General features: G+C 33.9%; 2 protein-coding genes across 2 annotated transcripts; one reads left to right on the top strand and one right to left on the bottom strand.

Moving 5' to 3' along the window:
* The first annotated feature begins 201,786 nt into the window (after positions 1 to 201,786).
* On the top strand, positions 201,787 to 230,903 carry LOC118205448 (vacuolar protein sorting-associated protein 26C). Its single transcript, XM_085819445.1, has 10 exons — positions 201,787 to 201,943; positions 204,985 to 205,128; positions 209,809 to 209,958; positions 211,970 to 212,050; positions 212,697 to 212,771; positions 216,117 to 216,197; positions 225,089 to 225,185; positions 225,270 to 225,395; positions 227,810 to 227,926; positions 230,456 to 230,903. Exons 1-9 carry the CDS (start codon positions 201,887 to 201,889, stop codon positions 227,890 to 227,892), a joined length of 894 nt encoding a protein of 297 aa, XP_085675571.1. The 5' UTR covers positions 201,787 to 201,886; the 3' UTR covers positions 227,893 to 227,926; positions 230,456 to 230,903.
* LOC118185139 (pyrokinin-1 receptor-like) lies at positions 230,058 to 446,265 on the bottom strand. Its single transcript, XM_035354937.2, has 2 exons — positions 445,044 to 446,265; positions 230,058 to 230,809 (listed from the first exon to the last, which is right to left on the bottom strand). Exons 1-2 carry the CDS (start codon positions 445,972 to 445,974, stop codon positions 230,433 to 230,435), a joined length of 1,308 nt encoding a protein of 435 aa, XP_035210828.1. The 5' UTR covers positions 445,975 to 446,265; the 3' UTR covers positions 230,058 to 230,432.
* Between the last annotated feature and the right edge of the window lie 130,451 nt (positions 446,266 to 576,716).

A 576,716-nucleotide genomic window follows, 5' to 3' on the forward strand; every position in this document is an offset into this window, starting at 1 on the left:
GAAGGTAATAAAGATGATTTAAATAGAGTTCTTTCAACAATGAATTCTATTGATCCTGCTATTCAGTTCACTTTTGAACTTGAGACTTGCAATTCTCTTCCGTTTCTCGACATTCTGGTCACACGTAACACATCCAACTTCAGTACTACAGTTTACCGTAAACCTTCATCGGTTTGCCTTCCACCACACTTTAAATCATGTCATCCGACTAAACAAAAGTTAGCTTCATTTTATTCCTATGTTTTCCGTGCTCTTCAAGTTTGCTCCTCCAAACTAGCCCTTGATGAAGAACTAAATTATTTAAAAGCAATAGCTATTGACAGGGGCTTTTCACCCAACATTATTAATCAAGCAGTTAAAAAATTCTCATCTCAACACACTAAAAGCCACACTCTTATTTTAGGAGATTATAAAAATTCTGTTGTCATTCCCTTCTTTCCATCAATTAGCTATAAAGTTGCACATATTTTGCAGAAATTTAACTTTCCGGTTGTTTACTCTCCCATCAATAAAATTCCAACTTCTACACTCAAGGACCCCATTCCGGATATGAATTCCTGGAGTATTTATAGGATTCCTTGCCAGTGCGGTTTAATTTACATTGGCCAAACTAAGAGAGCCTTAAAATTTCGCGTCAAAGAACATGAGGCATATGTTAGAAAAAAGGAAACACAGAAGTCTTCTGTTGCTCAACATTGTTGGTCCGAAAATCACACTTTCAATTTTTCTGCTGCCAAAATTATTCAAAAAACATCTTCCATTGGAGAACTGGATTTTCTAGAGGCATTTCACATTCATAAAAATCTTTCTGTTCTATTTAACGATCCTAATTCCAATCCAAATTTGCCTTCGGCTTTTAGAGAAATTATGTTTTAGTTCTGGTTTCGCCAACAGATGGCGCCACTTGCTTATTCTTGTCCAGGCTTTCTTATCTTATCTAAACATTATTTCCTATCTTGTTCATTTGCGGTTTTGCAGCTGAAGATGATGGTTCGGTAAAACCATCGAAACTAGTCCTGTGAAAATTTTGTGAATTAACGCTGATTTTTGTTGTTTGACTTCTGAATCAGTATTTATTCGGCGTGTTATTGTCTCTTAATTATAGAAGCCCCAAACAGGCTTACATTTTGCTTTCTTTTTTGCACGTGGTGTGGCCGCCATTTTGTGATTGTAGGAGTTTCGGTGAGTACATTTTTGCAATTTTCAAGTTATGTTTATGTTTTGTACATTTGGATATTGTGCTTTGCTTGTCTGATTTCATGCATTTTGCTTACAAACATTTTGTTTTCTATTCATTTCAGTGAGGGATTTTTCTGCTATTTTGTGTGTACTTTATTATTGCTCAGTTAATTTAGTTTGATTTTCTGCATTGTTTATCATGCCTTCATCCGTTAATCGTTTCACTAAATTACGCCTGAAACGGAAAAAATTCCTGAATCATCTTGACTTTTTACTTAAATGTAAATGTAAAAAATTGATCCCCAATTTTATTCAAATCAAATCTAATCAAAAACCTTCGAGTCGCGTTTCAAGAATTCTGTTAAATTGCAAACTTGCCTTACTTCGGTCCGTGATAAGGGATACACGTCAACAATTGTCCAAAATTGAACATGAACTCTATAAGCTTCATCTGGAACTCGCTAAAACATATCCAAAATTCACTGCCCTTGAACAAAAGTCTTGGTCTAGAACGGAGAATGCAGTTAACCGTCATAAAAACACCCTTACAGTTAAATTCGAAAAACTTCTTTTACAGTCTTCCAGTTTAAGTAGTTCAAAAAATCTTCCCATTGTAAACATCAAGCCAATAGTTAATATTTCTAATGTTAGTCTTTCAGAAGAACAAGAGAGAATTCTAAAATATAATTTTAACTTCTCACAAACCTGTAAACCCTCGATTCCAAAGATTTTGGCTCCTATCGAAAAAGCTTTCAAGTTCAGTAAAGTTTCAGATTCACAGAAAGAAATGATTAGGCATCTTATCGCTCATAATGTGAAATTGAATAATAAACCTTTGAAACCAAATCTAACTGCGAGAGAAAGAGCTACAATGCGCGAGATTCATTCTAACCCGGATATTGTAATTTCAAAGGCCGACAAAGGTGGCCAGATAGTCGTCATGGATAAGAACACTTACATCGATGGTGTCACTAAACTCTTAAACGAAGGACCATATAATCCGATCCCTAAAGATCCTTCACCTTCGGACTTATCCAAAATAAAAACTGCGATCAAATCTTCGCAAATCATTTCAAGCAACTTAAAACATTCGCTTATCCCATCTGTTGCGAATTGTGCCAGATTATATGCTCTTCCCAAAATTCATAAAAGTGGTATTCCTTTCCGCCCTATTGTATCAAATTTAGGTACTGCCTCGTATCCATTAGCTAAATATTTAGTTTCTAGATTTTCCACTCTATTAGACAATAACATTTACACCATAAAAAATTCAATAGAGTTTGTAAAAAAGGTTAAAAACATTTCTCCTCGTAATTTACTCATGGTTTCTTTTGATGTAAAATCATTATTCACCAATGTCCCAGTGGAGGGTGCATTAAGATGTCTAGAAACCAGACTTCGCGAATTTCATTTCTCTTGCATCGAAATTGATGAGCTAATTTCTCTCACTCAACTCTGTTTGAAACAAACACATTTTGTTTTCCAAAATAAATATTACAAGCAAACTGAGGGATTAGCTATGGGAAGCCCCCTCAGTCCCATCCTGGCTGATATCTACATGCATTATTATGAATCAAAATTGTTTGAAACTTTAAACTTCCTGGCATGGTTCCGCTACGTAGACGATACTTTTACCCTGTTTGAAGGTAATAAAGATGATTTAAATAGAGTTCTTTCAACAATGAATTCTATTGATCCTGCTATTCAGTTCACTTTTGAACTTGAGACTTGCAATTCTCTTCCGTTTCTCGACATTCTGGTCACACGTAACACATCCAACTTCAGTACTACAGTTTACCGTAAACCTTCATCGGTTTGCCTTCCACCACACTTTAAATCATGTCATCCGACTAAACAAAAGTTAGCTTCATTTTATTCCTATGTTTTCCGTGCTCTTCAAGTTTGCTCCTCCAAACTAGCCCTTGATGAAGAACTAAATTATTTAAAAGCAATAGCTATTGACAGGGGCTTTTCACCCAACATTATTAATCAAGCAGTTAAAAAATTCTCATCTCAACACACTAAAAGCCACACTCTTATTTTAGGAGATTATAAAAATTCTGTTGTCATTCCCTTCTTTCCATCAATTAGCTATAAAGTTGCACATATTTTGCAGAAATTTAACTTTCGGGTTGTTTACTCTCCCATCAATAAAATTCCAACTTCTACACTCAAGGACCCCATTCCGGATATGAATTCCTGGAGTATTTATAGGATTCCTTGCCAGTGCGGTTTAATTTACATTGGCCAAACTAAGAGAGCCTTAAAATTTCGCGTCAAAGAACATGAGGCATATGTTAGAAAAAAGGAAACACAGAAGTCTTCTGTTGCTCAACATTGTTGGTCCGAAAATCACACTTTCAATTTTTCTGCTGCCAAAATTATTCAAAAAACATCTTCCATTGGAGAACTGGATTTTCTAGAGGCATTTCACATTCATAAAAATCTTTCTGTTCTATTTAACGATCCTAATTCCAATCCAAATTTGCCTTCGGCTTTTAGAGAAATTATGTTTTAGTTCTGGTTTCGCCAACAGATGGCGCCACTTGCTTATTCTTGTCCAGGCTTTCTTATCTTATCTAAACATTATTTCCTATCTTGTTCATTTGCGGTTTTGCAGCTGAAGATGATGGTTCGGTAAAACCATCGAAACTAGTCCTGTGAAAATTTTGTGAATTAACGCTGATTTTTGTTGTTTGACTTCTGAATCAGTATTTATTCGGCGTGTTATTGTCTCTTAATTATAGAAGCCCCAAACAGGCTTACATTTTGCTTTCTTTTTTGCACGTGGTGTGGCCGCCATTTTGTGATTGTAGGAGTTTCGGTGAGTACATTTTTGCAATTTTCAAGTTATGTTTATGTTTTGTACATTTGGATATTGTGCTTTGCTTGTCTGATTTCATGCATTTTGCTTACAAACATTTTGTTTTCTATTCATTTCAGTGAGGGATTTTTCTGCTATTTTGTGTGTACTTTATTATTGCTCAGTTAATTTAGTTTGATTTTCTGCATTGTTTATCATGCCTTCATCCGTTAATCGTTTCACTAAATTACGCCTGAAACGGAAAAAATTCCTGAATCATCTTGACTTTTTACTTAAATGTAAATGTAAAAAATTGATCCCCAATTTTATTCAAATCAAATCTAATCAAAAACCTTCGAGTCGCGTTTCAAGAATTCTGTTAAATTGCAAACTTGCCTTACTTCGGTCCGTGATAAGGGATACACGTCAACAATTGTCCAAAATTGAACATGAACTCTATAAGCTTCATCTGGAACTCGCTAAAACATATCCAAAATTCACTGCCCTTGAACAAAAGTCTTGGTCTAGAACGGAGAATGCAGTTAACCGTCATAAAAACACCCTTACAGTTAAATTCGAAAAACTTCTTTTACAGTCTTCCAGTTTAAGTAGTTCAAAAAATCTTCCCATTGTAAACATCAAGCCAATAGTTAATATTTCTAATGTTAGTCTTTCAGAAGAACAAGAGAGAATTCTAAAATATAATTTTAACTTCTCACAAACCTGTAAACCCTCGATTCCAAAGATTTTGGCTCCTATCGAAAAAGCTTTCAAGTTCAGTAAAGTTTCAGATTCACAGAAAGAAATGATTAGGCATCTTATCGCTCATAATGTGAAATTGAATAATAAACCTTTGAAACCAAATCTAACTGCGAGAGAAAGAGCTACAATGCGCGAGATTCATTCTAACCCGGATATTGTCATTTCAAAGGCCGACAAAGGTGGCCAGATAGTCGTCATGGATAAGAACACTTACATCGATGGTGTCACTAAACTCTTAAACGAAGGACCATATAATCCGATCCCTAAAGATCCTTCACCTTCGGACTTATCCAAAATAAAAACTGCGATCAAATCTTCGCAAATCATTTCAAGCAACTTAAAACATTCGCTTATCCCATCTGTTGCGAATTGTGCCAGATTATATGCTCTTCCCAAAATTCATAAAAGTGGTATTCCTTTCCGCCCTATTGTATCAAATTTAGGTACTGCCTCGTATCCATTAGCTAAATATTTAGTTTCTAGATTTTCCACTCTATTAGACAATAACATTTACACCATAAAAAATTCAATAGAGTTTGTAAAAAAGGTTAAAAACATTTCTCCTCGTAATTTACTCATGGTTTCTTTTGATGTAAAATCATTATTCACCAATGTCCCAGTGGAGGGTGCATTAAGATGTCTAGAAACCAGACTTCGCGAATTTCATTTCTCTTGCATCGAAATTGATGAGCTAATTTCTCTCACTCAACTCTGTTTGAAACAAACACATTTTGTTTTCCAAAATAAATATTACAAGCAAACTGAGGGATTAGCTATGGGAAGCCCCCTCAGTCCCATCCTGGCTGATATCTACATGCATTATTATGAATCAAAATTGTTTGAAACTTTAAACTTCCTGGCATGGTTCCGCTACGTAGACGATACTTTTACCCTGTTTGAAGGTAATAAAGATGATTTAAATAGAGTTCTTTCAACAATGAATTCTATTGATCCTGCTATTCAGTTCACTTTTGAACTTGAGACTTGCAATTCTCTTCCGTTTCTCGACATTCTGGTCACACGTAACACATCCAACTTCAGTACTACAGTTTACCGTAAACCTTCATCGGTTTGCCTTCCACCACACTTTAAATCATGTCATCCGACTAAACAAAAGTTAGCTTCATTTTATTCCTATGTTTTCCGTGCTCTTCAAGTTTGCTCCTCCAAACTAGCCCTTGATGAAGAACTAAATTATTTAAAAGCAATAGCTATTGACAGGGGCTTTTCACCCAACATTATTAATCAAGCAGTTAAAAAATTCTCATCTCAACACACTAAAAGCCACACTCTTATTTTAGGAGATTATAAAAATTCTGTTGTCATTCCCTTCTTTCCATCAATTAGCTATAAAGTTGCACATATTTTGCAGAAATTTAACTTTCGGGTTGTTTACTCTCCCATCAATAAAATTCCAACTTCTACACTCAAGGACCCCATTCCGGATATGAATTCCTGGAGTATTTATAGGATTCCTTGCCAGTGCGGTTTAATTTACATTGGCCAAACTAAGAGAGCCTTAAAATTTCGCGTCAAAGAACATGAGGCATATGTTAGAAAAAAGGAAACACAGAAGTCTTCTGTTGCTCAACATTGTTGGTCCGAAAATCACACTTTCAATTTTTCTGCTGCCAAAATTATTCAAAAAACATCTTCCATTGGAGAACTGGATTTTCTAGAGGCATTTCACATTCATAAAAATCTTTCTGTTCTATTTAACGATCCTAATTCCAATCCAAATTTGCCTTCGGCTTTTAGAGAAATTATGTTTTAGTTCTGGTTTCGCCAACAGATGGCGCCACTTGCTTATTCTTGTCCAGGCTTTCTTATCTTATCTAAACATTATTTCCTATCTTGTTCATTTGCGGTTTTGCAGCTGAAGATGATGGTTCGGTAAAACCATCGAAACTAGTCCTGTGAAAATTTTGTGAATTAACGCTGATTTTTGTTGTTTGACTTCTGAATCAGTATTTATTCGGCGTGTTATTGTCTCTTAATTATAGAAGCCCCAAACAGGCTTACATTTTGCTTTCTTTTTTGCACGTGGTGTGGCCGCCATTTTGTGATTGTAGGAGTTTCGGTGAGTACATTTTTGCAATTTTCAAGTTATGTTTATGTTTTGTACATTTGGATATTGTGCTTTGCTTGTCTGATTTCATGCATTTTGCTTACAAACATTTTGTTTTCTATTCATTTCAGTGAGGGATTTTTCTGCTATTTTGTGTGTACTTTATTATTGCTCAGTTAATTTAGTTTGATTTTCTGCATTGTTTATCATGCCTTCATCCGTTAATCGTTTCACTAAATTACGCCTGAAACGGAAAAAATTCCTGAATCATCTTGACTTTTTACTTAAATGTAAATGTAAAAAATTGATCCCCAATTTTATTCAAATCAAATCTAATCAAAAACCTTCGAGTCGCGTTTCAAGAATTCTGTTAAATTGCAAACTTGCCTTACTTCGGTCCGTGATAAGGGATACACGTCAACAATTGTCCAAAATTGAACATGAACTCTATAAGCTTCATCTGGAACTCGCTAAAACATATCCAAAATTCACTGCCCTTGAACAAAAGTCTTGGTCTAGAACGGAGAATGCAGTTAACCGTCATAAAAACACCCTTACAGTTAAATTCGAAAAACTTCTTTTACAGTCTTCCAGTTTAAGTAGTTCAAAAAATCTTCCCATTGTAAACATCAAGCCAATAGTTAATATTTCTAATGTTAGTCTTTCAGAAGAACAAGAGAGAATTCTAAAATATAATTTTAACTTCTCACAAACCTGTAAACCCTCGATTCCAAAGATTTTGGCTCCTATCGAAAAAGCTTTCAAGTTCAGTAAAGTTTCAGATTCACAGAAAGAAATGATTAGGCATCTTATCGCTCATAATGTGAAATTGAATAATAAACCTTTGAAACCAAATCTAACTGCGAGAGAAAGAGCTACAATGCGCGAGATTCATTCTAACCCGGATATTGTCATTTCAAAGGCCGACAAAGGTGGCCAGATAGTCGTCATGGATAAGAACACTTACATCGATGGTGTCACTAAACTCTTAAACGAAGGACCATATAATCCGATCCCTAAAGATCCTTCACCTTCGGACTTATCCAAAATAAAAACTGCGATCAAATCTTCGCAAATCATTTCAAGCAACTTAAAACATTCGCTTATCCCATCTGTTGCGAATTGTGCCAGATTATATGCTCTTCCCAAAATTCATAAAAGTGGTATTCCTTTCCGCCCTATTGTATCAAATTTAGGTACTGCCTCGTATCCATTAGCTAAATATTTAGTTTCTAGATTTTCCACTCTATTAGACAATAACATTTACACCATAAAAAATTCAATAGAGTTTGTAAAAAAGGTTAAAAACATTTCTCCTCGTAATTTACTCATGGTTTCTTTTGATGTAAAATCATTATTCACCAATGTCCCAGTGGAGGGTGCATTAAGATGTCTAGAAACCAGACTTCGCGAATTTCATTTCTCTTGCATCGAAATTGATGAGCTAATTTCTCTCACTCAACTCTGTTTGAAACAAACACATTTTGTTTTCCAAAATAAATATTACAAGCAAACTGAGGGATTAGCTATGGGAAGCCCCCTCAGTCCCATCCTGGCTGATATCTACATGCATTATTATGAATCAAAATTGTTTGAAACTTTAAACTTCCCGGCATGGTTCCGCTACGTAGACGATACTTTTACCCTGTTTGAAGGTAATAAAGATGATTTAAATAGAGTTCTTTCAGCAATGAATTCTATTGATCCTGCTATTCAGTTCACTTTTGAACTTGAGACTTGCAATTCTCTTCCGTTTCTCGACATTCTGGTCACACGTAACACATCCAAATTCAGTACTACAGTTTACCGTAAACCTTCATCGGTTTGCCTTCCACCACACTTTAAATCATGTCATCCGACTAAACAAAAGTTAGCTTCATTTTATTCCTATGTTTTCCGTGCTCTTCAAGTTTGCTCCTCCAAACTAGCCCTTGATGAAGAACTAAATTATTTAAAAGCAATAGCTATTGACAGGGGCTTTTCACCCAACATTATTAATCAAGCAGTTAAAAAATTCTCATCTCAACACACTAAAAGCCACACTCTTATTTTAGGAGATTATAAAAATTCTGTTGTCATTCTCTTCTTTCCATCAATTAGCTATAAAGTTGCACATATTTTGCAGAAATTTAACTTTCGGGTTGTTTACTCTCCCATCAATAAAATTCCAACTTCTACACTCAAGGACCCCATTCCGGATATGAATTCCTGGAGTATTTATAGGATTCCTTGCCAGTGCGGTTTAATTTACATTGGCCAAACTAAGAGAGCCTTAAAATTTCGCGTCAAAGAACATGAGGCATATGTTAGAAAAAAGGAAACACAGAAGTCTTCTGTTGCTCAACATTGTTGGTTCGAAAATCACACTTTCAATTTTTCTGCTGCCAAAATTATTCAAAAAACATCTTCCATTGGAGAACTGGATTTTCTAGAGGCATTTCACATTCATAAAAATCTTTCTGTTCTAGTTAACGATCCTAATTCTAATCCAAATTTGCCTTCGGCTTTTAGAGAAATTATGTTTTAGTTCTGGTTTCGCCAACAGATGGCGCCACTTGCTTATTCTTGTCCAGGCTTTCTTATCTTATCTAAACATTATTTCCTATCTTGTTCATTTGCGGTTTTGCAGCTGAAGATGATGGTTCGGTAAAACCATCGAAACTAGTCCTGTGAAAATTTTGTGAATTAACGCTGATTTTTGTTGTTTGACTTCTGAATCAGTATTTATTCGGCGTGTTATTGTCTCTTAATTATAGAAGCCCCAAACAGGCTTACATTTTGCTTTCTTTTTTGCACGTGGTGTGGCCGCCATTTTGTGATTGTAGGAGTTTCGGTGAGTACATTTTTGCAATTTTCAAGTTATGTTTATGTTTTGTACATTTGGATATTGTGCTTTGCTTGTCTGATTTCATGCATTTTGCTTACAAACATTTTGTTTTCTATTCATTTCAGTGAGGGATTTTTCTGCTATTTTGTGTGTACTTTATTATTGCTCAGTTAATTTAGTTTGATTTTCTGCATTGTTTATCATGCCTTCATCCGTTAATCGTTTCACTAAATTACGCCTGAAACGGAAAAAATTCCTGAATCATCTTGACTTTTTACTTAAATGTAAATGTAAAAAATTGATCCCCAATTTTATTCAAATCAAATCTAATCAAAAACCTTCGAGTCGCGTTTCAAGAATTCTGTTAAATTGCAAACTTGCCTTACTTCGGTCCGTGATAAGGGATACACGTCAACAATTGTCCAAAATTGAACATGAACTCTATAAGCTTCATCTGGAACTCGCTAAAACATATCCAAAATTCACTGCCCTTGAACAAAAGTCTTGGTCTAGAACGGAGAATGCAGTTAACCGTCATAAAAACACCCTTACAGTTAAATTCGAAAAACTTCTTTTACAGTCTTCCAGTTTAAGTAGTTCAAAAAATCTTCCCATTGTAAACATCAAGCCAATAGTTAATATTTCTAATGTTAGTCTTTCAGAAGAACAAGAGAGAATTCTAAAATATAATTTTAACTTCTCACAAACCTGTAAACCCTCGATTCCAAAGATTTTGGCTCCTATCGAAAAAGCTTTCAAGTTCAGTAAAGTTTCAGATTCACAGAAAGAAATGATTAGGCATCTTATCGCTCATAATGTGAAATTGAATAATAAACCTTTGAAACCAAATCTAACTGCGAGAGAAAGAGCTACAATGCGCGAGATTCATTCTAACCCGGATATTGTCATTTCAAAGGCCGACAAAGGTGGCCAGATAGTCGTCATGGATAAGAACACTTACATCGATGGTGTCACTAAACTCTTAAACGAAGGACCATATAATCCGATCCCTAAAGATCCTTCACCTTCGGACTTATCCAAAATAAAAACTGCGATCAAATCTTCGCAAATCATTTCAAGCAACTTAAAACATTCGCTTATCCCATCTGTTGCGAATTGTGCCAGATTATATGCTCTTCCCAAAATTCATAAAAGTGGTATTCCTTTCCGCCCTATTGTATCAAATTTAGGTACTGCCTCGTATCCATTAGCTAAATATTTAGTTTCTAGATTTTCCACTCTATTAGACAATAACATTTACACCATAAAAAATTCAATAGAGTTTGTAAAAAAGGTTAAAAACATTTCTCCTCGTAATTTACTCATGGTTTCTTTTGATGTAAAATCATTATTCACCAATGTCCCAGTGGAGGGTGCATTAAGATGTCTAGAAACCAGACTTCGCGAATTTCATTTCTCTTGCATCGAAATTGATGAGCTAATTTCTCTCACTCAACTCTGTTTGAAACAAACACATTTTGTTTTCCAAAATAAATATTACAAGCAAACTGAGGGATTAGCTATGGGAAGCCCCCTCAGTCCCATCCTGGCTGATATCTACATGCATTATTATGAATCAAAATTGTTTGAAACTTTAAACTTCCCGGCATGGTTCCGCTACGTAGACGATACTTTTACCCTGTTTGAAGGTAATAAAGATGATTTAAATAGAGTTCTTTCAACAATGAATTCTATTGATCCTGCTATTCAGTTCACTTTTGAACTTGAGACTTGCAATTCTCTTCCGTTTCTCGACATTCTGGTCACACGTAACACATCCAAATTCAGTACTACAGTTTACCGTAAACCTTCATCGGTTTGCCTTCCACCACACTTTAAATCATGTCATCCGACTAAACAAAAGTTAGCTTCATTTTATTCCTATGTTTTCCGTGCTCTTCAAGTTTGCTCCTCCAAACTAGCCCTTGATGAAGAACTAAATTATTTAAAAGCAATAGCTATTGACAGGGGCTTTTCACCCAACATTATTAATCAAGCAGTTAAAAAATTCTCATCTCAACACACTAAAAGCCACACTCTTATTTTAGGAGATTATAAAAATTCTGTTGTCATTCTCTTCTTTCCATCAATTAGCTATAAAGTTGCACATATTTTGCAGAAATTTAACTTTCGGGTTGTTTACTCTCCCATCAATAAAATTCCAACTTCTACACTCAAGGACCCCATTCCGGATATGAATTCCTGGAGTATTTATAGGATTCCTTGCCAGTGCGGTTTAATTTACATTGGCCAAACTAAGAGAGCCTTAAAATTTCGCGTCAAAGAACATGAGGCATATGTTAGAAAAAAGGAAACACAGAAGTCTTCTGTTGCTCAACATTGTTGGTCCGAAAATCACACTTTCAATTTTTCTGCTGCCAAAATTATTCAAAAAACATCTTCCATTGGAGAACTGGATTTTCTAGAGGCATTTCACATTCATAAAAATCTTTCTGTTCTAGTTAACGATCCTAATTCTAATCCAAATTTGCCTTCGGCTTTTAGAGAAATTATGTTTTAGTTCTGGTTTCGCCAACAGATGGCGCCACTTGCTTATTCTTGTCCAGGCTTTCTTATCTTATCTAAACATTATTTCCTATCTTGTTCATTTGCGGGTTTGCAGCTGAAGATGATGGTTCGGTAAAACCATCGAAACTAGTCCTGTGAAAATTTTGTGAATTAACGCTGATTTTTGTTGTTTGACTTCTGAATCAGTATTTATTCGGCGTGTTATTGTCTCTTAATTATAGAAGCCCCAAACAGGCTTACATTTTGCTTTCTTTTTTGCACGTGGTGTGGCCGCCATTTTGTGATTGTAGGAGTTTCGGTGAGTACATTTTTGCAATTTTCAAGTTATGTTTATGTTTTGTACATTTGGATATTGTGCTTTGCTTGTCTGATTTCATGCATTTTGCTTACAAACATTTTGTTTTCTATTCATTTCAGTGAGGGATTTTTCTGCTATTTTGTGTGTACTTTATTATTGCTCAGTTAATTTAGTTTGATTTTCTGCATTGTTTATCATGCCTTCATCCGTTAATCGTTTCACTAAATTACGCCTGAAACGGAAAAAATTCCTGAATCATCTTGACTTTTTACTTAAATGTAAATGTAAAAAATTGATCCCCAATTTTATTCAAATCAAATCTAATCAAAAACCTTCGAGTCGCGTTTCAAGAATTCTGTTAAATTGCAAACTTGCCTTACTTCGGTCCGTGATAAGGGATACACGTCAACAATTGTCCAAAATTGAACATGAACTCTATAAGCTTCATCTGGAACTCGCTAAAACATATCCAAAATTCACTGCCCTTGAACAAAAGTCTTGGTCTAGAACGGAGAATGCAGTTAACCGTCATAAAAACACCCTTACAGTTAAATTCGAAAAACTTCTTTTACAGTCTTCCAGTTTAAGTAGTTCAAAAAATCTTCCCATTGTAAACATCAAGCCAATAGTTAATATTTCTAATGTTAGTCTTTCAGAAGAACAAGAGAGAATTCTAAAATATAATTTTAACTTCTCACAAACCTGTAAACCCTCGATTCCAAAGATTTTGGCTCCTATCGAAAAAGCTTTCAAGTTCAGTAAAGTTTCAGATTCACAGAAAGAAATGATTAGGCATCTTATCGCTCATAATGTGAAATTGAATAATAAACCTTTGAAACCAAATCTAACTGCGAGAGAAAGAGCTACAATGCGCGAGATTCATTCTAACCCGGATATTGTCATTTCAAAGGCCGACAAAGGTGGCCAGATAGTCGTCATGGATAAGAACACTTACATCGATGGTGTCACTAAACTCTTAAACGAAGGACCATATAATCCGATCCCTAAAGATCCTTCACCTTCGGACTTATCCAAAATAAAAACTGCGATCAAATCTTCGCAAATCATTTCAAGCAACTTAAAACATTCGCTTATCCCATCTGTTGCGAATTGTGCCAGATTATATGCTCTTCCCAAAATTCATAAAAGTGGTATTCCTTTCCGCCCTATTGTATCAAATTTAGGTACTGCCTCGTATCCATTAGCTAAATATTTAGTTTCTAGATTTTCCACTCTATTAGACAATAACATTTACACCATAAAAAATTCAATAGAGTTTGTAAAAAAGGTTAAAAACATTTCTCCTCGTAATTTACTCATGGTTTCTTTTGATGTAAAATCATTATTCACCAATGTCCCAGTGGAGGGTGCATTAAGATGTCTAGAAACCAGACTTCGCGAATTTCATTTCTCTTGCATCGAAATTGATGAGCTAATTTCTCTCACTCAACTCTGTTTGAAACAAACACATTTTGTTTTCCAAAATAAATATTACAAGCAAACTGAGGGATTAGCTATGGGAAGCCCCCTCAGTCCCATCCTGGCTGATATCTACATGCATTATTATGAATCAAAATTGTTTGAAACTTTAAACTTCCCGGCATGGTTCCGCTACGTAGACGATACTTTTACCCTGTTTGAAGGTAATAAAGATGATTTAAATAGAGTTCTTTCAACAATGAATTCTATTGATCCTGCTATTCAGTTCACTTTTGAACTTGAGACTTGCAATTCTCTTCCGTTTCTCGACATTCTGGTCACACGTAACACATCCAAATTCAGTACTACAGTTTACCGTAAACCTTCATCGGTTTGCCTTCCACCACACTTTAAATCATGTCATCCGACTAAACAAAAGTTAGCTTCATTTTATTCCTATGTTTTCCGTGCTCTTCAAGTTTGCTCCTCCAAACTAGCCCTTGATGAAGAACTAAATTATTTAAAAGCAATAGCTATTGACAGGGGCTTTTCACCCAACATTATTAATCAAGCAGTTAAAAAATTCTCATCTCAACACACTAAAAGCCACACTCTTATTTTAGGAGATTATAAAAATTCTGTTGTCATTCTCTTCTTTCCATCAATTAGCTATAAAGTTGCACATATTTTGCAGAAATTTAACTTTCGGGTTGTTTACTCTCCCATCAATAAAATTCCAACTTCTACACTCAAGGACCCCATTCCGGATATGAATTCCTGGAGTATTTATAGGATTCCTTGCCAGTGCGGTTTAATTTACATTGGCCAAACTAAGAGAGCCTTAAAATTTCGCGTCAAAGAACATGAGGCATATGTTAGAAAAAAGGAAACACAGAAGTCTTCTGTTGCTCAACATTGTTGGTCCGAAAATCACACTTTCAATTTTTCTGCTGCCAAAATTATTCAAAAAACATCTTCCATTGGAGAACTGGATTTTCTAGAGGCATTTCACATTCATAAAAATCTTTCTGTTCTAGTTAACGATCCTAATTCTAATCCAAATTTGCCTTCGGCTTTTAGAGAAATTATGTTTTAGTTCTGGTTTCGCCAACAGATGGCGCCACTTGCTTATTCTTGTCCAGGCTTTCTTATCTTATCTAAACATTATTTCCTATCTTGTTCATTTGCGGGTTTGCAGCTGAAGATGATGGTTCGGTAAAACCATCGAAACTAGTCCTGTGAAAATTTTGTGAATTAACGCTGATTTTTGTTGTTTGACTTCTGAATCAGTATTTATTCGGCGTGTTATTGTCTCTTAATTATAGAAGCCCCAAACAGGCTTACATTTTGCTTTCTTTTTTGCACGTGGTGTGGCCGCCATTTTGTGATTGTAGGAGTTTCGGTGAGTACATTTTTGCAATTTTCAAGTTATGTTTATGTTTTGTACATTTGGATATTGTGCTTTGCTTGTCTGATTTCATGCATTTTGCTTACAAACATTTTGTTTTCTATTCATTTCAGTGAGGGATTTTTCTGCTATTTTGTGTGTACTTTATTATTGCTCAGTTAATTTAGTTTGATTTTCTGCATTGTTTATCATGCCTTCATCCGTTAATCGTTTCACTAAATTACGCCTGAAACGGAAAAAATTCCTGAATCATCTTGACTTTTTACTTAAATGTAAATGTAAAAAATTGATCCCCAATTTTATTCAAATCAAATCTAATCAAAAACCTTCGAGTCGCGTTTCAAGAATTCTGTTAAATTGCAAACTTGCCTTACTTCGGTCCGTGATAAGGGATACACGTCAACAATTGTCCAAAATTGAACATGAACTCTATAAGCTTCATCTGGAACTCGCTAAAACATATCCAAAATTCACTGCCCTTGAACAAAAGTCTTGGTCTAGAACGGAGAATGCAGTTAACCGTCATAAAAACACCCTTACAGTTAAATTCGAAAAACTTCTTTTACAGTCTTCCAGTTTAAGTAGTTCAAAAAATCTTCCCATTGTAAACATCAAGCCAATAGTTAATATTTCTAATGTTAGTCTTTCAGAAGAACAAGAGAGAATTCTAAAATATAATTTTAACTTCTCACAAACCTGTAAACCCTCGATTCCAAAGATTTTGGCTCCTATCGAAAAAGCTTTCAAGTTCAGTAAAGTTTCAGATTCACAGAAAGAAATGATTAGGCATCTTATCGCTCATAATGTGAAATTGAATAATAAACCTTTGAAACCAAATCTAACTGCGAGAGAAAGAGCTACAATGCGCGAGATTCATTCTAACCCGGATATTGTAATTTCAAAGGCCGACAAAGGTGGCCAGATAGTCGTCATGGATAAGAACACTTACATCGATGGTGTCACTAAACTCTTAAACGAAGGACCATATAATCCGATCCCTAAAGATCCTTCACCTTCGGACTTATCCAAAATAAAAACTGCGATCAAATCTTCGCAAATCATTTCAAGCAACTTAAAACATTCGCTTATCCCATCTGTTGCGAATTGTGCCAGATTATATGCTCTTCCCAAAATTCATAAAAGTGGTATTCCTTTCCGCCCTATTGTATCAAATTTAGGTACTGCCTCGTATCCATTAGCTAAATATTTAGTTTCTAGATTTTCCACTCTATTAGACAATAACATTTACACCATAAAAAATTCAATAGAGTTTGTAAAAAAGTTTAAAAACATTTCTCCTCGTAATTTACTCATGGTTTCTTTTGATGTAAAATCATTATTCACCAATGTCCCAGTGGAGGGTGCATTAAGATGTCTAGAAACCAGACTTCGCGAATTTCATTTCTCTTGCATCGAAATTGATGAGCTAATTTCTCTCACTCAACTCTGTTTGAAACAAACACATTTTGTTTTCCAAAATAAATATTACAAGCAAACTGAGGGATTAGCTATGGGAAGCCCCCTCAGTCCCATCATGGCTGATATCTACATGCATTATTATGAATCAAAATTGTTTGAAACTTTAAACTTCCCGGCATGGTTCCGCTACGTAGACGATACTTTTACCCTGTTTGAAGGTAATAAAGATGATTTAAATAGAGTTCTTTCAACAATGAATTCTATTGATCCTGCTATTCAGTTCACTTTTGAACTTGAGACTTGCAATTCTCTTCCGTTTCTCGACATTCTGGTCACACGTAACACATCCAACTTCAGTACTACAGTTTACCGTAAACCTTCATCGGTTTGCCTTCCACCACACTTTAAATCATGTCATCCGACTAAACAAAAGTTAGCTTCATTTTATTCCTATGTTTTCCGTGCTCTTCAAGTTTGCTCCTCCAAACTAGCCCTTGATGAAGAACTAAATTATTTAAAAGCAATAGCTATTGACAGGGGCTTTTCACCCAACATTATTAATCAAGCAGTTAAAAAATTCTCATCTCAACACACTAAAAGCCACACTCTTATTTTAGGAGATTATAAAAATTCTGTTGTCATTCCCTTCTTTCCATCAATTAGCTATAAAGTTGCACATATTTTGCAGAAATTTAACTTTCGGGTTGTTTACTCTCCCATCAATAAAATTCCAACTTCTACACTCAAGGACCCCATTCCGGATATGAATTCCTGGAGTATTTATAGGATTCCTTGCCAGTGCGGTTTAATTTACATTGGCCAAACTAAGAGAGCCTTAAAATTTCGCGTCAAAGAACATGAGGCATATGTTAGAAAAAAGGAAACACAGAAGTCTTCTGTTGCTCAACATTGTTGGTCCGAAAATCACACTTTCAATTTTTCTGCTGCCAAAATTATTCAAAAAACATCTTCCATTGGAGAACTGGATTTTCTAGAGGCATTTCACATTCATAAAAATCTTTCTGTCCTAGTTAACGATCCTAATTCCAATCCAAATTTGCCTTCGGCTTTTAGAGAAATTATGTTTTAGTTCTGGTTTCGCCAACAGATGGCGCCACTTGCTTATTCTTGTCCAGGCTTTCTTATCTTATCTAAACATTATTTCCTATCTTGTTCATTTGCGGTTTTGCAGCTGAAGATGATGGTTCGGTAAAACCATCGAAACTAGTCCTGTGAAAATTTTGTGAATTAACGCTGATTTTTGTTGTTTGACTTCTGAATCAGTATTTATTCGGCGTGTTAATGTGTCTTAATTATAGAAGCCCCAAACAGGCTTACATTTTGCTTTCTTTTTTGCACGTGGTGTGGCCGCCATTTTGTGATTGTAGGAGTTTCGGTGAGTACATTTTTGCAATTTTCAAGTTATGTTTATGTTTTGTACATTTGGATATTGTGCTTTGCTTGTCTGATTTCATGCATTTTGCTTACAAACATTTTGTTTTCTATTCATTTCAGTGAGGGATTTTTCTGCTATTTTGTGTGTACTTTATTATTGCTCAGTTAATTTAGTTTGATTTTCTGCATTGTTTATCATGCCTTCATCCGTTAATCGTTTCACTAAATTACGCCTGAAACGGAAAAAATTCCTGAATCATCTTGACTTTTTACTTAAATGTAAATGTAAAAAATTGATCCCCAATTTTATTCAAATCAAATCTAATCAAAAACCTTCGAGTCGCGTTTCAAGAATTCTGTTAAATTGCAAACTTGCCTTACTTCGGTCCGTGATAAGGGATACACGTCAACAATTGTCCAAAATTGAACATGAACTCTATAAGCTTCATCTGGAACTCGCTAAAACATATCCAAAATTCACTGCCCTTGAACAAAAGTCTTGGTCTAGAACGGAGAATGCAGTTAACCGTCATAAAAACACCCTTACAGTTAAATTCGAAAAACTTCTTTTACAGTCTTCCAGTTTAAGTAGTTCAAAAAATCTTCCCATTGTAAACATCAAGCCAATAGTTAATATTTCTAATGTTAGTCTTTCAGAAGAACAAGAGAGAATTCTAAAATATAATTTTAACTTCTCACAAACCTGTAAACCCTCGATTCCAAAGATTTTGGCTCCTATCGAAAAAGCTTTCAAGTTCAGTAAAGTTTCAGATTCACAGAAAGAAATGATTAGGCATCTTATCGCTCATAATGTGAAATTGAATAATAAACCTTTGAAACCAAATCTAACTGCGAGAGAAAGAGCTACAATGCGCGAGATTCATTCTAACCCGGATATTGTCATTTCAAAGGCCGACAAAGGTGGCCAGATAGTCGTCATGGATAAGAACACTTACATCGATGGTGTCACTAAACTCTTAAACGAAGGACCATATAATCCGATCCCTAAAGATCCTTCACCTTCGGACTTATCCAAAATAAAAACTGCGATCAAATCTTCGCAAATCATTTCAAGCAACTTAAAACATTCGCTTATCCCATCTGTTGCGAATTGTGCCAGATTATATGCTCTTCCCAAAATTCATAAAAGTGGTATTCCTTTCCGCCCTATTGTATCAAATTTAGGTACTGCCTCGTATCCATTAGCTAAATATTTAGTTTCTAGATTTTCCACTCTATTAGACAATAACATTTACACCATAAAAAATTCAATAGAGTTTGTAAAAAAGGTTAAAAACATTTCTCCTCGTAATTTACTCATGGTTTCTTTTGATGTAAAATCATTATTCACCAATGTCCCAGTGGAGGGTGCATTAAGATGTCTAGAAACCAGACTTCGCGAATTTCATTTCTCTTGCATCGAAATTGATGAGCTAATTTCTCTCACTCAACTCTGTTTGAAACAAACACATTTTGTTTTCCAAAATAAATATTACAAGCAAACTGAGGGATTAGCTATGGGAAGCCCCCTCAGTCCCATCCTGGCTGATATCTACATGCATTATTATGAATCAAAATTGTTTGAAACTTTAAACTTCCCGGCATGGTTCCGCTACGTAGACGATACTTTTACCCTGTTTGAAGGTAATAAAGATGATTTAAATAGAGTTCTTTCAACAATGAATTCTATTGATCCTGCTATTCAGTTCACTTTTGAACTTGAGACTTGCAATTCTCTTCCGTTTCTCGACATTCTGGTCACACGTAACACATCCAAATTCAGTACTACAGTTTACCGTAAACCTTCATCGGTTTGCCTTCCACCACACTTTAAATCATGTCATCCGACTAAACAAAAGTTAGCTTCATTTTATTCCTATGTTTTCCGTGCTCTTCAAGTTTGCTCCTCCAAACTAGCCCTTGATGAAGAACTAAATTATTTAAAAGCAATAGCTATTGACAGGGGCTTTTCACCCAACATTATTAATCAAGCAGTTAAAAAATTCTCATCTCAACACACTAAAAGCCACACTCTTATTTTAGGAGATTATAAAAATTCTGTTGTCATTCTCTTCTTTCCATCAATTAGCTATAAAGTTGCACATATTTTGCAGAAATTTAACTTTCGGGTTGTTTACTCTCCCATCAATAAAATTCCAACTTCTACACTCAAGGACCCCATTCCGGATATGAATTCCTGGAGTATTTATAGGATTCCTTGCCAGTGCGGTTTAATTTACATTGGCCAAACTAAGAGAGCCTTAAAATTTCGCGTCAAAGAACATGAGGCATATGTTAGAAAAAAGGAAACACAGAAGTCTTCTGTTGCTCAACATTGTTGGTCCGAAAATCACACTTTCAATTTTTCTGCTGCCAAAATTATTCAAAAAACATCTTCCATTGGAGAACTGGATTTTCTAGAGGCATTTCACATTCATAAAAATCTTTCTGTTCTAGTTAACGATCCTAATTCTAATCCAAATTTGCCTTCGGCTTTTAGAGAAATTATGTTTTAGTTCTGGTTTCGCCAACAGATGGCGCCACTTGCTTATTCTTGTCCAGGCTTTCTTATCTTATCTAAACATTATTTCCTATCTTGTTCATTTGCGGGTTTGCAGCTGAAGATGATGGTTCGGTAAAACCATCGAAACTAGTCCTGTGAAAATTTTGTGAATTAACGCTGATTTTTGTTGTTTGACTTCTGAATCAGTATTTATTCGGCGTGTTATTGTCTCTTAATTATAGAAGCCCCAAACAGGCTTACATTTTGCTTTCTTTTTTGCACGTGGTGTGGCCGCCATTTTGTGATTGTAGGAGTTTCGGTGAGTACATTTTTGCAATTTTCAAGTTATGTTTATGTTTTGTACATTTGGATATTGTGCTTTGCTTGTCTGATTTCATGCATTTTGCTTACAAACATTTTGTTTTCTATTCATTTCAGTGAGGGATTTTTCTGCTATTTTGTGTGTACTTTATTATTGCTCAGTTAATTTAGTTTGATTTTCTGCATTGTTTATCATGCCTTCATCCGTTAATCGTTTCACTAAATTACGCCTGAAACGGAAAAAATTCCTGAATCATCTTGACTTTTTACTTAAATGTAAATGTAAAAAATTGATCCCCAATTTTATTCAAATCAAATCTAATCAAAAACCTTCGAGTCGCGTTTCAAGAATTCTGTTAAATTGCAAACTTGCCTTACTTCGGTCCGTGATAAGGGATACACGTCAACAATTGTCCAAAATTGAACATGAACTCTATAAGCTTCATCTGGAACTCGCTAAAACATATCCAAAATTCACTGCCCTTGAACAAAAGTCTTGGTCTAGAACGGAGAATGCAGTTAACCGTCATAAAAACACCCTTACAGTTAAATTCGAAAAACTTCTTTTACAGTCTTCCAGTTTAAGTAGTTCAAAAAATCTTCCCATTGTAAACATCAAGCCAATAGTTAATATTTCTAATGTTAGTCTTTCAGAAGAACAAGAGAGAATTCTAAAATATAATTTTAACTTCTCACAAACCTGTAAACCCTCGATTCCAAAGATTTTGGCTCCTATCGAAAAAGCTTTCAAGTTCAGTAAAGTTTCAGATTCACAGAAAGAAATGATTAGGCATCTTATCGCTCATAATGTGAAATTGAATAATAAACCTTTGAAACCAAATCTAACTGCGAGAGAAAGAGCTACAATGCGCGAGATTCATTCTAACCCGGATATTGTAATTTCAAAGGCCGACAAAGGTGGCCAGATAGTCGTCATGGATAAGAACACTTACATCGATGGTGTCACTAAACTCTTAAACGAAGGACCATATAATCCGATCCCTAAAGATCCTTCACCTTCGGACTTATCCAAAATAAAAACTGCGATCAAATCTTCGCAAATCATTTCAAGCAACTTAAAACATTCGCTTATCCCATCTGTTGCGAATTGTGCCAGATTATATGCTCTTCCCAAAATTCATAAAAGTGGTATTCCTTTCCGCCCTATTGTATCAAATTTAGGTACTGCCTCGTATCCATTAGCTAAATATTTAGTTTCTAGATTTTCCACTCTATTAGACAATAACATTTACACCATAAAAAATTCAATAGAGTTTGTAAAAAAGTTTAAAAACATTTCTCCTCGTAATTTACTCATGGTTTCTTTTGATGTAAAATCATTATTCACCAATGTCCCAGTGGAGGGTGCATTAAGATGTCTAGAAACCAGACTTCGCGAATTTCATTTCTCTTGCATCGAAATTGATGAGCTAATTTCTCTCACTCAACTCTGTTTGAAACAAACACATTTTGTTTTCCAAAATAAATATTACAAGCAAACTGAGGGATTAGCTATGGGAAGCCCCCTCAGTCCCATCATGGCTGATATCTACATGCATTATTATGAATCAAAATTGTTTGAAACTTTAAACTTCCCGGCATGGTTCCGCTACGTAGACGATACTTTTACCCTGTTTGAAGGTAATAAAGATGATTTAAATAGAGTTCTTTCAACAATGAATTCTATTGATCCTGCTATTCAGTTCACTTTTGAACTTGAGACTTGCAATTCTCTTCCGTTTCTCGACATTCTGGTCACACGTAACACATCCAACTTCAGTACTACAGTTTACCGTAAACCTTCATCGGTTTGCCTTCCACCACACTTTAAATCATGTCATCCGACTAAACAAAAGTTAGCTTCATTTTATTCCTATGTTTTCCGTGCTCTTCAAGTTTGCTCCTCCAAACTAGCCCTTGATGAAGAACTAAATTATTTAAAAGCAATAGCTATTGACAGGGGCTTTTCACCCAACATTATTAATCAAGCAGTTAAAAAATTCTCATCTCAACACACTAAAAGCCACACTCTTATTTTAGGAGATTATAAAAATTCTGTTGTCATTCCCTTCTTTCCATCAATTAGCTATAAAGTTGCACATATTTTGCAGAAATTTAACTTTCGGGTTGTTTACTCTCCCATCAATAAAATTCCAACTTCTACACTCAAGGACCCCATTCCGGATATGAATTCCTGGAGTATTTATAGGATTCCTTGCCAGTGCGGTTTAATTTACATTGGCCAAACTAAGAGAGCCTTAAAATTTCGCGTCAAAGAACATGAGGCATATGTTAGAAAAAAGGAAACACAGAAGTCTTCTGTTGCTCAACATTGTTGGTCCGAAAATCACACTTTCAATTTTTCTGCTGCCAAAATTATTCAAAAAACATCTTCCATTGGAGAACTGGATTTTCTAGAGGCATTTCACATTCATAAAAATCTTTCTGTCCTAGTTAACGATCCTAATTCCAATCCAAATTTGCCTTCGGCTTTTAGAGAAATTATGTTTTAGTTCTGGTTTCGCCAACAGATGGCGCCACTTGCTTATTCTTGTCCAGGCTTTCTTATCTTATCTAAACATTATTTCCTATCTTGTTCATTTGCGGTTTTGCAGCTGAAGATGATGGTTCGGTAAAACCATCGAAACTAGTCCTGTGAAAATTTTGTGAATTAACGCTGATTTTTGTTGTTTGACTTCTGAATCAGTATTTATTCGGCGTGTTAATGTGTCTTAATTATAGAAGCCCCAAACAGGCTTACATTTTGCTTTCTTTTTTGCACGTGGTGTGGCCGCCATTTTGTGATTGTAGGAGTTTCGGTGAGTACATTTTTGCAATTTTCAAGTTATGTTTATGTTTTGTACATTTGGATATTGTGCTTTGCTTGTCTGATTTCATGCATTTTGCTTACAAACATTTTGTTTTCTATTCATTTCAGTGAGGGATTTTTCTGCTATTTTGTGTGTACTTTATTATTGCTCAGTTAATTTAGTTTGATTTTCTGCATTGTTTATCATGCCTTCATCCGTTAATCGTTTCACTAAATTACGCCTGAAACGGAAAAAATTCCTGAATCATCTTGACTTTTTACTTAAATGTAAATGTAAAAAATTGATCCCCAATTTTATTCAAATCAAATCTAATCAAAAACCTTCGAGTCGCGTTTCAAGAATTCTGTTAAATTGCAAACTTGCCTTACTTCGGTCCGTGATAAGGGATACACGTCAACAATTGTCCAAAATTGAACATGAACTCTATAAGCTTCATCTGGAACTCGCTAAAACATATCCAAAATTCACTGCCCTTGAACAAAAGTCTTGGTCTAGAACGGAGAATGCAGTTAACCGTCATAAAAACACCCTTACAGTTAAATTCGAAAAACTTCTTTTACAGTCTTCCAGTTTAAGTAGTTCAAAAAATCTTCCCATTGTAAACATCAAGCCAATAGTTAATATTTCTAATGTTAGTCTTTCAGAAGAACAAGAGAGAATTCTAAAATATAATTTTAACTTCTCACAAACCTGTAAACCCTCGATTCCAAAGATTTTGGCTCCTATCGAAAAAGCTTTCAAGTTCAGTAAAGTTTCAGATTCACAGAAAGAAATGATTAGGCATCTTATCGCTCATAATGTGAAATTGAATAATAAACCTTTGAAACCAAATCTAACTGCGAGAGAAAGAGCTACAATGCGCGAGATTCATTCTAACCCGGATATTGTCATTTCAAAGGCCGACAAAGGTGGCCAGATAGTCGTCATGGATAAGAACACTTACATCGATGGTGTCACTAAACTCTTAAACGAAGGACCATATAATCCGATCCCTAAAGATCCTTCACCTTCGGACTTATCCAAAATAAAAACTGCGATCAAATCTTCGCAAATCATTTCAAGCAACTTAAAACATTCGCTTATCCCATCTGTTGCGAATTGTGCCAGATTATATGCTCTTCCCAAAATTCATAAAAGTGGTATTCCTTTCCGCCCTATTGTATCAAATTTAGGTACTGCCTCGTATCCATTAGCTAAATATTTAGTTTCTAGATTTTCCACTCTATTAGACAATAACATTTACACCATAAAAAATTCAATAGAGTTTGTAAAAAAGGTTAAAAACATTTCTCCTCGTAATTTACTCATGGTTTCTTTTGATGTAAAATCATTATTCACCAATGTCCCAGTGGAGGGTGCATTAAGATGTCTAGAAACCAGACTTCGCGAATTTCATTTCTCTTGCATCGAAATTGATGAGCTAATTTCTCTCACTCAACTCTGTTTGAAACAAACACATTTTGTTTTCCAAAATAAATATTACAAGCAAACTGAGGGATTAGCTATGGGAAGCCCCCTCAGTCCCATCCTGGCTGATATCTACATGCATTATTATGAATCAAAATTGTTTGAAACTTTAAACTTCCCGGCATGGTTCCGCTACGTAGACGATACTTTTACCCTGTTTGAAGGTAATAAAGATGATTTAAATAGAGTTCTTTCAACAATGAATTCTATTGATCCTGCTATTCAGTTCACTTTTGAACTTGAGACTTGCAATTCTCTTCCGTTTCTCGACATTCTGGTCACACGTAACACATCCAACTTCAGTACTACAGTTTACCGTAAACCTTCATCGGTTTGCCTTCCACCACACTTTAAATCATGTCATCCGACTAAACAAAAGTTAGCTTCATTTTATTCCTATGTTTTCCGTGCTCTTCAAGTTTGCTCCTCCAAATAACCCTTGATGAAGAACTAAATTATTTAAAAGCAATAGCTATTGACAGGGGCTTTTCACCCAACATTATTAATCAAGCAGTTAAAAAATTCTCATCTCAACACACTAAAAGCCACACTCTTATTTTAGGAGATTATAAAAATTCTGTTGTCATTCCCTTCTTTCCATCAATTTGCTATAAAGTTGCACATATTTTGCAGAAATTTAACTTTCGGGTTGTTTACTCTCCCATCAATAAAATTCCAACTTCTACACTCAAGGACCCCATTCCGGATATGAATTCCTGGAGTATTTATAGGATTCCTTGCCAGTGCGGTTTAATTTACATTGGCCAAACTAAGAGAGCCTTAAAATTTCGCGTCAAAGAACATGAGGCATATGTTAGAAAAAAGGAAACACAGAAGTCTTATGTTGCTCAACATTGTTGGTCCGAAAATCACACTTTCAATTTTTCTGCTGCCAAAATTATTCAAAAAACATCTTCCATTGGAGAACTGGATTTTCTAGAGGCATTTCACATTCATAAAAATCTTTCTGTCCTAGTTAACGATCCTAATTCCAATCCAAATTTGCCTTCGGCTTTTAGAGAAATTATGTTTTAGTTCTGGTTTCGCCAACAGATGGCGCCACTTGCTTATTCTTGTCCAGGCTTTCTTATCTTATCTAAACATTATTTCCTATCTTGTTCATTTGCGGTTTTGCAGCTGAAGATGATGGTTCGGTAAAACCATCGAAACTAGTCCTGTGAAAATTTTGTGAATTAACGCTGATTTTTGTTGTTTGACTTCTGAATCAGTATTTATTCGGCGTGTTAATGTGTCTTAATTATAGAAGCCCCAAACAGGCTTACATTTTGCTTTCTTTTTTGCACGTGGTGTGGCCGCCATTTTGTGATTGTAGGAGTTTCGGTGAGTACATTTTTGCAATTTTCAAGTTATGTTTATGTTTTGTACATTTGGATATTGTGCTTTGCTTGTCTGATTTCATGCATTTTGCTTACAAACATTTTGTTTTCTATTCATTTCAGTGAGGGATTTTTCTGCTATTTTGTGTGTACTTTATTATTGCTCAGTTAATTTAGTTTGATTTTCTGCATTGTTTATCATGCCTTCATCCGTTAATCGTTTCACTAAATTACGCCTGAAACGGAAAAAATTCCTGAATCATCTTGACTTTTTACTTAAATGTAAATGTAAAAAATTGATCCCCAATTTTATTCAAATCAAATCTAATCAAAAACCTTCGAGTCGCGTTTCAAGAATTCTGTTAAATTGCAAACTTGCCTTACTTCGGTCCGTGATAAGGGATACACGTCAACAATTGTCCAAAATTGAACATGAACTCTATAAGCTTCATCTGGAACTCGCTAAAACATATCCAAAATTCACTGCCCTTGAACAAAAGTCTTGGTCTAGAACGGAGAATGCAGTTAACCGTCATAAAAACACCCTTACAGTTAAATTCGAAAAACTTCTTTTACAGTCTTCCAGTTTAAGTAGTTCAAAAAATCTTCCCATTGTAAACATCAAGCCAATAGTTAATATTTCTAATGTTAGTCTTTCAGAAGAACAAGAGAGAATTCTAAAATATAATTTTAACTTCTCACAAACCTGTAAACCCTCGATTCCAAAGATTTTGGCTCCTATCGAAAAAGCTTTCAAGTTCAGTAAAGTTTCAGATTCACAGAAAGAAATGATTAGGCATCTTATCGCTCATAATGTGAAATTGAATAATAAACCTTTGAAACCAAATCTAACTGCGAGAGAAAGAGCTACAATGCGCGAGATTCATTCTAACCCGGATATTGTAATTTCAAAGGCCGACAAAGGTGGCCAGATAGTCGTCATGGATAAGAACACTTACATCGATGGTGTCACTAAACTCTTAAACGAAGGACCATATAATCCGATCCCTAAAGATCCTTCACCTTCGGACTTATCCAAAATAAAAACTGCGATCAAATCTTCGCAAATCATTTCAAGCAACTTAAAACATTCGCTTATCCCATCTGTTGCGAATTGTGCCAGATTATATGCTCTTCCCAAAATTCATAAAAGTGGTATTCCTTTCCGCCCTATTGTATCAAATTTAGGTACTGCCTCGTATCCATTAGCTAAATATTTAGTTTCTAGATTTTCCACTCTATTAGACAATAACATTTACACCATAAAAAATTCAATAGAGTTTGTAAAAAAGGTTAAAAACATTTCTCCTCGTAATTTACTCATGGTTTCTTTTGATGTAAAATCATTATTCACCAATGTCCCAGTGGAGGGTGCATTAAGATGTCTAGAAACCAGACTTCGCGAATTTCATTTCTCTTGCATCGAAATTGATGAGCTAATTTCTCTCACTCAACTCTGTTTGAAACAAACACATTTTGTTTTCCAAAATAAATATTACAAGCAAACTGAGGGATTAGCTATGGGAAGCCCCCTCAGTCCCATCCTGGCTGATATCTACATGCATTATTATGAATCAAAATTGTTTGAAACTTTAAACTTCCCGGCATGGTTCCGCTACGTAGACGATACTTTTACCCTGTTTGAAGGTAATAAAGATGATTTAAATAGAGTTCTTTCAACAATGAATTCTATTGATCCTGCTATTCAGTTCACTTTTGAACTTGAGACTTGCAATTCTCTTCCGTTTCTCGACATTCTGGTCACACGTAACACATCCAACTTCAGTACTACAGTTTACCGTAAACCTTCATCGGTTTGCCTTCCACCACACTTTAAATCATGTCATCCGACTAAACAAAAGTTAGCTTCATTTTATTCCTATGTTTTCCGTGCTCTTCAAGTTTGCTCCTCCAAACTAGCCCTTGATGAAGAACTAAATTATTTAAAAGCAATAGCTATTGACAGGGGCTTTTCACCCAACATTATTAATCAAGCAGTTAAAAAATTCTCATCTCAACACACTAAAAGCCACACTCTTATTTTAGGAGATTATAAAAATTCTGTTGTCATTCCCTTCTTTCCATCAATTAGCTATAAAGTTGCACATATTTTGCAGAAATTTAACTTTCGGGTTGTTTACTCTCCCATCAATAAAATTCCAACTTCTACACTCAAGGACCCCATTCCGGATATGAATTCCTGGAGTATTTATAGGATTCCTTGCCAGTGCGGTTTAATTTACATTGGCCAAACTAAGAGAGCCTTAAAATTTCGCGTCAAAGAACATGAGGCATATGTTAGAAAAAAGGAAACACAGAAGTCTTCTGTTGCTCAACATTGTTGGTCCGAAAATCACACTTTCAATTTTTCTGCTGCCAAAATTATTCAAAAAACATCTTCCATTGGAGAACTGGATTTTCTAGAGGCATTTCACATTCATAAAAATCTTTCTGTTCTAGTTAACGATCCTAATTCTAATCCAAATTTGCCTTCGGCTTTTAGAGAAATTATGTTTTAGTTCTGGTTTCGCCAACAGATGGCGCCACTTGCTTATTCTTGTCCAGGCTTTCTTATCTTATCTAAACATTATTTCCTATCTTGTTCATTTGCGGGTTTGCAGCTGAAGATGATGGTTCGGTAAAACCATCGAAACTAGTCCTGTGAAAATTTTGTGAATTAACGCTGATTTTTGTTGTTTGACTTCTGAATCAGTATTTATTCGGCGTGTTATTGTCTCTTAATTATAGAAGCCCCAAACAGGCTTACATTTTGCTTTCTTTTTTGCACGTGGTGTGGCCGCCATTTTGTGATTGTAGGAGTTTCGGTGAGTACATTTTTGCAATTTTCAAGTTATGTTTATGTTTTGTACATTTGGATATTGTGCTTTGCTTGTCTGATTTCATGCATTTTGCTTACAAACATTTTGTTTTCTATTCATTTCAGTGAGGGATTTTTCTGCTATTTTGTGTGTACTTTATTATTGCTCAGTTAATTTAGTTTGATTTTCTGCATTGTTTATCATGCCTTCATCCGTTAATCGTTTCACTAAATTACGCCTGAAACGGAAAAAATTCCTGAATCATCTTGACTTTTTACTTAAATGTAAATGTAAAAAATTGATCCCCAATTTTATTCAAATCAAATCTAATCAAAAACCTTCGAGTCGCGTTTCAAGAATTCTGTTAAATTGCAAACTTGCCTTACTTCGGTCCGTGATAAGGGATACACGTCAACAATTGTCCAAAATTGAACATGAACTCTATAAGCTTCATCTGGAACTCGCTAAAACATATCCAAAATTCACTGCCCTTGAACAAAAGTCTTGGTCTAGAACGGAGAATGCAGTTAACCGTCATAAAAACACCCTTACAGTTAAATTCGAAAAACTTCTTTTACAGTCTTCCAGTTTAAGTAGTTCAAAAAATCTTCCCATTGTAAACATCAAGCCAATAGTTAATATTTCTAATGTTAGTCTTTCAGAAGAACAAGAGAGAATTCTAAAATATAATTTTAACTTCTCACAAACCTGTAAACCCTCGATTCCAAAGATTTTGGCTCCTATCGAAAAAGCTTTCAAGTTCAGTAAAGTTTCAGATTCACAGAAAGAAATGATTAGGCATCTTATCGCTCATAATGTGAAATTGAATAATAAACCTTTGAAACCAAATCTAACTGCGAGAGAAAGAGCTACAATGCGCGAGATTCATTCTAACCCGGATATTGTCATTTCAAAGGCCGACAAAGGTGGCCAGATAGTCGTCATGGATAAGAACACTTACATCGATGGTGTCACTAAACTCTTAAACGAAGGACCATATAATCCGATCCCTAAAGATCCTTCACCTTCGGACTTATCCAAAATAAAAACTGCGATCAAATCTTCGCAAATCATTTCAAGCAACTTAAAACATTCGCTTATCCCATCTGTTGCGAATTGTGCCAGATTATATGCTCTTCCCAAAATTCATAAAAGTGGTATTCCTTTCCGCCCTATTGTATCAAATTTAGGTACTGCCTCGTATCCATTAGCTAAATATTTAGTTTCTAGATTTTCCACTCTATTAGACAATAACATTTACACCATAAAAAATTCAATAGAGTTTGTAAAAAAGGTTAAAAACATTTCTCCTCGTAATTTACTCATGGTTTCTTTTGATGTAAAATCATTATTCACCAATGTCCCAGTGGAGGGTGCATTAAGATGTCTAGAAACCAGACTTCGCGAATTTCATTTCTCTTGCATCGAAATTGATGAGCTAATTTCTCTCACTCAACTCTGTTTGAAACAAACACATTTTGTTTTCCAAAATAAATATTACAAGCAAACTGAGGGATTAGCTATGGGAAGCCCCCTCAGTCCCATCCTGGCTGATATCTACATGCATTATTATGAATCAAAATTGTTTGAAACTTTAAACTTCCCGGCATGGTTCCGCTACGTAGACGATACTTTTACCCTGTTTGAAGGTAATAAAGATGATTTAAATAGAGTTCTTTCAACAATGAATTCTATTGATCCTGCTATTCAGTTCACTTTTGAACTTGAGACTTGCAATTCTCTTCCGTTTCTCGACATTCTGGTCACACGTAACACATCCAACTTCAGTACTACAGTTTACCGTAAACCTTCATCGGTTTGCCTTCCACCACACTTTAAATCATGTCATCCGACTAAACAAAAGTTAGCTTCATTTTATTCCTATGTTTTCCGTGCTCTTCAAGTTTGCTCCTCCAAACTAGCCCTTGATGAAGAACTAAATTATTTAAAAGCAATAGCTATTGACAGGGGCTTTTCACCCAACATTATTAATCAAGCAGTTAAAAAATTCTCATCTCAACACACTAAAAGCCACACTCTTATTTTAGGAGATTATAAAAATTCTGTTGTCATTCCCTTCTTTCCATCAATTAGCTATAAAGTTGCACATATTTTGCAGAAATTTAACTTTCGGGTTGTTTACTCTCCCATCAATAAAATTCCAACTTCTACACTCAAGGACCCCATTCCGGATATGAATTCCTGGAGTATTTATAGGATTCCTTGCCAGTGCGGTTTAATTTACATTGGCCAAACTAAGAGAGCCTTAAAATTTCGCGTCAAAGAACATGAGGCATATGTTAGAAAAAAGGAAACACAGAAGTCTTCTGTTGCTCAACATTGTTGGTCCGAAAATCACACTTTCAATTTTTCTGCTGCCAAAATTATTCAAAAAACATCTTCCATTGGAGAACTGGATTTTCTAGAGGCATTTCACATTCATAAAAATCTTTCTGTTCTAGTTAACGATCCTAATTCTAATCCAAATTTGCCTTCGGCTTTTAGAGAAATTATGTTTTAGTTCTGGTTTCGCCAACAGATGGCGCCACTTGCTTATTCTTGTCCAGGCTTTCTTATCTTATCTAAACATTATTTCCTATCTTGTTCATTTGCGGGTTTGCAGCTGAAGATGATGGTTCGGTAAAACCATCGAAACTAGTCCTGTGAAAATTTTGTGAATTAACGCTGATTTTTGTTGTTTGACTTCTGAATCAGTATTTATTCGGCGTGTTATTGTCTCTTAATTATAGAAGCCCCAAACAGGCTTACATTTTGCTTTCTTTTTTGCACGTGGTGTGGCCGCCATTTTGTGATTGTAGGAGTTTCGGTGAGTACATTTTTGCAATTTTCAAGTTATGTTTATGTTTTGTACATTTGGATATTGTGCTTTGCTTGTCTGATTTCATGCATTTTGCTTACAAACATTTTGTTTTCTATTCATTTCAGTGAGGGATTTTTCTGCTATTTTGTGTGTACTTTATTATTGCTCAGTTAATTTAGTTTGATTTTCTGCATTGTTTATCATGCCTTCATCCGTTAATCGTTTCACTAAATTACGCCTGAAACGGAAAAAATTCCTGAATCATCTTGACTTTTTACTTAAATGTAAATGTAAAAAATTGATCCCCAATTTTATTCAAATCAAATCTAATCAAAAACCTTCGAGTCGCGTTTCAAGAATTCTGTTAAATTGCAAACTTGCCTTACTTCGGTCCGTGATAAGGGATACACGTCAACAATTGTCCAAAATTGAACATGAACTCTATAAGCTTCATCTGGAACTCGCTAAAACATATCCAAAATTCACTGCCCTTGAACAAAAGTCTTGGTCTAGAACGGAGAATGCAGTTAACCGTCATAAAAACACCCTTACAGTTAAATTCGAAAAACTTCTTTTACAGTCTTCCAGTTTAAGTAGTTCAAAAAATCTTCCCATTGTAAACATCAAGCCAATAGTTAATATTTCTAATGTTAGTCTTTCAGAAGAACAAGAGAGAATTCTAAAATATAATTTTAACTTCTCACAAACCTGTAAACCCTCGATTCCAAAGATTTTGGCTCCTATCGAAAAAGCTTTCAAGTTCAGTAAAGTTTCAGATTCACAGAAAGAAATGATTAGGCATCTTATCGCTCATAATGTGAAATTGAATAATAAACCTTTGAAACCAAATCTAACTGCGAGAGAAAGAGCTACAATGCGCGAGATTCATTCTAACCCGGATATTGTCATTTCAAAGGCCGACAAAGGTGGCCAGATAGTCGTCATGGATAAGAACACTTACATCGATGGTGTCACTAAACTCTTAAACGAAGGACCATATAATCCGATCCCTAAAGATCCTTCACCTTCGGACTTATCCAAAATAAAAATTGCGATCAAATCTTCGCAAATCATTTCAAGCAACTTAAAACATTCGCTTATCCCATGTGTTGCGAATTGTGCCAGATTATATGCTCTTCCCAAAATTCATAAAAGTGGTATTCCTTTCCGCCCTATTGTATCAAATTTAGGTACTGCCTCGTATCCATTAGCTAAATATTTAGTTTCTAGATTTTCCACTCTATTAGACAATAACATTTACACCATAAAAAATTCAATAGAGTTTGTAAAAAAGGTTAAAAACATTTCTCCTCGTAATTTACTCATGGTTTCTTTTGATGTAAAATCATTATTCACCAATGTCCCAGTGGAGGGTGCATTAAGATGTCTAGAAACCAGACTTCGCGAATTTCATTTCTCTTGCATCGAAATTGATGAGCTAATTTCTCTCACTGAACTCTGTTTGAAACAAACACATTTTGTTTTCCAAAATAAATATTACAAGCAAACTGAGGGATTAGCCATGGGAAGCCCCCTCAGTCCCATCCTGGCTGATATCTACATGCTTATTATGAATCAAAATTGTTTGAAACTTTAAACTTCCCGGCATGGTTCCGCTACGTAGACGATACTTTTACCCTGTTTGAAGGTAATAAAGATGATTTAAATAGAGTTCTTTCAACAATGAATTCTATTGATCCTGCTATTCAGTTCACTTTTGAACTTGAGACTTGCAATTCTCTTCCGTTTCTCGACATTCTGGTCACACGTAACACATCCAACTTCAGTACTACAGTTTACCGTAAACCTTCATCGGTTTGCCTTCCACCACATTTTAAATCATGTCATCCGACTAAACAAAAGTTAGCTTCATTTTATTCCTATGTTTTCCGTGCTCTTCAAGTTTGCTCCTCCAAACTAGCCCTTGATGAAGAACTAAATTATTTAAAAGCAATAGCTATTGACAGGGGCTTTTCACCCAACATTATTAATCAAGCAGTTAAAAAATTCTCATCTCAACACACTAAAAGCCACACTCTTATTTTAGGAGATTATAAAAATTCTGTTGTCATTCCCTTCTTTCCATCAATTAGCTATAAAGTTGCACATATTTTGCAGAAATTTAACTTTCGGGTTGTTTACTCTCCCATCAATAAAATTCCAACTTCTACACTCAAGGACCCCATTCCGGATATGAATTCCTGGAGTATTTATAGGATTCCTTGCCAGTGCGGTTTAATTTACATTGGCCAAACTAAGAGAGCCTTAAAATTTCGCGTCAAAGAACATGAGGCATATGTTAGAAAAAAGGAAACACAGAAGTCTTCTGTTGCTCAACATTGTTGGTCCGAAAATCACACTTTCAATTTTTCTGCTGCCAAAATTATTCAAAAAACATCTTCCATTGGAGAACTGGATTTTCTAGAGGCATTTCACATTCATAAAAATCTTTCTGTTCTATTTAACGATCCTAATTCCAATCCAAATTTGCCTTCGGCTTTTAGAGAAATTATGTTTTAGTTCTGGTTTCGCCAACAGATGGCGCCACTTGCTTATTCTTGTCCAGGCTTTCTTATCTTATCTAAACATTATTTCCTATCTTGTTCATTTGCGGTTTTGCAGCTGAAGATGATGGTTCGGTAAAACCATCGAAACTAGTCCTGTGAAAATTTTGTGAATTAACGCTGATTTTTGTTGTTTGACTTCTGAATCAGTATTTATTCGGCGTGTTATTGTGTCTTAATTATAGAAGCCCCAAACAGGCTTACATTTTGCTTTCTTTTTTGCACGTGGTGTGGCCGCCATTTTGTGATTGTAGGAGTTTCGGTGAGTACATTTTTGCAATTTTCAAGTTATGTTTATGTTTTGTACATTTGGATATTGTGCTTTGCTTGTCTGATTTCATGCATTTTGCTTACAAACATTTTGTTTTCTATTCATTTCAGTGAGGGATTTTTCTGCTATTTTGTGTGTACTTTATTATTGCTCAGTTAATTTAGTTTGATTTTCTGCATTGTTTATCATGCCTTCATCCGTTAATCGTTTCACTAAATTACGCCTGAAACGGAAAAAATTCCTGAATCATCTTGACTTTTTACTTAAATGTAAATGTAAAAAATTGATCCCCAATTTTATTCAAATCAAATCTAATCAAAAACCTTCGAGTCGCGTTTCAAGAATTCTGTTAAATTGCAAACTTGCCTTACTTCGGTCCGTGATAAGGGATACACGTCAACAATTGTCCAAAATTGAACATGAACTCTATAAGCTTCATCTGGAACTCGCTAAAACATATCCAAAATTCACTGCCCTTGAACAAAAGTCTTGGTCTAGAACGGAGAATGCAGTTAACCGTCATAAAAACACCCTTACAGTTAAATTCGAAAAACTTCTTTTACAGTCTTCCAGTTTAAGTAGTTCAAAAAATCTTCCCATTGTAAACATCAAGCCAATAGTTAATATTTCTAATGTTAGTCTTTCAGAAGAACAAGAGAGAATTCTAAAATATAATTTTAACTTCTCACAAACCTGTAAACCCTCGATTCCAAAGATTTTGGCTCCTATCGAAAAAGCTTTCAAGTTCAGTAAAGTTTCAGATTCACAGAAAGAAATGATTAGGCATCTTATCGCTCATAATGTGAAATTGAATAATAAACCTTTGAAACCAAATCTAACTGCGAGAGAAAGAGCTACAATGCGCGAGATTCATTCTAACCCGGATATTGTCATTTCAAAGGCCGACAAAGGTGGCCAGATAGTCGTCATGGATAAGAACACTTACATCGATGGTGTCACTAAACTCTTAAACGAAGGACCATATAATCCGATCCCTAAAGATCCTTCACCTTCGGACTTATCCAAAATAAAAACTGCGATCAAATCTTCGCAAATCATTTCAAGCAACTTAAAACATTCGCTTATCCCATCTGTTGCGAATTGTGCCAGATTATATGCTCTTCCCAAAATTCATAAAAGTGGTATTCCTTTCCGCCCTATTGTATCAAATTTAGGTACTGCCTCGTATCCATTAGCTAAATATTTAGTTTCTAGATTTTCCACTCTATTAGACAATAACATTTACACCATAAAAAATTCAATAGAGTTTGTAAAAAAGGTTAAAAACATTTCTCCTCGTAATTTACTCATGGTTTCTTTTGATGTAAAATCATTATTCACCAATGTCCCAGTGGAGGGTGCATTAAGATGTCTAGAAACCAGACTTCGCGAATTTCATTTCTCTTGCATCGAAATTGATGAGCTAATTTCTCTCACTCAACTCTGTTTGAAACAAACACATTTTGTTTTCCAAAATAAATATTACAAGCAAACTGAGGGATTAGCTATGGGAAGCCCCCTCAGTCCCATCCTGGCTGATATCTACATGCATTATTATGAATCAAAATTGTTTGAAACTTTAAACTTCCTGGCATGGTTCCGCTACGTAGACGATACTTTTACCCTGTTTGAAGGTAATAAAGATGATTTAAATAGAGTTCTTTCAACAATGAATTCTATTGATCCTGCTATTCAGTTCACTTTTGAACTTGAGACTTGCAATTCTCTTCCGTTTCTCGACATTCTGGTCACACGTAACACATCCAACTTCAGTACTACAGTTTACCGTAAACCTTCATCGGTTTGCCTTCCACCACACTTTAAATCATGTCATCCGACTAAACAAAAGTTAGCTTCATTTTATTCCTATGTTTTCCGTGCTCTTCAAGTTTGCTCCTCCAAACTAGCCCTTGATGAAGAACTAAATTATTTAAAAGCAATAGCTATTGACAGGGGCTTTTCACCCAACATTATTAATCAAGCAGTTAAAAAATTCTCATCTCAACACACTAAAAGCCACACTCTTATTTTAGGAGATTATAAAAATTCTGTTGTCATTCCCTTCTTTCCATCAATTAGCTATAAAGTTGCACATATTTTGCAGAAATTTAACTTTCGGGTTGTTTACTCTCCCATCAATAAAATTCCAACTTCTACACTCAAGGACCCCATTCCGGATATGAATTCCTGGAGTATTTATAGGATTCCTTGCCAGTGCGGTTTAATTTACATTGGCCAAACTAAGAGAGCCTTAAAATTTCGCGTCAAAGAACATGAGGCATATGTTAGTAAAAAGGAAACACAGAAGTCTTCTGTTGCTCAACATTGTTGGTCCGAAAATCACACTTTCAATTTTTCTGCTGCCAAAATTATTCAAAAAACATCTTCCATTGGAGAACTGGATTTTCTAGAGGCATTTCACATTCATAAAAATCTTTCTGTTCTATTTAACGATCCTAATTCCAATCCAAATTTGCCTTCGGCTTTTAGAGAAATTATGTTTTAGTTCTGGTTTCGCCAACAGATGGCGCCACTTGCTTATTCTTGTCCAGGCTTTCTTATCTTATCTAAACATTATTTCCTATCTTGTTCATTTGCGGTTTTGCAGCTGAAGATGATGGTTCGGTAAAACCATCGAAACTAGTCCTGTGAAAATTTTGTGAATTAACGCTGATTTTTGTTGTTTGACTTCTGAATCAGTATTTATTCGGCGTGTTATTGTCTCTTAATTATAGAAGCCCCAAACAGGCTTACATTTTGCTTTCTTTTTTGCACGTGGTGTGGCCGCCATTTTGTGATTGTAGGAGTTTCGGTGAGTACATTTTTGCAATTTTCAAGTTATGTTTATGTTTTGTACATTTGGATATTGTGCTTTGCTTGTCTGATTTCATGCATTTTGCTTACAAACATTTTGTTTTCTATTCATTTCAGTGAGGGATTTTTCTGCTATTTTGTGTGTACTTTATTATTGCTCAGTTAATTTAGTTTGATTTTCTGCATTGTTTATCATGCCTTCATCCGTTAATCGTTTCACTAAATTACGCCTGAAACGGAAAAAATTCCTGAATCATCTTGACTTTTTACTTAAATGTAAATGTAAAAAATTGATCCCCAATTTTATTCAAATCAAATCTAATCAAAAACCTTCGAGTCGCGTTTCAAGAATTCTGTTAAATTGCAAACTTGCCTTACTTCGGTCCGTGATAAGGGATACACGTCAACAATTGTCCAAAATTGAACATGAACTCTATAAGCTTCATCTGGAACTCGCTAAAACATATCCAAAATTCACTGCCCTTGAACAAAAGTCTTGGTCTAGAACGGAGAATGCAGTTAACCGTCATAAAAACACCCTTACAGTTAAATTCGAAAAACTTCTTTTACAGTCTTCCAGTTTAAGTAGTTCAAAAAATCTTCCCATTGTAAACATCAAGCCAATAGTTAATATTTCTAATGTTAGTCTTTCAGAAGAACAAGAGAGAATTCTAAAATATAATTTTAACTTCTCACAAACCTGTAAACCCTCGATTCCAAAGATTTTGGCTCCTATCGAAAAAGCTTTCAAGTTCAGTAAAGTTTCAGATTCACAGAAAGAAATGATTAGGCATCTTATCGCTCATAATGTGAAATTGAATAATAAACCTTTGAAACCAAATCTAACTGCGAGAGAAAGAGCTACAATGCGCGAGATTCATTCTAACCCGGATATTGTCATTTCAAAGGCCGACAAAGGTGGCCAGATAGTCGTCATGGATAAGAACACTTACATCGATGGTGTCACTAAACTCTTAAACGAAGGACCATATAATCCGATCCCTAAAGATCCTTCACCTTCGGACTTATCCAAAATAAAAACTGCGATCAAATCTTCGCAAATCATTTCAAGCAACTTAAAACATTCGCTTATCCCATCTGTTGCGAATTGTGCCAGATTATATGCTCTTCCCAAAATTCATAAAAGTGGTATTCCTTTCCGCCCTATTGTATCAAATTTAGGTACTGCCTCGTATCCATTAGCTAAATATTTAGTTTCTAGATTTTCCACTCTATTAGACAATAACATTTACACCATAAAAAATTCAATAGAGTTTGTAAAAAAGGTTAAAAACATTTCTCCTCGTAATTTACTCATGGTTTCTTTTGATGTAAAATCATTATTCACCAATGTCCCAGTGGAGGGTGCATTAAGATGTCTAGAAACCAGACTTCGCGAATTTCATTTCTCTTGCATCGAAATTGATGAGCTAATTTCTCTCACTCAACTCTGTTTGAAACAAACACATTTTGTTTTCCAAAATAAATATTACAAGCAAACTGAGGGATTAGCTATGGGAAGCCCCCTCAGTCCCATCCTGGCTGATATCTACATGCATTATTATGAATCAAAATTGTTTGAAACTTTAAACTTCCCGGCATGGTTCCGCTACGTAGACGATACTTTTACCCTGTTTGAAGGTAATAAAGATGATTTAAATAGAGTTCTTTCAGCAATGAATTCTATTGATCCTGCTATTCAGTTCACTTTTGAACTTGAGACTTGCAATTCTCTTCCGTTTCTCGACATTCTGGTCACACGTAACACATCCAAATTCAGTACTACAGTTTACCGTAAACCTTCATCGGTTTGCCTTCCACCACACTTTAAATCATGTCATCCGACTAAACAAAAGTTAGCTTCATTTTATTCCTATGTTTTCCGTGCTCTTCAAGTTTGCTCCTCCAAACTAGCCCTTGATGAAGAACTAAATTATTTAAAAGCAATAGCTATTGACAGGGGCTTTTCACCCAACATTATTAATCAAGCAGTTAAAAAATTCTCATCTCAACACACTAAAAGCCACACTCTTATTTTAGGAGATTATAAAAATTCTGTTGTCATTCTCTTCTTTCCATCAATTAGCTATAAAGTTGCACATATTTTGCAGAAATTTAACTTTCGGGTTGTTTACTCTCCCATCAATAAAATTCCAACTTCTACACTCAAGGACCCCATTCCGGATATGAATTCCTGGAGTATTTATAGGATTCCTTGCCAGTGCGGTTTAATTTACATTGGCCAAACTAAGAGAGCCTTAAAATTTCGCGTCAAAGAACATGAGGCATATGTTAGAAAAAAGGAAACACAGAAGTCTTCTGTTGCTCAACATTGTTGGTCCGAAAATCACACTTTCAATTTTTCTGCTGCCAAAATTATTCAAAAAACATCTTCCATTGGAGAACTGGATTTTCTAGAGGCATTTCACATTCATAAAAATCTTTCTGTTCTAGTTAACGATCCTAATTCTAATCCAAATTTGCCTTCGGCTTTTAGAGAAATTATGTTTTAGTTCTGGTTTCGCCAACAGATGGCGCCACTTGCTTATTCTTGTCCAGGTTTTCTTATCTTATCTAAACATTATTTCCTATCTTGTTCATTTGCGGTTTTGCAGCTGAAGATGATGGTTCGGTAAAACCATCGAAACTAGTCCTGTGAAAATTTTGTGAATTAACGCTGATTTTTGTTGTTTGACTTCTGAATCAGTATTTATTCGGCGTGTTATTGTCTCTTAATTATAGAAGCCCCAAACAGGCTTACATTTTGCTTTCTTTTTTGCACGTGGTGTGGCCGCCATTTTGTGATTGTAGGAGTTTCGGTGAGTACATTTTTGCAATTTTCAAGTTATGTTTATGTTTTGTACATTTGGATATTGTGCTTTGCTTGTCTGATTTCATGCATTTTGCTTACAAACATTTTGTTTTCTATTCATTTCAGTGAGGGATTTTTCTGCTATTTTGTGTGTACTTTATTATTGCTCAGTTAATTTAGTTTGATTTTCTGCATTGTTTATCATGCCTTCATCCGTTAATCGTTTCACTAAATTACGCCTGAAACGGAAAAAATTCCTGAATCATCTTGACTTTTTACTTAAATGTAAATGTAAAAAATTGATCCCCAATTTTATTCAAATCAAATCTAATCAAAAACCTTCGAGTCGCGTTTCAAGAATTCTGTTAAATTGCAAACTTGCCTTACTTCGGTCCGTGATAAGGGATACACGTCAACAATTGTCCAAAATTGAACATGAACTCTATAAGCTTCATCTGGAACTCGCTAAAACATATCCAAAATTCACTGCCCTTGAACAAAAGTCTTGGTCTAGAACGGAGAATGCAGTTAACCGTCATAAAAACACCCTTACAGTTAAATTCGAAAAACTTCTTTTACAGTCTTCCAGTTTAAGTAGTTCAAAAAATCTTCCCATTGTAAACATCAAGCCAATAGTTAATATTTCTAATGTTAGTCTTTCAGAAGAACAAGAGAGAATTCTAAAATATAATTTTAACTTCTCACAAACCTGTAAACCCTCGATTCCAAAGATTTTGGCTCCTATCGAAAAAGCTTTCAAGTTCAGTAAAGTTTCAGATTCACAGAAAGAAATGATTAGGCATCTTATCGCTCATAATGTGAAATTGAATAATAAACCTTTGAAACCAAATCTAACTGCGAGAGAAAGAGCTACAATGCGCGAGATTCATTCTAACCCGGATATTGTCATTTCAAAAGCCGACAAAGGTGGCCAGATAGTCGTCATGGATAAGAACACTTACATCGATGGTGTCACTAAACTCTTAAACGAAGGACCATATAATCCGATCCCTAAAGATCCTTCACCTTCGGACTTATCCAAAATAAAAACTGCGATCAAATCTTCGCAAATCATTTCAAGCAACTTAAAACATTCGCTTATCCCATCTGTTGCGAATTGTGCCAGATTATATGCTCTTCCCAAAATTCATAAAAGTGGTATTCCTTTCCGCCCTATTGTATCAAATTTAGGTACTGCCTCGTATCCATTAGCTAAATATTTAGTTTCTAGATTTTCCACTCTATTAGACAATAACATTTACACCATAAAAAATTCAATAGAGTTTGTAAAAAAGGTTAAAAACATTTCTCCTCGTAATTTACTCATGGTTTCTTTTGATGTAAAATCATTATTCACCAATGTCCCAGTGGAGGGTGCATTAAGATGTCTAGAAACCAGACTTCGCGAATTTCATTTCTCTTGCATCGAAATTGATGAGCTAATTTCTCTCACTCAACTCTGTTTGAAACAAACACATTTTGTTTTCCAAAATAAATATTACAAGCAAACTGAGGGATTAGCTATGGGAAGCCCCCTCAGTCCCATCCTGGCTGATATCTACATGCATTATTATGAATCAAAATTGTTTGAAACTTTAAACTTCCCGGCATGGTTCCGCTACGTAGACGATACTTTTACCCTGTTTGAAGGTAATAAAGATGATTTAAATAGAGTTCTTTCAACAATGAATTCTATTGATCCTGCTATTCAGTTCACTTTTGAACTTGAGACTTGCAATTCTCTTCCGTTTCTCGACATTCTGGTCACACGTAACACATCCAAATTCAGTACTACAGTTTACCGTAAACCTTCATCGGTTTGCCTTCCACCACACTTTAAATCATGTCATCCGACTAAACAAAAGTTAGCTTCATTTTATTCCTATGTTTTCCGTGCTCTTCAAGTTTGCTCCTCCAAACTAGCCCTTGATGAAGAACTAAATTATTTAAAAGCAATAGCTATTGACAGGGGCTTTTCACCCAACATTATTAATCAAGCAGTTAAAAAATTCTCATCTCAACACACTAAAAGCCACACTCTTATTTTAGGAGATTATAAAAATTCTGTTGTCATTCTCTTCTTTCCATCAATTAGCTATAAAGTTGCACATATTTTGCAGAAATTTAACTTTCGGGTTGTTTACTCTCCCATCAATAAAATTCCAACTTCTACACTCAAGGACCCCATTCCGGATATGAATTCCTGGAGTATTTATAGGATTCCTTGCCAGTGCGGTTTAATTTACATTGGCCAAACTAAGAGAGCCTTAAAATTTCGCGTCAAAGAACATGAGGCATATGTTAGAAAAAAGGAAACACAGAAGTCTTCTGTTGCTCAACATTGTTGGTCCGAAAATCACACTTTCAATTTTTCTGCTGCCAAAATTATTCAAAAAACATCTTCCATTGGAGAACTGGATTTTCTAGAGGCATTTCACATTCATAAAAATCTTTCTGTTCTAGTTAACGATCCTAATTCTAATCCAAATTTGCCTTCGGCTTTTAGAGAAATTATGTTTTAGTTCTGGTTTCGCCAACAGATGGCGCCACTTGCTTATTCTTGTCCAGGCTTTCTTATCTTATCTAAACATTATTTCCTATCTTGTTCATTTGCGGGTTTGCAGCTGAAGATGATGGTTCGGTAAAACCATCGAAACTAGTCCTGTGAAAATTTTGTGAATTAACGCTGATTTTTGTTGTTTGACTTCTGAATCAGTATTTATTCGGCGTGTTATTGTCTCTTAATTATAGAAGCCCCAAACAGGCTTACATTTTGCTTTCTTTTTTGCACGTGGTGTGGCCGCCATTTTGTGATTGTAGGAGTTTCGGTGAGTACATTTTTGCAATTTTCAAGTTATGTTTATGTTTTGTACATTTGGATATTGTGCTTTGCTTGTCTGATTTCATGCATTTTGCTTACAAACATTTTGTTTTCTATTCATTTCAGTGAGGGATTTTTCTGCTATTTTGTGTGTACTTTATTATTGCTCAGTTAATTTAGTTTGATTTTCTGCATTGTTTATCATGCCTTCATCCGTTAATCGTTTCACTAAATTACGCCTGAAACGGAAAAAATTCCTGAATCATCTTGACTTTTTACTTAAATGTAAATGTAAAAAATTGATCCCCAATTTTATTCAAATCAAATCTAATCAAAAACCTTCGAGTCGCGTTTCAAGAATTCTGTTAAATTGCAAACTTGCCTTACTTCGGTCCGTGATAAGGGATACACGTCAACAATTGTCCAAAATTGAACATGAACTCTATAAGCTTCATCTGGAACTCGCTAAAACATATCCAAAATTCACTGCCCTTGAACAAAAGTCTTGGTCTAGAACGGAGAATGCAGTTAACCGTCATAAAAACACCCTTACAGTTAAATTCGAAAAACTTCTTTTACAGTCTTCCAGTTTAAGTAGTTCAAAAAATCTTCCCATTGTAAACATCAAGCCAATAGTTAATATTTCTAATGTTAGTCTTTCAGAAGAACAAGAGAGAATTCTAAAATATAATTTTAACTTCTCACAAACCTGTAAACCCTCGATTCCAAAGATTTTGGCTCCTATCGAAAAAGCTTTCAAGTTCAGTAAAGTTTCAGATTCACAGAAAGAAATGATTAGGCATCTTATCGCTCATAATGTGAAATTGAATAATAAACCTTTGAAACCAAATCTAACTGCGAGAGAAAGAGCTACAATGCGCGAGATTCATTCTAACCCGGATATTGTCATTTCAAAGGCCGACAAAGGTGGCCAGATAGTCGTCATGGATAAGAACACTTACATCGATGGTGTCACTAAACTCTTAAACGAAGGACCATATAATCCGATCCCTAAAGATCCTTCACCTTCGGACTTATCCAAAATAAAAACTGCGATCAAATCTTCGCAAATCATTTCAAGCAACTTAAAACATTCGCTTATCCCATCTGTTGCGAATTGTGCCAGATTATATGCTCTTCCCAAAATTCATAAAAGTGGTATTCCTTTCCGCCCTATTGTATCAAATTTAGGTACTGCCTCGTATCCATTAGCTAAATATTTAGTTTCTAGATTTTCCACTCTATTAGACAATAACATTTACACCATAAAAAATTCAATAGAGTTTGTAAAAAAGGTTAAAAACATTTCTCCTCGTAATTTACTCATGGTTTCTTTTGATGTAAAATCATTATTCACCAATGTCCCAGTGGAGGGTGCATTAAGATGTCTAGAAACCAGACTTCGCGAATTTCATTTCTCTTGCATCGAAATTGATGAGCTAATTTCTCTCACTCAACTCTGTTTGAAACAAACACATTTTGTTTTCCAAAATAAATATTACAAGCAAACTGAGGGATTAGCTATGGGAAGCCCCCTCAGTCCCATCCTGGCTGATATCTACATGCATTATTATGAATCAAAATTGTTTGAAACTTTAAACTTCCCGGCATGGTTCCGCTACGTAGACGATACTTTTACCCTGTTTGAAGGTAATAAAGATGATTTAAATAGAGTTCTTTCAACAATGAATTCTATTGATCCTGCTATTCAGTTCACTTTTGAACTTGAGACTTGCAATTCTCTTCCGTTTCTCGACATTCTGGTCACACGTAACACATCCAAATTCAGTACTACAGTTTACCGTAAACCTTCATCGGTTTGCCTTCCACCACACTTTAAATCATGTCATCCGACTAAACAAAAGTTAGCTTCATTTTATTCCTATGTTTTCCGTGCTCTTCAAGTTTGCTCCTCCAAACTAGCCCTTGATGAAGAACTAAATTATTTAAAAGCAATAGCTATTGACAGGGGCTTTTCACCCAACATTATTAATCAAGCAGTTAAAAAATTCTCATCTCAACACACTAAAAGCCACACTCTTATTTTAGGAGATTATAAAAATTCTGTTGTCATTCTCTTCTTTCCATCAATTAGCTATAAAGTTGCACATATTTTGCAGAAATTTAACTTTCGGGTTGTTTACTCTCCCATCAATAAAATTCCAACTTCTACACTCAAGGACCCCATTCCGGATATGAATTCCTGGAGTATTTATAGGATTCCTTGCCAGTGCGGTTTAATTTACATTGGCCAAACTAAGAGAGCCTTAAAATTTCGCGTCAAAGAACATGAGGCATATGTTAGAAAAAAGGAAACACAGAAGTCTTCTGTTGCTCAACATTGTTGGTCCGAAAATCACACTTTCAATTTTTCTGCTGCCAAAATTATTCAAAAAACATCTTCCATTGGAGAACTGGATTTTCTAGAGGCATTTCACATTCATAAAAATCTTTCTGTTCTAGTTAACGATCCTAATTCTAATCCAAATTTGCCTTCGGCTTTTAGAGAAATTATGTTTTAGTTCTGGTTTCGCCAACAGATGGCGCCACTTGCTTATTCTTGTCCAGGCTTTCTTATCTTATCTAAACATTATTTCCTATCTTGTTCATTTGCGGGTTTGCAGCTGAAGATGATGGTTCGGTAAAACCATCGAAACTAGTCCTGTGAAAATTTTGTGAATTAACGCTGATTTTTGTTGTTTGACTTCTGAATCAGTATTTATTCGGCGTGTTATTGTCTCTTAATTATAGAAGCCCCAAACAGGCTTACATTTTGCTTTCTTTTTTGCACGTGGTGTGGCCGCCATTTTGTGATTGTAGGAGTTTCGGTGAGTACATTTTTGCAATTTTCAAGTTATGTTTATGTTTTGTACATTTGGATATTGTGCTTTGCTTGTCTGATTTCATGCATTTTGCTTACAAACATTTTGTTTTCTATTCATTTCAGTGAGGGATTTTTCTGCTATTTTGTGTGTACTTTATTATTGCTCAGTTAATTTAGTTTGATTTTCTGCATTGTTTATCATGCCTTCATCCGTTAATCGTTTCACTAAATTACGCCTGAAACGGAAAAAATTCCTGAATCATCTTGACTTTTTACTTAAATGTAAATGTAAAAAATTGATCCCCAATTTTATTCAAATCAAATCTAATCAAAAACCTTCGAGTCGCGTTTCAAGAATTCTGTTAAATTGCAAACTTGCCTTACTTCGGTCCGTGATAAGGGATACACGTCAACAATTGTCCAAAATTGAACATGAACTCTATAAGCTTCATCTGGAACTCGCTAAAACATATCCAAAATTCACTGCCCTTGAACAAAAGTCTTGGTCTAGAACGGAGAATGCAGTTAACCGTCATAAAAACACCCTTACAGTTAAATTCGAAAAACTTCTTTTACAGTCTTCCAGTTTAAGTAGTTCAAAAAATCTTCCCATTGTAAACATCAAGCCAATAGTTAATATTTCTAATGTTAGTCTTTCAGAAGAACAAGAGAGAATTCTAAAATATAATTTTAACTTCTCACAAACCTGTAAACCCTCGATTCCAAAGATTTTGGCTCCTATCGAAAAAGCTTTCAAGTTCAGTAAAGTTTCAGATTCACAGAAAGAAATGATTAGGCATCTTATCGCTCATAATGTGAAATTGAATAATAAACCTTTGAAACCAAATCTAACTGCGAGAGAAAGAGCTACAATGCGCGAGATTCATTCTAACCCGGATATTGTCATTTCAAAGGCCGACAAAGGTGGCCAGATAGTCGTCATGGATAAGAACACTTACATCGATGGTGTCACTAAACTCTTAAACGAAGGACCATATAATCCGATCCCTAAAGATCCTTCACCTTCGGACTTATCCAAAATAAAAACTGCGATCAAATCTTCGCAAATCATTTCAAGCAACTTAAAACATTCGCTTATCCCATCTGTTGCGAATTGTGCCAGATTATATGCTCTTCCCAAAATTCATAAAAGTGGTATTCCTTTCCGCCCTATTGTATCAAATTTAGGTACTGCCTCGTATCCATTAGCTAAATATTTAGTTTCTAGATTTTCCACTCTATTAGACAATAACATTTACACCATAAAAAATTCAATAGAGTTTGTAAAAAAGGTTAAAAACATTTCTCCTCGTAATTTACTCATGGTTTCTTTTGATGTAAAATCATTATTCACCAATGTCCCAGTGGAGGGTGCATTAAGATGTCTAGAAACCAGACTTCGCGAATTTCATTTCTCTTGCATCGAAATTGATGAGCTAATTTCTCTCACTCAACTCTGTTTGAAACAAACACATTTTGTTTTCCAAAATAAATATTACAAGCAAACTGAGGGATTAGCTATGGGAAGCCCCCTCAGTCCCATCCTGGCTGATATCTACATGCATTATTATGAATCAAAATTGTTTGAAACTTTAAACTTCCCGGCATGGTTCCGCTACGTAGACGATACTTTTACCCTGTTTGAAGGTAATAAAGATGATTTAAATAGAGTTCTTTCAACAATGAATTCTATTGATCCTGCTATTCAGTTCACTTTTGAACTTGAGACTTGCAATTCTCTTCCGTTTCTCGACATTCTGGTCACACGTAACACATCCAAATTCAGTACTACAGTTTACCGTAAACCTTCATCGGTTTGCCTTCCACCACACTTTAAATCATGTCATCCGACTAAACAAAAGTTAGCTTCATTTTATTCCTATGTTTTCCGTGCTCTTCAAGTTTGCTCCTCCAAACTAGCCCTTGATGAAGAACTAAATTATTTAAAAGCAATAGCTATTGACAGGGGCTTTTCACCCAACATTATTAATCAAGCAGTTAAAAAATTCTCATCTCAACACACTAAAAGCCACACTCTTATTTTAGGAGATTATAAAAATTCTGTTGTCATTCTCTTCTTTCCATCAATTAGCTATAAAGTTGCACATATTTTGCAGAAATTTAACTTTCGGGTTGTTTACTCTCCCATCAATAAAATTCCAACTTCTACACTCAAGGACCCCATTCCGGATATGAATTCCTGGAGTATTTATAGGATTCCTTGCCAGTGCGGTTTAATTTACATTGGCCAAACTAAGAGAGCCTTAAAATTTCGCGTCAAAGAACATGAGGCATATGTTAGAAAAAAGGAAACACAGAAGTCTTCTGTTGCTCAACATTGTTGGTCCGAAAATCACACTTTCAATTTTTCTGCTGCCAAAATTATTCAAAAAACATCTTCCATTGGAGAACTGGATTTTCTAGAGGCATTTCACATTCATAAAAATCTTTCTGTTCTAGTTAACGATCCTAATTCTAATCCAAATTTGCCTTCGGCTTTTAGAGAAATTATGTTTTAGTTCTGGTTTCGCCAACAGATGGCGCCACTTGCTTATTCTTGTCCAGGCTTTCTTATCTTATCTAAACATTATTTCCTATCTTGTTCATTTGCGGGTTTGCAGCTGAAGATGATGGTTCGGTAAAACCATCGAAACTAGTCCTGTGAAAATTTTGTGAATTAACGCTGATTTTTGTTGTTTGACTTCTGAATCAGTATTTATTCGGCGTGTTATTGTCTCTTAATTATAGAAGCCCCAAACAGGCTTACATTTTGCTTTCTTTTTTGCACGTGGTGTGGCCGCCATTTTGTGATTGTAGGAGTTTCGGTGAGTACATTTTTGCAATTTTCAAGTTATGTTTATGTTTTGTACATTTGGATATTGTGCTTTGCTTGTCTGATTTCATGCATTTTGCTTACAAACATTTTGTTTTCTATTCATTTCAGTGAGGGATTTTTCTGCTATTTTGTGTGTACTTTATTATTGCTCAGTTAATTTAGTTTGATTTTCTGCATTGTTTATCATGCCTTCATCCGTTAATCGTTTCACTAAATTACGCCTGAAACGGAAAAAATTCCTGAATCATCTTGACTTTTTACTTAAATGTAAATGTAAAAAATTGATCCCCAATTTTATTCAAATCAAATCTAATCAAAAACCTTCGAGTCGCGTTTCAAGAATTCTGTTAAATTGCAAACTTGCCTTACTTCGGTCCGTGATAAGGGATACACGTCAACAATTGTCCAAAATTGAACATGAACTCTATAAGCTTCATCTGGAACTCGCTAAAACATATCCAAAATTCACTGCCCTTGAACAAAAGTCTTGGTCTAGAACGGAGAATGCAGTTAACCGTCATAAAAACACCCTTACAGTTAAATTCGAAAAACTTCTTTTACAGTCTTCCAGTTTAAGTAGTTCAAAAAATCTTCCCATTGTAAACATCAAGCCAATAGTTAATATTTCTAATGTTAGTCTTTCAGAAGAACAAGAGAGAATTCTAAAATATAATTTTAACTTCTCACAAACCTGTAAACCCTCGATTCCAAAGATTTTGGCTCCTATCGAAAAAGCTTTCAAGTTCAGTAAAGTTTCAGATTCACAGAAAGAAATGATTAGGCATCTTATCGCTCATAATGTGAAATTGAATAATAAACCTTTGAAACCAAATCTAACTGCGAGAGAAAGAGCTACAATGCGCGAGATTCATTCTAACCCGGATATTGTAATTTCAAAGGCCGACAAAGGTGGCCAGATAGTCGTCATGGATAAGAACACTTACATCGATGGTGTCACTAAACTCTTAAACGAAGGACCATATAATCCGATCCCTAAAGATCCTTCACCTTCGGACTTATCCAAAATAAAAACTGCGATCAAATCTTCGCAAATCATTTCAAGCAACTTAAAACATTCGCTTATCCCATCTGTTGCGAATTGTGCCAGATTATATGCTCTTCCCAAAATTCATAAAAGTGGTATTCCTTTCCGCCCTATTGTATCAAATTTAGGTACTGCCTCGTATCCATTAGCTAAATATTTAGTTTCTAGATTTTCCACTCTATTAGACAATAACATTTACACCATAAAAAATTCAATAGAGTTTGTAAAAAAGTTTAAAAACATTTCTCCTCGTAATTTACTCATGGTTTCTTTTGATGTAAAATCATTATTCACCAATGTCCCAGTGGAGGGTGCATTAAGATGTCTAGAAACCAGACTTCGCGAATTTCATTTCTCTTGCATCGAAATTGATGAGCTAATTTCTCTCACTCAACTCTGTTTGAAACAAACACATTTTGTTTTCCAAAATAAATATTACAAGCAAACTGAGGGATTAGCTATGGGAAGCCCCCTCAGTCCCATCATGGCTGATATCTACATGCATTATTATGAATCAAAATTGTTTGAAACTTTAAACTTCCCGGCATGGTTCCGCTACGTAGACGATACTTTTACCCTGTTTGAAGGTAATAAAGATGATTTAAATAGAGTTCTTTCAACAATGAATTCTATTGATCCTGCTATTCAGTTCACTTTTGAACTTGAGACTTGCAATTCTCTTCCGTTTCTCGACATTCTGGTCACACGTAACACATCCAACTTCAGTACTACAGTTTACCGTAAACCTTCATCGGTTTGCCTTCCACCACACTTTAAATCATGTCATCCGACTAAACAAAAGTTAGCTTCATTTTATTCCTATGTTTTCCGTGCTCTTCAAGTTTGCTCCTCCAAACTAGCCCTTGATGAAGAACTAAATTATTTAAAAGCAATAGCTATTGACAGGGGCTTTTCACCCAACATTATTAATCAAGCAGTTAAAAAATTCTCATCTCAACACACTAAAAGCCACACTCTTATTTTAGGAGATTATAAAAATTCTGTTGTCATTCCCTTCTTTCCATCAATTAGCTATAAAGTTGCACATATTTTGCAGAAATTTAACTTTCGGGTTGTTTACTCTCCCATCAATAAAATTCCAACTTCTACACTCAAGGACCCCATTCCGGATATGAATTCCTGGAGTATTTATAGGATTCCTTGCCAGTGCGGTTTAATTTACATTGGCCAAACTAAGAGAGCCTTAAAATTTCGCGTCAAAGAACATGAGGCATATGTTAGAAAAAAGGAAACACAGAAGTCTTCTGTTGCTCAACATTGTTGGTCCGAAAATCACACTTTCAATTTTTCTGCTGCCAAAATTATTCAAAAAACATCTTCCATTGGAGAACTGGATTTTCTAGAGGCATTTCACATTCATAAAAATCTTTCTGTTCTATTTAACGATCCTAATTCCAATCCAAATTTGCCTTCGGCTTTTAGAGAAATTATGTTTTAGTTCTGGTTTCGCCAACAGATGGCGCCACTTGCTTATTCTTGTCCAGGCTTTCTTATCTTATCTAAACATTATTTCCTATCTTGTTCATTTGCGGTTTTGCAGCTGAAGATGATGGTTCGGTAAAACCATCGAAACTAGTCCTGTGAAAATTTTGTGAATTAACGCTGATTTTTGTTGTTTGACTTCTGAATCAGTATTTATTCGGCGTGTTATTGTCTCTTAATTATAGAAGCCCCAAACAGGCTTACATTTTGCTTTCTTTTTTGCACGTGGTGTGGCCGCCATTTTGTGATTGTAGGAGTTTCGGTGAGTACATTTTTGCAATTTTCAAGTTATGTTTATGTTTTGTACATTTGGATATTGTGCTTTGCTTGTCTGATTTCATGCATTTTGCTTACAAACATTTTGTTTTCTATTCATTTCAGTGAGGGATTTTTCTGCTATTTTGTGTGTACTTTATTATTGCTCAGTTAATTTAGTTTGATTTTCTGCATTGTTTATCATGCCTTCATCCGTTAATCGTTTCACTAAATTACGCCTGAAACGGAAAAAATTCCTGAATCATCTTGACTTTTTACTTAAATGTAAATGTAAAAAATTGATCCCCAATTTTATTCAAATCAAATCTAATCAAAAACCTTCGAGTCGCGTTTCAAGAATTCTGTTAAATTGCAAACTTGCCTTACTTCGGTCCGTGATAAGGGATACACGTCAACAATTGTCCAAAATTGAACATGAACTCTATAAGCTTCATCTGGAACTCGCTAAAACATATCCAAAATTCACTGCCCTTGAACAAAAGTCTTGGTCTAGAACGGAGAATGCAGTTAACCGTCATAAAAACACCCTTACAGTTAAATTCGAAAAACTTCTTTTACAGTCTTCCAGTTTAAGTAGTTCAAAAAATCTTCCCATTGTAAACATCAAGCCAATAGTTAATATTTCTAATGTTAGTCTTTCAGAAGAACAAGAGAGAATTCTAAAATATAATTTTAACTTCTCACAAACCTGTAAACCCTCGATTCCAAAGATTTTGGCTCCTATCGAAAAAGCTTTCAAGTTCAGTAAAGTTTCAGATTCACAGAAAGAAATGATTAGGCATCTTATCGCTCATAATGTGAAATTGAATAATAAACCTTTGAAACCAAATCTAACTGCGAGAGAAAGAGCTACAATGCGCGAGATTCATTCTAACCCGGATATTGTCATTTCAAAGGCCGACAAAGGTGGCCAGATAGTCGTCATGGATAAGAACACTTACATCGATGGTGTCACTAAACTCTTAAACGAAGGACCATATAATCCGATCCCTAAAGATCCTTCACCTTCGGACTTATCCAAAATAAAAACTGCGATCAAATCTTCGCAAATCATTTCAAGCAACTTAAAACATTCGCTTATCCCATCTGTTGCGAATTGTGCCAGATTATATGCTCTTCCCAAAATTCATAAAAGTGGTATTCCTTTCCGCCCTATTGTATCAAATTTAGGTACTGCCTCGTATCCATTAGCTAAATATTTAGTTTCTAGATTTTCCACTCTATTAGACAATAACATTTACACCATAAAAAATTCAATAGAGTTTGTAAAAAAGGTTAAAAACATTTCTCCTCGTAATTTACTCATGGTTTCTTTTGATGTAAAATCATTATTCACCAATGTCCCAGTGGAGGGTGCATTAAGATGTCTAGAAACCAGACTTCGCGAATTTCATTTCTCTTGCATCGAAATTGATGAGCTAATTTCTCTCACTCAACTCTGTTTGAAACAAACACATTTTGTTTTCCAAAATAAATATTACAAGCAAACTGAGGGATTAGCTATGGGAAGCCCCCTCAGTCCCATCCTGGCTGATATCTACATGCATTATTATGAATCAAAATTGTTTGAAACTTTAAACTTCCCGGCATGGTTCCGCTACGTAGACGATACTTTTACCCTGTTTGAAGGTAATAAAGATGATTTAAATAGAGTTCTTTCAACAATGAATTCTATTGATCCTGCTATTCAGTTCACTTTTGAACTTGAGACTTGCAATTCTCTTCCGTTTCTCGACATTCTGATCACACGTAACACATCCAACTTCAGTACTACAGTTTACCGTAAACCTTCATCGGTTTGCCTTCCACCACACTTTAAATCATGTCATCCGACTAAACAAAAGTTAGCTTCATTTTATTCCTATGTTTTCCGTGCTCTTCAAGTTTGCTCCTCCAAACTAGCCCTTGATGAAGAACTAAATTATTTAAAAGCAATAGCTATTGACAGGGGCTTTTCACCCAACATTATTAATCAAGCAGTTAAAAAATTCTCATCTCAACACACTAAAAGCCACACTCTTATTTTAGGAGATTATAAAAATTCTGTTGTCATTCCCTTCTTTCCATCAATTAGCTATAAAGTTGCACATATTTTGCAGAAATTTAACTTTCGGGTTGTTTACTCTCCCATCAATAAAATTCCAACTTCTACACTCAAGGACCCCATTCCGGATATGAATTCCTGGAGTATTTATAGGATTCCTTGCCAGTGCGGTTTAATTTACATTGGCCAAACTAAGAGAGCCTTAAAATTTCGCGTCAAAGAACATGAGGCATATGTTAGAAAAAAGGAAACACAGAAGTCTTCTGTTGCTCAACATTGTTGGTCCGAAAATCACACTTTCAATTTTTCTGCTGCCAAAATTATTCAAAAAACATCTTCCATTGGAGAACTGGATTTTCTAGAGGCATTTCACATTCATAAAAATCTTTCTGTCCTAGTTAACGATCCTAATTCCAATCCAAATTTGCCTTCGGCTTTTAGAGAAATTATGTTTTAGTTCTGGTTTCGCCAACAGATGGCGCCACTTGCTTATTCTTGTCCAGGCTTTCTTATCTTATCTAAACATTATTTCCTATCTTGTTCATTTGCGGTTTTGCAGCTGAAGATGATGGTTCGGTAAAACCATCGAAACTAGTCCTGTGAAAATTTTGTGAATTAACGCTGATTTTTGTTGTTTGACTTCTGAATCAGTATTTATTCGGCGTGTTAATGTGTCTTAATTATAGAAGCCCCAAACAGGCTTACATTTTGCTTTCTTTTTTGCACGTGGTGTGGCCGCCATTTTGTGATTGTAGGAGTTTCGGTGAGTACATTTTTGCAATTTTCAAGTTATGTTTATGTTTTGTACATTTGGATATTGTGCTTTGCTTGTCTGATTTCATGCATTTTGCTTACAAACATTTTGTTTTCTATTCATTTCAGTGAGGGATTTTTCTGCTATTTTGTGTGTACTTTATTATTGCTCAGTTAATTTAGTTTGATTTTCTGCATTGTTTATCATGCCTTCATCCGTTAATCGTTTCACTAAATTACGCCTGAAACGGAAAAAATTCCTGAATCATCTTGACTTTTTACTTAAATGTAAATGTAAAAAATTGATCCCCAATTTTATTCAAATCAAATCTAATCAAAAACCTTCGAGTCGCGTTTCAAGAATTCTGTTAAATTGCAAACTTGCCTTACTTCGGTCCGTGATAAGGGATACACGTCAACAATTGTCCAAAATTGAACATGAACTCTATAAGCTTCATCTGGAACTCGCTAAAACATATCCAAAATTCACTGCCCTTGAACAAAAGTCTTGGTCTAGAACGGAGAATGCAGTTAACCGTCATAAAAACACCCTTACAGTTAAATTCGAAAAACTTCTTTTACAGTCTTCCAGTTTAAGTAGTTCAAAAAATCTTCCCATTGTAAACATCAAGCCAATAGTTAATATTTCTAATGTTAGTCTTTCAGAAGAACAAGAGAGAATTCTAAAATATAATTTTAACTTCTCACAAACCTGTAAACCCTCGATTCCAAAGATTTTGGCTCCTATCGAAAAAGCTTTCAAGTTCAGTAAAGTTTCAGATTCACAGAAAGAAATGATTAGGCATCTTATCGCTCATAATGTGAAATTGAATAATAAACCTTTGAAACCAAATCTAACTGCGAGAGAAAGAGCTACAATGCGCGAGATTCATTCTAACCCGGATATTGTCATTTCAAAGGCCGACAAAGGTGGCCAGATAGTCGTCATGGATAAGAACACTTACATCGATGGTGTCACTAAACTCTTAAACGAAGGACCATATAATCCGATCCCTAAAGATCCTTCACCTTCGGACTTATCCAAAATAAAAACTGCGATCAAATCTTCGCAAATCATTTCAAGCAACTTAAAACATTCGCTTATCCCATCTGTTGCGAATTGTGCCAGATTATATGCTCTTCCCAAAATTCATAAAAGTGGTATTCCTTTCCGCCCTATTGTATCAAATTTAGGTACTGCCTCGTATCCATTAGCTAAATATTTAGTTTCTAGATTTTCCACTCTATTAGACAATAACATTTACACCATAAAAAATTCAATAGAGTTTGTAAAAAAGGTTAAAAACATTTCTCCTCGTAATTTACTCATGGTTTCTTTTGATGTAAAATCATTATTCACCAATGTCCCAGTGGAGGGTGCATTAAGATGTCTAGAAACCAGACTTCGCGAATTTCATTTCTCTTGCATCGAAATTGATGAGCTAATTTCTCTCACTCAACTCTGTTTGAAACAAACACATTTTGTTTTCCAAAATAAATATTACAAGCAAACTGAGGGATTAGCTATGGGAAGCCCCCTCAGTCCCATCCTGGCTGATATCTACATGCATTATTATGAATCAAAATTGTTTGAAACTTTAAACTTCCCGGCATGGTTCCGCTACGTAGACGATACTTTTACCCTGTTTGAAGGTAATAAAGATGATTTAAATAGAGTTCTTTCAACAATGAATTCTATTGATCCTGCTATTCAGTTCACTTTTGAACTTGAGACTTGCAATTCTCTTCCGTTTCTCGACATTCTGGTCACACGTAACACATCCAAATTCAGTACTACAGTTTACCGTAAACCTTCATCGGTTTGCCTTCCACCACACTTTAAATCATGTCATCCGACTAAACAAAAGTTAGCTTCATTTTATTCCTATGTTTTCCGTGCTCTTCAAGTTTGCTCCTCCAAACTAGCCCTTGATGAAGAACTAAATTATTTAAAAGCAATAGCTATTGACAGGGGCTTTTCACCCAACATTATTAATCAAGCAGTTAAAAAATTCTCATCTCAACACACTAAAAGCCACACTCTTATTTTAGGAGATTATAAAAATTCTGTTGTCATTCTCTTCTTTCCATCAATTAGCTATAAAGTTGCACATATTTTGCAGAAATTTAACTTTCGGGTTGTTTACTCTCCCATCAATAAAATTCCAACTTCTACACTCAAGGACCCCATTCCGGATATGAATTCCTGGAGTATTTATAGGATTCCTTGCCAGTGCGGTTTAATTTACATTGGCCAAACTAAGAGAGCCTTAAAATTTCGCGTCAAAGAACATGAGGCATATGTTAGAAAAAAGGAAACACAGAAGTCTTCTGTTGCTCAACATTGTTGGTCCGAAAATCACACTTTCAATTTTTCTGCTGCCAAAATTATTCAAAAAACATCTTCCATTGGAGAACTGGATTTTCTAGAGGCATTTCACATTCATAAAAATCTTTCTGTTCTAGTTAACGATCCTAATTCTAATCCAAATTTGCCTTCGGCTTTTAGAGAAATTATGTTTTAGTTCTGGTTTCGCCAACAGATGGCGCCACTTGCTTATTCTTGTCCAGGCTTTCTTATCTTATCTAAACATTATTTCCTATCTTGTTCATTTGCGGGTTTGCAGCTGAAGATGATGGTTCGGTAAAACCATCGAAACTAGTCCTGTGAAAATTTTGTGAATTAACGCTGATTTTTGTTGTTTGACTTCTGAATCAGTATTTATTCGGCGTGTTATTGTCTCTTAATTATAGAAGCCCCAAACAGGCTTACATTTTGCTTTCTTTTTTGCACGTGGTGTGGCCGCCATTTTGTGATTGTAGGAGTTTCGGTGAGTACATTTTTGCAATTTTCAAGTTATGTTTATGTTTTGTACATTTGGATATTGTGCTTTGCTTGTCTGATTTCATGCATTTTGCTTACAAACATTTTGTTTTCTATTCATTTCAGTGAGGGATTTTTCTGCTATTTTGTGTGTACTTTATTATTGCTCAGTTAATTTAGTTTGATTTTCTGCATTGTTTATCATGCCTTCATCCGTTAATCGTTTCACTAAATTACGCCTGAAACGGAAAAAATTCCTGAATCATCTTGACTTTTTACTTAAATGTAAATGTAAAAAATTGATCCCCAATTTTATTCAAATCAAATCTAATCAAAAACCTTCGAGTCGCGTTTCAAGAATTCTGTTAAATTGCAAACTTGCCTTACTTCGGTCCGTGATAAGGGATACACGTCAACAATTGTCCAAAATTGAACATGAACTCTATAAGCTTCATCTGGAACTCGCTAAAACATATCCAAAATTCACTGCCCTTGAACAAAAGTCTTGGTCTAGAACGGAGAATGCAGTTAACCGTCATAAAAACACCCTTACAGTTAAATTCGAAAAACTTCTTTTACAGTCTTCCAGTTTAAGTAGTTCAAAAAATCTTCCCATTGTAAACATCAAGCCAATAGTTAATATTTCTAATGTTAGTCTTTCAGAAGAACAAGAGAGAATTCTAAAATATAATTTTAACTTCTCACAAACCTGTAAACCCTCGATTCCAAAGATTTTGGCTCCTATCGAAAAAGCTTTCAAGTTCAGTAAAGTTTCAGATTCACAGAAAGAAATGATTAGGCATCTTATCGCTCATAATGTGAAATTGAATAATAAACCTTTGAAACCAAATCTAACTGCGAGAGAAAGAGCTACAATGCGCGAGATTCATTCTAACCCGGATATTGTCATTTCAAAGGCCGACAAAGGTGGCCAGATAGTCGTCATGGATAAGAACACTTACATCGATGGTGTCACTAAACTCTTAAACGAAGGACCATATAATCCGATCCCTAAAGATCCTTCACCTTCGGACTTATCCAAAATAAAAATTGCGATCAAATCTTCGCAAATCATTTCAAGCAACTTAAAACATTCGCTTATCCCATGTGTTGCGAATTGTGCCAGATTATATGCTCTTCCCAAAATTCATAAAAGTGGTATTCCTTTCCGCCCTATTGTATCAAATTTAGGTACTGCCTCGTATCCATTAGCTAAATATTTAGTTTCTAGATTTTCCACTCTATTAGACAATAACATTTACACCATAAAAAATTCAATAGAGTTTGTAAAAAAGGTTAAAAACATTTCTCCTCGTAATTTACTCATGGTTTCTTTTGATGTAAAATCATTATTCACCAATGTCCCAGTGGAGGGTGCATTAAGATGTCTAGAAACCAGACTTCGCGAATTTCATTTCTCTTGCATCGAAATTGATGAGCTAATTTCTCTCACTGAACTCTGTTTGAAACAAACACATTTTGTTTTCCAAAATAAATATTACAAGCAAACTGAGGGATTAGCCATGGGAAGCCCCCTCAGTCCCATCCTGGCTGATATCTACATGCTTATTATGAATCAAAATTGTTTGAAACTTTAAACTTCCCGGCATGGTTCCGCTACGTAGACGATACTTTTACCCTGTTTGAAGGTAATAAAGATGATTTAAATAGAGTTCTTTCAACAATGAATTCTATTGATCCTGCTATTCAGTTCACTTTTGAACTTGAGACTTGCAATTCTCTTCCGTTTCTCGACATTCTGGTCACACGTAACACATCCAACTTCAGTACTACAGTTTACCGTAAACCTTCATCGGTTTGCCTTCCACCACATTTTAAATCATGTCATCCGACTAAACAAAAGTTAGCTTCATTTTATTCCTATGTTTTCCGTGCTCTTCAAGTTTGCTCCTCCAAACTAGCCCTTGATGAAGAACTAAATTATTTAAAAGCAATAGCTATTGACAGGGGCTTTTCACCCAACATTATTAATCAAGCAGTTAAAAAATTCTCATCTCAACACACTAAAAGCCACACTCTTATTTTAGGAGATTATAAAAATTCTGTTGTCATTCCCTTCTTTCCATCAATTAGCTATAAAGTTGCACATATTTTGCAGAAATTTAACTTTCGGGTTGTTTACTCTCCCATCAATAAAATTCCAACTTCTACACTCAAGGACCCCATTCCGGATATGAATTCCTGGAGTATTTATAGGATTCCTTGCCAGTGCGGTTTAATTTACATTGGCCAAACTAAGAGAGCCTTAAAATTTCGCGTCAAAGAACATGAGGCATATGTTAGAAAAAAGGAAACACAGAAGTCTTCTGTTGCTCAACATTGTTGGTCCGAAAATCACACTTTCAATTTTTCTGCTGCCAAAATTATTCAAAAAACATCTTCCATTGGAGAACTGGATTTTCTAGAGGCATTTCACATTCATAAAAATCTTTCTGTTCTATTTAACGATCCTAATTCCAATCCAAATTTGCCTTCGGCTTTTAGAGAAATTATGTTTTAGTTCTGGTTTCGCCAACAGATGGCGCCACTTGCTTATTCTTGTCCAGGCTTTCTTATCTTATCTAAACATTATTTCCTATCTTGTTCATTTGCGGTTTTGCAGCTGAAGATGATGGTTCGGTAAAACCATCGAAACTAGTCCTGTGAAAATTTTGTGAATTAACGCTGATTTTTGTTGTTTGACTTCTGAATCAGTATTTATTCGGCGTGTTATTGTCTCTTAATTATAGAAGCCCCAAACAGGCTTACATTTTGCTTTCTTTTTTGCACGTGGTGTGGCCGCCATTTTGTGATTGTAGGAGTTTCGGTGAGTACATTTTTGCAATTTTCAAGTTATGTTTATGTTTTGTACATTTGGATATTGTGCTTTGCTTGTCTGATTTCATGCATTTTGCTTACAAACATTTTGTTTTCTATTCATTTCAGTGAGGGATTTTTCTGCTATTTTGTGTGTACTTTATTATTGCTCAGTTAATTTAGTTTGATTTTCTGCATTGTTTATCATGCCTTCATCCGTTAATCGTTTCACTAAATTACGCCTGAAACGGAAAAAATTCCTGAATCATCTTGACTTTTTACTTAAATGTAAATGTAAAAAATTGATCCCCAATTTTATTCAAATCAAATCTAATCAAAAACCTTCGAGTCGCGTTTCAAGAATTCTGTTAAATTGCAAACTTGCCTTACTTCGGTCCGTGATAAGGGATACACGTCAACAATTGTCCAAAATTGAACATGAACTCTATAAGCTTCATCTGGAACTCGCTAAAACATATCCAAAATTCACTGCCCTTGAACAAAAGTCTTGGTCTAGAACGGAGAATGCAGTTAACCGTCATAAAAACACCCTTACAGTTAAATTCGAAAAACTTCTTTTACAGTCTTCCAGTTTAAGTAGTTCAAAAAATCTTCCCATTGTAAACATCAAGCCAATAGTTAATATTTCTAATGTTAGTCTTTCAGAAGAACAAGAGAGAATTCTAAAATATAATTTTAACTTCTCACAAACCTGTAAACCCTCGATTCCAAAGATTTTGGCTCCTATCGAAAAAGCTTTCAAGTTCAGTAAAGTTTCAGATTCACAGAAAGAAATGATTAGGCATCTTATCGCTCATAATGTGAAATTGAATAATAAACCTTTGAAACCAAATCTAACTGCGAGAGAAAGAGCTACAATGCGCGAGATTCATTCTAACCCGGATATTGTAATTTCAAAGGCCGACAAAGGTGGCCAGATAGTCGTCATGGATAAGAACACTTACATCGATGGTGTCACTAAACTCTTAAACGAAGGACCATATAATCCGATCCCTAAAGATCCTTCACCTTCGGACTTATCCAAAATAAAAACTGCGATCAAATCTTCGCAAATCATTTCAAGCAACTTAAAACATTCGCTTATCCCATCTGTTGCGAATTGTGCCAGATTATATGCTCTTCCCAAAATTCATAAAAGTGGTATTCCTTTCCGCCCTATTGTATCAAATTTAGGTACTGCCTCGTATCCATTAGCTAAATATTTAGTTTCTAGATTTTCCACTCTATTAGACAATAACATTTACACCATAAAAAATTCAATAGAGTTTGTAAAAAAGGTTAAAAACATTTCTCCTCGTAATTTACTCATGGTTTCTTTTGATGTAAAATCATTATTCACCAATGTCCCAGTGGAGGGTGCATTAAGATGTCTAGAAACCAGACTTCGCGAATTTCATTTCTCTTGCATCGAAATTGATGAGCTAATTTCTCTCACTCAACTCTGTTTGAAACAAACACATTTTGTTTTCCAAAATAAATATTACAAGCAAACTGAGGGATTAGCTATGGGAAGCCCCCTCAGTCCCATCCTGGCTGATATCTACATGCATTATTATGAATCAAAATTGTTTGAAACTTTAAACTTCCCGGCATGGTTCCGCTACGTAGACGATACTTTTACCCTGTTTGAAGGTAATAAAGATGATTTAAATAGAGTTCTTTCAACTATGAATTCTATTGATCCTGCTATTCAGTTCACTTTTGAACTTGAGACTTGCAATTCTCTTCCGTTTCTCGACATTCTGGTCACACGTAACACATCCAACTTCAGTACTACAGTTTACCGTAAACCTTCATCGGTTTGCCTTCCACCACACTTTAAATCATGTCATCCGACTAAACAAAAGTTAGCTTCATTTTATTCCTATGTTTTCCGTGCTCTTCAAGTTTGCTCCTCCAAACTAGCCCTTGATGAAGAACTAAATTATTTAAAAGCAATAGCTATTGACAGGGGCTTTTCACCCAACATTATTAATCAAGCAGTTAAAAAATTCTCATCTCAACACACTAAAAGCCACACTCTTATTTTAGGAGATTATAAAAATTCTGTTGTCATTCCCTTCTTTCCATCAATTAGCTATAAAGTTGCACATATTTTGCAGAAATTTAACTTTCGGGTTGTTTACTCTCCCATCAATAAAATTCCAACTTCTACACTCAAGGACCCCATTCCGGATATGAATTCCTGGAGTATTTATAGGATTCCTTGCCAGTGCGGTTTAATTTACATTGGCCAAACTAAGAGAGCCTTAAAATTTCGCGTCAAAGAACATGAGGCATATGTTAGAAAAAAGGAAACACAGAAGTCTTCTGTTGCTCAACATTGTTGGTCCGAAAATCACACTTTCAATTTTTCTGCTGCCAAAATTATTCAAAAAACATCTTCCATTGGAGAACTGGATTTTCTAGAGGCATTTCACATTCATAAAAATCTTTCTGTTCTATTTAACGATCCTAATTCCAATCCAAATTTGCCTTCGGCTTTTAGAGAAATTATGTTTTAGTTCTGGTTTCGCCAACAGATGGCGCCACTTGCTTATTCTTGTCCAGGCTTTCTTATCTTATCTAAACATTATTTCCTATCTTGTTCATTTGCGGTTTTGCAGCTGAAGATGATGGTTCGGTAAAACCATCGAAACTAGTCCTGTGAAAATTTTGTGAATTAACGCTGATTTTTGTTGTTTGACTTCTGAATCAGTATTTATTCGGCGTGTTATTGTCTCTTAATTATAGAAGCCCCAAACAGGCTTACATTTTGCTTTCTTTTTTGCACGTGGTGTGGCCGCCATTTTGTGATTGTAGGAGTTTCGGTGAGTACATTTTTGCAATTTTCAAGTTATGTTTATGTTTTGTACATTTGGATATTGTGCTTTGCTTGTCTGATTTCATGCATTTTGCTTACAAACATTTTGTTTTCTATTCATTTCAGTGAGGGATTTTTCTGCTATTTTGTGTGTACTTTATTATTGCTCAGTTAATTTAGTTTGATTTTCTGCATTGTTTATCATGCCTTCATCCGTTAATCGTTTCACTAAATTACGCCTGAAACGGAAAAAATTCCTGAATCATCTTGACTTTTTACTTAAATGTAAATGTAAAAAATTGATCCCCAATTTTATTCAAATCAAATCTAATCAAAAACCTTCGAGTCGCGTTTCAAGAATTCTGTTAAATTGCAAACTTGCCTTACTTCGGTCCGTGATAAGGGATACACGTCAACAATTGTCCAAAATTGAACATGAACTCTATAAGCTTCATCTGGAACTCGCTAAAACATATCCAAAATTCACTGCCCTTGAACAAAAGTCTTGGTCTAGAACGGAGAATGCAGTTAACCGTCATAAAAACACCCTTACAGTTAAATTCGAAAAACTTCTTTTACAGTCTTCCAGTTTAAGTAGTTCAAAAAATCTTCCCATTGTAAACATCAAGCCAATAGTTAATATTTCTAATGTTAGTCTTTCAGAAGAACAAGAGAGAATTCTAAAATATAATTTTAACTTCTCACAAACCTGTAAACCCTCGATTCCAAAGATTTTGGCTCCTATCGAAAAAGCTTTCAAGTTCAGTAAAGTTTCAGATTCACAGAAAGAAATGATTAGGCATCTTATCGCTCATAATGTGAAATTGAATAATAAACCTTTGAAACCAAATCTAACTGCGAGAGAAAGAGCTACAATGCGCGAGATTCATTCTAACCCGGATATTGTAATTTCAAAGGCCGACAAAGGTGGCCAGATAGTCGTCATGGATAAGAACACTTACATCGATGGTGTCACTAAACTCTTAAACGAAGGACCATATAATCCGATCCCTAAAGATCCTTCACCTTCGGACTTATCCAAAATAAAAACTGCGATCAAATCTTCGCAAATCATTTCAAGCAACTTAAAACATTCGCTTATCCCATCTGTTGCGAATTGTGCCAGATTATATGCTCTTCCCAAAATTCATAAAAGTGGTATTCCTTTCCGCCCTATTGTATCAAATTTAGGTACTGCCTCGTATCCATTAGCTAAATATTTAGTTTCTAGATTTTCCACTCTATTAGACAATAACATTTACACCATAAAAAATTCAATAGAGTTTGTAAAAAAGGTTAAAAACATTTCTCCTCGTAATTTACTCATGGTTTCTTTTGATGTAAAATCATTATTCACCAATGTCCCAGTGGAGGGTGCATTAAGATGTCTAGAAACCAGACTTCGCGAATTTCATTTCTCTTGCATCGAAATTGATGAGCTAATTTCTCTCACTCAACTCTGTTTGAAACAAACACATTTTGTTTTCCAAAATAAATATTACAAGCAAACTGAGGGATTAGCTATGGGAAGCCCCCTCAGTCCCATCCTGGCTGATATCTACATGCATTATTATGAATCAAAATTGTTTGAAACTTTAAACTTCCCGGCATGGTTCCGCTACGTAGACGATACTTTTACCCTGTTTGAAGGTAATAAAGATGATTTAAATAGAGTTCTTTCAACAATGAATTCTATTGATCCTGCTATTCAGTTCACTTTTGAACTTGAGACTTGCAATTCTCTTCCGTTTCTCGACATTCTGGTCACACGTAACACATCCAACTTCAGTACTACAGTTTACCGTAAACCTTCATCGGTTTGCCTTCCACCACACTTTAAATCATGTCATCCGACTAAACAAAAGTTAGCTTCATTTTATTCCTATGTTTTCCGTGCTCTTCAAGTTTGCTCCTCCAAACTAGCCCTTGATGAAGAACTAAATTATTTAAAAGCAATAGCTATTGACAGGGGCTTTTCACCCAACATTATTAATCAAGCAGTTAAAAAATTCTCATCTCAACACACTAAAAGCCACACTCTTATTTTAGGAGATTATAAAAATTCTGTTGTCATTCCCTTCTTTCCATCAATTAGCTATAAAGTTGCACATATTTTGCAGAAATTTAACTTTCGGGTTGTTTACTCTCCCATCAATAAAATTCCAACTTCTACACTCAAGGACCCCATTCCGGATATGAATTCCTGGAGTATTTATAGGATTCCTTGCCAGTGCGGTTTAATTTACATTGGCCAAACTAAGAGAGCCTTAAAATTTCGCGTCAAAGAACATGAGGCATATGTTAGAAAAAAGGAAACACAGAAGTCTTCTGTTGCTCAACATTGTTGGTCCGAAAATCACACTTTCAATTTTTCTGCTGCCAAAATTATTCAAAAAACATCTTCCATTGGAGAACTGGATTTTCTAGAGGCATTTCACATTCATAAAAATCTTTCTGTTCTATTTAACGATCCTAATTCCAATCCAAATTTGCCTTCGGCTTTTAGAGAAATTATGTTTTAGTTCTGGTTTCGCCAACAGATGGCGCCACTTGCTTATTCTTGTCCAGGCTTTCTTATCTTATCTAAACATTATTTCCTATCTTGTTCATTTGCGGTTTTGCAGCTGAAGATGATGGTTCGGTAAAACCATCGAAACTAGTCCTGTGAAAATTTTGTGAATTAACGCTGATTTTTGTTGTTTGACTTCTGAATCAGTATTTATTCGGCGTGTTATTGTCTCTTAATTATAGAAGCCCCAAACAGGCTTACATTTTGCTTTCTTTTTTGCACGTGGTGTGGCCGCCATTTTGTGATTGTAGGAGTTTCGGTGAGTACATTTTTGCAATTTTCAAGTTATGTTTATGTTTTGTACATTTGGATATTGTGCTTTGCTTGTCTGATTTCATGCATTTTGCTTACAAACATTTTGTTTTCTATTCATTTCAGTGAGGGATTTTTCTGCTATTTTGTGTGTACTTTATTATTGCTCAGTTAATTTAGTTTGATTTTCTGCATTGTTTATCATGCCTTCATCCGTTAATCGTTTCACTAAATTACGCCTGAAACGGAAAAAATTCCTGAATCATCTTGACTTTTTACTTAAATGTAAATGTAAAAAATTGATCCCCAATTTTATTCAAATCAAATCTAATCAAAAACCTTCGAGTCGCGTTTCAAGAATTCTGTTAAATTGCAAACTTGCCTTACTTCGGTCCGTGATAAGGGATACACGTCAACAATTGTCCAAAATTGAACATGAACTCTATAAGCTTCATCTGGAACTCGCTAAAACATATCCAAAATTCACTGCCCTTGAACAAAAGTCTTGGTCTAGAACGGAGAATGCAGTTAACCGTCATAAAAACACCCTTACAGTTAAATTCGAAAAACTTCTTTTACAGTCTTCCAGTTTAAGTAGTTCAAAAAATCTTCCCATTGTAAACATCAAGCCAATAGTTAATATTTCTAATGTTAGTCTTTCAGAAGAACAAGAGAGAATTCTAAAATATAATTTTAACTTCTCACAAACCTGTAAACCCTCGATTCCAAAGATTTTGGCTCCTATCGAAAAAGCTTTCAAGTTCAGTAAAGTTTCAGATTCACAGAAAGAAATGATTAGGCATCTTATCGCTCATAATGTGAAATTGAATAATAAACCTTTGAAACCAAATCTAACTGCGAGAGAAAGAGCTACAATGCGCGAGATTCATTCTAACCCGGATATTGTAATTTCAAAGGCCGACAAAGGTGGCCAGATAGTCGTCATGGATAAGAACACTTACATCGATGGTGTCACTAAACTCTTAAACGAAGGACCATATAATCCGATCCCTAAAGATCCTTCACCTTCGGACTTATCCAAAATAAAAACTGCGATCAAATCTTCGCAAATCATTTCAAGCAACTTAAAACATTCGCTTATCTCATCTGTTGCGAATTGTGCCAGATTATATGCTCTTCCCAAAATTCATAAAAGTGGTATTCCTTTCCGCCCTATTGTATCAAATTTAGGTACTGCCTCGTATCCATTAGCTAAATATTTAGTTTCTAGATTTTCCACTCTATTAGACAATAACATTTACACCATAAAAAATTCAATAGAGTTTGTAAAAAAGGTTAAAAACATTTCTCCTCGTAATTTACTCATGGTTTCTTTTGATGTAAAATCATTATTCACCAATGTCCCAGTGGAGGGTGCATTAAGATGTCTAGAAACCAGACTTCGCGAATTTCATTTCTCTTGCATCGAAATTGATGAGCTAATTTCTCTCACTCAACTCTGTTTGAAACAAACACATTTTGTTTTCCAAAATAAATATTACAAGCAAACTGAGGGATTAGCTATGGGAAGCCCCCTCAGTCCCATCCTGGCTGATATCTACATGCATTATTATGAATCAAAATTGTCTGAAACTTTAAACTTCCCGGCATGGTTCCGCTACGTAGACGATACTTTTACCCTGTTTGAAGGTAATAAAGATGATTTAAATAGAGTTCTTTCAACAATGAATTCTATTGATCCTGCTATTCAGTTCACTTTTGAACTTGAGACTTGCAATTCTCTTCCGTTTCTCGACATTCTGGTCACACGTAACACATCCAACTTCAGTACTACAGTTTACCGTAAACCTTCATCGGTTTGCCTTCCACCACACTTTAAATCATGTCATCCGACTAAACAAAAGTTAGCTTCATTTTATTCCTATGTTTTCCGTGCTCTTCAAGTTTGCTCCTCCAAACTAGCCCTTGATGAAGAACTAAATTATTTAAAAGCAATAGCTATTGACAGGGGCTTTTCACCCAACATTATTAATCAAGCAGTTAAAAAATTCTCATCTCAACACACTAAAAGCCACACTCTTATTTTAGGAGATTATAAAAATTCTGTTGTCATTCCCTTCTTTCCATCAATTAGCTATAAAGTTGCACATATTTTGCAGAAATTTAACTTTCGGGTTGTTTACTCTCCCATCAATAAAATTCCAACTTCTACACTCAAGGACCCCATTCCGGATATGAATTCCTGGAGTATTTATAGGATTCCTTGCCAGTGCGGTTTAATTTACATTGGCCAAACTAAGAGAGCCTTAAAATTTCGCGTCAAAGAACATGAGGCATATGTTAGAAAAAAGGAAACACAGAAGTCTTCTGTTGCTCAACATTGTTGGTCCGAAAATCACACTTTCAATTTTTCTGCTGCCAAAATTATTCAAAAAACATCTTCCATTGGAGAACTGGATTTTCTAGAGGCATTTCACATTCATAAAAATCTTTCTGTTCTAGTTAACGATCCTAATTCCAATCCAAATTTGCCTTCGGCTTTTAGAGAAATTATGTTTTAGTTCTGGTTTCGCCAACAGATGGCGCCACTTGCTTATTCTTGTCCAGGCTTTCTTATCTTATCTAAACATTATTTCCTATCTTGTTCATTTGCGGGTTTGCAGCTGAAGATGATGGTTCGGTAAAACCATCGAAACTAGTCCTGTGAAAATTTTGTGAATTAACGCTGATTTTTGTTGTTTGACTTCTGAATCAGTATTTATTCGGCGTGTTATTGTCTCTTAATTATAGAAGCCCCAAACAGGCTTACATTTTGCTTTCTTTTTTGCACGTGGTGTGGCCGCCATTTTGTGATTGTAGGAGTTTCGGTGAGTACATTTTTGCAATTTTCAAGTTATGTTTATGTTTTGTACATTTGGATATTGTGCTTTGCTTGTCTGATTTCATGCATTTTGCTTACAAACATTTTGTTTTCTATTCATTTCAGTGAGGGATTTTTCTGCTATTTTGTGTGTACTTTATTATTGCTCAGTTAATTTAGTTTGATTTTCTGCATTGTTTATCATGCCTTCATCCGTTAATCGTTTCACTAAATTACGCCTGAAACGGAAAAAATTCCTGAATCATCTTGACTTTTTACTTAAATGTAAATGTAAAAAATTGATCCCCAATTTTATTCAAATCAAATCTAATCAAAAACCTTCGAGTCGCGTTTCAAGAATTCTGTTAAATTGCAAACTTGCCTTACTTCGGTCCGTGATAAGGGATACACGTCAACAATTGTCCAAAATTGAACATGAACTCTATAAGCTTCATCTGGAACTCGCTAAAACATATCCAAAATTCACTGCCCTTGAACAAAAGTCTTGGTCTAGAACGGAGAATGCAGTTAACCGTCATAAAAACACCCTTACAGTTAAATTCGAAAAACTTCTTTTACAGTCTTCCAGTTTAAGTAGTTCAAAAAATCTTCCCATTGTAAACATCAAGCCAATAGTTAATATTTCTAATGTTAGTCTTTCAGAAGAACAAGAGAGAATTCTAAAATATAATTTTAACTTCTCACAAACCTGTAAACCCTCGATTCCAAAGATTTTGGCTCCTATCGAAAAAGCTTTCAAGTTCAGTAAAGTTTCAGATTCACAGAAAGAAATGATTAGGCATCTTATCGCTCATAATGTGAAATTGAATAATAAACCTTTGAAACCAAATCTAACTGCGAGAGAAAGAGCTACAATGCGCGAGATTCATTCTAACCCGGATATTGTAATTTCAAAGGCCGACAAAGGTGGCCAGATAGTCGTCATGGATAAGAACACTTACATCGATGGTGTCACTAAACTCTTAAACGAAGGACCATATAATCCGATCCCTAAAGATCCTTCACCTTCGGACTTATCCAAAATAAAAACTGCGATCAAATCTTCGCAAATCATTTCAAGCAACTTAAAACATTCGCTTATCTCATCTGTTGCGAATTGTGCCAGATTATATGCTCTTCCCAAAATTCATAAAAGTGGTATTCCTTTCCGCCCTATTGTATCAAATTTAGGTACTGCCTCGTATCCATTAGCTAAATATTTAGTTTCTAGATTTTCCACTCTATTAGACAATAACATTTACACCATAAAAAATTCAATAGAGTTTGTAAAAAAGGTTAAAAACATTTCTCCTCGTAATTTACTCATGGTTTCTTTTGATGTAAAATCATTATTCACCAATGTCCCAGTGGAGGGTGCATTAAGATGTCTAGAAACCAGACTTCGCGAATTTCATTTCTCTTGCATCGAAATTGATGAGCTAATTTCTCTCACTCAACTCTGTTTGAAACAAACACATTTTGTTTTCCAAAATAAATATTACAAGCAAACTGAGGGATTAGCTATGGGAAGCCCCCTCAGTCCCATCCTGGCTGATATCTACATGCATTATTATGAATCAAAATTGTCTGAAACTTTAAACTTCCCGGCATGGTTCCGCTACGTAGACGATACTTTTACCCTGTTTGAAGGTAATAAAGATGATTTAAATAGAGTTCTTTCAACAATGAATTCTATTGATCCTGCTATTCAGTTCACTTTTGAACTTGAGACTTGCAATTCTCTTCCGTTTCTCGACATTCTGGTCACACGTAACACATCCAACTTCAGTACTACAGTTTACCGTAAACCTTCATCGGTTTGCCTTCCACCACACTTTAAATCATGTCATCCGACTAAACAAAAGTTAGCTTCATTTTATTCCTATGTTTTCCGTGCTCTTCAAGTTTGCTCCTCCAAACTAGCCCTTGATGAAGAACTAAATTATTTAAAAGCAATAGCTATTGACAGGGGCTTTTCACCCAACATTATTAATCAAGCAGTTAAAAAATTCTCATCTCAACACACTAAAAGCCACACTCTTATTTTAGGAGATTATAAAAATTCTGTTGTCATTCCCTTCTTTCCATCAATTAGCTATAAAGTTGCACATATTTTGCAGAAATTTAACTTTCGGGTTGTTTACTCTCCCATCAATAAAATTCCAACTTCTACACTCAAGGACCCCATTCCGGATATGAATTCCTGGAGTATTTATAGGATTCCTTGCCAGTGCGGTTTAATTTACATTGGCCAAACTAAGAGAGCCTTAAAATTTCGCGTCAAAGAACATGAGGCATATGTTAGAAAAAAGGAAACACAGAAGTCTTCTGTTGCTCAACATTGTTGGTCCGAAAATCACACTTTCAATTTTTCTGCTGCCAAAATTATTCAAAAAACATCTTCCATTGGAGAACTGGATTTTCTAGAGGCATTTCACATTCATAAAAATCTTTCTGTTCTAGTTAACGATCCTAATTCCAATCCAAATTTGCCTTCGGCTTTTAGAGAAATTATGTTTTAGTTCTGGTTTCGCCAACAGATGGCGCCACTTGCTTATTCTTGTCCAGGCTTTCTTATCTTATCTAAACATTATTTCCTATCTTGTTCATTTGCGGGTTTGCAGCTGAAGATGATGGTTCGGTAAAACCATCGAAACTAGTCCTGTGAAAATTTTGTGAATTAACGCTGATTTTTGTTGTTTGACTTCTGAATCAGTATTTATTCGGCGTGTTATTGTCTCTTAATTATAGAAGCCCCAAACAGGCTTACATTTTGCTTTCTTTTTTGCACGTGGTGTGGCCGCCATTTTGTGATTGTAGGAGTTTCGGTGAGTACATTTTTGCAATTTTCAAGTTATGTTTATGTTTTGTACATTTGGATATTGTGCTTTGCTTGTCTGATTTCATGCATTTTGCTTACAAACATTTTGTTTTCTATTCATTTCAGTGAGGGATTTTTCTGCTATTTTGTGTGTACTTTATTATTGCTCAGTTAATTTAGTTTGATTTTCTGCATTGTTTATCATGCCTTCATCCGTTAATCGTTTCACTAAATTACGCCTGAAACGGAAAAAATTCCTGAATCATCTTGACTTTTTACTTAAATGTAAATGTAAAAAATTGATCCCCAATTTTATTCAAATCAAATCTAATCAAAAACCTTCGAGTCGCGTTTCAAGAATTCTGTTAAATTGCAAACTTGCCTTACTTCGGTCCGTGATAAGGGATACACGTCAACAATTGTCCAAAATTGAACATGAACTCTATAAGCTTCATCTGGAACTCGCTAAAACATATCCAAAATTCACTGCCCTTGAACAAAAGTCTTGGTCTAGAACGGAGAATGCAGTTAACCGTCATAAAAACACCCTTACAGTTAAATTCGAAAAACTTCTTTTACAGTCTTCCAGTTTAAGTAGTTCAAAAAATCTTCCCATTGTAAACATCAAGCCAATAGTTAATATTTCTAATGTTAGTCTTTCAGAAGAACAAGAGAGAATTCTAAAATATAATTTTAACTTCTCACAAACCTGTAAACCCTCGATTCCAAAGATTTTGGCTCCTATCGAAAAAGCTTTCAAGTTCAGTAAAGTTTCAGATTCACAGAAAGAAATGATTAGGCATCTTATCGCTCATAATGTGAAATTGAATAATAAACCTTTGAAACCAAATCTAACTGCGAGAGAAAGAGCTACAATGCGCGAGATTCATTCTAACCCGGATATTGTAATTTCAAAGGCCGACAAAGGTGGCCAGATAGTCGTCATGGATAAGAACACTTACATCGATGGTGTCACTAAACTCTTAAACGAAGGACCATATAATCCGATCCCTAAAGATCCTTCACCTTCGGACTTATCCAAAATAAAAACTGCGATCAAATCTTCGCAAATCATTTCAAGCAACTTAAAACATTCGCTTATCCCATCTGTTGCGAATTGTGCCAGATTATATGCTCTTCCCAAAATTCATAAAAGTGGTATTCTTTCCGCCCTATTGTATCAAATTTAGGTACTGCCTCGTATCCATTAGCTAAATATTTAGTTTCTAGATTTTCCACTCTATTAGACAATAACATTTACACCATAAAAAATTCAATAGAGTTTGTAAAAAAGGTTAAAAACATTTCTCCTCGTAATTTACTCATGGTTTCTTTTGATGTAAAATCATTATTCACCAATGTCCCAGTGGAGGGTGCATTAAGATGTCTAGAAACCAGACTTCGCGAATTTCATTTCTCTTGCATCGAAATTGATGAGCTAATTTCTCTCACTCAACTCTGTTTGAAACAAACACATTTTGTTTTCCAAAATAAATATTACAAGCAAACTGAGGGATTAGCTATGGGAAGCCCCCTCAGTCCCATCCTGGCTGATATCTACATGCATTATTATGAATCAAAATTGTTTGAAACTTTAAACTTCCCGGCATGGTTCCGCTACGTAGACGATACTTTTACCCTGTTTGAAGGTAATAAAGATGATTTAAATAGAGTTCTTTCAACAATGAATTCTATTGATCCTGCTATTCAGTTCACTTTTGAACTTGAGACTTGCAATTCTCTTCCGTTTCTCGACATTCTGGTCACACGTAACACATCCAACTTCAGTACTACAGTTTACCGTAAACCTTCATCGGTTTGCCTTCCACCACACTTTAAATCATGTCATCCGACTAAACAAAAGTTAGCTTCATTTTATTCCTATGTTTTCCGTGCTCTTCAAGTTTGCTCCTCCAAACTAGCCCTTGATGAAGAACTAAATTATTTAAAAGCAATAGCTATTGACAGGGGCTTTTCACCCAACATTATTAATCAAGCAGTTAAAAAATTCTCATCTCAACACACTAAAAGCCACACTCTTATTTTAGGAGATTATAAAAATTCTGTTGTCATTCCCTTCTTTCCATCAATTAGCTATAAAGTTGCACATATTTTGCAGAAATTTAACTTTCGGGTTGTTTACTCTCCCATCAATAAAATTCCAACTTCTACACTCAAGGACCCCATTCCGGATATGAATTCCTGGAGTATTTATAGGATTCCTTGCCAGTGCGGTTTAATTTACATTGGCCAAACTAAGAGAGCCTTAAAATTTCGCGTCAAAGAACATGAGGCATATGTTAGAAAAAAGGAAACACAGAAGTCTTCTGTTGCTCAACATTGTTGGTCCGAAAATCACACTTTCAATTTTTCTGCTGCCAAAATTATTCAAAAAACATCTTCCATTGGAGAACTGGATTTTCTAGAGGCATTTCACATTCATAAAAATCTTTCTGTTCTAGTTAACGATCCTAATTCTAATCCAAATTTGCCTTCGGCTTTTAGAGAAATTATGTTTTAGTTCTGGTTTCGCCAACAGATGGCGCCACTTGCTTATTCTTGTCCAGGCTTTCTTATCTTATCTAAACATTATTTCCTATCTTGTTCATTTGCGGGTTTGCAGCTGAAGATGATGGTTCGGTAAAACCATCGAAACTAGTCCTGTGAAAATTTTGTGAATTAACGCTGATTTTTGTTGTTTGACTTCTGAATCAGTATTTATTCGGCGTGTTATTGTCTCTTAATTATAGAAGCCCCAAACAGGCTTACATTTTGCTTTCTTTTTTGCACGTGGTGTGGCCGCCATTTTGTGATTGTAGGAGTTTCGGTGAGTACATTTTTGCAATTTTCAAGTTATGTTTATGTTTTGTACATTTGGATATTGTGCTTTGCTTGTCTGATTTCATGCATTTTGCTTACAAACATTTTGTTTTCTATTCATTTCAGTGAGGGATTTTTCTGCTATTTTGTGTGTACTTTATTATTGCTCAGTTAATTTAGTTTGATTTTCTGCATTGTTTATCATGCCTTCATCCGTTAATCGTTTCACTAAATTACGCCTGAAACGGAAAAAATTCCTGAATCATCTTGACTTTTTACTTAAATGTAAATGTAAAAAATTGATCCCCAATTTTATTCAAATCAAATCTAATCAAAAACCTTCGAGTCGCGTTTCAAGAATTCTGTTAAATTGCAAACTTGCCTTACTTCGGTCCGTGATAAGGGATACACGTCAACAATTGTCCAAAATTGAACATGAACTCTATAAGCTTCATCTGGAACTCGCTAAAACATATCCAAAATTCACTGCCCTTGAACAAAAGTCTTGGTCTAGAACGGAGAATGCAGTTAACCGTCATAAAAACACCCTTACAGTTAAATTCGAAAAACTTCTTTTACAGTCTTCCAGTTTAAGTAGTTCAAAAAATCTTCCCATTGTAAACATCAAGCCAATAGTTAATATTTCTAATGTTAGTCTTTCAGAAGAACAAGAGAGAATTCTAAAATATAATTTTAACTTCTCACAAACCTGTAAACCCTCGATTCCAAAGATTTTGGCTCCTATCGAAAAAGCTTTCAAGTTCAGTAAAGTTTCAGATTCACAGAAAGAAATGATTAGGCATCTTATCGCTCATAATGTGAAATTGAATAATAAACCTTTGAAACCAAATCTAACTGCGAGAGAAAGAGCTACAATGCGCGAGATTCATTCTAACCCGGATATTGTAATTTCAAAGGCCGACAAAGGTGGCCAGATAGTCGTCATGGATAAGAACACTTACATCGATGGTGTCACTAAACTCTTAAACGAAGGACCATATAATCCGATCCCTAAAGATCCTTCACCTTCGGACTTATCCAAAATAAAAACTGCGATCAAATCTTCGCAAATCATTTCAAGCAACTTAAAACATTCGCTTATCCCATCTGTTGCGAATTGTGCCAGATTATATGCTCTTCCCAAAATTCATAAAAGTGGTATTCCTTTCCGCCCTATTGTATCAAATTTAGGTACTGCCTCGTATCCATTAGCTAAATATTTAGTTTCTAGATTTTCCACTCTATTAGACAATAACATTTACACCATAAAAAATTCAATAGAGTTTGTAAAAAAGGTTAAAAACATTTCTCCTCGTAATTTACTCATGGTTTCTTTTGATGTAAAATCATTATTCACCAATGTCCCAGTGGAGGGTGCATTAAGATGTCTAGAAACCAGACTTCGCGAATTTCATTTCTCTTGCATCGAAATTGATGAGCTAATTTCTCTCACTCAACTCTGTTTGAAACAAACACATTTTGTTTTCCAAAATAAATATTACAAGCAAACTGAGGGATTAGCCATGGGAAGCCCCCTCAGTCCCATCCTGGCTGATATCTACATGCTTATTATGAATCAAAATTGTTTGAAACTTTAAACTTCCCGGCATGGTTCCGCTACGTAGACGATACTTTTACCCTGTTTGAAGGTAATAAAGATGATTTAAATAGAGTTCTTTCAACAATGAATTCTATTGATCCTGCTATTCAGTTCACTTTTGAACTTGAGACTTGCAATTCTCTTCCGTTTCTCGACATTCTGGTCACACGTAACACATCCAACTTCAGTACTACAGTTTACCGTAAACCTTCATCGGTTTGCCTTCCACCACATTTTAAATCATGTCATCCGACTAAACAAAAGTTAGCTTCATTTTATTCCTATGTTTTCCGTGCTCTTCAAGTTTGCTCCTCCAAACTAGCCCTTGATGAAGAACTAAATTATTTAAAAGCAATAGCTATTGACAGGGGCTTTTCACCCAACATTATTAATCAAGCAGTTAAAAAATTCTCATCTCAACACACTAAAAGCCACACTCTTATTTTAGGAGATTATAAAAATTCTGTTGTCATTCCCTTCTTTCCATCAATTAGCTATAAAGTTGCACATATTTTGCAGAAATTTAACTTTCGGGTTGTTTACTCTCCCATCAATAAAATTCCAACTTCTACACTCAAGGACCCCATTCCGGATATGAATTCCTGGAGTATTTATAGGATTCCTTGCCAGTGCGGTTTAATTTACATTGGCCAAACTAAGAGAGCCTTAAAATTTCGCGTCAAAGAACATGAGGCATATGTTAGAAAAAAGGAAACACAGAAGTCTTCTGTTGCTCAACATTGTTGGTCCGAAAATCACACTTTCAATTTTTCTGCTGCCAAAATTATTCAAAAAACATCTTCCATTGGAGAACTGGATTTTCTAGAGGCATTTCACATTCATAAAAATCTTTCTGTTCTATTTAACGATCCTAATTCCAATCCAAATTTGCCTTCGGCTTTTAGAGAAATTATGTTTTAGTTCTGGTTTCGCCAACAGATGGCGCCACTTGCTTATTCTTGTCCAGGCTTTCTTATCTTATCTAAACATTATTTCCTATCTTGTTCATTTGCGGTTTTGCAGCTGAAGATGATGGTTCGGTAAAACCATCGAAACTAGTCCTGTGAAAATTTTGTGAATTAACGCTGATTTTTGTTGTTTGACTTCTGAATCAGTATTTATTCGGCGTGTTATTGTCTCTTAATTATAGAAGCCCCAAACAGGCTTACATTTTGCTTTCTTTTTTGCACGTGGTGTGCCGCCATTTTGTGATTGTAGGAGTTTCGGTGAGTACATTTTTGCAATTTTCAAGTTATGTTTATGTTTTGTACATTTGGATATTGTACTTTGCTTGTCTGATTTCATGCATTTTGCTTACAAACATTTTGTTTTCTATTCATTTCAGTGAGGGATTTTTCTGCTATTTTGTGTGTACTTTATTATTGCTCAGTTAATTTAGTTTGATTTTCTGCATTGTTTATCATGCCTTCATCCGTTAATCGTTTCACTAAATTACGCCTGAAACGGAAAAAATTCCTGAATCATCTTGACTTTTTACTTAAATGTAAATGTAAAAAATTGATCCCCAATTTTATTCAAATCAAATCTAATCAAAAACCTTCGAGTCGCGTTTCAAGAATTCTGTTAAATTGCAAACTTGCCTTACTTCGGTCCGTGATAAGGGATACACGTCAACAATTGTCCAAAATTGAACATGAACTCTATAAGCTTCATCTGGAACTCGCTAAAACATATCCAAAATTCACTGCCCTTGAACAAAAGTCTTGGTCTAGAACGGAGAATGCAGTTAACCGTCATAAAAACACCCTTACAGTTAAATTCGAAAAACTTCTTTTACAGTCTTCCAGTTTAAGTAGTTCAAAAAATCTTCCCATTGTAAACATCAAGCCAATAGTTAATATTTCTAATGTTAGTCTTTCAGAAGAACAAGAGAGAATTCTAAAATATAATTTTAACTTCTCACAAACCTGTAAACCCTCGATTCCAAAGATTTTGGCTCCTATCGAAAAAGCTTTCAAGTTCAGTAAAGTTTCAGATTCACAGAAAGAAATGATTAGGCATCTTATCGCTCATAATGTGAAATTGAATAATAAACCTTTGAAACCAAATCTAACTGCGAGAGAAAGAGCTACAATGCGCGAGATTCATTCTAACCCGGATATTGTCATTTCAAAGGCCGACAAAGGTGGCCAGATAGTCGTCATGGATAAGAACACTTACATCGATGGTGTCACTAAACTCTTAAACGAAGGACCATATAATCCGATCCCTAAAGATCCTTCACCTTCGGACTTATCCAAAATAAAAACTGCGATCAAATCTTCGCAAATCATTTCAAGCAACTTAAAACATTCGCTTATCCCATCTGTTGCGAATTGTGCCAGATTATATGCTCTTCCCAAAATTCATAAAAGTGGTATTCCTTTCCGCCCTATTGTATCAAATTTAGGTACTGCCTCGTATCCATTAGCTAAATATTTAGTTTCTAGATTTTCCACTCTATTAGACAATAACATTTACACCATAAAAAATTCAATAGAGTTTGTAAAAAAGGTTAAAAACATTTCTCCTCGTAATTTACTCATGGTTTCTTTTGATGTAAAATCATTATTCACCAATGTCCCAGTGGAGGGTGCATTAAGATGTCTAGAAACCAGACTTCGCGAATTTCATTTCTCTTGCATCGAAATTGATGAGCTAATTTCTCTCACTCAACTCTGTTTGAAACAAACACATTTTGTTTTCCAAAATAAATATTACAAGCAAACTGAGGGATTAGCCATGGGATGCCCCCTCAGTCCCATCCTGGCTGATATCTACATGCTTATTATGAATCAAAATTGTTTGAAACTTTAAACTTCCCGGCATGGTTCCGCTACGTAGACGATACTTTTACCCTGTTTGAAGGTAATAAAGATGATTTAAATAGAGTTCTTTCAACAATGAATTCTATTGATCCTGCTATTCAGTTCACTTTTGAACTTGAGACTTGCAATTCTCTTCCGTTTCTCGACATTCTGGTCACACGTAACACATCCAACTTCAGTACTACAGTTTACCGTAAACCTTCATCGGTTTGCCTTCCACCACATTTTAAATCATGTCATCCGACTAAACAAAAGTTAGCTTCATTTTATTCCTATGTTTTCCGTGCTCTTCAAGTTTGCTCCTCCAAACTAGCCCTTGATGAAGAACTAAATTATTTAAAAGCAATAGCTATTGACAGGGGCTTTTCACCCAACATTATTAATCAAGCAGTTAAAAAATTCTCATCTCAACACACTAAAAGCCACACTCTTATTTTAGGAGATTATAAAAATTCTGTTGTCATTCCCTTCTTTCCATCAATTAGCTATAAAGTTGCACATATTTTGCAGAAATTTAACTTTCGGGTTGTTTACTCTCCCATCAATAAAATTCCAACTTCTACACTCAAGGACCCCATTCCGGATATGAATTCCTGGAGTATTTATAGGATTCCTTGCCAGTGCGGTTTAATTTACATTGGCCAAACTAAGAGAGCCTTAAAATTTCGCGTCAAAGAACATGAGGCATATGTTAGAAAAAAGGAAACACAGAAGTCTTCTGTTGCTCAACATTGTTGGTCCGAAAATCACACTTTCAATTTTTCTGCTGCCAAAATTATTCAAAAAACATCTTCCATTGGAGAACTGGATTTTCTAGAGGCATTTCACATTCATAAAAATCTTTCTGTTCTATTTAACGATCCTAATTCCAATCCAAATTTGCCTTCGGCTTTTAGAGAAATTATGTTTTAGTTCTGGTTTCGCCAACAGATGGCGCCACTTGCTTATTCTTGTCCAGGCTTTCTTATCTTATCTAAACATTATTTCCTATCTTGTTCATTTGCGGTTTTGCAGCTGAAGATGATGGTTCGGTAAAACCATCGAAACTAGTCCTGTGAAAATTTTGTGAATTAACGCTGATTTTTGTTGTTTGACTTCTGAATCAGTATTTATTCGGCGTGTTATTGTCTCTTAATTATAGAAGCCCCAAACAGGCTTACATTTTGCTTTCTTTTTTGCACGTGGTGTGGCCGCCATTTTGTGATTGTAGGAGTTTCGGTGAGTACATTTTTGCAATTTTCAAGTTATGTTTATGTTTTGTACATTTGGATATTGTGCTTTGCTTGTCTGATTTCATGCATTTTGCTTACAAACATTTTGTTTTCTATTCATTTCAGTGAGGGATTTTTCTGCTATTTTGTGTGTACTTTATTATTGCTCAGTTAATTTAGTTTGATTTTCTGCATTGTTTATCATGCCTTCATCCGTTAATCGTTTCACTAAATTACGCCTGAAACGGAAAAAATTCCTGAATCATCTTGACTTTTTACTTAAATGTAAATGTAAAAAATTGATCCCCAATTTTATTCAAATCAAATCTAATCAAAAACCTTCGAGTCGCGTTTCAAGAATTCTGTTAAATTGCAAACTTGCCTTACTTCGGTCCGTGATAAGGGATACACGTCAACAATTGTCCAAAATTGAACATGAACTCTATAAGCTTCATCTGGAACTCGCTAAAACATATCCAAAATTCACTGCCCTTGAACAAAAGTCTTGGTCTAGAACGGAGAATGCAGTTAACCGTCATAAAAACACCCTTACAGTTAAATTCGAAAAACTTCTTTTACAGTCTTCCAGTTTAAGTAGTTCAAAAAATCTTCCCATTGTAAACATCAAGCCAATAGTTAATATTTCTAATGTTAGTCTTTCAGAAGAACAAGAGAGAATTCTAAAATATAATTTTAACTTCTCACAAACCTGTAAACCCTCGATTCCAAAGATTTTGGCTCCTATCGAAAAAGCTTTCAAGTTCAGTAAAGTTTCAGATTCACAGAAAGAAATGATTAGGCATCTTATCGCTCATAATGTGAAATTGAATAATAAACCTTTGAAACCAAATCTAACTGCGAGAGAAAGAGCTACAATGCGCGAGATTCATTCTAACCCGGATATTGTCATTTCAAAGGCCGACAAAGGTGGCCAGATAGTCGTCATGGATAAGAACACTTACATCGATGGTGTCACTAAACTCTTAAACGAAGGACCATATAATCCGATCCCTAAAGATCCTTCACCTTCGGACTTATCCAAAATAAAAACTGCGATCAAATCTTCGCAAATCATTTCAAGCAACTTAAAACATTCGCTTATCCCATCTGTTGCGAATTGTGCCAGATTATATGCTCTTCCCAAAATTCATAAAAGTGGTATTCCTTTCCGCCCTATTGTATCAAATTTAGGTACTGCCTCGTATCCATTAGCTAAATATTTAGTTTCTAGATTTTCCACTCTATTAGACAATAACATTTACACCATAAAAAATTCAATAGAGTTTGTAAAAAAGGTTAAAAACATTTCTCCTCGTAATTTACTCATGGTTTCTTTTGATGTAAAATCATTATTCACCAATGTCCCAGTGGAGGGTGCATTAAGATGTCTAGAAACCAGACTTCGCGAATTTCATTTCTCTTGCATCGAAATTGATGAGCTAATTTCTCTCACTCAACTCTGTTTGAAACAAACACATTTTGTTTTCCAAAATAAATATTACAAGCAAACTGAGGGATTAGCCATGGGAAGCCCCCTCAGTCCCATCCTGGCTGATATCTACATGCTTATTATGAATCAAAATTGTTTGAAACTTTAAACTTCCCGGCATGGTTCCGCTACGTAGACGATACTTTTACCCTGTTTGAAGGTAATAAAGATGATTTAAATAGAGTTCTTTCAACAATGAATTCTATTGATCCTGCTATTCAGTTCACTTTTGAACTTGAGACTTGCAATTCTCTTCCGTTTCTCGACATTCTGGTCACACGTAACACATCCAACTTCAGTACTACAGTTTACCGTAAACCTTCATCGGTTTGCCTTCCACCACATTTTAAATCATGTCATCCGACTAAACAAAAGTTAGCTTCATTTTATTCCTATATTTTCCGTGCTCTTCAAGTTTGCTCCTCCAAACTAGCCCTTGATGAAGAACTAAATTATTTAAAAGCAATAGCTATTGACAGGGGCTTTTCACCCAACATTATTAATCAAGCAGTTAAAAAATTCTCATCTCAACACACTAAAAGCCACACTCTTATTTTAGGAGATTATAAAAATTCTGTTGTCATTCCCTTCTTTCCATCAATTAGCTATAAAGTTGCACATATTTTGCAGAAATTTAACTTTCGGGTTGTTTACTCTCCCATCAATAAAATTCCAACTTCTACACTCAAGGACCCCATTCCGGATATGAATTCCTGGAGTATTTATAGGATTCCTTGCCAGTGCGGTTTAATTTACATTGGCCAAACTAAGAGAGCCTTAAAATTTCGCGTCAAAGAACATGAGGCATATGTTAGAAAAAAGGAAACACAGAAGTCTTCTGTTGCTCAACATTGTTGGTCCGAAAATCACACTTTCAATTTTTCTGCTGCCAAAATTATTCAAAAAACATCTTCCATTGGAGAACTGGATTTTCTAGAGGCATTTCACATTCATAAAAATCTTTCTGTTCTATTTAACGAACCTAATTCCAATCCAAATTTGCCTTCGGCTTTTAGAGAAATTATGTTTTAGTTCTGGTTTCGCCAACAGATGGCGCCACTTGCTTATTCTTGTCCAGGCTTTCTTATCTTATCTAAACATTATTTCCTATCTTGTTCATTTGCGGTTTTGCAGCTGAAGATGATGGTTCGGTAAAACCATCGAAACTAGTCCTGTGAAAATTTTGTGAATTAACGCTGATTTTTGTTGTTTGACTTCTGAATCAGTATTTATTCGGCGTGTTATTGTCTCTTAATTATAGAAGCCCCAAACAGGCTTACATTTTGCTTTCTTTTTTGCACGTGGTGTGGCCGCCATTTTGTGATTGTAGGAGTTTCGGTGAGTACATTTTTGCAATTTTCAAGTTATGTTTATGTTTTGTACATTTGGATATTGTACTTTGCTTGTCTGATTTCATGCATTTTGCTTACAAACATTTTGTTTTCTATTCATTTCAGTGAGGGATTTTTCTGCTATTTTGTGTGTACTTTATTATTGCTCAGTTAATTTAGTTTGATTTTCTGCATTGTTTATCATGCCTTCATCCGTTAATCGTTTCACTAAATTACGCCTGAAACGGAAAAAATTCCTGAATCATCTTGACTTTTTACTTAAATGTAAATGTAAAAAATTGATCCCCAATTTTATTCAAATCAAATCTAATCAAAAACCTTCGAGTCGCGTTTCAAGAATTCTGTTAAATTGCAAACTTGCCTTACTTCGGTCCGTGATAAGGGATACACGTCAACAATTGTCCAAAATTGAACATGAACTCTATAAGCTTCATCTGGAACTCGCTAAAACATATCCAAAATTCACTGCCCTTGAACAAAAGTCTTGGTCTAGAACGGAGAATGCAGTTAACCGTCATAAAAACACCCTTACAGTTAAATTCGAAAAACTTCTTTTACAGTCTTCCAGTTTAAGTAGTTCAAAAAATCTTCCCATTGTAAACATCAAGCCAATAGTTAATATTTCTAATGTTAGTCTTTCAGAAGAACAAGAGAGAATTCTAAAATATAATTTTAACTTCTCACAAACCTGTAAACCCTCGATTCCAAAGATTTTGGCTCCTATCGAAAAAGCTTTCAAGTTCAGTAAAGTTTCAGATTCACAGAAAGAAATGATTAGGCATCTTATCGCTCATAATGTGAAATTGAATAATAAACCTTTGAAACCAAATCTAACTGCGAGAGAAAGAGCTACAATGCGCGAGATTCATTCTAACCCGGATATTGTAATTTCAAAGGCCGACAAAGGTGGCCAGATAGTCGTCATGGATAAGAACACTTACATCGATGGTGTCACTAAACTCTTAAACGAAGGACCATATAATCCGATCCCTAAAGATCCTTCACCTTCGGACTTATCCAAAATAAAAACTGCGATCAAATCTTCGCAAATCATTTCAAGCAACTTAAAACATTCGCTTATCCCATCTGTTGCGAATTGTGCCAGATTATATGCTCTTCCCAAAATTCATAAAAGTGGTATTCCTTTCCGCCCTATTGTATCAAATTTAGGTACTGCCTCGTATCCATTAGCTAAATATTTAGTTTCTAGATTTTCCACTCTATTAGACAATAACATTTACACCATAAAAAATTCAATAGAGTTTGTAAAAAAGGTTAAAAACATTTCTCCTCGTAATTTACTCATGGTTTCTTTTGATGTAAAATCATTATTCACCAATGTCCCAGTGGAGGGTGCATTAAGATGTCTAGAAACCAGACTTCGCGAATTTCATTTCTCTTGCATCGAAATTGATGAGCTAATTTCTCTCACTCAACTCTGTTTGAAACAAACACATTTTGTTTTCCAAAATAAATATTACAAGCAAACTGAGGGATTAGCCATGGGATGCCCCCTCAGTCCCATCCTGGCTGATATCTACATGCTTATTATGAATCAAAATTGTTTGAAACTTTAAACTTCCCGGCATGGTTCCGCTACGTAGACGATACTTTTACCCTGTTTGAAGGTAATAAAGATGATTTAAATAGAGTTCTTTCAACAATGAATTCTATTGATCCTGCTATTCAGTTCACTTTTGAACTTGAGACTTGCAATTCTCTTCCGTTTCTCGACATTCTGGTCACACGTAACACATCCAACTTCAGTACTACAGTTTACCGTAAACCTTCATCGGTTTGCCTTCCACCACATTTTAAATCATGTCATCCGACTAAACAAAAGTTAGCTTCATTTTATTCCTATGTTTTCCGTGCTCTTCAAGTTTGCTCCTCCAAACTAGCCCTTGATGAAGAACTAAATTATTTAAAAGCAATAGCTATTGACAGGGGCTTTTCACCCAACATTATTAATCAAGCAGTTAAAAAATTCTCATCTCAACACACTAAAAGCCACACTCTTATTTTAGGAGATTATAAAAATTCTGTTGTCATTCCCTTCTTTCCATCAATTAGCTATAAAGTTGCACATATTTTGCAGAAATTTAACTTTCGGGTTGTTTACTCTCCCATCAATAAAATTCCAACTTCTACACTCAAGGACCCCATTCCGGATATGAATTCCTGGAGTATTTATAGGATTCCTTGCCAGTGCGGTTTAATTTACATTGGCCAAACTAAGAGAGCCTTAAAATTTCGCGTCAAAGAACATGAGGCATATGTTAGAAAAAAGGAAACACAGAAGTCTTCTGTTGCTCAACATTGTTGGTCCGAAAATCACACTTTCAATTTTTCTGCTGCCAAAATTATTCAAAAAACATCTTCCATTGGAGAACTGGATTTTCTAGAGGCATTTCACATTCATAAAAATCTTTCTGTTCTAGTTAACGATCCTAATTCTAATCCAAATTTGCCTTCGGCTTTTAGAGAAATTATGTTTTAGTTCTGGTTTCGCCAACAGATGGCGCCACTTGCTTATTCTTGTCCAGGCTTTCTTATCTTATCTAAACATTATTTCCTATCTTGTTCATTTGCGGTTTTGCAGCTGAAGATGATGGTTCGGTAAAACCATCGAAACTAGTCCTGTGAAAATTTTGTGAATTAACGCTGATTTTTGTTGTTTGACTTCTGAATCAGTATTTATTCGGCGTGTTATTGTCTCTTAATTATAGAAGCCCCAAACAGGCTTACATTTTGCTTTCTTTTTTGCACGTGGTGTGGCCGCCATTTTGTGATTGTAGGAGTTTCGGTGAGTACATTTTTGCAATTTTCAAGTTATGTTTATGTTTTGTACATTTGGATATTGTGCTTTGCTTGTCTGATTTCATGCATTTTGCTTACAAACATTTTGTTTTCTATTCATTTCAGTGAGGGATTTTTCTGCTATTTTGTGTGTACTTTATTATTGCTCAGTTAATTTAGTTTGATTTTCTGCATTGTTTATCATGCCTTCATCCGTTAATCGTTTCACTAAATTACGCCTGAAACGGAAAAAATTCCTGAATCATCTTGACTTTTTACTTAAATGTAAATGTAAAAAATTGATCCCCAATTTTATTCAAATCAAATCTAATCAAAAACCTTCGAGTCGCGTTTCAAGAATTCTGTTAAATTGCAAACTTGCCTTACTTCGGTCCGTGATAAGGGATACACGTCAACAATTGTCCAAAATTGAACATGAACTCTATAAGCTTCATCTGGAACTCGCTAAAACATATCCAAAATTCACTGCCCCTGAACAAAAGTCTTGGTCTAGAACGGAGAATGCAGTTAACCGTCATAAAAACACCCTTACAGTTAAATTCGAAAAACTTCTTTTACAGTCTTCCAGTTTAAGTAGTTCAAAAAATCTTCCCATTGTAAACATCAAGCCAATAGTTAATATTTTTAATGTTAGTCTTTCAGAAGAACAAGAGAGAATTCTAAAATATAATTTTAACTTCTCACAAACCTGTAAACCCTCGATTCCAAAGATTTTGGCTCCTATCAAAAAAGCTTTCAAGTTCAGTAAAGTTTCAGATTCACAGAAAGAAATGATTAGGCATCTTATCGCTCATAATGTGAAATTGAATAATAAACCTTTGAAACCAAATCTAACTGCGAGAGAAAGAGCTACAATGCGCGAGATTCATTCTAACCCGGATATTGTAATTTCAAAGGCCGACAAAGGTGGCCAGATAGTCGTCATGGATAAGAACACTTACATCGATGGTGTCACTAAACTCTTAAACGAAGGACCATATAATCCGATCCCTAAAGATCCTTCACCTTCGGACTTATCCAAAATAAAAACTGCGATCAAATCTTCGCAAATCATTTCAAGCAACTTAAAACATTCGCTTATCCCATCTGTTGCGAATTGTGCCAGATTATATGCTCTTCCCAAAATTCATAAAAGTGGTATTCCTTTCCGCCCTATTGTATCAAATTTAGGTACTGCCTCGTATCCATTAGCTAAATATTTAGTTTCTAGATTTTCCACTCTATTAGACAATAACATTTACACCATAAAAAATTCAATAGAGTTTGTAAAAAAGGTTAAAAACATTTCTCCTCGTAATTTACTCATGGTTTCTTTTGATGTAAAATCATTATTCACCAATGTCCCAGTGGAGGGTGCATTAAGATGTCTAGAAACCAGACTTCGCGAATTTCATTTCTCTTGCATCGAAATTGATGAGCTAATTTCTCTCACTCAACTCTGTTTGAAACAAACACATTTTGTTTTCCAAAATAAATATTACAAGCAAACTGAGGGATTAGCTATGGGAAGGCCCCTCAGTCCCATCCTGGCTGATATCTACATGCATTATTATGAATCAAAATTGTTTGAAACTTTAAACTTCCCGGCATGGTTCCGCTATGTAGACGATACTTTTACCCTGTTTGAAGGTAATAAAGATGATTTAAATAGAGTTCTTTCAACAATGAATTCTATTGATCCTGCTATTCAGTTCACTTTTGAACTTGAGACTTGCAATTCTCTTCCGTTTCTCGACATTCTGGTCACACGTAACACATCCAACTTCAGTACTACAGTTTACCGTAAACCTTCATCGGTTTGCCTTCCACCACACTTTAAATCATGTCATCCGACTAAACAAAAGTTAGCTTCATTTTATTCCTATGTTTTCCGTGCTCTTCAAGTTTGCTCCTCCAAACTAGCCCTTGATGAAGAACTAAATTATTTAAAAGCAATAGCTATTGACAGGGGCTTTTCACCCAACATTATTAATCAAGCAGTTAAAAAATTCTCATCTCAACACACTAAAAGCCACACTCTTATTTTAGGAGATTATAAAAATTCTGTTGTCATTCCCTTCTTTCCATCAATTAGCTATAAAGTTGCACATATTTTGCAGAAATTTAACTTTCGGGTTGTTTACTCTCCCATCAATAAAATTCCAACTTCTACACTCAAGGACCCCATTCCGGATATGAATTCCTGGAGTATTTATAGGATTCCTTGCCAGTGCGGTTTAATTTACATTGGCCAAACTAAGAGAGCCTTAAAATTTCGCGTCAAAGAACATGAGGCATATGTTAGAAAAAAGGAAACACAGAAGTCTTCTGTTGCTCAACATTGTTGGTCCGAAAATCACACTTTCAATTTTTCTGCTGCCAAAATTATTCAAAAAACATCTTCCATTGGAGAACTGGATTTTCTAGAGGCATTTCACATTCATAAAAATCTTTCTGTTCTAGTTAACGATCCTAATTCTAATCCAAATTTGCCTTCGGCTTTTAGAGAAATTATGTTTTAGTTCTGGTTTCGCCAACAGATGGCGCCACTTGCTTATTCTTGTCCAGGCTTTCTTATCTTATCTAAACATTATTTCCTATCTTGTTCATTTGCGGTTTTGCAGCTGAAGATGATGGTTCGGTAAAACCATCGAAACTAGTCCTGTGAAAATTTTGTGAATTCACGCTGATTTTTGTTGTTTGACTTCTGAATCAGTATTTATTCGGCGTGTTATTGTCTCTTAATTATAGAAGCCCCAAACAGGCTTACATTTTGCTTTCTTTTTTGCACGTGGTGTGGCCGCCATTTTGTGATTGTAGGAGTTTCGGTGAGTACATTTTTGCAATTTTCAAGTTATGTTTATGTTTTGTACATTTGGATATTGTGCTTTGCTTGTCTGATTTCATGCATTTTGCTTACAAACATTTTGTTTTCTATTCATTTCAGTGAGGGATTTTTCTGCTATTTTGTGTGTACTTTATTATTGCTCAGTTAATTTAGTTTGATTTTCTGCATTGTTTATCATGCCTTCATCCGTTAATCGTTTCACTAAATTACGCCTGAAACGGAAAAAATTCCTGAATCATCTTGACTTTTTACTTAAATGTAAATGTAAAAAATTGATCCCCAATTTTATTCAAATCAAATCTAATCAAAAACCTTCGAGTCGCGTTTCAAGAATTCTGTTAAATTGCAAACTTGCCTTACTTCGGTCCGTGATAAGGGATACACGTCAACAATTGTCCAAAATTGAACATGAACTCTATAAGCTTCATCTGGAACTCGCTAAAACATATCCAAAATTCACTGCCCCTGAACAAAAGTCTTGGTCTAGAACGGAGAATGCAGTTAACCGTCATAAAAACACCCTTACAGTTAAATTCGAAAAACTTCTTTTACAGTCTTCCAGTTTAAGTAGTTCAAAAAATCTTCCCATTGTAAACATCAAGCCAATAGTTAATATTTTTAATGTTAGTCTTTCAGAAGAACAAGAGAGAATTCTAAAATATAATTTTAACTTCTCACAAACCTGTAAACCCTCGATTCCAAAGATTTTGGCTCCTATCAAAAAAGCTTTCAAGTTCAGTAAAGTTTCAGATTCACAGAAAGAAATGATTAGGCATCTTATCGCTCATAATGTGAAATTGAATAATAAACCTTTGAAACCAAATCTAACTGCGAGAGAAAGAGCTACAATGCGCGAGATTCATTCTAACCCGGATATTGTAATTTCAAAGGCCGACAAAGGTGGCCAGATAGTCGTCATGGATAAGAACACTTACATCGATGGTGTCACTAAACTCTTAAACGAAGGACCATATAATCCGATCCCTAAAGATCCTTCACCTTCGGACTTATCCAAAATAAAAACTGCGATCAAATCTTCGCAAATCATTTCAAGCAACTTAAAACATTCGCTTATCCCATCTGTTGCGAATTGTGCCAGATTATATGCTCTTCCCAAAATTCATAAAAGTGGTATTCCTTTCCGCCCTATTGTATCAAATTTAGGTACTGCCTCGTATCCATTAGCTAAATATTTAGTTTCTAGATTTTCCACTCTATTAGACAATAACATTTACACCATAAAAAATTCAATAGAGTTTGTAAAAAAGGTTAAAAACATTTCTCCTCGTAATTTACTCATGGTTTCTTTTGATGTAAAATCATTATTCACCAATGTCCCAGTGGAGGGTGCATTAAGATGTCTAGAAACCAGACTTCGCGAATTTCATTTCTCTTGCATCGAAATTGATGAGCTAATTTCTCTCACTCAACTCTGTTTGAAACAAACACATTTTGTTTTCCAAAATAAATATTACAAGCAAACTGAGGGATTAGCTATGGGAAGCCCCCTCAGTCCCATCCTGGCTGATATCTACATGCATTATTATGAATCAAAATTGTTTGAAACTTTAAACTTCCCGGCATGGTTCCGCTACGTAGACGATACTTTTACCCTGTTTGAAGGTAATAAAGATGATTTAAATAGAGTTCTTTCAACAATGAATTCTATTGATCCTGCTATTCAGTTCACTTTTGAACTTGAGACTTGCAATTCTCTTCCGTTTCTCGACATTCTGGTCACACGTAACACATCCAACTTCAGTACTACAGTTTACCGTAAACCTTCATCGGTTTGCCTTCCACCACACTTTAAATCATGTCATCCGACTAAACAAAAGTTAGCTTCATTTTATTCCTATGTTTTCCGTGCTCTTCAAGTTTGCTCCTCCAAACTAGCCCTTGCTGAAGAACTAAATTATTTAAAAGCAATAGCTATTGACAGGGGCTTTTCACCCAACATTATTAATCAAGCAGTTAAAAAATTCTCATCTCAACACACTAAAAGCCACACTCTTATTTTAGGAGATTATAAAAATTCTGTTGTCATTCCCTTCTTTCCATCAATTAGCTATAAAGTTGCACATATATTGCAGAAATTTAACTTTCGGGTTGTTTACTCTCCCATCAATAAAATTCCAACTTCTACACTCAAGGACCCCATTCCGGATATGAATTCCTGGAGTATTTATAGGATTCCTTGCCAGTGCGGTTTAATTTACATTGGCCAAACTAAGAGAGCCTTAAAATTTCGCGTCAAAGAACATGAGGCATATGTTAGAAAAAAGGAAACACAGAAGTCTTCTGTTGCTCAACATTGTTGGTCCGAAAATCACACTTTCAATTTTTCTGCTGCCAAAATTATTCAAAAAACATCTTCCATTGGAGAACTGGATTTTCTAGAGGCATTTCACATTCATAAAAATCTTTCTGTTCTAGTTAACGATCCTAATTCCAATCCAAATTTGCCTTCGGCTTTTAGAGAAATTATGTTTTAGTTCTGGTTTCGCCAACAGATGGCGCCACTTGCTTATTCTTGTCCAGGCTTTCTTATCTTATCTAAACATTATTTCCTATCTTGTTCATTTGCGGTTTTGCAGCTGAAGATGATGGTTCGGTAAAACCATCGAAACTAGTCCTGTGAAAATTTTGTGAATTAACGCTGATTTTTGTTGTTTGACTTCTGAATCAGTATTTATTCGGCGTGTTATTGTGTCTTAATTATAGAAGCCCCAAACAGGCTTACATTTTGCTTTCTTTTTTGCACGTGGTGTGGCCGCCATTTTGTGATTGTAGGAGTTTCGGTGAGTACATTTTTGCAATTTTCAAGTTATGTTTATGTTTTGTACATTTGGATATTGTGCTTTGCTTGTCTGATTTCATGCATTTTGCTTACAAACATTTTGTTTTCTATTCATTTCAGTGAGGGATTTTTCTGCTATTTTGTGTGTACTTTATTATTGCTCAGTTAATTTAGTTTGATTTTCTGCATTGTTTATCATGCCTTCATCCGTTAATCGTTTCACTAAATTACGCCTGAAACGGAAAAAATTCCTGAATCATCTTGACTTTTTACTTAAATGTAAATGTAAAAAATTGATCCCCAATTTTATTCAAATCAAATCTAATCAAAAACCTTCGAGTCGCGTTTCAAGAATTCTGTTAAATTGCAAACTTGCCTTACTTCGGTCCGTGATAAGGGATACACGTCAACAATTGTCCAAAATTGAACATGAACTCTATAAGCTTCATCTGGAACTCGCTAAAACATATCCAAAATTCACTGCCCTTGAACAAAAGTCTTGGTCTAGAACGGAGAATGCAGTTAACCGTCATAAAAACACCCTTACAGTTAAATTCGAAAAACTTCTTTTACAGTCTTCCAGTTTAAGTAGTTCAAAAAATCTTCCCATTGTAAACATCAAGCCAATAGTTAATATTTCTAATGTTAGTCTTTCAGAAGAACAAGAGAGAATTCTAAAATATAATTTTAACTTCTCACAAACCTGTAAACCCTCGATTCCAAAGATTTTGGCTCCTATCGAAAAAGCTTTCAAGTTCAGTAAAGTTTCAGATTCACAGAAAGAAATGATTAGGCATCTTATCGCTCATAATGTGAAATTGAATAATAAACCTTTGAAACCAAATCTAACTGCGAGAGAAAGAGCTACAATGCGCGAGATTCATTCTAACCCGGATATTGTAATTTCAAAGGCCGACAAAGGTGGCCAGATAGTCGTCATGGATAAGAACACTTACATCGATGGTGTCACTAAACTCTTAAACGAAGGACCATATAATCCGATCCCTAAAGATCCTTCACCTTCGGACTTATCCAAAATAAAAACTGCGATCAAATCTTCGCAAATCATTTCAAGCAACTTAAAACATTCGCTTATCCCATCTGTTGCGAATTGTGCCAGATTATATGCTCTTCCCAAAATTCATAAAAGTGGTATTCCTTTCCGCCCTATTGTATCAAATTTAGGTACTGCCTCGTATCCATTAGCTAAATATTTAGTTTCTAGATTTTCCACTCTATTAGACAATAACATTTACACCATAAAAAATTCAATAGAGTTTGTAAAAAAGGTTAAAAACATTTCTCCTCGTAATTTACTCATGGTTTCTTTTGATGTAAAATCATTATTCACCAATGTCCCAGTGGAGGGTGCATTAAGATGTCTAGAAACCAGACTTCGCGAATTTCATTTCTCTTGCATCGAAATTGATGAGCTAATTTCTCTCACTCAACTCTGTTTGAAACAAACACATTTTGTTTTCCAAAATAAATATTACAAGCAAACTGAGGGATTAGCTATGGGAAGCCCCCTCAGTCCCATCCTGGCTGATATCTACATGCATTATTATGAATCAAAATTGTTTGAAACTTTAAACTTCCCGGCATGGTTCCGCTACGTAGACGATACTTTTACCCTGTTTGAAGGTAATAAAGATGATTTAAATAGAGTTCTTTCAACAATGAATTCTATTGATCCTGCTATTCAGTTCACTTTTGAACTTGAGACTTGCAATTCTCTTCCGTTTCTCGACATTCTGGTCACACGTAACACATCCAACTTCAGTACTACAGTTTACCGTAAACCTTCATCGGTTTGCCTTCCACCACACTTTAAATCATGTCATCCGACTAAACAAAAGTTAGCTTCATTTTATTCCTATGTTTTCCGTGCTCTTCAAGTTTGCTCCTCCAAACTAGCCCTTGCTGAAGAACTAAATTATTTAAAAGCAATAGCTATTGACAGGGGCTTTTCACCCAACATTATTAATCAAGCAGTTAAAAAATTCTCATCTCAACACACTAAAAGCCACACTCTTATTTTAGGAGATTATAAAAATTCTGTTGTCATTCCCTTCTTTCCATCAATTAGCTATAAAGTTGCACATATTTTGCAGAAATTTAACTTTCGGGTTGTTTACTCTCCCATCAATAAAATTCCAACTTCTACACTCAAGGACCCCATTCCGGATATGAATTCCTGGAGTATTTATAGAATTCCTTGCCAGTGCGGTTTAATTTACATTGGCCAAACTAAGAGAGCCTTAAAATTTCGCGTCAAAGAACATGAGGCATATGTTAGAAAAAAGGAAACACAGAAGTCTTCTGTTGCTCAACATTGTTGGTCCGAAAATCACACTTTCAATTTTTCTGCTGCCAAAATTATTCAAAAAACATCTTCCATTGGAGAACTGGATTTTCTAGAGGCATTTCACATTCATAAAAATCTTTCTGTTCTAGTTAACGATCCTAATTCTAATCCAAATTTGCCTTCGGCTTTTAGAGAAATTATGTTTTAGTTCTGGTTTCGCCAACAGATGGCGCCACTTGCTTATTCTTGTCCAGGCTTTCTTATCTTATCTAAACATTATTTCCTATCTTGTTCATTTGCGGGTTTGCAGCTGAAGATGATGGTTCGGTAAAACCATCGAAACTAGTCCTGTGAAAATTTTGTGAATTAACGCTGATTTTTGTTGTTTGACTTCTGAATCAGTATTTATTCGGCGTGTTATTGTCTCTTAATTATAGAAGCCCCAAACAGGCTTACATTTTGCTTTCTTTTTTGCACGTGGTGTGGCCGCCATTTTGTGATTGTAGGAGTTTCGGTGAGTACATTTTTGCAATTTTCAAGTTATGTTTATGTTTTGTACATTTGGATATTGTGCTTTGCTTGTCTGATTTCATGCATTTTGCTTACAAACATTTTGTTTTCTATTCATTTCAGTGAGGGATTTTTCTGCTATTTTGTGTGTACTTTATTATTGCTCAGTTAATTTAGTTTGATTTTCTGCATTGTTTATCATGCCTTCATCCGTTAATCGTTTCACTAAATTACGCCTGAAACGGAAAAAATTCCTGAATCATCTTGACTTTTTACTTAAATGTAAATGTAAAAAATTGATCCCCAATTTTATTCAAATCAAATCTAATCAAAAACCTTCGAGTCGCGTTTCAAGAATTCTGTTAAATTGCAAACTTGCCTTACTTCGGTCCGTGATAAGGGATACACGTCAACAATTGTCCAAAATTGAACATGAACTCTATAAGCTTCATCTGGAACTCGCTAAAACATATCCAAAATTCACTGCCCTTGAACAAAAGTCTTGGTCTAGAACGGAGAATGCAGTTAACCGTCATAAAAACACCCTTACAGTTAAATTCGAAAAACTTCTTTTACAGTCTTCCAGTTTAAGTAGTTCAAAAAATCTTCCCATTGTAAACATCAAGCCAATAGTTAATATTTCTAATGTTAGTCTTTCAGAAGAACAAGAGAGAATTCTAAAATATAATTTTAACTTCTCACAAACCTGTAAACCCTCGATTCCAAAGATTTTGGCTCCTATCGAAAAAGCTTTCAAGTTCAGTAAAGTTTCAGATTCACAGAAAGAAATGATTAGGCATCTTATCGCTCATAATGTGAAATTGAATAATAAACCTTTGAAACCAAATCTAACTGCGAGAGAAAGAGCTACAATGCGCGAGATTCATTCTAACCCGGATATTGTCATTTCAAAGGCCGACAAAGGTGGCCAGATAGTCGTCATGGATAAGAACACTTACATCGATGGTGTCACTAAACTCTTAAACGAAGGACCATATAATCCGATCCCTAAAGATCCTTCACCTTCGGACTTATCCAAAATAAAAACTGCGATCAAATCTTCGCAAATCATTTCAAGCAACTTAAAACATTCGCTTATCCCATCTGTTGCGAATTGTGCCAGATTATATGCTCTTCCCAAAATTCATAAAAGTGGTATTCCTTTCCGCCCTATTGTATCAAATTTAGGTACTGCCTCGTATCCATTAGCTAAATATTTAGTTTCTAGATTTTCCACTCTATTAGACAATAACATTTACACCATAAAAAATTCAATAGAGTTTGTAAAAAAGGTTAAAAACATTTCTCCTCGTAATTTACTCATGGTTTCTTTTGATGTAAAATCATTATTCACCAATGTCCCAGTGGAGGGTGCATTAAGATGTCTAGAAACCAGACTTCGCGAATTTCATTTCTCTTGCATCGAAATTGATGAGCTAATTTCTCTCACTCAACTCTGTTTGAAACAAACACATTTTGTTTTCCAAAATAAATATTACAAGCAAACTGAGGGATTAGCTATGGGAAGCCCCCTCAGTCCCATCCTGGCTGATATCTACATGCATTATTATGAATCAAAATTGTTTGAAACTTTAAACTTCCCGGCATGGTTCCGCTACGTAGACGATACTTTTACCCTGTTTGAAGGTAATAAAGATGATTTAAATAGAGTTCTTTCAACAATGAATTCTATTGATCCTGCTATTCAGTTCACTTTTGAACTTGAGACTTGCAATTCTCTTCCGTTTCTCGACATTCTGGTCACACGTAACACATCCAACTTCAGTACTACAGTTTACCGTAAACCTTCATCGGTTTGCCTTCCACCACACTTTAAATCATGTCATCCGACTAAACAAAAGTTAGCTTCATTTTATTCCTATGTTTTCCGTGCTCTTCAAGTTTGCTCCTCCAAACTAGCCCTTGATGAAGAACTAAATTATTTAAAAGCAATAGCTATTGACAGGGGCTTTTCACCCAACATTATTAATCAAGCAGTTAAAAAATTCTCATCTCAACACACTAAAAGCCACACTCTTATTTTAGGAGATTATAAAAATTCTGTTGTCATTCCCTTCTTTCCATCAATTAGCTATAAAGTTGCACATATATTGCAGAAATTTAACTTTCGGGTTGTTTACTCTCCCATCAATAAAATTCCAACTTCTACACTCAAGGACCCCATTCCGGATATGAATTCCTGGAGTATTTATAGAATTCCTTGCCAGTGCGGTTTAATTTACATTGGCCAAACTAAGAGAGCCTTAAAATTTCGCGTCAAAGAACATGAGGCATATGTTAGAAAAAAGGAAACACAGAAGTCTTCTGTTGCTCAACATTGTTGGTCCGAAAATCACACTTTCAATTTTTCTGCTGCCAAAATTATTCAAAAAACATCTTCCATTGGAGAACTGGATTTTCTAGAGGCATTTCACATTCATAAAAATCTTTCTGTTCTAGTTAACGATCCTAATTCTAATCCAAATTTGCCTTCGGCTTTTAGAGAAATTATGTTTTAGTTCTGGTTTCGCCAACAGATGGCGCCACTTGCTTATTCTTGTCCAGGCTTTCTTATCTTATCTAAACATTATTTCCTATCTTGTTCATTTGCGGGTTTGCAGCTGAAGATGATGGTTCGGTAAAACCATCGAAACTAGTCCTGTGAAAATTTTGTGAATTAACGCTGATTTTTGTTGTTTGACTTCTGAATCAGTATTTATTCGGCGTGTTATTGTCTCTTAATTATAGAAGCCCCAAACAGGCTTACATTTTGCTTTCTTTTTTGCACGTGGTGTGGCCGCCATTTTGTGATTGTAGGAGTTTCGGTGAGTACATTTTTGCAATTTTCAAGTTATGTTTATGTTTTGTACATTTGGATATTGTGCTTTGCTTGTCTGATTTCATGCATTTTGCTTACAAACATTTTGTTTTCTATTCATTTCAGTGAGGGATTTTTCTGCTATTTTGTGTGTACTTTATTATTGCTCAGTTAATTTAGTTTGATTTTCTGCATTGTTTATCATGCCTTCATCCGTTAATCGTTTCACTAAATTACGCCTGAAACGGAAAAAATTCCTGAATCATCTTGACTTTTTACTTAAATGTAAATGTAAAAAATTGATCCCCAATTTTATTCAAATCAAATCTAATCAAAAACCTTCGAGTCGCGTTTCAAGAATTCTGTTAAATTGCAAACTTGCCTTACTTCGGTCCGTGATAAGGGATACACGTCAACAATTGTCCAAAATTGAACATGAACTCTATCAGCTTCATCTGGAACTCGCTAAAACATATCCAAAATTCACTGCCCTTGAACAAAAGTCTTGGTCTAGAACGGAGAATGCAGTTAACCGTCATAAAAACACCCTTACAGTTAAATTCGAAAAACTTCTTTTACAGTCTTCCAGTTTAAGTAGTTCAAAAAATCTTCCCATTGTAAACATCAAGCCAATAGTTAATATTTCTAATGTTAGTCTTTCAGAAGAACAAGAGAGAATTCTAAAATATAATTTTAACTTCTCACAAACCTGTAAACCCTCGATTCCAAAGATTTTGGCTCCTATCGAAAAAGCTTTCAAGTTCAGTAAAGTTTCAGATTCACAGAAAGAAATGATTAGGCATCTTATCGCTCATAATGTGAAATTGAATAATAAACCTTTGAAACCAAATCTAACTGCGAGAGAAAGAGCTACAATGCGCGAGATTCATTCTAACCCGGATATTGTCATTTCAAAGGCCGACAAAGGTGGCCAGATAGTCGTCATGGATAAGAACACTTACATCGATGGTGTCACTAAACTCTTAAACGAAGGACCATATAATCCGATCCCTAAAGATACTTCACCTTCGGACTTATCCAAAATAAAAACTGCGATCAAATCTTCGCAAATCATTTCAAGCAACTTAAAACATTCGCTTATCCCATCTGTTGCGAATTGTGCCAGATTATATGCTCTTCCCAAAATTCATAAAAGTGGTATTCCTTTCCGCCCTATTGTATCAAATTTAGGTACTGCCTCGTATCCATTAGCTAAATATTTAGTTTCTAGATTTTCCACTCTATTAGACAATAACATTTACACCATAAAAAATTCAATAGAGTTTGTAAAAAAGGTTAAAAACATTTCTCCTCGTAATTTACTCATGGTTTCTTTTGATGTAAAATCATTATTCACCAATGTCCCAGTGGAGGGTGCATTAAGATGTCTAGAAACCAGACTTCGCGAATTTCATTTCTCTTGCATCGAAATTGATGAGCTAATTTCTCTCACTCAACTCTGTTTGAAACAAACACATTTTGTTTTCCAAAATAAATATTACAAGCAAACTGAGGGATTAGCCATGGGAAGCCCCCTCAGTCCCATCCTGGCTGATATCTACATGCTTATTATGAATCAAAATTGTTTGAAACTTTAAACTTCCCGGCATGGTTCCGCTACGTAGACGATACTTTTACCCTGTTTGAAGGTAATAAAGATGATTTAAATAGAGTTCTTTCAACAATGAATTCTATTGATCCTGCTATTCAGTTCACTTTTGAACTTGAGACTTGCAATTCTCTTCCGTTTCTCGACATTCTGGTCACACGTAACACATCCAACTTCAGTACTACAGTTTACCGTAAACCTTCATCGGTTTGCCTTCCACCACATTTTAAATCATGTCATCCGACTAAACAAAAGTTAGCTTCATTTTATTCCTATGTTTTCCGTGCTCTTCAAGTTTGCTCCTCCAAACTAGCCCTTGATGAAGAACTAAATTATTTAAAAGCAATAGCTATTGACAGGGGCTTTTCACCCAACATTATTAATCAAGCAGTTAAAAAATTCTCATCTCAACACACTAAAAGCCACACTCTTATTTTAGGAGATTATAAAAATTCTGTTGTCATTCCCTTCTTTCCATCAATTAGCTATAAAGTTGCACATATTTTGCAGAAATTTAACTTTCGGGTTGTTTACTCTCCCATCAATAAAATTCCAACTTCTACACTCAAGGACCCCATTCCGGATATGAATTCCTGGAGTATTTATAGGATTCCTTGCCAGTGCGGTTTAATTTACATTGGCCAAACTAAGAGAGCCTTAAAATTTCGCGTCAAAGAACATGAGGCATATGTTAGAAAAAAGGAAACACAGAAGTCTTCTGTTGCTCAACATTGTTGGTCCGAAAATCACACTTTCAATTTTTCTGCTGCCAAAATTATTCAAAAAACATCTTCCATTGGAGAACTGGATTTTCTAGAGGCATTTCACATTCATAAAAATCTTTCTGTTCTAGTTAACGATCCTAATTCTAATCCAAATTTGCCTTCGGCTTTTAGAGAAATTATGTTTTAGTTCTGGTTTCGCCAACAGATGGCGCCACTTGCTTATTCTTGTCCAGGCTTTCTTATCTTATCTAAACATTATTTCCTATCTTGTTCATTTGCGGGTTTGCAGCTGAAGATGATGGTTCGGTAAAACCATCGAAACTAGTCCTGTGAAAATTTTGTGAATTAACGCTGATTTTTGTTGTTTGACTTCTGAATCAGTATTTATTCGGCGTGTTATTGTCTCTTAATTATAGAAGCCCCAAACAGGCTTACATTTTGCTTTCTTTTTTGCACGTGGTGTGGCCGCCATTTTGTGATTGTAGGAGTTTCGGTGAGTACATTTTTGCAATTTTCAAGTTATGTTTATGTTTTGTACATTTGGATATTGTGCTTTGCTTGTCTGATTTCATGCATTTTGCTTACAAACATTTTGTTTTCTATTCATTTCAGTGAGGGATTTTTCTGCTATTTTGTGTGTACTTTATTATTGCTCAGTTAATTTAGTTTGATTTTCTGCATTGTTTATCATGCCTTCATCCGTTAATCGTTTCACTAAATTACGCCTGAAACGGAAAAAATTCCTGAATCATCTTGACTTTTTACTTAAATGTAAATGTAAAAAATTGATCCCCAATTTTATTCAAATCAAATCTAATCAAAAACCTTCGAGTCGCGTTTCAAGAATTCTGTTAAATTGCAAACTTGCCTTACTTCGGTCCGTGATAAGGGATACACGTCAACAATTGTCCAAAATTGAACATGAACTCTATCAGCTTCATCTGGAACTCGCTAAAACATATCCAAAATTCACTGCCCTTGAACAAAAGTCTTGGTCTAGAACGGAGAATGCAGTTAACCGTCATAAAAACACCCTTACAGTTAAATTCGAAAAACTTCTTTTACAGTCTTCCAGTTTAAGTAGTTCAAAAAATCTTCCCATTGTAAACATCAAGCCAATAGTTAATATTTCTAATGTTAGTCTTTCAGAAGAACAAGAGAGAATTCTAAAATATAATTTTAACTTCTCACAAACCTGTAAACCCTCGATTCCAAAGATTTTGGCTCCTATCGAAAAAGCTTTCAAGTTCAGTAAAGTTTCAGATTCACAGAAAGAAATGATTAGGCATCTTATCGCTCATAATGTGAAATTGAATAATAAACCTTTGAAACCAAATCTAACTGCGAGAGAAAGAGCTACAATGCGCGAGATTCATTCTAACCCGGATATTGTCATTTCAAAGGCCGACAAAGGTGGCCAGATAGTCGTCATGGATAAGAACACTTACATCGATGGTGTCACTAAACTCTTAAACGAAGGACCATATAATCCGATCCCTAAAGATACTTCACCTTCGGACTTATCCAAAATAAAAACTGCGATCAAATCTTCGCAAATCATTTCAAGCAACTTAAAACATTCGCTTATCCCATCTGTTGCGAATTGTGCCAGATTATATGCTCTTCCCAAAATTCATAAAAGTGGTATTCCTTTCCGCCCTATTGTATCAAATTTAGGTACTGCCTCGTATCCATTAGCTAAATATTTAGTTTCTAGATTTTCCACTCTATTAGACAATAACATTTACACCATAAAAAATTCAATAGAGTTTGTAAAAAAGGTTAAAAACATTTCTCCTCGTAATTTACTCATGGTTTCTTTTGATGTAAAATCATTATTCACCAATGTCCCAGTGGAGGGTGCATTAAGATGTCTAGAAACCAGACTTCGCGAATTTCATTTCTCTTGCATCGAAATTGATGAGCTAATTTCTCTCACTCAACTCTGTTTGAAACAAACACATTTTGTTTTCCAAAATAAATATTACAAGCAAACTGAGGGATTAGCCATGGGAAGCCCCCTCAGTCCCATCCTGGCTGATATCTACATGCTTATTATGAATCAAAATTGTTTGAAACTTTAAACTTCCCGGCATGGTTCCGCTACGTAGACGATACTTTTACCCTGTTTGAAGGTAATAAAGATGATTTAAATAGAGTTCTTTCAACAATGAATTCTATTGATCCTGCTATTCAGTTCACTTTTGAACTTGAGACTTGCAATTCTCTTCCGTTTCTCGACATTCTGGTCACACGTAACACATCCAACTTCAGTACTACAGTTTACCGTAAACCTTCATCGGTTTGCCTTCCACCACATTTTAAATCATGTCATCCGACTAAACAAAAGTTAGCTTCATTTTATTCCTATGTTTTCCGTGCTCTTCAAGTTTGCTCCTCCAAACTAGCCCTTGATGAAGAACTAAATTATTTAAAAGCAATAGCTATTGACAGGGGCTTTTCACCCAACATTATTAATCAAGCAGTTAAAAAATTCTCATCTCAACACACTAAAAGCCACACTCTTATTTTAGGAGATTATAAAAATTCTGTTGTCATTCCCTTCTTTCCATCAATTAGCTATAAAGTTGCACATATTTTGCAGAAATTTAACTTTCGGGTTGTTTACTCTCCCATCAATAAAATTCCAACTTCTACACTCAAGGACCCCATTCCGGATATGAATTCCTGGAGTATTTATAGGATTCCTTGCCAGTGCGGTTTAATTTACATTGGCCAAACTAAGAGAGCCTTAAAATTTCGCGTCAAAGAACATGAGGCATATGTTAGAAAAAAGGAAACACAGAAGTCTTCTGTTGCTCAACATTGTTGGTCCGAAAATCACACTTTCAATTTTTCTGCTGCCAAAATTATTCAAAAAACATCTTCCATTGGAGAACTGGATTTTCTAGAGGCATTTCACATTCATAAAAATCTTTCTGTTCTATTTAACGATCCTAATTCCAATCCAAATTTGCCTTCGGCTTTTAGAGAAATTATGTTTTAGTTCTGGTTTCGCCAACAGATGGCGCCACTTGCTTATTCTTGTCCAGGCTTTCTTATGTTATCTAAACATTATTTCCTATCTTGTTCATTTGCGGTTTTGCAGCTGAAGATGATGGTTCGGTAAAACCATCGAAACTAGTCCTGTGAAAATTTTGTGAATTAACGCTGATTTTTGTTGTTTGACTTCTGAATCAGTATTTATTCGGCGTGTTATTGTCTCTTAATTATAGAAGCCCCAAACAGGCTTACATTTTGCTTTCTTTTTTGCACGTGGTGTGGCCGCCATTTTGTGATTGTAGGAGTTTCGGTGAGTACATTTTTGCAATTTTCAAGTTATGTTTATGTTTTGTACATTTGGATATTGTGCTTTGCTTGTCTGATTTCATGCATTTTGCTTACAAACATTTTGTTTTCTATTCATTTCAGTGAGGGATTTTTCTGCTATTTTGTGTGTACTTTATTATTGCTCAGTTAATTTAGTTTGATTTTCTGCATTGTTTATCATGCCTTCATCCGTTAATCGTTTCACTAAATTACGCCTGAAACGGAAAAAATTCCTGAATCATCTTGACTTTTTACTTAAATGTAAATGTAAAAAATTGATCCCCAATTTTATTCAAATCAAATCTAATCAAAAACCTTCGAGTCGCGTTTCAAGAATTCTGTTAAATTGCAAACTTGCCTTACTTCGGTCCGTGATAAGGGATACACGTCAACAATTGTCCAAAATTGAACATGAACTCTATAAGCTTCATCTGGAACTCGCTAAAACATATCCAAAATTCACTGCCCTTGAACAAAAGTCTTGCTCTAGAACGGAGAATGCAGTTAACCGTCATAAAAACACCCTTACAGTTAAATTCGAAAAACTTCTTTTACAGTCTTCCAGTTTAAGTAGTTCAAAAAATCTTCCCATTGTAAACATCAAGCCAATAGTTAATATTTCTAATGTTAGTCTTTCAGAAGAACAAGAGAGAATTCTAAAATATAATTTTAACTTCTCACAAACCTGTAAACCCTCGATTCCAAAGATTTTGGCTCCTATCGAAAAAGCTTTCAAGTTCAGTAAAGTTTCAGATTCACAGAAAGAAATGATTAGGCATCTTATCGCTCATAATGTGAAATTGAATAATAAACCTTTGAAACCAAATCTAACTGCGAGAGAAAGAGCTACAATGCGCGAGATTCATTCTAACCCGGATATTGTCATTTCAAAGGCCGACAAAGGTGGCCAGATAGTCGTCATGGATAAGAACACTTACATCGATGGTGTCACTAAACTCTTAAACGAAGGACCATATAATCCGATCCCTAAAGATCCTTCACCTTCGGACTTATCCAAAATAAAAACTGCGATCAAATCTTCGCAAATCATTTCAAGCAACTTAAAACATTCCCTTATCCCATCTGTTGCGAATTGTGCCAGATTATATGCTCTTCCCAAAATTCATAAAAGTGGTATTCCTTTCCGCCCTATTGTATCAAATTTAGGTACTGCCTCGTATCCATTAGCTAAATATTTAGTTTCTAGATTTTCCACTCTATTAGACAATAACATTTACACCATAAAAAATTCAATAGAGTTTGTAAAAAAGGTTAAAAACATTTCTCCTCGTAATTTACTCATGGTTTCTTTTGATGTAAAATCATTATTCACCAATGTCCCAGTGGAGGGTGCATTAAGATGTCTAGAAACCAGACTTCGCGAATTTCATTTCTCTTGCATCGAAATTGATGAGCTAATTTCTCTCACTCAACTCTGTTTGAAACAAACACATTTTGTTTTCCAAAATAAATATTACAAGCAAACTGAGGGATTAGCTATGGGAAGCCCCCTCAGTCCCATCCTGGCTGATATCTACATGCATTATTATGAATCAAAATTGTTTGAAACTTTAAACTTCCCGGCATGGTTCCGCTACGTAGACGATACTTTTACCCTGTTTGAAGGTAATAAAGATGATTTAAATAGAGTTCTTTCAACAATGAATTCTATTGATCCTGCTATTCAGTTCACTTTTGAACTTGAGACTTGCAATTCTCTTCCGTTTCTCGACATTCTGGTCACACGTAACACATCCAACTTCAGTACTACAGTTTACCGTAAACCTTCATCGGTTTGCCTTCCACCACACTTTAAATCATGTCATCCGACTAAACAAAAGTTAGCTTCATTTTATTCCTATGTTTTCCGTGCTCTTCAAGTTTGCTCCTCCAAACTAGCCCTTGATGAAGAACTAAATTATTTAAAAGCAATAGCTATTGACAGGGGCTTTTCACCCAACATTATTAATCAAGCAGTTAAAAAATTCTCATCTCAACACACTAAAAGCCACACTCTTATTTTAGGAGATTATAAAAATTCTGTTGTCATTCCCTTCTTTCCATCAATTAGCTATAAAGTTGCACATATTTTGCAGAAATTTAACTTTCGGGTTGTTTACTCTCCCATCAATAAAATTCCAACTTCTACACTCAAGGACCCCATTCCGGATATGAATTCCTGGAGTATTTATAGGATTCCTTGCCAGTGCGGTTTAATTTACATTGGCCAAACTAAGAGAGCCTTAAAATTTCGCGTCAAAGAACATGAGGCATATGTTAGAAAAAAGGAAACACAGAAGTCTTCTGTTGCTCAACATTGTTGGTCCGAAAATCACACTTTCAATTTTTCTGCTGCCAAAATTATTCAAAAAACATCTTCCATTGGAGAACTGGATTTTCTAGAGGCATTTCACATTCATAAAAATCTTTCTGTTCTATTTAACGTTCCTAATTCCAATCCAAATTTGCCTTCGGCTTTTGGAGAAATTATGTTTTAGTTCTGGTTTCGCCAACAGATGGCGCCACTTGCTTATTCTTGTCCAGGCTTTCTTATGTTATCTAAACATTATTTCCTATCTTGTTCATTTGCGGTTTTGCAGCTGAAGATGATGGTTCGGTAAAACCATCGAAACTAGTCCTGTGAAAATTTTGTGAATTAACGCTGATTTTTGTTGTTTGACTTCTGAATCAGTATTTATTCGGCGTGTTATTGTCTCTTAATTATAGAAGCCCCAAACAGGCTTACATTTTGCTTTCTTTTTTGCACGTGGTGTGGCCGCCATTTTGTGATTGTAGGAGTTTCGGTGAGTACATTTTTGCAATTTTCAAGTTATGTTTATGTTTTGTACATTTGGATATTGTGCTTTGCTTGTCTGATTTCATGCATTTTGCTTACAAACATTTTGTTTTCTATTCATTTCAGTGAGGGATTTTTCTGCTATTTTGTGTGTACTTTATTATTGCTCAGTTAATTTAGTTTGATTTTCTGCATTGTTTATCATGCCTTCATCCGTTAATCGTTTCACTAAATTACGCCTGAAACGGAAAAAATTCCTGAATCATCTTGACTTTTTACTTAAATGTAAATGTAAAAAATTGATCCCCAATTTTATTCAAATCAAATCTAATCAAAAACCTTCGAGTCGCGTTTCAAGAATTCTGTTAAATTGCAAACTTGCCTTACTTCGGTCCGTGATAAGGGATACACGTCAACAATTGTCCAAAATTGAACATGAACTCTATAAGCTTCATCTGGAACTCGCTAAAACATATCCAAAATTCACTGCCCTTGAACAAAAGTCTTGCTCTAGAACGGAGAATGCAGTTAACCGTCATAAAAACACCCTTACAGTTAAATTCGAAAAACTTCTTTTACAGTCTTCCAGTTTAAGTAGTTCAAAAAATCTTCCCATTGTAAACATCAAGCCAATAGTTAATATTTCTAATGTTAGTCTTTCAGAAGAACAAGAGAGAATTCTAAAATATAATTTTAACTTCTCACAAACCTGTAAACCCTCGATTCCAAAGATTTTGGCTCCTATCGAAAAAGCTTTCAAGTTCAGTAAAGTTTCAGATTCACAGAAAGAAATGATTAGGCATCTTATCGCTCATAATGTGAAATTGAATAATAAACCTTTGAAACCAAATCTAACTGCGAGAGAAAGAGCTACAATGCGCGAGATTCATTCTAACCCGGATATTGTAATTTCAAAGGCCGACAAAGGTGGCCAGATAGTCGTCATGGATAAGAACACTTACATCGATGGTGTCACTAAACTCTTAAACGAAGGACCATATAATCCGATCCCTAAAGATCCTTCACCTTCGGACTTATCCAAAATAAAAACTGCGATCAAATCTTCGCAAATCATTTCAAGCAACTTAAAACATTCGCTTATCCCATCTGTTGCGAATTGTGCCAGATTATATGCTCTTCCCAAAATTCATAAAAGTGGTATTCCTTTCCGCCCTATTGTATCAAATTTAGGTACTGCCTCGTATCCATTAGCTAAATATTTAGTTTCTAGATTTTCCACTCTATTAGACAATAACATTTACACCATAAAAAATTCAATAGAGTTTGTAAAAAAGGTTAAAAACATTTCTCCTCGTAATTTACTCATGGTTTCTTTTGATGTAAAATCATTATTCACCAATGTCCCAGTGGAGGGTGCATTAAGATGTCTAGAAACCAGACTTCGCGAATTTCATTTCTCTTGCATCGAAATTGATGAGCTAATTTCTCTCACTCAACTCTGTTTGAAACAAACACATTTTGTTTTCCAAAATAAATATTACAAGCAAACTGAGGGATTAGCTATGGGAAGCCCCCTCAGTCCCATCCTGGCTGATATCTACATGCATTATTATGAATCAAAATTGTTTGAAACTTTAAACTTCCCGGCATGGTTCCGCTACGTAGACGATACTTTTACCCTGTTTGAAGGTAATAAAGATGATTTAAATAGAGTTCTTTCAACAATGAATTCTATTGATCCTGCTATTCAGTTCACTTTTGAACTTGAGACTTGCAATTCTCTTCCGTTTCTCGACATTCTGGTCACACGTAACACATCCAACTTCAGTACTACAGTTTACCGTAAACCTTCATCGGTTTGCCTTCCACCACACTTTAAATCATGTCATCCGACTAAACAAAAGTTAGCTTCATTTTATTCCTATGTTTTCCGTGCTCTTCAAGTTTGCTCCTCCAAACTAGCCCTTGATGAAGAACTAAATTATTTAAAAGCAATAGCTATTGACAGGGGCTTTTCACCCAACATTATTAATCAAGCAGTTAAAAAATTCTCATCTCAACACACTAAAAGCCACACTCTTATTTTAGGAGATTATAAAAATTCTGTTGTCATTCCCTTCTTTCCATCAATTAGCTATAAAGTTGCACATATTTTGCAGAAATTTAACTTTCGGGTTGTTTACTCTCCCATCAATAAAATTCCAACTTCTACACTCAAGGACCCCATTCCGGATATGAATTCCTGGAGTATTTATAGGATTCCTTGCCAGTGCGGTTTAATTTACATTGGCCAAACTAAGAGAGCCTTAAAATTTCGCGTCAAAGAACATGAGGCATATGTTAGAAAAAAGGAAACACAGAAGTCTTCTGTTGCTCAACATTGTTGGTCCGAAAATCACACTTTCAATTTTTCTGCTGCCAAAATTATTCAAAAAACATCTTCCATTGGAGAACTGGATTTTCTAGAGGCATTTCACATTCATAAAAATCTTTCTGTTCTATTTAACGTTCCTAATTCCAATCCAAATTTGCCTTCGGCTTTTAGAGAAATTATGTTTTAGTTCTGGTTTCGCCAACAGATGGCGCCACTTGCTTATTCTTGTCCAGGCTTTCTTATGTTATCTAAACATTATTTCCTATCTTGTTCATTTGCGGTTTTGCAGCTGAAGATGATGGTTCGGTAAAACCATCGAAACTAGTCCTGTGAAAATTTTGTGAATTAACGCTGATTTTTGTTGTTTGACTTCTGAATCAGTATTTATTCGGCGTGTTATTGTCTCTTAATTATAGAAGCCCCAAACAGGCTTACATTTTGCTTTCTTTTTTGCACGTGGTGTGGCCGCCATTTTGTGATTGTAGGAGTTTCGGTGAGTACATTTTTGCAATTTTCAAGTTATGTTTATGTTTTGTACATTTGGATATTGTGCTTTGCTTGTCTGATTTCATGCATTTTGCTTACAAACATTTTGTTTTCTATTCATTTCAGTGAGGGATTTTTCTGCTATTTTGTGTGTACTTTATTATTGCTCAGTTAATTTAGTTTGATTTTCTGCATTGTTTATCATGCCTTCATCCGTTAATCGTTTCACTAAATTACGCCTGAAACGGAAAAAATTCCTGAATCATCTTGACTTTTTACTTAAATGTAAATGTAAAAAATTGATCCCCAATTTTATTCAAATCAAATCTAATCAAAAACCTTCGAGTCGCGTTTCAAGAATTCTGTTAAATTGCAAACTTGCCTTACTTCGGTCCGTGATAAGGGATACACGTCAACAATTGTCCAAAATTGAACATGAACTCTATAAGCTTCATCTGGAACTCGCTAAAACATATCCAAAATTCACTGCCCTTGAACAAAAGTCTTGGTCTAGAACGGAGAATGCAGTTAACCGTCATAAAAACACCCTTACAGTTAAATTCGAAAAACTTCTTTTACAGTCTTCCAGTTTAAGTAGTTCAAAAAATCTTCCCATTGTAAACATCAAGCCAATAGTTAATATTTTTAATGTTAGTCTTTCAGAAGAACAAGAGAGAATTCTAAAATATAATTTTAACTTCTCACAAACCTGTAAACCCTCGATTCCAAAGATTTTGGCTCCTATCGAAAAAGCTTTCAAGTTCAGTAAAGTTTCAGATTCACAGAAAGAAATGATTAGGCATCTTATCGCTCATAATGTGAAATTGAATAATAAACCTTTGAAACCAAATCTAACTGCGAGAGAAAGAGCTACAATGCGCGAGATTCATTCTAACCCGGATATTGTCATTTCAAAGGCCGACAAAGGTGGCCAGATAGTCGTCATGGATAAGAACACTTACATCGATGGTGTCACTAAACTCTTAAACGAAGGACCATATAATCCGATCCCTAAAGATCCTTCACCTTCGGACTTATCCAAAATAAAAACTGCGATCAAATCTTCGCAAATCATTTCAAGCAACTTAAAACATTCGCTTATCCCATCTGTTGCGAATTGTGCCAGATTATATGCTCTTCCCAAAATTCATAAAAGTGGTATTCCTTTCCGCCCTATTGTATCAAATTTAGGTACTGCCTCGTATCCATTAGCTAAATATTTAGTTTCTAGATTTTCCACTCTATTAGACAATAACATTTACACCATAAAAAATTCAATAGAGTTTGTAAAAAAGGTTAAAAACATTTCTCCTCGTAATTTACTCATGGTTTCTTTTGATGTAAAATCATTATTCACCAATGTCCCAGTGGAGGGTGCATTAAGATGTCTAGAAACCAGACTTCGCGAATTTCATTTCTCTTGCATCGAAATTGATGAGCTAATTTCTCTCACTCAACTCTGTTTGAAACAAACACATTTTGTTTTCCAAAATAAATATTACAAGCAAACTGAGGGATTAGCTATGGGAAGCCCCCTCAGTCCCATCCTGGCTGATATCTACATGCATTATTATGAATCAAAATTGTTTGAAACTTTAAACTTCCCGGCATGGTTCCGCTACGTAGACGATACTTTTACCCTGTTTGAAGGTAATAAAGATGATTTAAATAGAGTTCTTTCAACAATGAATTCTATTGATCCTGCTATTCAGTTCACTTTTGAACTTGAGACTTGCAATTCTCTTCCGTTTCTCGACATTCTGGTCACACGTAACACATCCAACTTCAGTACTACAGTTTACCGTAAACCTTCATCGGTTTGCCTTCCACCACACTTTAAATCATGTCATCCGACTAAACAAAAGTTAGCTTCATTTTATTCCTATGTTTTCCGTGCTCTTCAAGTTTGCTCCTCCAAACTAGCCCTTGATGAAGAACTAAATTATTTAAAAGCAATAGCTATTGACAGGGGCTTTTCACCCAACATTATTAATCAAGCAGTTAAAAAATTCTCATCTCAACACACTAAAAGCCACACTCTTATTTTAGGAGATTATAAAAATTCTGTTGTCATTCCCTTCTTTCCATCAATTAGCTATAAAGTTGCACATATTTTGCAGAAATTTAACTTTCGGGTTGTTTACTCTCCCATCAATAAAATTCCAACTTCTACACTCAAGGACCCCATTCCGGATATGAATTCCTGGAGTATTTATAGGATTCCTTGCCAGTGCGGTTTAATTTACATTGGCCAAACTAAGAGAGCCTTAAAATTTCGCGTCAAAGAACATGAGGCATATGTTAGAAAAAAGGAAACACAGAAGTCTTCTGTTGCTCAACATTGTTGGTCCGAAAATCACACTTTCAATTTTTCTGCTGCCAAAATTATTCAAAAAACATCTTCCATTGGAGAACTGGATTTTCTAGAGGCATTTCACATTCATAAAAATCTTTCAGTTCTAGTTAACGATCCTAATTCTAATCCAAATTTACCTTCGGCTTTTAGAGAAATTATGTTTTAGTTCTGGTTTCGCCAACAGATGGCGCCACTTGCTTATTCTTGTCCAGGCTTTCTTATCTTATCTAAACATTATTTCCTATCTTGTTCATTTGCGGGTTTGCAGCTGAAGATGATGGTTCGGTAAAACCATCGAAACTAGTCCTGTGAAAATTTTGTGAATTAACGCTGATTTTTGTTGTTTGACTTCTGAATCAGTATTTATTCGGCGTGTTATTGTGTCTTAATTATAGAAGCCCCAAACAGGCTTACATTTTGCTTTCTTTTTTGCACGTGGTGTGGCCGCCATTTTGTGATTGTAGGAGTTTCGGTGAGTACATTTTTGCAATTTTCAAGTTATGTTTATGTTTTGTACATTTGGATATTGTGCTTTGCTTGTCTGATTTCATGCATTTTGCTTACAAACATTTTGTTTTCTATTCATTTCAGTGAGGGATTTTTCTGCTATTTTGTGTGTACTTTATTATTGCTCAGTTAATTTAGTTTGATTTTCTGCATTGTTTATCATGCCTTCATCCGTTAATCGTTTCACTAAATTACGCCTGAAACGGAAAAAATTCCTGAATCATCTTGACTTTTTACTTAAATGTAAATGTAAAAAATTGATCCCCAATTTTATTCAAATCAAATCTAATCAAAAACCTTCGAGTCGCGTTTCAAGAATTCTGTTAAATTGCAAACTTGCCTTACTTCGGTCCGTGATAAGGGATACACGTCAACAATTGTCCAAAATTGAACATGAACTCTATAAGCTTCATCTGGAACTCGCTAAAACATATCCAAAATTCACTGCCCTTGAACAAAAGTCTTGGTCTAGAACGGAGAATGCAGTTAACCGTCATAAAAACACCCTTACAGTTAAATTCGAAAAACTTCTTTTACAGTCTTCCAGTTTAAGTAGTTCAAAAAATCTTCCCATTGTAAACATCAAGCCAATAGTTAATATTTCTAATGTTAGTCTTTCAGAAGAACAAGAGAGAATTCTAAAATATAATTTTAACTTCTCACAAACCTGTAAACCCTCGATTCCAAAGATTTTGGCTCCTATCGAAAAAGCTTTCAAGTTCAGTAAAGTTTCAGATTCACAGAAAGAAATGATTAGGCATCTTATCGCTCATAATGTGAAATTGAATAATAAACCTTTGAAACCAAATCTAACTGCGAGAGAAAGAGCTACAATGCGCGAGATTCATTCTAACCCGGATATTGTCATTTCAAAGGCCGACAAAGGTGGCCAGATAGTCGTCATGGATAAGAACACTTACATCGATGGTGTCACTAAACTCTTAAACGAAGGACCATATAATCCGATCCCTAAAGATCCTTCACCTTCGGACTTATCCAAAATAAAAACTGCGATCAAATCTTCGCAAATCATTTCAAGCAACTTAAAACATTCGCTTATCCCATCTGTTGCGAATTGTGCCAGATTATATGCTCTTCCCAAAATTCATAAAAGTGGTATTCCTTTCCGCCCTATTGTATCAAATTTAGGTACTGCCTCGTATCCATTAGCTAAATATTTAGTTTCTAGACTTTCCACTCTATTAGACAATAACATTTACACCATAAAAAATTCAATAGAGTTTGTAAAAAAGGTTAAAAACATTTCTCCTCGTAATTTACTCATGGTTTCTTTTGATGTAAAATCATTATTCACCAATGTCCCAGTGGAGGGTGCATTAAGATGTCTAGAAACCAGACTTCGCGAATTTCATTTCTCTTGCATCGAAATTGATGAGCTAATTTCTCTCACTCAACTCTGTTTGAAACAAACACATTTTGTTTTCCAAAATAAATATTACAAGCAAACTGAGGGATTAGCTATGGGAAGCCCCCTCAGTCCCATCCTGGCTGATATCTACATGCATTATTATGAATCAAAATTGTTTGAAACTTTAAACTTCCCGGCATGGTTCCGCTACGTAGACGATACTTTTACCCTGTTTGAAGGTAATAAAGATGATTTAAATAGAGTTCTTTCAACAATGAATTCTATTGATCCTGCTATTCAGTTCACTTTTGAACTTGAGACTTGCAATTCTCTTCCGTTTCTCGACATTCTGGTCACACGTAACACATCCAACTTCAGTACTACAGTTTACCGTAAACCTTCATCGGTTTGCCTTCCACCACACTTTAAATCATGTCATCCGACTAAACAAAAGTTAGCTTCATTTTATTCCTATGTTTTCCGTGCTCTTCAAGTTTGCTCCTCCAAACTAGCCCTTGATGAAGAACTAAATTATTTAAAAGCAATAGCTATTGACAGGGGCTTTTCACCCAACATTATTAATCAAGCAGTTAAAAAATTCTCATCTCAACACACTAAAAGCCACACTCTTATTTTAGGAGATTATAAAAATTCTGTTGTCATTCCCTTCTTTCCATCAATTAGCTATAAAGTTGCACATATTTTGCAGAAATTTAACTTTCGGGTTGTTTACTCTCCCATCAATAAAATTCCAACTTCTACACTCAAGGACCCCATTCCGGATATGAATTCCTGGAGTATTTATAGGATTCCTTACCAGTGCGGTTTAATTTACATTGGCCAAACTAAGAGAGCCTTAAAATTTCGCGTCAAAGAACATGAGGCATATGTTAGAAAAAAGGAAACACAGAAGTCTTCTGTTGCTCAACATTGTTGGTCCGAAAATCACACTTTCAATTTTTCTGCTGCCAAAATTATTCAAAAAACATCTTCCATTGGAGAACTGGATTTTCTAGAGGCATTTCACATTCATAAAAATCTTTCTGTCCTAGTTAACGATCCTAATTCCAATCCAAATTTGCCTTCGGCTTTTAGAGAAATTATGTTTTAGTTCTGGTTTCGCCAACAGATGGCGCCACTTGCTTATTCTTGCCCAGGCTTTCTTATCTTATCTAAACATTATTTCCTATCTTGTTCATTTGCGGGTTTGCAGCTGAAGATGATGGTTCGGTAAAACCATCGAAACTAGTCCTGTGAAAATTTTGTGAATTAACGCTGATTTTTGTTGTTTGACTTCTGAATCAGTATTTATTCGGCGTGTTATTGTGTCTTAATTATAGAAGCCCCAAACAGGCTTACATTTTGCTTTCTTTTTTGCACGTGGTGTGGCCGCCATTTTGTGATTGTAGGAGTTTCGGTGAGTACATTTTTGCAATTTTCAAGTTATGTTTATGTTTTGTACATTTGGATATTGTGCTTTGCTTGTCTGATTTCATGCATTTTGCTTACAAACATTTTGTTTTCTATTCATTTCAGTCAGGGATTTTTCTGCTATTTTGTGTGTACTTTATTATTGCTCAGTTAATTTAGTTTGATTTTCTGCATTGTTTATCATGCCTTCATCCGTTAATCGTTTCACTAAATTACGCCTGAAACGGAAAAAATTCCTGAATCATCTTGACTTTTTACTTAAATGTAAATGTAAAAAATTGATCCCCAATTTTATTCAAATCAAATCTAATCAAAAACCTTCGAGTCGCGTTTCAAGAATTCTGTTAAATTGCAAACTTGCCTTACTTCGGTCCGTGATAAGGGATACACGTCAACAATTGTCCAAAATTGAACATGAACTCTATAAGCTTCATCTGGAACTCGCTAAAACATATCCAAAATTCACTGCCCTTGAACAAAAGTCTTGGTCTAGAACGGAGAATGCAGTTAACCGTCATAAAAACACCCTTACAGTTAAATTCGAAAAACTTCTTTTACAGTCTTCCAGTTTAAGTAGTTCAAAAAATCTTCCCATTGTAAACATCAAGCCAATAGTTAATATTTCTAATGTTAGTCTTTCAGAAGAACAAGAGAGAATTCTAAAATATAATTTTAACTTCTCACAAACCTGTAAACCCTCGATTCCAAAGATTTTGGCTCCTATCGAAAAAGCTTTCAAGTTCAGTAAAGTTTCAGATTCACAGAAAGAAATGATTAGGCATCTTATCGCTCATAATGTGAAATTGAATAATAAACCTTTGAAACCAAATCTAACTGCGAGAGAAAGAGCTACAATGCGCGAGATTCATTCTAACCCGGATATTGTAATTTCAAAGGCCGACAAAGGTGGCCAGATAGTCGTCATGGATAAGAACACTTACATCGATGGTGTCACTAAACTCTTAAACGAAGGACCATATAATCCGATCCCTAAAGATCCTTCACCTTCGGACTTATCCAAAATAAAAACTGCGATCAAATCTTCGCAAATCATTTCAAGCAACTTAAAACATTCGCTTATCCCATCTGTTGCGAATTGTGCCAGATTATATGCTCTTCCCAAAATTCATAAAAGTGGTATTCCTTTCCGCCCTATTGTATCAAATTTAGGTACTGCCTCGTATCCATTAGCTAAATATTTAGTTTCTAGACTTTCCACTCTATTAGACAATAACATTTACACCATAAAAAATTCAATAGAGTTTGTAAAAAAGGTTAAAAACATTTCTCCTCGTAATTTACTCATGGTTTCTTTTGATGTAAAATCATTATTCACCAATGTCCCAGTGGAGGGTGCATTAAGATGTCTAGAAACCAGACTTCGCGAATTTCATTTCTCTTGCATCGAAATTGATGAGCTAATTTCTCTCACTCAACTCTGTTTGAAACAAACACATTTTGTTTTCCAAAATAAATATTACAAGCAAACTGAGGGATTAGCCATGGGAAGCCCCCTCAGTCCCATCCTGGCTGATATCTACATGCATTATTATGAATCAAAATTGTTTGAAACTTTAAACTTCCCGGCATGGTTCCGCTACGTAGACGATACTTTTACCCTGTTTGAAGGTAATAAAGATGATTTAAATAGAGTTCTTTCAACAATGAATTCTATTGATCCTGCTATTCAGTTCACTTTTGAACTTGAGACTTGCAATTCTCTTCCGTTTCTCGACATTCTGGTCACACGTAACACATCCAACTTCAGTACTACAGTTTACCGTAAACCTTCATCGGTTTGCCTTCCACCACACTTTAAATCATGTCATCCGACTAAACAAAAGTTAGCTTCATTTTATTCCTATGTTTTCCGTGCTCTTCAAGTTTGCTCCTCCAAACTAGCCCTTGATGAAGAACTAAATTATTTAAAAGCAATAGCTATTGACAGAGGCTTTTCACCCAACATTATTAATCAAGCAGTTAAAAAATTCTCATCTCAACACACTAAAAGCCACACTGTTATTTTAGGAGATTATAAAAATTCTGTTGTCATTCCCTTCTTTCCATCAATTAGCTATAAAGTTGCACATATTTTGCAGAAATTTAACTTTCGGGTTGTTTACTCTCCCATCAATAAAATTCCAACTTCTACACTCAAGGACCCCATTCCGGATATGAATTCCTGGAGTATTTATAGGATTCCTTGCCAGTGCGGTTTAATTTACATTGGCCAAACTGAGAGAGCCTTAAAATTTCGCGTCAAAGAACATGAGGCATATGTTAGAAAAAAGGAAACACAGAAGTCTTCTGTTGCTCAACATTGTTGGTCCGAAAATCACACTTTCAATTTTTCTGCTGCCAAAATTATTCAAAAAACATCTTCCATTGGAGAACTGGATTTTCTAGAGGCATTTCACATTCATAAAAATCTTTCTGTCCTAGTTAACGATCCTAATTCCAATCCAAATTTGCCTTCGGCTTTTAGAGAAATTATGTTTTAGTTCTGGTTTCGCCAACAGATGGCGCCACTTGCTTATTCTTGTCCAGGCTTTCTTATCTTATCTAAACATTATTTCCTATCTTGTTCATTTGCGGTTTTGCAGCTGAAGATGATGGTTCGGTAAAACCATCGAAACTAGTCCTGTGAAAATTTTGTGAATTAACGCTGATTTTTGTTGTTTGACTTCTGAATCAGTATTTATTCGGCGTGTTATTGTCTCTTAATTATAGAAGCCCCAAACAGGCTTACATTTTGCTTTCTTTTTTGCACGTGGTGTGGCCGCCATTTTGTGATTGTAGGAGTTTCGGTGAGTACATTTTTGCAATTTTCAAGTTATGTTTATGTTTTGTACATTTGGATATTGTGCTTTGCTTGTCTGATTTCATGCATTTTGCTTACAAACATTTTGTTTTCTATTCATTTCAGTGAGGGATTTTTCTGCTATTTTGTGTGTACTTTATTATTGCTCAGTTAATTTAGTTTGATTTTCTGCATTGTTTATCATGCCTTCATCCGTTAATCGTTTCACTAAATTACGCCTGAAACGGAAAAAATTCCTGAATCATCTTGACTTTTTACTTAAATGTAAATGTAAAAAATTGATCCCCAATTTTATTCAAATCAAATCTAATCAAAAACCTTCGAGTCGCGTTTCAAGAATTCTGTTAAATTGCAAACTTGCCTTACTTCGGTCCGTGATAAGGGATACACGTCAACAATTGTCCAAAATTGAACATGAACTCTATAAGCTTCATCTGGAACTCGCTAAAACATATCCAAAATTCACTGCCCTTGAACAAAAGTCTTGGTCTAGAACGGAGAATGCAGTTAACCGTCATAAAAACACCCTTACAGTTAAATTCGAAAAACTTCTTTTACAGTCTTCCAGTTTAAGTAGTTCAAAAAATCTTCCCATTGTAAACATCAAGCCAATAGTTAATATTTCTAATGTTAGTCTTTCAGAAGAACAAGAGAGAATTCTAAAATATAATTTTAACTTCTCACAAACCTGTAAACCCTCGATTCCAAAGATTTTGGCTCCTATCGAAAAAGCTTTCAAGTTCAGTAAAGTTTCAGATTCACAGAAAGAAATGATTAGGCATCTTATCGCTCATAATGTGAAATTGAATAATAAACCTTTGAAACCAAATCTAACTGCGAGAGAAAGAGCTACAATGCGCGAGATTCATTCTAACCCGGATATTGTAATTTCAAAGGCCGACAAAGGTGGCCAGATAGTCGTCATGGATAAGAACACTTACATCGATGGTGTCACTAAACTCTTAAACGAAGGACCATATAATCCGATCCCTAAAGATCCTTCACCTTCGGACTTATCCAAAATAAAAACTGCGATCAAATCTTCGCAAATCATTTCAAGCAACTTAAAACATTCGCTTATCCCATCTGTTGCGAATTGTGCCAGATTATATGCTCTTCCCAAAATTCATAAAAGTGGTATTCCTTTCCGCCCTATTGTATCAAATTTAGGTACTGCCTCGTATCCATTAGCTAAATATTTAGTTTCTAGATTTTCCACTCTATTAGACAATAACATTTACACCATAAAAAATTCAATAGAGTTTGTAAAAAAGGTTAAAAACATTTCTCCTCGTAATTTACTCATGGTTTCTTTTGATGTAAAATCATTATTCACCAATGTCCCAGTGGAGGGTGCATTAAGATGTCTAGAAACCAGACTTCGCGAATTTCATTTCTCTTGCATCGAAATTGATGAGCTAATTTCTCTCACTCAACTCTGTTTGAAACAAACACATTTTGTTTTCCAAAATAAATATTACAAGCAAACTGAGGGATTAGCTATGGGAAGCCCCCTCAGTCCCATCCTGGCTGATATCTACATGCATTATTATGAATCAAAATTGTTTGAAACTTTAAACTTCCCGGCATGGTTCCGCTACGTAGACGATACTTTTACCCTGTTTGAAGGTAATAAAGATGATTTAAATAGAGTTCTTTCAACAATGAATTCTATTGATCCTGCTATTCAGTTCACTTTTGAACTTGAGACTTGCAATTCTCTTCCGTTTCTCGACATTCTGGTCACACGTAACACATCCAACTTCAGTACTACAGTTTACCGTAAACCTTCATCGGTTTGCCTTCCACCACACTTTAAATCATGTCATCCGACTAAACAAAAGTTAGCTTCATTTTATTCCTATGTTTTCCGTGCTCTTCAAGTTTGCTCCTCCAAACTAGCCCTTGATGAAGAACTAAATTATTTAAAAGCAATAGCTATTGACAGAGGCTTTTCACCCAACATTATTAATCAAGCAGTTAAAAAATTCTCATCTCAACACACTAAAAGCCACACTGTTATTTTAGGAGATTATAAAAATTCTGTTGTCATTCCCTTCTTTCCATCAATTAGCTATAAAGTTGCACATATTTTGCAGAAATTTAACTTTCGGGTTGTTTACTCTCCCATCAATAAAATTCCAACTTCTACACTCAAGGACCCCATTCCGGATATGAATTCCTGGAGTATTTATAGGATTCCTTGCCAGTGCGGTTTAATTTACATTGGCCAAACTGAGAGAGCCTTAAAATTTCGCGTCAAAGAACATGAGGCATATGTTAGAAAAAAGGAAACACAGAAGTCTTCTGTTGCTCAACATTGTTGGTCCGAAAATCACACTTTCAATTTTTCTGCTGCCAAAATTATTCAAAAAACATCTTCCATTGGAGAACTGGATTTTCTAGAGGCATTTCACATTCATAAAAATCTTTCTGTCCTAGTTAACGATCCTAATTCCAATCCAAATTTGCCTTCGGCTTTTAGAGAAATTATGTTTTAGTTCTGGTTTCGCCAACAGATGGCGCCACTTGCTTATTCTTGTCCAGGCTTTCTTATCTTATCTAAACATTATTTCCTATCTTGTTCATTTGCGGTTTTGCAGCTGAAGATGATGGTTCGGTAAAACCATCGAAACTAGTCCTGTGAAAATTTTGTGAATTAACGCTGATTTTTGTTGTTTGACTTCTGAATCAGTATTTATTCGGCGTGTTATTGTCTCTTAATTATAGAAGCCCCAAACAGGCTTACATTTTGCTTTCTTTTTTGCACGTGGTGTGGCCGCCATTTTGTGATTGTAGGAGTTTCGGTGAGTACATTTTTGCAATTTTCAAGTTATGTTTATGTTTTGTACATTTGGATATTGTGCTTTGCTTGTCTGATTTCATGCATTTTGCTTACAAACATTTTGTTTTCTATTCATTTCAGTGAGGGATTTTTCTGCTATTTTGTGTGTACTTTATTATTGCTCAGTTAATTTAGTTTGATTTTCTGCATTGTTTATCATGCCTTCATCCGTTAATCGTTTCACTAAATTACGCCTGAAACGGAAAAAATTCCTGAATCATCTTGACTTTTTACTTAAATGTAAATGTAAAAAATTGATCCCCAATTTTATTCAAATCAAATCTAATCAAAAACCTTCGAGTCGCGTTTCAAGAATTCTGTTAAATTGCAAACTTGCCTTACTTCGGTCCGTGATAAGGGATACACGTCAACAATTGTCCAAAATTGAACATGAACTCTATAAGCTTCATCTGGAACTCGCTAAAACATATCCAAAATTCACTGCCCTTGAACAAAAGTCTTGGTCTAGAACGGAGAATGCAGTTAACCGTCATAAAAACACCCTTACAGTTAAATTCGAAAAACTTCTTTTACAGTCTTCCAGTTTAAGTAGTTCAAAAAATCTTCCCATTGTAAACATCAAGCCAATAGTTAATATTTCTAATGTTAGTCTTTCAGAAGAACAAGAGAGAATTCTAAAATATAATTTTAACTTCTCACAAACCTGTAAACCCTCGATTCCAAAGATTTTGGCTCCTATCGAAAAAGCTTTCAAGTTCAGTAAAGTTTCAGATTCACAGAAAGAAATGATTAGGCATCTTATCGCTCATAATGTGAAATTGAATAATAAACCTTTGAAACCAAATCTAACTGCGAGAGAAAGAGCTACAATGCGCGAGATTCATTCTAACCCGGATATTGTAATTTCAAAGGCCGACAAAGGTGGCCAGATAGTCGTCATGGATAAGAACACTTACATCGATGGTGTCACTAAACTCTTAAACGAAGGACCATATAATCCGATCCCTAAAGATCCTTCACCTTCGGACTTATCCAAAATAAAAACTGCGATCAAATCTTCGCAAATCATTTCAAGCAACTTAAAACATTCGCTTATCCCATCTGTTGCGAATTGTGCCAGATTATATGCTCTTCCCAAAATTCATAAAAGTGGTATTCCTTTCCGCCCTATTGTATCAAATTTAGGTACTGCCTCGTATCCATTAGCTAAATATTTAGTTTCTAGATTTTCCACTCTATTAGACAATAACATTTACACCATAAAAAATTCAATAGAGTTTGTAAAAAAGGTTAAAAACATTTCTCCTCGTAATTTACTCATGGTTTCTTTTGATGTAAAATCATTATTCACCAATGTCCCAGTGGAGGGTGCATTAAGATGTCTAGAAACCAGACTTCGCGAATTTCATTTCTCTTGCATCGAAATTGATGAGCTAATTTCTCTCACTCAACTCTGTTTGAAACAAACACATTTTGTTTTCCAAAATAAATATTACAAGCAAACTGAGGGATTAGCCATGGGAAGCCCCCTCAGTCCCATCCTGGCTGATATCTACATGCATTATTATGAATCAAAATTGTTTGAAACTTTAAACTTCCCGGCATGGTTCCGCTACGTAGACGATACTTTTACCCTGTTTGAAGGTAATAAAGATGATTTAAATAGAGTTCTTTCAACAATGAATTCTATTGATCCTGCTATTCAGTTCACTTTTGAACTTGAGACTTGCAATTCTCTTCCGTTTCTCGACATTCTGGTCACACGTAACACATCCAACTTCAGTACTACAGTTTACCGTAAACCTTCATCGGTTTGCCTTCCACCACACTTTAAATCATGTCATCCGACTAAACAAAAGTTAGCTTCATTTTATTCCTATGTTTTCCGTGCTCTTCAAGTTTGCTCCTCCAAACTAGCCCTTGATGAAGAACTAAATTATTTAAAAGCAATAGCTATTGACAGGGGCTTTTCACCCAACATTATTAATCAAGCAGTTAAAAAATTCTCATCTCAACACACTAAAAGCCACACTCTTATTTTAGGAGATTATAAAAATTCTGTTGTCATTCCCTTCTTTCCATCAATTAGCTATAAAGTTGCACATATTTTGCAGAAATTTAACTTTCGGGTTGTTTACTCTCCCATCAATAAAATTCCAACTTCTACACTCAAGGACCCCATTCCGGATATGAATTCCTGGAGTATTTATAGGATTCCTTGCCAGTGCGGTTTAATTTACATTGGCCAAACTAAGAGAGCCTTAAAATTTCGCGTCAAAGAACATGAGGCATATGTTAGAAAAAAGGAAACACAGAAGTCTTCTGTTGCTCAACATTGTTGGTCCGAAAATCACACTTTCAATTTTTCTGCTGCCAAAATTATTCAAAAAACATCTTCCATTGGAGAACTGGATTTTCTAGAGGCATTTCACATTCATAAAAATCTTTCTGTTCTAGTTAACGATCCTAATTCTAATCCAAATTTGCCTTCGGCTTTTAGAGAAATTATGTTTTAGTTCTGGTTTCGCCAACAGATGGCGCCACTTGCTTATTCTTGTCCAGGCTTTCTTATCTTATCTAAACATTATTTCCTATCTTGTTCATTTGCGGTTTTGCAGCTGAAGATGATGGTTCGGTAAAACCATCGAAACTAGTCCTGTGAAAATTTTGTGAATTAACGCTGATTTTTGTTGTTTGACTTCTGAATCAGTATTTATTCGGCGTGTTATTGTGTCTTAATTATAGAAGCCCCAAACAGGCTTACATTTTGCTTTCTTTTTTGCACGTGGTGTGGCCGCCATTTTGTGATTGTAGGAGTTTCGGTGAGTACATTTTTGCAATTTTCAAGTTATGTTTATGTTTTGTACATTTGGATATTGTGCTTTGCTTGTCTGATTTCATGCATTTTGCTTACAAACATTTTGTTTTCTATTCATTTCAGTGAGGGATTTTTCTGCTATTTTGTGTGTACTTTATTATTGCTCAGTTAATTTAGTTTGATTTTCTGCATTGTTTATCATGCCTTCATCCGTTAATCGTTTCACTAAATTACGCCTGAAACGGAAAAAATTCCTGAATCATCTTGACTTTTTACTTAAATGTAAATGTAAAAAATTGATCCCCAATTTTATTCAAATCAAATCTAATCAAAAACCTTCGAGTCGCGTTTCAAGAATTCTGTTAAATTGCAAACTTGCCTTACTTCGGTCCGTGATAAGGGATACACGTCAACAATTGTCCAAAATTGAACATGAACTCTATAAGCTTCATCTGGAACTCGCTAAAACATATCCAAAATTCACTGCCCTTGAACAAAAGTCTTGGTCTAGAACGGAGAATGCAGTTAACCGTCATAAAAACACCCTTACAGTTAAATTCGAAAAACTTCTTTTACAGTCTTCCAGTTTAAGTAGTTCAAAAAATCTTCCCATTGTAAACATCAAGCCAATAGTTAATATTTCTAATGTTAGTCTTTCAGAAGAACAAGAGAGAATTCTAAAATATAATTTTAACTTCTCACAAACCTGTAAACCCTCGATTCCAAAGATTTTGGCTCCTATCGAAAAAGCTTTCAAGTTCAGTAAAGTTTCAGATTCACAGAAAGAAATGATTAGGCATCTTATCGCTCATAATGTGAAATTGAATAATAAACCTTTGAAACCAAATCTAACTGCGAGAGAAAGAGCTACAATGCGCGAGATTCATTCTAACCCGGATATTGTAATTTCAAAGGCCGACAAAGGTGGCCAGATAGTCGTCATGGATAAGAACACTTACATCGATGGTGTCACTAAACTCTTAAACGAAGGACCATATAATCCGATCCCTAAAGATCCTTCACCTTCGGACTTATCCAAAATAAAAACTGCGATCAAATCTTCGCAAATCATTTCAAGCAACTTAAAACATTCGCTTATCCCATCTGTTGCGAATTGTGCCAGATTATATGCTCTTCCCAAAATTCATAAAAGTGGTATTCCTTTCCGCCCTATTGTATCAAATTTAGGTACTGCCTCGTATCCATTAGCTAAATATTTAGTTTCTAGATTTTCCACTCTATTAGACAATAACATTTACACCATAAAAAATTCAATAGAGTTTGTAAAAAAGGTTAAAAACATTTCTCCTCGTAATTTACTCATGGTTTCTTTTGATGTAAAATCATTATTCACCAATGTCCCAGTGGAGGGTGCATTAAGATGTCTAGAAACCAGACTTCGCGAATTTCATTTCTCTTGCATCGAAATTGATGAGCTAATTTCTCTCACTCAACTCTGTTTGAAACAAACACATTTTGTTTTCCAAAATAAATATTACAAGCAAACTGAGGGATTAGCTATGGGAAGCCCCCTCAGTCCCATCCTGGCTGATATCTACATGCATTATTATGAATCAAAATTGTTTGAAACTTTAAACTTCCCGGCATGGTTCCGCTACGTAGACGATACTTTTACCCTGTTTGAAGGTAATAAAGATGATTTAAATAGAGTTCTTTCAACAATGAATTCTATTGATCCTGCTATTCAGTTCACTTTTGAACTTGAGACTTGCAATTCTCTTCCGTTTCTCGACATTCTGGTCACACGTAACACATCCAACTTCAGTACTACAGTTTACCGTAAACCTTCATCGGTTTGCCTTCCACCACATTTTAAATCATGTCATCCGACTAAACAAAAGTTAGCTTCATTTTATTCCTATGTTTTCCGTGCTCTTCAAGTTTGCTCCTCCAAACTAGCCCTTGATGAAGAACTAAATTATTTAAAAGCAATAGCTATTGACAGGGGCTTTTCACCCAACATTATTAATCAAGCAGTTAAAAAATTCTCATCTCAACACACTAAAAGCCACACTCTTATTTTAGGAGATTATAAAAATTCTGTTGTCATTCCCTTCTTTCCATCAATTAGCTATAAAGTTGCACATATTTTGCAGAAATTTAACTTTCGGGTTGTTTACTCTCCCATCAATAAAATTCCAACTTCTACACTCAAGGACCCCATTCCGGATATGAATTCCTGGAGTATTTATAGGATTCCTTGCCAGTGCGGTTTAATTTACATTGGCCAAATTAAGAGAGCCTTAAAATTTCGCGTCAAAGAACATGAGGCATATGTTAGAAAAAAGGAAACACAGAAGTCTTCTGTTGCTCAACATTGTTGGTCCGAAAATCACACTTTCAATTTTTCTGCTGCCAAAATTATTCAAAAAACATCTTCCATTGGAGAACTGGATTTTCTAGAGGCATTTCACATTCATAAAAATCTTTCTGTTCTATTTAACGATCCTAATTCCAATCCAAATTTGCCTTCGGCTTTTAGAGAAATTATGTTTTAGTTCTGGTTTCGCCAACAGATGGCGCCACTTGCTTATTCTTGTCCAGGCTTTCTTATCTTATCTAAACATTATTTCCTATCTTGTTCATTTGCGGTTTTGCAGCTGAAGATGATGGTTCGGTAAAACCATCGAAACTAGTCCTGTGAAAATTTTGTGAATTAACGCTGATTTTTGTTGTTTGACTTCTGAATCAGTATTTATTCGGCGTGTTATTGTCTCTTAATTATAGAAGCCCCAAACAGGCTTACATTTTGCTTTCTTTTTTGCACGTGGTGTGGCCGCCATTTTGTGATTGTAGGAGTTTCGGTGAGTACATTTTTGCAATTTTCAAGTTATGTTTATGTTTTGTACATTTGGATATTGTGCTTTGCTTGTCTGATTTCATGCATTTTGCTTACAAACATTTTGTTTTCTATTCATTTCAGTGAGGGATTTTTCTGCTATTTTGTGTGTACTTTATTATTGCTCAGTTAATTTAGTTTGATTTTCTGCATTGTTTATCATGCCTTCATCCGTTAATCGTTTCACTAAATTACGCCTGAAACGGAAAAAATTCCTGAATCATCTTGACTTTTTACTTAAATGTAAATGTAAAAAATTGATCCCCAATTTTATTCAAATCAAATCTAATCAAAAACCTTCGAGTCGCGTTTCAAGAATTCTGTTAAATTGCAAACTTGCCTTACTTCGGTCCGTGATAAGGGATACACGTCAACAATTGTCCAAAATTGAACATGAACTCTATAAGCTTCATCTGGAACTCGCTAAAACATATCCAAAATTCACTGCCCTTGAACAAAAGTCTTGGTCTAGAACGGAGAATGCAGTTAACCGTCATAAAAACACCCTTACAGTTAAATTCGAAAAACTTCTTTTACAGTCTTCCAGTTTAAGTAGTTCAAAAAATCTTCCCATTGTAAACATCAAGCCAATAGTTAATATTTCTAATGTTAGTCTTTCAGAAGAACAAGAGAGAATTCTAAAATATAATTTTAACTTCTCACAAACCTGTAAACCCTCGATTCCAAAGATTTTGGCTCCTATCGAAAAAGCTTTCAAGTTCAGTAAAGTTTCAGATTCACAGAAAGAAATGATTAGGCATCTTATCGCTCATAATGTGAAATTGAATAATAAACCTTTGAAACCAAATCTAACTGCGAGAGAAAGAGCTACAATGCGCGAGATTCATTCTAACCCGGATATTGTAATTTCAAAGGCCGACAAAGGTGGCCAGATAGTCGTCATGGATAAGAACACTTACATCGATGGTGTCACTAAACTCTTAAACGAAGGACCATATAATCCGATCCCTAAAGATCCTTCACCTTCGGACTTATCCAAAATAAAAACTGCGATCAAATCTTCGCAAATCATTTCAAGCAACTTAAAACATTCGCTTATCCCATCTGTTGCGAATTGTGCCAGATTATATGCTCTTCCCAAAATTCATAAAAGTGGTATTTCTTTCCGCCCTATTGTATCAAATTTAGGTACTGCCTCGTATCCATTAGCTAAATATTTAGTTTCTAGATTTTCCACTCTATTAGACAATAACATTTACACCATAAAAAATTCAATAGAGTTTGTAAAAAAGGTTAAAAACATTTCTCCTCGTAATTTACTCATGGTTTCTTTTGATGTAAAATCATTATTCACCAATGTCCCAGTGGAGGGTGCATTAAGATGTCTAGAAACCAGACTTCGCGAATTTCATTTCTCTTGCATCGAAATTGATGAGCTAATTTCTCTCACTCAACTCTGTTTGAAACAAACACATTTTGTTTTCCAAAATAAATATTACAAGCAAACTGAGGGATTAGCCATGGGAAGCCCCCTCAGTCCCATCCTGGCTGATATCTACATGCATTATTATGAATCAAAATTGTTTGAAACTTTAAACTTCCCGGCATCGTTCCGCTACGTAGACGATACTTTTACCCTGTTTGAAGGTAATAAAGATGATTTAAATAGAGTTCTTTCAACAATGAATTCTATTGATCCTGCTATTCAGTTCACTTTTGAACTTGAGACTTGCAATTCTCTTCCGTTTCTCGACATTCTGGTCACACGTAACACATCCAACTTCAGTACTACAGTTTACCGTAAACCTTCATCGGTTTGCCTTCCACCACACTTTAAATCATGTCATCCGACTAAACAAAAGTTAGCTTCATTTTATTCCTATGTTTTCCGTGCTCTTCAAGTTTGCTCCTCCAAACTAGCCCTTGATGAAGAACTAAATTATTTAAAAGCAATAGCTATTGACAGAGGCTTTTCACCCAACATTATTAATCAAGCAGTTAAAAAATTCTCATCTCAACACACTAAAAGCCACACTCTTATTTTAGGAGATTATAAAAATTCTGTTGTCATTCCCTTCTTTCCATCAATTAGCTATAAAGTTGCACATATTTTGCAGAAATTTAACTTTCGGGTTGTTTACTCTCCCATCAATAAAATTCCAACTTCTACACTCAAGGACCCCATTCCGGATATGAATTCCTGGAGTATTTATAGGATTCCTTGCCAGTGCGGTTTAATTTACATTGGCCAAACTAAGAGAGCCTTAAAATTTCGCGTCAAAGAACATGAGGCATATGTTAGAAAAAAGGAAACACAGAAGTCTTCTGTTGCTCAACATTGTTGGTCCGAAAATCACACTTTCAATTTTTCTGCTGCCAAAATTATTCAAAAAACATCTTCCATTGGAGAACTGGATTTTCTAGAGGCATTTCACATTCATAAAAATCTTTCTGTCCTAGTTAACGATCCTAATTCCAATCCAAATTTGCCTTCGTCTTTTAGAGAAATTATGTTTTAGTTCTGGTTTCGCCAACAGATGGCGCCACTTGCTTATTCTTGTCCAGGCTTTCTTATCTTATCTAAACATTATTTCCTATCTTGTTCATTTGCGGTTTTGCAGCTGAAGATGATGGTTCGGTAAAACCATCGAAACTAGTCCTGTGAAAATTTTGTGAATTAACGCTGATTTTTGTTGTTTGACTTCTGAATCAGTATTTATTCGGCGTGTTATTGTGTCTTAATTATAGAAGCCCCAAACAGGCTTACATTTTGCTTTCTTTTTTGCACGTGGTGTGGCCGCCATTTTGTGATTGTAGGAGTTTCGGTGAGTACATTTTTGCAATTTTCAAGTTATGTTTATGTTTTGTACATTTGGATATTGTGCTTTGCTTGTCTGATTTCATGCATTTTGCTTACAAACATTTTGTTTTCTATTCATTTCAGTGAGGGATTTTTCTGCTATTTTGTGTGTACTTTATTATTGCTCAGTTAATTTAGTTTGATTTTCTGCATTGTTTATCATGCCTTCATCCGTTAATCGTTTCACTAAATTACGCCTGAAACGGAAAAAATTCCTGAATCATCTTGACTTTTTACTTAAATGTAAATGTAAAAAATTGATCCCCAATTTTATTCAAATCAAATCTAATCAAAAACCTTCGAGTCGCGTTTCAAGAATTCTGTTAAATTGCAAATTTGCCTTACTTCGGTCCGTGATAAGGGATACACGTCAACAATTGTCCAAAATTGAACATGAACTCTATAAGCTTCATCTGGAACTCGCTAAAACATATCCAAAATTCACTGCCCTTGAACAAAAGTCTTGGTCTAGAACGGAGAATGCAGTTAACCGTCATAAAAACACCCTTACAGTTAAATTCGAAAAACTTCTTTTACAGTCTTCCAGTTTAAGTAGTTCAAAAAATCTTCCCATTGTAAACATCAAGCCAATAGTTAATATTTCTAATGTTAGTCTTTCAGAAGAACAAGAGAGAATTCTAAAATATAATTTTAACTTCTCACAAACCTGTAAACCCTCGATTCCAAAGATTTTGGCTCCTATCGAAAAAGCTTTCAAGTTCAGTAAAGTTTCAGATTCACAGAAAGAAATGATTAGGCATCTTATCGCTCATAATGTGAAATTGAATAATAAACCTTTGAAACCAAATCTAACTGCGAGAGAAAGAGCTACAATGCGCGAGATTCATTCTAACCCGGATATTGTAATTTCAAAGGCCGACAAAGGTGGCCAGATAGTCGTCATGGATAAGAACACTTACATCGATGGTGTCACTAAACTCTTAAACGAAGGACCATATAATCCGATCCCTAAAGATCCTTCACCTTCGGACTTATCCAAAATAAAAACTGCGATCAAATCTTCGCAAATCATTTCAAGCAACTTAAAACATTCGCTTATCCCATCTGTTGCGAATTGTGCCAGATTATATGCTCTTCCCAAAATTCATAAAAGTGGTATTCCTTTCCGCCCTATTGTATCAAATTTAGGTACTGCCTCGTATCCATTAGCTAAATATTTAGTTTCTAGATTTTCCACTCTATTAGACAATAACATTTACACCATAAAAAATTCAATAGAGTTTGTAAAAAAGGTTAAAAACATTTCTCCTCGTAATTTACTCATGGTTTCTTTTGATGTAAAATCATTATTCACCAATGTCCCAGTGGAGGGTGCATTAAGATGTCTAGAAACCAGACTTCGCGAATTTCATTTCTCTTGCATCGAAATTGATGAGCTAATTTCTCTCACTCAACTCTGTTTGAAACAAACACATTTTGTTTTCCAAAATAAATATTACAAGCAAACTGAGGGATTAGCCATGGGAAGCCCCCTCAGTCCCATCCTGGCTGATATCTACATGCATTATTATGAATCAAAATTGTTTGAAACTTTAAACTTCCCGGCATGGTTCCGCTACGTAGACGATACTTTTACCCTGTTTGAAGGTAATAAAGATGATTTAAATAGAGTTCTTTCAACAATGAATTCTATTGATCCTGCTATTCAGTTCACTTTTGAACTTGAGACTTGCAATTCTCTTCCGTTTCTCGACATTCTGGTCACACGTAACACATCCAACTTCAGTACTACAGTTTACCGTAAACCTTCATCGGTTTGCCTTCCACCACACTTTAAATCATGTCATCCGACTAAACAAAAGTTAGCTTCATTTTATTCCTATGTTTTCCGTGCTCTTCAAGTTTGCTCCTCCAAACTAGCCCTTGATGAAGAACTAAATTATTTAAAAGCAATAGCTATTGACAGAGGCTTTTCACCCAACATTATTAATCAAGCAGTTAAAAAATTCTCATCTCAACACACTAAAAGCCACACTCTTATTTTAGGAGATTATAAAAATTCTGTTGTCATTCCCTTCTTTCCATCAATTAGCTATAAAGTTGCACATATTTTGCAGAAATTTAACTTTCGGGTTGTTTACTCTCCCATCAATAAAATTCCAACTTCTACACTCAAGGACCCCATTCCGGATATGAATTCCTGGAGTATTTATAGGATTCCTTGCCAGTGCGGTTTAATTTACATTGGCCAAACTAAGAGAGCCTTAAAATTTCGCGTCAAAGAACATGAGGCATATGTTAGAAAAAAGGAAACACAGAAGTCTTCTGTTGCTCAACATTGTTGGTCCGAAAATCACACTTTCAATTTTTCTGCTGCCAAAATTATTCAAAAAACATCTTCCATTGGAGAACTGGATTTTCTAGAGGCATTTCACATTCATAAAAATCTTTCTGTCCTAGTTAACGATCCTAATTCCAATCCAAATTTGCCTTCGGCTTTTAGAGAAATTATGTTTTAGTTCTGGTTTCGCCAACAGATGGCGCCACTTGCTTATTCTTGTCCAGGCTTTCTTATCTTATCTAAACATTATTTCCTATCTTGTTCATTTGCGGTTTTGCAGCTGAAGATGATGGTTCGGTAAAACCATCGAAACTAGTCCTGTGAAAATTTTGTGAATTAACGCTGATTTTTGTTGTTTGACTTCTGAATCAGTATTTATTCGGCGTGTTATTGTGTCTTAATTATAGAAGCCCCAAACAGGCTTACATTTTGCTTTCTTTTTTGCACGTGGTGTGGCCGCCATTTTGTGATTGTAGGAGTTTCGGTGAGTACATTTTTGCAATTTTCAAGTTATGTTTATGTTTTGTACATTTGGATATTGTGCTTTGCTTGTCTGATTTCATGCATTTTGCTTACAAACATTTTGTTTTCTATTCATTTCAGTGAGGGATTTTTCTGCTATTTTGTGTGTACTTTATTATTGCTCAGTTAATTTAGTTTGATTTTCTGCATTGTTTATCATGCCTTCATCCGTTAATCGTTTCACTAAATTACGCCTGAAACGGAAAAAATTCCTGAATCATCTTGACTTTTTACTTAAATGTAAATGTAAAAAATTGATCCCCAATTTTATTCAAATCAAATCTAATCAAAAACCTTCGAGTCGCGTTTCAAGAATTCTGTTAAATTGCAAACTTGCCTTACTTCGGTCCGTGATAAGGGATACACGTCAACAATTGTCCAAAATTGAACATGAACTCTATAAGCTTCATCTGGAACTCGCTAAAACATATCCAAAATTCACTGCCCTTGAACAAAAGTCTTGCTCTAGAACGGAGAATGCAGTTAACCGTCATAAAAACACCCTTACAGTTAAATTCGAAAAACTTCTTTTACAGTCTTCCAGTTTAAGTAGTTCAAAAAATCTTCCCATTGTAAACATCAAGCCAATAGTTAATATTTCTAATGTTAGTCTTTCAGAAGAACAAGAGAGAATTCTAAAATATAATTTTAACTTCTCACAAACCTGTAAACCCTCGATTCCAAAGATTTTGGCTCCTATCGAAAAAGCTTTCAAGTTCAGTAAAGTTTCAGATTCACAGAAAGAAATGATTAGGCATCTTATCGCTCATAATGTGAAATTGAATAATAAACCTTTGAAACCAAATCTAACTGCGAGAGAAAGAGCTACAATGCGCGAGATTCATTCTAACCCGGATATTGTCATTTCAAAGGCCGACAAAGGTGGCCAGATAGTCGTCATGGATAAGAACACTTACATCGATGGTGTCACTAAACTCTTAAACGAAGGACCATATAATCCGATCCCTAAAGATCCTTCACCTTCGGACTTATCCAAAATAAAAACTGCGATCAAATCTTCGCAAATCATTTCAAGCAACTTAAAACATTCGCTTATCCCATCTGTTGCGAATTGTGCCAGATTATATGCTCTTCCCAAAATTCATAAAAGTGGTATTCCTTTCCGCCCTATTGTATCAAATTTAGGTACTGCCTCGTATCCATTAGCTAAATATTTAGTTTCTAGATTTTCCACTCTATTAGACAATAACATTTACACCATAAAAAATTCAATAGAGTTTGTAAAAAAGGTTAAAAACATTTCTCCTCGTAATTTACTCATGGTTTCTTTTGATGTAAAATCATTATTCACCAATGTCCCAGTGGAGGGTGCATTAAGATGTCTAGAAACCAGACTTCGCGAATTTCATTTCTCTTGCATCGAAATTGATGAGCTAATTTCTCTCACTCAACTCTGTTTGAAACAAACACATTTTGTTTTCCAAAATAAATATTACAAGCAAACTGAGGGATTAGCCATGGGAAGCCCCCTCAGTCCCATCCTGGCTGATATCTACATGCATTATTATGAATCAAAATTGTTTGAAACTTTAAACTTCCCGGCATGGTTCCGCTACGTAGACGATACTTTTACCCTGTTTGAAGGTAATAAAGATGATTTAAATAGAGTTCTTTCAACAATGAATTCTATTGATCCTGCTATTCAGTTCACTTTTGAACTTGAGACTTGCAATTCTCTTCCGTTTCTCGACATTCTGGTCACACGTAACACATCCAACTTCAGTACTACAGTTTACCGTAAACCTTCATCGGTTTGCCTTCCACCACACTTTAAATCATGTCATCCGACTAAACAAAAGTTAGCTTCATTTTATTCCTATGTTTTCCGTGCTCTTCAAGTTTGCTCCTCCAAACTAGCCCTTGATGAAGAACTAAATTATTTAAAAGCAATAGCTATTGACAGAGGCTTTTCACCCAACATTATTAATCAAGCAGTTAAAAAATTCTCATCTCAACACACTAAAAGCCACACTCTTATTTTAGGAGATTATAAAAATTCTGTTGTCATTCCCTTCTTTCCATCAATTAGCTATAAAGTTGCACATATTTTGCAGAAATTTAACTTTCGGGTTGTTTACTCTCCCATCAATAAAATTCCAACTTCTACACTCAAGGACCCCATTCCGGATATGAATTCCTGGAGTATTTATAGGATTCCTTGCCAGTGCGGTTTAATTTACATTGGCCAAACTAAGAGAGCCTTAAAATTTCGCGTCAAAGAACATGAGGCATATGTTAGAAAAAAGGAAACACAGAAGTCTTCTGTTGCTCAACATTGTTGGTCCGAAAATCACACTTTCAATTTTTCTGCTGCCAAAATTATTCAAAAAACATCTTCCATTGGAGAACTGGATTTTCTAGAGGCATTTCACATTCATAAAAATCTTTCTGTTCTAGTTAACGATCCTAATTCTAATCCAAATTTGCCTTCGGCTTTTAGAGAAATTATGTTTTAGTTCTGGTTTCGCCAACAGATGGCGCCACTTGCTTATTCTTGTCCAGGCTTTCTTATCTTATCTAAACATTATTTCCTATCTTGTTCATTTGCGGTTTTGCAGCTGAAGATGATGGTTCGGTAAAACCATCGAAACTAGTCCTGTGAAAATTTTGTGAATTAACGCTGATTTTTGTTGTTTGACTTCTGAATCAGTATTTATTCGGCGTGTTATTGTGTCTTAATTATAGAAGCCCCAAACAGGCTTACATTTTGCTTTCTTTTTTGCACGTGGTGTGGCCGCCATTTTGTGATTGTAGGAGTTTCGGTGAGTACATTTTTGCAATTTTCAAGTTATGTTTATGTTTTGTACATTTGGATATTGTGCTTTGCTTGTCTGATTTCATGCATTTTGCTTACAAACATTTTGTTTTCTATTCATTTCAGTGAGGGATTTTTCTGCTATTTTGTGTGTACTTTATTATTGCTCAGTTAATTTAGTTTGATTTTCTGCATTGTTTATCATGCCTTCATCCGTTAATCGTTTCACTAAATTACGCCTGAAACGGAAAAAATTCCTGAATCATCTTGACTTTTTACTTAAATGTAAATGTAAAAAATTGATCCCCAATTTTATTCAAATCAAATCTAATCAAAAACCTTCGAGTCGCGTTTCAAGAATTCTGTTAAATTGCAAACTTGCCTTACTTCGGTCCGTGATAAGGGATACACGTCAACAATTGTCCAAAATTGAACATGAACTCTATAAGCTTCATCTGGAACTCGCTAAAACATATCCAAAATTCACTGCCCTTGAACAAAAGTCTTGGTCTAGAACGGAGAATGCAGTTAACCGTCATAAAAACACCCTTACAGTTAAATTCGAAAAACTTCTTTTACAGTCTTCCAGTTTAAGTAGTTCAAAAAATCTTCCCATTGTAAACATCAAGCCAATAGTTAATATTTCTAATGTTAGTCTTTCAGAAGAACAAGAGAGAATTCTAAAATATAATTTTAACTTCTCACAAACCTGTAAACCCTCGATTCCAAAGATTTTGGCTCCTATCGAAAAAGCTTTCAAGTTCAGTAAAGTTTCAGATTCACAGAAAGAAATGATTAGGCATCTTATCGCTCATAATGTGAAATTGAATAATAAACCTTTGAAACCAAATCTAACTGCGAGAGAAAGAGCTACAATGCGCGAGATTCATTCTAACCCGGATATTGTAATTTCAAAGGCCGACAAAGGTGGCCAGATAGTCGTCATGGATAAGAACACTTACATCGATGGTGTCACTAAACTCTTAAACGAAGGACCATATAATCCGATCCCTAAAGATCCTTCACCTTCGGACTTATCCAAAATAAAAACTGCGATCAAATCTTCGCAAATCATTTCAAGCAACTTAAAACATTCGCTTATCCCATCTGTTGCGAATTGTGCCAGATTATATGCTCTTCCCAAAATTCATAAAAGTGGTATTCCTTTCCGCCCTATTGTATCAAATTTAGGTACTGCCTCGTATCCATTAGCTAAATATTTAGTTTCTAGATTTTCCACTCTATTAGACAATAACATTTACACCATAAAAAATTCAATAGAGTTTGTAAAAAAGGTTAAAAACATTTCTCCTCGTAATTTACTCATGGTTTCTTTTGATGTAAAATCATTATTCACCAATGTCCCAGTGGAGGGTGCATTAAGATGTCTAGAAACCAGACTTCGCGAATTTCATTTCTCTTGCATCGAAATTGATGAGCTAATTTCTCTCACTCAACTCTGTTTGAAACAAACACATTTTGTTTTCCAAAATAAATATTACAAGCAAACTGAGGGATTAGCCATGGGAAGCCCCCTCAGTCCCATCCTGGCTGATATCTACATGCATTATTATGAATCAAAATTGTTTGAAACTTTAAACTTCCCGGCATGGTTCCGCTACGTAGACGATACTTTTACCCTGTTTGAAGGTAATAAAGATGATTTAAATAGAGTTCTTTCAACAATGAATTCTATTGATCCTGCTATTCAGTTCACTTTTGAACTTGAGACTTGCAATTCTCTTCCGTTTCTCGACATTCTGGTCACACGTAACACATCCAACTTCAGTACTACAGTTTACCGTAAACCTTCATCGGTTTGCCTTCCACCACACTTTAAATCATGTCATCCGACTAAACAAAAGTTAGCTTCATTTTATTCCTATGTTTTCCGTGCTCTTCAAGTTTGCTCCTCCAAACTAGCCCTTGATGAAGAACTAAATTATTTAAAAGCAATAGCTATTGACAGAGGCTTTTCACCCAACATTATTAATCAAGCAGTTAAAAAATTCTCATCTCAACACACTAAAAGCCACACTCTTATTTTAGGAGATTATAAAAATTCTGTTGTCATTCCCTTCTTTCCATCAATTAGCTATAAAGTTGCACATATTTTGCAGAAATTTAACTTTCGGGTTGTTTACTCTCCCATCAATAAAATTCCAACTTCTACACTCAAGGACCCCATTCCGGATATGAATTCCTGGAGTATTTATAGGATTCCTTGCCAGTGCGGTTTAATTTACATTGGCCAAACTAAGAGAGCCTTAAAATTTCGCGTCAAAGAACATGAGGCATATGTTAGAAAAAAGGAAACACAGAAGTCTTCTGTTGCTCAACATTGTTGGTCCGAAAATCACACTTTCAATTTTTCTGCTGCCAAAATTATTCAAAAAACATCTTCCATTGGAGAACTGGATTTTCTAGAGGCATTTCACATTCATAAAAATCTTTCTGTCCTAGTTAACGATCCTAATTCCAATCCAAATTTGCCTTCGGCTTTTAGAGAAATTATGTTTTAGTTCTGGTTTCGCCAACAGATGGCGCCACTTGCTTATTCTTGTCCAGGCTTTCTTATCTTATCTAAACATTATTTCCTATCTTGTTCATTTGCGGTTTTGCAGCTGAAGATGATGGTTCGGTAAAACCATCGAAACTAGTCCTGTGAAAATTTTGTGAATTAACGCTGATTTTTGTTGTTTGGCTTCTGAATCAGTATTTATTCGGCGTGTTATTGTGTCTTAATTATAGAAGCCCCAAACAGGCTTACATTTTGCTTTCTTTTTTGCACGTGGTGTGGCCGCCATTTTGTGATTGTAGGAGTTTCGGTGAGTACATTTTTGCAATTTTCAAGTTATGTTTATGTTTTGTACATTTGGATATTGTGCTTTGCTTGTCTGATTTCATGCATTTTGCTTACAAACATTTTGTTTTCTATTCATTTCAGTGAGGGATTTTTCTGCTATTTTGTGTGTACTTTATTATTGCTCAGTTAATTTAGTTTGATTTTCTGCATTGTTTATCATGCCTTCATCCGTTAATCGTTTCACTAAATTACGCCTGAAACGGAAAAAATTCCTGAATCATCTTGACTTTTTACTTAAATGTAAATGTAAAAAATTGATCCCCAATTTTATTCAAATCAAATCTAATCAAAAACCTTCGAGTCGCGTTTCAAGAATTCTGTTAAATTGCAAACTTGCCTTACTTCGGTCCGTGATAAGGGATACACGTCAACAATTGTCCAAAATTGAACATGAACTCTATAAGCTTCATCTGGAACTCGCTAAAACATATCCAAAATTCACTGCCCTTGAACAAAAGTCTTGGTCTAGAACGGAGAATGCAGTTAACCGTCATAAAAACACCCTTACAGTTAAATTCGAAAAACTTCTTTTACAGTCTTCCAGTTTAAGTAGTTCAAAAAATCTTCCCATTGTAAACATCAAGCCAATAGTTAATATTTCTAATGTTAGTCTTTCAGAAGAACAAGAGAGAATTCTAAAATATAATTTTAACTTCTCACAAACCTGTAAACCCTCGATTCCAAAGATTTTGGCTCCTATCGAAAAAGCTTTCAAGTTCAGTAAAGTTTCAGATTCACAGAAAGAAATGATTAGGCATCTTATCGCTCATAATGTGAAATTGAATAATAAACCTTTGAAACCAAATCTAACTGCGAGAGAAAGAGCTACAATGCGCGAGATTCATTCTAACCCGGATATTGTAATTTCAAAGGCCGACAAAGGTGGCCAGATAGTCGTCATGGATAAGAACACTTACATCGATGGTGTCACTAAACTCTTAAACGAAGGACCATATAATCCGATCCCTAAAGATCCTTCACCTTCGGACTTATCCAAAATAAAAACTGCGATCAAATCTTCGCAAATCATTTCAAGCAACTTAAAACATTCGCTTATCCCATCTGTTGCGAATTGTGCCAGATTATATGCTCTTCCCAAAATTCATAAAAGTGGTATTCCTTTCCGCCCTATTGTATCAAATTTAGGTACTGCCTCGTATCCATTAGCTAAATATTTAGTTTCTAGATTTTCCACTCTATTAGACAATAACATTTACACCATAAAAAATTCAATAGAGTTTGTAAAAAAGGTTAAAAACATTTCTCCTCGTAATTTACTCATGGTTTCTTTTGATGTAAAATCATTATTCACCAATGTCCCAGTGGAGGGTGCATTAAGATGTCTAGAAACCAGACTTCGCGAATTTCATTTCTCTTGCATCGAAATTGATGAGCTAATTTCTCTCACTCAACTCTGTTTGAAACAAACACATTTTGTTTTCCAAAATAAATATTACAAGCAAACTGAGGGATTAGCCATGGGAAGCCCCCTCAGTCCCATCCTGGCTGATATCTACATGCATTATTATGAATCAAAATTGTTTGAAACTTTAAACTTCCCGGCATGGTTCCGCTACGTAGACGATACTTTTACCCTGTTTGAAGGTAATAAAGATGATTTAAATAGAGTTCTTTCAACAATGAATTCTATTGATCCTGCTATTCAGTTCACTTTTGAACTTGAGACTTGCAATTCTCTTCCGTTTCTCGACATTCTGGTCACACGTAACACATCCAACTTCAGTACTACAGTTTACCGTAAACCTTCATCGGTTTGCCTTCCACCACACTTTAAATCATGTCATCCGACTAAACAAAAGTTAGCTTCATTTTATTCCTATGTTTTCCGTGCTCTTCAAGTTTGCTCCTCCAAACTAGCCCTTGATGAAGAACTAAATTATTTAAAAGCAATAGCTATTGACAGAGGCTTTTCACCCAACATTATTAATCAAGCAGTTAAAAAATTCTCATCTCAACACACTAAAAGCCACACTCTTATTTTAGGAGATTATAAAAATTCTGTTGTCATTCCCTTCTTTCCATCAATTAGCTATAAAGTTGCACATATTTTGCAGAAATTTAACTTTCGGGTTGTTTACTCTCCCATCAATAAAATTCCAACTTCTACACTCAAGGACCCCATTCCGGATATGAATTCCTGGAGTATTTATAGGATTCCTTGCCAGTGCGGTTTAATTTACATTGGCCAAACTAAGAGAGCCTTAAAATTTCGCGTCAAAGAACATGAGGCATATGTTAGAAAAAAGGAAACACAGAAGTCTTCTGTTGCTCAACATTGTTGGTCCGAAAATCACACTTTCAATTTTTCTGCTGCCAAAATTATTCAAAAAACATCTTCCATTGGAGAACTGGATTTTCTAGAGGCATTTCACATTCATAAAAATCTTTCTGTCCTAGTTAACGATCCTAATTCCAATCCAAATTTGCCTTCGGCTTTTAGAGAAATTATGTTTTAGTTCTGGTTTCGCCAACAGATGGCGCCACTTGCTTATTCTTGTCCAGGCTTTCTTATCTTATCTAAACATTATTTCCTATCTTGTTCATTTGCGGTTTTGCAGCTGAAGATGATGGTTCGGTAAAACCATCGAAACTAGTCCTGTGAAAATTTTGTGAATTAACGCTGATTTTTGTTGTTTGACTTCTGAATCAGTATTTATTCGGCGTGTTATTGTGTCTTAATTATAGAAGCCCCAAACAGGCTTACATTTTGCTTTCTTTTTTGCACGTGGTGTGGCCGCCATTTTGTGATTGTAGGAGTTTCGGTGAGTACATTTTTGCAATTTTCAAGTTATGTTTATGTTTTGTACATTTGGATATTGTGCTTTGCTTGTCTGATTTCATGCATTTTGCTTACAAACATTTTGTTTTCTATTCATTTCAGTGAGGGATTTTTCTGCTATTTTGTGTGTACTTTATTATTGCTCAGTTAATTTAGTTTGATTTTCTGCATTGTTTATCATGCCTTCATCCGTTAATCGTTTCACTAAATTACGCCTGAAACGGAAAAAATTCCTGAATCATCTTGACTTTTTACTTAAATGTAAATGTAAAAAATTGATCCCCAATTTTATTCAAATCAAATCTAATCAAAAACCTTCGAGTCGCGTTTCAAGAATTCTGTTAAATTGCAAACTTGCCTTACTTCGGTCCGTGATAAGGGATACACGTCAACAATTGTCCAAAATTGAACATGAACTCTATAAGCTTCATCTGGAACTCGCTAAAACATATCCAAAATTCACTGCCCTTGAACAAAAGTCTTGGTCTAGAACGGAGAATGCAGTTAACCGTCATAAAAACACCCTTACAGTTAAATTCGAAAAACTTCTTTTACAGTCTTCCAGTTTAAGTAGTTCAAAAAATCTTCCCATTGTAAACATCAAGCCAATAGTTAATATTTCTAATGTTAGTCTTTCAGAAGAACAAGAGAGAATTCTAAAATATAATTTTAACTTCTCACAAACCTGTAAACCCTCGATTCCAAAGATTTTGGCTCCTATCGAAAAAGCTTTCAAGTTCAGTAAAGTTTCAGATTCACAGAAAGAAATGATTAGGCATCTTATCGCTCATAATGTGAAATTGAATAATAAACCTTTGAAACCAAATCTAACTGCGAGAGAAAGAGCTACAATGCGCGAGATTCATTCTAACCCGGATATTGTAATTTCAAAGGCCGACAAAGGTGGCCAGATAGTCGTCATGGATAAGAACACTTACATCGATGGTGTCACTAAACTCTTAAACGAAGGACCATATAATCCGATCCCTAAAGATCCTTCACCTTCGGACTTATCCAAAATAAAAACTGCGATCAAATCTTCGCAAATCATTTCAAGCAACTTAAAACATTCGCTTATCCCATCTGTTGCGAATTGTGCCAGATTATATGCTCTTCCCAAAATTCATAAAAGTGGTATTCCTTTCCGCCCTATTGTATCAAATTTAGGTACTGCCTCGTATCCATTAGCTAAATATTTAGTTTCTAGATTTTCCACTCTATTAGACAATAACATTTACACCATAAAAAATTCAATAGAGTTTGTAAAAAAGGTTAAAAACATTTCTCCTCGTAATTTACTCATGGTTTCTTTTGATGTAAAATCATTATTCACCAATGTCCCAGTGGAGGGTGCATTAAGATGTCTAGAAACCAGACTTCGCGAATTTCATTTCTCTTGCATCGAAATTGATGAGCTAATTTCTCTCACTCAACTCTGTTTGAAACAAACACATTTTGTTTTCCAAAATAAATATTACAAGCAAACTGAGGGATTAGCCATGGGAAGCCCCCTCAGTCCCATCCTGGCTGATATCTACATGCATTATTATGAATCAAAATTGTTTGAAACTTTAAACTTCCCGGCATGGTTCCGCTACGTAGACGATACTTTTACCCTGTTTGAAGGTAATAAAGATGATTTAAATAGAGTTCTTTCAACAATGAATTCTATTGATCCTGCTATTCAGTTCACTTTTGAACTTGAGACTTGCAATTCTCTTCCGTTTCTCGACATTCTGGTCACACGTAACACATCCAACTTCAGTACTACAGTTTACCGTAAACCTTCATCGGTTTGCCTTCCACCACACTTTAAATCATGTCATCCGACTAAACAAAAGTTAGCTTCATTTTATTCCTATGTTTTCCGTGCTCTTCAAGTTTGCTCCTCCAAACTAGCCCTTGATGAAGAACTAAATTATTTAAAAGCAATAGCTATTGACAGGGGCTTTTCACCCAACATTATTAATCAAGCAGTTAAAAAATTCTCATCTCAACACACTAAAAGCCACACTCTTATTTTAGGAGATTATAAAAATTCTGTTGTCATTCCCTTCTTTCCATCAATTAGCTATAAAGTTGCACATATTTTGCAGAAATTTAACTTTCGGGTTGTTTACTCTCCCATCAATAAAATTCCAACTTCTACACTCAAGGACCCCATTCCGGATATGAATTCCTGGAGTATTTATAGGATTCCTTGCCAGTGCGGTTTAATTTACATTGGCCAAACTAAGAGAGCCTTAAAATTTCGCGTCAAAGAACATGAGGCATATGTTAGAAAAAAGGAAACACAGAAGTCTTCTGTTGCTCAACATTGTTGGTCCGAAAATCACACTTTCAATTTTTCTGCTGCCAAAATTATTCAAAAAACATCTTCCATTGGAGAACTGGATTTTCTAGAGGCATTTCACATTCATAAAAATCTTTCTGTTCTAGTTAACGATCCTAATTCCAATCCAAATTTGCCTTCGGCTTTTAGAGAAATTATGTTTTAGTTCTGGTTTCGCCAACAGATGGCGCCACTTGCTTATTCTTGTCCAGGCTTTCTTATCTTATCTAAACATTATTTCCTATCTTGTTCATTTGCGGTTTTGCAGCTGAAGATGATGGTTCGGTAAAACCATCGAAACTAGTCCTGTGAAAATTTTGTGAATTAACGCTGATTTTTGTTGTTTGACTTCTGAATCAGTATTTATTCGGCGTGTTATTGTGTCTTAATTATAGAAGCCCCAAACAGGCTTACATTTTGCTTTCTTTTTTGCACGTGGTGTGGCCGCCATTTTGTGATTGTAGGAGTTTCGGTGAGTACATTTTTGCAATTTTCAAGTTATGTTTATGTTTTGTACATTTGGATATTGTGCTTTGCTTGTCTGATTTCATGCATTTTGCTTACAAACATTTTGTTTTCTATTCATTTCAGTGAGGGATTTTTCTGCTATTTTGTGTGTACTTTATTATTGCTCAGTTAATTTAGTTTGATTTTCTGCATTGTTTATCATGCCTTCATCCGTTAATCGTTTCACTAAATTACGCCTGAAACGGAAAAAATTCCTGAATCATCTTGACTTTTTACTTAAATGTAAATGTAAAAAATTGATCCCCAATTTTATTCAAATCAAATCTAATCAAAAACCTTCGAGTCGCGTTTCAAGAATTCTGTTAAATTGCAAACTTGCCTTACTTCGGTCCGTGATAAGGGATACACGTCAACAATTGTCCAAAATTGAACATGAACTCTATAAGCTTCATCTGGAACTCGCTAAAACATATCCAAAATTCACTGCCCTTGAACAAAAGTCTTGGTCTAGAACGGAGAATGCAGTTAACCGTCATAAAAACACCCTTACAGTTAAATTCGAAAAACTTCTTTTACAGTCTTCCAGTTTAAGTAGTTCAAAAAATCTTCCCATTGTAAACATCAAGCCAATAGTTAATATTTCTAATGTTAGTCTTTCAGAAGAACAAGAGAGAATTCTAAAATATAATTTTAACTTCTCACAAACCTGTAAACCCTCGATTCCAAAGATTTTGGCTCCTATCGAAAAAGCTTTCAAGTTCAGTAAAGTTTCAGATTCACAGAAAGAAATGATTAGGCATCTTATCGCTCATAATGTGAAATTGAATAATAAACCTTTGAAACCAAATCTAACTGCGAGAGAAAGAGCTACAATGCGCGAGATTCATTCTAACCCGGATATTGTAATTTCAAAGGCCGACAAAGGTGGCCAGATAGTCGTCATGGATAAGAACACTTACATCGATGGTGTCACTAAACTCTTAAACGAAGGACCATATAATCCGATCCCTAAAGATCCTTCACCTTCGGACTTATCCAAAATAAAAACTGCGATCAAATCTTCGCAAATCATTTCAAGCAACTTAAAACATTCGCTTATCCCATCTGTTGCGAATTGTGCCAGATTATATGCTCTTCCCAAAATTCATAAAAGTGGTATTCCTTTCCGCCCTATTGTATCAAATTTAGGTACTGCCTCGTATCCATTAGCTAAATATTTAGTTTCTAGATTTTCCACTCTATTAGACAATAACATTTACACCATAAAAAATTCAATAGAGTTTGTAAAAAAGGTTAAAAACATTTCTCCTCGTAATTTACTCATGGTTTCTTTTGATGTAAAATCATTATTCACCAATGTCCCAGTGGAGGGTGCATTAAGATGTCTAGAAACCAGACTTCGCGAATTTCATTTCTCTTGCATCGAAATTGATGAGCTAATTTCTCTCACTCAACTCTGTTTGAAACAAACACATTTTGTTTTCCAAAATAAATATTACAAGCAAACTGAGGGATTAGCCATGGGAAGCCCCCTCAGTCCCATCCTGGCTGATATCTACATGCATTATTATGAATCAAAATTGTTTGAAACTTTAAACTTCCCGGCATGGTTCCGCTACGTAGACGATACTTTTACCCTGTTTGAAGGTAATAAAGATGATTTAAATAGAGTTCTTTCAACAATGAATTCTATTGATCCTGCTATTCAGTTCACTTTTGAACTTGAGACTTGCAATTCTCTTCCGTTTCTCGACATTCTGGTCACACGTAACACATCCAACTTCAGTACTACAGTTTACCGTAAACCTTCATCGGTTTGCCTTCCACCACACTTTAAATCATGTCATCCGACTAAACAAAAGTTAGCTTCATTTTATTCCTATGTTTTCCGTGCTCTTCAAGTTTGCTCCTCCAAACTAGCCCTTGATGAAGAACTAAATTATTTAAAAGCAATAGCTATTGACAGAGGCTTTTCACCCAACATTATTAATCAAGCAGTTAAAAAATTCTCATCTCAACACACTAAAAGCCACACTCTTATTTTAGGAGATTATAAAAATTCTGTTGTCATTCCCTTCTTTCCATCAATTAGCTATAAAGTTGCACATATTTTGCAGAAATTTAACTTTCGGGTTGTTTACTCTCCCATCAATAAAATTCCAACTTCTACACTCAAGGACCCCATTCCGGATATGAATTCCTGGAGTATTTATAGGATTCCTTGCCAGTGCGGTTTAATTTACATTGGCCAAACTAAGAGAGCCTTAAAATTTCGCGTCAAAGAACATGAGGCATATGTTAGAAAAAAGGAAACACAGAAGTCTTCTGTTGCTCAACATTGTTGGTCCGAAAATCACACTTTCAATTTTTCTGCTGCCAAAATTATTCAAAAAACATCTTCCATTGGAGAACTGGATTTTCTAGAGGCATTTCACATTCATAAAAATCTTTCTGTCCTAGTTAACGATCCTAATTCCAATCCAAATTTGCCTTCGGCTTTTAGAGAAATTATGTTTTAGTTCTGGTTTCGCCAACAGATGGCGCCACTTGCTTATTCTTGTCCAGGCTTTCTTATCTTATCTAAACATTATTTCCTATCTTGTTCATTTGCGGTTTTGCAGCTGAAGATGATGGTTCGGTAAAACCATCGAAACTAGTCCTGTGAAAATTTTGTGAATTAACGCTGATTTTTGTTGTTTGACTTCTGAATCAGTATTTATTCGGCGTCTTATTGTGTCTTAATTATAGAAGCCCCAAACAGGCTTACATTTTGCTTTCTTTTTTGCACGTGGTGTGGCCGCCATTTTGTGATTGTAGGAGTTTCGGTGAGTACATTTTTGCAATTTTCAAGTTATGTTTATGTTTTGTACATTTGGATATTGTGCTTTGCTTGTCTGATTTCATGCATTTTGCTTACAAACATTTTGTTTTCTATTCATTTCAGTGAGGGATTTTTCTGCTATTTTGTGTGTACTTTATTATTGCTCAGTTAATTTAGTTTGATTTTCTGCATTGTTTATCATGCCTTCATCCGTTAATCGTTTCACTAAATTACGCCTGAAACGGAAAAAATTCCTGAATCATCTTGACTTTTTACTTAAATGTAAATGTAAAAAATTGATCCCCAATTTTATTCAAATCAAATCTAATCAAAAACCTTCGAGTCGCGTTTCAAGAATTCTGTTAAATTGCAAACTTGCCTTACTTCGGTCCGTGATAAGGGATACACGTCAACAATTGTCCAAAATTGAACATGAACTCTATAAGCTTCATCTGGAACTCGCTAAAACATATCCAAAATTCACTGCCCTTGAACAAAAGTCTTGCTCTAGAACGGAGAATGCAGTTAACCGTCATAAAAACACCCTTACAGTTAAATTCGAAAAACTTCTTTTACAGTCTTCCAGTTTAAGTAGTTCAAAAAATCTTCCCATTGTAAACATCAAGCCAATAGTTAATATTTCTAATGTTAGTCTTTCAGAAGAACAAGAGAGAATTCTAAAATATAATTTTAACTTCTCACAAACCTGTAAACCCTCGATTCCAAAGATTTTGGCTCCTATCGAAAAAGCTTTCAAGTTCAGTAAAGTTTCAGATTCACAGAAAGAAATGATTAGGCATCTTATCGCTCATAATGTGAAATTGAATAATAAACCTTTGAAACCAAATCTAACTGCGAAAGAAAGAGCTACAATGCGCGAGATTCATTCTAACCCGGATATTGTAATTTCAAAGGCCGACAAAGGTGGCCAGATAGTCGTCATGGATAAGAACACTTACATCGATGGTGTCACTAAACTCTTAAACGAAGGACCATATAATCCGATCCCTAAAGATCCTTCACCTTCGGACTTATCCAAAATAAAAACTGCGATCAAATCTTCGCAAATCATTTCAAGCAACTTAAAACATTCGCGTATCCCATCTGTTGCGAATTGTGCCAGATTATATGCTCTTCCCAAAATTCATAAAAGTGGTATTCCTTTCCGCCCTATTGTATCAAATTTAGGTACTGCCTCGTATCCATTAGCTAAATATTTAGTTTCTAGATTTTCCACTCTATTAGACAATAACATTTACACCATAAAAAATTCAATAGAGTTTGTAAAAAAGGTTAAAAACATTTCTCCTCGTAATTTACTCATGGTTTCTTTTGATGTAAAATCATTATTCACCAATGTCCCAGTGGAGGGTGCATTAAGATGTCTAGAAACCAGACTTCGCGAATTTCATTTCTCTTGCATCGAAATTGATGAGCTAATTTCTCTCACTCAACTCTGTTTGAAACAAACACATTTTGTTTTCCAAAATAAATATTACAAGCAAACTGAGGGATTAGCCATGGGAAGCCCCCTCAGTCCCATCCTGGCTGATATCTACATGCATTATTATGAATCAAAATTGTTTGAAACTTTAAACTTCCCGGCATGGTTCCGCTACGTAGACGATACTTTTACCCTGTTTGAAGGTAATAAAGATGATTTAAATAGAGTTCTTTCAACAATGAATTCTATTGATCCTGCTATTCAGTTCACTTTTGAACTTGAGACTTGCAATTCTCTTCCGTTTCTCGACATTCTGGTCACACGTAACACATCCAACTTCAGTACTACAGTTTACCGTAAACCTTCATCGGTTTGCCTTCCACCACACTTTAAATCATGTCATCCGACTAAACAAAAGTTAGCTTCATTTTATTCCTATGTTTTCCGTGCTCTTCAAGTTTGCTCCTCCAAACTAGCCCTTGATGAAGAACTAAATTATTTAAAAGCAATAGCTATTGACAGGGGCTTTTCACCCAACATTATTAATCAAGCAGTTAAAAAATTCTCATCTCAACACACTAAAAGCCACACTCTTATTTTAGGAGATTATAAAAATTCTGTTGTCATTCCCTTCTTTCCATCAATTAGCTATAAAGTTGCACATATTTTGCAGAAATTTAACTTTCGGGTTGTTTACTCTCCCATCAATAAAATTCCAACTTCTACACTCAAGGACCCCATTCCGGATATGAATTCCTGGAGTATTTATAGGATTCCTTGCCAGTGCGGTTTAATTTACATTGGCCAAACTAAGAGAGCCTTAAAATTTCGCGTCAAAGAACATGAGGCATATGTTAGAAAAAAGGAAACACAGAAGTCTTCTGTTGCTCAACATTGTTGGTCCGAAAATCACACTTTCAATTTTTCTGCTGCCAAAATTATTCAAAAAACATCTTCCATTGGAGAACTGGATTTTCTAGAGGCATTTCACATTCATAAAAATCTTTCTGTTCTAGTTAACGATCCTAATTCCAATCCAAATTTGCCTTCGGCTTTTAGAGAAATTATGTTTTAGTTCTGGTTTCGCCAACAGATGGCGCCACTTGCTTATTCTTGTCCAGGCTTTCTTATCTTATCTAAACATTATTTCCTATCTTGTTCATTTGCGGTTTTGCAGCTGAAGATGATGGTTCGGTAAAACCATCGAAACTAGTCCTGTGAAAATTTTGTGAATTAACGCTGATTTTTGTTGTTTGGCTTCTGAATCAGTATTTATTCGGCGTGTTATTGTGTCTTAATTATAGAAGCCCCAAACAGGCTTACATTTTGCTTTCTTTTTTGCACGTGGTGTGGCCGCCATTTTGTGATTGTAGGAGTTTCGGTGAGTACATTTTTGCAATTTTCAAGTTATGTTTATGTTTTGTACATTTGGATATTGTGCTTTGCTTGTCTGATTTCATGCATTTTGCTTACAAACATTTTGTTTTCTATTCATTTCAGTGAGGGATTTTTCTGCTATTTTGTGTGTACTTTATTATTGCTCAGTTAATTTAGTTTGATTTTCTGCATTGTTTATCATGCCTTCATCCGTTAATCGTTTCACTAAATTACGCCTGAAACGGAAAAAATTCCTGAATCATCTTGACTTTTTACTTAAATGTAAATGTAAAAAATTGATCCCCAATTTTATTCAAATCAAATCTAATCAAAAACCTTCGAGTCGCGTTTCAAGAATTCTGTTAAATTGCAAACTTGCCTTACTTCGGTCCGTGATAAGGGATACACGTCAACAATTGTCCAAAATTGAACATGAACTCTATAAGCTTCATCTGGAACTCGCTAAAACATATCCAAAATTCACTGCCCTTGAACAAAAGTCTTGGTCTAGAACGGAGAATGCAGTTAACCGTCATAAAAACACCCTTACAGTTAAATTCGAAAAACTTCTTTTACAGTCTTCCAGTTTAAGTAGTTCAAAAAATCTTCCCATTGTAAACATCAAGCCAATAGTTAATATTTCTAATGTTAGTCTTTCAGAAGAACAAGAGAGAATTCTAAAATATAATTTTAACTTCTCACAAACCTGTAAACCCTCAATTCCAAAGATTTTGGCTCCTATCGAAAAAGCTTTCAAGTTCAGTAAAGTTTCAGATTCACAGAAAGAAATGATTAGGCATCTTATCGCTCATAATGTGAAATTGAATAATAAACCTTTGAAACCAAATCTAACTGCGAGAGAAAGAGCTACAATGCGCGAGATTCATTCTAACCCGGATATTGTAATTTCAAAGGCCGACAAAGGTGGCCAGATAGTCGTCATGGATAAGAACACTTACATCGATGGTGTCACTAAACTCTTAAACGAAGGACCATATAATCCGATCCCTAAAGATCCTTCACCTTCGGACTTATCCAAAATAAAAACTGCGATCAAATCTTCGCAAATCATTTCAAGCAACTTAAAACATTCGCTTATCCCATCTGTTGCGAATTGTGCCAGATTATATGCTCTTCCCAAAATTCATAAAAGTGGTATTCCTTTCCGCCCTATTGTATCAAATTTAGGTACTGCCTCGTATCCATTAGCTAAATATTTAGTTTCTAGATTTTCCACTCTATTAGACAATAACATTTACACCATAAAAAATTCAATAGAGTTTGTAAAAAAGGTTAAAAACATTTCTCCTCGTAATTTACTCATGGTTTCTTTTGATGTAAAATCATTATTCACCAATGTCCCAGTGGAGGGTGCATTAAGATGTCTAGAAACCAGACTTCGCGAATTTCATTTCTCTTGCATCGAAATTGATGAGCTAATTTCTCTCACTCAACTCTGTTTGAAACAAACACATTTTGTTTTCCAAAATAAATATTACAAGCAAACTGAGGGATTAGCCATGGGAAGCCCCCTCAGTCCCATCCTGGCTGATATCTACATGCATTATTATGAATCAAAATTGTTTGAAACTTTAAACTTCCCGGCATGGTTCCGCTACGTAGACGATACTTTTACCCTGTTTGAAGGTAATAAAGATGATTTAAATAGAGTTCTTTCAACAATGAATTCTATTGATCCTGCTATTCAGTTCACTTTTGAACTTGAGACTTGCAATTCTCTTCCGTTTCTCGACATTCTGGTCACACGTAACACATCCAACTTCAGTACTACAGTTTACCGTAAACCTTCATCGGTTTGCCTTCCACCACACTTTAAATCATGTCATCCGACTAAACAAAAGTTAGCTTCATTTTATTCCTATGTTTTCCATGCTCTTCAAGTTTGCTCCTCCAAACTAGCCCTTGATGAAGAACTAAATTATTTAAAAGCAATAGCTATTGACAGGGGCTTTTCACCCAACATTATTAATCAAGCAGTTAAAAAATTCTCATCTCAACACACTAAAAGCCACACTCTTATTTTAGGAGATTATAAAAATTCTGTTGTCATTCCCTTCTTTCCATCAATTAGCTATAAAGTTGCACATATTTTGCAGAAATTTAACTTTCGGGTTGTTTACTCTCCCATCAATAAAATTCCAACTTCTACACTCAAGGACCCCATTCCGGATATGAATTCCTGGAGTATTTATAGGATTCCTTGCCAGTGCGGTTTAATTTACATTGGCCAAACTAAGAGAGCCTTAAAATTTCGCGTCAAAGAACATGAGGCATATGTTAGAAAAAAGGAAACACAGAAGTCTTCTGTTGCTCAACATTGTTGGTCCGAAAATCACACTTTCAATTTTTCTGCTGCCAAAATTATTCAAAAAACATCTTCCATTGGAGAACTGGATTTTCTAGAGGCATTTCACATTCATAAAAATCTTTCTGTTCTAGTTAACGATCCTAATTCTAATCCAAATTTGCCTTCGGCTTTTAGAGAAATTATGTTTTAGTTCTGGTTTCGCCAACAGATGGCGCCACTTGCTTATTCTTGTCCAGGCTTTCTTATCTTATCTAAACATTATTTCCTATCTTGTTCATTTGCGGTTTTGCAGCTGAAGATGATGGTTCGGTAAAACCATCGAAACTAGTCCTGTGAAAATTTTGTGAATTAACGCTGATTTTTGTTGTTTGACTTCTGAATCAGTATTTATTCGGCGTGTTATTGTGTCTTAATTATAGAAGCCCCAAACAGGCTTACATTTTGCTTTCTTTTTTGCACGTGGTGTGGCCGCCATTTTGTGATTGTAGGAGTTTCGGTGAGTACATTTTTGCAATTTTCAAGTTATGTTTATGTTTTGTACATTTGGATATTGTGCTTTGCTTGTCTGATTTCATGCATTTTGCTTACAAACATTTTGTTTTCTATTCATTTCAGTGAGGGATTTTTCTGCTATTTTGTGTGTACTTTATTATTGCTCAGTTAATTTAGTTTGATTTTCTGCATTGTTTATCATGCCTTCATCCGTTAATCGTTTCACTAAATTACGCCTGAAACGGAAAAAATTCCTGAATCATCTTGACTTTTTACTTAAATGTAAATGTAAAAAATTGATCCCCAATTTTATTCAAATCAAATCTAATCAAAAACCTTCGAGTCGCGTTTCAAGAATTCTGTTAAATTGCAAACTTGCCTTACTTCGGTCCGTGATAAGGGATACACGTCAACAATTGTCCAAAATTGAACATGAACTCTATAAGCTTCATCTGGAACTCGCTAAAACATATCCAAAATTCACTGCCCTTGAACAAAAGTCTTGGTCTAGAACGGAGAATGCAGTTAACCGTCATAAAAACACCCTTACAGTTAAATTCGAAAAACTTCTTTTACAGTCTTCCAGTTTAAGTAGTTCAAAAAATCTTCCCATTGTAAACATCAAGCCAATAGTTAATATTTCTAATGTTAGTCTTTCAGAAGAACAAGAGAGAATTCTAAAATATAATTTTAACTTCTCACAAACCTGTAAACCCTCGATTCCAAAGATTTTGGCTCCTATCGAAAAAGCTTTCAAGTTCAGTAAAGTTTCAGATTCACAGAAAGAAATGATTAGGCATCTTATCGCTCATAATGTGAAATTGAATAATAAACCTTTGAAACCAAATCTAACTGCGAGAGAAAGAGCTACAATGCGCGAGATTCATTCTAACCCGGATATTGTAATTTCAAAGGCCGACAAAGGTGGCCAGATAGTCGTCATGGATAAGAACACTTACATCGATGGTGTCACTAAACTCTTAAACGAAGGACCATATAATCCGATCCCTAAAGATCCTTCACCTTCGGACTTATCCAAAATAAAAACTGCGATCAAATCTTCGCAAATCATTTCAAGCAACTTAAAACATTCGCTTATCCCATCTGTTGCGAATTGTGCCAGATTATATGCTCTTCCCAAAATTCATAAAAGTGGTATTCCTTTCCGCCCTATTGTATCAAATTTAGGTACTGCCTCGTATCCATTAGCTAAATATTTAGTTTCTAGATTTTCCACTCTATTAGACAATAACATTTACACCATAAAAAATTCAATAGAGTTTGTAAAAAAGGTTAAAAACATTTCTCCTCGTAATTTACTCATGGTTTCTTTTGATGTAAAATCATTATTCACCAATGTCCCAGTGGAGGGTGCATTAAGATGTCTAGAAACCAGACTTCGCGAATTTCATTTCTCTTGCATCGAAATTGATGAGCTAATTTCTCTCACTCAACTCTGTTTGAAACAAACACATTTTGTTTTCCAAAATAAATATTACAAGCAAACTGAGGGATTAGCCATGGGAAGCCCCCTCAGTCCCATCCTGGCTGATATCTACATGCATTATTATGAATCAAAATTGTTTGAAACTTTAAACTTCCCGGCATGGTTCCGCTACGTAGACGATACTTTTACCCTGTTTGAAGGTAATAAAGATGATTTAAATAGAGTTCTTTCAACAATGAATTCTATTGATCCTGCTATTCAGTTCACTTTTGAACTTGAGACTTGCAATTCTCTTCCGTTTCTCGACATTCTGGTCACACGTAACACATCCAACTTCAGTACTACAGTTTACCGTAAACCTTCATCGGTTTGCCTTCCACCACACTTTAAATCATGTCATCCGACTAAACAAAAGTTAGCTTCATTTTATTCCTATGTTTTCCGTGCTCTTCAAGTTTGCTCCTCCAAACTAGCCCTTGATGAAGAACTAAATTATTTAAAAGCAATAGCTATTGACAGGGGCTTTTCACCCAACATTATTAATCAAGCAGTTAAAAAATTCTCATCTCAACACACTAAAAGCCACACTCTTATTTTAGGAGATTATAAAAATTCTGTTGTCATTCCCTTCTTTCCATCAATTAGCTATAAAGTTGCACATATTTTGCAGAAATTTAACTTTCGGGTTGTTTACTCTCCCATCAATAAAATTCCAACTTCTACACTCAAGGACCCCATTCCGGATATGAATTCCTGGAGTATTTATAGGATTCCTTGCCAGTGCGGTTTAATTTACATTGGCCAAACTAAGAGAGCCTTAAAATTTCGCGTCAAAGAACATGAGGCATATGTTAGAAAAAAGGAAACACAGAAGTCTTCTGTTGCTCAACATTGTTGGTCCGAAAATCACACTTTCAATTTTTCTGCTGCCAAAATTATTCAAAAAACATCTTCCATTGGAGAACTGGATTTTCTAGAGGCATTTCACATTCATAAAAATCTTTCTGTTCTAGTTAACGATCCTAATTCTAATCCAAATTTGCCTTCGGCTTTTAGAGAAATTATGTTTTAGTTCTGGTTTCGCCAACAGATGGCGCCACTTGCTTATTCTTGTCCAGGCTTTCTTATCTTATCTAAACATTATTTCCTATCTTGTTCATTTGCGGTTTTGCAGCTGAAGATGATGGTTCGGTAAAACCATCGAAACTAGTCCTGTGAAAATTTTGTGAATTAACGCTGATTTTTGTTGTTTGACTTCTGAATCAGTATTTATTCGGCGTGTTATTGTGTCTTAATTATAGAAGCCCCAAACAGGCTTACATTTTGCTTTCTTTTTTGCACGTGGTGTGGCCGCCATTTTGTGATTGTAGGAGTTTCGGTGAGTACATTTTTGCAATTTTCAAGTTATGTTTATGTTTTGTACATTTGGATATTGTGCTTTGCTTGTCTGATTTCATGCATTTTGCTTACAAACATTTTGTTTTCTATTCATTTCAGTGAGGGATTTTTCTGCTATTTTGTGTGTACTTTATTATTGCTCAGTTAATTTAGTTTGATTTTCTGCATTGTTTATCATGCCTTCATCCGTTAATCGTTTCACTAAATTACGCCTGAAACGGAAAAAATTCCTGAATCATCTTGACTTTTTACTTAAATGTAAATGTAAAAAATTGATCCCCAATTTTATTCAAATCAAATCTAATCAAAAACCTTCGAGTCGCGTTTCAAGAATTCTGTTAAATTGCAAACTTGCCTTACTTCGGTCCGTGATAAGGGATACACGTCAACAATTGTCCAAAATTGAACATGAACTCTATAAGCTTCATCTGGAACTCGCTAAAACATATCCAAAATTCACTGCCCTTGAACAAAAGTCTTGGTCTAGAACGGAGAATGCAGTTAACCGTCATAAAAACACCCTTACAGTTAAATTCGAAAAACTTCTTTTACAGTCTTCCAGTTTAAGTAGTTCAAAAAATCTTCCCATTGTAAACATCAAGCCAATAGTTAATATTTCTAATGTTAGTCTTTCAGAAGAACAAGAGAGAATTCTAAAATATAATTTTAACTTCTCACAAACCTGTAAACCCTCGATTCCAAAGATTTTGGCTCCTATCGAAAAAGCTTTCAAGTTCAGTAAAGTTTCAGATTCACAGAAAGAAATGATTAGGCATCTTATCGCTCATAATGTGAAATTGAATAATAAACCTTTGAAACCAAATCTAACTGCGAGAGAAAGAGCTACAATGCGCGAGATTCATTCTAACCCGGATATTGTAATTTCAAAGGCCGACAAAGGTGGCCAGATAGTCGTCATGGATAAGAACACTTACATCGATGGTGTCACTAAACTCTTAAACGAAGGACCATATAATCCGATCCCTAAAGATCCTTCACCTTCGGACTTATCCAAAATAAAAACTGCGATCAAATCTTCGCAAATCATTTCAAGCAACTTAAAACATTCGCTTATCCCATCTGTTGCGAATTGTGCCAGATTATATGCTCTTCCCAAAATTCATAAAAGTGGTATTCCTTTCCGCCCTATTGTATCAAATTTAGGTACTGCCTCGTATCCATTAGCTAAATATTTAGTTTCTAGATTTTCCACTCTATTAGACAATAACATTTACACCATAAAAAATTCAATAGAGTTTGTAAAAAAGGTTAAAAACATTTCTCCTCGTAATTTACTCATGGTTTCTTTTGATGTAAAATCATTATTCACCAATGTCCCAGTGGAGGGTGCATTAAGATGTCTAGAAACCAGACTTCGCGAATTTCATTTCTCTTGCATCGAAATTGATGAGCTAATTTCTCTCACTCAACTCTGTTTGAAACAAACACATTTTGTTTTCCAAAATAAATATTACAAGCAAACTGAGGGATTAGCCATGGGAAGCCCCCTCAGTCCCATCCTGGCTGATATCTACATGCATTATTATGAATCAAAATTGTTTGAAACTTTAAACTTCCCGGCATGGTTCCGCTACGTAGACGATACTTTTACCCTGTTTGAAGGTAATAAAGATGATTTAAATAGAGTTCTTTCAACAATGAATTCTATTGATCCTGCTATTCAGTTCACTTTTGAACTTGAGACTTGCAATTCTCTTCCGTTTCTCGACATTCTGGTCACACGTAACACATCCAACTTCAGTACTACAGTTTACCGTAAACCTTCATCGGTTTGCCTTCCACCAGACTTTAAATCATGTCATCCGACTAAACAAAAGTTAGCTTCATTTTATTCCTATGTTTTCCGTGCTCTTCAAGTTTGCTTCTCCAAACTAGCCCTTGATGAAGAACTAAATTATTTAAAAGCAATAGCTATTGACAGGGGCTTTTCACCCAACATTATTAATCAAGCAGTTAAAAAATTCTCATCTCAACACACTAAAAGCCACACTCTTATTTTAGGAGATTATAAAAATTCTGTTGTCATTCCCTTCTTTCCATCAATTAGCTATAAAGTTGCACATATTTTGCAGAAATTTAACTTTCGGGTTGTTTACTCTCCCATCAATAAAATTCCAACTTCTACACTCAAGGACCCCATTCCGGATATGAATTCCTGGAGTATTTATAGGATTCCTTGCCAGTGCGGTTTAATTTACATTGGCCAAACTAAGAGAGCCTTAAAATTTCGCGTCAAAGAACATGAGGCATATGTTAGAAAAAAGGAAACACAGAAGTCTTCTGTTGCTCAACATTGTTGGTCCGAAAATCACACTTTCAATTTTTCTGCTGCCAAAATTATTCAAAAAACATCTTCCATTGGAGAACTGGATTTTCTAGAGGCATTTCACATTCATAAAAATCTTTCTGTCCTAGTTAACGATCCTAATTCCAATCCAAATTTGCCTTCGGCTTTTAGAGAAATTATGTTTTAGTTCTGGTTTCGCCAACAGATGGCGCCACTTGCTTATTCTTGTCCAGGCTTTCTTATCTTATCTAAACATTATTTCCTATCTTGTTCATTTGCGGTTTTGCAGCTGAAGATGATGGTTCGGTAAAACCATCGAAACTAGTCCTGTGAAAATTTTGTGAATTAACGCTGATTTTTGTTGTTTGACTTCTGAATCAGTATTTATTCGGCGTGTTATTGTGTCTTAATTATAGAAGCCCCAAACAGGCTTACATTTTGCTTTCTTTTTTGCACGTGGTGTGGCCGCCATTTTGTGATTGTAGGAGTTTCGGTGAGTACATTTTTGCAATTTTCAAGTTATGTTTATGTTTTGTACATTTGGATATTGTGCTTTGCTTGTCTGATTTCATGCATTTTGCTTACAAACATTTTGTTTTCTATTCATTTCAGTGAGGGATTTTTCTGCTATTTTGTGTGTACTTTATTATTGCTCAGTTAATTTAGTTTGATTTTCTGCATTGTTTATCATGCCTTCATCCGTTAATCGTTTCACTAAATTACGCCTGAAACGGAAAAAATTCCTGAATCATCTTGACTTTTTACTTAAATGTAAATGTAAAAAATTGATCCCCAATTTTATTCAAATCAAATCTAATCAAAAACCTTCGAGTCGCGTTTCAAGAATTCTGTTAAATTGCAAACTTGCCTTACTTCGGTCCGTGATAAGGGATACACGTCAACAATTGTCCAAAATTGAACATGAACTCTATAAGCTTCATCTGGAACTCGCTAAAACATATCCAAAATTCACTGCCCTTGAACAAAAGTCTTGGTCTAGAACGGAGAATGCAGTTAACCGTCATAAAAACACCCTTACAGTTAAATTCGAAAAACTTCTTTTACAGTCTTCCAGTTTAAGTAGTTCAAAAAATCTTCCCATTGTAAACATCAAGCCAATAGTTAATATTTCTAATGTTAGTCTTTCAGAAGAACAAGAGAGAATTCTAAAATATAATTTTAACTTCTCACAAACCTGTAAACCCTCGATTCCAAAGATTTTGGCTCCTATCGAAAAAGCTTTCAAGTTCAGTAAAGTTTCAGATTCACAGAAAGAAATGATTAGGCATCTTATCGCTCATAATGTGAAATTGAATAATAAACCTTTGAAACCAAATCTAACTGCGAGAGAAAGAGCTACAATGCGCGAGATTCATTCTAACCCGGATATTGTAATTTCAAAGGCCGACAAAGGTGGCCAGATAGTCGTCATGGATAAGAACACTTACATCGATTGTGTCACTAAACTCTTAAACGAAGGACCATATAATCCGATCCCTAAAGATCCTTCACCTTCGGACTTATCCAAAATAAAAACTGCGATCAAATCTTCGCAAATCATTTCAAGCAACTTAAAACATTCGCTTATCCCATCTGTTGCGAATTGTGCCAGATTATATGCTCTTCCCAAAATTCATAAAAGTGGTATTCCTTTCCGCCCTATTGTATCAAATTTAGGTACTGCCTCGTATCCATTAGCTAAATATTTAGTTTCTAGATTTTCCACTCTATTAGACAATAACATTTACACCATAAAAAATTCAATAGAGTTTGTAAAAAAGGTTAAAAACATTTCTCCTCGTAATTTACTCATGGTTTCTTTTGATGTAAAATCATTATTCACCAATGTCCCAGTGGAGGGTGCATTAAGATGTCTAGAAACCAGACTTCGCGAATTTCATTTCTCTTGCATCGAAATTGATGAGCTAATTTCTCTCACTCAGCTCTGTTTGAAACAAACACATTTTGTTTTCCAAAATAAATATTACAAGCAAACTGAGGGATTAGCCATGGGAAGCCCCCTCAGTCCCATCCTGGCTGATATCTACATGCATTATTATGAATCAAAATTGTTTGAAACTTTAAACTTCCCGGCATGGTTCCGCTACGTAGACGATACTTTTACCCTGTTTGAAGGTAATAAAGATGATTTAAATAGAGTTCTTTCAACAATGAATTCTATTGATCCTGCTATTCAGTTCACTTTTGAACTTGAGACTTGCAATTCTCTTCCGTTTCTCGACATTCTGGTCACACGTAACACATCCAACTTCAGTACTACAGTTTACCGTAAACCTTCATCGGTTTGCCTTCCACCAGACTTTAAATCATGTCATCCGACTAAACAAAAGTTAGCTTCATTTTATTCCTATGTTTTCCGTGCTCTTCAAGTTTGCTCCTCCAAACTAGCCCTTGATGAAGAACTAAATTATTTAAAAGCAATAGCTATTGACAGGGGCTTTTCACCCAACATTATTAATCAAGCAGTTAAAAAATTCTCATCTCAACACACTAAAAGCCACACTCTTATTTTAGGAGATTATAAAAATTCTGTTGTCATTCCCTTCTTTCCATCAATTAGCTATAAAGTTGCACATATTTTGCAGAAATTTAACTTTCGGGTTGTTTACTCTCCCATCAATAAAATTCCAACTTCTACACTCAAGGACCCCATTCCGGATATGAATTCCTGGAGTATTTATAGGATTCCTTGCCAGTGCGGTTTAATTTACATTGGCCAAACTAAGAGAGCCTTAAAATTTCGCGTCAAAGAACATGAGGCATATGTTAGAAAAAAGGAAACACAGAAGTCTTCTGTTGCTCAACATTGTTGGTCCGAAAATCACACTTTCAATTTTTCTGCTGCCAAAATTATTCAAAAAACATCTTCCATTGGAGAACTGGATTTTCTAGAGGCATTTCACATTCATAAAAATCTTTCTGTCCTAGTTAACGATCCTAATTCCAATCCAAATTTGCCTTCGGCTTTTAGAGAAATTATGTTTTAGTTCTGGTTTCGCCAACAGATGGCGCCACTTGCTTATTCTTGTCCAGGCTTTCTTATCTTATCTAAACATTATTTCCTATCTTGTTCATTTGCGGTTTTGCAGCTGAAGATGATGGTTCGGTAAAACCATCGAAACTAGTCCTGTGAAAATTTTGTGAATTAACGCTGATTTTTGTTGTTTGACTTCTGAATCAGTATTTATTCGGCGTGTTATTGTGTCTTAATTATAGAAGCCCCAAACAGGCTTACATTTTGCTTTCTTTTTTGCACGTGGTGTGGCCGCCATTTTGTGATTGTAGGAGTTTCGGTGAGTACATTTTTGCAATTTTCAAGTTATGTTTATGTTTTGTACATTTGGATATTGTGCTTTGCTTGTCTGATTTCATGCATTTTGCTTACAAACATTTTGTTTTCTATTCATTTCAGTGAGGGATTTTTCTGCTATTTTGTGTGTACTTTATTATTGCTCAGTTAATTTAGTTTGATTTTCTGCATTGTTTATCATGCCTTCATCCGTTAATCGTTTCACTAAATTACGCCTGAAACGGAAAAAATTCCTGAATCATCTTGACTTTTTACTTAAATGTAAATGTAAAAAATTGATCCCCAATTTTATTCAAATCAAATCTAATCAAAAACCTTCGAGTCGCGTTTCAAGAATTCTGTTAAATTGCAAACTTGCCTTACTTCGGTCCGTGATAAGGGATACACGTCAACAATTGTCCAAAATTGAACATGAACTCTATAAGCTTCATCTGGAACTCGCTAAAACATATCCAAAATTCACTGCCCTTGAACAAAAGTCTTGGTCTAGAACGGAGAATGCAGTTAACCGTCATAAAAACACCCTTACAGTTAAATTCGAAAAACTTCTTTTACAGTCTTCCAGTTTAAGTAGTTCAAAAAATCTTCCCATTGTAAACATCAAGCCAATAGTTAATATTTCTAATGTTAGTCTTTCAGAAGAACAAGAGAGAATTCTAAAATATAATTTTAACTTCTCACAAACCTGTAAACCCTCGATTCCAAAGATTTTGGCTCCTATCGAAAAAGCTTTCAAGTTCAGTAAAGTTTCAGATTCACAGAAAGAAATGATTAGGCATCTTATCGCTCATAATGTGAAATTGAATAATAAACCTTTGAAACCAAATCTAACTGCGAGAGAAAGAGCTACAATGCGCGAGATTCATTCTAACCCGGATATTGTCATTTCAAAGGCCGACAAAGGTGGCCAGATAGTCGTCATGGATAAGAACACTTACATCGATGGTGTCACTAAACTCTTAAACGAAGGACCATATAATCCGATCCCTAAAGATCCTTCACCTTCGGACTTATCCAAAATAAAAACTGCGATCAAATCTTCGCAAATCATTTCAAGCAACTTAAAACATTCGCTTATCCCATCTGTTGCGAATTGTGCCAGATTATATGCTCTTCCCAAAATTCATAAAAGTGGTATTCCTTTCCGCCCTATTGTATCAAATTTAGGTACTGCCTCGTATCCATTAGCTAAATATTTAGTTTCTAGATTTTCCACTCTATTAGACAATAACATTTACACCATAAAAAATTCAATAGAGTTTGTAAAAAAGGTTAAAAACATTTCTCCTCGTAATTTACTCATGGTTTCTTTTGATGTAAAATCATTATTCACCAATGTCCCAGTGGAGGGTGCATTAAGATGTCTAGAAACCAGACTTCGCGAATTTCATTTCTCTTGCATCGAAATTGATGAGCTAATTTCTCTCACTCAACTCTGTTTGAAACAAACACATTTTGTTTTCCAAAATAAATATTACAAGCAAACTGAGGGATTAGCCATGGGAAGCCCCCTCAGTCCCATCCTGGCTGATATCTACATGCATTATTATGAATCAAAATTGTCTGAAACTTTAAACTTCCCGGCATGGTTCCGCTACGTAGACGATACTTTTACCCTGTTTGAAGGTAATAAAGATGATTTAAATAGAGTTCTTTCAACAATGAATTCTATTGATCCTGCTATTCAGTTCACTTTTGAACTTGAGACTTGCAATTCTCTTCCGTTTCTCGACATTCTGGTCACACGTAACACATCCAACTTCAGTACTACAGTTTACCGTAAACCTTCATCGGTTTGCCTTCCACCACATTTTAAATCATGTCATCCGACTAAACAAAAGTTAGCTTCATTTTATTCCTATGTTTTCCGTGCTCTTCAAGTTTGCTCCTCCAAACTAGCCCTTGATGAAGAACTAAATTATTTAAAAGCAATAGCTATTGACAGGGGCTTTTCACCCAACATTATTAATCAAGCAGTTAAAAAATTCTCATCTCAACACACTAAAAGCCACACTCTTATTTTAGGAGATTATAAAAATTCTGTTGTCATTCCCTTCTTTCCATCAATTAGCTATAAAGTTGCACATATTTTGCAGAAATTTAACTTTCGGGTTGTTTACTCTCCCATCAATAAAATTCCAACTTCTACACTCAAGGACCCCATTCCGGATATGAATTCCTGGAGTATTTATAGGATTCCTTGCCAGTGCGGTTTAATTTACATTGGCCAAACTAAGAGAGCCTTAAAATTTCGCGTCAAAGAACATGAGGCATATGTTAGAAAAAAGGAAACACAGAAGTCTTCTGTTGCTCAACATTGTTGGTCCGAAAATCACACTTTCAATTTTTCTGCTGCCAAAATTATTCAAAAAACATCTTCCATTGGAGAACTGGATTTTCTAGAGGCATTTCACATTCATAAAAATCTTTCTGTCCTAGTTAACGATCCTAATTCCAATCCAAATTTGCCTTCGGCTTTTAGAGAAATTATGTTTTAGTTCTGGTTTCGCCAACAGATGGCGCCACTTGCTTATTCTTGTCCAGGCTTTCTTATCTTATCTAAACATTATTTCCTATCTTGTTCATTTGCGGTTTTGCAGCTGAAGATGATGGTTCGGTAAAACCATCGAAACTAGTCCTGTGAAAATTTTGTGAATTAACGCTGATTTTTGTTGTTTGACTTCTGAATCAGTATTTATTCGGCGTGTTATTGTGTCTTAATTATAGAAGCCCCAAACAGGCTTACATTTTGCTTTCTTTTTTGCACGTGGTGTGGCCGCCATTTTGTGATTGTAGGAGTTTCGGTGAGTACATTTTTGCAATTTTCAAGTTATGTTTATGTTTTGTACATTTGGATATTGTGCTTTGCTTGTCTGATTTCATGCATTTTGCTTACAAACATTTTGTTTTCTATTCATTTCAGTGAGGGATTTTTCTGCTATTTTGTGTGTACTTTATTATTGCTCAGTTAATTTAGTTTGATTTTCTGCATTGTTTATCATGCCTTCATCCGTTAATCGTTTCACTAAATTACGCCTGAAACGGAAAAAATTCCTGAATCATCTTGACTTTTTACTTAAATGTAAATGTAAAAAATTGATCCCCAATTTTATTCAAATCAAATCTAATCAAAAACCTTCGAGTCGCGTTTCAAGAATTCTGTTAAATTGCAAACTTGCCTTACTTCGGTCCGTGATAAGGGATACACGTCAACAATTGTCCAAAATTGAACATGAACTCTATAAGCTTCATCTGGAACTCGCTAAAACATATCCAAAATTCACTGCCCTTGAACAAAAGTCTTGGTCTAGAACGGAGAATGCAGTTAACCGTCATAAAAACACCCTTACAGTTAAATTCGAAAAACTTCTTTTACAGTCTTCCAGTTTAAGTAGTTCAAAAAATCTTCCCATTGTAAACATCAAGCCAATAGTTAATATTTCTAATGTTAGTCTTTCAGAAGAACAAGAGAGAATTCTAAAATATAATTTTAACTTCTCACAAACCTGTAAACCCTCGATTCCAAAGATTTTGGCTCCTATCGAAAAAGCTTTCAAGTTCAGTAAAGTTTCAGATTCACAGAAAGAAATGATTAGGCATCTTATCGCTCATAATGTGAAATTGAATAATAAACCTTTGAAACCAAATCTAACTGCGAGAGAAAGAGCTACAATGCGCGAGATTCATTCTAACCCGGATATTGTAATTTCAAAGGCCGACAAAGGTGGCCAGATAGTCGTCATGGATAAGAACACTTACATCGATGGTGTCACTAAACTCTTAAACGAAGAACCATATAATCCGATCCCTAAAGATCCTTCACCTTCGGACTTATCCAAAATAAAAACTGCGATCAAATCTTCGCAAATCATTTCAAGCAACTTAAAACATTCGCTTATCCCATCTGTTGCGAATTGTGCCAGATTATATGCTCTTCCCAAAATTCATAAAAGTGGTATTCCTTTCCGCCCTATTGTATCAAATTTAGGTACTGCCTCGTATCCATTAGCTAAATATTTAGTTTCTAGATTTTCCACTCTATTAGACAATAACATTTACACCATAAAAAATTCAATAGAGTTTGTAAAAAAGGTTAAAAACATTTCTCCTCGTAATTTACTCATGGTTTCTTTTGATGTAAAATCATTATTCACCAATGTCCCAGTGGAGGGTGCATTAAGATGTCTAGAAACCAGACTTCGCGAATTTCATTTCTCTTGCATCGAAATTGATGAGCTAATTTCTCTCACTCAACTCTGTTTGAAACAAACACATTTTGTTTTCCAAAATAAATATTACAAGCAAACTGAGGGATTAGCCATGGGAAGCCCCCTCAGTCCCATCCTGGCTGATATCTACATGCATTATTATGAATCAAAATTGTTTGAAACTTTAAACTTCCCGGCATGGTTCCGCTACGTAGACGATACTTTTACCCTGTTTGAAGGTAATAAAGATGATTTAAATAGAGTTCTTTCAACAATGAATTCTATTGATCCTGCTATTCAGTTCACTTTTGAACTTGAGACTTGCAATTCTCTTCCGTTTCTCGACATTCTGGTCACACGTAACACATCCAACTTCAGTACTACAGTTTACCGTAAACCTTCATCGGTTTGCCTTCCACCACATTTTAAATCATGTCATCCGACTAAACAAAAGTTAGCTTCATTTTATTCCTATGTTTTCCGTGCTCTTCAAGTTTGCTCCTCCAAACTAGCCCTTGATGAAGAACTAAATTATTTAAAAGCAATAGCTATTGACAGGGGCTTTTCACCCAACATTATTAATCAAGCAGTTAAAAAATTCTCATCTCAACACACTAAAAGCCACACTCTTATTTTAGGAGATTATAAAAATTCTGTTGTCATTCCCTTCTTTCCATCAATTAGCTATAAAGTTGCACATATTTTGCAGAAATTTAACTTTCGGGTTGTTTACTCTCCCATCAATAAAATTCCAACTTCTACACTCAAGGACCCCATTCCGGATAGGAATTCCTGGAGTATTTATAGGATTCCTTGCCAGTGCGGTTTAATTTACATTGGCCAAACTAAGAGAGCCTTAAAATTTCGCGTCAAAGAACATGAGGCATATGTTAGAAAAAAGGAAACACAGAAGTCTTCTGTTGCTCAACATTGTTGGTCCGAAAATCACACTTTCAATTTTTCTGCTGCCAAAATTATTCAAAAAACATCTTCCATTGGAGAACTGGATTTTCTAGAGGCATTTCACATTCATAAAAATCTTTCTGTTCTAGTTAACGATCCTAATTCTAATCCAAATTTGCCTTCGGCTTTTAGAGAAATTATGTTTTAGTTCTGGTTTCGCCAACAGATGGCGCCACTTGCTTATTCTTGTCCAGGCTTTCTTATCTTATCTAAACATTATTTCCTATCTTGTTCATTTGCGGTTTTGCAGCTGAAGATGATGGTTCGGTAAAACCATCGAAACTAGTCCTGTGAAAATTTTGTGAATTAACGCTGATTTTTGTTGTTTGACTTCTGAATCAGTATTTATTCGGCGTGTTATTGTGTCTTAATTATAGAAGCCCCAAACAGGCTTACATTTTGCTTTCTTTTTTGCACGTGGTGTGGCCGCCATTTTGTGATTGTAGGAGTTTCGGTGAGTACATTTTTGCAATTTTCAAGTTATGTTTATGTTTTGTACATTTGGATATTGTGCTTTGCTTGTCTGATTTCATGCATTTTGCTTACAAACATTTTGTTTTCTATTCATTTCAGTGAGGGATTTTTCTGCTATTTTGTGTGTACTTTATTATTGCTCAGTTAATTTAGTTTGATTTTCTGCATTGTTTATCATGCCTTCATCCGTTAATCGTTTCACTAAATTACGCCTGAAACGGAAAAAATTCCTGAATCATCTTGACTTTTTACTTAAATGTAAATGTAAAAAATTGATCCCCAATTTTATTCAAATCAAATCTAATCAAAAACCTTCGAGTCGCGTTTCAAGAATTCTGTTAAATTGCAAACTTGCCTTACTTCGGTCCGTGATAAGGGATACACGTCAACAATTGTCCAAAATTGAACATGAACTCTATAAGCTTCATCTGGAACTCGCTAAAACATATCCAAAATTCACTGCCCTTGAACAAAAGTCTTGGTCTAGAACGGAGAATGCAGTTAACCGTCATAAAAACACCCTTACAGTTAAATTCGAAAAACTTCTTTTACAGTCTTCCAGTTTAAGTAGTTCAAAAAATCTTCCCATTGTAAACATCAAGCCAATAGTTAATATTTCTAATGTTAGTCTTTCAGAAGAACAAGAGAGAATTCTAAAATATAATTTTAACTTCTCACAAACCTGTAAACCCTCGATTCCAAAGATTTTGGCTCCTATCGAAAAAGCTTTCAAGTTCAGTAAAGTTTCAGATTCACAGAAAGAAATGATTAGGCATCTTATCGCTCATAATGTGAAATTGAATAATAAACCTTTGAAACCAAATCTAACTGCGAGAGAAAGAGCTACAATGCGCGAGATTCATTCTAACCCGGATATTGTCATTTCAAAGGCCGACAAAGGTGGCCAGATAGTCGTCATGGATAAGAACACTTACATCGATGGTGTCACTAAACTCTTAAACGAAGGACCATATAATCCGATCCCTAAAGATCCTTCACCTTCGGACTTATCCAAAATAAAAACTGCGATCAAATCTTCGCAAATCATTTCAAGCAACTTAAAACATTCGCTTATCCCATCTGTTGCGAATTGTGCCAGATTATATGCTCTTCCCAAAATTCATAAAAGTGGTATTCCTTTCCGCCCTATTGTATCAAATTTAGGTACTGCCTCGTATCCATTAGCTAAATATTTAGTTTCTAGATTTTCCACTCTATTAGACAATAACATTTACACCATAAAAAATTCAATAGAGTTTGTAAAAAAGGTTAAAAACATTTCTCCTCGTAATTTACTCATGGTTTCTTTTGATGTAAAATCATTATTCACCAATGTCCCAGTGGAGGGTGCATTAAGATGTCTAGAAACCAGACTTCGCGAATTTCATTTCTCTTGCATCGAAATTGATGAGCTAATTTCTCTCACTCAACTCTGTTTGAAACAAACACATTTTGTTTTCCAAAATAAATATTACAAGCAAACTGAGGGATTAGCCATGGGAAGCCCCCTCAGTCCCATCCTGGCTGATATCTACATGCATTATTATGAATCAAAATTGTTTGAAACTTTAAACTTCCCGGCATGGTTCCGCTACGTATACGATACTTTTACCCTGTTTGAAGGTAATAAAGATGATTTAAATAGAGTTCTTTCAACAATGAATTCTATTGATCCTGCTATTCAGTTCACTTTTGAACTTGAGACTTGCAATTCTCTTCCGTTTCTCGACATTCTGGTCACACGTAACACATCCAACTTCAGTACTACAGTTTACCGTAAACCTTCATCGGTTTGCCTTCCACCACACTTTAAATCATGTCATCCGACTAAACAAAAGTTAGCTTCATTTTATTCCTATGTTTTCCGTGCTCTTCAAGTTTGCTCCTCCAAACTAGCCCTTGATGAAGAACTAAATTATTTAAAAGCAATAGCTATTGACAGGGGCTTTTCACCCAACATTATTAATCAAGCAGTTAAAAAATTCTCATCTCAACACACTAAAAGCCACACTCTTATTTTAGGAGATTATAAAAATTCTGTTGTCATTCCCTTCTTTCCATCAATTAGCTATAAAGTTGCACATATTTTGCAGAAATTTAACTTTCGGGTTGTTTACTCTCCCATCAATAAAATTCCAACTTCTACACTCAAGGACCCCATTCCGGATATGAATTCCTGGAGTATTTATAGGATTCCTTGCCAGTGCGGTTTAATTTACATTGGCCAAACTAAGAGAGCCTTAAAATTTCGCGTCAAAGAACATGAGGCATATGTTAGAAAAAAGGAAACACAGAAGTCTTCTGTTGCTCAACATTGTTGGTCCGAAAATCACACTTTCAATTTTTCTGCTGCCAAAATTATTCAAAAAACATCTTCCATTGGAGAACTGGATTTTCTAGAGGCATTTCACATTCATAAAAATCTTTCTGTTCTAGTTAACGATCCTAATTCTAATCCAAATTTGCCTTCGGCTTTTAGAGAAATTATGTTTTAGTTCTGGTTTCGCCAACAGATGGCGCCACTTGCTTATTCTTGTCCAGGCTTTCTTATCTTATCTAAACATTATTTCCTATCTTGTTCATTTGCGGTTTTGCAGCTGAAGATGATGGTTCGGTAAAACCATCGAAACTAGTCCTGTGAAAATTTTGTGAATTAACGCTGATTTTTGTTGTTTGACTTCTGAATCAGTATTTATTCGGCGTATTATTGTGTCTTAATTATAGAAGCCCCAAACAGGCTTACATTTTGCTTTCTTTTTTGCACGTGGTGTGGCCGCCATTTTGTGATTGTAGGAGTTTCGGTGAGTACATTTTTGCAATTTTCAAGTTATGTTTATGTTTTGTACATTTGGATATTGTGCTTTGCTTGTCTGATTTCATGCATTTTGCTTACAAACATTTTGTTTTCTATTCATTTCAGTGAGGGATTTTTCTGCTATTTTGTGTGTACTTTATTATTGCTCAGTTAATTTAGTTTGATTTTCTGCATTGTTTATCATGCCTTCATCCGTTAATCGTTTCACTAAATTACGCCTGAAACGGAAAAAATTCCTGAATCATCTTGACTTTTTACTTAAATGTAAATGTAAAAAATTGATCCCCAATTTTATTCAAATCAAATCTAATCAAAAACCTTCGAGTCGCGTTTCAAGAATTCTGTTAAATTGCAAACTTGCCTTACTTCGGTCCGTGATAAGGGATACACGTCAACAATTGTCCAAAATTGAACATGAACTCTATAAGCTTCATCTGGAACTCGCTAAAACATATCCAAAATTCACTGCCCTTGAACAAAAGTCTTGGTCTAGAACGGAGAATGCAGTTAACCGTCATAAAAACACCCTTACAGTTAAATTCGAAAAACTTCTTTTACAGTCTTCCAGTTTAAGTAGTTCAAAAAATCTTCCCATTGTAAACATCAAGCCAATAGTTAATATTTCTAATGTTAGTCTTTCAGAAGAACAAGAGAGAATTCTAAAATATAATTTTAACTTCTCACAAACCTGTAAACCCTCGATTCCAAAGATTTTGGCTCCTATCGAAAAAGCTTTCAAGTTCAGTAAAGTTTCAGATTCACAGAAAGAAATGATTAGGCATCTTATCGCTCATAATGTGAAATTGAATAATAAACCTTTGAAACCAAATCTAACTGCGAGAGAAAGAGCTACAATGCGCGAGATTCATTCTAACCCGGATATTGTAATTTCAAAGGCCGACAAAGGTGGCCAGATAGTCGTCATGGATAAGAACACTTACATCGATGGTGTCACTAAACTCTTAAACGAAGGACCATATAATCCGATCCCTAAAGATCCTTCACCTTCGGACTTATCCAAAATAAAAACTGCGATCAAATCTTCGCAAATCATTTCAAGCAACTTAAAACATTCGCTTATCCCATCTGTTGCGAATTGTGCCAGATTATATGCTCTTCCCAAAATTCATAAAAGTGGTATTCCTTTCCGCCCTATTGTATCAAATTTAGGTACTGCCTCGTATCCATTAGCTAAATATTTAGTTTCTAGATTTTCCACTCTATTAGACAATAACATTTACACCATAAAAAATTCAATAGAGTTTGTAAAAAAGGTTAAAAACATTTCTCCTCGTAATTTACTCATGGTTTCTTTTGATGTAAAATCATTATTCACCAATGTCCCAGTGGAGGGTGCATTAAGATGTCTAGAAACCAGACTTCGCGAATTTCATTTCTCTTGCATCGAAATTGATGAGCTAATTTCTCTCACTCAACTCTGTTTGAAACAAACACATTTTGTTTTCCAAAATAAATATTACAAGCAAACTGAGGGATTAGCCATGGGAAGCCCCCTCAGTCCCATCCTGGCTGATATCTACATGCATTATTATGAATCAAAATTGTTTGAAACTTTAAACTTCCCGGCATGGTTCCGCTACGTAGACGATACTTTTACCCTGTTTGAAGGTAATAAAGATGATTTAAATAGAGTTCTTTCAACAATGAATTCTATTGATCCTGCTATTCAGTTCACTTTTGAACTTGAGACTTGCAATTCTCTTCCGTTTCTCGACATTCTGGTCACACGTAACACATCCAACTTCAGTACTACAGTTTACCGTAAACCTTCATCGGTTTGCCTTCCACCACACTTTAAATCATGTCATCCGACTAAACAAAAGTTAGCTTCATTTTATTCCTATGTTTTCCGTGCTCTTCAAGTTTGCTCCTCCAAACTAGCCCTTGATGAAGAACTAAATTATTTAAAAGCAATAGCTATTGACAGGGGCTTTTCACCCAACATTATTAATCAAGCAGTTAAAAAATTCTCATCTCAACACACTAAAAGCCACACTCTTATTTTAGGAGATTATAAAAATTCTGTTGTCATTCCCTTCTTTCCATCAATTAGCTATAAAGTTGCACATATTTTGCAGAAATTTAACTTTCGGGTTGTTTACTCTCCCATCAATAAAATTCCAACTTCTATACTCAAGGACCCCATTCCGGATATGAAATCGGTTTGGTATTCATAGGATTCCTTGCCAGTGCGGTTTAATTTACATTGGCCAAACTAAGAGAGCCTTAAAATTTCGCGTCAAAGAACATGAGGCACATGTTAGAAAAAAGGAAACACAGAAGTCTTCTGTTGCTCAACATTGTTGGTCCGAAAATCACACTTTCAATTTTTCTGCTGCCAAAATTATTCAAAAAACATCTTCCATTGGAGAACTGGATTTTCTAGAGGCATTTCACATTCATAAAAATCTTTCTGTTCTAGTTAACGATCCTAATTCTAATCCAAATTTGCCTTCGGCTTTTAGAGAAATTATGTTTTAGTTCTGGTTTCGCCAACAGATGGCGCCACTTGCTTATTCTTGTCCAGGCTTTCTTATCTTATCTAAACATTATTTCCTATCTTGTTCATTTGCGGTTTTGCAGCTGAAGATGATGGTTCGGTAAAACCATCGAAACTAGTCCTGTGAAAATTTTGTGAATTAACGCTGATTTTTGTTGTTTGACTTCTGAATCAGTATTTATTCGGCGTGTTATTGTGTCTTAATTATAGAAGCCCCAAACAGGCTTACATTTTGCTTTCTTTTTTGCACGTGGTGTGGCCGCCATTTTGTGATTGTAGGAGTTTCGGTGAGTACATTTTTGCAATTTTCAAGTTATGTTTATGTTTTGTACATTTGGATATTGTGCTTTGCTTGTCTGATTTCATGCATTTTGCTTACAAACATTTTGTTTTCTATTCATTTCAGTGAGGGATTTTTCTGCTATTTTGTGTGTACTTTATTATTGCTCAGTTAATTTAGTTTGATTTTCTGCATTGTTTATCATGCCTTCATCCGTTAATCGTTTCACTAAATTACGCCTGAAACGGAAAAAATTCCTGAATCATCTTGACTTTTTACTTAAATGTAAATGTAAAAAATTGATCCCCAATTTTATTCAAATCAAATCTAATCAAAAACCTTCGAGTCGCGTTTCAAGAATTCTGTTAAATTGCAAACTTGCCTTACTTCGGTCCGTGATAAGGGATACACGTCAACAATTGTCCAAAATTGAACATGAACTCTATAAGCTTCATCTGGAACTCGCTAAAACATATCCAAAATTCACTGCCCTTGAACAAAAGTCTTGGTCTAGAACGGAGAATGCAGTTAACCGTCATAAAAACACCCTTACAGTTAAATTCGAAAAACTTCTTTTACAGTCTTCCAGTTTAAGTAGTTCAAAAAATCTTCCCATTGTAAACATCAAGCCAATAGTTAATATTTCTAATGTTAGTCTTTCAGAAGAACAAGAGAGAATTCTAAAATATAATTTTAACTTCTCACAAACCTGTAAACCCTCGATTCCAAAGATTTTGGCTCCTATCGAAAAAGCTTTCAAGTTCAGTAAAGTTTCAGATTCACAGAAAGAAATGATTAGGCATCTTATCGCTCATAATGTGAAATTGAATAATAAACCTTTGAAACCAAATCTAACTGCGAGAGAAAGAGCTACAATGCGCGAGATTCATTCTAACCCGGATATTGTCATTTCAAAGGCCGACAAAGGTGGCCAGATAGTCGTCATGGATAAGAACACTTACATCGATGGTGTCACTAAACTCTTAAACGAAGGACCATATAATCCGATCCCTAAAGATCCTTCACCTTCGGACTTATCCAAAATAAAAACTGCGATCAAATCTTCGCAAATCATTTCAAGCAACTTAAAACATTCGCTTATCCCATCTGTTGCGAATTGTGCCAGATTATATGCTCTTCCCAAAATTCATAAAAGTGGTATTCCTTTCCGCCCTATTGTATCAAATTTAGGTACTGCCTCGTATCCATTAGCTAAATATTTAGTTTCTAGATTTTCCACTCTATTAGACAATAACATTTACACCATAAAAAATTCAATAGAGTTTGTAAAAAAGGTTAAAAACATTTCTCCTCGTAATTTACTCATGGTTTCTTTTGATGTAAAATCATTATTCACCAATGTCCCAGTGGAGGGTGCATTAAGATGTCTAGAAACCAGACTTCGCGAATTTCATTTCTCTTGCATCGAAATTGATGAGCTAATTTCTCTCACTCAACTCTGTTTGAAACAAACACATTTTGTTTTCCAAAATAAATATTACAAGCAAACTGAGGGATTAGCCATGGGAAGCCCCCTCAGTCCCATCCTGGCTGATATCTACATGCATTATTATGAATCAAAATTGTTTGAAACTTTAAACTTCCCGGCATGGTTCCGCTACGTAGACGATACTTTTACCCTGTTTGAAGGTAATAAAGATGATTTAAATAGAGTTCTTTCAACAATGAATTCTATTGATCCTGCTATTCAGTTCACTTTTGAACTTGAGACTTGCAATTCTCTTCCGTTTCTCGACATTCTGGTCACACGTAACACATCCAACTTCAGTACTACAGTTTACCGTAAACCTTCATCGGTTTGCCTTCCACCACACTTTAAATCATGTCATCCGACTAAACAAAAGTTAGCTTCATTTTATTCCTATGTTTTCCGTGCTCTTCAAGTTTGCTCCTCCAAACTAGCCCTTGATGAAGAACTAAATTATTTAAAAGCAATAGCTATTGACAGGGGCTTTTCACCCAACATTATTAATCAAGCAGTTAAAAAATTCTCATCTCAACACACTAAAAGCCACACTCTTATTTTAGGAGATTATAAAAATTCTGTTGTCATTCCCTTCTTTCCATCAATTAGCTATAAAGTTGCACATATTTTGCAGAAATTTAACTTTCGGGTTGTTTACTCTCCCATCAATAAAATTCCAACTTCTATACTCAAGGACCCCATTCCGGATATGAAATCGGTTTGGTATTCATAGGATTCCTTGCCAGTGCGGTTTAATTTACATTGGCCAAACTAAGAGAGCCTTAAAATTTCGCGTCAAAGAACATGAGGCACATGTTAGAAAAAAGGAAACACAGAAGTCTTCTGTTGCTCAACATTGTTGGTCCGAAAATCACACTTTCAATTTTTCTGCTGCCAAAATTATTCAAAAAACATCTTCCATTGGAGAACTGGATTTTCTAGAGGCATTTCACATTCATAAAAATCTTTCTGTTCTAGTTAACGATCCTAATTCTAATCCAAATTTGCCTTCGGCTTTTAGAGAAATTATGTTTTAGTTCTGGTTTCGCCAACAGATGGCGCCACTTGCTTATTCTTGTCCAGGCTTTCTTATCTTATCTAAACATTATTTCCTATCTTGTTCATTTGCGGTTTTGCAGCTGAAGATGATGGTTCGGTAAAACCATCGAAACTAGTCCTGTGAAAATTTTGTGAATTAACGCTGATTTTTGTTGTTTGACTTCTGAATCAGTATTTATTCGGCGTGTTATTGTGTCTTAATTATAGAAGCCCCAAACAGGCTTACATTTTGCTTTCTTTTTTGCACGTGGTGTGGCCGCCATTTTGTGATTGTAGGAGTTTCGGTGAGTACATTTTTGCAATTTTCAAGTTATGTTTATGTTTTGTACATTTGGATATTGTGCTTTGCTTGTCTGATTTCATGCATTTTGCTTACAAACATTTTGTTTTCTATTCATTTCAGTGAGGGATTTTTCTGCTATTTTGTGTGTACTTTATTATTGCTCAGTTAATTTAGTTTGATTTTCTGCATTGTTTATCATGCCTTCATCCGTTAATCGTTTCACTAAATTACGCCTGAAACGGAAAAAATTCCTGAATCATCTTGACTTTTTACTTAAATGTAAATGTAAAAAATTGATCCCCAATTTTATTCAAATCAAATCTAATCAAAAACCTTCGAGTCGCGTTTCAAGAATTCTGTTAAATTGCAAACTTGCCTTACTTCGGTCCGTGATAAGGGATACACGTCAACAATTGTCCAAAATTGAACATGAACTCTATAAGCTTCATCTGGAACTCGCTAAAACATATCCAAAATTCACTGCCCTTGAACAAAAGTCTTGGTCTAGAACGGAGAATGCAGTTAACCGTCATAAAAACACCCTTACAGTTAAATTCGAAAAACTTCTTTTACAGTCTTCCAGTTTAAGTAGTTCAAAAAATCTTCCCATTGTAAACATCAAGCCAATAGTTAATATTTCTAATGTTAGTCTTTCAGAAGAACAAGAGAGAATTCTAAAATATAATTTTAACTTCTCACAAACCTGTAAACCCTCGATTCCAAAGATTTTGGCTCCTATCGAAAAAGCTTTCAAGTTCAGTAAAGTTTCAGATTCACAGAAAGAAATGATTAGGCATCTTATCGCTCATAATGTGAAATTGAATAATAAACCTTTGAAACCAAATCTAACTGCGAGAGAAAGAGCTACAATGCGCGAGATTCATTCTAACCCGGATATTGTAATTTCAAAGGCCGACAAAGGTGGCCAGATAGTCGTCATGGATAAGAACACTTACATCGATGGTGTCACTAAACTCTTAAACGAAGGACCATATAATCCGATCCCTAAAGATCCTTCACCTTCGGACTTATCCAAAATAAAAACTGCGATCAAATCTTCGCAAATCATTTCAAGCAACTTAAAACATTCGCTTATCCCATCTGTTGCGAATTGTGCCAGATTATATGCTCTTCCCAAAATTCATAAAAGTGGTATTCCTTTCCGCCCTATTGTATCAAATTTAGGTACTGCCTCGTATCCATTAGCTAAATATTTAGTTTCTAGATTTTCCACTCTATTAGACAATAACATTTACACCATAAAAAATTCAATAGAGTTTGTAAAAAAGGTTAAAAACATTTCTCCTCGTAATTTACTCATGGTTTCTTTTGATGTAAAATCATTATTCACCAATGTCCCAGTGGAGGGTGCATTAAGATGTCTAGAAACCAGACTTCGCGAATTTCATTTCTCTTGCATCGAAATTGATGAGCTAATTTCTCTCACTCAACTCTGTTTGAAACAAACACATTTTGTTTTCCAAAATAAATATTACAAGCAAACTGAGGGATTAGCCATGGGAAGCCCCCTCAGTCCCATCCTGGCTGATATCTACATGCATTATTATGAATCAAAATTGTTTGAAACTTTAAACTTCCCGGCATGGTTCCGCTACGTAGACGATACTTTTACCCTGTTTGAAGGTAATAAAGATGATTTAAATAGAGTTCTTTCAACAATGAATTCTATTGATCCTGCTATTCAGTTCACTTTTGAACTTGAGACTTGCAATTCTCTTCCGTTTCTCGACATTCTGGTCACACGTAACACATCCAACTTCAGTACTACAGTTTACCGTAAACCTTCATCGGTTTGCCTTCCACCACACTTTAAATCATGTCATCCGACTAAACAAAAGTTAGCTTCATTTTATTCCTATGTTTTCCGTGCTCTTCAAGTTTGCTCCTCCAAACTAGCCCTTGATGAAGAACTAAATTATTTAAAAGCAATAGCTATTGACAGGGGCTTTTCACCCAACATTATTAATCAAGCAGTTAAAAAATTCTCATCTCAACACACTAAAAGCCACACTCTTATTTTAGGAGATTATAAAAATTCTGTTGTCATTCCCTTCTTTCCATCAATTAGCTATAAAGTTGCACATATTTTGCAGAAATTTAACTTTCGGGTTGTTTACTCTCCCATCAATAAAATTCCAACTTCTACACTCAAGGACCCCATTCCGGATATGAATTCCTGGAGTATTTATAGGATTCCTTGCCAGTGCGGTTTAATTTACATTGGCCAAACTAAGAGAGCCTTAAAATTTCGCGTCAAAGAACATGAGGCATATGTTAGAAAAAAGGAAACACAGAAGTCTTCTGTTGCTCAACATTGTTGGTCCGAAAATCACACTTTCAATTTTTCTGCTGCCAAAATTATTCAAAAAACATCTTCCATTGGAGAACTGGATTTTCTAGAGGCATTTCACATTCATAAAAATCTTTCTGTTCTAGTTAACGATCCTAATTCTAATCCAAATTTGCCTTCGGCTTTTAGAGAAATTATGTTTTAGTTCTGGTTTCGCCAACAGATGGCGCCACTTGCTTATTCTTGTCCAGGCTTTCTTATCTTATCTAAACATTATTTCCTATCTTGTTCATTTGCGGTTTTGCAGCTGAAGATGATGGTTCGGTAAAACCATCGAAACTAGTCCTGTGAAAATTTTGTGAATTAACGCTGATTTTTGTTGTTTGACTTCTGAATCAGTATTTATTCGGCGTGTTATTGTGTCTTAATTATAGAAGCCCCAAACAGGCTTACATTTTGCTTTCTTTTTTGCACGTGGTGTGGCCGCCATTTTGTGATTGTAGGAGTTTCGGTGAGTACATTTTTGCAATTTTCAAGTTATGTTTATGTTTTGTACATTTGGATATTGTGCTTTGCTTGTCTGATTTCATGCATTTTGCTTACAAACATTTTGTTTTCTATTCATTTCAGTGAGGGATTTTTCTGCTATTTTGTGTGTACTTTATTATTGCTCAGTTAATTTAGTTTGATTTTCTGCATTGTTTATCATGCCTTCATCCGTTAATCGTTTCACTAAATTACGCCTGAAACGGAAAAAATTCCTAAATCATCTTGACTTTTTACTTAAATGTAAATGTAAAAAATTGATCCCCAATTTTATTCAAATCAAATCTAATCAAAAACCTTCGAGTCGCGTTTCAAGAATTCTGTTAAATTGCAAACTTGCCTTACTTCGGTCCGTGATAAGGGATACACGTCAACAATTGTCCAAAATTGAACATGAACTCTATAAGCTTCATCTGGAACTCGCTAAAACATATCCAAAATTCACTGCCCTTGAACAAAAGTCTTGGTCTAGAACGGAGAATGCAGTTAACCGTCATAAAAACACCCTTACAGTTAAATTCGAAAAACTTCTTTTACAGTCTTCCAGTTTAAGTAGTTCAAAAAATCTTCCCATTGTAAACATCAAGCCAATAGTTAATATTTCTAATGTTAGTCTTTCAGAAGAACAAGAGAGAATTCTAAAATATAATTTTAACTTCTCACAAACCTGTAAACCCTCGATTCCAAAGATTTTGGCTCCTATCGAAAAAGCTTTCAAGTTCAGTAAAGTTTCAGATTCACAGAAAGAAATGATTAGGCATCTTATCGCTCATAATGTGAAATTGAATAATAAACCTTTGAAACCAAATCTAACTGCGAGAGAAAGAGCTACAATGCGCGAGATTCATTCTAACCCGGATATTGTAATTTCAAAGGCCGACAAAGGTGGCCAGATAGTCGTCATGGATAAGAACACTTACATCGATGGTGTCACTAAACTCTTAAACGAAGGACCATATAATCCGATCCCTAAAGATCCTTCACCTTCGGACTTATCCAAAATAAAAACTGCGATCAAATCTTCGCAAATCATTTCAAGCAACTTAAAACATTCGCTTATCCCATCTGTTGCGAATTGTGCCAGATTATATGCTCTTCCCAAAATTCATAAAAGTGGTATTCCTTTCCGCCCTATTGTATCAAATTTAGGTACTGCCTCGTATCCATTAGCTAAATATTTAGTTTCTAGATTTTCCACTCTATTAGACAATAACATTTACACCATAAAAAATTCAATAGAGTTTGTAAAAAAGGTTAAAAACATTTCTCCTCGTAATTTACTCATGGTTTCTTTTGATGTAAAATCATTATTCACCAATGTCCCAGTGGAGGGTGCATTAAGATGTCTAGAAACCAGACTTCGCGAATTTCATTTCTCTTGCATCGAAATTGATGAGCTAATTTCTCTCACTCAACTCTGTTTGAAACAAACACATTTTGTTTTCCAAAATAAATATTACAAGCAAACTGAGGGATTAGCCATGGGAAGCCCCCTCAGTCCCATCCTGGCTGATATCTACATGCATTATTATGAATCAAAATTGTTTGAAACTTTAAACTTCCCGGCATGGTTCCGCTACGTAGACGATACTTTTACCCTGTTTGAAGGTAATAAAGATGATTTAAATAGAGTTCTTTCAACAATGAATTCTATTGATCCTGCTATTCAGTTCACTTTTGAACTTGAGACTTGCAATTCTCTTCCGTTTCTCGACATTCTGGTCACACGTAACACATCCAACTTCAGTACTACAGTTTACCGTAAACCTTCATCGGTTTGCCTTCCACCACACTTTAAATCATGTCATCCGACTAAACAAAAGTTAGCTTCATTTTATTCCTATGTTTTCCGTGCTCTTCAAGTTTGCTCCTCCAAACTAGCCCTTGATGAAGAACTAAATTATTTAAAAGCAATAGCTATTGACAGAGGCTTTTCACCCAACATTATTAATCAAGCAGTTAAAAAATTCTCATCTCAACACACTAAAAGCCACACTCTTATTTTAGGAGATTATAAAAATTCTGTTGTCATTCCCTTCTTTCCATCAATTAGCTATAAAGTTGCACATATTTTGCAGAAATTTAACTTTCGGGTTGTTTACTCTCCCATCAATAAAATTCCAACTTCTACACTCAAGGACACCATTCCGGATATGAATTCCTGGAGTATTTATAGGATTCCTTGCCAGTGCGGTTTAATTTACATTGGCCAAACTAAGAGAGCCTTAAAATTTCGCGTCAAAGAACATGAGGCATATGTTAGAAAAAAGGAAACACAGAAGTCTTCTGTTGCTCAACATTGTTGGTCCGAAAATCACACTTTCAATTTTTCTGCTGCCAAAATTATTCAAAAAACATCTTCCATTGGAGAACTGGATTTTCTAGAGGCATTTCACATTCATAAAAATCTTTCTGTTCTAGTTAACGATCCTAATTCTAATCCAAATTTGCCTTCGGCTTTTAGAGAAATTATGTTTTAGTTCTGGTTTCGCCAACAGATGGCGCCACTTGCTTATTCTTGTCCAGGCTTTCTTATCTTATCTAAACATTATTTCCTATCTTGTTCATTTGCGGTTTTGCAGCTGAAGATGATGGTTCGGTAAAACCATCGAAACTAGTCCTGTGAAAATTTTGTGAATTAACTCTGATTTTTGTTGTTTGACTTCTGAATCAGTATTTATTCGGCGTGTTATTGTGTCTTAATTATAGAAGCCCCAAACAAGCTTACATTTTGCTTTCTTTTTTGCACGTGGTGTGGCCGCCATTTTGTGATTGTAGGAGTTTCGGTGAGTACATTTTTGCAATTTTCAAGTTATGTTTATGTTTTGTACATTTGGATATTGTGCTTTGCTTGTCTGATTTCATGCATTTTGCTTACAAACATTTTGTTTTCTATTCATTTCAGTGAGGGATTTTTCTGCTATTTTGTGTGTACTTTATTATTGCTCAGTTAATTTAGTTTGATTTTCTGCATTGTTTATCATGCCTTCATCCGTTAATCGTTTCACTAAATTACGCCTGAAACGGAAAAAATTCCTGAATCATCTTGACTTTTTACTTAAATGTAAATGTAAAAAATTGATCCCCAATTTTATTCAAATCAAATCTAATCAAAAACCCTCGAGTCGCGTTTCAAGAATTCTGTTAAATTGCAAACTTGCCTTACTTCGGTCCGTGATAAGGGATACACGTCAACAATTGTCCAAAATTGAACATGAACTCTATAAGCTTCATCTGGAACTCGCTAAAACATATCCAAAATTCACTGCCCTTGAACAAAAGTCTTGGTCTAGAACGGAGAATGCAGTTAACCGTCATAAAAACACCCTTACAGTTAAATTCGAAAAACTTCTTTTACAGTCTTCCAGTTTAAGTAGTTCAAAAAATCTTCCCATTGTAAACATCAAGCCAATAGTTAATATTTCTAATGTTAGTCTTTCAGAAGAACAAGAGAGAATTCTAAAATATAATTTTAACTTCTCACAAACCTGTAAACCCTCGATTCCAAAGATTTTGGCTCCTATCGAAAAAGCTTTCAAGTTCAGTAAAGTTTCAGATTCACAGAAAGAAATGATTAGGCATCTTATCGCTCATAATGTGAAATTGAATAATAAACCTTTGAAACCAAATCTAACTGCGAGAGAAAGAGCTACAATGCGCGAGATTCATTCTAACCCGGATATTGTAATTTCAAAGGCCGACAAAGGTGGCCAGATAGTCGTCATGGATAAGAACACTTACATCGATGGTGTCACTAAACTCTTAAACGAAGGACCATATAATCCGATCCCTAAAGATCCTTCACCTTCGGACTTATCCAAAATAAAAACTGCGATCAAATCTTCGCAAATCATTTCAAGCAACTTAAAACATTCCCTTATCCCATCTGTTGCGAATTGTGCCAGATTATATGCTCTTCCCAAAATTCATAAAAGTGGTATTCCTTTCCGCCCTATTGTATCAAATTTAGGTACTGCCTCGTATCCATTAGCTAAATATTTAGTTTCTAGATTTTCCACTCTATTAGACAATAACATTTACACCATAAAAAATTCAATAGAGTTTGTAAAAAAGGTTAAAAACATTTCTCCTCGTAATTTACTCATGGTTTCTTTTGATGTAAAATCATTATTCACCAATCTCCCAGTGGATGTTGCATTCAGATGTCTAGAAACCAGACTTCGCGAATTTCATTTCTCTTGCATCGAAATTGATGAGCTAATTTCTCTCACTCAACTCTGTTTGAAACAAACACATTTTGTTTTCCAAAATAAATATTACAAGCAAACTGAGGGATTAGCTATGGGAAGCCCCCTCAGTCCCATCCTGGCTGATATCTACATGCATTATTATGAATCAAAATTGTTTGAAACTTTAAACTTCCCGGCATGGTTCCGCTACGTAGACGATACTTTTACCCTGTTTGAAGGTAATAAAGATGATTTAAATAGAGTTCTTTCAACAATGAATTCTATTGATCCTGCTATTCAGTTCACTTTTGAACTTGAGACTTGCAATTCTCTTCCGTTTCTCGACATTCTGGTCACACGTAACACATCCAACTTCAGTACTACAGTTTACCGTAAACCTTCATCGGTTTGCCTTCCACCACACTTTAAATCATGTCATCCGACTAAACAAAAGTTAGCTTCATTTTATTCCTATGTTTTCCGTGCTCTTCAAGTTTGCTCCTCCAAACTAGCCCTTGATGAAGAACTAAATTATTTAAAAGCAATAGCTATTGACAGGGGCTTTTCACCCAACATTATTAATCAAGCAGTTAAAAAATTCTCATCTCAACACACTAAAAGCCACACTCTTATTTTAGGAGATTATAAAAATTCTGTTGTCATTCCCTTCTTTCCATCAATTAGCTATAAAGTTGCACATATTTTGCAGAAATTTAACTTTCGGGTTGTTTACTCTCCCATCAATAAAATTCCAACTTCTACACTCAAGGACCCCATTCCGGATATGAATTCCTGGAGTATTTATAGGATTCCTTGCCAGTGCGGTTTAATTTACATTGGCCAAACTAAGAGAGCCTTAAAATTTCGCGTCAAAGAACATGAGGCATATGTTAGAAAAAAGGAAACACAGAAGTCTTCTGTTGCTCAACATTGTTGGTCCGAAAATCACACTTTCAATTTTTCTGCTGCCAAAATTATTCAAAAAACATCTTCCATTGGAGAACTGGATTTTCTAGAGGCATTTCACATTCATAAAAATCTTTCTGTTCTAGTTAACGATCCTAATTCTAATCCAAATTTGCCTTCGGCTTTTAGAGAAATTATGTTTTAGTTCTGGTTTCGCCAACAGATGGCGCCACTTGCTTATTCTTGTCCAGGCTTTCTTATCTTATCTAAACATTATTTCCTATCTTGTTCATTTGCGGTTTTGCAGCTGAAGATGATGGTTCGGTAAAACCATCGAAACTAGTCCTGTGAAAATTTTGTGAATTAACGCTGATTTTTGTTGTTTGACTTCTGAATCAGTATTTATTCGGCGTGTTATTGTGTCTTAATTATAGAAGCCCCAAACAGGCTTACATTTTGCTTTCTTTTTTGCACGTGGTGTGGCCGCCATTTTGTGATTGTAGGAGTTTCGGTGAGTACATTTTTGCAATTTTCAAGTTATGTTTATGTTTTGTACATTTGGATATTGTGCTTTGCTTGTCTGATTTCATGCATTTTGCTTACAAACATTTTGTTTTCTATTCATTTCAGTGAGGGATTTTTCTGCTATTTTGTGTGTACTTTATTATTGCTCAGTTAATTTAGTTTGATTTTCTGCATTGTTTATCATGCCTTCATCCGTTAATCGTTTCACTAAATTACGCCTGAAACGGAAAAAATTCCTGAATCATCTTGACTTTTTACTTAAATGTAAATGTAAAAAATTGATCCCCAATTTTATTCAAATCAAATCTAATCAAAAACCTTCGAGTCGCGTTTCAAGAATTCTGTTAAATTGCAAACTTGCCTTACTTCGGTCCGTGATAAGGGATACACGTCAACAATTGTCCAAAATTGAACATGAACTCTATAAGCTTCATCTGGAACTCGCTAAAACATATCCAAAATTCACTGCCCTTGAACAAAAGTCTTGGTCTAGAACGGAGAATGCAGTTAACCGTCATAAAAACACCCTTACAGTTAAATTCGAAAAACTTCTTTTACAGTCTTCCAGTTTAAGTAGTTCAAAAAATCTTCCCATTGTAAACATCAAGCCAATAGTTAATATTTCTAATGTTAGTCTTTCAGAAGAACAAGAGAGAATTCTAAAATATAATTTTAACTTCTCACAAACCTGTAAACCCTCGATTCCAAAGATTTTGGCTCCTATCGAAAAAGCTTTCAAGTTCAGTAAAGTTTCAGATTCACAGAAAGAAATGATTAGGCATCTTATCGCTCATAATGTGAAATTGAATAATAAACCTTTGAAACCAAATCTAACTGCGAGAGAAAGAGCTACAATGCGCGAGATTCATTCTAACCCGGATATTGTAATTTCAAAGGCCGACAAAGGTGGCCAGATAGTCGTCATGGATAAGAACACTTACATCGATGGTGTCACTAAACTCTTAAACGAAGGACCATATAATCCGATCCCTAAAGATCCTTCACCTTCGGACTTATCCAAAATAAAAACTGCGATCAAATCTTCGCAAATCATTTCAAGCAACTTAAAACATTCGCTTATCCCATCTGTTGCGAATTGTGCCAGATTATATGCTCTTCCCAAAATTCATAAAAGTGGTATTCCTTTCCGCCCTATTGTATCAAATTTAGGTACTGCCTCGTATCCATTAGCTAAATATTTAGTTTCTAGATTTTCCACTCTATTAGACAATAACATTTACACCATAAAAAATTCAATAGAGTTTGTAAAAAAGGTTAAAAACATTTCTCCTCGTAATTTACTCATGGTTTCTTTTGATGTAAAATCATTATTCACCAATGTCCCAGTGGAGGGTGCATTAAGATGTCTAGAAACCAGACTTCGCGAATTTCATTTCTCTTGCATCGAAATTGATGAGCTAATTTCTCTCACTCAACTCTGTTTGAAACAAACACATTTTGTTTTCCAAAATAAATATTACAAGCAAACTGAGGGATTAGCCATGGGAAGCCCCCTCAGTCCCATCCTGGCTGATATCTACATGCATTATTATGAATCAAAATTGTTTGAAACTTTAAACTTCCCGGCATGGTTCCGCTACGTAGACGATACTTTTACCCTGTTTGAAGGTAATAAAGATGATTTAAATAGAGTTCTTTCAACAATGAATTCTATTGATCCTGCTATTCAGTTCACTTTTGAACTTGAGACTTGCAATTCTCTTCCGTTTCTCGACATTCTGGTCACACGTAACACATCCAACTTCAGTACTACAGTTTACCGTAAACCTTCATCGGTTTGCCTTCCACCACACTTTAAATCATGTCATCCGACTAAACAAAAGTTAGCTTCATTTTATTCCTATGTTTTCCGTGCTCTTCAAGTTTGCTCCTCCAAACTAGCCCTTGATGAAGAACTAAATTATTTAAAAGCAATAGCTATTGACAGGGGCTTTTCATCCAACATTATTAATCAAGCAGTTAAAAAATTCTCATCTCAACACACTAAAAGCCACACTCTTATTTTAGGAGATTATAAAAATTCTGTTGTCATTCCCTTCTTTCCATCAATTAGCTATAAAGTTGCACATATTTTGCAGAAATTTAACTTTCGGGTTGTTTACTCTCCCATCAATAAAATTCCAACTTCTACACTCAAGGACACCATTCCGGATATGAATTCCTGGAGTATTTATAGGATTCCTTGCCAGTGCGGTTTAATTTACATTGGCCAAACTAAGAGAGCCTTAAAATTTCGCGTCAAAGAACATGAGGCATATGTTAGAAAAAAGGAAACACAGAAGTCTTCTGTTGCTCAACATTGTTGGTCCGAAAATCACACTTTCAATTTTTCTGCTGCCAAAATTATTCAAAAAACATCTTCCATTGGAGAACTGGATTTTCTAGAGGCATTTCACATTCATAAAAATCTTTCTGTTCTAGTTAACGATCCTAATTCTAATCCAAATTTGCCTTCGGCTTTTAGAGAAATTATGTTTTAGTTCTGGTTTCGCCAACAGATGGCGCCACTTGCTTATTCTTGTCCAGGCTTTCTTATCTTATCTAAACATTATTTCCTATCTTGTTCATTTGCGGTTTTGCAGCTGAAGATGATGGTTCGGTAAAACCATCGAAACTAGTCCTGTGAAAATTTTGTGAATTAACGCTGATTTTTGTTGTTTGACTTCTGAATCAGTATTTATTCGGCGTGTTATTGTGTCTTAATTATAGAAGCCCCAAACAGGCTTACATTTTGCTTTCTTTTTTGCACGTGGTGTGGCCGCCATTTTGTGATTGTAGGAGTTTCGGTGAGTACATTTTTGCAATTTTCAAGTTATGTTTATGTTTTGTACATTTGGATATTGTGCTTTGCTTGTCTGATTTCATGCATTTTGCTTACAAACATTTTGTTTTCTATTCATTTCAGTGAGGGATTTTTCTGCTATTTTGTGTGTACTTTATTATTGCTCAGTTAATTTAGTTTGATTTTCTGCATTGTTTATCATGCCTTCATCCGTTAATCGTTTCACTAAATTACGCCTGAAACGGAAAAAATTCCTGAATCATCTTGACTTTTTACTTAAATGTAAATGTAAAAAATTGATCCCCAATTTTATTCAAATCAAATCTAATCAAAAACCTTCGAGTCGCGTTTCAAGAATTCTGTTAAATTGCAAACTTGCCTTACTTCGGTCCGTGATAAGGGATACACGTCAACAATTGTCCAAAATTGAACATGAACTCTATAAGCTTCATCTGGAACTCGCTAAAACATATCCAAAATTCACTGCCCTTGAACAAAAGTCTTGGTCTAGAACGGAGAATGCAGTTAACCGTCATAAAAACACCCTTACAGTTAAATTCGAAAAACTTCTTTTACAGTCTTCCAGTTTAAGTAGTTCAAAAAATCTTCCCATTGTAAACATCAAGCCAATAGTTAATATTTCTAATGTTAGTCTTTCAGAAGAACAAGAGAGAATTCTAAAATATAATTTTAACTTCTCACAAACCTGTAAACCCTCGATTCCAAAGATTTTGGCTCCTATCGAAAAAGCTTTCAAGTTCAGTAAAGTTTCAGATTCACAGAAAGAAATGATTAGGCATCTTATCGCTCATAATGTGAAATTGAATAATAAACCTTTGAAACCAAATCTAACTGCGAGAGAAAGAGCTACAATGCGCGAGATTCATTCTAACCCGGATATTGTCATTTCAAAGGCCGACAAAGGTGGCCAGATAGTCGTCATGGATAAGAACACTTACATCGATGGTGTCACTAAACTTTTAAACGAAGGACCATATAATCCGATCCCTAAAGATCCTTCACCTTCGGACTTATCCAAAATAAAAACTGCGATCAAATCTTCGCAAATCATTTCAAGCAACTTAAAACATTCGCTTATCCCATCTGTGGCAAATTGTGCCAGATTATATGCTCTTCCCAAAATTCATAAAAGTGGTATTCCTTTCCGCCCTATTGTATCAAATTTAGGTACTGCCTCGTATCCATTAGCTAAATATTTAGTTTCTAGATTTTCCACTCTATTAGACAATAACATTTACACCATAAAAAATTCAATAGAGTTTGTAAAAAAGGTTAAAAACATTTCTCCTCGTAATTTACTCATGGTTTCTTTTGATGTAAAATCATTATTCACCAATGTCCCAGTGGAGGGTGCATTAAGATGTCTAGAAACCAGACTTCGCGAATTTCATTTCTCTTGCATCGAAATTGATGAGCTAATTTCTCTCACTCAACTCTGTTTGAAACAAACACATTTTGTTTTCCAAAATAAATATTACAAGCAAACTGAGGGATTAGCTATGGGAAGCCCCCTCAGTCCCATCCTGGCTGATATCTACATGCATTATTATGAATCAAAATTGTTTGAAACTTTAAACTTCCCGGCATGGTTCCGCTACGTAGACGATACTTTTACCCTGTTTGAAGGTAATAAAGATGATTTAAATAGAGTTCTTTCAACAATGAATTCTATTGATCCTGCTATTCAGTTCACTTTTGAACTTGAGACTTGCAATTCTCTTCCGTTTCTCGACATTCTGGTCACACGTAACACATCCAACTTCAGTACTACAGTTTACCGTAAACCTTCATCGGTTTGCCTTCCACCACACTTTAAATCATGTCATCCGACTAAACAAAAGTTAGCTTCATTTTATTCCTATGTTTTCCGTGCTCTTCAAGTTTGCTCCTCCAAACTAGCCCTTGATGAAGAACTAAATTATTTAAAAGCAATAGCTATTGACAGGGGCTTTTCACCCAACATTATTAATCAAGCAGTTAAAAAATTCTCATCTCAACACACTAAAAGCCACTCTCTTATTTTAGGAGATTATAAAAATTCTGTTGTCATTCTCTTCTTTCCATCAATTAGCTATAAAGTTGCACATATTTTGCAGAAATTTAACTTTCGGGTTGTTTACTCTCCCATCAATAAAATTCCAACTTCTACACTCAAGGACCCCATTCCGGATATGAATTCCTGGAGTATTTATAGGATTCCTTGCCAGTGCGGTTTAATTTACATTGGCCAAACTAAGAGAGCCTTAAAATTTCGCGTCAAAGAACATGAGGCATATGTTAGAAAAAAGGAAACAAAGAAGTCTTCTGTTGCTCAACATTGTTGGTCCGAAAATCACACTTTCAAATTTTCTGCTGCCAAAATTATTCAAAAAACATCTTCCATTGGAGAACTGGATTTTCTAGAGGCATTTCACATTCATAAAAATCTTTCTGTCCTAGTTAACGATCCTAATTCCAATCCAAATTTGCCTTCGGCTTTTAGAGAAATTATGTTTTAGTTCTGGTTTCGCCAACAGATGGCGCCACTTGCTTATTCTTGTCCAGGCTTTCTTATCTTATCTAAACATTATTTCCTATCTTGTTCATTTGCGGTTTTGCAGCTGAAGATGATGGTTCGGTAAAACCATCGAAACTAGTCCTGTGAAAATTTTGTGAATTAACGCTGATTTTTGTTGTTTGACTTCTGAATCAGTATTTATTCGGCGTGTTATTGTCTCTTAATTATAGAAGCCCCAAACAGGCTTACATTTTGCTTTCTTTTTTGCACGTGGTGTGGCCGCCATTTTGTGATTGTAGGAGTTTCGGTGAGTACATTTTTGCAATTTTCAAGTTATGTTTATGTTTTGTACATTTGGATATTGTGCTTTGCTTGTCTGATTTCATGCATTTTGCTTACAAACATTTTGTTTTCTATTCATTTCAGTGAGGGATTTTTCTGCTATTTTGTGTGTACTTTATTATTGCTCAGTTAATTTAGTTTGATTTTCTGCATTCTTTATCATGCCTTCATCCGTTAATCGTTTCACTAAATTACGCCTGAAACGGAAAAAATTCCTGAATCATCTTGACTTTTTACTTAAATGTAAATGTAAAAAATTGATCCCCAATTTTATTCAAATCAAATCTAATCAAAAACCTTCGAGTCGCGTTTCAAGAATTCTGTTAAATTGCAAACTTGCCTTACTTCGGTCCGTGATAAGGGATACACGTCAACAATTGTCCAAAATTGAACATGAACTCTATAAGCTTCATCTGGAACTCGCTAAAACATATCCAAAATTCACTGCCCTTGAACAAAAGTCTTGGTCTAGAACGGAGAATGCAGTTAACCGTCATAAAAACACCCTTACAGTTAAATTCGAAAAACTTCTTTTACAGTCTTCCAGTTTAAGTAGTTCAAAAAATCTTCCCATTGTAAACATCAAGCCAATAGTTAATATTTCTAATGTTAGTCTTTCAGAAGAACAAGAGAGAATTCTAAAATATAATTTTAACTTCTCACAAACCTGTAAACCCTCGATTCCAAAGATTTTGGCTCCTATCGAAAAAGCTTTCAAGTTCAGTAAAGTTTCAGATTCACAGAAAGAAATGATTAGGCATCTTATCGCTCATAATGTGAAATTGAATAATAAACCTTTGAAACCAAATCTAACTGCGAGAGAAAGAGCTACAATGCGCGAGATTCATTCTAACCCGGATATTGTCATTTCAAAGGCCGACAAAGGTGGCCAGATAGTCGTCATGGATAAGAACACTTACATCGATGGTGTCACTAAACTCTTAAACGAAGGACCATATAATCCGATCCCTAAAGATCCTTCACCTTCGGACTTATCCAAAATAAAAACTGCGATCAAATCTTCGCAAATCATTTCAAGCAACGTAAAACATTCGCTTATCCCATCTGTTGCGAATTGTGCCAGATTATATGCTCTTCCCAAAATTCATAAAAGTGGTATTCCTTTCCGCCCTATTGTATCAAATTTAGGTACTGCCTCGTATCCATTAGCTAAATATTTAGTTTCTAGATTTTCCACTCTATTAGACAATAACATTTACACCATAAAAAATTCAATAGAGTTTGTAAAAAAGGTTAAAAACATTTCTCCTCGTAATTTACTCATGGTTTCTTTTGATGTAAAATCATTATTCACCAATGTCCCAGTGGAGGGTGCATTAAGATGTCTAGAAACCAGACTTCGCGAATTTCATTTCTCTTGCATCGAAATTGATGAGCTAATTTCTCTCACTCAACTCTGTTTGAAACAAACACATTTTGTTTTCCAAAATAAATATTACAAGCAAACTGAGGGATTAGCCATGGGAAGCCCCCTCAGTCCCATCCTGGCTGATATCTACATGCATTATTATGAATCAAAATTGTTTGAAACTTTAAACTTCCCGGCATGGTTCCGCTACGTAGACGATACTTTTACCCTGTTTGAAGGTAATAAAGATGATTTAAATAGAGTTCTTTCAACAATGAATTCTATTGATCCTGCTATTCAGTTCACTTTTGAACTTGAGACTTGCAATTCTCTTCCGTTTCTCGACATTCTGGTCACACGTAACACATCCAACTTCAGTACTACAGTTTACCGTAAACCTTCATCGGTTTGCCTTCCACCACACTTTAAATCATGTCATCCGACTAAACAAAAGTTAGCTTCATTTTATTCCTATGTTTTCCGTGCTCTTCAAGTTTGCTCCTCCAAACTAGCCCTTGATGAAGAACTAAATTATTTAAAAGCAATAGCTATTGACAGGGGCTTTTCACCCAACATTATTAATCAAGCAGTTAAAAAATTCTCATCTCAACACACTAAAAGCCACACTCTTATTTTAGGAGATTATAAAAATTCTGTTGTCATTCCCTTCTTTCCATCAATTAGCTATAAAGTTGCACATATTTTGCAGAAATTTAACTTTCGGGTTGTTTACTCTCCCATCAATAAAATTCCAACTTCTACACTCAAGGACCCCATTCCGGATATGAATTCCTGGAGTATTTATAGGATTCCTTGCCAGTGCGGTTTAATTTACATTGGCCAAACTAAGAGAGCCTTAAAATTTCGCGTCAAAGAACATGAGGCATATGTTAGAAAAAAGGAAACACAGAAGTCTTCTGTTGCTCAACATTGTTGGTCCGAAAATCACACTTTCAATTTTTCTGCTGCCAAAATTATTCAAAAAACATCTTCCATTGGAGAACTGGATTTTCTAGAGGCATTTCACATTCATAAAAATCTTTCTGTTCTAGTTAACGATCCTAATTCTAATCCAAATTTGCCTTCGGCTTTTAGAGAAATTATGTTTTAGTTCTGGTTTCGCCAACAGATGGCGCCACTTGCTTATTCTTGTCCAGGCTTTCTTATCTTATCTAAACATTATTTCCTATCTTGTTCATTTGCGGTTTTGCAGCTGAAGATGATGGTTCGGTAAAACCATCGAAACTAGTCCTGTGAAAATTTTGTGAATTAACGCTGATTTTTGTTGTTTGACTTCTGAATCAGTATTTATTCGGCGTGTTATTGTGTCTTAATTATAGAAGCCCCAAACAGGCTTACATTTTGCTTTCTTTTTTGCACGTGGTGTGGCCGCCATTTTGTGATTGTAGGAGTTTCGGTGAGTACATTTTTGCAATTTTCAAGTTATGTTTATGTTTTGTACATTTGGATATTGTGCTTTGCTTGTCTCATTTCATGCATTTTGCTTACAAACATTTTGTTTTCTATTCATTTCAGTGAGGGATTTTTCTGCTATTTTGTGTGTACTTTATTATTGCTCAGTTAATTTAGTTTGATTTTCTGCATTGTTTATCATGCCTTCATCCGTTAATCGTTTCACTAAATTACGCCTGAAACGGAAAAAATTCCTGAATCATCTTGACTTTTTACTTAAATGTAAATGTAAAAAATTGATCCCCAATTTTATTCAAATCAAATCTAATCAAAAACCTTCGAGTCGCGTTTCAAGAATTCTGTTAAATTGCAAACTTGCCTTACTTCGGTCCGTGATAAGGAATACACGTCAACAATTGTCCAAAATTGAACATGAACTCTATAAGCTTCATCTGGAACTCGCTAAAACATATCCAAAATTCACTGTCCTTGAACAAAAGTCTTGTCACTGTCCTTGAAAATTGGTCTAGAACGGAGAATGCAGTTAACCGTCATAAAAACACCCTTGCAGTTAAATTCGAAAAACTTCTTTTACAGTCTTCCAGTTTAAGTAGTTCAAAAAATCTTCCCATTGTAAACATCAAGCCAATAGTTAATATTTCTAATGTTAGTCTTTCAGAAGAACAAGAGAGAATTCTAAAATATAAATTTAACTTCTCACAAACCTGTAAACCCTCGATTCCAAAGATTTTGGCTCCTATCGAAAAAGCTTTCAAGTTCAGTAAAGTTTCAGATTCACAGAAAGAAATGATTAGGCATCTTATCGCTCATAATGTGAAATTGAATAATAAACCTTTGAAACCAAATCTAACTGCGAGAGAAAGAGCTACAATGCGCGAGATTCATTCTAACCCGGATATTGTCATTTCAAAGGCCGACAAAGGTGGCCAGATAGTCGTCATGGATAAGAACACTTACATCGATGGTGTCACTAAACTCTTAAACGAAGGACCATATAATCCGATCCCTAAAGATCCTTCACCTTCGGACTTATCTAAAATAAAAACTGCGATCAAATCTTCGCAAATCATTTCAAGCAACTTAAAACATTCGCTTATCCCATCTGTTGCGAATTGTGCCAGATTATATGCTCTTCCCAAAATTCATAAAAGTGGTATTCCTTTCCGCCCTATTGTATCAAATTTAGGTACTGCCTCGTATCCATTAGCTAAATATTTAGTTTCTAGATTTTCCACTCTATTAGACAATAACATTTACACCATAAAAAATTCAATAGAGTTTGTAAAAAAGGTTAAAAACATTTCTCCTCGTAATTTACTCATGGTTTCTTTTGATGTAAAATCATTATTCACCAATGTCCCAGTGGAGGGTGCATTAAGATGTCTAGAAACCAGACTTCGCGAATTTCATTTCTCTTGCATCGAAATTGATGAGCTAATTTCTCTCAGTCAACTCTGTTTGAAACAAACACATTTTGTTTTCCAAAATAAATATTACAAGCAAACTGAGGGATTAGCCATGGGAAGCCCCCTCAGTCCCATCCTGGCTGATATCTACATGCATTATTATGAATCAAAATTGTTTGAAACTTTAAACTTCCCGGCATGGTTCCGCTACGTAGACGATACTTTTACCCTGTTTGAAGGTAATAAAGATGATTTAAATAGAGTTTTTTCAACAATGAATTCTATTGATCCTGCTATTCAGTTCACTTTTGAACTTGAGACTTGCAATTCTCTTCCGTTTCTCGACATTCTGGTCACACGTAACACATCCAACTTCAGTACTACAGTTTACCGTAAACCTTCATCGGTTTGCCTTCCACCACACTTTAAATCATGTCATCCGACTAAACAAAAGTTAGCTTCATTTTATTCCTATGTTTTCCGTGCTCTTCAAGTTTGCTCCTCCAAACTAGCCCTTGATGAAGAACTAAATTATTTAAAAGCAATAGCTATTGACAGGGGCTTTTCACCCAACATTATTAATCAAGCAGTTAAAAAATTCTCATCTCAACACACTAAAAGCCACACTCTTATTTTAGGAGATTATAAAAATTCTGTTGTCATTCCCTTCTTTCCATCAATTAGCTATAAAGTTGCACATATTTTGCAGAAATTTAACTTTCGGGTTGTTTACTCTCCCATCAATAAAATTCCAACTTCTACACTCAAGGACCCCATTCCGGATATGAATTCCTGGAGTATTTATAGGATTTCTTGCCAGTGCGGTTTAATTTACATTGGCCAAACTAAGAGAGCCTTAAAATTTCGCGTCAAAGAACATGAGGCATATGTTAGAAAAAAGGAAACACAGAAGTCTTCTGTTGCTCAACATTGTTGGTCCGAAAATCCCACTTTCAATTTTTCTGCTGCCAAAATTATTCAAAAAACATCTTCCATTGGAGAACTGGATTTTCTAGAGGCATTTCACATTCATAAAAATCTTTCTGTCCTAGTTAACGATCCTAATTCCAATCCAAATTTGCCTTCGGCTTTTAGAGAAATTATGTTTTAGTTCTGGTTTCGCCAACAGATGGCGCCACTTGCTTATTCTTGTCCAGGCTTTCTTATCTTATCTAAACATTATTTCCTATCTTGTTCATTTGCGGTTTTGCAGCTGAAGATGATGGTTCGGTAAAACCATCGAAACTAGTCCTGTGAAAATTTTGTGAATTAACGCTGATTTTTGTTGTTTGACTTCTGAATCAGTATTTATTCGGCGTGTTATTGTGTCTTAATTATAGAAGCCCCAAACAGGCTTACATTTTGCTTTCTTTTTTGCACGTGGTGTGGCCGCCATTTTGTGATTGTAGGAGTTTCGGTGAGTACATTTTTGCAATTTTCAAGTTATGTTTATGTTTTGTACATTTGGATATTGTGCTTTGCTTGTCTGATTTCATGCATTTTGCTTACAAACATTTTGTTTTCTATTCATTTCAGTGAGGGATTTTTCTGCTATTTTGTGTGTACTTTATTATTGCTCAGTTAATTTAGTTTGATTTTCTGCATTGTTTATCATGCCTTCATCCGTTAATCGTTTCACTAAATTACGCCTGAAACGGAAAAAATTCCTGAATCATCTTGACTTTTTACTTAAATGTAAATGTAAAAAATTGATCCCCAATTTTATTCAAATCAAATCTAATCAAAAACCTTCGAGTCGCGTTTCAAGAATTCTGTTAAATTGCAAACTTGCCTTACTTCGGTCCGTGATAAGGGATACACGTCAACAATTGTCCAAAATTGAACATGAACTCTATAAGCTTCATCTGGAACTCGCTAAAACATATCCAAAATTCACTGCCCTTGAACAAAAGTCTTGGTCTAGAACGGAGAATGCAGTTAACCGTCATAAAAACACCCTTACAGTTAAATTCGAAAAACTTCTTTTACAGTCTTCCAGTTTAAGTAGTTCAAAAAATCTTCCCATTGTAAACATCAAGCCAATAGTTAATATTTCTAATGTTAGTCTTTCAGAAGAACAAGAGAGAATTCTAAAATATAATTTTAACTTCTCACAAACCTGTAAACCCTCGATTCCAAAGATTTTGGCTCCTATCGAAAAAGCTTTCAAGTTCAGTAAAGTTTCAGATTCACAGAAAGAAATGATTAGGCATCTTATCGCTCATAATGTGAAATTGAATAATAAACCTTTGAAACCAAATCTAACTGCGAGAGAAAGAGCTACAATGCGCGAGATTCATTCTAACCCGGATATTGTAATTTCAAAGGCCGACAAAGGTGGCCAGATAGTCGTCATGGATAAGAACACTTACATCGATGGTGTCACTAAACTCTTAAACGAAGGACCATATAATCCGATCCCTAAAGATCCTTCACCTTCGGACTTATCCAAAATAAAAACTGCGATCAAATCTTCGCAAATCATTTCAAGCAACGTAAAACATTCGCTTATCCCATCTGTTGCGAATTGTGCCAGATTATATGCTCTTCCCAAAATTCATAAAAGTGGTATTCCTTTCCGCCCTATTGTATCAAATTTAGGTACTGCCTCGTATCCATTAGCTAAATATTTAGTTTCTAGATTTTCCACTCTATTAGACAATAACATTTACACCATAAAAAATTCAATAGAGTTTGTAAAAAAGGTTAAAAACATTTCTCCTCGTAATTTACTCATGGTTTCTTTTGATGTAAAATCATTATTCACCAATGTCCCAGTGGAGGGTGCATTAAGATGTCTAGAAACCAGACTTCGCGAATTTCATTTCTCTTGCATCGAAATTGATGAGCTAATTTCTCTCACTCAACTCTGTTTGAAACAAACACATTTTGTTTTCCAAAATAAATATTACAAGCAAACTGAGGGATTAGCCATGGGAAGCCCCCTCAGTCCCATCCTGGCTGATATCTACATGCATTATTATGAATCAAAATTGTTTGAAACTTTAAACTTCCCGGCATGGTTCCGCTACGTAGACGATACTTTTACCCTGTTTGAAGGTAATAAAGATGATTTAAATAGAGTTCTTTCAACAATGAATTCTATTGATCCTGCTATTCAGTTCACTTTTGAACTTGAGACTTGCAATTCTCTTCCGTTTCTCGACATTCTGGTCACACGTAACACATCCAACTTCAGTACTACAGTTTACCGTAAACCTTCATCGGTTTGCCTTCCACCACACTTTAAATCATGTCATCCGACTAAACAAAAGTTAGCTTCATTTTATTCCTATGTTTTCCGTGCTCTTCAAGTTTGCTCCTCCAAACTAGCCCTTGATGAAGAACTAAATTATTTAAAAGCAATAGCTATTGACAGGGGCTTTTCACCCAACATTATTAATCAAGCAGTTAAAAAATTCTCATCTCAACACACTAAAAGCCACACTCTTATTTTAGGAGATTATAAAAATTCTGTTGTCATTCCCTTCTTTCCATCAATTAGCTATAAAGTTGCACATATTTTGCAGAAATTTAACTTTCGGGTTGTTTACTCTCCCATCAATAAAATTCCAACTTCTACACTCAAGGACCCCATTCCGGATATGAATTCCTGGAGTATTTATAGGATTCCTTGCCAGTGCGGTTTAATTTACATTGGCCAAACTAAGAGAGCCTTAAAATTTCGCGTCAAAGAACATGAGGCATATGTTAGAAAAAAGGAAACACAGAAGTCTTCTGTTGCTCAACATTGTTGGTCCGAAAATCACACTTTCAATTTTTCTGCTGCCAAAATTATTCAAAAAACATCTTCCATTGGAGAACTGGATTTTCTAGAGGCATTTCACATTCATAAAAATCTTTCTGTTCTAGTTAACGATCCTAATTCTAATCCAAATTTGCCTTCGGCTTTTAGAGAAATTATGTTTTAGTTCTGGTTTCGCCAACAGATGGCGCCACTTGCTTATTCTTGTCCAGGCTTTCTTATCTTATCTAAACATTATTTCCTATCTTGTTCATTTGCGGTTTTGCAGCTGAAGATGATGGTTCGGTAAAACCATCGAAACTAGTCCTGTGAAAATTTTGTGAATTAACGCTGATTTTTGTTGTTTGACTTCTGAATCAGTATTTATTCGGCGTGTTATTGTGTCTTAATTATAGAAGCCCCAAACAGGCTTACATTTTGCTTTCTTTTTTGCACGTGGTGTGGCCGCCATTTTGTGATTGTAGGAGTTTCGGTGAGTACATTTTTGCAATTTTCAAGTTATGTTTATGTTTTGTACATTTGGATATTGTGCTTTGCTTGTCTGATTTCATGCATTTTGCTTACAAACATTTTGTTTTCTATTCATTTCAGTGAGGGATTTTTCTGCTATTTTGTGTGTACTTTATTATTGCTCAGTTAATTTAGTTTGATTTTCTGCATTGTTTATCATGCCTTCATCCGTTAATCGTTTCACTAAATTACGCCTGAAACGGAAAAAATTCCTGAATCATCTTGACTTTTTACTTAAATGTAAATGTAAAAAATTGATCCCCAATTTTATTCAAATCAAATCTAATCAAAAACCTTCGAGTCGCGTTTCAAGAATTCTGTTAAATTGCAAACTTGCCTTACTTCGGTCCGTGATAAGGAATACACGTCAACAATTGTCCAAAATTGAACATGAACTCTATAAGCTTCATCTGGAACTCGCTAAAACATATCCAAAATTCACTGTCCTTGAACAAAAGTCTTGTCACTGTCCTTGAAAATTGGTCTAGAACGGAGAATGCAGTTAACCGTCATAAAAACACCCTTGCAGTTAAATTCGAAAAACTTCTTTTACAGTCTTCCAGTTTAAGTAGTTCAAAAAATCTTCCCATTGTAAACATCAAGCCAATAGTTAATATTTCTAATGTTAGTCTTTCAGAAGAACAAGAGAGAATTCTAAAATATAAATTTAACTTCTCACAAACCTGTAAACCCTCGATTCCAAAGATTTTGGCTCCTATCGAAAAAGCTTTCAAGTTCAGTAAAGTTTCAGATTCACAGAAAGAAATGATTAGGCATCTTATCGCTCATAATGTGAAATTGAATAATAAACCTTTGAAACCAAATCTAACTGCGAGAGAAAGAGCTACAATGCGCGAGATTCATTCTAACCCGGATATTGTCATTTCAAAGGCCGACAAAGGTGGCCAGATAGTCGTCATGGATAAGAACACTTACATCGATGGTGTCACTAAACTCTTAAACGAAGGACCATATAATCCGATCCCTAAAGATCCTTCACCTTCGGACTTATCTAAAATAAAAACTGCGATCAAATCTTCGCAAATCATTTCAAGCAACTTAAAACATTCGCTTATCCCATCTGTTGCGAATTGTGCCAGATTATATGCTCTTCCCAAAATTCATAAAAGTGGTATTCCTTTCCGCCCTATTGTATCAAATTTAGGTACTGCCTCGTATCCATTAGCTAAATATTTAGTTTCTAGATTTTCCACTCTATTAGACAATAACATTTACACCATAAAAAATTCAATAGAGTTTGTAAAAAAGGTTAAAAACATTTCTCCTCGTAATTTACTCATGGTTTCTTTTGATGTAAAATCATTATTCACCAATGTCCCAGTGGAGGGTGCATTAAGATGTCTAGAAACCAGACTTCGCGAATTTCATTTCTCTTGCATCGAAATTGATGAGCTAATTTCTCTCAGTCAACTCTGTTTGAAACAAACACATTTTGTTTTCCAAAATAAATATTACAAGCAAACTGAGGGATTAGCCATGGGAAGCCCCCTCAGTCCCATCCTGGCTGATATCTACATGCATTATTATGAATCAAAATTGTTTGAAACTTTAAACTTCCCGGCATGGTTCCGCTACGTAGACGATACTTTTACCCTGTTTGAAGGTAATAAAGATGATTTAAATAGAGTTTTTTCAACAATGAATTCTATTGATCCTGCTATTCAGTTCACTTTTGAACTTGAGACTTGCAATTCTCTTCCGTTTCTCGACATTCTGGTCACACGTAACACATCCAACTTCAGTACTACAGTTTACCGTAAACCTTCATCGGTTTGCCTTCCACCACACTTTAAATCATGTCATCCGACTAAACAAAAGTTAGCTTCATTTTATTCCTATGTTTTCCGTGCTCTTCAAGTTTGCTCCTCCAAACTAGCCCTTGATGAAGAACTAAATTATTTAAAAGCAATAGCTATTGACAGGGGCTTTTCACCCAACATTATTAATCAAGCAGTTAAAAAATTCTCATCTCAACACACTAAAAGCCACACTCTTATTTTAGGAGATTATAAAAATTCTGTTGTCATTCCCTTCTTTCCATCAATTAGCTATAAAGTTGCACATATTTTGCAGAAATTTAACTTTCGGGTTGTTTACTCTCCCATCAATAAAATTCCAACTTCTACACTCAAGGACCCCATTCCGGATATGAATTCCTGGAGTATTTATAGGATTTCTTGCCAGTGCGGTTTAATTTACATTGGCCAAACTAAGAGAGCCTTAAAATTTCGCGTCAAAGAACATGAGGCATATGTTAGAAAAAAGGAAACACAGAAGTCTTCTGTTGCTCAACATTGTTGGTCCGAAAATCCCACTTTCAATTTTTCTGCTGCCAAAATTATTCAAAAAACATCTTCCATTGGAGAACTGGATTTTCTAGAGGCATTTCACATTCATAAAAATCTTTCTGTCCTAGTTAACGATCCTAATTCCAATCCAAATTTGCCTTCGGCTTTTAGAGAAATTATGTTTTAGTTCTGGTTTCGCCAACAGATGGCGCCACTTGCTTATTCTTGTCCAGGCTTTCTTATCTTATCTAAACATTATTTCCTATCTTGTTCATTTGCGGTTTTGCAGCTGAAGATGATGGTTCGGTAAAACCATCGAAACTAGTCCTGTGAAAATTTTGTGAATTAACGCTGATTTTTGTTGTTTGACTTCTGAATCAGTATTTATTCGGCGTGTTATTGTGTCTTAATTATAGAAGCCCCAAACAGGCTTACATTTTGCTTTCTTTTTTGCACGTGGTGTGGCCGCCATTTTGTGATTGTAGGAGTTTCGGTGAGTACATTTTTGCAATTTTCAAGTTATGTTTATGTTTTGTACATTTGGATATTGTGCTTTGCTTGTCTGATTTCATGCATTTTGCTTACAAACATTTTGTTTTCTATTCATTTCAGTGAGGGATTTTTCTGCTATTTTGTGTGTACTTTATTATTGCTCAGTTAATTTAGTTTGATTTTCTGCATTGTTTATCATGCCTTCATCCGTTAATCGTTTCACTAAATTACGCCTGAAACGGAAAAAATTCCTGAATCATCTTGACTTTTTACTTAAATGTAAATGTAAAAAATTGATCCCCAATTTTATTCAAATCAAATCTAATCAAAAACCTTCGAGTCGCGTTTCAAGAATTCTGTTAAATTGCAAACTTGCCTTACTTCGGTCCGTGATAAGGGATACACGTCAACAATTGTCCAAAATTGAACATGAACTCTATAAGCTTCATCTGGAACTCGCTAAAACATATCCAAAATTCACTGCCCTTGAACAAAAGTCTTGGTCTAGAACGGAGAATGCAGTTAACCGTCATAAAAACACCCTTACAGTTAAATTCGAAAAACTTCTTTTACAGTCTTCCAGTTTAAGTAGTTCAAAAAATCTTCCCATTGTAAACATCAAGCCAATAGTTAATATTTCTAATGTTAGTCTTTCAGAAGAACAAGAGAGAATTCTAAAATATAATTTTAACTTCTCACAAACCTGTAAACCCTCGATTCCAAAGATTTTGGCTCCTATCGAAAAAGCTTTCAAGTTCAGTAAAGTTTCAGATTCACAGAAAGAAATGATTAGGCATCTTATCGCTCATAATGTGAAATTGAATAATAAACCTTTGAAACCAAATCTAACTGCGAGAGAAAGAGCTACAATGCGCGAGATTCATTCTAACCCGGATATTGTCATTTCAAAGGCCGACAAAGGTGGCCAGATAGTCGTCATGGATAAGAACACTTACATCGATGGTGTCACTAAACTCTTAAACGAAGGACCATATAATCCGATCCCTAAAGATCCTTCACCTTCGGACTTATCCAAAATAAAAACTGCGATCAAATCTTCGCAAATCATTTCAAGCAACGTAAAACATTCGCTTATCCCATCTGTTGCGAATTGTGCCAGATTATATGCTCTTCCCAAAATTCATAAAAGTGGTATTCCTTTCCGCCCTATTGTATCAAATTTAGGTACTGCCTCGTATCCATTAGCTAAATATTTAGTTTCTAGATTTTCCACTCTATTAGACAATAACATTTACACCATAAAAAATTCAATAGAGTTTGTAAAAAAGGTTAAAAACATTTCTCCTCGTAATTTACTCATGGTTTCTTTTGATGTAAAATCATTATTCACCAATGTCCCAGTGGAGGGTGCATTAAGATGTCTAGAAACCAGACTTCGCGAATTTCATTTCTCTTGCATCGAAATTGATGAGCTAATTTCTCTCACTCAACTCTGTTTGAAACAAACACATTTTGTTTTCCAAAATAAATATTACAAGCAAACTGAGGGATTAGCCATGGGAAGCCCCCTCAGTCCCATCCTGGCTGATATCTACATGCTATTAATCAAGCAGTTAAAAAATTCTCATCTCAACACACTAAAAGCCACACTCTTATTTTAGGAGATTATAAAAATTCTGTTGTCATTCCCTTCTTTCCATCAATTAGCTATAAAGTTGCACATATTTTGCAGAAATTTAACTTTCGGGTTGTTTACTCTCCCATCAATAAAATTCCAACTTCTACACTAAAGGACCCCATTCCGGATATGAATTCCTGGAGTATTTATAGGATTCCTTGCCAGTGCGGTTTAATTTACATTGGCCAAACTAAGAGAGCCTTAAAATTTCGCGTCAAAGAACATGAGGCATATGTTAGAAAAAAGGAAACACAGAAGTCTTCTGTTGCTCAACATTGTTGGTCCGAAAATCACACTTTCAATTTTTCTGCTGCCAAAATTATTCAAAAAACATCTTCCATTGGAGAACTGGATTTTCTAGAGGCATTTCACATTCATAAAAATCTTTCTGTTCTAGTTAACGATCCTAATTCCAATCCAAATTTGCCTTCGGATTTTAGAGAAATTATGTTTTAGTTCTGGTTTCGCCAACAGATGGCGCCACTTGCTTATTCTTGTCCAGGCTTTCTTATCTTATCTAAACATTATTTCCTATCTTGTTCATTTGCGGTTTTGCAGCTGAAGATGATGGTTCGGTAAAACCATCGAAACTAGTCCTGTGAAAATTTTGTGAATTAACGCTGATTTTTGTTGTTTGACTTCTGAATCAGTTTCAATTATTTGTTGCCAATATGTTCATATTTCGGTATTTTAATGCTTTGAAGATCTATTCTATAGATCTGAATTCGTCTTCAGGTTGAAGTTAGGTTAGATTATTTGAATACGGTAAAGCATATTATTTACCTAAGGTGAGGGATACTTTTACGAAAAGCTTTCGCAGGGGAACTGCCTCATACTTGCGTGATACATGAGAAAAATCACGAAAAACAATTATGCAGCCAGTCCGTTCCTCTGTGTTTGAACCACCAGTATTCAGCGGCCTTAAGCATTCGGCCATCAGGTGGGCTCGTCTTCAGGGAAAATTTAATAAATTTTGTGTTGATGAAGATATAGGAGGTCCAACAGTTTTTTTTTTATACCAAGAAATCAGTTACCTGACTAACCTCAGAGTAGTCAAATGCCAGTACTTCGAATATGTATCATTCTGCGTGAGAAATTAGAAAATAGTTACTTGTTTCTTTGACGAATGTGATTGATTCATCTTAATGAGCAATTATATTAATTATTTTTCATTTATTGGGAAAACAAATATTATATAAGTTTAATTGTAAAAGCAAAGTTTTACTCTAAAATTTTTATTAGTCTGTTACAGAAAGGAGTAAAAACTAATCTCTCGTTTTAATTTAAGCTACTTGTACAGTTTGGATATCCATTTGCCTTCTTTTAAGTTTATCATGCTTAACTTACTCTTTGAAAAAGAATATAAATTATATTTTTTGGAATATATTACTTTTAAAATTAAACCAAAGCTAAATTTACATCAGTGGGCAACTAGATAGCATTTGATTCGCAAACCTAAATTTCTGCTTTGTACATTGGCAGCATACTTTTATGTTGACAAAATAATCTTGTTTTCGACACACCTGTTTTTATGTTGGGTGAACAGTAAAAACTTAAGATCTATAAAATGTCTGTGTCATTAGATATCCGACTCAAGCGTGTAAACAAAATTTACCATGAAGAGGTTTGTAAAATTTTTAATAGCTATTTATAATAATGTTCCTTATTATGAATAAAAAACATTTGTATGTGCATCATAATATAATATCTTTGGAAAGAATGTATTAAACTACTATCAGTAGATCTGGAACTGATTCGTTTTCTGTCGGCAGGGCCAGCGCTACAAATTTTGCCACCCGATGCAGTATGCGTGGCTTGTAAATAATGTCGTCCAATGCCCAATTCTAAAAATTTTGCCACCCTAAATCCCGCCCTGCTCGGTGCAACCCCACAGGTTATACTATTTCTAGCGCCGGTCCTAACTGTCGGTTTTTTTTAAAAAAATCTTACCGGTTGCCTACTCAAGAGTTGATGGCCTGACCGCTTCGGATCAAAAAGGTCTTGACCTTAAATTCTAGTTGAAGTTAGGCTCTTTATTGCAAACTTACTTGACCCGAATGAATAAAGCAGCACTGCTAATTTTGTTCTTGGTAAAAACTGCCTACAAAGACAAAATGTTTGCTTATTTCAAATTAACTGCATATATTCCTGCTTAATTATTTAGGGAAGAAAGTAATATTTGTTTAATAAAAGTACATTTTCAAGAATACTCAAACTGCTTTATATACATCTTTCTACCCTGAAAGTAAATCTTATCGTTTATTGCACATGTTACATGGATATTAATTATCTATCAGCAGTTGCATCTTTGAGTAACTGATGTTAAGCATTATGTACTTTTAGTAAATTGCTAATTCTTACTACTATGACAATTTTTATCAAATGATAAAGGCCATTCAGGACAGTTCAAATTCTTTTATTATCTTGCATTTTTTCATTTCACAATGAGTCTTTTTTACAATTAATTTAATTCATATGCTTGTCAGTTATACATTATTGCTCAAAAAGTTTGTAAAACCTGACCATTTATCTGATTATTTGAAATAGAGAATTTTAATTAGCGTGTTTCTCTTCGAATTTGGTTTATTAAATTGTTATACACATCTCTGAAATTAATCATTTTTGCAAATTAAATTGTTGTTAAACTTCAGATAACCAGTTATGAACATTTACAAACAGTTATTTTATATACATAACTGGTAACATATAACCAGTTATTTTATATACATAACTGGTTTCGTATGCCAGTTATGTATATAAAATGCATAGAGCTCATTTTTTACTGGCAGTATAAGCAGTTAACTTTGAGAGAGGAGGGTCACTAGATATATAGAAGCACATTTGGATAGAGATCGCTCAGTGGCTCAGAGGTGCTCGTACACTATAGTCATTTGGTCTGGAGTATTGAGGGGAATATTGATAATCTCATTCAGTGACAAGTCTTTGCTATCTTTGTTACTTTCTTGGCTGTTAGAGGAGCAGTAATACCTAATATCGCTGATCCATTGTTTGGGAAATGATTTCCATTCCTTTTCAAATGCAAGATTGTATACTTGTTGGTCCTACCATCCACCACTTACTGTCATTTCTTGTATTTGAAGTGTTGCCATAGTGGAATATCACTGATCCATTGTTAGGGAAATGATTTCCATTCCTTTTTTAGATGTAAGATTGTATACTTGTTGGTTCTACCATCCACCACCTACTGTCATTTCTTGTATTTGAAATGTTGCCATAGTGGATTAACGTGGAATGCAGAATGGTGTCAAGTCACTTTCAGCAGTGAATCCTGTACTTATTTCAGTTTTGTTAATGCAAGTATAAGCATATTATACCAACTTGATGAACAGAACATTGAATAAGCATATTAAGTGATATGCTGTTCAAACACTAAAGGTGATGGGTTGGAGAGCTTTAGATTATCACACCCTGTTAAATTTCATAGATGCATACTGATAGTAGCCTAAGATCTGCTTGGGGCATTAATCTGACCTGCTAATATAATCATGGCCTGCCAGATTCTTAGATTTGCTATCAGATGAAATGTCTCAGATATAGGAGAGGATCTACATATTTTATAGAAATTTCTTCAACCAATGGCTGATATTTTCTTGTGGGTTGAGCAAGCATGGTGAGCAAGATACATTACAGCACATGTATGTTTCATTGTCATGATAAGTAGAAAATGTATTGCTAACTGTAGAGGAGCCACTTTGTACTAATAATGGAAATGTAAAATTTTTTTTTCAAGTATTAAGTTTATTCTTTTTCTGAAGAATTTATCATTCTTTATTTGTTATCTAAATACTTGAGTTCATAAATAAATAAAAAATAAAAATAAATAAATAAATAAATAAATAAATAAAAATTAAAAAAAAAGTCTTCTTTTTGCAATTCCAGTTTCTGTCAGTTGCTTGAATAACCTAGTACATTAATATATATAAATGTATTTAATATTAGGTACATGATTAGAAAAGGATGATTAGAGAAGCTTTTTAGCATATTTTTTAATAGTATTGGAAAGCAACAAAATAACTGAATGCAATATGGTGTGGTGCTGATAGATAAGAACATGTTCAAAAATCTTTTGTTGAGTAAATAAGACCACTGCATATTATTTCTTCTTTCCTTTTCATGTTTAAATTTGAATGATTAAATGTGCTGGTTTCACGGGTTTTTCACCCTTTTCTACTTGTGTTATATAACTATGAACTATTTCTCCTTAAAAGGTCTTTCACAGTCTTTCTAAGTTAGTCAGGCCAATCTGCAGCATTTTTGGTACATTAGGCAATTGATACAACTAGCAGCCCATATAAATTTAACATATTTTAAACTCGGAGAAAAATAAACCTTTATTTATGCTATTGCTTAAGAGAGCAACTTAGGTACTCTCTGAAATTCTGTGCCTTAGGCGGCTACTTATGTTGTTTATGCTTGTTATATGAGTTCATTTTCTCTGAAGAGAGTATGAACACTATAGATACATTTACTATGTTAATTAATAATATATAATCCAAACACTACCTGGAAGCATATGTCTGAAACTGTTCAATAATGAAGATTTATAGAAAAGTATCTATGATATCTTTTCCATATATATTTTTTTTTGATAAAGGTTATAAAGATAAGATATTATTATATCATATATTAATATGTTTTAAATAGGAAGCCATAATTGGGTATGTCATTATTGAAAGTCGATCGGAAGTCAAACACGAAGGGATAACCCTATCAATGGAAGGCAATGTTACAATGCAGTTAAGTGCGAAAAATGTTGGAATCTTGGAAGCATTTTATTCATCAGCTAAGGTAAATCAATTTATAAAAAATAAAAAAAAAAAAAATTAAATGCTTATGATCTTGCTTTAATTGCTAAGCAAAACTGTAAATTTTTTTTGTGTGATATATATTCTAAGATCTAAGCAAAGTTTTTTTTAAAGATATTTTGCTCTCTGCTTTTTGTGATAGATCATGATTGTAATAAATTATGAAAAACTGTAAGAAAAGTTGAAATTACTGCTATTTTAATATTTGCTTATGTGATGTAAATTGTCATACATTACCTATCTTATCATATAGTCCTAATTTTGCAGTTTATTCCTTCAATTGAGCACTTTTTCAAGCCACACATGGCACTCTGTAGGAAATTTTGGTACTAGCGGGAAAATCTTGTTGACCATTTTTGCCTATTAAAGAAAAGACCCCAAACTACGTGATTTTTCATCAAAAATGGAAAAGTCTTCAAAACGCCAGGTTTGATGTAAACTTGATTAAATGTGTTAGTTATTATTCTTGAGTAAAGAATCCTTTTTTTCTTTCTATCATGCATTTTCAAAGTCGGCTTCATAAGGATGAAGATATATTCATTGCTATTCTAACTGAAATTAGGAATTTTTGGTCGCCTCGATAAATCCGAGTGAAGCGCTTATTTTCACGAGCCGTAATTTTTGCGAAAATGAAGATATCAGTGATTTCACAAGCAGAAAATTTTGCAAAATTTGGTAAGTGAAAAATTTTTGATTTTTTTTTTTTTTTTATTATCATTTGAGACGAACAAAAAGGATTTCATGAGACTTATATTTTCTCGCAAAAATTAAAACCTAGTGAAAATAATTGCTCTTACAGTATATCTCCTTAATTAAAAAATAATGGAAATTTTTCATGAAAAATTAAATATGAATAAATGAGGTTAGAGTAGACAGAAGGGTGTCCGTTGTATTATCATGAAGTTGTTATTTCATTTATCGCCAAGGGATTCTGCAGTGCCAAGTTTATACAATTCTCTGGTGTCTTTTTAAGTGAAAATAGGTTGACATGTACATGGATAAAGTCAAGGGAGTGCACAATGTCTGGTTTGTGCAATTTTCTGATTTTTTTCAAGTGAAAATAGGTCAATGTGTACATGGATACCAAGTTTGTGCAATTCTTTGACTTGTTATTTTGTCTTTGTGTAGTGACGATTTTTGGCGCTAAAATCACCGCTACATAAAGCGAAAATAAGAAGTCAAAGAATTGCACAAACTTGGTATCCATGTACTGCCAAAAATTGCCAATTTTTACCAAGGGCTACCCGTAAATATACTTTTTCTATAAATGATAATATAATAAATTTGAAAGAAAAATAAGAATAGAACGTTTTTTCTTGTACTTAGTAATTTTTTTTTGGTTTGGTGCCATTTCTTGTGATCGATGGGATTTTACGTAAGTACCAGAAATTTTAACCAAATATACAAAATATGTTCAAACATATTTTTAGATACTTTTCAAATAACAGTGCACTACGTAGTGCTAAATGTAAATGTTGGTATGAAATTTATCTGGAAATAAAAAGGGCAAAGAGAATCACTTTTTTTATCAAATCTAAAATATGAAAAATAAATGTAGAAATACATAAGTAAGAACACGTTATTATTCCATTTCATAGTTTAAAGTTATTCATTTATGGTTGCCATTGAGCGAATTTTACCAGTATGAACTCTTGACACCAGAAATAAATAAATTGAGTAGCTGTCAGAAAAGGATTGTATGAACTTTCAGACATCACCCATTTTGTAAATCTTTCTTTTTTGCAGTGTGATCAGTAGCTTTAGTAGAAGAAAAATATAATTTTGTTTTATGGTTTTCTGAACAGTTTTTTAGTGTGGATGAAGCAGTTGGTTTTTATGAATTTAGGAATTACTCTTATAGTATATGCCCTCGCTTGGTGACAAATTTCTCGCCAAATATTTTTGGCGAGAAACTCCATGGTGTCATATTACTATCTAAATTTTTTGTCTACATTTCAAATTTTAAGCCTAAAATGTCTCCAAAAACGCAGTTTTCGCACATGCAAAAGCCACGTTTTGAACATACAATATATGCTAATAATCTGAAACAAAAACAAGAAATTTAGATAGCAAAAACGTGAAGTTTCTAACAAAAAATATTTGACAAGAATCCATGTACAGGGCGATATGTTTTAACTTTAAAAAAATCTACAAATTGCTTGCACAATCTAGGCAGTGAAAGAACCTATGAACTACGCACACCTCACTTTAATGAATTAGCATAACAACAATAAATTTCAAAGAACACCATGTACACAGCATTCTGTTTAAATTAAAAAAGATATCCACAAATTGCACAATCTAGGCACTGTGCACAAATCAACAAAATAAACTAAAATAAGTTGCAAACAGTTCAAATAACAACAGAAATTCATAGTAAAAAAACAATGAACATAACATTCTAAAAAATAAAAACAATAAAATAAAATGCACTTACCATAATACATACGTGAATAAAATTTTGCCAGTCACACAACGTCTATGAACAAAAGTGCCATGATTTTGCTATATCACATGTCTTTTTGTGATTCAAAATTTTGAAAGTAACGATAAAAACTTCCTCCAAAGTTAACATACTACACGAAAACCATGATCCAAATCTTAAACTCCGCTGACAGCCACATACTTTTCCAGCAACCATTTATCTGCAGACCCACACAAGTCTATCAGAAATACCTTTCTTTGTCCGAGTTCTCATATCAGCTTCACGTTTCCGACACGCCAAACTCTTTAAGTCCTGACACCCACAGAAATTCCGAAAATGCACTTATCTGCATAAACACACGCGGGAACAAAAGACTCGTTAACAACTCCAATGTCATACTTTTTAATACTAAATTTACTTTGCACACAATCTAAAATACACGACTGAAATCTTGCCACCACGTCTCTCATTGCAACATTCAAAACACGCACGACATGAACCAACAAACAATTAAATCACTGCAGCAAAAGAGTTAAGTTTCAATGTCAAAAGGGTTGCCATACAAACAGCATCATCCACCAAACCATCCCACAGCACAGAATCATGCCAAAAACCAGCACAGAACACATATTGCCACATTTGGTGATCTTAGGACACATATAAGAGTAGAGCCTGAATTTATTTGTAAATGTTCATTATTTTGCATTTGCATGTTGGAAGTAATGCTTATTGGATCTTACTTGAAAAAAAGTAGGTTAATCTTTGGATTATGATAACTTGGTGATTTTTTGGCGAAAATTTGGTGACCAACACTGCTACAGCAACCTGCTAGTTTTTTTTTTTTTTTTTTTTTTTTTTTTTTGGATGCCATTGTTTTCACAAAGTAAAGGCATGTTTTTTTTTTTTTTTTTTTTTTTCTGCCCCCCAAAAATCTGCTAGCCGAATTACGCTTATGCTAGAACTTTTATGGAACAAAAGGGCTTAATCATGATGAAGATTAGGTGAGAAATTGGGAGAAAGTGCAGAATCGCCCACTGCTTGCCGCGTTTTTAATAATTACACATACACAGTATCCATGTACACGTGGACCTATTTTCACTTAAAAAGACATCCCAGAATTGCACAAAAATGGCATTGCGCACACTCTTCACTTTATCCATGTACACTGCTAAAGTCCTAGCTAGTAACCTTTATCGCCTTACCAAAATGTTGCGAAATTACCTGATTCCAAAGATTAGCCAAAAAGTATACTAAGTTATAAAAAATGTATACTAAGCATTATACTAAGTTAATGGTCATAAATTGAGTCATATACAAATAAATCAGATGCTCTGATATTTTAATTATTATTAACATCAAACTACTTTTAATTTTTTCTGGTTTATTTGATTATGGCAAAGTACTCGGGCTATCTGCATAAGAGAAGGGATGCGTTCGTGGAGGGCTTTATGGGAAACTGGTTTGTATATATATTGCATATAGAAAAACCATCAGAAGGCCCATGCAGCCAGCCCATTCGTCAGGATTCGAACCCTGGACCAAACTGCCTGTGTAGTTTGACTTACTATGCATTACTCAAAAGCTTAAGTAACAGGATATCATATAATGTTCTTTAACTATAGTAGTATTCTGTAATACTAGGATATAAAAACTAGTTTCCCCTTCAAAATTTTTTATTTACGATATTTTGTAGTTTTCTTTTAATGAACTTTATTAGTATTGGAAAGTAGAAGAAATGTAAATTGTATTTTAGTGATAGCTCTAATATAATTCTAATATATTCTATAGTATATTTTTTCTAGTATAACACTGAATTTTTAAAATTATTTATAAAATTAAAAATTATTATTTTTTATTTGTGATGTGATTTGAATGTATCCAATAACTTTAAGTTATCACCAAATATAATACAATATAATATACAAGTTCAAATACAGTAACTTTAAGTAGTCCAGATTTTAAATTATTTTAGTACCATATAAACATAAAATTATGTATTTACATTAAAAAGGAAATAATAATTAAGTCTTTTTATTTAATATAAGTTTTTAACACTATTCATTTTGTGTATCAGTTTATATCTATTTGTTCTGAATGCCTAATACTTAGTTTCCTAAATGATATTTCTTTTGAGCAAAGCCCATTTTAAGTAGTTAATAATAACATAGTTCCTAACTTGTCCTAAGTTATACTCTTGTTGATTAAGTAACATACATTTTGTATTTCTTTTACATTTAGCCTGTGCTTTTAACAAGCTGTAATTTAGAAATTTCTAAGCCAGGAAAATTACCAGCCGGAAGAACTGAAATTCCATTTGAGATTCCATTAAAGCCCAGAACTAACAGGACTTTATATGAAACTTATCATGGTGTTTTCATTAGTATACAGGTTAGTTTATTCTTTTTTTTCCTCCTTCAAATTTTTATGTTTTTATTATCAAAATAATTGTAATTATCATCAAATTGTAAAAGTTAGAACATAGTTCATTATCCAGTGCTAAGCATATGCTGTAAGTTCTTATAGGAAAAGTATTGATATAATAAATACTATGCTGATTACACTATATTTACATTACTAATTGCAATGACACATTAAAATTGGGAGGAGGGATTGGTGCAATCATAACTATAATCACTGGCATGCCATTAATGGGACTAGAGCCATGTTTTTCAATCTGTGTGACCATAGACCTCATGTACTCCCCGAAGCTTGTCCCTGTGGACCGTAAGGGCAGGCTTTTCTAGATTTAAAATAAATAAATAAATAAAATTCAAGTTAATTCCATATACCACACTATAGCTGAAAATCTCAGAGTCTGAAAATTTCAACAGCTTATTACAGCATCTGCTATCTTATTACTGGTATTATAGCGTATTACAACACTTTATTCCAGCAATTATACACTGAAGAGTCAAAGCATTATGACCACCTACCCAGTAATGCATTATGTGACCTTTGGCCAGCAATATATCTGCAACTTGTCTTGGCATGTAATGCTACAAGTTCTTGGTAGATGGCTGGAGACAGGTTGTACCAAATGTCTAAGCAGCAGTCACACAAAGTCGAGATTGTTTGACATGGTGGTATTTGAGCTCTGAACTGCCGCTTTATGACATCCCAAATGTGCTGCATTGGGTTAAGGTTCGGCGACTTAGGTGGCCAAGACATTAACTGGAATTAATCCTTATGCTCCTCGAACCACTTCAACACAATTTGAGCCTTCGGCCATGGGGCCATTGTTCTACTGGAATATTCTATTTCCAGTTAGTAAAACAGATGCCATATAAGGGGGCAACTAATCAGCCATTATGTTCAGATAGTTTACAGCATTCATGTCTGTTCTATCACAACTAAGGGTCCCAGAGCCACCAATGAGAACGTCACCCTAAGCATAATACCACCATCAACCAGTCTGTGTATGACCTGTTGCACAGGGAAGGAGAGCAACTGTTTGCCTGGAAAGTGGCATACCCTGACATGACCATCGATCTGATGAATATGAGAAACCACAATTCATCCGACCAGTCAACTGTCTTCCTCTTATCCACAGTTGAGTCTCGATGTTCCCAGGCCCACTGTAGTTGTAGTTAACTATAACACTTGGTCAACAGAGGCACATGAGTAGGACATCTGCTGCTCAATCCTATTTCCAACAGAGTCCTCTGAACTGTGTGTTCCAAAACACTTTCATTTGAACCTGCATTGTATTGGGCTGTCAGCTGAGCAACTGTCTGGCACCGATTTTGTTATACCAAGTGGGACAATCTCTAAAGTTCTTTTTCTTTGATGATGTATGAATGTCCAATACCCTGGCATCTACTGCTGGTTTCACTGTCATTTATCCACTTTGTATCTGCCATTGTTAGTATTTACTATTTACTAACAATCATGAACAACCTACCTGTCGGGCAATTTCAGGGATACACATTCTGAGTCTTTTGGCCATTACAATCTGCCCTCTATCAAATTCACTTAGATCAGCAGCCTTTTCCATTACTTGCAAAAGTGCAAGAATGATTTCTTACCTTCCCCAGCGGCATTTAAATACCGTTCCCATGTAATCACAGCTCTTCATGTCATCCAGACGAATTTATTAAAAAATGGGGGGGGGTAGTCGTAATGTTTTGGCTCATCAGTGTATATCAGTGTATATCAGTGACAATATCAGTGTATATCAGTCATCAGTGTATATCAGTGAAGGCAAATATCACATCAAAACTCTTTTGTTTTGGCAGTTAAAATCCATATGGTTGTATATTTTGCCTTGCAATTTCCATTAAACAGGCATTTCTGCATATTTTTAAATATGTTTTTTGTATTTTTAATGTAGTAATATGTGATAATTATTAACCAGTTTATCCATAGTTAAGTGCATCTAAGTTTTTCCTGTTTTTTGTAGTATTATTTGAAATGTGAAATGAAGAGATCTCTTCTTAACAAAGATTTGCAGAAAATAATGGAATTTATTGTTGAATATAAGGTAATTTTAATCAAATCTTCCGTAATTTTATTTGATACTGATATGGGATGAAATGTGTTATTGATTGCAATGTAACTGACATTTCTTTTATTCTGTTCTGTATTGATTTTTAATAAAATTTAATTGAACATATGGTATATTGTTTTTTTGTTATAAAACAAAAAAAAAAAAAAAAAAAAAACAGAAAGAAACAATGCTATTTTATTTAAAACTTCCTTTCACTAGATATTGTAAAATTTTTAAGCAAAATGTAGTAAATCTTTGTGTAGATTGTAATGTAAAAATGTCGATGTATTAAATCTTTGTCTTAATTAAATTTTATTTCAATATAATAAAGAACCCTTGCAAACATGACAGCTTTTTTCCACTCTGTCAGGTTGCTAAAGAAAAGGAAGAGTTTTTTTTTTCCACTTTATAAAACATAATTGCTAATTTGCATTCTGTTACTTCAGAATCTTTTCTCTGTGTGAATTTATAAAATATGTAATTTGGAGTAAGGATTTTCAGTTTTCAAAATAAGATTGTAGCATATGAAGGGTAGTCCAAAAATAATCGGGATTCATAGTGACTTCTTAAAATTTCTGCTTTGCTGATCTCTAATAATACTTATTTTCAATGACAGTGTTGTTTTCTGTTCACATTTTAGAATCAAAAAGTTGATTCCAAGGCAGTGCCTGTGAACTTCAGTATTACTCCAGAATCATTACAAAATGTCCGAAATGTAAGTAATTATTGTATATGTATGCTGTTTAGTTTTTATATGTTTATTAATCCAGAAGAAAAGATACATAAAAATGATAAGTTTAACAAAACTGTTTACTTTCTTAACAGCATTTTTGTTGTATGCCAAATTTTTAGTGGCATATGAAAAATGTTTTTGGTATCTGCTGCAAAATGGATTTGAAAAAATTTCCATTATGTAATACTATTCCATTTATGTGTGATAATGAGCCTGTGCAGTAAATAAATAAAATAAATTAAGTAATAAATAAAAGTACTTTATTAATTGAACTTTCTTAAATACAAAAATTAAAAAAAAATATGACCCCCAAAATTTTTGTTGTTGCATTTTATTTTCATAAGTTCTGTTTCTTGAAATATTAATAAAAAATAATAATAAAACCTTTTTCCCCTTTGAATACATGAAGTGTTAATAGAAAAAAATATAGTAATAAAGTTTTACAAGTTATTGAGTAAAGTATAATTGAATAAATCAGAATATGATATCTCTAATATAATCCCTCTGAATGAGTTGTCCTAAATATTTTTTTTTTAAATGAGTCTGTAGTTTATCACGCGACTTTTGACAATGTTTGAGTCATAACTGAAGATTTTCTCAGTCAATTATGTCAAGATAAGGCCTTCGTACGCTATCCTGTGAAAACATAGACAGTGTAAGCAGCATGAGATCATCGTGGATTGATTGGGAGTACAGCCCGACTGGATATTTTAAAAATCATGCTAATAATTTAACCCATAATTTTTTAAAGGACAAAAGAATTTTTACTTTTAGTTTATTTTATTCATTTATTATTTTTAATTATTTTATTTTTAATATGTGTTTTTTATTTATTATCATGCATGTATGTAAATTAATATTTTTATAATAATTTTGCAAACATTATACAGTTAAAAAGAAGTAAAACATTTTTATTTCTCTAAAACAAATAATGAAATAACTTTTTATTTAAATTTTATTGTATATTATTCATTTATTTATCTATTTATCTGTTTTAAAATTAAACTGTGAAGTTATTTATTTATTTATTTTTTGGTTGTTACACACAACTGATTTTTATTTCAACTAGAAAATAAGTAGTGAAATATGTTGTTATTTACACAGATGCAAACTAAATATATAATTTTGTTTTCATTTCCACTGTACAAAAATTAAACAAGGACATTATATTTTTTATTTGCGTGAAATAAAATTCATAACTTACTTCTTCACGTTCAGAAGTAATTTAAATCAATGGTTCCAAATCTATGCACAGAGTTCGTAGGCTGTGCCAGGAAAATAAAAATAAAATAGAGTAAAATAAAAGCTGGATTTTTTTTTTTTTTTTTTTTTTTTTGCCACCCAATGGCAGGCCCAAACAGTCCACAGACGTTGGCCACTACTAAGGACAGAAGTGGTGGTCACTTTATTATGGAGGCACCTAATAGGTGGGCCACATTTGCCTCCTAGGAGGGGACACACAAATACAACTATGTCTCTTTCTAGGTTTAGTTGGCTCCTCTAACCACTATACCATCTGGGCAGCAGCTGAATGAAATTAAGCATTAAGAAACAAACAAGAAAAAAAAAAAAAAAAAAAAAAAAAAAAAATTTAAAATCAGGAATTTCGAAATTATGTTTTTAATGTGGAAATTCTTCAGGTTATGTTTTGTGTCTTCTCTAACAGATGATATTTGGCATCTACATATTCGAGAAATGTTTTGACCCTTCAATAATTCTTAAAACCCTTTTAAGGCTTCACAAAACTTAGCTCCATATAAGTAAAAATGGCCATGCAAATGGATAAATACAGATTTAGATAGTGAATAGTCAAAATGATAATAACATTGTGATTTCTTAGTAATCCTTCCACAATTTTTTTTTGTGCATTTTATTTCTTTTTTGAGGCTTAGTCATATAATGAGTCAATGTTCATTATTAAAAATGAAAATAAAAATTGTATAAAGTCCATAACCTCTTAAAAATAGATTTTGTATGTTAAAGTGCAAAGAATATGGAAAGCCACCATGAGTTCCTCTTGCTGCACGTTGAAGTAAAGCATTTTTCTCAAGGAAAATAGTTGGTATATTTGATAAAACTGTACAATCAAAATAAACAATTTAGAAATTATATTTTGAACATGGAAATTTCTCTATGTTTAATTTTGTGTCTTCTCTAACAGATGATACTTGGATCATTCGCTGTAACTACACATTCATTAATCTTCTCACTCATTCTGGAATTTTCAAGAATTCCTGGAATCCCCTTGATGTTTCTCAAAGCTCAGCTTCATATAAATAAAGATGGCTAGTTGGGTTACTTCACAGTGAATATACATAGCAATGATCTTGTGATTTCTTAGTGATCTTCCACAAGTTTTTTGTACATTTAATTTCTTTATGAGATTTAGTTGCATAGCAAGTTAGTGTTCAGTAATAAAGGTGATAGTAAAAATAATGAACTGTATAAAATTTTGAACTCTTAAATTGCAATACTGTGACATGCAACTGGTTAAGCATTCCAACCTATGTGCACAAAGCATATATGAGTAATACCATTTGCATAGTGTATGAATTGGAAGATTACACAGTGGATTTCTCATTTCAAAATCGCATTTGAATGCTAGTTATTTGTGTTAAGCTCTTTGTATGTTTCATGCAAGAACGAGAAACTCGTACTAGCACATTTCAGAGTTTGTTCATAGCAGGATCGTAGCCTGTTGGGACTGCAATTTATTGTTCCATGACACTGCTGCTCATATTGTTTGGGATCATATGACTGTGAGGTGGTATAGAATCCATAGGTCCAGGAGGGCCATACTGAATGCCATGCTAGATCTCAGTGGCCCCGAGCCATTAATGCTCAAGTGGTTATCTTGTTATGTACGAGTTAAGAACTATTGTCATCTTACACATGAACCAAGTCAAGAACTTGATTCATGTGTAAGATGACAATGCTGTGAATGCTGTGATACTATTCTTAGGCATCACTAACTTGCATAATATAGAATTGGTCTAAAGGGCTCTGCGAAAAGAGTTGATTCTAAAAAAGGATCTGTGAGTGAAAAAGTTTGAGAACTGCTGATTTTAATTAATTACCTTAATTAAATAATATCTTAAAAATGTGCTCTGTACTATATTATATTTTCATATTATAAGCAAAAAAATTTAAATTGTTAGTAAATTAAGAAAATTAATTGTACCTTGTGTAGAAAAAAGAATAAGTAATTTGAATGACTGGAGTTTTGGATATCTAGAGTTTTGATAACTGGAGGTTTGTTACATAGATTTTTGTGTATCAGTACTATATTAATTATAATAATAACTATACCATTATATTTTATTATAGAGAAAAAATATGCCTAATTTTGTAATCAAGGGAAGAATAGACTCAACAGTGTGCAACATTATGCAGCCATTTACTGGAGAGGTTTGTATTTTTTATATGCAAAGCTTAAATTAACTTTTTAACTATAATTAAGTCACAAAATAGCATCTGCAAGAACATTAATTCTTCATTCAATATTTCATTTGATTGTCATGTTATGCATAAATATTTTGGTGCTTTCCCATTGAAGCCATACCACATGTTTTGGGCGCAGTATTGTTTGTTTATTATTCTTCATGCTTTTGACTCAATAGGCCCTGATATGGATTTATTTGGAGCAAAGAATATTCTCTAAGTTCATGACAAAATCCTTGAGAACTCTACTGTGAGAGAAAAGCATGTACTACATTATTATCCCCTTCCCGAATATGTTTTTATGAATTCCTACAATTTTGTTTCATTCATTGATTTTAACATTAGGAATGAAATAACAAGGATTTGCTACATACCTCTTTTATATAATTATTATAAAATTATTCTAATTAAGCAATATGTGGTGATTCATTTGAAGCAAGTTTTTGTTTGCAAAAATTAATGTTGTTAACTCCTGATGTCACAAGCTTATGAATCATACAACAGTAATGAAAAATATGCACGAGTTCATAAATCATGCTCAGACATCTTTTTCTTCCTGACTTGAGAGAATGCTATTAACCATTTCATCTTCAAGCCACATTTAAATTTCATGAGGTGGTTATTCAAACACAGTCTTTCTTCTTCTCTTTCTTGGGAAAAAAACAAAACAAAACAAAACAAAAAACAAAAAAACATAATTACTACTTTATCTTTTGGCATATCTCAAGTCACAAAATCCATTGCAATTAAAAAAAATTTTGATTGGATGAAAAACATGGTTGTGCAAATGATGGTTATAAAGAAAGTTATTGTAAAAAAAAAAAAAAAAAAAGAGCCAAACCAAATTGGCAATGCATGATATCGAGAAAACATCCCAAAAATATGCTAAGTGGATGGCTTTAATGGAAACATACCAACATTTTATTCACATTATTATTTGGCTGAATTGTATTTTTATGTCTGTTACCATGTATACGAGCCAGTTTCCTTTAGGCAGATAGCCATCCCTCCCTTTAGGCAGATAGAACTTGAATGCTTCGCCGTAATTAAGTAAACCAAACCAATTATGTATGTTACATGATTTACTAATTGAGGAACTCACTTGCCAAATAAATTAATTCCATAAAACAGAAAATGAAAAAATTCATAAAATAATACACAGTTAAGACACAATAACACAACAAATAAATACTAATTCAGAAGTCAAACAACAAAAATCAGCGTTATATTTTCAAAATTTTCTCGGTATTAAGCATTGCCAATTTTGAAAATATAACACTGATTTTTGTTGTTTGACTTCTGAATTAATAATACACAGTGTTTTTAAAAATTCTTAAAATATGAGTTTAAATAAATATTATAGAATATGTTATACCATAGATGTAATTTTTATCTAGTTACGTTTAAGTTGCAAAAGATAAAGTATTTTTAGAAAAATTATTTTAATTATTATGATTTCTGTGTGACTAAGGGAGTTAATCAATTTGGCAAGTGGAAAAAAAAAATAACTTCAAATTATTTTTTATTTCAGAAAAACTTTATTATCGTAATTACAAATGATTAATGGTTATTCACTTACCATTGCAATAATTGGCATAAGCTTGTTTAAATTGATTTAATACCAATAAAATGATGTCTTCTTTAAAAATTGCATTTGAAGTTCTATCATGTTGATGATATGATTTGATTCATGTTTAAGTTTTTATAGTGATCAAATTTAAGAGAAGAAACAAATTTCTGTTGAACAGCACTTTGGTAACTTTTTTATAGATAAACCTCTTGACCTTTTTTAAAAAGGGAATTTTTCAGCTGCTGGAGAGATGGCAAAAGTTATAGAACCAAATGGTGGTGTAATTCAGTGAATTTTTCATATCTTATTATACTGCTGTTATTTGGAATTGAACATAAAAAATGTAGAACTTTATGGATGACCCATTCTTTATTAAATGAATTATTATCAGCATGGGTTACATCTTGTATAGATAGCATAGTTTTACTTGTGTGTATAAAATTTTGATAAAGTTAATAGAAATGCAGTCAACTCCTGATTAATTGGGGTAATGTCCATGGTTAACTTAACAATCCTAGTTAATCCTAGGTTAAAGAGGCGGGGGACACATGGAGAAGCACTTGTATTTTTTAGCAGTTTAATTTTGAGAGCAAGGTCATTTAACTAAACTGATACAGAAAACAGAAACAAACAAATGCTGCTAAATAACACAAAAGTAACATCATTAGAAATGAAAAAACTAAATCAATAATAACTGGTTACTATTTAAAGGACAGTATTGGCAAGAGAACTCGAACAGTGTTATTGAATTCAAACTGACATAAAAAATTGATTAGAACATTTTGCTTTCTGGCAGAGGCCAATTGAAAGACTTAATTTCTTAGACACAATAACATGCCGAATAAATACTAATTCAGAAGTCAAACAACAAAAATCAGCGTTATACCTACAAAAATTTTTCACAGGACTAGTTTCGATGGTTTTACCGAACCATCATCTTCAGCTGCAAAACCGCAAATGAACAAGATAGGAAATAATGTTTAGATAAGATAAGAAAGCCTGGACAAGAATAAGCAAGTGGCGCCATCTGTTGGCGAAACCAGAACTAAAACATAATTTCTCTAAAAGCCGAAGGCAAATTTGGATTAGAATTAGGATCGTTAACTAGAACAGAAAGATTTTTATGAATGTGAAATGCCTCTAGAAAATCCAGTTCTCCAAGGGAAGATGTTTTTTGAATAATTTTGGCAGCAGAAAAATTGAAAGTGTGATTTTCGGACCAACAATGTTGAGCAACAGAAGACTTCTGTGTTTCCTTTTTTCTAACATATGCCTCATGTTCTTTGACGCGAAATTTTAAGGCTCTCTTAGTTTGGCCAATGTAAATTAAACCACACTGGCAAGGAATCCTATAAATACCCCAGGAATTCATATCCGGAATGGGGTCCTTGAGTATAGAAGTTGGAATTTTATTGATGGGAGAATAAACAACCCGAAAGTTAAATTTCTGCAAAATATGTGCAACTTTATAGCTAATTGATGGAAAGAAGGGAATGACAACAGAATTTTTATAATCTCCTAAAATAAGAGTGTGGCTTTTAGTGTGTTGAGATGAGAATTTTTTAACTGCTTGATTAATAATGTTGGGTGAAAAGCCCCTGTCAATAGCTATTGCTTTTAAATAATTTAGTTCTTCATCAAGGGCTAGTTTGGAGGAGCAAACTTGAAGAGCACGGAAAACATAGGAATAAAATGAAGCTAACTTTTGTTTAGTCGGATGACATGATTTAAAGTGTGGTGGAAGGCAAACCGATGAAGGTTTACGGTAAACTGTAGTACTGAAGTTGGATGTGTTACGTGTGACCAGAATGTCGAGAAACGGAAGAGAATTGCAAGTCTCAAGTTCAAAAGTGAACTGAATAGCAGGATCAATAGAATTCATTGTTGAAAGAACTTTATTTAAATCATCTTTATTACCTTCTATAAAGTATTTCTATAAAGTTGCACATATTTTGCAGAAATTTAACTTTCGGGTTGTTTATTCTCCCATCAATAAAATTCCAACTTCTATACTCAAGGACCCCATTCCGGATATGAATTCCTGGGGTATTTATAGGATTCCTTGCCAGTGTGGTTTAATTTACATTGGCCAAACTAAGAGAGCCTTAAAATTTCGCGTCAAAGAACATGAGGCATATGTTAGAAAAAAGGAAACACAGAAGTTTTCTGTTGCTCAACATTGTTGGTCCGAAAATCACACTTTCAATTTTTCTACTGCCAAAATTATTCAAAACCATCTTCCATTGGAGAACTGGATTTTCTAGAGGCATTTCACATTCATAAAAATCTTTCTGTTCTAGTTAACGATCCTAATTCCAATCCAAATTTGCCTTCGGCTTTTAGAGAAATTATGTTTTAGTTCTGGTTTTGCCAACAGATGGCGCCACTTGCTTATTCTTGTCCGGGCTTTCTTATCTTATCTAATCATTATTTCCTATCTTGTTCATTTGCTGTTTTGCAGCTGAAGATGATGGTTCGGTAAAACCATCGAAACTAGTCCTGTGAAAAATTTTTGTAGGTATAACGCTGATTTTTGTTGTTTGACTTCTGAACTTAATTTCTTATTATTGTTTCTATCCCATGCATTCCCTCCCTCCTTTGTGTTTTTCATAGGTTATTTTGTTTTATGCTGATAGTTTCTGATAGTAATTTTCTTATCATTCTGTCATAAACAAATGTAATTTTTTAAAGGGTTTAGTTAACCAGCTAACCAGTTATTTCACCCATAATTAATCAGGAGTTAACTGTCAAGAAAATATTCATTATCATATAAGTAGACACTGGCACTTATAATACAGAGTTTTCTTAAAAATATTGTTGAACTTTAATAATTTGCAGATAAACTCAATATAATATATTATATATTAATTTTTATTAAAATGTACAGAATCTGTCAGTTTGTTGCAACAATTCACAAATGTTCTCTTTGTCTATGCCAGTAATATCAGGGCTGATATCTATCCAGTTATACAGTTTCTGCCAAATCTGACTTGAGGCATCTCAGACAAATACCACAGCAGCTGCAGTTTTATGTAGTGTATTTTAGCCATGTTTAAAAATTTTTGCGTACTGTAGATTCTGGTATTTGAAATTCAAAACTCTTTTTCATCATTGGTTTACCTGGATTTTACTAGAAAGTTTCTTATAAATATATCTAGTTTATTCTTTATTAAACAGATCACCCAGAATTTTTACCTCTACATGAGCTGTAAAAATTTTCAATTTCTTATAGCAGTCTTCAATAGATTTTCGGTTTGGAGATAGTTTTCTGAAGTGTGATGGAAATTGAGCTGAATAGCTGTCTGCTGAATTCTAAAATTCATAATGCCATTTTTATTGTAGATGTACTTATTTTATATCTGAATCATATGATATGCGATTAACTATCTCAGTACACAGATTAATTGTTTTAGTATAAACTGGCAGCTAGGGGCCACATGAGGTCACTAAAGCAATTTTATGCATCCCCTGAAGACATTTCACTTATGTATTTGTTGCAAAGATTTCAAGATATTAGTTATTTGAAGTCCAAGTTCATGTTATTTTCATAATTATTAAAAACAGATGTGAATAATTCACTAGAAGATCTATAATTAGAGCTAATTAATTTACAGTGTGATATAAATCTTATTCAAAGATTTGAAGATACTTATTTATTAAATTGTTGTTAAAGAATTTGTCAGTGAGTAAATAAGCTCAGTTACTAATTTTAATAATAATTGCTTTGTTTGGAAATATATTTATATACAAACAGCTCTTTTCGCACAATTGAAAATTAATAAGAAAAAAACCCGATTGACTGATGACTGTCTACAATCTGTGATGAAGATTACTTGTAATAATTTGTCTTTATTTTTATCATTTATAATAATTTGTATTTATTATTATATCCTAGTTATCTACAAACTTTATCTTAATTGAAGTGCCATCATGTGTCAAGCTGCAGCAATAAATAAAAAAGTTTATGATAATTTATTTACATACAAACATATGCATTGGAAAATTTAACAAATAAAAGAAAGAGGCTAGGTTGTTATTATTTATTCTCCAGTTTTGTCCTATGTAGTAAATTTTATCTGAAAATTTAAGAGTATTTTCATAATTAAAGTTATTGAATCATTAGTTATTTAATCATGTTAGAATTATTTAGGAAAACAGTCTATCTAAGAATTGAATATTTAGCTGTCAATATATTTGAATTACAAAGTATAACCAACAAAATGTCTTACTGCTACCAAACTTTAGGTTTCAGATTGAAAATAAATACTTATTTGAATTTTTTCCCTTTGAGATATTGTTAGTATTGTTTATGTCTGTTTTAATAAATATTTAGTAAGCATAATTTAAATGTTATAAAAATGTTTTTTATTCATTGTATAAACATTTTAATTTTGTTAAAAAAAAAAAAAAACTTTTAGCCTGTTAAAAAAACTTTAGCTGTTTTTAGATTTTTCATTCAGCCCACATTCAGTTTGAATTTGAGACCACTGACCTACGTGGTAGTCTGGAATACAGGCAGGGCTGGATTTAGATTTGATAAGGTCCTAAGCTATTTGAGATATGGGGCCCGTTATAAGTCTGGTTATACTATATTTTAATACTTTTTAATACTATTTTATATTTAAATTTTTTTTGGGAGGGCATAGGCTATAGCTTGTGTAGCTTATATGTAAATCCTGCACTGAATTACAAGGATAAAACTTTTTACCTGCATACTTTATAACCCTTTAGATTTCATTATCTTTTAATGTATTTTTATTACACGTTATTGCATTAGTGATCTTTTGTAATACTTGAATCTTTTTTCTGAATTTTTTTTTTGAATAACCCTATACAGTTGAAATATCAAGAACTGTAACATACTTTAGTTCATAAAATTGTTTCAGAACAAAGAACAAAGTAAGATGGATTAACTAAACTCTGCATTTTCCAAAAAACTTGAAAATGTTTATATGAATAATTGTAGGCTAGCTCAGTTTCATCCTCATTCACAATCTAGTGTCCATTTAAGTTTTTATTATTGTGCAGCTTTTTATATCTTGTCATCGTCACATCAGTTGCTGCATTTGGATTTTCAGCATTGATGTCAACAATAACATAACTAGTCAAATGTACTTTTTGTGTGAGAGAATGAGCAGAATACAAACAGCAGGTTGTTTGACAATAACCCTTACTCATGAAGGCCTTCAAGAAACAGTAACTTTTGAAATTAAGGTCCAATGATAGCAGAGAGTGCTATGCAACTATAGCAGTCCTCTGGTGTTTGGCTGAAAAAGTGAGATAAATACCTACATATATGGCTCTGATTAAGTATTTGACACCTGTACTATTGTATTATTATTTGATATAGACTTTTCAGATTTGGTTCAGAATTTTTTAAAGAAATTTAAAAAAAAATTCTAATAGGATTTGTTAAGATTTTTTTATGCTCTTGTTGGACTCACAGTTTACTAGTTTGCTCTTACACTCATAACTTTTTTTTTTTTTTTATCTTTTTAACTTTATTATTAAACGTGGCTTTCTTCACACTAACCTTACATAAAATTCAACAGTAAAATCACAAAATTTTTAACAGCAGCATATTTTTAGAATTCTCAATAGCATTAAGTGTTGCCATACATTTTTCTGTTTTTTCACTTTTTTTCTCTATTTATCTTATCAATGTTCAGTTTATTAACAAAATGACATGCCCAACTTTTTTTCTTTTTAACTTTTAATTAAGCATAACTTTCTTCACATTTATGTTTTTTAAACAGCAAGATCACAAAAGTTTTAAAAGTAGCATATGTATAGAATTCCTGATATATTATTTACTCTTGCCATTAATTTTTTTCAGTCTTTTTTCAGTTTATCATATCAGTGTCCAGTTTTCTTTGTAAGATGACTTGCACAACTTTTTTTTTGGATCTTTTTAACTATTTATTAAATGTCACTATCTTCACACATATGCCACATAACATTTAGCTGCAAAATCACAAAATATTTAAAAACACTATGCCGTCACTATTCCCGCTAGAGTTTTAAGTGTAGCATTACTGTTTTCTTTATATTTGTCATGTTATTTATGTAAAAATACTAGGTATTTGCACAGCCGGCCATCTGAAATAATTGTCATAAAAAAGGGAAAAATATGTAATGATTTTAATGAGCCCGGTTAATGTAATTTCTTAAAAATATTCAATATTTCTAATTAAAAATCTCATGATTTTTAAAGCATCTTAATTAAATCAATCAAATTAAAAAGTATAAAAATTTTTTTTTTTTTTTTTTTTTTTTTTTTTTTTTTTTTTTTTTGCTTTTAAATAGCTTATTTTATTACTGAATAATATATCAATTAAAACTCAAAGCTAAATATCTATCGCTTTACTGAAAGAAAGATAAAGTATTTTTTTCAGGCAATGGCAACACATTGCTTTTAAATGAAGTTTGCTGATTAAAATTGAAGGATAAATATCTTGCATTTTGTTGAAGGGCAAAAGTAGGTTCACTGGAGATAAAATTTGTTTTGTTTCAAATAGTGTTGCCACTGCTAGCTTTTAAACTGCTGAGTTTGTTAATAAAAAATTTATTAAAAGTCTTACAAAATATGAGATGAATTTTAAAAAAAATGCAAAATTCAAAGTTTGTGCTTCAAGGTGCATATGTTCAGTTTGAAGACTATGTGCATTTAAAATTTTGGTGGCTCATTTTTTTACAGTGCCAGGAACATACATATATACATACAGAGAACACATGGCAGTAACATTTGGTGGCAACATCTTTTTATTTGAAATGTGATATGGACACAAAAGTGATACAGATGCAAAAGTGATACAGACAATAAAGTGAAGTTCAGAACTAATAGCAAGCTAAAGAAAATGTCTATATTCTGTTAATTTTGATTAGCATTATAATTGACCTATATTTGAACATCTTGTGTACAAAGTAAATTGAAATTATAGACAAGAGTAGTAGATAATTGAAATTTTCTTTAAATACTCAAGGAAAATATATTTTGAATTGGATTTAAAATGTTTAGAAATTACCTTTCACTCCTCATTTTTCTAATATTTGTTCATCACAGAAGAAGCATATATTCCCAATTTAATACAAACAGAAATTTTTTCTCTAACTGTACCAGTATGTTTTAACTTGAATTTTTCTTGACATTTATTTTGAAAAATCCAAAAATCGATGTTGTTATATATTTATTTATGTGTGTCTGAAGTGCCAGTTTATAGTCAAACATAATACAATGCAATTAATTTTATGCATTTTGATATATCTACAACTTAAAATATCATTTCAGTTATGTATTGAAAAATGTGACTCACCTATTCGATCAGTTGAATTGCAGTTGGTCAGGGTGGAAACTTGTGGTTGTTCTGAAGGATATTCCAGAGATGGTATGCAGCATTTAATATCTATCTATATATATATTTTTTATAAAATAGCAAAAATTCATTGCTTATTTTGTACTTGTATTACAGCAACAGAAATACAGAACATACAAATTGGAGAAGGTGATGTTTGCAGAAATATTTTGATTCCAATCCATATGATATTTCCAAGGCTTTTTACATGCCCTACATTAGTGACAAATAACTTCAAAATTGGTATGTTTTGCTTGTCTTTCTATTTATTTATTTTCTCTTTACATTTTTTTGTGTGTTGTGCATCTGGTGATACTCTTAATTACTAATACTGATTATCAAATAGCATCTTTCTGCAAATCATAGTACTCTTCAATGCTGAATTTCTAGAATAAATTAACCTATCTGTTATTGCATTAGCTGGAAGGCAGACCTCATTTGCTTTACCATAATCTAAATAAAAATACTGCTTTAGATTGTAGGGCTAAAAATGCATTTTTATATTTATTTATGACACAATAGGAAATAATGCTAAAGAACGTTTCATAAAGTTGTGCATTCTTTAAAAATGCATTAAATCACTCAAATCTTCATAAAAAATAAAGTTTAATTTTGTTTCTCTCTTCTTTGCTTGAATAATTGGAAATGTCATCTGACATAGTCTATCTTTTTTTTCTCTTATAAGCAGCTACTCTAGTGGTGAAGTTTAATAATACTCATTCATAGATGTCTGTTATTCTGCCAATGGCATGTTGAATTTGTTCTAGTTTGAAAACTGTTTCTTGCTTGTTCATATGAACTTTTTATGTAGCCTAACTCATTAAAAGAAACTGCGAGTTATGAAATCATAAGACCTGACTGGTCTATCCTAGTCACAGTGAAGTGATCTTCTACCCAGTAAATATTTCATGAAACAAGATTATTTTCTTATGGGATGTGTAGCAGGTAGCTCAACAAATCTAGATAAATGAATATTTTGTTTGAAAAATTGTTAATCTGTTATTTTGTTAAAAATCTACTGGGCAGATCTTCTCTATTTCTGATTGTCTGCTAGTTAGTTATTGTGTCAATTGAATCTTATTTGGATGTATATGAAAATATTTTTGTCATTCATTGCACTGAGGATGTTGACATCTCCAACTGTTGCGAACAGTTGCGTCATCATTTTTGATGATAATTATCATAATCAAAGATTTAAACTTACTGTTGAGTATCTTGATAGTTATTTACAAGCAGAAAATTTATATTGCTTTTTATAATTTGAAATAATTGATTATGAAATGTTGCATCAAATATTATATTCACTTAACTACAAAGAATTGTTATTCAAGTTAAGCTTGTTTTTGATCATTTTTGGAAGATCATTTTTGGATAATTTATGTTGCATTATACTGAATTCTAAATTATAATGTATAGCTGTTAAATTACTATTTTTAGAATAATGATATGTTGTGTATAATGTGCAAAGCAGCTACTCTAGTGGTGAAGTTTAATAATACTCATTCATAGATGTCTGTTATTCTGCCAATGGCATGTTGAATTTGTTCTAGTTTGAAAACTGTTTCTTGCTTGTTCATATGAACTTTTTATGTAGCCTAACTCATTAAAAGAAACTGCGAGTTATGAAATCATAAGACCTGATTGGTCTATCCTAGTCACAGTGAAGTGATCTTCTACCCAGTAAATATTTCATGAAACAAGATTATTTTCTTGTGGGATGTGTGGCAGGTAGCTCAACAAATCTAGATAAATGAATATTTTGTTTGAAAAATTGTTAATCTGTTATTTTGTTAAAAATCTACTGGGCAGATCTTCTCTATTTCTGATTGTCTGCTAGTTAGTTATTGTGTCAATTGAATCTTATTTGGATGTATATGAAAATATTTTTGTCATTCATTGCACTGAGGATGTTGACATCTCCAACTGTTGCGAACAGTTGCGTCATCATTTTTGATGATAATTATCATAATCAAAGATTTAAACTTACTGTTGAGTATCTTGATAGTTATTTACAAGCAGAAAATTTATATTGCTTTTTATAATTTGAAATAATTGATTATGAAATGTTGCATCAAATATTATATTCACTTAACTACAAAGAATTGTTATTCAAGTTAAGCTTGTTTTTGATCATTTTTGGAAGATCATTTTTGGATAATTTATGTTGCATTATACTGAATTCTAAATTATAATGTATAGCTGTTAAATTACTATTTTTAGAATAATGATATGTTGTGTATAATGTGCAATGTTAATCATATCCAACAATAAAATTGGTTTAGTTAAGAAAGTAAATAGTGTTTTTGCTTGATGCACTGTATAGTACAAAAGGACCTGAAGACTACTGAGTATCTTGATAATCATTTTTCTTTTTTCTTTTTTTTTTCTTTTTTTTTAACTGATGAGCATCATCTCCTCATATTTAAATTTGGATATGTCCTTGTTGTTATATTTCTAGTTAGTTTATATTTTCTTGTCATTTAAAATTAAGGTACATTGCCAAATGCATTACACATTATGTTCACCAACTTATTGCATACACAATCCTTGTAAATCTTAAGAAAAGGATCCTAACATGTTATGTTATTTTCAATTGCAACTCTTATAGTTTTTGAGGAATTCATGTGAGTAATGCTGAATTTTTCTTTTTCTTACAGAATTTGAAGTAAATGTTGTTGTAGTTTTTGAAGATGAACACATAATTACAGAAAATTTTCCCATTGTTATAATAAGAGTATAAATATAGTATTAATTTTGCTACAAATTGTTTAAAGGTAAATATTTTTATCTAATGTTACGAATAGGAAATTTATTTTAACATTTTCCTGCTTTAATTTTTTACAACTTTTATTAATATATTATATTTAATATTTATTAAATATAATATTACATGTATGCTTAAATATATGTACTAAGAGAATTTAAAACTTTTCACTTATTTAACTAATCATTAAAATAGTCATTTTTTAGACATAAAATAATTTACATAAATGTAATCATATTTGGGGAAGTTGTTTCTCTTAATTATTAGGCATAATGATGTTTTCTGTGTTCGGCAGATTCAACAGATTTTTTTGTATCATAAATGTAAAATAAAAAAAAAATGATGTAATATATATCCTTCCATGTATTAGCCTATTAAATGTAAATCATGTTTTCTCATATATTATTATTTTGGCTAAATATTTAAAAAAAAAAAAAAAAAAAAACTCAGTAAAATTAATTCTGCACTATGCATTGAGCTATCAGTCATTAAGTTTTTTACAACCTTGTGATATTTCAAAAGTAGATTGGCAGTCTATATTAATCTATGGATATACAATATAATCAAAATTTTAAGTTTTCATAATATGAGCTAACTTTATTTAAGTACAGGAGAAACACTGAGAAGTTAAATTAATTAGCTATTTTACTGCTAATAGAAGTGAAAAATAGAGTAAATCTAAGTTCTTTTAGCATATAAGCAGTTTGCAGGTGAATTAATAGATTTAATTTCTCAAAATTAAATGCACAATGCAAATTATTTAATGGAAGAATTAAAAAAAAAAATATCTTGCCATCTTTTTTTTTTTTTTTTTTTTTTTTCCCTTTTTCATAACACTGGTTGCACAAATATGATGTAGCACTCAACTGACATAGAAAGTTACCCACTCATTATTACATCTTAAAAACTCATTACAACTTAAAGAAGAAGAGAGAGGAGCTTTACCACTGTCTAAAATTACATACTTTTTGTATTGTTTATCCTTTTAGTTCCCACTTTTTAATGAATGTTTTGAGAAAATATGAATTACAATGTACAGATTAAAACTCATATAATTGACTATTTTTAAGTGTTGAATAATTAATTATTAATTATAACTAAAATGATTAAATCAGATGTTATTTGGCATATTTTAATAATTTGTAACTTTAAAATTTTCATTTTACAGGTTCATTTTATCATCTTCAATGTTATATTCAATGTATTAATATACTTAATAATCTTTTTACTTGATTAAAGAGTGTGTACTCTAAAGCTTATGAAAGATTTTCTTCTATCATGAAAATCCATTATATAACAAATTCTTTCTAGCACGAACTAAATCCCGGAAATAAGTGTATGATAAGCCATAAGATTTCAAATAGATATGTTTTGATAATTGGAAATGTATGAATTATATTGTCACTGTTATTGAATTCTGTATAAAATTTTAACTATAATTTGTTGTATCATCTGAAAGAAAAATTTGTAACTGAAAACAAAATAGATGTTTATTGCACTGTATTCGATTTCATGTTTAACTTTTATCATTTAAAATATTTTCATTTCATAAATTTTCCTCTATAGAAATGGTGTAACTTATATTTCTTAAACTTTTTCTTTTTTATATAGTACTGTATGAATATCCAGTTATTGAAATGCATTTCCTGTACATAGAGTATATTTCCAAGTATATTTTTAAAAATGCTTTCAGGGAGTACATTATGAATGTGAGTAAAACGATAAAAATAATTCTCATTGGAGAAATTCTAAGAATGAAATCCTAATGTGATATGAAAACAAAAACCAATAAAATTACTTTCTTTTTTTTGTTGATGTTGTCAAAAAAATTAGCTGATTTTTTAATATTAATAACTAAGACACAGTATGTATAATAATTCAATAAAGCAGTGTAATAATAAACTTTTAAAATTTAATAAACTTAAAAATTTTAGACTTATATTTTAAATTTTAATAAAATTCAAAAAACCTTTTAATTTTTAGAATTTCTTTCATAATATAAGACAGGTTATATAAAATATGTTTAATTTTTTAAAAATATGTGTATGAATTTACAAGTGCTTTTATTTTATTCTAAAATGCTGTGCTTTATTAAGCATCAGAACAAAGCTTAAACAGAACAAAGGCAAAACACATCTATAAACATTTAAAAAAATTTATTTATGGAAAATAATTTTTCAAAATAGTTGGTTCATATGAACTTCCACTGAAAAAGTCCACAATATAACATGATAACAAATGATCATCCCTACATTCATACCATGAGTAAGTATAAAGAACCATTGCTAGCTATTTGAAATGGCCATATGAAGTTCATGATTTTATAATGTTATGGTACAGTTAGGTGATGAGATTGACATATATACTATATTCTTCAATATGGCTGGAATCAGCCCCCATCTGTTCCATATTCCATCTTCTTACTCAGCTATATATAATAATATCATTGATTTCCATTCTTGAGAATAATGTCATTAGGTATGACTTTAGTAGTAGCTTTGGTTTTGAAACTAGAATCATGTGATGTTTTTATTTTCAGGTTTTCTCTTTTTGAATGATGAATTACTATTGTAAAATGAACTCTGGGTTGAACGAGTTGCACTGTAGCGACTTGGCCGATAAGAACTATATCTGGATGAAGACCTGTCATAATAAACATTCTTCCTACAACAGTGAGCTAGAGTGTCTTTGAAAGCCTGTCGAAATTTATTTGACATAATGCTGTACAGTATTGGATTAATGGTGGCACTAACGTAATATGTCACTCCAGATATATAAGTCAGTATTGTATAGATCATAACTGCAGTGGGTGTTTGTTGGTGAACATAAATGGCCATTAATCTTTGAGCATGAAATGGAGCCCAGCAGATGAAGAAGGCTACTACAACTGCAACTGTAACAAGAAGAAAACAACAAATAAATTCCAATAAAAATTATATTTGTATAAAAAAATTATAAATTGTAAATAAATGTTTCCCCCCCCCCTTTTTTTTTTTTTTTTTTTTTTCACATATTCTTTCATCCCTCCTGTTTACTTTTTTGGTTAGAGTAGATGAATGGGTGTCCCTTGGATTATCGCAAAGTTATTGTTTCATTTATCACAAAGTTGTTGTTTCATTTATGGTCATCTGAGTAGTTGAATGCTATGGAAACCCTATTATGACCTAATTAGTTGCATAATTGCAGTCAGTTTGAATTACGGAAAAAGATGTGAAAAGTGTGCATCGGATTTTCAAATAAGTACGTTGTTATTTTGTGATTTACATGGTAAAATAGCTGAATGTGGTAAGATTAATTTGAAGTTTTGTACGATTTTAGAATGAAAGGGAAAAAAGCATTATTTGACTGGTGTGCAAGTGAAGGTTTACTTAGTAGCCATTATTAAGTGTCCTGTTTGTGGGAAGGAAATGCATATGGTCAGATGATATCAGCACTATGGAGGATATTTTTTACTCTTATTTTTGTGAATTTATGTGACGATGCCAGAATACAGATTCTAGCTTAGATAATTTTAAGAAGTTTTTGGATGCTGTTAAGGAATTTTGTTTGACTGAAAACTCGTAAATTCATAAATAAGGTAAGTGGATATTTCCTTTTCTTATGTTATTTCAGTGCTTGATTTAAAATGTAGTTTATTGAGATTATATATTTTTTGTTGGCTCCTCCTTTGACATCTTAAGTGAATATAGATACATGTGTTCATGGACAAAATCAAGGGAGTGCGCAATGCCTAGTTTGAGCAGTTCTCTGATTTTTTTTAAGTCAAAATACGTTGATGTGTACATAGATACCGAGTTTGTGCAATTCTATGACTTGTTATTTTGAATTTGTGTAGCGGCGATTTTTGGCGGAAAAATCCGCTACAGAAAGCCAAAATAACAAGTCAAAGAATTGCACAAACTCGGTGTCCATGTACCGCCACAAATCGCATATTATCGTCAAGGGGCACCCGTAAATATATTTTTACCCTTTTTTTTTTCAGTTCAAGAATGAAGAATAGAAACATTATAAATATTTATGAATATCCAAACATTAACAATATTTTTAACTTTGAAAACACTATACTTCTGAAACTCCTTTTAATATTTGTAAATAATATGAGTTTATGTTGAGAATGTTAACTCTCATTTAACTGAAGATAATTTATTGTGGGGTTCTTAATTTTTGTTTATTAAACATCGACTTGATACTTTGGTAGAAGTAAATAATTTTGAATTTAAAAATTGAAGTCATTTTAGATTCCTTTCATATGTTAAATATCATTTTATATATTCCTACTTCCTGTTGTGTGTTATCATGATTAAATAGTATGATTATAGAGCTTTTCTAAAGTAGATAAGCAGTTGAAACAAATTTAAATGTACTTTACATTCTAAAATATTTATAATAATATCATAAGAAAGTTGTAAAAAATATTTTCGATCTGGAGAAATAAATAATATGACGGGGACTAATGAAATGCGAATTCTCTATAGCAGTGTGTATTTCTAACTAGTTGCCTGGCCACGACCTAAAATAGTTATAATGAAAAAGAAAAATATATAATGATTTTAATGAGTCCAACTAACATAATTTCAGAAAAAGATTTAATGTTTTTAATGAAATGCATCATGAATTAAGTGCATTTTTTTTTAAGTTCATCAAACAACAGAAAATAATATTATTGAAAATTGTGTGTATTGCTTTTAAATCACTTAATTTGTTAACAAGAAATTACAGATTAAATTCTGAAGATAAGTGTTTCAAGCTTTGTTGAATGGCAGCACACTGGCACATGAAACATTAAATTTGAAAAACAAATATATTACGTTTTTTTTTTCGAGCAGCAGCACTTTTCTTTTAAATCACTGAGTTTTCTGATTAGATCTGAAATATGCTTTGTCAAATGGCAACACATTGCTTTTAAATCGCCCTATCTGTATTTAAAATTTCATTAAGCTTGCATAAAACATGAAAGAAATAAATTCCAAATTAGGGCTTCAAGGTGCACATTTTTGCATGGAGGACTGTGTTTATTCAAAATATGGTGACTCTAGGTTCTGTCATTTTTCTAGAATGCAAAGAACATACATACATGCACAGAGATTCTTCATTATTTGATAATAGAGATAAATACCTTATTTAATGCGGTATTTAATACAATTATGATCTTATTAATGTGCTCAGTTATATTTTATTTAACGTGGTATTTAATGCAGTGCAGATCTGATATAATATTATTCACAAATTGTAGAAGTCCTTATTTAATGTGACAGTTAACCAACAGAAGGAATTGTATAGTGTCAAATGGGGATAAAGAATAAAAATGTAAATTTGGAAACGTGAAAAGTCAGGTTGCGTGCAAGTCAAGTTGAATTGTGAAGAAAGGGGATGGGAAGAATTGAAACTTTTCGGACAAAAAAGGGAAGAACAGTTTTTGAAATATTGTTGTGTCATTCAAATGGATAATAATAAAAACATATGGATCATACAACATGTTCAACCAAAACTATACATTTTCTATATTTTATAACTACTTAATTCAAATTCTTTAGAAGAAAAAGCCGATTTAGAGTAGTACATGTACTGCAAATCCAGAAAACATATTAATTGCATTTTCAGAACATGAAGTTATTGGATTAAATAGGACTCGTATGTAATTACAGTGATAAGGTAACTCAGAATGCAAAATCCCTTATCTAGGAGTCTGCAGATGCTTCCTTAGGATAGTAATTGGACTTCCTCGCCGAATTCATCTTCCTGTAAAATGGTCATTCAAAGAACTACGAACGATGGTACCCCAATGAGGTGGTGCACCATCTTGTTGCGAAAAGACATGTGGCTGAAGCTCTTCTAGTTGTGGAAATACGAAGTTTTCTAACATGTAAGTATACGACTGATGAGACCGTCTTTTCTGTAAAAAAGAAAGGCCCAATGACTCGGTCGTGCATTAGTCCACACCACACATTAACCTTTGGGGAATCCTTTTGTGCCTCACGGTATTCATGCGGGTTTTTAGATCCCCATATGCGCACATTATGGCGATTAACAATGCCAGAAAGATGCCAAAAACAAAAGAGAAAAATGCAATTAATAAGCAGACGATACTTAGAAAAGTACAGATATTTAGACTGAAAAATGAAATTATCTGAAATTAATCGCCCTCGCAGACGATATTTACAAGAGTAAAGATATTCAAACCTGAAAAGGAAAATATATAAGTTATTCCATCAATAAATGCCATAAATTTGTTTATATCTTCATTATTTTATGAGTTATTAAACATCAAAATGGGTCCGGGACTTTATAAAGACCCTGTATATTAAATTTTGTCTCGTCTGTAAGTATAATATTTCGATATGATAAATCTTTGCTTACCATGGATTTTGCAAATGCCATGCATGATTTTATTGTTTTTCTTGTTAACAAAGATTCTTGCTGATCGCCCACTGTAGTCATGTCTGTAATGACTCTTCTGACTTGTGTATATCTCAAGGAACTCTCAGTTGTAAGGTGGCCTGTTCAAGGTCAAGGTAAACGAATAACAACTGATTCTTAAGATCGATATCTAGCAATAACTGCCTGCCGTAACAAAAATTCTACTGTTCCGCAATTAAATTCAAGGTTTAGAGCCACTGGAGCTGTTGTATCACGGCAGACTGCATACAGAAAGCTTAATGAAAAAGGCCTTTAAGCTAAGAAGCCAATGCCATATGTTTCACTGCCTTCACAACAAAAGAGGGAACGTTTTAACGGGTGCAAAAAAGTCAGGACTAGAATGAACACTAGTGGTCCTACGTTGCCTTTACCGGTGAGTCGAGGTTTAGCTTAACATCTGAATGTAAACATGTTTACATCTGGAAAGGGTCAGGAACTTGAAATCTTCCTTCAGACATTATGAAATGTGAACATTTCGTTAACGGGGAAGAATAAATCGGTAGACGTATGTCCTAACACATTTTCAGCAGCCGATCTGTCACCGGCCAAAGATATCGGGATGAAGTCTCAGAACCTTTAGAAGTAAGACTTTTGAAAGGTGCATATGGATTTGATTTTTTATTTATGGATGATAATCTTCTTCCACATGGAGCAGATCTCGTTCATGAATTCCTTGAAAGTAAAGACAACAAGCAAATAACGTGGTTAACAAAGTCTTGTGATCTTAATCCTATTACCTTTAAAAAAACAGTTGCATGGAGACAGCATCTTCCTTCTAGATATGTAAAACGTCCTGAAGACGGCGTTCCTGGAGAAGTGGGAACTTAAGTCCCCAAACTATAGTAAACTACATTATTACTGCTACAAAAGTAAGCTACAACGGCAGAACACAGAATAAAACAAAAACAATTTAATGGATATGCGTGAAATTGATCCAAAATGTTGGTGTGGCATTACTAGACCACATAGGAAACAATAAAGCAAAGCTACCAAAAACATATGTATTGCGACCGTAACATCGCGAAACAGCAAATAGATCGGAAGAATATGCAAAGGAAACATCACAATAACAACGGGTATGATACCCTGTAGTGGAAATGCATGCTTGAGTTGACATGCATGCTGACAATAGTGTTGTTGATAGCTTGCTGTGGCTGTGAGCGCCCATTCGTGTAGTAATGCGGCTACGGCAGATATGAAATGGTTTCACTCTCTAGATATCTCCGCACCTTTTGAGCTCTATGTGGGCGGACATTATGGTCCATAAATATTGCGTCGGAACGCATTGCAGCTACAAAAGGACGCACAAGAGGGTGTAGAATTTCGTCTCGATACAGGACGGCTGTGACGGAGCCACCAGGAATCGTACAAAGGCCGGTGAGGCCGTTCATTGCTATTCCAGGGAATTCAAATAAGCATCCTCCTCTGGAATAGTTTCTTTCGATGATGTTTGGTGCCCGATAGCGTATCGCTGACTTTTGCCGTATCATTGTCCTTCAGGAATCATTCTGGATATTAAATCGAGATTCATCTATTAAAAACTGCGTGGTCCCGCTGCTCTGGCGTCCAACTGCGATGTTGACAGGCCCATTTCAACCGCGCTGTGACTTGGGATGGGGATGACACAGGTCGTCGGGCGTACGATTCATCTTCATGTAGTCGATGCGATACAGTTTGGCGGGATAATGTCCCGCTAAACTGATGTAGAATGATGTAAACTGATGTTCATGTAGTCGACGCGATACAGTTTGGCGGGATAATGTTCCGCTAAACTGATGTCCCGCTAAACTGATGCAGAGAGATGTGACCCAAGCTGTCTTGCTATTATGATGACCGTACAAATCAACATCTTGCTTGATGTACGGCGTCTTCCACATAGCAACAGGAAGCGATCGTCTGCCGTTGTGGTAATCCTCCGGCGTCCAAAGCCATGTCTTTTTTTTTTTTTTTTTTTGGTAACAATTACACAGCTTATTGATGACCCTACGATACACATTCAGCTCTCTCGCAACAGCGGATTGTCTTGCACCAACTTGCAGCATCCCGACAGCGCTCCCGCGCATTTCATCCTGCAAATGGTGTCTTCGGGTCATGTTTTCCGCTTTGGCTGTCTCGGATTACACGGAACTATTCCTTGCTTGCAAACTGACGCATAGGTCCAGCATGCCCCTTTTTAAGGCTTTTTGGTGTGACTGCGGAATCATGTTTTATGCTAATTTTAGTTGCCAATTTGCATTTGGTGATGCAACCTACCCAATATGTAAACTATATGTTTTAATTCCCCTTTTTACATTCGTACCTTTTCGTTTAGCGTTTGTTGCCTATTTTTTTAGCACGAGTGTATTGCAAGCATGAAAACACTTTGTGATACATGTGTACAAGTCAGGAGAGATCGCATTCCATATAAAATTCATACGCCTAAATTTGTTTCCGAGTCATTATTTTTTTGAAGTCTTCTTGTAACATATTATTAAGATTTTTATTATTTCGTATTACAGTTTTATGTCATATATAGTATTCTTAATTTTGTTCCCTTCGTATTAATATGTTATGTATCATTCCACACAAATTCATAAAGTTATAGTTCAGTCTGTGAGAGATCCGTGTCTTTCATGCATACAAGATAATTTTGAATATGATTGTATATATATATATATATATACACACACACACATACACTTATACATGAGTGTATGTAATATGAGTGTATGTGTATATATACATATATATGTATATACACATACACTACTGTATGTGTATAATATGAGTGTATGTGTATATATATATACACACGCATAAACAGAAAGATAGTTTTTAAAACTTTAATTTCATTTAAGAGAGCTTTCATTTCATTAAAACTTTAATTTTTTAAAACTTTATTTTCATTCACTTATGAGTATAATTTATTGAAAATCCACTGCTTGCTTATCATTTGTTAGTAACTTTCATTACCTACTCACATAAACTGAACTCACTTTTGTTTAATTTAGTTTTTTTTTTAAATTTTTGTATAATTTATAAGGAAACTAAAATTAATTTATATACTCAACTAAGATACTTTTTTTAGTGAAATAATTTTTTCCTTGGTTACAGATCTAAGAAAATTAGTATATTTATTGTTTTAAGAATTAAAAATATTTTTAATTTTCTTTTCTTGGTTAAGATAATAGTTTTTAGGGTACTTTTCCGTTTTGCCGGCGCAGGCGATAAAGTCGCCAATAATGGTACAACTAATGCCAAACGGAATATCCTCGCTGGTAACCTTTTAGGCCTCATTTTCAAAACAAGTCGCAGCCATTTCTTATCAGATTAATTTTTTTTTTTCCAATACTGGCATAAAATTACATAGAATATTTACCAGATACATCAATTTTATGACCTAAGACCATTCTCGGTAATTAAGTCAATTAGGAAGCAATCACACCGCTCACCGAAGACGAAAATATAGTAAAGGCAAAGTCAAGAATTAAAGTCAGCAATTCTAATGCACCAGCGAAGTAAAGCACTGCGGTTTTACATAATTTCTGAGTAAGCTATTCGTACGAATTGAAACAATTCTTGCATTTAAACTTGTATTCTAAGATTTGTAAACAAGATTTAACTTGAAATTAATGTAGATAATTATTGAGAGAATTAGATTTTGGTAATATAGTTTACGTGAGATGAGATCTTTTGGGGTCACGTGATACGAACCGGTGAATCAGGATGTTGAACAATGAAAGCATAGTAAATTCTTAAATTAATGTCTTTTTTACAAATGTATTGTTTTTATTTATTGGCTTTTTACAAAATTTTAAGCTCTATTAAAATATTTATGCCTTCAAAATAAAAAATTCTTAGAACTAACATTTGTTAACATTTTTTATTTGTATACTGTATGTTGTCGCCAATAACGTCTGCTTGGCGAGATTTGCGCCGGCGAAACGGAAAAGTACCGTTTTTAGTTATAACGTGGTTACAAGCTTAGTGGCAGTAGAACAACAAATGTCAGTTAACTGCTCAGAATTTTACTAATATATAGTTCATACAAGAATTTATGTTTCTAAAAAGTTGAACGAGTAGAATGCTTCTATCATTTTAATATTAACGTGCGAAACAGATATAGCCAACTTTTAGATATAAAATAGCTTTCACTTAGAATTATACATAAGAAATAAATTTGCACTTTATTTAAAATGTCGATTCCTGTGGTAACGCCTTTTGGGACTTTATTTAAATATATTTCATTCTAGATTTTAAATGAGTAGCAATTGCATTCGTAAGCTGTAAATGAAATGAAATACAGGGTGTTTATAAAGTCCCGGACCCATTTTGATGTTTAATAACTCATAAAATAATGAAAATATAAACAAATTTATGTCATTTATTGATGGAATAACTTATATACTATTTTCCCTTTCAGGTTTGAATATCTTTACTTTTGTAAATATCGTCTGCGCGTGTGGTTAATTTCGGATAATTTCATTTTCCAGTATAGATATCTGTACTTTCTGTTTATTACTTGTATTTTTCTCTCTTTTGTTTTTGGCAACTATTGCAATGTTATGGACTTTTTCCTTTGTGGATTTGTAAAGGACAACGTTTACAGGAGGAGCGTGTCGAACATTGATGACCTAAAAGCCAGAATTATAACCGCAATAGCCTCTGTGGATGCCGACATATTTGCCGGTACCTGGCGTGAAATTGAATATCGACTTGATATTCTCCGTGCGACGAAGGGGACACACGTGGAAGTTCATTGACAAGGGTCATGAAACTTTTTGAGTCTATCTAACCATTTATGTTATTAATTTTAATCTATCTTTATTAATTTATGAGTTATTATACATCAAAATGGGTCCGGAACTTTATAAACACCCTGTATAATGCTTTAAGTTTGATGAATACAAAAATATTTTCGGCGGTAAAGATGTAACTGGATAAAATGATGTTTATTATTTTAAGAAACTGCTGAAGAGTAGTTTATCTTATCATACGATACAACATGTTGAAGGGATTGTGAAACTATGGAAATAATTTAATTGGTAAAGAATAAATCATATCATCAGCAAACAAATGATAAGAACACTCTAATTACAATAAAAGCCATCCCTCCACACACATATTTCTACTGTTGGGAGAAGGGAGGACACGTTTGTCTGTGAAACTAATGTCAGTTTACGACTGAATTTTGCTTTTGCTTAAGAAAGTTAACGATAATTTATTGTTCAGGATCACATATAGGTTTCCTATTTTTCTATTGCATCAGAATTATTCCAGTTTATAGAAAATGACTTTCGTTATTGTTTGCTGCATGCAGTACTTAAACACATTCGATTCTTTTTACTGTATACTGTTCTTACAGTTTCTAAAAGTGATATATTTATGTGTATTTTACACATTTAAAGTCTGTACACGTACCATTTTTAGTTTTCTTTTGCGATATTTTCACTAGTTTCCTATTCTGCTTTAACGTATTTCCCCCTTGACGGCTATTTCCTTCTTGCACGTGCTTCAGTAATTCTGTCTAGCACAATACGTGATGTGTAGGTTTGCAAAATGTGAAAAATCTCATCGCCGGTATGCAGTGGAAAGGAAAAGTGATATTTTTAAATAAAATTTATTCTTGTATAAGATTTACAAACATTTGCAAACTGTCTTTGGATTTTTTTTTTTTTTTTTTTTCACACGAATGAATGTCATAGTGCCAGCAGAGGTATTGTAGTTCTTAGGTACAAATATTACTTCCGCTTTAAGACGACATTTCTTTGGTTCTGGCAATTCAAGAACTTCTGGACAAATTGCTTTTGTGTTTTCATGACATGCTGTAGATCTCTATTTGCTCTAACGGTAAAAATATATTACGTTTACGGAGGCCGTAAAAATATGTATGAAATTTTTGTAATAAAAAGGCAATCATAAATCGAAAACTGTAAACAAAATCAAAGTATTCCTTGAATTAAAAAGTAAAATAAAATCTTTTAAATTCAATGATTTGATCAAACGCGTCAAAAAATAAAACCATCGTAATATTCTTGATAATATTGGGTAAGTCCATAAATTCGTGCGCATTTTTTGGTAAATTTTTAAATAATATAAAAAAACACAATTTAACATTTTAATCAATTATATATTTTCCTCCATTATCTACAATGCCTCGCCATCATACAGGCAGCTTTTTTTATGCCATTGGTTTTGACGCAAAAAAACTTGAAAGTTCATTGTGTACATCCTGTTTAGAATTTAATTTTTTTCCCCAGTAAAAAATTTTGTAAGGCACGAAATAAGTGAAAATCACTTGGGGCAATATCTGGGGAGTAAGCAGGATGTGGCAAAAGCTCCCAATTAAATTCACTCATTTTTTGCAGCGTTGTTCCAGCCGTATGCGGTCTAGCGTTATCATGATGAAACACCACTTTCTTGATATTCACCCATCGTGGGCGTTTTTTGACCAATTCTGAGTTTAGACGGCAAAGTTGTTCACTATAAACTTCTGAATGAATCGTTTGATTTGGTTCTAACAGTTCAAAACGTCCTGAACGGGGTTCATCATCAATGCTGCTTTTTTCAACTTTAAATTTTTAAAACAATTTCGGGGCAGTGCTTACACTAATAGTGTGTTCACCACGTACACTATTATTTTTTATCGCTGCAAACCTGGCAGATTCACCACACGAAAATAAAAAATGTAGCACAGCACGTTTGTACTGATTATCTATATTTATCTTTTATGGGTACTAAAATGCGTTCAATATTTACGAAAGTTAATGATGAACTGTATGTTAGTCAAACGATGACAAATTTCAACAGGTTCAAAATTGTATTGTTTTAGTAAATGCGTCATTGTGTATTCCACGCATACTCTTAATGCGCACGAACTTATGGACTGACCCGATAGATGGCTAAAAATAAAATAGTGGGGTGGCTAACAAAGGCAAATTTTAAAGAAAATTGTCAAAACGAAATTTTATGAATTGAATGTAATCATTCTTATATTTGTTACTTCTACAATATTACTTCTGTTACACAACACAGTTTTTCTGTTACATAATAGACAGTACTTCTGTTACACAATACAACACAGTTAGTAGATGATTCCATCAGTTGAGCATAAAAGCTGAATGTCTTAAAGGCGGTGCAGCTGCTCATTCTGATGTTAAATAAATAAATAAATACTACTTCTGTTACACCTTAAAATTCTGTAATGCCTATTTTTACTACAAAAGAGACGTTAGTCCCGAATCGGATTTTAGTCTCGAAATGGCATTTTGCGTTGAATCAGTATATAAACGGCGTATCATTTTAAAATTGTTGCCACCAAATATTATTACCCTGTATTACATTTAAAGAAATTAAAGAATGAAGAATCTGCATGAATTATCCTTCAGACTTCTTCATCTGTAAATCATTAAATCTGTATCTTTCAGACTTCTTCCTCTTCCTCCGACTGAAAAGGGTCAAGAAAGGACGGTATCATGGTTCGGTACCTTTCAATAGGCCGAAACGAGGGAGCTGAAGAGCATTCCAATTTCTGCGTTCCAGAGAGCCTTCAGTGATTGGCAGAGTTGCTGGAAACCCGTGTTGATACAGGAGGGGCATATTTTGAAAACTATTAAGTCGATGTATCAAAACTGTGAATAAAGTTTTTTACAAAAAATTCAGTCCTACTACTTTCCGGACAAACCCGGTATATGTATATATTAATTTCCACTTTATCTACAGAATACGGAAAACTTACAGAAAAAGGAAATCACTGCCTCTGAATGCGGTAAAAGTTTTACCGATTTTGCACAGGATTACGTTCAATTTAGTTAAATTCCTGTTTGATTTAGAATTCTGAATTCTTCAATGCTTAAAGTCGTGGGGCTGTTAACATTATTGGATTCAGTGTTTTGATTTGAAAATGTATCTTTGTTAGTAACTGCTATTTCGAAATAATCAAAGCAGGATAACGAGGGTTAAATGAACGAGATGCATGGTGTAAGGTTTTATTTTCTTTAAATTAAAACCTGATTATTTTATATATTTACGTGGAGCAGGTTGTAGGCTTAAATTCAATTACAAAAGTAGGGCCTTAATAATGGTCCGATCATTATTTCTAATATTTTAATGTTAGAAATAATTGATCGGACCATTATTATTTTAATGTTCACCTGTGTAGTATAAGTAGAACAAAGAAGACTGAATTACATGATCATTGTTACATTCTCACATGTACAAGTGTAGATGAGCTAAAGGTAAGGAATCGAACATATGAACTTGTAATGCCATTTTTTGGCAATATCAGCAAATATTTTTCAACACTGCACGGTACCTAAAAAGATCGAACGAATTTAGAAATCTGAAGAATTCAGAAAATTACGTTAAAATTTTATAAAGTTCAATTCGAAGATTATCTTTTGGTGTTTCTAATGATGCAATGATCAAAATTCTACGTTTGATTGTTAAATTAGTGTATGCTCGAGAAAATTAAAAGTTATCTCTATAGAATTTTGTAAAATTCTTGTGGAATATTGTTCTGTCATCGCAAATATGCATATGTGAAAAATTTTAAAGAAATTCAAAATCGGTAACGGTATTAAAAATGAATTTCAAAATTTTGATCCATATAAACTAACGAACCAACAAACAGAGAAACTAAATTAAATAAAAACATGCTAAAAAACCAAAATGTTATTAATTAAACCATTTCCCCCAAAGACAAGAATGAGCAAAAGTTTAACTTCAAAGGTTGTATCAAAATTAAAAAATAAAATTTTTTTAAAGGTAACGCTGTTTTATAAAAAACAAAAGAAAATAGTTTCATCATAATTCTATGTAGTTACCATTTGCATTCAACAGTACCGCAAACCGTGTTTAACATCATGATTTACGAGACAGACCAGACGGATTACAAATGCTGGCTGAAGAATTTCCATATGAATTATTCTCATACTTGTTGGCAATTATTATTATGCATTTTCCTTTTTAATTAATAATTACTATTATACATTTTCGTGTCTCTGAATAAAAGCTGATCAATAAACTACAATCTTGAGATACATAACTTTCATTCTAGCCTACTGAATTAAAATTTGCAGAAAAGCAATCATGTCAATTTTTTATATTTCCCAAGGCATAGAATGCCTATTTTCATAGTCCATAAATACTGTAGTTTGTAAAGCGATGAAGTTCACTTTCGTACCACTTCTGTGTTTGCTGCTATTTCTCTCCAACAACCAGGGTCTCATTACTGTTCAAGCACACAAGCCCCGGCCAATGATTCTATATTAGGAGCTCCCATATCATCCCCACTAACTTTTCGAACGCGGACTGCAGTCTTGGGTGATACCCGGGACCTCGGCGGTCTGAGGGTCGTATGAGACTTGCCGAAGGAGCTTGCTCTATTTAGTCGTATTAGACGTCAAACTCCGTTGGTCCTAAGGATCCTAAGGCTAGGTTCAGATGGCGTCGTAAATGTCACAGAGGCATAATCACAAGGAATAAAATGCGGGAGTTCCGTTCACACCTGCGACACAGGCTCTAAGCGTCACCCAATTAGAGAAGCTAAATTTGCGCATGCATCGGGACAGCTTTTCCGCTCTGTTTTCCCATTCAGGTTTCGCGCGTTCACTCTGAATGGTCGACGCTTATCCCAATTCGGCATAAAGTTGAAAACTTCAAACTTTATGCCAAGAACCATAAACAAGATTTGTCTTGAACTTTATGCCAAGAACCATAAACAAGAACCACTTATGTCCTTTATACCGTCGTCTGAACGCAGCTTAAGGCTCCGTTCAGACGGTGGTATAAATGCCATAAGTAGTTTAAGCCGAGCTTCATTGTTAGGTAATAACACAACGTTGTTAAGTCACAAAAACTGGTTTACGGTTCTGGCATAAAGTTCGAAGTTTTCAGCTTTATGCCTACTTAGTATAAGAGCCGATGAATCAGAGCGAACGCGCGAAACCTATTGAGCAGGAAAACAGAGCGGGAAAGCTGTAGACATGCATGCATGCGCAAATTTAGTTTCTCTAATTGGCTAAGGCTTAGACCGTTTCGTAGGTGTGAACGGTATTCCCGTATTTTATGCCTTATGACTATGTCTATGTGATATTTATACCACAGTCTGAATAGAGCCTTAGGAACCTAATGATCGACCCTAGCCAAGAACTGTTATTCGAGATACTAAAGAGGACGATTATGGGAGCCGCTAACTTATAGTAATAATAAAATATGTACCGTATATACCCGCGTATAAGTCGAGATATTTTGGACAAAAAAAAAAAAAAAAAAAAAAAGACTTCAAAGTTGGGGGGGGGGTCGACTTATACGCGGGGCCATAAAAAATTAAAAGAATCGGAAGTTCAAAAATTTCTTTATATAATGCAGTTGTTTTCTTCCCGCACTCAAATTGGACGACTTATCAAATAAGTCACTTACTTGAAGTAATTTTTTGACTTAAATTATGTGAGGAATTAATCACAGAGTTTCATACTTTAACTAGAGTAAGTTTCGATTAAACCAAAGAATTTTCGGCCCCCGAACAACCGATCAATATCGAGCAATAAAAAAGTTTCGCCAACACGCCAAGAAAAGAGAAATGCAGATAGTTTTTACGTACGTATAAGTCTTTATAATAGTTATTGCTCATTCAGGAAATACTTTTGTTAACAGGCGTACACGTCAAAATTTAAAAAAATAGCCCACGCAATAACTGAACAGTTTTGAATATTAAACTTTTAAAAAGGGAAAATGCAGATAGATTTTACGTACGCGAATACGCAGATAGATTTTACGTACGCGTACGTACCCGGGAGCAGCTTTCAAAAAACCTTCTCTTCTAGTATACGATTCTTTTCATGGACACTTTTCTGAAGAAGTGACAAAACACCTAAAAACGACTGTGGCCGTAATTCCGGGAGAATTGACATCCGTAATTCATGTAGTACTTAAAAAATTTTTTTTCGAAGTTTCTCGATCGATTTCGGAAGGGGGGGGTCGACTTATACGCGGGTTTCTTATTTTCTACGAATTTTTTATGTCGAAGTGGGGAGTCGACTTATACGCGGGTATATACGGTACTGTTAAATATTTGCATAGTCGCCTGTAGTAACGGCAACCGCCGGCAATAAAAGGAGGTGCTTTCCTTAGTGGCACCGCAGTTCCTTTTAGTTCGAGTCAGAATAGACCTGCCCGGGGAGAAGCCAGGGGATGAGAGATTCCGGTTCCCGCCCTGTTCCCGTCTTGTTGCGGATTCAGTCCTGTTCCGGTTCCCGTCTTGTTCCAGTCTTGTTCCGGTCCTGATCCAGTCCTATTCCAATTCCAGCCTGGCCGTTTAAGTCCAAAACACGTAGGAGCGGATGTCTGAATTCAGCGAATGGAGATATACGCCGAAAGGGCTAGATGGATTCTGTCTTTTAGGGGAAAGTATTCTTCACCGTGCCGGCATAGCTGTTACTTTAAAGCACTTTGAAGTTTTTCCGCCCAAGATGTTAAGTTTTCGTTTATGATGTTAAGTTTTCATCAGTGTTGAAGTTCCAGTTAAATAAACCTTTAAGTTTTAGACAAGGTTTTTGTGTTCTTCAGAAAATTTTAGATTCGAAGTCAGATATAGCACATAGGATTATTATCGGAAAAATCAACAGTACATATTATATAAAACAAAGAATGAAATGCTGCTTCCATGGTAACCCTGCACCGCACATGCCAGCCAACTCTTTTCCTTTCCACTGATTTCCGTTAAGCGGCGCCTTGCGGGGAAAGTCCTCACTTCTTTAGATCTTTCTCTTGTTTCTCTTTCATGCTTCAGATCTTTCTCTTATTTAAACGGTTGCCCACCTGATTGACTCCTTTCAACAACGCTCTTAATGGCTAGCTTCCTTTCTCATTCTTTAAGCGACCGCTTCTCTTATTCGTTCAATTTCATTTCGAAGATGTGGACGTAATTGTAATTTTATTACAAAGGTACTCCGTAATTAAAACGCCTTTGTTATTTCTCCTATTCATCCTATGATAGCTCTTCAGAATAGTTTTTTTTTTATTGTGTAAGTGAACTTTGTAAATGGGTACTGGGAGACTAAAAGAAAGAACGCTGTATTTCGGGCATCAGATTTTCCTAATCGTGGCTACATTTATAGTTCAGATAACTGTTTGGCCGATGATATTTAGCATTCGGACTGCTTTGCATTTCGTACTACCTTTTGCTAAAAATTAACCATATTATTTTAATTAAATGGGAAATATAAGATGTTCTTTCTATTTGAAAAGTTAGCGACAATAGTGCAGTTTTGATTGTTCTGATTCTAATGCAAAAAGTTTGAAATATTACAAAACTTATTAATATGTTAAATTTATAAAAATACCACAATACTCTGAAAAAATCAAACAAATTCAAATAAACTTTACATGCTGTAATGGTGTTTAAAGCTTCCGATCAATGCCACTTTTATTGAAAAGGATGAGATTTGCGATAATGAACGTCAGTTCAAAAGTTTTATTGTTTTTTTCTATTGGTACACCGACTTAATTTCTCATGAGTTGAGAACTCTGCACAAATTCTCGTGATACTCTCAAAAGCATTCAGTAAGTATATTTTGTTTCTATTGTTTTAACAAAGGATGCAAGAAAGAATATGCTTTCGATCAAGGTATTACTGACTAGTATTATTTAGACAGGTGAATGCAGATTTGACAAAAGCTCATTTAACGGTCGATTTGTATGGTTACGAATAAATTCGTATAGATAAAAAAGTTGGTTAGAAAGTCTTTCACGAAGGCAAAAGAAGATGGATAAATTTTCTGATGCGATAGGCACAGGAAAAATGATGAATTCTTGAAATTTGACTTAAAAATGCTAGGCTGACAGACCTGCGTGATGGGAATTCTGAGAATTCTATTTTCAAGAGAGTCTATCAATCATCTTTCGTGTTTTATGTAAAAATCGATATGCAGATATTTCACGGGTTATGAATCTTCGCTTTAACAATGTACAACAATGCTGTATCAATCTCTTTCTCATTTTTCGGAAAAAATTCGTAAAAACGAATTTTTTTTCCCGTCTTTCATGAAAATATTTCCATGAAATATTTGTGTGGGGACTTTAAAAATAAAAATCTCCTTCTTTTTCCGAAAAATAAATGAATGAATAAATAAAAATAAAAAAGCAGAAAAGTAACATTAAGCGTTTGTTTTATGAAATCCCCCCACCCCCCAAATATGACTTTAATTTTTAAACAACCAAGATTTTAGACAAATTTGTAGAACAGCATGACTGTCTTCCAAAGAACTATATGCTTAAAGAATGTGTCAATCTAAACATACAGACATATAACTCTGTATTTAACCTTTCTTCAACGGTCCTTTTGCCCAACAGCCTGTGTGTTACTTCAGGAATAGTGGCAAATCTTCATCTTAACTCAAATCAGACTCAAATAAAGCACCGAATAAAACTTACAAGCTTTTATTCGACACGATTGATGGTTACACCATCGTTGTCAATAAAAGTTGTGGGATTAGTTCAGTTTAAAAGGGTTGAGTATTTAGAGACCCAAAACATGTAACAATCGATGAACTGCCTTCCGGTGCCGATGTTTCAAAATTCGAAGTTATAAACCTTGTAGAGACATTAGGTATATTTGAAAAAGCCGGAGAGATGAAAAATTAGCAAACGCCTTCGCCGGGAATCGAACCACGGACCTCTGGAATACCGGCCCAGCGTGCAGAACCATTACACCACGACGGCACGCCAAGAAGATGGGAGAAATATCTTATATACTCCTCCTTTTCAAAGGCGATTGGGGTTTTAGGAAACTCCAGTCGCCAAAAACTGGGTATGGAGAATCTTCATCCAACACACTTTTAATTCGGGCGCCACTATACAGACATTAGGTATTCTTTTGGAAAAGCCGGAGAGATTGAAAATTAGCAAACGCCTTCGCCGGGAATCGAACCACGGGCCTCTGGAATACTAAAAATTAGCAAACGCCTTCGCCGGGAATCGAACCACGGGCCTCTGGAATACCGGCCCAGCGTGCAGAACCACTACACCACGACAAGAAGGTGAGAGAAATATCTTATATACTCCTCCTTTTCAAAGGCGACTGGGGTTTTTAGGAAACTCCAGTCGCCAAAAACTGGGTATGGAGAATCTTAATCCAACACACTTTTAGTTCGGGCGCCACTATAGAGACATTAGGTATTCTTTTGGAAAAGCCGGAGAGATGAAAAATTAGCAAACGCCTTCGCCGGGAATCGAACCACGGATCTCTGGAATACCGGCCCAGCGTGCAGAACCACTACACCACGAAGGCACGCCAAGAAGGTGGGAGAAATACCTTATAACCTTTTAATAAGATTCCTGGCTTTATCTTTATCAAACAAATTAATAGATGAAATTTTACTTAGCACCTAAGATTGACCAATACCATCTTCCTTTCAAAAGTACTATATACTTAGCTGGGTCGGGATGTTCATCACCGAAAACAAAGCAGCCCTTCACGCAATTAAAATAGTTGCAGTTGACATTCACAAGTACTTAAACTTCTTGCGTGTGCTACTGTTTATATAACTATAGATTCCCAGAGTGGTCTATATGAAATCCCAGAGACGTACTCTGACCTGCAAGGCGTCCATGGCAACGAAAGAAAAACCTGTGGGTGCATGCCTATGGAAATAGGTGTCCACAAGACGATGTTCTATTTAAGCAGGTTACCACCAACATTTAGGAGTTCTGTAAATGCCATAACGTACTAATACAGATTTTATTTATGAACTTATACTTAGCATAATACTTTGCAAGGTTTTTATTTTATTTTGCTAATAGTTATTTTTATTTTCTCGACAGCCTTCTTATACGTTTTCAATTTCCGACCTACTTTTTCCTGACAGAATGAATTTTCAGCTTTACGCTTTAAAGCTGAGGTCTGGGTTACTTCAGTAGGGAGCGTCTACGGCGTTTCGACCACGTAATTGTTATTAGTTAAAGCTTGCTTTTCTACGTCCGTATTGATTGTTTGCTTGTTAATATACGCCGGTGATTCTTATGTAAAGGACAACTACGCGGTATAAACTCTATGCAGCTTCGTCTGCTTAAATTCATTTAGTTTTCTATTTTGAGTTCAAGTCCAAGTGAAGGCTTCTTGTACGTCCAAGAAGGTCCATCTAAATTGAGTTAGAATAACAGGATATTTTAACCCTTCTCCGGAACTGTTACTTACGCACAAGAATTGAGTAAATAGTCGCTGCCTAGTTCTTCAGCATTGTAGCATCCAAAGAACTTTATATCTTAACTAGGATATTACAACTTACATATATTATAGGCATATACACTAACTAATTATATATTAATGAAATATAATTTCCTAAATTTGCGGAAAAAGGTACCTATTGGCTTTAAGGTCACAGTACGTGTAAAAAACTTTTACATTTGATACCAGCAGCATCGTATTGTGTGCGTATGCGCAGTACTGACACTTGTCCAAAGATCTATCAAAGCTTTGCTTCTACCACTTGTACTTACAGTTATAAATACGAGTGCCAGAGACAAACACTGCATTTGTTTTCTGAATTTTAAAAGAAAAAAGAAAATATTTTCGGAAATATAAATAGGTAGTTAAATATGCAAATTAAAATGAATCAAAGTCGTCATCTTTGAATTTTTAGAAAAGTAAGTAATTTTTTTAAAAAATAAAATATCCTTTCTGTAGTTCCTTCGCTTGCATAGAGATGCTGATCACGTTTACAATCCCGCTTAATTTTTCAAATTTAAAGCGGACGCGTTTAAAAATAGGAACAAAAGTAGTTCTGTAAATTCTTTACGTTTTGTTTCGAACGAAGCATCTCTCTTTAAAAAACCAGTGCAATATTTTGCATTATAACGAGCATATTCCAAATTTCAGATCGAGCAAGCAGTTATGTTTTGCTTTTAAACAGATTAAAACATTTTGTGGTGACATAAGATGAAAATTTTAATTTTTTACGTTTAATTTTTGTTTAATTTTTAATTTATACTTTTGTATAAATTTTGAGAGTAATTTTATTTAGAGAGTACTACAATCTGATAAAAATAATGCCCCAACTTAAAAAAAAAATACTGTATACCTAATTCACTATTAAAATAAGGTTTTGCACTGTGAATCTATTGTAAATTGTTGCGGCTTATCATACTTCATCGTCTTACAAAACTCAAATATTTGCTTTTGTTTTCCCTCCAAAAATAAACTTTTGCGTCTGAAATTGGCCTTAGAAATGTTTCTTTCTGCCTTTCACCAGCTGTTAAGACCTATTTAGGAAATCTCCTACTTAGCACTTTCAAGGATGTTGAACATTCTCTCCATACTCAAGAGAAAAAACTCTTCATCGTCCCTAGTTCTCTTATCTGAAAATTCCCTAAAGGCGCGTTTTCAAATCAACAGTAGTTTCTTTCCATTGCTAGCTGAAAGCGTCCGAAAAAGCGCATTCCTATTTCTCGTCTTTTCAGTAAGTGCACTTCTTTTGCGTAATTCTGATACAACCCCGCTGTATAGTTAGCGTGAGCAATTAGATCATCAATCACAACTTTTCATTTGCGCTGCATTCTGAGGGGAGGATTGGAAAACACGAAGGGACGAGTGTCTTTCAGGGGTAATGATCTAGGCCATATTTAACCCTGACTAATGTGTGCCGTTGATGACACCTGAAGATGCTTTTCAAATTGAAGAGTCTGCGGGAAAATGGTGAAGTAATTAAATAGCTTAATTTTTGTCACAGATGCTACTAAACTGACCGAATTAGAAATAAATGTGGGAAAAATAGCGTTTTATTCCATCATTGAGAACAAAAACCTGCCCATGTGCCTTTTATGCAACAAATTTTTAATGGCTCTATGTGTTAAGTTTATGATTATGTATCCTTAGATTGCCAATAGATGGCGGTAGTGTTTGTAAAAAGAAACCGTGATGTCATAATTATGTATATGTATCAGTTCATCTTTGGTGTTCGTCAATAAACGTTGTGTGAAATAACGCTCTCTGTTTATTACTTTACATTCGATCCAGTCTGATTATTAGAGACTTACATATATTTTGTTTACTATAAAGCCATCCAAGCTGGAGGATCATCTGAGAAGGTGTCACCCCGATAAAACAAGTAAAGATTTGAAATACTTTCGAACACTGAAAGAAAAACTTCAGAAGAGACTTGAGGCAAATGTTCGCTTTGGCGTCTCAAAGAGGCAATAAATGTTTGTAGGCGTCTTACAGTACCTCACTACTTATACCAAAATCAGGAAAGCTGCATACTATCAGAGAACAGCTAATTTTGCTAGCCATTGAATGTGTTATAAAAAATGCTCTATACAAACTGTATATGATATGCTCAAAAGAATTCTTTTGAGCAATAACACAGTTCAACGATGTGTTGATCAAACGAGTGATAATGTTGAAAACTTCTAGTGCAGTTAATCCGAAAAAGAGCCATTTCTCCATATAATTAAACGAGTCAACTTTGCTTAATAATGAAGCGCTGTTATTGACATATACTCTTTATGTTATGAACCAAGAAACACATGAAGAGCTATTCTTCGCGAGAATTTTGACAACAAAAACTAAAGGCGAATAAGTATTCACTGTTTTGAGAGGTAATATCATAGAAAAATGATTCCTTTATTAAATATAATGTTAGCAGCAACAGATGGAGCACCTGCCATGTTTGGGATCTATCGTGGTTTTGTAAGCCATTTAAAACGAAATGTAACCGGGGTATTTGCAGTTGCACTGTGTCATCCATCGACAACATTTAGTTACTAAGTAAAGAAGATGATGAGAATTTCATCGATTACTCCTTTAAAGTGAAGTACGCTGGCTGTCGATAGGTTTACGTTTGACATGAATTTTACTACTTTTTGAGACCGTTTCAGAGTTTTCGGATGCTAAAGATCTCATTTTAAAAGAAAATTTAATAAAATGTAACCAGACTTTGCGTATTTAACAGATCTGTTTACGAAATTTAATGAGGTTAACCTGCAGTTACAAGACGACAGTGCAATTAATAAGTCCATCATTGCAGCTTTTCTTGCCAAAATTAACCTAAAGCAAAACATCGGACGATGGAATTTTTCCAGTTTCTCACAGACAAACTGCCAGGATGATTTCGTTTCGACCTACGTTCAAAATTTAAATATCCAAAAATATTAAAAGCAGATTTGAGGATGTTTTCACTATGGAAATACCTCCGTGTATGATCAATCCATACAGTGACATTGAGGAATCGGATGTCGTTACAAGAAGTATTGATTGGAATAACCACTAATGTAAACCTTAAGGTGCAGTTTAAAAAGGGATATCAGCAATTCTGACCTGTTATTTTCCCTACATTATTTTGGGGTTTTATGTACTTTCGCCTTGTTGCGACCTGAGAACAGAATTAATTGAATGAGAAATGTAAGTGTTTCTTATTAGCAGTAAATAATGTTGCCAGTCTCTCTTCGGACAGAGGAGAATGTTACAAGTTTTTGATAGTTTTTAATCACCATACCTTGTGGAAAACTATTTCAGCTCGCGTGTCAATCTTCTAACAAAAAATCTGATGTATACGCCTCATGACTTCCTTGTACGGAATATTAAACTATAGGCATTTCTTCCTTTTCATTAAAACTTGTAGAATTGAACTGAATCTACTTCGTCGATATAGCATAAACCACGAAAGAACAAACACACTCTTTAAAATTCACTATATTTATTTAGCATAGCAACACTCTGGCGATAGGTTCACTTAACAGCGTTACATCTCATTCATTTTATAACTCAGAATTCACAAAAATTATATCATCTGAAGAATGATCTAATCCTTTCCACGTGTTCTATTCAAATACTATAATAAATCTAAAACGATGTATAAAAAACATTAAACAAATAAAAAAAGAAACAGTTTTACACAGACGATTCAGTGCCGCTTACACAATGAGCATGCGCTACTCTTTAACAGTCTCCTCTGTCCGAGACAGACTAGCAACATTATTTGCTGCTAATACGAAACACTTCTATTTCTCATTCAATTAATTCTGTTCTCAGTTCGCAACAGGCGAAAGTACATAAAACCTCAAAATATCTTCATTAAAATTTGAACAATATAGGAAAAAATAAAACACCAAATACAGTTAAAACTATAATAAAAAAAATACAATTAAAATTAGAGTTTCTACGTAAAAACAAGCAATTCGGCCAGCAGGCAACAAGGCAGATTTTTCGGTGCACAAAAATGAAAGTCTAATTTTGGTCCCACTCAGCAAAACGACACCGAAGGTGCAGAAACTGAATTCACTGTTGTGCTAAGTTTGAAATGTAAACAAACTTGGCTGCTATGGTAAACAAAAATTAGGCTTAGCTTCACTTAAATAACTTTTAAATTGTTTATCATTCTACAATTATCGTATGCAGATTAACTACAGGCATAAAAACCTTAATCGGAAGATAAGAACAATATAATTCATTCAGTTTTAAAGCAAAAATGCAACATATAAGAATAAAAAAAACTGAGCTCACGGCGCCGAGTAAACATAGTTTGTATATATATATATGCATTTATATACTTTTGTTGCGGTCGATTGCAACCAAAAAGGGTTTGTGTATAACTACATATTATAGCAGTTCTATAAAAAAATTTCAACGTTTTGAGGCTACTTGTTTTTGAGTTATGCGAGATACGTACATACATACGTACATACGTACGTACAAACGCCACGAAAATATCTCTTCTGAATCCATTTTAAATCAGTTTTTAATTTGTTTGGGGAAAAAGAGACCTTTGTCCTTTCGTACAGCCACGCAAAAACATCGTTAAATTGCATTAGATAGCCTTCAAAATGTACATCTTTGTAGAAATATGACACCCAGAATTTTTCATGATCAGAATACTTCCTTTACTTCGTACAAGGAAATAAAAAGAAACAGAAAGGCAATTACTGTAGGAGGATATTTGTGGATCAACCTGATTTATTCAAAGTTAAATATTAAAAATTTGATGTTAAAACATTGAAGTAAAACTAAAGGCAAAACATGAATTTTCAAAAGTTCAGTATAAGGGTAGCGTTTCAAAACCACTCAGCTGAGGTAAAGAGTACCAATTACGACAGTGAAAATTTCGCACTTGTCACGCGACATTTCCGTACGTTTTGCTTTCTCCTGGAACTCCTTGAGTGAAACTCTACCTTCGGTTTCACTCTTTTGAAACACTCAAGTATAGATATTTCACTGTCTGACTAGTTTTGGAATGAACCCTAGGAGAGCTACACTAAAAACAGAAAATATCGGCAAGTGGTCTACTAACCCCTGGTATAACCTGTTGGCTTAACTGAATATCTGTGACGTGAATCAAAGGAAAGTTAGAATGATGTACTCTCAACACAACTTAAAACAAATGCGCCAAAAATGCTATCAAATTTCACATTCAGTTAAAGTAAATGATAAACTTCGACATTCGACTTAGGTAAACAGAAAACGTTTAGATGATTTCACTGACGCAAAGAAGTGAGTTTTTCTCTGAATTTCACAATTCAACGGTACTGTGTATGCTATTTTTATTCATTTCAACTGCCAATTTCTCGTGTCTTTCTCACTAAGGTTTTTTTGAAATGTTTCTTTAAGCTTTCCTCGAGGCTAGCAAGCGTTCATTCCTCCCTCAATCAAAAGCAACCGCTTCTTTGTTTTACGCCATTTTGGCTTATGGAAAATTTAAGCCGAAGAAAATCTGTAAATTAAAACGTTTTATATACAACATGAATTATTTATCATATTATACAAATATGCACTTCTATCTAATCAGAAGCAGCTCTTTCGAATTAATTTATTAAGCATATAAAATTATAATTTACAATCTAAGATGAATTTACTACAGTTGCACTACTGTGGAGACTTTACATGAATTTGCGTTTCAGCTATTTCATGAACATAAATTATACTTCTGCACGCTTCCTAAAATGTCAATTCATGACACTTTAAGGACGGAGATGAGGCATAATTTGCATCGACGCATGTAAATTATACTAGTATTATGACAAACGTTGTGCCGGTGAAATTAACGATTGCCATTTATCATACGTAAGAACGATAATTTTATTTGAGTTATCAATATTCAAAGAAGACCTATCGTAAAAGATACCTGTATATTACGCTATTTATGTGATGAAACGCGCTATTCGTGTGAAGGTCATAATAATTTTTTTTTTAACGCTTTCGGCGTGTGAAATTACCTTTCGAAATGATTCATTTCCTAATAAGAATCTAGCCGAAGCTAGTTTATTATTAGAAATATGATTCTTTTCACTCTTCACGAAAGTCTGAGGAAAGAATTAAAGATGTCTTTGTGTTGCAAGAGTATCAGATTTTCTTCAGTATGTACTTGAATTTGTGTACTTTAACGGTACAAAAGTACAGTAATTCGAAATCTGTATTATTAAAAAAAATCTTTTTTTAGTATCATTCTATACTTTTTCAATTTATCGTTCACTGTATATTCTTTTTTTTTTTTTTTTTTTTTTGGCTGGTCTTATTGACAGAGGATTTGGGGAGTGCGCTAATGGTAATGATTGGCAATGTCTTTATGTAATGATTGGTAGATGACTGATCTTCGTTTTAATTAGATTGCGTATTACTTACTGCATGTAGAACTAAAAACATATTTATTATAAATTCTAAGTGAAGCTTTATCAACAATACAAGAACGACAATCGACAATTAACATTGAATGCATAGGAACAAATCATTTGGAGTTTAAGTTATTGTCCTCCTTACGTGAGAATGTTGCTGGTAGCAGAATCTCTCTATAGCTGAGAGTCTTAGAGTGTTCTGTAATTTTGCTCTGCCTGGAACAGTCTGAAGATAGAATTAATTCACGCTATTAAAAGAACGCTTTTATCTCGGCTGTATTTTACGCCCTCTGATTCGTTAAAGGGAATATCATCATAACTAAAGGGTCATTGGTTTTTCGGTACCCTGAATTCGAGAGGCTTTGATGACAGGCACACCGAAGATCGCTAAAATCTCTTACATTGGATATAAAATTATGACTCTTGTAATGCTAGTTGAAGACATTACTGAATACATTATTCCTGCTGCAATGTCACAGCATGTCGTGCCACACTCGTAACAAGTCGAAGAACTAAGAATTGTGAGGGAACCGCAAAGCACCTGTGTGGTCCTCCATTAGGTTTTTAATGACAAAACATTTACCTGCAGAAATTCTTCCGAGAGAGAGCATATACATAGTACAATTTTCAGTTACTTTTGTAATAGTAGACATCGAAGAAACTAGCTTATCGGACCATTATTACATCACCTATAAAATCGATACTCACTACAACTTTTATCAAAAGCTATTACTTGCCAGGAAAAAAAAATTAGATCATTTATAAGAATAATGAAATTTCGATCTTCCACATTCCACAGAGGCCTAAATAATACAAGATCTACAACAGACACAGAGCATTTTGGTAGAAAAGCTATAAGATATTTTTCTTCATGCCTTCTTAGCATGCCTTCGTGGTGTGGTGGTCTGCACACTGGGCGCGTATTCCAGAGGTCTGTGGTTCGATTCCCGGCGAGGGCGTTGCTCATTTTTCATCACTCTTGCTTTAGAAATAACATAATGACTCTACAAAATGAGCTACGCATGCAACAGAAAAAGTGCCTCTCGCTGAGAAGACGTTGAAAGAAGAAAGAACGAATAATATTTAATCTAACACTCTCATCATTTTTCAGAAAGAAACGGCTTTATACAAACGGATGATTATCGAAGCAAAAATTAATTCACGGGAAAACTTTTGTTCAGATAATACCATTACATATGGTATTTACCACAAGATTGTAATGGATGAGCTTTACAAACCTTCGCATTATTTTAAATTGGCGACTTATGTGAGGGGGTCGTGTGGCTCCTCACCCTTCCCAGCGTCCCCCGTCACTTGTCACTTGTAATAGTAGACATAAAACTTACGCAATTAGAGTTTGAATGGAAAAAGCAAATTAATGTAAACTGGATTTATAATAAAACTGTTGTAAAGTTATAACTTGCTATAATTACAGAGAATGTTCTGCAAGCTTTAAAAAAGAAACTCTGTATTGAATTAATGAAGTTACTCCAATTATGTAAACGTTAAAGACAATTTATTATGCAAAATTCCAGCAAAAACGTAATCGCAGGTTTTCCGAACAATACATAGGATAGCAGAAGTGCAGTTAAATTTAGAAACTTCAGATTTCTTTCAAGAAATCACGTTTATTATTCTTAGGAAGCAGATAATCGCTTGTTAAAATAGTCTCCTTTCCTTGGTCTCTCTTGGCAGTTACTGTTTACGCATTGCTAAAATAATCAGTGGAAATCTCATCCAACAATTAACGAGCTGCGATTATCAAAGGAACATCTGGTCCGCGAATATACTTTTGGTAAATCTTTTGCCACTCAACGGAAAGCTAATTCCAAGTTCATTCGAGAATAATTGAACATCTGGAATGTCAGAATTCGGAAACAAGACTTCGAGAAAATTCTGCCGGTCGTTAGGAAGATTTAGGAAGATTTCTATTACGTATTCTATCCAAATATTTTCTCTAATTAATGTTAACTGGCTAGTAAAAATTTATGCGTAATTGGTTCTCTCGGATCTACGTAAATAAAACTATACTTTTAAAAAGCACTTTTCAAATATATGATCACATATTTGAAATATATAATTCATAAAAAATATGTTGAAGTAAAATACATTCAAAACTTTCACAAAGGGTTATAAGGTTCCTACCTAGAATTTACAACTAAGTTTGAGGAACTTTGAGACTTGGTAATGGAATAATCGCTTTAACTCAGAGAACAGAAACTCAAGAAGGGTTAATTATCCTTTATTGCTCAAAATAAAGTTTACAGTACAGAACAGCCTCCACTTGGGTTTTAACTCAAGAATACTAAGAACTAAAACTTAACTAGATAAGCCGAAGAAAGATATAGCCGAAGCTATGAAAATTCTACAGATGTTGACCCCTTAAACGCTAACTAAATGGCGAAGCTATCAAGGGCCTGAAATACGGCCGAGCGTAGTAATAGCTTAAAGAGGGTGTAGCCGAAAGGCGAAAGCGCGCTAGTCAGAATCTTTGGCTCTCTAACGAAGTCAGTGGAACTTCGACTTTAAGTACTGCTTTTCCTTCCTTTGCATTTTACCGCCATTCTGAAAACACATTCTGGTAAGAAATTGTAAGCGGAAATTAGGAGCGACAGGAAAGTGGTTTCAACTAAAAATAACTGTTAAGAGCTTAGGATAAACCTTACAAAGTAATGACAGTACCCAAATTTCAAGATAAACAGGTAAATTCTTCGATAAAAGCCGCATAGCTGATAACCTGGACTTTTCGAAAACGCACCGAGTGTGCTACTGTTACACCACTAAGGCATGCAGAAAGGAGGGAAAAAGTACTTTATATGCTCCTCTTTTTAAAGGGCGACTGGGGATCCAATCGCCAAATCCTGGTGATGAAGAATAATCATCCCCTACCTTTTAGTTTGGGCGCCATTGTAGAGTCATTAGGATTATTTTCGAAGCTGGAGATATGAAAAATGCGCAATGCTCTCGCCGGGACTCGAACTTGGACTTCTCGAATAGGCGCCGAGTGTGCTCCCGTTACACCATGAAGGCGTGTAGTAAGGAGGGAGAAAATAAGAAATCTGCTGTTGGTTTCTGGGACTTTTATCATACCAGATGAAATATTAAAGTAAATACTTGAATAGTTTATCGAAAAGTAAATAGGGAATTAAAAAAGGCGAATAAATATGTGCAGACAATGTAAGACAGAAAACAGGCCAAACAACTAACAATTACCGCAACATTCTATGAGTTATTAGACATACGTAAAGTTTCGTAATCCTTTGTATTAAGAGAAGATTGTTAAAAATATACAAAGTTGTACAGAAAATTCACGTAAGCTCATATGTTACCATAAACGAAATATTTAGTGTCCAGTGGATGAACACGCAATATCATCGTGAAAATAATAAATGCTTGACGTATGTATTGCAAAAACGCTGAGTGAAAATATACATTAAAGCAAAAACAATTCTCTACTTAATGCTTTAAATATGATTTATTTGTTATTCATAAGTCCAAAGGAGAATTTATTGCATTGTTTTCCTCTTTGTAAAGATATATAATACAATTAAAGAAATTAGATTATTCATGCACCCATAAATGTGTCATGCTACCCGTTCGAAGGAATGGCTACTACAAGCATGAATAAGATATCTACTTGATGTAAAGTAAATATCCCGCTGCTTTTAGTAATTCACTATTTTTAAATAAGGCTATTTATGATTTAGTAGGAGAACGGTAAATAATCGATGAAACTTAGATTAAAAAATGAATGACTAACTACGCATTGGAGATATTTTTGCAATTACTAATTTGTATAAACATGGTGACTATCATTAAAGGACAAACACTTTCATAGCCATAAGAAAACCTACTGTTTAGATGGTTTTTATTCACCCAGCTGTAGAAAACATAAATTAAGAAAATGAATGTAACGCGCAAAGCGCAAACAAATGTTTGGGGGCCATTTAACTATCGGGGGAGAAAAACTTTAAATAAAAAAATAAAATTAAAAAAAAAATACTGAAAGCTTTAGCATTTTATATTATTCCCAAAAGGGCGTTTTTTTTTTTTTTCATTTACACACACATACGCATTTTGAGAGCCTTTGGGCTAGAAATATTTTAAAACAGCATATCTTTAGAAATTCCGATAGAGAGGTTGGCGCGCTGGAGGTAAAAACCTTTTTTTCCGTATAGTGTTGTCACTGCTCTCTTTAAAATCGTTGAATTTATTAAAAAAACTTTCGTTAAAGATTTATAAAATATGAAATAGAAAATAAAATAAATTATAAATTCGGGCTTACGGATGTCCATATTTGGGTGGAGGACTACGTTATTCAACATCTGATGGCCCTAGGTACCATTGTTTTTTCCCAGTGCGAGAAACATACATACATTTATGCAGATTCTTCATTATTTAATTTCTTTAAATATAATACAGGTTGATAATATTTAGTGGCAACAATTTGAAAACTGAAACGGACATTTATAGGGAATCGATGTAAAATGCCTATTCGAAACTAATAGCCCAGAACGGCCAACGTCCCTTTGGGCTAATAATATATTATCGAACAACAGAAATACTTTGAGAAATTCAGAGACTCTTTCGAGATCATGTACAAAATGTTAATTTATCATGCATATGAAATAAGCAGGCTTAAAAATGGTCAAAGTTTTGGTAACAATTTTTGAAGGGATTGTCCACAAAGGCATTTCTATTTAAAAATAAGGAAAATTTCTCTATGTGTGACAAAGTAATAGAAAAGCACGAGAGCGTCTGTTAAAACTAGATCATCGGATTATTGTTGTTAGAAACATTTATATTCTAATCTAGGGTTTCCCAACGGGGTCGGTATTGACAGCCTGGGGTCGATGAAATTTTTAAGGGCAGTTAGTGATGATCAGGGGGGCCGACTGGAGTCTAGCAGAATATGCACCGGTAACTGATCGTCATAATGAAGAACCCGTTGATTAAAAAAATTAATAAAACCGATAATCAATTGTTCATTGATATGAAACCATAGTGTGGAAGAAATCATATAAAATAAATATAAAAAGCAAGTATACTAAAGTATTTAATATATTTTAAAAATCGATAATATATGCATGTACATCAATAACATATACGCATTTTTTAAATACATAAAATGCAATGCCAGAAGTGCAATATAGAAAAAGAAAACGCAAGAACACAAGGAAATATGATTAAAAAAAATAAAGAACGGAAAACTATACCAGAAAATACGAAACATGTTGAATATTTTTGAACGATGTGATCTAAGTTTTAAATTAAGTAACTTAATGCCAAATATTTAAAAAACTGCATCAGTTATGAAACGCAGCCAATTAAGTTGTAAGGATTTTAAGTTTTACTAACGTTTATTTTATTTTAAAACTTTGCTATCCTCTCTTATTTTCCGCTTCCGGCCAGAATAAGCGAAAATAGAATTATTTATGCAAATGAGTAAGCGGACAGCCAAATTGACACCAACAAAATGAAAAGTTTGAAATTAATACAAAGTTAGTTGCATGGCATCGATGTAGCTCCAGAGGAATCGAAGTTTACCTATTATGCAAATTGCGATTCCCAAGCAGAAATTTGCGAGTCTCATTCTTGAGAGAAATTTGTGGTAAAACGGATGTGGAAACACTTTTCCTCTTAGGTTAGCCAACTTCTCGTAGATTTGCATTTTACAGCTGTATATAACTTTCTGAAACAACTACCATCGTTAATTCAAACTTCCTTATTCGAAATTTTTTATAAATTGGAATGAAATTTTTTCATGAAAAATATGTTATTAAAAATATAAAGTTACTTTTTCTCAATAAATCGAATTTCTTCGATTGCGAGTCTCATTCTTGAGAGAAATTTGTGGTAAAACGGATGTGGAAACACTTTTCCTCTTAAGGTTAGCCAACTTCTCGTAGATTTGCATTTTACAGCTGTATATAACTTTCTGAAACAACTACCATCGTTAATTCAAACTTCCTTATTCGAAATTTTTTATAAATTGGAATGAAATTTTTTCATGAAAAATATGTTATTAAAAATATAAAGTTACTTTTTCTCAATAAATCGAATTTCTTCGATACGCTCATCGATTGATTTCTATCGAATGATCGAAACTGATCGAATGAAATTCCTAATGATGACTTCCTTCCCTTAAACTTTCGGCCTTATTAAACCAAAGTCAGATATTAATGTTGAAAAACTGATGTCCTTCCACAAGTCATCTGTCTACTTTTGCTTACGTGTCTACTCTCGTTAGTAGGCGAACAAATAAGTACTAAAACCTCTTTATGATTCTCGAGTTGATTGGCAACGATCTGTCATTCCTAACTAAAGCGATCTTTGAATTTTTTCTGTCCCTATGACTTCCCTAATAAAGAACGCTGAACTTATGTTTCCGAAATGAATGTGTTTTTATCAGTTTTCTACTCCGTGCAGGATTTACGTATAAGCTACATAAGCTATAGATAGCTACACAAGCAAGCTATAGCCACTTTCTGGCTCCCCCCCCAAAAAAATTAAAATATAGTATAACAGACTTATAAAGGGCCCCATATCTCAAATAGCTTAAGGCCTTATCGAGTCTAAATCCGGCTCTGCTTCTAATACCTAACTGTGAGAATTAACAATGAGTAGAAGTAGTTGAATTGTTAAAATTGCCCTCCTACGGGCTTCAAATAAAAAAATTTTTTAATTAAAAACTAGAAAAAAAAATATGAAAGGTTTCAGATTTTAAATTACGTCCAAAGATGAGTTTTTTTAACGTTTTGTGTGTTACCTTTATTTATTTATTATCATGCTCTTTGCACTTAAACCATAAAATTCAGTTCAACAGCAATGTGGCAAAATAATTTTAAAATCAGCATATGTTTAGTATTTCCCATACACAGTTACGCGCGCTGGAGATAAAAAAGTTTTTTTCCTCTCCCGTAGAGTGTTGCCATTGCTCGCTTTTAAGTCGTTAAGTTTGCTAATCAAAAATTCGTGAAAGTTTTACAAAATAGGAAACCGATAATAAAACAAATTCCAAATTTCAAATTTGTTCTTCCAGATGCCCATATTCGCAGTAGGATTACGTCATTCAAAACTGGATGGCTTTAAGTACCGTTGTTTTATTACAATGCAAGAAACAGACATACAATTATGCAGATTCTTCATTATTTAATTTCTTCAAATATAATGCAGGACTCTAACATAGGGTGGCAACAGTTTGAAAAGTGAAACGGACATTCAGAGTAATTCAACGCAAAATCGCAAAACGAAAACAATAGTCCTTCAGGACAAAGCCCCTTTGGACTAAAAATCGAAATACTCGCAGGATGCAGTTAATGACCTTCCTCTTAGGATACCACCATTTCTACAAGAAATGAGAAAACTGAATTTCTTGATTTTGATTGATGTTCCAGCCTATTCCATTGATGTTCCATGTAATACTGATTGATGTTCCATGCAATATTTTGCATAACGTTACTTATCGGGTTTTGTAAGAAATAAATTTTCATTTTGTGATGATTCACATTAAGAAAATCTGATTTATGAGTAATATAACATACGTGTAGAGTAAGTAGGGCACTGCACTGTTTAAAGCACCTAATGTAATCCCCCAATACATCGTATTACCGCATTTTTGTTTCACTCATATATCACCTATTAACATCATTCTTAAATAACTATTTATGAATTACATGCTTTGTTTTACTACAGTTATTATGCAAAGCGACATAAAATGTGTCACTTGTAGTACTGGATTAAAGCACACTTTTAAAAATATTTCACAGTTATATTTAACTTATTGTATTACTTTATCATTGCTCCGTTTCATAATATTAAAGCATTGTAATATGCAATAACGATTTGTAAGGTATTTCTCTCGCCTTCTTAGCATGCTTTCGTGGTTTAGTGGTCAGCACATTCGGCGCGTATTTGAGAGCTCTGAGGTTCGAGTCCCGGTGTGGGCATTACTTTTTTTTTTTTTTTTTTTTTGCATCTTTCAGAATAAAAAAAGCCTTAATGTACACTTGCACCCGAACTAAAAAGATGGTGAATGTTGATTCTTTACCACCAGAATTAGGCGATTGTGTCCCATATTCCCAAATCGCCCTTTAAAAGGGGGAGTATATAAGGAATTTCTCCCGCTTTCTTAGCATGCCTTCGTGGTGGGTGTAATGGTCAGCATACTCGACGCGTATTCGAGACGTTCGAGGCTCGAGTCCTGGCGAAGGCAGTGATAATTTTCCACGTCTTGTGCTGTAAAATAACCTAATGTCTTTACATATTGACTAACGTATTCATGTATCTTATCACTAAATGCACTATATCATTGTACTGTTATATCATACATTGACGTTTTGCTTACTGTCATGTCATATTTAATCACTGCAGTATACGATTTCGATTTTACCAGGTCAATAATATTATGTTGGTTATATTATGTTATATACTAGGTCAATATGAAATTCTAACAATCAAAGAAATGAATTTGAATCAAATAAATGAAAGTCAAAGTCAAACAATAAAAATTAGTGAAAATTTGAAAATATAACGCTGATTTTTGTTGTTGACTTTTAAATTAATAGTTGTTTGGCGTGTTATTTAATCTTAATTAGTCAAAGAAATGTATTAAAGTGCTAATTATATGCTGTGACGGTTCATATAATGTATGCATACAGTATGTATACTTGATTAAGGATCACCTAATGTATTACACTATAATATTACGAGATGTAACACATCACATATAGAAATGCATCTATTATCACTTCTTGGACTTTAATAGTTTCAAAATATATATCTGTGTATTCTCTCTCATTTACATATTTCTAAAGCATATAGAAACTGGCACAACTTTTATGTATTCAATGTATAAATTTTGCATTACGTGACAGTCCACTCAAGATTATTGTAACTGAACTTTACATGGGGCACAATCTTATGTATCCTATGTAGCAATTTATGCAAGATGTTTTTGTAATCATTTTCGTAAAGTGCTTTTCTGTAACTCTATAAGGTATTACCTCCCTCCTTCCTAGCGTGCCTTCGTGGTGTAGTGGTCAGCACACTCAGCGCGTTTGAGAAGTCTGCGGTTCGATTCCCGGCGAATCCGGTTGCTAATTTTTCATCTTGCCTGCTTCCAAAAATAATTCTAATGTCTCTATAAGTGGCGCACAAACTAAAAGGGTGTTGGATGATGATTCTCCTCACCAGGATTTGGCGATTGGGTCCCCTAAAAACCCCAGTCGCCCTTTAAAAGGGGGAGTATATAAGGTATTACTTCTCGCCTTCCTAGCGTGCCTACGTGGTGTAGTAGTCAGCACACTCAGCGCGTTTGAGAGGTCCGCGGTTCGATTCCCGGCGAAGGCGGTTGCTAAATTTTCATCTTGCTTGCTTCCAAAAATACCTAATGTCTGTACAATTTTCCTGATTAAGAACAATTAATGGCGTTTGCTCATTCTGCCACTTCCCTGTTGTTGTGGCTAGTTGTTTTTTCCACTGATAGACATCAATCCGTTCGGTTTTACCATAGGTCGGAAGCCTGGTTAGTGGCGTATAACATAACACCGAAATAAATTCAATTCATTAACATAAGCAATAATTGATACTTTGATTTATTTGACGCTATTGTTAACCCTCTACCAATTCTATTTTGGCTTATTTTCTATTTGAAATTTTACTGTAGAAAGAAATGTTCAGGATTTCAATTTGAACCTTGATTCCAGGCCTTTTCACATAGAAGAATTCGCCAGCTTCATGGCAAAAATCACGCAGTCGTGACAAGATTATCTCGGCAAATGGTTCTTGAGCTCCGATGAAACGTTTTGAAACATGTGGTATTTCCTCCAGAGCTGAAGGCCTATCATATTCCAAACGCCGTAAAACTTCCTCATGGAAAACACTACCTGATATCTGTTTTTGCATGACAAATGGAAGATCTCTACTGTAGTGGCATCTATCAGCTACTTAGAACACAGCAAAGAACAGATGGAAAGTTTCTAACGCCGTGGCATGTGCGAGTCACTTTAACGTTGGCAGCAAGCCATTGAGGATAGTGTAATGCAGATCAAAACTACGTTAATTCAAAATTAAACGAAACTGATCTAACAATTTCAAAATCCAGAAAATATTTGCATCAATCTAATATAAGCAAGCTTTGCATATTTTCCTATGATATTCGGAAAAAAAAAAAGTGAAAAATTTTAGTACTTTAAATACTTAATTCACTTTCGTTTTTAAAGAAAATATTCCCTGGCTTGAATTCAGACTCTTGTCAAAACAAACATTCCGTGTCACTAAGCTTGACTGAAGTTACTCGACTTGTTATAATATTTATAGTTCACATTCTTTCCGTAAAAACAAAAATAAAGCAGAGATGCTGGTTCTCGCAGATCACTTTTGTCTACGAAAACAAAACACCATGGGCAAATCTGGAAGCAGGAAACCTAGTTGGTTCATTGAACTGTAAGTTTATCAATATCATTATTTACATCAGTGGGTTTTAACCTGTTTTGGCCCATGTGCACTTTTTACCAATGCTAGAAGATGATTTCTTTCCTTTTCCACACTTGATATAGATATACATTTATTTACATTTATATTATTTTTTAATGGCGCAACAGAAAACGGGTGGAGTCAGGCTGATCGCCTCACTCCTTGAAAGACATCATATATATCTTTAACAAGTACCGTAATTTATAATAAGCTTATCAAACCTTATTTTCATTTTTATTACATTTTTGCAAATATCAAAGGTTGCTGTTTAATTCAAGTCTTTAAATACGCACATACTACCTGTAGTGAATAATCAATGATGAGATATAGAGTGTATGTGATGAAGATCTTAGGCTTTGGACGATGGTGGCGACAAAGCGACTTTAATTTAATTTCAGCCCAATTTGGATTTTAAAATATTTTTTTTTTTTGGGGGGGGAGGGTAGAAGGTAAGAATCTCATTCTTCCGCTACCTCTAATACTTCGAAAAAACATTGTTGCTGTCGTGTGTTGTGACTTCATTCACTTGTCTGACCGTAACATCAGAACAAGTCCGAGAAATTCATTGTTGCAAGGAGTGCAAGATTGCGTCTGTCGTTGACAAGGGCCTTGAGCACCATACAGGTGACAATACGACTTCCCTCAGTTCCGCGGACAATTTTGATGAAGAGCACCCGGAGCATTCTATCCCATTACGGATCTACTATGTACGCTTCAACATCTATTTGTGTCATTCCCAAATAACGACATTTATTTAAATTCTACAAATTTGTAATCGTATGTAAGGACTCAGGAATGTCAGAATGTACAGCATACTGTGGTACATAACGATGCATAGAATAAGCAGGCAGCCAGAGAACCTTGACCCCGCATCTGATTCTAACCTATTTTAGCATTGCTTCACCAAAACTTATTAGAATAAGGTAAGTTTAAATCTACAACGGTTTCTCGTACTGTGAAAACACTACGGTATTTAAAGATACCAAATTCCGAATGACGTAGTCCTCCACTCGAAGATGGGCATCTGGAAACCCAATCTCGAAATTTGTTTTATTATCTATTTCATATTTTGCAAAACTTTAACGATTTTTTGATTAACAAACTCAACGATTTCAAAGCGAGCAATGGCAACAATATGCGAAAAAAAAAACATTTTTATCTCCAGCGCGGGAGACTGTGTATCGGAAATTCTAAATATATGCTCTTTTTAAATATTTTGTGATATTGCTATTGAATTGAATTTTGTGTTTTAAGTGCGAAGAACATGATAGTTAATAAATAAAGGTAGCACACAAAAAGTTAAAAAAACGCCCTTTTGGGCGTAATATAAAAATCTGTCGAAATTTACTAATTGTTTCTATATTTTATTTGTATTTTATATTTTATAAATTTTTATGATGAGGGCTGATATGAAGCATAAAGAGATTAACTAATCAAGCTGTGTTCATATTTTATATTTTTATATAAATAAATCCTAAATTACTCCCCGCGTAATATTTCTAATTTCTAATTCGGTATGAGTACTGTCAAAGTTTCCATGTCTGATCTAAAGAGATATCTTGCTGGAAAGCTGTTCAGCGATGATGACAAGATGATACGAGAAGTTATAAGATTGTTCAACCTACGCAAAGAATCTTTATAAGGTGGGTATACAAGATCTGGTCTTCAAAACTTAACAAGCGTTTTTAAAACGGCGGTCTTTTATCAAAAAACAATAGTCATATTGGCATGATGACATTTTAAAATTTAATTTAATTTAATAAGATTTTTGATGGAAAAATGAAGTTTGTATCTTTACTTTCGGGACACGCCCCGTAATTAAATAGACAACGAAACGTAATTTTCCTTCATTTATCTAATAATGTTAGTTAGCAGTGCTGTACATAATAGTACTACATATTCCTTTGTATCCATACATAAAAGAATGCCATGAGACAAAATATAACCGAGGCTTCATGATACTATTATGAAAATTCAATAGACAAGCTGCTCTCAAATGGATTCCTGCACTTTCAGAAAGGATAGGAAAATTTACATTTATCAAAATTCATATCAAAGATCCAGACGTTTCATCGGAAATGCTAATGATTATCCAGATTTTAAGTATTTCATGTTGTTAGAATAAAAATTACATTTGCTTGGCTTTTCATTACTATTATTTGGCTCGAAATCAGACCTTTACCAGCAGTTGTTATTCATATCTCATTGCATCTTGCATTTCATAAGCATCTACTCACTTCTAAGTCATAAACGATGCTAAATAATCACATATATGATACAAACACCGGATGCTTTAGAACATGAAACAATATCATTGTAAAGGGAACAGTGCTTGCGACTTTTAACCCAAACAAGTGTTGCTATCTATTTATATGTGAATGCATTCTAGCTAGGGTTTAATTCAGGATTTCGGAGTTTAGCGTCTTTACTGTCTTTCTCAAAGGCGAAAGGAGCTGCTTTAGAATTTCTGATTAAATAACTCATCTGCGTATGCATTGAGCGAAGAGAATAATTTACTGCTGAACAGCATCTGGATTGGAAGTTTCTGCTTTATCTACAATACCACGTACTCTCATCAGTAGATGGTGATCATGCATTTGATGCAAAATAATGTAAATCGCCTGATTCTTATAATGTCATAAAAGTGTTTCCATTCCAGCAATGCGCATGTTAAAAAAACTACCAACCAATATTAATGTTTTCGCAATGCAAGGATAATTGTTTGCCTTTGAAATATCTTTTAATGTTTGAACTCATACTATAAATGTTTGAATTTGCATTTACGTATTTCTTTTCTATCAAAGGCAAACATTAGATTGTATTCAAGACAAAGGCCTTCTCTCTCTGTATGTCCAAGCAAATTGACAGCTGTGAGAGAATGTCAAATATAAGTTTATTCTGACGTCATTATTTGATGCATCGTTTAGGTCAAATTAGTAATAAAAGGCCAATAAACAATTAAATTGAACACAGATGATTTAACAGAAATGGGAAAACTAATTATACATTACATCTATAAAACAAAAAATGAGGAAACACCTTAGATCTAAAGCTTGAAATGGGTTAAAAATATGCGTTAAAAATTCATAGCTATATTTTACCAATCACTCCACTTTTAATGATAACGAGAAGTGATACATAGAGTTTTTTTTATTTGTTTTTATTTTTTCCCCTTGTACGTGATTGAATTTGTATTAAGAATGAGTGTAAGAAAAGTACTTCCATACTTATAAATAATTCGAAAGGGGGAGAGAAGGCAAAATTGTTGTAATTAGGGCGATTAAAAATTTATTTACAACAATTAATATTTGTATGATAAGGTAATTATTGAGGAGCAAAAAGACTGCAGAAAGTACGAAACATTAATTGCTTACAAATAAAATACAAAGTTTACAGAGGCTGTTCACACATTTTTTAGACGATGTATATTGTATTCACAAAACTAAATTACATAAAATTCTTGTGTTTTAAATGTTCTATTTGACATCTCTTATTCTGAACTATCTTTCGACACAGCAATTTCCAGAATAATAATGCCTTTTGAAGTGGCAGAAGAGGTATTCTATCCCATTCCTCCCGAACAGCTTTCCAGAGTCCTGTTAGGGTTTTGGGACAACGTTTGGATAATGCAGTTTTTAAAAGTCTGAAAGCACAAAAATCCATAGGTGACACATCGGGAGATTTAGTAGGGATATCAGTGAAGGGTTATGGCCTTGATACCAGTTTTTTGTTCCATATCTTTTAGGAAATTTACAGTGGATTTTGATGTGTGACTGCTAGTTTTGTCCTGATGGAGTCTCACAGATTGATGGCACTGTGGGTAAAGCGATGGTATTTCATTCAGAAAAATTGGCGATAAAATATGTTCCTGGTAGTATTTGGAGTTAATCTTCACATTTTTTTGCACTCTCTTTATTTTTAACTTGTCATTATAAGAAAAACCAGCAACAATCATGAATCCCTTAGAAAAACTTTCTTTCGATTCTTTGAACCATGTACTTAAATTTTTTTCTCCCCTTTTATGATAATAAATGGCTCTTTTTTTGTTACAATCATTTAAATACACCCATGCTTCATCTATTGTGACAATTGTTTTCCATTTTTCTTTGGATAAGTGTTTCTCATATAGAATTCTGCAGCGTGTCCTGCTTGAGCGATATGCTTTGGAAGAAGACGATGCACATTGCGATTTTTCGCTTTCTTAAGATTTAAATCAACGTTTATCATTTTGTTTACAGTGGACACCGAGCATTTTAATGATTTTGCAATTGTCCTTTGACTAAGGGGATTTTCTTTTAACATTAAACGGCGTACCTTTGCAATAGTCGAAGATGTCCGTTTTTTCCTTGGATATTTGTTTGGAATTTTTGTCCCACTTGAGGCTCCAATTTGACGTTTGTTTCCTTTCTTGTTGATGATATTACCTATCGACGCTTTAGATATCACAAAACCATGCGTCTCACATGGTTTCTGAATAACGGAGCATGCATATTTCTCTTCGGAAAGAGCGTAAATGTAGCCTTCGAAACACTGCTTTGTTAAATTCGCCATTTTGAATAAAAACAAAACTTTCAAGCCACAGACGATAATTTTGACTTTTAAAAACATAGTACAATTGCAATTACTTCTTTTGCAGCAAACGATTTTTTATTACCGCTTACCAAAATCGTCTAAAAAATGTGCGAACAGCCTCTGTACAAATTTATTACAATCATAACCTTAGTATCGACAAACTGATATAAAATTTATCGTTTATTTTCTTGAGCCTTCAGACATTTTGATAGCTTCGGCTATACCTCTTTAGTTTAGTTTAGGTTAATTCTTAGTTACACTCCAAGGCGGAGTTTTGTTAAACTTTTAGTTGGAATAATAAAAGGATAGTTTTCCCTTCTATCTTGTTGTTTCCTATCACAAGAACTCAAGTGGTTATTCGCTTATCACTTCTTAAGATTCTTCACTTCCAACAGTAACTTAGAATTACAAAGTGAGGAACTCTAGATACTTTTTAGTATGTTGCGAGCTATAGTTAGCATTTAACACAGCGAGTTAATGTTCAGAATTGCATTATTAAGATTTAGCAAACCATTGAAAATATTGAATGAATGATTTACGATTTATAACCGTGTAAGGTTTATCCAATCCTAAGTTTTTAACAGTCACTTTAGTTAAAGCTACTTTCCTGTCCCTTCTAATTTCAGCTTACAATTTCCTGCCAGAGTGTGTTTTTAGAATCGCGGTTAATGCAAATGAAGGAAGAGCGCTACTTAAGTCGAAATTCCACCGACTTCATTAGAGAGCCAGAGATTCTGACTAGCGCGCGTTTGCCATTTGGTTACACTCTCTCTAAGCTATTACTACGTTCGGCCGTATTTCAGGCCCTTGATAGCTTTGCCATTTAGTTAGCATTTAGGAGCCAACTCCTTTAGAATTTTGATAGCTTCGGCTATATCTTTTTAGCTAAGCATTAGTTAAGTTTGATTTCTTAGTAATCTTGAGTTCAAGCCCAAGTGGAGGCTTTCTGTACGCTCTAAGACAAGAGCCATCTGTAAATTCTTATTTTGAGAAATAAAGGGTAGTTAATTCTACTTGAGTTTACGTTTCTGTTTCCTGAGCTAAAGCGATTATACGCTTACGAGTTAACGAGGTTCCACACACACAGCTATAACAAAAGAGGTTGGGAGTCTATAACCGTAACTGCTCAAAACAAAGAAAAGCATTCTTTGGCTTAAAGAATTCTGTGATCTTTGATGGATATGTCTCATGACGGTGCTTCCTGTAGTATGAATGAAAATTTGAATTTGGATTTTTTTTAATCAGTTGCAGCAAGAGAGTAAAAAAAGCGTGATTGGATGATGTATAAATAAAATCTTGATTACAACGTCATATGAATATCCGATTTGAGAAATGATTATGAAATTAGCAGAATGAAGGATTGTATAGATGGTTTTGAGGACATGTGTAGAGTTACGCAAATCCAATGTAAGCACAGAATTACAATATCTGTTCGAACAAATTCGTATTCTGCAAAGTGTAAATTGAGTCTGTGTGGTGTTTTGCGAGTTATGTATATGTAGTTGGGTACGTGCGGAATAGATTTTATACGAGCGGAGTTACATAGTCAAGGACTTTTCGCCGTCGCCATTTTCCCGTGGCTGTTTCGCCGTGGGGACGTTTCGCTATCAGGACGTTTCGCCGTCAAGACTTATTTTTCATTATATGACTGTATTATACTCGTATTAAATTATATGACTGTATTATACTCGTATGAAATCTGTATGGAAAACGGAATTACTTTGGAATCTTGTCAGCACATTGCTTTCTTAAAATTAATATGTGTAACGGCGTATTTGTATAAAACTGTGCACAAAATCGTTTTATATATTTTATATAAAATGTTTATTAAATTAAATGAAATTATGAAACTTAACAGAGTTATTAATTTAAATCAACTCAATATATACGAGATATAATGCAGTCGTGTAAAGAAAAATATGTCTCGACGGCGAAACGTCCCGACGGCGAAACGTCTCGACGGCGAAACAGCCCGAAGGCGAAACGGTCACGTCGAAATGGCCACGTGAAACGGTCACGGCGAATAGTCCCATTCCCGAGTTAAGAATTGCTAAAAATATTGAGAGACTGGAAGAATTTTTACAGGAAGGTGTGCAGGGAGTTACGCTTGAAGGATGATGTGGTGTTGGGTGGGGAAAGCGTGATCGTGAAAATTGAAGAAAGTAAATTTGGAAAGCAAAAATATCAAAGAGGGAAAAGAGTCGAAGGGAAACGGAACTTTGGTTCGCATGAAAGAGGAATAGATAAATATTTGTTTAGGATGGTTGAAAGTAGCCGAGTGTGTCATTATTAGAAATTATAAAAGAAGCTGTATTACCAGGATCAACTGCTATTTTCGACTGCTGGAAAGTATACAACTGCTTCGAGTCATCTGAAAGTGAATCTCAGCTTGCGATTAAAAAATACGGGAGACAGCTGCGCATACAACAGTACTAAAGGGACTTGTAAAGCTATTAAAATAAGTTTTCGCAGTACTCAGCAGGACAATTTGATTATTATAGGGTCGAGTAAATGTGGAGACGCCAACAAAAGGAATCTAACACCTGCAAATTAATGCAGATATTTCTAAGTGAAATGCCCTTTAATGTCCGAAATGTTTCAAAAATATTTCTTTGCTTGAAAATCATGAACGATTAAACAGATGGAAATTTTCCACTTATTTTACTATCATTTGAATTTAGTTATAGTTTATGATCTGCACAAAATGTAGCTTATAAGGGTTACTACAATTAATATACGTATGTTAGAGATTTTGATTAAAAGTTTGTACAAATACATTTTACTTATTGTCGAAATTTTTCAAAAATTATGGGAATTACTTCATATTGTCAAAATGTATTTTACATTCTATAATTAATCCATGGAACTAGAACTAACCAACTTCATACTGCCCTGAAATTTCCCTTGTTAATTTATATTTCTGAGAGAGGCGTTTGTTCTGATTAATTTACAGCGCAGGCAAAATAAATGATCCGTTCCTTTTAAGCAGACAGGTGTAAGACTGACGTAGCTTATAACTATACACATGCTGAGAACTTGCAGGGAAATTTCCAGAACTGCATATTCAATGATGTACACCAGATGTTTTAAAACAAGATCTTTATAACCTTAAACTCTTTAAAAATTTGATACTGCACACGTAACTGTAATTATATTTTCAAATTTTCTCAGAATTAGATGAAGAATTTTACCTCATGACTTCCTTGTACGGAATATTAAATTATACGCATTTTTTCTTGCATTTCATTTAAACTTATTGGATTGAATTAAATCCACTTCCTCGATAGCGCATAAACCACAATAAAATAATGCACTCTTTGAAATTCATTATATTTGTTTACCATAGCGACACTCTGGCGCTAGGTTCACTTAACAACGTTATATTTCGTTCATATTATACCTCATACACAAAATGTATAGCATTTGAAGAATTATCTAATCGTTGCCACATGTTCTATTCAAATACTATAATAAATCTAGAACTATGTATAAAAGGAAATTAAGCAAGCAAACAAACAAACAAACAAACAACAACAACAACAACAAAAAAAAAAAAAAAAAAAAAAAAAAAAAAACGTTTTTCACAACGATTCACTATTTCTCATTCAATTAATTCAGTTCTTACTTCCCGCCAAGGCAAAATACATAAAATCTCAAAATATCTATATTAAAAATTACGAAGCAAATCCTAAACACTTATTTTCTCGAAAAAATTCCAGAAAGGTTTAAGCATGATTTAATTGGCAATAATAAATGAAAGCGTTATCTTTGTTCTTGCGAAGCTTAGTCTGTCTAGATTGGCAACAAATCTATTATTGTGTTGTTTCAAATGTAAACTAACATGTCCGCCGCATGTTATTTAAAAATTAGGCTTAACCGCATTTAAACAGCTTTTAAATTGTTGATAATTGTACAAATATTGCTTGCAGATTTACTAAAGGCATAAATACCTTAACCGGAAGATAAGGATAACATAATTCAATCATTTTTAAAGCAAAAAATGCGCAATTTACAAACATATAAAAGTAAAGAAACTGAGATTACTGAGCTGCGTAACAGAGTGGATTTATATCTAAATATATTTATATACGTTTGGTGCGGCCGATTGCAACCAAAATACGAGGTGCACATCTACATGTTATAGCAGTCCTATATACAAAATTTCAACGTTCTGAAGCTACTCGTTTTTGAATTATGCGAGATACGTACGTACGTACGCACAGACGCCACGAAAAATTCTCTTTAGAATTCATTTTAAAGCAGTTTTATTATTTTTTGGAGGAAAAGAGTCTTTTATTCTGTCCTTAGGTAAAGATGTCACGAAAAAACATCGTTAAATTGCATTCGATAGCGGTCAAAATGGATATTTTCGTTGAAATATGCTGCCTGAAACTTTTCGCTATTACAATACTTCCTTTTTACTTCGTACAAGGAAGTAAAAAACCTCATCTTTTTACCGCAAAATGTGATGTGATTCGCTCAATATACAATTTATTTCAAGATACCGTTTAGAAACTCAATATAAATATTTTTTCATCCAAGGTAAAGCCATTACGCGCAACAATTACGTCTCACAATTTATTCGGTACTGTCATGAATTACACCCAGTAACAGACACAGAAAAGTTATTTAAAGACACACATTCGTTTTTTCAATTGTTCTTTGAATTTATATGTACACAGACGAAACAGTTTTTTCTTAATTTTTTGAAGCATAATAAATTTGTTTTTACCTTATAGTTTTTCTTTTTTTCTCTTTTTTTTTTTTTTTATCCCAAACGGGCAATTAACCCAGAAGGTATTAATTTCGTTTTGGCATTTTGGGTTGGTTCACTATAAACGGCATTTCACTTTTCAGATTATTGCCACCAAACTGTATCGCCCTGCATTATATTTAAAGAAATATTTTTTGTATCTAACGTGATTGCCGAAGTATCACAAGAAAGCCTTTTGTTTTAAATTTTAATCATTAGGCTTTACAAAGATCAATAGAGATCATAAAATTTATAGAAGTTAACGTATTAACACTAGACAGTTCATCTCATAAATAGTAATACTTCGCATAGTGTGAGTGACCAGCACCTTCAGTATCTAGGAATGTCTGAAAACGGACTAATCGAGGGATTAAACACATATAAAAAGAAAATCTGAAAGGTTTCAGATTTTAATTACATCCAAAAAACATTTTGTGTGTTACCTTTATTTATTAAATATCATGTTCTTTGCACTTAAATCATAAAATGCACTTTAAAAGCAATATCTCAAAATAATTTTAAGTTGAACATATCTTTATAATTTCCGATACACAGTCTCACGCGTTGGAGATAAAAATGTTTTTTCTGTACAACGTTGCCATAGCTCGCTTTGAAATCCTTGAGTTTGTTATTCAAAAATTCATTAAAGTTTTACAAAATATGAAATCGACAATGAAACAAATTCCAAATTTCAAATTTGGGCTTCCAGATGCCCAAATTCGCAGAAGGATTACGTCATTTAAAACTGGTTAGCTCTAGGTACCGTTGTTTTATCACAATGCGAGAAACATATATACATTTATGCACATTCTTCAAGTAATACAGGGCGATAATATTTGGTGGCAACAGTTTAAAAAGTGAAATGGACATTCAAAGTGATTCAACGCAAAACCGCAAAACGAAAATAATAGTCCGTCAGGGACAAAGCCTCTTTGGACCAACAAAAAATCTGCATGAATGTATATATATTTTTCGCACTGTGAAAAACACAACGGTACCTACAGACATGAAATTTTAAATAACGTAGTCCGCCGCTCGAATATGGGCATCTGGAACACCAAATCTGGAATTTGTTTTGTTATCTATTTCGTATTTTATTACGCATTTTGTAAAACTTTAACGAATTGTTGATTTTGAGTTTTGGAAGAAATGTCATGTTTACTCGGTCTTTTCTACAGTTCACTCTGTACATGTCCCATAGGATTCAAGTCCGATGACTTTGGAGGAGTTTTGATAACTTCAGGAGAGATGTATAATAATCACAAGCGAACATTTAGGACTGTATATTTAGGATATTTGCATATTTTGACACCAAACTTTGTACATCAAACTTGAATGTATTTCCCATCCCCAGTTTTCTTGAATATCTTGTGAAGGTTTCATTAAGAATATTTATATATTTATATCAACAATATTAGTTTCTATAAAAAGTAAATATCCCATTTCAGAGAAGCTAAACACATCCAAACCGGTGGGACATGTTTAACAGTAAGAAATAGAGGTTTTGGATTCAATTCTTCATTTGTTTTTCGCCTTACAACAATTCGTCTATCCTACCGAAATATATTAAATTTTGACTCGTCTACATACATAACATTATTTCAATATGATAAACGTTTTCTTATCATAAAATTTGTGGAAAATGCAACTCTTGACTTTTGGCTATGATAAAATTTATGGAGTTAATTTGATGTTGCTAGACAAGTGAAATAAGTCACAACAACTGTTAATTTTAATGACGAATAACGAGGAATTAAGTGCCATCATGCCGCCAGTTTTTGCCACATGCCAGTATTGTATATTTTAATTTCACTAAGAAATGACATGAGAAGTATGTGAAACAATGGTGGCGTTTAAAGTTCCATTACACTGCATGCATAACATATTGTAAATTGCTTTTCTTTTTTCATTGGTATCAATGAATTATAAGCAAAATTTCACTAAGTATCTTTAACAGAAACATTTCGCATACATTAATCTTATAATATTAACAAATGTAAGCAAATGCCTTATGATATTGACAAACTAATGCAAATATAATGAAACCGCTCTCCAAGACGGCCAACTACAATTTCAGACGGTTTTGATGTTCTGTGAGCGATCCCAATGTACAGTAAAATCTCTGCAAGATGATCATCCAATGACTATCGTTTCAGACGATTTTACTCTTCTGTGGTAATGATTGCTTAAAAAATGACATTTACTATCATTATTTGCATATATTTTAAAGAAATATTAGCCACTTTAAGAGGAGGTTGCCGGTGAGACAATGTATTTATTTGAAATTTAGCTGTTTTATTTGATTAAATTTAGGATTAATCTGTCAAGAAAGATTAGTTGGAAACTGCTCATGCTTATCGAAGCAGAAAAAAAGGAGACAATTATAAAGTCATTTGAAAGGTGTATTAACTTCCTTTATGTTCGAGAGTGTAGTAACGAATCATAGTTATCACCAAACACACGAGTTGTTACAAAAGGCGAGGTAATCGAATATCATAGTAGCAAGATAAGATTCCATAAGTATAGCTCATAATTAAGAAACTTACATCTGTCCTTGATTTTTCAGGAACAAGTGAAGGAAAATGCAAGTTAAAAATTCAGTCTGGATGAAAATCACTCAAATGATTATCATCTCCAGAAGCGTTCCGTGAATTTCGTTACACAAAAGGAACATAAATAAAATACGATAGAAAAATTATAGTCTGAAACTAAAAAACATATGCGCTATGTTTCATATGAAAAGATACAAAGTAGTTTCTAACGTGTTTGGCAAAATGGAGAAGTCCCGTGCGTTTGCAATGCAGGTCCCACACAGCGTGAAATTAAGTCCACATACCTTTTTGAAAAAAACGTCAAGTGAAAGAGAATAGAAAACCTCAGCAAAATTAAAAGAAGCATCCAGAAAGAAATTCAAGTAGAAATTGTTTGAAATGATGCTCATTGGCTAATATTACAGTTGCTGTTTCTGTTTGTTCTATTATCTGGTAAATAAAATTAATAAATCAGTGACCAGTAGACATATAAAAGCAAGAATTGAGCACTAATAAATTATTAGCCAAAAGGGCGTTAGACCCTAAAGGGCTATTAGTCTCGAAATGGCATTTTGCCTCATTTCACTTTCTGCGTTGGTTCATTTTTTAAACTGTTGCCATCAAATATTATTGTCATATATTATATTTAAAGTACCTAAATAATGAATAATCTGCATGGATGTTTCTCGAATTGCGAAAAAACAACGGTACCTAGAGTTATCAAATTCTGAACAACATAGTCCTCCAACCGAACATGGGCATTTGAAAGCCCGAATTTTAAATTTCGAATTTGCTTTATCATCTATTTCAAATTTCGTAAAACGTTAACGAATTTTTGATTAAAAAACTCAACGATTTCAAAGCGAACAATGCGAAAAAAAAGCGAGACTGTGTATCGCAAATTCTAAAGTTATGCTGTTTTGCTGTTTTTAAATATTTTGTGATATTGCTGTTGAATTGAATTTTATGTCGTTTTATAGCGAAGAATACGATATTTAATAAATGAAGGTAACATACTGAAAGAAAAGCATATTGACACGATAATGGAAATGAAACTGGAAATCTTAAGAGAATGGACAGAGAGGAAAGTATTAATAAAGTTGCCATGAATTTAGGTGTTGGACGAAACATTGTGAGCTATGAATAACCTATTTCCTTTTTGGTAAAGCTCGATATTTGCGGTAACTCGTCACTCTCTCAATCTATATTAGGTCGAGTTTGCGGACTTTTGTTACATGTAACACCATTTCTTATTTTACACACTTGTTTTGGGGGAAAAAAGGAAATGCTAATGTAAACATCTGGCGGCAAAATGTTTTTTTTTGAAATTTTTATTAAATTAGAAAATTTTTCGCAAATTTCCCTATCCCGTGGCCACTCAGATAATTTTGCCTCTGTTTTAACTAGAAGAATATTTATCTAATGGATATCCTATCATGTACTTCATTTCCCTAAAATAAACACGTATTCTTTCTTGCGAAGAAACAGCTGTTTCGTTTCATAGTGGTAAAGGCGGAATATGTTTTCCAACTATATCCTCAAGCATACTTCAGACATGTCCAATGACGGGAAGGATGGTGCAGGATGTGGAAAATGTTAAAATTCATATTCTTCCGAAGACTTCTCCTGAAAAATGAAGTTTTGCAGTAGTGCATTGCTATTTTGCACAGGACATTATTCAGGGCACAAAGTATAAACAAATAGGCAGACTAGATCCAATGAGATTCCTTGACTGTGATATGTGCACAGGACATCATTCACGGCAAAAAGTTTAAACAAATGAACAGACTAGATCCAATCAGATTCCTTGACAGTGATATGTGCACAGGGCATCATTCAGGGCAAAAAGTTTAAACAAATAGGCAGACTAAATCGAATGAGGTTCCTTGAAAGTGATTTGCACAGGACATCATTCAGGACACAAAGTTTAAACAAATAGTCAGACTAGATCCAGTGAGATTCTTTGACAGTGATCTGACTGACCATCAAGAACAATTAGATTTTTCACAGACTTTCACAATATTAAGCTTAACCATCACCGGTCCACTTTATGCTCCACTTTGGCAACGAGACAGCTTAGATCATGTGCATGTGACCTTAGCATATAAATTTTCCCAGAAGGGTATGCCAGTGGAAGCAAACTGATCTCTCGAAAACATACATTTTGCTTTGCTCATTATCAAGGCGTCTTTCTTTTAACACTACATTTAGCAGAGAAGCTTGTTATCATTTGCTTTGCGATAGTTCCTTGATCACGAAAGAAGCACCTTTGAGGCTCCTGAGTAGAAGTTTTTATAGAAACCAGGCTTTTCTAAAAAATAAGTAAAATTTTTAAGTAGAAATTTGTCTTAAAACACATTTGCATATTTTTGTTATTAAAATAATGAGCGGCCTTCTTTCTTTCAGCTTACTACTCCGTCCTCACATAGGCGTTGCAGTTTCAGTTACTTAGTTAAGAGAAATTGAGATGATCTGAAATAGCAAAACAATTTTTTGATTCTTATATTTGCAATACTGAAGTAAAAAAAATTAACTGTTCCGCATTTATAGACTTATAAAAGTTTATAATAGGTTCCACAACTTTATTTGATCAACCATCAAACTGAAATTTGAAACTGTGTTTGAACATTAAGCACGCTTTCAAAATTCAGTTTATTGGATAGAACATAATATTTACTTATATTTTTGGCTCAGCAATATATTATTGCAAATCAGTTTTAGATGATGAGGAAAAGGAATTAAAAATTTATCAGATTATGAACAAAAATGTGCAATAAACTAAAAAAGAGTAATTTTCCGATTGCAATCTAATATATCGAAGAATTTATTACTATTGTTTCGAAAAACTAAAAATATATTTCAGAATTAAAGCAAAATTGTGAAAATTGCAATTGCGTAGTTATAAAAAATATGAATTTTTATAGATTTTTTATTTTGCATTCATTAGTATGTGTGTAGATTCCAGTTAAACGCTTAAAACAAATTTACCCTCAACAGTTTCCATAAGTATTAGTTTGGGAAATTATCCTTCAAGAATTCAAGATATACAAATAAAAATAAACTATTTAAAACGATTTCTCTAAAGTATCAGTGTTAAATAGCATGTGAAAAACTTCCTGTGATATTATTTAATCGTGAATTAACTCCACATGGAGACATGCTCATTTATATAATACAGAAAGGTTTTAATTATTCAAGTCATAGCTATGCATTTATTTCACTGCATCACTAGCGCACGAAACTTGCAACAAATATTCCATTCAAGTGGCAGTATTTTTTCTCTTTGCCACGACATTACATCCACTTATTGAAAACAACTAACACCGTATAATATTATTAACTCCATTTTTTTAAAGAATTCACCGTTTAACATCGTATAACATTAAAATATCCGTATAATATTAAATCTGTTAATAAAACTCCGTAAGCTTTTAAAAGAGACTTAATTACAAAATGCCTTCACTTCAAAATTCAAAATGCATTAGTCTGCAACTTATTAATCATTTCATATTCAAGCAGCTTATATAAAGATTATATGAGTGAAATATTAATCATACAGATTAATGAAAATGTGAAAATTTGCTGGAATACTTTAACCCGGCATTTCTCAATCTGGGCTTTTTGAAGCCTACCTTTGTATTCGTCCTGCATTTTCAGAAAAGGTAGTAAATAAAAAAAAAAAAAAAAAAAAAAAAAAAAAAAAAAATTCAGATTAACTGCGTATACTTTTAGAGTAAACATGGCTTGTGGGTTAGTAATGTGAAATAGAGATATTTTTCACTATTTTTAATCTTAGAATCTTTTTCATCAGAAAAATAATATTGTTATTGGAAAAGAGCTATACAGTATCACATATGTTCACATCTTCAAACTATGATGTCACAACTTGAAACTAATTTTTTAAATGGTAAATAATATTTTTCATGAGTTTGTGATCCTCTATTGCGATATTGAAAATACCGTCAGTGAATGAGAGAACAGTTAATTTAACCGTCGAACGTCATCGGACTTGAAATGACATTCCAAGCAAAACATATGGTTAATTTCTTGATCTCATTGCCAGTGAAAAAGGAATACAGTAAACTGTACAACAGTGCTTTAAAAATTGTAATTCAGTTTGCTTCAGAAAGGTTTTTAACATTAACTAAAAAAAAAGTAGATGAAGAAATAAAATAATAAAAAATGTCTGAAAAGTTTCAGATTTTTTTATCTGAAAAAAATCTAAAACAAGGGGCAATTTGCATAGAAGGATTATTAATTTCATTTTGGCATTTTGCTTTGATTCACTTTCATTTTCAAATTGTTGCCACCAAATGTTATCACCCTGTATTATATTTAAAGAAATTAAATAATGAAGAATCTGCATAAACGTATGTATGTTTTTCGCATTGTGATAAAACAACGGTACCTAGAGCCATCGAATTTTGAATAATGTCATCATACAGCGAATATGGGCATCTGAAAGCCCTAGTTTCGAATTTAGAATTTGCTTTATTATCTACTTCCTATTTTGTCCTCTAGTTTAAAGAATTTTCGATTAAGAAAATCGATAATAAGTGATAAAACAACGGTACCTAGAGCCATCAAGTTTTGAATAACGTAATCTTTCACCGAATATGGGCATCTGGTAACCCTAATTTGTAATTTGTTTTATTATCAATTTCATATTTTGTAAAACTTTAATGAATTTTTTATTAACAAACTCAAGGAGTTCAAAGCGAGCAATGGCAACATTGTACACAAGAAGCATTTTTATCGCCAGCACGCGAGACTGTGTATCCGAAATTCTAAAGATATGCTTATTTTAAAATTATTTTGCGATATTGCTGTTGAACCGAATTTTATGGTTTAAATGCGAAGAACATAATATTTAATAAATAAAGGTAACACAGAAAACGTTAAAAAACGCACCTGTGGACGTAATTTAAAATCTAAAACCTTTCAGATTTTATATTTAACCTTTTATTATGAAATTTCGTTTAGTATATTTATCGCTGATACGAAACCCTTGCTATTAAGGAACTCTAACTTCTATATGATTTAGCATGAAATATGGAAACTTATTGTTATTAAAGCTACCAACTGGCAGCGAAAAGTTATCTAGTGTTCTATATATTTTCTAAAAAGATGCCAAAATTTTTTCTTTGCTATATTTCCTTCCACTAAAAGGCAGGAAATAAAAATACGTACCTAGGTTACAACTTTCTGTTATATTTTCACATCTTTCACTGCTTCATTTATATACTTTAAATAATTTTAGAGAGTGTTCTAAGTATAAAATAGTTTCAAATACTACTAACACGATTCCCATTTCAAATGTTACTAGTATGATAGAATTAATAACATAATTATGAATGTAAGTCAATGTTTGAGAAATTGCTATTTTAATCACATTGTTATTGAGATTAATGAGTTAAAAATGTTTTTTTCTTATAGTTTTGACCTCTACATTCAATAATTTTTATCAAACGATGCATTAAATACTTTTATATCGTTTGTGTACAGTCTAATTATCGAAGAACTTTGCTTAATGAAATTGGCATCAACCAGAGTAAAAAATATATGCTAGCTGAGTTGGATACGAAGAAATTTAAGATAAAAATATTAATGTCAAGGTAAATGCTATGAAAACTGACATTCCACGCAACAGAAAGAAAAGAAATTCGCCTGTAGCCAGGTGCGTATTCTTTCCTAATTGTGTCTTTTATATGAATGATTTTTTTTGTTTGTTTTTGCTAAATCATATGGAATAACGGGGAATGTGTAGAAAATGAATCAAAGATGAAAATCTAATTACATATTATGTCGCATTGTATTCTGACCTTCGAAGTGGTAATTGCCTATTAATTCACGCGTAGTAGGCACAGAATGTTCCGCAATTTATGTTTTGCAGTATGTATGTGTGATTCGAAGCTGAAAATTTAAGGTAGTCTGAGACATTAAACATATTCTAATAATTCCAAAAAGGGAAAGCAAGGGCGAATTATTTGGAAATTTTAAAACATCGATTAAAAATTAGGAAAAATTTGAAAAATCTTATCTTGAATTTTCATTTTTTCAGCAAATGAAATTACTGAATGTGTTAAGTATACCGAGTTTAGAATACAAGAGTTCTTAGTTAAAACAAACCTCTCCGGAGAACGAAATAGTCAAACAATATTTTTAGTTATAGATGTAAGAAAAACACATAAACTTGAAACTAAAAATTAAGCCTACTTTTCTTCAATTATTTTTGCTTTTTTTCATTTATTTCAGCAATAAAACTTTGCAAAATTTAGCAGAATGATATCTTGCATAAGTTAACTTTTAATTAAAATTTTCAACGAAAGGCTGTGCTTTAGTATCATACTTTAAGAATAAGATGGAAAAAAATTCAGATTTCGTTTGGATTTATCAGAATATTACCGGAATGTGTCATCTGTGCTTCATACGCGCTCTGTTGCGGATCTTTTTTTAAAGAATTTAAATTTATACATTTTTGCTACATTAACGATACAACGCCATCTTTTGTTAAGAATAGGAATTAAAATATGACTCATGCCATCCCTTTTCTCCCAAAACATATTTTCCTCTGTGAAAAACGGTATAAATCTTCAGGTGCAAACCACACTCTGCTATGACAATTTGTTGACGTCACATAATTTTCTTTAAAATGAGTCCAAATTTACCGGAAACCCTTCTAAACTGTTCACAAATGAGCTGATTATATGCAGTCTGGTGGATTTCCTCATGCATAAAATTAGTACAAGGGAGTTTTCTTTAGAAAGTCCTCCACGAAAGCATTCTTTCTTAGAAAGTACCTTCGTATGCTTTTTCATGATCGATTAAAAACAATTTCCATAAAATGAACGCCAAACTGAGACAATTTTGCTTTCATTTTGAAATTATACCCCATTTTAAAATACTTATGTTATTTGTAATTGTAATATAATATTAAGAACTTTGCTGTGATAGATTCAAAGTTAGAGCAAGCAAACTGATAGATATGATTAAACTAACTGACTTAGTAACATCTTAAAAAGTATTAACTTTTAACAATTCCTTTTCACGACTGATAATCATAATTTTTCTTTTCTTTTCCTGCATAATATTCGTGACTTTAAAACATATTTTGAAAAAGCTTGCTTTACTTTCCTTTAAATTAAAAGCAAACTTTAAAATTATTTTCTTGTATTGTGTACTTTACAAGAGCAAATTGCAAAACTAAAATAAAATTTTTGTTTTGGTTTATGAAAATGGAAAAAGATCGTATCATTTCAAAGGGAGAAAGTCTGAAAATTTAATTTTTCCCTTAAATGGATCAGTGTGAAGTATTTTTGTGTGTTAATGAAGGACTTATTTTCGGACCTGTAATTTATAAATTTTATTCCAAGAATAAAATGCCGAGAAACATGAAAATTTCAATTAGTATTTTTAAAAGTAAAGTTCTTTTAATTAAAAGATAAAAAGAATAAACACAAAATTACTAATTACAGTTTTTCTTTTTGATGGAAAATACTAGCTGTATAGCTTGAATCTATCAACAAAAATGTTATAGTCCTGAAATAGGTTAGCAAAAATGGGAAAACATCATGCTCCTCAATCAGTTGAGATGCTAATGATATAAAAACATTTCAAACCTATTTTTAAATTATAGAATTCCAAATTTTATTATTAACATTAAATGCATAATTTTCTTATAAACATTTCTGTGAAATGCAATTAATGAGACTGATATTAAAAAGATGCGAATTACGAAAATAACTAGTACTGTTTATTGTGCAAAAAAATAAATATACCTATTCTGACTTCAAATCTTACAATGTGGTGATAAAGCAGATGAAACGTTCTTCTACAAAGTTATCGTCTGTTCTCTTTCAGCCTTTACTTACGAGATTTTTACTGTGGAAGGAAATTAAGGTCTTTGGTGAGGAAATTTTGGAAGGAAATTAAGGCTCGTGAGGTAGTAATCATCCAAGCAAATGAAGTCTTATAATCATTAGCAGTTGCAGTTTCATATTCAGTCCGATACGAGGGCATGGTTCAATTTTTCAGGATTCATAGTCATTAATAAACGCAATGATTTTGCAGTAGTGCTCGAATTTAAAATCTGAGAGCGATAATTCATCATCATCTTGATGTGATTGATTGTTTTTCTTGTCTTTCCAGTTGTACTCTAAACATGACATGGGAATGCAAGGAATTAAAAGCGTTCTTACCATTTTTACGATTACCATACTTCCTTTACTTCGTACAAGGAAGTATGGTAATCGTGAAAATTTTCGTGTATGTATTTCAATGAAAATAGTTATTTTGACTGCTCTCGATTTCATTTGAAGGATGTTTTTATGTTACAGCTGTATGTACGGACAGAATAAAGGACTCTTTTTCTCAAAACGGATTGTGAAATGGGTTTAAAATGAATTCAGAAGAGATTTTTTTTCGTGACTTCTGCACGTACGTATGCAGATATCTTTTCTACTTCCCAACAAATAAAGATAACCAACCACAAATAAATCCTTTTAGGAGAAGCTGTCTGCAATAAACTGATACAATGCACTTGTGGAAACTGAACCTGCTACTGCATACTTTAGGGGATGGAAGAAAACAACATCGGTATTTCGGCCTTTCGGGCGGCTGTGGTCGTTTGAATGAAAGGTCATCTGGGGCGTTATGGTCATCAAAGAGTTAAAAATGATTGAATTATATTGTTGTTATGTTCTGATTAAGATTTTTATGCCTTTAGTTAATCTGCCTGCAACAGTTGTCGAATTATCAACTGGGGATGACTCTTGAAGAAAGATCAACTGATTTATCCAGATTCCTGCTCAAACAAATCAAAAATGACTGTGGTTCACTTAGAGGAACCTGTTTGCCCTGGAAATCAATTGAGATTTTTGTCTAAATCTAAGCCAAATACAAGGTTTCTTCTTGAACCCTTTGACTACTAACGGGACATGTATGCTCCACTAAATCTACCTTATTTATGATATATTTTGTTCACTGGGATAGAAAAACGGGGTAAATTTTTTTCTTAAAAATTCGTAGTCAGAGGGTTAAACGACAGATTCGGATTAAGCTATGTATATGGCAACTGTGGTAAATTTTAGACTCTTTGTGCCATTTGTCGGAGATTAGACATGCTATCAGCATATTATTTAAATTACAAAATGTAACCAAGAAAAATAGTTTGCAAGTACCAAACCTTAGATTTCAGATAGAAAATAAATAAAAATTTGAATTTTTTCTTTGCTATATTTTTGCCATAGTTAATGTATGCTTTGCTAAATATTTAGTAAGCAAAATTTAAAATTTATTAAAATATTTTATAATTTTTTCATAATATTTTTCATTTTGGGAAAAAAATAATTCTGGCTCGTCAGCTGTTTTTCAAAGCTGCTATCTCTTTCTCATAGACAGCTCAAATAGCAATCCCGCAATGGCGGGCCAGCTGTTACCTCTTTCGCATGGTAGTTGCGGGAAATTTGCGCTTTCTTAGCAAAACCTGGTGCCGGAAGGTGGTTTAATGTAGTAAAATATTTCTCTAATACTTTTACGGAATAAAATATTATATGCAAGCCGATTGTTTACTTTTAGGGAGCAATAGTATATTTCGTCAGTGAAGGGCTTTAAACATCAGAAACAAAAAAGTTGTTTTTCATTTTTAGGATAAATAATCTGCATTATACAGTAGAATTTTGGAGAAAATTATTAAGCCAGAAAACGTTACACATTAGAATAAGTCACATATAATTAAATAAATATTATTTATTACTTATATTATTTATTAAATATACATAAGATAAAAATATGTAAATTAGCTTTATAATTTAATTTAATAATATCTTCTTAATTTATCCTTTTTAATTTGGGTATTTCCTTTCTGCATCCTAAAGATAGAAATAACTTTTTTGGAATGCGTCATTTCTAGATCAGTCTTGATCACATGAGTTGCATAACCCTCATGATGTAGCTAATTCGGAACCTGAACTCAAAAAAATTTCCGAGCTGAAACTTCTCTTTTTGTAAGCAACCTAAACCAAAACTTTCTCTTGGGGAGCTTTCATATTGGATAACTGCGCAATTTAGCTTCTACTTCTGTTGCTGCTTAGACGCTATTTTGCTCTGCTCTCTTTCTATCGAAACAGTATCAAAAATGTAAAAAACAGTTGTTGAACAGGCACGATTAGATGGCCAAGTGAATTGTGGCTACAAATGTCAATTTAAATAAATGTGTAATTTAATCTACCTCTGCTTCTAAGTTTGCTCTTCATTACGGATTCAACTTTACTTCATCTTTTTCTGTTCTCATTACATATACACGATATTAAAAAGAAAACTAACCTCCCCCCCACTCCCCCGAAAAAGAAAAAATCTTTTGCATTTTAGCCGAATTTTGCCTGAATCGTCTTCTCGAAACGAGAAATGTCATCTGTTGCACTCTGCACGTTAAAGGAAAATAATTTAACTTTTCAAAACGCTATAAATCTTGAAGTCAGGCAAAATTGTATCTTTTGTTCGCATTTTTCCTTTTCCCATAATCCTGTAGACTGAAAATTAAATCTCAAAACTAACAGAAATATTTTTTTTTTGCTACTGGTATCGAAATAACACTCGGTGATGCCAATGATACCAAAGTAGAGCTGAAGGCCACGTGCGGAGGAGATTTATAGACCCCAGAAACGTGTTTTGCAGGTAATTAATGCGGTAAAATGGTAGTTTGGGAATAACAGATGCGATAAGAATAGTGTTGTTATTGATGCGGAACATAATTCGGGACAAAAATAGCGAAATATTCAGAATCTACGCATATGCATAATTTTGCACAGAAATGAATATGCAAGAAAATGCAGAAACGAAATATTTTAAATAGAAAATTAAGAAAATACTGCTCTTGCAAGCCCTTTCTTTGCAAAATCAGGCTACATTTTTAATTTCTAACGTAAGAACGCAAGATAGCAGAGGTAAATTACTCCATTTCTCATCCAATATTTTTAAATTTGTGTTTAGGAAACTTTTATTTTTATCAATTCAGAAAGAAGCACAAAACATCCCCGGATTTCGCATCACCATTACCATTATGGTAATTGCAAGTCCTTTCAGCTGTAACCAGATCGTTGTGAATATAATGCCGAAGGCACTTGGAATAGAAGGGGTGAAGCGAGAAGCCGCCAAAAGGACAATTCGAAAATGAGAAATTTTGAGAAATAATTTCAAATCATTGCAGAAGATTTGGAAATAAAATTAGAAAAGAAAAATAAGTCTTTGGTAAAATAAAAAAAATCAGCAACTTGATTTTGAAGGATTTCTTTCAGTCAGCAACTGGTGGTTAAGTGTTAGGATTTCACAATTATCTTGGCTCTATAGAAAGTTGATCCAAATATTTTTCTTGGATTTCTCTTGACTTAAAAATTTCTGTAAGGTGTGAATGATTAACTTAGAAAAGATTTAAAGCTAGGTAAACATATCATTGCTAAATTATTCACCTAAACTATGAGTTCCTTGAAATGCCCTTTTTCTGAAATCAAAAGTTATGTCTGCGAATCATTTCTTCTTTTTGCGATAGAAAATTATCTCATTTTTATGACATTCAATTAGATTAATCCGTGCTTCATCCAAAGTGACAATATATTTTCATCTGTCGCAGCTAAATGATTTTGATAAACAATTCTATAACATGTTCAGCATTCAGCCATGCTCTTAAATAAGACATGATGAGATTTCTTTTCTTTTTTTTTTTTTTTTTTTTTTTACTTTAGCTTTAAATCTTTGCTTATTATTTGTCTTACTCATAGATACGGTTTAGCGATACTTTAAGATACTGGGATTATATTTTGATAGTCGACAGAACTTCTGAGATCAGATATGTTGCATTTGAAGCAATTGTTATACATATTACATCGTCTTGATGTTACTCTGTAAACTTTTTTTCTCATTGAAAAAGTAAAGGCTTGGCTTTTACTTTCATAGGGAATAATATTTTTATTTTGAATTTATAAACTAAATTATACGATTTTCCACACTTTTAACTCAACGTTCTCAGGGACAAAAAGAATTAAGACGAAAAGCATGTCTTAGTAGAACGCTTATATATCAATAGCTCCAAAGCTATGGTTTCTGTTTATGGCTTATTTGATAGTTAAAAATGACCATTACAAAACACAAAAAATATTTTGAAAATTGGAATTATGGTGAGCTATAGTAGAGTCTCAGAATTAGGCAAATTAGAATACAATATTTTGACAACATTACAAGCGCGCGCACAGAACACCGCTCATTTCTGTGTTGGAGTCAACGACGATCGGTTGTGGGGGCGATGTACTGATTTTCTTTGTACAAAAATGAGTACAAAAGGCCGAAAAATAAAGATGCACTAAGAATATAGGGCAAAAGACAAACAGAAAACGGTATTTTATGGCGTTTCACTATAAACGGCGAATCACTTTTCAGATTATTGTCACCAAATACTATCGCTCTGTATTATATTTAAAAAAAAAATCAAATAATGAAGAATCTACATAAATATATGTATGTTTCTCGCACTGAGTAAAAACGACGGTACCTAGAACAATAAAAATTTTTATAACGTAAACCTCCACCCGAATTTTGAATTTCGAAGTTGTTTTGTTATCTATTTCAGATTTTGTAAACTTTTAACGAGTTTTAATTAACAAATTCAACGGTTTCAAAGCGAGCAATGGCAACACTAAACGGAAAAAATAATTTCTATCTCCAGGGATCTAGACTGTGTATCGGAAATTCTAAAGATATGTTGTTTTTAAATATTTTGAGACATTGCTGTTGAATTTAATTTTATGGGGTTCAAGTGCGAACAACATGATATTTAATAAATAAAGGTTACAAAACGTTTAAAAAAGTCCGCTTGGGTGTAATATAAAATCTGAAAGCTTTTATTAATTTTTCGTTTTAATTATGAAATAAGGATATTTCTTTTTGGAAAGCGATAAACTGCAATTCAAAACATGTATATGTTACTGTAAAAGCCCGAAGTCTGGTAAATCCTACATTTTATATGCAAAACCTAACTTTTACCAAATTGGCTTGGTAAGAGTCTGAAATATACTTTAATATGTTTCCATTTCGGGCTTTTACCATGCCTTTGCAGTAAAACGCCTAGAAATTACCAACGCCTTCTGTAAAAGCCCGAAACGAGGGATTTAAATCGACTCAATAAATTTGGGTCCGCAGATGACATCGCGACACTTTTCTGTTCCTGCTCCTTCTTAAGAGGTTATCACATATAGTATAACGGTCCCTGATAGATGGGACTTTTCTGAGAAACGAGATTCTGGTAGCACTGGTTTAAACAGGAGGATTCCTGGGGAAAAAAAAAAAACTCCACTTGAAGCGAAGTCCCGCCTAGCTACGGAAACGACGTACCGGCTACGCGGGATTTTTTGAAACCTCGCCGAAACTTTTTCGGCTGGAGCTCTATCCCGCGTAGAGATCAACCAATAAGACGAAACTTCGACTTCTGAAGGATTACGTGATCCCAATCTTAGCGATAATTGATTACTGTTTGACATTCATGTCTTTGTAGCAAGTAAAAATGGTAAACTAGGTACGTGGGTTTCATGGAAATGTGCAGGTTCTGAGAATTGTCCCTTTGGTCTTTCAGTCCCTCGCAGCGAAAACATATGTGATTGAAACTTTATTCGCGCTATTTGCAGTCCAATTTTCAGGGAATTCAAACAAGTATAAGCGGCTATACGATCTAAAATAGAAGCAGTTTGTTTCCATTTCAACCTACTTTGCGTTTTTTATTTTGCTGAAAGGAAATGAATGATGTTATACGGAAAACTCTTTCGGACATTTTGCTTGAATCTGTAAAAAATAAGCACGATAACAGCTTTTATTTAATAAATGAGAATAATACATTCTAAATTCTATAATACTTCTTAAATAAAGTGAAAGAAGCAAAATGTGTGAAGCAAAAATAATCACTTCAAAGTTTGAAATCCTATGATATTCTAAATGTTGGAGAAGAGGACGAACTTATAGCATTATCTGCAGAAAAAGCAGAAATCTTGTATTATGTTACAATTAATGAAATCTTCAACGTCGTACACAACGCTCATATTTCAGTTGTCCATGGTGGAAGAAACCTTATAATTAAGGAACTGAATTCGCAAGTACAAGAATGTAATAGCAGAGTTTATCCTCACCTACGTGAATGACTATGTGAACCATGCCCCCCCCCGCCCACTCCCCAAAAAACTCTGAAAAAGGGGATTGTAATCAAACCCGTTGTGCATAGCAAAATGAATTCTCGATGCCAAGTCAATCTAATAGATATGCAGTCCAATCCTGATCTTGATATGAAACTCATTTTAGTGTATAAAGATCAGCTTACAAACTTCGTCCTACTCTGAAGTTGGCGTAGTAAAAGAGCTGATGAAGTAACATATCACCTTCTGGAAATTTTCACGACTTTAGGAGGCCCGAGCATTCTCCTTTCTGACCATGGGAGGGAATTTTGCAACCAAATCATAAACAATTTATGTGAAATGTGGAGTGATATAAAAATAGTTCACGGTAAACCGAGACAGTGTCAATCGCAAGGTTCTGTCAAAGGGGCGAACTAAAATGTTGAGATCACGTTGGCAACATGGATGGAAATAAATAAGACAGAAAAGTGGTCGGAAGAATTAAAATTTGTTCAAGCAATGAAAAACAAAGGATATTACGAGGGAATCAAATTTCACTTTACAAAGCTATGTTTGGTTGTACTATGAAGCTGCCACTTGCTAACTCAGTTTTTCCACGTATTTTGATTAGTAACATTGCCACTGAAGAGGTCTTCGAAAAATTATAAATATTAATAATGAATGAATGGTTAATACAGAAGATGAAGGCGTTAATCTCGAATGAACAGTTGATTTAGAATCGCAAGATAATAACAATAATAATAATACATATTAAAAGAATCATGCATAACGATGGAAGTAGATACTGAAGTTCACATTGAAAAAAAGAAAAGAACCAGATTATATGCTCTAATACAAAGGATGCGATTATCAATAAAGTTCAAAATTTGAAAGTTTTTTGAAAAACAGCTAAAGAAGCACCTGAGAAGCAGGCAAAGAAGATGAATATTGTATGCACTAAAAACTAGGACAAAATGTTAAAAAAGTACTTGATATTTATAGATCGAAAATGGGTTCAAAATCAGTAATATCCCTTACTACAGTCATTACCCTTCCAGGGGTCGACGTAGAGTACTCTGCGAAGTATTCGCTAGGATCTGTACCTAGGCAGTCTCGGCTACCGGGTTATAATAATTACGAGTCTGGTAATTCCCGATGATCCGTGGGGTGGGGCTTATCTCCACTTTTCACGGGTCGGGTGGCGTAAATCCCAGTAACTAGGGCATCGGTAGCCAAATAGCTCCTGGGGCACTGAGCGTCCAGTCACCGCTGTCCTTGGTATTCCGTGTAAGGTCTGGAGGGAGGGGTAGCCCGTGTAGTACTGGTGGGTAGCATCATTGACAACTAGTCATTGCTCCAGGCATTCAGCCCACCCCATCGTGGTCTCTGATCGCTGGGACGGAGGTCTTGGTTGACCCAGTGTAGCGGAGGGCCTACTTTGCAGGTGGAGATCTTTTTGAAGCTGTCGTTCCTGGTGATGTGGGCACCGGGACCTCAATTGGAGTGTACGACCATATCCAAGGTGGCTTTTTGCTAGGTATCCAGCCTCGTGCCTAATATCGGGGGATTGAGTTGGGTAGTACCAGCCGCGTTGTGTCATTAAGTTGACGAGGCGCATATAAAGTTTAGTTAGTTACTACAGACATTAAAGATGATGAATTTTATGGTTTTGGTACTAAGTTTGGTAAATTAAAATCGTTGTACAAAAGAAACCAGATTACCTTTTGCAAAGAAAATTTTTTATTTATCGAAGAAGTTGGCACAGAAGAAATAAGTGATTGTGAAGTAGTAAACAACTTTCTTTAACTTGGGGGACAAAAACTCAGAAAATGCAGCTGTTCAAAGAAGTATATTACGAAGATGCGTTTGTGCAAATCAGTTGATCTACTTTATAATTCAAAATGCCATAACAGTCAACCTTATTGCATCAGGTAGTAAGAAGTATTAGCTGTATTAAAGAAAAACACACTATATTTATCTTATTTTTTAAATTCATATTTTTTATTAATTTCTTTATGAGCAATCAATTTAATTTTTTTAACTATTACCAAAATTATTAAAAAAACATTATTGAAATCTCCTCAGTAGTTATAGATAGAATTGTGTATTAATTCACCTGGGATCTTATTTGTGAAATGGCCATAAGTATTGCATTTTTTTATTTTTATTCCTTGTAGATTCTTTGAAAAATATTTGTAAGGCAGTTTCATCAACATAATCTTAAAACATACCTTAGTTTGATCACTTTTTACAATTTATATTATCAATTCAAAAGCTAAGGTGTGTTTTAACTTTTTTTGGGGACACACTGTATACAATATGTCTGCGAATGGAAAATTCTATCATAAGCAGTTCCTCGTTTTTGGCTTTTACTGGAAGGCGTTAGTAACTCCTAGGTTTTACCGCAAAGGCTTGGTAAAAGTCCGAAATGGCATCATATTAAAGTATACTTCGGACTTTCACCAAGCCACTTTGGTAAAAGCTAGGTTTTACCGGTTAAACCTAGGATTTATCAGACTTCGGACTTTTACAGTAACATATATACGTACCATTTTTGAAACAGATAATATTTAGATTACAGCAGATAACATTAGATAATAACCTTGCGTTAAAAAATGAGCTGTTGCCAAATAATTCTTTTAAGGCACTTCAGATTTCCTTCCTGGTTATTATTATTAGTAGTAGTAGCAGCCAAACTGGCTCTTGAAATAGGGAATCAAGTTCAATGAGTACTATTACGCAGTCATTTTCTGCGAAATTCAAAAAATGTGATTATTTATATTCAGCGAAATACGCACATAAGTTTTTCCAAGATAACTTAATTAAACATATTTCCCTTAAGAAGAAAGGCAATGCAGTTTGCTATGCCAGATTTTTGTCACAAAATTTTATTGCGAAAGCACGCATCTTGAAGGTGACATTATTCCGGAAATTTTCAAATCCTTCAAGTTAGTTTCGTAACATTAATGTTTCAACTCATAATCAAAACAGCAGATAATGTTGTTAAGAATAGCTTTATAAAAGCTGATAAGCATTTCAGAAAATGCCATGAGAACTACATAGAAGAATAAAAGCCTAATTGCATTTAGGAGGAAACAGGAAAATGGCGAATTTGTTTACTTTAGTAATGTTCCTGATTCAAAGCAGACATGTTTTCGATTTATTAAATAACCATCAGACTGAATATAGCTCTTATGAAGTAATATTCTAATAAGGTTAAAGTGTTAGAATATGAATTTAAATGAATATCTAATTAAGAATTTTATATTTATTTGAGTTAAGATATCAGTTTCTGAATTATTATGTCTACCTAAATTCTGTAGCTTCTGGTTCAAACTGTAAGCATGGATTCCTTAAATTGAGTATTTGCTTAATTGTGTATTTTCTAAAGGCGCACTGTATCATCCCGCTTAAAAGAGACGTAAAATCAGCAAAGAGTGCATAAGAAAGCATATTTGATTTTTGAAAACGTGTGGAATTTATGTACTCCGAGTTCCCGCTTTGTAAAAAGTTCCATGTGTATGTCTTCTCCTAAACTTAATTACTAACAACTTAAACTCTTTGACTAGATCAGGGTTTTTAAACTTTTTCGAGTCGCGACCCCCTTTAATCACTGAGATTTTTTCGCGACCCCCAGGACCCCATAATATTTACAAAAATTTTGTGAGACCCCATATAGGTATTGTGCAAATCTGACACGCACGTGAGTGAAACTGTCAATTTTTTCACTTGTACTGTAATATACTATTGCAGTTTTAGGTCATTAACTTTAATTTCTAATTTTAAGACATAGAACAATGTGAAAATTTTAAATATGTAACAGACGAAATGACAGCGTCACGTGCAAAGCAAGGAAAATGAACGTTTATATTGTTACGAAATGTCCAGGCACCGTAAGATAGCTTCTCCGCAAAGCGGTTTTAGGGTTGCTATAAAATGGCAAAGGGTGGCAGGGTTGCAACATTTGGCGAGACATTGCCCATTTGGCGACAAAATTGACGATATGCCATGGACGGATGGAGAACCTTCTAGAACGAATTCTTACCAGTTTAGCCCAGAATGTTCTCGAACACAAGCCAAAAGCTATATAAACTCTGCTGGTACGCGGAGTGAAAGTGCGAGATAGTTAGTCTCGAGTTAGTCAGTCTTTGCGGAATCAATCGAGTTGACAGCCGGGCAACGATTGCCGAGTGGGTCGTCGAGTGCATCGAAGAATCTCTTAGTGTATCGCGGTTAGTGCATCGTCGAGAGAGTGTGTGAAGCTCCGGGAACGACTGAACGAAAAGTCGGGAGCTGTGCTCTGTGTGTCGTCGAGTGCTTCGCGAGTTGTAGCGTGGAGAGTCTCGAGAGTACGTGGAGTTCCGAGAATGACAGAGCAGAGTCGGGAGCTGTACTTTGGTGCTTTGCAGTGAAGCTGTCTCCACCGTTATTGCCTGACAATGTGAAGGCTGTGTCGCTGATTGCTCCAGCGTGTTTATAGTAGATCTTCGACGACTGTAAAAGTGTTTTTGGAGCTGTCCTGATTAATATTGGTAAATAAAGTATGTTTCGATATTCCATCAAGTGCTGTTGTCGTTATTCACTCCAAATCCACACGAACCCCGTACAAAGTTGAAGGAAGAAAACAACGTAACAATATTATAAAAAGAATGACTCGAAACGTATTCATTTTTTTCTTTGTCTGTATTGTCTTATCTTTATCTATTTTCAGAATCATTGTGTTAAAATATTTGATAATTGTACGAGTAAAATAATTATAATAATAAGTTAAAGAAATATCAAAGCTGCTAAAATTTTTAACGAACCCCTGCTGCAGGTCCCGCAGTTTACGAAACCTGGATAGATGATTTGACTGCAATACCTTTAAGCGTTTGTGTGGAGAGTAGATGATTTGACAGCAATACCTTTAAGCGCTTGTGTGGAATAATGGTTCCACTTTGCTTTTAGGCTACATAGTTTTTATCCTTCTCCAAAATATTTTCCTATATACGAGTGTTTCTCAACCGCCGGTCCGCGGATCGGCACCGGAACGCAAGAAATATTTGCCAGTCTGGCGAATTTGCCGATTTTTTTTTTTTTGTCTTCATGATTTATTTATGTGAAAAATTGTGCCAATGGGTCGAATTATTAAACTTTACCGGTCCGCGAGAACGTCCCTCCCCCCCCCCTCCCGGAGGTTGACTCAGGCGAATGCCTGGGAAGTACTGGTTAGGATCTGTATCTAGGCAGTCTCAACCACGGGGATATAAAAACAGACTTCACAGAAGGCCTGAGGGCTCTCGAGACAGAGTAAGGCTCGGCAGGGACTGTACGGGTATTGCCTTGTCTGCCCTTGCTCTGTGGGGTCGTCACATGGTAGATTTTGTCAGAGAGTGGGGTGGCACTAATTCCGATTGGCAGTGTACCTTAGGACGGAAGCTGCCTCACTCCATGCGTAGCGTGGTCCGCAAGAACGTACTGAAATGTTTTACCGGTCCTTGGAGTAAATCCAGTTGAGAAACACTGCTATATACAGTCGAAAAACAAGCCAGTATCGATAACACAAATCATTAAAACAGCGGAAACTAAGATAGATATGCCAACATGGAATGGAACAAAAAATTCTGCATACTCATACCATTATAAAGATTTCATTTTAACGAGAAAATTAAAGCTATTTATATGCGAAGCATAAAGTGCACAATTTAAAAAAATGATGCGGTCAAAACTGAAATAATCAACAAATTGCCATTACTTCGGGTAGCTCTATATTTACCTGGGATAACTATAAAAAGTTAGGAATTAAACCATTATTTCGTTTTTTAACTATTTTTGACGAAACTGAAACATTTTTCAGATGAAAGACACATTTGCTGTTTCCAAGGCAGCATGCATTCGCAAATTTCGAGCGAAAAATACGTGAAATATACGAATGGCCCTTCGTATAAAAACATAAAAATATCATAAAAAGTATCCGATATATACATAAATATCATAAAAGTTATGAAAACTGATAGAAATAAGCCTTAGATTTGGAAATTGGAACATCACTTTGCTACTGGCATGCAACAGATAGTTTTAATCAGATCACTCAAAAAAAAAAAAAAAAAAAAAAAAAAAAAAATAGTAGATATTTAAGCATATTTTAGTTTACAATATACTTAAATTATACTAAAAAATTAGGCATATTCATGCAAATGATCGCGCTTTATTTGTAGTTTTTACGTATAATATACGTACATTTCAAGTGTTTACGTATATTTTTGGTGAACATTTTACGTTAATCTGCGCAATTTTTTCCCTTTTCACAAACGTATACTTTACGCAGAAATTTACGTAAATTTTCCCTATTTTTTTACTATGCATGATGGGAATAATTTTGGTAAACATTCATTTTTCATGAATTCTACATATATTTTAACAGGTGTACATACATTTATTTGATATCATATTTCTGTCATTATACGCAAATAATATACGCATATTACGAACGTGTATTTCTCCCACCTTCTTGGCGTGCATTCATGGTGTAATGGTCAGCACAATGGGCCTGTATTCCAGAGGTCCGTGATTCGATTTCCGGCGAAGGCGATTGCTCATTCATTTTTCATCTTGCCTGCTTTTTTAAAAAAAAAAAAAAAAAAAAAAAAAAAAAAAAACTAATGTTTTTCTACCTTATGTCTAAACATGAAACCTACATATTTTTTCCCTGCATGTGCTGAAATTTACCACAGTTTATTAAATATGATAAGCTAAAATAAGAAACCAAATAGTTTTCATTTAGTAAATAAATTTTCTAAAAATATATGAATTTAATTTAGTAGAATTTTTAAGGATAAAAATGTTAAAAATAACATTTTGTGGCCAATAAACAGTTAGGAGCACGAAGAATCTGTAAGAAAATGACGCAAAACTAATATTATAGCTTTCATGTTGGAGCAAAATACAAGTGAGCTCACTGACAGTGTTTTAAATTTCTAAATGATGTATTTGCAATTTTGTCCGCTATAAATATCTACCTATGTGCCGTCCAAATGGTATAGTGGTTAGGGGAGCAAAGGGCCCGGGTTCGAATCCAGGAGAAGGCATGGATGTAAATTCATTAAAAATATACATGGATTAAAGTCATGTCCTTTCATAGGAGGTAGCCGGCTACTAGATGCCTCCACAATAAAATCACCACCACTTCCGGCCTTTGTAGTGGCGAAAGCCTAAGAATAACTAGTGCCCGCCAAATATATATATATATATAGCTAAGCAGCTTCATTCCGCTCTGTAACTAACAAATAAATATCAGATTTAATTTCCTTAAATGTTTCTAGGCATGATTAAGAATAATTATTGTTTCAAGAAAATAAGCAATAGTTTTACTACGCAGAATTATCGATATCCAGTTTACATTATCTGGGGTTTAGTTCCAGTGTTATATCTGCGGGTGATAATTTTTCTCTAATATTTTATTCTTCTCTATTTCGTATATTTTAAATTAAAATGAAAAGAAGCAGATTTTTCAGACAAAGAAAAGGAAAAACTAATTAATTGTCTAGTGATTATGGAAAAGAAAATGGCTCTTTCTCAAAGGAAAGAAAGAGCATAAAAACATCATTAGTTTTACACAATATCATTGCCTTATTTCTAAGAATCTTTCAGAAGACAAATTGCAAATTAGAAGGATGAGCACAATGCAGAAGACTAATGATTTGGCAACAATAATTCCAATTCCCTTGATTAAAAGGACCAAAAACATATCAGGATGTAAACAAAAGACATTCTTATTTTAGAAGGAGAAATTCAATTAGAGTAACAGAGAGAAGAAAATAGAACAGCTTGAACTGAGTATTCGGACCTATTTGGATGCTATCCAACAATAAGAAAGATGAATGCCATATAAAGCAATTATCAAAACAACGATTGATAAATATTTAACAAATAGCCAAGAGAGAGGTTCAGAGTTGCTTGTAATTAAGATATATTTATAAAACGGTTTCAAGAAAATGACCTTTTCCTTTTTTTTGTTTGTTTGTTTTGTTAAGCTCGCATAATGACTCAAACATAGTAAATTAGATTTGTTTTCTACGTTCTTCTACGTTATTATTTTTTATACTCTCAGGAGTTAAAAATCTATCCTGGGAATTTCTGGAAAATTAAATTGTATTTAATTAATATTTTAACGCAGCAATAATGTAATAATTCTTAAGAAAGGTGAAGAACATCTCGAGTATCTTACCATAATGGTGACGATATTGAGCTTGAATAATGACCTTCACTGAGAATATAAAATAAAATACGGAATGTCGTGTTCACAGAGTTTCATTAATGTTGTCGACACAATTAGCTGCTGTTAGACAAATTATTGGTTCAGACCAGACGATTAATAAAAAAAGGTTACAAGACTGAACATACTTTATCCTTGAAACTATATTCAAAAGAATTTACATGTATGACCTTCAAACCATATAAAAGTGTTGAAGATATGTAAGCCCTCAAGGAAAACACAATATATTCATATAATTTCAGGCACACTTGTTTTCCTTTCACTGATTTTCATAACGTTTCGAGCCCACTTGTTAATAAATCAAGTTTATAATAATCGTGCATGAAACCAGCTACTCTGCGCTCATTCATCAGTTATGCTTGTATCGCATCTCGGTGTCACATTTTGATATTTGCAAGAGGTGTAGAACTGGTGTTGGCACCGGAGGACTCGAACTCGAGGTCCAACCCCCATTGAAACTGATTAATTATTATGAAATATTGTGTGGACCGAATAGTTGTTGACGATAAGGATTTACTTGAGAATTAAATGAAATGTAAGGACATAGTCCCGCATTCTGATATTTCTGATAAAAGAATAGAGTCCTCTTTATCTGACAATAGTTGAATGGAACTCGGGGATGGAGATTCTTGAAATATATACATTCTAGTAAAAAAGGTTTTGCCATAGATAGTCCTCCATGAAAGCATTCCTCCTTTCAATAACTCTCGCATACTTGTTCACAACTGATTAAAGAAACTGCAGACAAACAAACATGCAAACACATACACAAAGATTCTACTTCACAAAAAAATTTACATCTTTCTCTTCGGGAGTACGAGTTGTGCATTTGAGATCTCGGGATTGTTCCGTAGATCAAAATTTATATATAATCTTTCCCTCCGGTTCCATTAATGTCATAAAATTTTTCCCTATTTCAAATTTACAAGTTTTCAAATAAACTATACTCGTATTTTTAGGAAGCATAAACTACGAGACCTAAAAGACTGCAAGAATTACCCTCAGGTCTTAGAGACACCAAAAGTCAGAAGAAGAGTGTAAAGAACCCTTTATTCACTCAGTATAATTTCACAGATGGCCCCACTTGAGTGCACACAAAGCCAACACTTCTGGCTTAACTTAAAACAGGTAACGATGAATTTATAACAAAATGTAGTAAATTGGCCTGTCGGCTCACAAGATAATTTAACGCGCAGGAAGGCTCTAACTCGTAGAAGTCGGCGAAAGCAATTCTAATGGCTAGAAGCGCTCAACGCCACATAAATCTAATCGCTAGCTCTAAAATCACCTTCCCTTAAATACCACTTCTTTCTGCCTCATTTAAATACATACACACTAGCTATCAAGCGACAGATACTGATTCCATTTCAATACATTTTGAAGATAAATTTTCCCAAACAAATTCAATAGCTGTCTCAGACACTTGCATTCAAACTAATTATGCATATTTGGATTCACATTCCTATAATAAAAATAAAGAGATTCAGACGGATATAATTGGCAGAGAAGATAACATTTCACAAATACTTATCCCAGTAACGGAAGTTTCTTTGACAGAAGACACTACAAAAGTTGCGTTTAAGAATAATTTTTCTATGATTGGTAATTCTTCTAAACGTCATTTCGATAATGTTATTGTCTCCTCATCGCAACCAGTCAATAAACTTTGGCTGAATTTCAGTCTAAGTTAGCTAAAATTGATGTATCAAATACAGGGATCCACATTACGAATATGCGTTTAACTCGTTCGAAGAACTTCTGATAGGTTGTGATACACAGAAGCATCAAGAACAACTTAAACATTTGATATCATCTTCTCCAGATGCCAATATTTCGGCACATGTACCCAGATCGCATATGGATAGAATTATTTTAAGTTTCTATTAATGTAACTGAGGCTGCTATCGAAGCTGCTTTTAAGGCGCTCTTGCCGAGCGATACTAATTTAAATTAAAATTTTATCACAAGCTTTAAATGCACAGACAATAGTAAGAATTTCATTCTACAGACAAGCAGTCTTTGACATTATTGAGTCATAAGGGTCACGTTTATGTCGGATTCCATTCTTGTAGTGTTCGTAAATATATTCGAATTTTAAGATGCTATGGTTGCCAGGCTTTTGTCCACCATATTCGAAATTGTACAAATTCTTTATTTTGCTCTCACTGCTCTCATATGCATGATAATTTAGTTCCGAACTGTAAAGAGGGTCCATCTTGTATTAACTGTTTAAGATCAAATTTAGAAACGCACACACAGTACAACATTTGTCACACTTCTAATTCTTATGCTTGCTCTGTTTTTAAAAAAAGAGTTATGTTCTAAGTTAAAGGTTATGTCTTAAAATAGCAAACTAAATGTTATTGCTATATTATTTGTTTTTCTTTTCATAGTTTTTGAGAATATCTGTATTTCAAACCGAAATATGTTAATTAGGAAGGCATTTATTCTATAATTAAGATAAATTATTGCCTAGATAAGAACTGATTTAGATAGATAAAAATCATTATAAATAGATAATGTTCTTTGAATTACATTTTACTGCTCTGTTTTTCGTATTAACAATGAATAATGAAATTTTATAATTTGTTAATTGTTTATTATTGTTTTGGTTTTTAGATTTGAAAATTTATGAAAAATGACCACATTATTAAATAGTGACCACATTTTTCATGTAATTACGATCTAATTGCCTTGACTTGGATTCAATTTTGTGACCGTTCCCAATTAGCTAAGAACAAAATATGAATTCACGACTTCACGATTTTATGATGTTTCTAATAACTTTCAAACTTGTATTTTTTTATAAATATGGTTGAAGGCAGCATATGTAACTGCTTAGCTCTCGTATGCAAATTTGGATTATGTAATATATCATTTGTACACATGTCGCGCAAAGTGCAAAGATGTCATTGATACGTATTCTTTAATTTTTATAACAATTTACTTTAACTGATACAAAATAAGCGTCGCTGATCTGGCAGTCCACCTAGTTATGGTGGCTGCTGGTTGTACAAGTAGATTTTACCTCTGCTGATCAGGTATTAATTCCGATTGGTTTCACCTTAGGACGGAAGCCTGGTCGGCGGCAAACGAACGAACGTACATACAACACTAGCTTATTAACATTCTGGCAAGAAATCGTGGGTGGAAACGAGAGTGAAAGGAGAGTTGTTTTAAACTAAAAATTATCTGTTAGTTAAATTAAATAAATCTATATTTATTCTATCTTCTATCTAATCTTATTTAATTTTCAATTATACACTGCGTGTGAAATCATTAAGAGTGTTCTCCATATTACAGAAAAGTTTATTAATCCTAACAATGAATGATCTTCTTAAATCCGTTTTGAATAGTCAGAAGCTAATTAATGTTATCCGATAAGAGAAATTACGAAATGTATGCGCTTTTTTTTTTTTTTTTTTTTTTTTTTTTATCAAAATCGTATTAAAATTTTCGGAGTCCAGCAGTTTTAAATAAATCTAACACGCTTTCCAGAAAGCGGTTAACAGAACATCGACAGTCGAAAACTTTTTCCTTTCAAAAGTATTCTAATGGAAAGATAATTTCAACGGTAAATTAGATCTTAAATCAACGGTAACTTTTAATTCGGTTCCATAAAATTTTAATTAATTAAAAGTTAATTACCGCGTACTTTTAATCATTTGCTCACTTTGGATGACTATATGTCACGCTTAATTGCGCAACGCAATTAAGTTTACTTCATTTCTGCGGAAATATCTGAGAGGGACTATTTCTGAAAGTTACTGCTTCAAAACTTTCTGGAAAAGCACATAAAATTAAGATTTTTTTTTAACATTAACTCATGTCACAAAGTTTCCGGGAAAACACATAAATTCAATCCTTATTAACTTTTTTATCAGTTTAACCAAAACGTAGAGATAGTTCAGTTTTTTAAATTCAGCAACTGAGTTGAGACTCATTTACGAAGTTATGCTTAATAAAGTGCGAATGAAAAAAGAAAAATTAATATTTTATTGAAAGATAAGAATACCTTTTTCATTCATAGAAATACATTGTTTTCATTCTTTCTGTGAAAAAATTATAAGGTATTGCTTCCACCTTCTTAGAATATCTTCGTAGTGTGATGGTCAGCACACTCGGCGCGAATTCGAGAGGTCCAAGGTTCGATTCCCGGCGAGGGAATTGCCTATTTTTCACGTCTCTCAGCATCAAAAATCCTAATGTCTCTACAGAGGCTCCCGAACTAAGAAAGGTGGTGGATGATGAATCTCCACCACCAGTATTTGGCTATTGTGTCCCCTAATCCCCAGTCGTCCTTTAAAAGGGGGAATATATATGGCATTTCACCCGCCTTCTTAGCATGCCTTCGTGGTGTAATGGTCAGCATACTTGGCCGGTATTCAAGAGGTCCAAGCTTTGAATCCCGGCTAGGGCATTGCTCATTTTTCACGTCTTTTGCTTAGAAATAACCTAATGTCTTTACAAAATCAATATATACAATAAAATGTTGAAGGGAAAAATATTGTTAATACTTAGTGCTAGCTAGAACCATGCGAATCGACACTTGAAAATAATATAAAATCTGATATCTTTCAGTTTCTTTATTTTTTCTTCCTTCCTTTTTTTTCCTAGACTTTTTTCTAGGCTATTAATTTCGTTTTGGCATTTTGCGTTGGTTGGCTATAAACGGCGTTTCACTTTTCAAATTTTTGCCACTAAACATTAGAGCCCTGCAATATATTTAAAGAAATTAAATGATGAGGAATCTGCATGAATGCATGTATGTTTCTCGCACTGTAAAAAACAGCGGTACCTAGAGACATCAAATTTTGAATAACGTAGCCCTCCACTCAAATATGGGAATATGGAAGCCCAAATTTGGAATTTGTAAAAAGGAAATGTGATGCGATGAAGATAGAAAAAGTACCTTCATACAAGTAGGTGCTGAAAGATGTCAATATATTATGGCAACAGCTTCAATGTGTGAATCTTATTACGACATTCAAATATCTTCAACCAAAAGTTTAAATCTACAGGAAAACATAAAGATGAAAAGCCAGCTAATGACGTTAAAAATGTTTTTTAAATAATTCGATAAAACCTACCTTCATGGTGTGATATTTATTCACAAATACATACGATCTTATGTATTATTTCATACCTTATTTGTTGTTTTTTATTCCCATAAACTTTTGACTGAAATGCATGGAATTAGTTTTTAAATTTCAGCGTTAAATACATAACATAATTTCTTCATTTTAAGGAAATATTTGTTATCGGCACCCATTAAATAAATCTTCATTTTCAGCACAACGTGGGCGTATGAAACAAAACTTTCACGTTATAAAGAAACGGCGTTTTATAATGAGTCTTATTTAAACACACAGCTTGCTAGTAAGAAGCGTGTTATGAAAAATGTCAAAGATTATAATAACGTTTATTTTAGGCAGCAACATGCACTGAGTTCTAAATTTAAACTTGTTTGCTTTCTAAAGAGTGTAACAAAAATGAAAATATTCAATAAAGCAAGATAAAAACAAACTTAGTTCACCTTTAAACTTACCCAAAACGGCGTGTAAGAGAAAAAGCACTTGTCGGCAAGATAAAACAGGCGAGGTAAAAATAACATTTTGGCGATTCTTAATTTACATTACTAGTCTACTTAGTAAACTACGTAAATTTAAGCATTAAAATATCACATGCAGTGGTTCATATTTGGTTTGGACAGTTGCATTTTTGAAATTTATTTGCATAGATTTGTACTAATTGTTGAACCATAGACCAAATGTTTTACGAATATAGTATTTTATCTCTATTTTAAGTCTTGCTTATTGCAAAATGCATATCATCAAAATATTTCTTGTAATAAAATGGTTTATTCAAAATGTATTAGTCGGTAACACCCATAATAATTCGGAAACTCGACATAATAATACCCAAGCCTGATAAATCTTCCATGTTTGTCCCGCAGAGCAAAAATACAATTTGAATACATCGCCAATAACTCATACGTATGGATTGATATAGAAGTAACGCATTCGAGAGAAATTTTCATGCATTGCAATGCTAGGAGGGGGGGCATATAAAAAATCTCTAAAGAATAAAATAAGAATAAAATATGTTAAATGCTAAAAATACTTTATTCGTGTAAAAGGTAATAATTAATAAGCAATTAATGAGATAAAAAGGGCTCAGTCCTCCTTCCCCTATTACCTAAATGCAAACTATCTGAAAAACAATAACATTTCTTATAAAGCACGAGAGAAATATAATTTTTGCTACTATGTTAGGGCATTTAAAATTCTTCAAGAACATTATTCACATGAATTTTTTGTAGAAATGCGTTGCGTTTTGTTATTGCTTTACTGTTTTATTTTGTGTTTCCCTATAGCGATATAAGTGATAAAATTAAGTTAAAAATAATTACCAGAACAAATTAACAAATTTAATAGCTGAAAGATAAATTGTAATAAAGCAACAAGCGTCAAGAGAATTTAAAAATGCGGATTTTTATTATCTTTTTATATATATGTATATATATATATATATATATTGTTGTATATATATACAACAATATATATATATACAACTTGTTGCTTGTTGTATATATATATATATATATATATATATATATATATATATATACAACAAGCGATTTCCTAAATAATATCGCACCCTTAAAAATATCATAATACTCTATAATCTTTGACAGTATAATAATTTAAAAATTAAAATAAATTGAAGAATTATATAAGATCTTAAAAACCGCAGATTAATCATGGTAAACATGATTTTATAATATATTTATTATAGAATGTTTATAATAAAGATTAATCTAAGATTGCTGCTGATATACGAGTTCAAACTATAAAATTCTGTAGTTCTAACTTGCTGATGAAAACAATCCAGGAGATATTCTCTCTTAAGAAGTAGCAAAGAAGAAAAGTCATTTTAGAAACGCCAGGAATAATTCTCAAAAGTGGATATTTTACGACAACCGCACGTTCGTTGCTGCAATTGGGAATGAAAGAAGCTCTAGGAAAGACTCCAAAGGAAATCTGCGGTCAAAGAAGATGTTGCTTATTGAACGGCTGTCTTCTGCTGGAGTTATTCTGTACTCATTCCTTCCACAGTTGAAGCAGAAAATGAGTCTTCTTATTGTATAGATACGAGGTAAATGTATGACAAATTGCGCAGGCATAAATAAACAAGGTGCAGAAATGGTCACAGTGAATAGAATAGGAGCACAACTAGCACACATGTGAATACACAAAAAGTCCTACTGTTTCAGGATAACGCCTGACTATATACGACCGTCAACCATTTAAAAACCAATAAATACGGAAATTTCTTCGCACTCAGCTGACATTCTTTCAAGATATTATCTTTCTCTTCCGACACTTAAAACCCTTTTTCCATGAAAATGTCTTGCCAATGACACATTACTTCATCGGGCGATGGAGGACTTCATCACTTCGAGAGACACTGGCTTTAACAAATGTGATATAAATGACTTGTGATACGATATAAATGACAATGTGATATAAAGGACTTTGGCAAAAACACATGGATGCTACTGGAGATTATTTGATTAAACAGGCATTCTACTTCTTTTTATTCTCTTCTTTTCTATTAAAATTGATCATTTGATTTGCAGCAACCTAATAGTTAAAGCACTTAATTCAAGCTATGCAACTCACGGTCTCGTTTGATAAGGAGAAATGATGTTTCGAAAACTTTCACTTCGATGAATGCACAGTTTATTAACAATTTAAAGGCGTTAGATGGAATTTCAAGAAGCTAATTAAAAACTTATATAAACAAATTATATGCAAGAGTCACAAAATAAGTTTAAAAAAAAGAGCACTTTTCTCGGGAAACATTTCAATGTGCTAGTTGTAAATTCATTAGTGTTATCGATGCAGAAGGCGTGAAAAGTGTGCAGGGATTCGATCTCCAGACATTTGGCTTCCAGTTTCACCACCACGATAAGTGGAAGTGAAGGAGAAGACATCTCACAAAAAACCGAAACGAGTGTCTTATGTTACTTCTACTGACAAAATGTATAGTCAGAAATCATAAATAAAAATAAAACTTTGTAATATATCTGTGACCTTTTATATTTTTGGCACGACCTCTTAGTAGGCTGCGGGCCCTATTCTGAGAATCCTATTTTATAAAATCTGCTATTTTGCTGAGGCTGGGCATAAAAACTTTCGATCTTTTTACAGAAATTAAGGAAACTTGATAAATGCATTAAAAAAACTCGTAAAATTCCAGAGGAATGCATTATTGTTACTGATCTATTTTCAAAAATTATATCGCACGAATCCCATAAAATTTACAATGTACAACAGAACAGCAAAGAAGTCTCTAGAATAACATGTCTAACTGTCACGTTAAATTTAATACAGATTTCAAGCAGAACAAAGCGGCTTTCTACCATCCAATGAAATAAGTTTTGCTTAAATTCCACTTAGCCTATTTATCAAATCAGTTTAAGGACTATACTGTTAGAATGCAAAGAATAAAGAAACAGAGAAGAGTTTAAATGAAGCAAGAGTGGTCAAACAGGATGGAACAACTATATGCAAATAAGATTTATTTGAAGGTTCCAGCAGATGCTTCTGTTCTCGGAAAAAATAACCAAGTTTCGCATGCAATAAGTAACACCATAAAAAGCGTTAAAGGCCTTATCAAGGAAATCTGCGTTTCTAGTTCTTTATTTAAGAGAGCAGCAGCAGTTCTAATCCTTATATTTCTTAGCTTTTTTTTATTTCAACCATTTAAGTTCTTTTGATCTTCTTCAAAACATATGTACTGATATGAATCTGAATAATGAGCTATCCGATAAAAATAATTACTTGAAACTTTTGCATTTGATTAAAAAATAATTAATGCCATGTAAATAAAATTTAACTATAAATTAACCCTTTTCTTATTCACTAAATATCAATCGTGTATCAGGAAAATAATCCCAAAACGCATATTTTAATGCAGAAAAAATAAAATTTCCTTTATTATTTGCTGTTGTGTTGTTGTGACTTGTCTCTCTTGTCTGACAGTAATATCGGAACAAACCCACGAAATTCATCGTGGCAAGGAGAGCAAGAGTGCGTCTGTTGTTGGCAAGAGTCTTGAGCACCCAAATAGGTGAAAGAACATCTTCCTTTAGTCCCCCCTCCCGCAATTTTGAAGGAGAGTACCCCCAAGGGGAGGGGTCCGAAGGTCTTCCACCCCCTCTTCCCCAACCACCAACCTCTCTAGAGGATTTTCGGTTCGCCGCATATTTAGAGTGTCCCCATGCCGCACAGTCGCTATACATTTATAAACATCCATGCCTTCTCCAGGATTCGAACCCAGACCCTTCGGTACAGCAGTAGGCTTCCCGTCTGGGCGGCTTTATTACTTGTTCAGTATAGTAACAGATCAAATTACACAGCAGATATTTTTTTTGCAAGGGATTCAGTTTCAAAAGCTGTCATTGATTTTATATTCCATAATCCTTTTAGTATATAAAAGAAAAATATTGTTCGTGAGCTTTCCAAGCAATCACATAAAAGCAGCTGGTAGACTGATCTGAAGTATTACATGTAGGTAAAAAATGGGTTGGATAAATAGGTCATCACGCATCATAAATTTGAATGTGAGGATGAAAAACTGAACCCCCAGCATCAAAATTTCTTCCAGCAATCTTCCATCCAATTTTTAATGTTAAAATTAATGAAGCTCTTCGTTTGCATTTACCACTGTCTGATACTACGTGAAGAGTTAAAATGGTCTTTACAGTTTGATACAGGTTTTTGCTAATTTCAAAATTAATCTGCAGGCAGGAATAACGCGTTAGAAGATTATTATTATGATTTCACATCGTGTTCACAAAAGTCATTACTAGGCCGTTATTTTTGCCACTGCTGATCGTAGACGTAAAAGTATTTTAAATGAACGTAAGATTCATGTTTTCGTATTTCTAAATTAAAGAAAAGAAAAAAAAAAAAAAAAAAAAAAAAACTAATTTTGCATTAAACTCAAAATGTAATATTTTTACATATTCCTCTGGATGTTGTACTTATATTTAAGAAAATTATGTACTTATTATAAAAATAAAACAAAAAATTTACTCCCGTACTGCTAAAATTAACCAGATATTTATGTCAAAGTTTGCGATATTTAAAGTCATTTTGAATTTGTATTGAAGTTTCGGTTAATAAATTAAATTACAGTAATTTGAGGTTGCCGTTTTACCTTTAGATGCCATTCAATAATATTCTTTTGCGATTTATTAATTCCTTTATTTATAATTTTACATTTGGTATGCAGAAAGAATTTTCACACCAGTAACGTAAAAATTTTCTAAGTCTAAAAATACGTTATTAACATTCTCATGAAATTTTATTAGTTTGGAATCATAAACTGGTAATAGCAAAAAATGCAAATAATATCACGAATTGGTTACGTGGCAATAATGAAGCCTTGTTTTGCTGTCTAGAACATGAAGTCTATAAGATTCTGTGAACAAACTCTCCATTTCGAGAAAAAAAAATCATGTTGATCCATATTTTTGCAATAATTTGAGTAGATATACTTGTCATTTAAACTCTTAACATCAGAAGATGTTTTTTATTGCTATTTTATTTTTAGTTACGTACAAATGCAAACATTTCAATTTGTGTATGGCCACTGAGTATGATTCTGTATTTTAGTATCAATTGTCTAGGTTCAATATTTGTCGTAAGAGAGTCAAACGTTTTGTGTTTTTTTAGAATGAGTACAAAAATTTTCTAAATATAAGTAGACAAGGGACCAGACAAATGTGTAAAAAGTTAGATTTTGCAGTTTATGTATCTGTAATACTGACTTCGGTCAGAGACGCCTTTTCGATGTCCGAACATTACCTCGGAAAAACCTGTGATGAAAGTAGTTTATCTTAATTTGATTGCCTAGTCTTTTGAGTGGTGTGAGAGTTAGGATCTGTGAAATTTACTATACTCTTTATGGTAATATTAACCATCATTCAACATTAAAGTAGATTGGTAAGAAGTTGGCTTAGGGGTTAAAGTTCATGTTTATTTTATCTTAATGATGCTGTCTACGAAAAAAAATCAACGACTATGAAATGAATTAACTGCCCTTTTTTTCGTTTTTTGTAACCAGGTACCAGTGAGCGTTGTCTTGTATACACGTGTTCAAGGTTGAATTCACTTATGAGCTATATAGATAACCAAGAAAACGAATACAAGCTAAAAAGGTAAGGATTTCAGTTTAGTTTGCTACTAAGTACTTGGTATTATATTAAGCAGAAATAGAAAGTTTTCCTAGTGTTATGTTAACTTGCCCCATCAATGGTCGGAATTGGTAAGACCTCTGAACATCAATAGTTCAACTTGGCTTCGAATGTGGAGAAATGCGCTGCCTGTATGTGTGTTTTCATGGTTTTAACCTTGTGCAACATGATTAAAAGCTAGTTTCTAATAGAAAGATTTTCACGGAAGCGTCCAACCCTCCGGGCAGATAGCTTTCGTGCTCTTTACCGTATTTCAAATAAACAAAATATCATTTTAACTTACGTAAATTAAATAAAACATATAAAGGAGAATCACTGCATTAACATACGACTCTACCTAATTACACCATTGCTGAAAATGTTGAATCTGACACATATATGAATGTGTCATATATGAATGTGTCGTTGAATATATGAATGTGCCACATATATGAATGTGTCGTTGAATCAGACAATATGCATTAATCTGACACATGCAAGAACAAACATTTGCAAATGGCTGATGAACGAAAACGAAATTTATTTCTGAGATAATGATTTGAAGGCAATCTGAAAAACAGTTCAGTTTAAAATCTTTCCTTCCCTGACGAAGGTGAGATAAATGGCGACATGCGAGCAATTCAAGTATCTTTTAGCTGTCGCTAATCAAGGTAACGTACGCTGGAAATGACAAGAATAGCATATGGTACTATTAATTTGTCAACCGTGCCACGGTATTTCGGTCACGTATACGTCGTCTTTTTGATAGTATCTGATACTGCCAGCGTATTGCAGAACATTTTGTTACTCACCACAAAATGAGCTTTAGGCAATCCAATTGTTTGCTTACTTTCAAATTTGTGAGGTAGACTTGATGTTGCGTTAGTAAAGAGAGTAATGACTGTGTTTAGAAGCATAATAGCTCAACTCATAACTGTTGCCATTTTTATTTCGCTTATTATATTGTCTGGAAGCATATACATCATAAGAAAAATTTGTTTTCTGTTTCTCGTATTCTTGAGTACAAGAGCATTACCGGTGATTTTTGTTGTTATATTTTTATTTATTTATTCCAATTTAGCTTCATGTGCCGAAATGTTATTTAATTCGATGCATATGCGTATAGATATGGCATCGTTCGCTATATGAAGAAACTACTAAAATACAGTTCTTCGTGTATGAAAGAAAAACTAAGTTTTCATTTTAATATTTAAAATCACGCATATATTTCTAATTTCCAAGTTTCTCTTTTGCAAACCAAAAATAAAGCATTTTTATTCGTTACGTGTTCCGTCAAAAGTTATTTTGAAATCTAACTTGCTTATGTTTCCTGCCAACAATTTATATAATGCACTATGTTGAAAGAAGTATCCAATTTGATGTCTTCATAATACCAGAAGCATGCACTATAAACGGCTGTATTACTTTTCAAATTATTGTATTAAGTATTATAGCCCTGATTTCATTTCAAGATCTCAAAAAAGCTTTCGATTCGGTATGGTAGCCCACCATACTTTAGTCTGTTCGCAACATCCGCTGCCCATTCAACCTCAGAAAAGTCAGAGAAAACTTCCTTCAAGACTGCAGTAACATCATGCTACACGATATAACCATAACTACCACAGCACAAGAACTGCTTGTCCTCAAGGAGCCTGCATGAGCTTAGATCTTTGGGACATCACGTTCAACGATATCATAAATCAGGGACCGCCCAACTTTGCCAAAATTATAAAGTTTGAGGATGATGTCGCATTCGTGGTCAGCGGACGAGCTCACGAATTTCTCCAGCAAAACTGCGAAGAAATAATATATTCCAGCATCATTGCGCATAAACTAGAAATCTCCATTCCCAAATCGCAAGCAAAGACCATTCATAAGTAAGGACAGAAAATTACAAAAACAAAACTCTTAATAATACTAGAAACAAATAAAATTAAAAACGTCAATTCATCAAAATAGCTTAAACCAAAAATTAAATTTCCCAGAACATCTCTAAGATATAAAGATTCACGCCTACCAAATTCGATAAAACCTTCGCAGGATTCAAGGATTTAACTCTAGACTGAACTCCCACATCACCAATATCCTACGCAAAATCGTCACATGTGGAGTTGAGATATGGGCCTATGGGATGGAAAGAAAAAAGAGCTAACATTCATGCAGCTAACATTCATGCAGCTGCAGAAGCGCGGTTTTGAATCACATCCAGCACAGCCCTTTTACTCTTTAGTTCTTGAACTCAGAAAAAGCATCAGCTTCAAGGATTACATCAGATCTGCAGGCGAATATGAACAACGGCCTCCTCCATACAAAAGAAATCCGGCCGATTCTCATAACGAAATAAAAATGCAAAAGAACGTCGACTTCAGAAACAAAGGAATTGAAGCCTGCACTGACGGAACAAAAATAGAATCAAAAGTCGGAAGTGCAGTATTCTTTCCAATCCAGCAACATCTGGACTCTGAAATGAAATGAAAAGGGTACTTAAACAACTCCAATACATCCAATACAGCTTTTATGGCTGAGAGTTCCATCAAGCGGAACTATCATCCATAAAAGCTGCCATCATCATTGCGTCAATTAACAACTTCTCAAAATATCCATTAACTAAGACAGCCAAGAATCCATACTCTCCATCCGAAATCCAGACAATCATTCTCATCTACGCATGAAATTAATCAGATCCTTTAGGGTCTGAATACTGAAATAACCATAACCTGGATAAAAAAGGCACAACTGCAACGTTGGTAACGGCACCAACGACAATCTTTCAAATGAAGCAGCTCTTTCCCAAGAAGGCGAGTTCCTCAAAGTCAAACTTCCAAAATCACAACTACGGCAAATCCTAAAGAAACATACAAGTCACCGAATTCACCAGTTCTTCCCAATAATCAGCACAGATATCAGAATCTCCCATGCATTTTTACCTGTTTAGCCGTATTATTTTTAAAGAAGTTAAATAATGAAGTATCTGCATGTATGTACATATGTTAGTCGCATTGTGAAAAAAATGGCGAATGTAAAGCCATCAAATGCAAACCTCCATTCGAATATGTACACCTGAAAGCATAAATTCTGAATTTCGAATTTTATATTTCATGTTTTGTAAAACTCTATTGAATTTATGATTAACGAACTCAAAAATTTGAAAGCGATCAGTGTCCACGCAGAATAAAACGTTTTTCTGTTCTAGTTCGCGAGACTGTATATCGGAAATTCTAGATATGCTGTTTTTAAATACGTATTTTGTGATTTTGCTGTTGAATTGAAGTTTACGAAGCGTAAGTGCAAAGAACATGATATTTAATTAATAAATTTAACACACAAAGCTTTAATAATAGAAAAAATTTTTTTGCAAGCCATCTTACCAAGGAACTGAGCATTGATATAATGAACTGAGGAAAACTGAAATAATAATAATAATAAAAAAATGTATGCCAACATTGCATCGGAAATGCTAAAAATATGCTGCTATGCTGTTAAACTTTTGTGATTTTGCTGTTGAAATGTGTATAGTGTAAATAGAAAGAAAATGATGTTTAGTATCAAAGCTAGAAAAAACAAAAAGAGATGGGTTAGCAGGAATGAGCGCAACAGCGGACTGGTAGATCGCCAGTTCAGTGAGAGGATAAAAAAACATTAAAAAACATTTTAGGACGCCCGTTAAAATCTGAACACTTTTAGATTTTATCATAAATGTGTTTATATTTTTATTTAGCTGCTATATTAGTTCTATATTTTTACTTAGGTGCTATTATTACTTAGGCTACTATATTTTTATTTAAGGCGCCAACTTAAATTATTTAACTAAAGAGCCAAGTTTTTAATTCTATACTTTTTAGGAAACTATATTATTGTAACATTATATGCTAAAATGATTTATAAAGAAGAAGGTACATGGAAATAAATCCATGAACTAAGTAACAGGCTGAGAGCTACCAGCATTTTAGAAACAATAATACAAGCAAACAAAATGTAAGAAAGATGAAATATAGTAATAATGGATGCAAAGAAATATAGTAATAACATATATATTAATTAGTATTTATATTGAAATTAGAATAAACGACTTGCGGGAAACAGTTTTCAAACTTCTTCCCCTAGATCCGCTGTTAATTACACAATTTATTTCTCAATTATAAATCGTGAAATACTTGAGCTAATGTCAAGTTGATTTTTTATCTCTTTTAATGATCTTTTTCTTTTTTAAAAAAGTTTTTAATTGCTTTTACCGTTGAAACTAGCCGTGCATTCGAAACTACTATTAGCTGTTTACACCGTTTTCCAATTTATTTCATGCTGATTTATCAAAGCAATCGAAATTCCTTCAATCTTGTTACACATGAGACAGTACCAATTAGGCCCAAGGGCTCCATAAAATGGATGACTTTGGATTACTGTCGGATTTTCTCCGCTTATTTGTTTTCCTTTTACTTCTAGTACTATCACGCAAAATTCTGAAAATGGCACAGAAGTTATTTTAAGCTTTATAATATGCTTGTTTGCTGTTTATGGATTTACTTAACATTTCAGTGTTAAATAAAGTAGTAATGTGTAACAAAATAATCAGTATAAAATTATGACGACAAGTTTTTTGTTTATATTTTCACGAAACTGCTGATTTTCTTATAATTTGAAAAATGAATGATAAAACTAATGCCGCTGGAACAATTGTCAGCGTACCAGGCTGCGTGGTTAATTAATGCAATGCCTTGGTGACCTAACGCAACCCTTACGGGAAAATGGATGACTAGGATATAGATGCTTTAATTGCATATATGTATAAATTACAGATCAATTTGAAAAAAAAAATCATAAAAATTATTAACTGTTACTAATATAAATAATAGCACAAAATAATACATTTAAGAAAATTTGAATGAAAACTGAAGCAAAAGTAAACTAATATAGCAAAACAAAATTCACACAGTATTTAAAATATAGCTGAAAATTCTTTGGCATTTCCAATTTTGAAAAATTTTCGAAATTTCCAATTTTCTTTGCGTTCTTCCCAACACAACATAATCCAAGAAACCAACTGGCTATATGGCCAATTGGTATTTCCAAGTGGTAATATCAAGTAATTGGTAATTCCACGAAACCAACTGGCAACACGGAGCCAGTTGGTTTCTTACTTGTTTGGGAATCAGATGGTTCTATTTTTCTAATTTTTAGTTTCATTTCAATTTCATTTATCATTGTTTTGCATGATGTTTCTACCTGTGTTTCGGATATTGTGTTTATGTATCCTATACTAACTCCTATTTTAATTTACCTGTTCTTTATCTGCAGACTTCGGGCATTTTTATCTTTCCTGTGGCTTTCGGATTTATCTTTTGCTTTATGACTTGTACAATACGCCAGCTCGGTTTCACAATTTGCTAGTTTCTTTAAAAGTATTAAAACATTTTTCCTCTAAAAATATTTTTATATTGTGTGATTTCAAGTCACGTCAAGAACTATTGAATTTATGGACAATTACTTTAATTTTCAACAAGTTCCGCTTTGCAAAAGCTGTGAGATATATTTGGATACTTTGCTTTTGGATCTTACTGGTCTAATTAATTTTTCTCTTATTCAAAAATATTTTTTGATTTTTTATCTCTTTTGTGTATTCTGTAATTAATTTTTAATCACGTCGGAGCAGATTATATCTTTGTGAATAAATTCAAATATCAAATTTCATCGTTATTAAAAACTTTTTATTTTTTATTGATGTATTTTTAGCCCAAAAGGGCTCTTAATCTCAAAAAGGGATTTTGCGTTCAATCACTATAAAAGCCAGAATCACTTTTCAAATTATTGCCAGTAAATATTATCTCCCTGTATTATATTTAAAGAAATTAAGTAATGAAGAATTTGCATGAATGTATGTATGTTTTTCGCATTGTAAAAAAACTAGGGTATCTAGAGCAATCAAATTTTGAATAACGTAATCCTCAACCCGAATATGGACACCTGGAAGCCCGCATTTTAAATTTCGAATTTGTTTTGTTGTGTATTTTCTATTTTGTAAGCCTTTTACGAATTTTTGATTAACAAACTCAATGATTAAGATACAATAACACGCCGAACAAGTATTAATTTAGAAGTCAAACAACAAAAATCAGCGTTATATTTTCAAATTATCAGGACAACCATCGAAACTAGTCCCGTGAAAATTTGAAAATATAACGCTGATTTTTGTTGTTTGACTTCTGAATTAAAACTCAATGATTTCAAAGCTACCAATGGTAAAACTGTACGAAAAAAATATTTTTATCTCCATCGCTCTAGACTGTCTGTCGGAAATTCTAAGGATATGCTGTTTTTAAATATTTTATTGTGTATTTCAAATTTTATAAGACTTTAATGAATTTTTGATCAACGAACTCAACGATTTCAAAGCGAGCAATCGGAACACTGTAAGGAAAAAAAAAATTATTTTCAGCGCGCGAGACTGTCTATTGGAAATTGTAATGACATTATGTTTTTAAATATTTTCATTCCCAAAGAACATTAGCCCAAATACCTCTCGAAACGTGTAAATGACGAAAAAAAAAAAAAAAAAACTCTCCTTTAGGCATAGTATAAAATCTGACAGCTTTCAGTTTTTTATTTAATTAATTAATTTTGAAAATTTTAAATTTGATTTCCTTAAATTAGTTTCGTTTCTCTACCAGATATATTTGAGAAACGAGGTTCTGCTGAAAATTCTTTCGGCTGCTTCCTGATAAAAACCTAAAAACTTTCAACTATATTTTTAATAATGCGTGTTTGTTTTATTACATTAATTTAGATTCAGTTTTGTTTAAAATATTTGGAAAATATATTATTTTGCACCTTCCTGTTAGTAAGTTTACCACTATAGGAGGGTATTAATTTTGATATAAATTTATCTCTTTCTTGATTATATATATATGTACGATATAACAAAATACGATGGCTGCTTTAAAAAATAATTGGTGTCTTCAAAATTAACATTCTAAATTTGGTGCTCCTCCCTAAATTCATCTGTTTTCCCAAATTCGATATCATTCCAAGGTACATAACACTGCTTGAAAAAGGTAATTAAAACTAATATTGACCGATCATAGCTTAGAATACTCTCTACACCTAAAAAAAGAAGTATAAATACTCTCCGCTTTTTTCCTGACTTCTGCCAGGCGAACAACTCCACGCCGCTTATGCTTCCCTACCTGAAATGACGTTGTAGCTTTTTATCTGTGTATATAAAAATTATTTTGTGTTCAACTATGATCGTAAAGCAATTTGATTGCCAAAGAAATAATTTTTAATGTGCCTAAAAATAAAGATGGTGATTCGCCGAAATTGGTTTTGTCGACGTCTTATTCCTTCCTGCCTTATCCACCCAGCCATGTCTACAGCCAGAAGTTAAAAGTATCGGATTTATGACTGTGGCACTTAGTAAATTATACACACACACACATTTGGATAATAGCCGTAATGAATTTGAGCAGTGGTTTTACTGCATAGATTGAGTGATTCATGGCGAGGTTTAAGTCGCATTGTGCAAGATAGCTTTTTAAGTTTAATTGTACAAGATAATGTATTATAAATTTCATTGCATAGATAATATATTTTTAACAATTGAGATTACCTATACCTTTTAAATGTACACCTCGCGCAGAAATAAAGAAAAAGAAAGGACAGTTCTACATGTCTTATTCTACTAGGCCGTTTGACGAAATTAGACTTGCGATTTATGTTTTACTGTATTTTACAATTTTTAAGGAGGTTATTTAAAATTTTAATGTATTTTTGCTTTGCTGCGAAGTGAGAACTGAATTAATTGAATGAAAAATATATCTCCAATGAAATTCGAGGAAATATGTTTAAATGAAATTCAGCAAAAACGTGTGTATAATTTATAGGTCATGGGGTGTCCACATCAGAATTTTTAATTTACATGTAAAATGTATTAAAAATAACATTATATTGGAAAACGATGTATATAAACACTACTCAGTACTATTTTCTTTGTGTAAATGAAATGAATGGACAGCAAATTATCTAAATGTCGATTATGATTCTAGCCCATATCTGATAAATGGCTTCTGTTATATTTAGCGAAAGAAATCGATATTGCTATAAATTGGAAAAACAGCTTTCTCAGCAATGTCTTGTTGTGCAATGGAAAGGAAATTCAAACACGAACATTGATTTTAAAATATCAAACAACATATTAACAAACGATGTTTATTTACGAGCCGAAAATGAATTCTTTCAATTCGCACGCAAAATTTCGTGATTTCTAAGATGAATTGCTGTATCAAGCAGGTGGAAATTAATAACATCTTCTGTTGTTTGCGTTCTTAAAACTTTAATACTTCTAATTAGATCTGCCTGTTTTATCTTAGGTGAACTCCTTTATTAAGATAACTTTGAAATGAGTAAGATAAACGAAGTAAAATAAATTCTGCGGAACAGAAAAGCAAACGAAGTTCAATGAATATTCAAGTGGCAAAGTGATTTTTCTGAAGCTTTCCATTTTAGCTTGTGGGAGGGGAAATGAATTTGCAAGAAAAGCTCTTTGCGTGATGCGTTATCATTAAAACCTGAAGGAGATAATTACAAAATAGATTTAAATTATTTCTTTGGCTTTCCATGAAATATGATTTTACGCTCTTAAATTTTATTCATGAATATTGACTTCATTTCGTACCTTTGTAATATTTGACTTCTCCAGTCATGCATGTATAATTAAGAACTTTAAGAATTTAATCCGAAGAAAAGGAAAATATTATCACGCCATTTGGATCAAAGTCTTTTGCTGTGCTTTTATGAATAACTGAGAAAATATTTAAAACCGTTCGTGTTTGGATTTACAATTTGAAATTGTGCTGGGAATATCGAAGTACTAGATAGAAAGGGGCCCACCATAAAGCGATGAAGAACACTGGTTGTTCGACTAGAGTTCTAATTCCGGCGAACGAGCTGGCTACACGAGCGTTTCCGTAGGTGTTTTTCATGTGTTTTTATGGTTTTCCAATATAGATAATATTTGACAAACGTGAACATGAACTGTGGGGCTTTACATTTATGCTGATTTTTTAAACTAACAATATAATGGAAAATATTTCGGAGACGGTTTGGAAAATTCGCAGTGTAGTCTCTAATCGTCAAACATATTATGTATGCGATGAATGCATGAAATACATGATCCCCTTGTTTGTTTTATAACGGTCTAATATACAATACAGATAAATATATTCTAAAAGTTTTCATCATTTTGAGGTTAGGATTAATAATTTCTATAGCCAGTGATGGGATTAAAAATCTTTTAGTGATGGGATTAAAATACTTTTAGTGACGAGATTAAAAAAAATGTTAATAACCGGTTCACTGGCCTAAATAAGAGACAGAAAGAGCTCCTAAGTAGCGTTAAATTACCTAAGATTACGATTCAGATTTAACCACCTGTCAGCTGAATTAAAATAGTTTAAGAATATTTAAAGAACCTACCGAGCCATTGCGAATCGGCAAAATTCTATCGTCAAACTGCGATATTTTAACAAACTTCCATATAGATACACACAACATGACAATTTATTTCCCAAGCAAAGGATATAAATTTAGATTATGAGATAATGTGTTGTGTTCTTGTGACTTATTTCACTTGTTTGACAGTGACATCAGAACAAGCCCACGAAATTCAGCGTGGCAAGGAGAGCGAGATTGCGCCTGACGAGTCCGAAGGTCTTCCACCCCTCTTCCTCTAACAACAACGTTTCAAGAGGACTTTCGGTTCGCCATGTATTTAGAGTGCTCCCATGTCGCAAAGACACTATACATATACAAACATTTATGCCTTCCCCGGGATTCGAACCCGAACTCTTCGGTATCGCAGTAGGCTTCCCTAACCACTATACCGTCTGGGCGGCAGCTTACGAGGTATTAGAAGTTTTGGAGAGGAGTTTCTTTAAAATTAAGTATTTACATTTTAAGGTTTTATTTTAATCAACCAGCTATCTTATTATTTGCTTTTACTCTAATTTCTACTTTCGTCAGATTTCACCAGAGGAAAATTAGTCAATAAGTTTATAGTATGAGACGTATAAATAAGCTTCTAATTTTAAGGTTTTGGAGACAGAATGCTCGGCAGCATAGGCTAGCAGCCATTCTACATTAGTTTTCTTGCTGTTGATATTTAAAATGATGACTTGAGCTTTTGCAAACCGTGATTGCTTTGTGAATGCTTGGTCAAAGGTGAGCCAATATTTAGGACAGAAGTGTTAATTTTATTCTCTGATCTTGATCCAAATCCGAAAGCGTGAGTTTTGATTATTGGTAATTCGTATTAGTTAGAACGTACAATACGTTTGTTATTACCACTGTCGCTAGTATATGTCGACTAGAGATTTATTATCTGTAAACATATTGTGCTGTTTTATATAATAGTGTTTAGTTATTGAATTTCTAGTAAATTTTCCGGAAAACTGTTTATACGATCATTATATAAGGGAACGCAACACACAACGATAATTTGCAAAATGTCTAATCAGTTGGAACATATGGTATCGGATTTAATGATTTTATCCTAACGCCACGCAATTTTAAAAGAATATGTTTGTAATAGTCTGAGCCGCACCGCTAAGAAACAAATGTAAAAAATCAAAGCCAAAGGGCTAAGTCATGCTCGCATTATGCGAACTTGTCAAACTACTAAAATTTCTGCTGGTTACATGAGGGAGCTATAAACGGAAGGTGAAACATCCCTTACAAGCTTGCGCAAAATTAGTCCTCTGGTGATCACTAAATTCATTCTTCATAAACAATTTTTTATGACAAATAATAAAAAAATTCTATTTAAACAAAACAGCCTGAAAGCTAATATATTGCACAAATTTGAATACAATAGTGAATTTGTCAAATAATGTCCCCACATTTGTATTTTTTATACTTTTACTGCAGTTTATGAGTAACCTGAGGGATTTTCATTTTTGAAAATCAACGGAAACAAGTCAGCCACGTGTGCCATACACTTTTATAATTTGGCATTGCTTTCATTTTACGACTGTCCTGAGTTATACTTTACAGATGCAAAGGGAGGAAATTAAAATAAACCGTGAAGAGATAGATGTTGTTTATTTTTATTTTAAGCGGATGATTTTTTTTAACGCTCTTGAGAGTGGCAGACGATTTGCTCATGCTGAAATGTCTATTAACTTTAATGAGGATACTGTGTGTTTCTCAGGCTTAGAACTTCACTGCTAAAACTGCAAGTTATAGAACACGAAAATCTGTAAAACGACTGTTTTTCATATCTCTCAGAATATAACTTTCTATTAGTTAAAAAAGTATAATTATTTTTAAAATTTGAAATCTATATAGTTTAATTTACTGAGGATTTGTATCCTTTATTTTCTTCATGCGTTTGTAATTTTTCCTGCTCTAATATGTCATCTAATTCAGTGTTTCTAAACTGGATTTACTCCAAGGATCGGTAAAATATTTCAGTACGTTCTCGCGGACCGGTAAGTTTAATCATTCGACCCATTGGCACAATTGTTTCACATAAAAAAACCATGAAGACAAAAAGAACCGGCAAATTCGCGGACCCGCAAATATTTTTTGCGGACCGGCGGTTGAGAAACACTAATCTAATCAAAATCTATCCGACATTAATGTTCAAATAACATCCTTGTATATAAAATAATATCCTCGTATTAAATTTTCCAAAACCCTAGTTTAAATTATTAATGGATAGCTCTTACTAACTTCCTTGGAGTAATTCTATTAATCTTTGAAGTTTTTCGTAATGGTGTTTATAGCCAAACGTACACTACAGTGCTCATAATATTCTAAATATAATAATGCTATAAATTACCTAGGAAACCGTTGTCATGATTTGGTATTTTTAAAAATGTTAATTCAATAACAATGAAATTTGCAGCGTTATTTGTTCCTTATGCCAAGCAAAAATGTAAAGAAAATAATCCACATCTAAGACCATTGCACATTTAACAAAATATTTAACTTATTTTATGAAAATGTGCATAATAAATGGGTAACTTTATCGCAATTTTAGTTTGAAGCATCATCATCAATTATGAGGCGCAAATGCAATATTAGTTTATAATCAGAGGATAGAATTACGATGATTAGGAGCAATCAAGAAGTATGGCATATTCAGTATAATTTATTATAAGTAGTTTATTAGGCACATGAGTTAGCGCAGAGTTCAGTTTAATTATAAGTATCAATACAATGGCTAACCACAAACGAATTTTATCGTTATGTTATCTAACAAAGGTAATAAAACTGTAAGATAGCTATTGGTATCCAATTAATATTAACCACATCATTTGTTAGTGTACCTGTTAAACATTCAGAATATAAAATATGATTAATATTTTGACTTCCATTTGTAACATAGCATGGGAAAAGATTGCTTGCATGAGGATTTAATTGCATCTGCTTGTAAGTAGACTAAAAATAACAAATCACCTCATAATAGCATTCTACAAAATATAAATCTGAGTAAGCTTTTAGTAATTTTATATTAATGAGTGTTAATTTTATAATGCGTATAATTTTATATTAATGAGTATAATAGTATCATTTCAAATCAAACAAATAAGCTGTTCTTTAATTCTCTATTATAATTTATAAGGTACTTTCTCCCTCCTTTCATCATGCTTTTGCGGTGTAATGGTAGCACACACGGCGCGTATTCGAGAGGTCCAGTTTCGACTCTCGGCGAAAGCATTGCACATTTTTCACGTTCACATTGAAAAGAACCAAATGATTTTACAGAGCCGACCGAAGTAAAAGCAGGTTGACAATTATTTGTCACCATTAGAATTTGGCGATTGTCACCCTTAGGATCTCCTAATACCCAGTCGGCCTTTGAAAGGGAAGTATATAATCCATTTTGTTTCTCCTTTTAGCATGCTTTCCTGGTGTAATGGTAGCAAGCACACTCGACGCGTATTCCAGAGGTCCAGGTTCGAGTCTGGCGAGGGCCATTGCACATTTTTCCCGTCTCTAACATCGAAAAATTTAATGAATATACAATTTGATATTCTAATGTTTCTTTTTTCATGGAACAGAATTTAGAATTTTGCTGCTTTAACTTTATATGCTTACTTCTATTAAAAAAGACTCATTTTCTTAGAATCTTTTAAAATTTTTATGTTTTCTTACTCACTGTTTTCATTTAGAAAGGTTTCAAAATAAATTATTTAATAAAATATAAAAAAATATATAATAATTCGAAAGAAATTATTTGATTATTATCGAATGCAAGTATTTAATTTATGAAATAAGGAACGAAATACATGCAAACATGTAAAACGAAAATTGTTTTAAAAGTGCGCAGCAACTGATGTACTTAAAGTACTACTTCAGTTCAGCTCCATGCTCAATAAACCAACTACAATATTAGCCTTCACGATTCATATTATCACAAAATGCTTTGGGTAGGGAATAATATTATTTATCTAAATTGGTTGAAAATATTTCTCCATCTTGATAAATATAATGATAAATGGTTAAGAGAAGCCTTTGATCTTCTTCTGAAGTTCTTGATATTTCCTATTGAAAATGCGAAAATTTATAAAAAAACTAAATTTTTACATTTTAATTATCAAGAACCCGCCATCATCATGATAAAATAAGAGTTTTACTCAAACTTTCGTGTTCTTCAATGGACAAAATGCAAATTTTAGTAGTTAAGAAAAAGTAGTTTAGTTCGCTACATGAATAAAGCTCACTTAATGCAAGAAATAAGCAAAATCTTATGAAGTAAATTTGATCAATGAAAAATAATCAGGCTGCCTTTAAGAAAATTAATGATTTTATGCTGATGGGAGATAGATGAGTTTTAGGGTACCTGGCAAATTTAAAATATCTTGTTGAATGCTATGAATAGAAAATAATAAAAATATTCGAATTTAATTATACACAAACAAAAGCATAAAATTTCATAGATTGTTAAGATATGTTACTATAAAATAGAAAAAAATTACTGGTAAATATAATTACTGAATAGCGTTGAATTAAATTTTGTTTACAAGAAAATCAAACATGCCATAGATTTTCATCAAGATGATTTTATGATTATTTTTTATAAAGTTTTATTCTCCTGTGTATTTTATACCACTCACAAAATGCAAATTTCAACTTTAACCAAATTCAAACGTTTTCATAAATTAAAGCGAGGGAAAAGGTTTAATTGAATCATTCGTTCATCCCTAGGCAGTATAAGACATCAAATAAACACTGTGCTTTGACGTTTCGTTGCTATTACTGTTATTGAACGAGATGATGTCAGTTGTTTGCCAAAATTTTCTAGAAGATTTGAAAAGTTTGAAACTTGATGGCTAAATGTAAATATAAAATTATCTATGTTAAAATATTTGTAATTAGGCACATAGGTCAGATTAAGTTTTTATTAAATAGAGTAACGCATGCAAGGGCTTTCTGCCTAAAGAGAGAGATGCCATCGTGGGGGAATTTTGAACAAAAACTGACCTTTGAGTGGGTATTAAAAATAATACTTATAATTTTCATTCAAATTATATTCATATATATTTTTATGTAAAACTTTCGGGTGTATGCTAAATTAGTGTAAATTACTTTACACGAAAAATATAGTGAATGCACAGAAATTAAAGATTTGCACATGCCGGAAATGATAAATAGGAAATATGTATGGGTATTTATGCATGTGCTTGCAAAAAGCATATGTCTGCCTTTGACAAAATACTTAAATATTCATTAAATTATTTATAAATGTATTTGAAATGAAGAATTTATTCACTTATAAACAACTGTGATAGTACTGTGAAGAAATCTAATGATTAAATGTATCTAATTTATAATGATTATAAATGTTATCTAAATATATAATAACCTTAATATTGAATTGTAAACATAAATTGAAATCCTGTTGACAAATACGTTATAAAAGTATTTAAGCAAGAATTGTTCGTATTGGAAAGCAATCTGTTAAAAGGTATTGTAAAGCAAATGCTATGAGATGCGCACTTAAGAACGTAATAAAGAGTTTTGGAATATGTATTGTTGAAATGAAGGGTAAAAAAAATCTGATAAGTATAATTAAAAGAATTATTCCCTTTACATTTTATAATAACTCAGTTACAAATTTTAAATAATACTTAAAAAAAAAAAAAAAAAAAAAAAACTTATTTTATTCCCTTTTAGAAATGTTCAGAGAAAGTCAAATACTATTTTCCTAATAATTCTCTAATTTAAAATGAACCGAATAGAGCATTAATTATAAATTGACTTACATTTTTCGATTTAAAAGAAGCCAAAAAATCATGTCATATTTAAGAAAGTATTTTAGGAAGAAGCTCTATAAATAGAAAAGAAATAATGCATAATTTTAATATTAATAATACAATAAACTTTGATCTTAATTTTTGTACCTTAACCGAATAAAATCGAATTACCTTAATTTTTTTTTTCTAATGTAATAACGAAAACTTGTGAAAATATTTCATTCAAATTAAGCCATTCTGAGAAAACTGTCCTGTGAAAAGTAAAGCATTTAATTCCGTTCAGAATGAAATGTTGTTTAAAAATATGTTGTTTTCACATACTTAGGACTCTGAAGTGTTGTAGAAAAAGAAAAATATACATTTATATGTATATTTGCGACGTAATTACAAAATATTTACACCCGAACGCGTCAAATCCCATAGAACTCAATGGTAAATGACCCAATGTTTTGGTCACCACGTAGGGATCGCCGGTGCTTCAGAGCAGGGTACGGAGAAACTTGTTTAGGGCGACTCCTTCTTACTTCCTACCTCCATGGATGTTACTGTCAGAAGAGCGAGATAAGTCACAAGCAACAACAACAGATATGTAAAGGCAGTACTTTCAGATGAATTTTATTTTCATTATTTATGCAATATGAAGAAGCCTCGAAATATGAACAATTTCGGTATTGTAATTTGGAGTAAATTACAAGCTTAAGATCTCCGAGCTTTAATATTAGAAACATAATAAAAAAAGCAGGCTTATCCGTTATTCGAGAACTTATCCGTGGCTAAAACATTTTATTTTTTCTAGCGACTTGAGACAAGTTTCATCCGATTTTTCTCGTAAAATTCAAAGGAATTATCCTATGTCTTCGTGCATGCTGTCCTAGTGTAAATGGTAACATGTGGGAAGATCCATGGTTCAAATCCCGGTGATGATAAAACTAATGTTTCACTTTATAGTGGATCCATATTAAATTGTGGAGGAAGATAATTTGCCGCCACCTTGATTTGGTTCGCCATTTACATTTGGCACCTGGACTGGCTCGCCCCAGTCGCTGTTGGAATGGATTAAAATATCCTGTATGTTTTAGATTATATAAACTTTAAAATATGTACGTTGAGCTTAAGACTTATCGTTAAAGATAAGACTTGTACGTTGAGCTTAAGATATCCTATAAAAAGCTTAATGCTTTTCTTAATTTGCTAAATTCAAGCAAAAATTTTCCGGTGCCCTTCAGAAAAAATATCCATTAGAAAATGGAGGTCATGATTGTAAATCCTTTGGCTCAACATCTATATAATAAAAAAACTAAAGACGCAGCATCAAATTCAAAGACGAAAACCAGCAGACCGTCAGATCTGAGATTTTAAATAATTATTAACGTATTTTTATCGTATGCGTGTAATAAAGGAAAAGGAAGACATTAAGGAAAATCTATAATGATTTTTCTAACATGTGCAGAATGACGATCATCAATTGCTTAATAATTAGCTGCAATTATCATGTACTTTTTCATGTTTCATAGTTATTAATTATTGAGAGAAATCATCACTACAAATGTTAACAAAAAAAAAAAAAAAAAAAAAAAAAAAAAAAAGGGAGCACTGCAGATGGCCATACACAGTCGAGATTTTAGATAACATCATGACCTTGTCTTGTTAAGAATAGCATTAATATTACCTCATTTTGTGAATTTTAAGTAGTAGACTTTGGCGCCGAATATTTTACATTTGCCTTTAAAAGGATACTATGTTCAAATCATAATTCAAGGTGATGTTGCACATAAAAATGCCGTAGTATATATCAAGGAACTTTAATACATTAATTTCAAATATTCTTTACACTTATAGAAATAGGAAATACTATTTCATAATCTTTTATACATATTTTGCTCATCCATCCACAGAACTAGTACCAAGTAATTTATAGTCTCGTATTTACAGTAAGGTTCTTTTTTTCCTCCCTCTCTTCTTTTTTTTTCTACTTAAAATATTTTTATGAATTAACAGATAATATGTTACTATACTATTTGTACTAGTATCTATGTATGCTATTTATATCTAAACATAATTATTAGGATTGTTTTCCTTACCTGGTAATTATAAATACCGATATAATCAATTAACTTAATCGGGTTTCAATTAAAAAATTTACTGAGGATTTTTGCCATACATACAGAGATATGTGTAAAAGGACAAAGACCATCATATAAAATACAGCAATGAAAATGCTGCATTGAAACTGAAAATACTATTCGTTTAAATTGTGAGCTTATTATTCTTTTGAATAACCAATTATTTTATGATTTAGATCTTTACTGTCACTTCTGCTTCCCTTTCCCTAGCAGAATGCAATCGAGTATGTATAAGGTGAGATTTTCAGATTGTAAGACAGAGCGAATTTCTGCCTCTCGAGGCCACGTTCTAGGTTTATCTAATTAAAATTGTATTCTTCGGCTTTGCATTATCTTTTTTTCCAATGGCGAATTCTAAAAGTTTATAGGCGTTGGCCGCTATAAAAAATAATAAAATAATAAAATAATTTATTATTTTATTGTTCCCTATTGCAGCCAAGAATGAATAATAATAAAAGAACAACAGTTTTTGGCTTAGAGCAGTGGTCGTTTTGTTATGGAGACACATAATAAATGGGCCACCGTTGCCTCCTGTGATCCTATGAAGAGATGGGCAAATTACACTGACGCCCTCTTCGGAATTCGAACCCAGGCCCTTCAGTACAGCAGTCAGAGTAAAGGGGTTATCCCAACTAGCGATGGTCCCTGTTAGACGGGACTTTTCTGAGAAACGAGATTCTGGTAGCATTGGTTTAAACGGGAGGATTCCTAGAAAAATTAGCTCCGCTGAAAGCAAAGTCCCGCCTAGTTACTGAAACGATGTACCGGCTATGCGGGATTTTTTTAAACCTTGCCGAAAATGTTTCGGCTGCAGCCCTGTCTCGGGTAGAGATCAACCAATCAGACGAAAGTTTTGCTTCTGAAGCATCATGTGATCCCAGTCTGAGAGATCATCGATTACTGTTTGGCGTTCAAGTCTTTGTAAGTGAAAATGGTAACCTAGCTACGTAGGTTTCGTAGAAATCTGCGGGTTTTGAGATTTGTCCCTTTCGACGTCCAGTCCCTCGTAGCGGAAACATACGTGATTGGGACTTAAAGCCGTTATCACATTAGCTGTTTGTTGCCGGGACAAAACGTTTGTAGCAACAGTTCTGAGAAACGGCCTTTGGCGAAATAGGGTTACCATCTTCACTTGGCAAACAGGCTGAAAGCCAAACAAGAATCAGTTATCGCTCAGATTGGCGAAAGTGACGTTTCCTTTCAAGTGACATTCGCTTCTTCGTGTTGTTTTGTATCGCTCACACGCTTTTCGTTTTAAACTTTATTGTTAGTAATGGAAGATAATAGAAAGGTGATTGCTATCAAGTTAATCACTTTGATCTCCACTCTGGCACTTCATGTAACAGATAAACACACTTCTAGTTATAGCAATCAATTACATCAGTAATAGCCAAATTCTGTATACACTCTAAGAATAGTTTAAAAACATGTGCTGGATAAGTCTATTTATCACACATCGCTTATGTGTATTTTCTGTTGTCTGCATTTCAATGAAAATTTGATGGTTCACTGGAAAATTTGTGACCTGGTGAAAGCATTTTCTGACTAACTTTATGGCTCATAATTACTGTTCTGTCCATTCAAATGACAAAAATCTATATGGCTGATATTTACCTCTTCACAGCCAGCAGATACTATTTAGCAAAATGAAGATCAAATAAAGCATATGAATACATGAGCAATCAAACATGTGCGAGTTGTTTACTGTCCCATAGAACACTCGGTAATATACCTAAAACACATTAATTATACCAACTCTAGAAATTAGGTGTTCACATCATGAGTTTGTTTTATGGTTTGATTTATTGAGATTACAGCAAAGCACACTAGGGCTATCTGCCTAAGGGAAGGGATGCCTTCGGGGAGGACTTTCTAAGGGAAACTGGCTCGTATACACGTTACACATGGGGAAAACCACGAAAGTGTCTATGCAGCCAGCCCGTTCGTGGGATTCGAACCTCGGACCGAACTACCAGTGTTCAGCGACTTTACCGCTCGGCCGCTGGTGGGCTCAGTTGGTTTTATGTGATTACCGCAAAGCCTTAAGGGATAACAACAGGAGGGATCCCTTTGTAGAAGATTTTTTAAAACTGGCTCATATACCAGTTACAAATGGGGCAAACCAAGAAAACGTCATGTAGCCAGCCCGTTCGCGGCATTCTAACTTGAGACAGAACTACCAGTGTTCAACGACGCTTCGGCCACTAGTAGGCCCGTGCACTTAATTGGAAAGTGCAATTCATTATGTAAACAGACATGAAGGTGATAATCAGTTGTGCGCTGTTTTAAGTAATCAAATGTTATAAATGCACAGCTGTTACATTTCTTATTATTTATTAGTCATGTTTTTATTACGTAGATCATACGTATGATATAATTATTAATTAACCCAATAACAAAATGTGTACACTCTTTAGTACTCAAATACTCATCAATTATTTTTCAACTGATTATTACATACCCATAATAATTTGCAAAGAACTGATAACTATAGTTGCTGCCAATTACATAATCGTTATCTGAATTAAAAGTAACTTCAAATAAACTTCTTGGCAATGTTCATTTTTGTATTCATACATACATATATATATACACATCTAATAAGTCATATATTTACATACAGATAGAGAGATGCGATGTTTTAGAAGTTGTTAATATATATTTATTAGTATTAATGTAATGAATAAGATTTATATTAATGAATGTATATACAAATGTTTTTCATCATGCATAATAATAAATCCATAAATTTTCAATGTTTCAATATGTAGCATTTACAATAAAAGTATAGTTTCTAATGTATTTATAATTCAAAAAGTATTTCATTAATAACATGAAAATAATAGACAAATTTAATGAGTATTCTCATTATTACATAAGCTATGCTTTTCTTTTTTATGCATCTTTTATGCTGTTTAAAATGTGTCACTGATTATGCAGTTAACAATTTAAAAGATAAGTAATTAGGAGAAAAGCCGCGCATATACAAACGGATTTTAAAAAATTATTCAACTTAAATTTAAGAAATAAAATTCTATTATATAACAGTGTTATAATACACGATCAGCACGAAATACGACAAATTTGGCGAACTTTTGGCTACGAACAATTTGTAAACAAATCCGAAATGCAAGAACGTCGTAAAATAATGTCAACTCTGAAATTTCCACGATTATATATTTAATGAATATATACACATTTAAAAAAATGACTCAGGCAGTTGTATTACAACAAAACAGCAATAATTAAATCGGCCTCTATTTCCACCGTCCATCACTTCACAGTGAGAGCCTTCGCCATATTGAAAGTTACCCGTGATCCTCCAGAAGCTGACCTTTCGTCTGATTGGTTGAACGTTCGAGGAACACGTCTCCAGCCGGAACATTTTGGGAAAAGTTTTAAAATGTTGCTCTTAGCCGGGACACGTTCCTCCTAGCTAGACGAAACATTTCTCGGAAGCCTGCCGCTTAAAGCCGTGCTACTAGAATCTCGTTTCTCGGAATTGTCCCGGGTAAGCGCGCGCGTCTATAGATGTGATAACAGCATAACTAACTAGCTTCTCGTCTGGGCGGCTCGGCATTGAATTATAGTCGCCGACTTTTAAATTGTTACTCCAGTGAGAAATTTGAGCTAACTTAGCGTTAAATCACTTGTATAACCCTTGGCTACTAGACTTAGTATTAAATTGGAATTAACTTTCACAAGTGTTTAGATGATATGCAAGCACGAGTAGTGTATTTATGTTCCAGTTCTGATTTAATAAAAGGTTTGTTTTTAAACATTTTCAAGACTCTGTAGTTTTTTCAAAGCGGATACCTTAATACCTCCGCTTACACTGCAAAATAAATCGCCATAATCTACATATGTCCTAAGAATTTTAACTAGCACGCTTTTAGCTATGCCACGTAAAAACATGTAAGGTTTCGTTGCCAAGACAAAGCGTGGTTCAAAAAACTGCAGCTAAAGAAGAAACGTGTTTAATAAATCATTGAAATTCGTGAAAAGCTTAAATCTGATAATGTTTATACTAAAAGTAACGTAATGGACGAGTGTGCTGCAAGCTTCCTGGACGATAATGATCGATTAACGCAGCACCAACCCAACACAGAATAAAACAAAAGTATAGTTAAAAAATGTTTAACCAAAATTTCCAATATATTTTTGTTTTATTGCCATTTATAAAGTTCATCAAATTCTTTGCAAATCTAAACTCTTTCCTGCGGCAACACAATTCTTTATGTTATCATGTTTTTTTCTAAAATATCGAAATAAAACGCAGTCTTCGACGAAATGTCGTGCATTGCCTTCAGCGCTACAAAAACTACAAAGACTATTATTTTGAGAATTAAATCTTTCCAGATATGCCGGGAAGCGCCCGCGTCCAGTAATTATTTGATTGTAATCAAAATCACATACTCTCATATTTTTAGAAACTTCGAAATTCAACAAATAATCTTTCCTTTTTCCCGAAATGCTATGTTTACAACAATCATAATAGAAATCCTTGAAAAATCAAGGATAATAACCAATAACAATTCCAGTTACAATATACCAGTTACCACTTACAATATACCAGTTATATTACAATATACCAGTTATATTACAATATACCATATTATAATATATTACTAGTATATTACAATATATCAGTTATATTCCAGTTACCAATGACAATTCTTTCTGATGCCTGAATATGGAACGCATCCTTGGCATTACACATAGTAGCCTCTTTGGCCAGTATGTTGACCTTCTCATTGCCTACAACACCAATATGGGCTTTCACCTAGTTCATTTCCACTTCATGTATTTTCTGAACTTTTTTTTACAAGGAGATCTTTTATGTATGAGACCAAAATATTCGTGTTATCAGCATCTGCTAGTGCTTCTAAACCAGATAATGAGTTTGTATATATATCAATATATGTTTTTACAGTCAGGGTTTCACCAATCCATTTATAACAGCAAATATGATCAAAAATCGGTTTGAAAAACCGAATTGTACGTTTCAAATCAAATTTTGCCATAGTCTCTTTCTGTACCAAACAAGTAAACCACATATGCTGTACCAATTCCATTGTCATAACCCGAACCGTCAGTAAATATATCCAGTTCTTCTATGTAAACATTTGGTCTCTGACATTTGGTTTATGTTAAAGGTGTTTAGGGATTCTAGGATTCAAATTTAAAAATATGGTTGGCATTGATCTTCGTAAGATTGAACATTAGTACATGTACAAACACAGCGAGCATACTGGAGTGTGAAGATGAGGTTTCAAAGGAGCTAACATTCAAATCTTCAACTTGTTAGCCCTTTACAGACATTCAAAAGTGCCGTTGTTTCGATATTGCCGGTTAAATGTGTGTGTTAAATTTAGGAGGGATTTTTATCAAATGGCCACAGGATGTCAGTCAGTCAACCAAAGTATCGGAAGTTGGTAAGCAGTCGAATATCTGTTCTTGTTAGAGCAGGTAAATTCCAAATTTAAACTCAAATTTGGTTTAAAAGATTTAATGAGATAAACGTTTTAAACATAACACAAACCTTATTCTTTACCGTCTTGCTATCATTCTATAACCAGTAGTTGATACTTAGAACAAAACTGAGAAATAATTGCTTTTACACTAAACAGTTTAGTAGGGACACCCTGGATATATATTAATTTTTTCTTGAAGCACGAAGATCACTGCACTGTCTCGAAAAGCACACTGAGATTTTTCTTTTAAATCGGCGTCAAACTGAAGCTAATTTTGTTTGCTAATTATTATTATAGCATTTCCAAATAACTCAAATTTAAAATTTAATTTAAAGTATATCTAAAATATAGTTTTATTATAATGCCATAAAGACCAGAGTTTTAACTGTAATACGATCTAAGACAGCCTACTGATTCCTGTAGGTATATGGCCGATAGTTTTGGATTATATCAACCGACAGTGGTTCATATTACTCAAATTTAATACTTAATTTAATATAAATAGAATATAGTTTTATTATAATAATATAAAGACCTGAGCTTTAACTGGAATACGAATCAAGACCGCCTACTAATGCCTATAGGTTACAGTTACTGTTAAGTTACCGAAGATAGCCACCAACTTCGGATAATATCAGCCGGCAGTGGTAATTAGTATTCTGGAGTATAATCGGTGAGCGAGAGCAATCTCAGCAGGTGCATATTTCGTATGTTTTTGCTTAATTTTGTAGTCGCTGAAGATTGACGAATAGATAGGTACGTCGTCTAACATGATTAAAGACGCCTCTTCTGTATACACAGTAATTTGTTATGGGTGTTTCGACAAATTGTCACTTGTCTGAACCTAACTCTTCATTTTACAACTACATTCAAAGAAATGTTCTACCTATCTGATAACGTCGCTTGAAAGGGTAATTAAACTAAAACTCTAGACATCCTTGTAAGCAATTTCGACATGACTAAGATAAATATTTCCCTTTATGGTGTAAGTTTATATAATAAATTTTTATTAATAAGTTGCTATTTAAAATGCAGGAAATGTAATTCAAAGATCGGAATTTAAGATTGTATTCAATTTTCCGTCTTTGCTTTTTGATTTCCGGAGTGAAGGCCATGGGCAAGAAAGAATTTTATTATTAATTACAACATACTTATTTTAAATCGTGGGAAAATTAATATATTTTATGAAACGAATATTTGCTTTTTGTTTTTTAAAGAAATTCAAGAACGCTTACAGACAATGCGTCGTTTATTAATTACTGCGAACTAGTTCTATTCACGAATTAGCTTCAACGAATTTACACCGTGAGAAAATTTATGAAACGGAAGTTAATTGTAACCTGTATGTTGCAAAGAAAGTAAATGAGGAGTTGAAATAAAGTATGTGTTCATAACACAACTATTAAAGTAAATTCATTAACTGCATGTATATTTTACTTCATATATAAGCACTGTAAAAGGTGCATATTTGAAATGAGATTTTGCCATTCAGTTCCAGCCACATAAAAAAGGGAACACGAAATTTTCACTTAGACAGCATATCAGTCTCATATAAAAAGACATAGCATGATAGTATTTCCAAAATCGTTCTAAAAGATGATACACCTAAGAAAAAATATAATTGCTTATTGTATTGTACTAAAATCATGATAAATGGACAGGCCAATTTTGCATTCGCAATAGTACGCGGTTTTCTTAAAATGTAGAAGCAAAAGTATAAAGTATTTCTCCCGACTTCCTAGCGTGCCTTCGTGGTGTAGTGGTTCTGCACGCTGGGCCGGTATTCCAGAGGTCCGTGGTTCGATTACCGGCGAAGGCGATTGCTAATTTTTCATGTTTCTTGCTCCAACAAAAATCCTAATGTCTCTACAGTGGCGCCGGAACTAAAAGGGCTGTGGATGATGAATCTTCATACCCAGGATTTGGCGATTAGGTCCCCTAAAAACCCCAGTCGACCTTTAAAAGGGGGAGTATATAAGGTATTTCTCCAACTTTCCTAGCGTGCCTTCGTGGTGTAGTGGTTCTGCACGCTGGGCCGGTATTCCAGAGATCCGTGGTTCGATTTCTGGCAAAGGCGGTTGCTATTTTTCATTTATCTTACTTCCAAAATAATCCTAATGTCTCTACAAAGAAATTAGAGAGTTTGTCCGTAAAGTAGTAGGACTGAATTTGTTTTAAAAATTTATTCAGAATTTTGACACAATAATACTCAATAGTTTAATCGACTTAATAGTTTTCAAATAATTCCCCTTCTGCATCAACGTAGCATTTCCAGCGACTCTGCCAATCACTAAAGGCTCCCTTGAACGCAGAAAGTGGAATGCTCTTCAGCTCCCTCTTTACGGTCTCTTGAATGACCTGGACCGAGTGATGGTGCCGTCCTTTCTTGACCCTTTTCAGGGAAAGAGGAAGAAGTTTGAAGGAAAGACATCTGGTCTGTACTTGTATTTAACTTACTTGTAACTTACTGTTGTAAAGACTCATAACACGAATCCCCCGTGTCCGTCCAACAACCGCTGGATCATGGAGGCTCCCTCACGACAGTGCGCCGAGCCGCACTGCTTTTGCTGTCATGGACTTCCAGACCAAACTTGGCATCACAGCTTCCCCAACCACCCTACCAAAGAATATGTATTGAAACTTCTCTTAAACTTGAACTGCTTAATTAAATTTTAGCGAACCACTGTATCAAAAAGCAACAGAGTTTCTAACTATGGTCAAAATAAATTTTTAGTTATTGAAGGTTTAAAAAATATGATGCATGTTTTCGATGGTCTTCAGAATATTTTGATATATATTTACGAAAAATTTCACAATTTTGTGGTTTAAACTGAAAGGAACAAATATTTCAAGAAAATGACATTTGACTAAAGCGTACAAGAAGGCTTTGCACTTAATGACTTATCTTACTTGTCTGACAGTACCATAAGATCAAGTACTCGAATTTTATCGGGAAAAAGAGGAAAAATTTGCGCTTATTGTTCGCTCAGGCATTAGGCATCTAATAGGCGACGGTACGAATTTGCCTAACTCCAACACAGTTTAGAAAGCTAATCCTCCGAAGGACTCCATCACCTTTTCCCATTCCTACAACCTCTCGAAAAAACATCCCGTTCGATAATATACTAAAATGTCTCCATGCCACAAAGACCCTATGCATTTACAAACATCCTACTTTGTATAGATTCTGTTATTTCCATACGGCAAAGCACACAAGAACTATTTGCCTAAAAGGGAGAATGCCTTTTGGAAGACTTTCTAAGGGGAACTGTCTCTTATTCAAGTTACACATAGAATTTTTTCTCTGGGACTGAAACGCAAACCCGAGTTTATTGCAGCAGACTTCTCTACCACCATGCCAACAGGATGACTTTTGTTTTTATTTGTTTAATTGATTATGGCAGAAAATGTGAGTGCTATATATTGAAAGGCAGGGATGCCGTCGTGGAGGACTTTCTAAGGAAAACTAATTCGTATTTACGATTGTACACGATAACGTGAAAAAATATCCATGCAGCCAATCCATTCGCTATGAATAATCTTATTCTGGCATTAATTTTGCAGATATGCTGCATATTTTTGTACATTTTTGGGAAAAAAAATTATTAGTCTAGAATTTGACTGTTATGTATTTTCGTAGCTTTACGTATTGATTTTATTTATTTATTTTTTATTTAGCGTAATTTGAAGTAAATTTCACAATTATTTATTGTATGCTTTGTTTAATCTTGTAATTGTGACTATATATTTTGTTGTATGTGTTTAATTCATTCATGAATTATTGTGGAGTTTCTGAGTTTATCAGGTTCAGTGTTTCTCCTTACTTGCTTGGGGAGCATTCAATGACCTGACTCGGAACAGGGAGCTTACTAAAGCTATGTTCAATAAATGTGGGAAGTAGACAAGATGCACAGGAAGGGTATACGAAACCCTTTATTTTTCTCTCTTTACAAAGATTTCCGGACTTCGGAATACAGAGACCAACCACTTGTGGTCTGAACGTAAGAATATAAAAATATTAACTAAACTCTAACTTAACTTTGGAGTAACAAACAAGGGCCTCCGAGAAGATTGGCCGTATATTAACAGGGAGCCGTATGTAGTACAGAGAACTGTTAACACTACAATACGTTTAAACTTATCAAGAGGATTAAACCTCTGGCCTGGAAGGCAACCAGCAACCGAGTAAAAACTGCTAAGGCAAGCGGCTTGCTTCTACTAACTCCTTCCTCTCTCTTGCTTGGCAAAAAGCCACAACTTAAGTACTTGGCGTTCGCCAACAAATTTGCATAAATAAGTTAAAGCTTTTAATTCTGGCCGAAAGTAGAAAATAAGAAGTGATAGTAAAGATTTAAAATAAAATAAACGTTAGTAAAACTTAAGATCCTTACAAGTTAATTGATTCAAAATTAATAAGGCTAGTTCACGGCTTAGGCCGGGACTCACCAGCGGGTGAGCAGCAAGTTGCCAAAGACGGCAGTTCGACCCAATTTCAAATCCCGGCGAAGGGGCTAGCTGCATAGTGGTTCTCGTAGTATTCCCCATACGAGATAATACCCTTTAGAAAGCCCTCGACGAAGGCATACCTTCCTTGCAGATAGCTCTCGCGTGCTTTGCCGTAATCATATAAACCAAATCACACAAAACAGGATACATGAACAGAAACTCCTTTTGTGCTAGAAAACTTAACGTTCAAGATTTAATAATATTATATATTATGTTTATTTGCTTTCTTTAACATTATAGGCACAAATTAAATTGGGCACAAATTTGAGCATGTTTTTGAAAATTAATGTTATTTTTTTACTCAATTTCCCAGTGTAGCCAATTGAATTTTAGCCTGTTGTGAATTCTATATTTATGAAATAAAAAATGGCTGCGATAATATTGCATACTAGAAATGAATATTTTAAAAAATTTATTCAGAGTTTTTATTCTAGAACCTAGGAATACAGTTCTGATAAGTGTCACGTTTTCTCAGTGGCGTAGTCAATGCAACGTTTGCATTAAAAGTATCCCTTTTAAAAATAAATGTATTTTCTGGTTATGAAAAAATCATACTTTCAATTTAGCTTGCATCCTGAAGCATTTTCAAAGCAATAAATTTTCTTCATGAAATGCACTTTTCTGTTTAACTGTTAAAAATTCATATTCAATTATGTTTTTCTATTTTCCAAAATCTGTATTCATTAAGCATTATATTCAGAAAATGGTTCTCTTAAGGGAGAGAAAAAAAGATCTCTAGTGAAAAAAGATCTCTAGTCTTTCGCTAAAATTGTTTTACGATGGCTATTAATTTCCCGAAAAAACTATATTTTTTATTCAACGTGGAGATAGATGAACATTTGCGAACATTTACTCCCCAAAAAGCCTGTATTTAAATTGCCATGAAAAAAGTACTCATTCCTGATAGAAGAATAACTTCAACTGCCTCGCACAAAATATACTTGAGTACAAAATATATACTATCTCGCTTAAATTTGTTTGAATTATATATCAGATATAAAATGTTAATGTTTTCACAGATATAAAATGTAATTTGGGAATATATTTAGACCATGTTGGGAGGAAAATTGAACACTGATATGTTGAACTGAGAAAAGACTGAAAAAAATATAGAAATGTAGGCCAACACTTAACACTGCATTAGGAATTCTAAACATATGCTGTTAGGCTGATTTTTAATTTTTTTCTGATTTTGCTGTTGAATTATATATGGCGAAATTTTGAAAAAAAAATATACTTAAAAATAAAATTAAAAAGAAATGGGTTAGCAGGAATGAGTGAAACAGCAGTCTGGTAGACTGCGAACTCAGCGAAAATATAAAAAAAATCTTAACAAACTCATTTGGGTAACCGTTCAAATCTGAAACCTTTCAGATTTTGTTTTGCCTTTTTTCTTCTTTTTATCACTAAAATTTTGTCTTTTAATTATTATGCATCTCTTTCTTCATTCTTATGCTAGTTCAACAGCAAAATCACAAAATATTTAAAAGCAGCATATCTTTATAAGATATTTCTCCCGCCTTCTTAGTGTGCCTTCGTGGAGTGGTTCTGCACGCTCGGCTGGTATTCCAGAGGTGCGTGTTTCGATTCCCGGCGAAGGCGTTTGTTAATTTGTCATCTTTCCTGCTTCCAAATATACCTAGTGCCTTTACAGTGGCGCCCGAACTAAAAGGTTGTTGGATGATGATTCTCCTCAGCCAGGATTTGGCGATTGGGGTTCCCTAAAATCCTCAGTCGCCCTTTAAAAGGGGGAGTATATAAGCAGCATATCTTTATAAGGTATTTCTCCCGCCTTCCTAGCGTGCTTTCGTGGTGTAGTGGTCAGCACATTGAGTCGGTATTTCAGAGGTCCGTGGTTCGATTCCCGGCGAAGGCGGTTGCTAATTTTTCATCTCTTCGGCCCCGCCCAAAATCCTAATGTATCTACATCTTTAGAATATCGGATAAAGTATTACTAGTCGCCATAGACGTTTTTGACTTCTAAATTAATACATTTTACGATGCCATTATCTCCAGAAAAACGCAGCTGGTTTCTTCTTAAAAATGTACATCGTCATACGACTGTCTCCCATACGTCTGTCAAGAGTTTTCAGCCAAAATCCGCATACGCATTTTGTCATTCCCTACTAATCGCCCGATGTATTTCACCAGTTTATTACCTTTTATTTATCAAAAATAGCATAATTTATTTTGATGAAGAAACTAGCATCTGGAAAGTTGAAATAATGGTTTTAAATAGCATTACTTCTAACTCCTTGGAGGAAAACATTCCATGCATTTTCTAATATACAAAAACAACAAAAATGCCATAGAAAATTACTTCGGAATAGTTAATGTAATTTATTAGAGAAATTCACTATTTTGATCTAGCTCCAATCTCATTTTCAAATTGTAACAGTGTGTAGCTCATGTTCACAATTTCTTCAATTCAAATACAGGAATAGGTAAGATCTTTCTTCAGAAGAATAAAATAACAAATAAAGTAACTTTCATAAAATGCTTAGAATATGCAGCCAGTAATGAGTGTTGTTGCGGTATGAACGAATATAATTAATATTAGTCATTCTTCGTAAAGCGAAAACAGTGCAGAAATCATTTGCATAGACTCTACGTCATCTTTAAAAGAATGAAATAAAGGACAGCTTGTACAATACGGAAAAGTATTTGACACTACTGCACTTCGAAGATAAGGACACTACTAATTTCAGGTTTCATTAATCATTCCCTCAATCATTTGTCTCAGTCATTTTCGCTGTACTCAACGTCCTCATGTCTCATAAGTTCACTAAAGCCAACTTTCTCTTCTACTTCTGAAACTCCGGGGATTGAACACAAATTGAAAGTGGAACTGATGCCGAGTCAGTCATTGCACGAATTAATCAGAATTTCGTAATGTATTCACAGAAATCTCTTTCATCGTTCGTTCTCCTTTAATGTGTCAATCTTTCTGCACATTCATCTTGAGAAAAATTTGACATATTATACAATATTTACTTCCTCTTTTCTGCATGCCTTCACCATCTAACGGTAGCACGCTCGGCGCGTATTCGAGAGGTCCAGGTTCGAGTCCCGGAGAGGATATTGCTCATTTTTCACTTATCCCGTATCACAAAAAACCTAATGAATCTACAGTCACGCCCGAGCTAAAAAGGATGGATGATGATTCTTCACCGACCAGGATTTAGCGACTGGGTCCCCAAATCCCAGTTCACCTTTTAAAAGGGGGAGTATATAATATATCAGAAGTGAGAGCAGCCCGACCAACTTAACCAAACAAATTGATCTTATGATCATAATAGGTCACGTAGGAGTATATAAAGCATTTTCTCCCTCCTTTCTGCATGCTTTCGTGGTGTAAGGGTAGCATATTCGGCGCGTATTCGAGAGGTCCAGGCTCGAGTTCCGGCGAGCGCATTACTCATTTTTCGCTTTTCCCGTTTAAAAATTCCTAATGACTCTACAATATAAGTTCGATAATTCTCAGGAAGTTTAAAATGCATAAAATGTATGCTTCATATTACGGAGCTTGTACATTCAAATTCTGTCAACGATTTACACATCTTAGTTACAAACAAGGATAATGAAGAGGTTAAGACATGTTTTAAAATTTTCATTGGATATCGGACGCTGGTGTTTCATGAAAAATCATTTAACTTCACCAATAACGTTTCTCAATTAACTAGTTAATGAAATTAGCTGTTGAAGTTTGCTTTGCACTTAAAGGACTAACTAATTAGGTTGTAGATTAGCGACAACAGCTTTACAGTTGATGTGTCTGAAAGAATTTTTTGGTTTGAAGGAATCCTTAAAATAATAGGGTTATCTTTTTAAGAAAATGAAAATGAGAATGAAGAAAAGATTTTCAGTATACATAAGAGTGAAATACACATTACGTTATGTCAGTTTTCATAATGTCTTTTTATTTCATTCATTCTCAGTGTTGCTTTATACTATTTGTGTAGGCGCTTGTAAAAATGTGTGAAATCGATGCATCCGCCAAGTATGAAATTCTGTCCCTGAGATCAGATTTCTCTCTGATAATTAACCAAATAACCAAAATGAACCTCTATTTATAACTGATTGTGTAACATTCAATGAATAAAGCTACTTGAGTGATACTTATGCGTGTAAGTAGTCGATGAGCTTTTCAGGTGGATGTACAGATATCCACGATGAGAAAAATCAAGGAAGAAAGTCTCTGGCGATAGAAGGAAATTTCCTGAATCATGCTATCGGTTCATTACTAGAGCAGGTGATATGGTGTATGTGATTATGGAAAAGCCTCGAAGGCTATCTGCCTGAGGGTAGAAATGCTTTTTTGGAGGACTTTCTAAGGAAAACTGGCTTGTTACACAGGGCGAAAACTACGAAAACGCCCGCGCAGCCAGCCCGTTTGAAGAATTCGTAAGGTTGTTGGTGTTTAGTGGTTCGAAAGACTTTGCGATTTCCTGATTTGAATTTAGTTCACACAAAAACTAATAAACCTAAAATCAATAAATGGCGAAGTCCTTTGTAATATCATGCAACTATTTGATACTTTTTTAAATTACGGAACTTATCATTTTCCACCTCTTTCCCTACAATGTGAATTTAATTTTGGACCAGCTCCAGTATTATGAGGAGAGAACAATGAAACAGTATATTGCTGTGATATAACAAAGTTTTTCTTCATAAATATTTTTCTGCGTGCAAATAGTTCTAATAGAAGATATGAATGATATCGGGACGTAGAGGAAAGGGATACCAATATCGCTTTGGAAATTTTAATCTTTAGCATATATTTTTCATGGATATTCAACCATTCTTCATTTTCTTAGAATTAAATATCGGAAGTGTCATATCAAGGCTACGTCTATGAACATTGTCAAGGAGAAATAACCGGTGAAACAAAAGAGACAACATAAAGTTTTGAACATTACCAAGAAGATAAAACAATGTGAATGTCTCCAGAAAAGCAAAGTCAAAACACCCTTTTTTATTAGAAAAAGACAAAGCATTAAAAAGATATATTGCATGAAAATTTGATTACAAGAATATGTATTTTACGTTTCAGAAAGTCTTCAAAATTTTTTAGGAGTATTTTTGTCTTTTTTTGCTACCACTGAGGTGAATGCGGAACATGGGAAAAGATGTTTCGACAAATGGATTTGATTCCTTATTTGGCTATTAATCAATGTTAAGTTTTAGTTTGTATATTAATTTTTTTTCTCATGTAGGCATTTCTTTCGTGTTCTTCTCCAAAAGTTGCTCAATTATTTGAAAAAGAAACATTGTCATCAATTAGGGGTATCGGAAGAAATTTTTATTCAGCTTATACATATAATTATCGATTACTTTTATTGATTACCTGCTCAATGGTATTTTATTTCAGTTTTTTATACCGGCAAAATTTGACATTTGAATTAAATTGCTATTAAACGGAATCAGACGCAATAGAAGCGCTGAGAATCTTTGACTATGTATGTTGTTGTTGTGCGTATAGTCAACGTACGTATGGTATATCTGACGTATAGTCAGCCCAAGCTCACAAAATTGCTCTTGGAAAAGACAGCCCCTCTTCCCGAACCACCAACCTCTCGAGAGAATTTTCGGCTCGCCGCATATTTAGAGTGCCCCCATGCCGAACGAACATTTAAAAACATCCATGCCTCCTTCGGGATTCAAACCCAGGCCCTTAGACACGGCAGTCACCTACGCTAACCACTCTACCGGTTGGGTGGCTTCATTATTTTTAAATTTATATATCAAGTCGTTAACCAAATACGTTTTTCCTATTGCTCTTCGGATGGTAAAAATGCCCATTAGTTCAAAAGTTCTACAAAAGTTTGTAAATTACTCTCCACTCTCTAACAGATTACTTTAATAAAAAATTTTAAGTTGCCTAAAATAAATGAATAAAAATAAAATCTGAAAGTTTTCAGACTTTATATTACGCCCAAACAGGCGATTTTTTTCATTTACAGAGACATACACGTTTCGAGAGCATTTGGTCGAACACCACTTCGGGCTGGAAATATTTAAAACCAGCATATCTTTAGAATTTCCGATAAACAGTCTTGCACTGAAGTTAAAAGTTGCTCGTTTGAATTTTTTTTAGTCAAAAATTTGTAAAAGTTTTACAGAATATGAAATAGGCAGTAAAACACATTCAAAATTTTAAATTCGGCCTTCCAGGTGCCCATATTTGGGTGAAGGACTACGTTATTCAAAATTTGATGGCTCTAGGTATCGTTGCTTTTTTCATAATGCAAGAAACATAGTACATACATTCATACAGATTCCTCGTTACTTAGTTTCTTTAAATATAATAAGGGACAACTTTCTTTAAATATAATAGCAACAACTTGAAAAACTACAAGGTATTTTCTCCCTCTTTACTGCATGCCTTCGTGGTGTGACAGACACGGCGCGTATTCAAGAGGTCTCGAGTGCCCACCAGCGGCCGTGGGGTAAAGACGCTGAACACTGGTAGTTCAGTCCGAGGTTCCAATCCCGTGAACGGGCTGGCTGCATGGACGTTTTCGTGGTTTCCCCATGTGTAACGTGTATACGAGCCAGTTTCCCTTAGAAAGTCATCCACGAAGGCATCCCTCCTCTTAGGCAGATAGCCCTCGTGTGCTTTGCCAAAATTGAATAATTGAATAATCCAAGAGTTCTCGGTTCGAGTCTCGGCGAGAGCATTGCTCATTTTTGACGTCTACTGCTTCAAAATAACCCGATGTCTCTACAGTGGCGCTCGAACTAAAAGGTAGTAGGTGATGATTCTTCCCCATCAGGACTTGGAGATTTGGTCCACTAATCTCCAGTCGGAGATTATAGGAGGAGAGAGGAGTATATAGGGAGTATATAGGGTGTTTTCTCCCTCTATTTTGCATGCTTTCGTGGTGTTACGGTAGCACACTGGGAGCCTATTCGAGAGGTCCAGGTACTAGTCCCGTCGAGGGCAATGCATATTTTAAACATTTCCTGCTAAAATAATAAACTAATGTCTCTACAGAGTGGTACATCGCATTTAAATGATTCAGCGCAAAATACCTTATCGAGATGAATAGCTGTTCTGGGCTAACGCCTATTTGGGCTAATAATGAGAACATAGTGCATTTTATGTTACAACATAAAGAAATCATTTATGTCCTAACTAATATCACGAATTTGTAGGTATTTTCATTATTTTTTCTTGATTGAATTAAATATAATTAATTATTTAAGTAAGGCAAAGCACATAAGGGTTATCCTTGTATTTCATCGCAATTTTGATCAAGAGTACGTCGATCAGGGTTGCAGTCGAGGTTGTCGTACAATTCTTTTTCTAACATCAGTCTTGCAAGAGAAAAATTCATTCATTCATTTTAAGTTTTTACCAAGCCGTTACTTTTACGTTGCTCGATCCTGTCCCTTCCAGTTTTTCCGCTACACATCATTCTGGAATTTAAGTGATATTTTCAGCCCCAATTAAAAAAAGTCTCAAAGCGGTTGCAGTTACGACAGTCACGCTGAGCGAAGACTTTAATTTCTCTTGCTTAATCGTGGAGAGAAGTGAAGAAAAAGTCTCATCCAATCTGAGCGGTAAATGAATGGCAATTAGGTTTTTTTCTACGCTTAACACTACGAAAAAAAAATTTATTCTTTCAGCTGAAGTATTTAGTTCTCCTTATCTCGATCAATATTAAGTTACCTAGCTCCATCTCAGTTTTCATCGAAAGAAATTTAGCATTATGAAAAATTCTCCTGGGTTTGCCTATCAGATTAAAAATGCTTCAAACTTGAGAAACTACACTCTGACATTAAATTCAACGTTAGGCAAAAACGCAGCCTAACTCTGGTGTAGTTTCGAACAAGCTACAAATTTCGTAAAATTTACTTTTACTCTCCTGAGAAAGATGTCCGCATCTGATCGCTCTGGAATACGACAGGATTTTAATAAGAATCTATGCCAAACTATTTTGGTTAGTTTTAAATTATAAATATTTCGTAAGGGTTTATATTTATCTTGAATAACCAGTTAAGTCTATGCTTTCTTTCCTAAGCCTTCATTTCCCTAATTGTTAATGCTATAATATGTAAATCTGGTAAGCGCGTGAAGGAATGCAATTTCTACCAGTAGGAGAAAAAGGTTTAAATTCTGAGCTCTAGAAGGGAAAGTTAGAGAGAGTGGGTAAGTACTGCACCTCTGTGGCGTTGTGGCGTGAGCTTCTGATTCTGTATTTATTTGCTGGTTAAAGTGGCGTAACTGCTATTATTCTCCTGCCACTGGATTTCGACACTGTTTTAGGTAACAAGATTATCTAAGCCCTGCGGAAAAATACTACCGTTTTGTTAATATCATTGAATTTTAAGTTATGTCTTGTTAGATGAGTCACCGCCCGAGCGAGGCGTCAAGTTGTTAGCGTCAAGTCGACGCATTGTGAATTTTAAAGAATCTACTAAAGGCTTTTTTAACACTTTTCCTGTCTGATTCCTGCACTTACTTAAGCAGTTACACTAAAAGTTTAGCAACTAGATTCTACAAATTTCATTATGATTTTTTTTTAAAATATAATATCATTAAGTTTGAAGATAAACACGCCAATGTAAATTTTAAAGTTAAACAAAGATCAGTTTTAATTTGGAGCAGATTTTCAATAAAAGTCTTTCGATTTCGAGAGCGATCACACAGAATTCCCTCTTCTAAGAACCAAATGGTTTTACTTTGGAAGAAGAGAGAACTTTCCAATGTCCTACTGCGAAATTTTTTTACAAAATTCATTTACTTGATAAATTTTTAGCCCAAAGTGGCATTGTTAGCCCAAACCAGAAGAGCTATTAGTCTCGAAACGGTATTTTGCGTTGAATCATTAAAGGCGTTGTATCACTTTTCAAATTGTTGCCACCAAATATTATCGCTCTGTATTATATTCAAAGAAATTGAATAATGAAGAATCTGCATGAATGATGTGTATGTTTTCGAATTGTGACAATGGTACCTGGAGCCATCACATTTTGAATAACGTAGTCCTCCACCCTAATATGAGTATCTGAAAACCTGAATTTGGAATTTGTTTTACTGTCTATATCATATTTTGTAAAATTTTAACGAATTTTTGATTAACAAATTCAACAATTTTAAAGCGAACAATGGAATCACTGTACGAAAAAAAAACATTTTTATTTCCAGCACGCGAGACTGTCTATCAGAAATTCTAAAGAAATGCTGTTTTTAAATATTTTTAGCCCAAATGCTGTCGAAACGTGCATGCGTGTGTAAATGACAAAAAAAAAAAAAAAAAAAAAAAAAAACCGCCATTTTCGGAGTAATATAAAATCTGAAAGATTTCAGACATTTTTTTTATTTTTAATTATTTATTTTTTTAATGTTTTCTACATTCACGGAAATACGCTTGTTTAGATTAATGATCCATATTTCCCCCCTTATTTACCAATAACCTTGAAAGGCATTGATACGTGTAATGTTTCGTTACTTTTTCATCGCTATTTTTTATTGTGCTATTTTTCGTTACTTTTTAAAGTTGATAAAAAAATTGCTTTTCATTTCTTTTTGTTTCAGAAACTTCACGGATATTCTGCTTTTGTGTTTGTACCGCGGCACATGATTCTAGATCTAGTTATCTTATAGTCGGCATCAGACTTCAAACGTGTCTTGCCGGTTTTTATTTACACTACTCAAAACATAGTAGTTTTTTTTTTTTTTTTTCCAAATCTTTTGGTTTCTTCTTAGTAGTTACATGTTGAAACTTTCGCTGCACTTAAAATATTGCCTGTCTATATTCACGAGTTTGAAACTTCATTTTTCTTTTTAAACCAGCCTAATTTAATATGTAAATGTAATCGAATACCTCATTTTGTGCTATCCGGCTGGTCGTTTTCAATCTGGTTTTTCTTGCAATGAAATATTGATTTGTCGGTCATTAATTTATAATACAGTGTTCATATAATGCTAGGTATACTCACAGAGACCACAATATTTTACATAACTTAATTCCTACTAGGCAAGAGAGAATTTACTTTAAATATTTATTGAAATGAGTTAAACCCTAAGCAATTGATTTTCTAAAGTAATAAATAAAAATCTTAGTGATTTTGTTAAATGAAGTCGAATTTTATAATTTCAGTCCTATTCTGCTGGGCTTTTTTGGTAAATGCAAGTCTCAGAGAATATCGTTTAGTTCTACTCGGGTAATAAGATGAGTTTCTGTAACTGTGGAAATTGAGGATATTTAATTTCAGATGCAATATTTTCATTTTCTATCAGCTGTTAATGTCTGAAATTTTTAAGAGTTGTTGGACTGAGGACTTTTCATTCCACTTTCAAATACACAATTTTATTTTTACTTTTCGGAAGAAAGTCCGAAGACGTGTGTAAAAAAATAGCGAAAAGTTTCATGATCTCTAGGTTCTGGTTTCAAGTTTTCATGCTCTTGAACTAAGTAAAAAGGAAGTATTGTAATCCGGAAAAATTTTGGGTATCATATTTCCATATTGATTGAAATATCCATTTTGATCAGTGCCGAACCCATTCGGAATACTTTCTTACGTGTTATCTGTACGCACGGACAGAATAAAGGAATAAAGGAAAGAATTATAATCTTTTTTTTCCAAAACGGATTATAAAATGGATTTAAAGTGGATTCAAAAGTGACATATGTACGAACGTTCGTACGTAGTATGTTTGTGTCTAGCATAATTCAAAAACTATTAGTCGTAGAACTTTAGAATTTTGTATATAGGACTGAGATAACTTCTAGTTGTGCACCTCGCCTTTCTATTGCAATCACAGTAACAAACGTATATGTATATATACATATATATGTAATATTTTGGCAGTCGGGCACATAAGTGAAGCTTGGCATCAAAATTCGGACATGGAGCAGATCATTATTCTTTCAGATTCTCTAAAACTACATATCCAATAATGATTTAAATTAAAATAAGGTTAAAGTTAGTTTTCGACGTCACAATTATTCTAACAAAGGGAAAAAGAAGGGACAGAGCGGCAGCAAAAAGGTCTTAAGCGGCAGAAGGAAAAAGCAATTTGACAGAGAAAAAAAAAAAAAAAAAAAAAAAAATGGCGCGTGCTCTTCATTTATAGTAGCGATTATGTAACATGCCAGAATGTTCTCGAAAGTACTGTCTAGGGAAAAGATCCTGAAGTTGCGGAAAGTTAATTAGAGGTTGCCTGTTCGTGTAGAGCAAAGCCATTGTATTTTTTATATTTTAAATCTAGCCAAGCCTTCTTTGAAGGGAGGGATATGTAAGATAAAAAAAATCAAATAAAAATTATAATTTAAAATGCCTCTTAATTGCTCATTTTTAAGTTGGGTGCTATGTCTCTAGTAATAACTTTCTCTAAACTGCGTCATATCTGAAAACGTATTCCGCATTATGCCATTTTGAAACTTCTGCATTGCCTATAAGTTCTAGCCGATCAGATTAACGAAACATTTTACTATAAATATCGCTGCAATCCTACTATCCTCTCTCTTTCTCTGCCTATGCTTGCTGGCTGAAGGACGTCTCTTGCTTGGCTGCTTTTGTTAAAAACGTAATGCGCCATCATCAAAATTGCGAGGTACAAACTGGCTTCCATTGTGAATTGCAAAATATAATAAAGATATATCTGGAATATCAAGTGATTTTATGATTCTTCAAACGTTCTAGGCATCTTCTGATACGTTGTTGATATTTTCAGTGATCTTCTAATCGTCAATTCACTCGAGACTGAAAAATAATGTCTTCGTTAGTCAAGCATTCATCTTTCATCAATTTACTGCATTTTACTTACTAAAGCTTATCATTATATATATATATATATATATATATATATATATATATACTTTACCTATTAACCCGGCTTATACGTCCTCACCCGGCTTTTATTTTCGCAATCATTGGTTGTAGTCATATACTTTCAATTGCAAAAGTGTTTTAAATGACGAAATCGACCGGGATTTGCGATTTTTGATGTCATTTTCAACTTGTCTTGAGGAATCCGTTAATTAAATTAGAATAATTCGAGGAAACAAATTTTAATGAAGTGTATAAAAAATACAAGAGCGTTTATATAGCAAATTTATATATATGTTTTGGCAATTTCAAATTAAAAAAAAATAATCTCGGGCAAATAATGAAAACTAATTTTGAATGCTGTCTCCGCTTCCTAAGTTTACTTATATTTGGGAAAGCTTTCTAGTCGTTAAGAAAAAAAAAAAAAATACGAAATTTGACTCCCTGCATTTAATTTCAAAATTTGATATTTATGACGTCATTTTCAACTTGTTTTCAGGGATCGGTTTATTAAAAGCTATTATTATTATTTATTATTTATTAATGCAAGGAAATAGGTTTAATTGTAGCAATTATTGATGAATTGTAGCAAAAAAGCTGTATAATTTAATAGGCCGTACAAGGAAGTCGTAAGGTGCCAACTTCCGATTTTTTAATAAAAATTTTTTTAATAAACTTCCATCGGATATTAGCATAATATTGCTGATTTGAAAAATGCATTTTAAAATTATCCAAATAAAAATTATATATGCATAAATTTCAATATCAAATTTAATTTTTATTGTGAAGTTTTTATTTTTATTAACATAAAATAACAATTTTTATTAACATAAAATTTCTGGGAATTTTGAAAACTTTTCCTAAGTATATTCTTTTCATTCAAGTCCAAAAGATCTGTGAGGTATATCCATTGCATGCGGAGAAACATAAAACTGGTCAAAATTTGTAGTTTCTAGGAATAATTTTATATTATAAAAGGCGAAGATAAAATAATGTGTGCGTGCCGTGGACGCAGTGAAATAATCAATGTTCACGTTTACAGAGTGTTAATTATTGGACATTTTTATATTCTCTGTACTATATATATATTGCTATGTAAACTAATGAGAGTACCTGGATTTGCTCTGGATATCTTCACCTGTAAAATTTGCAACTGCTTGGATCTGTAAATATATTAATTTTTATTAATTGATTTGATGTTCTCGCATGTTTATTCACAATGTTTAAACGCATTATTAACTCAAAAAAGTGCGAAATCAGTATTTGAAAACACTGGAAAATATCAAAATGTTTAATTTAATTATCTGTTTTGAAGGCGACTATGGCAACGGTGTTGTTTGTTTTGAAGGTGACTATGGCACTACAATTTAACACTACAATTTAAAAAAGAATTCATAGTTTTAAAACTTTTATTTTGGACAACAAATAAGATGATAGTTTTATATATTTAAATCTGTGAATTTTAAGATTCCGATAATACTGGTGCGATTTTTTTTCTTCTGACACCAGTTGTAACGTTATTTTCTACCTTCACGTACCTACGGGGTTCGTGAGGATTTGGAGTGAATAACGACGACATTTCATGAAGTATCGAAACACACTTTATTTGCCAGTATTGTCAGGACAGCTCCAAAACACGTTTTACAGTCGTTGATGAACTACTATAAACACGCTGACACTATCAGCGACACAGCCTTCAGCTTATCAGGCTATCACGGTGGAGACAGCTTCACTGCAAAGCACCAGAGTACAGCTCCCGACTCTGCACTGTCGTTCTCGGAACTCCACGTACTCTCGAGACTCTCCACGCTACAACTCGCGATGCACTCGACGACACACAGAGCACGGCCTTCGACTCTTCGGTTCAGTCTTTCCCGAAACTCAACACGCTCTCTCGACGATGTACTAACCGCGATACACTAAGAGACTCGTTCGGTGAACTTGACGACCCACTCGGCACTCTCTGCCGGGCTGTCAACTCGATCAACCCCGCAGAGATTGACTCGCTAGACGAGACACCAACTCTATACTAACTATCTCGCACTTTATGCGAGGCACACACTCTCGCCCTCTCGACTAGGCACACACACCCTGACTGCGGACCAGCAGGGTTTATATAACTTTCGGCTTGTGTTCGAGAACATTCTGGGCTAAACCGGTAAGAATTCGTTCCAGAACGTTCTCCATCCGTCCATGGCATATCGCGAATTTTGTCGCCAAAACGGGCGATTTCTGGCCAAATGCGGCAATCCTTCCTTCCCTTGCAATTTTATGGCAACACTAAAACTGCTTTGCGGGGAAGTCATCTCACCGTGCCTGTACATTTCGTAACAATACAATCAATAGGAGCTTTTTTATTATGACCTATTTTATAATTTTCATTCTGCGAACTGTTTGATATTAGATTTAATGTATTATGAGAAGAATGAGCTTTAAGGCATGATTTGCCTATTTTAGTGATTTGGTTATCGTTACTTTAGTTATTTTTTCCAAGGTTAGTAATGACATCAGCATCTTGGTTAACATGTTAGAAGAAGAGTGAAATAAAGTGCGTGTAGCATCAATGCAAACAAGAGCGGAACGTCGGCCAGGATATGGGTACGTTGGTTGGTCATTTTTAATTTCAAGCATTATTCGATTTATTAGAGAATCGGGGCTTACTAGTTTTTTTAATTATTTGTTATGGCTGCTTTAGTGTTTTTAAGTATTTGGTCATTGCTCTAATTTTTTTTTTTTTTTTACATCATTTTTTTTTTTTTTTTTTTTTTTTTTTTTTTTGTTGCTGTTGTTGTGACGAGTTTCGCTAGTCTGAAATCAGAATTAAGCCCACGTAATTCATTTTGGCACGGATTCAAGATTGCGCTTGTCGTTGGCAAGAGCCTTGAGCACCAAATAGATGATAGTACGACTTTGCTCAGTTCCGTCCTTTTGGAGGCGAGCACCGTGGGGTCCGAGGGTCTCCCACCCCTGTATTCCTACTACCAACCTCTCAAGAGGACGTTCGGCTCGCCGCACATTTAGATTGCCCACATGCCTCACAGACAATATACAGTAACAAACATTCATGTCTTCTCCAGGATTTGAACCCAGGCCTTTCGGTCCGGTAGCCAAAAACACTAACCACTATCCTGGTTGGACGGCCTGCATTTTTATTGTTATACTGTGTTTAATACTTTTTTTTGCCGTGTTCTTAATTGTTCTAATATGGTATAAATAATTTAGGATTGCACATGAATTTAATACGTGACTTTGGAATCAAACTTCTAATTAATAAACATAACATTCATACTATATTCATAAAGAAAAACGAAGCTAAGGTTGAAAGTCAAATAATTAAATTTTCAGTTTAATTATTTTAAAAGCTAACAAAAATAAACTCTTTTAAATATTCACTCTTCATGAAACTCGTAAAATATTTCTTTAACTGTATTTGTTTAAAGTATTTTTGTTTTGCCTGAAAAATAAGAGTTCTTTTTCTCATTTCGTGATAAAGAATACTTCAAAGTTAACATAAGAGGATATACGTAAGAATATAATAAGATATGCAGGCAGTAAACGCAATAAATCAGTCACTTCGAGCGTTCATTAAACGCACGAGAAACGTTTAACGGTCAGTTGCTTAGCTAGAGAACAGGTTGGTATGTATCCTTTTTTTGTGAGGAACCTACCTTCATTCAGATCCGGTAGCCATTAACTTAATTGAATGTTCTAATCCAGTACTACAAAGAAAAGCTAATAAATCGAATTTTGAATTTTTTTTTTTTGCGCCACGGGATAGTTTTTTATTATATGCAATCAACAAATTAATAAATGTTCTCAAAGGACAGATTTTCAATTTTATTTATTCATTTCATTTTGTATACGGATATATGTGAACCGAAAGAATACAATTTTTGCGATTTTTTTCTTTCATATTCAATAGATATGCAACAGTTGTTATTTTACTAAAACTGATACTGTCATCGCAAATATTAATATATAAGAATGGGGTTCTACCATTAACGTCCTGCATGAATGTTCAAACAGGAAATCTGATACAAAGACATAAAATTCAGATTTAAAAATGGAAAATATTTTACTGTCATAAAGCAGATGTTTTTCTCAAATACTCAATATTAATTATATTTATCAACAGAAATCTTAAATAAGAGAATAAAATAAAATGCTTTAAATGTAGCTTCATATCGCTTAACGTCTTTCAATGCTACATATTTTCATTTCATTACCTTTCAAGCATTCAGGAAAATATTGTTTTTTGATTTTGTTATACTTCTACGTAAATTAACTTTTATTAGTGCCAAAGGTGCTACTAGTCTCAATACTCATTCTTCAAATAAAACAATGTTGCCATCAAATGCTATCACCATGAATTTTTTTAAGAAATAATGTAGCAAATACTAGAAAAAAGTATGGCAAAAAAAAAAAAAAAAAAAAAAAGAATGTTGCCACTAAATGCGATCGGTATGTGTTATCTTTGAAGAATTATGGAGCAAATGTAAAAAAAAAAAAGTGTTGTAACATTTAACAACAATCTATCGGAAATTATAAAGGTATGCTGTTTTAAAACATTTTATTATTTTATGCTGCGTAATTGCAAAGAAAATTATGTAATATCAATGTAATATGACAAAAAGTTATCAATGTAATATGACAGAAAGTTAATAATAAAAAGATAAAAAGCTGTGTAAATCATCTTACTAGACAAAACTTAACATTGTTATGATGAACTTAGAAAAGAATGAAGAAAAATTCATGACAATACTTAACACTGTATCCGGAATTCTAAACATACACTACTTTTAAAAGTTTTTGATTTTGCTATTGAATTTTATGTGGTGTAAGTGTGAAGAAAGTGGTGTTTAACAAGAAAGTTAAAAAGATAAAAAAATTTTGTAGGTTATTTTTTAAGAAAAACTGAACATTGATATTATAAACAGAGAAAAAGACTAAAAAAAGTTAAGATTTTTATTTAAAATTTTCTCATTTAAGTTCAAGAGATTCTTAAAAATCCTTTTTAGAGTTTCTTTTATAACATGAATAGTAACTGAATTATAATCATTTACAATTATCATTATAATGTGATTCTATGATTATTGTTAATAATTGCCTTATTTTCGATGCAGATGTTTGAATATAGATTAAAGATTTAGAGAAGAATGCTGTTATGTCGATAGGTAATATACGGTTGATAAAATTCTTTTTAATAATTTATTACTAATATTGTAAATAACTACTATTATAAAATTTCAGAATATTATTAAGAAATGCGCATTGCTTATAAATGGTTTATTTAATTTTATTGAAAAGCATCTACAGTTTATAAGAAAAATGAAACATATTATGTCGTACGGAATAGCAACTGCTTCTTATTTCGCCAAAGCACGATTTTTTCCCCACAAAGCAAAAACAAATGTTTAGTTGCTAATAAATAAATCAAATTTTAAAACATATGAAATTGACTCACAGTACACTTATGTTTTTTTTTCATTTGCTTATGTTCATTTACCGAAAAAAAAAATCTTCTTAAAATTGTCTTTATACCACAGAGATTGTCTTCTTAATAAACATTTTAAAGCACAATCTAGATTTCAAGATCTATTCCCATTTGCATCTTTCAGTTAATTTATTGTCGTTCATATACGCAAGCCCCGTTTTTGTTCTCGCGTGTGGGATATCATTGAAACTTTTTAACATTTTAAATCAAGTTGCTGTTTACTACCCTCTTCGTTCTTTTAAAAATTTTATTTATTTATTCTCGCGTCTTTTCCCCTTTAGACTCAAATGTTTACCCTTCTCCTCCAGACATCACCAGTGCGAAAAGAACTTCATTTCGACGTGCATATAGTTTCCGCTTATTTAACTTTCTAACCGCGTCACGTGGAAGAAAATTCGCAATTGGTTCAGGGAGAAATAATGCAACTAGCAGATATGTTGATGCTGGAGGCAATGTGTCTGGTTCAAAACTGAAAGTCAGAGCTCGGGTGTCATGGCTTGTTTTGAAATTAAACATTAAGAGTTCAGGCGAACGCTGGCTCAGAAAACAGATACTTCATGCATGAGTGTAGGAGTTGTATTGTCTCATAGTAATAACTGCAAAGATTTTGATTAAACAGAATTTCAAATGAATATACCATATATTAAATTTGCAGCTCAAGGATTATTTGTTTGAAAAAACGAATTTTGCATAACCCAGAATACAAAATTTAAGACTTAGGAATGTCTTTTATTAATTACATTTATAGCAAAAGGCTGTATTTATAAAAACTGTCAGTTACATGCATTGTGCAGGATGCACCGAAAATCTGCACTATTTTTACATCCTTGTACGAAGTAAAGGAAGCATTGCTATCGCGAAAAATTTCGATTATCATATTTCAAAGAAAATATCCATTTTGACGTCTCTCGAATCCATCTGAGAGATGTTTTTGAGTAACATCTGTACGTAGGGACAGAATAAAGGTCTTTTATTCCCAATTTCCCAAACGGATTGTAAAATGGATTCAGAAGAAATGTTTTCGTGACGCTGGACGTACGTATGTATGCTTGTATGCAGCATAACGAAAGTATATATATATATATATAATTGCAATTAATCGATATCAAATGTATATATACATATATATAATTGCAATTAATCGATATCCAGAAATGTACTAATGTGCAGTAATACCAGTTATGCATCATAAAAATTGAACAGGTTGCAGAATGTATTGCTTTCGCACAAACACACTTCAGAAAATTTTTCATCACATATATTAATGCACTTATATGTGATTATTGCACATATTATATCATATATATTGAGGCCAGGTGGCGCAGTGGCTAGCATCGCGCAGCAGCACCACAGGTCCGGGGTTCGATTCCCTGCCTGGGCAAGTTCGACTCAGCCCTTCATCCCTTGATTTCCATCAGTTGGGTCGATAAAATGAGTACCCAGTTCGCTTGGGAACTAAACACTGGGGGTCCTGCGAGAAGCTGACCACTTGTTCGGGGTATATGCTTACGCACCCCGGGGCCTACGGTCAAAAAGCAGATTTCGGGCACTGCAGGCCTTAGCCCATTAGGGCTGTTACGCCACTGAATTTTTCATTTAGTTTATAATCATATATATTATTTTGATAATATTGCAGTCATGCATAACAAATACCATGCCTTTCAAAAATCTGCTGTTTGTGATAATCCATGTCTTTTTAGCCCAGAAGGCCTATTAGTCTCGAAACGGCATTTTGCGTCGATTCACTGAAAATGTCTGAATCACTTTTCAGAATGTTGCCAACAAATATTATCGCCCTGTATTATATTTAAAGAAATTAAACAATGAAGGATCTGCATGAATGTATGTATGTTTCTCGGACTTTGAAAAAACGCTGGTGTCTAGAGCCATCAAATTTTTAATTACGTAATCCTCTTCACGAACATGGGCACCTGGAAGCCCGAGCTTTGAATTTCAAATTTGTTTTATTATCTATTTTATATATTTTAAAACTTTAACGAAACTTTCATTAACAAACTGAACTATGTCAAAGCGAGCAATGGCAACACTGCATGGAAAAAAAACATTTTTATCTCCGCTACACGACACTGTATCGAAAATTCTAAAGATATGCTGTTTTTAAAAATTTTGTGATATTGCTGTTGAAATGAGTTTTATGGGGTTTACGTGCGAATAACATGATATTTAATAATTAAAGGTAGCATACAAAACATTAAAAAAACGCCCCTTTGGGAGTAATATTAAGTCTGAAATCTTCAGATTTAAAAAAAAAATAATTGACTGTCACTTAGGATTGGAATTACAGAAAAGTACTCCAAGATGGATCTTTGGAATTGAAAAACATAAAAGTTTAAGCCAATCAAATCAAGGACGTTTTGACAGGCTATATTCTTTTCTCTGAGGACTGGATATAGTTCTGTCCGTTGGATATGTACCAGATGAAAAATACTGGGCATACTGCTTACATGGACCTTATAAGAAATAGACTAACCCAAACGGGTTTTCTCCCTCGTCTGAGGCGTTGGCGGCTGTCACCTTGATCACACCCGGAGGAGTAGGGACGATTTGTAGAAATTTAACATTCGTTGCCTATTGTAGTTTCCAAGAAAAAGCTGGTTGTAGCGCCTCATTTCACAAATTAGAATTTCTCCATATTTTTATTTTTGAAATTGAGATTGATTTTTAAAAATTCAGCATATTTATCAAGCATAATTAACATTCCGAATAATTATAAAGCTATTGCATGCTTTCAGGATTGGATATTTTTTTAGGTTTTCCTATGCTGTAAGGAAATTTGTAACTACTTCTTTTAGGAAATAATATTGTAAATCTGAACTAATAGAAAATTTCAAACAAGCAATTTTCTCTTGCAATTTTTATGCTTTTTATTGGTGCAATTAAGTAAAAAATACTAAAATATTTAAAAACGAATTTTCGAAAGTTTTGCTTGAAATTCTAAATTGTGCTGCTTTTTTAAAATTATAGATGAGTATTATAACACAATTTCTACAAAGGAATTTTATTTCAATAATATTTCATATTCTGTTAGTTTCGAAGCGGCATTTTGCGCTGTTTTAGTATAAATGTCCGTGTCTTCTTGCAAATTGTTGTTATCAAATATTATCACCCTGTATTATATTTAAAGAAATTAAATAATGAAGAATCTGCATGAAAACATGTATGTTTCTCGTACTGTGACAAAAACGACAGTACCTAGAGCCATCAAATTTTGAATAATGTAATCCTCCACCCGAACATGGGCATCTGGACGGCCGATTTTCGAATTTGTTTTAATCTATTTCCTATTTTGTAAAAATTTAACGAATTTTTGATTAACAAACTCAACGAGTTCAGAGCGAGCACTGTACGGAAAATAACAGTTTTATCTTCAGTGCGGAAATTCTAAAGATATGCTGTTTTCAAATGTATGTGGTTTACTGACGAAGAACATGATATTCAATAAATATAGGTAATACAAAACTTTAAAAAAAGAGTGGTTCTAGATTTTATTTTATCTTTTTTTCCCCTTCATAACACTCAGAAAATTTTATGCTCCGAATTTTATGATTTATTAAAATAACCAATTCACTTTATTGTTAATAATTTAATGATTATATACTCAAATAAATATAATCGTTTTGTAATGTTATTATAGTTTGGAAAATCACTCGCTGAAAATGTTCATTAAATTAAAAAAATTATCAGACCTTGTTTAATTTTACCTTATTTATTTCAAAGCATCAATCCTATTTAATTTTACTTTATTTTTACGCAAAATTAAGTTCATAAATTTTGTGCTTAGAGTTTTGACCGTTTTACCAAAGTAAAGATGTTTGTACAAGAATTACGCGTGAAAAAAATGCACGAAATGCAGTAAAAAGTGTTTTAAAGATGCTTTTTAGATATATTAAATCCTATTTGGAAAAAACTGTGGCTTTCATAATCTCATCACTATACAACGTATCACATTTAATAATTAAAAAGAGTTATGTGATACAAACGCCATAGGTTTCAGTGTTAAAGTAAACCAGATCCTCCCTACTCTTTCTTGCCGACATGTCGGTGACGCGCGCCCCTCCTACTGGGTTAGTCTATCTCTTATAAGGTCCATGACTGCTTAGTAATATCTTACTCGTACAGTTACACCCCATAAAATGTTAACATGTTGCAATACTAATCGGGTAGTAGCATGTTACCAGAATATTTAGGTGAATTCATAAACGCATTACTTTGCACCACACATGTGGCTAACAGTATCCTCTATTTGGCAGACAGGTTTAGGTATTGGACAGACTTCGAAGCTGACGATTTTATTCCATGTCCATGACAAAGACCAGTACCATGACAAAGAAGAAGGCACGCAATTCAGTGCTTTTAAATGAATGAACAAGAATGAAGATTCACATTAACCGTTAGCGTAGCCAACCTTCGATCTGGCAATCATACGTCGTTAAAATTATAAAAAAATTAATAAGTATCAATTAAGTAATTAATAATTATCTTCACAGAATTTGAAAAATAGCAAAACTGAAAATCAAACACCGAGCTAAAAGCAATAAAGAAAACAACACTTTTCACTTATTGTTAAGCAGCTGCTTTGGCTGAAATATAATAAAAAATTAATGTTATTAATGTAATAAAGATATACCCAATAAATATGCGGATTAAAACTATGAGAACATGGAATGCAGTAAAACGTTAATGCAGATTAGCATGTAAACAGAGCATAGTGATGCTAAATCCTTAAACACAAAACTTTCCAACCGTAGCCAATTCTCGAACTTTTTTATCTTTCATTTCGAAGGACGAAATGAAAAATGATATTGCCAACGGCAAGCAGGGTTGGTATTCCGCCAAAGCCTTTATTAAAGATTATTGACATTAAAAATAATAAAAAAAAGTATTTTTTTTAAGTACGGTGATGAAGCAAAGTTTATGAAAGGTAGAAATGTTTTAGCTTTAAGAGACTTTACGTATACATATATATATATATTTGTGAGATCGTTAGTTTATTATAATTAAAAACTTAAATTCAACATCCGCAATTTTTTCGTATGTGACACTTTTCCCTAAACGTCCTTTGGAAAGGACTTTCCTTTCAAAGGACGTTACTTTGAAAAATCTTCCTAAAAGTACTTTCCTAAAAGACCTTTCAGCCCATCAGTGGCCGAGCGGTAAAATCGCTGAACACTGGTAGTTCGGTCCGAGGTTCGAATCCCGCGAACGGGCTGGCTGCATGGATGTTTTCGCGGTTTTCCCCATGTGTAACGTGTATAAGAGCCAGTTCCCTTAGAAAGTCCTCCACGAAGGCATTCCTCCCCTTAGGCAGATAGCCCTCGAAGCTTTTCCGTAATTAAATAACCTAACCTAAAAGACCTTTCCTTCTGAAAGATAAATTTCTGTAATTTACGATGATACGAAATTTGGAAATGTGCGATGACGAAATGCAGTTTCTAAGAGTGGAAAAATGTTAAAATTTCATTTTGTTCAAAAAATAATATACATAAAACATAAATTCAAAAATCGGGCTTCACAATGCAGTAATTAGAGTTCAGGACAAGTTTCTTTAAACTCATATGACTCCAAGTGCCATAAGATGGACTCAAATACTCATTCTCAAATCCTTGAATTTTATAATAATAGAGATATAACAGAAGTACAGAAAAACCTTTCATCATGACATCTTCCATAATCGATAATTATGGAAAGTGATTGGACTTTCTGAGAATATTCACTAAACATCGAAACTGAGGCCTGATCTCAGTTTGTCCAAGACTCGACCTTCTTGAGGACTACCTAAAACAACTGTAATGTTGTGGGAGATCTAAAGGAAGCAGCGGTATATCATTAAATATGACAGAATTTTCATTTACAACTATACTCATAGCAATAAATTGTGCGATCGCTTTGTATTCGAATGATGCATAACTGGTAATTATTTCTGCATATCGATTTACAGAATTAAATGACAGTTTATTTTGCCTTACATCAGTAATTGGACAACTGACCTATTTAAAATGCACATCAGTATAATATCTAACCATCGGAAGTGTTTTTTGTAACCCATTCGGAGACATTCATGCCTAATGATAGGATAACTGTCACTGAAATTACAGCGGAACTAATATAAGTTGATGATAATTATAGGGGAGAAGACATGACAAATCACGGAAACTGGCAAGCAATGCCAGGCGCAAATACACAGTGATACAGAAATGATAATGATGACATAATACATGAAGACAAGCTGCAGCAGAGAAAAGTGATTATATGCAGAAGAAGTACAGTAATATTTATATACAAAGCTAATTAAAACATGAATATAATGTTATGAAACAATATGAAAAATATAAATGTCGTAACAGAAAAATGTATAGGAAAATTAAATTGTATGAATAGACTTTTACCCTTGGAAGCATGCAGATATGAATTGCAGTCAACATTAATATCCAGTTACAGACATATACAAATATGCAGCGGGTAAAAAACAAGTAAATTGGTAGCATTCTGTATTTACAGTAGGTGTAATATAGTGTAACGGACTGCGTAGATTGCATTGCATGCGATTTAATGTTGATTTTAGATCATACTGAACAACTTTGTACTGTATAATTTTATTCTATCTGACTTCGTTGCTGGTTTAGATCGCAGAATTCTTTTGAGTATCACAGAGTACAATCAGTAGTTACTCTTCAAACTACTGAGAGAGTTAAAAACAACGCACTGTAAAGCGCATCTACAGAGCGATGCTCATACGGAGATATCTCAGTACTCCGGCTCACGCTGAAATAGCAACTAACAACCACTGAAAGAAGATGATTTCTCTCCGATCTTATAAAGTTTTCCCCTGGCCATCGAAATATTTCTAGTACCTCTCGAAATTACTGGAAGGCATATGAGGGCCGGATACGGTTACCGCTACATATGAATCAGACCAAACTATCGCCAAATGGTAGCCAAGTTTAGCGACTTTCTCCCTAGTCTCTCTCGACACAGCCTCTCTAGATTTTTATGTTACATTATACAGAAAAATACAACAATTACACATATGATTGCACCAAAATCTATATACGAAATTCGTAGCAGTATATATTTATCTTCGTATCCTGAACATTATTAAAAAAATATTCAGAAGTCCTTGCTCTTTATTTGCGTTTGAAAAATAACGGAAACTAGGAATTTAAAAACGGAGCTACAGCAGAAATACATTTTGTAAAGTTTAAAGCACTTTACAATCATCAAAAGTGCTTAAACACTTTGTAGTAATGTAAAATTACATTTGAAACTTGGGAAGGGTGGAAAAGATCTTTTATTAAAACTAAATAAGAACAGAAGGCATATTTTGTGCCTACAATTCAACCAGCCACTTGTGGCGAGGTAACTTAAAGTAACTGTTAGTAAAATGTAAGTTTTAATTCAAATAAGCTAGTAGTCGACGGCTAAATAATCAACTTAACGTAAAGTTGGCTGAAAATTTAAACGGCGTAGAATTCATCCATCAGAAGTTTATAATGCAAGGCTGTAGACAAGAACGTTATCTGAGATAGCAACCTAGTAACGTGGCCATGGAAGGTAGAACACGCTTCGTCTTACAATCTAAATACCTCGCTTTAAATATATGTAAACTAATTTGCATTCTGGCGGGAAAATGGAAAGGAGAAGTGACAGTACAGATCCAAACATAAAATAATTGAGTAATTAATATACTGGAACCTCACAGTTTATTTAGAAAATAAATGCCACAAAAAATTAGTATTATTTGTTTGTCAATCTTATTTTGGCGACTGGAAATGGTTCTAAAATTCAAAACAATGAATTGCATCCTAAAAAACATATTTACGTATTTGAGTCACTGATATGATGTCCGAAGTTCATTTGCATCCTAATTCTCCTCTCATCATCAACCTTAGATTTAAAGAAATCCCAGAAAAGGAAACAATAATAATAATGATTATAATAATAATAAAAAATCTGAAAGGTTTCAGATTTTAAATTACGTCCAAACGAGCGTTAAAACGTAGTGAATCAACGCAAAATACCAAAACGAAATTAATAGTCCTTCTGGGCAAATTGCCCCTTAAATAATAATAATAACAGTAATAATTGTTTCAAATAGTGTGAACAAGCTGCCTACGACTTAGGGTTTTTATGATCAATATAGCGATCAAAAAGGTAATTTTGTTTTAGTACTGCCATCATGAACTGTTTTTTAAACATTTCGAATAATTCATTTTAAAAGGTATTTAAAACAGAGTAAAGGAGGAAGAGGAAACAAAAAAATATTTAACTGTTTTTAGTAAATAGATTTTGCATCTTCGCAAAATAGAGAATATTATCACCTGAGAAAAATATTTATTGCAAGCTTCGTGCGCAAGTGATCCGGTGAAATATATGCGTAGCTATATCTTAAAAAATTGTATCCTTTCTTTTTCCAATAAACACATAGGTCTTATAATGACGATGATTAATGATGAAATAAATATCACAGAAAAAAATTCTCTACCATTCAGCTTTGTTATTTTTAAGAGCAAGGTCCACCAGCGGCCGAGCGGTAAAAGTCGCTGAACACTGGTAGTTCGGTTCGAGGTTCGAATCCCGCGAACGGGCTGGCTGCATGGGTATTTTCGTGGTATTCCCCATGTGTAAATTGTATACAAGCCAGTTCCATTAGAAAGTCCTCCACGAAGGCATACATCCCCTTAGGCAGATAGCCCTCGAGGCTTTGTCGTAATTAAGTAGCCTAATCTAACTATTTTAAGAGCAAATTTTAATTTTATGATTTTGTGTTCTATATTCTGACTTTCTCGTGTTTTGACTCTTAAACCAGCCGGCTAACCGCAGCTGTCATAGATTAAAACTATCTTGAATATTACGTAAATTGGAATCAACCCACGATAATTAATTAGCATTAAAAAAAAATTCTGGCTTTTTTATTTCCAAGTTTTGAATTATTTTGTTAAATTTTTAAGGTAAACTTGTTTATATGATAGATCTAAATATTTCAGATTGAAATTCAAATTTTTAGTACATAAAATCAGACCTTATGCATATATTTTAACACAACATATAATTTTTAAAAAACATATTTAATGTCACTGAGATAATCACTTTTGAGACACCTGTACATGAATACTCTATTACAGATATTTACGTAAATTATTGAAAAGCATGTTTTTTTTATAAATAACTTAGTTTTCTCAATAATAATAAAATGTTGCTATAACTTCAAAGATAATGATGAAAATTATAACTTGTTACACTGATAAGTAGTGCACTGACATAATTTGAACAGCTAATGGAATGGCAAGAATTCTCAAAACTAATAGCTTATGATATTATGATAGCTTAATCATATTGATGATTGATGCTAAGATAGCGTAACGTAATGTTACGCCACGCTAAAACTTGAAAGCCTAGATTATTTTATGTATATGATATCAAAATCCATAATTCAGCAACTGTAACAGACAGTTCTGAAGATGAGCATAGATTCCATCAAGAAAGGTTTTCCTCTTAAATAGCAGGATGTCGACGAGACCAAAGAAATAAAAATGATAGAAATAGAATTGTGTGTCCTATAAAGGATATATTCGAAAGATATTTCGAAGTACTAAATTTTTTTTTTCGTGCATGGTATGGTGAGTTGGCACGTATTGGCACCAAAGTGATAAGTATACATCTCAAATTTAAATCGAAGATTTCTTTGGAAGCCGAAAGTACCTAGTAGAATGACTGTTAAAGCGAGAAGCAGTTTCTAAATAGGATTTGGTCGCTTGTCACGCATCGAATAAAGTAAAGAAGTTTAAAGTTAAGAACTGTGTCAAAGTTGGGAATGGCCAGGCTATTCAACAGACTTTAAACGAGTCTAGAATCTTCAGGAGATCACGGAGAAAACCGTTTAGATAAATCGGAATTCGCCTTAGAAAGGCTGATTTGCGCTGCTATTACGTTTAAATTAAAGTTTTGTTTCAGAGCTTTAAGATTAAGCAGCTATGCAAGATATAAAATATTTCTCTTATAAGGTATTTTCTCCCTCTTTCCAGCATGCCGTCGTGGTGTAACGGCAGCACACACGGCACATATTCGAGAGGTCCAGGTTCGAGTCCTGGCAAGGGCACTGCACATTTTTACATCCGTTTTTTCAAACTAACCTAATGACTCCACTGTCCTTTTAATGTAATATATCGAGCAGCATTGAAATAAGGATGTATTACATTTTATCAAAGCACACAACATTTTTAGTAACATTAAAAAATGTTAAATTTCATTTATAATGCAATGCTGTTTACTTTCGATTATAATATAAACGTTGTTATTTTTGTTAATTCCTGTTCACTTTCATATGCACTTGCCAAGAAATGTTTATGTTAGGTTTAATATTACTAAGAGACGCGATATAATAAAATAAAACAATAATTAAATTTGAATTTAAGGTATTAATTTTTAAAATGTATTTCTCCCGTCTTCCTAGCATGCCTTCGTGGTGTAGTGGTTCTGTACGCTAGGCCGGTATTCCTGCGGTCCATGGTTCGATTCCTGGCGAAGGCGATTGCTCATTTTGTCTGCTTTTAAAAAAAACCTAACGTCTCTACAAGATAAACATACACCTTGAGACACACATATGCAGGAGCATTATGGTAAAATTAACGTTTTATCTGTTATAAAACAAACTATAATTTGCTATAATTTATTATTATAGCAAATAACTATAATTTGAAATAATAGTCTCATGTATAACAGCACAATGGCACACCTATCATTTGCTATTGTTGATATTGTTTAAATGCATAATTTTTTCGATCAAAGTCTGATAAGCGAAAAACTAATTATCGAAGCGTTTGCAAATATAACGCTGATTATTTTTTTGGTTGATTTCTAAATCAACTATTTTGTGATTAAATTCACTATTCTAGAAAAATCTGATGTGGTGCCTAAAGTAGTTATCAGATAAAAGAAAAAAATACATATATCATAATATTAGTGTGTCCAGTTGGTATAATTTCATAAAAAGATTTCATATTTCTAATTAGACATCTCATGATTAAACACATTTTATTTCAATCAGATTTAGAAAATATGTTCTTAAGAACTGTATTTAGTGTCTAAAATCGCTTGTTTTGTTACTCAGTAACAAACAGTTTAAATTTGACAGCTAAATATCTTAAGCTTTACTGAATGACTTTACTTTATTCGTCAAAAAGGTTAGAACAGATGGAGTAAGCCTGACGTTACAAAAGAGAAGCCAAGGAAATGTCAGCAACCTGACCTCACGACTTATCATGGCCGACATGCAACGTATGGATAAGACTACGAAACATATGGTTAAATAAAAACATTGACTTCGAGAAAAAATATGAACGTCCGCAGGCTCAGAAAAGTGTCCTTAGGCATTGCATAAAACATCATTGAAACTTCCACTTGATTTTGCAGGTTTTTACCATATATACATTTGTTTTATAATTACCATTTACACATTTTTCATGTATTCCCTAGATTTTATTAAATTTGAAACATTTGCAATCCTTGTGAGTTTTTATATACTAAGTCGAAATTCTTTTTTTGTTAAGTATTAAAATTAGAACAGGAGACTTGTAAGCGCTCAAAGATGAATAGCTAACATGTAGACAACATCGATAATGTAAACAAAACCAACCTGAAGTCCACTTATGGCAGCGGCCGTGGTAAGTCTCGAAGTCATACTGTGAGATTTACCGCTTCATTTTCATTGCACGGAACATACGGATGAGGCTTACTCCATTTATTCTAACTTCCTTGGTATTCGTCTTCAAATTGAGAGTTCAATATTTTGCCGAATGCAGTCTAGCGGGCTGGAAGTAGAATTCTTTTATTCCGATTAAATCGCTTAGTTTTTTGTCACTGCTCCGTTTTAAATCTCTTAGTTTGTTGATCAGAAATTTATTAATATCGTACAAAATATGAAATAAATAAAAAAATATTTAAAAACACATATTAAAAAATTCTAAAAGATTTCAGATTTTATATTACGCCCAAAGGGGCACTCTTTTCATTTACATACGCATACAGTTTCGAGAGCATTTGGGACCTTTGGGCTAAAATATTTATAAACAGCATATCTTCAGAATTTCCGATAGGCAGCCTCTCGCTCGGGAAATAAAAATATTTTATTCCGCACTGTGTATTGCCACTGCTAGCTTTGAAATGGCTGAGCTTCTTAATCAAAAATTCATTAAAATTTAAAAGTTATGAAATAGATAATAAAAGAAATTCGAAATTAAAGATTCGGGTTTCCAGATGCCCATGTTCGAGTGGAGGACTACTTTATTCACAATCTGATGTCTCTAGGTATCGTTGTTTTTTCACAATGCGAAAAAAATATGCACATTCATGCAAATACTTCATTATTTAATTTTTTTAAATATAATACAGGGCGATAATATTTGGTGGCAACGATTTGAAAAGTGATACAGCCGTTTAAAGTGATTCGACGCAAAATGCCGTTTCGAGATTAATACCCCTTCTGGGCTAATGCCCATTTGGGCTAAAAATTCGAAATTCGGGTTTCGAAAATTTTTACATCATTATTTGTGAGAGAAAAATTGATGTTTATAAACTCGAGATTTTTTTGAGACTAAACGAATACCTGGGCGTTTCACAGATTACGGTTGAATGCTGTGAACTGTATATCTTAACACAGAGGTCATTTCTTTTGAACCTTCTACATATGAAGCACTTTTTGTCATTATCAAATATGATACAAAGACATTTAGCAAGACTGGCTTATAATTCTTGATGTATAAATTAAAATTATATTATTAATATTAATATTATAATATTAACTACTGTTAGGTGAAGTAGAAAACGTAACTAATATATTGATTTACATTACTTAAAATGAGCCTTCACTGCATTTTTAATATCTGAAAACTTCATGTATTTGCATATATGTATTTCATGGACGGAAAAAAGCAATTTGAACCTTTTAAGGGTTGAAATGAATTTCCTATGAAGCAAGTAAATGAGGCCTTAACGACTGGTGCATGCAGACCGAGAATTTATGAAAATCAATAAAGGCTGCGATCACAGGAAAGTACGCATGGTTCACGAAGTTCAATAACCCCGCAAAATTATCCTGAAGAAAGTGTAATTATTTTCAATCCAAACGACTTAAGCGAGGGTTTACCATTATATAAACGATTGTTTTACGGACAATACCTTTCCACCTATTGACCTGTCCAAATATTTTTCGGGTTTATGTGCCTTCCCAATTAACTAATCTAAGCAGCTTGTGATACGGTATGCGTGGATTGTTGCCAATAAAAATTATATCTAATTATAGAATTTGACATGATAGAGTTACCTTATTACAGGAATTATTGTAATAATAATAGCTAATTATTTGCCAATAGACTTTTACCCATTAGCAATAATTTACTGTTTTTCCAGGAAATATAACCAATACCCCCTGAATCTATTAATAAGCCTAGCAGTTGTTTATATAATCCCACTGGCATAGATACACTAGCATTGTAGTTAAGATTATTGAAAACGATTACGTTAAACATCTCCTGATAATAGCACTCATCAAATGACATGAAGAATTAATACTTTGTAAGCAAGGCAGACAGACGCTCATTTTGTTATCTACCAATCTCCACGCTTCATTTCTGAAATCAGAAGTTTTTAAGTCCTAGTGAGAGGTTATCGAAAAGACCTCCAAGAATAAAATACGCAGAAATAAATATATATTTAGTTCGATTTGGTTTATTTTATCATGGTAAAGCGCCTTGAGGTCTTTGTCATGATAAAAAAGGGTAAAAAGGAGCCTAAGGAGAGAAATGCCTCCGTGGAGGACCTTTTAAAAGAAATGGCTCGTGTACACGCTACACTTGGGAAAAACTATGAAAACGCCCATGCAGCTAGTCCGTTCGTGGAATTCGAACCTCGGACAGAACTACCAGTGTTCAGCGACTTTACCATTCGGTGAAGTCGCTGAAATATCTTTAAATGGTAAAAGTCTTTAAATATATATTTGTAAATTAAAGTCTTTAATATGGGTCTTTAAATATATATTTGCGGGTCTTTAAATATATATTTGCGGGTCTTTAAATATATATTTGTAAATTAAAGATAAATTGATAAATAGCAAATTAAAAAATGAAATTATAATAACACATGCGAAAACTTTAATGAAGTAACGAAAGCATTTAAAAAAGGCTAAATTACTGATAAGAAGACGTAAGAATAAAAATGTAAATGAAAGGTAACTATTTTTAATAGTATTGAGTGTGTACAGGTTCGTAATGGATTGAACGCGCACAGTTCCGATGGTAGGTTAATAGAATTTATTTCATAAAAAGAAACACTTCAACGTTCTGGAATTTTCCACAAAAATACTTTTACAATACCACAGAGTGCAATCAGTAGCTTCACTTGAAACTACTAAGAACGTTAAACGCAACGCAATGCAAAGCGCATCTAAAGAAAAAGCTAATCCTGAGACATACCTCAGTAATCCGATCTCACGCAGAACTAACAATTCGCAGTAACAACAACTGCCTAGAGCAGATGCTCTCTTTCCAGCCTTACATAGTTTACACCCGACCGCCGTGATATTTCTAATACTTTCTGCTCTTCGAAGTTACTGGAAGGCAATTTGAAAATCAGATTACGGTTGCAGCTAATATAGTGATCAACTACATTTTATTCAGTTACAATACTTGTTACAGTGATACAGGGACCGGATCCAAATGTCGCCAAACAGTCGCCAAGTTTGGCAAATCGTTTTTCGAAGTTTTCGCCAAAATTCACCAAGTTTGGCGAAGTTTTGTCGATGAAAAGTAGTCGCCAAAAAAAAAAATTGCCATCTTGGCGATATCTCGGCAAATTACAGAGACAGCCATTTTCTCAATATTAAATCGACTTGCCCCTGTATTCTTAGTTTTCTGGCTTAGTTTTTCTCTCTAGATTTTTCACGTTAGGTTTACACAGAAAAATACAACAATTTTACACGTGATTGCACTAAAATCATCTATCTGTGTGCAAAATTCGTAACAATAGTATTCTTAGTTAACGATTTCTAATCCATTTAAAGCTTTCTTGGCTTGTTAAGTACAGCCTTTAAATAATCTTCTTAAAAGAATAGCATATCAATGTGGGGATTTCATTCCATGTTGCTAAAGATATTCTTGGGTATTTTGGAGTAGTATGTTCTCTAATAAAGATTCCTAATATTGTATTACATCCGTATCGCTGCGAATGATCAGATGGTTAAATAAACTCAACAGGAACATAAAATATTTGGGAATATTTTGCGTTTCTGTCTCCCTCCAGATGTAAATGCATTTAGAATTGGATGAAGAACAAAACCTCGGTTTATCACCGAACGGTATATAGACCGACTGTTGAAGACTTCCAGCTCTGACTTTAGACCGACTGTTGAAGATTTCCAGCTCTGACTTTGTCTATATTTGTTCAGAACAGCCCTCCATTCATAGTGAACCACTGATAATTATTATTATTTTCTTTTGGAATAAAGGTTTTTTTTCTTATTAAGGCTTCAGTAGGCAGTACCGCAGTCCAGAAATTCCAATGGTAGCTGAAAGTTCATTACTACTCATCTGCAACATAATTACGTTTGTTTGGTAACCAGCAGTTATAAAAAGAAACCGATCTTAAGCAACGGTTTGCCTTCTGTTATCTTCTTACACCGCTTCTTAGCGACATGTTCTTAACAACATAAAATACAATTTTGAGAATCTTTAAATTATTTTCAAACAGAAAGTGATTGTATTGAAGCATTCAACCGTCTTTGCTACTCCCCAACTGACCATTTTAGTTTCTACTCAGTAAGCGCTTTCTTCTATTTAAATATTTCAAAGGTGAAGAAAATGTTTATATATGGTAAAAATTTAAAGGAAAATAAGAAAAAAGGTGCGATGTTATAGCCAAAATAGCATTTTATCAACGTAGATAGTAATTACAGCCGTTCTAGTAACCTAAGCCGTAGTAACCTAAGAATTACTTGAAAGAGCGGAAAATTTGTGTACATAAGCAAAGTTTGGAGCTATATATTATTGCTAATGAGATTTCTGTTTAAAAACTAATCAAAAATCATTCTTCAAAAGAAGGCTATTATAATCTGCCGGAACGAGGCTCAGAGAAAGATTTTGGTTGATAGTTCTCGGAAATTACTCAATCCGCTTAAACTTGCATCAGATTTGACGCTATGTTTTGAAATTTTAAATGCTATTTTATATTTGCACGTCAATAAAAATCCTTTGCCTAATGTTACCTACATTTTTTTATTGCCAATCGAGGCTTTATACTGCTTTTTGAGTCTAAGAAAGATGATTCCGGTACATTTACCATTTTCAACTAATCGCTGACTGATTTACACAATAGTTATTCAAAGATAACTATTTCATACAGTGCTTATTTAAGCGTGAAATTATGTATTAATTTTACATTTACTCGTCTTTCTCTCTTTTATTTGTTTTCGTTTAAAAAGTAAGCTTTAATATTTTGAGTGACATTCATTATCTTGCAGAAATTCTCTAATCTCCAAACAACAGATAAATTCTTTTCTCTCATGTGTTTGTTTACAGGATATTACCGAGTTCCGATAACCCGTAAAGGAAGAGTAGGTGGTCACCTACGTTAAGCAATTGCCTTCTTTCTGTTTGACATTGACCTTGATGAGTAACTTTCAGCCCACCTACTTCCCATTCAACCTGCAGGTTATTTGACAGTTCCTCTAATCCATTAATGGCTGAAGGCGTTGAACTCTCCTCCAGAGTTAAAACAACAACCTTTATTTATATTTTAGATTTTAGGCTTCATTCTAACATTGATATTATTTTAGTAAAATACAATTTTGATACTGCGAAATCTATTTCCAGAAAAATGTAATTTGTATTTAAAATCTGCTATCTGCTAGTTTAAAAAATGTAAATTCAAAAGCTATGTAGTTAAAGATTGTGATATAATCTTAATGTGACATTATGCAACGCTTATAGCTTTCATATTTAGCACAGTAATTAGAATAATTTTCAGATAAAAAATAAGAATTAAAATAGAAAGAAACGAACTTTACTTAGTGGAGAATTATATTTTAAGGATAATTATTTCAATGGAAATTGCCTAATAAAAGTAAAAAATGTGATGAGTACACCACATGACTTTCTTTTACGGAATATTAAATTATACGCATTTTTCCCGCATTTCATTAAAACTTATTTCCTCGAATTTCATTAGAGATTTATTTGTCATTCAATTAATTCTGTTCTCACTTCGCGGCAAGGCAAAAATACATAAAAACTCAAAATATCTTCATTAAAAATTGAAAGATATAGATAAACATAAAACACCAAATACAGTTAAAACGATTAAGAAACAATTTTTACAATTAAAATGACAGTTTCTATGCAAAAGCAAGCGATTCGACCAACAGGCATCAAGGCAGATTTTTCGGTGCACAAAATTAAGTTGCAGAAAGAGACTGATGGTGCGTAAAGACTTAATTCACTATTCTAAGTTTCAATTGTCAACAAATGTCACTGCTATGGAAAAGAAAATTAGGATCAGCTGCCCTTAAACAACTTTCTAAATGTTGATAATTCTAAAACTATTGCGTGCAGATTAACTAAAAGCATATAACCCTTAACCAGAGGATAAGAATAGCATCATTCAATTATTTTAAAGCAAAAAATGCAAAAATTTACCAACATATAAGAATAAAAAGAAACTTAGCTTACTGAGCTGAGTAACAGAATGGTTACATATTATATATATATATATATATATATATATATAATACTGGTGTGGCCGATTAGAACCAAAATAGGAAGTGCACAACTACATTTTATAGCAGTCATATATACAAAATTTCAACGTTCTGAAGCCACTCGTTTTTGAGTTATGGGAGACATATGTACATACGTACAGACGCCACAAAAAATCTCTTTTAAATCCATTCTAAATCAGTTTTATAATTCGTTTGGGAGTAAAGAGTCCTTTATTCTGTCCTTAAGCCCAGATTTCACGCAAAAACATAGTTAAATTGCATTCGATAGTGGTAAAATTGGATACTACGGTGAAATACGATACCCAGTATGTTTCGTGATTACAATATTTCCTTTACTTCGTACAAGGAAGTAAAAATGTGATACTTGAATAATTTAAAAGTCTTAATTTAAATAAATACGAACATAAGGAAATTTTTAGTCGTAATAACTGTTAAGAATTAAAGCATACTTTTATCTGTTCTACATCCACATCTGTTTTAAAGCATTAAATTTTAATCATCTTGACCACAAACGCACCATATTGACGAATGTTTACTTTACTTTGCTTAGCTTTTACGAAAATATTAAAATGATTCCATCGTATTTTGTTAAAGAAAGAAATACGAAAAGGATTTTCATTTTATTAAATTATAAGAGAAGCGTCTATGTATTGCTCTGAGTTTCTTTTCACTGTGAAACAAATTTGTAAAAACAATTCTGACATCAATTCAAAATTTATTTGTGTCGTCACACATTTCTGCAAACATGAATGTTTTTAGAAACGAATGGCTATAATTGTAAAAGAACTCTTAAGACTGTTCCAAAAATGGCCCAACATAGAACTGTACAGCATAAAACGTGTTAGTCTAAGCAAATAAAAGTACTATCGGATTAAAGCCTTTGACATGAGCCAGCGCACATGACAAACTTCAGTTTTGGATATGGGTTATCAAGCATAGGAACTTGGGAGGCGACTTGACGGATGAAAATTGTGATACGATCTTAAAAGTTGATAGCTGAGAATAGACAAAGGCACCAGCAATTTTCCGTGGGGGTCAATGCCATTTGTTCTTCACCTTGTGCAGTGTTCTTAGGTACATTACCTCTCTGTGATTAGTGCTTGGGTGTCTCTGCAAAAACAATTAAGTTACGTATGTATGTTTTGTGATAAAAAAGTATTTGTGACAAAAAAGTTACGCAGCCAGTCTGCTTGCCTTTAAATGAATACAGGTCAAGGCAATAGTTCAGCGACTCGGCCATCCGCCGCTCAACTGCTAGCGGATGCATCTGCTTAACGGAAGGAATAGTTTTGAAGAGGATGGTTCTAAGGCAGCGTTTGTCAACCTTTCGACTGACGCGTACCATCTAAATAAAAAATGAAAAACTTGAGTACCACCGCTACATTTTACAATAATTATTTTTCAATTTCTCAAATAGAAATATTAAAAATAAATATATTTTGCCATTTGCACGCCCTATTGGCTATTTGCATTAAATATGCATACATAAAAAATATTTTAGATTAAAAATGGGTAACCATTTTTATTATCAAAATTTAAGTTATAATACTTTAATTTTAAAATTTAGTGCGAAATTTGAGCCTGTTTAAGAGAGACATTTTTTTTGCGTCTGGTCTTATTTCACTTAGTTTTAATCGTAAATTAGTATCCACTTTTAATTTTGTTCTGCATTTAATTTTTAAATATAACATAGAAGAAAATCCTTGTTCACACAAATAGGTTGTGCAAAAAGCCGATAAAAATTTAATAGCTTTATTTAAAGTTATTTTTTGGTTCAGACAAAATTTAACAAGTGTATTATTTTTGAAATCTTCAGTTCGAGTTCGATCACAGGAAATTTCTATCAATTTATTTTTTCTTCACGAGATTTTTGAATTTAATAGTTAAAAATACTTTTTCTTTGCGTACGACCAGTTGAAAATCCCTGTTCTGAGGGAAACTGATTCATACTCACCTTACGCAAAGGAACGCAAACTTCAAATATTTTCCATGTGTTTTACGCCACAGTTATTAAATTAATCAATGACTAGAAATGTGATACGTGATGCCAGTTTGAAAAGCATCAGTAAGAGGTACTATAATTCTTTAATTTAAATCACATATAATACGATTTTACTTTTTGTTAGTCTGAAAATAGTAAATTCAGAAACGTGGCTGATAAATAAAGCATAAAAAAAATCTGAAAATTTCAGATTTTAACGGTCGTCCAAAGGGTTGTTGTTGTTAAGGTTGTTTACCTTTTCGCTGAGCTTTACAGTCTAACACTCTGCTGTTACGCTCACTCCTTCTAACAATTTGTTTTTTAGCTTTATGGTTTCTTTCTTGCCTACACCATGTACAACTCAACTACAAAATTGCAAAAAAATTAAAAGCAGTATAGCAGTATATGTTTAGAATTCTCGATGCGGCGTTTAAGTGTAGGCATACGTTTTCCTGTTGTTTTTCAGTCTTTTCTCTGTTTATCATACCAGTTTCCAGTTTTCTTAATAAAGTAGCTTTACAAAACTTTTTTTGTCTTTTAATTATTAACGTTTTGTGTATTTACGTTACTTATTAAATATCACGCTCTTGGCGCTTACGCCACATAAAATTCGATTCAACAGCAAAATCGCAAAATATTTAAAAACATATGTCTTTAGAATTTCCGACAGACAGTCTCGAGCGCTGGAGATAAAAATATTTTATTCCGTATAGCCACTGCTGACTTTAAAATCTTTGAGTTTGTTAATAAAAAGTTCGTTAAATGTTTACAAAATATGAAATAGATAATAAAAGAAATTGCAAATTCAAAATTCGGACTTCCATGTGCCCATGTTTGTGTGTAGGACTACTTTATTAAAAATTTGATGACTTTAGGTACCGCTGTTTTTTCACAATGCGGGAAACATACATTCCTGCAGATTTTTCGATATTTAATTTCTTTAAATGTAATACAGGGCGATAATATTTGGTGGCAAAAAGCTGAAAAGTGATTCTCCGTTTATGGTGATTCAACGTAGAGTTGCGTTTCGAGACTTAATATCCCATTCGGGAATAACGTCCCTTTTGGGATAATAAATAAACAAAAATATCTACAGTATATCAATTAGCAAATGGACAAGATATTAACAGTACAAAGCATTCCAAAATAGGACACGGAAGATCTCTTAGAATATAATAGACCCACAGATTTCGCACAATATTTCAGCGAACAATAAGAAGTCACAATTATACAGAATAGCAGCAAATGCCAATGCTAATAGCATTTACTATTTATTGTAATGACTGTTTATTGTTAAAGTGACTGAAAGGAGAAATAATAAATAGGGCAAATACTGAAAAGAGGTAATTAGACTTTGAATAGTACAGAGAAATGGCACAATGTGTCATTTTAAAGGATGCAATGAAATCCGATATCTTACAGAAAGCAATGATATTAATCACAATCGTATTGGGAGAAATAATGAAGTATAGCAGCCTTTTTGAGAGAAAATAATGCAAATAAGCTAATCCACCATTTCAGTTAATGTTATTAACAAAGTAATGCATAGCATATGTTAATAAATATATTGATGAAATTCTGTAAAACTTTAGATGTTTTTTATAATTTCTCACCACTTCTAAATTTGACATTAGAAATGCTCATTACGCACATTTTCCCTTCTGCCCGCTTTCAGCCTAAATGTGCATTAGTCCAGAAAGGCTATTAGTCTCAAAGGGCATTTTGCGTCGAATCACTTTTGAAATTCTTGCCACCAAATATTATCGCCCTGTATTATATTTAAGGAATCTAAATAATGAAGAATCTACATTAAGGTACGCAAGTCTCGCGCAATGTGAACAAACAACGGTACCTAGAGTCATATTTTGTAAAATTTTAATGGATTTTCGGTTTAAAAAACTCAACAATTTCAAAGCAAGCAATGGCAACACTGTGTTTTTTATTCACATTCATATTCCTTGGGGCATTGGCGCAAGAGAATTATTTAACTTTAGTTTTTAATGAAACATTATGTATATAATGTGTATGTACTCGTATAATAAAATGTATACCTATCATATGTTAAACAGGAAGAAAGCAGATTACTACTACTGTAACTTAATCATTTAAATTGAGAATGTTATAAATAAATAAAAAAATCAAGATAAATTGCAGTAATTTAGCAAAAATATGGTAATTAATAAAATTTAGCAATTAATGAATTACAGTAATTAGCAAATTAAGTACTTAGCAAGTTGTGATAACGAGCTAATTCGGTAAATCATCTAAATTAATTTAAGTACGAATATGAAATTAAACACCAAATATTTCAACATTACATTTGCGTAAGATTATCAGGTTCAATGTTCCGTCTTACCTTCTTCGGGAACATGCAAGGACCTGACTCGGAACAGAGAGCTTACTAAAGCTATGTTCAATCACTGTGGGAAGTAGACAGGATACACAAGAAGGGTATACAAAACCCTTTATTTTTCTCTATATACAATAACTTCCGTACTTCGGAATACACAGACCCACTACTTGTGGTCTAAACGTAAAAATATAAAAAATAAAACTAAACTCTAATTTAACTTTAGAATAATAAACGTGGAAGATTGGCCTTATATTAACAGGAAGGCGTATGTAGTACAGATAACTGAGAACACTACAATACGTTTAAAAGTTATCAAGAGGATTAAAACCTCTGGCCTGGAAGGCAAACAGGAACTGCGTAACTTCTAAGGTAAGCGGCCTGCTTTAACTCAACTGCTTCCTCTCTCTCGCTTGGCAAAAGGCCACAACTTAAATACTTGGCGTTCGCCTGACAAACTTTGCATAAAAACCTTAACGCTTATAATTCTGGCCGGAAGTAGAAAATAAGAAGTGATAGTAAAGATTTAAAATAAAAATAAACGTTAGTAAAACTTAAGATCCTTACATACTTCCCGCCAGAGTTAATTAGTTTGAAACTGAGGTCTAAAACGACCTTGTTGAAAACTTTTAGCTCTAGAATCTAACGCGAGACCAATCTTTTACAAACATACTTCGCTAGAAACTAGAAATTTAAAAGAAAGAAATTTGTTTTTACACAAGCAGCTCCCAGGATATACAACAATTTTTTTTCATCTGTACTGCATCTAAACAGGAGCTTTTATTCAATTCTGGTTCCTTCCAGAGATCTGGAAGGAAAACTACGAGTAGTTTAATGAAATGTTACACAATGAAATGGCAAGTAACATATACAATTATAGTACTTCTCTTAACATTCTTATTTCATTCATGACTATTTTAATTATCTCTCCCCGTGCTCTCTGACATGTGTTGTAAAAGAACACCAAACACGAATGTGTTTCTGTCTACGTGTTCCACACTTCCTCCTACAATCGAAACACTAACGTCTTAAAATTCAACATAACAAGACCTCTTAACACACCCTAATTTCAACTCTAAACCCTGAGGTACTATTCTGAAAGTGTCTAACTCTAAAGTGTAGCGTCAGAGAGCCTAACTACATCATTCAACCTTTACCACATATTCGCCATGATTTAATCTTTACAGTCACACGAATAACAAATTTTTAACATTACTTTCTTTTTTACCATATCACGGTATTTTTTAACATTTAAAATAACAGTTCACATGTATATAAGAACATATCAACATGCCGTTAATTTTACACATTTGAAAACATACATTAGTAGTACATTGTTAACTTCTATTCTTTTCAAAGCAAGTGCCAATTCTTTCTACATTGAAATAATACATTTCAAAAAGTCTTTCATACTAAAACTTCTTTCTTGCCAGAATGTTTTAAATAATATTTATACAATAACTTTTTACAATATTTAAGTCTTTACACAACGCTATTATACATCAACTTTAGTTTTACGCGCGAGTAATTGAAAAACATAATACCAAAATCGGTAACAACTCATTTCTCGCCCTTTTGGCGATAAAGGTAGACCTCGCATGAGGTAAAACTTCTTCAAATCTGCCACTTGCAGTAAGAATGAAAGATTAACTTAAGTTTGCAAAGTAACATAAAATTTTACTTATCTTTGTGATATTCGGACATTCTTTTCTGGGCCCAGTCCTGAAAGGTAGTGCAGATTGTTGTTTGATTTATCCTCCTTCTTGTACGGGCTCGCCCTTCAGTGCCTTCCTCTAGATGCTTTCTTTTTTCTCCAGTTCGGTCACCCTTGAATACCTTCTTTTTCGCCTCTGCCTGTGGTCTTGGCCGTTTGATGGCAGCTGGTCTTGGCGGAACCGGGAAACTTCTTTCGTGATCCTGCTTGGACCTCGTTGTTGGCCGTTCAAATTTTTCTTGTACTTTTTCCTCCGCCGCTGATGGCCCTTCCGCAGTTCGGCGACATTTGCTGCGAAGAGTCCTGTCGGATGAGTAGATCTTCCGTTTTAGAGCCGGGTTATAGTTGCCGTCATTTCTCCTGGCTCTCTTTGCATTCGTCGTCCTTCTCCCTTCTTCATTCTGGGGGTGTTCATGAGCTCTCTTTTCTGGACGGTGGAACGGCTTCTTTTTCTTGCTACCTTCAATTTTTCCGCGGGGAAACTTTCTTTTCACTTGCTCCTGCCTCTTAATGGCTTGCCCTTGTACTTGTCGTTTTTCCACCTCTGGAGCTTGTGCCTGCGGTGTCTGCCGTGCCGGATCCTGCAAAAGATCTTTGAAAATTTTCATTTTATTACGATCATAGTAGGGTTTGATTTGATCAATGTTTGCGGAGCAGGTTTCACCATTTCTAGCTTTTAACACTACTACAGCGTGAGTTATTTTTTCTATGACATATGGTCCTTCAAATCCTGGAAAAAATTTGGCAGTTTTATCTTCTGGTGCTGAAGAAAGTGAATGCTTAATTTTCAACACTTCATCCCCTACTTTATAAGTTACTCCCCGTCGTTTCAAGTCATAATACAGCTTTTGTTTTCTCTGTGCTACTTCAGTATTCTTTTTTGCTTCTTTAATTAGTTTTTCTATATCACCCATTTTAAATTCTGGGGCTCTTTGTTGCACATAAAATAATTTATCTAACGGCGTTATAATCTTTCTGCCTAAAAATAACTCAGCGGGAGTTTTGCCCGTTGTATCATGTTTTGCGGTCCTAAGGGCGAAAGCAAATTCATTGACATAGTTATCCCAGCTGTTATGAAAATTTTTAACATAACTACGGATAATTTTCACTATATTTCTATTGACCCGTTCCGCTATATTTGATTGCGGCCGATACGGGACCATTTTTAAATGACGTATGCCCAGTTTTTGGCACATGTCTTCAAATACATTACTTACAAATTGAGGACCATTATCCGATATAACTTTTAGGTGCGCCCCGTATTTTAAAATATATTTATTTAAAATAGAATCAGTAACTAATTTCGCGGAGGCTCGTTTTAAGGGAACAATTTCGGTCCACTTACTAAAATGATCAACCATAACAAGGAGATAGCGACTTTTATTTAACTGACTTTTTGGGAAAGGGCCCAATAAATCGATGCCAATTATTTCATTTGGAAATTCGGAAACACCTGTCTTAAATACTGTACATGTTGGTCGAGATTATCACTAGTAATAATGATATCGTCTAAATAGATAAATGTGGACTTTCCAAGAACAGGTCTTAACACAATGTCCATACATCGCTGAAATGTTGCCGGCGCCCCTGAAAGGCCAAACGGCATACGCAAAAATACATAAGTGCCAGACTTGGTTATAAAAGCAGTCTTAGGCACGTCCTCAGGCCTAACCCCTATTTGAAAATAACCAGTCGTTAAGTCTAAAGTCGTCATATATTTGGTGGATGTTACGTTCCTTAGAATTTCTTCAATAATAGGTAACGGATATACCGGATATTTAGTTATGGAGTTTAATTTACGGTAGTCAATTGCGAATCTCCACCTTTTTGGATGTGTCAAAGGATAGTCATTATTTTTCTTACATAAAACCACCGGGCTAGCATAACTACTTGAGATGGGCGTTATGATCTTTTTACGTAGCATATCGGTGATATGCCATTCTATAATTTTTTCCTTATTCTTATCATACCGGTATGCTTTGTGGCGAACTGGCATTGAATCTCCGGTGTCAATACTATGGTTAGTAACCTGAGTAAATCCTGGAATATCACTAAATAACGAAGCAAATTCACTTACCACTTGTCGGATTCTTCCTTGCTCGTCATTAGGCAGGTGGTCAAGATTTAACATCGGCGGTTCAGCCTTTTCTGCACGAACTGGTTTCATTGTCAGCTTAAGGGACGCTTCATTAAAATCCAGCGTTGCTTGTGCCTCTGTAAGAAAATCTATTCCTAAGATTATATGTGCTTGCAGATTCTTTACTATAAAAAACATCACCTTTACTTGTTCGACCTTGATACGGACATACAGCGGTAATTTACCTATACACTTACATTTTTCTCCTTGCGCCGCTAACACTGTCGTATTATCCGAATTATATATGCGGTATTTCCGAAAATACTTCCTAAAAAAATCTTCTGCCACACAGGAACACTGCGCGCCTGTATCCAGGAGTGCGGTGGCTGGGATATTATTCACCAACACTTCAATCTTCGGAAGAGTCAAATTTTTCACTGTAAGGATCTTAAGTTTTACTAACGTTTATTTTATTTTAAATCTTTACTATCACTTCTTATTTTCTACTTCCGGCCAGAATTATAAGCGTTAAGGATTTTATGCAAAGTTTGTCTGGCGAACGCCAAGTATTTAAGTGTGGCCTTTTTGCCAAGCAGAAGAGAGGAAGCAGTGAGTTCGAAGCAGGCCGCTTACCTTAGAAGATACGCAGTTGCTATTTGCCTTCCAGGCCAGAGGTTTTAATCCTCTTGATAAATTAAATGTATTGTAGTGTTCACAGTCTCTGTGCTACATACGCTTCCTGTTATTATAAGGCCAATCTTACACGTGTATTATTCTAAAGTTGAATTAGAGTTTAGTTTCATTTTGATATCTTTTACGTTAGACCCAGATTGGAGGGTCATTGTATTCCGAAGTACGGAAGTCATTGTATATAAAGAAAAATAAAGGGTTTTGTATACCCTTCGTCTGTATCCTGTCTACTTACTACAATTAGTGAACATAGCTTTAGTAAGCTCTCTGTTCTAGTCAGGTCATTGTATGTTTCCGAAGAAGGTTAGAAGAAACATTGAACCTGATAGTGGCGCCCAACGTAGAAGAATAACCATGGCCGAGTTTCAGGAAGAACCTGTGCTGCCTGCAGAAACGGCTCAGAATCCAGAAATGCCAGCTGCCGCCCTGGAAGGATTTGGGTACATCGTCCAGACCATGCGCGCTTCGATGAAACCAGAAGCAACATTTAATGGAAACTCACCGGTAACCAGTTTTTTGGAAAATTTGGATGACCACTTCATGCTCTACCCCGTGCACGAGTTTCAAAAAGTTACCTTAGCTACCAGCGCTTTGAGGGGCCAAGCGCTTAACTGGTTCAAATGTATCGGCAGAAGTCTCTTGGGTCAAGCAGGAAGTCCCACCAATACTTACGAAAATTTCAAGACTGCCCTACTAAAAGCCTTCCCTGTTGTAAGGGATCGTGCGAAATTAGAAACAGAACTTTTCAGTATATATCAACAAAGAATGGAAAACCTCTCGAGCTTTATTTTAAGAAAAATTCACGTTTTCAAGCTCTTGTATGGAAACCGTTCGGATCCTGAAATAATTCAAGTGATTTTGCCGAGGTTACTACCCCAAGTGCAAGACTTTATTGAATTACGAAATCCGACTACACTGGAAAAGTTATTTGAGCTAGCAATCCAGTTTGAAAGTAGAAGAACCGCGGACGTCGAAAGAAGACGCCAATATCAACAGCGAAACCAATTTGGTACGCCAAGACTACAGCAAACTCAAGCACATGGCTACGGAGAAAAAGCGAATCAGTGGGCAAGGAAACCCGAGCATTCAAAAACAGCCGGCGAACGTCGACAGCTCAATAGCAACCCAGGAAAAAAGTCTCAAGGCCAGTGGAGAAAGAAGGAAAGCACGGAAAGGAAAAATAATTTAAACTAAAACGGATTTCTGCTGACGAGAGGGTGCGGAAATCCGAAGGCCACGAAAACCCCTCTTCCTACAAGTTAAATACACTAATGGTGAAAAATTTAACTCTTCCGAAGATTGAAGTCTTGGTAAATAATATCCCGGCCACCGCACTCCTGGATACCGGCGCGCAGTGTTCCTGTGTGGCAGAAGTCTTTTTTAGAAAGTATTTTCGCAAATACCGCATACATAATGCAGATAATACGACAGTATTAGCGGCGCAAGGAAAAGAATGTAAGTGCGTAGGTAAAGTACCTTTATATATCCGTATCAAGGACGAACAAGTAAAGGTGATGTTTTTTATAGTAAAGAATTTGCAAGCACATTTAATCCTAGGAATAGACTTTCTTTCAGACGCACAAGCTACACTGGATTTTAATGAAGCGTCCCTTAGGCTGACAATGAAACCAGTGCGTGTAGAAAAGGTTGAACCGCCAAGGTTAAATCTTGACCACCTGCCTAATGACGAGCAAGATAGAATCCGACAAGTGGTAAGTGAATTTGCTTCGTTATTTAGTGATATTCCAGGATTTACTCAGGTTACTAACCATAGTATTGACACCGGAGATGCATTGCCGGTTCGTCAAAAACCATACCGGTATGATAAGAATAAGGAAAAAATTATAGAATGGCATATTACCGATATGCTACGTAAAAAGATCATAACGCCCATCTCAAGTAGTTATGCTAGCCCGGTGGTTTTATGTAAGAAAAATAGTGATTATTCTTTGGAGCATCCAAAAAGGTGGAGATTCGCTATTGATTACCGTAAATTAAATTCCATAACGAAATATCCGGTATATCCGTTACCGATATTAGAAGAAATTTTAAGGAACATAAAATCAACCAAATTTATGACGACTTAAGACTTAACGAATGGTTATTTTCAAATAGGGGTCAGGCCTGAGGACGTGCCTAAGACAGCTTTTATAACCAAGTCTGGCACTTATGCATTTTTGCGTATGCCGTTTGGCCTTTCAGGCGCCCCAGCAACATTTCAGCGATGCATGGACATTGTGTTAAGACCTGTTCTTGGAAAGTCCACATTTATCTATTTAGACGATATCATTATTACTAGTGATAATCTCGACCAACATATACAGGATTTAAGACAGGTGTTTTCTTTATTAAATGAGGCCGGTCTAAAAGTTAATGTCGAAAAGTGCAAATTTGCAGCCCCTGAATTAAAATATTTAGGTTACAAAATATCGCAAAAAGGGATCGAGACAGATGAATCAAAAATAATCGCTGTACAAAAGTATCCGACTCCAAACACGGCAAAAAAGCTCTCTTCTTTTCTAGGACTTTGTTCATATTATAGGTCCTTTATAAAAGATTTTGCGGCTATCGCTGAGCCATTGTTAAAATTAAAAAGGAAAAAGGCAAGATTCTCGTGGACGGCCGAAGCCAATAGTGCTTTCGAAAAATTAAAACAAGCATTAACGCAAGCCCCTGTGTTGAAATTTCCTGAAAAGGATGAAAATTTAGAAATTTCAGCGGATGCTTCGGATTATGCGGTAGGAGCGGTACTTTCGCAAAATCAGCAGCCCGTGGCATTTTTTAGCGGAACTTTAAATCAAACACAAAGAAACTATTCCGCAACCGAGAGAGAGGCACTTGCAGTTCTGTTAGCAGTGCAAAAGTTCCGAGTCTATTTTGGAAAGGCGCCGATAACAGTATATTCTGATCATGCGGCGGTAACTGGATTGTACTCAGGGAAAAATTTATCCCCAAGGTTAATAAGATGGGCACTCAAGCTGCAAGAATATAATCTGGTAATCAAGCATACCCCCGGAAAGGAAAATATCGTAGCAGATGCCCTATCACGAATTAAATTAGACGAACAGGGTCATACCGTAAAAGTTGCAATGCTTACAGCGTGTACAATAAATTCCCGAGAAACTGTAATAACCGAACTGGGTAAGGATCCTGAGTTTGAAAGTATTTATGAGTATTTGAAGGATCCTGAAAATTTTAGCCACCAAGATATTGTGGCGATAAGAAATAGGGCGGCCCATTACGAACTAATAGATGGTCTATTATTTTATACAAAAACTACGAATTCCAACAACGAATTTCGACCTGTTATCCCAGCTAGTCTTAGATTAAATATCCTGCAAGAGCTCCATGACAGCCCTTTAGCTTCTCATGCTGGTATTCGAAAAACTATCCAACGCGTACGCGAGGCAGTCTACTTTCCTGAACTGCAAAAGTTAACAAGGGCGTATGTCCAGTCCTGCCCAACATGTCAAGCCGTTAATTATATTAATTTCCGCCCGGCCGGGTTTCTAAATAGTATTAAATCCGAATTTCCAAATGAAATAATCGGCATCGATTTATTGGGCCCTTTCCCAAAAAGTCAGTTAAACAAAAGTCGCTATCTCCTTGTTATGGTTGATAATTTTAGTAAATGGACCGAAATTGTTCCCTTAAAACGAGCCTCCGCGAAATTAGTTACTGATTCTATTTTAAATAAGTATATTTTAAAATACGGGGCGCCCCTAAAAGTTATATCGGATAATGGTCCTCAATTTGTAAGTAATATATTTGAAGACATGTGCCAAAAACTGGGCATACGTCATTTAAAAATGGTCCCGTATCGGCCGCAATCAAATATAACGGAACGGGTCAATAGAAATATAGTGAAAATTATCCGTAGTTATGTTAAAAATTTTCATAAAAGCTGGGATAACTATATCAATGAATTTGCTTTCGCCCTTAGGACCGCAAAACATGATACAACGGGAAAAACTCCTGCTGAGTTATTTCTAGGCAGAAAGATTATAACACCGTTAGATAAATTATTTTATGTGCAACAAAGAGCCCCAGAATTTAAAATGGGTGATATAGAAAAACTAATTAAGGAGGCAAAGAAGAATACTGAAGTAGCACAGAGAAAACAAAAATTGTATTATGACTTGAAACGACGGGGAGTAACTTATAAAGTAGGGGATGAAGTACTAAAAATTAAGCATTCACTTTCTTCAGCACCAGAAGATAAAACTGCCAAATTTTTTCCACGATTTGAAGGACCATATGTTATAGAAAAAATAACTCACGCTGTTGTAGTGTTAAAGGCCAGAAATGGTGAAATCTGTTCCGCAAATATTGATCAAATTAAGGCCTACTTCGATCGTAATAAAATGCAAATCTTTTCAGATCTTTTGCAGGATCCGGCACGGCAGACACCGCAGGTACAAGTTCCAGAGGTGGGAAAACGACAAGTACAAGGGCAAGCCAATGAGAGACAGAAGCAAGTGAAAAGAAAATTGCCCCGCGGAAAAATTGAAGGTAAAAAGAAAAAGAAGCCGTTCCACCGTCCAGAAAACAGAGTTCACGAACACCCCCAGAATGAAGAAGGGAGAAGGACGACGTATGTGAAGAGGACCAGGAGAAATGACGGCAACTATAACCCGGCTTTAAAACGGAAGATCGACTCATCCGACAGAACTCTCCGCAGCAAAAGTCGCCGAACTGCGGAAGGGCCATCAGCGGCGGAGGAAAAAGTACAAGAAAAATTTGAACGGCCAACAACGAGGTCCAAGCAGGATCACGACAGAAGTTTCCCGGTTCCACCAAGACCAGCTGCCTTCAAACGGCCAAGACCACAAGCAGAGAACAAAAGGAAGGTGTTCAAGGGTGGCCGTACTGGTGAAAAACGGAAGCTTCCAGAGGAAAGCACTGAAGGGCGAGCCCGTACAAGAAGGAGGATCAACCAAGCTACTATCTGGTATACCTTTAAAGACTGGGCCCAGAAAAGGATGTCCGAATATTACAAAGATAAGTAAAATTTTATGTTACTTTGCAAACTTAAGTTAATCTTTCATTCTTACTGCAAGTGGCAGATTTCAAGAAGTTTTACCTCATGCGAGGTCTACCTTTATCGCCAAAAGGGCGAGAAATGAGTTGTGACCGATTTTCTTATTATGTTTTTAAATTACTCGTGCGTAAAACTAAAGTTGATGTATAATAGCGTTGTGTAAAGACTTAAATCTTGCAAAAAGTTATTGTATAAATTTTATTTAAAACATTCTAGCAAGAAAGAAGTTTTAGTCTGAAAGACTTTTTGAAATGTAGTATTATTTCAATGTAGAAAGAATTGGCACTTGCTTTGAAAAGAATAGAAGTTAACAATGTACTACTAATGTATGTTTTCAAATGTGTAAAATTAACGGCATGTTGATATGTTCTTATATACATGTGAACTGTTATTTTAAATGTTAAAAAATACCGTGATATGGTAAAAAAGAAAGTAATGTTAAAAATTTGTTATTCGTGTGACTGTAAAGATTAAATCATGGCGAATATGTGGTAAAGGTTGAATGATGTAGTTAGGCTCTCTGACGCTACACTTTAGAGTTAGCCACTTTTAGAATAGTACCTCAGGGTTTAGAGTTGAAAGTAGGGTGTGTTAAGAGGTCTCGTTATGTTGAATTTTAACACGTTAGTGTTTTGATTGTAGGAGGAAGTGTGGCACACGTAGACAGAAACACATTCGTGTTTGGTGTTCTTTTACAACACATGTCAGAGAGCACGGGGATAGATAATTAAAATAGTCATGAATGAAATAAGAATGTTAAGAGAAGTATATTTTATATGTTATTTGCAATGTCATTCTGTAACATTTCATTAAACTAGTTTTCCTTCCAGATCTCTGGGAGGAACCAGAATTGAATAAAGCTCCTGTTTAGATGCAGTACAGATGAAAAAAAAAAGATTGTTGTAGATCCTGGGAGCTGCTATTGTAACAAATTTCTTTCTTTTAAATTTTCTAGTTTCTAACGAAGTTATGATTATAAAAGGTTGGCCTCGCGTTAGATTTTAGAGCTAAAAGTTTTCAACAAGGTCGTTTTAGACCTCAGTTTCAAACTAATTAACTCTGGCGGGAAGTATGTAAGGATCTTAAGTTTTACTAACGTTTATTTTATTTTAAATCTTTACTATCACTTCTTATTTTCTACTTCCGGCCAGAATTATAAGCGTTAAGGATTTTATGCAAAGTTTGTCTGGCGAACGCCAAGTATTTAAGTGTGGCCTTTTTGCCAAGCGAAAGAAGAGGTTTTAATCCTCTTGATAAATTAAACGTATTGTAGTGTTCACAGTCTCTGTGCTACATACGCTTCCTGTTATTATAAGGCCAATCTTACACGTGTATTATTCTAAAGTTGAATTAGAGTTTAGTTTCATTTTGATATCTTTTACGTTAGACCCAGAGTGGAGGGTCATTGTATTCCGAAGTACGGAAGTCATTGTATATAAAGAAAAATAAAGGGTTTTGTATACCCTTCGTCTGTATCCTGTCTACTTACTACAATTAGTGAACATAGCTTTAGTAAGCTCTCTGTTCTAGTCAGGTCATTGTATGTTTCCGAAGAAGGTTAGAAGAAACATTGAACCTGATATCCTCATTACTGTATTTAACTTGAAGGAAGAGGGTTTTTCGTGGCCTTCGGATTTCCGCACCCTCCCGTCAGCAGAAATCCGTTTTAGTTTAACTTATTTTTCATTTCCGTGCTTTCCTTCTTTTTCCACTGGCCTTGAGACTTTTTTCCTGGATTGCTATTGAACTGCCGACGTTCGCCGGCTGTTTTTGAATGCTCGGGTTTCCTTGCCCACTGATTCGCTTTGCTTCCGTAGCCGTGTGCTTGAGTTTGCTGTAGTCTTGGCGCACCAAATTGGTTTCGCTGTTGATATTGGCGTCTTCTTTCAACGTCCGCCGTTCTTCTACTTTCAAACTAGATTGCTAGCTCAAATAACTTTTCCAGTGTAGTCGGATTTCTTAATTCAATAAAGTCTTGCACTTGGGGCAGTAACCTCGGCAAAATTACTTGAATTATCTCAGGATCCGGACGGTTTCCATACAAGAGTTTGAAGACGTGAATTTTTCTTAAAATAAAGCTTGAGAGATTTTCGATACTTTGTTGATATATGCTGAAAAGTTCCGTTTCTAATTTCGCACGATCCCTTACGACAGGGAAGGCTTTTAGTAGGGCAGTCTTGAAATTCTCGTAAGTATAGGTGGGACTTCCTGCTTGACCCAAGAGACTTCTGCCTATACATTTGAACCAGTTAAGCGCTTGGCCCCTCAAAGCGCTGGTAGCTAAGGTAACTTTTTGAAATTCGTGCACGGGGTAGAGCATGAAGTGGTCATCCAATTTTTCCAAAAAACTGGTTACCGGTGAGTTTCCGCTAAATGTTGCTTCTGGTTTCATCAAAGCGCGCATGGTCTGGACGATGTAACCAAATCCTTCCAGGGCGGCAGCTGGCATTTCTGGATTCTGAGCCGCTTCTGCAGGCAGCACAGGTTCTTCTTGAAACTCGGCCATGGTTATTCTTCTTTGTTGGGCGCCACTATCAGGTTCAGTGTTCCGTCTTACCTTCTTCGGGAACATGCAAGGACCTGACTCGGAACAGAGAGCTTACTAAAGATATGTTCAGTCACTGTGGGAAGTAGACAGGATACACAAGAAGGGTATACAAAACCCTTTATTTTTCTCTATTTACAATAACTTCCGTACTTCGGAATACACAGACCCACTACTTGTGGTCTAAACGTAAAAATATAAAAAATAAAACTAAACTCTAATTTAACTTTAAAATAATAAACGTGGAAGATTGGCCTTATATTAACAGGAAGCCGTATGTAGTACAGAGAACTGTGATACAATACGTTTAAAAATTATCAAGAGGATTAAAACCTCTGGCCTGGAAGGCAACCAGCAACTGAGTAAAACTTCTAAGGTAAGCGGCCTGCTTCGATTCACTGCTTCCTCTCTCTCGCTTGGCAAAAAGCCACAACTTAAATACTTGGCGTTCGCCAGACAAACTTTGCATAAATACATTAACGCTTATAATTCTGGCCGGAAGTATAAAATAAGAAGTGATAGTAAAGATTTAAAATAAAATAAACGTTAGTAAATCTTAAGATCCTGACAAGATTAGCCTACTCATTACCGTTTCTCTGCAAACCCCTGGAGAGTTTTCATGGAATGCTAGAATTCCATGGAATCCTGGCTGAGTAACGCTGGTTTGGAGAAAGGTGGGGGGGGGGTAAAAATGCATATCATCATTTTTCATAAAAGATGATTATGAAAGACGTGTTTGAGATTACCATGGCGCCATTAAGGAATTAGGCAAATACAAGAGATTTTACTGTAATCTGTTTATAACTGTATTTATAACTACAGTTTGGTTATTTTTTGGGGGGAGTCAAAAGCCTATTACTTAAAAGTCGGATACATTTAATATAATTGATAAAAACATCAATAAACACTAATGACTGTTATAAATTATCACCATTATAAAATTCTCAAATATGCTGTTATAGCCAATCCCTAGTGAAGAATGCTACAGCAAATATTATAGAAATCTTTCTTAATTTGCACAACATTTTTCTTCACAATACTTCGGATAAATTTCCAGAGAACTCTAGTAATGCATGTATACAATCAGAAAGCAGCTTGTACGTTCCTGCGTAAAAAATAAGCGATTCTTATTAGGACCAGAACATTAAATTCCTTTACTAAAAGTAAAATAAATTACTTTCAGTTAAAAAAAGCCAAATTACGTTATATTTCTTCTCGTTTACATTCCAGCGTTCTTAGCTATACTAACCTTTATAAGAAAAATTATTGTATTAAAAAAAAACCTTTTGAGATTTATTGCCTTTTTTGCTGCAGGTATCTGTTAGTGGTAATTTTTTAAGTGCTTTTGCGTAGATGCATCTGCAATGAAAGCTGTTTCTGCCAATAAATTTTAGTTCTTTAATTATAAAAGCTTGCCAAGTATGTACGTATGTATGCTACTTATATAATACATGCATACATAAACACATCTATCCATCCATACATACATATACGCATGCATTTCTGAATCCGGCCCTGATAACAGAAGAGTACCAATTTTTCTTCAGGAACTTTAACATCTTAATTATACTAAAAGCAAATTTAAGACTATTTAATTTTCTCAGTGTGTTATTTAGAAAACATTTGAATTTATGGGAATTAAAAATCAGCAATATCATGTAAAAATCTCATATTCCTCGGAAAGAAATCCAAGTTGTAAAGCAACATACAATCGGAGCTGAAGCCTTGTTCAGATTCAGTGTTACAGCTGTGCAAAACTAGAGACTCCAAGAAGTTTCCAATACTGTCTTCCAGAAGCACTTCTTTCCCAACACGTTTCGAGCCACTTCACCTCCTTTTTAAAATTTTGTTTTGTTTTTCTTGACCTCCAGCACTTTTTCTTTTGTTTGCTTGTTAAACTTTCGCTTTCTCGTCTGCAAGTCAAAATAGTACGTAGAGAAGAAGTATTTGCATAAAGTTCAAGATAATCTTTTACCAGAGGGGAATAAAGAGGCGCGGCTGCATATAAAACAGGGAGCGGAACAGGGACAATACTGCATTTACATTGAAACACTTAATTGTTTATTCGTGAAACTAATGTCAAATTAAGGTCAATAAACTGCAAACCTCATTTCCTGTCTAATCGAATTTATCTTCAAGTAGATGTATGACAGATATAAGGCCACTAAACGTTTCTGAAGGCAAGAATCTTAAATTTCCAAATTTATTCGCCCAGATTAGCTGTAAAATTATTATTAAGAATTGGCTTCTGTTTAAAATATCCGATTAATGTTTTCATACTCACTAAAAGTAGAAGATAATAAAATATTCCGTCCTCTCCTTAAGTCAAGGAGTAAATGATTAGTTTCATTTTTGAGTAGCAGTTTGTGCTGTAATACTGAAAGTTATTCATTCAGTCGTGGGAAACTTGCCATATATCATAAAAATAACTGGTCAGATCCTTCCGCAACGTTATAGTTACTGATAGTTATCCAACGGTCAGTAAATTAAAAAAATATCAGATGTATTATAAATTACGTCAAATACATGAATTATTAAAAATAAAGTTATTAAGAACCGTTGATATTATTTATAAAGCTCCCAATTCATATGTTTATGTAAAGAAGAGTCAGAATATGAAAGAAAATTTTAAAATATTTTCCCGCAAGTTTGGCAATAGCTATTAATATTGTCAGTTTGCCAGTTCGCTGTGAGTTACAGCCGTGATAATGTAATCTGCCGCAAAAAGTGGAAAGCCTAAATTATAGATATTTTTGACATCAAAATGAAACGCTTATATTAAAAAAAATATTTTTATTACTTTTTTATTCCGGAAGTGCAAATCTGTAGCTGAAAAAAAAAAGTGTTCAATACTGTAATTTTAAAGAACACGAGTTGCAGTTTTCCACACGAAAACGATTTCATGCAAATATTTAGTTAACAACTCACAGATTTGTAATGATTTATAAAAACTGTAAGAAAGAAAAAAATTAATCTGATAATACCAGAATTCAATTTAACATTTCTTCCTGAATGTTTCTTGACACAGTTTTCGTAACCTCCTTAAAGAGGCCAGCTGGTTGAATTGTAAACAAAACATTGTTGCTTTGATTAAACGATAGACAGTTTTTACTCATTTACTAGCTGCACACTGAAAGAAAACATACTGCTGCAAGTGCGGCGAAAGATCAGTACGATTAATAGATTCTTGCGACACTTAAAAAAAAAACACCTTAAAATTAGGCAAAACTGGCTTAAATTTTAATAAAAACTCTATCGACTTTCAAAGGTGATCAGGCCGTCTTTTTCAGGGACAAAAACATTCTACCAAAGCAAAATAATGTCACTATTTTACATAATTTTAAGTTTTACATTTGCGTGTTTCTCTTTTCTCTTTCCCGCAGAAATAATTTCGAAATAAACATAAAACTACAGAAATCAGTTACTGGAATAAAGATTGGCTTGTGGTTTATGTGATCACGCAAAGCTTCGAGGGCTATCTCCCAAAGGGGAGGGATGCCTTCCTGTACGGCTTTCTAAGGAAAACTGGCTCGTATACACCTTACTCATGGGAAAAACCACGAAAACACCCATGCAGCCGGCACTTTCGTGGAATTTGAAAGCTCGGACAGAGCTACCAGTGTTCAGCGGCTTTACGGCTCGTCCTCAGGTGGGCGTATAGGAAGGAAGAAACGCGTAGACAAAATTATTTTTTGTTATTATCTATATGTAACTACAAAATTTTACAATTATTGCCATTCTATGTAGGTTTTGGTGAACAATGCGTAAGTAGCAGCGGTACGTAATAGGGTTTAGATAACAAATTTTTTTGGACTTTAATCAACTTTTATTAATTCATGATTAATAAAACTAATTGTAACTCTTGTTTGTACAGTCTTATTAAAACAAAGATTGTGTTTAAATTATTTAGTCTCTTACGCTGATAAGCATAGGGCTATTGCAGTGTGAGAAAAAAAAATACTGAAGATCTTCTGCTATATGGACTGGCAAATGTGCTTCTTTGAACGAATTTTGCACAGAATTTTCCCGCACAGTTTGAGCGAAATTGAAGCAATGTAACAGAGTCAGGGTTTAAAAAACATTCGCAAGAAATGAAAATAATTTGAAAAGCAATTCCCAGAGAGTTTCCAAATCATAATAGAATAACGCTAAAAGAGAAAAGATTTTCACTTATTTTTAAACAGGTAAGATAAGTTATACAAAATGTAAATTTGAGAATTCTCATGGCCTTTGAAGTTCTTCTAACGTCATTAATATTCTCACCATTTATATCTCAAATCTCAAAGCCATTCAATCTTAACTTCAAATACAATGTAAAAAAAAATATATATATTATATATCATTTACAATTACAACAACATAGATAATGCCACATGTCATTATTCATCGAAGGGAGGAAGGGCAAAAAGATTAACTTGCTTTCCGAATGTGCGTGTCATTAGATATTCAAGGACTGGAGTTGTCTTCGAAGGCAGATACAGCATGCCATAAATTTACAATATTATTTTACAGCTTCGCATTATTTTTTCTCTTAACGGACTGCAATTTTGCAAGCTGCAATTCATAAACATCAATTCTCATTTAAAAGCTGGTTTCAAGTGGACTGATACCAAGAACAATGAAGGAAAATTTATATCTAAATAGCACACTGATGAAACGACAGGGCAAGTAATCTTAGTAAATGACTGATGGTAATCTCAATAAAAGATTGGGTCTTTAATATATTGTAAGGTAATTGAAACTGGACACTGGGATTTCCAAGGGAAAGAATTTCTCAGAATCATAATAAGAGAAAATGAGCAGCAAAAACAAAACTTCCTCAATTTAAATCATGTTTCCACACATGCCGCTTTAATTTGTTTTTATGAAATCCTTGGAAATAAGCTCTTAACATTATGCAACCAGGAATTATTTCATTATTCATTAATTTTATTATTCATCTTTATTTAGATGCTTGCAAACAGCTGTCAGATTGCAAACTTTATTGCAATATCGTTTAAACGGAATTTTATAAAATTTGAGAATGTACTTTTTAACCCAAAGGGACGTTAGAACGAAAGGGCTATTAGTCTCAAAAAACGTCATTTAGCGCAATTTCACTTGCTACATAAGTTAACTTTTCAAACTGTTGCCAGCAAATATTTAAAGAAACTAAATAACAAACAATCTGCATGAATGTTTCTCGCATTGTGAAAAAACAACGGTACCTAGAGCCATGAAATTTTCAACAACGTAGTCCTCCAATCCAACATAGGGCACTTAGAAGCCCTAATTTTGAATTTCGAATTTGTTTTGTTATCTGTTTCAAATTTTGTAAAACTTTAATGAATTTTTGATTAACAAGCTCAACGATTTTAAAGCCAGCAAGAGCAACACTGTACGGGAAAAAAAAAATTATCTGTAGTGCGCGAGACTGTGTATTGGAAAATTGTAAAGATATGCTCCTCTTAATATTTTGTGACACTGCCATTTAATTGAATTAAGTGCGAAGAAAACGATATTTAGTAAATAAATGTAACGCAGAAAACGTTAAAAAACGCCCTTTTGGGCATAATATAAAACCTGAAAGATTTTGGATTTTCTGTTCATCTGTTTTTTTATTACGAAGTATTATAGTTTATAATTTTACTAATTAGCAACAGCATTCCAAAAGCAACATCATAACTTCATTAGAGGCAAAAATGGAATCCAATAAATTATAAATTATATTTACGCTAATGCTATTTTGCTGTAACAGAGAAATAATTCAAATTTGATAACTTGAGATTACAAAATAACACATCAAAGATGAATTTGTTGTTAAAAACCGAATATTTAAGTATGTTGTAGAGTTGTCTTTTTGGAAGCACAAATTGTATACCCTATTTGAAGACAAACTAGCGAATTCTCGCTATGTCTTTGAAGAACATATACTATAAAAGAAGGTTTTAAATAACCTTTTTATTTGAACTAACGTAACAAGATGCACTCACTCAGTGCTCACATTTCATCACCACTTGGAGTTAAATAATTTAAACAGAAAGTAAATATGTAAAATCACAATAAATTAGGATGGCTAAAAGACTGGCTCCTTATTCATCTAAACCGCTTTTTTAGGCAATTGCCTTTTAAATTTGGTTTTTATAGACGTTTCACCCAAGGCTTTCTTATTAAAATTTATTTATATTTGATTTGCCATAGTTTATTTTGTGTTGTCACTACCGCGCCAGGAAAGCGTTTCCAACCACGCATTGCTATGTGATCGTCCAGGTGTACTCTGTCTCTCCTGAAAGTTTGTAATCGAATCGCTGAAATACTCCGTATAAATAACAGCTGAGAAATTTCAAATTGAGATAATATATACTATTATTTCTCATATCGGATTTTTAATTTTATTAAATGGTGTTTTTTTTTAATTCTAAAATGTTTATTTTATAATTTTAATATGAGTATTGCATATTGGGAAATACACATATAAAATGTGTTCATACGTATTATGAAATTATTAGTAATTTTAGTATGGATTATTAAAATGTGTTAACACATATTAAAATGCCCAACTTTCATGATTTAATTATTATTTCTTGATTATACACACATACAAATTTAACAGTACAGAATACCATAAAAATATGTTGCTTTTGCTCTTAAATAAAAATAACATCTGGTATCAATTAATAAATTCAGTCTTTACATTTGAATAAAATTAAACTGAATTAAAAAGGGATTTTAATTTAATACGCTCAGCGTTTCAGTCTGCATTTCTTTCTGAAAGATGACTACTTATATGTTCAGAAGTCAAACAACAAAAATCAGAGTTATATTTTCGAAATTTTCGCAGGACTAGTTTCGATGGTTTTTCCGAACCACCATCCTCAGCTGCATAACCGCAAATGAACAAGATAGGAAATAATGACTAGATAAGATAAGAAAGCCTGGACAGGCATAAGCAAGTGGCGCCATTTGTTGATGAAACCAGAACTAAAACATAAATTCTTTAAACACAATTTTCTTTCTGCCGAAGGCAAAGACGAATTAGAATTAGGATCGTTAACTTGAAGAGGAAGATTTTTTTGAATGTGAAATGCCTCTAGAAAATCCAATTCGCCAATGGAAGATGTTTTTTGAATAATTTTGGCAGCAGAAAAATTGAAAGTGTGATTTTCGGACCAACAATGTTTAGCAACAGAAGACTTCTGTGTTTCCTGTTTTCTAACATATGCCTCATGTTCCTTGACGCGAAATTTTAACGCTCTCTTAGTTTGGCCAATGTAAATTAAACCACACTGGCAAGGAATCCTATAAATACCACAGGAATTCATATCCGCAATGGGGTCCTTGAGTATGAAACTCGGAATTTTATTGATGGGAGAAAACACAACCCGAAAGCTAAAGTTCTGCAAAATATGTGCAACTTTATAGCTAATTGATGGAAAGAAGGGAATGACAACAGAATTTTTATAATCTGCTGAAACAAGAGTGTGCCTTTTAGTGTGTTGAGATGAGAATTTTTTAACGGCTTGATTAATAATGTTGGGTGAAAAGCTCCGGTCAATAGCTATTGCTTTTAAATAATTTAGTTCTTCATCAAGGGCTGGTTTGGAGGAGCAAACTTGATGAGCACGGAAGCACGGAAAACAGGAATAAAATGAAGCTAACTTTTGTTTAGTCGAATGACATGATTTAAAGTGTGGTGGAAAGCATACCGATGAAGGTTTACGGTAAACCGTAGTACTGAAGTTGGATGTGTTACGTGTGACAAGAATGTCGAGAAACGGAAGAGAATTGCAAGTCTCAAGTTCAAAAGTGAACTGAATAGCAGGATCAATAGAATTCATTGTTGAAAGAACTTTATTTACATCATCTTTATTACCTTCAAACAGGGTAAAAGTATCGTCTACGTAGCGGAACCATGCCAGGAAGTTTAAAGTTTCAAACAATTTTGATTCATAATAATGCATGTAGATATCAGCCAGGATGGGACTGAGGGGGCTTCGCCTGGCTAACCTCTCAGTTTGCTTGTAATATTTATTTTGGAAAACAAAATGTGTTTGTTTCAAACAGAGTTGAGTGAGAGAAATTTGCTCATCAAATTCGATGCAAGAGAAATGAAATTTGCGAAGTCTGGTTTCTAGACATCTTAACGCACCCTTCACTGGAACATTGATGAATAATAATTTTACATCAAAAGAAACCACGAGTAAATTTCTAGGAGAAATGTTTTTAACCTTTTTTACAAACTCTATTGAATTTTTTATGGTGTAAATGTTATTGTCTAATAGAGTGGAAAATCTAGAAACTAAATATTTAGCTAATGGATACGAGGCAGTACCTAAATTTGATACAATAAATTTGGGCGAAAAGGAATACCACTTTTATTAATTTTGGGAAGAGCATATAATCTGGCACAATTCGCAATAGATGGGATAAGCGAATGTTTTAAGTTGCTTGAAATGATTTGTGAAGATTTGATCGCAGTTTTTATTTTTGACAAGTCCGAAGATGAAGGATCTTTAGGGATCGGATTATATTGTCCTTCGTTTAAGAGTTTAGTGACACCATCGATGTAAGTGTTTTTATCCATGACCACTATCTGGCCACATTTGTCGGCCTTTGAAATGGTAATATCCGGGTTAGTATGAATTTCACGCATTGTAGCTCTTTCTCTCGCAGTTAGATTTGGTTTCAAAGGTTTATTATTGAATTTCACATTATGAGCGATAAGATGCCTAATCATTTCTTTCTGTGAATCTGAAACTTTACTGAACTTAAAAGCTTTTTCGATAGGAGCCAAAATTGAACTTGAGACTTGCAATTCTCTTCCGTTTCTCGACATTCTGGTCACACGTAACACATCCAAGTTCAGTACTACGGTTTACCGTAAACCTTCATCGGTATGCTTTCCACCACACTTTAAATCATGTCATCCGACTAAACAAAAGTTAGCTTCATTTTATTCCTGTTTTCCGTGCTTCCGTGCTCTTCAAGTTTGCTCCTCCAAACTAGCCCTTGATGAAGAACTAAATGATTTACAAGCAATAGCTATTGACAGGGGCTTTTCACCAAACATTATTAATTAATTGTTAAAAAATTCTCATCTCAACACACTAAAAGGCACACTCTTGTTTTAGAAGATTATAAAAATTCTGTTGTCATTCCCTTCTTTCCATCAATTAGCTATAAATTTGCACATATTTTGCAGAAATTTAACTTTCGGGTTGTGTTTTCTCCCATCAATAAAATTCCGAGTTCCATACTCAAGGACCCCATTGCGGATATGAATTCCTGGGGTATTTATAGGATTCCTTGCCAGTGTGGTTTAATTTACATTGGCCAAACTAAGAGAGCCTTAAAATTTCGCGTCAAGGAATATGAGGCATATGTTAGAAAAAAGGAAACACAGAAGTCTTCTGTTACTCAACATTGTTGGTCCGAAAATCACACTTTCAATTTTTCTGCTGCCAAAATTATTCAAAAAACATCTTCCATTGGCGAATTGGATTTTCTAGAGGCATTTCACATTCAAAAAAATCTTTCTCTTCTAGTTAACGATCCTAATTCCAATCCGTCTTTACCTTCGGCCTTTAAAGAAATTATGTTTTAGTTCTTGTTTCATCAACAGATGGCGCCACTTGCTTATTCCTGTCCAGGCTTTCTTATGTTATCTAGTCATTATTTCCTATTTGTTCATTTGCGGTTTTGCAGCTGAGGATGGTGGTTCGATAAAAACCATCGAAACTAGTCCTGCGAAAATTTTGAAATATAACGCTGATTTTTGTTGTTTGACTTCTGAATTAGTATTTATTCGGCATGTTACTGTGTCTTAATTACTCATATGTTATTACCGAACTGCATTATATCAGTTAGATAGATTTGATTTTTAATGCAGAAACCCTGCTAGAAGTTTTGCAATAAGACCGTTATAAGATTTAGAAACGTATTTTCCGAAGACACTTAAGATATAAAATAACAGTTGTTGCAAAATATTATCAAGAAATTCAAATAAAAAGACATTTTCAAAGATTAACTTAACGCTGCATTCAGCAACGGAATTTTATAATATCGAAAATTTAAAAAAAAAAAAGAATATTTTATGCCTCGTTGATTAGCAACAACATATATTCATGTCGAACACGATTTTATTGAAGTTAGAAACAATAACACCTAAATGTATTAAAAAGAGTACTTCGGAAACAAAACGGATCATGTGTGGAGAGTGGATCTTGCGAAGGGGGTATTCTATCAACTTAATGTGTGCAATAAATGGCTTAAGAATGGAGAAACTGACATTAATTGCAAGCAATGACATGAAAATATAGCATCAAATATGAAATTATGTATGAACATGAAAATATTTTTAAAATGACGAAATTGTCATTAGTGACAAATCGCGTTCAGGAAATTCGAAAGAAGCTGTTGAGTGATCAATTTTCTGGATTTCCTGATTAAATCTGTATTTAAACATTGGAGGATTTAGAAAATGAAATTAAACACGCTAATTAAACCTATATTAAACACGTTAATTAAACCTATATTTTTTAAAAAAACCGACAAAACTTTACAAAGAGCTTATAAATAAAGAAATGTTAAAAGCCAATGTAAATGCACGCAACCAAATAAGTAACATATAAATCAACCAAAAGTAATGTTTCTCGAACCTGTTTACCCGATCCGATGAGAATATATTGCAGTGCCATTTGCACATGTAAAAGCGTGATTCGTAAAATAAACGCTTTTAAACCGTGCTTGAAATTGTGTAAGAAAGCATATTCAAAATTTAGTTGAGCAGGCGAAAAGAACTTTTTTCTGTTGCTTTAGGAAAAGGAAAAGAAATGAACAATTATTAAAGAATGTGAGAGTGGTATACTATACATTTTAAGAGAAATAAGGAGCCGACGTCGATATTTTTGACAAGTCCAAGCATCTGCCAAAAAAGCTGAACTTTTCTGGGGGGGGAGGATATATTTATTTCGGTAATTTTTATTTAGCTGCAAGTTGCTAAATGCAACTATTTTTATAATAATAAATGGATAATCTTATAATAATATAAATAATTTTTATTTATGAAAGAAAGGACCCATCGTTTGTAAGTTGTATGCTTGTGTAAATAGCACATATAATTTAAATAATTAAATTCAAAAGGTGATTTTTTTTCTCTCCCCCCTCCATCTTCTTTCTGAATTGCTCGCATTCTCACTAAATAAAATTTTACTACCAAATTCCAAATGATGACTATCAGGAAGCAAAATCCTTTTGAACAGAGTCAGTATTTTTAGCATGTTTATAAATTTGCTCATTTTTCAGCGTTTCGTTTGTATTAATAATAAAGAAAGTGCAAGATGCGTATTACCAGGCGCCTCCCAAAACATACTGTCATCTTTCAGCATTTTAGTTTAAAATGGAGAGTGTAAGAGAGAACTAAAGCATAGTTATTTTGTGCTATTTTTAGTGAAGCAGTAACCTTTGAGTTAAGGGACACGGTTCAAAAATATCATAAAGTGATATATTTTTCCTGGAGACAAAATAAAAACAAAGGGTTTTTCTTCTTATTCTGTGTAATGGTAGAAAAAGTTTAAAGCATTGATGAAAACTCCAGCTTAAGGGCAAAGGAATGCATTGTCGAATCATTTCTAATACACTATAACTACTACAGCAAAAACGGGTAAAATACTCTGTCGGGCCATTTTTTTAATTCTAGCGTTTTTTTTTTGTTCCATTTATCCTAAAAGTCAGTTCAGTACCTAGTTTTTGTTTTGTTTATTTTCATTATTTTAGGTGTGAGTTACCGGTGAATCACCTCGGCCCTAGGTTAAATTTTCGTTAGCAAGAGACGTGTGTATCACCAGTGATTCACTCATCTTTTTGTTCTCTTTTGTTATGTTACATTTGATTTTATGTTATAATTTAATTTTTCAGTATCTGATATTCGTTTTAGATGATTCTATAAATGTTTAAAAATATTTATTACACAACTTCCCTTTTCTTTTTATTTTCAGAGCTTTTTTCATAGTTTGTGACCATTCCTGGAGATGTATACTAACCCTAATAGTAAAAAAGTACAGATTTAACCATACAAATATGCGTGCTTGTGAAGCACCAGTGACTCGAATGGCTTCTAAAATACAAAACATATAAATCACATTCGATGCATACGGTTCAGGAAACTAAGGCCGGTATGAATCATCGGTGATGCACATGGCAGTCAAGGTGATTTTATAATTAGATTTTATAAAAGATTTTATAGTAAAAGTAGATTTTATAATTTTATCGCAATTTACTAGCATTCAGATAATTCAGTATATTGCCAATAATATTCAGAGTATTATTCAAGAAGTTCAAAAGCCTCAATTCACTTAATAGAAAAAACATATATTGACATAAGTAACTATTCAAAAGAACAGAACACGTACATATCAATTAGGCATAGTGTATATGAACAGATTCTTTCAGTTCTGCGCAGTGTCTACTGTGAATGACCTGGAAGGAAATCTTTTACAGCACAGAAAATATAATTTTATTCACAATATTTGAAGTGCTAAATTTTAGCTGGCAAAGCTTGTACCTCGTACCAAAAAAATTTAGATAAGAAAATTAAGAAATGTGTAGGGATTATTTTAATTTTCTAATAATTATTTTTAATTTTGAAACACTTTCTTTTAAATTCTTGTTTTCCACCTACAATTTCCAACCAGAATGAGATTTTAGTATCGGGTTTTATTAAGTATAACCAGTATTTAATGGGAAGTTCGGTCACTTCCGTAGAAGAGCTCAGAAGTTGTCAGTAGAGCGGGTTCTGCATTCGGGCCACGCCTTTAAGACTATCTTAACACGTTCGGTCGTAGTCTTATGTGCCTGTTAGTATTAGACGGAGAAGTTTCAATACGGGCCAAATCGGTTAGTTATATTTATACAGCTTCAGCTAAAGTTTAGCTAGTTAGAATTAGTTTAGTTTCTATCTTAAGTTAAAGCCTAAGTGGAGGTTTTTCTGTAAGCCCGAGAGGGACCTTCTGTTAGCATTTCTTTGAGTGAATAAGGGAATCTTTGAATGAAGGGTATTTTAACTCTTTTTTAGAACTATATTTTATAGTTGTAAGAAGACCAGCGAATAGTCGCTAGACACTTTATTAAGGTTCTAGTAGGCAAGGACACATAAATTAACTAGAACGTTATAGATGTTAGGTTTGGTAATTGTGGAGCCCACATCTTTTGAGAGCCATTTCCAGTTCAATTATTGGGGAATCATTTACTAAAATTATTTTGCACTCTATTAGCAAAAATATAATGTGTCTTTTAATGCATCAGAATTGTATCGTAAATGCCATCAGAAATTATGAATGACTGCAAGAAAAATTTGTAGTTAATCAAGACTCTGTTACCTGTTACTGACGCTTCTGAAAACGTGAATAGACTGTACAGATGTTTCTTCCTTTCAATCCAAGCTAAACATTAGCTTTAGGCGAGTCTCTCTAACCCTGAAATGTTGAATGGGCCTGTTCATTACCCAGAATCCTTCAATCCTTCTGTTGCAGTAAATAAACATTCTGTTGTAGTAAACAAACATTAAATGTGACAAATATAGTCTAGTCTCATAAGCATAACATATTCTCTGAGGTCTTCATTTTCAACAGCTTTGAAGAGATCAGTATACATAGATAAAGGAAGACATTCTGGTCCTTAAAGAAAACATTCTGGAAACCCTGAATTTCATAGGCCACGTTCTTAAGGGTGCAGAGAGATTAAATAATTTTTGGAGTAGGAAAAGTTAAAATGTGCAATGCCTTCGCTGGGATTCGAACTCGGTACCTTGATTGTTCAGCGGACGTGCTTCCAATTAGACCACGAAGGCACACAGTGAGAAGAGAAAAATAATAGTGTTAATTCTGGAAACAGTTTAACACCAAGTACTCCTCGAAAACACCAAGTACTCTATTGAACCTGGATTCAGAGAATTTAAGGCTGCTTCTTAAATATTTTGAACAGCCAATGTTAATAGTTTATAGTTTGTCTGAATGATATTCTAGTCCTTAAATGATATTCTTCTTCAAATGTTGGTATTCAATAACCTGAAACTGGCACTTGTTGGAATTGCCTAAGGGACATCAGCTGAAACAAATTCTGAATATGAAACTTGAATAAACAAAGTAACTCTATTTCAGTCGTCCGCATGACTTAGTTTTCGAGCAACAAATTTTTTTTCAATGTTTTCACTAAAATGGATCAAGATTTTGAAACCCTGTTTGTAAAATGAAATAAAAATCTGATGTGTACACCACATGACTTCCTTGTACGGAATATTATATTATACGCATTTTTTTTGCATTTCGTTTAAATTTATTGGGCTGAATTAAATCTACTTCGCCAACAGCGCATAAAAAACAATAGAATAAATGCATTCTTTAAAATTCAATCTATTTGTTTACCATAGCGACACTCTGGCGCTAGTTCACTTAACAGTATTATTTTTCGTTCATATTATAACTCAGAATGCACACAATTTATATCATTTAAAGAATTATCTAATCGTTGCCACATGTTCTGTTCAAATACTATAATAAAGCTAGAACGATGTATAAAAGAAATTGAGCAAACAAAACAAAAAAGAAACAGTTTTTAACAGACGATTGAGTATTTCTCATTCAATTAATTCAGTTCTCACTTCGCGACAAGGCAAAAATACATAAAAACTCAAAATATCTGTATTAAAAATTACGAAGTAAATCTTAAACACTTATTTCCTCGAAAAAATTCCAGAAAGAATTAAGCATGATTTAATTGGCAATAATAAATGAAGGCGTTATCTTTGTTGTTGCGAAGCTACGTTTCTCTAGATTGGCAACAAATTCACTGCTCTGCTGTTTCAAATATAAACAAGCAATGGCCGCCATCAAAAAAATTATTAGGCTTAGCGGCACTTAAACAACTTTAAAATTGTTGATAATTCTAAAAACATTGCATACAGATTTACTAAAGGCATAAATACCTTAACCGAAAGATAAGAACAACATAATTGAATCATTTTTAAAGAAAAAAATGTACAATTTACAAACATATAAGTGTAAAGAAACTGAGATTATTGAGCCGGGCTACAGAGTGGATATATATATAAATATATTTATATACGTTTGGCACGGCCGATTTCAACCAAAATACGAGGTGCACATCTACATGTTATAGTAGTCCTATATACAAAATTTTAACATTCTGAGGCTACTCGTTTTTGAGTTATGAGAGATACGTACGTACGTACGTATATACGTTCGTACAGACGCCACGAAAAATTCTTTTCAGAATTCCTTTTAAAGCAGTTTTATAATTTTTTTGGAGGAAAAGAGTCTTTTATTCTGTCCTTACGTACAGATATTACGCAAAAACATTGTCAAATTGCATTCGCTAGAGGTTAAAATGGATATTTTTGTTGAAATACGCTGCCTGAAACTTTTCGCAATTACAATACTTCCTTTTTACTTCTTTCAAGGAAGTAAAAATGATGCATTGTTAGCATTAAAATTAATCTACACATTTTTTAAAGTTATTTAAAAACAAAGCGCCACATCGGTTTGGTATGTTCATTTGTTTTCGAATTCTAACATTAGATTTAATTGTTTCATAAAATCAATAACTAAATTAAATGCAACAAATAACTGAATAAATTAGAACATCGAGAATATCAGGTCAGCTTTCTCAGAATGTGAGCTGTGTCGAATTAGATATAATCCTTAAGAAAGATGAGAACACAAAATAATTAAGATTATAAACAGTAACAATTTAAAATTATAATGAACAAAGCAAGAACTTGCAGTTGAAAACACGAAAGAAAGAAACAAACCGAGTTTCTGAAATCCGAAAAAATATAAAACAAATAGAACTTAAATATAAATGGCTAATTGGAACACAACCAATGCACTTTTAAAATCTCTGTTGTCAAATGCAAGACCTTAGGTCTCTTCAAAAAATAATTACTTTTTTGAAAATCGACCTCTTTAGGACTAATAATAATGGTCTATGAAGCCTAGTTGTGACGTAAGTTAATATAACCCTTTGCACTTTAGCCTAATGACTCAATATAGTACTATAGCAACTCTAGCACTCTATTAGTTACAAGCGTACATACAAGCGCATACGATTGCTGCAATAAATCCAAATATTTATTCCTTAGCTGCATATATCTGCAACAAAATTAAACTTTTGTTCTGTAATTTGTCATGGTATGATATTTTTGGAAACAATTACCCATATGTATGCGAGGTTCCTTGAGCAACAATCCCAGAATTCACTAGTTTCACGTCTGTTAGAGCATACAAAAAAAAAAAAAAAAAAAGCGCTCCGTCAGATTTATATTTTTATACATATTTATTGTCAGTGTTACAGCAAAGAAATATATCTGTATAGTTTTTAAAAACTTCGATTTTGAAACTCTTGTGAATTTGCAGCTTTGCAGGTTGTTAAAAAAATGGTAATTTTAATTTGAATATCGTTTCATACATCTTTTCATGTATTGTTGTCAACGGTGAAAAATAATTGTGCAAAAATAATAATGTAAAAAATTTTATTCATATTTTTTCTAGCGTTTTTAAAATTTAAACTAAAGTCCGTTGTGCAAAAATACAGCAGATTGTAGAGCACAATTGTTGATAATTTAATTGACTTTTTAACAAACAATAAAATTCACATCATACTTTTAGAGTAAAATATCATACTCATATTATATTTATACAATAAAATAGAAAACTTAAACGAGATAAATATGAAAATCATAAAATTTATCTAAAGAAAAAATTGCGATTAACAATTACGGAAATGACATTACATACATTTTAGTGTTTAAAAAATCATTGAAACTATCAGCAATGGATAACATTAAAACGTTTTTTAAAATCAAACAATGTATATTATAATCATAGCTATTACGTTATAAATTTTAAAGTATTAATTAAAACTTTATATAAGTATCTGCAAAGCGACTATAATGGCACTGAAAAATATGAATTCATAAAAATATACTCTTCATTTACTGCTTTAAAATTTCACAAGTAATTTACATTAAGTGAAAACATTTGAAAAACAGAACACAGCACCGGCCAAAAATATTTTTACATAAAAGGCAGAAGGAATTTCTGACGCATTTTAATAGAATAAAATCATCAAGTAAACAGCTTACTTAAATGAATATTTAACGCAATTATCTCTTCATTAAGTAAGGCGCCCCTATCAACATGCTCTGACAAACTTGTTTCTTCTTCCAATACTGAAGACACTGTATTTCCACAACACATTAATTTCAAAAGTTCTTGCAACATATGGAAAAAACAAAAATATATTACTTTTACAAATGAAAGAAGTCTTTTTTTTTCACTTCAGAAAATCATTATCTCGTAAAATAAGATGATGAGGGTAGATAAATCAATGTTATTTAAGTCGATCTTATTGCCGTCGCTTTCTTCATCTGCAACTCATGTTTCAGCTGGTAAAATAAAATGATGAGTGTAGGTATAACAATATTATTTAAAACCTTAATCGAAAAATTTTGTCAATTTTGTTTTTAAACAGTGATTGAATGCCGTCGGTTCCTTCAGCTGCAACTCATGTTTCAGCTGTCATTTTAACACAAGTGTTTTCAGCGAATAAACTCAATGCATATTTCTTTAATTTGCCTTCTTGAGCGGCACATTCTATCGCATGATTGAGCAGTCTGCATTGAGTTAATTTCACAACAGTACTTTCAGCCGTTGAGTGCTATCGCCTTCCTTAGCTCAACTGCATCAATCGATGACAGCAGATTTCTTAAAATAAAACTGGCACCAAATTCGCATTATCGGACCTATACTGAGTTTCACTTAGAGCATCATTTTGCCCCATGATAGGAACTTATTGTTAGTCCATGAAACATAGAAGCATATAGCATTTATTACGAATCAAATTATAAGAAACTCTACCATGCTTTTTTTCATGCAATGAATGGATTCGTATCTGACGTTTTGGAAATCGTTCCGCTATAAAGTATTTTCCCCTATTTTAATATTTATATAAGAATGAAAGCTGAAAATTTTTATCGCGATGAATTTGCCTACTTCGATGATGTTAGGGTAGAGGTAGAAGTAAAAGTAAGGGGAACCCCAGACAGTCATATTAAATCACCAGGTTCTCACTTACTAGCCTTCTTTTTCGAATTAAAACTGTGTTGTTCCACGCCACAGAACCAGCTCTGAGGGTTATGATACCTGTAGGATGTTAATTGAAAAGTTAAACTGAAGAGTTAGATTATAAATAATAGCTGCTTCGAACAGACTGCAAATTTTTCGTTGTGGATACCTTTAAAAACTCAAATCCAATTCAGCTTTCAAACAATCAAACGAAATAACTCTTTTATGTACAGTCGGTCAATAACTCCTGAAAATAAAAAAATAAACACTGCATGTGCTCAGAATTGAAAGATGTTCTCGTACTGTCAATTATGGCAGTTTTAGTGTGTCTTTTAGCGATGGAACGATCGCTTAAAAAACGAGGGGGGAATACCTATTTCCTTCCCCTTTCATTTCATATTCAACTCCGGCAAGGTCTACCATTGTTGGATAAATGAAAGAACCATCCACTGTCGTTCATTTCTCAAAACCCTCATAAAACGTGTCATGCTCAGTTTCATTTCATTCTTTCATTTGCTCAGTTTCGTTTCATTCTTTTATTTACATTTTTTCTCTCTTTTACGAACATTTACGTGTGAGTGACAATTCACCAAAGAACTTCCCGGTTCGGCTACAATAATGTTTCGAAGTCAATCATTCATGGCATTTATAACTTCATCCTCGTTAATGTTTTTTATTTATTTATTTATGTTTTTTGCCCGAGAGAAATTCTGCTTGATTACTAGCAAAGAAGCAGGCATTTTCACAATAGTTAAAAGGGTTAGCAGATTAGAGTCATACAGTTTTTACGTGGAAATTAATATCTTAAAAAAGCAATTAATTATTCTTATTCAGCTCAAAAATCGCTGTATGCTCTAAATGCTTCTTTTCTAGGTGTCAGTCGCAATTATGAAGTTAAAAGAAAATTTATTATCGTAAAAAATTCCTTTAAAAAATCTGAAAGCTTTTTGATTTTATAATAACCCCAAAGAGGTGTTTTTTACTCCTTGTGAGTTACCTTTATTTATTAAATATCATGATCTTCGCACTTAAACCAAACAAAATCCAATTCAACAGCAATATCACAAAATACTATTTACAAACAGCATATCTTTAGAATTTCCGATAGACAGCCTGGCACTGGACATAAAAATGTTTTCCCAATACAGTGTTGCCGTTGCTCGCTTTGAAATTGTTGAGTTTTTAATAAAAATTCATTAAAGTTTTACAAAATATGAAATAGATACTAAGACAAATTCGAAATTCAAATTTCCGGCCTCCAGGTTCCCATGTTCGGATGGAGGATTACGTAATTCAAAAAACTCTAGGTACCGTCTTTTGGTTTTCAGAATGTTAAAAACATACATACATTCATGCAGATTCTTCATTATTTAATAATATTTAGTGGCAACAATTTAAAAAGTGACAATCCGTTTCTAGTGAACCGACGCAAAATGCTGTTTCGAGACTGATAGCTCTTCTCGGTTAATGTTCCTTTGGAATAATAAATTGCAGTTAAGAATTATTTATACTGATGTAGTAAAAATTAATCAACATTCTTTCAAAAAATTCTTATTTTAGGAGCTTTATTTATTTACGCTTCAAAATGTTTCAGAAGTTATGTGGAAGATTGTTTAATGCTTCTAAAAGTACCGAATTTGTATTAAATGCGAAAGAATGTATTTCGAGTTCGTGCTCATTATCTCATCCGGTTATGACCCTATAGCCTGAAAATAATAATCTTTCATTCTTCAAAACAACACACATCTTTTACGTAATATTAAAACTTCACTTAACAGAATTCTTTTGTGGTAATCATTTAAAAATCGCCTTTATTTTTAACTGATTGTAGCCATTAATATATTCTGTCCATCTCAATTTAAAATACTGCCATTTATCAATGCTTCCTTTCAGAGAGTTAAAAAAATTATTTAAAAACATTATTAAATTACAATTAACTTTAATTTCTGGTGCTCGTCTAAAATTTTATAGAAACAGAAATAGGTTAAAATATTTATAGAATATAAATTGGAAGAAAATAAAGAAATGCCTGTCATCAGACTGGATACAGGATTATTTGAGCAAAATAATGGAATTTAAAAGCATTTTTTCTTATCAACTAGCATTATTTATTGGTTATGAAAATGTGACCGCTGAATGTGTGAGGAGGAATTATGCTGATTGTTTCCAAAAATTATTAATTGCCTACTTGCAAAAGTGAAGTTAATGCTAAGTGATAAAAATGTAATTCTTGTTTTATATTAAATCCACCTTGTAACAATTTAATACATGCTGCCCAACCGGTATGGTGGTTAGTGATCACTGACTCCGGTAGCGATGGGGGCCTGGATTCGAATCCTGAAAAAGGCATGGTTATAACTGTCCGTCCCTTCATAGGAGGTAACGATAGCCCCCTATTAAATGTTTCCATAATGAAAAGACCACTATTTCCGGCACTTGTAGTGGCGCACGGCTAAAGGCTATTAAATAAATCACCCGGCCATTAAAAAATTAACTAATTTTTAAGGAAGCATGGCGGTCCAATGAAATTAAAATTATGGTATTCTTAGTACACAGGTAACGAATAGGTGTTGTTCCTGTATGATAATTTTAAAAATCATTAAAAGTTAATATTAATGTTAAATCCTATTAAAATAATCCAATAAAATCCTGCGAGCAACTTTGTTACTCGTAAGTTTCTCAAATATCTCCAAACGTAATTAAAGGCTGTAATCGCAATTACTCCTAGAGATATTTGAAAGACTATAGTCATCTTTTCCATACTCTCTTTATATAATATTAAAACTCCTCTCTTCGAAAGACAATTAAACAAATTTCATAGCCTTTCTCACATTACAGAACCAATCAGCTCAAACATTCCAGACAGCGGATTATTAGCGCATATGCTACTTAATACCAATAATTATTTTTTGTAAATATAATAGGTGATGTTCTGACACTATGCTTAATATTTTTACTTTCCATACGAAAATTTAGTATTTTATCAGAGAAACCAGTTTTGCCATCTAAAACGGCTGCTCAAATAAAAAGAATCAAATTTTTCTACCACTATACACAGTTATTTATCTAAAGATGTAAAACGGGTAAGTAAAACGAAAGTATAAAGAAAACATCAGAGCTACAATAGTAGATAGTTTTCATAGAAAATATATATAATTAGTGGTAGAGCCATATAAGGAAAGAGAAGATTGTGGGTAAAAGAAGTATCATTATTTTACTGACTCATATTCCAAAGTCATCATAAAAGTTTATTCTATTATAATAATGTGCCTTCAGACGACAGAGCTGCTCGTCAGGATTGCATTTTTCCTAAATTTTGCAGTTAGAGTTTCCTTTTGATAGATAGTTTCCCTTTTAGAATTTTTTTTACATATATCTGTGTGTCCTTGGCATTTCGTTTAATACTTACGCTATCATCATACAAATCACTTTAAGATGCCTTGCATTTTGTTAAAACTAATCTTCCTTTTGTTAATTTACCGAAGGGCGAATTCCTAATGCGCAGTTAACATATCTTAAACCTGAAACAAGGTAAATGTATTCTTTGTGCTCGCACGTTTACAACGATTCATTAAGAAGCGCGGTGAAATAACTTCGTTATTGCTCCATAAATAAGATTCTCTTGAATTGTTTAAAATTACGTCACATTAATATTCTTTCATGATATTACATATTTCAAGGTAGTGCTGCACTGCGCTTTTTCTGTGTAATTGAAAACCAGACTCAACCGCTGTATACTGGTTTCTCATTGTGAAAGTATTAATTAGATAGATTGACTCACAAATTGAAATACTAACATTGGTTTCCCTGTGACGATTTAGAAAAAAAAATTAGCACACTGGGCAGTTTGAGAAGGCCTTTGTCATTCTTAAATGAATGTTTTATCTGCACGCAACTGAATTCTCGTATTGCTGTTAAGAAACAAAACGTAAAGAAAGTATTCAGTTCTAAAAGTTCATTTTAATTCAACTATGTCAGATAAAAATATGTCTTTGTAATGTAAACTAAATATATTGACGTTGTAAATGTTGTTAGCGAATAATTTCCAGAATTTCGAAATTTTACTTTACATTATGTTATACTACTCTACATAAATTTACCTTTGTCCTTGACAAGTATTGCCCCTACAAGATGCACAAGGTCGTTTGTTTCTTTGCATTCTTAGAGTGTTGCTATTCAGTAAATATAAAATTTCTATTTTATACTTCAAGTTTACTGTAATCAAAAGTGAGTATTACTCAATTACAATGTAATGACATAGTACAAACACTATGTAATTATAAGTATGCTTCTGTACTAGGATAATATGCAGTTGAAATTGCAATTTAGTTACAAATAAAATGACACTATAAGGTACTTTGATTACAGTTATAAAATAATCGTAATTGTACTTTGGTACGAATTACTTTGTATTTACAACTTATTGTGATATAGTTAAAATTACAATATGTCCATTTAAAACATAATTAGAAACAATGCAATTGTATTTTACCCATTATGTCGGTAGTTTCTTAATAAAGTGAGAGATTTAAAAGCAGTAAACGTATTTCTTTATAAATTAAACAAACATTTATTTTTAAGTTAAAATATCTAATTAATATATTTTAAAATAAATATTTAATAATAATTATTAAATAGCCCAAACAGGCGTACTCTCGAAACGGTATTTTGCTTCGGATCACTAGGAATGTACCACTTTTCAAATTGTTGCCATCAAGTGTTATCGCCCTGTATCATATTTAAAGAAACTAAGTAATGAAGAATTTGCATGAATGTATTCTTCTCGCATTACGAAAAACAACGATGCCTAGACATATCACATTTGAATAACGTACCCCTCCACCCAAATATGGGTATCTGGAAGCCTGAATCTTGAATTTTGAATTTGTTTTGTTATCTATTTCTATTTTTTAAACTTTAACAAGTTTTTGATTAAGAAACTCAACAATTTCAAAGTGAGCAATGGCAATATACTGTGCGGAATAAAATATTTTTATCTTCAGTGCGCAAGGCTGTCCATCGGAAATTCTAAAGATATGCATTTTAAAAATATTTTTAGCTCAAAGGGGGTATTAGCCCAACTGCTCTCGAAACTTGTATTTGTTAAATAAAAAATGTCCCTTTGGGAGAACTATAAAATCTGAAACTTTCAGAATTTTTTTGAAGTATTTATTTTATTTTACAATACACTCAGCTGATAATTCTTCCGAATATGCTTTGAATCTCTTTCAAAGAATTTTATTCTTTTGGATGTCATTTATGGACTTTTGGACAGAAACCAAACATAAACAGCATAATCAATTACAATAAACATGAACCTCATTTAAGAAATTTTACGTTTTTATTCTGAGTTAAAAAAATGCTTGGATGTATAGTCTAAAAGATGAAAACACTTAGATAAACGATAAAGGGCCTTACCTTAATTTTATCATATAGTCACTCGAAAATACTTTTGAAGAGTTAAAACAAATATAAACATCTCTATGTTTCTCACGTTAGAGATAATATGCGATGCAATCTCGGAAGACTTTATGATTTAAAAGGTGATTCACTAAGCGGATTTTATTTAAGTTCAAACTGGGCTTATCTTCGTAGCTCTTCTTATTAAAATAATTCTTTAACTCTTCTTTAATAAAATATATGTAACTCTTGTGCTTTATGAACTTACTCCCCTGTAATGATGCTCCTAATTTTGGGACAAAATTAATACATAGTGCATGTAGATAAAAACGTTTATAAAAGAATGCTGCCATGATATTATATGTAAGTACTTGAGAATGTTAAGCCTATTTTGTTTTTAGTATGCAAAATACGTTTCGTGTTTTGCCTTTAAATCTTACATTAAATGCATGATAAGTAAACAGTAGTATTTTTTTATTAGAATTTTAAGACTAGTTTTCTCCTTTTGAAAAGGATGAGAGCAATAACCTTTATAAATGACTATAATTTAAAATCATTTTCCTTCAAATTCCAAAATTCATTCCTGCACTATTTCCTTTTTGTCGACATGAAAGCTTTTACAATACAAACTGGAACAAAAGGGGAATAAAAATAAAAATTTGAACTGTTAGGAAATGTGTAAGCATTCACGAATGTACTTACAAAAAAAATTATTTTACAACGGGATAATGAAAGGAAACTTGAAATTTTTAGTAATGCGTTTCTATTTCTTCTCTCAGTCCAATAATTTAATATTAATCCTGTATTATATTTAAAGAAATTAAATAATGAAGAACCTCCATTTTATCCCTCCTTTCTGCATGCCTTCATAGTATATTCTTCATGGTCCACTCGGCACGTATTCGAGAGGTCCAGGTTCGAGTCCCGGTAACTGTAATGCTCATTTTTCATGTACTCTTGCTTCAACATACATAATGCATGGACCTTATAAGAAATAGACCAACTCAAATGGGTTTTCTCCCTTGTCCTGGAGCATTCCCGGCTGTCACCTTGACCACATTCGGAGGAGTAGGGACGACTTGCAGAAACTTAACAATAGTTGGGGGCTATTGCAGCTCGTATAATTTTCAAGAAAACGCTGGTCATAGCGCCTCATTTCACAAATTAGAATTTTTAGATATTTTTAATTTGAAAATAAGATTGATTTTTAAAAATTTAGCATGTTTATCAAGCATAATTAATGTTCTAAATAATTATAAAGCTGTTGAATGCCTTCAGGTCTGGATATTTTTTTAGCTTTTCCTATGCTGTAAGGAAATTTTTATCTACTTAATGAAGAATCCGCATGAATGCATGTATGTTTCTCTCGCACTGTGAAAACAAGAACGGAATTTACAGGCATGAAATTTTGAATAACGTAATCCTCCACCCGAACACTGGCACCCTGGAATTCTAATTTCGAATTTGTTTTAATCCATTTCATATTTTAAAAAATAACATTTTAAATCTGAACTAATAGAAAAATTCAAACAAACAATTTTCTCTTAAAATGTTTTGGGTTTTTTTGGTGTAAACAAGTAAAAAATACTAAACTTCAAAAAATGGATTTTTGAAAGTTTTGTTTAAAATTCTTAATTGTATACTTTTTAAAAATTATATCTGGATATTATAGCATAATATTCTACAAAGGAGTTTTATTTCAATAATATTTCATAACACATCATAGTGATAAACACTTTAACAATTTTTATGCATTTATTCTAATGTTAAAAATTGTATTTAACTATAATAATTAATTGTGCTAATATTTTATAGTGATTATTTTTTTAAATTTATTTCTAGTTCTGCATAAGTTTTCTTATTTATTGTAAATTTATTTTATTAGCCCAAAGGAGTGGCAGCTCAGAAAAGCTATTAGTTTCGAAACGGGATTTTGCTTTGTTGCAATACAATGTCCGTTTCACTTTGCAAACTATTGCCACCAAATATTATCGTTCTGTATTATATTTAAAGAAATTAAATAATGAAGAATCCGCATGAATGCATGTATGTTTCTCTCGCACTATGAAAACAAGAACAGAATTTACAGGCATGAAATTTTGAATAACGTAATCCTCCACCCGAACACTGGCACCCTGGAATTCTAATTTCGAATTTGTTTTAATCCATTTCATATTTTAAAAAATAACATTTTAAATCTGAACTAATAGAAAAATTCAAACAAACAATTTTCTCTTAAAATTTTTTGGGTTTTTTTTGGTGTAAATAAGTAAAAAATACTAAACTTCACAAAATGGATTTTTGAAAGTTTTGTTTAAAATTCTTAATTGTATACTTTTTAAAAATTATATCTGGATATTATAGCATAATATTCTACAAAGGAGTTTTATTTCAATAATATTTCATAACACATCATAGTGATAAACACTTTAACAATTTTTATGCATTTATTCTAATGTTAAAAATTGTATTTAACTATAATAATTAATTGTGCTAATATTTTATAGTGATTATTTTTTTTAAATTTATTTCTAGTTCTGCATAAGTTTTCTTATTTATTGTAAATTTATTTTATTAGCCCAAAGGAGTGGCAGCTCAGAAAAGCTATTAGTTTCGAAACGGGATTTTGCTTTGTTGCAATACAATGTCCGTTTCACTTTGCAAACTGTTGCCACCAAATATTATCGTTCTGTATTATATTTAAAGAAATTAAATAATGAAGAATCCGCATGAATGCATGTATGTTTCTCTCGCACTATGAAAACAAGAACAGAATTTACAGGCATGAAATTTTGAATAACGTAATCCTCCACCCGAACACTGGCACCCTGGAATTCTAATTTCGAATTTGTTTTAATCCATTTCATATTTTAAAAAATAACATTTTAAATCTGAACTAATAGAAAAATTCAAACAAACAATTTTCTCTTAAAATTTTTTGGGTTTTTTTTTTGGTGTAAATAAGTAAAAAATACTAAACTTCACAAAATGGATTTTTGAAAGTTTTGTTTAAAATTCTTAATTGTATACTTTTTAAAAATTATATCTGGATATTATAGCATAATATTCTACAAAGGAGTTTTATTTCAATAATATTTCGTAACACATCATAGTGATAAACACTTTAACAATTTTTATGCATTTATTCTAATGTTAAAAATTGTATTTAACTATAATAATTAATTGTGCTAATATTTTATAGTGATTATTTTTTTAAATTTATTTCTAGTTCTGCATAAGTTTTCTTATTTATTGTAAATTTATTTTATTAGCCCAAAGGAGTGGCAGCTCAGAAAAGCTATTAGTTTCGAAACGGGATTTTGCTTTGTTGCAATACAATGTCCGTTTCACTTTGCAAACTGTTGCCACCAAATTTTATCGCTCTGTATTATATTTAAAGAAATTAAATAATGAAGAATCCGCATGAATGCATGTATGTTTCTCTCGCACTGTGAAAACAAGAACGGAATTTACAGCCATGAAATTTTGAATAACGTAATCCTCCACCCGAACACTGGCACCCTGGACGTTCTAATTTCGAATTTGTTTTAATCCATTTCATATTTTATAACTTTACCGAAGTTTTCGTTACTAAACTCAACGAGTTCAAAGTAAGCAATGGCAACTCTGCACAGAAAATAACATTTTTATCTCCAGCGCGGAAATTCTAAAGATATGCTATTTTCAAATATTTTGTGATATTGCTCTTGAATTGAATTTTATGTAGTTTACTTGCGAAGAACATGATATTTAATAAATAAAGGTAACACACAAAACGCTACAAAAAACGCTCCTTTCGGCGTAATATAAAATCAAAGCTGAGTGCTTCCAGAGTTTATCTTTTTTCTCCTGATTGCACTCAGAAAAGTTTATGCTATGAATTTTATGAATTACAAAAATAAATAATCACCTTGTAGTGTTAATAATTAATGATCATATAATCAAATAAATGATCGTCTTGTTATATTATAATAATTTTAAAAACTACTGCCTGAAAATGCTTATAAAAACAAAGAAAATTATCAGATCTTGTTTAATTTTACCTTATTTGTTTCAAAGCATCATGTGCTATCAATATTATTTAATTTTACTTTATTTGTACGCAAAAATAAGTTCATAAGTTTTTCGTTTAGAATTTTTACCGTGTTACTAAAGTAAAGAAATTTATACAAAAATTACGCTTGAAAAAAATGCGCAAAATGCAGTAAAAAGTGCTTTTAAGAGATATATAGATATATTAAATCTTATTTGCAAAAACTGCGACTTTTACAATCTTATCTCTTATACAACGTATCACATTTAATATTTAAAAACATTTATGTGATAAATCGCTATAGGCTTCCGTATTAAAGTAAGCCAGATCGTCCCTACTCTTTCTTGCGGACATGTGGGTGACGCATGCTCCGCCCACTGGGTTAGTCTATCTCTTATAAGGTCCATGACCTAATGACTCTACAGCTTAACGCGCAGGCAAGCGTAGTGACCTGTGAAAGCCGGCGTAAACAAGCTTAATGGCTAGAAGCACTCAACACCCAGAAATGTAATCGTTAGTAAATCAGTGATAACAACGTTGCCTTTAGTCAGGCAGAACACGCTCTATGTCTCCTTCCCTCTCTAAATTCACCTTCAAGAACACTCCCTTAAGTACTAAGTTCATAAGTTTGAAGATAACCGACTCATGGGCTTGAGTGAAAAACGATTTAGGATTAGTAACCATAGCGAGAATTCTTAAAATAAAAATTCTGAATTACATGAGTAAATTCGCAGTGCAATAATTCACGTTTTCTTCTATTATGAGTAACAATCACCAGTGGCCCAGTGTGTAAGACGGGTAAATATTGATAGTTATATGCTAGCTCGAATTCCAGGAAATGGGTGGCTGTATGTGCATTTTCTCCTTGTTTAATATAAATATCTACAAGTTTCCCGGAGGAAGTTCTCCACGAAAGCGTACCTTCTCCTGGACAGATGAATCTTGATTATTTTAATGTAATTTATAAAATAATCAAAATAATCTAAGCTAAGTAACATCAAACAGCAAAAGTTGTCATAAAGCTAAAAATCAATAAGTCTTGAATGTACTTATACCAAAAATTGTGCCAAAATATTGGGATAAACGAAACATATAAGGAAAACTTGCAGAAGACTTCAGTAAAAACATTATTCTACTCTATATTACAGATATAGGTAATTTTTTACCGTTATCACATAGAAAATAATGTGCCGAATGCTTCAATATACAAAAGAGAAAAGTCATGATAACTATGACTTTTCCTCATTCAAATAACCTTCAAAAGAAGAAGGAAAAGAAAAAAAAAACACTATAGGAAACTTTACCTAACATTTAATGCGACATCAAGGTTATGAACGTTTTGATTACTATTACGCATTACCATTAAGAATTTAAATAAAAATCTAAGAGATTTAAACTTTGCTACTCATTAACTGTATACCTGAGTGCTTTTCTCCAGTTCCTATCCGATGCGATTCGTGAAATAAAAGCTAACCCCTTTTTTCTTTAATTGAAGATAAAAGTGATTAAAGTATAACTCTAATGTTCCTTGACATACGTATGTATTAATAGCAGTTATGTTATTAGTCTTTTTTCTTCTTTTAAGTGGTATTTTTTTAAATGATGGAATTTTCTGCATGAATGTCAACAGATAACAATTTTTCCATTTACTTAACTGATGGTTGGTATTTAACGAAGGAAACCCACTATCTATTTTTGCATACGAGGATACAGAGTGTAATGTAAACGTCAGTCCACATCCTTAGAAATTAATATAGATTACCAAAATTCCCCATGTCGCTAAGATGGTTCATCCTCTATGCGAAAGTATAAAGACACTAAAAAGTTTATCCCAGCTCAACAAAGCCGTTGCGGCTACACCGAATTGAGAAAATCTAGTTGTGCACAGTTATCTACTACTTTACAGCCATTTTCACTTCATTTATGTTAGCAAATCGTTCTGTTCGTAGATAATCTTCCATTAGACCACAAAAACAGCAGACCGAAGGCGCAAGATCAAGTCTACACGACAGATCAGAGACCACTTTGCAGTTTAATGTGCTGATGGCATGAGTTGTTGCCAAACTTTTGGGAAGGAGTGCTTTATTATCATTGATGTGAATCTTGTATAGGTTTTTGTCTTGTCTTTGGTTTTTGTGTTTTCTTGCTAAAGGTTTCTCGAAGGTGGAGTGTCTGAAGGTACTTTTCAAAGTACCATCATGATGAAAAAACTCAAAGCGTGCGATGCCCTGTCACCTCAAACAATCATGAAGCTCAGCTTTGATTTTTTGCAGTTGAAAATTTTAATCCTTGTAGATGAGAACTGTTGCTATTTGCTACATTCATTCTTCATTGCTGAATCATAAAGTTGAGCACGCATTTTATCTTTTTTCAACTAACTGCCATAAACGCCTTTTTAATTATTTCAGTACCTTTAAGTAGACCAGAACACATGACTGTCCTTTCCATTTTTAATTCCTTGTGAACTGTAGAGGTAACCACTTTGCACATACTTAACAATGCTAAAAGTATTTTACAGTCTTTGCTTTGCATTGCGGCGACAGTTCATTTGTGTAGAAAGCTCAAAGATTATCCATCGAAATCAATCTGTTGGAGATTACTGTCCTAGTTGCAGTTGATAGTATCCTGCTGTGTGGATTCTCTTTAATAGGGGCATCCTCTTATTTAACCTTTTTTATGTATTTATATACATAATTCTTGTTAATCCTATCCTCTCTGTAATTATTTTCATCCTACTTTAGATTCCGGACAAACTGCAACTTTCTTTTGTCAAGAACTCATTGAGGAAACGTGGCTTGTATGTGGAGCTTGGACTATCTCTATTCGTTAATAAAAAGGTGACATTTGAATTATTTTCAATTTAACATTTATGGAAAGAAAATGTAAATATCTACTCTATATTAAATACTTTGCTTAGAATTGTCACAATAATTATTTTCTTCATGAAACCATTCACTTTACTGTAAGCAAATGTACTAGTATAAGGTAAGATTAAGTTATTCGGATATGGTAAATTAGGCAAGGGAAGGGATGTCTTCGTAGAGGACACTTTTAGGCAAACTAGTTTGTATTCATGTTACACAAGGGAAAACTACGAAAACCAAGAATGCAGCCAACCTATTTGCCTCGAATCGCACTTAGGACGAGCTCCCGGTATTCAACGTATTGACCATTCTTCCACTGGTGAGTCTGTAGTGTGATTTATTAAAGATAAATTATAAATATTACACTTTGTGGAATGGCCAAATTTCGCAGAAATGGGAATTCTCCAGAGCAGGTGATTGATTAGAACAGTAGGCAGTGATTTCGTAAAATATCATAACATAGTGTGACATAATAAGTAAAAAGTTGTTTCCAACATTTAAAAGAAGAAAATGTAAGCATTTTTTATACGAGCATCATTTTCGCTTTCTGTGATGAATTTATGAATGATGATAGTATTATTTGCAGCATGTTTTTATGCAATATTAACATTCAAAGTTAATTATATAACAATTCACTTAAACACATTAAAAAGAAAGAAAAAATAAAGAAAAGAAATCATATTTCGGATGGACGACAAAGCAGCCATAAGCGGCTTGTAGATTTAAAATAAAATTATCTTATAACTAAGCTCATCAGTATTCTGATATATATATAAATATGTGAGATTTTTCTACTGCGCAGTGTATTTTAACTACACTCTTTAGCTTAGACTACAGATATAATTACGAATTCTATTTCCTGATATCCTGCCAAAAACTCTCGAAGGTAATAAGTTCAAGTTTTGCATTGCACACGATCTGCCAGCCGCGTGAATGTACTAGTGATAAAAAATTATGAAGTGAAACACATGAAAGCCACAACTTCAGGAATTTGAAACCTCTAGATGACTCCTGATTTAGCTCAGTATGACGTGCTTTGCGGAAAAATATTATTTCTGTGAGTTTTGAATTATGGCATACATTGCTATGTAAAACAGTTGTTTCTACGAGTTATATATCACATAAAGGTTTTCTTTAAATGACTTAAAATCAATTCAAGATTAACCAGGGGGGGATTAAACGGCCCTATCTTAAAAAATTTATTGTCACTGAACGACGGAAAACCTATGGTCGCAACCATCAATATAAAACAAAACTGTCTATGAAAATACAAAACGAAAAGTAAATTTTAAGAGGTAACATTTCTCAGAGTAAATAATGTCGCAATATTTGCTGGAAATTGTTTTTAAAGATAAAAATATCGTAGTTACTTGATAATAAGACCCACCTTATATTTTTTGGAAAATTTAAAAAAATACAAATATAGCTAAATACTAGAGAAGTAGTGATTATGAGTAGACTGAAAGGTAAAGTACTTAATTAAGTATAATATTTTACTGTGGCATTGAAAGAAAAATTAGGAAAATGTTGTGGTATATACCAGTGACCAGTTTAGTGGATGAACTAAACTGAAACTGAGTTAGAACTAAACTGAAGTAGCTGAGCTGGATGTGACTATTACAGTTAGAGGTAATCATGCGCTTTATAAGTATAATAAACATAAAACATTAAATAAACCTGTGTGGTTTATTTAGCATTTAAATACTTTAATTATTCTATAGAGAACGATAATTTAATTTCTGCTTCTCATTCCGGAATTTCATAATTCTGTATTCAAAATAAATAGAACACTTTGTAAATAATGGAAAAATGAAAACTATTAGAAATGAACAAATTAAGTTATGAATGGTTTCAAATTCTGTTGTAAATAAGTTCGTTACAAACCAATATTTACAAGAGAATTTGAACATGTTTTACCGTTCATAAGGTCACAAAATTTTAGAATAAAAATTTATTCTGTTTTTCAAATTTTTTTGTGCCAAAAATGAAATCTTTTCTAAGCTGAATTTTATTATGCTGCTTTAAGAACAAGTTTGCTTTCCTCTTTGCATGAAAGTTTCATCTCAAAAATAAAATTCGTCTTAATTCAGAAAATATTTACAATTACGGTTTAATTAATAAGTTTTAAGATTTAATTCTTATATAAGGTGTAATCCTATGTAAGATTAATATATGTGTTCCATTTATTTTGCATACAGAATAAATAACCTTTGCAACAAAAATGGCTTATTCTCCAGATTTAACTGCTTGTAAATGCAGATAATTATCAAGAACATTTGTTAAATGATAATTATAATATTTTACTACTATTTACGCTCTTCTTTCTTATTTTTTTTAGCTGAACTTGTAATAATTATGATTTTGAAATAACTGTGAAAACTGTCCCGGTTTTACCCCAGTTACTCGTGAGTTGACTACTGTAATTATTAAGGTAACTTTTGAATAATTTTTCTTATTAAAGAACTTTAATCTATTTTTTATGAATATTATTAAATGGTTTCATAAGAAAAAACGATTTTAAGCTGAAAAAATGTTTTTCTGGTAATTTTTTTGAAGAAAAATTTAACAATAAAAATGTCTTTTTTCTCCTACAGCTTTCAATGTTTTTCCCCAAATTTTTTATTCTATTTATTAGAATGCTCTTAATAACTTTAAAGATCGACATGGCAATTAAAATATTAATATCTGAGGGGAAAAAAATAAAAGCCCATTTTTATGTAAAAGCTTTGAAAAAAATATAGTTTCAGTTATATTTTCGCTTATATTAACTTTTCAATATTTTGCAAAGCCTATCTTTGTTTTTATTAAGTATCGAATTTTAAACAAGCAATAAAAATATTAAATAATATAGTCTATATCTGTATAAGTTTCAGAGCTTTAAATAAAAGTATTTATTCAAGCAAACAAACTTAGAAAACACAGATTAAAAAATGCAAACTGTCCAAATGGCCTTTAAATCATTTCAAATTTTTTAAAATATTTTATTACTGAATTTCAGTGCATATATATATATAATAACCTATTGCTATTGAATTGGTTAAATATTTACGGATATATTAAAATCGTTAATATTTACGGAGGAGGCGATATTTAAAATACATATCATTTTAATGCCGCACAGAATAATTTAAATACTTCTTCCGTTTACTTTTAATGAGATACAGTTATATACAAATTTAACGAAATTTTCCTGAGATTTGATTTATTGGAACCATTCTGTGTACACTAAGAAGTCAAATTAGTATCAGCCAGACGACACTTCTAGAAATCGCAATCAATAACAACACAGAACTGCCAAAACTAATAGAATCACGACGCCCTCTGCTCAAAGTAATGAAATAAATCGTTCTCTGCCACATGTGGACGCTTCCCTGTAAGATATGAAAGCATTTTTAACTTAGCGGTAAGATTAGACTTAGCGTTTATGGCCGCTAGCTATATTCCAAAGCCAATATAATGAAATTCATATACCATAGGTCAAGTGTCTGTCCCATATTTAACAAGTTCAAGACTGAATTTCGTCACAGTGTTCTCCGAAATACTATTACGCAGCTGTTACAGTTAATTCATAATTAAACTCGAAACTGCTTGATTTCATTTCTGTTTAATGTTCCTGCATTAAAATGCTTGCAAATGAAGTGTAACATTTGTGAATATTTAATTCCTCGTTAAGAAATCAAAGAGATATGTAATTATTGTTACATAGAAAACTATTAAGAACGTTTAATATTTAGAATCAAACTATAATAATTAAATTAAAATATATTAAAACGTTTAATATTTAGAATCAAACTGCCGTTATGATATTGACATATCCCGTATATTTCCATTTATTACAATTAATCATAAATAAGTAAATTATAAATTAAAATAAAAAATTTAACTTATTATATTATTTTAATTTTAATTTTTTTACGTCGAAAAAGTGTCTTATTATAATCTGAACAGAATAGAAAGTCGTTATGCATATTTTATGTAAATAAAAAATAATTTCTTTGATTAATTTTAGCACTAAAAATAGAAACGAAATTAAGCGTCGAGTTCTAAAGTTGCATTAAAAAAATGTTTTCTTTTAGCAGAAATGGGCAGTGTTTCTAAGAGGGTAGAAAATAATTTCATTGTACAATATAATAAAAAAAAGTTTGTTTTTTAATTCATTTTCAGAAAATAAAATTTTTCAACTATATAATATTGTTGAAAGAAATCAAGGCAAAAAGCCGTAAGAAAATTTTTTTATGTATATTATTATAATTGTACATTCAAAATCTGTTGAAAAAACTTAACGGATTTTTTTTTTAAATAAAATTCTTTTTTATGTATTATTATAACTATGTGTTCAAAATCTGTTGAAAACACTTAACAGATTTTGCTTTTTAAATAAACGGTTTGACTTAATTGGGTATATGATCTTTTGCATTTGTACTTGTTGTTATTGGTTTTACTTATCTCAAAAGTCTGACAGTAACATCAAAACAAGCCCACGAAATTCATCGTGGCAAAGTGTGCAAGATTGCACCTGTTACTGACAGGAGCTTTCAGCACCATGCAATGTGACTTTGCTCTGTTCCGCCCCTAATTTTGGAGAGCGTTCCGGAGGGGACGGGCAGAGGATCTCCCACCTCTCTTTCCTTACCGCCAACCTCTCAAGAGGACTTTCGGTTCGCCGCATATTTAGAGAGCTCCCATGCCGCAAACACACTATACATTTACAAACATTCCTCCGGGATTCCAACTCGGGCCCTTCTGTACGGCAGTCAGCATCGCTAACCACTATCCCGAACCGGGGTATTTGTACTTTGTTTTAACACTTTGACAGATGTTGTGATGCATTTCTAAGATTATAATGTTTTATGTTTTTTTTTATCCTAAAGCGATCCTAAATCCTCGCACCTAGAAATAAAATCCTTAAATATTTAAATTTAAGTGGTTACCAAATATTCGTTGGGATTCGAATTTACATTTTCGTTCGGGTTAGAACTTGAATTGAGATACCAGTGTCCAGCGGACCCTTGGTGGGCTCCATGTAATTGCATTAAGTGTGTTCTGAGAGGAAAATACCGACTGATAGTTAAGCAAAAATTACAAAAAGATTATCCTAAATCACTCAACAAAATTGAATTCATACAGGATGTAGAAAATACGAGTAACAAACCATCATATGCAACAGAATCAAATGTTTTCAGTTTGATATTTACAAAGTGAATAGAAATAGACACTTATAGCTGCACCCTTCAAAAAATCTGCTAAGTCGCAACTCCATTAATTTGCTTTCAAGATGAGAAAAAAGTATTTTAAGAAAAATATTTGCATATTTTCATGCTATACTCATTAACAGTAAATTAAGCTAAGCTGTGAGAACAAATATGTTTTTCCTCGTTTAAAAAAATACAAATAATTAAAAAATTTTTTTTCTAATACACGATAAGGAAGAAACTCTCGAATTATGAGGAGATAATTATTTTTATCGAAATCAATATGCAGGCCTTTTTTAATAACCTCTTTCTCTTAGTAAAAAGAATAAAAGTAATTTATTCTTTTTTATAATTAACTCTTTTATTTTACTGGAATTAAATAGTCAGACTTAATAACCAATCAGCAAATTGCTGCGGCGGAAAACTAATTAGTCAGTTCTGCTTGGAGCAAGAAGTGGTAACAAAATTCTAGTTTTTTAAAACTAATTATTTTTAATCAACAACCTCTTTTGACGCATTAAAAAGACAGATAATAAGTCCAAGAAATTCTCTATGTAGAAAGAAAAGTGTAAAAATATTAATCATAAATATTAATTATTTATTAAGTTAAAAAAAAGTAATACTTACTTTAAACCCTAAAGTTCTAATGATTTCTGTCGTCTAAAAAAATATGTTTTAGTTATACTTTTCTTCAGAACTAGAACTCATTTTTGGGACACAAAGATATAATCACATTTTTGAAGTAGTATTAAGTATATATTTGTTTTATTATGCTTGCGCATACATTGTATGTATTTTACAACTCAGATGCTTACGGCATTCTGCATTCAGTATGTCTATCGATGCTATTTTATCAGTTATACTTTGCTTTTTTTGTTCTGTGGTTCTGCTCGACATTCGAGTAGTTATGGTTTTGCGTTACGTCTTCTTCATTCTAGACGTGTTTCTCAAGGTCTAAGATTTTCATACGGCTTGATTTTTGAAATACAAGAAAGAGTCTGGGTTTTTATATTCCACTATTTTGTAATAAAGTTACATAATAAAATAAGCAAAATACAAGCACAATTAATTTGTATTTTGCTTATTAGTAACATTACGATTGAAATCTATCGGAAACGAAAAAAAATTGAGGAGTTGTTTGAGAAATAGTTTAAAAATAGCTTTATTTATTTATTTTTTCTTTTTTCTATTTAGCCCTGCAATGAAATACGGAGTGACATGGCTAGATTATGCAAGCTCAAAGCCCCGCCCCCATAAAAAGAAACAAATAAACTCCTAAATTTAACAATATCTTCTTCTGCGTTTCTTAAACATAGCTTCTCAGAAATTTCATAATTAATTAAAAAGTAAACAAATTGTAAGAAAAAGAGCAAATGTAAATAAATTGCAAAAAGAAATCCGTGGTTCGATTCCCGGCGAAGGCGGTTGCAATTTTTCATTTCTCCAGCTTCCAAAAAATACCTAATGTAAGCCAAGATGGTTGAGAAGTGTCTCTTCGCGAAGTAACCTGTTACATGTAACATATACCGTGCCCACAGACGTTATCTGGCCGTTTGTCATACAGTCATTTATCTTACCAACCGTTGGTCGTACACACAGTTATTTATCTGAGCATCCGTTGGTCGTACACACAGATATTTATCTTAGCAACCTTTGGTCGTACACGTATATTCCTAATTACAAAAATGTTTTATATGACCAAAAAGTTCATATTTTCGTATTTTTAAGTTTAAAAAAATTTAATTTCGTATAAAATAGAAAACATAATCCTTTACACATTCCTCCGATCCTTATAATTACGATTACAGAAAGCTTTAGTCATCATAAAAAATAAAACACAAAATGCTTGGCAAAAGTTAATCGATATATTTAATTTCAGAATTGCGATATAAAGGGTCCGTTTAGTAAATAAATTGCTGTAAATCGAGGACGATTTTCCCCCCTCAAATGCCATTCAATGTTATTGTTTTTGCTCAGATTTACTAGCGTTTTTACTTATAGTTTTATATGTGGTTGGATGGAAGAATTTTCACTATAAGTTTTCAAAGTCTAAAACTACACTATTAATATTCTCACGAAGTGTTTTTACTCTACAATCATAATATGGTTATAGTAAACAAATAATTAAAGTGCACCTATTTTTCATTTTTAATTAATGCAAATAATATCATGGGGGCTGAGGCTGTGTACCAATACTGAAGCCTGTCTGTGTTTTCTAGAGCATGAATTGTATAAAATTCTGTGACTAAGATCTCTATTTATATATATTATATATAATTATATATTATTATCTCCATATATATATATATTGATCAACATTTTTCACAATAATCTGCATAGAAATGCTAGTCATGCGACATCAGAAACTTCTACTAAAAGATATTTTACTTTTAGTTACGTATGAATACTATTGCAAATTTTTCGCCTCTGAATATGAATCCCTATTTTAGTGTCAAATATCATCTCGGTCAATTTTTGTCGTATGGTAGTAAAAGTAAAACATTTTGTGCTTTAATTTTTACAATGAGTACAAAATTTTCATAAGTATTTAGAGACCAGAAAATTATATAAAAAGTTAATTTCGTATTTTATATAAAATAAATATTTTAAATTTAAAAATACGAAAACATAAACCTTTGCGTCATTTAAAACACTCCTGTAACTGAAATATGCGTCTATGACCAACGGTTGGAAAGATAAAAGCCGAGTAAAGAATTTTGTAAACACGATGTGTGAAATAAATGTAATATGATGTATGTACAGAATAAATTCACGTGTATTATTGCAACACATGTCTGAAAAACTATATCACTGTACTTTCATTTTTACCTAATATTCGTTCATAGGGGCATAACAGATTTTATTTTATTTACAATTAAAAAAAAATCTGATGTGTACACCACATGACTTGTATGGAATATTAAATTATACGCATTTTTTCGTGCATTTTATTTAAGGTATTTTCCCGAATTTCATTCGAGATATACTTCTTATTCAATTAATTCAGTTCTCATTTCGCAGCAGGGCAAAAATGAATAAAAACTCAAAATATCTTCATTAAAAATTGAAAGCTATAGAAAAATATAAAACACCAAATACAGTTAAAACAATTAAAAAAATATTTGCAAGTAAAACTACAGTTTCTACGGAAAAACAAGCAATTCGGCCAGCAAGCAAGAAGGCAGATATTTCGGTGCGCAAAACTAAAAGCTTATTTTAGTCCCACTCGACAAAAAGACACTGTAGGTGCAGAAAGACTTCATTTATTGTTCTGCTGCTAAGTTTCAAATGCAAACAAATATGGCTGCTATGGTAAAAAAAAATTAGGTTTAACCGCATTTAATCAACTTTTAAATTGTCGATAAATCGACAACTATTGCATGCAGATTAACTAAAGACATAAAAACCAACCGAAAGATAAAAATAACATAATTCAATCATTTTTAAAGCAAAAAAATACACAATTTACCAATATATAAGAATAAAAAAATGAGCTCACTGAGTCGAGTATATATATATATATATATATATATATGTGTGTATATATAGAAAGAGAGAGAGAGAGAGACAGAGAGTTTAATATATATGGTGCGGCTGACTGCAACCAAAATCGGAGGTGAACAACTACATATTATAACAGTCCCCTATGTATAAAATTTAAACGTTCTGAGACTACTCGCTTTTGAGTTATGCGAGATACATTCATTCATACGTAATGTACGTACATACAGATGCCACGAAAAAAATCTTTTTTGAATCCATTTTAAACCAGTTGTGTAATTCGTTGGCGAAAAAGAGTCCTTTATTCTGTTTACCTACAGATGCCAAGCAAAAGCATCGTTAAATTACATTCGATAACAGTCAAAATGAATAATTTCGTTAAAATATGATACCGCGAATTTTTCGTGATTACAATAATTCCTTTACTTCGTAAAAGTAAGAAACATTTCTTCTTTGATTGAATTAGATACGTGGCTCATAAAGTGAACGGATTCCGGAGACTCTATATCTTCTGTTCACATTTTAACTGCATATATAAGCTTTTTTATATATCTGTTAAATAAGAGCTTGTGAATTGCTTCAGAACTGTCAACAAATTATGGTTTTGATTAAATTCAGATTTAAACAAATCACAGACTTAAAACCAACAAAGATTTATTTGATCACAACTGTTGGGTGATAAGTAAAGAACAAAGATACAGATTAAATTTGGTGATTTATTGATGCATAAATATTAAATGTTATAATTTTTCAAAGCTAGCTTTTCAGAATATGTTCATTTATCACCTAAGACAGCACGGAACTTTTTGCGGCTTTCTGGGTCAACATTACGTTTTTATAAACTTACTTAGCTCGATTAAGACTAACATTCACCAACGTATATGAAGCTATTCATGCATAATAACGTGAATTAACACTCACTTGCATTTAAATCCATATTTTCATTTTCATAATGTTCTAATCGGAGTGAACATAATGCGATGTGATTTAAAGGGAAGATAGACAACTTTTAACTAAATTGTTGCAGTTACAGTAACAAGTATATGGGACACCACGACATCGTCATTGACAAAAATGGTATAGGCCGCATATACTAACTAGAGAACTGCACCCCCATGGGCACATCAATGCCAAGCTTTGGGTCTTTGTTGGATACTATTAAAAGGCTGCAAGGCTGCATTTTGCATAATAGGACAATAATTATATAAGGTTACATTTCATTTATGGGCTCATGATACTTGTGCACAGATAGATAACTGTTAGTACAACGCAGAATAAATAGCACAACATTACACATGGAAGAGGAATTTTCGAAGACAAATTAATTCTTATTACCGTATTTCCTCGCGCATTTTTCTTCGTAATTGTTTTAGGGTCAGGCTGTGAAAATTTAAAAAATATTCAGGTAATTGTACCCTTTCTCAATACGTTCAGAGAACGAACTTCCTTAAATTTTAAAGTGGATTCGTCCACCTAGTGATAGTTTCGCCTTACGAGTAAAGACAAAATCTCACAAACTACCTGAGAAGATCTTGCTGAAGCTTTTCCTTCTAGCTGTTGAAGTTTATATCAGTCTCAAACAAAAACCGACCCATCACAGGGAAGTAAACACTAAGTGACATTCAGTCTACGATTTCGCCGAGTCAGCTTCACATTCACCTTTTTCTGGTTATTTATGGATGACCTGAAGTTTAAGTTGTAGCAGAGAAACAATAAGAACGGGCCAGATTCAGGTTACAGGGAAGTAGAAATGAAGATATCTTTTTAGATATGGCATTTTTATTGGAATGTAGCTTTCTTTTAAAGAAATAATAATAATATTGTGATAATTGTATTTTCTATTTCATTCCAGCATGCCTTCGTGGTGTAACGGTTAACACACTCGGCACGTATTCGAGAGGTGGTTCGAGTCCCGGAGAGAGCATTGCTCATTTTTCATGTCTCCTGCTTCAAAATAACCTGATGCCTACACAGTAATATATGACCGCTTTTCATTTGCTATGCTCTTACTGTAACCGCGTACTTTGGAAATGATATTATTCGCATAATTCCCCCTCTCGATTTTCGAACGATAAAATTAGGAGGGAAAGAAGAAGAAGAAATACTTGGCAAAATATGGTAAATTGCAAAGATGCTGAAAAGAACTCTAATGCATTCAGTCTGAACTGAAACCGGAATAATTTATGTTCACATTTAATTCCTTTACCGTTATAATTTTTTTTTAAGTTACAAGAAATCTGATATGTGTTCTTTCCGATACATTTAATTAAAAAGATGGATAGGAAAGCGCTTAGTAGATCTACAGTCGACTCTAAAAAATACAAAAAGTAATTTTTTTTTCACTTTTTCTCGTGAAACGCGACTAGCCTTCGAATTTGTGTCATTAGTGTCAAATTTCACTTTATTTTAGCTTTTAATTTAATGTTGGTTTCCTTAATGTGATTTCTTTAATTTTCTCCTTGATTAATTTTTTTTCTGGATACTAAAAGCAGCAGGTAAGAGATATGATAAGCAATACTAATGTACACCTATCTACGAGGTTCAACAAAATTTGTATTTTGTCGTAAGATACATGATCTAAGCGAAAATAAAGAACAACCTTGTTCTCGAATTTAGCTGTCTATGATACAGAAAGAATGCGTTGGAGAACTAATTATTAAGTTATTGTTGCGTTCTACGGGTTCGTGTATTTAGAGTAACTGACACTTGACGAAGAATCAAAACACAGTTTCTTCTCCAGTATTACACAGGACAGTTGCAAAAACACGTTTAAAGTCGTCGGAAAACTACTATAAACACGCTGAAACAATTAAGAACACAGCCTGCAGGCATAACGGTTAAGACAGCTTCACGGCTCGCTTGATCTCTCTGAAGCTAATCTCTGAACTTAGACAGTACTATTACATACTGAATTCAAGAAACTCCTCTTTCCGCGTACAGGCAGAATACATATAGCTTAACCTACCTTCGAGAACGTGCCCGAGAAAATACTCTATGAATGCGTTTTAGAATGTTCTCACTCCATCTATGGCATGTCGCCAAATGGGAGATTTCGGGGCAAATCTGGCAATATTGTTTTTCCTTTCATATTTCTGATAACCCTAAATACGCTTTGCGGGGAAGCTATTTTACGGCAGCTGGGCATTTCGCAATGGTTATACTTCATTTCAAAATTTTGACAGATCTTTCGTTACTCGGAAGATGAAATCTCAGTGTACTACATAGACATACCTGAAAATCATCATTGACAGTGAGTTACTAATGTCAAGAAGAACTAAAGTTGTTTTCATTCCATGCCATGGGATAAGAACTGACAGCGTAGGTAGTACGTCCCAACGTGGTTTCGGGCAAATGAAAATGTATGATGATCGGCGAGTTGCTGTGTTTTTCGACTTGTGTAAGTAACATGTACAAAAATCAGGTTTTCTCAAAATGTCCACCAGGTAAACAACTGTCCAAGAAATTTAAAATTAACTTTATCTACCCAAGATATCCTCAGCAACATAAAAAGCTGAATATAAATAAATTGCAAAAAGAAATTACAGAGCTAAATATGATATAGACTTTCTAAAACTGGATCGTTTTGAATTCATCATGAATATTTATCATACTATAAGGAAAACAAATGCATTAACGAGTAACTAAATATCTCATCCAAAGAATATTGGTATATATATTTAAAGCATCACGAAATGCATCAGGTTCATTCTCCTAAAAGAAAAGTCTTCTATGAAAAAGTTATTTCAGATTTACTTAGTTTATAGCTACATCGCTGGTTCGTTTCAAGTAGCTGGTAAATAATTTTATCACTCCTTCTCCAACTCCTCGTGTTTCACAAAAGATATAATATATTTTCTCCCTCCTTCCAGCATGCCTTCGTGGTGTAATGGTAGCTCACTCGGCGCGTATTCGAGAGGTCATAGTTCGAGTCTCGGCGAGGGCATTGGACCTTTTTCACGATTCCTGCTTCAGGAAAAATTTAAGACTCTACAAATAGTGCCTGAACTAAAAGGTGGTCGCCCGAACTAAAAGGTTCGTCACTATCAGGATTTGGCTATTGGGTCCCCTAATTGCCAGTCGGCCTTTACAAGGGGGAATATATAAGGTATTTTCTCCCTCCTTCTAACATGCCTTCATGGTGTAACGGTAACGCACTCGACGATTCGAGAGATCCGGGGAGGGCATTGCACATTTTTTACATCTCCTGCTTCAGAATAACCTGATGACTCTACAAGGATACCACGAGGTTTACTCAAATTTGCGTAAACCTCGTCTTAGAACGCATTCTAGAACGCAAGTTTAACCTCTAACAAAATAAATAAAAAATTCTACAATAGCACTTCAAATGGGAAAAAATAAAAAGAACTCAATAATCTAAATTGAGAATGAAATTTCGAGAAGTAGAAATTATCTCTTTAGCCTGGAAATGTTCAGGGAAAACTGGCGGCCATGATAAAGACATGTGCTTCAAAGTTTCCTGAAGTATATTCCTCTGCTGGACATGATGAATGCACTCACGTAGAATATGCCTAACATCTTCATCGCCGCTACCGCAGCTGCACAAAGCCCTTGAAGCAAGTTCAAATCGCTTTAAATGGCTCTTAAAGTTGCCATGTCCAGTCAAAATTTAATTTAAAACCGTCAAAAATGGATCCACTTTTGTTCTGTGAAAAACTGTAGGAAAATACCTTTTGGCCCATTGTACTTTTGGTGAGGCCAGATATTTTCTGTTCCAAATACAGATAGTATTATTTCTATAAAAGTACTTTCAGTGAGAAAGAGGAACACGAAGATTTAAATCAATGTGAAGTTCCGTGGCTAGCTTTGCTAAAGCATCAGCCCTCTCATTTCCAAAATTTCCTCAGTATCCACAAACGTAAGCAAAATGATCAAGGGAGCTAGGGAGGTAAATTCGCAATAGTATCGCAAAATGGAATCTTTTGCAAAATAGATTTTACATGAAGGATTTCACAATCATTTCATACACAATTATTTACTCACAAACATTTCATACACAATTATTTACTCAAAAACATTTCATACACAATTATTTACTCACAAACATTTCATACACAATTATTATGCATTTACATACACAATTTATTAAAAATTTTCTACGTTATACGAAGCATTTCGCGCAGAAAAAAAGAATTACAGCTGCTTTATTAGAGATTGCAGCTAAAAGGAAGGAAATATGGCTGCGTAGAGCATTATTTGGATCAAAGTGAATGGTTTGAGTTTAGATGCATAGTATTCGAATATGGAGCAAGAAATCGTTGCCTGTGCAGCTTGATAAAGATCAGTTAGTTTTTGAGCTTTTTAATTTGATAGTTATATTTAAAGATCAATCAGAGTCTAGCTGTTAATAAACTTAAGATTTCCGTTTAAATGGACGGTAATGAAGTGATATAATATATAGGCTTACTCTTTTTAAGTTCCGTAACGCAGTGCAGGTATAATGGAGCTATTTCGCAACACCTTTTCTGTTGAAGTTTCAATGAAAGATTTCTTCAAAGTATTTAAAACTGAAACGTAATACAAGAAATATAGCAGAAACCAGAAAATCAAAGAAAAATTTATAATATGCGGAAATATTTAATACTCGCAAAAAGTCTCAGAAAATTCTTCAAATTTCAAGAAAATATCACGCCATTTGCATCGCAATTAAATTAATATGCGACATTTGCACTGCAATTAAATTACTATTCTAGGTATAAGAGAGGATAAAACTATTAACGTTTAATGATTATACCATTCTGTCATTTGTGGATATAATTTTTTTTTTTTACTAATCACATATTTACATATTCATCAAAAGCAGGAAAACGCTAATTTCGGGGAGAAATTTCCTGTAGGAAAAGAGTTTTATTTTCTTATCCTAATTGATTATTAAATAATTCATTAAAAGATGATGACTATCTTTTTCAAAATGACTTCTTGCTTTAGCACTAACTGAGAAGCATTACCGAAATTATGTGGGCGTAGAAATGAAAAAAGAAAATTAGAAAATTAGATTAGAAAATAGTTTAAGTGAGCTCGTGGTATGACCGAAATGATTTTCTTCTCGTCTCACACAAAGAGAAAAGGACAATTAGACTTGTTTCTCTGGAAGATTTATTTTGTGACGTGTTACTTCAATTTTTATTTATAATTTTTTAAATTGCTAATTAATAATTCTGCTGATTTATTTCTAAGTAAACTTGTTCTGCACGATGTTTCACAAGTCCATCATCATAGGTATTTTATACAATTAGTTCAAAACGATTCCTTTTTGGCTACATCACACCAATCGAGTTGATGTTAGCATTTCAATAATGCACATTGGATGCCAGTAGAACGAGTCTGATGACCAGCTGACGGATTTGTTTTCTTCAAAATGCTGGAAACCTGCCATATTCTCCGTGTTAAGCGACCCCACAGATTAGAGGAGTCTATAGTCAAAGTCATTAACTCCACAGTGGAGTTAGTTTACGCTTTGTGAAGGCCCTCAGAACACAACATCCACCTAGTACCTTGAGCTGAAATGAATTAAACCCAGCGTTACGTGGGTGGCGCAAGACTCATGCCTCATGCCTAAAATAATGTTCTTTGATTTAATCATGCTAAATAAACGATAAAATAACTTAAAAACCAGCACTTTTTTCCCTTTAATGAAATCCTAGGTAAGTCTGAAGTACCGCTAGGCCCATCCAAGAGAGGGTTTATGGTTCCAGACTTTGGATCCTACAAAATCCTTCTTTAATTCTTCATAATTTTCTTTACCATCATTAATTTTATAAAGATATTTTATTTAAAAAACAGAGAGAAATTACACAGTTAAAACATATTTATTCTATTATTATATTTAAGTCATTCTAATATCATTATATATTTATCCCCTAAAAGTAAAATGCAAAACACACTGTTTTGGGGAAAGAAGCAATAATAATATTTCATTTGCCGCAACACAATCATTCCTATTTCAACCAAAATAAAAAGACATTTAAAAGCATGTCCTAACGCAATCTTGCTTAAATTCGTATTGCATTAAAATTAAACAAATACATTATTTATTTGGTTAAAAAAGCTCATAACCTATTCCTTTTCAACTAAACTTAAGGTAAGATATTTTTAACTGATTGTAAAAGAATAAACTAACAATATAATATGTAATGTAATCATTATATTTTTGCATTTTCAATTAGTAATAAACTTATGATGTTAACTGAAAAAAAAAAAAAGATTAAGAAAGCGAAGGATGTTGTCCTAAAGAAGTGAAACATTATGGGCCATACTCGCTCATCTAAATTACATTAAACGCTTCCAAAAAATTTTGAGTATTTGCAACATATTTCTATAAAGTCATTGAAGAAATTAAAACGTCTGTAACAAGCTCAAATTGACTGGGTTAACGAGCGATCCGGTTAGTTGAAGTTCTGCATATCTTTAGTTAGGAAAGCTGGCATTTGCACAATTATATCACTACCTACTTATCTATATACAGGGTGATACAAAATTCATCATCAATATTTGGTGTGGAGGTAGGGAATAGGAAAAGAAGAAGATTTCGAATAGGATCACATTTCAAATAGGAGAAAAACTCCCATACATAAGCACAGCTGTTTGACGCGTGCACGTAGTCGTCTTTCAGCTGACTTTTCAGAAGTAACATGAACCGGTATACATGGAATGAACTTGCAGATATGCATGTAACTTACAGTGCGGCAGGAGGAAGATGTCTTCGAGCCAGGCAATTGTATGCAGCGCGCTTCCCCAATCGACGTGTGCCACAGCATCAAATGTTTTCACGTATTCATCGACAACTGTGTGAAACAGGATCGTTTGCTGCTAGTAATGTTAATCGAGGGAGGCGCCGATCGGCACGGACAGTAGCAGAAGAGGAAGCTGTCCTACAGGAAATCGACGAATACCTTAGTGCGCGATGAAGCATTTTTCACTCCAGTGGGTGTCTTCAACGCACACAAGATGCATGTGTGGGCTCATCAGAACCCACACAGTACAAGACCTGGAGTTACGCAACAACGTTTTGCTGTTAATGTGTGGACTGGGATTGTCGGTGACTGTTTGTTGGATCCGTATTTACTACCGTCCCGTTTGGACGGTGCCAAGTACCTGATATTTCTTCAGACTGTGTTACCAGATCTTCTGAACGAGGTTTCTGATGGTATTATCCGGCGAATGTGCTTCTAGCATGACGGCGCTCCTGCACATTTCGCAAATGCTGTGCGTGCTTACCTAAGCAGAAAGTTTGGAGGTCAATAGATTGGTCGCGGTGGAATTTTATTAGGACCGGTTTCTTGGCCACCACGTTCACCGGATAGGTCCAATCGATTTCTTTGTATGGGATGCTATGAAAAACATGGTGTACGAGACCCCTGTTGATACTGCCCTGTTGAAATTGTAGCAACCGATATGCGTGCTATGGACCTTCTAGCACGCATATCGGTTGCTGCCGCAAACATCCGAGAAATGTCAGGCATATTCCAGAAGCTCCGGTTGTCCATGCAACGCAGTTGTGAGTCATGCATTCTAGCACATGGTCAGCAGGTCAAGCACCTCTTGTAAGTCTGTAAAACTGATGCAAAGAAATGTTACATGTAAGATAATAAATGTTTTTTCCTTATCACTTCCTTCTTATGTGTTCTTTTCATCATTGAACTGGGGTCATTTTGCCCTCCTACATGGCATATGAGCCCATGCATTCCTATGTGAAATCTCCTTCTCCTCCTATTCCCTACCTCTCCACCAAATATTGATGAAGAATTCTGAATCACCTTGTAGTTGTTTAACTACACTTAAAAAGGAATGAATTATCTTTTTTACTTTACCGTAGACTTTTCATGACTTTTAGCTGTGGCATTTTCCTTATTGTGCGATTTGAATTCGGCAATATATATATATATATATCGAATTTCTCCGATGTCCTACACGGTATTTGCAACTATGCGTAGGCAGTCTGAATGAAGACAAAAATAATGTTCTTCATATACACTGTTGTACAGAATATTGTATATACTGTCGTATCTGTACTACAGGGTGTATACTGTCGTATCTGTACTACAGGGCGTATACTGTCGTATCTGTACTACAGTGCATATACTGTTGTGTCTACCTTGTACTACAGTGTACCTACTGTTTTACTATAATGTATATATACTGTTGCATATTGTACTATAGTGCATATACTATTATATAGAGGGTTTCAAATATTTCAACCTCACCAAGCACATAGTAGTCATATGTCGTAAAAATATATGAATTGTTACTTTGGAAAAGAGGGAACACTTGAGATTTCTACAAAAATGAAATAATCTCTACATATAATAAAAGAAAGAGTCTGTCTGTTTGTGTGCGTGCCTTTCATTCGTTCTGCGCGTAAGCAAATAGACCCAGGGCTACGAAATTTGGTACATAGTAGGTGCATCTAGACAAGCTCATCAGCTCGAAGCGATTTTTCAAAATTCGAATCAGATATTTTTTTATTTGATCTTTTTTGGTGAAATCGCATAATTTTGAATAGTTTCATTCTTTTTGAAATGTGGTTTTGGCAATATTTCTTCATTCAATGCTTTGTATACTGGACTGCTGACTGTTGAAAATATAAGATAAAATGCTGCTTATTTTTTTTGATTTTTAGACACGCAACACGCACATCGCAATCTTCCTATTCTGACGTCCATGTGTCTCGCGAGGCACAACAAAAATAATTTACTTCCCCCCGCCTCTCTTTATTAGCTAATGGCAAAGAGGTTTGGATATTTTGAATTATGTCATCCACAAAGCATAATTTTACTGATTATTGCTTTCTGATGATAGTTTCATTCTTTCAGAAATGTGGATTTGGCAACAGCTTTTCTTTCATTGCTTTAAATACTGGTCTGCTGACTGTTTTCTCCTGAAAATTTAATTTATTGCTTATTTCATTGTATTTTTTTAATTATATAAAAAGTTTTGCATGATGTTTTTAGGAAACAATGTTTTTAACTTCCTTTATACCATTTGAATTCTTAAGGTTTTGCAAAGGGAAGTTGGTTAATTTATTTATTAGGATAATTAATAAAAATGCTAAGACTACATATTTATTGAAATTTGTGGGTTTTTTTAATTGTATTATTATTTTTTTTGATAAAGTTGTTTTCAGAATAAAATTCTGTGCAGTTTTTAAATTTAATGTTTAGTGTTCCTTTTATGCATTTTCCCGATTCATTTAAAAGCCAGACGAAGGTTGGCCGCGTAGTAAAAATATAATAGTGTGCAAACATGCATAACTATTTGCAATTAATGGATAATTATGAATTAATTCAGAATCACAGGCATAAAAATATAATTACACAATTAGGGGGAGAAACAAAAATCAAGTTACACAAAAAATTCTTCTCCAGATCCGCACTTTAAGAACCACTGCTGTAAGGTATTCTTAAAGACTGAAACCAGTTTTTGAATCCTTTCATGCCTGGAATTCATTCGTATCCTTTCACTACGAAAATCCACTAGAATATATAAATTTCTAAATAAAAACATTAAATAAACAGGAAAAGAGGGATACGGGAGTATAAGTGCATTTGACTGCATTAACTACCTGACGTTAGGAGCTTAATTAGCATCATGTGATCCCTGAGTGGTTTGCCGATGCACGATTTGCTGAGCTTCAGATGCGAAAGAGTTGTAAGAGTTCGTTGTAAGAGTGAAGACTTGGAAGTCGGAAGCTGACTTAGAGAAAGTTAATTTAAACTCAGACTGCTTTGTACAGGAGTTTAATTTAGATGAGATATGTTAGGAAGTGCCCTTTAGGCATTAATTCAGTTTTATTCTTGTTATTGTAAATGCAGCTAAGCAGGGTGAACATGTCTGTCAAGTGAAGTTAAAACAACTTTGAAACCTTAAAAAAAGGTGGGGGGTGGCAAATACCTAATTACTTCGAATTTAAACCTGAGCAGGATTTTAATATTAGAAAATTGGAAAACAAATATTAAAAAATAGCCGCCTTTGTAAAAAGATTAGCCGCCAGTAGGATTTAAAAACTTGACGAACTATAAAAAAATAAAAAATAAATTTTTTTATAATAGGTTAAAAAATGATAAATATTTTAATTTACTTCAGTAGTAGTAATATAAATAAATATAATAAGCTACCAAACTGGTTCAGAATATTTTTTAAGTATACCATTACATTCGAAACTTTATAACTCGAATTCTCATCTTCACTATTTCACCAGAGCTCATAATTTTTAATGCCATTTAAATAATTAATAATGCAAAATTTATTTATTTATTTATTTTTAAGCTCAACGAGGCGCTAGCCTAGAACAGCTGGTATTCTCCAAATGACATTTTGCGTCGAATCACTTCTGTAAAATTTTCCAAATTGTTACCACCAAGTATTATCGCTCTGTATTATATTTAAAGAAATTAAATAATAAAGAATATGCACGAACTGCATGTTTCTTGCTTTGTGAAAAAACAACGGTACCTAGAGCCGTCAAATTCTGACCCGATTAGGAGTACCTGCAAGCTTGAATTTGGAATTTAGAATTTGTTTTATTGTCTATTTCATATTCTGTAAATCTTAAAAACACTTTTGACTAAAAAAACTCAAAGATTTCAAAGCGAGTAGTGGCAGCACTGTACAGAATAAAATATTTTTATCTCCAGCGGGCGGGACAATCTGCCAGATATTCCATAGATATGCTCTTCTTAAATATTTGCAACCCAAAGTGACATTATCCCAAACGCTCTCGAAACGTGTATGTGTCTGTGAAGGAAAAAACGGCCGTTTGGGCGTAATATAAAATCTGAGGAATTTGATATCGGAAGAAATAAGATGTTAAAACATTCGCTTTTAATTGAAGTCGCGCCCTAATTTTACGCGTTAAAATCTGCATTAAAAGTACTTCTTGAGTTCAAAATAATATCGTCATATGGAACAGAAAAATTGTATGTGATATATAATTTTGTTTCTTAACTTAGTGTCCAAAATTAATTAAAACCACATAAAATCTTCAAAAATGGTAATTCCTTGCAAGATTACTGTTATTTATTTGTTATTTATTATTAATATTTGTAATGTCTGTACGCATACAGGGCCTATTTTGATGTGTATGAAGATATTAAATATATCTAAAAGCTTGAAAATGTAGAAGAAATAACTGCTATTCATAAACATAAATAGACTAAATTAAACTTGGAGACATAAAATGATTTTTTTCTTAAAGAAAATACATACCCATAATTTAGATATATAAGAAATTCGTGTCTTGAGGAATTCAGCCCACAATAAAAGATCTCAATATTAACTTGTTCGCCATATCCGTTAAATCAGCGAATAATGCATATTTGTGAACAAACACTTTAGTTCTGAGTTGTAGAACAATTTTTACGCATGTCTAATGTTAATTAATTGAAAGGAATTTCCATACGGCGTATTTCATTATATGATATTTTCCACAGATGGCGATTACAATATTACTGAAATTTAACTATTTAGGCTTAAACACTGTTTTTAGCTAAATTTTATAATGTATTATGATATTATAAACGCTTCATTTCTATTTCCAATTAATGACAACGTTACTTGTTTAAATAATTCAAATTTCTAAAATACTTAAACAACCAAAGAGAATTTTAACCATTTTACAATAAAGGATTTCCATAGTTTTTAATAAAGAGTTGCAAGAACATTCTTCTAAATTTCTGGAGCACCTAAAATAAGCCATTTTCTAGCTACACAAGTTTCACATATACAAGTTTTCAAACGGTATAGTGGTTAGGGGAGCCTTCTGCGGTACCGAAGTGCTTGGGTCCGAATCCTAGAGAAGGCATGGATGTTTGTAAATGTATAGTGTCTTTGCGGCATGGGAGCATTCTAAATACACGGCGAGCGGAAAGTTCTCTAGTGCGATTTGGTGGTACGGTAGAGGGATGGGAGACCCTCGGAATCATCGTCCCCCGGGGTGCTTTCCCTCAAAATTAGCGTGGAAATAGAAATCCAACCTCCTTGAGGCTCTGGTAACCATTCTTCCATGAAATTGATGGACATAACAACAACAACATATACAGGTTTTGTTCAGCTTAATTATAAAATAACCATATTTTAATTCATAATATTGCTAAAAATTAAATGATTTTCGCGAACAACGTGAGGAATAGTTATCTCAAGGTTTGCACCTCAGCCTATTGATGAATTACAGTATTTAATTTATTGTGAAATATGCATCCACTGCAAATCAGAAGTGGAGAATCATTTTGAGTGTGTTAAAAATTACCTAAGCTTTGCATTAAGTAAGCTATCCAAGTGTCCTTCTTCGAAACGTTAAATTTTTTCAATCATAATTATGAAGACATTTTTGTAAAAACCTAAATTACTGTAACTTTAATTAATAGACTTCGAGTTTAATTTTAAAATATTTTCTACAATCTGTTAACTATTTCAGGATAAAACTTTATTTTTTTCTATTAGACGGTGCTCATGTCAGTCCTTGGTAGAAAATTATCAAGCTTATTCGTTTGCTGTACATATTATAAGGTATTTTCTCCCTGCTTCGAGAACGCCTTCGTGGAATTCTAGCACACTCGGCGCATATTCAAGAGGTCCACGTTCGAGTCCCGACGACGGCATTACTCATTTTTCATCTCTGTCGCTTCCAAACACCCAAATAACTTTACAAGATGACTAATTTGGTTCAGCAATGACTACGCAAATTTTAGAAGAATTGTCATATGTAACAGGCTAGCAACTCCACGCGGGCACCTGTCAACTACGAATGGATTATGCTTAAACCGAAGATCGAGATTTAGGGAAGGGTTTTGGATGAAATTTAGAGTTCCAGTTGTAGCTAATCAAAACTTCTGAATTTATTTGTTTTTAAGGATGAGATGTAGATGTTAAGGCATATAGTTAAATTTATTTTGTTTTTATGTTTTATTTAATTTAGTATTTATTATTAATCCTAATTTTATCATTAAGTTTTTTCAACAGGGATTTTAGCACTTTCAATTTTAGAATGAAGTCCTGGGTTCTGAAGTATGGGTTTTTTACTTTTAAATAATTATTTTAAATAATATTTATGCCCGAAAATTATTTGAAATTTTTAATTACATGTGAAAATTATTAATTGCAGTATTCAAGGAAGTTGAAAAACTCGAAGTAATTGTTTCAAAGCTTCGGAGAAAAGACGATGAAATCAATATTTTTATGCATTTTCAGTTTGTGTTACTGATATTTCGTCGCAGCTAATTAATTCAGAAGTACCATTGGTAATTAATCTAATGCAGTGATGACATCATTGTGCAAGCCTGACCAGTTTACAATGCCTGAAACTCATAGAACTGGACAGGAATTTTGAATCAAATACATTCATTATAAAATACATTAAGCAAAAAGGAATCATAAGGTGACTTTTCAGCTTTAAAAGACGCCTAAACGAGTTGGTTTACACTTTGTAATCGACTTACGTATCATATATTTACATATATTACGACTTACATATTTAATTACATATATTATTTCATTTAGAAATGATAAATGAAATGTAAAGCATGCAAATTACCAAAAAAAAAAAGTTTTTTATGGGTAATATAAAGCAACTTTGCCATAAGTTCCTTGAAAATATGCAACTTTGAGCACTAAATTGAATCATAGTTAGATACTTCGGTTGGTATTCAAAGAAACTGGATTAAATTGCTCTTTCGTCTTTAAGATGCTAAATTCTATATCGACAACCCCTAAAAATCAGTTTTAATTAAAATAGTAATTTTATTTTGAAATTATTTTATTTGATCTTAATAAAACTGGTTTTTAAAAGTTCCTCTTAAATGTGCATTATTACACAAATGAACTTTTTTAAACAGGAGAAGAAGGAATAAAAGTGTGAAGAAACGTAAAATAAATAATAACAAAAAAGCGTTTACATTGGAAATGTTCTTAATATTTTATACGGTTCATACGTGCATAAAAATCAACAAATTGCAAAGGAAGAAATAAATTTCTTCTTTATAATTCTCGATTGTTTACTTTCGGTGCCCTTTCTTCAAATAGCAATATTTGAGGAATTCTACGGTATTGCATTTAATAACTGTTTTACGACATGTTTAACTTTATTTACTAAAACAATCAGTGATGCACATATAGACCCAGAGGAGTATGAAAATAGTTAGCTAAAATAGCCACGTTTAAACTATATCAATTAAGGAGCAGTTCTTGTAATATAAATAAGGAAATGTTAAGTACTTACACAGCATTTTGATGACAGCCTTTCGGGAATTAGTTCCTGTTCCTCGTATGCTTCTTGTTGACTGTCGATTCAAGAGTTTCATTACATGCATCTTTTTCAATGAAAAATATTTCCCATTACCCTTCAGGGTCTCAGTTTGTTCGATGACAGTTTCAGAAGGAATTTGGATGGCGCTGTCAGATGCTCTGAGTTGGATTCCTATCCAGGCGTACAACAGCGAAATTACGATCATTGGTATAATAAAGAATACGAAGGTTGATGACACAAAAGCATGTTGCACTGGATTTTTTACTGTACATTCAGCGGTATCGTATATCAATTGTCCTCTAAAATCTTTGATGACAATTCCAAACTGTATAGCCATGGGTATTGCAGACACACCTCCGATGATCCAAACCGCAACAATAACATACACTGCTCTGGAGAGTTTGGACATTGTGTGTGTCTTCAGCGGATGACATATGGCTAAGTATCTTTCCATAGTAAATGAAGTTATAGTGAGAATTGAAGCATTTGTTGACATTTCCGAGGTGAACCCTCGAATGATACAGAAAGCTTCTCCAAATACATACGGATACTTATTCCATAAAAGATACAGTTCTTGGGGCAGGCCCATCACCAGCAGAAGCAAGTCCGATATGGCTAAGCTAAATAAATAATAGTTGGTGGCCGTGCGCATATGCTTGTTCCGTATGATGACGACGCAAGTACAGATATTTCCTACAAGTCCTGTGAAAAGTATAAGGATATATATGACTGTGATAGGAATGACCGATGTCAGAGAATCTCTTTTCGGTCCTAAATCGAAAACATAGGATGTCAAATTATCATGATCTTCCTCGAAGGAGGGAATAGTCGTAAAGTATCTCACTAAGTTTGACACGTTTAAGCCTAGACTAGGAGGAGTATTATTCTGAGGTATAGCCATCATTCAGAATATTGTTATCTTTAGTAGGAAAACTTATCTCACGGATGCTATTTGATAAGCTAAATTTAAGTTTACCGGTGTTAACATATTGACAGCACTGGCATCGGAAACTGAAGTGGTACAAAGAAGTGTAAACATGGAAGAGTGTCTGGATAGATAACCGGCAAGTCTCAATAGTGAGACCGACAAGCGAGTGTAAACACAAATTTGCATCTGTGATTATTTAAAAAAAGAAAAAAAAAAAAGGAGAAAGAAACTTCGAGTTCCCTCGTGCGGTGATTTTTCGAACCACGCGTTTATCCTGGTCTGACTGGAGTGGCGAAAAGCCAATACATAGTCACGTGGGTTCTCTGGCGCGATTGGCAGTCCATGCATGCCGGTAAAAACTTGTTCTCAGTGCTTCCGCCGAAGATCGCCGGGTCGCGACCGCCGAAGGACCTGCGGGATTACAAATTATTTCTCGTTTTACATTACGGTTAGGTGCAACGTGAAAAAAATAAATGAATAAAATAAAATACTAATCTAACAGTGGGGGAATGTATTTTCTGTTCTGTCTCCGATAACAAGCTATAGAGTAAAGAAAATTCATTATTAGCTTTTTCATAAGCAGTCACAAACTAAAATTAAACATTTATCTTGCGAAACTTCAGTCTTCAATATACTCATTTGAAATTGAAATTGCAAAACGGTCCTGTTTGTCATTCATTTAAAATATCTATCTATAAAAAAGTTTAGCTTAGATGGTCTTCTTCTTCTTTTTTTACTTTTTTTTTTTTTAATGAAGATTTTTTTAACGAACGATAACTGTTTTACATGATTTCGTATAAAATGCCATTCCATTCTCATTAAGGCATTACTTTAATAGGCACTAAAATAGCTCTTTGCACACACACACACACGCGGGAAAAATGAATTACTGTTTTTCTTGTGGGATAATAAAAAGTGTGCATATATGTTTAATGGGGTTAATCACTGAATACTACATAAAATTATTAGTAAGTATAATTCAAGCCTTAAGATCTTCATTTTGTTATTGGTTGATCAAAACCTCTTCTTTATTTTCTTCACCTTCAACTCAAATTCAAAGAGTTTATAAAAATTATATGCGTTTATTTTATTTTCTCGCATTGGATAACTTTTTTCTACTATTTTCTATAAAATATTTTATTATATTTTATTATATTTTACACCATTTTAGTTCCATAATAAAACTGACAGCTATTTTGAATGAAATATTATGGGGAGAAACTGGGAAAATTTGGTTACGATTTTTATAATATTAATACAACGCTCCGAATATATTCTGTACCAGAGATGGGCTTAGGTATTTTCTCACTAGAGGCAAAAAGGAAAAATGCACGTTATTAATATACAATCAAATTAACTGTATCTGAATGTATTTATATTCAATAAAAAGAAGTATATTAAATCATACCAAAACTTTTACAGTACTTTTAAATCGTAGCTTTATGTTTTCAGAAAACTAATACAACTAATAATTTTTAAATGAAAACGTTAAAAAGTTCTCTTTTGATAAGTTGCAAATGGCATTCAAATAATGTAATTCATGCAGCGATTTATTTATGGTTCTTTTGAATTTCTTGGCAACATTCCAAAAGATAAATCACGCGCTAGAATTCTAAAGTGGTAACGGTGGATTACTTTTGCTGATCACTGAGTAACGTTATTAAGAACAGGCAAGTTCGTGCAAATGGTTTTCTCCCATAGGAATTCTTTTTCTCATAAGAATATGTGTTCATAATATGTTTCTCTTCAATAAAAATACATCGGCTCACATTTGTTTTTGGACACTTCTATTTTTGAAATTGTGTAGATCTGTTGTTGCTAGTGCTCACTTGTCTGCCCTATAGTCAGCCCAAGCCCACGAAATTCCTGGTGGCAAAGAGCGCTCCTCTTCCCCTACCATCAGCCTCTCAAGAGGATTTTCGGCTCGTCGCATATTTAGACTGATCCCATGCCGCACGGACACTATTTATTTACAAACATCCATGCCTCCTCCGGGATTCGAACCCGGATCATTCGGCACGACAGTCAGCGACGCTAACAACTATACCTGTTAGGCGGCATTTGTGTTAAAATTTGTACCTTATATTTGAAGCATATACATAAATATTTTTGAAGCATATACATAAATATTTTTCTAATATATTATTTTTCTCTATTTTATGCCATGCTTGCTGCACAATAAATACCATCAAAATATTCCGTGCAATAAAATAATTTATTCAAAGTGTTAATCAATAACTCACATAATAATGCGGACACTCCAAAGTTTTGCTAAGATGTTCCGGAAGACTATGTTTCTTGTCAATTATCGTCTGCCTTTGGAAATTATTACTTTAATTACTTGTTAGAGATAACTGTGGGAAAAAAAAGAATGTCTAGAACAGCAAAGACAGCGGAAACTCTGGATCCTCATATAACATTTCTTCTCATCAAAATACGCAAAGTTTTGTGACTACAGCGTTTAAAAAACTTTTTTTTTTCTAATGGCATATTGTCAACAATTACAAACTTATAACCATGCCTTCTCCGGGATTCGAACCCAGGAACTTCGGTATCGCAGTCAGCTTTCCTGACTACTATACCGACTGGGCGGCGCGTTTAAAAAACTTACTACCACAGTCTGGTGGAGCAATGATCTTCAAACGCAGCAACACAAATGCAAGGCCATAAGATAGAAACTAAAAAAATGTGACAGAGGATGATATAAGTGAACTCCATCTTCAGAAATTAAGGAAAGAGAGGGCCATTTATAAAAATATGCTTGTAAGAGCTAAGGAACAAAGTTCGAAAGATACCCAAACTACAGAAGCACTTGTTTTTTGCATAAAATGACGACTAACAAAACATATAAACCATGCCACTCCCACTCTCAACCTGGGTAAACTACAAACAGTAACACAGAACATACGCTTAATACAATATTGAGCTCCGAGTGATTTTTCAAATTACAATTTGATTTATTTTTAAATTTCATCAAAATATATGTAAAAAAAATGCTAAGGAAGTTAACGTTTAGTTTATCTACATATAAAGTTGTATTCAACAAAATGTACATCATTTAAAAAAGATACTTGAACTCGTTACATTTTATAAAAACACAGTTATGGAATTAGATTGGATTTTATGGATTATGGCAAGTCCGACTAAGGGGACTGAGGTGACTACCTGAGGAAAGGGCTGCTTTTGTTACCGTGAAAGACCAAAATCTGGAGAATTTCGACATTCTTCGGTGGATGTCAGCATTCACATAGTCGCTTGGTGTACATCCGAAATATTTGCTAAATATTCTTATTTTCCACTTACACCGGCAGATATCGATACTCACCATGCACTAATAGTGACAGTTGAGTAAAAGTGGTATTGTCACCTCTTTAAATTATGTATGATTATTAAAACATATTATGATAAATGTCAAAATAGGAGAAAGCCTAAGCAACAGCACATGTAAATAAGCTGTTCAATTTAAAAGAACAGTACATTCTAAATGAGAAAAGAAAATAGCACTAAAAAGTAATTTTGCTTGCTTATGTATTTCACATTATACAATCTTATTTATTGCAACAATTTAAACAGTTATGACACTTTAAATTGCGTAAGTGTCCTTTGCTTTTACGAGGTTTTTCTATGTGTCTTCTCGCTTCGACCTTTACCACAGCATATTTGTGTCTGTCGACGTACATCGGTGATGGTCCGAATGCATAAGAATATAACGAAATATTCGGTTTTTCACCAACGTATTTGATATGTGTTGAAATTCACCTGAGAATATCGATAGTCTCCAATTCAGGTCTTTCACGGTAAAACCTTCATTAAATACGAGTACTTTAATATAAATTGTCTAGTATTTACGTTGCACACGACGAAAACCTCAAAAAATCACATACAGTTAAGCCTGTTGTTTGAAACCAGGTCGAACAGCTAATGTTCAGCAACTTCACCGCTTGACAGCTGGTGGACTCAGTCGCTGTCGTAGAGCACTTTTTAAATATGCAGTGAAAATTGTCTGTCACAGTTGAGAAGTTTTAGAACTTTAGAAAGTGAATTATAATTTTAAAAATTAAATAAAGAGATCAGAGATTTATTCGTAAAATAATAAATATTTCTTGAGAATATTAGAATTTTTATGACTCATAGTTAAAAAGTACTTTTTAATTTGTTGTATCTCTTATATTTGCAGTATTAACTTACACGTCTTGTATTTGTAATGTTAACATTTGTAATAAACTTACGCGTCCCGTTGTTTTATTCTTCACTGCCATTGTAAAAATTTATTGAACGTTAGATCTCAAGTTCTTACAAACGTTTCGAAACTATGGTCATGTAATTTTCGATTATTTTCACTTAAACAACGAAATTACTCAAATTAACTAAAAATTACACCAAATGGATAGTGGTTGATACATTTTGTTTACAGCATAACATTACGATCTAACGGCCCATAACTCCTTTTTTAAAAAACCTGTTCTGTAATTCGTCCAAAACAAAAGAGGCTTAGCGCCAAGTAAACTTGACGCACTGTCACTACTTAAAAATGTAGGTAGGCGAATAATTGTGCTGTATAAATAGTAGGGAAAGACACCTGCATTCTTTTATTTAAAATTTGTATCATTTTACGTTGTGTTTTAATCATTCTTGTACTTGTTTACCTTCATTCTTTCTTGCTTTTCATTTAAACTCCGTACCATTTTAAGTTTTAATCATTTTTGCACTTGTTTACCTTCATTCTTTCTTACTTGTTTACTTACACTATGCCGCAAAGTTTTAAATAAATAATAATAAAAAAAAAAAAAAAACATGCGGCTTTGTAATATCAATTGAAGTTTCTGTTATTATTATTTCCAAAAACTTCGCAAATTTTCAATGATCTTTACAGAATATTTTGCTGGGAAAATATTAAAAAAATCTGAAAGGTTTCAGATTTTAAAAATTACGTCCAAATAGGTGTTTTTTTTAACGTTTTGTGTATTACCTTTATTTATTAAATATCATGTTCTTCGCACTTAAACCATAAAATTGAGTTCAACAGCAATATCGCAAAATAATTAAAAAAATCTGATGTGTACACCACATGACTTCCTTGTACGGAATATTAAATTATACGCATTTTTTCTTGCATTTCATTTAAACTTATTGGAATGAATTAAATCTACTTCGCCGACAGCGCATAAACCACAATAGAATAAATGCATTCTTTAAAATTCACTCTAGTATTTGTTTACCATAGCGACACTCTGGCGTTAGATTCACTTAACAGTATTATATTTCGTTCATATTATAACTCAGAATGCACAAAATTTATATCATTTAAACAATAGAATTAGCTAATCGTTGCCACATGTTCTATTCAAATACTATAATAAAGCTATAATGATGTATAAAAGAAATTAAGCAAACAAAAACAAAAAAGGAACAGTTTTTTACAGACGATTGAGTATTTCTCATTCAATTAATTCAGTTCTCACTTCGCGAGAAGGCAAAAATACATAAAAACTCATAATATCTGTATTAAAAATTACGAAGTACATCTTAAACACTTATTTCCTCGAAAAAATTCCAGAAAGAATTAAGCATGATTTAATTCGCAATAATTAATGAAGGCGTTATCTTTGTTGTTGCGAAGCTACGTTTCTCTAGACAGGCAAAAAATTCACTAGTTTGCTGTTTCAAATGTAAACAATCAATGGCCGCCATCAAAAAAAATTATTATGCTTAGCGGCACTTAAACAACTTTAAAATTGTTGATAATTCTAAAAATATTGCATACAGATTTACTAAAGGCATAAAAACCTTAACCGGAAGATAAGAACAACATAATTCAATCATTTTTAAAGCAATAAATGTACAATTTACATACATATAAGAGTAAAGAAACTGAGATCACTGAGCCGGGTAACAGAGTGGATATATATATAAATATATTTATGTACGTTTGGTATGGCCGATTGCAACCAAAATACGAGATGCACATCTACACGTTATAGCAGTCCTATATACAATATTCAACGTTCTGAGGCTACTCGTTTTTGAGTTATGAGAGATACGTACGTACGTACGTATATACGTTCGTACAGACGCCACGAAAAATTCTCTTCAGAATTAATTTTAAAGCAGTTTTATAATTTTTTTGGAGGAAACGAGTCTTTTATTCTGTCCTTACGTACAGATATCACGCAAAAACATCGTTAAATTGCATTCAATAGTGGTCAAAGTGGATATTTTCGTTGAAATATGCTGCCTGAAACTTTTCGCGATTACAATACTTCCTTTTTACTTCGTACAAGGAGATAAAAAATGAGCATATTTTTAGAATTTCCGATACACAGTTTCGCGGGCTGGAGATAAAAAACTCCCCCCCCCGTAGAGTGTTGCCATTGCTCGCTCTTAAATCGTTGAGTTTGTTAATCAAAAACTCGTTAAAGTTTTACAAAATATGAATTTGATATTTAAACAAACTCCAAATTCCAAATTTGGGCTTTCAGATGATCATATTCGGGTGGAAAAATACGTTATTCAAAATTGGATGGCTCTAGGTACCTTTGTTTTATCACAAAGCGAGAAACCTACATACATTTATGCAGATTTTTCATTATTTAATTTCTTTAAATGTAATACAGGGCGATAATATTTGGTGGCAACAATTTGAAAAGTTAATCGGACATTTATAGTGAACTAACGCAAAATGCCAAAACGAAAATAATCGTCCTTCAGGGCAAGTTGCCCCTTTGGCCTAGGGGAATGTAGGCCTAGGGGAATGTATTGAAAGCAAAATTTATGAGTTCTCTATTACACATGAAATGAAAATGTATAAAAACATTTCAGTATAAATGAAATCAGTTCATTCATTCCAAGCAACAACTAGTTCGTAAATATTTTTTTTGTTCCCAAACCAGGTAACAAAAGCTTTTGACACTTCAAGTTAATACGTATGACGCCATTATTTCAAATTTAACATAATATCAACGTTTTCTGAATCAATTGAAGAATTAACCTGGCAATAACAAACACTACGTGAGTACTTCTAACTGATATTGTTTTTAAAGCCATTTTTAATCTGAAGGGAGACTTCGACATTTTCTTTGAGTTATATGCCTTTTATTGATAAATAACACACCTGAGTTCAACTCTAGTTTGGAAATAGATAAATAGATCTACAATAAGAATACTCTCAGTAGAGGACAATAAGTACAATAAGAACAATAAGACAATAAGTACAATAAGACTCTCAGTACAATAAGAATACTCTCAGTATAATAGGACTGTATTTTTAAAACTATTTTAATGTTAATATGGCAGGGCTGTACTGAATATTTATACATAGTGTTATATATCACATGAGAAACTTTTTTTTTTTTTAAATCTAAGAACGAAACACATGATTTTCAACGTTGCGTTTTACACGATTCAGTCGAAACACCTTATTCTAAACGCGTTGTGTTGTACACCTTCCCCCCCAAAAAAGGGGGGGACAGTTCTATATCTCTCGTTCTACTAGACCTATTGTCGAAACTTAACCTGCATTTTCCATGTCTCGAAAGCGTGATTTAGAATATATATTCGATTTATATTTAGCGTTGTTCTAATATGTGTATTTTGACACAAAATCAGACTTTTTCTGAAATAACATACCAATGTTTTTTCATATTTCGATTCTACGACTCAAATTATGCCTAGATATTAAATTTGTAATTTTTGGTGAGAAATTTAAAAATTTATCTTGGCGCATTTTTTTCAGTTTGCGCCAAGAATAGTTCACTTAGCGAACATCTTAATTTATAGAAACCTATTTTCCTTTCCATTTTTTCATTGCACACGAGCAGGAAAAAGGTCATCGTTCATACTTTCAAACAATTTTAGCAGTGTTTAAACCACATTTGGTGTTATTATCGCTTATAACAAGTATGCCAATTTCAATACGCGCCAGTATGTAAATTCACGTATAGCTTAGAAAATTTTGATTAAACAAATTTAAGTTTTTACACGTATGCTTAGAAATACATCTACTTTAAGATGATGGCAAAAATTTTTATGGGTTATATTTCAAAATGTTTTAGAAAAAATTTATAAAAATTATTTAAAAATACAAATTTTAAAAATAAATCATAAAAAATGAGCGAATTTTATTTGAAAGGAACCTAGATTTCGAAATGTGGAAGGAACAATGAAATAAGTTTAATAAAAAAAAGAGATATTAATAAATATATACCAAATTCAATTAGCATGGAGGAGCTAAAATGTTCGAGCTAATTTTTTAAAAAAATACTCGCGCGATTTTTACAAAACTTGGCTGTTTGGATTAATTTAAGTCGTAGAATCGAAATATGGAACGGAAATAGTCCGATTTTGAGTCTAAATACCTATGTTAGAACAATGTTATATATAAATCTAAATAATTATCCTGAGTCGCGCTTTCGAGACATGGAGTTAAATATATAGAGCTGTCCTTTTTTTAATTTTTAATTTAAAATTTTTTGTTGTATATGTGCGAGGTGTACGTTAATGCACCTGTAGTATTAGTAACCTAGTAATCATATATTATTAAGTTGTGGCTAAAAACAAATGTCTCTAGTCAGACCGTTTTCTGATTTGTCGCCTTGCGACTAACTTTTTCTTGCGAAAACTTGATATTAATTCTGAAAAAGAAGCTCTCTTCTCACACTGACGAAATCAGAAAAGTTATAACATTCATTCTAACAACAGAGCTCTGAAAGTCTTTCCTTTGTTATTTGATTATGCTACTGCTTTTATTAATACGACAGGATCGTATTTCGAGTTGTATACATTAGTTTAAGTTCAATAGCCTTTCAGTTAAATGTACTGTTTTATTAATTAATTTCACAGTATGTCTTTCATTTATATAAGCTTATATTTTGTTAAGATACAATGATGTAATTTACTGCATTAAAATTTAAAAAAATCATATCCTTAAACTGTCTTTACAACATATTCCTTAAATAGCATGTGACCAATGGATGAGTAGATTCAAATGATATCAGATATAGATGATCATTACAAATTTCAGCACCTGGAAGAACCGTTAATGTAGCCTTTATTATTATTCTGTCGATGTTTCATCAACAGCATTCACATATGTTTTCAAAAGAAATCACATTAGGATAATTATCTTCCTCACGGCATGAAATCAAAGTACGCATCAATCAAATTACTCTGGATGAAGGCCTTTTATTATAAATCGAATTGCATATTTAAGAGGAGTAATGGCAATGTATACAAAAATAAATCCATAATAGTTTGCTTGACATTTCGAAGCATTTCCTTTCGAGATGAATACAAAGTGTTGATTTCAAGGTCACACGAGATTTCGTTTTTATCAATAGTTACACTTTCGCTATTTTCCTTATATGACGGGTCATATTATCAGCAGGATTATCATGTGTCTAAGCTAAATAACATAAAACTTATTTAAAAGCGGCTGTAAATAGTTAGCTTATTTAGAAAAGTGCTTTTTTCCTCCTTTGGGTTAGATAATTAATTATCTATAGTATCTGATTTACAGTTGTCATAATATTTTAGTATTCTTAAAATTTAATAGCGTACCAAGCCTAGAAATTTTTTTTTGATTTATATTCGTAGCACACAAAGTTGTATCTTTTTTTATACCACTGTATTCTATATACAGATTATATTCTTTTTACAAATGCTTCTTCGATTGATGATAAGATTACATTCTGATAAATTCATTAAGATGAATAACTCATTAAAGAATGAAAAATATCATTAAAGATAACTAAAAACTCATTAAAGAATAACTCATTAAAGAATGAAAAATACATACGTCGAATCTGCATCTGATCTCCTAGCTCCTTTAAATCGGTTGCGGACACTTAGCCGACAGAACATTTAGCCGGCACGGATATTTAGCCGATATGAACACTTAGACGACAGGACATTTAGCTGACACGGACAGTTAATCAACAGGACATTTAATCGACAAGGACACATAGCCGACACACAGAGTTAGCCGTCAGGACATTTAGCTACAGGACATTTAACTGTCAGGACATTTAGTCAACAGGATCTTTAAGAATCGAAAAATGAATTTTAATGATAAGTGCAAAAATGACTTAAATATTGAACTTATGGAAAAGTCGAGAAATTTTGTAATTGATAGTAAGTTTAAATAATTTTTCGGTATGTATCAGCTAAATGTCACTATCGGCTTAATGTCCTGCTGACTGTTAATATTCTGTATCTTGACAGTTAAATGTCCCGTAGCTAAATGTCCCAATGGCGAACTCTCTGTGTCTTGTCGGCTAAGTGTCATTGTCGACTAAATGTCCTATCGGTTAACTATCCGCGTTGGCTAAATGTCCTGTCGGCTAAGTGTCCTTAGTAGGTATAATATGGGGGTTCTGCGCCATGAGGCGCTCGGGAGGCGAAGCCTCCTGAGACTCTCACAGACGACGGACTGCGTGGCGCTCAGGGGGGAGGAAATTTACGGAGGAGCACGTGTGGGTTGCTACGTCATCAACCACGTGGCTCAAGAACGGACGCGTTGCATCCTGTTCCTGACGTCATCACGCTTTATCAGCTCGGATTATCTTACTATTGTTACGTTAGCCACATGTTTCATCCTGTTTGTGTTGTAATTCGGTTTCATGTCCGCGCTTATCTATTAACGAAAATCCGCAACATGATCCGTGATTGCAACCGTGTTTGCATCCGTGATTGCAACATAATAGAAGTTTCTAGTGAATTCTTTTTAGTTCAGCAACCACCGCTAGATGGCAGTAGTCTTACCCATAGTGCATTCTGATTGGTACTCGTGGATCCTGACGAAGTTATTAACCATTACTTTTACTTGATTATACTATTTAACTTAATAATTAATATATTTAATGAAAAAAGTTCATGTATTTACATGTAAATTTCATGTATTTGTCCATCTATAGCATGGGAAACGTGGACGATAACACAAAAGCCGTGCTTTTATCTCTTGAATCCTATTATTTGATCTTATTTGTCCGATCGTATCTATCCTCTTTGTTCATCTTTGTGCAACGGAAACCAGCATGAGGCTGTTGGATTGGTCATAGACAATTCTGTTCCAACTTGCTCAGACCTTTGTACATCCTCGATAATGAATGAATTCATGACTTTAAATTTATTTTGTTTCTATTTTAAATTAAGATATTTTAAATTTCTCATTTCTTTATCTTACAAACATAATTTACGTAATTTTCTTTTCTTCTCGCCGTTAAATTAAATGTACTAATTTTCACACCATATTTCTTATATACAAACATAAGATTTTCGAGACACAATAACACGCCGAATAAATACTAATACTTCTGAGTAAGATTTTCTTTTCTTTTTTCCACATTTTAAAGTTTTACATTCTTTTCCTCTACGTTTAACTTGCAAAAGTAATAAATTTTTTAAAAGTAATACGTTTTCAGTATTTAATTTTTTTTCTCTTTTTATTTTACAAAAGGTTTTTTTACCTTCAGTTTAATCTTTCCTTTTGGTGTTTTACATTTTTTACTTTATTTGTTTTACAAAAACTGTACTTATTTTCACACGATTTTTTTCTTTCTTTTTTACGAACTCGGTCTTTTTTCCTATATTTTACTTCAAGAAGTAATTTTTAATTTTTCTTTTATATAAAAGTATTTTTTTAATTCTTTGAAGAATTTTCTTCTTTCATTTCTTTTTTCTTTCTTTTATTTTCCTCTTAAGGTTTTTCTTAATGTTTTAAATACTTACCCCTCCATTTCTCGAAGCGTAAGGTTACATATATATTTCTATGTCTATGAAATTTAAGCTGGAACTTACACTCATATAATTTCCCTCTAGAAGCTTTCATGGATAATATTTTCTGCAAATTTATACCAATAAGTACGATGTTCCTTCCATATAGCTTACTTAGCATATTATATTTCTTCTTATTTTTTTTACGCTACTAATACTTAAAGTATACAAAACTTTCTCTTCTAACGTATTATACTAACTTTTTAAAACACTATACTAAAACGTCGCGGATTCACTTTTACAGATCTCATTCTTGTTCAAAGGATTCACGAAATGTGTCAAAAAATGTAAATTTTTAACTTTTTATTTTAACATTTTGCCTTACACTTAACCTTTATCATGTTTTTAAAACATATCCTTGTTAATATTTCTAATTCTTTTTTTTTTCCTAAAAATAAATACAGTCTTATACAGATTTTTTAAAGGTCTACTGACTTTGAATTAAACCTTCTAATTCAGAAATAATAAATTTTCACAACATAAAATCTACTTGAACTAATCTATGGACATCTCTAGCCAGTTTAGTTCAAATACATACGAAACAATATGAAATTTTGGTACTTTTCCGTTTTGCCGGCGCAGGCGATAAAGTCGCCAATTATTGTACAACTGATGCCAAACGGAATATCCTCGCTGGTTACCTTTTACGCCTCATTTTCAAAAGAAGTCGCAGCCATTTCTTATCAGATTGATTGTTTCTTTCAATAGTGGAATATAATTAGAAAGAAGTTTTACAAGATAGTTCAATTTTATGATTTAAGGCCATTCGCGGTAATTAAGTCAATTAGGATGCAATGACACCGCTCACCCGAAGGCTAAAATATAGGAAAGGCAAAGTCAAGGGTTAAATTCATCGATTCTAGTGAGAATGCACTAGCGAAGTAAAGCACGGTTTTACATAATTTCTGAGTAAGCTATTCTTACGAATTGAAACAATTCTTGAATTTAAACTTGTATTCCAAATTAAGATTTAACTTCAAATTATTGTAGATAATTACTGAGACAATTAGATTTTTGTAGCGTAGTTTACGTGAAATGAGATCACCTGGGGTCACGTGATACGAACCGGCGAATCAGGATGTTGAAACATGATAGCATAATAAATTTTCATATTAACGCCTTTTTACAAATTTATTGTCTTTATTTATTGGCTTTTTGGGAAATTTTGAGCGATATTAAAATGTTTATGCCTTTAAAATGAAAAGTTCTTAGAACTAACATTTGTTAACATTTTTTATGTGTACTATACTGTTTGTTGTCGCCAATAAAGTTTGCTTGGCGAGATTTGCGCCGGCGAAACAGAAAAGTACCGAAATTTCTTATTATTGTCTACCCAAGTTTAATACGTACCAACGGCATTTCATTTCTTATTATTTTATACTACAGACATTTACATGAATATATTCAGAACACTCCTTTTTATTGAGCAGGAGGTTTCAGATATATTACTAACACAGATTGAATCTTTGAAATATTTTACAAAAATATCTTGGATTTTTTTGTACACATTGTATTTAAATCACCGAACATACGTTAAATTTTGATTTCTATCACGTGAAAACTTCACTCGGATTCTTAATGTGATCCCACCATTTACCGCAGACCTTCATAAACACTGCTATATTTGAACTTAACACAGCCATAATATTTTAACAAGCTACAGAATTTTTAGAAAGGATGTCTAGACATGGAATTAATGTTAAGTCAAAGAAGTGAAACTTTGTCGTCTTTTTCCCTACTTAGAATACAAACATTTCTCAGCTAGGAATATATATATATATTTTAAATAGTATGATCATTAATTTTACAAGTCTCAAAGCTTTTTTATACACTATTCCTTCTAACTTAAGATATGCATTTCAAATTGACAAACACTGAACTCTTACAGCTTTTTGAGAATGATTTTTAAGTTATGATACATAGCAAATAAAATCCTACATAACATGGAATACTGGCATGAATTTCCAAATAATAATACAACATAACTTCAATATATTCAATTTAACTGAAGATACGCATTTCAGACTGACATTACTTTACTTAGAGTTCTTACAGCTCTTTGAGTACATCCGATATTTAATTTTTCACAGATATGAGAAACATTTTTGCATAAATACCGTACAAAACATATAATATTGGCATGAACTCCATATTATGGTCCAACATTGGTAACTTAAATGAACCTTTAATACATTTTAGTACGAATTAATTAAAAAAAAATTCAAATGCAAGTACTCAATCAGAAATGCTTCACAAATTTACATATTAAGCAAACATTCTAGAGAATACCTATATATCTAGAGATATTATTTACAGTAGTTGGTAATGTAATTTATTAGAACAGTAGCAGACGTATAGGAAAGGTGTGCAATATCCATGAAAAAACTTCATTACAAGCCAAAGAGCAATAGTGAAATATAACATATAAGAAGGGGAAAAAATGTCTAAGTATGGAAAACATGAACCAGGAAGTAAAATCTTTAGTAAAATCTCAACGTTAAACTGAACGTTTCATTACTAATTTTGAAGATTCTGTATATATCCTACTTAAACGTTCATAACTGGTTAGCAAAATAGTTTATACATTTACTCCGTTGTACTCTTTTTTAATTTTAAATTGTTTTTCATCTATAACACTTGATTTCTAATGAAGTATCGAAATGATTATTAATTATCTGCTCTTTGCAAAGAATATCGTAGACACATATGTTCAATACAGAAAAAGTTTCTAACTTATCAGTATCATTACCAAAATAGAATGCAAAATTCCCCTAAAAATGTATACATTTATTTCTTTAAAAACACGTACAGAATACCCCCATTTAATAATTTAATCAGCATTTTCCTGTATCAGAACGAAAATTTTAAAATAATGTCATGTTCCATAAAATTTATGAATTTGTGATGTCGTTGGCGTTTTGCAAACGCTTTGAGAGAGTGTGCTCTCGATACGCTTTTAAACTGTTTTCTCTTTGATATTGTAAACTATTTTATCTTTGCTGTTGATATATGCCAATGAATTCTCGATACTTTTTCTCTTGGTTTATCTTCAGCTTATGAGTTATTGAAATACTTAAAAATATATTTGTAGATCGTTTATGTTGAAACTTGTGATAGATTTTCTGGATGTGTTTTTGGAAAATGTATTTATTTTATTGACATGAATGAAACTGATATTTTCTTAAAATTTTATTATTCAGAGTATTACTCAATTATGACAGAATGCCGGATTTGTTCCCAGTATTCAATATTCATATGAACTTCAGTATTCCAAATCTCTCACGTAACTTTAATTTTTCCTATCAATAATAAGAAGACGAATGGAATAAATGCAGGTTATGCAGATATAAGGTAAAAATCTGGAAGTAAACGAAAGTCTTCAGATCTAGGCAATTCCGTAGAATGTGCAAATATTCATCCTATTTGAAGCTTATTTTTGAAATTACATAATATAAAAATGTAAATTTACTGAAAAGTGATGTAATGAAGATCAAATACCCTGCAAAATCTGGACGGTAATTATACAAAACTAGTTATACAGAAGATTTCCATAAAGTAGTTCCAGCGAAGAAAACATGCCAGCAATCTCCTGAAACTCTAAGTGGGCCTTTGATCTTCGCTTTTACGTAGACTCTACAATTCTACTTAACTTTTGTAAGTTAACTTTGTAAGTCTTCAAATATGTAAGTCTTCAAACAGAATATTTTAGTATAAATAGATGCATTATAGACAAAAATAAGATTAAAAATGCTTCATTATTTTTAAAGCCCTATTCCTGGAACTGTTATCCCATTCGAATGGAACTGTTATCCCATATTTTCAGAAAACGTATTCATTACTGGTTCATGTTTTCCATACTTAGACATTTTTTCTCCTTCTTATATGTTATATTTCACTATTGCTCTTTGGCTTGGTACGAAGTTTTCTTCATGGATATTGCACACCTCTCTATACGTATGCGACTGTTCTAATAAATTACATTACCAACTACTGTAAATAATATCTCTAGATATATAGGTATTCTCTTGAACGTTCGCTTAATATGTAAATTTGTGAAGCATTTCTCTTTGAATACTTGCATTTGAATTTTCTTTTTAAAATTAATAAATACTAAAATGTATTAAAGTTTCATTTAAGTTACCAATGTTGGACCATAATATGGAGTTCATGTCAATATTATATGTTTTGTATGGTATTTATGCAAAAATGTTTCTCATATCTGTGAAAAATTAAATATCGGATGTACTCAAAGAGCTGTAAGAACTCTACGTAAAGTAATGTCAGTTTGAAATCGTATCTTCAGTTAAATTAAATATATTGAAGTTACGTTGTATTATTATTTGGAAATTCATGTCAATATTTCCTGTTATGTAGGATTTTATTTGCTATGTATCAAAACTTAAAAATCATTCTCAAAAAGCTGTAAGAGTTCAGTGTTTGTCAATTTGAAATGCATATCTTAAGTTAGAAGGAATATATTAAAAAGCTTTGAGACTTGTAAAATTAATGATCATACTATTTGAAAAAAAATATATATATTCCTAGCTGAGAAATGTTTATATTCTAAGTAGGGAAAAAGATGACAAAGTTTCACTTCCGTGACTTAACATTAATTTCATGTCCAGACATCCTTTCTTTTTAGATGTTTTACACAAATATGGCTCTATAGTGAATTTAAAATATTAAATTACAATGTGGATATTCTTCTCTGTAGTTAAAAATTCTGTAGCTTGTTAAAATATTATGGCTGTGTTAAGTTCAAATATAGCAGTGTTTATGAAGGTCTGCGGTAAATGGTGGGATCACATTAAGAATCCGAGTGAAGTTTTCACGTGATAGAAATCAAAATTTAACGTATGTTCGGTGATTTAAATACAATGTGTACAAAAAAATCCAAGATATTTTTGTAAAATATTTCAAAGATTCAATCTGTGTTAGTAATATATCTGAAACCTTCTGCTCAATAAAAAGGAGTGTTCTGAACATCGTACTTATTGGTATAAATTTGCAGAAAATATTATCCATGAAAGCCTCTAGAGGGAAATTATATGAGTGTAAGTTCCAGCTTAAATTTCATAGACACAGAAATATATATGTAACTTTACGCTTCAAGAAATGGAGGTGTAACATCAATAAATATTTAAAACATTAAGAAAAACCTTAAGAGGAAAATAAAAAAAAGAAAAAAGAAATGAAAGAAGAAAATTCTTCAAAGAATTAAAAAAATACTTTTATATAAAAGAAAAATTAAAAATTACTTCTTGAAGTAAAATATAGGAAAAAATACCGAGTTCGTAAAAAAGAAAGAAAAAAATCGTATGAAAATAAGTACAGCTTTTGTAAAACAAATAAAGTGAAAAATGTAAAACACGAAAAGGAAAGATTAAACTGAAGGCAAAAAAACCTTTTGTAAAATAAAAAGGGAAAAGAAATTAAATAGTGAAAACGTATTAATTTTATAAAATCTATTACTTTTGCAAGTTAAACGTAGGGGAAAAGAATGTAAAACTTTAAAATGTGGAAAAAAAGAAAAGAAAATCTTATGTTTGTATATAAGAAATATGGTGTGAAAATTAGTACATTTAATTTAACGGCGAGAAGAAGAGAAAACTACGTAAATTATGTTTGTAAGATAAAGAAATGAGAAATTTAAAATATCTTAATCTAAAATAGAAACAAAATAAATTTAAAGTCATGAATTCATTCATTATCGAGGATGTACAAAGGTCTGAGCAAGTTGGAACAGAATTGTCTATGACCAATCCAACAGCCTCATGCTGGTTTCCGTTGCACAAAGATGAACAAAGAGGATAGATACGATCGGATAAATAAGATCAAATAATAGGATTCAAGAGATAAAAGCATGGCTTTTGTGTTATCGTCCACGTTTCCCATGCTATAGATGGACAAATACATGAAATTTACATGTAAATACATGAACTTTTTTCATTAAATATATTAATTATTAAGTTAAATAGTATAATCAAGTAAAAGTAATGGTTAATAACTTCGTCAGGATCCACGAGTACCAATCAGAATGCACTATGGGTAAGACTACTGCCATCTAGCGGTGGTTGCTGAACTAAAAAGAATGCACTAGAAACTTCTATCATGTTGCAATCACGTGGCGGATTTTTGTTAATAGATAAGCGTGGACATGAAACCGGATTACAACACAAACAGGATGAAACATGTGGCTGACGTAGCAATAGTAAGATAATCTGAGCTGATAAAGCGTGATGACGTCAGGAACAGGATGCAACGCGTCCGTCCTTGAGCCATGTGGTTGATGACGTAGCACCCACACGGGCTCCTCCGTAAATTTCCTCCCTGTGCGCCACGCAGTCCGTCGTTTGTGAGCGCCTCATGGCGCAGAACCCCCATATTATACCTACTGTTTTTGTCGGTTAAATGTCCTGTCGGCTAACTGGTATCGGTTAAGTGTCTCGTCATCTAAGTAGTTTTCGGGTAATTGTCATGGACCCCGTTTAAATACAGAGACTGTTCGCACACTGTTTAGACGACTTTGCTTTGCTATAGAAAAAATTGCATGTTTCAAAATTATTTTTTGAACTGCAGCTGTATTTTTGAAAGTATAAAGTATCATCTGCTACTTGACAGTTTTGTGATCATGCAAAATGTTGACTTTAAAGAAGCAATGGGTGGAAGGCTATGTTTGTGCTTTTTTCGAAGAAAATTATTCGAATCTGGTTATATGACAGGTTAATAGAAAGGAAAAAAACGTCAAAGTTTGGCTTTAAGTGAAAAATATGCTCCAAGTATTTATCCAGGGAAAACGGATTGTTTCGAACGTTGCAAAGTTAAGATGTTTAATGTTGGGGGGGGGAGGAAGAACTCCAAATTAAAAGAGAAGTTGAAAAATCATTAAAATGCTGAGAGTCAACTGTAAACAAGGTGAATAATGTTGATTTTAACTTTAAAAAGGCGAAAAATGGTAATGTGCATCATCTTTTTCCGCGACATATCGACGAACGCACAACGCGCTGCAGAATTCTTTATGAGAAACATTTATCCGGGTGAAAATGGAAAAATGTTGTCACAATAGATGACTCTCGTGTATATTTAAACGAGTTAGTCTGGTAGGTGCGAGTTCAGCGAGAACGTAGAAAACCTTAACAAACCCTTTTGGGCGGCCGTTATAATCCGAAACCTTTCAGATATTTTTATTTATATTTATTTATTTTTGTTGCAAAATGTTGGAATTTAAAAATCATATAGAGTATATAACCTTGGCCTACAGAAAGAATTTTCTGTCTGTAAGGGGATTTGTTCAATACATCTTCTCAAACACGTAAGAAAATGGAATGAACCCAGAAATCTAAAACAACAGTATCATGTTTATGCAACTAAATTAAATAAAATAGTCGTTATTTGAATGCTTTGTTACAGGAGGGGCAGCTGAGCGTAAATCAATACTCAAAGAACCGATTCAAGTGTACCCAGAAGTGAGAGTGTGAGACGAAAGTGTTGCAATTACCAAATCAAGAGGCATTTTGACAGCAATATTTATTATTCTCTGAACCTAAAATTTGGTTCATACCACCAACTCCTTAAATTTCTGTCAAGTGATTAGCATTCAGTTAAATATGACTTTAATCCCTACTTCACCAGAAGTTTTTCGGCACACTGTATAAGAAAACAACAGAATTAGTTTTCATTCTATAAATTCGTTTGAAAACTTTTCAGGCAATATTTCATTTTTCAGGAAAAATTTCATTTCTCAGGAAATTTCATTTTTCATTAAAGGGAAAACTATTTAAACATATTTATATGATGAGTATTATGTAATGAATTTTTTAAACCTTTCAATTTTTTTTATAGGGACAGTTTTTTATTCCTTTTTCGTGGGAAATATTCAACGCTGCAATAGGTAGGATATTCCGGATAATTATTTAATCTAATTTAAGTGAGAAGAAAACATAAATTTTTTGCTAATTTACAAGTTTCTACAGTAATTCACAAACTTTACTGTATTTCAGGGATCTTGAAAATGTAAGTCAAAGATTATGTATTTAAAAAAATAAAAAATTTAAATAAAAAAAAATCTCTATAATTCTGAATAAGGTTTTGAAGCTTATTCTACCGACAAATGATCATTCCCAAAAGAGGGATGCAAGAGATGACAATCCTGTTTTTATTTCAGGCATGTGTATTTCATTTCAGGTTCAGAAGAAAGGATCGGAAATGAACCTGTAGAATAATGTTCACAGTTCGAATCCCTAGAGTCATCTTCACTCGATTCAAAACTGGCACATTCAGTCAATTGTTCGAAACTGTGCGCAACCAGGGATGACCATTGACCTGACATTTATGTAAATGTCTTCCAGTGCACTGTTAACCTAGCAAATAAAATGGCCTGAAAATAGACGGCGTAATAATTATGACTAACCAAGATTTAAGGAATACAGCACCTAGATATGCGCACAAGGTTCATAGCATATATACACCAGCTTTACTGGTGACTACATTCATTATCTAAACTAATACACTCATTGCTTATTTTCATCCATTGTTTACTTGCTATTTACAGGACCTTTAATGATTTCGATGTGCGTCTGTATGTAACCATAATCCTGATTATCATTATGCACATGAAGGCATTGAGTTCAAGCAGAAGTGCAAAACATTGTACAGTCCATATTTACAGTTCTGTTACAGAGATATATATGGTGATACTTCGAGTTTGTGGCTCGAAACCGGCATAAGTTTCTTTAATACCATTCGGTAAATTATAACTGCCCCCATTTTCTAACAAAAGTTTTAAAAATATTTATTAATAAAATTATTAAATTATGTACTTAAAATTACATTTTTAATTAAATTATTTTAAATGTTAAATACTTCTAATAAATTATTTAAAATATAAAATTCTAAAATTTGAGATAAAATTTCCAAGTGGAACAGTGTTTCTGAAAGTGAAGAAGATTTCCTAATTTTCCTAGTTTTGAAAAATAGTTTTTAAAATGTTTCTGTTTGGCACAATAACCTCACAAATAAAGACAAAAGTCTGCAATATTCCAAACTAAAATGATATTACGATTTCGACTACCAGGTAAAAAACAAAGAAGTTTCTGGAAATAGATCTTTGAACTTACGAAGGAACGGCGGTGGCGTTATCATCTCAGCTTATCAAATCCTGCGTCTGTATAGCCTTAGGGTGGAAGAGGTGAGCATAGTATAACAAATACTTATAGCTGAGACATATCATAAAGGTTAAACACTATTTTATTAACGTAGATTAATGATATAATATTTTCTTTGCCTGCTTTTTATGTAAAGAAGGTTCCTAATGTAATTTAATGCTCAGTATAAAGAGGAAAGTAAGAAAACGAGAAAAGCTTTCTTATAAAATTTTATAGAAATAAAGTAAAATAGTATAACATTGTGAATAAAAAGAAAGTTAGTGAAAAAAACGAAGTAGAGCTTTAAGCTGAGGGAAGTACTTTATTTGAACAAGAAAAACTTTGTGTTATATTGGGTGAAGCGATAAGAGAAAAGAAAAAAGAAAGAAGACGAGAAAACTTGCTTTTATTGAAGAAAAAGAAGATAAAATTTACTTTTATTGGAGGAAAGATAAAATAAAATGAAAAAAATATTAGACCTCAAAAGGCTTGTTATGAAAACATTTCTCAGTTAAAGCTACAAATTTCCCCCCCCCTTTTTTTTTTTTTTTTTTTCATGGGTCCTTTTTTGAGATATGTGATGACATGCATATATGCTCCAGAGAAAATTCTAAAACGGAGTTTTTTAAGACAAAATTAGGTAATTTCAGTCATCTCGGTTTTGGTCCTCATTCGCAATAGTGTTTACAGAATAAGTTCACTTCTTAAAATTTTGAATAGTTAAGAAAAGATAAGGATACAAAATTAGGATAATACTGTATATGTTGTACAGGCATTAGGATATTTTGAAGCAGGAGACGTGGAAAATGTGCAGTGCCCTCAAAGGGACTGGAATCCTAGATCTCTCGTATACACGCCGTGTGGGCCACCCCTACACCACGAAGGAATGCTGGAAGGAAGGAGCAAATACCTTATATACTCCCCGTTTTAAATTGCGACTGGGGATTAGGGAAGCCAATCGCCAAATCCTGGCGGTCACGAATTATTGTCTACCACCTTTTAATTCAAGCGCCATTTGTAGAGTCATTAGGAAGTTTTGGCGCATGAGACTTGAAAAATGTGAAGTGCCTTCGCTTGAACCCTAGACCTCTGAAATGCGTACTAAGTGTGCTACCGTTACATAACGAAAGCATGCTGAGAGGAGAGAGAAAATACATTAGAAAGCTATTAATGTAAGACTATGTACTTTTTTAATGTACGACATTCGATGATATTTCGATCAAAGAAAATAAGCTAGTGGCGCCATCTGTTGAAACCAGATCTAAAAGATAATTTCTTTAAAGGCCGAAGGCAAAGATGGATTGGAATTAGGATCGTTAACTAGAAGAGAAAGATTTTTTTGAAAGCGAAATGCCTCTGGAGAATCCAGTTCTCCAATGGATGGAAGATATTTTTTGAATAATTTTGGCAACAGAAAAATTGAAAGTGTGATTTTCGGACCAACAATGTTGGGTAACAGATGACTTCTGTGTTTCCTTTTTTCTAACATATGCCTCATGTTCCTTGACGCGAAATTTTAAGGCTCTCTTAGTTTGGCCAATGTAAATTAATCCACACTGGCAAGGAATCCTATAAATAACCCAGGAATTCATATCCGGAATGGGGTGCTTGAATATGGAACACGGAATTTTATTGATAGGAGAATAAACGACCCGAAAGTTAAATTCGGATATGAATTCCTGGGGTATTTATAGGATTCTTTGCCAGTGTGGTTTAATTTACACTGGCCAAACTAAGAGAGCCTTAAAATTTCGGGTCAAGGAACATGAGGCATATGTTAGAAAAAGGAAACACAGAAGTCTTCGGTTGCCCAACATTGTTGATCCGAAAATCGCACTTTCAATTTTTCTGCTGTCAAAATTTTTCAAAAAACATCTACCTTTGGTCAACTGGATTTTCTAGAGGCATTTCACATTCAAAAAAATCTTTCTGTTCTAGTTAACGACCCTAATTCCAATCCATCTTTGCCTTTGGCCTTTAAAGAAATTATGTTTTAGTTCTAATTTCACCAACAGATGGCGCGACTAGCTTATTTTGTCTCTTCCTTATACGCTGTACTAAGAACTTCTAGGATCTTGTACTGAAGTAACCGAGACTTAAATATTGGCTTTACTTCATTTAAATAAAACACGATCCTGAAAACTCATTCTGATAGGGATTTGTAGGTGGGAAATAAAGAAGTAAAGGACTGCTTATTCATAAATAAAAATAACTATATGAGTTATTTCTCCTACCTTCTTGGCGTGCCTTCGTGGTGTGTTGATCTGCCACTGGGTCGGTATTCCAGAGGTCCCTGGTTCGATTCCCAGCGAAGGCAATTGCTCACTTTTCATCTCTCCGGCTCTTCCAATTAACCTAATGTCTCTACAGTGGCGTCCGAACTAAAAGGTAGTGGATGATGATTCTCCAGACCCATGATTTGGCGACTGGGTCCCCTGAAAAACCCTAGTCGTCCTTTAAAAGGGGAAGTATATAAGGTATTTCTGCCACCTTCTTGGCGTGCCTTCGTGGTGTGGTGGTCTGCACACTGGACCGGTATTCCAAAGGTCCGTGGTTCGATTCCTGGCGAAAGCGATTGCTCATTTTTCACCTCTCCGGCTTTTCCAATTAACCTAATGTCTCTACTACTATTAGAAAATTAAAGTAAACTCCTACAAGCTTGCTGCATATTCTGCATAATGCAGACAATCGGAGTTTGTGAAGTCATCATCGCATGCCTCTAGATGCAGCCATTGAAGCTGATATCCATCTAAACATACTGATATCCAGTTCTTGTAAAAAAATTCAATATTTACTGAGATATGAGACGTTAATGTAATACATGTGATATTGAGTAACGCAGATGTTAATACGAAATATTCTATTTACTACAAAAAAAGTATATTTTATCCTGAAGAATAAAATTTCAATCACTAAAAAGAACTGGAGTTAAAAATATAAAGATTACTTGAAAATGACTGATTGCGTTTTAGTATAATTTATCTTATGATAAAAATTCTTTATATGATATGAGATGGAAATTAGAGATTACAGAGTTGTTGAACATTTCGGGCCAATCTACATATCGTAATCATTTAACTGATTTACCGGCTTCTTAAGTGATATTCATATTAACATTTCGTCTTATTTAAGGAAACATAAAATACATAAATTTAATTTTACTCTGGTTAGAAAGAACAGCATGAAATTCGGATACATTGAAATTTTGATAAGTGGAGTCCTGTACAATTTGAGTTGCAAACCCTCTCTGATAAACACATTAATAGTAAATAACTTTTGGGTGAACTCATTAATCATTCTTAATGTGACTTTTATTGAACAATTATTTTCCCATGCATCATTGTCAGCATGGAGAATAAAAATAAATCAGACGCCTTAAAAGGTAGCGCCGGACTGGAAATCTGAAGTTATCGCTGTCTGAACAGTTAATATTCAAAACATATTAAATAGACATGAGCCATAATTTTAATTACCGAAAATTAGATTTCATCAATGTCAAAGGCATTTATTCAGTAATTTTTTTAGTAGGCTAAGCATCAAGCTGTATTTCTGTTTTTCATTATGCGGGCTAGCATTATAGAAATTTGAGCTGAAAAATTTTATAATTGCCAAGTTATGCTAATTTAAGCAAGTAATATTTCTAAGCGAAGAGCTTGGAAATTTATTACTCGTATTAATACGATACTCACTTTATCTCCCCTTGAAGATTCTGTATCTCCTCTTACAAAAATATTGTTACCAACAGTACGTTTCGATTTCAAAAAATTATCTTAAGATAAACGCAAAATACACTCAATACTAATTATTCGATACATACAGTTTAAGAAGTATATCTATTATTTTCAAGTCTTTAAGTTATTATGCTATACAATTATTGTTTTAAAGATAAATTAAAAATATTATGATACATAGAATGGTAATTCTAAAAACTCATTATTTACTCCATGAAGTAATTATTCTTGCCAAACTGCGTGGCTGAAAGATGGCATGATAGCAAACATCGTCATTTATTTGAACATAATGCCATGGCATGTCATTAATATAACACTCAAAAAATTAAATAAAGCCTCCGATAAAGATACTTTGAATGTCAAGACGTCAAAGTTGCCCTTAAAATGTGTAAATGCGTGGGTTATGAATATTCTGATATGTATCATAAAGGCATATATCTTTAAATTCGAAAAGGGGCCTAGGAAATTCTTCTTGTAATTTGAATCACGATTTAAGTTCTCTAAATCCTACAGTTTAAATTATCGATAAAAGTATTTCTTTTCATAAAAGACTAAAATTAGTTCTCGATTTATGATGGTTTGATAAGTTGATCTATGATGGTTGAGTTTCCGATGAATAAGAATGAATTACGTGCTCAATTGAAACCCCTATATTTTACAGAATTGTGATCTCCTTCGACAAAAAATATGATGTAGAACACAAGAGTAGTGTAGTTGACATTCGGAAAAAAGATGTTCTTTCTTAAAAATATACAGTAAAAGCTCAAGACCACTATACCCGGTGATGAGCAACCTCTGCATAACCCTTTTATCAGTTAATTACGTTTCATCAAATAACAGAAAACTGATGGATTTATTTCTACCAGACCACAGCTACCAGCAGTTAACTTACGCTCACTTCTTGAAACATTAAAATTTCGAACTGTGCAAAGTTAAGATTAAATTTCTATGCGTTCCTTATGATTTTCATTTCATTGCAATATTTAATGCATTAAATGAATTATTCTGTAATCATCCTAAAATAGTTTTTTATTAAATGACTTAGACGTAGGCTATCGTGAATCGTATGAGAACTTTAGGTTAGACTACTATGTTCCATAGGTTAGTTGCATTAAATATATATTTTACAGCATTTTCAATTGTTAATTCTTCATGAAGGTGTAACCTTTCAGAAATAAGGAGTACTTGAATTTGTTTTAACTGCAGGGTCTATAGTTGAGTATTTTGCTTTTATTTTGATACTCACAGGTTTTAATTAGAAGGACATATCTTGTTTTGAATAGCTGATCAAATCCTCAAGCATATCTCTGCCTACTTTCAGCCAAAATATATTCTTTTGGTAAGACAAAGATATAGAAATAAAACAAACTTCAAACTTTTCCACCTTTCATCATTTAGCTCACTGTTTCTCATCCGACGAAAGTCTGTCGCATCATGTGCATTTTGACAGGTTATTTCATTGGCATGAAAATGAAAATTTTCCATATTGGATGCCCTTCTATTGCTGATCCGACCGTATTATGCTGATCACTATCAAATGTTGCAGTTTTAAAACAATTTAGGAGACAGTTATGACGGTTGATGTGAAAGCGCATTAGACGTCTGCAAAAATGAAGATTTTCTTTGGTCATATTAGACAATTTTAGGTGTTTACATAAGTTTCATTAGAGCGTAACATATTTAAACTCGACCCACTTCGTTCGCAGTTTTAGAAAGACCTCACTTTTACTTGTATCAAAGTTTTGAAAATTCCAGCAATCCCAATTTTGTTTACAGATTCTCAAATTAACCTTAAGCAAACACGGTACGAAATCCTCAAGCAAACCAGCCAAATAAACCAGCTTTAGCAGTCATATGTCCATTCGTCGGTTCTAATGATGTTATTCCATCACTGCCCTTTGCGAAACACTTTCGAGGTTCGCCCTTTGCGAAACCGCCCTTTTGAGGCTCTCGTAAAAGTCTTGAAGATTCTGCTCTTATTCTGCATATTGATGTACACTACACGGCATTGAAAATGCAACACTAAGAAGGAGTGGCCGGAAACTTATGCAAATTTCAGGCCACTCCTTCTTAGTGTTGCATTATGCGAATGATGTGGAACGCGCAGCTCTCCAGCGCACGTTGTAGAAGATATAAGGGAAGGGACCTTTAGAATGTTCAATTTTAGTGCCGTTATTTTTACTAGGGAAATCATTGTAGAAAATTTGTTCTTATCGCAGAGGACGCTTGCAACAACAAAGAGTGCCAGGCCGTCGTCAACGGAGGCTGTTCTAGCAGATAACGATTTTACGAGGGGCATGATGATCGGTTTGAGAAGGACAGGTTGGTCCATACGGCAAATCTCAGTTGATACACACCTGGACACGTCCACAGTGCACCGGCTGTGACGACGATGGTTGGAACAAAGAAATGTGGCAAGTACGAGGGCTACTGGTGCAGCCAAAGCGACGTCAGAGCGCGTGGTTCGACGCATCCGTCGACAAGCGGTAGCGAACTCGCAAGCCACTTCTACCTTCATTCTGTAGCATGCTCAAGATACTCTGGATTCTCCTATATCGACTAAACCCATTTGTCGTCGATTGGTGGCTAGTGGCGTGTAGTCGTGGCGTCCATTAAGAAGACTGCCAGACTCCACATCATAAGGTACCGATGCTTGCAATGGTGCCAGCCTCGAGCGATGTGGCCGACGCAGAGGCGAAGCTACGGTTTTAGTGCCCGGGCACCACTGAAGAATTTCTGCCCCTTTCTGTGTGCCAAGAATGGAAAACATTTCATTTTAAAATTTCGTAACATCAATTTTGCGCCTCCTGGTTGCTGCGCCCGGGGGCAGATGTCCCCCCTTGCCCCACCCTAGCTACATCACTGGGCCGACAGAATGGCATAGGGTCGTGTTCTCAGATGAGTAACGCTTCTGTTTTTCCAATAAAGTCGCCGCATACGAGCGTAGCGTCGATGTGGAGACAGGTCCAGTCTGGCAGCAATTGTGGAACGCCCTACCGCGTGACAACGCGGCATCGTGGTTTGAAGTTCAACTGTGTAAGATTACAGGTCATCCGTAGTTCATAATCAGTGCACTATGACGGCCCAACGATACGGCGCTGCGGCCGGTAACACTCCCCTACATTCAAGGAGTGCACAATGTCCTTTATCAGCAGAATAACGCTCGACCACACGCTGCTCGTATCAGCCAACGTACCCTGCAAAGTGTACAGATACTTCCCTGGCCATCGGTTTCTCCTGATCCCTCACCAATCGAACACATCTGGGATATGATTGTGTGCCATATGCAGACGCTGACCATGCCGCGTTCAGATAACGAACTGTGACAAATGGTTGACAGGAAGAGGAGAACCATTCCTCAGGACACCATCTGTAGTCTCATTAACCCTGTACCTAGACCTGTTACTTCGTGTATTTCGGTTCAGAAAATTCGTGTATCAGGAAATTTGAATACTTTCTAATCATCCTTCCAAACTGTCCATAAACGCATCTTTATCAACGTTTCATCGTAATTTATATTTTACTTGTAAAGGTTTAAAAAAAGAAAAGAGAGAGAGAGAGAGAGAGAGAAAGAAAGAAACAAAATAATGCTGAAGCCTCTATATAGAAAATGAGCGCTTAGTAAGAATCTGATGTTTTAGGCTGCAAGAATTACACGATTTTAGTAACAGAAGCTTATTTAACGTTAATAAGAGTAAGTACCTTTTTTTCGTCACCGTTTAATCCATTTATCGCTAAAGCTCTACTTAATCACCAGAAGATATTTGCCAAAGTTGTTGTTTCAGTTATCAGCAAATCAATCAGAAATTCAGGTTTTCTGCTTTGTATTGTGATTCCAGGGACATATTTTCTCTTGAATGATCGTCCACTCGACACTTTCGTGGCCAATGACCGATTATTTACAAGAATTAGAGGGGAAAAATTAAGTTGTTTTCATAAAGAGTAAATATAATTTCTTGATAAAAGACGTATTATTCTTCATAAAGAATGGCATGCGCACTGAGATGCATTGCTTCTCAAGCAATCGCAATTATGATGAAAAATTTTTGCGACGATAACTATTATAGTGTTGATATCACCACATTTGTGGAGGTGCACGAGGTAAAAAAATGCTTTGAAATTAGTATTTTCAAAGAAATAAATACATTTTCAAAGACATATTTTCAAAGTATTAACATATTTTCAAAGAAATAAATACATAATTGTGCATTAGTTATTCCATTTTGTAAATGTTCTTACATTGATTTATTTAAGAAATGAAGCTACTGTTTTGTTTAAAGTGAATAAAGAGTTCAAACGAAACGCAATTTTTTTTTTTTTTTTTTTTTTTGGAGTGGCAGTATTTTTAGCCCTGAACGGCTGTTAGTCTTGATATTGCGTTTCGCGCTGAATCACTTAATGCGATGTATTACTTTTCAAATTGTTGCCACCAAACATTATCGTTCTGTAGTATATTTAAAGAATTACATAATGAAGACTCTGCATGAATATATGTATGTTTCTCGCATTATGAAAAAACTACGGCACATAGAGTCAACGCATTCTGAATAACACAGTTCTCCACCCGAACATGGGCACTTGGAAGCCGGAGTTTGGAATTTCGAATTTATTTTACTGCTGTTTCGATTTTATTAAACGAATTTTTGTTAAAATCTCAACAATTTCAAAGCGAGCAGTCGCAAAACTGTAAGGAAGAAAAAAATTTTATCTCCAGCACGCGATGATGTCTATCGGAAATTCTAAAGATATGCTGTTTTTAAATATTTTTAGTCCGAAATGGCGTTAGCCAAATGCTGTCAAAACCTGTACGTGTCTGAAAAAAAAAAAAAAAAAAAAAAAAAAACACCCTCTTTAAAATTAATATAAAAATTTGAAAGCTTCAAATTCTTTTTTTAAAATTTCATATAGATTGTACTTTTTATTACTATAGCAGTTTTGGTTTAAGTATATCTTCTTAAATTTACAAAGTGCACTCCTCGTACAAGCCTGTAAACCCCGTTTTGCTGTCATAATCTCTAGTATCACAAAGACACGAAGATTTACCCTATTGCGTGTAATGTATATTGTTGCGAAAAGTCCAGCTGTGGTGAGATAGCTTTCCCGCAAAGGGGTTTTAGGTTGCCAGAAATTGGTACCGAAAGTTAAGGTTGCAAGACTTGGCGCGAAATCTCCCGTTTGGAAATATTTTTCTATATAATTGGCGATATGCCATAGACGGAGCAAGAACATTCTAGAACGCATTCTTATCAGTTTCGTAGGGAATATTCTCGAAGGCAGGTTAAAGCTATATATACTCTTCTTGTACGGGGAGAGTAGTGGGTATTGAGTTCAGAGATTAGCTTGAGAGCGATCGACCGAATTGAGAGCTGTACTTCAATGCTTTGTCGCAGTTTTTTGACGAATGTAAATGTGTCTTTGGAATTGTCCTGTGTAACAGTGCGTAATAGTGCTTACTGCAAATAAATTGGGTTTTGATTTGTCATCAATTATTATCATCAATTACTCCAAACCCACGAACTCGTAGAACGCAACAGTATAATGCAATTCTCAGTAATGTTAGCAGTATGGAGTGAGTGATGTTACCCTGTCAGATAAGCACATTATTGTGATCGTTATATGAAAACTTCATTTCTCCTATAAGCTATAAGATTTAGAGGCTAAAGTTCTGTGATTCGGCTGAATTTTTAGGCTTTACGTATACCTGCTTATTTACATTTACACAGGTAAACACACTGAAGTTAAAAAAAATGAAGCCAAATTCTTTCTGAAGCCAAATATGCTTATAGAGGTTAGGATACTTGCAAATTATCCCAATTAATTCAGATAAAGTTTAATAGAACCTCTGAGTTTGAAAGAGAGTACTGTCGTCATATATTAAAAATACTGAGATTTCTGTCTAGATTTTATGAATAATATATATTATTGAAGTGAAATTCGTTATGTATTATTTGAGTAAAAATGCATTACTTTTAAGGTTAAAATGCCCTTAGTGTTAAGCACCACGCTCGAAGTACTTTTTGTTCAAAATAAGTATATTTTGCATACTTTTTTCATTTACTTTTTACAAAGATAAGTTACGGAGTATTAAGATCTAATATATTCTATTATTATCTTGCAAACGCATTCAACATACGTGGAATCCTAAACAAATTAAAAAACTTGAAACAACATGCATGGAAAACTATTGAAAGAACGTTTTATACCTAAAAGAAATGTTGCATAATAAAACAAATTATATGCTTTTATCTAGAATTTCTAAATAAAAGCATGTCATTTATTATTACATATAAATTTTAAGGATTTATTAAATAATAAAAATGTTCAAGCTATCGATATATTTATGAGAATTTCAATAAATTTGCGATATTATTATTTTAATGACAGGTCACAATTTAAAAAATATATTTAAAATATAATTATTCTGGTATGTCTATATAGCTATGTACAATTTAAGCAAATAATGTTTCACAGTAATGAAACAATAATAATTTGATATATCTTGCATAAGTAAACAAGTTCTGAGAAAATGATTTAAGATAAAGATCTCTTGAAAAGCGAAAGCTGTAGAATTTAATAATCGAAAGGCTTTAATAAATGCTGATAGGCTAAGATTTAAAGAAAAAGTAGAAGAATCTACCATTTAATTTATAGAGTCTTGTTCTCTCCGGCAACATAAACTACGAGAACTCTACTTGAGACCTAAGAGACTTAGCGCTATGTCCTGGAAATAACTACAGAGACTATGAAGGGCGAAAAGGATAATTTCATCTAATTCAGATAAAGTTTAACAGAAAGCACGTCTTGCGCTTAGAACCAGCCAGTAGTTATGGCGTTAAGAATGTAAGAAAATTGAAGTTAAAAACTAAGTTAATCGAAAGCTAGCCGGAAAGCCTACACGTAAGCTAACCGACAATGCGCAAGTTGGCTCAAAAACCTAAAGTTGGCGTGACAAGCCTAATGGCGAGTATAATGCAACGCCGCAGATAAACTGCTCTCAAGAAAATCAAGTAGCAAACGTGGCTTTCAGCAGGTGGAAGACTCTCTGATTCTACCATCTAAACCTTCCTTTTATTATTATCTTTTTTCTACCTCATTTGAATACGTACGAACTAGAAATTAGTATTCTGACAGGAAAACGGAAAACGAGAAAGGCAGTAAAGGTAATTAACATAAAATAACTAGTTTGTGAAATTAAATGTATACTTTACAAATTATTACATCCTATCATACTTGCGAAATTTCAGAAACCATTATACAAATGACTGATTGGCTTTCTAAGACGGAGCTCAACACTGGTATTCGAGTCGAAATACCAGTGTTCAACTTTCTTAAACTGGTGATCCCAAACGCTAAAAAATCACTCTGACGGAAAATCAGTTACACTGATATTATCAAGAGAATAATATTATTAAAACGTGACAGTTTTACTATCGCGATAAGTTAAAAAGTTATTCAAAAAAGTTTATAATGACGAAACAGTTTCACTTTCTACGAAATAAGTAGCCGTAATTTTCCACACCAATCAAATAAACGATTGGGCTTAGCAGAAAAGGAAATTGCAAATATAAATTCAGAATTAAATTTGCTTAGTTCTAATAGACACCGAAAAATAATGATCTAGAAATGATTATTTACATTTATATATATTATACAATATCTTTACTGAAATGAATAGGAAGTCAGAGATTTTAAACTCAATAATTTATCTCGTAGAATAACTTTCTTCTTAAGACTGAACTTCCATAAGAATATAAATTTCATTGTCTTGAAGACTTTCTACTTTTAAATAATTTTTATTCAGTGAAAATGAATTCCATTTAGGAAATAAAGGGATCTATTATGGAGATAAAAGTTTAAAGAGGAGCATTATTTTATTTATCAGTTTATTGTGAATATGTTTAAGGAATGATTTAGAAAGTGAAGTGCGTTAAGTGTGGTTGACAGGATAATATTGAAACTGGCTAAGTTGCAAATTCATAATAATGTGTTTTATGCATAAAGCATACAACACACATAACACAAAAATAAAAAACATAATAATAAAAAAGGTTTAAAAGCATATTTTAAGAATAGATGCTTAATAACAACAATCTAAGCAATTCTTATAGTGGTATACTTAATGCTTCCTTTAAAAGAATAAAAATAATTTTCACACAGTTATGTTAAATTTGAATTCCTTGTTTGTTTTATGGGTCAAATTACATTTTGACCGTTTTATACGACTCAATTTTCTTGAAACTTTTCACACTAATTTGAGATATAATTGTTTCAGAATGTATTTTCAGTTGTTTCATAATTTGATAGATGTCTTTATATTCCGGGACGAAGTTTTCTTCTAAATCTTCTTCAATAACCAAAATAATCATCTCAAAATTTTGATATTTTTATCATCAGATAGACAAGACAGTGATTTTCACAACTATAGAGTCATCAGGTCATTTTGAAGCAGGAAAATGTGAAAAATTTGCAATGCCCTCTCCGGGACTCCAACCCTGGACCTCTCGAATACGTTCCGAGTGTGCTAACCGTTATACCACGAAGACATGCAAAAAGAAGAGAAAAATACTTATGTAGTCTCCCTTTTAAGGGGCGACTGGGAATTAAGGGACCCAACCACCAAATCCTGGTGGTGAAGAATTGTCATTCACCATCTTTTAGTTCGGGTGCCACTGTAGAATTATTAGGTTATTTAGAAGCAAGAAGCCATGAAAAATGTGCAATGCCCTCTCTGGGACTCGAACTCTGGACCTCTCGAAAAGTGCCGAGTGTGCTAACTGTTACACTATAAAGGCGTACAGAAAAGAGGGAGAAAATACCTCTTAAATGTTCTTACTTCGATTTATTTAAAAAAATAAATTTACTATTTTGTTTACAAAAGCGAATGGGAGTTCAAACAAAACGTAATTCCCTTTTTTTGGGGGGGGGAGGGGAAGGATATTATTTTTAGCCTAAAGGGCGTTAGCCCAAAAGGGTTGTTAGTCACGAAACTGCATTTTGCGTTGAATCACTTAAATGCAATGTATCACTTTTCAAATTGTTGCCACCAAATATTATCACTCTGCGCTATACATTTAAAGAAATTAAATAATGAAGAATCTGCATGAATGCATGTATGTTTCTCGCATTGTGCGAAAACAATGGCATTTAGAGTCATGAAATTTTGAATAACATAGTCCTCCACCCGAACATGGGCACCTGGAAGCCCGAACTTGGAATTTGTTTTATTGGCTATTTTGCATTTTGTAAAACTTCAACGAATTTTAAAACTCAACAATTTCAATTCTGTGCTATTAAAACTTGAAAAAAAATAACCTTCTATATTTTGCAAGTTCTTTACGATGTAGCGGTAACTTCCAGTTTATCTCTTAGAGTTTGCAGGACTTTAAATATAGCTTTCAGTAACACAAAAATCCTACAAATGTCTTCCAAAATGCAAATATCAATTCAACATTTGATTATTACTTTGAACTGAGAGATGGGTTTAACGTTTCAGATGCAGTGCAAATAAATAATTTAAAATTGTTTATCATAGTTGCTTTCCTATTAAGTTTTTCAGATGAAATGTGTGATTCATGAAACAGAATATATCAGAATATTGATATATCTTCTGGTATATTCCTGCACCATATGCACCACCTGTATTTCTGTTTTTATGAACCAGAAAAAAAAAAAAAAAATACATGAAAAGAAAAGCGAAGTAGAATGCTTCATTTCTCAGGAGGAGCTGCAGCTGGTGACCTTCTAAAAGGTTATTGCACAATATTCTTTGCCGTTTTGCTTTAAATGCAAGAAACTCTAAACATTAAACTTTATCTAAAACGTAAGAAACATTATTTATTCCATTTTAGATGCAAAACGAAAAAATATATTCGGCTCTGGAAAAATAGAACGGAGTTTATTCCGAATTTAATGAACTTTAAGTCTCAGTATAGCAACTCTAATACTATTCTTAGAACCACAAAGGAAGTTTGAAAAATTGCCATTTTAATTTCAGTTTCAATAAGAAATTTCTGCCTCTCATGCGCACTAATTCAGCGAAAACAGAGAAAGTTTTAACGAAATGGAAGCAAAGGCAACTGGATTGTAAAATAACTTTTTAATTAAAAACGTACCGATTTTTTCCACTTGAATAATTATATTACTCTGTGAGTATTTTAACAAAAATATGCAATCTCTCTAAATACGCAGATGAAAGATAATTACTAAAGTATATCAAAACATTGCATAAAGTTTAAATGGAGAAAAAAATTAATACAAATATTATCTTTTATCATATATTTATTTTTTAAACACACTTTATTCATTAACCTTTCAATATTTAATTTGTAAAACAAGTTTACATAATTTATTTTGTGCAGTACTTATTACTTGCTTCTTTTAAATGTAATCACTCTATTTTATTACTTGTAGTTAATGCTAAATAATTACTATTTTAAGAAGCTATAAACATTTTCTACAATAGCCTAAAATAGATAAATTAAAGTTTAACGAAGTATAATAAAATAAATACCTCTTGAGAATTATTTCCATAATTAGTTTTATTTTTACTTCAGCGAAAGGGCTAATGTTTTTCTCAAATTTTAATGTATACACTCTTTTAAAACACATACTTGTCTAATTACATCTAATTACTCATAAAAGTATACTTGTCTGAATACTTGTCTAATTCCTTAAAATAGTTATCCAACATCTTTGCGGAGTATCTTCTCCACTAATAATTAAAATGCAATTGAAGGACTTAATTTCTGTTTTATAACTTTTAAAATTTAATTTTGCTTTTAATTTTTAAATATTATTTGTGTTTACATTACGTGATTATGGAGCATACTATAGCGTAAAAACACTCCAAAACTGGAGAAACACACACACACAAAGGAACGTTGGGAGGGGCTCAAAAACGTAATCCCCACTATGAATAAAATTTATAACAGAAAGAAGTGGCAGGCGAGAGACGGAAGAAAATGGATTCACCGTCTGGGCTAAAAAAGTATAAATCAGACCAAGTTAAATTATTTACAGTTATTTACAAATATTCAAAAATTATTTACCATCGAAGTGATTCTTACGTGGAGAACATTTTGATTAAAACTTCTTAATGTTCACATCGTATTTGATGACATCAATGAAAACCCATCACAACGTGACCTTTAAGCGGCAAAGAGCTAAATCTAGAAAATCAACTAATGTTCAGAAGTCTAATTCAGCTAGCATCTAGTGAACTTCATAAATAAGAGCGTAAGGGAGAAATTGTTGAAATAATGATAAGGATGCAGAGATTTGGAAATAACATACAATGCACTTAAACATTAGCTATGCAGTTTAAAAATCTTATTATTTTAAAAGAAAAAAAAATATTATTTGGGCTAAAAATATTTAAAAACAGCATATCTTTAGAATTTCCGATAGAAAATCTCACGCGCTAGAGATAAAAGTTTTTCATTCGTTATACTGTTCTCACTGCTCGCTTTGAAATCGTTGAATGTTTTAATCAAAATTCGTTAAACCTTTAGAAAATATAAAATAAGACAATATAACAAATTCCAAATTCAGGCTTCCAGTCACCCGTGTTCTTGTGAAGGACCATGTTAATCAAAATTGACGATTCTCCGTTATTTTTTCACAACATACATATCATGTAGATTTTTCATTATTTAATTTATTTAAATATAATAGAAGGCGATAATATTTGGTGGCATCGTATTTAAGTGATTCAATGGAAAATGCTGTTTTGAGACTTATAGCCCAGAAGGGCTATTTCCAGTTAGGGCTAAAAGAAAGAAAGGGAAAAGAAGAAGAAATCTGACAAAAAATTGACTTGATTCTTGGTACATTATTTTTGCTATAATAATTTAAATAAATCTTTATTCATGGCGTGTTGAAATTGATGTTTTCAATGTACAGAGAGTGTAAAGTCATGCTTGATCAATGAAATTTGGTTCATCTTTGTATGCACTTTCCCAGAAATTTTCTTTGTGCTGTCTACTTGTAAACTTTGCATCTGGTAAATGGCGTTGATATTCTCTTAAACGTAAAGCGATGTTTAATGTATCAAAGAAAATGTAAACCTAGGTCATGGCTTATAGAAATATAGATATTGACTAGAAATGTGCAAATTAGACTTATATATTCACAGCATTTAAGATCGTACCATTAACTGCTAAAGTCTCAAAATTGATTCTGAAAACATGTAGCACGTCATCATCTGCGTAGTTGTGTATGACATTGCATCATATTTAGGAATGTAAAAATAGGCTTATTAACTCCAAAATAACATTTATGTGGTTAAATTCAGATGTAAAAAGTGGAACAGCTCTTCAACATAAAGTAACACTAGCTCATGCTTCGATAAAGACAGCTTTCTAACAAATATTCTTTTTGCTTCTTCCCAAAAACATTTTGCCTGTTTTTAAAAGAGGCTCCTTGCCAAAACTAGCAACTAGGCTTAATACTGAAGAATTAATACCAACACTACTTGCAATCGAATATCAATTGGATATCGAATAGATATCTATATCAGATAACATACCTATACGATACACATTTCAGGTTGTGATGTTGGGGAGGCCCCAACTTGTCAGCAATAGTAGTAGTGACTGCTATGAACTGGAAATTACACAGACTCTTAAGAAGGGTTTAACTCCCTTTTTATTTTTTTTTTAGAAATTACAGTTGCGTTCACTTGACGCTCACAAACTACGCCGACCCGGCGGTTAAACAAAAATAGAAAAGTACAACTAAAAATAAATGACAGGATGAATAACTAACGAAGTCACTATCTACGAGGCTCTATAATTGTAACTATCTTAACCGCGTTCTAAGATACAGCTGAGATTCAGCAAACTTTCTGATTAAGAATTTGAAAGATGCAACGAACTGTCGAAATAGGCACACAGGCCGAAACGCGCGGTTCTTAAACTTTCTACCAAGCAACCTTCCCGCTCGTGATTCAAGAAGCACACCTACAATCTCGTTTCCCTTCTATTTAAACTCAATTACTTGTGTTAAATTTGAATACTCTGCGCGTTCTACTACGATTTACATACTCTGGCATTGGCAATTCCAGGGGAAAGTAAAGGCTTGACAGGAAAGATAGCTTAAAATAAATGTTAGTTAAAATAAATATAAACCCTACAAGGTATTTAATGAATTTCTAGATCAGTGGCAGAACATATCCGTATAATTTAAAGTCTGGACATTCAATGCATAAGAAAGCAAGTGGCTATAAATTTCCATTTTAAAGTTTTTTTATATATAGATTATGTCTAATAATTTAGACTCTAAACACAGGCAAAATTTTGTAAGTTTTTTATAGGCACATTAGATATGTAAATTAAGAAAATTCTTTGAAAATTTAATATTCAATAATTATATTAAACAATCTGAAAATTAAGTTTGAATATATGTAACCCATCTTTTCACCTAATTACTCATTTATTTTCATATTTTTTAAGTAATATAAATCTAATGCTCAGTTGCTTTTCTTTAAATTAATAACACATATTATTCCTTGAACTGTAACTAAATCTTCATGGGCACAACTTAAATAAAATTAACAAAGCCTTAATTTAGAAAACGGTCATTTGACATTTTTACAACAGTTGTTTAATTAGAAGGAAAATTGTATTATGTAAATAAGCAAACATCTTAATACTTAATATTTTAAAGAAAAGTAATGCAGTGTTTTTATCTTAAACTTTACGCACTTGCCTCGTGTTCGTTATTTTCAAATTAACGTTCAGTAAAAATCTTGAAACACAAAGCAATAATATTTTATTAAATCGATTTTATTAACGGATTTAAACTTAGTAAACCTCTTGTGGACTCGTACTTTTTCCTGAAAAATACTTGCTAGGATATTAATGTTAAAGGCTAGATGGCACTATTACACGAGGCTTTTCAGTAACACCACTGAAACAAAGTTAGTAATGGCCCACCAGCGGCCGAGCGGTAAAGTCGCTGAACACTGATAGTTCGGTCCGAGGTTCGAATCCCGCAAACGGGCTGGCTGCATGGGTGTTTTCGTGGTTTTCCCCATGTGTAACGTGTATACGAGCCAGTTTCCCTTAAAAAGTCCTCCACGAAGGCATCCCTCCCCTTAGGCAGATAGCCCTAGTGTGCTTTGTCATAATCAAATACACCAACACCAAAGTTAATAATAGATAAGTTGATTAAGCATACCGGGCAAGCGACTGGTCCAACCTCGCCAAGTCATCGTAAAGAAACGGTGTTGTTGACAAACTTTTCGAAAATCCAAGCTGAAATGTGCAGATATTCCACAGACTGAAAACAGTTGTGCGGGAACTTATGCAGCCATCTAGTAACTCTGACAAGACATCCTCCGAATGTATTAAGTAAGCGTGTCCATTTAGCAAGTTGCAATAGAGGTGTAGTCCAAGAAAATAAAACAGCCATCAACAACGCTCATGGTGATTCTCGTTGTTCTTGCAGTACTAAAGGAACGGGTGTAAATTCTGGGTTTTTCTGCCGCCATATATGCGTAAAGCATTAAGAATATCCTGTTATGGTTACTTAATCATTGAAGAGAATCCACCTTAAATATTTCAGCTGCGCTTTATATTTTATAGAAGGATGGAAAAATATCTTGCGGGTTTTACATGCTGGGTTAATTTCTCCCTTGAGTGAATGGAACCATTAAACGAGGAAAAATAGAAAGCCTACTCATCCTACACTGGACTTCGCGGTACACCAATTTGATGCAAAAGAGTTAGTGCATTTGTCCGAGGATTGAGTTCAGTTTGAAACGCAATCTCGTCTTCTATTGCGGGTCTGCTACCACATAAACGAAGTATATATCAGCCATTTAAGTATTACTATAATGATTCTTCCTTATTCTCTCATTATTACAGGCTGTAAGATATAGTCGCGCGCTATCCAGACTGATTTCTCGCAAACAAAGGCTGTCCAGTGAACTCGAGTAATAGCATTTGCGATTACATGCTCCTAGGTAAAAATTGTTTGTTTCGTGTTTTTGACCGAAATTTCATGTTTTGTATCAGACCCTTTGAATCATCCTATATAGGTAGACGTAGAAATTCAAAGAATAGATAGAAATAGACATTCAAAGCGTACCATTCACGATTAAGACTTGCGCTACTATGTAAATCCACCTGTGAATGCAAAATATCTTCATTGAACAGTATGATATAAATCTGAGCTATTTTAGGCTTACATTTATTGCTAATTAGCTGTTGATTTAGCACATCAATTAATCATTCTTCTTATTCATTTCTTTGCCATGACATATATGATTTCTTTTGCTAGACAATGTATATATCGCAGAATGAAATTAAAACAACAAAAAAGGGTATTTGGATTTCCAGTGTGCAAAGCAAAATTAACCGAAATTAAGTGAATAACAACTATTGAATGAAAAATTTGCTTGGATGTTTAAAGGAGTCTCTTTAACCGAACGATCAAATAGACAATGAACGAAGTTTTATTAATGTTTCTAACAGGGTGTATTTAAATTTTTACGATACTATTACCAGATTTTACTCATCAATGTAAGTATTAGCTTGTGGATTGCCAAGCTTTATTTTCACTTTGCGAGCATTATAGAAATCAATTTAAAATAAATGAAAGCAATGTACAAACTAATTCGAATCACGAAGACAGTTAACAAGATACGAGAATTAACGTCGTTAAAGTACAGCCCACAGTTGAATAATCATAGTAGAATCTACCACCTGAAGGGATAATAAATACTCAGGCATATTTTAATAATGACTGTTAGAGAGTACGTTAATTAACACATTTGCGTAATAAGACAGGTATTATCTTCGTTTAAATATTCCATGTAAATATTGGCTTGAGAAAGAGATTGGTAGAATCACAAGAGCGAGCAAACAAGAATGAATGGTTGGAATATACCAACTAAAGAATGAGATCGATAATCGCGACAAATAATTATCGGATACGTGAACCAGAGAGCTGTTCTTTTCAAAAAAGGGCGCAGAAGTGCAAAACAAATTACTCTTCTTCGATGGCATATTGATTAAACCTATCAATTGCAGAGGCAGGTGTTATTGGGTCTTGAAAATTTGTGCCATACAAGGGGCGATGAACTTTACAGTGTTTCTCGTAATTTACCATTGCCACCTTAGTTTTAAGAGCATCACTGAGCGTCTTTAATACGTATATCGCCTTCTTATTTATTCCAAATACTTAGATGAAACAATGTGGAATGATCTTGCTTCACGTAAGGTAAATACATGAACAGTGAGCCTTCAATAAATTATTATCAACACTTCAGGAAATTATATTATATATTTCCTTTCCAATCAATATTTAAACTGTTATTTATTGCGGCATCAGTTCGCAAACAAAATACTCAAATTTACATAAAAACTTTACATTTTAAAAAACTTAAATTAATTATTTTCCACTTGTGAGTATACTAAATTTTTTTATATACCTGTAGTAGGTCCATCTGAAGCAGTACACTGGAGTCTTTAATATTTCAAAAGATATAAATCATATATTGTCATTATTATAATTGATAAAATACGCTCAAGAGAATAAAAAATGAACTGGTTACCTAACAAAATAGTTTACAAAAACAGTTTCAGAACTGAGTGAGTTTTATTCTTATTTTATTTAGAAATTTTCTTTTACACGTTTTTTTTAACGAAACATATTTACTAATTAGCCATATTTTATCTCGAGCTGGACATGCAGTATTACTGTTACTGTATCTGAAATACTACCATAAAAACAACTATTTTTCGTTATAACAGTCATTACATTTTATTGACTTCAGTCTTTGAACACATATTATATTGTATTACATTTCTTGGCATAGCACATTATATTTTTCTGTACTGTATTTTCCTTTTGAGAGTGATACAAGGATAAATTGCCCCTTCTGCACTTCTGAAACCTAAAGGATATGCTTTTGGACCTTGTTCTTTTACGTCACCAAATGAAGAGTATACTCTCATTTATCAGAAAATAGAAGCTGCGAATAAAAGAGAGATGAGACATTTGGAAAAAAAAAAAAAAAACTTTTCTGGGTCTCTTCTTGTTTCTATTTTTTCTTTTCTTTCTTTTCTGTTTTCGTTTCTTTTTCAGCTTTTCATCATTGTTTTACTGCGGTTTTAGTATTCTTTTCGATTTGATCTTATAAAGTAAACCTACCTAATTATGTAAATCTAAGGATTATGACATAATTTTAAAGATTATGACTAAAAACAAACATTTACAGGTATGCAAGACTATATATTTTTTATCTTAATTAGGAATACAGAAACTTAAGCTTGTGGAGTTCCAACATTTTCTATAAGCGTGTGGAACCTCGAAAACTGGTAAGCGAGTAATCGTTTTAGCTCAGGAAACAGAAACGTAAACTCAAGGGTTAACTACCCTTTATTTCTCAAAATAAGAACTTACAATCGGCTCCTGTCTTAGAGCGTACAGAACAGCCTCCATTTGGATTTACTCAAGAGTACTAAGAGATCAAACTTAACTAATTCTTAGCTAAAACGCTATAGCCGAAGCTATCAAAATTCTAAGGAGTTGGCCCCTAAATCTTTACTAACTGGCGAAGCTATCAAGGCCCTGAAATACGGCTGAGCGTAGTAGTAGCTTAGAGAGAGTGTAGCCAAATGCCAAACGTGCGCTGGTCAGAATCTTTACGAAGTCAGTGGAAGTTCAACTTAAATATCGTCTTCTTCATTAGCATTAATCGCGATTCTAAAAACACACTCTGGTAGGAAATTATAAGCTGAAATTAGGAGAGGCAGGAAAGTAGCCTTAACTAAAGCTAACTGTTAAACACTTAGGATAAACCTTACAAGCTGTTATAATAATAAAAGAAGCATAAACAACTACAAAACTGAAAACATAGTAAACGTTATTACACTGCACTAGAACTATTAGTCTCTCTTAGAACAATAATAATAAAAACGAAATACTCCATTTTGGGATGCCGTTGGCGATGGTTACATGTTTTGGCCAAATCAAACACCAAGCACAAAATAAGGAGGCAAAAATCTGAAAACTCGATCATAATCTTAAATTATTAATTTATTGAGAAGGCTTAACATTTCTAATAGTTTCCAACATCAAAGAAAAGATGTCATTTTCTATGCGTTCTTCTCCAGATAAACTCAGACAAGTACGGTTCGAGGTGTTGTCGTGTCGTGTCTTGATGCCGATGTCGTTTGTTGGACCATTTTGCTCTTCACGACAGACGCTCTACCGTTTGTGTGTGACATCTAGTTTCTAGATTAACATGTGATCCACACTGAAATGCTGGAAGCAGGCATCTTCGCAGTTCATCCGATTTATATGCCTCACAACAATCTGTGTAAATTACTGCTCATTCCGGAACATTTTCCTTAATGACAGCCAATAAAGTTTAACCGATCAATCAGGAACTGCAACCAACTAAAAAGCATTCATTGGATTCTCTGTAATAATCCACCGAAAACCCATTGTCAGTGAAGAATCTCAACGCTGTTCTTTCTCCTTGTAAAAAGGGTTTTCGTCTATTTCAATAGGCTTGTCCCTTCCACCGATTTTCACTGTTGGCCAGGCTATTAACGCTGCTGTGCTAATCTCCCGGATGTAACTGGTCCAATCAACAGTCGTATTATGGTTCGTATTAAGTTGTAATTCACAAGGTTCAATTGACGTCATCTTCTGGCATCAGAAACATATGAACTTGAAGATTATGAGAAAAGGGGTTTTGGAACTTTCAAACCAATCTTGCAATACTTTTCTCCCATTGCAAGATCCTTTTCTGGAACGCCGATCCCTTGTACGGGGTTTTGTTCAAAACTCAATTTCATTTCATAATCTTTCGAGCACAACTGTTTATTTTTGATCATGCTTCTTGTTCGAAATTAATCAATTGCTTACTTCTCATCCATGGGCAATTCTCGAAGTGTTAAATCCATGACAAGTGGGAAAATAAATAAGTAGATAAAAAACTTAAAAAATTAAAGGAAGTGCTTTAAATAAGTAATTATTTTTTGGGAAAAATTCACAGGCGATAAAGAAATCGAACTCGTGAATTGTCTATCTCGTTAACTGAACTGGTGAAGTGTATAGGAATAACTAAACTCGTGAACTGAATAGGTTTACCTCATCTCATTAAGCATCATTGGCATCAACAATAGTTTGGAGACTTTTATGGCCCCCAGACACGGAGCAGTACCTACAAAAATAAGTAATAAAAAGATCTGTTAAGAAAAATCTTTAATCTCAAAAATACTAAAATCAAAAGTAATAAAAGAAAATCTGAAAGGTTTCAGATTTTAAATTACGTCCAAAGGAACTTTTTTTTTAACATTTTGTGTGTTACCTTTATTTATTAAATATCACGTTCTTCGCACTTAAACCATAAAATTCAGTTCAAGAGCAATATCGAAAAATAGCTTTAAATTGAACATATCTTTAGAATTTCCGATACAGAGTCTCGCGCGCTGGAGATAAAAATGTTTCTTCTGTACATCGTTGCCATTGCTCGTTTTGAAATCCTTGAATTTGTTAATCAAAAATTCGTTAATGTTTTACAAAATAGGAAATCGATAATAAAACAACTCCAAATTTCAAATTTGGGCTTCCACATGCCCGTATTTGCAGTAGGTTTACGTCATTCACAATTCGATGGCTCTATGTACCGTTGTTTTATCACAATGCGAGAAATATACAAACATTTATGCAGATTTTTCATTATTTAATTTCTTCAAATATAATGCAGGACTCTAACATTTGGTGGCAATAGTTTGAAAAGTGAAACGACACTTATAGTGAATCAACGCAAAATCGCAAAACGAACAGAAAACAATAGTCCTTCAGGGACAAAGCCCCTTTGGACTAATAATACAAAATTTTAGAATGAATTAATTTAGGAAGATTTATCACTGTCTTTATTAGGCACAAGTTTTTATGAGAAAATGAAAATAGAGACTGCATAGAGGAATCTGAAACTGAAATGAAAATGGGTTTCATATTGATTGTAATACATTACGCAATTCAGAAAAATTAAAATATGATATCGATTCAGATGGGATGAATAAGAAACCTGGTCATAAATTCGTACTGATTTTGTTTCTAGAAAACATAATGTCATTACAATGAAATGATTTATGAGAGACATCTTAGTACTTTTTTGACTTCTTTTATGTTGTTAGAATCAAAATTTTCTCTTTTTCCTTTTGATGCTACTAGCATCTTGAATGGACAGAGTTTTAGATACGAAAATGTATACGATATTACCAAAGATAATACATAGTCAACAATATTTAGTCTTTAAATATTAATCAAATACTTCTAGAAATATTTACTCTTACAGGAAATGTTTAGGGATATAAACTCATATAAAAGCCAAGAAGCATTTGTCAGTTTTTATTTCTTGCTCAAAGAATCTAATAGAATTTAGAGCCGTATCTGTCAGTTTCTTTTTATTTGATAGCACTTTTGGAACCATTAAAGAACCTCGAAAAATAACGAATTTCAGTTTTTCAAACGCAGTCATTCTTGGCAAAGCCTAAAATAATGAACATAAGAAATATTTTCCTCTTTAACACATTTAAATAAAATGTAAGCGTTTCGATTTGCAACTAATAACAATTTAAACATTTTTAAGGATTACTAACAATGTTTCTTTTTTCGGTCTTCCTAATCGAATTCTGAACTATTATTATAAATTATTCCATACGTCGTCGTTTCAGTCAGATAATGTTAAACTTTTAAAATTGGTGTCATTTAATGCTTGAAATGTTTCTTGCTTATCTAAGTTTTTTTTTTTTTCTGAAATTAATGAAACTGTGATAAGTTGCATCTAAATGCATTTTTAAGTTGGAAAATCCTAGCTTGTATTAAGAATCTAAGGTTATACGTAGTCTAAGATGATACAACGGTAATTTAAACGATGGCCTTTTCGTTCAGTTCTAGTTTTATAAGGAAAAGTTATGTTTTAAGTAAACATAGGTGATTTACAGAGTTACTCATATTAATTTTATTATTAACCCATATTTTTGGTTTCTTTAAATTAATAAATTTGTTACAAGTGTTTTCTATATGCTGTTTCTCTTTACGAATAATCTAACAGTTAAGTGATAAAAAGATAATTTTTTAAGCTGACAGTGAATCGTATAGAAAAATATTTTATTCATACTTAAAAAAGAATATCTTTCAAATTTTTTCTAAACTCGTAATAAATTTTGCTGAAATGTAAGTGGAGATGAATCATGAAATATTGACATACCGTTATTCTTCAAAAACCTAAATGGCTTTCCTGATGTTCCATGACTTGATTTCAGAGTAGAAGATTCGTACAGACTACATAAACATAAAAGTAGTATTATTTTTCTAATTTTAAAATCATCAAATATTTATATCGATTTCACAGAAAAAAATATGTGTATTTTTCTCAGTAAGTCACATCACGGATTTCACAATGTGTCTCAATGTCGATCTTCGATAAGTAAAAACTGAAGTGAGCAGACTATAAATTGCAAGTAGTGAAATAATTAATTTATTGACAAAAGTTAAGACTAATGTCGAAATATTCATTTCGACTTATCGAAAAGTATTATAGAATTTCGATTAACTGATGTGCGAGTGAGTTCGAGTATCCTGTTTAAACTTATGCGCTCTGCCTTACGTAATGTCATCTTTTTCAATGAAAACTGTTCAATTAATAACATCTTTGTTATTTTCTTCAACTCTCTGTTCTTTATCAGTATTGTGGTAGCTATAGTTCTCAGGCAATAGAGTTTCGCTTGTTTCAGCGTTTGCTATCTTTTGACTTGATTTTCTTGCATGAAATCCTCATGCTATCCACGTAATGAAGGAATTACAGACGAAAGGAATTATAACGCATTTTAGTAAAAGTAGTAAACAGGAAGCAAACGTTACTTTGGCAATGAACAAAATTTCAGTTTGCTGAACATAAATATTGTGCAGATATGAGGTCCGTGGAAAGGCAATTGCAGATCGCTCATAACAGGATAATTAAAAAATGATTCAAAAAAAAAAAAAAAAAAAAAAAAAAACAGAAATGGTAAAAAGACATGGTTTAATGTTTTTAAAACAGAATACTGTATGTTTAAACCCTTGTAATCTCCCTGCCGAACCTGAGCTTTATAATCAAGGTCCGCTCATTCCAATAGCATCAGAAGTAGAATTCTTAGGAGTTGGGTTTGACCAAACATTAACTTTCCTAATTCACATTTTGTACCGGAGTAGGAAGTGCTTCAAAACTTTGAATCTTTAAAAGCTCTGCAAACACTACCTGGGAAAGGGAGGGACCGTTGCTCTCTGTTTCTGATCTGTACAGCTCTTATCTGCTCTAGACTTGATTATAGCTCAGTTGTTCATGCTTCTGGAAAACCCTCCATTACTGAAATTAGATCCTTTTCATCATCAGACACTGCGTATATATTTCCGAAGCATTTAGAACATTTCTATTTGAGAGTCTCTATCTATATTCATAGTTGAAAATAAAGAGCTACGGGGGTCGTAAATTAAATAGTGGCAATTTAATCTTGAAACTCGAAGAAGGGCGGACATTCTCAAATAGGATATGGGAGCAGTTAGGTGGCGCTGTTGTCGATGTGTAGAGTGCAAAAAACAGTCGATCTGCTTAGAAGGGTAGTTGTTGTGTGGCGTTAAAGTGAGGAGTTTCGTTTCCATCGCTCTAAAGCATGTTTTCAAATGGTAAGCGGTAATGTTTCAGTGGTCGTGGCTTAAAATCGAGGTTGCCCGTGGCAAAAATGCAACAGAATGCTATCGAGGATTAGTGAAAGCCTGTGGGAAATGATTTACCGAACAGGACAGTAGCACGATGGGTTCAAACATTTCGCTCGGATCGGAATGAGACTGCGGATTTGCAACACACAGGTCGGCCCTAAATTCCTCAAGAGCAGATTGATATCTGAGCGGTCGTAAATTCCTCAAGAGCAGATTGATATCTGAGCGGTCGTTTTACCATAGACCGCCGATGGACGGTCTGAGAATTATCCTTAGAGGTTGGTCTGAGTCATCAAACGGTGTGGCGCATAAGGAAGATATCTCTCAACATGAGGAAAATTGCTTCCCGCTGAGTTCCATATCGACTAACCGAAGTACAGAAATGGCACCGGTATGCACGGGCTGGCACCCACTTGGAAAGATACCGCAATGAAGGAGACGCATTTCTGCAGCGTATTGTCGCCATTGATGAGACATGGGCCTATGAGTCTGAATTAATGCGTGAATCAAATGAATGGCGTCACCAAGGTTCGCCACGTCCGCAGAAATTTCGACACTATACCTGAAGGACAAACTGTCAACGCAGATTACTATTGCCGATTTCTACAGCACCATCTGCGTCCGGCTATGCGGCGAAAACGTCCACGTTTATTGCACAACACTCTCCCTATCGTACTGCATGACAACGCTCGTTGCCATGTCGCAAACAATGTCACTCTCCTTTTGCGACGGTGGCAGTGAGAAATCCTGGAACACCCTCCCTACTCACCCGACATGAGTCCTTGTGACTTCGATCTGTTTCCGAAGTTGAAGGAACCTCTCCGAGGTCACCGATTTCATGACGTTTCATCCGTACTCTACGCAGTAGAGCGCTCGGTCGCTCACATCAACAATAACACCTTGCCACTGGCCTACAACGGCTTCCCGACATTTGGCAAAAGCTTAAAAAGGTTATAAGCTTTGCTAATGGTTACATAGAAGGAATGTAATGCAATTGTACTTGTAAGTTCATTAAAAGTTTATTTATATCTATGTTGCTATTACTTAATTTACAGCCCTCGTATTATTTCAATACACTATTATATATAGCAATTCAAAATATTATTACAGAAATTATTGAAGCGTCTATTTGCTATTATTACATTATTTAATTACAACTTAATCATCCTTGTAAGCTCGTTTTGTCCAATGACATGTGTGAGCGTCTGTTTAAAGACAGACTTTTTTGTGTGCATGTGCCTTATTGCTTACGTTTTGCTCAATAATTGAGGAATATCTCATGGCGGATTTGAATACCAGCCAGGAAAGCATTTCCAAATTCCATATTGGGTAAAAGCTCAGCTTAAGTTTCGGACGTTTTCAAATATCATGGCAAAAGATGTATTAATGAGTTGATGGACAGGCAGCTTCTTCTTAGCACAGCAGAAATGCAATAATTACAGATGGGTCGAAAGCAGTTGGACATACTGTGCATCATTCCTTACTGAAGACCACAGGTAGTAGGTAGATGATTGCATGACGGTTGCTTAGTCCTGAGCTCAGAATACACTGCTGTACATTATGTGCCTTCGTTTTGTCCGTGCCATGCCAGAGAACGTTTATAACTTATACTTGCTAGTTAAGTTATAAACGTTCTCTGGCATGGCAGTAAATTATTAGAATTAATAGTGCAGTAAATTATTAGAATCATTTTCTAATACCCAGGATCATGTCATAGTTGATATCTTAAAACTCAATCCAATTTTAAATAGCTGCGTATATAACATTCTTTACTGCTGAGTTCCCAGACATTTGTGGGTATAAAAGGTAACGAGTTGGCAGACCATTAAGTTCATTTTATCAATCGGCTTGTTCCTTACAGTGAGTCGCCCAGTCGGTATAGTGGTCAGGGAAGCTGACTGCAATGCCGAAGGGCCTGGGTTCGAATCCCGGAGAAGGCATGGTTGTAACTGTCCATCCCTTCATAGGAAAGGCGATGGTGGCCTACCTATTAGATGCCTCCATAATAAGATAACACCACATCTGGCCTTGTATAGATTAATGGACTGGATGATATTAGTAATTGTTTACAATCTGCCATTAGGAAAAAATATGTTCCTTACAGTGATACCAAGAAGGTCATCAAAGAAAACGTCTTGAACAAATGGCTGCAGCAGTCAGAAGTTCAACTAACTAATAATTTGAGTCACCTAAGGAACAACTCAAGGCCGGAAAGAAGAAGCTTTGTTAACTTATTTAAGAATAAAGAATCGATCGTTCTCGAGTTACCCATAATTATCTTTTAAAAGCAGAGTCCAAAATGTGATAGTATTCTGTCAGTACATCACTTTTAAGAGAATCCTGGACAATAGACTATTGTTGTTGTTTCGTAAGCTTACTCGTCTGACGAAGTCAGCCTAAGCCCACGAAATTCTTCATGGCGAGGAGCGTTATATTACGCCTGCCATTTGCAACAGCCTTGATCACCATTCAGGTGACAGTGCGATTTAGCTCTTCCGCCCCCATTTTGAGAGCACCCGGGGGGACGTTTCCCAGTTTCTCCCACCCTTCTCCCCTTCCACTAAATCACACGATAGGACTTTCGGCTCCCCGCATATTTAGAGTGCCGCCATGCCGCACTGACACTATACATTTACAAACATCCATGCCTTCTCCGGGATTCGAACCACGGCCCTTCGGCACGGCAGTCAGCGACGCTAATCACTATACCGGTTGGGCGGCTAATCGATTGTACGTTTTATGATTCTTCGATTGAAGAATTGTAACATGTGTGACTTGCCTGCTGATCGAATAATCGGAAAAGAGGTACATGTGTAATCTCTTGTTTTACACGTATAAATCATTACAAGAGTTTTACTAACAAATATCTCATCATTCATCGTCTTATTTTGCGTTGATTTTAAGTCCGATTTAATTTTACGCGTATGTTTAGTATTTGCTTTGCTTTATTTTATGTAAGTAACTTGTGTTCGGCGCATCGTAATGTTTCAGGATTATACACTACCAAAACATCCATCACTATCTACCAATCATATTCTTTTTTTATTTTAATAGTGTTTTTATTTATAATTTTGTTGTGGTATGCATATGGTTTTCACTCAAGTAATTTATAAGTTTTGAGAGTAAAACTATACGTTATTAAGATTTGAATGAAGATTTATTATTTTAGAATCATAGAAGGGTAATCATAGAATCATAGAAGGATAGTCGGATGCTTATGTCAATGACCAACGGTTGCGAAAATAAATGTCCGCTAAGGACTTTTGTGGGCATGATGTATAGCATACAACATAATCTTAATGCAAATAATTAAGCGTAATCTGAAAGACAATAATAAGAATAAAAATAACAGCAAAAGTTTGAAATAATTGTTTATTAGATTTACGTTTCGTTATTTTTTGCATTATTATGTTTTTAATTTTACAAATAAAACCAAGTCATCAGACACAAACTCTCAAATTCTAATTACCCAAAGTTCGATTTTAATTAACGTGACGATTGTGGTTGACGTAATGATGGAACCTTTTTTAATATTTGGCATAAAACCGCTTAGCGTAATTCTTAAACCACTTCGTTTTGAAATATTCAACCTGTTTCTTGTTTTTCCATAGTAAGGTATTGACTTGACCATACGACGTTATTGAGTAGCTTCCATAGTAAGTTATCGACTTGACTTCTTGCCTGCTTCTAGCAGATAAGAAGAATAATGTCAATAATGTTGGTCAGGTAACAACTTTCATCTTGGGATATTTCTTTTGGGTGACTTTGAAATTGTTCACCCATGTTTTTTGAATAAAATTTGACTTATTTGTATGATTAAGCTTTATATCAATAACCAATTAAACCAATAATCAATAACCAATTATTAATAAAAATAAATTTCATAGAACCTTCAAGTAGATAAAACCGACCACGTTGCGAACCGCTGGTTTAGTTAATATATGTAACTGTGTCTAGTCTTAACACATTTTTGAGGAAGTCATCTTACTTTGTTGTATGAAATCTGTAGCCTCATGTGTTTATTATTTATTAGCCTGTACAGCTAATAAAGATACACCATACCTTTATTATACTGTACCTTGAATTCACTGCGTTTTGTTTCTTTCATATATATGTTTTAAATTTGAGTTTTCTTCGTTTCTAGTGCATTTAGAATGCACTATCTATGTGACTTGATTTATGTGTTGACTGAATTGATCAATTTTTAGGATTTGTTTGAAATCCATTTTCTATGTGTACCTTCTCTTATTTTAGCAATAAATTTGCAGTTTATTTCTCTGTATGATCTATAAATAATGACACAGTTTTGAAGAGAAACTCCTTATATTGAAATTCTGTCTGTTTTATTTCTACTTTATACGGATATCCAAGGTTTAACTCTCATGAACCCCGTGTTTCTAAAAGCGTACGAAAGTTGCTTTGTGTAATGCCGACAGATAGATAAAAGTCACCACTCCTGGAACTCAAGATTAGAAATTCCAGCCCAAGTCACTAATTTAACATTCACCTAGAAAAGCACGTTTTGTTCCTTCGCTTTCCTTTCTTTCTGCAGAAGTGCTATCTTGAACATCTAGTTGAAGCCTGTTTGAAAATAGCTTCCTTAACTATTATTGACTGTTCGTTGATATTATTGACTGTTCGTTATTGACTGTTGTTGTTTCAACTACTCCGTAACAGCTATGAAACAATGCACCTGTTCCTCAATTGATTCCCAGGAGAAGTAAATCTTTCATTTATTTCAATTTTTATTCTTGCCATTTTATTTGTAGAGTCATTAGGATATTTTGAAACAGGAGAAATGGAAAAGGAGCAATGTCCTCGCCGGGAATCAAACCACGGACCTCTCGAATTCGCGTCCATGCTAAAAAGGCGGGAGAAATACCTTATATATTTAAAATTTTAAATGCATTACTCTTCTCAAACGTTGGGAAACAAAATAGAAAAACTGACACCAACTGCATACTGAAACAAATGCTATTGTTATTGAGTAGACTAAGGCAAGCATACCAGGCCTTTTTCTCTAAGAGATACTTGTCGTCATGGAGAACATTTGAAAGGATACTCACTCAATTCACGTTATAGAAGGAGAAAATCATGAACTCGCCCGTGTAGCTAACTCGCTCGTTATTAGTCGAACCGGCTCCAACATATTGTCTTCAATGGTCGTTTATTCATTTGGGCATAGTTTATAAGGTATTTCTCCCGCCTTCCTAGCGTAACATCGTGGTGTAGTGGTTCTGCAGGCTGGGCCGTATTCCAGAAGTTCGTGGTTCGATTCTCGGCGAATTCGATTCTTGCTCATTTTTCATCTTGCCTGCTTCTAAAAAAAATCATAATGTCTCTACATGTTAGGTCATGAAATAAATGGCTACGTAAGCAAATGTTCTAATATTGTATCTAAAATGTGCCAATCAGTTTTCAAGTGAAAATATTTGTTCGAGAATATAAGTACTCATGAAACACAAACACTAAGCTTTAATGGACTGTAGCTTTATTTCTTTTAACTTCTGTTTGGATGGACACACTTGCCATCGCATAGGTGCACCTCCCAGCACGCAATCAAACACAATAATAATGGCCGCTAGCTAACCACATTGTCGTTTTCTCCCATCGTGGTTGCCAGATCACTTCTGCCTTAACATACCGCCCGGGTTGGGCATTTGTTACATAGTTAACAATGACCCAAATTAAACAGTTTTAAATCACCCTATAGTCCAAATCATATATCACAAAATTTAAATTGATACACATGAACAAAAGCAATAAACATAATTAACCACAGAAAATTAAATGCACAACATCTAAATTAAAATACAATGCATGTATATAAGAAGTTTTTGAACTCAGGAAATATACATGATATTATGTCACATCTACTGGTAGTACAGCTAATTTAGTTATTGGCCTTTGTGAAAAACCTGACTTGGTTCTTACAATACAAACTCTAACCTTTTTATCCTTACCATAAATTACCTCTTCTATTTTACCCAGTAACCAAGTCAAAGTGGGCATGTTGTCTTTCTTTACTAAAACTATAGTGCCCTTTTTAACGTTATCCTTAGAGAGATACCACTTAAATCGTTGCATAAATGACTGATGTAATCATTTTGCCATCTTTTCCACAAATATTGCGTTACTTTACTAGTGCGCTGCGAGCGCTTTAAAGAACTATCAGAAAAATCAGTTAAATCAGGCTCTGTTATTGATGTTAAAGGTCACCCGACTAGAAAGTGTGCGGGTGTAAGAACTTCTAAATCATTGGTGTCATTTGACAAAGGGGATATTGGACGTGAATTTAAAATTCCTTCAATCTGGTTCAAAATTGTAAGAAACTCCTCAAATGTAAAAATCAATCTCCCAACTGCACGCTTAAGATAAAACTTAAACGACTTAACACCTGCCTCCCAGATACCTCCAAAGTGAGGAGCCCTGGGAGGGATAAACTTCCAACGAATTCTTTCAGATGTCAGATATTTGGTTAAGAATTCATCAGGGTATTTCAACAAATTGTAGAGTCGCTTCAATTCATTGCTAGCAAAATTTCAAAACAAAATTCGAATTCAACAAAATTTCGAGCGTTATCGCTAAATAAGGTTGCGCATTTACCCCTTCTAGAAATAAATCGCCTCAAAGCAGCAATAAATGATTCTGTAGACAAATTTGAAACGATCTCGAGGTGGACTGCACGAGTCAAGAGGCAAACAAAAATTGCAATATAAATCTTGTGCACTACGCTCTTCTTTTGAGTTGTATACTTTATACCAAAAGGACCACAAAAGTCAACACCAGTATGGTTAAAGGGAAAGGATGGATTCAGTCTCTCTAATGGTAAATTTCCCATCTTTTGATCCAGCAATACTGGTTTTACTTTGGCACACGTAACACATTCTCTTACTATCTTTCTCGCAAGATTACGCCCACTTATCGGCCAAAATTTTTGTTTTAACACTATGCAAGAGCGCTTGTGCTCCAGTATGAAAGTTTCGAATATGGTAGTGTAACATAATTAAATGAGTCAGTTTATGATTTTTTGGCAGGACAGCAGGGTGCTTTGTGTTAAAGGGTAAGTTAGCTTCCTGCAGTCTACCACCTACTCTAATAACTTGAGATTCATCTAGAAAGGGACATAAAAATTTTAACTGACTATTTTTACATACTTCCCTTCTCTTGCTTAAGTTCTTGAATTCTTCAGGAAAGTTTTGACATTGGACTAAGGAAAGTAATTTATTTTCGCTTAACGAAACCTCATCTACTGTCAGATTACCTACTTGTTTTTCCTTGGATCTACAATTTCTTATAAATCTTAAAACATAAGCAAAAACATTAATTAATTTAGCATAACAATTAGTAATACTAAAAACATAATCCAAAAGAGAATTTTTAACAGTTACGGTCAAATTTACATTAGAAATAAGTTTCAGTTCGCGCACATAGTTCTCATTTGAATTTTCAAAGTTATTATTAACACTATAATCAATGGCATGTTGATGCAGAAAATTTGGTCCTTGAAACCACAAAGAGTTGTCAGCAATAATTTCCGGTCTCAGACCGCGAGAAATTAGGTCAGAGGGATTGTCTGCTGTTCTGACATGTTGCCAGCAGAAATCCTTAGTTAGCTCTTGGATACGAGCTACTCTATTTGACACGAACACTTTTAGAAGATGAGGAGATGTAGCAATCCAGGCTAACACAATTGTTGAATTTGTGTACAGAATAACTTTGTCAACATATAAACTCGAAGATGTTATTACCTTACACACAAGTTTGGAAAGGAGCTCTGCTGCACACAACTCCAGACGAGGAATGGTTATTACTTTGATAGGCGATACTCGAGATTTGCTGCAAAGTAAAGTCACTTTAACTTCGCCAATTTTAGAGACACAGCGCAAGTAAATTACTCCACCATATCCAAACTTTGAAGCATCAGCAAAACAGTGGAGCTCAATTTCTTTAATTGATTCTATTAGAGTGCAACGAGGGACTTTGATTTGTTTCAACTCTGGTAGGGCCTTTTGAAATGTCTCCCATTCTTGTCGCTCTTTGAAAGGAAGTGGATCATCCCACTTTAGATGTAAAAGCCACAGCCTTTGCAGGAATATCTTAGCACGCATGATTACAGGCCCTAGGAAACCTAAAGGATCAAACAGTTTAGCAATATCTGCCAAAACCGTGCGTTTTGTACAGATTTTTGACGAACTAGACACAGTAAAACTAAAAGAGTCTTCTACTGGATTCCATCTTAAACCCAGAGTCTTTACGGTGCTTTGTGAAGATTCTCCAAAACGATACTCTTGTTTTTCGAATGGAACCTGTTCTAAAAGAATTTTTTCGTTTGAGCACCACTTGTGCAATTCCATTTTCGAAGATTGTAGCATGTCTATTAACTGCCGCTGCAATTATACAGCAGAGGTGACATCTTCTGCACCAGACAAAATGTCATCAACATAAAAATCGTTGAGTGTCGTTTTAGAAGCCAATGGATACTTATCCTTTTCATCTAAGGCTAACTGCTTCAACACTCTTGTTGCTAAAAAAGGCGCTGATTTTGTTCCATATGTTACCGCAAGTAATTGATAAAGTTTAGATGCATCATTCAACGTATGTTTCCAAAGGATGCATTGAAGTTTGCGTTGCTCAGGATCTAGACGAATCTGCCGATACATTTTGCATATATCAGCAGTGAAAGCCACCTTGTGTTTTCTAAATCGTAGCAAGAAAGCAAACAGGTCATCTTGAACTACACCTCAATTCATCAAACGGTCGTTTAATGAAACACCAGACGATGAAGGAGCCGATGCGTCGAATACCACTCGTAACTTAGTTGTACTGCTGTCTGCCTTATAAACACCATGATGAGGCATTATGTATTTAGGAGTTTCCGTCACACTCTGCATTTTTTGCATATGCCCTAACGCTTCATATTGACTCATGAACTCACAATACATCCTAGACATGTCAGGGGTTTTGTCTAGTCTCTTCCACAAATTATTTAACCGTTGGGTGGCTAATTGCGAAGAAGCACCCAAATGAACATCTTGCCTTAATAGTAGCGTCACTACATATCTACCCTCAGTATCCCTCTGATGGGTTTTCACAAAATGCTCCTCACATTCTACTTCTTCTTTATTTTTTATTTTGAGAGATTCTGTAACAGCCTCAATTTCCCAAAAGGACTTGATTAGTGAATTTAAGTCTTCTTCGACTTTCATAAATCCGCACTGAATCGTATTGCCTGAATTTGAACCAACATTTACACCGGTATCAATGTATCCAAATATGGAATTATGAAGAGTTAAATTAGAATTTCGTGGATGAATTTGATCAGCCTTCAGTAGTTCATAAAAGCATTCTGCACCTAACAAGGCATATATTTTCTGGGGCTTGTTAAAATGAGGATCCGCTAGTTTGATCTTTTGCGGAAGCTGTGAAAATGAAAATTCAAAATAATTCACTGGTACCAAATCATTAATTTTAGGTACAACAAAGTATTCGAGAGCACGGTGGTAATCACGCTTGTTTGATATCACAGCAGTAAGCTTGGATTTTACCGATAGAGCTTTTCCATTTAAACATGAAATTGATATGTTAATTTTACTCCCTTTTATTCCAAGCCTATTAGCGAAATCATAGGTGAAACACAAACACTGACTTCCGCAGTCAAGTAAAGCTCGACAAGCAATAAAATTCCCGCAAGAATCTTTAACATAAATAATAGCTGTAGATAGCAATACCTCCTTCGAAATCACTTGTGAAGCAGTTACAGACGAACCAATAAATTCCGAATTGTTTATTTGGTTGCAATTAGATAACATTTCAAAACATCTGGCTTTAGCGTTCAGCTCCGAGTTGTCTACTAAAGAGGGGTCAGAATTATTAGCCAGTGCTTCCTCCTTTCCCACACAACTCACTATAGTAGCAGGTGAATGCGAAATGTCTTGATTGGGAAAATGCAGTAAACTATGGTGTTTTTTCATGCATTTTGAACAGCTGAATTCTGAACGACAGTTCTTTGCAGTATGAGTCGGATTAAAACCCAAGCAATTAAAGCATAATTTATGTTTCTTAACAAATTCAAGACGTTGACTTACAGTCATTTTCAAGAAAGAATTACATTTATACAACTTGTGAAAATTGATACATTTACAACAAATACATTTAAAATCTTGACCTTTAACATTTGACACTAAGGCAGTCACCTTTTGAATAGGTTGACCCTTTTTTGCATTAAACACATTAGATGACTTTGACGACTGCAAAGTTCTAGCATGATTTTTTAGAAATGTAATAAGCTCAGATAATTTAGGTAACTCACTTGTTTTTGAATCTCTTTCCCACCAAAGACGAGTGGAAACATCCAATTTTTGCAGCAAAATATATGCAAGAAATGTTTCTGCGAATCCCTCTATTTTTTGGTCTAATATTTCCAAAGACCTTACACTTTCATTCACTGTGTCTACTAATTTTAAAATAGAAGACGGGCTTTCATTTTGTATGGGAGAAATTGACATGAATCGCTTTATCTGGGCGAAAAACTGATCACGTTTATTGGAGTATCTCTCTTCTAAAAAATCCCAAGCAATTTTATAGTTATTGTCACAAATTGTGAGCTTACTGGAAGCTATGTTATGAACAGTGAGCTTACTGGAAGCTATCCTAGCTGCTTCGCCATGAAGCGATAACTTCAAATACGAGAGCTTTTGGGAATCCGATAATACATTATTATTATGAATGCTTGAAATGAAAAGATCCCGAAAGCTTAACCAATCTTGAATATTTCCACTAAAAGACGGAAGTTTAATTTAGGTAATTTCATACCTTGTGCACTGGTATTTTCAATCTTTACATTACTTGCATCTTTAGCACTAAATTTTGACATTTGTCGTTTAACCTTAACCCACAAAGTATCAATGCTGTCTTGAACAGTTTGTTGTTCAGTTACATATTTGTCAAACTCTTTTTCATCTACTACTACAAATAATTTATCAAAAATCTCTGAACACTCATTATTAAATTTTGCACATTTATTTTCAAAAAGTTGTAACTGAAATTCATCACAAGTATATTTTTCGAAATCTGATGTCGCTTTCGTTATATTTGACTTTAAAATTCTTTTCTTAATTAAAAATGCTTCCATAATTAATATTAATTAATAATACCGAACATATATGAGCAAATTCACTTACCTCCGTTTGAGGTAATCCAAACACACACTAATTTTTAATTATCTTGTCGAATGGGAAGTAACATATCACACTTTTTTTTATCAATTTAACACTTCACCTTTAAGCTTTTTAACCAGCACTTTATCCATAGGCACTAATCTTCCTACCGGGTTGCACGGACCACAAAATGTTCGAGAATATTATGAAACACAAACACTAAGCTTTAATGGACTGTAGCTTTATTTCTTTTAACTTCTGTTTGGATGGACACACTTGCCATCGCATAGGTGCACCTCCCAGCACGCAATCAAACACAGTAATAATGGCCGCTAGCTAACCACGTTGTCGTTTTCTCTCATCGTGGTTGCCAGATCACTTCTGCCTTAACAATATTCAAAACTACAGCTACAGCTAAAACTACAGCTAATATTCAAAACTGTATTGCTATTGCTAATATTATTTATTCTAAATCGGGGCTGATCAGTTAGTCAATCATAACATGCCTATGAGATGATCGCAAGCTTTCCTTCTATTACAGCTGTTATCTATTTCATAATACAAGAATTTTATAAGAATACTCAAGACTTAGAGTTTCAATAACACTGTCGTTTTAAGCTCTGTGCTAGATTTGATCGAAGGCTAGAAGCCGTGGGTCTCGCATACCTTCCCTTGTAATGTGTCTGTTTCACAAAGATACAATAGTTTAAGACGTCTAAAGGCTTTCTTCTAATGTTTAAGTACAATTTATGCATAAAGTTATCACGACTACTATTCCTCCTTATCTGCTTTGCGAACATGATGTGTCCTGAATGAGAACAGTGAGCTTACTGGAAGCTATGTTCTGTGGAATTGTAAAATAGATGACTAAGATGCGAAGGGTTTAACTACCCTTCATTCTCCACGATATTACAGGCGCTCCCGCACTTCGGGATACAAAGACCAACCACTTATGGTCTGAACGTGAAAATATAAGAACTACCAAATAACTAAATTTAAATAAGAGCTAACTTTGAATACTTTATACAGTGACTAACATTAGGGTTCGTCTTTTAGTTTATTACGTATATTGAGCGCAAACCGCGGAAAACTACAAAACGTTTTAAATATCGAGGGGACTAAACCGACGAGGGTTATCTAAAAGGGACTAAACCGACGAGGGTTTTAAATATCGAGGGGACAGCGACTGATTGAAAGCTCACGTGGTATGCAGCGGCAAGGAGGCTCGCTTTCTCTCCATCTAACTCTGTTCTTGGCGAAAAACCACAACTTAAATACTTAAGCGTTAGCAAGTACAATTTGCATAAACCTATTGAGGCGTTTATTCTGGCTGGAAGTGGAAAATAAGAGGGGACAGTAAAGTTTTACATTAAAATAAACGTTATTAAAAGTTAAGTTACAAAGTCTTGAATAGAAATTCCCAGACACAAAATGAAGGCAACTAAAATAGCAACAAATCTTAATGTTAAAGTAAAAACATATTCCATGACTTGTAGTGTACTTGCTTATTTCTCCAGCTGCTTAATATTTATCAGCTTTACCAGTTAAAACTTATTTTTATTAAAACAATATTCGCTAGCTTAATAGCATTTCATTAAACTAAAGCTTTTATTGTTACTGAGCGGGTACTAATACTTACTTTTCAATTAAAATCGAAACTTTTATGATTTATTTCTTTATTTTATTTTCTGAGGAATTTTATTTTCGTTATTAAATTCATATAAAAAGATATTTTATTCAATATAATCTAATGAATAAAATGGAAATTATCCAATTTTCTCTCTCGAATAATGAAAATGTGAAGCAGCCAATATGGAGGAGAAATTAATACTTTTTTTATTTCAAATAGCTAAAAGGAAAATGGGAAAGGGAACGTAGTATCGGGAAACAAGAACAAATATATTTAGTTAATATATGCAAAGCATTCCTCTGTCTCCAATTTGATCTGAACTGCATTCCGTAGGATAAAGATTATTCGATTTTCTGTCAACCGTATGAAAGAAAAAATAAATTAGGAATTAAATTTTGTATTCCAGTTAAATTCCCGTTTGGTGATGGTAGACGACAAAAGTCCACCAGATTAATATCTTATGTGGACACCACATGGCTTCCTTGTACGGGGTAACTAATTATACACACTTTTGCTGCATTTCATTTAAACGCATTTTCTCGAATTTCATTAAAGATCTATTTCTCATTCAATCAGCTCAGTTCTAACTTCGTGGCGAGGCAAAAATGCATAAAAACTGAAAGCATTTCATTTAAAAGTGTAAAATACAGAAAACTGATAATTATAAGACAGTGCAGGGGAAATATAGCTTTTAATTTTATTAGTAAACAGCTTAAGAACTTCAGTTATCTTTTAAATTATAATTGAGCATGTTATCTCAGTCTGTAAAGCAACTACAATTATAATTGAGCATGTTATCTCAGTCTGTAAAGTCTCAGTCTGTATATTTGCCAAACAAGTATAACTGCTCGAAATGATAACCGTTTTATAAAATTAAATTAAAGTCTCAAATTTATAGTAACAAAAGCACAATGAGGTGTTAAATATAGTGCAGGAGGACTACTAATACTCCCCAACGCACTCAGTTCTTAAGTGTTGGTAAATACTGTTTAAGAAAAATTATACTTACGTGTATCAATAATATAGAATTTATTATGCAGATTTTTAATAATAAAAAATCTCTTAATTGTATAATTCTGATTTCCTTGCAAGTCTTAGTATTCTGAAGATGTTAGTAAATCGGTAATGATAAAGCGTGAAAGTGTTTAATTCACTTTTCAAATTATAACAGTACATGCATTATTAGTATTGCAAAATGAGTCAAGTTGCTAGAAATGCTTAGTTTAACAACGTAGTAAAACCTCATTATCAAAATGGTAAAGTAAATTACGACTGAATCGATAATTTTTAAAACTAGTCACTTCCATCCTTTCCCTCCCCATATGATGCCATTGAAGAGAAGAAAATTCTCATTTCGTTATCAGACAGCACGCACACTGTTTTCTTTGAAAAGATCCATATACAGGGTGTATCAGTACAGCGGTAATAAACTTTTAGTAGAGATTGAGTACACCTAGACGATGGGAAATCCCATAGCAATGCATGGTTGGAAGCACTTTCCTGAGGCGGTAGTGACCACACAAAAGTCAAGGAAAAAAGGACACGGGCGGGGAAAAATAAGTTTGTTATTCGAAGTACAACAAAAACAAAGAAAAACAACATAAAGAGATAACGATCATCACCAAAGGTGTTCGAAATTACCACCCGTACTGTGATGCAGGAATCGTGCGTCATGCATCTTCGATGCGATCTTCCACGCGCCAGAGAAACGAGGCCTGCATCCTGGTCTGGGGTCGTAATTTCCAACACCTTCTTTAATGAATATCGTTGTTTGTTTTTGTTCTTATTTAGAGGTTTCTGCTGTACTAAACATAATAAACCACGTTTTGTCTCACTGTTTGTGTCCCTTTTTTTTCGTTTTGTGTCGTCACTAGCACGCCAGGAAAACCTTTCCGACCATGCACTGCTATGTCATTTCCCGTCATCTAGGTGTACTCTGCCTCTCCTGAAATTTTGTCACCGCTGTACTGATACACCCTGTATATTAGCTTGATACTTCTAGTGAGGAAACATATATTCATCATCAGCTCCTTACCATAGAAGTGAAATTTTTCTACATATAAGAAATGCGTATCTTTAAGTTAATATTGGAATAAAAGACTAGTTTAACAGGATGACTTTCAAAAATAAGGTAGCTGCTATAAGAGATGAAAGCAACACATTTAATTTAATGGTGACCGTTGTGCGTCATCCTTCTTGATAAACATTTTCAGTTAGTAGGCGTATGTTGTTCTACAAGGGAAATTCACTTAAACCATACAACAAACGTACTGGTTAAAAAACGTACTGGGGCAAAAGAAGCTTCAGGTACCTGGGTTACACTTCAGGTAAACCTACGTGAAGCTACAACACTAAATGGGTCGAACAAAGTCCAAGTAATTTACAACAGTAACTGTGCCAACGTTATACGTTCACGTCTGTTCTAATCAAGGTTCTTTCTCGATAGGCAACCAATAGTGGAGACAGGAGCTAAGCATTTACCGCAGTCATGCTGATCACGATTCTTCTTTTGATTTTAACCAACCCTTCTTGCTCGTCTGTATAATCTGAATGAATATGTGATGAAACAAGGCATACAGGAAAGAATCGACTCAAAGCTAACTGCTAGTAGCTATATGAAATTTCATGTCGCTGTCGCTTTATTTTCAATGAAACTTACTGTTAAGTATAATCTTCGAAATACTGTGCCTAAAGCTACAGTTTCAGTTATTTAAAGCATAATGAATATTTCAGAAATTTCAGTTTCCACCTACGAAGAGTATATAAGAAGTTATATTTTTTCTTTGATACTTTCATCTATATAATTGAAAAAGTTTTCCCGAATTTCTCAACTTTTTTTTGAAGAAACGGTTAATCGGATATATAAACCTACGTAACTACTCAATGAAGAAAATCTCGTGGACGTCTTAATCGGATTCCCCTGTGCCCATGTTCAGAACTATGCTAACGAATTCTGCCATAGAATTTTTTCACAAATTTAGACGGAATTTCAGCATCTTCAAATAACTACCAAATTCGCTTAAATACAAAAAGTAACAATGTACTAGAAAAAAATGTAATGGTAATTATATAAGAGCCATAGTTGTACCATAGTCCCATCTGTACCATAGTTGCATAACGGAAAATTGAAAAAATAAGCAAAATATGAAAGAAGGAAAATCACATGACATTAAATACGGTTTTTGAAAATAATAAAGAAATCGTTTATTGTCTATTCATTTTCTTTAATAGCATAGGCCTTTTAACATTGATAGCATCAGCATTGTTTGGACATTACCATCAATTTCTAATAAAATGTTTTTCGTTAGCTTTTCTTACGGAAATGAAATTTACCTTGAGAAGAAGAAAAAAATTCTGACTCACACAAGGCACTTTTTGAGCGATTATGCAAGTCACGTTTCTTCAAAATGTGATCCTTATTATGTAGTTTGAAACTGTAAAATGGGAATGTTAGTGGCGCAAAAATCTGCGTTTCGACAGTGAAATTGCTAAAATCCTTCTACTTTGAACCAACGATACTTCATATGTTTCTCAACTTATATTACTTTGCATTTCCGTATTTACTATCAAATATATGGTATCAAGAGTATCATAACATGATATTTGCAATTTGCTGTTTGTTGATGAAATTAAGTCTCAAATTGAAAACTGACTTCTTAAAAATAAAGAAAAAAATTTAGTTATTAATTTAGATTTGGATAAAAGGCACATTAATACAAAATGTACTCTCGATAGCATAGAAAGCTAGTACCCCAGGAAAGAGTTTTCGAATAGGGCGAAATAGCATAGATATAGTAATATCTATACGAATGTGGTTCCGTCGACCCATGTGGGCTCTACCAGTCCCTCTCAGAAGACAGTCTGAGCAGATGATGTTGTAAGGATCTTAAGTTTGACTAAACGTTTATTTTGTTTAAAATTTTTACTGTCCTTTCTTTTTTCCACTTCCGCCCAGAATAAACGCGTTTATCTGTTTATGCAAATTGTACTTGCTAACGCTTAAGTATTTAAGTTGTGGCTTTTCGCCAAGAACAGAGTTAGATGGGGAGAGAGTGAGCCTACTTGCCACGGTATTTCACGCGAGATTTCAATCAATTGCTGTGCGCCTTTAAGGCTAGAGGTTTAGTGCTCTTGATATCTAAGACGTAGTTTTCCGAAGTTCGCGTTCTACATAAGTAATAATCTGAAAGGCGAACCTTAGTGTTAGTCATCCGTGTAAAGTATTCAAAGTTAGCTCTTATTTAAATTTAGTTAGTTAGTAGTTCTCATATTTTTACGTTCAGACCACAAATGGTTGGTCTTTGTATCCCGAAGGGCGGAAGCGCCTGTAATATCGTGGAGAATAAAGTGTAAAGTTAGTTAACCGTTCTTACTTGTGTTGTCCATTCCACACATACACGAACACAGCTTGAGTAAGCTCCCTGTTCCCATTCAGGATATTAGATGTTTCCCAAGGCAATTCGAAGGAATACTGGTCCTGATAATGTCACTATTTGAGAGAAGACTATAGGAAGCAGGTTGATCAAAGTAAAGAATAGCTAGACATTTGTGTCAGAGCGATGCTACTATTAGATGATGTTGATAGGAAATAGTGAATCATGCTGATGAAACTAGTGAATTATATTGATAGAAATAGTGAATGGATGTTGATGGAACTTTGTTTCGATGATATTGACAGGAACTAGTGAATCACAGAGCGTCAAGAATGTAGAGGTCGACAGAAAGCGACTACAGAATGCGAGAACAGAGTAATCGTCCAGTCGACGCTCCTAGGCCCTGATGCGGCCTTATCAATGATGCGACGTGTAATCGGGACACCAGTGGCTTAACGTTGCTTCATTCCACCGACAGAGCAGCTGATCCATTCGGGAATGGTACTTATTAGTCTATTTTAGACTTGCCAGTAATTCTAATTTCGTTCACAAATCCGGAGACATGCCCTGTCTTTATAGAAAAAGGCAACGAAAATGCAGTGTAAGGTGTGAAAACAGCCATGCAACTAGAGGCATTTCGTTTTAATTCTTCTACTGTAAAGATGAAGGAGAAAGTGCATACTCTACTCTTTCGGTTTAACAGCAGAGCTGACGTTTTCGGAATTTTCGAAATCCAATAATGATATACTCGTTTGAAATATACAAACTCCCACAAACATACTGATGCACTCATTTCAAAATCAATTCATGGCAGTAAACTATTGCATATATATATACAAAATTATACTGTACTACAAATGATAAAATTCATTAAATAAGCACGTAAAAATATTGTGCAATTCTGCAATATCAAATCACTGGAACACTTATAAGGTATTTTCTCCCTCCTTCTAGCATTCCTTTGTGATGTAACAGTAGCACACTCTGCACGTATTCGAGAAGTCCAGATTCGAGTCCCGGTGAGGGCATTGCTCATTTTTCATGTAGCCTGCTTCAAAAATATTCTAATGACCCTAAAAGTGCAGCACGAGTTTCGATCACTCGCAATTTCAACTTTTTCCCAGCTTGACACATTCCTCCTGATTCAACCAACAGACTATTATTTTAAAGAAGCAGAAAAAAGTATATTTTTTGCAGCTTTAATAGTTTTTCTCTCATCACACCTCCTACTAATTTTTGCAGTTTCATGTTTCTCACTACCACAATTTGCAAGAATTAACGCAAGTTGCATAAATGAAGGTTGCACCTGCAGTTTCAGGGATGCCGTTCACACTGATATTTTTGTACAGATGTTTTTGCTATAGAAAATAAATTAATACTTTTCAGACCCTACTAGACTGATAAACAAATTATAGTTTCTTCGTAATTAAAATGGCAAAGTAATGAGAAGGTTTAAATAACATTAAATAACTATTAAATTTTTAAAATAAAACTGGAGGTACAACTTCTGCGTAAAACTGACCTCCGCCACTTGTGGGTTTGTAAAATAAGATAAGCTGAAATTCATATGCGAGTAATGTAGTCGGAGACTGTACATAATATTCCATTTAAGCTGTCTCAAATATTTTACCATTGCTTTTCTAACGTTGGCTAGCAAAATAGATAAAGCAGGAATTACCTCTGGAAGAGCTAGGGATAGGCCTGAGACTGTACAAAATATTCCACTTAAGATGTCTCAAATGTTTTACCGACGCGTTTCCAAGTCGGCTAGCAAAATTGCTAAAGTAGAAATAATCTCTGGCAGAGCTAGGGATAGGCCTTAATCTGCAGGTAAGGATGCCAAAAGCTCTAAAGCATTCGAGGGCTATGAAAAGTAGAAGTTATAGTAAAAGTTTTAATCCTAATAATTACTTAATTGATATAAAATACCTAATATATTGATAAAAAGGAACCCAAAAAGTAACCTTTCTGGTATCTGTCCTTTAATATTTTTAATAGCAAACTGTTTGCTGCTACAGGCTTGGAAGTTGGGAATCTTCCAGTCAGTGGGAGTCAGCTTATCTGTTGATGTGAGGTCCAGTTTAACGTGTGGCTTGTAGCTTGGTACACTCAATATATTTAGCTGAAACAATATTTTGAAACACGTTCTGAAACATACCTTGAAATCTTGCTTACCTGCACTGTAGGTGAGGAAAATGTTAGAATTAATCAAACGCAGTGCAAATAATCGTTTAAAATGGAAATCTAATAAATAAATAAATAAACTATTAAGATTTTAAAATCTTAGGAGAAAACTCGATTGGGATTAAAAGAATTCTAAAATTGGAAGATTTTAATGAATGCGAACGGCTTTTGAGAAATCTAATTCACAGTTGCGAAAGATTTTATGGACCATTTTCCGGAGAACTAAAATCAAAGCTGTATTCTGTATAGAACGATCAAGATTAGTTAGAGAAGAGTAATTTATTTCCTCTTTTAACGTGATTCCTGTTTTTAACTCAAAGTTTTTTCGTGTTTCGTATTTTATTCCTTGGAAATTTAAAGCATTCCTTTTTCAAAGTTATTTAATATACAAGGTCTGTCCCGAAAGAAATACGCCCTATTTTCTTCAAACGCGACTATCCGTCACACAGCCTTGCCGCTTGTGCGGTAGGCTGCAGTCTTGGGAACATACTAGCGCCAGTCGGCATCGAGCTCCTGGAGAGTTACAGTGCCTGTTTCAGTGAACCCTCGTGTGAGTGTTCGGTGAAAAAGATGGAAAAAAAAACTCTCGAGCAGGGATACGTGACAAAGTTTTGTTCAAACTTGGGAAAACGCCGTCTTTGCGTTGTTTCAGAAGCATTTGTCCCCGCCCGACTTCTGTTTGTTCCCGAAGATTAAAAAAATCTGATATGTACACCACATGACTTCCTTGTAGGGAATATTAATTTATACTCCTTTTTTCTTACATTTCATTTAAACTTATTGGATAGAATCAAATCTACATCGTCGATAGCGCATAAACCACAATAGAATAAATGTACTCTTTAAAATTCACTATATTTGTTTACCATAGCGACACTCTGGCGCTAGGTTCACTTAAAAGCGTTACATCTCGTTCATATTATAACTCAGAATGCATATAAATTTATATCATTTGAAGAATTATCTAATCGTTGCCACATGTTCTATTCAAATACTACAATAAATCTAGAACGATGTATAAAAGAAATTAATTAAACAAAACACAAAAAGAAACAGTTTTTCACAGACGATTCAGTATTTTTCATTCAATTAATTCAGTTCTCCCTTCCTGACAAAGCAAAAATACATAAAAGCTCAAAATATCTATATTAAAAATTACGAAGTAAATCTTGAACACTTATTTCCTCGAATAAATTCCAGAATGGATTAAGCATGATTTAATTCGCAATAATAAATGAAATCGTTATCTTTCTTGTTGCGAAGCTTAGTTTTCTAGATCGGCAACAAATCTACTAGTCTGCTGTTTCAAATGTAAACAAACATGTCCGCCATGTTTTTGAAAATTACGCTTAGCCTTACTTAAGCAGCTTTTAAATTGTTGATAATTCTACAAATATTGCTTGCAGATTTCCCAAAGGCATAAAAACCTTAACCGGAAGATAAGAACAACATAATTCAATCATTTTTAAAGCAAAAAATGCACAGTTTACAAACATGTACGAGTAAAGAAACTGAGTCGGGTAACAGAGTGGATATATATAAATATAATTATACACGTTTGGTGCAGCCGATTGCAACCAAATTACGAGGGGATAATCTACATGTGATAGCAGTCCTATATACAAAATTTCAACGTTCTGAGGCTCTTCGTTTTTAAGTTATGCGAGATACATGCGTACGTACGTACAGATACCACGAAAAATTCTCTTCAGAATTCATTTTAAAGCAGTTTTATAATTTTTTTTTGGCGGAAAAGAGTCTTTTATTCTGTCCTTACGTACAGATGTCACGCAAGCATGGAAATCGCATTGGAAGAAGTTTGTTAAACCAGGACGGATGTATTTTGAAGAATACTGAGTAATTGCACGAATAGTTTCAATAAATTTCTTTAAAAAATGGGCTTAATACTTTCGGGGCAGATCTTGTATGTTGGTTGTAACATCTACCAGCGGTTTATGCACTTTAAAAGCATAATTTACTTTGGTGTCTTGATCATGATACTTGGATTGTATTGAACTGGAGCTGTATCGTGGTGTTGAATTACCAATTTTTGCTGATGCCTGATGATTTGCAAATTAATGTGTACACCATACTTAGCTATCTTTGCTCACTTCGCAGCTTGTAAGCCCGATGTTACGACGGCCATATTATATACAGTAATCCGTTATACAGTCCGTGTTGTTGCACCTGCCAAAAATAATCTTTTAACAAGAAAAACTAGTTTACAGTGGTGGATGTCTACAGAGAGTTCCTGCATGATGTTGTAGGGTTTATATTTATTTCAACTAACATTTATTTTAAGTTATCTTTCCTGTCAAGCCTTTACTTTCCCCTAGAATTGCCAGTGCTAGAGTACGTAAATTGTAGTAGAGCGCGCAGTATACTCAAATTTAGCAGAAGTAAGTTGAGTTTAAATAGAAGAAAAACTAGATTGTAGGTGTGCTTCTTGAATCGCGAACGTGAAGGTTGCTAGGTAGAAATTTAAGAACCGCGCGTTTTGGCCTGTGTGCCTATCTCGGCAGTTTTTGCTGAATCTTTCAACTGCTTAATTAGTAAGCTCGCTGAATCTAAGCGGTGTTTTAGAACGCGGTTAGGTTAGTTTAAGATCTCAGAGCCCGGTGGATAGTGACCTCGCTATTCTATTCATCCCGTCATTATTGTTCAGTTTTACGTTCTGTTTCAGTTAAACCGCCGGATCGGCGTAGTTTGTGAGCGTCAAGTGGACGCAGCTGTTATTTTAAAATTTGAATAAAAAGGGCTTTAAACCCTTCTTACGTGTCTGTGTAAATTTACACTTACTAGCAGTCACTATCACAGTCGCTGACAAGTTAAGGCTACAACGATACTACATTGGGCCCGAACACCTTACGAACTCAGATGGCCGATAATTGGATTGAAGCTCCTGTACAATTCCAACAGCAAGAAATGGCGAACCAGTTAAAAGTGTTTGGATACTTGGTGCAAACTATGAGAGCATCTATCAAGCCAACCTCAAATTTTGACGGAAAAAATTCGGTGGCGATATTCTTAGAAGGTCTCGAAAATCATTTCCAGTTATATCCTGTACCCGAAAGGCAAAAAGTTGCCATTGCCACGTCTGCACTAAGAGGACAGGCCTCACTATGGTGGAAGAATATAGGGAAATTTTTATTAGGAGAATTCGGAGGCCAAGCATATAGCTTTCATAATTTTAAAGCATCACTATTTAAGGCCTTTCCCATAGTGAAAGACCAAGCAAAGCTAGAAGCCGAACTTTATAGTTTTTATCAACGTAATATTGAAGATTTGACGGACTTTATTCTGCGAAACGTTAAGCTAACAGACATGCTGTATGGAAAGAAACCCGACACGGAAGTAATTGAAATAATTTTACCAAGATTGCTACCTGCTGTCCAAGATTACTTGGAAATTCGAAATCCAAGCACCTTGCAAGAACTCTTCGGGTTGGCGGTTAAGTTCCAAAACCGACGAATAGCGGAAAAATCTAGAGGATCATCATAGTCTCAAAGTCCCCGAAGGCAATTCTCAAATCAACAGACCGGAAACACAAATCGCTCTTATGGGGGAAAGAGCTATCAAGCCAACTCATCGAAGGACGAAGGTCAAGGCGCAAAAAGGAAATTCGAAAAAAATCGTCCGCGTACCCAAAAGACTGAAGTTGAAAAAAAATCTTTAAACTATTATAGGGGCCTATAAAAGCGAGGGTCCAGACCCCTGAAGTCTTGCAAAATCTCTCAAGAAGATACCTAAACACGGTCGTGGTAAAGAATTCACAGTTACCAGTCATATAAGTCTTGGTCGGCGATGTACCAGTGGAAGCCCTCATTGATACAGGGGCTGAAGGTAATTTTATGAGTGATAAATTTTTCAATAAGAATTTTAATAGATTACGGTTATTTAAATATAAAAACACAGAAATTATAGCCGCCAAAGGAAAAACCTGCCAATGTATCGGGAAATTATGTTATGAGTGTTACTTCACGGCACCATTGTTAAATAAGAAACAACTTGCCGTGAGAGGTTTCTACTTCCTCTTAGGGAGGAAACTAAACTCTTAAGAATTTGCTAATTACCAAACCTTTTAGTGATCGTATAGTTAAAACGGTAAAGCATTTGCGTTGTGAAAAATGCATCCCGGGACCGCGCCGTGAGAGGATCGTAAACATAAGAAAAACATATGCAAGATATATAGGAAAAACATATTAAATATATAAAGAAAACATACTGTAATAGGTTTCCAGATTAAATATCAGTTTATTCGAATTCATCACCAAAAAAATAAAATCTTATCCTCATCAGAGAGTCTAAGGGGAATTCTTCAATTTTTTTTTTTTACATCCAAATTCATATAAAAACCTAAAGGTTTGTCTTGGTAATTTAGAAGGGGAAAGGGAAACAATTGAAAGCCTGTGAATTAAATTAAGATTCAACGTTGTTATTTACATTCCAAGGAAAATCGTTGAAACCTTACTTGAAGTTCAAATACAAAAAAAAATTGACTTATCTGGTCTTGAAGTGGAGGACTCGTATCCTAATAAGCGTTGACGTCGGCGGGGCTCATTTTTACGGTCACAAATGGAAGTTTCAGAAGACATCGTCCTGTCCTGGGACTATTGGCGAAACACACACGCAGGTAACTGGTTTTCGTAACGACTAAGCTACTTTTTTCTGGAAAACAGAAAACAGGTGCACTGCTGCCCAGCACGGCTATCCGCCTGGTCTTGAAAGTCTTAAGTCACTCGACCGGTTCAATTTTGCCTTTTAACCAGAACGCGGCAAGGAAGCATCTCTCTTCGTAAATTACATCTTTTTCAAGCAAGTTTCAAGAGTAACCTCCAAAAGTAAGTTCAGCAAGCAAGTCAGTAAGTCTCGCCTCTTAACCAAAACGCGGCCGGGGAGCATATTTGCCGCTCCCCGCCGGGAAACCTCTCTCTTCGTAAATTACATCTTTTCTATCGCTTTCAAGCAGTTTTCAAGAGTCACGTCCAGTAAAGTCCAGAAAGTAAGTTCAGCCAGCCAGAGAGTTCCAACTCGAATTTCCTTCGTCTCCTTCACAAACGCGGGCTCCCACTATGGCTTCACTTATCGCCCCCTTAATTTTGGCAAAATTTGCGTTTTCAACCCCTGAATGCGGAAATAAGGGTGATCGCGCATGCGCGCCCTTCTTCACTTAGCCAACAACCGGACCCTCAATCGCCAAAAACCTGAATGATTTACATTGAAAGTTAAGTAGCAACCTATGACCTTTCTGTCACGTACTTCCTCTCTTAAGGTCAACTACACAATGAAATTCCTTCTAGAACATTCTAAAGGACAAAGCGCGCGAAATCATGACTTAGCAAAAAATTGCTTCCCTTTCCCTGCTTCTTTTCACACTGAATCAAAGCTTGTACAAAATTTGCAAATAAAAGAAAATAAATAATATTCTTTTAAACTAAATAATATTCCCAGAAGCATCTGTTTTCCCCCAAAATTAAAGCCTTAAAATAAATAATTCAGAATCAAATAAAATTAAGATTTCCATAAATCAGAAAATCATTCACCTAGTTTTTATAACGCTATCAGACAAATTCGCTACACAACAATTACCATTCAGAATACAGATAAAAGACGAGAGCCTTAAAGTATTAATTTTTGTGGTAAAAAATTTACAGAATCCAGTCACTTTAGGTATGGAGTTCTTAAAGGTCGCGAAAGCCAAGCTCAATTTTCAGGATAATTCGATCATGCTGGAAATGGATCGGAGGGTGGTGGAGCCGGTGAAAGAACCTCAGGTAGATTTGAGCCATTTGAGTGTTCAGGAAAGCCAAGCCATCCAGAAAGTGGTGAGTACTTTTTCAAACTTGTTTTCAGAACGGCCTGGTAACTGTCAACTTGTAACACATGATATACAACTAACTGCCGATAAACCCTGTAGGGCTAAACCGTACAGGTATGATCAACAGAAAGAACAAATTATTGAGGAACACATTAAAGAAATTCTGCAGAACCAGATAATAACACCCATAAATATAATAATAACACCCATAGTATTACTAAATTCCCGGTTTACCCTATGCCGGTTGATTGAGAAAATTATTAGAAAGATTAAATCTACAAGATATATGACTACGTTGGACTTAACGTCTGGCTACTGTCTAATAGCTATGAAACCAGAAGATATACATGAAACCGCGTTTATCACAAAATAGGGCATTTATGCATTTTTACGCATGCCCTTTGGGTTGTGTGGGGCCCCGTCATCATTCCAGAGAACTATGGACATTGTTCTGAAGCCTGTCCTAGGAAAATCGACTTTAATTTATCTAGATGATATAATTATAACGAGTAGTACGTTGGAGCGTTCCCGGAAGGGGACGGAGACCTGGAAATTGCAGTCGATGCGTCGGACTATGCCGTAGGTGTGGTTCTCATGCAGAATGGGCATCCTTTGGCATTTTTTAGTAAAACCTTAAATTCTACTCAAAAGAATTATGCAGCTACGGAGAGAGAAATATTAGCCGTATTAATGGCTGTACAGAAATTTCGAGTTTATTTAGGCAAAGCTCCAGTAACAGTCTTTTTGGATCATGCGGCTGTTTGTAGACTTTACTCGGGAAAAACTTAACGCCCAGGTTAATAAAATGGGCTTTAAAACTTCAAGAATATAATCTAATAATTAAATACAAACCAGGAAAAGAAAATAATGTCGCTGACCCACTATCCCGAATAAAACTGGACGATGAAGGGAAAGACTTCTAAAATTTTAGATTCTAGAGAAACAATTATTGCTGAATGGAAAGCTGATCCTGAATTTGGAAGTATTTATGCTTATTTTAAAGACCCCCGAAATCTTTGAACATACAGATGTCGCCGCAATAAGAAGTAGAGCACAAAACTACGAAATAATAGATAATTTATTGTTTTATACGAAATTAACAAACGAAAACTTGGAGTATAGACCAGTCATCCCAGCCTCGCTTCGACTGAGCATTTTGAAAGAATTACACGACGCGCCAACATCGGGTCATTTAGGGGTCAGAAAGACTATAAAAAGGGTACGCGAGGCGGTATATTTCCAGCAATTATACAAAATAGTAATTGCGTATTTCAGGTCCTGCAATCAATGTCAATTAATAAATGATATTAATTACAGCCCGGCCGGGTATTTAAATAGCATTCGCGCTACATTTCCGAATGAAATTTTAGGCATAGATCTTCTTGGTCCTTTTGCCCAGAGTGAGTTAAATAAAAATCGTTTTCTTTTAGTAATTGTAGATCATTTTTCAAAGTGGACAGAAATTGTTGAACTTAAACGCGTGTCAGCCAAAACAGTTGCAGATGCATTCTTACACAGGTACATTTTAAAATACGGTGCACCGATAAAAGTCATTAGCGATAACGGTAAACAATTCGTTAGCCAAATTTTTGAAAACATTTGCTCTGAACTTGGCATACGCGATATCAAAATGGTTCCGTATAGACCACAGGCAAACATCGCAGAAAGAGTTAATAAAAATATTGTAAAAATAATTCAAAGCTATGTTAGCACACATCACAAGCCCGGGGATGGCTACATAAATGAGTTAGCTTATATTTTAAGAACAGCAAATCATGATACTACTGGAAAAACTCCAGCAGAAATATTTTTAGGACGTAAGTTAATTACGCCACTAGATAAATTATTCTTTGTGCAACAAAGGGAACAAGAATTTAAACAAAAAGATATACAGAAACTTATTGATCAGGCGGTTAAAAGCTCGAATACGACAAGAAATAGACAGAAACTTTACTACGATCGAAAACGCCGTGGAGCAGATTTTAAAGTAAGGAATAAAGTATTAAAGCGTAACTTTTCTTTATCAAATGCCCCAGACAATTTCACTGCAAAATTGGCTCCGAAGTTTAAAGGCCCCCTATGTAATACAGGAAAGCAAGGGAGTCATATTGTACCTTAAAGGCCCATTTACACTAGGGGAACTTTGAGCCTAAGAAATGCACGCGGAAGTTGCTAGCTTCACTAAATGGCGAAAATGTTACTCTTTTTTTTAAAACTGAAACTGAATATGTACACATTTAAATAAACAGCCTAACTTATAACATTATTCAAGAGTTTAAGAGTTAAATATTCCCTCATAATACGAAAAAATTGCTGTTAAAAAGCTCTCAAACGAGTCTTCAAATTCGCCTGCGTTTCTTAGGCTCAAACTTCCGCTAGTGTAAATGGGCCTTAAGAACGAGAGAGGGGAAACCTGTAAAGCAAGTCCCGACCAGGTGAAAAATACTATAATCAAAATGATTTCGAAATCCTTAAAAGTCTCTTGCAGGACTCAAGCGCAAAAGAAGTGGAAATTCCAGAATTAACGCCGCCCGCTCCGCCACCCAAGAAGCAGAGAACAGAAGAGGAACCTAGCCCTTCCACAAGTCATTCTAGGATCCCGAAAAGAAGGAAAGAGAATGGTGAGACTCCAGCATTCAAGAAGTGCAAGAAATCAACGCCGCCTCGTAAAGAATCTTTGGTAAACAGGAAAAGACCAGGTACAACATCCCACAGCAGAAAATCTGCGTCGAGGAAACCACTTCCAGGGCCAGATAGTCATAAACAAACAAGGCCGCCGTTCATGAGAAGAAAGAGACAGCAAGAGGAACGAAAAGATTGGGACCAGCAGAAAAAATTCAAGCAAGAATTTAGACCGGAGGCCGCCAAGACCAGCCGTCCAGGGACCAAATGGAAAAGACAGGAACCCGAAGACTACCACCCCAAAAGGTCGGCGTACAGAGGGCGAAAAAGGAAAGTGACCATATAGGAAATTCGAAGAAATCAAAAGAGGAGGTTAACTTCCATGAATTCGGTAACTTGGGATCAATTCTGCCAGAAGAGGATGTCGGAGTTCCAAGCATCAAAAAGTCAAAGATAAGTTAAATCTTCTATAAATTTTTCTTTTGTTCTGAAATGTTATGTGTACATCCGAAGTTCTGTGTGTTGAAGTAAGTCAATTTGTCTCGGTTGAGACTTAGTTTTGTTTTACTGTATTTAATGTAAAGCATAAGCATTATTTTCTTTAAGTGTAATATCTAAGAATAAGCAGTTTACGTTGGTCGAAAGACTGGTTCTGTTATGTTAAAGCCAAAATTTGGCCGAAGGTAAAATAGCTTCGTATTGTTGTATTAATGGAAAATTTAGTTTCAGTGCCGCCGGCTTTGGCGAAGAAAGCGTGAAGTAAAATTTTATTTTCTCTTATTCATCTTATTGTAATTTGAAAAACTCATATGTATTAGAATTTTCTAAATATAGGTAAATACTTGAAAGTTATGCAAAAGTAGAATTTAGACTAGAAGCATACAAGTTTAGATGCTAAAAGTAAATGCTCATAAGAAACGAGTTCAAACCTAAGTGTTAAACAGTAGATAAAATCATGCTTTAGAGCGAAAGTCTGCATGTGAAAAGATGAATGAGGGGGAAATTAGAATGAATGTGGTTTTTAGGGTTCTTCACCCACACTTGAATTTAAGAATGTTAAACATAGCTCATCGAGTTTCAGTATGTTAAAAGAGGGTGTGTCATTATTGGTCGATTGAAGGCTAACAAATCATTGTGGTTAGGGTAAGTGTTGAAACACAAAAACATGAAGATTCCCATTTGATACCACGCATGGTGGAGAACCAAGGTAAAGTTAAATTCATGTCTGAATATTTGAATGAATGTGAATTTAAGCAGTTAAATAAGGAAAAGAAAAGGATCCCAAACGGAAATACTACCGAGTGTTAAGAAAGTGTAAATCATAATGTATTTGGAATATACTGATACTTATTCCTTCCAGATGCTGGAAGGAAAAGAAAAAGATTGATTGATGAAGAGCAACAGCAGAGAAGATCCTGAAAGAAGATATTGTATTCTAATCGTCTTCAAAAACTATTGTAAAAATTTGTTAGGGAAAAGTTTGTTTTATGTAAACGGAGCTCTTGAGTCTTAGGTTAGAATATGGAAACTTTTCAACAGGTCGTTTCTAGGACCTGCTTCTAAGTTTGCCAAATTCTGGCAGCGGCAAATGTAGGGTTTATATTTATTTTAACTAACATTTATTTTAAGTTATCTTTCCTGTCAAGCCTTTACTTTCCCTTAGAATTGCCAATGCTAGAGTATGTAAATTTGTAGTAGAGCGCGCAGTATATTAAAATTTAGCAGAAGTAAGTTGAGTTTAAATAGAAGGGAAACGAGTTTGTGTGTGCTTGAATCGCGAACGTGAAGGTTGCTAGGTAGAAATTTAAGAGCCGCGCGTTTCGGCCTGTGTGCCTATCTTGGCAGTTTTTGCTGAATCTTTCAACTGCTTAATTAGTAAGCTCGCTGAATCTCAGCGGTATTTTAGAACGCTGTTAGGTTAGTTTAAGATCTCAGAACCTCGTGTATAGTGATCTCGCTATTTTATTCATCCCGTCATTATTGTTCAGTTTTACGTTCTGTTTCAGTTAAACCGCCGGGTCGGCGTAGTTTGTGAGCGTCAAGTGGACGCAGCTGTTATTTTAAAAGTTGAATAAAAAGGTCTTTAAATCCTTCTTACGGTCTGTGTAAATTTACACTTAGTAGCAGTCATTATCACAGTTGCTGACAAGTTGGGGCTAAGCGATACTAGAATGTCAACCGCCCCCCGCTTGAACTGTCAGATCATCAGACTTTTACACAATAGAACTTCTTTAGGACGAGTTAGAACTCCTATTATAGCCTTTTACCATTTTTCTTATCTTGCTAAACAATTATCGGATGCCTCTTAGCAGATTTCTCCGGATAGCATTTATAGTTTCTAGGAGTCCATGCTAGAAAATATACAATGGCACTAAAGCCAGTTATATATAATAAGAACACGTGAACTATTTTTATATGTATTTACTTTCTTATTTATTTGATTAATATTTCTGCTATCCATAACCACTCTTTATCGTTGTTTTTTTTTAATTTCTCAGACCTAGTTTTATGATTATGGAACGATTTTATTTCTGGAAGGCATATTTTTTTATGATAGCGTATTTTGTATGGATTATAATTTTGTTGAATGTACCTGACTAACAATAAATATTAATAAATAAATGGCCTTGCGGTGCATGATAACATTTGTCTTGTCATTTCGCTTTAGCCAAATTATTGACGATTCTTTTGAGGTGACAGTATGGTAGGTGCAGATTTGCGAATTCACTTCGATGTTGCCTCCTTTACCAGTGAATTTGCTGTTGGTTTTTCCAGACCTTCTGCTTTCTAAAAACTTAATGATTCTGCACTGTCTTATGAACTAAAAGAAGGTGGTACATAATTTATCCACATTTTGATTTGCCATATTTATATCTCCTCTATTCCAAATAACCATTTTTAGTAAAAAAGGAATTAAAGACAGTCATTCCATATGCAGTTATGTCTCTAGTCAATCCATCCATCCAACAAAAGAAATTCTCAATTTCAACTCATAGAGGAGTAGAGTTGATAGTTTAAAATTTGCTACAGAAAGAAATCTATTAATTCGAGTTTTCGGTTTTTATCGCAGATATCTCTAATTGCATTCATTAAACATTGGTTCAGTAATTTAAAAACAATAACTGTAATAAAATCAAAATCTGTTACTCTTTTAAATTACAGATATAGCATTTTCTTTCGTGTTATTTTGATGTAAAGAGAAATTCTGAAATTTATTTTGGACACAAGTACCAAAAATGCAGTTTTTATAAAAAAGATGCATTAAAAAACCATTTCCATCTAGTATTTGAAAATTAGCTTCAGATGAGGAATTAAGATATAGTAGATGTTACACTTCACTCAATGACAGAAACAGTAGGAAAGAAATGCAAAGAAGGAAAACTAGTTATTACTTTAAATATTGAAATGTTACCATGCAAACTAATTCAAATTAAGGAGTTTTATTTTATTGGAAAATACATAGAAATGCGTATTAACGTATGAAAATGAGCTTATGATGCTTACATAAACAAAATAATATTTTTGCTTGCAATACAGTGTCCAATGTTACAAAAGGTCCTAACGAGGGTAAAAAGAAAAATAAGAGGAAGGATAGACATAAAAGAATAAGGTGATCAACTCGAGGTAGCTATTTAAACACAGGCAAATGCTTCATTTTCCCTGTGATTCTTTTGTTCCAAGAAAATGCATTATACTTAATTTACTTGTGTGTACTAAGCATCTTTTCTGTCTCTTCTTAAATTGCTCAAAGCCTTAAGTCAGATTTATTCTGAAAACGTGATTCTTCATTTTAACTCCTGATTTTTCCTTCGAATAGCAATGCGTGTAAAACTGCCTTTGTTAACGGCAATCAAGACTCTCATTAGGTTTTAAGATTAAATATCTGTTGCAATTGATCGTATTGTTCTTTGCTCGTTAGCCATTTAAATAAAGGTTTTTCCGTTATATAACGATAGAAGTACCTAGTTAATCATGGCAGAAAAAAAATCTAATAATATTAAAGTTACTAATTTGAAATAGATAATTGTCATAAATGATTTCCACATTCTTTAGTGAAAATTGCCATAGATTACACTAAACATTTGGAGTTCCTAGGTTGCATGTTCGAATAAAATATGCTTCGGTTGCACTACCTGGCAAAAAATATGCCACTGGTTATATACATAATTGAATATTTATTAATGCACAGAACATAACCTTGTGAGGATTTATTTATTTATTTTGACTAATAGTTAATTTTGAGTCAAAGCAAATTTCCTGTCGCTCTGCTTTTCATGCCAGAATGTAAATTAGATAGAACGCCTTTATTCAGATTAGGGAAGAAAGAAGTGCTATTTAAGCGAAGGTTTCGTAAGTTGATTTTAAAGCGTGTTCTGCTTACCTGAGACCGCTTTAATACCGTGACTAAATAGCAATTTGATTCTGTCGCGTTAAGTACTTCTAGCCATTAGGCTTGTCTCGCCAGCTTCTATGAGCCAGAGCCTTCCTGCGCGTTTACTTTATCCTGTGAGCCATTAGGCTAGTCTAATATTACATTTTATTTTAAGTTCAGCATTACATGTTTTAAGTTAAGCCAGAAGTGTTGACTTATGTCAACCCAAGTAGAGTCGACTATTCACTCTTTGTGATCGAATAAATGGTCATTTACACCTTTCTTCTGACTTTGTCTGAGTAACTTTGTTTTGTGACCTTTGGTAAAGGTACGAGAATAACTCCTTTACAGTCATTTTAGAACTCGTAAGTCTATAATAGCAAAACGTATGAGGCTCTATAACCCTCTATATAATACTGCATATGTTAAAATTTCAGTTACTTTTTAATCCAAAAGATGTTAATCCGAAAACAAATTATTAGAAAAATATGAATATGTTTCTTTAAATGCGAACATTGAGACTGAGCGCAAGAACCGCAACCTTATTTGACATAGATTTTGTTTTAACGGAAGACCGTTCAACCATCTATACCTTACTTTAATTATAACTAAATGGAAAACAAGTATCACAAGCGCAAAAAGAGATTTTGAAGTTTTCAAGAATTTAATAGTGAAAATAGTAAATTCTCGAAAATTCATTGATTTCCTTTTCTGTTTGAAGCATTTGTCTTTCATTTAGTTACAGCTGAAAAAAATTTAATAGAATTCATCTATTGAAAGCGCTTCTACTAAAATAAAATTTATGTTAATTCACGTTTCTTTTCCTTGAACACAGTTTCATTTGACAGACCATTCTATTTTATTGTCTCACTGATCCTGTTTTTTTAAACATCAGCCCATCTGTAGAGACATTAGATTATTTTGAAGGAGACATGAAAAATGAACAATGCCTTCACCGGGACTCGAACCTCTCGAATACGCGCGGAGCTTGCTGACCACGACACCACGAAGGCACGTTGAAAGAAGGGAGAAAATACCCTATATACTCCCTCTTTTAAAGGGCGACTGATGATTAGAGGACCCATTTGCCAAATCCTGGTGGTGGAGAATCATCATCCGCCACATTTTGTAGTTCCTTCGCCACTCTAGAGACATTAGGTTATTTGGAAGCAGGATACATGAAGAATGAGCAATGCCCTCGCTGGGGCACTATCTCGGACCTCTAGAATACGCGCGCGGTGCTGACCATTACACCACGAAAATATGTTAAGAAGGCGGGAGAAATATCTTTTATATATCTTGTGAGAGGTCTAGCAGACACTGAGGAAGCTATGCTCTAGATTTCTGTCTGAACATGTCCGAACGTTAGTAATCTGAACAATTCAAAAAACGAAATAGAAATATATGCAGTTAATAAATGGCATATTAATTCATGTATGAAACCACAAAGTAATATAGAATAATATAATTCAAGTTACAATATATTGTAACATTTCTTATTTAACAAATACTTATATTTATTGTCCTTGGCACTGGAATGACAACGCCATATTTTGTATCGTGTACCGGTTGCTTAACAACGTTAGAAAGTATTATGAAAAAAATTATTCTGAAAGTTTACCATATAAGGTATTTCTCCCGCTTTCTTAGAGTTCCTTCGTGGTGTAGTGGTTCTGCACGCTGGACCGGTATTCCAGAGATCCGTGGTTCGACTCCCGGCGAAGGCGGTTGCTAATTTTTCATCTCTCAGGCTTTCCCAATTAACCTAATGTCTCTATAACCATTTAGTAGATGTGTGAAAATTCATGAAGAATAAAATGTAATATTGAGTTGAAGTGTGATGCTCTAACGGATAGAATTGTATTTTAAATTATCTATCTTCGTGAACGGAGAATAAAATCTATATTTTACTAAAATGTTCCTTAGTTATTTCTTTAAATGTTGCAAAAATCGTTACAATATATTATTTTGTTCATAGCAAGCAAGTAGCTATCCTTACATTACTCAAGTTTTCAACTCCAAAAACGTTATTTGTTATGATAAAGTGCTCTCACTAATAATAGCATCTTAGAAAAACTGTTTAAAGAGTCGAAGAACCGTTATTAGCACGCATGCTTGTTGTTTAAGCAACTTAGTTCCGTGAAAAATCTTTCAGCCAATTCTCATTTGTAAATTCAGTGGCTATATCATAATCTTTTATTATTCAGTTGTACAACTTCAGCTGTATCCCGTTTCAGCTACATATTGCTACATTGCGGCAAATTTCCAATGTCATTATAACAGTTTTATATGACCGAGTTATTGAGCTTTTATTATTGAGCTTCACTTTTATGAGTTTCTCGGGTATTGGATTATTTTTTCTTTTCTCTGTATTTATTTATTTATTTTCAGACATTGTGTTTCTTAATTTTGTGGAAAATTATCACACAATCAGTCGATCGGTAATTTTTTGCCTACCGTCTGTGCTCTTTTTGCGTCTTTGTGTCACATTCTTGTAAATATCACGGTATTTCAAATATTTTCGTTATTTTTCCATTGGCAGAAGGAAAATTAGCATTCGTAGAATGATATTTAAATGTTCAATGAAACATTTGGATTTATGGGATACTTAAATGCTCAAAGATTTAAGTATTTCTGCTTACAAAACTTACTTAATAGTCTCTGTTGATTTTTCACACTACTTTTTAAGGAAATAAATATTTTCTTTGAAATTTCTATGTAGGCTGATAATAAGTAAAATACACTCATGTCCATAAATTAAAGATAATTCGGAGTCACGCGGAAATCGAACTCCTAAATAAATATATCACCTGTAAAATCACTACACACATCTTCAAGAATCATATGCAAATTTCAGGAAATAACCAGATGACACCGATGGGACGTCACAATGACGAGAGTGTAAGAGAGTGATATATAAGGAATACAGGCAAAGAAGTAAAATTGTTCGCAGGCGCTTTATAAGCATTTCAGTGCAATAACCGAATAGTTATGACACAAAGGACGCATTTGGATGATTTTTTACGTGGGAGAATTATCGCCCGTCTGGAATGTGGGCGTACCCAACTGGAAGTATCAGACGAACTTCGAATTGCCCAGAGTGTTATCTCAGGGCTTTGGCAACGATTCCAAGATGATGGTAATGTGAGTAGACGTTACAGCACAAGTCGCCCTAGACTTACAACGCCGAATGAGGACCGGTATTTGGCAGTTACTGCCAAAAGAAACAGGCGGAGCACAGCCTCAGACCTGTCTCGTCAGCTCTCTTCAGCCACTGGTACGACAATTTCATGGTAGACCGTGTACAGACGCTTAGGGCAGATTGGTCTATATGCTCGTAGACCTGTCAAATGCGTTCCACTTACTGCAACTCACTGTCGCCTGTGGTTAGCCTGGAGTAGAGAGCATGCATTGTGGACACCGCAACAGTGGGCTTGAGTGATGTTTTCCGACGAGTCCAGGTTTATCTTGCACTCTGATTCTCGCCGGACTGTCATAGGGAGAGCTCCAGGTACCCGTTACCACCAAGAAAATATTATTGAATGACACCGTTACGGTGGTGCAGGAGTGCTCGTTTGGGGTGGAATTATTCTGGGTTCCAGAACTGACCTACATGTTCAAATTGGAACCATGACAAGCCAATTCTATCGGGACGTCATTCTGGAACAACATGTACGTTTGTTTCGGGGCGCCATGGGCGCACAATTTGTGTTTATGGATGACAACGCCCGTCCTCATCGTGCAAACATCGTAAGCGAATGCCTTCATTCGGAGGATATCACCCGTATGGACTGGCCAGCATTCTCACCGGACTTGAATCCAGTAGAGCAAGTGTAGGATATGCTTGGCCGACGAGTTGCAGCCTGTCCACCTCCTCCTACATGTCTACCGGAACTTCGGAGAGCATTGCTTTTTGAGTGGTGTAATATTCCCCAAGATCAGATCGATAATTTGATACTCAGTATGCCTAGGCGTTGTACGGACTGTATTGCATCGTCTGGGAGACATACAATGTATTAACAATCATACCAACCACGTAATATTGGTCTTTTGTAAATAGGGTTTTTTGTAATTTGCTCCAGGGAGAAAAAATCGCTAATTTTTTTAATGATATTAAACATATAGCATCTTTTTTTGCTCTTTACCTTTTGTTTAATAAATAAGCTTTACAAATAAGTCAAATTTGTTTTGCTTCTAACTCTTCCTTTGCCTGATTTTGCATTATCCTTAATTTATGGACATGAGTGTATTTTGAAAGTTTTCATTGGTTACAGCCGAAAACATCGCAGACGGAAACGTCTCGGAGAAGGAGAAAACTTCGTGTTACAAAACATTGTGGGAGAAAAACATCGCAGCTCTAAAATATCGTGTTCAAAAATAAAGCGGTTCAAAACCTTCGCAGTTTAAAGACATCGCAGTCGAAAATCTCGTGGTAAAAAGTAAAGTACCTGAAAATCATCGCATGGCGATAACATCGCATAAATGCGTTTTTCAAATCGCAAAGTGACATATTAAGTAACTAACGTTCGTCATAATTAACAAATCAAAATTAAAAAAATGATTGCACGTTATACACGTTAACGACACTTTAAGAATAAACAGAAACAAAACAATATATAATTTTCATTAAAACAATATTAGATTAACAATTGTAAAAGAAAATAATTTGATTATTAACTAAGCAATTTTTTTAGAGATAACTTCATGCATTTATCTATCTCCCTAAGCATTTTTAGACTGTATTTTTCATGAAAAGTTATTAGTTAAACTGTATAAAATAGCTTAATTTATTAATGATCTTTGTTAATTAAATATATAAATTTAAAAATCTATTAAGCGTTTTAAGTTGCATTAATTTTCTACTCATTTTCAAATTTTAAATGCTTAAGAAAATCTCCTTCTTATTTTTTCAGCAAAAATTTATTAGTCCGTTTAAATATATGAATTATAGAAGTAAAAGCACCCTCTTTCCTTCTTGCGCTGTATGATCTTTGTACGAACATGCATTTATAACTTTCAAATCTAAACACTCATGTGTGCCATGTTATCGTCATACATTGATTTGTAGGTACTTTACTTTTTACCACGATATTTTTGACGACTATGTTTTTAAACTGCGAAGTTTTTGAACCGCTTTATTCTCGACCTCGATATTCTGTACCACGATGTTTTAAAACAGCGATGTTTTTCCTTTGCGATGTTTTCTTCCATGATGTTTTGTACCACGACGTTTTCTCTTTGCGTTCTTTTCTCCTCGAAGTTTTTGCCGCGATGTTTTCAGCGGACACATTTTCATTGATTTTATAATGAAATTAAAATTGTTATTAATCATTAATTTTTTAATTGAATTAAATGAATTCTAATGTCTCATTTTTAACGAAAAGCTAGAAATAGTTAATATTGATGAAAACAACATATCAATTTCCGAGACAAGCTGAAAACTAGACCTTTAAAAAAGTTGAAAGCGCGAAACAGAAAAAAACAAAATGTTTATTTTTGATTAGATTATTTCTATAGGGTCTCTTTTTATATTTTCGTTATGTTCGATGCATATTTATAGAAATTACAAACGTTTTCAGAGGAACTGAATATGCTTGAGGATCCTTTAAACTGTGCATTATGAATATATAAAATGTAAGCAGTTATTAATTTCATTTACCGTGTACATTAACAAGAAATTAACACACAAGCACTGCATGGCCCATTTGATTGTGTTAAAAATATAAACAAAAGAAAAGGTAATCATACATTCTTAAAATTAATGACAATACTTGCTGTGCTATTATTTTACAGACTTCTCCTGCTGTTAGTATCGCGATGAATTACATTTTGATGATAAAATAAATATTTTTCACTATCACCAAACATACATCAGTAAATGATATAACGTTGTGTACATAAAAGTTATTAAATAAATATATGGATACAAAATTATTGTTTACAAAATAAAATCAGAAATAATGACAAGTCACTGAATGTACGATGTAAAAGTAGTTACAAAAATATATTCAACAGGAATCGAAGTAAAAAATTATACAATTTAAAAGTAACAATTAATATAATAAACACATGCCATTTTGTCAAGGTATTGAGTCAACACTATTAAAATAATTACAAAATATACTTTGTATGTACAAGGAATTTGAAAACAAACGCCTCTTTCGCCAATATGAGCGCTAACTGGTTACTGTTCGGCTTTAAAGTCTGTTTACCAAGATGGTAACCCAGTTTCGTGGAACGGCGTTCTGAGAAATGTTTCTTCGAAGTCGTGTACCGGCTACGAATAGCGAATGTGATAGGCGTTTAAGGTAAACAAACAGCCCCGCTCGGCCGCCCATGCGCCTGTATCGTACATAATTGTTGGAGAGAGTTTCCTAAATTTAAGAGAGTTTCCTGTATAACGGTCAGGGTGGCATGTCTAATCGACAACATGCCTCTTGAAATCATCCTTCTGTAACTTGTCAAAATTCTCTCTGTGTTCCTATGGATTTTCTTAAAATTTAAAATGTGAAATAAAACTGAGACGGTTGTTGATTATAAGGCATAAATAGTTCATTTCTTTCTTGAAGCTTTTTCTTTGCCCATTTTGTTTTAACTGAGGTTTTCTTGTATTACGACCTACCCTACGGAAAAATTGCATTAGTTTTATTAAGTCTCCTTTGATGACTCAGTTCTCCAAGTTTCTGTTAAGTTTCATAAAATGTTTTCCTATAATTTCCAGAGATTTACCTTTAATGAAAACCAGGAGATGATCGGCGTAGACAAAAAAACTATATATTTGCATTTAAATTCCTTTTAAAAAAGATATTTGCAATGAGACTCCAATACAGCGAAGCGCTGCACGACCCCTGTGGCCAAACCTTGTAAGTTTTCATTCGTCTGTCTACAGAGGTCGTGCATCGCTCCGTAGTATTAGAATCTTATTTCTGCCACTATATACGTTTTTAGTTTAGACAAAAATGACTATAGAAGCAAAGCAAATTATCTGTAACTTATGCATTAATTAACTTATGCTTTTATGCAATAATACTGCATTTTTATAAGGACCATAACATGCGACAGTTGCACATCGAATTCAAGAAGACTGAAAGCATATGAGGATGATGAATTACAAAAGCATTCTTTTGAAAGATTTTGCGCAAATATTTAGAAAATTTGTAGGAAAGTATAATGATTCTCACTATTAATTAAATAAGTACATTTAAAACTTAACGAATTTTTGAAAGCATTTAATATAACTTTTGCTAATTTTACTGTCTCAAAGGACATCATTGGGAAACGGGAAAACGGTGAAAATATTTAATCATCAGAAGACTTGAAACATTTACTTGTTTTCTATTATTCACCGCGATTTGGCAACAGCGCTTGTTTTGTTTTGGCTGGACTAGGGAGAACGATTCTACCGCCAACTTGTAAAAACTTTAAATCATTTTTAGTAACAATGGAGAATTGGACGGGCTTATACCGAAAAGGCATTTTATAAAAATGGACATAGTTGCTCGCAGTAATTCTCGTTTGCTCACATGTACCGTCCGACCACAGCGGCGATTCTGTGGGCATGCTATAAAAATCTATAAAAGGGCATGCTATAAAAGTGGGCATGCTATAAAAATATTCTGTGGGCATGCTATAAAAATCTATTAAGCGTTTTAAGTTGCATTAATTTTCTACTCATTTTCAAATTTTAAATGCTTAAGAAAATCTCCTTCTTATTTTTTTCAGCAAAAATTTATTAGTCCGTTTAAATATATGAATTATAGAAGTAAAAGAACCCTCTTTCCTTCTTGCGCTGTATGATCTTTGTACGAATATGCATTTATAACTTTCAAACCCTAAACACTCATGTGTGCAATGTTATCGTCATACATTGATTTGTAGGTACTTTACTTTTTACCACGATATTTTTGACGACTATGTTTTTAAACTGCGAAGTTTTATGTGATGCAGGTTTATATGTGATCGACAGCGAGAATTTCGAAGTGATTTCAAAATTCATTGTAATAATACTATTTCCTTATCCCATCCCATCAAGAACTGCCTGAGAAACATTGAAGTCATTAGTCCGATATAACAGAAGTGGTAATGAAGAAACAGTGGGTACATCTGAGAACATAGCGGCAGTTACAAAGGCCGTTAAACGCCGCTCTGCGCGTCGTCATTCCTTAGGACTTGGATTTTCAGACCACAGCTTTTGACGGATCTTCCATAAAGATCTTCATTTCCATGCCTACAAGGCTCAAATTGTTCAAGCACTACGGGAGCTGGACTATGGAAACTGACTTCAGTTTTGCCAGACACTTCTGAAGCTGAATAACAATTTATGAGTAACGAAGCCCATTTCCATTACGGGGAGAATCCCGTCGAAAAGCTGTAAAAGATAATGAGCGATGTTAGTAGAATACTTTCCGAGTGCGTTCTTAGGGATGGTGGGCATTTAAAAGATGTTTTGGAAAGTAAAGACTTTTTTCCAATTTGAAAACTAATTGTTTTAATATTTACTTTGTGTTCTCGTGCAATTTAAGTAAGTAAAGCTAATCATTCACTCCTGATAACATTTTTAAAATTGCCCGATTCAATGCTGATCCCCTGCGTAATTATTGTTCGTAAGCCTTCGTAGCTAATAATACAATTGTTGCTAATTATATAATAGCAAATGACATCAGTGTCAAATGCAAAACACATGACTACGTGTCGAAATCAAGTGGATGTTTGAGCATTCCGCTACTCCAAAAATCCTGTGATCCGACTTATTCGTTATTACAAAAAATTAATTAAGAAGCAATGCGTCCGATGAGTTTATTGTTTGAATTCTTGCGACATCGCTATCATTGTTCGCATTTCTCAGATGAGTTTTTTTAAAATTTACGTCTACAAAAACACTTTCTATATGATACATGATGATCTCATGATGATGGATCATGAATTATATCTGTACAGCATGAAATTGCATGTAAAATCAGTCTAAAGATTGAGGAGCATGCAAAACTATGCAAAAGTGGAAGCCAGAAAAATAATTTTATAAACATTTTAGTTAAGATGTAATAATATTCATTCTTGATAACTAGAAGAAGGAATTATAGATACATAAAAATACATCAGTATTCTTAATTCATTTTACTTTTTAATACCTGTAAAGTATTTCTATAAGTATCTTCTTGTGCAGGTTTATATGTGATTATGAGAAAGAAGTAAGGGAGATAAAAGTATTGCATATCGACGTCCAAATTTTCTTTGCCTGGGGCCATCAGATGGCTTTATTGCTAATATGTAATATATATCACTTATGTTTCTATTTATAACATTATAATTAAATCCATCTTTATTCTAGCTCTTTTCCCAGTATTTCTCAACTTATGAAGCAGACAGTATGTTTAATCTATGATATGAATAGATTAATTAGAATTGACAAAAGGTGGGTTAAAAATTATATGCAGGATATTACTGAAAGAATCTGAATATTGATCAGGACTACGGAATAGAAACAAATATGAAATACCTTATAATTCATACTTTTCACTTCGGTAATTTAAAGAATTATTCCTTTTTATGAGTATATTACTTTTATCATTATTTAATCTATCAAAACAGTGCATTTTTTTCAGTAATTTCCTCCGCAGATCCGCTAGAACCAACCCTGTTATTTGTATTCTGATTTGTAATTTGCAGTCAGTCAACAATCAGATCAGTAAGAGGATCTTAGCATTTATTGTCATGAGACAAGGATATTCAATGATGAAAATACACTCGGTTTTGTAAATATTTTGACAGTGGAATCAGTTAGATTTAGTATGAAGGATAGTAATTACTTATGATCGGTTTGTTTTTTTGCTTCGTATTATGAATGAATCAAACAATAATTTTATATTTTTGTGAAAAATCTTATGGCCATATTTTGTAATTTTTCATTTAGTCTCAAGTTATATGTATGATAATTAAAATATGCAGCTTACTCTTTTTCTTTACAAAAATATATGAAAATTATGACACCTATGTACAAATTTTTAAATCCATAAATGCTGCTTCCACTATCAGAATTTGAGAAATTGGTAGATTAAGTAATAATGCTAATAACTTCAAGCAATTTCCTTTGCAAATTCGGCTAAATTTGATTTCCCCATTAAAATCAGCCAAAGGATTAAAAACAATGCAATAAAATGTATTTTTTTCCTTTTTAAATATTTAAATATTGCAGTAATCCATTACAATTCTATTTAAAGTTTCAGAATTCAGAAAAATAGCAAATTTCTGTTTTCTGACAATAAGATATGTGCTCCTGTTTTATTTTCAAATATAAAAATTTTTAAACTACTTCAGCAGTTGAATACTAAAATTTCTTTGAATAACTTGAGATGATTTGTGAGCTTTAATGTAATGTAATAAATCTATGAATAATAAATGTTGCAAAGTTCACATACTTTGAAAACTTAAAATTCACCCCCAAGTTAATGATTTTAGGTCTAATTATATTCTTTCCTAGCTGAGGACCTTTTTCAAGATTATGTGCTATTTATTTTAAAAACACATTTTATTGCTTTAAATAGACAGAAAAATTAATTCAGTAATTTTCTTTTTTAAATTTTTAGTTAAAGGAATAAAAGGAAGTAATAGTTAAGAGATGCATTTAAAATTTCTATTGGCAGATGGATTGCAGTGCCTTTAAGTAGCTTGGTCCTCAGCATAAACTTCAATTGGCTCTTTCAAATGGGAACTTTTGTATCGCTGCAAATAACGAAAACACGTCTAATTTCCAAGGGGTATTATATTCAACACTCTGTTCTACAATGCTGCTTGATTAACATCACCCTCGTATTATGCTAATGTTTATCTGAAAACATTTATAAAAAATCTGATGTTTACACGACATGACTTTCTTGCACGGAATATTAAATTACACGCATTTTTCTTGTGTTTCATTTAAACTTATTGAATTGAATTAAATCTGCTTGGACGATAGCGCATAAACCACAAAGAATAAATGCACTCTTTAAAATTCACTTTATTTATTTACCATAGCGACACTCTAGCGCTAGGTTCACTTAACAGTGTTACATCTCGTTCATTTTATAACTCAGAAGGCGCAAAAATTATACCATCTGAAGAATTCTTTAACCGCTGTTCTATTAAAATACTATAATAAATCTAAAACGATGTGTAAAAGAAATTAGAAAAATAAAAAGGAAACAGTTATCGTTGCGAAGCTTAGTTTCTTAGATTGGAAACGAATCCACTATTCTGCTAAGTTTCAAATGTAAACAAATATGGCTGCTATGATTAAAAAATTAGGCTTAGCCGCTCTTAAACATCTTATATATTGTTGATAATTCTATAAATATTGCATACAGATTAACTAAAGACATAAAAACCTTAACCGGAAGATAAGGACAACATAATTCAATCATTTTTAAAGAAAAAATTGTACAATGTGCTAACATATAAGAATAAAAAAACTGAGCTCACGGAGCCGAGTAACAGAGTGTGTATATATATATATATAAATAAAATAATAATAATAATTTCGTGCCGATTGCCATCAAAAAGAGAGGTCCACAACTACATTCTATGGCTGTCCTATGTACAAAATTTCAACGTTCTGAGGCTACTTCTTTTTGAGATATGCGAGATAAATACATACATACTCACGTAATTACGTACGCACAGACGCCACGAAAAACTCTCTTCTGAATCCATTTTAAATAACTTTTATGACATTTTTTGGGAAAAGAAGACCTTTATTCTGTCCATATGTACAAATATCACTCAAAACCATCGTTGACTTGCATTCAGTAGCGGTCAAAATGGATGTTTTCGTTGAAATATGGTGCCTGTAATTTTTTGTGATTACAATAATTACTTTATTTCGTACAAGAAAGTAATAATGCTTGTAGCCATAAAACCGCAACCATTACAAGTTTTATTCTGTTAATGGCACTATGAAAGGGCCCCTTTTGCAATCTATCGATATATTGATAATGTGAACTGAAACTGAAACTAGGAATGTGAACACGCAAGTAAGCATAACAATTGCTTTGAAAATCAGTATTGTTTTTTCCATAAAATTTTATTGCAGGAGCAATATGAAAAAAATCACAACATTTTAATTTAATTATTTCACCAAAACTAGCTTTATCCTCATCCAAGTATTTGAAGTATAATATTAAACATTTGGTTGTAGAAATGTCAGTACATTTGTTGCAGTTAAAGACTGAAAATAGGTTGCCTAGAGATCTTTAATCATGTCGATTTTTAAAACGGAATTAATAATTTTTAAAAACTTCAAAGCATAATTCTTTCTTCTCCAGTTTTTGTTTTAGCTTTTAACATATTTTGCCGTTTGAATAGTTACATCCTGAACAGAGTGCACCAAATTGCTAGTAGCACATTATCAATTAATAATATTTTCACTTTTTCACGAATGGAATTTTTCTTTTGACGTTCATCAGGACTCTCATTTAATCAACATACTAGTCCTGTTGCAAGCAGCAAGGGAATTTTGCTTCTTATTTTTGTTACAGTGTCCACATGAGCGATTTGAAATTTAAAGGTCGTTTTAAAAAAGATGTAGTTTCAATTATCTGTCCATTTTTTTCCACTGGACATTCGTTACTTCCATGCCCATCACGATATTCTTGCTGTTGACTTGTCCATGTATTTCATGGAAGAATGGTTACCAGAGCCACAAGAGGTTGACTTCCACCTCAGTTTTGAGAAAGAACACCCCGGTAGGTCGACCGAGGGTCTTCCGCCTCTCCTCCTGTAAGGATCTTAAGTTTTACTAACGTTTATTTTTATTTTAAATCTTTACTATCACTTCTTATTTTCTACTTCCGGCCAGAATTATAAGCGTTAAGGTTTTTATGCAAAGTTTGTCTGGCGAACGCCAAGTATTTAAGTTGTGGCCTTTTGCCAAGCGAGAGAGAGGAAGCAGTTGAGTTAAAGCAGGCCGCTTACCTTAGAAGTTACGCAGTTGCTGTTTGCCTTCCAGGCCAGAGGTTTTAATCCTCTTGATAACTTTTAAACGTATTGTAGTGTTCTCAGTTATCTGTACTACATACGCCTTCCTGTTAATATAAGGCCAATCTTCCACGTTTATTATTCTAAAGTTAAATTAGAGTTTAGTTTTATTTTTATACTTTTACGTTAGACCCCGAGTAGCGGGTCGGTGTATTCCGAAGTACGGAAGTTATTGTATATAGAGAAAAATAAAGGGTTTTGTATACCCTTCGTCTGTATCCTGTCTACTTACCACAATTAGTGAACATAGCTTTAGTAAGCTCTCTGTTCCGAGTCAGGTCCTTGTATGTTCCCGAAGAAGGTAAGAAGGAACATTGACCCTGATAGTGGCGCCCAACGAAGAAGAATAACCATGGCCGAGTTTCAAGAAGAACCTGTGCTGCCTGCAGAAACGGCTCAGAATCCAGAAATGCCAGCTGCCGCCCTGGAAGGATTTGGTTACATCGTCCAGACCATGCGCGCTTCGATGAAACCAGAAGCAACATTTAAGGGAAACTCACCGGTAACCAGTTTTTTGGAAAAATTGGATGACCACTTCATGCTCTACCCCGTGCACGAGTTTCAAAAAGTTACCTTAGCTACCAGCGCTTTGAGGGGCCAAGCGCTTAACTGGTTCAAATGTATAGGCAGAAGTCTCTTGGGTCAAGCAGGAAGTCCCACCTATACTTACGAAAATTTCAAGACTGCCCTACTAAAAGCCTTCCCTGTTGTAAGGGATCGTGCGAAATTAGAAACGGAACTTTTCAGTATATATCAACAAAGAATTGAAAACATCTCGAGCTTTATTTTAAGAAAAATTCACGTTTTCAAACTCTTGTATGGAAACCGTCCGGATCCTGAAATAATTCAAGTGATTTTGCCAAGGTTATTGCCCCAAGTGCAAGACTTTATTGAATTAAGAAATCCGACTACACTGGGAAAGTTATTTGAGCTAGCAATCCAGTTTGAAAGTAGAAGAAGGGCGGACGTCGAAAGAAGACGCCAGTATCAACAGCGAAACCAATTTGGTACGCCAAGACTACAGCAAACTCAAGCACATGGCTACGGAGAAAAAGCGAATCAGTGGGCAAGGAAACCCGAGCATTCAAAAACAGCCGGCGAACGTCGACAGTTCAATAGCAACCCAGGAAAAAAGTCTCAAGGCCAGTGGAAAAAGAAGGAAAGCACGGAAAGGAAAAATAATTTAAACTAAAACGGATTTCTGCTGACGAGAGGGTGTGGAAATCCGAAGGCCACGAAAACCCCTCTTCCTACAAGTTAAATACAGTAATGGTGAAAAATTTGACTCTTCCGAAGATTGAAGTCTTGGTGAATAATATCCCAGCCACCGCACTCCTGGATACCGGCGCGCAGTGTTCCTGTGTGGCAGAAGAGTTTTTTAGGAAGTATTTTCGCAAATACCGCATATATAATGCGGATAATACGACAGTGTTAGCGGCGCAAGGAGAAAAATGTAAGTGCGTAGGTAAAGTACCTTCGTATATCCGTATCAAGGACGAACAAGTAAAGGTGATGTTTTTTATAGTAAAGAGTCTGCAAGCACATTTAATTTTAGGAATAGATTTTCTTTCAGAAGCACAAGCTACGCTGGATTTTAATTTAATCAATTAATAATATTTTCACTTTTTCACGAATGGAATTTTTCTTTTGACGTTCATCAGGACTCTCATTTAATCAACATACTAGTCCTGTTGCAAGCAGCAAGGGAATTTTGCTTCTTATTTTTGTTACAGTGTCCACATGAGCGATTTGAAATTTAAAGGTCGTTTTAAAAAAGCTGACAATGAAACCAGTTCGTACAGAAAACGCTGAACCGCCGATGTTAAAACTTGACCACCTCCCTAATGACGAGCAAGGAGGAATCCGACAAGTGGTAAGTGAATTTGCTTCGTTATTTAGTGATATTCCAGGATTTACTCAGGTTACTAACCATAGTATTGACACTGGAGATGCAATGCCAGTTCGTCAAAAACCATACCGGTATGATAAGAATAAGGAAAAAATTATAGAATGGCATATTACCGATATGCTACGTAAAAAGATCATAACGCCCATCTCAAGTAGTTATGCTAGCCCGGTGGTTTTATGTAAGAAAAATAATGACTATCCTTTGACGCATCCAAAAAGATGGAGATTCGCTATTGATTACCGTAAACTAAACTCCATAACTAAATATCCGGTATATCCGTTACCGATTATAGAAGAAATTCTAAGGAACATAAAATCAACCAAATGTATGACGACTTTAGACTTAAGGACTGGTTATTTTTAAATAGGGGTGAGGCCTGAGGACGTGCCTAAGACTGCTTTTATAACCAAGTCTGGCACTTATGCATTTTTGCGTATGCCGTTTGGCCTTTCAGGGGCCCCGGCAACATTTCAGCGATGCATGGACATTGTGTTAAGACCTGTTCTTGGAAAGTCCACATTTATCTATTTAGATGATATCATTATTACTAGTGATAATCTCGACCAACAGGTACAGGATTTAAGACAGGTGTTTTCTTTATTAAATGAGGCCGGTCTAAAAGTTAATGTCAAAAAGTGCAAATTTGCAGCCCCTGAATTAAAATATTTAGGTTACAAAATATCTCAAAAAGGGATCGAGACAGTTGAATCAAAAATAATCGCTGTACAAAAGTATCCGACTCCAAACACGGCAAAGAAGCTCTCTTCTTTTCTAGGACTTTGTTCATATTATAGGTCCTTTATAAAAAATTTTGCAGCTATTGCTGAGCCATTGTTAAAATTAAAAACGAAAAAGGCAAGATTCTCGTGGACGGCCGAAGCCAATAGTGCTTTCGAAAAATTAAAACAAGCATTAACGCAAGCCCCTGTGTTGAAATTTCCTGAAAAGGATGAGAATTTAGAAATTTCAGTGGATGCTTCGGATTATGCGGTAGGAGCGGTACTTTCGCAAAATCAGCAGCCCGTGGCATTTTTTAGCCGAACTTTAAATCAAACACAAAGAAACTATTCCGCAACCGAGAGAGAGGCACTTGCAGTTCTGTTAGCAGTGCAAAAGTTCCGAGTCTATTTTGGAAAGGCGCCGATAACAGTGTACTCTGATCATGCGGCGGTAACTAGATTGTACTCAGGGGAAAATTTATCCCTCAGGTTAATAAGATGGGCACTCAAGCTGCAAGAATATAATCTGGTAATTAAGCATACCCCTGGAAAGGAAAATATCGTAGCAGATGCCCTATCAAGAATAGACGAACAAGGAAATACCGTAAAGGTGGCAATGCTTACAGCATGTACAATAAATTCCCGAGAAACTATAATAACCGAACTGGGTAAGGATCCTGAGTTTGGAAGCATTTATGAGTATTTGAAGGATCCTGAAAATTTTAGCCACCAAGATATTGTGGCGATAAGAAATAGGGCGGCCCATTACGAACTAATAGATGGTCTATTATTCTATACAAAAACTAGGAATTCCAACAACGAATTTCGACCTGTTATCCCAGCTAGTCTTAGATTAAATATCCTGCAGGAGCTCCATGACAGCCCTTTAGCTTCTCATGCTGGTATTCGAAAAACTATCCAACGCGTACGCGAGGCAGTCTACTTTCCTGAACTGCAAAAGTTAACAAGGGCGTATGTCCAGTCCTGCCCAACATGTCAAGCAGTTAATTATATTAATTTCCGCCCGGCCGGGTTTCTAAATAGTATTAAATCCGAATTTCCAAATGAAATAATTGGCATCGATTTATTGGGCCCTTTTCCAAAAAGGTAGTTAAATAAAAGTCGCTATCTCCTTGTTATGGTTGATAATTTTAGTAAATGGACCGAAATTGTTCCCTTAAAACGAGCCTCCGCGAAATTAGTTACTGATTCTATTTTAAATAAGTATATTTTAAAATACGGGGCGCCCCTAAAAGTTATATCGGATAATGGTCCTCAATTTGTAAGTAATATATTTGAAGACATGTGCCAAAAACTGGGCATACGTCATTTAAAAATGGTCCCGTATCGGCCGCAATCAAATATAACGGAACGGGTCAATAGAAATATAGTGAAAATTATCCGTAGTTATGTTAAAAATTTTCATAAAAGCTGGGATAACTATGTCAATGAATTTGCTTTCGCCCTTAGGACCGCAAAACATGATACAACGGGAAAAACTCCTGCTGAGTTATTTCTAGGCAGAAAGATTATAACACCGTTAGATAAATTATTTTATGTGCAACAAAGAGCCCCAGAATTTAAAATGGGTGATATAGAAAAACTAATTAAGGAGGCAAAGAAGAATACTGAAGTAGCACAGAGAAAACAAAAATTGTATTATGACTTGAAACGACGGGGAGTAACTTATAAAGTAGGGGATGAAGTACTAAAAATTAAGCATTCACTTTCTTCAGCACCAGAAGATAAAACTGCCAAATTTTTTCCACGATTTGAAGGACCATATGTTATAGAAAAAGTAACTCACGCTGTAGTAGTGTTAAAAGCCAGAAATGGTGAAACCTGTTCCGCAAACATTGATCAAATCAAGCCCTACTTCAATCGTAATAAAATGCAAATATTTTCAGATCTTTTGCAGGATCCGGCACGGCAGACACCGCAGGCACAAGCTCCAGAGGTGGAAAAACGACAAGGGCAAGCCAATAAGAGGCAGGAGCAAGTGAAAAGAAAATTGCCCCGCGGAAAAATTGAAGGTAGCAAGAAAAAGAAGCCGTTCCACCGTCCAGAAAAGAGAGTTCACGAAGAACCCCAGAATGAAGAAGGGAGAAGGACGACGTATGTGAAGAGAACCAGGAGAAATGACGGCAACTATAACCCGGCTCTAAAACGGAAGATCGACTCATCCGACAGGACTCTCCGCAGTAAATGTAGCCGAACTGCGGAAGGGCCATCAGCGGCGGAGGAAAAAGTACAAGAAAAATTTGAACGGCCAACAACGAGGTCCAAGCAGGATCACGAAAGAAGTTTCCCGGTTCCGCCAAGACCAGCTGCCATCAAACGGCCAAGACCACAGGCAGAGGCGAAAAAGAAGGTATTCAAGGGTGACCGAACTGGAGAAAAAAGAAAGCATCTAGAGGAAGGCACTGAAGGGCGAGCCCGTACAAGAAGGAGGATAAATCAAACAACAATCTGCACTACCTTTCAGGACTGGGCCCAGAAAAGAATGTCCGAATATCACAAAGATAAGTAAAATTTTATGTTACTTTGCAAACTTAAGTTAATCTTTCATTCTTACTGCAAGTGGCAGATTTGAAGAAGTTTTACCTCATGCGAGGTCTACCTTTATCGCCAAAAGGGCGAGAAATGAGTTGTTACCGATTTTGGTATTATGTTTTTCAATTACTCGCGCGTAAAACTAAAGTTGATGTATAATAGCGTTGTGTAAAGACTTAAATATTGTAAAAAGTTATTGTATAAATATTATTTAAAACATTCTGGCAAGAAAGAAGTTTTAGTATGAAAGACTTTTTGAAATGTATTATTTCAATGTAGAAAGAATTGGCACTTGCTTTGAAAAGAATAGAAGTTAACAATGTACTACTAATGTATGTTTTCAAATGTGTAAAATTAACGGCATGTTGATATGTTCTTATATACAATGTGAACTGTTATTTTAAATGTTAAGAAATACCGTGATATGGTAAAAGTGAAAGTAATGTTAAATTTTTTTTTTATTCGTGTGACTGTAAAAAGACTAAAGCATGGCGAATATGTGTTAAAGGTTGAATGATGTAGTTAGGCTCTCTGACGCTACACTTTAGAGTTAGACACTTTCAGAATAGTACCTCAGGGTTTAGAGTTGAAATTAGGGTGTGTTAAGAGGTCTTGTTATGTTGAATTTTAAGACGTTAGTGTTTCGATTGTAGGAGGAAGTGTGGAACACGTAGACAGAAACACATTCGTGTTTGGTGTTCTTTTACAACACATGTCAGAGAGCACGGGGAGAGATAATTAAAATAGTCATGAATGAAATAAGAATGTTAAGAGAAGTACTATAATTGTATATGTTACTTGCCATTTCATTGTGTAACATTTCATTAAACTACTCGTAGTTTTCCTTCCAGATCTCTGGAAGGAACCAGAATTGAATAAAAGCTCCTGTTTAGATGCAGTACAGATGAAAAAAAATTGTTGTATATCCTGGGAGCTGCTTGTGTAAAAACAAATTTCTTTCTTTTAAATTTCTAGTTTCTAGCGAAGTATGTTTGTAAAAGATTGGTCTCGCGTTAGATTCTAGAGCTAAAAGTTTTCAACAAGGTCGTTTTAGACCTCAGTTTCAAACTAATTAACTCTGGCGGGAAGTATGTAAGGATCTTAAGTTTTACTAACGTTTATTTTTATTTTAAATCTTTACTATCACTTCTTATTTTCTACTTCCGGCCAGAATTATAAGCGTTAAGGTTTTTATGCAAAGTTTGTCAGGCGAACGCCAAGTATTTAAGTTGTGGCCTTTTGCCAAGCGAGAGAGAGGAAGCAGTTGAGTTAAAGCAGGCCGCTTACCTTAGAAGTTACGCAGTTCCTGTTTGCCTTCCAGGCCAGAGGTTTTAATCCTCTTGATAACTTTTAAACGTATTGTAGTGTTCTCAGTTATCTGTACTACATACGCCTTCCTGTTAATATAAGGCCAATCTTCCACGTTTATTATTCTAAAGTTAAATTAGAGTTTAGTTTTATTTTTATACTTTTACGTTAGACCCCGAGTAGCGGGTCGGTGTATTCCGAAGTACGGAAGTTATTGTATATAGAGAAAAATAAAGGGTTTTGTATACCCTTCGTCTGTATCCTGTCTACTTACCACAATTAGTGAACATAGCTTTAGTAAGCTCTTTGTTCCGAGTCAGGTCCTTGTATGTTCCCGAAGAAGGTAAGAAGGAACATTGACCCTGATGATACCCCCTTCCAACAAACCACACGAGAACACTTTAGGATCGCCATATATTTAGAGTATCCCTATGCCCGCAAAGACACTATACATTTGCGAACATCCATACCTTCTCCGGGATTGGAATCCGGACCTTTCGGTACTGCATCGGAGATAGATTAGCAGTGACGAAGCTTGCGAAAGAATGACGTAGTCTTTAGTGCCAAGAGTATTTATACTAAGTACATGCAGAGAGTACTATAAGCTATGATTGTTTAAACTTAGCTTGTTACATAACATAGAAGTATATGGAATTGGGTGAGCAGATGAATTTGGGGTGAGAGCACCAAATCTAAAATCGTTTAAGGTCGCCAATTATTTTAAAGCAGCTATCGTATTTTGTTATATCTTACAATATAGTATATATATATATTAGGTCATATAAAACGTCTCCGAGCTTTTTTGCCACTAAAATGGTATTGACGCCTCTATATCCGGCGGTACTCACCCGATTGTCTCAAACGAACATGTGCTTAAAAGGTGACATTCAGCGTCCATTGTTTGTGAAGGCAATTTTCTAATTTGTTGTTCGTGTCAAAAGTTATTTGATTTGAAAATAAGTGAAATATCTGAAGAAATACGGTATGGGATGCTTTTTTATAATAAAAAAGGTAAACACGCTTCAAAAACAAAAACAAAAAAAATTGTAAATTATACGGTGAGAATGCCGAAAAATTTTTGAAGTATACGTTGAGAATGCTACGAGTGAACGAAGGACACAGCAGTGGTTCGCTTGATTCCATTTCTGAAATTTCGATGTCGAAATTCGAAGGAAACTGTCCATTATGAGCTGCTGCAACCTGGCGAAACCAGCATTTTGGCCCTGTACTGTACACAAGTCGACCGTTTGAACGAAGCAGTCCAGAAACTGCGGCTAGACTTGGCCAACAGAAAGGGGGTTGTGTTCCATCTTGACAATGCGCGGCTACACGCATTTTTGATGACTCGGAACAAATTGACGGAACTTGGTTGAGAAGTTTTGATTAGGATGAGGATTAGGATTAGGAACGGGGGACGTGGGCACCATCCCTTTACCGTTATGGTTAATTGGTTTAGCGCCACGTCCTCCAATATCCAGAGCAAGGCCAGAATAAGGCCACACGTGAGACTCGCACCAGACGCCCAGACCCAGCACCCTATTCATCCGGGTAGCAGTCCAGCCCACCAAAGTGCTCCCGAGGAATACTCTAAACCAAAATGCCGGGTCCAGTGTTAATTTGCATCCACCATATAACCCGGACTTTGCACCATCTGACTACCATTTGTTTCGGTCTCTGCATAACTCACTTGATGGTAAACAGTTGGCCGACCGAAGTGCCGCTGAAAATCACTTGACCGAATTTTTCGACGATAAATCACAGAAGTTCTACACTGACAGAATTATGAAGCTACCCGAAAAAGGGCCAAAGGTCATGGAAAATAATGGTCAATATGTAGTTGATTAAAACTGATTTTCAATAAAGGAAATTTTTGTTAAAAAATGTACCAAAAAAGCGTGGAGACTTTTTAGATGACCCAATAACATATATATATATATATATATATATATGCAGGAAATATATACGGAGATCCAAGAATATGCTTTAAATCTGATCAAATATGAAAACAGGGGTTTAAAAAAATACCTGACGGAATTGAACCGTGTAGAAGAAATGTGTTCTTCGAAGACAAAGAGTAGTATGTTATCTTACCGTTTGGGAAACGGTTAGGAGAATATGGGAAAATGCGAAAGAGACAGAATTTTAAAGGAATTGTAGTATAATGTAAAACTCCGGCTATCGTTGTCTATCCAATAAATTCTAGATAAAGCACAATATTAAACCTATTATCAGCCCATCCTGCTCGTTTGATTGGTGCTTCTTCCAAGCATTTATTTTTTATTCCCACAAAAACAGGAGTTCTGAAAATACAAGCTATACTGCTAAGCAAACGAGATGTAAGGAAATGCGCTCAAGGATCTGAATATTTTTGCCAAAAGATGTAGAATATTTTCCCCAACAGTGTAGAAAAAGTTTAGCATTATTGCATCGACTAATATTATGAGTACTTCGGAGAGGACTGAAATATACAAGTCTTAGTTTCAGTACAACCGGCTAAAAAGTAATTTCAGTTATTTTTGGGTGTACCTTGGTATTTGTCTCTTTATGCTGTACGTTGTATTTATTACTTTTAGTTTATTCCGTTTGTATAAAACATTTGTTGATTGAATGCGTAAAAATGAATTTTCAGTTTCACAGTGTTGCGTGTGTTTGGGTTCGTAATTAATTGAATGCACCCAGGACCGACGATAAGTTGCTAAAATTTATTTTATCAAAGGGAACACTTAAGACATCTCCTCCCTCTTTCCAGGATGCTTTCGTGGTGTAACGGTAGCACACTTGACGCGCATTCTAGAGGTCCAGGTTCGAGTCCCGGCGAGGGCAATGCACATTTTTCACATCTCCTGCTTCAAAATCATCTAGTGACTCTACTGTGGCCCCTGAACTAAAAGGTGGTGGACAATAATTCATAACCACCAGGATTTGGCTACTGGGTCCCCTAATCTCTAGTCGCCTTTTAAAAGGGGGAATATATAAGGTATTTTCTACCTTCTTCCAGCATGCTTTTGGGGTGTAATTGTAACATACTCGGCACATATTCGAGAGGTCCAAGTTCGAGTTCCCGCGAGGGCATTGCGCATTTTTCGTGTTTCTTACTTTAAAAATCCTAATGACTCTACAAATTAATAAATTAATTTACGATTATTAGTAAAGAATGACTATTCTAATGTCATTAAGCTTTTATAGCTATCTTCCGCATATCTTTTTTAACTTTGGTGATTATCTTCAGGTTTCTTTTCTTCATTGTAGATCCTTTATGTTTAAGCAGAAACAATTCTACTCCTAATTTCCACGTTATATTCAGCAGCACATTGTAGCTTTAGTAGCTTATTTAGTAATTTTTCTTAAAGTCACTCAGTATTTAAGATGTGTTTCGGCAAAGTTCGTAACTTAAGATAATCTCAGAGGTAGAGAGTTATCGTTTTTAAATCAGAGTAGCTCATCTTAAGGAAAAAATGTGATCAGATATGATGCGATTATCGAAATAGTCTTCGAACTAGTAGTTTCATACAGATAAACAGAGGAAGTGGTACACCATTCTGCATCCAAAATGACATTCTGCAAAGCATTAAGTGATTACTACTATGAAATAATGTGTATGCTCTTTTGTCAATGATTCATAGATTGTAATTGATAGATATAAGTCAATTAACGCCGTAATGTTGAATAAGATAAACATTTTTTTTTTACCATTTTGGTAGCGCTACAACTTACCCTTCTCTTTTTTAAGTAATCCACAGAACACAGGTATCCACCAAACCACAGGTATTACATTCGAAATATATTTTTCAGTGCAAATGTAATGAAGTATTACATGAGACATCTTTCATGCTGGTCTTTCACATTAGAGTGAAGGTGTGAAATGCAAGTTACCAGATTATAGTTCTTCTTTGAAACATAATTTTGATGAAATATTTATCGCTGCTGGTGGAGATTAGTCCTGTTCAAAACTATGTACTTTTTTCTAGTGCGGATGTGAGGGCTGCAACGGTCACGGACACTTAGTCGGCATGGTCACGCAGCCGATGGGACATTTAGCCGACAAGGACACTTAGCCGACAGGACATTTAGCCATTTAACCAACAAGGACACTAAGCCGACAGGACATTTAGCCGACAAGGACAGTTAGCCGAGAAGACATTAAGCCGACAATGAGTCTCGCTCTCCCATTGCTTTCAGATTTCTCATACAATCACATTTCTTTACTGCTTTGCTCAACACATCATGCTACATTCATTTCCGTATAAAGTGTCGCGGACCCGGGCTGCAAATGTGAAGACGATTTATATTCAAAGCATTGGAGTGGTTTCCACTTTCATATTCTTTCGCCTTGTCCTGATCATTTAGTTTATGCCGGTTATTCGATTATTTCTCTCGAAACCGTTGGTTTTCTTCTTTTTCTTCGCGCTTTCTAGGTTCTTGGGTCACACAACCTGGGAATCTCTCGCCCTGTTAAAAAATGCCCATAGATACCAGTAAAACGTTTTATGGCTATACATAGAATTCTATGCGTTTTTATTGACTTTTACTGGCTTATGTTGGTTTATAGTGGCTTTTCCGTACTGAGATTAAAATGCCCCGTAGACACGAGTAGTTTTTACTGCTGCACGTAAAATTTACTGCTGGGCTTTCTGCTGTATAGAATTCTGCAGCTTCCTACTGATTACTGATTTTCTACTTTCTACTTCTACTGGTTTCGACTGATCACTTTTGGCTTTTCTTACTGGTATCAACTAACACCCATACAACCAACATTAGTGTCAATAGATTCCAGGCGTTGAAATGATTGCCTACTAAATATTGTAGCCTATATTTATAGTCAGCAGTACTAAGAACATTTTAACAATCATTAATATCAGTGTTAATAATATCAACATTATAAATAATTAATCAAATATTATTTGCATAGAAACATATAGTTACCTAATGGACTTTCAGAAGTAAGTATAGTTACTTGATTTCATTTTGCGAAGATTTTGTCAGAAACTAAGTTCTGAGAGATTTTTTAATTAAGAATTTCAGAGCGTTTTCTGTACTTGATTTGTCTGGTACATCTTGCTACTTTAATACACCCTTTTAACTTTCCTGTCGTACTTTAAGTCTTCTGATTCAGTATGCTTCAAGACGATATCTCTTAGGCTGAAGACTCGTTGGTTGGTGATCTCGAAATCGAGCATAATTAATGACAGACACTTTGCACATCGCTGAGTTCTTCTTATACTGGTCATTAAGTTTTGTAATTGAACTTTTATAATGTCAAGTAGAGACAATACCGGTGAAGTTATAGGACCCTAAATGTGTGATATTAACTTATATCCTACAGATTCTATTAGACTGACAAACAAACTTTCACTTCGTCTGCAATTATATAACTTATATAAATATCAATAACCATTTTCTTGAACTGAACAGAAATCATATCTGTTCATACACTCAAACCTCCGCCACTCATAGGTATTTAAAGTAATTTAAATTTTAATTTAGAAATTATAGTGCAGTGCTATAGCCGGAAACTGCAAAATTTGACCTAGTTAAGCATTGGCCTAGTTAAATCCAGTTTTAATTTCCAAGCATAAATTTGCTTAACTAAATACGATTTTAATGGCGCGAATTAACATCGGCTAGAAAATTGCTAAATTCAGAAAATTAATTGGGTAGATGTGGGTAGTAGAAGGTGAAGCTACAAAATTCGCTGCCCAAAGCCGTGTAGCTAAAACATTCAAAATCATTGCCTTAAATTTTCTTTCATCTCATCTGCATTTTGATGAGGGCTAATGAAAAGAAGAAGTTATAGTAGAGATCGAAAGCATAAAAATTGGTGTAGTTAACATAAAATATCTTGTACAGTTAATATTTCTACAGTGAGAGAGCATGCTGTCTTACACCTGCTTTTAGCTTGACTGCTTATAACGTACCTTAATATATGAAATGTTTATAATGTAACTGTTTATAGTTTAACTGTAATAGTGGCTTTTAGATTACAATTCATGTAGCGAACTCACGCGAAGATTTTTATCTTCATGCCGATTGCCACATAATTACTACGGCAGAGGTGGGGATGTAGTGGCTATGCAATTTCCTTTGATTTAAAAGGTACCATCTGCATTTAGCTGTTTGAAACCGGTGTTTGAATTTATTAATAGGGATATTTGCTGATAAATGGTTTTAGGGAAGGTCGATATCCATTGCTGCTCTGTTAGTGCTAAGTCTCGTTTTTCGATCTTATATGTCAGTGGACACAAAAGTAATTCTCGAAACGGTTCAGGTAAAAGTGCCTTCCCGCTAAAGCCTTTACAAAGGTTTTTTTGCGGCAAGTGAAATCACAACATTCTCCGAAGGCCTTTTCTTTAGTAGGCATAATGTTTAGCTACAGATTGCATTGTAGTGCGAACACGCTTCCAATGTCTACGGCCATGTAGACTTTCGGAGCCCGTCGACTCTGGGAGCGTGTTCAGTGAAACAGTATGGCCGAATGTGTTTCGCCGTTAGGAAATTGAGCTTTGCGTGAAGGTCCAGTCGATGTTGCTGTGTTGCACTGTGCTGAATGTGGCTGCCTGAGTGCTTAATCGACACTACTCTGATATAATTAGTTGCCTATGTGTGAGAGGGATGCGTTAACAAAGCAGTCAGTTACCTGGGCCACCACTAATGTAGAGATGCAACTGTAGTGGCCTACCACCGATTTTGGTCTAGCCGTGCCATCCATGTTCACCTAATTAAGCTTTGGAAACAGCTTCACCTAATTAAGCTTTGGAAATAAAAGGAAAATATTGTCATTTCAATATTTTATTTTAAATGGCATTAGTTAAGGTCGACATCTTTTACTATTCTGTTAGTGCTGAGGCTCAATGCGGAACACTCTATAGCCATGGACACGCAAACAGTCCTCGAAAGATTGAGTTAAAAGTGTACTTTATATTAAAACATTAAGAAAGCCTTCTATTTTACGGCGAGTGAAGTCGTTGCTTGACGTTGAGTATAATTTCAGATTGCTTATACCTGTGACAACGGGTGCAAAATTCATAAGTGTGTAAAAAATTAATACCTTTACTTCTTGGGAAACTGATCGCAGTTGAAAATCCTGCTTTCTGCCTACTCAATAAGTAAATTCCCTTCGTATACTCAGGATTAAAATTGAATGCATAATTCCCAGATCATGCATAATTACCAGAATGTTCAGAGGGTTAATCTTCTGAGGAAAGGCACTATGTTCTTAGGAATTAGAATGCTTTCGCATTCTAAGTAAAAGTGACTCGCATTCATACTACCTATGTGGGAATCCACGAAAACATACTTGCAGCTATCCAATTATTCAGAATTTGAATCTAGGATATATTAATATTTACACAGAATTTCATCTATTTATTCAAATGTTCTGTGAATTCGGCCATTGACTGGCGGATAAACAACTTGACTAGATGACTTTTAATCGATAAATTTTAACATTCTCTTTCTCCAGCCATCAACTAATTATATGTATACTGGACCACTTCTGGCAGTTACACATTTCCCGTTGAAATTCTTGAAACAGTGTAAATCCCTCAGCAAGATTTTTTCCCGCAAAATTGTGTTTTTGAAAAGAGTCACAAAGATTTTGAAAATCACCTGTGATAGGATTACTGAATTTTAGGCATTTACTTTGTAGTTGCTCTTATTTTTTTCTCTGTCAGATTGAAATATATTTAGGGAAATCGTTTAATTTCTCATTTCAGTTGGCCTTTCGGTATATAGTACGATTTATACGTACGAACTTAAATTATCATTTCCTATGTAACTCAGACTTTACAATAAAACTACAGAAAATTGGCTCTATCTGATTAGCCGCGCTCCCCACAGAAAAGTCATAAAAACATAGTCACGCTGTAGGTCGCAAAAATAATTATTTGGCAACCCATAAAGTCGCTCAAAAGTACTTATGTGGCAACCCTGGTATATGCGTAGCATAACATTACTTTGAACTTCTAAAATTCAACTATCATTTTTCTCATTAGTACTGTTTTTTGGCCTGTCTTATTTGACTACGGCAAAGCATAGAAGAGCTATCCTCCTAAGGATTAGATGCCTTCGTGGAGGACTTTCTGTGGGAAGCCAGCACGTTCACAGGGACTCGAGTCGCGGACCGAAGTAGTAGTGTTTAGCAACTTCACCACTCTGGTGCTAGTGGGCATAGTACGTTTTTGCATTGAATATACATATTTTTGTCACAACGAAACATGATTGAGATTGTGTATTCTGCTGGCTAATGAAAACGAAAAGTGTTAGATTGTTAGTCGGTAATTAGTTTCATAGTCGAATATCGTTTACAGTAGTTATTCGCTCTAATTGTTGCTGGCAATTTATTGAGAAATGTATAAACTGTGTGAGATGCCAAATATTTACAATTAATCCGATGTCTTTATCTATAAAGATCGCTGTGTACTTGTTAGAGTAAAAGTTTTACAAAAAGGATTTCTCGAAAAAGGGTAGTCGATTCGATTTATTACTGATATTTCCTGCTTTATTAGTTTTATTGATTAAATGCTCTTTTATGAAATTCTTAGAGTGCAACCAGTTTGAAACTGGCTTTTGCATTCGGCACGTTAGCTTGGCGAAAAATTACTCACCAGTGAATTCGCGAATATTCTCCAAAGTCGCCAACTAGTTCACGACTTGGTAGTGTGGATATTAATTTAAATACCGAAATATTTTCCAATAGTTGTATGCCAATGCAACACATATTTCCGGTTGCACATATATATGTATACGCATTATCACATTATTTACTTTGAGTTGCGTTTACTGTAAGCGCTTCAAAGCATCTAAGAGCGAGAGCTTATTCGTACCTTGCTTTGGAGCTGACAAAACTTGTTGTTATTTAAAAATTTTATTTACTTGTTTACCTTGATCTTGAACTGTCAGAGTTAGAATTCTGAAATAAATTTATGCCTGTCTGAAAACTTTCGAACTACGTTGCAATTATCTTTAAATCGTGCTTGAGAATTTCATGAAGTAATCATGTGACATACGCAAATTGCCATATTTGCATTTTAGAACTGTAATTGATTTTCCTTTCCTTCAATTACTACTATATAAACATGCAATTATATGATTATTATCCTAACCGAATCTAATTTTTACTCACTGCAAGGTGTATTCTACAACAGCGTTAGACATTAGATGTAATTTAGATAGTAAAAAGTTCAATAAATAATTTCAGATCACGAGAAAATTCAACCATTTCATTATGGGTACAAGAGGTATTTCTAAGCGTAGTTAGTTCCTTATATTTATGAAAAAACTAACATATGGATTTCATATTATATCTGCTTATTCTACATAAAGACAGAAATTAATAAAACTGCGTTTAGGATAAATTATCTGGTAGCATGTTTTAATCTGATAAGAAACATTTGCATAAAATCATGATTAATAGTTTGGAATAATATTTACAGGAAATAAATTTAAAGATTATGCAGTTATTATAATGAAAAATGTTGCATAATATTTTAATAGAATCCTTCTTCGTAGGAAAGTCATATGTTTTTTTTTTTTTTTTTTTTCTTCATATGTGTCTTCTAGTTTCCTTAAGCAATTATTTTCTTAAGTTTGCATTTTTAAAATTTATGATTTTTTAAGTATTTACGCTCTCTAATGTTTCAAAAACTAGATTAAATTCAACAATAGGTAAAGCTATAGGATTCACCTATAGGGTGAACTATAGCACCTCTAGGATAATACTTTTTGTGTCCATTGTTAAAACAGAAAACAAGATAAAATGCTTCTAAGTTTAAAATTTTGACTAACAACAACAAACAAGAAAAAAAAAAAAAAAAAACTTATATGGTGTATATCACATGCCTTCCTTGTACCATCTATTAAATTACACAAATTTTTTGTTGCACTTCACTTAAATTTATTTCTTCGAACTTACTTAAATAACCGATCCCTCAAAGTAAGTTGAAAATGACATAAAATATCTAAAATTTTGAAATTAAATATCCCCGCCAATTTTTTTGTACGGGAATAAAACTTCTTTAAATTTTATTTTTTTATAATGAGTATAAAACGTTCCCATATATAAGTATAGGAATCTGGAGATCGTATTAAAAGTTAAATTTTTGTATTTGTCGAAAATGAATTACTTTTTTTTTTTAAATTTCAGCTTGCCCAAACTTGAATATTTTTGTCGTTTAAAACACTTCCATAATTGAAAGTATATGAGTACTACCTCTATATGGATATACGTTTGGATCTGACTATTGCAATAAAAACGAAAGTTGCACAAATAGAAGATAGCAGGCACGTACAATATCTAACGCACGTACAATACACGTACACTAAAGCACGTACAATCTAAAGCACGTACTATAGCAGATAGCAGGCACGTACAATATCTAAAGACGTCACGAGAAAATCCAAACCACTTTAAATACATTTTACAATCCATTTTGGGAGAAACAGTCCTTTTTTTCTGTACATTTGCACAGACTTCATCCCCCCCAAAATCATCCAATTGGAATCGGGAACGGTTAAAATGGATATTTCTGTTGAAATATGATATCCGAAATTTTCACGATTACAGCTTCACTTTACACTGAAGTGACAAAAGTCATGGGATAGCAATATGCAGATATACAGATGGCAGTAGTATCGCGTAGGAAATGTATAAATGCGAAGTGCTTTGGCAGGGCTTTCATTTTTGTTCAAGTTATTCATGTGAAGAGGCTTTGACGTGATTGATTATGGCCGCACGACGAGAATTAACAGACTTTGAACGCGGAATGGTAGTTGGAGCTAGACGCATGGGTTATTCCATTTCGGATATCGTTAGGGAATTCAACATTCCGAGATCCACAGTGTCAAGAGTGTGCCGAGAGTATCTAATTTCAGGTATAACATCCCACCATGGACAGCGCAGTGGCCGACCACCTGCACTTAACGACCGAGACCAGCGACGTCTGCGTAGAGTTGTCAATGTTCACAGACAAGCAACACTGCGTCAAATAACCGCAGAAATCAATGTGGGACGTACGAGGGACGTGTCCGATAAGACAGTGCGGCGAAATTTGTCTTCCTTGGGCTATGCCAGCAGAAGACCGACTCGAGTGCCTTTACTGACAGCACGACATCGCCTGCAGCGACTCTCGTGGACTCGTGAGCATATCGGTTGGTCCCTAAACGAATGGAGAACCGTGGCCTGGTCAGATGAGTCACGATTTCAGTTGGTAAGAGCTGATGGTAGGGTTCGAGAGTGGCGCAGACCCCACGAAGCCATGGACCCAAGTAGTCAACAAGGCAGTGTTCAAGCTGGTGGTGGTTCCATAATGGTCTGGGTTGTTTTTACATAGCATGGACTCGGTCCTCTGGTGCAACTGAACCGATCATTGACTGGAAATGGATACCTTCAGCTACTTGGAGATCACTTACAGCCATTCATTGACTTCACGTACTCAAACAATGATGGGATTTTTATGGATGACAATGCGCCATGTCACCGGGCCACAATTGTTCGCGATTGGTTAGAAGAACATTCTGGACAATTCCAGCGAATGATCTGGCCACCTAGATCACCCGGAATGAATCCCATCGAACATTTATGGGACATCATCGAGAGTTCAGTTCGTGCCCAAAACCCTGCACCGTCAACACTTTCACAATTATGGACATCTATAGAGGCAGCATGGCTCAATATTCCTGCAGGGGACTTCCAACGACTTGTTGAGTCCATGTCATGTCCAGTTGCTGCACTTCGCCGGGCAAAAGGAGGACCGACAAAATATTAGGATGTATCCCATGACTTTTGTCACTTCAGTGTACTTCGTACAAGGGAGTAAGAAGAGTTTTCGGAGTACAATTTTATCAGCAATCCCAACTTCTTTGTAACACTGAATTTGGAGATCAAAACGCATGAGACAACCTTTCATTCAAACTACCACCGACACCAGAAGCGGCCGATATTGCGATGTTGCTTTCTTCCCTTCCCCTATGGTATGCAGCAGGTGCAGTTTTCCCAAATACATTGTATCAGTTTATTGTAGACAGCTTGTCCTATGAGGCTAATGGAAGCTTCTGTGTTAGGAAGTAGAAAGGATGTAATTTGAATTCTTCACACTTCTTTGTGATTTAACGGACCGGAAAGGAAGGAAACGGACAGGATGGAGATGGGCGTTTCTGTATTTTGCGCATACGAGTTACGGGCTTCGGTTTTCCACGGGTTAATTAATTTCGACGTAAATTTTTGCAAAAAAAAAAAAAAAAATAATAATCATGAAAATTAAATAGAAACCTATCCAGAGGAATTTATTAAAGGTGATGTTATTCTTAATATCCGAAAAGAACTGTCTGTCAAGAATAAATTACAATTAGATATAAATAAAAAAAATGACACAAACAATAACGCAAAAGTAATACAAAAAACAGATTTATCAAAAATCGTCAGATGACAGTCCGCGTTATCAGAAGATGAAGGTCTTCGAGGGAGAAATTTAGAGGAAGTATATCGTTTTTTTTTTATTAACAATACCATCAATCAGCATAGATGCAGAAAGAGCATACTGCAGATAATTTATGCACAAAAATAAGTTCCACATTTATCGAAAAAAACTTAAAATCTTTTCGTTTCTTCAAAATGAATTTCGTTTCAAAATAAACGCAGTTTCCACTCTGGAAACTAATATTACTCTTGAAATCGCATTGTTAAAAAAACAATTGCAGGCTACGTGTAAGTTAATAAAATTAATCAAAATGTTACAAAATATTAAAAGACTTAGTATTTCTTATGTTTACAATGTAAGGTAATGCATCTAACACAGTAATTCATGAAATCAAATTAAAAAATATTTTATAATTGTTTTAATCACAATTCTGTTCGCCAAACTGGTTTTTAGGCATAAAATCATCCAAAATGCATCATAATAAATACTAAACGTGACTGTCTTCATAAGTGAGCTTGATCGGGTTTCAAGCTTGGAGGTATGGACAGTGGATATATTATTGCTGTATAAATAACTATTATGTGCCACGGCATAGGGTTTTATCATGCTGCGAGTGAGTTTAGATGGTCGCTGCATAACTGTGACTTAAATTATTAGCCCAAATTGAGTTAACTCAGAAGGGCTATTGATTTCGTTTTGGTATTATGCGTTAGTTCACTGTAAAAGTTTGAATCACTTTTCTAATTTTTGACACCAAATATTAGAGCCTTGCATTATCTTTAAAGAAATCAAATAACGAAGAATCTGCAGGAATGTATGCATGTTTCTCGCAGTGTGAAAAAACAACGGTGCCTAGAGACATCAAATTTTAAATAACTCCATTCGAATATGGGCATCTGAAAGCCTAAATTTGGAATTTGGAATTTGTTTTATTATCTGTTTCATATTTTATAAAACTTTAACGAATTTGTGGCCGTTTAATGTCTAACGGTATTTTGGGTCGAATGACTTTGAGTGACTGTATTACTTTTCCAATTCCGCCTGAAAACAACGCTCCTTTAGTCGTAATATAAAATCTGAAAGCTTTCAAATTTATGTTTTTTTTAGTTAAATTAATTTTCTTAAACAAAAATGTAGAATTTAAGTTTTGGATTTCGAGATGTTCATTCACTAAAAGGGAAGGCTTATTGTTCATGAAAAGAGTTTGGCCCTTTTCATCTAATATTTACGATAGAAGTAATATAGAATGAGGCGCTATAATAATGAATGTCACAAGATCCAGTGCTTGCTGTTCTTCTACTGATTAGGACTGATATCGTTTTTGTAATTTTTCAGCATAATGATAAATTTTGATAGTTACAATCCAAAAGAAGAATCAAATATCCGTAATTCAAAAATTCTTCGCAGTTTGGTGAAGGAAAGCGGAGAAAACCACGTAATAAAATTTGTTTCTTAAAAAACGAGAAAGAAGAATAAAAAGAAAAGAATTCACTGTTCTTTTTGAATTATGACATATCTAAAATATAAATTTAAATATAAATGCAGAAATGCAAATTTTTAAAACATTTTCCAACTACTGGGTAACTGCAATACTGAATCAAATGAGACACATTCAAGAAATAAAAAAATAAAAATAAAAAAGAAATCACAGACTTAATTTATCCGGTTAAAAAATAAAGAAATTTACCTGTTTTTATTTTACCTCAGTTTAAGAATTCTCTTTATGTTTTACAGTCTAGAGCCAAAACGTACTTTAGGCAGGCACTCTTTTCCAAGTTAACGGATTTAGAGCGGAGAAAAATGTTATTTTTCCGGAAGCGAAACGTATTGAGCATTTAGCGAGAATATTTCTGGAAAACTCGGATATGAAGTTGGCTATAACCATAAAAAAGTTGTTTGAATGATTATGTCCACTGTCGTTACTGTTATAGAATGAGAACATATATTGGTCTGAATGGAAAAATATTGCCGGAAACGCAAAAACGGAAATAGATTGCTACTATTGGCAATGATTTACTGATCTATAAAAGAGAAATAAAACTTTTCTGATAAATAAAAGGGGCACAAGCTATTTATGTAGCCCAATTCTCTGCAGTTCATGATATTTCGGTTTCATGAAAGCATGTTTCTTTTGATAATGCAATTTTAACTGAGTGGGAATTTGTTTTTAAAATCGGAAACCTGAGGCAAAACGCAAAATTTCGATTATAAGAAAGTTAATTATTCTTTTTCAGTTGAATACTATAAACTGTATTACACTACTACCAAAAATAATTTGTTCAGCGTAACTACTACCGAAATATAGTAGTTACGGGGGTACTATTTTCGGTAACTGTACCACCGAAAACAGTTTGATTAAGGATGCTTGAAATTTTAACTTCATTTTAAGTAACATATTTTGAAACGGAATTCTAAACATATTTTTTTTTCTTTTAGGACAATGAAATAAGGGAAATTAAAAAATATGGTATTAAGTTTTAAAGTTATTCCTCCAAGATTACTTGACGATGATACGCAGTTTACAGAAATTTCGCAAATTCCGTCACTACGCTTCCGATAAAGCATATGAAGACCTGCAAGGAATATCTAAGTTGCTAATCACAGAATTTTAAAACCATAAGAAAAGCTGCACAAAATGCATAGCTATAAGATAAACCCATGCGAAAAGCTGCAAGAGACATGGAGGCTTTTTTTCTCTTTGTCTATAAGTACGTATAACAGGGTCTCCATGAGATGCGTGTGTATAAAGCGATATATCACAATTTCATGCGTAGGAATTAAGCTCTGGTATTTTCAGTCTCTTATATCTCAGACTATTTATTTCCGGTTACTTCATACTCCTACATTCTTAACGGATGGTCTTTGAAAACGCAGTCAAGACGCTGTTATAGCACATAACACCGTGTCCAGAGGTTACGGATATTGAGAAAACGATTGTTGTAAAAGGTGTTTGTTGGTTACCTCATATTCCTACATTCTTAACAAACGGCCTTCTTTGAAAACGTTGCAGTCAAGACACAGTTATAGCACACAACACTGTGTCGCGGCTACTGGTGTTGCGAAAATGATTGCCGTAAAAGGTGTTTGTTGATTACTTCATATCCCTACATTTTGAACAAATGGTCTTGTTTGAAAACGTTGCAATCAGGACACCGTTATAGCACATAACACAGTGCAGCGGTTATTGGTGTTGAGAAAACGATTGCTGTAAATGGTGCTTGTTGTTTAATTCATACTCCTACATTCTTAACAAACGGTCTTCTTTGAAACGTTGCAGTCAGGGCACAATTATAGCGTGCTGAGAAAACAACTGCTTTAAAAGGTGTTTGCTGGTTGTTGTTGAAAGGGGTGAAACCCCCAGAATCCCGGGCCGAAACAAGTTCAACCATCAGGCCATAACAGGGGCCAACCCATGAGGTGTTTGCTGGTTACTTCATATTCCTACATTCTTAACAAACGGTCTCGTGGAAAACGTTACAATCGGGACACCGTTATAGCACATAATACAGTGTCGCGGTTACTGGTGTTGAGAAACGGTTGCTGTAAAAGGTGTTTTCTGGTTACTTCATATTCCTGCATTCTTAACAAATGGTCTTCTTTGTAAACGCTGCAGTCAGGACAACGTTATAGCATATTAACACCGTATTACGTTACAGGTGTTGAGAAAACAATTATTATCAAAGGGTTTTACTTCATTAAAGCCATGTGTGAAATCAGTTGCGAGGAAAAGTCTCTTATATATTAAGGCCATAATTTTTCATCATATTAAAATGTCATGCATCAAATTTGAGGATTTAAATTTGTGTCTTATCGGCCTGGCTGGTAATCAGCCTTGAAAATTATTGAGTCAAAATGTAAAGAATAAATGCCTTACATCATAAATGCATCTGTGAATATTACTTTATTCTATTATCGGCTACTTTATGTGTGCTAAAGATGTTCAAGGCCTCACATTTGTGGTGATGGAAGACGATTCCTTTGCGATTTGCCACTTCTGGAATTTTCTCTTTGATTGCTTCCTCCAGTTTCGTAAGTTGCTGTCAGTAAACATCTGAGGTGATCGTTTGGTTGCTTGGAAGAAACGCAAAGTATACAAAACCTTTGTAATCCCACTAAACTGGCAGCACAATATTTCTCTGATGCAATTAAGCGGTCGATAAGATTTGTGCTGGTTCATCATGTTTGGACCAAGATTTTTTAACGTATATATTTCGTTCATATTATAACTCATAATGCACAAAATTTATATCATTTAAAGAATAGAATTATCTAATCATTGCCACATGTTCTATTCAAATACTATAATAAAGCTAGAATGATGTATAAAAGAAATTAAGCAAACAAAACAAAAAAGAAACAGTTTTTCACAGACGATTGAGTATTTCTAATTTAATTAATTCGGTTCTCACTTCGCGAGAAGGCAAAAATACATAAAAACTCAAAATATCTATATTAAAAATTACGAAGTAAATCTCAAACACTTATTTCCTCGAAAAAATTCCAGAAAGAATTAAGCATGATTTAATTGGCAATAATAAATGAATGCGTTATCTTTGTTGGTGCGAAGCTAAGTTTCTCTAGATTGGCAACAAATCCACTAGTCTCCTGTTTCAAATGTAAACATCAATGGCCGCCGTTAAAAACAGGCTTAGCGGCAATTAAACAACTTTAAAATTGCTGATAATTCTAAAACTATTGCACGCATATTTATTAAAGGCATAAAATCCTTAACCGGAAGATAAAAGCAACATAATTCAATCATTTTTAAAGGAAAAAATGTACAATTTACAAACATATAAGAGTAAAGAAACTGAGATCACTGAGCCGGGTAACAGAGTGGATATATATATAAATATATTTATATACGTTTGGTGCGGCCGATTGCAACCAAAATACGAGGTGCACATCTAGATGTTATAGCAGTCCTATATACAAAATTTCAACGTTCTGAGGCTACTCGTTTTTGAGTTATGCGAGATACGTACGTACATACGTTCGTACAGACGCCACGAAAAATTCTCTTCAGAATTAATTTTAAAGCAGTTTTATAATTTTTTTGAAGGAAAAGAGTATTTTATTCTGTCCTTACGTACAGATATCACGTAAAAACATCGTTAAATTGCATTCGATAGCGGTCAAAATGGATATTTTCGTTGAAATATGCTGCATGAAACTTTTCGCGATTACAATACTTCCGTTTTACTTCGTACAAGGAAGTAAAAATAGAAAATACTGAAAAAATAGAAAAATGCATGCCAATTCCTATTTCTGCTTCGGTAATTCTAAATATATGCCGCTGTGCTACTTTTAAAAATTTTGTGAATTGGCTTTTGAACTGGATATGGCGTAAGTATGAAGAAAATGATGTTTAATAATAAAGCTAAAAGACAAAAAGAAATGCATTCGCAAGAGTGAGGACAATAGCAGTCTGGAAAACTGCGAGTTCAGCGAGAGTGTAAAGAAGCCTCAAAAAATCCTTTTGGGCGACTGTTAAAATCTGAACTACTTCAGATTTTTTTTATTTCTTTAAATTTAATTTTATTTTCACATTTTTATTATTTCTCTTGGTATTATTATTTCGAAAGAAGGAATAAATCCATGTATATTTATGATAGTAAATTAATTAGTATTTGTTCTTCTAAAGGCCCAACAGTCAAGATGCAAAGTCTATAATATATTGCTTAAAAATCACGTTAAAAATAATTCTAAAATGTTTATCAAAGAACTTTCTGTTGTTTATAAAAAAATGCAGATTTGGATACATTTTTATACTTGAACTTTCCATTCAGTTTTGAACAACTATTGTCAAATATTTTTATTTTCATCTATTTTTAGAAGACAGTAGCATGCCTGAATAACAATTTCATATTCACAACTGAATTATGTGACAAAATATTTGCGTGGTATTTACCGAATAGAAATGTTATTTATTTCTCCCAGAACCGTCAAAAATTAGCCTTTCGTAAGGAAAAATATTTTTCTCTGATTTATGAGGCACAGGTGTTCGAATCCTTCACTCGGTCTCGCTAAATGTCATGCAAGAAAGTCAAGTGCAAATGAAAAATGTTATTTTGTATGGTAAAGAATGAATTCTTAATTTAAAAACCTTTATTTATTTCATGACACTCATACATTTTTCAGGATGCTTTCACAATGATCATACTGAGTTTAAAATTAAATAAATAAAAAATTTTAATTTGACCTTAAAATATACATTTACATTATAATGGAATTTATAATCAGTATAAGAAATCCATTTGAAATGCGAATCTGAAATTATAATTGACAATATGAAAATTATTATTTAGTTTCAAGAATAAATTTAAGCTGTTTTTTCTATATCTGGACGTTGCTTAAATAAATTTCTACCGCGGAAAATATTTGACACATTTAGTTTCATTACAGCCACCCAAACGTGATAGTGGTTAGCTGCGCTGACTGCTGTACCGAAGGGCCCGGGCTCGAATCCTGGGGAAGGCAAATGTAGCATGGCGGTCAATCTAAATATACAGCAAGCCGAAAGTCTTCTCGAGAGGTTAGTGGTAGGAGAAGAGGGATGAGACCCTCGTTTTCCCTTGCGGGGATGTTCATGCAAAATTAAATCATAATCTAAATCAATTACTCTGATTTTGACCTGCTATACCATAAAATGGTTTAAATTTCGAATTCTGGAAATTCAGTCGTTATTCAAAATAAAGGAACTTGGTTTATTCATTAATTAGCAAATTTATTAGAACGGCTACCAAATAAAAATATAATTTTCACTAATAACTGTGAAAAGAAATTTGTTATCGTGCTACCTAATTCTGGTTGAATGGCGTATATTCTTTGACGTTTCATTCAAGTCACGATAAAGAGCTGGGTATCTAAATGCATTGCGTTCCTGCTATAAATTAAGTAGCCAAACCAGCAATAAAAACATTCATTCAACTGTGCATCATCGTAACTTCTCCAGTGTGTTGTGACACGCAAATCAAGTCGCTCTACTGAGATACAGGGTGAGTAATTATCCGTTAACGGAAACCAATATATTTCTTTCGGATCTTTCATGGACGCTATCATTAGAGACAGTATTATGTGCTCAGATAAATGCGGCACATTAAATCTTCATTTCAGACGCTTGTTGCACACGTGCCACAATAAATTCAACTTTTGGCGCGTAGACAATATAGACGATGCAGTTGAAAGGGTTTAAATGCTTTGTTTTAACGCATCCGTTAGACTTGACTTAATTCTATCTGAGATCACTGACCTGGGCTTAGTAGCTGAAACTTTTTTATGAGAGCAGCTATGCCCCTCCTAATGAAGCACATCCCCCAAAACATTCAAATTATCCGTTCGAGTGAACAATCCAATTAAAAATGAAAAATAAACCTTAGCGACATCGAAAATTACTTTTCTTGTATGAATTCCTATAATTTGCTTGTCAGAAAGAGGAAAGAGAGTAATGAATCATTATGCACAGGAAAGGGAGATAAGGTTTTAGTTCTCTTAGCTCGACAATTATGCTGTACTTATTGTTTTAACAGTTACTTGTTGGTTATAAGCCTCAGTACGGATCTAAAATATAATTTTAGTTTTTTTAGGATTATGGTATGGTTGGAAGTTTTTTAAACTAGATTTTTGTTTGCTTTTGTATTTTGATTTATTTACAACATGTTTCAATCCATAAGAGGGAGAATCTCTTAGGAGGTTCAGCGTACGTCAGATGTAATACTTTATAGAAATGGTATATGCTTGGTAGTCGACTATTGGGCTCATTAAGAACTTAATCAGAATAGCTGTTGAGCGTATATTAAATATTATTTCGGCTCTTAATACCGTCACACCGACGGCTGGCGTAATACCGTCACACAGGAATGGAGTATTCCTGTGTGGCGGTATTACGCCAGCCCGGTGGAGCGGAAACATGGTCCAACTGGAAACATTTAAATTTAATAATAGAATAGCACCTAGTATGGGAATAAAGCCTTGCTTAGTGTTATTTAGTTGTCGAAACGAATATACAGCTCTTTTACAAATATCAGCAGCCTGTTAAGATCAACAGAAGTTCTCAAAAGGTCATTGCCAAACGAAACATGCTATTCTGTCATATCATGACAAAGAAGATTTACACAGGAATTTGTGTCCGAAAATGCGAACGATGACGCCTAGTAGGCAATATTTTCTAGTTAATGGGGGAGAGTGGAAAGTAGATATAAGTCGCATAACAGATAGCATTAAGTTACGCACATTTTTTATGACACATTTTAAGTAGCATTTGTAGCATTTTGTGGAAAGAGTGTTGCCAGATCTGATGGTTCATGTTCCAGCAGGTACACACCAAAACATCTCAGTGTGATGTAATGCCTGCACATTTTAGCAGCATTGTGCGAGAATAGCTCAATAGGACATATCCTGATTGCTGAATTGGCAGAGGAGGACCAGTCGCATGGCCATCGCGATCCCTTGATCTTACTTCCCTGGATTTCGACCTGTGGGTACGAGACGATCGTAACATCGGTGAATAATCTCGTCGCCAGGATCGTGGAAGCTGCGGCATGTGTCCGTAACATACCTGCCCATTTTGAACGGGTCCAATCCATGCATCAACATTATGAAGCCTGCATTATGGCGAATGGATGGAATTTTTAGCATCTTCTGTGGTTTAAACATGTTCTTCGATAAAAATCGTATTAACATGACTTTCGAAATTTTTTCTATCTTCCCTTCTATGCGCGAATGTTGTCCTCCAGCGGTCACTCCAGCATTTTCGGACACAAGTTCATGTGGAAATCATGTTTGTCATGGTGTGAGAGACCAGCATGTCAAGCGACTTTTTGAAACACCCTGTATAACGAAAGGTTTACTATTGACAGCTTCACCTTAATACTCAATACCTTAGAATTGATCCATTTTAACTCAGCACTCCAATGAATCTTCCGTTCTTGATACTGTTATGTTATATTTGAATCGGCCAAGAGCACTTAATATTGTAACTAAAATAACTCTGTTTATGCTAGGATCATCTGAAGTGAGAACATCCATCGGAAGTCGATCTTCGTGACGTAAGAAAGTTAGGAAGAAAAGGAGGAAAGAGACAGCAGTCTGCATGCCAGTACGGAAAATTAATTATTCAGACATCGTAAATAGAGGAGAAACAACAACCGAGGCTTGGAGTTCAAATTAAATTCAATCAAGTATTTCTTAAAGTCCCAATCACATATGTTTCCGCTATGACAGACTAGAGTCGAAAGGGATAATTCTCAGAACCCGAACATTTTCACGAAACATACGTAGGAAAGCTACCATTTTTATTTTCTAAAACAGACCTGAACGAGGAACAGTAATCAATTATCGCTCAGATTGGGATCACGTGATTCTTCAGAAGCAGAACTTTCGTCTGATTGGTTGATCTCGATCCGGGACAGAGCTGCAGCCGAATCATTTTCGGCGAGGTTTTAAAAAATCCCTCGTAACCAGTACATCGTTTCCGTAGTTAGGCGGGACTTCGCTTCCAGCGGAGTTGTTTTTTCTAGGAATCCTCTCTTTTAAACCAGTGCTTTCAGAATCTCGTTTCTCAGAAAGGTCCCGTCTAGCAGGGACGTTAGATGTGATAACTCCTTAAGTGGCTCCAGTTTGAGATCTCAATAAAAAATCTTATTTCTAATAAACACCGGTAATTGCCCTTATGAAATTACTCTGGAGTTCAGTACTTATTTTGCAGTGGACCCAATTCGTTGTTAGTAAATGAATCCTTAGTGGAGGAATGTATATGAAATAAATAATTAGCTTAATTCGGACCGCGCAGATGAAAGGTCTGCATGCTAGATCGAATAATTAATGTCCAGTAATGGTTTGGTATTGATCATTGTGTCGATATCGTCCCTCTAATTGAAATTTTATTTGTGACTATTTCCAGGTAATCAGATTTATGAAATTGAGGAACACGTGCTCTGAAGAAGATAATTTTTTTGTGATTAGGTTCGTCTATCTGCTTTTTCTAATTATTTGCAGCTGATTTTTTTTACATTAATAGGCGTCTTCCAATGTTTACCTATTCTTTGTGGTTTGGATATTATGAATCTTAGGACAGCAAAATTGAGGCACTATGATTTGGCTCCATGGCTGTGACATCTGCCTAGCACAGTGTGAAGCAAGCAATATCTGTCGATGGAATGACAAACCATTCACATAAAATACAGTACGAGGTTGATCCCACAATGAAACTTAGAGGTCTCCAGCCGTGATACTCTTGCTGAAAGAATTACAGAGTCTCAGTTTAGCATGCATTGTTTCTTCCAGAAAGAAAGCGATAAGCACTTTGATTCTCTTTCTATGCCAATCTCAGTCAGTGTTTAAATGATTTCAATCAATTTTAAACTTTTAAATGCCAAACTCTAACAAATACGATGATTTTCAGCTGCTTCATAAACTTTTTCAAAAACCATGTCGGTTTCTGGTAACATATTCAAGTGTAAACTGAGTTCATTCCTGAGTTCAGTATGATGTTTACGTCATCAAAAACATAGAAGCGCTGATTAAATGTTAGTTAGTCCTTCGACTGAAGTACGAGGACATGTCGCAGTTTTTGGGTACATGCACTTGATTATTTATAGGATGCCTCCCCAAACATTCCATAAGCAAAAAGAATTTTTTGCCTACAGGCTACATCGATATCTACAGGTGCTTTGAAAATTATCAAACATTATTTATTACTGTATAATCTATTATGCAAGAAAAGAATAGCTAAAGATGAAGAATTACAGTTAGCTCCTCAAAGAAGGTGTAGCACAAGGATTCTCAGTCAAAGAGAGGAAATTCATATCTTCAGAAGAGCGGGAATGCATTTGGTTAGATGTTACGTTATGCGTGTAGAAACCTAATCAGAGGTTTCCAAAATTTTTTGTCTCGTAGATTAATTACTTGCCAATCTTTTCTCTTTTTCTTAGATCCCACCCCAAAGATCAAAACCAGTTAGGCAGTGTAATGTATTTAGTAATATTTGGTAATATTTAGTCGAGGTCTCTAAAAGGAGCGAAACGGAGGGTAAATTTAACACAAGGTGTACCAAAACACTCAGGTGAAAGCAAAATGCATGGATATATCACGTGACAAGTGTGTAATTTACCTGACAGTGAAGAATGTGAGATATAATTTTACAGTGATTGAGTTGATTTGGAGGGCTATCGTAAAATTAGTTTTGAAAATTCATCAACTTCCAACGTGTTTTTGACAGCTGACATAGAACTGCTAGCTTTAATAGGGTTTACTGTACATTGGAAAATTTTAAGATAACAAAACACCTTTATTAATCAAAATGATACAAAATTCAAATATAGTAACATTCTTATATAACTAAGTACAAAAAACACTTTTAATGCTAGAGAGGCACTTGATGCTTTAACAGTAAATGCTTAACTTTTGGCTTCAGATTAGTCAGGCTGAGTCTTAAATTTCCTCTGTCAGTTATCTCGAGCATTTGTTTTTAAATTTTTGATTTTTTTTACTCCATTTCTATACTGAAGTAAATAGCTACTAAGCTGTTTCAAACAATCAGATTTTCCTTTAAGTCGGTATTAATAGAGAAATTCTTTTGGTGAACACACATTTTTTTTTAAATTATGAAACAAGTTAATTGCGAATATCCTGCTTTCCAAAGTTAGCTTACTGAAATCTAACCTGTTACCTCTAACTCCTAGTCAGATTCGAGATCTTTTAGAAAGATATAGTTAATTGCAATTTTAGAACGTTATAGCTAATTTTTTTATTGAAATATAACTTTAAATATAATTTTAAGTAAACACAATAGTTTTTGTTATTTTAAGAAGTGTTAAACTCCTTGCCAACCACATAGTATTACACAAGGCTTACAGAGGTAAGTAAAGAAAACAAAATACAACATCACAACACAACATGAAATAGAGTTACAAATTTCCGAGATGAAACGTAAGAAATAAGTATTCAGACAGAAGAGAATGTGATTTTATCTTCACCAAACGCATGGAGAGGGGGAGGAGACTTAATATTTATAGAGTTTAGCTGAGAAACAAGTTCTTTTCTTCCTTTCGTACACTTTGAACTGTAGAACAACAAATGTTCGACATTTTGCGCTCCTCCGACTAGCTGGAACAAGTCTGTATAAGATTGCCTAAATCTCTTCAGAAGTGATTTGAAATTAACACGTCAAGTTAGAAATTTAGCAACTTCAAAATTGCATGAAAAATGTTTATTGTTGAAACAATTATAAGGAATAGAAGAGAAAAATAATTTAGTCAAAGAGTCAGTAGAAAAATTTGTGTGTAATTAATTCTACTTGATAATTGTTTCATTCCAACTTTGTTTCTTGAAGAATGACTTAGGCAATGTAACTGGAGTATTAACTTGAAAGTTTGCAGCATGTTTTCCTAACTAATTAGCCCTTCCATTTCCTAGATTAATAGTTTGGACACCTACACTGCGGAAATAAAACGACACTTCTATATCTTCCTTTCTACTGGGACGATTGACGAAATTCAACTTGCGGTTTTTATGTCTCGAAAGCATGACCTAGGATTTATATTAGATTTATATATGGCGTTATTCTAACATAGATATTTTGACACAAAATCGGCATTTTTCTGAAATGACATGCCAATGTCTTTCCATATTTCGATTCTACGACTCAAATTATGCCAAACTGCCAAGTTTAGTAAAAGTCGTAAGAATAGTTTTTAAAAAAATTAGCTCTCAAAATTTTAGCTCGTCAATGTTAATTGAATTTGATATATATTTATTAATCTCTCTTTTTTATTAAAGTTTCTTGATTACTTCTACCAGAATTCAAAATTTAGGCTTAATCCAAATTCGCAAATTTTTTATAATTTATTTTTTAAATTTGTATTTTTAAATATTTATTATATAGTTTTCAAAAACATTTTCAATCATAACCTATAAAATTTTTAACATCATCTTTAAGTAGATGTATTTCTAGGCACACCTGCGAAAATACATAGTACATAATCTAATATATATCCCAAGTCTTGCTTTCGAGACATGAAAAACGCAATTTGAATTTTGTCAGTTGGGCCAGTAGAACGAGAGATATAGAACTGTCCTTTTTTTGCGCAGTGTTCACCTTTATTATTAAGGTCTTTAAGGATTGCATGAGAAGTGAATATTAATTTATTAAAGGAGAAAATATTCATAAGAGAATATAAGGATGAAAGAAATAGCAAATAAGAAAGTTACCACTAAACGAACAGTGATAATAAGTGCTATTAATCGATTTACTAATGCACAGAAATTCGGCTTGGAAAGCACTGTATTCACTGGAAATTCTAAGGAGTTTACATTCCACTTCAGAACCATAATGAAAAAAACGTAAGCTAGATCAAATCGATTATTAATTTTACTGCCGTCTGTATGACACACAACTGTGAAATTATCTTCAACGGTATTGTCATAAATTCTAGTTTGAAAACAAAATGGCTTAAAACTGAAATTTTTTTGGATAAATAATAAATAGAAAACGCTTTAAAGAACGCGAAATGAAACATCTATTCAAAAGAACTTAAAGAGTAATAAGCAAATACTAATTGTCCTAAAATAGTTTTCGGCGAAACAAAGAAAATGCGCTTGCATTCTGAAGTATTCTCCTAGCGGTTTAAATAATCACTTAAAATACATCCCCAGTAATCACAGAAACTGAACTCAAAATATACTAAATACTTTTTTATGCTTAAAATTCTATGGAAATTAAGAAAACTTTTGAGAGCCATACTGTACAAATCTTGTACGGAAACATATGAAGACAAATCTAAAGTTTCATCCTGTTACCTTCATTCAGAATTTTTCTTGTGATGGCAGTATTAGTATTCCGGTAACATTTTGGGTTTTACTTTGAATTATGATATACGTTATTTGAGTACTCTGTATTCCAAGGTTTACTTTCAAATCTAGCTATAGCTTGCATCTTTTAACTTTCGCTTATTTTATATGTTTAAACTCAGAATCTTTGTCTGCAAAAATGTAGCTTTATTGGAATCCTCATTTCTCATGAAATAGCATCATTCCTAACTATAACATGAAATACTCTATATAGATGTATTCAATCCTATTGTCACAAAAAGTCATATTCAGAAAATACTGTTGATATTTTATTACCTAATAATTACCAGCAATGTTTCCTTACAATTAAGTTCCTTTGATTAATTTTAATTAGCGCTGAGAAAATGGGCTTCAGAGTAATACTTAATATGCTATTTATATAATATTTTCTAGATACGATGGAACCACGATCATGACGACTTCTTTACATTGCGCAACCATTTTAGGCTCTGAATAAATTTCTACAGAAATAGCGTCATTATTTCCTTCATGCATCATCGTACCTGTCATTTTACGTCATTAATAATCTTTAAACCAAGTTTCTGTTGCAACAGTTCTCCTATGGATGATCTGAAGCAAAAGACTGAATCGAAATATGTATTTATTCTTTGCGTCAGCTCATCTTTGGACTAGACATCCGACTGTACAGCAATGCAGCGAAGCTTCGCAGGTGGCTGCATCCGCGTTATTAGCTTCATTTTCGAAATGTTGTTCCCTTGCAAATTGCAATAAGTTTATTTCTGTGCCTATTCATTATTTTATTCTTATTAGGCTTACAAGGACTTCAGAGTTAATTTTCAGTTTGGCTGCATGAGGCATGTAAAGGAAGAAGCTCAAAAAAGGAAAATGGTAAGAGAGATATTTTCAACAAATGAGGTTTTATAATAATAATTTTGATAATTTAATAGATTTCAGGGAGTACATTATGTCTCTAAAATAATTTCCACTGGATTAATAGCACCCAAATTGTTTTTTTTCTTTTAGAATTTTGGACCATTTTACGAGGATCATCAATACAATTCAACTTTAAATCCTTGTACATTCTTTCAACATTCTCTTAAAATGTGTTTTAGACCTGAGAATAAAAATTATACCGAGCAAAAAAGGGGCTCCTATTCTGAATTCCAAAAGTTTTAAAATACGGCTTTAAGAAAGGAATATATTTTCATTTACAAAATTTTAAGGCGCTCTCAATTAAATTTAAAAGATACGCGGTTTTTCAGGTATGTTCCTACACGGTGAAAATAAATTAAATGCATTTATAAATAAATTAATATCAATGTCTCATTAACTACGGAAATATTTCCGAAGCAAATGGCGGGATGTACACATTAAAAAGTGAAATTTGTTTCATAAACTAATTTGAATCAATTTAGAATTATCCTCTCTGCTCTGAATAATAACTATTCTGCAAAAATGACAGATAACTCCAAGTCGCCTCATTGACGTGGTAGTTGAATCACTATGAAAAGACCAACTTAACTTCTTTGTTATCATCAATTAATGAATGAATATTGTTAGAAAATATTCAGAGTCCGAGTGAGTGAGGTTCATACCTGTTGTCGTATCGCTGGTGAAGCTGCAAAGCAACAAGCTCAAAAATGCTGTTCCTAATTATGAACAACAATACAGTGTATCTGTAATGCGCTTCAAAATTGAAAGCAGAATTAAATAGTCTTAATAGAGTATTCAGAACTGGAGGATGCTGCTAGAAGCGAAATTCATGAGCTTTGAAAATCATTTCTGAGATGATATTGAAACTTAATGAGCACGTTCATATCGTACAGTACTGGTAAAGGAACTGATTATCGATTATCGTGAAAGGCGCAATGATTTCGAAACTTTGTTTTACACGGAACAGTGGGAAATGCTTTATCTTTTGATTACCTCTTTTTGGCAAATGGAACATATGTTTTAAGGAAGAGAAATCGTCAAAAAAACGAATACTGGTGTCTTGTTAAGAATCCTCACGTCAGAAGACGAACATCAGTAATAGTAACAACAACATTCATCAATCGCTAGATCTACGGATCGGCTTATGGAAGACGTATATAATTAGATCCAGTACGGTGAGGCACTCGTTGTGTGGAGTTCCTATTTTCATTAAGTTATTCCTATTCTATTAAGTTCCTGTTTCGAAGCAAGAGAGGAGAAAAATATGTAATGTCCTCACCAAAATTCGAGCTTCGGACTCCGATTTCTAGCTAAGTGTGCTTTTCAGTTACATCATAAATGCACGCTGCAAGAAACAGAAAATACATTCCATTCTTCCTTACTTAAAGAGCTATGGGGCAGATTTCGGGGCACTACAGGCCGTAGCCACTAGGGCTGTTGCGGCACTGAGTTTAGTTTTTTAGCATATGTTATTGGTAAATCTTACGTCTCTCCTGTTCAGTACAGAAAGCTTACGGATGTTGTTATGGAAATTGTACTTATTGTACACCGTTCTCCAAGCTGAAATTTTAACTTTTTCAGTGTACTTGTCAACGTGCTGCAAACTTTCTGAATCAATACCGTTTAATTGTTTTCCTCTTAGGCGATTTCATTTCTTCAGCACAGCACATGATCATAAGTCAAACGGATTGTATAAAGACATGAGAGAAAATCCTGAAGAATAAAATGACGTCTTCCATATACATGACAAACCTTTATTTAAGCTATGAAGACGTTGAACAGCAGAGTAGAAACAAGATATTACACAGCGCTTAGCACTTCTCGCTTACATGCGATACTTGGCTAACTCCCTAGAAAAGTTGTTGGAGACGGCGGCTGCAGACAGACGAATACATAACGGCTCGCCAACGAAATGAAGTGCTGGAACCGTGGTGATTGGTCAGTTTTCGTTGCGAATAGGGTAAAAGAGATAAACAATCTGATTCCTTCTCAGTGTTGGCGCCATGTTCCAGGTGATTTAAATCCGGCAGATATACTTTCAAGAGGCAGTTCCCCTCGTTCATTTTCAGATTCTCTTTGGTGGGAGGGTCCATCCTGGCTCCTGGAACCTAATAACAACTGGCCACCAGACCGTTTGGCTTACGAGATCTCTGTGGTAGAACGAAAGAAAAGGAAGGTCAGATTGTGTAACCTTAATTCAGTTGAAGGGGAAATACCTTGGTATACAATTAGGTTTTCGAATTTTCAATCCATCATTCGATTAGTCGCATGGATATTGCGGTTTGTGAAAAACGCAATGAGTAAACGTGCATTTCGAGAGACTGGAGATTTAACCGCTCATGAGATGGAACATGCTGAAAAAACTTTTATAAAAATTGTACAAAATAAGTATTTTCCCTCCACCGACTCTATTCCCAATATGAGTGTCATCTCAGACAAAGAGGGTATAAAAAGGGTGAAAACGCGCATTACAGAGCGATCAGACGACCCTGAATTTATTTGTCCAATTATTTTACCAGACCGGTGTATATTCACCCAGCGTCTGATAGAATATTATCATTTACAAAATTGTCACGCTGTCATTTACAAAATTGCCCAAATATTACTTGGAATATTAACGGAGCGATTTTGGATAGTGAGGGGCAGAAGAGCGGTCAGGAAAGTCGTAAAAAATTGTGTAAGATGCAATCGATACAAGGCTAAGGCTCCCGGTTGCGAGCCGGTGTCGCTACCAGGCGATCGTGTCAATGACGCAGCGGTGTTCGAGGTGGTAGGAGTTGATTTGGCAGGACCCTTGTATGTGAAGGGAGGTGAAAATGTTTGGATTGTTTTGTTCACATGTGCAATATATAGGGTCGTTTATTTGGAATTGACTTCCTCATTGTCTACCGACGCATTCTTGTTGTCATTGAGACGATTCGTAGCCAGAAGGGGGAGGCCGAGAATAATTTATTCCGACAACGGAACTAATTTGAGAGGAGCCCAAAGAGAACTTAGTAACATTGATTGGGAAAAAGTTTTGAGGCAAACGGCTATACAACGTATAATATGGAAGTTTAATCCTCCCACAGCCGCTTGGTGGGGAGGCTGAGGTTAGCTCGTGTAGTAAAGGAACTGTTGAGAAGGACACTCGGTAACACGGTTCTTACAACCGAGGAGTTGTACACAGTATTGTGCGACTGCGAGTCAATAATTAACTCTAGACCTCTTACCTATGGGGCGGAAAATCTGGATGATTTAATACCACTTTCCCCAGCCCTGTTTCTCATCGAGAATGGTAGCTTAGGTGTTCCTGATATTGATTTCTGTGATTCGAAAGGTCTTCGAAAAAGGGCTAGACATCCCCAAAAACTACTTAATGATTTAAGGCATATATTTAGGAAAGAATATTTAGGCCTTCTGGTCCAAAATAAGAATAATCCATCGTCAGAGCTACGGTTGGGTGAAATTGTCCTAATAGATGACATCAAAAAACGGATGTATTGGCCTTTAGCTAAGGTCATTCGACTAATTCCTGGGAAAGATGGCAAGGTCAGAATTGTAGAACTGAAGACTCAAGCTGGTACGCTGCTTCGTCCCATTCAGCGAGTCTTTCCATTGGAAGTGCAGTTAACGGACACACCTACTGATCCCATAAATGATAACTCTTTTACTAATCCTATTTCTTCTATTTCTAGTGATGAGCATTCAGATTCTAATGGTTCTTCAAATGACTCTAGTAACATTCTGCAAGGTGCTAAAGTGTCAAGATTTGGACGTGTGATCAAGGTGCCTCAGAAATTGGATCTCTTCGACCAGGTACTGTATGTCTTTGAGCCAACCTGAAGTCGACTCAAAGAGGAGGAGAATGTTGGAGACGGCGGCTGCAGACAGACGATTACATAACGGTTCGCCGAAGCTCAACAGAAGGAGCGCCGCATCTGATTGGACTATTTTGTATTATTCTTATTTTTTCTTTAATTGCGAACTAAGCGGGGAAATTCCCTTTTCAATCAGTTATATGTATGCACTAGTTAAAGTAATGTAACGTTTTCAGCTTGTGTGAGATATCCATATTAAATCTTTATATTAATAATCCCTGCTGTGATTATTTAATTTCTATCTTGCACGTTGTAGCCCTGTGAGTTGCAACAAAAGTATTACGCAGCAGAGAACTTGCTTATCATGCGCTTGCGCTAGGGGAATCAACGGCGGTTGCCAATAAATCCTATATGCAACTTTGGCGTATAGAAACGTATCATTTTTATGCTTTCTCATGAAATAATTTGCCGAACGCAGACATAAAATGGTAAGTACTTTCCTATATACTAGTTTATATTAACATATCCGAGTAAGAACTGCTGGAAAATCTAATTTTCAAAATCCTACCTCATCGATAATTTCAGACATCAAAGAAGCCGAAGGTTTACATTTTTGTAAAATTATTTATAAACAGAATTTTTCCCACTTTTATTCGATTTAGGAAGCTGCTTTAAAAATAGTGTCAGTCACATCAGTTACTGAAGCTACAGCTCGAAGAAACGTTATGAAACTTAAAAAT

Source organism: Stegodyphus dumicola, chromosome 6, assembly GCF_044657685.1.
Source record: "Stegodyphus dumicola isolate Sdum_Otavi_A_Nest chromosome 6, ASM4465768v1".
Taxonomy (NCBI): domain Eukaryota; kingdom Metazoa; phylum Arthropoda; class Arachnida; order Araneae; family Eresidae; genus Stegodyphus; species Stegodyphus dumicola.

Coding starts and splice junctions, on each gene's coding strand:
- LOC118205448 (XM_085819445.1), top strand. CDS start 201,887: ATGTCTGTGTCATTAGATATCCGACTCAAGCGTGTAAACAAAATTTAC. Junction 205,129..209,808: donor CATTTTATTCATCAGCTAAG/GTAAATCAATTT, acceptor TTTTACATTTAG/CCTGTGCTTTTAACAAGCTG. Junction 225,186..225,269: donor TGAAGGATATTCCAGAGATG/GTATGCAGCATT, acceptor CTTGTATTACAG/CAACAGAAATACAGAACATA.
- LOC118185139 (XM_035354937.2), bottom strand. CDS start 445,974: ATGATGGCTATACCTCAGAATAATACTCCTCCTAGTCTAGGCTTAAAC. Junction 230,810..445,043: donor GGCTGTCATCAAAATGCTGT/GTAAGTACTTAA, acceptor TTCTTGTTACAG/TTGCAGTTGTAGTAGCCTTC.